Raw genomic sequence first — 576,716 nt, forward strand, 5'->3', positions numbered from 1 at the left:
GTATTTCCCATTCAAGACACTATCATGACTTATTTGCATCTGACTACCTAGAACATTTAATCAAACTCCCACTAGTAGCTAAAGACAGAGAAAGAAACTCATGGCAAGCTTTAGTGGGGAAATGAAGTAGTTTTTAAAAAATCACTTATTTCCTGGCGAGTCAGGAAACTCAGCTTTACAGTCTCTGCAGCAAAACATGTAGACATACGTGACTGGAGAAGCCAGCTCTGCATTTCCTAAACCACACATTCAATTTAGATTTAATAAGACAGTAATTGCACATTAAGTACTCATTGATTACCTAAAATATATTTATTAAGAAATAACAGCTATGTAACACATCTCTGTTGGGTAGTCACATATCTATTACAAAGCTGTTAAACAGCAACAAATGTTTATCTAAAAAATTAGCACTCGGCTAACATAAAATACACATCCTGTTAAATCCAAGTGAAATACATGCTGAAGACAATTAAAGCTCCTGTCTTCTTGTCTCATTTTTTCTGAGCAATGTTGTTCTCCCTATGCCTGAAGACACAGCACCAAACCTTTGAATAATGATCTTTTTCTTGAAAAGATTCAAGAACTTTTCAAGAAGAAACCTCAAGCCTTCAAAAAAAATCCTTTTTAGAGCTTTATTTGCTTGTTGACAGCGCATCACCCTTCACAGCTCTGCTGCTCCTGACTCTGGGGCACACAGGAGGGCTCTTCCTGCCATACTCCATCCTTCAGTGCAGACAGGCTCCCAGGCAACTGGTTTCCACAAGCAGCAGAGCTGTGCTCCTCTTGCTGTTCTTGGGATTGCTTGATTCTATCATTTAACATAAGGATACTCTGAAACTCTAAGAAGGAGACAGCAAGTGGAAAAGTGGCTGTGAAGGTGATAGCAGCTGAGTTGAGGCTCTTAGAATGGTAACTTCAGGTGAAAAAAGAATTTGTGTATTACACCCTTATTTATGCATCAATAAGGAATGTACATGCCCCTGCTGAACAGGTAAACAACCATGAGATAAGCAGAAAAGGAGGTGACATTCAGTGAAGAAAATTGCAGTCCCTAGGGATAAGTTTTACAGAAATAAAAATAACACTCTGGACATATCTGGCCTAGATCAAAGACAATAGGCTTCTGACAAAGAGTTGGCAGGACTCTGGAAAAAGACGCCAAAAGGATGAGGCGGAAAAAATGGAGTGGATGTACCCTGGTGACAAGGTCTCTACACCAACAGGAAATACTCAACCAACGCACGTACAAAATGGAAACTTCACTCTGAACATTTTCTTTAAGTCCAGAGAATTGCTTTTTAGATACAAAAGAGCTACTGGAATTAAATGAGGTACATTCTGTTCAGTAGGCACTCCCTGGAATCACATCTGAAGCACCTATGTAGGGCAGCGTAATGAAACTTTATTTCTGCTGCTCACAATTCATCAATTTTCTGGGTAAGTCCAAAACTCCTACAGACTCACTGGCCTCCTGCTGCAGCAATTAATTCACTTTTCCTACTAAGCCATTAATTAATTTTAAAAAGCCCTTGTTGTTGAGCAATGCATATACATCATTAACATCAGAGAACTCTTTTATTGCATTATTGTTTATTAAAACACAAACTCAGAAAAAGGAAATTGGAAAGAGTGAAGGTTATAAAGCAAAAAACCAGATACGGGACTGGAACATAGGCATACTCAGTCATGGAAATTCTGTTTGAAGCTTCACTGTCTGTTTTATTATGGATTCCATAGGCAGCTTCTAATTTAGTGCAGCTGTTAACACTCCTGCTACATCAAAAATTCCCTCTGCTGAACTTTTGTAGAGGTTTTTGTGTTAGACAAGCACCAGTCCTTTCCAATTTCACAGTTTCCTAATTACGGTATTGCAGTTCTCATTTGTCCTGTAAATCTGATCAGATTTAAAAAAATAAAAAAAAAATAGTAATTTGCAACTGTAGGTAGTGCTGTTTTATTAGCTACTGCATTTACCCAGTGATACATAAAAGGTGTGCAATAGCTGCTCAGTAACCAGCTTGGCAAATTGTTTCTAGGTGTATTGCTTTGAAATGTGTATTATAGCACCTTCTGTGACAAACCATCATGTAAAAGCTTTGATCTTCAATTGCTATTCAATGCATGAATACTCCTTTCTTTTAACCACATACTTTAAGAAAATTAAGATAAACAAATACCTCAATTACCAACAAATGAATAGCAAAAACCTACAAGAGGGATCAACCCAGTAATTGAACATTTAAAGCTTTAAATAGCAAACTAACTCTACATGACTAATAAAAGGCTGCCATTGATAAAACATCTCTGATCAAGATAGATTCGGGGTTTATTTAAATGTTTACAACAGCCAACTTTCCTTCCAATAACATCCACAGAAGTATTCCACTTCTCTTTAACATAACAAGTTTATTGTAGACAACACAATTTATACCCTTTTCCAGTGGTCCAGGGCCCCTCTGAAGCATTTGTTCTGCAAAGTGACATATTGTGACAAACCCAATGATAATGGGGAAATGTGGGAAATCTGACAGAAATACTTGACTCCTCGTTTACACTAATGAGAAAAAAACAGTAAGAGAGACACCTATCAAAAAATTGCAGTAAGCAATTTATTTGGCTGAAACACAAGCAGTGCTTTTTCTCTCCCTGCTCCCCTTTCTCTTACTTTCCTTAGAGCAGGCTTTTCATTTTTTTCTTCATTTTGCTTTATATTGTCAACCAAGAACAGAGTTCCCGAGGAGACAAACAGGGGGTAAAGAAGACAAATCTGTCTCCTTTGTGTGTGAGCTGTAGGCCAGAGTTATCAACTCCTCTGCTATTCAAGACAGATTTGCATATCCAAGGCCACCCGAGGCAGAGAAGGCATTTGGAGTGTGATTTTTTTTTTTCTACAAGAACACATCAGGGAGCGAAGCAAAATAAGGAAACTCTGAAAAAGATCCAAGTAACTACCCAAAAAACACCCCTCCCCCCCAAAAAAAAAAACGCACAAAAGTTTGTGGTGGGGAAAAAGCTCGGATGCAATGATTTCTTTCTTGAAAGACACTTTATATATAATGTAATTTGCAAATATCCTTATTAATGAAACATCACGGACAGCAGCTTGGCACAAGAACTTCAGATTGGCGTTCATGCTGTTTCTGTCTGTATCTTAATACAACACGACTGCACACAGGAATCAAAAGGGTGATGGAGTAGCCAGCCCGCAAAACAGGGCAGGTTACTTTCCCAGCAGTCTTGAACCTTAACTACAGTTTGGTGATAGAAAAAAACAAAATTCCAAAGACACAGATATAAAGCAACTATGGTCGTTACACTATGCATCGACTCTACCTTAGTACACACTATCTGGAAATACCCAAGAAATGCCACTGGTAGGTGGTGAGATTCCAGTACACTCAACCCCTAATCACAATGCTTATCTTCCTATGGATATAATACTGGAATTAACGGATCACATAATGTCAACATAGTGATTACAGCTATTACTTTTAGAAATACTCTTAGAAGAACCACAATTAATAAAAACATATTTAAGTTAAAGTTAACCTTTTATTGAGAATATGTATGTGACATACGCAATGCTATGGAGACAGTGTATTCATTCAGTAGTTTTATTGACTAACAAGAATCATCAGCTAATTAGTTGCTTCCTGCCATATAACCCATTTTCACACACACACACTTGCTTTACTCTAATACACAGCTGCTTTGGGTCTTGATTTTGCCATACTTCCTCAAAAAAGCAATTTTTAATGCAAAAAGCTGTCACCTATAATGGCACAGGAGTATTATAGCAAATCAAGGTGCTATTAAACCTGAATAAAGATAGCAGAATTTCATTCTACAATACAGAGCCCAAAGACTGTAAGGTCCTGATCCACATCCATATTGAGTAGCTCTTAAAACATTTTCTTGACTTCAACAGAAGACAATATGTACCATAATTGATTATTGATCTAATTAATATCATCAACTACCATCTTAGCTAGACTTGAAACACTACTCAACTGCCCAAAGACTAACAAAAATCTCTCATAACATACCATAAGATGGCACACTACAAAACAGCACTTAGCAAAAAGTAATGCAAAGTCAAAATTTGTTTCAGCAACTAAAAATCAAAGTCCTGAGCCCAAAGCTTTTAATGAGTGATTGTTTGGTTTAAAAAGAATGGTTGTAGATGTAACCAATTTTCCTGAACATTTATCTATTACATCAGAAATTAAATATTTCATATAAACCATTAGTTCTGGTAGTACATTGTACATTAAAGAATCCATATTCCATATAATTGATTACTTTATTTATCCATATTTTTCAAAGAAAGTGGGAAATTTCAATTTGCTAAAGTAGAAGCTGAATTTAGTATCTTTACCTATGCCATTGATATTTCTCACGGATTTAGAAATCCAGCAGTTCAAGTGCAGGCTTCACGAGTGCTGACCACTTCCTGACATCTAAAACACGTATCCACTTGCACCACATTGGTGAGCACAGCTGCAAACACTGCTTGCACAATGAAACCACAGCCCTGGTCACCCTGGCAATGGCTTCCACCTGTGAGCTAAATGGTACTAGATAGGTACAAAATCAATTTCAAAAAACTGTTTCAAGTGAGTTGTTAATGCCTTTTGCCTGTAGCTACATCTGAAGGAGAACATTACACCTTCAAAACACAGCAAATTGGAAAAAACAGCTTCTAGATGCCCCATACACTTAGTTTCCTAATATAGACAAGGTCTTTAAGTATAAAGAGTGTGCTAACATCTAGACAATAAGAACATTTATGCTGTAGTTCTAGTCTTTTGGTTCAACCCAATGAGCCAGTGTGCCTTGATTTTTTTTTCACTTCTAAAGGGTAGGCAAGACATTTTCCTTGTGCTTTCTCTGTACACAATTATTTTTCAGACATAAGTAGACAGAAATAGAAATAACACAGAAAATCCAAAGCAATAATGCCCAGTTCCCTCCCACTTCAGGAACTATCTTCAATTAAAAAGTATCACACTAAACAGTCTCTGCAATTGATACACTAGATTTTACTTTATTATGTCACTTACCATACATTGCTATCTCGCTGCAAAATACTGACAGAATATGAGCTTTATTTTAGTATATAAACTTTGCACATAGGTGATGATGCCATTTTTCAGAGCTAGATTTTACCTTAACAATAACTAAATAAACAGATTATAACTAAAGGCCTCAGTAAAACTGCAGCAAATTTGGTTTAAATTATTCAATATGAAACCAGAGGTTACTGTGGTGAAAAACAGGTTCTGTCAAAGAACAAGGCATGCACTACAATTCAAAAGCTAGAACAGTAGAGTTACATGAGCCAATCCCCAAATCAGTTTGACTCAAAAACCAAACCAAAACATAAATAAATAAATAAAAAGACAGCAAAAACCAACCCCTCAAAATACATTTGTTTCTTTTTATCTGCATTTTGGATTTTAGGGTTTAGTAGAGTATTTGGCCACATTTCTCAAGTATTTCTCTACAATAGGAATTCTGGAGGAGTGTATTAAAAATAATACCCATATAAAACCAAACAAAACCCCTAAGAGCCTCTCAAAATCACTGATCCACACGGGACAGAAGTTGAAGAAAAGAAAGCAAGGCACTGCCTAATACTCACAAATCCATTGAAAAAAAGTCACAGGTATTCATGGCCTGGCACACAATTTCCACGCTTTCCTATATATGGAGGAATATTAGTACTCCCACAGATATTAATGTCAACATGAGAATTTTGCTGTGTGATAACTGGCTGGTAGCAAATAAAGCAGCAGAACTCTCTTCTCTGACCTTTCCATTGCCCATTGCCAAAAAGAGTTAAAGGCTGGCAGATGCAAGTGTGCAGGAATATGAGAAACCACGGCAGAATAGAATGGAAACTTCAACCAGCTCAAGCTTTTCTTCTCCTATTTATACAACCCACATTTCTTCTCATAATGGTATTTCTCATATGGTACATGAACTATCAATACAGTACTAAAATTAACCTGTTCTCTCTTAGAAGCTCCACAGAGTCAGTGTGTCTGAAGTGAGATTCCTCCCCAGGTGCGCAGCCAGGATTCCCCTCATCTATTTGCTGTCCTCAGGATGGCAGTTGCTAGAAGTGCAGTACATGGCCTGTAGCTTCTATAACTAGTTGGAGGGCAAGGCAGAAACTAAAACCTGACAAGGGCACTACTTTGCAATTCTACAATGCATTCAAGAGCAGCAAAACTAAAATTCACATAATTATCATAACTGTTTTTTCCATCTATGAAATGACTTCAAAGTGTCTTCTAAGTTATCTGGGAAAGGTCTGAGCTCTATTCTTACTGCATCCATTTCATAAATATTATGACTTCCTAGGTATTAAAAGACTCATTTTAAATAGCAGTGAAAAAGATTCATCAGTGAATCTTTGACAAGAATACTCAAGTCTCACATCAGGCTGTTCTGCAGGAAAAAGATAAGCAAAGAGCACATATACATGACACTTGCTCCACAAATATTTAGCATTTGTTTGGGATAAAGAATAGATCAGAATGCCAGATGGTAAAATTGTGCAAGTTTCACAAGCCATACCCTTGGAAGTACACTGTCACAAAACAGAAAATATTTATAGTCAAATTGGCTTAGTTGCAAGTAACCCAGTTATTGCTATAAATTAAAACAAACCAGAGTTTGTGGGTGTAATAATGAGATCTCACTGGTTTTGTTTTCATTTACTGTGGTTAAATTTCAGAGCAGTTGATTCGTAGCCCAGACCTTTATCAGTGACTGTTTGCTTTCCAGGAAATTTGAGCTGGAGAAGAAGCTGCAGAATGTAGGTCCTAGAAGACTGTGTATTTGCAGTGCCTGCATTGGTTTGCTACGGGTGTCACTATTGTGGCTTTTACACCCAGTCTTTCAAGGAAGGGAACAATTACATCACCCTTCTCAGACACAGGCAACCTGCAGTGATCAAGGTGGTGCAGTGGTTTAGCAGTCACAGGAAGCTATGCACAACAATCAGCTATAAAATTTAACTCTTATTTGAAAATACCTTGTTCAAGAATTGGTGAAGTGGCACTATTTTCACTTCTATGTCCTCCTTTGGTATATAAAAATGCAGGAACTTTATTACTGTTTAATACATTTTGAAAATATAATTAAAAGCATTATTTTTGAGCCAATGCAAATACATGGTCTCCCTGTTTATTCCCACTCGCAATATATTTTTACAAGCATTTACTCAACAGCAGTGGAATGTAGAATTGAGAGAGCTTGAGGAGAATTTGAAGATATTTGTTAAATCAAAGTCATTCAGTTGTAATGTCATTTCAAATATTCAAAGACAGTAACATAGCAGCAGAAAATTAACTTTTTTAAAATTCATGTCCTTCCTAAGCTCAAATGGATTAGCAGCAGATTTGAGGTAATTAATTATAATTACAAGTTTCCTAAGGAAACATGGCATAATAGACTCATTAACTGAAATGTTACATTTGTTCTGTGTTTGATTCTCAGATTATTTTAACACAGTGCAACATTTGTCAAAACTTTTTGGGCCAGACACCTTTACTTATGCTGAACATTTGCTCCCTTCATGAGTAGCCTCAACTGACTTCAAAGAAAACCTACATGGGCCCTTAATTAGATATTTTCAGCCTATGAAGGTAAATCTCCTTCCTTCTCAGACAAATTCTGTGGTCTCTATTGAACATGAGTCTGTGGGAGCTTTACTCTGCGAAGGCCCATTGAATCTGGCCTCACAGTTACTCCTGATAGTCTCTTCACTGCTGAACAAAGGAGACACCACCTAACCAAATACCTGACTAAAGAGCACACGCTATTTAAAAATGCACAGTTTTGAAGTAGTCTTAATAAAGGCCTCAATTACATTTTTAATTTTTCAACTATCTTCTGTTTTATGCTATTGCTAAGACAAGGAGTATTTTACTTCCTCATTTAATTATGGAGACATCATTAAACTCCTTATGCACCAAATATGCCGAGAACTCACTACAGTGCTGAATACACCTAATACATAGAGAACTCCACAGAGCTATTAATAACACTCCTCATACAAACCACAGCACTCACGGTCTAGACAATGCCAGGAACACGAAAGCTGTCTCTTGGTGCACGCAAAAGATCCCCACGTTGATACCTTTCCATCATTGCCCCCAGTTGAAAATCAGAGGAAACTGATGATGTACTTGTCAAAAGAAAGTAGCTGCAAAGATGAGGAACTGGATAATTAAAAAAGGAACGACTATTTATTTTATGGTCTTATGTGCACTCAGGAAGTTCTGATGCACAGAAGAGAAATGTAATAACTGCTCATTTTGTCTCTATGCTTTAAGAACCATGCCCAGTAAGATTACAGATAGGAGAGTCATAAGTCCAGCAGGGATTTCTACCAATTAAGCTTCTACACTCAGGGGGTGGGGGTAGAGGTGTTTTTTGAACCATGAGTTATTTTTGCACATATCATGGGCTGCAGTGCTTAGCCACAAAAGGGCTACATTAAGAGCAATTCTACAGGCTTTACTCAGAGCTACCACGCTTTCCTGAAAGTCCAGACCTCTAAGAAGATTTCAGTGGGAGAACTGAGAATGCTCAGTTCTATAATACTATCAAAAGGATGATAGGAGTGCTTTTACCTACCCAACCTTTACATTTTCACAATCAAGAAAAAAAGAAAAAAAAAATTACAAAGTTTAATTAACAACAGATATAGCTAGATGATGCCAGATTTTGTTCCACTGCATACTTACTATTTTCTCCTATATGCCACCTAGCATCCCAAGAAGTTACAACTTTTTTTTTTTTTTTTTTTTTTTAGATCAAAGGCACTTTATATCTGTTCTATATGCCAATAACTGTAGTATTTTGGGTACCTCTATCATACAGTTGCTTCAGGAAACATCAATTTGGGAAACAATGAAGTAAACTGATTTTGAGTCTGTATTTCACAGTACTATAAATACACCACTTCGTAGATTGACAATTCAAAGTCACACACATGCACACAAGATTCAAAAAAGGTAGTTTTCATTTGATAGTTCTACAAGTCCACTAGACCACACTGAAAGTATCAATTTATGTATCTGCAGACAGTATGATATAAATTATACAAGTATGGCATCCATCTTGAATATTCCAGCTCATCTTCAGAGGACTAGCATCATAAACCAATCCATGTATGACCTTACTTTTTTCCTCATACAGAGTGAAGACCTGCATTTGGCATAGCAACATTTTGGCTTGAGATCTAAGTATATTGTGAAGCTCAGATGCTTTAGCAAAAAGGCAAACTTCATGATAACACAAAAGCATGTGCTGACACAATTTTTTAGAATTTGGTGTTACAGGCAAGACTGACATACTATGTCAGCTTTTCAGCTTATCAAAATGGGAAAGACTAATGAAAGAAAATAGCAAAACTGCATGGCTGAAAAGCTACACAACATGAGAATATACTCACTTTTTTTTTTTTTTTTTAATCACAAAATTTCCATTTTTCACAAAAAAATTCTACTTTTATTTTACTGTTTTTTAACACTAACTGAAATCTTAAAAAGTAATTTAGTCTGTTGCTCAGCCTCAAAATAATTTTCTGGTAAAAATAACCAGGACCATTCATTTCCTATTTTCACATATTTCACCTAGGCTATCAAAAGGTAGGCACACCTCATTTTGCTTTCTTAAGGCCAGAAGGGGAACAAGCAAATCTGCTAGGATTCATGTTTGGCCTGCTGCCTGAAAAAAACAACCAACCAACCAGTTTCAGTCAGTCTCAGCACAGAGCTGTTTTACTAGGTTGATACATAAAACTAGGCTTTCCTCCAGTTAAACAACAATAATTTGTTTTAGTTTGATAGGTCCTTCTAAATAATGGTGTCATCAGTAAACATCTGGCTTCTTCCTAGCAGATTAGGCCTCCAATGAGGAAAGTGTGTTTATAATTCTAATTTGAAACACAGCACATTAATATGCTGATTCTCATAATGTTTGCCTTAACCTGTTTGGAGAAATTATGACTACAAATATCTTGTACACAACACCTCTACACTACCAGCTTGTACAAACAACACAAGAGCCGATGCAGTCTCATACAGATGATTAGAACCACTTCAGAGGCAATCATGATTAGCGCTTTGGCTTGAAGCCATATTTTACACATAAACAAAGCATCTGTTTCTGAGTTCCTGTCCCAAGCTAATAGACCCACCTCCTCTATTACTAATAAGCCCATTCAAGAGAGCCAGATGGCCCATCTGAAACAGCCCTGGCTTTTTCCTGAGCTAGGCAAACCAGAGCCATGGAACCAGAGTTGGCTACAAATCATATTTCCTTGGGCTCTAGGAGCCAGTAAAACAACACATAAACTGGCTCCACAAAAGAAGAATACAAATGCTGGTACCATCCATTATTTAGAATTGGTGTAAGGCCAACATCTGCCCCTCCAGATGATCCTTTCATGTAGGTACAATGAAGGAAGATGAAAAGTACAGTACACTTCTGCAGGAGTTGGTGCATTGCAATGCAGGCTGTCACCATTCCTTGCGGGATTTTTTTGCAGGCTTTGCAAATCCCTGCCTGCAGCCAAGCAGTATTGCTCAGCTGTCCTTGCTGTACCTTGTATGTACTTGACAATTGGGTGGTTTTACATATTTAATAAAAGTGTCATATTTAGTTAGTAGAACTGGGCTTTAAAAAGGATATTGTGCTCCTCAGCAGCACTTGGAAGTGCTGAAAGCCAAACATAGCAGCACTTGGCTGGTTCAGTTCTAAGATCTCTTTCCTTTCCTCTGACCCAAGTTCTCACTTAACCAGTTCAGTTTCTGAGAAGATTAGAGTCAAAATGCTTCACAAGCCAAAGAGTTAACGCTGCAGCAAACCCCACAATTGACCTGGTCCAGGAAGACTATTAGAAATATCTTCATACATTATTTAGAAGCAAACAGACAGGTGGCAGTTAGTGATGGGGAGAAATGGTCATTTGCCCCAGGAAACCACACATATAAAAAGAACTTATTTTCCCCCTTCCACTATGATGCATGGGATACACTATGCTGACGACTGAATTTCAGCAATGTATGTCTGCATGAACTATCAAAGACAATTCAGTACACTGGGAGCAAATGAAGAGCAACAGCAGGTCACATCACTCCTGCAGAAGTAAGGAAGTGTTCCCGAAATAAAGTCCTTTCAGAATAGCACGGCCACAGTGAGCGTGCTTCTTATGTGCTACTATCCCGAAGCTACAGACAAAAAATCCTTTACTTCTGTCTCATGGGGATAGCAGCAGATTTGCAAAGACATAAAACTCCCCAAACACAGCTATCTTCCCCCTACCTTGCCATCAGAGACAGAAAAACGAATCACTGTATGATGGGAAAAAACCCTCATGGAAATGTGCTGAAACAATCGAGGCTTGTCACTCTTCTTCATTAAAAGCAGGTTCCACTGTAGTTATTAAAGCTCTCCAGGATCTCGTGGGATAAAAGCCAGAATAGAATGTGTAATGCATTGTTCTTCATATGTTTTCCTCATACTGCCAGTTTTGTGAGCAATGCACACAGGGCATTCCCTGATTTTAAAGGAAAGCCCTGAAAAACAGTCACATTTCACAGCCCAGATCAAGTGTGATCCTGAATCTGTGTCACTGTCCGCACTAGTGGCTGAGATCTTAGTAAGAATTCTCTTTGGAGCATAAAGGATTTAGTGACAGGTGAATAACCAATATCTTCCTGCTACTGCAAGGATTTCAGCTGCTTTTCCTTAAAGGGATTATTTCAGTGCAGGTAAGCAGGAGTATAAGACTTGAATAAAAATTTCTTTCTGCATTCCTATAAATGTAAGAATGCACTACCATATACATATGGAAAGAATGACACACATGTTCTGGGCCTTCTCACTTAATTTCTTTTAATTGCACAACACTAGGCATTTTGTAGGGAGAAAACAGAGAAAGGGTTTTTTTTTGTTTTCCCACTAAGAGGTAGAAAGAATGGGCTAAGCAGAAAAAGGAAGAGGGGAGAAGTGATCAGAAGCAAATCTGAACCCCTTGTTTCAAGAGGAAAAGTAGTTCCGTGGTTCTTGCAAACTTCATATAATTAACAGAACCAAATGCATGGCACTGATACCAAGTACTGTCTACACTAAACACTGCTGAGACTGGCACTTTCTTGCAGGCTTTACAAAATTAAGTTATTTGGAATTAATATTTGGGATTAATTCTACCCTCTGAGAAAGCTGGTTTAATAGGACAATTGAGAATGAAGTCTTAATCCAACAAAAAGTCATGTGTCCTGAGCAGCCCCTTCTAAAGTACACTAATGGAATTACCAGAGTTTTTACAGTAATTTACAGGTGCATGCCTACCTTGGTCTGCTACTTATGAGGGAAAGAAAAAAAGCCCTCTGTCATTTTCATATAGCATATAGTATGAAATTCTCTGTACCTCTACTGGACAATTGAACTGTCACAAAGATGCTGTCATCACCTTCCTCGGCCACAGAACCCTGCTTTACTAAAGAGAATTCCCGCATGGTGCCACTCAGTCTTCACTTCCTGAAAGACTGATCACAAGATTTTATCAAGTTCATCACAGCATAGGGATTATCAATCTAAAGAAAAATTTCAATGTGTTGCCGTTTTTCAGAGAAGTCTTAAAATGCTATTTCCATTATCAAGCCATTTGAATAAGAGCACACTAGATATATTGTGAAACAGTGTGAAACATCACTCCTTTGACGCTGAAGAGTTGAGATCTCTTTGCTTAATACTCCCCAACCAATGTTAACGCACAATTTATTTAATGCCTAGTTTTTGTGTGCTGAATTAGCTCACAACACAGCTGAGTGTCCCTTGTGAGCAAGTGCTCCATTTGCACATGTCAAGCATCTTAGTCTATTTAGTCCTATCCCAACTGCTTAATGTCTGAAACACAAGCATCCACTACATTCTTCTTGATCTAAATAGCTAATTTAATACCCTTGGACAAAAGGGGCCTGGTGTTTTGGTAAGCTCCCATGGGCCTAACTATCACAAAGAAGGGATTGTTGAATACCCACATAGAAAAAAAGGAAGAGATTGGAGGCAGGCAGTCTGATCTTTATGACCTACTGATTATTGTATCAGTAAGTAGAAGCATAAATCTAGCTCCTGACCTAAAAAAATACTATTTTACTTCCCTTTACTCTATATTTTATCTTTTATAGCCAATAAAGCATTAAACATTACAAAAGGTTATGTTCTCACGAATATTTTCACTAAATGACAATAAATTCCAAGTTGAGCTAAGCAGAGGTTTCAGCAGCAGCCATCCTGACAGTTGTTTGACACTCTTCCTGCAATTCACTCTGAATACACTAGCGCCACTAATACCAAGAAAGCCCATCTGGAAAATCCAACACTGAATTTGAATCAGTCTAATGACCCTCTTAATGATTTAATGGCAAATCTATACACTAATACAAAGCTGAGCTCTTTTCCAATGATCTACTATAGTATTTTCTGTGGCAAGTAAAATTCATTTCCTCACCCTGGCTTTTTGAACATCCCCAAACACCAAAATCAGTTTCAGCCTTCCTAGCTGATCTCACTGAGCTCTAGATCAAGGCTCTAGAGTTGTCCTGGTTTTATTCCATGGTTAAATGGGGAAAATTAAAAGAATAGCAGGGAAAAAAAAAATAAGAGAGAGAGAGAGATGAAGTGACTTCAGAAGGATCAGAAGGGAGCAGACTAAATTTTTAAGCTGCTGCAAAGCTAAGTACTGCAGCTACCTGGACTACATGTGTACAAAAGACAGGTAGAGTGCAAAAAGGGTCCAAAAAACTACATGCATTTTTGTCCCATTGATTTGGGAGACTGGCAGAGCATCCAGTTGTTTGGAACTGGATACAGGAAAAAAAACAATCAGAACCACTGATCAGCAGACTCTCAAACCACTGAAGATACAACAAAGAACACTGGCAGGACAGACAGAACAGCTCTATCACAATACAAACTTTCCCCAAATGTCTCAGTCTAAAGGGTTCACGCAGCCACCAGCTGTTCTGTTTATTCCTCTATATTGAACTGGGCATTCTCATCTCAGATGCCCGGTCCCAAGTTTTCAGAGATTCACTACTGTCCTGGTGCAATCTAAGACCGAGACCTGCAGCTCAGAAAACTGCAAAAGTACTTGGCCACTGGGGAAAATAAGCTCAGATACACAGGCTACGAAAATTAGATCAAAGCTTCAGAATCCATTTCCCAGGCAGCATTTGAGCTGAAACACAATCATTAATGGTTATCAGTCCTGAAGAACTGAACTTGGTAACTAGAAGCATTATTGAAAACAGCTCGTCACCGGCTGTAGTAGGTTTGCTATATCAGGAATTACTTAATATTTTTTTTTTTTTTTTTTTAATTCAGAAAGAAGAAATAAATCTCCAATTTAAAAGGGAAACTGAGGCAGAGAAAAGCTAAATTACTTGGTTAATATCATATTAATACAATAGATGAAGAACAACAGGAGAACTGCAATCAGATGATTCTGTCCCACACAGTGTTTCTTATTTTTCTTCTATGAATGAGTCCAAACTGCTGCCAGGCTAATTAAAAAGAGAACTGAATACCTTAGTAAGACTATTTTAAACCATGCAGTCATGTCGACCCCGGGAAGATGCAGAAAATGTTAACTAGCATCTTGTTTGAGGGGAGAAGAGCACAACTATACTTATAAAACACATTACCTACTGTATTAATCCTGAATCAAGAGCATTTTCACAACCCAGTTCATGTCTGTTTATAATTGGTGATGACTGATATGATCCTTTCAATTACAATTTTTTCTGAAACAATGAGATTTTCTAGTGGCATGAGTACATGTGATGATGAAGACCAAGCTAAAAGACAAAGAAAATCTGGGATCAAGCAGCCAGGATGTCTGCAAGCCCAACATCCACCCAATTTAAGAGAAACTCTGAACAAGGTAAATGAGCACTATCCTGGCTGAAGGGCCTGCAACACTTCAAAACCTGGTAAATACCTGATATTAGGAGGCAGTCGTACAATCTGAGACTCAGACACTGACAGTTATATAGACACCTAATCCCCATTGCTAAAACTGACAGGTGTAGATCTTCAAAGACACTGGTGCTTAATACTCTACATTGAAAACTGAAGATACAGACCTGAATTTATAGATGGCTCAAAACTCAAGCCAAGCATTTCACGTACTTGGACAGCTCAGGCAGGCTCTTACAGCTTAACAGACACGTCACACCAAGGACCACAGTATTACTTGCCTATCTCATGGGTTGCATTTGATAAATTTAGACACAATATTCCCTTTTTTTCTTTCTAATATTTAATCAGAGTAAATCAATCTGTACATGTGAATTATCTGCTACATATCCAACTTCACATCCTTTTAAAATAAATTTCTTACACACAGAACCAAGAGGCATCTCTGCAGCTTATTCATCTAAAATCAAGGTGTTTTCTGAGCTATGACCCATGCTAATCCAAAATATATACAACACAAGTCATTAAAACAAAAAAGACAGAAAAGCAGATTGCAGCTTCTCTTCCTAGGTTCTGTGCTGCCGAGTCTGAGCTCTAGTCATGCACACTTGGTCAGTTTCTGAATATTTTGTTAGTTCATCAGTTACCTTACTGAATTTAATGATTTTGAGCCTTTTGGCTCCTACCTAGCTGCAATCACTTGTTTTAAAACACTGCATTAGCATCATCACCATCACCAATTACAGATACAGCAGCTTATTTCTGAAATAACTGCATTTCTTATTTCTCTCCACAATCCTGTCTTTTGCATATGGCAATAAATGGTGGAGGGAGGAAACAACTGAAAAAGTCAAATCCCACCCTACTAGTTTTTTGTTTTCTTCTACATGACACACACAAGCTAATACAGCTCACATCCAAGCAGGTTTTGTGCTGACAGGCCAACTCTGTTCTCTCAAAGTAAAACAAATTGGTCCAAGACAGAAGAGGGACAGAAAAAAGAGGAAAAATTTCCCACCTACCCAGTTCAAACATGTACCATGTGAGACCTGAATGTAATCAGAAAATAAAAAGCAGTTGCTTTAATAGTAATTATTAAAATCTTGAAATGTTGAGTGCATTTGCAATATACAAATTTGCAACAGACCAGGAAAAAATCCTCCTGTAATCCATCATTTGCAGTAATAGCACTGTGATGGAATCACAGCCCAGAACCACTATATAGCACAATCTGTTTTCTGCTTTCCTACCTACAGGGAAAAACCTTCTTACAATGAGGAAGAAAATTCAGAACTATGAGTTCACAGTCAAAACTAATACACACCTAAAGAGCTCCTAGCACAATTGTTTTTTAATGGGGGGGGGTCGAAATAGAAGTGGGAAAGAATTTAGATCCCCTGTTATGAATGTATTTATTGTAAAATGCCAACTGTTGCTTTAATGACGTATTTAGTACAATATTGTTCATGTCTGTAGTCAGTTAATTGCAGCACCATCTCAGAAACAAAATTTAATTTACTATATAATCATAGAAAGCCTACAAAGTAATACCTATTTAACAATTTTATTACAAAATATTTTAAATAATATTGTTCAAAAATATTTACCCATCTTTACTACTTCATAAATCTAAAATATTTTAAAAATATTTTTTGTTGCCTTTATTTTAAAATTAAATAGTGCTAAAGCAACTTTAAAACAAACCTTGCTCTTTAATGGAACATAATTTCAAAACATTTAATAAATTCCAGCATTTCATAAGATGAGCCTTTTGGATCAGATAATTCATCCTGATTTCTATACATAAGTGATAAAACAGATTTAATGAGTATTCTTTCAATAATAATAATAAAAGCAGATTTTCAGATAAGTTCTGCGTATGCTTAGAAATAGCCTCTGTAAGTCTTAAAGCTTGTTTTCACCTTACCACTAAACCATTGCCTGCAAGTAAGTGTGTACAAACCAGCCAGCCAAAGACACTCAGCAGAGAAAAGAATATTGGCCAAATTACTTATTAGTTATTCAATCAAGTATTCTTAAGCAATATACTCTGTTCCACAATTAACACACCTGCATATATTCCTTCCAATCACCCTTCTTCAATAGCAATGTATTTTTTTCTATTAAACAGGACTTTAAATAAGCCATATTAAAAAAGAAGTTCAATGAATATCTTAAGGCACTAAAAATGCGTAAGCTGAACATAAACAAAGTCACCTACCGTAACTATTAAAACTGTACTAAAATTTTAAAAACATTCCCTGTCGTGAACACATCAATCAGTGCAAAGCAAATGAACATTAATACACATTAATAAATGGAAATATCTCCTTTAAAAGAGGTACTTTAATGGCACATGTGTTTTATTAGTAGTAGTAAAGACAGTCAAAATGTAAAAAGTGTGCAATTGCTAGCAATTAAATTCTAAAGTGCTAACATGAATATAGCAAAAGATATGGTGGTGTATTTAATTTTCTACAGAGAAAATAAGAATGAGTACCTGTTTTAAATCAGGAAGCAGGAAATAATTTCAAGATCAAAACCACTTCCTGTTAAAGAAAGGAGAGAAAATTCCTTTACAGTTATTGTCATTATTAATTCACCCTATGAAAGGTTATTTATAGAAAACCTTTCGGTTTTGAAAATTCATAACATGATTAGAATATAAGAAATCATTTGGGTTGCCTATGCCTAAAAGAGAGCAATTATAAAATTTGGTTAAGTATTCCAGAGAACATAGCCAATTTCTAGATACAGAAAAAATACTGGAAGATGAAACCGAATTTTTGACATGAAAGCTTAGAGTCAGGGAATGTAAATGTTTGGAGACAGCAGAGTTCATAATATATAGGGAGGTATATTAGGATTTTTTGTTTTGTTTTGTCTTGACTGCAGGAATACTTGACGCTTTCTCTGAGCTCCCTCTTGTGAGCAGCTGCTGCCAGTGCACCAAAAGCATCCGCACCGGCAGGACTCCAATAACGGATGAGATGCCATTTCATATTAAGTTACTTGTTTCTTAAAGCATCATGCCCGAAGGACCTTGCAAATAGCAATGTTTGGTTCCAAAGATATTATCCATATACAGTTACCTGTATAGAAATAGAAAGACATCCCACCCTCACAAGTGTAAAATATCAAAGGAAAACTTTTTGTTGTTGCATGTGTTACTGGAATGGGAACTCCAAAGAGCAAACACAATGAGCTAAATCAAGATCTGACCCGAAAAAAACCTGAAACTGGACCTTCACGTGTTCTTGGGACAGCAAAGATCTGGAGAGGTGTGGGTTGTTTTTTTTTTTTTCAAAAGGTAAATAGATCTTAGAGTAACAGTCTAAATTACAGCATAAGCAACTGAAAGTTGTTGTTTTTTTTTTCTTTTTGCCATGTGTTCAATTTGGCAGGTGGGGAATTATTAGTAAAACATTGCAACAGTGCCAAGCACCATTCTTCAAGGTATTCCTGACTTCCAAAGTCCTGGAGACTTGATTTTTGCAATACATCTCCATCGACAGGGATCTAGCCCGCATATTAGTGAGCCTGCAACCAAATGACAGCAACACCAGAGCCTGCAGATTTGTTCCTATCTGGAACATCAGTAATACCAAAAAAAAAAAAAAAAAGAAAAAAGAAAAAAGAAAAAAAATCATCAACAATGCCAACAAACAACTTCAATTACACTCCAGAAAGCTTCTAGATGTCACAGGAGACTAATTTGCTTTCTAGTCTGCAGTCAGTGAAAATGGTCCTGGCCTTTGAAATCCTGCCGGTTTATTTAACATTGCCTCACTCCCAAAGAAAGACTGCCTGCAATTTCCAACAGCCTGCAGCAGCGAGGCAGAGCATGCTTGCCATCAAATTCTAGTTGTTCATTCCACTGACTGGAAAAATGCCTGCTATTTGATTTCTTTTATAGGGCCACATTTGAGCAAGCAAAGTTTATAGAGATGACTTACCTAATTAGATTCAAGGAGTGATCTGCTATCTCAGCAATGGTTTTTAAATGTACAAAACTAGATAGAGAGGCATTTTGTAAACAGGTGTGAATGACACTGCTCCATCAGGCATTAAATTGGAGCTGCTCCTGAAAGATGGTATCATTTGTGCCATTAAGTTACCAATATTTTATCAACTCCAGTCTTTTCACACCAAATACTACTTGTGCTGTACAGCCAGAGATATTTCAGCAAGATTTCTCACACTTTCAACAGCAGCATGAAGCAGGCTACTGTGTGCTTCTCACATCTTTTCTGAAAGGTTGATTTTAAGTCTCAAAATCTCTGAGGAGTCTATCAGCCTTTGAAACAGGGCTGCAAACCAGGTAATGCCTGAGGGAAAACAGCTGATACTTGCCTGCAGTTTTGTATTTCCAGAGGAAAAACAGCTGGGAGAGGAGGAAATTGTTTTCTAATTATTTAATATTTATCTTAGTTACACACAAGGCCTCTAAGCTAGGCAGGGAGTGGCTGCCCAGGCCGGGCCCTCACACCAAGGTGGCTGCTCCCCTCAGCCGCCATGTGAGGGACCAAATGCAGCGCAGCTCCAGAGAAAGCTTTGCTCTTTACACCTTTTTTTCCCCAACATTTGGATGTAGCTTTCTTATAGTAGTAGGAGGTAATGTTTCAGTAAGCCAATAAAAGTGCCTTTTAGCGAGTGAGCTGCCTTCACGGCGGCGAAAGGCTGCAATACCTGTCACCACACGAGGGAAACAGGAGCTCCGCGCGCGCCGCTCAGCCGCAGGTTGAAGGCGCGCGCCGCAACGCCCGTTAACGGCTGTTCGCTGCCCTGTGCGCGGTCCCAAGGCCCCTCAGCCAGACGCGAGCCCGCACCGGCCCCACGACGCGAGGTGGCGAGTGAAGGGGCGCGTTCCCGAGGGCAGCGCAGCCCAGCCGCGCCGCCCCGGGCCGCTCCCGGCAGGGGGCGGGAAACTCCCTCCTCACTGAACAACCGGCACCCACCTCGCGCGTCCCGCTCCTGCCGCCCGGTCTTTTAAAGGAAACACTTCTGCTGCTCACAGGCTGATTAAATGTTTAAGAGGGACTCATACCGTTAGCCCCTCACTCACGGGCAGAGAAAGGTGTGGCTCAGGTGCCAGCGTCACTTATTTGGGGGGAAAAGGAAACAAAATAATAAAGAGAAGGGCTTTGCTTCTGAGAAGTTCGATCATTAAATAGGGGAAGGGCTTCGAGGGACGCAAATAAGGTTTCAGCCACAAGTAGTAAATCCCGGGAGGAGAAAAACAATACAAAATAGACAGCGAAGCCTGAATACATATCAATTGTTGACAGAGTTTTCAAATTCTGAGAGAGACCCATCTTCTTAAAGTAAAACTTCTGTTTTATTTATGTTTTATTAGAAACATTGCACAGAGAGGCAGAGTCTTTCACAAGCACCTGTAACCCCGTTTTTATCCAGGGAGGGTTAGTTTCTCCGGCTATGCACTGTTAGGACATGGGCAGGGCCAAGCTCGGCACTCACTACTGCTGAGAGATGCACAGGCACCAGAAAGCGTTTTACATCACTGCTCCAGCAGATATAAGGCAACTCAAGGTTAGCTAGGCATGTCAATTTTTTCTAGGATTACAGTAAAATGAAGAGCAAAGAAGACATGTCTCTGGATTTGGGTTTCTTCCATCACAGTTTTCAGTCCTCTCCACCACACAGGTTCAGCAGCGCCCTCTGGTAATCCCCCTTTGTGTCTTGCTGTACAGCAAGGGAAGAAAAATACAAAATACATATGAGGAAACCGTCATAAAATATGAAAGTATATGCATTACATTCTAAACCTGTGGGACATAGTATGTTTTGCAGTTGAAGCCTTGTCAGCCTGGAGGAGACTGAGTTTTCCTTATGTGTGAACTGAAATTATTTATCATTCTTGCCATACAATTGCAAGGTCAAGAAGGGAGATAAATTTTGGTATAAAAAAGAGCAACACAAACTAAAGCTGAAGGACTCAACTCTGTTCCTTCTCACCAATCACTGCAAAAGTCATACATCAAGTTCATTATTTTGAAAATTTGTTTAAAATCTAAAATTGACACCTTCATAAAAAGATGTCGGCTTAAGATTTTGATGCAATTTCATCTACACAAAGAAGAAGGTATCATATGCTGTTGTGAGGGTGGGTAGAAGACTAAACAGATGCACAAGCTTTTTACCTATGTACCAAGTTAAATAAAACCTAGCACCTGTAGCCCAATCACAGAAACAGACAAAAATATCACTCTAGTTAAAAAGCCTGCTCCTTGGGCACTGAGATGAAAGGGAGCAGCAACTTAGATGCTCTGTTTTCGTTCAGCTATCACAGAGCAATTCTGGTTTTTCTTCTCTTTTGGTCTGAGGATAGGGTCAAGTGAACAGAATTTTCCTTCGTAATACATCAGCTGATTGCACAAAGCCTGCAAGTGGCTGCCAGGAGCTATACCAGCTGTAGACTGTAAAGTTAAAGGTGGGTTTTTCAATAGTTCATGGATAATTATTCTCACTGCAGCCTCTAAAACATCTCCCATGAAATCTAATGGTACGATTAATCCAATGAAGACTGCTGCAAAGGTCCACACAATTGATAAAAAAAAGAAACTTACCTGGATGAAATAATAGAGAGATTTTCCATATTTCCTCTTGAATTCACTCTTAATTTTCAGCATGTCAACCTCACAGCGGGAGACCATAATCCTGATCAGAACCTTGTCACGAGTTCCCTTGCCCTGCAATCAGATACACATTTATGACTGTAATAGCTCAAATGCAAAAGAGGCCACTGTACCCAATGGTAAGACAGCAATCTACAGGCAACTGATATGTAGCAATAAAAGCTACAATAAATGAAATCTTTTAACTAAGATTATTGTGATCCAGGAATTTGAGCACAGACACACCTTCCTCATCAGCAGTGTTTGACCAACTTCCAGTCACAAATCTAGCTACTTAAGACTGTAAGCAGCAGTTCTAGTTCACTAGGAGGTCTTCCTGGTGTTGCCAAATACCTGTCACTAGGCATTTATCTTCCATCCCTTTTCTTGATAATGTGTTTTGAGGCAAATTTTGTCTTATTTTGACACTTCAATAAAAAGCTTTTTCTGCTATCAAATATTTGTTACCTGCAAAATATACGTCTAACTTTTCTAATTATAATCAACTGATCTGATACAGATAATTATTATGAGGCCCTTCCCTGTATCTCCCTGTACAAGATGCATCTAAATAGATGGTCTAGGCTCCTAACCGTTAAAGAATAGTTTTGAACAATACTAAGTCATTATTAATTTATACGTGTGCCAGTCACACATCATACAAATAGAAGTGCCTAAGGAATCAAAATTTGATGAGATGATAACAAGAAAGAAATTAACAGAAAGAAAGAGCAGTTTTCTCTACCTTCATGGAATCGTACAGTCTGTCCGCAAAGTACAGCTGCTTGTTCTGAATGCACTGGACTGAAAAGAGGCATAAGAATAAATGAACATCCTGACCATACATGGAATAGCACAACACAGAATCTTGGAACCATTTGTAATGATATGATAAGTAGCCAAAATAAGGTTTTCTGCAAAAGTTTCTCCAAAAGGTCATATTTAGAAATTATTTTTACCTGAGTTGTTACTTAGAAATTGTTGGGCTAAGCTTGTAAATGAACCACAAACGCTTACAATCTGAGAAAGTGTTTCCCTCCATTGGTAGTGTCATTTCAGAACACTAGCGCTCTTCCACACACACATTTCATTTCTTCCACTCCTATAAGTAACCTCTTCTCTGAAAACAGTCATTGTATGCTAATTCATGAGAAGTCTCTCTCTCAAGGCTGAGCTCTGTTTATTCTCTATTTGCATTACAAAACTCTCAGTTCACCTGTAGTCTGAAATGGATTTTCCTCTTAAAGAATTTCTTGGTGACATTCTTGTCATCTTCATCTCATGCCACAGCACCCTCACACCCTGTCTCCCTGTTTCAGAGAATTCAATGCCAAATCAGGTCTCGTAGCCTCTAGTATCCTCCACTGCCCATCTTCTCTCACACACATACTGTTCTCTCTCCTGCCTATGTCTATATTGAACATATATTGTGTTCAGCTACAGTTCCAACCTCTTTGTTTGTTTGGGGAAACAAACATTACATTTCTGTATCAGACAAAAGTGGAATTAACAACAGATCACAAAAGGCAAGCGTTTTTATTTTCATCTGGAAGGCAAGGTTTATATTTTGCAGAGGGCAGAAATATGCTACTTTTCAATACTTGTAATATCCTAGAATACACTAGCAGATCAAATAGTGCCAGCACTTCCCGTTTCTTTCTTGTTCAGCAACACAGAGCAAGCCAGGCTCTATCCTTAACATGGTGCACTTCAAGAGCACTGAAAAGAACTCCTGAAGATACTCTTTAGGGTAACTCACCAAGATTAAGGAAGGCATTCTCCAAATCTCCCTTAACCTCCTTCTTGATGCTCTCCAACATATCATATGGGCTGTAGCTCTTGTACCTGTCAAACACTATCACAAGAAATAAAACAGGTGAAATCAAGCCAGACCAAGAACTGGTACAAAAAAAAAGAGAGCAATGCGGAGACATACAATTAAAAATTATCTGTCCAAGTTCTTCTGAGGATTTCATCTTAAGTACAGCCTAAGTTTGTTAGCTAACAGTAAAGTTCCCGTGCTATGGCCTTTTTGTTTTCTTTGAACATCTCTATTATCCGGCAAAATACCATCTTAATCCTGTATTTGTGGTTTTTTTAAACAACAGTGATTTAGGATCTGGAAAATCTTTGAATGGCGTTCCCACGTGTTTCTTACAGCAGTATCAGAGCTGCTTTTGAGATTCTTCACTGTCAGATTTAAACAGATGATACTCTAGGACAGAAGGAAAAGCTAAAGGATTTATCGAGGTCTCTTGCAGCCACATTTTCTAGATTTGTAACATTTTTGCTCTCACTGTATGTGACATAAAATTGAGCCTTTTTTCACCTGTGTAAAAAAGAGCTCTACACACCTTCAATCTGTGAGATTAACACATCCACAGAAATAACTATATTAAAAAAAAAAAATACCAGCTTGGACATGAATTAAGATTTAGGAGATCTCCTGTGTTTCATGAGTGCTTTTCACATTCATTTCAATCATATCTGGGACAAAACAGTTACCACTTTGGTATAATTTTCTCTTATAGGAAAAAATAAATCTATCTCTTGACTAGTACCTTTCTGCAGATGGGGGACACTCCTTTCAGTCATAATGCTGATCCATTTGGGGACATCAGTCCCCTTTCTCTTCACACCAGCATCATAGAGCTCCTGGGGTTAGAATGAAAAGCAAAATCATGAAAATCAGGAGTTACACAGGAAGCCATTGCAAATTGATACAATCTCCCTACAAGAAAATAAGAACTACTGGAACTGTGTCAGAGGGAGAAACACAAAAGGCCACATGGTTGGGCAGACCACCAAGGAGAAGATCTATGAATCTAATCTGAAGCTACTCATTACTTTGCATTTACCTCTATGTACATGTTTTACTCTATATTTAGCTCTGTTGCCTCAGCAGAACTGCTCTTGACAGCTACAGATGTAGTAAGACAGACACAGATGTAATAAACAAGCATTACCAGCCACTAAGTTCAATGATACGTCCCTCAGTCTTACACAATTACTTGGTTAAAACCAGTCTTCACAATGTACGTGTTTCCTTTTGTTAAAGGCTCTTTTTCTCAATATATCTAAGGGAAACACCAGAGAGCTTCTGTACAGGTACTAGTGGGTAAGTAGCCCATGAAAACTGATAGCTGAAAGTATCAAGATTGCGAGTGGCAGATACCTTAGTAGCATGCAAACGCTACTGTGCAAAACAATCTGAAATCTACACACCCACTTTCGCAAGTACTTCTCACTCACATGGCACTTGTACTTTCAATATCCCCAAAAGCTTGATCAACTTCAGACATTTAATGGCCATTACCAGCACTTACCCTGGCATCTTGGTCAATGAGCTCATAATCAATCACGGAGCTATCTTCACACCTTTTACCCTTCAAACAAGGATAGCAGTATTTAGAAGAGGTTTAACAGACAGTAAGCAGTTTGTTCTTCACATATTCTTTTCTCTTTGATTCGGAATTTTCTAAATAAGTAACAGTGTGCTCCATCTCCATTACGGAGCCGCTGCTGTGAATGCTGCATTGCTGTTGAAATACTCTGCCCTTCAACATTCAAAATTTTTTTTCCCCAAAAGACAGTGAAGATATAAGGAAATTTAAAAGTTAACAGAAAACCAATTGTTTTACTGGCAGCCATCAATCAGTTATCAAAGGGCAGGCACATTAGGAAAAGTGAAAAAAAATTAACAGACCTACCTTGGCCAGGGCAACCATTAGCTTGCGGAAGTCACCAGATGTGTCTGATATAATGTCCTTTTCCAGTTCTGTCTTGTACACTAGGAAACAAAATATTATTTTCAAGTAAGTGGTGTCCTACAAATACTCCTTTACAGGAAAAACTGCTGCTAATTACTGTGCTTTATGCACATATACTAACAGCTTCAATCTAAGTCACATGTGGAAGACAATGAAAACAAATGCATGCTTGCATACAACAGAAACTACATTCCTTCCAGCTAGTCATGAGAGCTGCCTTCCAACCAAAGTCTGCCATGGAAAGACAACAGGAAAGGCTAAGACTTTTAAAAGGAAGGGAATATTGTTTTAAGCTCTATATTCTGTTAGATCATTCTTAGCTATCAGTTAACGTTCACTTGTTTGATACACACAGCATTTAGGCTTTCTCCACTTGTGGATTTATGACTGGACAACTGCAATTACAAGTTTAATGCAAAAGACAAAAGCTGATATGATAAACCAAAGGAATGCTATGTGTGATTCTGTTCTGGTATCAAGACATTTTAATTGCTTTCCAAGTGGTCATACTCTATATTGCTACAAAATCACATTTTCTCTTCAACAGCAACCTAATATATAGCAGCAACATTCTCTTTGGTGATATACATATTATTTTTTCGATACCAGCCATTAAGACTACATTGGTGTTGCGTGTGATGTTTGACTTATCAAGCACCTTTGACAACTATTAAGCATCAGCATACAGCAATTTTCTACATTTCTGCCTGTTCATGGTGAAGCTCAACTCTGAAGCTCAGGGGAACACACAGGGACACAGCTGCACGCTGAATTGCAATAAACCCAAACAGAATGGCCAATATAAAAATATAAGGACTATTAAAGAAAAAGTAGGGTTTTTTTCAGAGTGGATTTTAGGTCACTCATACCTACTTGTAAACAAGTAAGAATTGCAGCTTCAACCAGATAACATACTTCAGAAAAACTGAAAACCAGAATATATGCTTTTATGAAGTTTCATTTCACATCTTTTCTGGCAGGTCCACCAAGTAAACTTACAAGCATCCTTCAGTAGATTTCAGATTCATCCTCTTATTACTTAAATGATCCTAGAATCCATAAATCTAACATAATTCTGTCACTATGCACTATGACTATTCTGTCACTAAGCTATCTCTGTAGCTTTAAAAAAGACCCTATTTAGACTCAACTTATATGAGTAGTATATGTTCTCCAGTTTATGTGTTACCAAACAACAAGATAAAACTATATAAACACACACAAATATCCAGGACACAAACGCAAAATAGTATCTTCTGTCCAACTGCCAGAGAATCAAGGCAAATGTTGTATAAGTGACCCTAATAATCAAACATGCGCTGAGGGGAACTTATCAATGTAACTTAGTGTAAAAACATACATTGAAACTTTCAAAGTAAACTTACTTTCCCTGTAGACTCTGTTAATTTCACTAAGCTCCTGATTTGTTCGCGAGCAAATGATTTCAATGAGCGTGTCTTCATCAGTTCCCAGACCCTGCAACACATGAATGATTCAGTGAGGTGCTAGAAATGAATAGGCATGCTTAAATGGTTTGAAGATATTGTACAGACATCTCTTTTCTCCCACTCTAACAGTTTCACAACCATTTAGGGGTACTTTTCGCTAACTGAGCCTGACAAACCCCAGATTGAAGGTTTTTAGTTGCCAAACACTACTCCAACAGCTTTGAGACCCTGTAGATATTATTTCTGGGCAATGTCCATTCGCTGTGAGTGTCTGTATCACTCAGTGGCCCCACCAGCATAACTGGATGAATTCAACTTATCGCGGTCCACGTGTGACTGTTTTCTGTCCATTGAGAGCACAGGAAGAAAACGTGACTCTTCACATGCAAACAGGCAGCAAATCAACTTGCCCTTCCCTGCTTTTCTTCCCCACCTCCCTCCATACAACTGCTCCACTATAAATGCAAACCCAAGGATGACACCAACATTAACATTGGCCTTGTCTCCAAGCCAGCAAAGATGTAAGCACGTTCTCAATTTCTGCCTAATAAACAGCCCCTCTTGAATTGTCCGTATTTCCCATGTACTTCACGATGCACAAATACAGATGAAACAATATTAGTTATATTAAGAAACAAAAATATACTTAGTATGATAAACTAAATATTCAGATTTTATATTTTTTGAACAAGCTGAATGAACTGTAAGGTCTCATATAATATTTCAAAGCCACTTTTGTGATAAAGGTCAATGAAGAACCAGTACTTTGAACTAAGCTGCATATTGAAGGGAAAAAAAAAAAAAGGACTAAACCCAAGTAATTTTATAAAATGGCTACAGTTAAGAAAATTAGGAAAGCTTTTGACAGAGTGGTTTTAATAGGTATCTGGAGCAGAAATGAAGGCAAAAAACTCCTAAGATTTTCTAAATATTTTAAAAAATTATTTTGTAAGAATGTGTACCAGAAAAATCATTACTTCCTCAGTGATAACTTTGCTATACCCAGCCTTGACTCTCATGTCATAGCATATTATGCTCTCTGTGTATCAAGTCAAACTTCAGCTCAGGCAAATTCAGAACATGAGACTAAGTGTCTGGGAGTTGGGAACAGCTGACCTCAGGAGAAAATGGAATATTTGACATTTGTGGTTACTATGAGGTAATGGCTTGGTCTTTGGACTGCAAATACAGCATAAATGCTACATAAGTATATGGTCATCCTCTATATAGTATATATTTAATATATACTATATAATATATACAACCTATCAGATGTGATATGTTATGCAAAAAACAAACCAAGCAAAAAACAAACAAAAAAAAAGAACCAAAACCAAACTAATCTGCTTCACAGTAAATTATGGCTAGCCTCTACTTAAAACCAGAAGAGGGCAGCATGTGATTAGTCAAAGAAGGAATTTGGCCCATAATTAAAGAGTTACCATCTCCGTACTGGGTTGGGTTTTTTGGGTTTAAGTTTTCTGTTTGGTTTTGTGCGGTTTTTTTTGTTCTTTGTTTGGTTTTTGTTTTGTTTTGGGTTTTTTTGGGGGTGTGTGCTGGTGGTTTTGTTTGTCTGTTTGTTTTTTAATTCCTTCTTTATAGTCTAGAGAAAGTAATTAATTGGGTTTTTTTTGTCTTGTTCTGAATTTCAGCTGCCATAGTTTCATATTTGCTTTTAATTTTATTTTTTTTTTTGTTAATAACCTGATCAAGAACATTCAGAACTTCAGTGATGATTACAAATACAAATTCCCAGACCCTAGTTTGCTTAGAAAGGGGAATGCACTGGCATGAGAACCTCTTAAAGTCTTGTTTCAGTGGCCTGTAGATATTTCTAAACTAGCAATCTATTCCATACTTGCCTGTGATTGTAGGGGACTAAAGACAGTGACTCACTGCTGTGCTGTTTCTCCAAAGACTGCTTTTGATGCCCCATGCTCAATCTCCTCGTGGTCCACACAGAGGCAGGTCTTTGAATGTTCTTTCAAGGTTAGTGATACAACCCAGTAATTGGAAACTACTGTTTAAGCCTATAAATGTTAGCAGAGGATTTAATGGCTCCAGCTTACAGCTGCTATCTTAACTTTTTTTGTACTATGGACCTGTATATTGTTTTTAAGAGCAATCAGCAAAGCAGCACCTGGCCAGAGCAGCCGCAGTTATTCCCGACCTGATAAAAATTATTTTTTTCCTTAAAGAGAGAATTGAATTAAGAATTTAAAATCACATGGTTCCAGAATTTTGTTCGTTTCAGATGCCTTACAGCTACATACTTAAACTGCACTACTAAAAAAAAAATAATAATCAGTGGAGACATTTGAAAACTGTGGCCTTGTATATGAAGTCCATACTCATTCTTGAGACAGTAACATCAGACTAACATAGTTAAACTTCAAACCTCATTTACCTTCATGGCAGCTTTCAATTCAGAGGCATCGTACTGTGCTGGTGTCTTCAGCAAGCCCAAGATCACTGCCTCCAAATGACCTGACAGGGCAGACTTGAGCGCTGCAGAAAGTTCCTGTAAAAAAGGAAGGATGATGGAAGAAAAAAATTAAAGCTCTCTTCTGATCTCCAGAGAATTCAGCCTGTAGTGCTTTAAGTCTTCAAGCCTGCAACAGTGTTTCTTACACAATTGACAAGGAAACAGAACATAAAGAGCTTTTCTTCTGTGAAAGACTAAGAAATTAGGGCAAAAGAATTTTTTCTCATCCTTTGAAAGCAAGAAGAAATTCACTGATGGCTGACAAAGTGCTGGGAAACATGGTGCAGACACATCTCAACAGCTCCGCTCTAGTCTTGAAGCACTGTCACTCTGTTGGAGCTAATAAGCACAGATGGATCTGAGTTTGACTCCCTGCGGTCAGTGCTTCTCCATCATACTCCCCCAGTTTTCCCAGGAGCACTATATTATTTGTCTTTTTTGTGTTACCCCAGCCCTTTACTAGCTGAGACATCGGAAAATTGACTGCACAGTTATTCCACTGTACGGGCCCAGTTTGCAAACATCCAGCTGAAAGAGAAAAAAATTATCCCTGAGCACAGAAAAATTATCCTTGTCTTCAAGGAAACGATCAGAAATGTGTAGCCAAAGTCTCCGTTGTCGTCAGGCAATGCTAGATAAAGAAACAGTCAGGTATGTTTACTTCACACAGTGCTGGCAAATCTGCAGCAAACAAACTGAGAATCATGTGCTCTTTTATGGGTTGCAGATGCCACTTGAATAATGCTAATATCAGCTTCATTGTAGTGTAGCTACAAAGCTGAAATCCCTGGGATTGAATCTGGCTTTCACACAGATCTATGTATTCCCTGAGCTGAAGTTATTAATAAATCTGTATCATTCAGAAAGGAATTGCTGCATTTCAGTTGCTGGTTTCTACAGTAACAGTTTGTGAGCTTGAGGGCCAGGGGAAACAGGGGTAGAAAAAGTGACTTCAGCAAAATTTCTGAGAAGTTTGCACCAGAGGGATAAAGACACAAGGCGCTCTGTTCGTTTCCAGAGCTGCTCATTTAATCCAGAGCACTAATATATGCTAAAAGAGTATGCCCTTATTGCATGGATTGACCAAGAGCAGGAGTGGGGGTTTGGGGCATCTAGCTGCCCTAATGTAAGAAACATTTTAGTACAATAACTCAATTTTGGATACAGTGTTCCACCATTTATTTTTGTGAAATCAGGTTCTTCAGACAGCAGCTGAAACAGCAAAGATACCATAATCTTTATAATAAGTTTTAGGACAATGTAATGAATTCCAATTAGTTGAGTGAAAATTTACCTACACGTTTTTTCATATCCCACTTCTCCTCTTGTCATTCACCTGTTTATTTCACTGAGGGGTTTCTACTCCAAATTTCCACTGTTACTACAGACTGTTTTTCTTTGACACTTGTTAAACTTGGTAAATTCAGTTTGCTCTTGCATCACAGCAAGGCAAAAAGGTGAGCAACATTTTCATTAATCAAGTTGCAGAATTTCTTGCCTGTGCATTTTTGTGCTCATGCAAAACATTTAAGTGACACATTTCACTACTAGGGTTCCACTGACAGGCACGATTGTCCCAGTGTCCCAGGGTGTGACTGGCAGGGTGCAGCCATGTGCACACACGCATGCGTCCAACCTGTGTGTGCTCCTGCCCGTGTCTGTATCAGCCATGCACAAAACCTGGTGAATTTCCAAAATTTAACTCTAGATTTACATTTGGTTTCAGATGAGCATTCTGGGCTGCTATTGGAGGATTACCATTTGGGTCTGGCCAACCTGAAAGAGATACAGGCATCATAATTCTAACTCTATGCAAGTTTCCCCTTTTTCGTGGGCATAAAATTCCAACTATGGTAAGTTTCGCAAAACCGCAAAAGTGAAGAGAACAGCTCTTGTGTTCTAGACAGCAAGACTCACTGCGCAGAATTTTGCCCACATTTTACAGATTTCTCTATGTCAATAGGTCAGTATCTAAGGTATTTCTGACAGGACAATATCTTATGATAGTTCAACCCATTATATCAACTTTGTTCAACATCTGTAGCGTCTGTAGGACAACTGAGTTCAGTCTTTTCTGATTTAACCTAGCGCCATGAACAGAACAGAATACTTTCCGTTTGCTGAGTTGCCTTAACAAATAAACAAACAATCCCCTAAAGCATTTCCCTTTCATCTTCTCCTTTAACTGAGCTATTTCAATGGCTTTTCACGACTATTTCACCAGGGAATCCTGTGGCTGGCTGACGTGGCACCCATTGTGATTTCTGGATGTGCTAGGAAACTAATGTCTCCAACAGATATCAGTCCCAGTTGTGCATATTCAACAAATTTGCAAGTCCCATCAGTCCTAAACTGTGACAGCATGGACAAAGTAGATACATCTTTAATTATAGTGAAAAGATAAACCAAGTAATACTTATCTCCAGTTTACACCCAGTTAACTGTGAAACATACAAGCCCTGAAAAATCTGTCCCCAATAGAAGTATTTAATACTTGGTATTTCTTCATATTTTGCTACCTTTTTGGTTCTCCTCTGATAGGCAAAGGCAATATCCTGCCTCTGTTCATTGCTGCGGTTTGTCAGGATGTTGATGATGGTGACCTCATCCACACCTACAAAGACATAAGACAAGGAGTTAAAGAAGTTTTCTTGTTACCGTCCTCTTTGTACTACTACATTCTCTGACACTCAAAACACAGCATAGGTGCTGTCTAGAGCAGAGCTCGATGGCATGGAAAGCCTCATGTGCCTTAGTTACAAGTTTTGGTTTGAAAACATGCTGACTGCACATTTCAGCCATAATCTACTCCTGCACATTTTAAGGTGTTCCCATTTTATAAAATTTTAATTCTCCCAGTCCAGAAATGGCCACACAGACAGACACACAGATGTTGGGCCTTTCAGCTGTTGCAGGGCCACAGCATAAGTGAGTGTCTGAAGCTTTTTAATACGTTATAAATTTAAACCATTCTTGGCATTCAAAAATGACAAATGACATTTTCAAGTTTAATCACAATTGGGATAGATTAGAAGCCCACAAACAACGGCATCTAAGTTTCTTATTAGCATGCTTTGTGGATGGAAATATGAAGTTAACTCATTGCTCTGGCATTTAACGGAAAATAAGTGCTTGTACTTCACACTTGGGAATCGTGCCGCATGGACAGGATGCTGACTCACATCTGCTGAGGTAGGGTGGAGCAGGAGAGCAGCTCCAACAGTTTGCTTTGCGGTTCACTAAAATCTCTGGAAGTTTTAGGGTAGAGAAACAAAAATTCATTTCCAACTTTTTTTCTTGCTGGGCACATCTTAATCAGTGCATTTGGATCAATGGGCAACTGAAAATTAAACACTGTGGCTCATGTATTTTTTTAAAGCAAGAAAATTCCTTGCAGACAAATGTATTTGATGAGGGGGAAGCAGATCTTAAAAAGCCCCTCTGATTAATAACAACTTTTCTTCTAAAGAAGGCAATCTGCTGCACTGGTAAGATTGCAGTGTTATAAGCTCAGTCAGAAAACAAAAAGATGAAATTAACATAACCAAATAATTAGTTGGAGTTTACAATTTTTTTTTGTTTAAAAGACACTGTACACAAATTTCCATGGCACAAAACAAAAGCACCAGCATTGTTCTGACCAAAGTGGATGAGATGGACAGCCACCTCACTTTCTAGGATGAGGTGCGAAGAGAGCTAACATACTTTCATTTTGCAAGGGCTGGCATACATCCTGCTCATTTACTAGAAGTTTGTTCTCTTACATTTCCTTTTCAAAGACAGCATGGGCAGAATACCAGAAGCTATGTCTGTCTGTTCTAATAGCACCTATGTACTACACAGCTCAAATTATTAGTGGAAGATGTACGAGATGAGCCCTTGTGAGGCCTCAGCACCACGGTGTCTCTGGTACCAACACAGTCCTAGGACTACTGGACGGAGCTCATGATCTGCAGTGTCTTATTTTCCTTGGATAAAACTATGATCCCACTGGAGTCAAAGGGAAAAAATAGATAAAATAAGACTATCATTTCAGCTCTGCTATTTTGCTTGGCAAGATTTCAAACCCAAACCACATTGCAATGAGATATTTCTTTACTGATACTATTAACATTCTGAATATGTGACTGATGCAGTTGGGTGGATTTCAGGCACTAACTTCCCCTAGAAGCAAGCCAGCAGATTTCCTCTAAACTTTTACTTCATAACATTAAAAACTCTGTTAAAAGGTATAGGTGTGCTGGATATACTATATAAACAGATAATTTAATCTTGCAGAAGATCTCTGTTATGATTTATACCTCACCACTGTTTTACCAATTTCTGGATATAATAAATCTATAAAGATGTATGTTCTAAGCACTTTCCTACAATAAAACTGTGTCTGAATTCTGCCAGTCATGGAATAAGAAAGTATACTATGAGACCTTAATGAAAGGTTGTGGTTTAGGTTGTAACCTAGTTTGACAATAAAATTATTTAACCAAGTATTTGAGACACACATAGTTACAATGCTGGGGAATAACACTTAAACAGAAAAGAGACACTTCAGCAGTCTTCTTTCCTACAAGGAATTAAAAGGAAACCTAACATACTCTGTCAGTACTCTTCTAGTCCATTAGTTTCTTCTATATAGGCTCACATACTTAAGCTAATCTATACACAGGGCACAATGAGGCATTATACAGAAATTAAACAGCCTTTTGTCCTAAACAGCAAAACCCCAACATTTACAAAGGACACGCTAAGGCACAAGATGAACTCACTACAGGAAAACTAAATAGCATAACAATTAATCTGGCATAGCAATGACATTTATTACAAAAAAAAACCCCTACAACAAGCCAGAACTGTAACAAGTTATTTGCATTACGCAAACTCTAGGTTTGCTAACTACAAACTGGTTTTATATCATCTAGTGCCATTTTTGCACATCTCCCTTTCTAGACTGTTGGATATATATACACATAAACCCCCTGCATTTCATTCAACTCCACTCCAAACCCAGCAAAGGACTGGGCAAGACATCTGTGCAGGATAGTTTTTGCAGATAAATCTAAGCCCCAATAAACACAAAGTATTTCTCACAGATCCCACAATAGATAATTAGATGGCTAACCTCTGAGGAATTAATTTGAAGAGTGTGAATGAATGTTGAAATAATTAGGTATTATATAGAGCAGAACAATCAGACATGCTACCCTTTATCTTTGCCCTAAAACAAATATACAGCTGTTGTTTAGCCAGTATATTAAGTTTCACCCATTTTACACATGCCCAATTCAGGAAGTCTGCATTACTGGGAAACAGGTGCATAATTAATTAGATGGTAACTTCAAAACTGGCCCTCCCTGACTGCAAATACTGTACTTGCATATTGTTTATATAAAAATGCAGAAGGCATACCTAAACGATTTTTCCCATAGATAAGACTCCACAGGATATAGTTTCCACAGTACAGCTATAAAGTATATGATTTAAAAGACTACTTTGATGATTGTGAAATCCTGACCCATTATAGCATATAAAGGCCTAGGTTCTCAAAACAAAGGAATGGATTTCACACACCAGGAGCCCTTATCCTATATAGAGTAAAGCCCCACAATGTTCAGTTCTTTTGCCTGTGGTTTTTTTTTTTGAAACTGACCACCTCAACCACAAAGAGTTTGCATATGTATTTATAACCTGCTACACGTCTCTCACTGTCTTAAAACATAAGTCATATTACTCTCTACAATTTCACATTGCTTATTTCTACCTTCCTCATAAAATGCAAACTAATTGCTAGAGAATTGGTGATACTTCCTAGGAAAAAGGTAGCCGCTGCGGGTAGGGACGATTTGCTCATTATGAGTGTTATATTTTTAGCTCAAAAAGCATGAAGATATTTCCAAGAAATATTTTAAAACATTCTCTTGCAGAAGAATTTCCCTGTGTAGCTGTTTACATCACTGTTTGTAGAAAACCAATTCTTGTCTGAGTAACTCAGAATTTTCACCTGGAAAAAACCCCACATACATTCTAGAGTCCACATTTTAGCAATTTTTCTGAATTAGCAGATGCAAATGTCTTGCAACCAACCAACCTGGAAGAAATGTCCTAACACTCTTGTTTTTTATTTTGCCCAGGAATAGTTCATTTGAGAGAGTCCTCATGGTAGAAGATTCAGTATTAGAACCATAAAGAGATTCTCCCCCTTAACACCTCCTTCCCAGAAGAGCTCCTGGATAACAAGCTAATAAGCAGAGATAAGCTCAATCCTCCAAACATGCAGGTCCATGAACAAGTTTCCCTATTATTTGTTCAGAGGGTTGGGAATCATCTCTCTAACCAAACGTCTCCACCTATCTTAAAACCAAACTCAAACTGCTTACCTTTGCTGGAAGAAAGTGAAAAAACTACATGAGCTTGACTTTCCTGACTGGAAAAGCTTTTGTACTGCCTAGGATATTGCAATTTCCTTTTGCGTTAATTAATAGCTTGAGTGTTAAAATGTGTAAATTTGTACCTATCCTGAAAGTCTGGCAGTATATTTGACATGTTTAGATTTGCCCTATAATCAGAGCCGTAAAAAATTACTAAGTCTAGACAAAACTCTACATACAGACAAAGCATCTGCCAAACATGATGATTTATTCCTCTCTTGCAAGAGGATTTTTTAAAATAAAAACAAATCATAAAACGATTCAAAATCTCAACAAGGGGTTTCTCCAGTGCTTGTAAGGGAGGGCAGTATTTTACATTTTATAGCAAGCCAAACATGTGCTTTGTTGGCACCGATAGAAAATTCATCATTTCTTTCTGATGAGAAACTGTTTGGCTTTTAAATTTCGCCCTCCCCTGACACGTAAGCAAAAGACTTGGCAGTTCAGCTACGCCCAGCAGTTGCTTCTCTGGCCCAGAGGAAGCCTGGCAAGCATGGCACCCCCGTTCTTTGCTACAGAGCGGGACAAGGACAGAGGATCACTGCCCTGGGACAACCAGCAAGCTATCACTCCAGCGCTGCAGTTCAGACTCCCCATACTGCTGATTGTTCCACTATATCCGGCTTTTCCACACAGCTGCATCTGTCCCCTGCTCCTCAGTGGAAGTGGTAAATCCTGGCACTGACAGAAGGGGATGGAAGCCTACCTGAGAGCCTCACTCAGAGGACTCGTACATTGCCCTGACTCCGAAATACTGCAACATTATTACAGAAACTATATTCTGTTGTTTCTAGGACCTTCTTGACCCCAAATTTTTCAAGTCATCCCTATACATTTGTCTGAAGAGCTGAAAAATAAATGTCCAATCCAAGAATCCAGTAGAAATCCATGATTCAGAGCTTCATCCCAAATCACTGCCATGGAAGCTGATGCTTCATTTGCAGTGGCAGAAAAGTAGTAGAATTTGAAGTACTGATGAGTCAAGAGAAAAAGAGAGGACATTTTCAGTGATAACCTCAACAACTCTTGGTTACAACTTCAAAAGCACATTCTAAAGCACGTATTTACAGAGTTCAAAACCTAACTTGGTGAGGTCTGAGAAATCTAACACCTCCTAAAACAGGAATCCTAGAGTAAGGCTATTTAAACACTGGTCTTGAGACACAGTTCCCTTTAAATTTTTTTCATGCCAGCATTCTATCTTGCAAGTAGAAGAAATAGCCACAGCTCATGTTCCTCACCTTTGGTCTTGATGGCTGTTTCCAGAGCTGCAGCATCCCGGTCGGCATCAAAATTTGAGTAGGCCTTAACTGTGGCATATGCACTTGGTGGGAGAGAATGCTAGAACAAAAAGAAGAGAAACAACCTCCAAGTTAAATCACGTAATCCTTTCCTTGCTGCAGTTAATAAAATACATGCCTCTTGGCTAGCTGGTATGTAGACAAATCTTCAAATATAACAACTGCCATCAGAGTATATGTGAAAATGGAATTCTGCCCACAGACTCTGTTCTCCCAATGTGTATTATCCAGAAATCCACTCACAGAAATGCTTTTTATAACAAAGAATATATACAGATAGGTATTATGTATTATTGCAACAAAAACCTAACATATTACAAGTTTATTCACTAAATGTCAGTTTTCTCCAATCTGGATTTTTCCAGCTAGATCTGAAGGAAATTACCTAAAGAAAGCTAATTCAGAATTACTCACAATCTCCTTCTGAAACTCTATGCCTGCAAATAGTTGGTTTCAGCAACATGAGGCTAACAAAAAAAAATGACATTTCAGATTACCTCTGCTAAGAGGACTTGCAGGTAAACTCACTTAATAAACAGTTGCAACATTTTGAAAGTTATCAGATTTTATCAGCTATTCATTATTGTCCTCTCCTGAGGATTATAGTTTAAAAAAAAAAGGTCAACAGAATAGAGATTCAACTCTTCTCGGCTGCTTCAGTGCTAGCTAACTTTTAGCTTATATGACCTCCCATGGGCAGGTTAAATTAAACCACCGATCTTCATACAAACAGCTGAGAAATATTTACAAATCCCACTCAGCTGAGTTCAATTTAAAGACCTAAAGCTCTGGCAGAAAGGTCCAGTGACTAACACCTGAAATTGCCATAGCTGTTTCCTAAGTGAATGAATGACTAAGCTTTCTCAGTAAAGATTCCCAGAAATGTTTGTTTCAGTCTCCTACTCCAACAGAGAACCATATTCATAAACAGGACTAAGGTATCTTAATATGCCTGGAGGATCTTGTTACATGCAAATTGTTAAAAGGAGGACAAATTGTAACTAAAAAATTCCAGTTTTTTTTATTGCATTTGACTGTCCTGTAGAGGTCACACTGTCCTGATCGGATTGCTCTGACAGCAACCACTGTGCCTTCTTGAGACAGTCTGTGTTATGCTGTGGAGACGGGAAGTCAAAAGAGCACCAATAAACCAAACCATTCTTTCTTTCGTCTCTTACCATCAGCTCCAATATAGCAAAGTGGCCCCAGTCTGGCCCACAGCCATACCACAAAACACAGCCTTTCCTGTTAGCAGATCAAATTGCTAACAGAAACAGTAAATGGAGATGTGCAATGCAGCCTCACAAAAATCTGTGTGCCTGAAAGATTCCTAAACCAAAGCTCATGAGTATACACAATCACATGGCACTTCTATCTAACTAACTAGCACTGCTGGATCATCTGAAGCAGGTCATCTGGTGAGCTCAGCAGAGGTGGTACCTCTCCTTCCATCCAGCTCTAAGTATTTTTTGAGTCATTCGGACACAGTATTTTAATGTAAGATTATCATACACTGAGAAGATACATAGCATATTTGCAATATGGGAGCTGTCTTTTCCTTTGTCCCTCCACCCAAAGCATGTAACACGTTGGACTCAGATCCCCTGACGCTGGTCAAAAGACCCAGGAAGTGCCATGAATGTATGAATACCCAGGAGAGACAGAAACCACCTGCTGGCTACTCTACCAGTAAACAGGCCATCTTCAAATTCAGCAGCTACAAAGATTATGCTTTACTCAGGTAAACTGTCCTGAGTACCTGAGCAGATTAGACACAGGTCCTCTCAGTGTGAATATTCTGCCTGTGAAAAGCAGCCATTTGAATCCCAGATTATATGGTCTCAAATTATTCTGGTACTCTACTGTACCACAGTACTGGTACTGTATGTTTTCAGACAAGAGAGTTTTTCCAACTGACTTTCCATTTGGTTCAATACAAAATTTTCCTGGATGTGGCCATAAAAGTTCAGTGTAAGTGCACAAGGAGCCTGGGCCAGATTAACACAGAGAAAGAGGTTTTTTCCTCCCCATACAGCTAGTGTGCTTCAGAGGTCCTCCAACAGTTTTACCTCTTCGAAGTCTGATTAATTCAATCCTATTGGGAAGAGCAGAACATGAGGGAGAAGCATATACCACTAACATGAAAGCTGAAAACATGAGGGAGAAGCATATACCACTAACATGAAAGCTGAAAAGGCTTAATTTCTTCTAAAAAAAACCCTGGATCCTTTCAAGATATCTACATCACAGTATTCCCTGTCCTCAAGAAAAATCATCACTCATGTTTGAAAACTGACTAACTTGAAATCATGCAGCAAGTAACCTATAAAGCCTTGACTAAAATACAGGCTTCCAATTCCCAGTGCAAAGATGGAGCACACGATGAAGCTTAACAGCAAGATCTTTGCCACAGAATCCTTCTATGCTCTCTCACGGATAGACGCAGAAACTGCAAGCATAGATTAACTTCAGCTCAACTCCCTCATTTTCCTAAAGGAAGGAGAAAACACTACCAGGCTGAAGCAAGCAGACCAGTTAACAAAGGCAGTTTCTTCGTCTTAAAACAAATCAACCACTATACCATTGATGCAGAACACACAAATTCCTTGTTGCATGGGACAGGACTTGGGTTCAGCTGGACGATTCTGTATGCTCAAGGTTAAAAACTCTTTTTTGAGAAGAATGGGTGTTGAAATACTGTGTTTAACATCAGTTAACTTGCTGAATCACTGCTTAGGGGAACTGAGCAAATCCTCTGTGCAAAATAGCTACTCAATTCTGGCTTCCAACTTAGGTTCAACAGAACAAACCAGCTGCCTGATATTTCTTGCACTCTATGGCAGGATTTCTGATGAAAACGCTGGCATGGAACAGTAGTCAAATTTGACTTTTGCTACTACTCAGAAACATCATGGAAGAAACATTTCTACCCTTGATTACAGATTGCTCAAATATTATTCCAAAAGTAATTCACTGTTGAAACAAACATGGCCAAGGAATCTGAAGAGCTGACTGCTTTTGCAGTACAAAACCAGCTTTGCTACTTACCTACAGTGCACTAGCTCGTTCTTTGCAACAGCTCTTTCGCAAACGTCATGTGGTACAATTTATTTTGCAACGAGTAACAAAAATAGGCAAAAAGTTTGCTTGTACGTAGCTCAGATCTAGGGTTATCGGCTATAAAATCTAAAAGTATAGCAAGTTTATAAGCAACATAATTAAATGATGCAAGGGCAGGATTCACTTCTTCTTCAGTGACAATCACCGAAGCATAAATTCATGGCATGATATCCTGATGGTACACTGCTAACCTTACCATCTAATGTTGCAACATAAGAAATCAAAAAAAGAGAGTGTGGCTCTCTGGTATTTCAATAAAACTATCAAGCAAGCTTTTCAAAATAGGAAATGAGAACATACATTTGAGAAAATAAGTTTTTTCAAGAGATGGTTTGGTTTTGGTTACAACCATTACAGAAATAAGATCCCCAAAAATTTAATTCCCATTAAGTAATGTTCTCCATTTTTAAATGATGATAAAGGAAACAAGCAAGCAAGAAACGAGGAAAACTCAGAAGGTATGAGCAAAAGCAAACGTATTTCCACCTTATCATCCTTAACTCACTTGTTCCTTTGGAAGAGGGACCACAGATGCAAAGTAGACATTCAGTCTGTCCTGTGACCTCTTTCATATGGCCCAGCACATAAATACTGCTCATGCTGCTGGCCAGTTAGAACTGTAATTAAATCTCGTCACCTCATACAATTGTCCTATGGTTTACAGCTGCTTTGTGACTGAAAATTGATCACTGCTGGCTATGCTAGTCATTGATATTAGTCAATGTAAGTGTAAGTAGAAGAGACGTATGAAATCTTGGAAACTGTACAGCTCAGTACAATTGTTAGTAGAGGGTCCTGTATAAGAAACAAGATGAGGCATTTAAGTAAAACAACCTTTTTCTGTTCAGATAATATTACTTACATCTCCTTCAAGGCTGAGTTTGCTTAAAATTTCATGGACAGTAGACATCTTGAAAGAATGCTGGAGAAAAAGGAAAAAAAAGAATAAATCAAGTAGACCTAAATATATCTACAATTATATCAGTGTGTTACATAGTCCTGAAACACCGCAACACTGAAAGTGACACAGTTCAGCGAATCTGCTAATTCAAAGCAAGAAACCAGATTTAAGAGTTTCCAAGCCATACCACCATCAATAATGCAATAGTAAGAGGCCTTCATTCTATTGTACAATAAAGATTTACCTTCACTCCTTTAAAAAAAAACATTTCTTCAGCATTTTAAATACTTAAACTTGAGAATTGGAGAATCTCTAACTCAGAAATAGAATCAACTAAGCCTACAACTCAGTACCAGGAAACTTTGCAGAAACTTTATAGCCTGATCCAACTCAAAGCCAAAAACCAACAAGTAGCAGCATGTAAACCAGATCCTCAGTTCCTCAAGTACTCATAGAATACATTGAAACTATTTATATTAATGCAGACATTTTATAAAATCTTAATGCTGTTCAATGTTTAATCTTGGACACAGGCCACAAATATCTCTAACATTTTATGGATTTGCAGTGGCTCCCCAGTAATAAGAATCAAAAGCCAAGCTACAAACACCGGTTAGGAACGTGATTGCCAGATACTAGGTAACAAGGACTCTCTTAAACTGATAGCTCCAAAAGTAAGAGACGTTGAGGCAGTATAATCAATATAATTCCTCCAGTGCCAGAACCTGCAATGATCTTGCTAACATATATAAAGAAAAACAGGGAAAACCCCAACTCTGAGATAGGTTATACACATTGTAGAAATGAACACTGCTGTGATATGCTTATGTTACAATACCCTGCCTTTTTTGAACTCTGGTTTCTGATCAGGGAAGTTGGACAGAGCTGTACTACACTGTTTTACTGGAAGGGTCTCCCAACTAAGGAGGAAATTTTTTCCAAAGGTCAGAGGCAATGTTTAAGAGGCTTGATGCATTGCCAAAACTCTGCTCTCAAATTCCTCTACTGCAATCACAGAATCACAGACATTGTCTCTCCCATTACCTTCTAGTCATCTAGGTTGACACCTGCAGTAAAACATTATTTTGCCTGCTGAAATTAGAGCTTGTTTCTCAGGAACTATACAATCAAGCCGCAGAGATAGCATTATCAAACAGGGAAAATGAAAGGTGGGAGAGAAAGGACAGCAGCACCTCAAGACCAGTGACATTCTGCTGATAACTGAGCCTGGAACCAAAACTGCACTGTTTTCAGCTTCAGTGGGTGCCACTCCCTTCAGTTCCACACTGTCACTGGTGTCCCCAGTCCAGCTCCTAGATACCGTGTTCTCTGAGTCAACTCCCAGCTATTGCGCAGCCAGTCCTGGGTATGTCCTTTCAACTGGTTTACAGATTTGTTTTTTATCCTCTATCAGTCATTTTTTGATGGTATTAGATTCTTCTCAGGAACACAGCACTGGCCACTCAGGCAAATTTCCCAAACTCCCCTCCACTCCACGATCAATGTGAAACCAAGAGCTCAGAGAATGAGCATGAACTTTGAAATAGTCTTAATAAGGAAGATCTGGTTAAAACTCTAGAACAAGTGTTTATTTTTTTGTTATAGATCCTGTAAACCTCCTGTACATCAAGAGCAGACAAACCTTACTTTTAGCAGATATAGCAAGTGTTATGAGAATAAAATTCAGAAATACCAATTACATGGCTTCTGTAGCATAACTGTTGTAATTGCACCTTTCCTCACTTAGAATACAGAAAGAAAACATATCTTCTGAAGCAACACAGCTACAAGTAAAGCAACTTTACTTCAAGGAAAAACTAAGATCTCAGGGCAGGAAAAACAAGACAGAGAATGAAAATCACAGTCATGCATCAACTCATTGGAGAATAAATTTTTCTTAGAGCAAAAAATCCAACCCAGTCCTTTAAAGACAGGCTGCAGAAGGTGTAATAAGCTGCTGCCTGCTCTTGGCACTATTAACCATGCTGGTTAGAAGGGGATGATATATTACTGAGTTATACAATTCTTGATGTTTACTCTTAATAAAACGAAGTGCCTAACAATGAAACCTTTGTACTCTGACATTATCACAACCAATACCAAAGATGAGCAACCAAAGTCCTTCAGTCTTGCTTGTCACAAAGAACTAAAAACACCAGTGAAAGCTGAAGTAAAGCAATTTAAGCATAGTCTTTCACAACACAATGACTGAACAGCTTTTTGCAGGGCTCTTGTTTCTAAATCAATTAAAAACCACATTGAATCAGACTTCTTGGAACAAAAAACTTGAACAGAGTCCAGGAACAGAACTAACCCTCACGTAGAGCTGAAACTGGGAGGTTCATATCATCAGCACACAAAAATGCTACAGCCAACTGGCAAAAGAACAGAAAATGGGAGCTTTTTGCACTTTGAGTCTTTACAGAGAAAAATCTTCAGTAAGAGAACAGTCACATCTCTTGTCACACCCTGCTTTGTAAGGCACACATATTTAAGAACAGACTCTCACTGTTCTCTGATGGACTTATTTTATCTGATGTAGTTTTGACAAGTTCTGGGCAGGTTTGAACAAGTAAGTAGAAAACACTTGCACTAACTTGTTCTTCCTTATACTGGAAAAGAATCAAAGTCTACCTTCCAGCTGTAAACTAATACTTCAATACCTTAAGGCAAGTTTCTACAACCAGTTTTGCTCCTAAATTCACATTACGCAATCCTGAATCATAATGTTATTCTACTAAAAGAGACAGCATTTGTTTTCACCTCAACCTCCACAGTAATCACTGCTTTGTAAATCTGTTATGACATTGGGCCTAGTCTACATCCAGCACCTTATCCCTTCTGGTGACAGAAGAGTGTGTGTTTAAAAGCAGCCCCGCACCTTGATTCCCATGGGCAGGTCACGTATATCACAGCAGTGATCCATGGGGAAAAAAAAAAAGTGTCAGGTATGCACAAACAACTACATTGCTCAATCCGCAGAGTGAGCATTTTAAGAAGCACTTGGCGATGGAGGAGATTGAGCAGAGGGTGTTCCCAGACATCTGAGCCAAAGAAACGGCATCCCTGGAATGAGAGAATGGAAACTTTCACTCGGAGCAGATTTGTGTCAAGTCTTCAAAAACTAGGGCAAGGCCTGGCAACAAAGAAGATGAGGGAGAGCAAGGAAGATCTGCAGTATCTGTAGTTAAGGAAATAAGGACTCAAAATCATTCATTTATATACAGTGCTAACGCAAGTACAAATGAGCCAGGCTCTATCTCCCCAAATCACCTGATAAGGTTTAGCAGATCACTTAAAACCACTAATTGGAGAAAAAAATAGCTTTCAAGAAAAGGATTTCAAAACCCATTTAAGCATGCTACCACAACCATTCTCTTCCACAGACACTGCGAATAACCCAGGAAATGTTCCGCTTCAGGAAAACACTATACACATATAAAATTAAGTACTTTTATTTCTTCAAATACAAGTTATTCTAACTTCTGAGGCTTTACATGATTTTTTTTTAACCAGTGCAAACCATTCCATGCATAAGCTAATAGAAACTATACCCACTAGGGCTGCTTATCACAAGTAGCTCCACCAACAGAAGGCACATGTAAGGATGGAACAACACAAGGGCACAAAGGTTCCAAAAGATTCTTTCACTCTTGATCTAGATGTCGATGTCTGCACATCTCTGTGCAGATACAGCATTTGAATATGAACATTGAAACAACTAACACTAAACAGAATTAAAGCTGTCTTGTATAAGAACACAACTCACTTATGCATGACTATCCTGAAGTCACTTCACTTTTCTTCCAGTAATAGTACACGGCAACATTCCTTTGCCCTACCTCCTCTCTACGGGAGGAGGAAGTGGTGTCCAAGCTGACTCACAACCCAAAAGGCAGCAGCAAAATCTCAGCAATTTTACTCATGGCGGGGGCAGGGGGGGAGAACCGTGCCCAAGCCTGGCTCTGCGAGCAGGGAACCGCACAGGTCTCCCTGGCACGCCACAAGCGAGAGCAAAGGCAAAGCTTGGGAAGCACTGGCTACCCGGAACTCTCCCTGTACAAAGGCTTCTTTTCTGCCCACGCCAGCGGCTGCATCTGCAGCAGCGGGGGCAGCCGCAGCCACACCCTGGTGGAGAAGGGAAGGGGCCGCCGACTGTGGCCGAGCCCGGCGCGGAGGCTCGGGCGGGCTCAGGGCTCTGCCGCGCCCGCAGCAGCTCCAGCCCCGCTGCAGCCGATCGAACACCGCCCACAACAGCCCCGAGGATGCCCAGCGGACACAGCCCATGTCTTTGCCAAGCTCTGGGCGAGGAAGTGAGTTTACAGAATCATCGTTAACCCAGCGGAACCTTTGCGTATCCTAACGAGGAGAAGAAAAGAGCATTTGGGCAAGTTTGATGAAGTTTGGGACCGGTTCCTCTTTTCCGAGCGCTGCCGCCCCACCCATCACCGGTCCGGGGCACACGAAGCTCTTCGTGGGCAGCCTCGCCCTCGGAGGCCGTTTCAACGCGAAGGCAAGCACAGAAAACTAACGGGCGGGTAATGTCGAAGAAAGCGGAGCAAAGCGCAGGAGGGCGCACCCAGCCACCGCCCCGCGACCGCGCAGCGCCCGCTCCGCTCGGGAAGCGGCTACCGCGGCACGAACCCCGCCTGCACCCCGACCCGGCCCCGCGGGGCTGCCACCTCCTCCCGCTCCGTGCCGCGCTAGCGGGACCGGGGCGCCCGACGAGGGCTCACCTGGCCGGGCGGGCAGGGCGGCTCTGGCGACGGCTCTGGCGGCGGCTGGGACCGGTGGCGGCCCGGGCGGGGTTTTGTAGGGCCGGACGGGCACTCCCCGCCCCGGCGCCCCCCCCCGGTCCCCGCGGCGCGGCGCTGACTCACCCGGCCGCACCCGCCGCAGGAAGGGGAGAGGGACGGGGTAGGCAAGGGTAGGGCAGGCGAGGCCTCTCCCTCTGCATCCGTATCCCGCAGTGCCCTGTCCCCGTCCGCTCCTGAGGCTGCGGAGAAAGGCGCCGGGAGCAGCGCCCTGAGGTGCAGGGGTCGGCACTCAGTCCTTGCCTCTCAGCCCCGCTCCCCAGGGAACGCCGCGGCAGCTGCGGGGTGGCTGCCCAACCTTCCCGGTGCGAGCAGAGCAGCCCCCGCGGCGCTGCCTGCTGACCCTCGGGGAAGGCGGCCCTCGTACCTATACCCGTGCCCTCTGTCCTGCGCTACCGGGGCAGTAGGTTGACATTGCAGCCTGCGCTTTGGGTTCCCCAAAGCAGCGCGGTTGGGACAGTGCTCGGGGCTCTGAGGCAGGGCACAGCAGCTCATTCCCAGGCAGATGGGACAATCCCCATGCCCTGCCAAGCTGGGCACTTGCTGCCACCGATTCAGAAGGGCACCATCCTGCTCCGGGATCAGACACGGCAAAGCGACTTCCCTCCAGCTTGCGGCTACAGCCAAGCCTGCCTCGCACCGACAATATTTCATAATCAGCGCTCAGAGTTCAGTGTGTAAATCCTGGAGTATCTCGGCTATAAGAAGTCCTAATGACGTCTCCCACAAGCAATAAGGGCTACCGCACCAAGGCATGAGCTCTGCTCTGAGGCTCACTGAATCATGCTCAGATAATCTGAACCACCACACCGCACCCAGAATGGGGAGGGGAAATTAAAACTTCTGCCAGTCTGACCAGTGAAAAATAAGTTATGGAAGCCCAGATGTTACACGGGTAACAAAAGTTAAGTAGTATTTGCAAAATAAGATGTTATGTTAGATCACTTTAGATTACTGTTTCACCGCAACAGCATGGCCAATTTTGTGGTGATCAACCTCAGATACTTCAGAGAAAAGCAAGCACTTCTCATTCCCAACACATGCAGTTATTACTTTAAGTGTGGTTTTATTAATCCCCTGCAGGCAAATACCTTTAGGCAGTTCTTCTTTCATGAGTACGTAGTTTTGATTCTGCAAAGAGATATTTGCCTCTGCTATATGGATTTTTTGTAGGCATCAACATAGACATCTTCTGGCAGACAGAGTATTAAAAAGTTTTAGGCTTGGCCAGGTGCATAAATGCAATGGTGGCAAAAGCAGGCAAGCACAAAAGAGACATAAGAACATGGGCTGAGATACAAAAGTAATTGCTGGGATGAAACAAGATCAAGATACAAAAAGAGAGAAATACTAAGAAATACCGCACTAGACTTCAAACATCCCATGGAGGCAACAGAGTGAACGGGTGAATTGGTCATTGCAGAAGGTGAAAATAATGTTAGTAGCCCTTTTCTGAATAAACAGAAGTGACATGAAGGGGACAACCATAGGAAAAGGCGTATTATGGCACAGCATTCTGTCAGAGAACATCATCAATGCCAGTATTGCACTAATTTGACAAGTTAGCTTTCTTTTTGGCAAGGCCACTAGGGTTATTTCTCTGTGTATTAATGAACCTGTCTTTAAAAATTAATTCCCGTGTATCTCACTTCCACCAGTGCCTGTCACTAACAGTTAAGCAGACAATTTCCCCCTGCTTTTCAGGTTTCTTAGGAAAAAAAAAGAGTGGCTACTTGGAAAGGTGATTCACAGATCAAAAATACTTAGTCCTAAATGTAACAGCCATTCTGTACTGCAGTATTCATTAGGGGCTTTAAACAGGAATAAGCAGCAGAGCAGAAGCCAGACAGCCAATCTGCCTACTAATGGATGCACACTCCCTCAGGGACAGTTTTTTTTTTACCTCCATCTCTTGTCAAACATTCTTAAAGCAAAAGCAGAAAAGCATAACCACAACACCCTCAGCTGAAAAATGCATATGTAATGTATTGCAAACATGCAACATATATGTTGCATTCTTGTATAAAATCTGCTGAGTCATATATTAATTAATTAACTCAGAGATGAACACATTCATTCACTTATCTGAAGGTATATTTACCTCTCAGTCCTCTACTGCAGCCTGTTCCAATGACATGGCTACTCCTGTTTCCTTAGAAAATAGTTCTCTTTTTAATAACTCAGTACTTCCTTAACTTTGAAGTAGCTCATATACCACCATTTATTTTGGTTAACTAGGTCTTCATATGAACAGTTTGCAATAGGTTTGACATCAAGTGAACTGTTATCACCACATTAACTGCAGCATAAGAAGATTTTCCAGCAATTCCAACAGCTTCAGAAAGGGAACAGAGATGTTGTCTCCAATATCCAACTTAATCAGTTATTCAATCTCAGAATCATAACTTCACCTCAGTTTAAAACAGACAGCAGTCTCTCTGAACTTACCCAAGCTTCAGGGACTGCTGAAGTGATTTCAAAAGAAAAAAGACTGACGGGAGAAAAAAAAAAAGAGCAACCATATTCAGAGTAAAGAAGATACAAACATTATATTCAAACATATTATGAATTCTCTCACTTGCTCTCCCCTTATGTAGGTCAACTGACATCAAAGGCACTTCTACCAGCTGGGGAATCTAAGTATTATGAACAGCAGAAACACATTAACACTTTTGGCAGAACAACCAACCATCCCCTAATACCAAGGCCTGGTGATCCTGCCCATGGAAATACAATATAGTCTGCACATCCTTAAGCAAAAACTCCACAAAACCAGTGAGCTGAAGAAGGCAGCAGTCAGACCGTGCAAATAGGAAAGACTTTTGCTATCTGCCAAACAGGGAAAGGAAACTGATTCAATAGGAGCACAACAGCCAAGTGCCTGCATCACTTTTTAAAATGAGACGTAAGCTTGGGTTATTTCTGAAGATCTACCAAAAGCTTGGAGGGTTTGTGCAGCACCTATCACAAGAGGTTCTGGTGTGCAAACACTGCTCCTGAGCACTACCTTAAAGTAACAACTGTCAGCTTTAGGCTGGATAAAGGGCTGGGACAAGGACTGCGCTTACCACAAGCTCAGTGCCTCTCTGCGCCTGCTTCACAGATGATATACTGGAACAAACATGCTGCAACTAGTCTGCAAGTAAGGCAGTTCCAAGAAAGGTTTTCAATTTGTTTTCACATTGCTTAGTCCCCACACCGCCTTAAAACATCTGCATAGAAGGCCTATTTCAAATAACCAGTAACTAGTTGAGCTGTGATTACCTGTTTGGGATCTCCAGCTTCCTACATGCTGACCACAGAAATCAAAGAGAGAGTATTTCTGGTGACTGGAGCTCCGCAAAGTCCTGTGGATGGAAAAACAAATATAATTGTGCTAACTACTCATTCTTCCCTTCTGACAGCCAATTGTGACTATGGTTCATCCTATTATCTACAGACATTCTGCAGATCTATTTATTCCACCCTCTCAATGACATTACCATTGCTAACTCTCCCATTATTTTGTTACTGCTTAATATTTTTTGATACTAATTTTATCTTCCTCTTCCCTCTAACTCAATATACCGTTGTCTTCCACCTCACTAACACTTTTGATTTTTCTTGTCATCTTCTTCTTATGTTATACTACTAGAGGCTTGATGTGCTTAACCTGAATATTCAATTAAGCTCCTCTCTGACCCAAACAATAACATTAGTGCATATGGGGTCACTCCAGCTCTCAACAGATTTTTATCTCACTTCTGTCTCTGATTGTTTGGGTCCTGCATCTACACATATCTTGCTCACACTCTTTCAGCATACTGTCTACAAAGAATCAAAGATGCATTAACACTGGAGTTATGAAGGCCACAATTCTGTCAATACGTGTTGCCTACTTATTTTCTTCAATACACAAGAAACAAACAAACAAAAAGAAGGGATCAGGAGAAAGGACTTTCTGGTTTAGGTGTGGCTGAGCCTCTATGCACAGTGCTGCTTTCCTGAATGTGTTATGTTGCAACAGGATGGTATAAATTCCATTCTGGTTAACAAATGGATCAGGCAGATCTCTGGGTGTTATTTTTGCACCTTGATTAATTAACTAATTTGGGAACTGCCATGATACAAATACACATAGATTAGTTATTAGCAATTACAGTAATCACAGGTTACAGAGAAAGTTAGATAAAACTTTAAAGTTATGCTAGTTGGGTTCCCAGGATAACAGCCTGATGAGTTATTATGTCTATGGCTATAGAAGAAAGGAGGAAGGACTCCTGAAAGCACAGCCAGACTGCACTAGGAAAACTTTAAACACTGAAAGCATTTAACTTTTTTCTTTTTTTTTTTTTTTTTTTTGGAGGCGTGGAAGTGCAATGTTCTTCATTAACATCCATAATGATTTATTTTAAATCTTACAGAACTGTAATTCCAATGTATGTTTTTGAAAAACAGATTGAATACCAGAATATCAATGCCATCTAACACAATACCAGAGAACCAGACATCTTGTTGGGTGCTCCAACTAACAACCTAAGCCCTTGGATCAATTCTATTCTGTGCAATCTCATTCCTACACCACATGCACATTCCTGCACAAACGTTATTCTCCACTCAGAATTTCATTTACTTGAAATAATCCCTTTTAAAGAGCTAGATTTATCTCTGGAATGATCATGTGTGTTAGCCAGATGTCTAATATTTCATTACATGTGTATTTAACAAATGAAGCATTATAATAGGTAAGGTAGCTGGCATTTGCTAGTTCAGTCTGGGTGCAGAGAGACAGTATGCTTACCAACAGGACATCCACGTTAGAAACTGGACACCTGGACTGTATGCCTGGCAGTGCTATGGTTTGCTGTGTGATCTTGGATTGTTGCCTTCTCACTGATCAGGTCTTATCTTTTGATTGTTAACTCTTCCAGCCAAAAACAAAGTATTGCATCTGCTAAGGAAAACACTAACCAATATAAATTACTTCATCAACACACAAGAATAAATTAGATTCATCATATTGTTTCCACTTTATCTCCATCTGTATAAAGCCTACATTACATGAAAGCTGATGTAGCGTTGTTTAAAGGACATATTTTAGCAATCACTAACTGACAATGACGTGACAGGAGTTATGTTCTACAGTTACTTCCCATGCAGAATCTTGAAGTGCTTTACACACCACACTAGAACCTGACAGCAAATACTTTTCACAGCTAGTAAAACATCTGCCCCTCTCTCCCACCAGTTAGCTGCATCTTGCATGTGATTTCCAAAAGTCGCCTCTTATGCCTTAATACTGTTTCATCACTGTATTTGTCTTCAGCTACTTCTCAACTCTATATTTGCAAATTAATTTGTCTGCTGTTCAGTATCCCTCCTCTGACACTTTGATGCATGTCTGACCATAGCCTTCATTTGAACTCTAGTTTCTCTTCAAAGATTTTTATCAACACCAGTGCAAATAACACCACTATGCTCATCCTTTTATCTCATAGCCTCAGTGGATACTTTCACTCTAAGCTTACGGGCACGAGGAGCTTGCCCTCCACAAAGAACCAGATGCTTGGGTGACGGGATCGGAATCAAGACAAGGGAGTAACAAAGCAAAATATTAGCAAAGATTGTAGTTGCAGGACTTGGTCAGAAAGAAACTCCTTTATCTATGCACAAATCTAATACTAAAGAAAGCTGTCTCAGGCCACACACACAGCTTAATTAAAGTCACTATCAATTGCCAAAACCTATAAAGTTTGAGTCACTGTGATGGAATCCCATTAAACTGGCTGTCCGAATCATCTATGCTCTGTCCAGATGCTCAGAACGAAGCAAGATCCTTTGTTCCTCTTATCTAGCTGACACAGGTAACAACATGGGCCAGCAACTTCAAAGGTGCTATAAGCTTATTTCCTTCATGACTCAGTCCAGGCTACGGCATCTTCTTTCCTTCTGTTTGGTATGCTAACTAGAGTAAGTCAAAGATATACAGATATATTCAAATGATACAGAGATTCAGTGAGAAATATGCATTATGAACAAATGGTAACCCAGCAATTCAGATACTTTTCTGTTCTCTAATACACATGTAACTCCTCTGGCATACATTCATCATAACTACTAACAGTGCCTCGAGTTCGGTTCAATTTCTGAACTAAAACATGAATCACTAGCATGCTGGTTTTCCAGTGTGCCTCAAAAAAGTAATCATCTAGTATATGACTAGGAGTGGTTGCCTAGATACATAAACAGAAATGAAACACATTTGCCAAATGCCTTGTACTGGTATTGGCAGCATGAATAAGCTCAGGCTCTTTACACTGAATGAAACAGAGGCAGGATATACAAACAGTCACTATGTGTGTCACTATGTTTCACTGAACTTCCTCAGTCCCTTGGGGACTTCCTGATGCCCCGCTTGATAGCCAGCTGCCGTTTTATGGCAAGATCATGCAATCTGAGATAAAACAAGGTCTGTAAAGCATAGTCAAGCATTAAAGAAGGTGACATTACTTTCTGTTCTCGGGTTATAATGAATACCTTCAAGCACAGTTTAATCTGCTTAGGGTTGGAGAGTTGCAGTTCCATCTGAAACTAGATATCATGCTGTCTTTGGTCCTATATATGCTAACAGGTTAAAAAGACACATCTCAAAACTACTGTGATGCATTCGGATTTCCCAGAAACATCAGCAAGATGCTGCTATCATAAACAGACTACCAGTATACATTACAGCATTAAGAGAGATTTTGAACCCATTTAGATGACACAGCACTTAAAACGATCACAGCTGTCAGCTCTACAATGACGTTGCCCAGACTGCCACCACACTGGAAAACACTGTAGGAAACGTTACCAGTGCACGTAGGATTCCCCTGACATCATCCAGAGCAGACCAGCAGAAATAATCACCACAGAGTTTGGTTTGTCTTGCCGAAGGGCAGAAACAGCTACAAAAGATGGAAGCTGCCAAACGTCCTCAGGGAATTTTTCCTAGGAATAGTGGTAAAAGGTTTCAAGCAAGAGCCAGTCTGTTCTGCTTCATTGTTTCCCATCATTATGTGCTTTTTCCACTTTAATGACTCAGAACACAAACAGTCCCATGGTTCAGATTAATCTCCCGGCCTCTGCCAGCGTATGGGGAGGCTGTCACACCTTAAATATGTCCCTAAGAATCCTGGGGAATAATTCTGCAAGTTTTGCAGAATCTAATAAAGCACCATCTAAACTTACTCTAAAAATCCTTAAACAACAGGTTTCTATGGCAAATCTGCAGGATGGTAACTGCATACTGAAAAAATATCTCCTTTTTGTTTAACAAACATCATGACACCTCTGAAATGGCCCATGAAAATGAAGTTAAAAATCACTTACAGATTAAAGTTCAGTGACAGGAATCCACATACTATTACACAGCTGGAACACAGCTGTAAAATTTCAATTAAAATCAATGATTCTGTGAAATAGCTGTGTAGGGGTTTTTTTGTGATGTTCTGTTTGTTTAAAAATACATCAACACTGTTTTAGTGCAAAATAACAAAAACCACAACATTTTAAGTAAGTTCTTACAAGATCTGAACTTCATTACCTAACTTGCTGGGGAACAAATAATGCCTTGCAACACAAAGGAATGTCACAAATTCTTGATTAAATATGACTGTCTACACTGCTGTCTTTTTTTGCCCTTTCAAGTAGCTTTAGACAAAATGTAAGGCAAAATAACTCGACTCCAAAAAAAAAGATGTTGATTGAGTGAAAGGGAATGGCTGTTACGAAGAGATTTGTTGCTGCCAGGCAGGCCAAGACTTGCTTTTCCAGGTCAGAAGCACACGTTTAAATTCTGAAACCTGAGATCTCTCCCTTTAACGAATCATAAAAACATATTAAAAGCCTTTTGTTTTCGCACAAAGGCTTACATATAATACTTAATGTTTTCATTAACGTTTGCATTCAAACAAGCCTTCAGTAAACATTTCTAGTTCAACTAGACAACTGTCCCTGCTGTGTCCTGTGTGCCTAGCAGCCAGTGCCCGCCCAGGGAACAGATCTTTAACCTTCTAAGGAGATTAAATGAATGGCTGTAGTGACAGCATGACTACAGGTAATTTTCAAAGAGGTCCTCAGCACTAAGCTTTATTTTCCTAATGGTACTGTCATCCAGAAAGCCATAATACAATAACAAGCAGCCATCTCAGTGTGTACAGAACATTTGAGTTCAAAACGGCAGAGGGAGTGGAAGCCTAGGCTGATCAACAAGAACAGACAGAGAGAGACAGACGGCTGTTGTCCTTCCGTGGACCAAGAGGCTGTACCAAACAAAGCCTTCAGGAGGGTTTTGCCAGTGCAGAACGCTAGAACCCAGAGTTTCTGCCACAGTCTGACATGCATATGCACACATAGAGTGGCATGAAACCACAGACATCTAAATCGGCATTTAAAAGCCAAAGAAATGTGTACAATATTTTACCTTCTGAGTTCGTCTGTTTGGGCTAGTAGAAAACCTATAAATGAAAGCTAACGCATTCTTTTGATAAATACGATATCATGTGAAATATCTTCCCTGGATAAGTCAGGAAACAAATTTATTTATTCATGTACCATGCACCTGCACACAGATTTACTGCTTGCTATGAAGGAAAAAAGCAGGCTTGTAGTGACAGGTCTATTGACCCACGTAGTTTCTTTTTCTCCAAAGATAATGGATAGTGTCAGTACAATATTGTCTCCAGGCTTCTTAACCTAAATGTGCTGCTTTTGGATTAAACAAGTCAGTCTAACCAATCCTGCTGTGCATTCTGCTTAGGTTACCCACCAAGAAGCCAACGAATTTCAACTGTTATGTGAATACCGCTTAATTTGGAAATGACAACAGATTTTTTTCCAAGTAGCACATGCAGCTATGCAGTAATTATGCCTCCTTTTCATTTTATTACTCTTGCTATTAACAAAGAATACCCAGAGAGCTGCATGTGACTACTGTGCTCCTCCTGTCAATCAAGGGAACAGAACCGCACAACTGCAGTACTGGATGCATTAACTACGTGGTTCTGAAATCAATGGGGTTTGACTGCTGAGGTAGCGTTTACCACGGCTACATGACCTGCTCAGCAGAAGGGATAAGAAGCAATGGGGTTCTGACAGCTACTTCCTTCCCTCTTTTTTAAGCTCAAATATAACCAGACTATTAAAATATTTGCTGAAGTGCTCTGTCTGCCAGGTAGTATAGCCCACAATAGACAGATCAATGAGTAACTTGTTTCAATTGCATTTTTATTGCATCCTTCCTGTTGGGTTTTTTTTTTTTTTTTTCCTTTTTATTGCTTGCGTAAAGATTTGGTAGGTGGAGCTTTTGAATGCAGTGAAACATCAATTGCAGCAGGCCTGGCACAGGATGGCACTCACACTGATCGCCGAACTATGGGATAAAGAAATCTTAAAGTCTGCATTATGGTAAGAGCCATGAACAGACCTGAAATATTTTCAAGCTTGCATCATTACTCCAAATCTGATTTCCAGTGACAAAATGAAGTTCTAAACAAAGCATCAATGAATAAAATGAGAATATTTTAAATGGTTTCTGAAAAATGCACTAGAAGCATTCATCTCAGAGATAATTTGGTTACACTGATTATTAACATGGATATTCACAAATTTATTTACAGAAAATCCGTATGTTCTTCTTTCTACACTAAGGAAGCCATCACCACTACCAGAAGGGAGAATTGACAGGAGAAGAGCCAGGGAATCTCAGTGAGACCAGCTATGCTGCATCATTCCTTTAAAACTATGGCATGAATGCACTACAGTAACGGCTGTGGTAGCAGTAAACCTTTGGAGAGGCAACATTAACAGCCACAGGCAAGACTTTGTTAGATGTGCTGGTTTGACTGAAAATGAGTTCATTTTCTTTCATGCAGTTAGAAACCTGTCTTTGTTGTAGCTAGCACGGTCATTACTTGGATTTAGTTTGAGAACAAGGAGACAAGACCCCAGGACAGAGTTGTCTGGGAGCCAAGGACGTTCTGAGCTCTGCCCACAGGTGTGAGTTGGGCAGCGAGGAGTCAAAGGTGCGGCAGCCCTTGACTGACATCCAGACTGATCAATAAGAATATTCCATGCCATTAGTGTCATGATTCATATTTAGGGAGAGTCAGGATCTTTGGGTTAGCTCTTTTTCAGAGCTGGGAGGAAGACCTGTTTGAGAGTTTCTTTAGTTTGGCCTTTTGCCATCCTGCTGTTTGCAGAGGCCTCTGGGCTATTTATTGAAATCTTTTAATCCCTAACAATAAAAAGAAAGACCAAGTTTCATCTGAAACACTTCATGCAAAACTACCATGATGTCTTGTGGAAGAATGAGGCTTTCATTGCTTTTTTAGTTTTTGCTCACTGGGAAGCATCCTACCCCACAGAAGAGATAAGTATGGATACTGAGGCATGCTCTGAAGTCTGCACAAGGGCTGATACTGTTTAATAATTATTACACTGAATTATTCTACTATATAGAAATTTGCAGTGTACTCTCACAGTTCCATAAGAACAACGACAAATTTCCCCTGCAAGGTATAGGATAATGGTGTCTCCTCAGTCTCACAGCTAGATGGGGACTGGCTTGCCTTCAAGACATAGCCGTAAGTAAGAGCAGCCTTGAGATTATCTACAGAAGATCCTCATAAGGCTCAGAATGGCTAGAATTAGCTTTTTGTCAATGACAGTCCTCCACCTACAAGCCAGATAGGGTGAAATTCAAATGCTCTGTGCTTAAACCGACTGTCACCTCACCATCAAAAATGTTTTCTGGCATTGAGAAGGAAATTTAAGATATATAATACAGCAATCTATCTTTGAAAACATTTTTTTAATGCAATAATTTTGGCATAGAATAATGGACTTGGAACTTGCTAACAAGATTTAAGAATCTTTGCAGAAAAATACAATTTAATAGCAACTGAAAAAAAAAAACCAAACATACTTTTAACACAGAGAAACATAACATCAAGCAATGATAGTGCTTCCTGGAAGGGCTGTGTCTGCACTTGTAAGAAAAGCTGCATTTTGTTAAAGAAAGCAGCAGCTTAGTTATGTAACTTCTCAGAGAAGCACCTGAGAAAGTTATACGTCCAGTCAGACTTAGACAGACTGAAAATGCTCCAATCCTTCTACTAGTAGAACTAAAAGCAGCTTTAATGGAGGTCAGCACTAACCAGGCTGAAATACCACATCTGGACTGATTTTTATATTCTTTTGGAGATAAGCTGCTATTTAAAATACAGGGCAAGCAAATCTGAGGTGAAAGAAGTACCTCTTCAAATGGTTCACTGGCTGCTACTGAACTTCACTGCATGGGGCCGGCCAGAGTCAGTACCTGTTGACAGCTCCCAGCTGCCAGCACAGGAATGGCTGCCTGGTGACCTGGTCCCAGTTCTCTGTGCTTCCAGCTGCCAGGCTACAGGAGAAGATAGAAAAACCACAGTAAATCTATTCCTAACATATTTTATATATATACAGTGCTTATTGTATTCCTAAAAGGTTTTGCAGTCGAACAGAGAAGATGAAGAGGTTTAGCCAGTCACATACAGGAATAAAAGCAGTTAGTAAGTGATTCATTAGTGCACAGTGCCAGTCAAGTCTGAAAATATTTATTACTGCAGAAATAAAGTTAGATTTCACAACCAATAACCCACGGCAATTATTCATGCTAATGTAAGGAACTGATGAAGTTCCATGGTTTTGCATGTATGCCAACCAATAATCTCAAATGCCAGGTAAGAATTCCCCCTCCAGTCCTCCGAAACTAATTCTAACTGCCTGAATGTGATACAAAGCTATCAATTTAATCTCTTAACACCAGTGAACGGAAACAGACTTAATATCAATGATCTTATACAGCATGGTTGCCCAGCGCAGGTATCACGCTGGATTACAAAGTTACTCATTAGGCAAAGTAACGAACTCACATTAGATTTTAGTCCATGACACTTCATAATCCTGCATTTTTATTCCACCAATCACAGCATGTTGAAAAGTAAAGCAATGTTTTCGGAAAGGGGGATATCCGTCTGCAAGATGATCAAGAGCATATTGTCTTAATGCTATATTATATTGTCTTAATGCCAGATTATATTGCTAAAAGGACAAGTTTTAGCCTGCATATAGTGTTAAGATGAGCACCTCTCTCCCCCCAGAATCTCACGGAGTAAGACCTTATCAGGATTGCAGACTACAAAGACAAATACATTAAGAATTTTACCCCTATTATTACTCCTGCTCAGACATTGGAAAAGGCTGTGATGTGAGCTAGAAGAAGGTAAAAATCATCAGTAGAAACAAACTACTGTTTACCTTTCATGTCCATGCAGATCTGAAGTGCATAAGACGCAAACCCAACCTATGTTTACATCCAGGTGCAATCCAAGTGATGTGGTTCTGTACCAATATTTCAAATCCCTCCTCTTGGGGAACATCTCCAAGATTCGTTTTCACACCCTCAGAGTCATGGAGAATCGCAATTTCCCATCTTCCATCAGAAAGCTTGTTGTGCTACAGCTTGTGTGTAAAAATTGCAGTTTGTGTATGAATTTTATGAATCTACATGCTGCATGGCCATGAGAAACAAACAGGCCACCGTTCTCTGTAGCATGCATTTTACAGAACTCATGACAGTCAAACACCACCACCAGCCTGCGACATGTGAACAAAACCAGAGTCTTTCAAACAACTAACTCATCTTAGAGCAAATGAACTTCAGTCCCATTTAATGCAAAAGAGATCAAATAAAACATAAGTTAATTAAAAAGCCATCTCGTGTTGTATATGAACTCCAGATTCCTCACCTATTCTAAACAGATAAGAAACCACAATGAGTATACTATCATTAGCAGTATACCAGCATAGTATAGTAGTATACTATTAAGAGAAAGACTTAGTATACTACTATAGAAAGAGAATTACTATTAAGAGAAAGTCTTTTAGGCATATAGTTATATGGGCAAATAGACCATGAACTTCTAACTGATAAGAAACTGCATTGGGGAACTAAATTCCACAGAAGTCTGGCAAAAGCTTTTATATATACAAACTGAAAACTGCTCTAAGCCCCCATATAAAGTTACTTATCTGGCAAAAATGACTCACAGCTAAAATATTCATATTATGAGAGGTCACTAAGTGCATTTAGGATCTCATATCAGGTCTACTTGCAGTTTGCAAACAGCTCTACCCCAGTTCAACTTGCCATTAACATATTAATGCAGATAAAAGTAGCAGTGGCCAAAAAAAGAATTAACTGAATAATACTTTAAATCTATCTAACAGTGGGGAAAAATATTCAGAAAACGCTTTATATTTCACAAAGAATATTTTTTAATAATCATTAATTGTTTAAGCCTGCTTTTAAATAAACCGTCTTCAGGATTGTGTAACATGTATACCCCAGTAAGCAATGTAAATACTTTATGTTTACTTTCATGACAATAAAATGTGTCATGTCAAGCCGTGGTGAGCAGAGGAATGCTTGATCAGATGTGTGTACTTGGCAACTTCCTTAGTCCAAATAAAAGACTCAGAAGAAAATTGTCATGGTGGTTGTTTTTTGTGTTAGCAGTTTAAGCGTACAAACAGCTCTCCAGAACATCATGCAAACAAAAATTGGTTCAGACATTTTGAAGCAGTTGTGTTCTCTAAAAGGCCAAAAAAGGAAAATAATTTATTTGACTTATTCTTGAAGCTTTCAAGAATTCATGAGCTCATCTAAAAACAATACTCTAAGCATAGGAAGATATAAGCACAAATCCAAAAAACACACAACAAAAGTAATGATGGAGAAGATAATTTTCAAGCTTCAATTTTGAGAATTGTTTCTGTTGAAATTCTATTTGATGAAATACTGAAAGTACGTACCACAGAACAGGTGTAATGCAGAGGAATCTTCCCACACAAGCAATCATGTTAGGTACAAACACATCAGAGAACACAATGCCTTTATATACTAACATTCAAAACAACTTTAATTTTTCCACACAACACATTCACTAGAAAACCGTATGTCACCACAGTGCTTGGCCTTTTCACAAACAGGAGGTATTCTCTTTTCCTACCTTCCCTCTGTCAGTTTAGCTCTACATTTCAAGCAAACTACTGATGTGCAGTGTAGTCCAGTTGGGTCTTTGGAACGATGACCAAGGTCTTGATCCCATCACGTGTTCCTCCAGGCTAACCTAAATACCTCAGGTAAGCACTACTGCATAACAATGTGAAATCTGAGATGAGATTTAGGCTGTAGCCGTTCACTAATACAATAAATAATTCCATAGTTATTTTTGAAGGCACATCAGAAATCTAACCATTTTCGGCAATTGTTTTGTGGAAACATAAAAATATCTATTTTATCTGTTAAGCCATAACTTGTAAGTTTCCTTGTGCAAATTTATGGTGCCTATTATTCAAATACGCACAGCTTTTGTTCCCCAAACCTCATTTCTTACAGCATCCTAAAATGTATTTTTCTAAGTAATTAAAAAACTGGTAGACACTGCATGTTAAAAGGATTAAGTAATTAAATCCAAGTTGCTCCCCTTATGCACAACACACAAAGTAAAATATAAGTTAAGAATATGTCAGAATAAAAAAAATTCTGTAAGAATTAAGCTGAAAAGTTATTTTTATTGCAGTTACATCGTATCAGATATTGCTGTCAACCACTGCTTCATTTTTCAAGCTGTAGTTTTGCTAAGAAAATCATGAGACCAACAGCAGATACTTTCGTCCCCTACCCTCGGCTGCAGTCACTTGCCTTTTCTTCCTCTGACTGAATCTGAGATTTTTCACATGCGAAGTGTCCACAGAGGTAAGAAACAATTAAAGGTTTATCGAATGCTTCAGCTGTGGAGCATTTCCCCTGCCAGCTTGTTCTGGCTCCTTTGAAGCTGCAATAAAGCCTCAGATTTTTTGTTTCATCTTGTCCTTCTCCAGGCCACACTTATCACAGCATGGTTCAGCTATTCCTACTTCGGTTGCATTTTGCTGTACTTCATTTTTCGCTTTTTGTTCATCATGCTTTGTTTGCAGTAATTCTTCTTCAGCTTCTTTGTAGCCACACCTTCATTTCTAACAGGCTTCGCCCGACTGCCTTTTGTTTCCATAGCTACTGGCTTTCCCTCACAGGGTGTGTCCCATTGCCCTTTCGCCCCAGTCATCTAGACACACATGGGGAGAGAGAGAGAAAAAAAAAAGAACTAGAATGTGAGTAATCTTAGGTCTGTACTAAGCACAGACACACACAGCTACCTTCAGGGAACTGCCTTTTACTTCTTGTCATTCCAACCAGACTCAGAGGCCACATCTGGACTGGGCAACAGGCACAGCTGGTCCTCCCATCACCAGTGGGGTCTGACCACTCCTGCCTCTGTCTCGCCCAGGGGCCTGGATTTCCTTCTGGCAGAACCCAAAGTGCAGGAGGGAATTAGGAAGAGATGAACAACTCCAGTTTGCCCTGATATGAAGTCACGGTGTGGCTAAAACATATAACTGGACCTAAAAAGCGTCCCACTGTGCACTAAGCTAGGCAGAGTTAGCATGTGGCCTTTACACAAATGAGTAAATCTATGCCGAAGAAAAATAACGCTTGAGAATTTGCTTACTTTTAAAGTCTTGTAGTAACTGTTCAAAACATTAGAACTGAAAGTGAAATCTTTGGGAAATTTCCAAGGCATAATATGCATTACTTATTCACCAGCACAAATTACAAAGATGATTAGATTATTTAAAAAATTTCCACAAGATTTCTGTAAAGATTTCTTTAGATGCAGACAATTTTTCTTCTCGAAAAGTTCTATTATGTTTTAAAAACAACAGCAACAAAACCAGATGCTAGTGACTTTTAGGCCATATAAATTTTTACTTATCCTAATGACATCTGAAAGGCAGATCATATTCAAATATCTAAACCATTTTTAGATTTAACTGCACTCTGAAGACATGCAGAATATATATGCCGTGTAAGGGTGTTAATTTTCAGTAGAAAAGAGTAAGCCATCCACACACAATTTTATGTTTGTCTGATACACAGAAATCGTGTTTTCTTAAATTAATGTACTCACATGCCTCTAGACAAAGTATATATGCATCTACACAAAACAACTGATTACTCTTATTTTAGAAACAGTATCACATACATATTGTTACAAACGTGTCACTGTATAGGGAAGAGCATACCAATAAGAATTTAAGTTTCTGTATGTCAGGGAAACCATGTGAATTACAACGGAAGTTTCCCCAAAGGTGAAGGAAGTCAGAGCAACAAGAAACAGGTGATCAATGGCATAGAGGGCCAAAAGGAAACCTTATTTATGCTGCAGAGAATCAGTGTTATCCTTACATGAGCTTCACTTCAAATTACAAACAACGAAGAACAAATCCAAGATGCTCCACCCTAGCCACTGAAATCAGGAATCAATATTAAGACAGGAAAGATTTCCAAGAGTGGCGTGAGGAGACTGAGGAAAGTACTTTAAAGAGTAACATCATTTGGTTTTCTGTTTCACCATACGATTATCCCACACCCAGTAATGTAAAAGCTCTGACAATTATTTTTTTTTATGTGTGGCTGATTTGCTTACAACCTTTCTTGTCTGCATCAAATTTCAGGTATCAAATATTACAGTCGAGTGTTCATTGCCAGTCTCACAGAGAAAGCATTAATCTGGATCCCTCTCCTCTACCTGGCTACTTATTTTCACTAAGCTGGTTAAAATTTAATACCTTACAGTTCAAGACATGTCAGTTTCTGCTAAAACAGCTCAACAAGGTTAAGACTTTGAGATCTGGGGGACAAATGAGAGGGACAAATGGAGATCAAGGTGGGATTGAAAGAAAAGGAAACCAGGATAGAAGGCCCTTCCTGAAATTGTTTGAAGAAAATTACATGAACAAAAAGCACCATCACAGAGGTAAAATTAGAAAATCCTTATAAATAGAAATATTGCATCTGTTTGAGCTGTACTGAAAGCCTATAAATTAAAAAGCTTTCAATTAAGACAAATGCTACATTCTTTTTGCTGTCCAGAAGTATTAGTAGCTCACATTAAAGATGTAAACCTTCATTTTGAAAAAATTTTGCCATCAAACAAGGGTGGGGAAGTGTATTTTGTTTAAAAAAAAAAAGCACTTAATGTATCCGAGAGAACTACAATAAGAGCTCAGTGGAATAGACCCTGACAGTAGAATTCACCTTACCTGATTTTACTTGTCTGTAGTTGTTGTAACCATCTTTACTCCTGTAGTTATCAGAGAGAAAAATGACAACTCTACAGCACAAGTTCTACAGTCTGCTTAAGAGGCCCATCCTGGTGAGGAGACGTATCTTACAAAATACTCCATTTCCCTCTGTTAACAGCACAAGGAGCTTAAACATTGTTTTTCTGTACTGTAATGTTTAAAGCTAGGAGAGATGAATCTTACCTGAAATATTTTTCAGGTAAAAGGCATTTCTGTTCTTGGTAGTGGATCTAGAACTCTAAAGGGTCTCTCTGACCCCCACAGATGACAGACTAGCTATATATCCAAGGGACTGAAATAGATTATTTCAAAACTGCTCATCTGCTTTTCCATCAAGCGTGATACTGACCTTCTGTTTCCACATGGCTTCCTTGGGTGCAGGTGGAAAGGTGCATGGAATTCTTCCAAGCCTCTTGTGATAAGGCAAGGGGACGCTGGGATCTAATGGCACCCAGGGGACTGAAAGAGTGGCAGGTATGGTAGGCAGATCACAGTGAGCTTTATGCAAGTTATAGGATGTTCTCGTCTTGCCAAGAGAACTCTTGTAGATTGCAACTGATGAATCTCCTGCAGCATGAGTCAATAAATAAGAGCCCTCCTGCAAGCTAAAAAGATAAAGTTCAAAATGAAAATTATTATTTAGATGGTTTTGTTGTGTTTCATTTGATCAGGTTAGCTACCAAGTTCCTTATGGAAAAGCAAAACATCTTTAGATATTTATTTATCAGTCCCTGTTTTGTAAATAGACTATGGACAAAAAAACCAAGAATTACACTATGTTGATAAATACATACTAATTCATGTGTTCATAATGCATTTATAATGTACTAATTTATCACTGATGTACAGACTGTCATAATGTTCAGCAAAACATTTAAGCATACACGGGAAACCATCCATATTTGGTAAATCGTAATTCTTTAACCAGTACTTTACAAAGCACAATGCACATACATGGACACAGACACACAGAATTCATGTGCTTTAAATCATGCAGCATTAAACCCGTTTCTGGGAAGATAAATGTCAACCAAGTGCTCATACCAAAAATCTTAGTCACAAATCACAGAAATTATCAAGTGCAGGAAAACTCTTCTGTAATTCGAATTAAGACGCTTCACACACAGTGCAAGAAATCTGCTTCACTAAAAAACTGAAAAACGCTTGCAGACTGAAAGCCTTGAAGTAGCTAAACAAATAAAGGAAGGCGCAAGAGAAAGGTTGCAATGTTGTACAGAGAGAGACATATGCTGCTGAAAGTCAAGCTAAGCAGAAGCGAACACAAACAGTATTTCTACAGATTAGGCAAAAAAAACCCTGACAAAAGCCAGAAGTTCAAATTTTAAATGTCAGCGTACATACATGATATTACAACCCACTCCCGTAAACTGTTTAATCATCTCAGAAGTGTCCAGTCTCCTCTCTTGAATAAGTGTTTCATAAAAATGAAGTTATTACGGTTTTGCATTACTTATACAAACTCTGTAATCCTCAGTGTTTTTTGCGGAGTACTGCATTATGCTATGCTATACCTAAAAGAATCTGTAAAATATTTCATGTAACCAAAGAAATAAAAATCAAAGAGTAGACAGAAATCCTATCGAAGAAATAAGATGACCTGGGTAATGTTGCAAATAAATACAATGAACAGGAATGGAGGACTTACTCAGACACTTTCTTCAAAATGTGATGAAGTATATTTAAAGAATTCGCAGGCCTGCAAAGAAAGAAAAAAAATTACAAAAATAGTAAATTGCAAGGCTTGTAAGGGGCTCAAATTCATCAGTAAAAAAACCCACCAAAAATACTTACTTAATCAATCCAAGTTTTTCTCTCAAAATTCCTGCAGTAATCTTTTCTACCATAATAAGCTTTGATGTAAAAGCATCAATACGTCCTGAAAAATATTATTTAAATTAATAAACTAAAAATAAAAGCATAAATGCAAAAGCATAATTTACAGACCTAATAGATTTCAAATGGAATAAAAAATTTTGCTCTTTTACAGCACAGAACAGTAAAAAGTATTTCTCAATGTTGCACAAGAATGGAAAGTAACTGTACAGCTCCACTCCTTATCAGCTTCTCCTCAAATCAGAAACTTCTCCATTTCTAAAGTAATCGACAGCATAGCTGAGGGAAAAAAAAAACCCTATGAACTACTCATACCTAATTTATATTATTGTATTTTACATTTGAGAAGTGACTGATTGAAAATATTTGACATTCAATAAGCTACCTATACAGTAAGTATTTATTTCCAACCCATTTTTCAAATCTTTATTTAAAGGCCAATATTATCCTAGTCAAGTGAAGGTAAAATAATGCAAATGCAAATAAATGAATAATGGTCAGGGTAAAATGTTCCCATTAATCAGCAAAGCTTATCGCAACTTTATTTACTGCTTTGATTGAGTACAAGTATCTTATTTGGGAAACATGTCACAGAGATTACTCCATTTGCAGATGCAGGATTTCCGATCTGAGTAGCAAGGGAACTTAAATCAACAACAAAGCCAGGTGCTCTACCAGCAAGAGGAGGACACCACTCCTAAGTCTGATGATAGTATCTCCGTTTTTGTGCAAACACACACTACCTTTTTTGAGATCATACAAAATAAAAAAAATTCAACTTAATATCACACCTTGCAATCTCTGCAGGAAACCATAGTTACACTTCTGTTTTCTTTCTCATCTCCTGAGCTGGCAGCACTGCTGACTCGCTGCGCTGAGCTACGAGATTCCTCCCTCAGCCACGCAGAGCAACACAACACTGAAGTACAGTGCTGGACAATTATGGAGCACAGATCAAAGTCCGAAGAACTTTCCATGCATACTTATTTGGCAAAACAAAAGATTGTTGAGACAGTCAACTAAGTTTTTTCAAGATCAAAGAGCTCCTTAGCAATTTAACACTGTGGTCTGCCACATGCTCGAAACTTCAATTTTAGAGGCTTCACTTAATATCTATACAGTCTCAGAACTGTCTGAACAAGAAGACAAGCTGTAGGTATCATGCTAGTATTGGTAAGACCACAGTTTTCAAACAGTTATTTCATATTTTCACACTAATACTGTGGAGTAAATTGTAAAAAAGCAGTAAGTCTATGGCTCTATTACAGCTGATTTAAATTTTTTTATTACAGGACATGATATTTCACTTAAAATCATTCAAATTTTAGCATGATCTGAGGAGCTGAGTTGGTGACATGCTGAAGATCCAATGCTGTATTTGTAGCAGATTTGGGTTTTTTTTAAATAGTGGTGGGAAGGGCACCTGCCCCACATGCTGGGAATACCAATTTACCGTGCAGGGCAGTGATGACCCACAGTAACCCTGTGCTTCCTTGGAGCATGCAAAAGGAGAACCCCTGTGGACCCCAGGCTTTGCTGCTGGAAGAAGCGCATGCAAGAGCTGACAAACAAACACCGCCAGAATAACCAGGGTTTCTCAATCTCAATGACTCTTTCTCCCAAGCACAAGAACAGAGCGTCAGCGCCGGGCCACTGAGGCTGGCCAGCCTGGGACTCCATGCCCATGTCACAGCCAGCGGGTATCTATGGAGGATCACCAGGGACACTCTGTATGGATGGGGATGGCTGGCGATGCCAGAACAACTCCTGCCACCAGCCACCTGCTTTCTCCTGTGCTCCTGTGAGCCTCTACAGAAGGGATGCTGGCTGGATGAGCTGTCTGCAAACTTCTGCACTCATGCTGTGATGTAACTGATAGGAGATTAGATAGACCTACATTCTTTCAGGTTTGTGTACTTCGTCAGCAGACTAGACTTCTCTCTACAGTTTCACTATTTCCTCCTGCTTCTTGTGACTCTGGACATGCTAATAAAAATGTTGACAAAGTTTCCTATGGGGGGTTAAATCTCAGTGCAATTCAGTATACTGTTGTGCTTGCTTAAAGAAGAAGAAAAAAAAAGCTAAAAATGCTTCAATACTGTATGTTAAGAAATTATTTGAAATGGAGAACTGTGTTCTTAACTATCTCTTTGTGAGGATTTTTTTAGAGCAGGGAAAACCCACAGCAAATATTGCTTTTAAAATTTAAAATTAGAATAATGATTTCTGTTAAACATGGAGAGCAGACAAAGAAAGCTGCAATCAGCAAAACTATCACCTCAGATATTATTCACATAAACCCTATAATTTTATGATAGGATGCAAAGTTTCTATGTAAAAATCAGGAAAGAGAGAACTCAGCATTCCTAAAATAGTATTCTGATGTGAGCCACCACGAGCAAAAGTGTAATTCAGTGCACAAGTGGAAAGGTTAAGCAACCACAGGCCACAACTGCTGCCATAACAACCATAAAAACAGATTTTTTTTCTACAATGGGAAAGCAAGGCAGTCCCCACTGTAGAACATCCCTTCACTGCACAAACAGGACTCTCCTCACTCTGTAGCAAGTGCCAAACATATTCTAAAATGCATTTTGACTAACAACTTTGCAGATTCTCTCTTTTAAGAACTTACTAATTACAATATAGTTGGTATCAGAGAGCTCTCTGTATACTAAAATGGCTGTTAAAATAATATGGCCACATTGTTTACATGCATTATTTTCATTTCTCTATAGAACATGTTTCCTAATAGCATAAACCTTCCTGATATTTCAAATGTTATTGTACAAACATGAATACAGCATTTTCTACAGGACACGTGTTAGTGAAACTTCCCTTATCCCTCTGTTAACATTTCCATGCTTTTGAGCCCTGCTTTATTGCACTGTATTTTCTGTGCTCCGAATTACAGCTGTCACCTCTTCTACGCAACATTTGTAGTTTCCTGCTTCATTCTCACTGCACATACGTTACTTTTCATTAAGCGATTCTATTACATTACTTCCTGTTTCCATCTGCTGCATGATACAGGACAAAGAGTATCAAAATCATCCCTTTGAGAGGGATGTTTCAAGTCATATCTCATATTAGGAAATTAAATTTCCTGAGTCAGTTAGATACAGACAATGGGCAACCTGGAAAATGTGTTTAAGTAAGATCATCCAGTATTTGGAATGCCTGCAGAACATCATAGCTATGAAAAGAAATTTTCAGTAAACTTATGTGGTGTATTTTTCTTCTTCCTATTAGGAATTTCATTTCTGCAAAGCCAGAAAATTGCCTTAAGTATGAGATACACGTACGTTGTTTTCAAAGCATGTAATTTCTCTTATTTCTGACCAACAGAACTCGCTTTGGCCCTATCTTTCTTGTTTTTCCTCATTCTCTTGTATCTTATCTGTCTACAAGTTATCAGTGCAAAAATATGAACATTATCGTTTCTTTTCAAATAAAAATACGTAACTTTTGACCCTTTCCCATACTGCATGCTCAAGGGCCAAGGAATCCGCATCCCCCGAGCCACATACTCAATCCTCTGTTCATCTTCTGTTTTTGTATATAACAACAAATGTATTTAAAATGATTGCACAAAATGGTAAGACATATTTATAGCTCACATTTGAACAAGAAATATTTTTACCACACCTGCAACAAAATAATTCCTGTTGTATGACACATTAAAAAAAGAAAGAAAACAACCCTCCCCTAAAAACCAAAGATACTTTAAGTCGTGAAAGTTACAAACTTCAGAGAAGTAAATTCATGCTTACTGATACATTTGTCTTTGAAAGGCAAACAAATGCAGCTCTTGAAAACAAAGATTACTAGATGCTATTCATCTAAAACCAAAGTTGAAATATCCTCATTCACCACCCAACAGAAATTTTAGACAAAACACTTAAGATAAAAGTGAAAACCAAGATTAGAAAGTTAAAATAAATAAGGACATATGGAATATACCTTTAATAAGCATTTTTGTCGTCTGTTATTCTATGAATATTCAGACACAGGTTTCTTGAGTAAAAATCAACACATGAACTCACCAATGTAAAATAAGCATTCAGAATGCAACATACTCTCCGTCCACAACTGACACACTTCACTTTCTGTAAGAGCTTCGGCACCATAATAGGCTTGGTATTCTAGTTTTGGCAACAGGAACATTGGAATAAGCTGTAAAAGTGAAGATACAAGAAAAATCAGCACTTGCTGTCAAAAAAAAAAAAACAACCCACAATTGATCTGCATTTTGTAGTTGATAATCACTGGACTTCCACTACAGCTGAAGCAAGAGATTTTGACTGATGGCTCACATTCTATAAAACCCACAGTACAAACTTTGGACTACAGAGACTCTATAGAGAGGAAGGTGAAATGCCGGCCAAAAAAAAAAAACAAACCACAAGCCTATGCAGGCTTTTACAATTAATAAAATTTCACTGATAACTATTTTTTCCATGGGACTAAATTAATTTGAAGTTCACACTTCTGTGCTCTACTGCCCTCTGCAGGAATTTAAGAAAAAAACCCACATATTTCTGATTTGGTTCTTTTCAGTGCAATCCTGCCATTTATTTCCCTTGGCAGAATCTCACTTGAAATCAGAACATAATGTTCAGACTCTCAGTTGAAATTAGAGCCTAACCTTTGCATGTTAACACTAACAGAGAAAATATGAGCTTCTTCTCACTGACAAACAACAGTCTAAATTTCAGCAGTTTATTGAAAAATAAACAACAGTGCTCTGTTTCCGATTAACAAACTAAGCAGCCATTCACAGGCATTTATAAGCAGTGGATGAATAGCAAAGACATGGTATTTCTTCAACATGAGATTCTGAGCATGGAATCTTAGCAAGTAATCAGAGTTACAAAGCTCTATTTCCATTTCAACAAAGCATAAACAACCCACAAAATACCTGCCTACTGTAACTCTGGTATTCTGGGGAGGGAGACACCAAACCAAATTTGTTGGATGATTCAGAGGACAAAAATTTGACAAATTAATAAATTACTGAGGATTCCAGAATAAGGTTTTCTTCTTCTGATGTTACAAGAAATATATGGATTACACTTGCATTTAAAGCATTTTTCCCTCAGGACAAACGATTTGCTAAGATGAACACCATTGCCTTTCAAGTAGAATGAATAGCATCTCTTTTTATCTTTAAATGTGTCCTCTGTTGTTCATTCTATCTCCTATTTCTCTGCCTAACTAGGCATAATAGCGAGGCTGAATTCTGCTTGAAAGTATTTATGATCATGAACATTCTCAAGGCCTTGGGCCAAAAAATCTAATTACTGCATTAACTTTTACGAACAGTTCAAACTGACATTAGTTTACATAATTACCCATGCATATTACTGTAACACAGTTGTAGTAAGAAATGCAGAATCACACTTGCTTATCTTATTTAATCAAGTAGGTTTAAAGAGATCACAAGTTATTCTTCCCTCTTTCCCTACAGCAAATATTTACTTAAAGAAGACACACACTGTAAAGTTACAATTAAATGTACTAATTGTCTGAGTGAAAACACAAATGCTATGGAAGACTGGGAATCCCAGAGATGCCAGTTGAGATTAACTGTTTAAAAAACAAAACAAAAAAAACTAATAGCAGAACCTGTACCTTTGGGGCTTTTTTCTTTTTATGGTATCGTGGCAATGACGTTACTTTTTGCACACTGCAACGCACAAGTAACAGCAGATCATTCAAACTGAATAGCTTATACACAAGGTTACCATCCTGAGGTGCTTTATACTGTGAAGGGTCTTCTTCAAGCATCTGAAGTTCATTTGGCAGCTTTGCTACAGAAAATGGATAAAACACAAAATGACAAGTTTGTATACTCTTTACCATGAAGCTAATTAACTTTTTTTCTCTTGCAGTAGATTTTTTTTTAATAGGATTTGTTTTGTTTCCTAAAATTTTGGGGCGAAAACCATCAAATAAGGCCGAAGAAGTCACTTACGTTTTACAAAAAAATTAAATTTTGAAAATATCCACTATAACTTTTAAAAAAGATATTCTAAAATATTCCCACATATTTTATCATAATCATTAGATACAAACAGAGCTATGAGACTCCACAAATGGTATTCAAAGGCTGGTATTTAAGCCACAGTCACTCAGTACAAAGGAGACAAAAATTTTATTTACAACGAATGCCTCCTGAGAACCGTCATCCACTCACCAGTCACTGAGATAAGTCATGCCTCAGGTTGGGTGGAAGCATAAGCCCCTGCTCCACACTGAGTTTGCTTCAACTTCAATACTAACATATTCAACAGAAACACCCACTAGATCTTCCAGCACGGTTTTGAGGTAGGTTAACAAACACCTCTGCATCCCTTACAGATATTTTAACAAAACATATAAAATAAACAAGAATAAACTCCAACTTGTTTAAGACTACTTATTGAAAATTTATCCCTTTCTGTTTTTTGTCCTGCAGATATGTGGAAATATTTGTCAAAACTACAAATGGGTATTGCAGTAGTGTTATGAATCAATACATTTAACATTAAATTTAGAGTACATGTGCATCTTTGAATAAATGTATACTATGAGATATTATCATCCAAGTGACCAGACATTTTCTGTTAGTAACTTAGTTCTGGCTTTCTACAAACCAAGACATTCATAGAGGTTTATCAGTTTGCGATAGAACTTTCAATTTGTAGAATTATGCTTTCTGTTCTTTCACAGTCACACTTCAGTATCTTAGCTATATTGGTTTTACTATCTCTATTTAAAAAAAGAAAAAGATTCTATTATCAAAGACCTGAATTCCATACTCCGGCTTTTTAAGAGAAGGGAAAATAGGAAGAATACCATGCTGCTCAACCCTTCAAACTGAGGGAGGAGACATGGTCTTTTAGGGACGAACAAAATTGAGTTAAATTGATAAAAAAGGTAGGCAGTGACAACAAAATTTCAACTAAAACAGAATTAGTTGTATTGTTAACTCTTTCCATTACAGATTTAGTAATTCATTCATATGTGATAAATGGCCAGCTAGTCATAAAATACCAGCAAAACATGTTTTCCCATCAAAAAGCATCAATTGGTTGGAATTAAGTATCTGAGGACAAGAGTATCTGTCCTGATGCAACCTGCTTGCTTCTGACTTCAGTTGTACATGACTCAGAAGCAACTCAGGCATGTGAGGAAAACCTCAACGTTTGTGGTCCCAAGGATCTTCAAGACTACTAGTTCTTGGCTGAGCTCTGGGTGTAGCAAAGCCTCAAATTCCAGCTAAATGCCTGAAAACTTGGAGAGGTGATTTGTAGAAAGTCCTCATTAATCTTCTGGAATAGATTGCTAGGAGCTAAGAAACAGCAACTGAACTAGGAATCTCAGGATGTACACACCCAAATTTCAAGTTTTCTTTCAAGTTTCAACTGCATAATTTGATTGCATTTTTCTTCTACAGAAAATGTAAAATAATTCCATTTTTGTTTGGCAATAAATTATTTTTGCAGATCAGATTACTCAAATAATTGAACTTCTGAGGTAAAGTAAGTCATTTCACTACCATATGATTTCTTCCCCTTGCTTAAAAACCTTGTATATAACAACTTTTCATTTCTCTAAAGTAAAATAATATTTCACATTCACCTCTGTGGACAAACAGCTCCCAAAATGCTCCCTTAGTGTGCAAGACAGCATTTGTCACACAGAGAAGACGTTGTTAAAAAAGAAAAAGTCACATCTCTAACTAAATGCAACAGAGGTACTATTAAGATGTTCTTCAGATGAAGGAGTTAAAATGTTTTTCTGTTATATTTTACCGAAATTAGGGAATTTTACTCCTTACACAATGAACACCGTTTACTCACTCTTTGGCACTCCCTGAAAAAGTGAAGTCCAGGTATTTCTAGACGAGCCGCTGGGATTTGAGGTGGGGGCTGGCACAGCTTCTGTGCTGGAGCTCACCAGTGGGTTTGGAGACTGAGGCACCTGGGCTGGCGCAGCATTAGAACTCTCACAGCCCACCACGGGCTGCTCATGAGCTTGGTGGGAAGGTGACTTGAGCAGTTCAGTTTGCATTTTCAAAATCTGTCCAACAGGATCCAGTTCCTTGGACAACTTTCTGGTAGGCTTTCTGGATGAATTTTTTCCCTGATCCATATCTGAGCAATCAGTCATGCCTGCTAATGGAATCTGCGTGGGGGAAGGTGATTTGGCAGCCTCTGCCAAGCTGTGAGAAGCAGTGTTTGGTATAGTTGTTTTACAACAATCAGTGTTTTTATGTTCTGTATCCATTATCAAATGCTCTTCATGTGCGGCACCACTGCATAAAGAAGTCTCATTTTTTTTCGCAGCATTAGTCTCCTTGTCACTAACAGCATTAGATAGAGTATTTAATTTCATTTCATTGTCTGATACTCTGGTCATGACATGCTGTGCTTTGTTCAGTCCTACCTCCTCAGAACTTAAATTTTCATGAGATGAATTTTCTTCAGGATTGAAGCATGGAATGCCATCTAATGATGGAAGCTGCATGCTGGCACATGTTGAAACTCCTTGCTCAGAAATGGTGTTTTTCTCTTCTTCACCTCCACTGTTCATGGTGGATGTGGTTTTTTTCTCTGTTTTTAGGCCATGTGATAAAACTTTAGCAGTGTTACTAACTGTAGGAAAAGTACTTTCTGTTTTACAAGTTCTTGAGAGCTTGACAGCTGCTCCAAAAGTTTCCAGTTCAGTAACATCACCATCAAAGTCCATCCCTGTGTCAGCTGGAATGGGAATCTTCCTGCACTCATAGGTATCAGAAGACATCTTAACACAGGGAGGAAAAAAAAACATAAAAAACAAAACAAAACACCACACAACAAAAAAACAAACCAAGAAATAGAATGTGTTAATCACAAATAAGACTCTGTCAAATTGAAATTATGAAAAGCATTCTACAGTTCATATTTTGACTGCTGGAAGAGGAGGTAGCAACTGAAAAAAAAAATTCCTGCGTTTAACATAGAATATCTTAAGTCCTAGAAGTTGAAAGGCCTTTTCAAGCAGAAATAAAGTTCATAAAACTTTTCCCACGTAAATAAACTGATCAAAATACATTTTAATGAAATAAACATTAAAGCTGAGATGCATTTAAAGGAACTTGACAGACATTTAAAAACATATGATCTGTAACTTGGTGGTAGAAAAACTACAGAAAACCTAAATTTTCCTTCATTATCACAGTACAAGTAACTTAGGAATTATAAACATAGGCTTTTGGTTTTGTTTGTTTTTAAGAAGAGGTGAAGCTACATACATCCCACTGAAGCAGATTGTCCTCAGCTGGTTTGTCCATTGATATGTCAGAAATAGAAACACAAGACATTTCAGTTGCTAGGAAGTCCACTGGAATTTCATGGAAGATTTGGTTCCTCTCTCTTACTGCCATTTCCTTTCTCAGCAGGGGTGAATCAACATAAACCACTTTTGCTGGTTTACTGCCTTTTCAAGAACAGAAAGAAATCGAGGACATATTAAAGAAAAAAAAGACTATTGGATAATTTAAATAATCTTTCAGCTTCTACTTGTGGTGAAATCCATTCTGCATTCCCACTAGAAGAAAATTCAAAACTACCTTCTCATTCATTAATGTCAGAAAATAAAAGTATGTCCAGATATAGTGTGAATTGCTGGGATCCTGCAGCAGTAATCCACACCACATTAACAGTCAATCATTTTAAAAGCAGTTCTAAACAGATAATTTGTAAGATAAGAATTTAGGATTTTGTCATCCCTTATACTGCATTATAGCACCAAATGCATTCTGCTGGGGTTTTTTTCTAAGCCTCATTCCCCAAAAGTGACGGCTACAGTTTATATTTTTTCTAATCAGTAACTATGTTTGGGCTCTGCTGCCCACCCCTTTGGTTTACACTTTAATACACACATGAATCATTCATAGATGTATCAAAAATAGCAGCAATACCCTACCCAATATTATATAGAAAGCAAAAGCACATGGTGAACATACTATCACTGTTCCTGGAAAAAAAAATACCTGTGGATTGGAAAAATCTCACGAGTGCAACAGCTGTATGTCCAAATTCCATGTTAACGGTGAAACCTCTAGAGGTTGTTACTATTCTCCGCAACGAGGTGGAATAAGGTGTAGAAAACTATGAAATGACGTTGCTATCAGCTTTTTTCCTTGAAAACAGAGGACAAGCTATAGCAATGGATTTTTTAAAGTTCATTTTTTTTCTGGTAACTTCAATTAAACTAAACCTTTTTCTTTACAACACAAAGGCCCCTGACTCCTTACCAGACGACAGCTGAAAACTATTAACTTCAGATTTTTGCCCTTCAAGATGTGTGAACTACAGTCAAATTTTATTACTTTGTTTGAATCCACAAACTAAAAACATGGAAGTACTTAAGAGAAGCTATTTTCTTACAGTTGCATTCTAGAGAGCTGCTGCTTTAGAAAAGGTAAAAATTTGAGCTTATAATTACTATTATGATTTTCATTAACCTTAGCTTCTTTCTTTTTTAATAAATCCAAAATTAAACTATTCTATTATTGTGCGAAGTAAACCAGACTACCTTCTGCCTTCCTGCAATTTGTTTTGCTATATTTTCTGATTTCCTGTTCTTCAGTCAGCTCAAAAAAAGATTATGAGAATATATAAAGGTCTTCATGGACAAAACCATAATTTTTGTAATGAAAACATACTATACCTGCAACAGGGATAATTTTAACACAAACTGGAATTTCCCATTGTTCCTTGTAGTTTAGTCCATGATTATTCAGCAAAGTAAATAAAGATCGACTACTTAAAACAACTTGAGGACAGTATTTCAAAGCAAGTTTTTCTGCATTTGAATCTGAACTAATATCCTAAAGAGAAAAAAATGGATTTTTTAAAGGTTTTTAGGAAAGACACAAATAAATTTAAATGTGTAAGAAAAACTTCAAACCCGAACAAACATGGATTAATCCCCCCCACAAAAGCCCATTGTGAGTATGCATTTCCATGAAGAGAAGAGACTTGGAATGCTCACAAGGTGGGAGGAGAACACTGAGGACCAAGATAACAGAAGCCAAGGAGCACTGAGGACCATGAGAGAGAAATCAGGAAAACCCAGCTATGTACTTTTTCCTGCAACCTGAGACATCATCAGAAATATTCCCTGTTTATAGCTATAACTTCTCTTGAGTTATGTATCTTTCTCCTGTGTCACCTCTGCTACTTTTTATGCAAAAGTGTCTACGCAATCACAGTGTCTCTGTTCAAAGTTGAGTTTTTGATACATGAACAATCTCCTTAAATTTGTAGATAACAAATTATCTTGAATAAACAGTCACCAAAAAAAAAAAAAAAAAAAAAGTTCTACAGCATGAAAAAGTCATTGATTTTCTTTGTGGAAGAAGACAAACAGAAACATCCAATATTTAATAACAAGGTAGAATGGACTTTATGCTGTTTAGCAAAAGAAATTCTCAGGGTAAGCTAACCTAATCGACTTTTCAGGTAACCAGACAGTCTAAAGTATTTATTCTTAGCCTCAGGACTTCTTTCTTAAATCAGAAGCCTTCACATCCACATGCATTCATAGCTACATATACGCACACACAGAGGCCAGCTTAGAAATTGCAAAGCAAAATTTAAGAGGAACATCACAGTAATAACCAATTCTATCTAGATTCCACAGACAGCGTGTTCCAATTCATGGATCTCTCTAATGTTTCACTGAGAGAGCAGAGAATGGCCCTTCCAGAGGCACTAGATTCATAACCCAACTTTTGACAAGGGAAATGTCATTGCTATAAATGAAATACTAAACAAAGAATGATCCAGTATATGCTCCTATGCTACAAGATGTGTAAGATTAGGAACAAAATAAAATTAAGATGCTGCCAAATAAAAAAGGCAAAACTGCTCTTCTCTACAAAACATGCTTTAAAAATGACAATAAAAAGGTTACTTACATCGTGCATAATGGAAGCCTTTTTTTCTGGAGTTATAATAGATGTAACAGCTTTATAATCTATGGGCAGTTGAACAGACATGGTAGGGAAATCTGTTTTACCATGTCTTGCTGTACCCTTGAAGATATCAAGCAGTATCAGAAAATAGCGTTAGCTGAAATCACGCGGACTCAACATTGCACTTCTTATAACGAAAGATACTAAGAAGTTATATATGCGCATTCTAAAGTTAGTGTTATATTAAAAATATACTCTGAATGTAATATTTTTATTGCAAAAATACAGTGAAGGGTGTTAATGGCCTTACAACCAAAATAATTTCATTAATGTTTTCATTAACAATTTTAATTATAATCCCTATTCCAAGCACTGACTATTACTTTCAAAAAAATCTGAACAATCCAGATGTAATTCCACTTATTTGAAAATACCACCAAAATAGTATGTATATGCAAGACATTACCATTACAAGAAGATTTTTTTCCAGCTTAAAGGTCAACTGTGTATGAAACTTTCCTCCCATGATACTCATGATCTCCTGGAGTGTGTAAAACTCAGGATACTTTTGCACATGTCCAATACAAGCACGTAATAATTCCTAGTATAAAAAGAAAATAATAGTTTATGCATTTTTATGTTTCATAAGATGTTCACTGAAAAACATTTTTTCTGCAATTGCAAGTTTCATTTGCATATACTTTCTGTAAAGAATACAGTTATATTTAGCAGATTAGCACTAACAGACTTGTGCAACTTTTCCAGTTAGAGATGCTATTTAAAAACTTAGAGATACCAGTACAACTCTATAATAATTAACTGGTATCAGAACTGGATGCTCTGCTCCAGTAATGTTTTTGTAAAATAATGTGGCACTTACTAGAAAAGACTGAATTTGTAACAAGACGAATATAAGTAGCCCATCTCAATTAAGGCAAGACATTACAAAGAAAAAAAGCAAGAGCAGGTCAACCCACTGATGGGAAAACTTAACAAACCTGTATTCTGGAAATCTTTTCCTGAAATGTGTTATTAAACCAAGAATGATATGTAAAGTCACATTCATTTTTGATTTTAGAATTAAAGTGGATATTTAACACAGCATGAACTTGCCGATGATTATGATTACAGCCTGAGTAGCCTCTGATTAAATTGACTTTTTAACATGCTACTGTAGTGGAAAGCTTAACATCCTGTCCCAAATTTAAAGATGTCATTTACTTAACTGGTGACTCAGTCTTTGTACAGTATTTAATTCAATTACCTCACTTATACTGTGTCTTATTGGCTACAATAAAATGTGGGCCAAGCCACACTGCACAGCATGTGGGACATGGCGACTTTTCACGTCTCATCCCACCCTGGAATCAGCAGAAGTTTGGGGAATATCAGTCCCCATGAGCAGTGCCAACATATCTTAATCACAAATCCAATATGATTATTTAAGCAGAGATTTTACACAGTATTGGTCATTACCTCAGTATAACGTTGAGCATGTTCAGAGATGGCATCATAATCCTGGGCACAGCTTTTTGCAGCATTTTGGGCAAATTTCATAAATTCTGCAACTTCATTGTCTACCACTTCTTTCATTTGCTGGGGAAAGGAAAAAAAAATATATATATAATCTTTTTTAAAGACAGAATGGAATCCTGTAGGCTAGGTATGTAACCATCCAAATTTCCAGACAGGTAGTACAGGTGATGGTATGAAGCAGGGCACAAGTTCCATGTGCTGCTCAATTTGACAAGTCTTTGCCTATGTTCAGAGTTTGATTTAAGTAAAAACAAAACAAAACAAATCTTTGCAAGGTCTTATTTCCTTAAAAAAAAAAAACAACAACCAAACCAAACCAAACAAACCACCACACCAACAAAACACCACCCCCCAACAAAGAGCAAGCATCTTTTGATCATACATTGTTGGTTTACAAAAATAAACGTTACAAGACATTGCTGGAGCAAATTTACATGACAGAGTGACAATGACATCTGAGCTCTGACTTCATAAGCAATTACATTTTAAGTAGTAACATTTACTGTTTACAGTGATTATATGATTCAGGATTCAACGAAAGTGAATTTAAAAACATTTTGATACGTTTTCCTCAACCCTTGGTAGCAAAAAATAAAGAAAGTATAACTCCTTCCATATGTGCACACTTACCAGATACATGCGTAATTCTCTCTCACTTACTGCATCAGCTTGACAATGGTTTACTTTTTTTGAGTACTTAGTAGTCAAATATAAGTACATTTTCTGCTCTTCTGCAGTCAAGCAAGAGGTAAATGGATAGGGGAGTCTAGGTTCTGGAAAATGATGATCGTCAGTTGTGTTTTTAACTTCCACCTCAACTGGATCTGCAGCCTGCATGCTACACGTCTGTCTGTTTCCTGAAGACTTTGCCAAAGTCTCAGTTTTTTTTTTTGCCTCTCTGAAAGAAAAGTAATAAATGAAAGAACTTACACTTTGCATATAAACATTAGTATTTGCCAGAATTAATAATGGCAGTCATGCAAGCCTAAACTTCAAATACAGCAAAATGTACTGTGAGATACTGTACTATTCCAATTCCTAGTCCATGTCATAGGAATGTTGTTATTGTGAAACTTCACCTGGACAATGAGACTAACCCGTAGTACCAACAACAGGTTTGCCACTGGTTTAAAGATGACAAAACAAACAAAGAAAAGTGTTGTTTTTGTTTAGTTTTTTTTTAAATAAAGTAGTGAATATATTAGATTACAGACTCGATGTTGAGGTGACAAGCTAAATATGAAAATCTGATTCTTTGTTCTGGAAACACCCATTATTAATGAAAAGATTAAGAGTCTCAATATTTTGTCATCCACTGATGGTTGTCATCCACTGATGGATGTTGTTCAGAAACATTTTGCAATGAGAAGGGTCTAACTTATGAGTCAAAGTTACGATAGTAAAGGAGAAAGACTAACCAAAAAACGCCCTTCCTTCACTGTAAATTATGTAAATGAAAACTACTTAATTGTAACAATAGAAATTCCAGATTTCAGTGAAGAAATTCCCAAAATCAGAGCACAGCACTTAAGAGTTTCTTTTTCTTCTCTAAAAAATGCCAAAAGAGCTGCCAAAAATTATCCTAGGCTAAGGCAAGGGGTGTAGCTACTCTAGCAACAAAGAAGAAGAAACATTATTTGGCTGGTTCTTAAAGCAACTCCAGTATACGAAGGCTATCTTAGCTGTGCTCTGTTTAAAATAGCTGTTCTAAGAGAGAAAATGTTTAAGGTTAACAAAATGAACATTAACTGCTGATCTTGGAAAAAGCATATTTTTAAGATACAATTTCAGCAGTAGAAAACATCTCAAGTGTTATTCAAACCCAGCAGTATCACGTCCACAGTTCTTAATAATACTTCACAGCTGTCTCTCTGAATATGAGAATGTGTCCATCCTTGTGGCACAAACTGGCAAATTTAATTAAGCTGCAGCAGCGACAAGATGCTGACTCAGATATGCCAATGTAGGAACATCAAGAAATTCTAGCAGCTTAAATTGGCTATATTCAGCACTGAATGAAATGGCAGCACATCAAGATCATTTCAGTATGCAGCGCTGTCACAGTCTTCATCAGAGTGCAAACCAAAATAATCTGACAGAGCTTTTCTGTCCATATTTACAGTATTATACTTTATTTGAGCTGACAGCTTAAATTTTTCCTCTTCATTTTATCAGCAACCTGCCTTCACAGCTTCTATGGTGAGAGAACATACACTTCAGTAAATATCTATCAGAAACCCCAATACAAAAATTGACAAATTTCCTCCAGCTTTTACTTTCACATTTGCCTCAACAGGTTTCATTTATCTTCCTCTTGACTATGGCCACACAACTCAGTCCCACCAATTTCTCAATTTTTCTCATTCCAAACTCTCTTCTGGCTATAAATCCACTCCTACCATACACAACTGAACACAATCCCACATCTACACTAGAAACCTTTTTTCTACGTCATCTAGAAGAATAATCCCACAGCAATATCCAGTGTAGCCAGTAGCAAGCTCTATGGGCTGTGCTCACTTCTGCCAGTTCAAGGAAAGCTGCTCCAACAGAGAAGAATCAGAAAAACATCTTGCTAAAGATGTGTGATATAGAGAGTCATGCGATGTAGACTGGTATTCCCCTCAAATACGTATTCTCACAGTGTCAGAATCTCCCTTTACAACAAATTATTTCTCCACATGATGAACTCCCCACTTAGAGCACAGGAGCTACCTTGGTCTCTCATGCACATTCTTTGTGATGTCAATGTTCATCCATCATGAGACACTTGTACCTCCCTATCAGCTTAACAACTTCATACAAAAAACAATAGCGTAAGTACAGTCCTCTAACTTCTGATATCCACCAGCACGAGCCATGCGTTCCAGTACACAAAGCAAATGTTGCTTCTATTTCCTCAACTTAAGAAAACAAAAAAGACATCAAAACCACACAACCAATACTACCTGTACCACCCATCTTCACATAATTTCACTTCCTATTCTTCAGCTAACACTCTATACGCTTTCTTCATTACTCAAGGAATTAATTGCAGTTCCACTGCACCTAAGACACAGATGGATCTCCATAAAGAGTGCTGGCTATTTTGAAAAGATACAAGTAAAACACATTTCAGTGTACACTAACATCAGCCATCTACAAAGTGAGAATACACAGTCAGCAAGACAATAATCTAAAAAAATCTGGTTCATGGGTTACAGGATCTTACTGTGGCCAGTTAAGAGTATGGGTCAAACTTAATCCCTCTTTGGTACATAAGAGAAACCAAAAAACAAGCACTACCCCCTAAAATAACACAAACCCCATCCCCAGACCCCCAAAACACCAGCCCACCCCCTCAAAAGACACGCAAGACCAGAGGTCCCAACCTAGACTCTTCCTGCCTTCTGAGGTTCCACAACAGGTAAAGCACAGACCAGCTACTGAACTGAGTCAGTAATAAATGCTTCCAGACCAGATAACATGCAGCTTTCCCCGAAACAGTAAGGGTATGGTGTCAGTAGCATGATGACAAACAGTAAAATATTATAAAATAACAGAATATACCTGTTTGATATATGCCATAGTTCAGAGATGCTTGGAGCCAATGAATATTTTTCATAGATTTCATGTGAGAAAAATACTTCACTGCCATTTTTTGGCAAAATATCCCTGATAATGAAAAAACAAAACAAAAAAAAAGAACATTGCAATACACAAAAAAAAATTAAAGGCCACATCTGCCCCTAACAAACAAAGAGAAGTATTACGTATTTAAAAACAAACAAAAAAAAGGCCATTTACACAGTGTTTCCACACTCCCTCTTCATGGAAAGTTGCATATATACTAATTCCCTACAGGCTTCCAATAGTAAAATAGATGTGTTCATTGCAGCCAAAAATAACAATTAATACAGGGTCTAAGTTTTAGATAGGGTGAGATAAATTCTGATGGAGTCACTTGCTTTCAGGTGCTTATTAACCAAAACCAAACATCGGGTTGAACTCACTGGAATCTTGAGGAAAAAACCTTAATCCTGTTCTTTTATTTTTCCTGAGATATTTTGTTTTCCACACAGATCTTATGTTGTAAACTGTCCTCTTAAAAAAAAAAAAAAAAGTATTTATTTAATATAGCCCTTACAGTGAACAGGATTTATACAATACCCGTTTTACCAAACTATTTTGAAAGGCATGAAGAAAGATTCATCTCTGTCTTCCTCACAAATAAACTAATTCAAAACCAACTCACCTCTCTAGGCTTAATAAGCCGAATTACTTCTCTGTAGGGCTTTTCGTATTCAAAACAAGAACAACATCACTGCCCCAAATCCATATCGTGGACGTGCGTTACTTAATTGTCCCTGATTTCTGAACACAAACACACCATCACTCACCCCTCCCTCCCCTGAGAGAACAACCAAAAATGGCGCCACCCCCTCACCCCCCCCTGCGGCGGGCGGGGCCGGCGGGAGCGGGAACCCGGGCCCGCCCCGCTCCCTCCGGGCGCATGCGGGCCGGGCAGCGCGGAGCGAGGGGGCATCTTCCCGCCCCCGCTCCTCAGGCGGGTCTCGCTGGGTGGGGGGCGCAGGGAAATGCGCTCACCAGCTCAGCAGCTGCTTTTCGGCCGCCATCTTGACGGGCTCCTCGGGGAAGCGGGTTTGCCGGCTCCTCGTCTCCCTGCGGCCTGAGCCTACCTCGCGGCGCTGGCCAATCAGCGTAGTAGAGCGTCGGGCACGCGGGGTCAGGTGTTCTGAGCCAGCCAATGGGAACGGGGGCTTGCGTCGCTGCTGGAGGGGCTGCGGCGGCCATCTTGTGGCAGCAGGCCGTGCTGCTCGCCGTGTGTTCGCCGCCGCCGAGGGCGGTGCTGCTGCCGGCCCGGCTCGGCCTGGCCCGCCTCGCCGGGGGATGGAACGTGCCCAAGGCCTCTCCGCACTGTGGGCTCCGCTCCGACCCTACGTTCTTCAGTAAGGTGTGGCCCTCACCATGTGTTGGGTGCCTCGAGTGGCAGTTTCTGGCCTGGGTGTGCAGAGGTGGCCGGGCCGGGCTCTGCCGTGTGGTTTGTCCCTGAGTGGGGTTGGGGCCATATGGGAGAGGGCTGAGGCGCCCTGCGGAGGTGCTGCATTTATCAGCTTCTCGGCTTGCAGTTTCCCTGGTTCACTTCCACACGTGTTAACATGTGGGCCGAGCCACAAACCCTTTTTCTGGTAATCATGGTGGTAAAACGTGAAATTCAGGTATTCTTGGTACCTGTAGGTCAAGGTGACGGAAACTGATTTGCTTGTGGTATTATAAGAAAACAGCCCCTTCACAGCTCTGAAGATGGAGAAACGAAGAGGGAAGTGTGGACTGTGGCATGAAACAAAAGCATTCATAGCACCTTGTCTGTGACTAAAACTGGGCACTGTGCACAAGTACATAAAAATACTGAGATGATTCAGAATTTTGGCCAAACCTACCAACAAAGGAGGGGGTCAGTTTTAAGGACATTGTTTGATTTTAATTCTGCCTTTTTTTAGTTGATTATCTCAGAGAAGTGGAAAGGTTTTTGTGTCCCTACTGGATCCATCCAGCGCCCAGTCCTGGACATAGCTTTGTAAGGAGTGATACTTTAAAACCCAGGTATGGTAACAGTTACCCAGCCAAATAAATTGAAGAATTATTTCAGATTGTGAATGCGGAAGGTTAAATCCTACTTCAGTTTGCACCTCTCTCAAACCTGCAGTGTCTTTTTTTTTTTTTTAATGGTGCTACTTCTTACATGTGATCCTTCTACTTTCATGACATAAATATGAATATCAGGAAACACTTTTCACGGTGAGGGTGACTGGCACAGGCTAGCTTCCCTCCTTGGAGATACTCAAAAGCCATGTGGACATGGCCCCAGGCAGCCAGCTCTTGGTGTCCTTGCTTGTGGCCTCTGGAGGTCCCTGCTGACCTCAGCCATTCTGTGAAGTAGTTTGGAGTCAAAAGTACCACCTCCTAACTTAAGAGTTCAGCTTTCCTTGTGGGTGGGCATGGGAGTCCTCTGTCTCTTGCTTCAGAAAAACACATGCATTTTATATTGAACATACATAATTGTTGCCTGACTTAGATCTTGGTGGTTAGATTGGGCAGGAATCCGGTCCTGAGGATGAGAAAATTGAATCTGGCTTTTCAGTGTCAAAGCCTGCTTTAGTCATGGAGCTGCTGTAGAACAAATGGCACTACTTGGTGCCACAGTTCTAAGAAAGTGATCACTTCCACTACTTTTTTGGTAGGCTTGATCTGTAGAAGAAGGCTGCTTCCAGAGATAGTGGAGATAGTGCTTCAAAGATAAATGCTAATACCTATTTCTGGATCAAAGTCAGGCATATAAATACTGAGCTGTTAAAGCTCTGTCAAGACTGAGGCATTTCTGGGTAGGTGCGGAAGTAGAATTTTACTGAAGTCTCAAGACTGTGTGTGCTACTGACATTCTGGTCCTCCCAAAGTTAGCACAGCAGAAGGGAGTTGCAACTTTGATTCCTAAATTTTATTAAAACCTCAGTTTTGATACCCAAGTCTTCATGTAGATATAGCCCAAAGCATTATTTCCAAAGTCACTGGGAAGGCCTTAATCCAGATTTCTTGTATCTTGCACTTCATACAGTGAACTGTGATTTCAAACAAGACACCTTCAAGAGGAGGGATGCTAGACTAACCCTTATTAATTCTGAGGAGGTTTAAAGCCCTTGTTGGCCAAAAGGGGAGCTTCAAATGTGCTCAGGAGTCTTGTTTCCTTGCTGCCAAACCTTACGTCATCTATGTGCTAAACAGTTCTGCTATATGTGCTTAGAAGCACAGCCTAATTTTGTAATGGTGCATTCTTTAAGAAGTAAACCACAATTCAGAAAAACAAATGATGCTACTGACAAAAAATTAAGACAGATTTTTCCATTAGAAGCTGAAGTTTTATTACAGGATAACAGTACATAAAGCACATCTAAAATCGATGTGTTCAATGCACTTAATAAAGGTAATGTAATATTAAAGGTACAGTTTCTAAGTACAATATAACAACATTCATATTAGAATGAAAATTGGAGTATTTAAAAGACAACATTAAATCTCTTATTTTTACAGTCATATTTACAAAATGAATCAAAATACTTTTTTTCGGGACTGAGTAAAATAACAAACTTGAATATAAGCAGGCTATTGTAAGAGTGAGTTGGAAAGGTTCATGAAAGTGAAAAGTGACTGGGTAAAGATCATTAGCAAAGGTTTAGTACAATACCACTTTAGTATTCCTCTTGATGGCTTACATTTTATTGTGGCTAGAAAAGGAATTTATACATACTGTACACATAACAGACAGCATATATTTACATGTACAGTATAATTGCATTTAAACTTGTGTGTATTTACAGAAATTTGAGCATATCACTCAACGAGGTTTTTGAAGTCAATGTGCTTAATCTTCAAACTGGTGTGTGTTTGTAATCAGCATTTATTCTGGTCTTGTTACATTGAACGTTTAGTAAACAGGGAGAATATATATTAACCAAATAGTTTTGCATAAAACGATCAAACTATTAAAATTAAAACAATAGGGAGAACGTGTTCCTAGCATGTGTAGGTTAGTACATACAAATTTAAGAGCGAGTCTTTTTCTGTTTCCAAGTATCAAAAGGTGACTGAAATCAAGAAGGGAAAACAAAATTGTCATGGCTTATATTTAAATAAGATTGTAGCTTCAAGAGGTTTTTATAATTGTCCTGATAGTGTCTGCAATTAAACATTCCACTTATGAAAATATACCCACGGTGCAGTAAAGTTTTTATTTATTTTTAGGACAACAGTATGTTTGCTGTTTAAAAAAAATTATTTATATATATATATTCCTTGGATTGAGGGTATAAAAGCAGTGCATGGAAGCCAAGAATCATGGCTTTAAAATTCACTACCTTCTATTATCAAAAAGTGCAGTAAACAGAAACATTGTATTTAATAAATTGCTCAAAAATCTTTGCTAAAGATCTTATAAATTCAGTAATATTACAGAAAAATTCTAATAAATATTTAAAAGGTTAATTACCTCCTTAGTTAGATATTTGATATCCATCAGTTTTTAAGAATTAACATGAAAACAAGATCTAGAATGAAAGGAATAGGGGACAGGAATACCTTTAAGGGTACATGACTACGTAAATTAAGGTATACATAAAAAATAAAAACAAAACCCCCAGACCTGACAAAACATTGCAAATTCCACTTCTTAATTAATTTTAGTTGCTAGTGACTGTCCTTGGATATGTATGCATGACTTAGAAAGCATGTCCAAGGACTGAATTTAGCCATCCATCTACCATGGAAGATTTGCAGAAAATTCCTATTTACAGTAACTGTAGTTAAGTATGTAGGCATGGCCTCGCAACAGCCACAGTTTGCGTGTGTACAGCTCCTATTGGAAGTGAAGAGGGAGGAAGGCACCCAGCAGAATAACATCGATAAACATCAGATGCAACAACAGGACAGAACTCTCCCAACAAGCCAAATAACCACCTCCCTTTCAGACAGACAGCATATCGTAATTACTTTATACTGGCAGATTAGATGTATCTTTCCTTTTTTATTACAATGCGGGCAGACTGTTTTAGTAACCAAAAGGATAACAAGCTGGACAGAATATTTTTTAATAACATTAAAAATTAATAACGTTAATAATGTAGAAAAAAATTCTACATTTGATATCAAGTATCTGTACCGGTGAAGTAATTTTCTCCCTATTAAATATACTATAGAATAATTTATATAATGACACTATGCATTTAAAGAGAAAACCATGTCCCAAATCTTGTACTCTGATACAGGTACTTGTTGGGCATATGTTGGTGTGTATATATATATATACACAAATATATATATATTTATATATAGTTATACTCAGTGAAATTAACAAGACCCAAAGGTGGTATTGTCTAGGAATAAAAGGAGTTTGTTTGCTTTTGTTCACAAAAGTAACTTATCTAGCACCACACATCAGAAAAACACAAAAATAGCACACTCTAGTTCTAAACAGCTATGTCTAAAATAGATTATATAGTAAAACAGATATTATACAGCATAATGTGGTATTTGATAAACAGATAAATATTTGCACTGTGTAGGCTGTTTATAGTATAACTTTATCTATACAGAATGAAAGCAAAAAGTTAACTGTATAGAGGTGAGCAGAACAACATTAAATATTATGACTCCAAAGCCGAGACAAAGTTAGAGTTGAAAGAATAGAGCAAGATAAAATGTTTACAGGCCATTACAAGTCCTTAAATTAGTAGTAAAATAAGGAATCAGTTGCTCAAGTTTAAGAAAGCAGTAAACAAGAGGTTGCATTTACATGCAGATGTCTAAAACTTGTATTTCTTTTAAATCTATGCACAAAAAGTCATTTGTTTTTATTGCTTGACATTCAGTTATGGCTAGAGTATTTTTAACCTTTTTTTTTGTACTTTGGAAACAAGAATATTGTTAAAGGTGCCATAAAAATGGACAACATTGAAAACAGTTTGCAAATAAACCACCTAACACTGCAGTTCTTTATACATTTTAAAAAGCCTTGTCTGGGGTTTGTCATATGTTAAATATATTTAATCTGGGAAAATACATTGTAGCTTGAAGCCTCCCATTGGCCCAAACATCCAATACAAAAACACATCTCCAGAAAAGGAGCAGGCAGACAATACAGTTACATAGAAAGAAGCAGCCAGTTAATGTCCTAACAGTTCAAATATTCACCACTGTTCTGTAACTTGTTTCTAAATCAATGTAGAAATGAGGAACATATTGGATTTAGAAAGGTGTACAGTACGTATGCCATTTTGTGAAATAAAATTCACTGTATTGCTTATGAATTCTCTGCATTAGATATAGATAGCATTACAGATTGCAAGTTCCTGTAAAGTTTGTGCATCTACATTTAAGACTTTGTGGGGTAATTTAGGGTAGTGTTTCTCAAACTGAAAGTCACAACTGTTTGAAAACTGCCGAAGTGTTTAGATTACTATCAAAACACTATGTCAGGCAAAGGTAGCTTGGTTCTAGGTGAAGTGTAGCAGCCAGGTTCTCCAGCGTGGAGCATGTCCTGCTGCCAGGATGCGGCTCAGCACCTGCAGCGCAGAGGAGCTGAAGGGCTGGCTTTTGCCTGCAGGCATTTGCAGCAGCCACTGTGTTACCAAGTACTACCTGCAGCTCAGTTCTTTAGTTTGGAAATGCTGCCAGTACGTGCAGCTGCTTCGCACTCCCTGCCCCAGAAAAAGTAAGTTCATTCTAACACAGAGTGCCCTATGAAGAAATACAGCCCAGTGGGATTGTGCTTTCAGAAAGCTTGAGAAACACTGACTTAAAGGAAAGCAAGTTTACAAAGGACATATGAACACTGAAAACATGCAGATGTTAACAAAAAGATGTGATGTCACACATCAAGTTGAACAACTTGATTGTGAAGTTCAGCTTGAAATAGTAATGAGATTGAGGGAAGACATACAAGTGAGTATTGTGGCAGAAGAGATGGACCTATGAGTGTTGATCTGAAGCCTTTATCACGTTTTGTTTTTTATTTGGATAGCCTACTTATTGCTATAAAGTTATTGCTATATTCTACCAATGATAAAGGCAAAAAAAAAACGCTAAACAGCAACTTAACATATGAAAAAGGTAGAATACAGCTTTTGATGTTAAAATTCTATTTAGTACCTGAAAAAAGTTCCAAAGTCTATATATTTTCCTAAATGTTATGTATTTTTCCCCTTAAGTCCAGTGACTTAGCATTATTTAGCGAGCTATTATCACAGTACAAGGATTAAAGCACATACTGCAATGATTTTTAAATAAATACTCATTTAAATTTTAAAACTTCTGCTGTTATATTTGGTATCCATATGCATTTGCCCTCATTTCTACCAGATGAGTTACTGCCAGGAATATTTAAGCATAAAGAAAATAGGCTAATATTCAAATATGTTCATGGATGAAACTTTTAAAGTAATAAATATTAGTACTCATAGTGAAAAAATAATTCTAATAGTCATATTTCTCCAGCTAAGGAAAATAAAGACATTTCTTCTGTGCAGTCTGAGTCAGCAAGCACAGGTAGAATTTCATATACTGAATACTCAAGGGAAAATTGCTTATTATATTTGGATATTGGATAATAAATGCTGTTTCTGACATACTAATAAGTTTATCTACATTGGGGAGCTTAGGAATCTGTAGAGAAAAAAAACATATGTATTGTTTGCATGCACAGCTTATACTGTGCAACGTGTTTTCTTCATTAAGTACAGACTGGGGAAGGTGTATGCCAATCCAAAAATAGATACTGTAATGTTTGGATCACCCCACTACTTCTTAGTTAAAACATCTTATAGTTTGTACATATTAACAGTATGTTTAATTAATAGGCAAGTATGTAAAGAATAGGTTCCATTGTGAATCAGCAATAGGAATTCTACTGAAAATGCCAGAACACAAACTGCTCAAGAGGTCATACTTGCAAAGCAGTTTTCTGCCTCAGAAGGCCCTTCCAAGCTAAATTTGACTGTCAGGTTGTAAAACTGTAAGAAAGGTTTCCCTGTTTATTAATCAACCTAAAGTAAGCGACTGGAAGCCATATACCCAGTGAAAAAACCCTCAATAACCTAAGGTGCTGGAGAACCGATGCTTTTTGCTAGAACACAGATGGAAAAATTCACTCTCTTCCAATCTTAACCAAAGTCCTGAAATCTTGCTCATTTTGTTTGTTGTTGCTTATCTGCTTTTCTACTTGCATTTTCAAAGGAATGTTAAGCCATAAGACAAGGCTAATTGAGACAGGCTTCCAGAATCCTACAGTTTGGCACTTGGAGACTTCCTAGACATTGTTGGGTTTTGTTGCCACTGTAATCACATGGAATTGCTGCATTTCATAGATATAAAAATGCCTCAGTGCTTCTCTCCAGTCAGGTGTTTTGCTTTACCATGAAGCATGTGCAGCAATAACAGACAACGTGTGAAGTGTTGTTCTTGTATTCCTGCAGATTTGTGTTCTTTTCTATGTGACTTCATTGCTGAAACCTAATCATTACCTTTTCATTCCTTCTGTACTATCATAAACTGTTTTGTTTTCTTTGACAATTATTTGAATACTGAAAACCCATTTTCTATTTCAAACTACTGAAATTCAGCTGGAAAAATAGTCCTATCATTACAAAAATGTCCAGAAGGTACTGAAATTAATTTCAGTCATTTATTTAATGGGTCAGCATTAATTTATTTTCTAAAATATCATTGCAAAACTTTTGCACTGTTTGGAGGACTTTGAAAAAAATAAAGACCAAAGAGCAGCTATACTGCAAAACTGAGTAAGAGAATGAGGCACACATAGAGCATTTAGTTAAAAAAAATATCCAGTTCTCTTGTGCCTGGGGGAGGGAAGGAAGGGAAGAAGTACTAGCATATTTTTTAAAAAGTAATTTGTTCCACCAGTAGTACTGGCCACCCTGTTGAAGAGTTTTAGAAGATCCCTGAGCATGTTAGTTTCTGACTCTTAACCCCAGCTCCAAACTGATAGGGCTTCTGTTGTTGATAACGAGATGGATTGTCATTCACAGTTAAGTCAATCATAAGGTGCTTATCTATTTACCCTTTTTTTCCACGAATCAGCACAAAGAACTGTCAGAAAATAACTTTTATTTTTCTCTTTTAAATAATAAAAGGGCACAAAATTTAAACAATCAATGTTTTGTGACAGTGGTTTAGGATTATTATCTGGCTGCCCCTCAACAACAGACAAGTGATTCAATCGACATTCCTTAGCAAAAGAAAAAAAAAAAAGAAAAAAAAGGCAAAAAAAAAAAAGGAGAAAAATCCTGTACAAATATGTATTTTTCCCTGAGGGATCAAGGTTACACCCGCAAGTGCTCTATGTACATATTGCACTGTAGAGGAATGAAGAACATGTGCAAAAAAAGCAACAATGATTGAAGCTTACTAATCAAACCTTTTAATCATGACTGCTACGTCATCTTGCATTTTGGAATGTCGGAACACAGCTATTCCTTTAATCTAAAATGTAAAAAACAAACAAAAAGACAGAAAAAGAAAAACACACCTCTACTATGGCACATTCAATGAAATAAAAAGTTTTCCAAAGACAAATAGACAAATTCCATCAAGAAAATAATACAAAGTTCGTTCATTTGTGGGTTTTTTTTGTTTTTTAGAAAAATTACATTACTTTCTTTCATTGTTTCACATTACAAAATTTTTTTTAATGTTTACACAAATCACATTTTATTGCAGGAATATTTCAAGTGCCATCAAACATTTATAGAAGGGTTAAAAAAATAGAAGTCTCTCTAAAGTGGTCCAGACAAGGCTTTGTATAGAATAAATCTTTTTCCACCTTCTATTTTTGACTTAAGTATTTAGAAGACATTTTCTTTATTCCATTGACACTTAACAGCCTAGAAGCAGCCACTCACACGTACCCACGCACATGTTCCTGTGCACACACAAATGTACTCTCTCACACACAGACACACACGTGCACATACACACACAGATATCTTTGTATCCATACTAAGATAGATAAGCCTTAATAAAGAACAACCAAACTTAAAAACAGCCTCCCTTTTCACCTAATCCCGTAGTTTTAAAAACATCAAACAATGCTGGAGATGCTGAATTATATTATGGTGGTTCAAATGACAATATAGTATTGTGTGTCTTTCTTAGAAAGCCATCATCTCTGTGGGTAGACATAACACCCAATGAAAATGTCTTTGCAGACTTTAAGGAGCAGATAATTCAAAACCAATATATTATTCCTTTATCTTCAGCTGTCCTCGTGTTTTTGTAATTTTCATAATCTGGGCAGATTATGAAAATACTTACATGAATATATTCATTGAGCCAAATCTGTTTTTTAACTGGATATTGGGTTGATATCTGACACTAGGCCATAGTCCCAAAGGTTCTGCAGAGTGCATTTCATCTGCTGTGTTGGGTTCTTACATGGCCAGCACTGTGACCAGCCACTCCACATTATTCTACGTCCCCTTTCAGTAACTCCTCCTTGACAACAGAAGTCTTATCAGTACGCCTGCCATGCTGTATCCCTTTTTTTCTCCCCTCTCTATGAAGAGCAAAACAACAATTGTACTCTAAGTGGCTGTTAACTGTGTTCAGGAGAGCAGAGTTACTTGGGGTACGTATACACAGCTTTATTTAACAAGGTGCCAGTACACAGGAGCTCCCACAGACAAAAATGACAGCACTTTGTGGCCTGGAAGATCACATCACAAGCTGTTCTCAGATGCAAAGGGCTTTCGGCTAAGACCCTATCTGGAACATTTTTATGGTTACATATTTTATTAGTAAATGCTCCAAAAATCTCTGTTGTCAATGGCTTATAGGTGTAAATATGCTGAACTAGATACCAAACAAAACCATTGGCACCTAGATGCCTGGCAAAATACTAATATTCATCAGGAAAAGGTAAGAAAAGGACCTGACTGAAAATTAATCCCCAAATAATTTTGCCTGGTAGTCTACTTATTGTCAGAAGTAGGAGTTGTATCTCACTCTCTAAGCAAGTAGAGGTCTTACTTCATTATTCATTAGTTGACACTGAAATTAAGTTTAGTTGATCTTTACAGCACTAGCACCTAAGGCTGGTCACATTCAGAAAACATTTGTTAGTTAAAAGGGTTGCTTTAAAAATAGGAACATACATTAGGATGAAAGTACCATATTGTGCCAGTTACTCCAATAAAGTAAACAATGATTGTAGGAAAGATGTTTCAGTGAGACTGAAAAGAGCATGTGCTGGGCTGTGAGCCGGCTCTTTGGGAGCAGGCAGGACGGAGCAGTACAAGGAGCGCTCTGGGGACGTTTTCCAAAAGCCCTCTCATGCCTCCCTCCTGTGCTCACGGAGGTGCAGTGTTCCCTTCCCACACTCTGGGGGCACACGGCTTTGAAGGGGGGAACACGTGATAATCCTCCCTCCCTCCTTTCAACCCACAGACATGAGCGATGGCTGCAAGCTCTCCGGTTGCGGTAGACTACAATTTTTAATAGGTGTCATAGCTAGATGTCTCAATTTGACCCCAAAGGAAACATGGTCAAATCGTAGTATGTCTGTTTTGCTTGTAATAACCCAGTGACTTAATTCTCCTTTCTAAAACAGCTGGGTTTCAGTGTACTTCTGTTACTATTCAACAACCGCAATACCTGTAAGAGGTTATTTATCCTTAGAAATTAAAGCAGTGGTGCATATTCTAGCTCATTCACTTTTCTTTTTTAACTTTCCTGGATTTTTCTGATGTACTTCATTAGAAACTTCGTTGTGTAGGCCTAAAAGGTATCCAGTTATAGATCCTCATCTCATCCAAACCAATTATGTACCCCTCGCTCAAACAGTCACAGTTTACTTTGTGATGTTGTTTATTGTGAATCTGCTTCCTTTGGAACTAGGTTTACTTGCCAAATTTGCTTAGAGACAGGATTCTTCCTAAAGGGAATCATCATTAATAATAATACAGACTGCAAGATTCGGCTTATTGGCTGGTTATGCAATACGGAAATCACAATTTCAGAATTACAGAATGCAGCTTTATGATATTAATAATTTTCAGGCATTAGACACAGTACAAAACAATGATTTTGAGCAACAGTGTGCTTTGACTTTGTTATTCTGTACTCATCTGATAAACCTTAAAGTGCATCTTTTTAAATAAGGAGAGCAGTGGATTTTTTTGTTCAGCTACCTGAAATTGAACTGCTGGATGCTGGAAGAACATGGGTGTCTCATCTCACTGAAGTCAGAGACTTCTAAGAGTACAAAGGTTGGAGTTTGAAGGCATTGTTTACGATATGGAGTACAAAAGTATGTAATATTATGTATAAAAATTACTTTTCCACATACATGTCATACACACATACTTTTACTGTAGATACAGACTTGAGTAAATACCTTCAAACCTGAATTTACAGTTGGCAGAAATACACTATATTTAATGGCCTGATTCTCAAGGATGCTGTGTTACTCATTTGTGAGTGATCCGTAATTACCTAGCTTAACACTTTGACCACGGAGCCTCAGCATCTTTGAAAATGAGGCTTCTGACTTGTGCACCTAAAGCTGAATTTAGGCATGTAATTTTAAACATCCAGGTTTGAAAGATTTGAAAACAAAAGTACCTTTGAAATTAACAGCTGAAAAGCTGTTTTTAATTTAGAAAATTTTCATTATTTTCAACTCTTCAGAAAAATCTGTGTAACCATTTCAGGATATGACCAGCCTCTCTTTAAAAGTAACATGGAAAACAGCAGCATAAATACCTCCCAATGTATCAGTACCTGCCAAACCTTTTTCAGTTAAACTTGAATTTCTGGTGCACATGCAACACAACAATGAACACGCTAGCATTTAATTTAAAGAAAAAGGTGCAAAATGAAAGTGCCTTATCAATTCAACAAGAAAAGCTATACCAGTAACTACATTTTATATTAATTAAAACAATATATAAACAATATCTCTTTTGCTATATATAGTCTTCATGCCCATTTACCCTGTAATATATTATAATGCTATTGTTGCTATTGCTATGGACCCTTTTCATGCCATTCTGTCTACTGGCAAACAGTGGTAGGTGAAAAAAATCGTCCTTCATGAAACAATGAGCAAGTTGTGCAAACTGATACCGAAATCTCTGCAATGCACACCAGTCGCTGATTACTAGGTGGACTCTCTGTTCTGATCAACAAATTGACTGTTCTGTCAAAAGTCTGGGCAGTGAACTACACGAGAAAACAACCTTCTGACATTAGTACCCTCAGTCTGTGTAAACAGAGGTCAGGGATTGAGAAGTTGAGACAGAAAAAGGGTCCATATTTGTAGGCATAATGGAAATCATATGCATGAGAAAAACAAGTTCAACTTTGTTTCATTGTTTCCCATCCTTCGCCTGACCCCGACCGCCAAGAGATGTGCAGTGTGTTGGCTCCCTAGGTCTGTGCAGGGCCATATAAAGTGTCTTGGTGTTCTTTCTTTTTTTTTTTTCCTTTTTTTTTTCCTAGTTTTTCTTTTCCTTTCTTTTGTCTTAATGTTTGTACTTCAGACATTCTAGAAGTGCTTAGGTGATACGTTTACCCATCAATTTGCATCGCTGGCTCAAATTCTGAAGTGAACAACTCCTTGTAAAGCGGAGGAAAATGAAGTCGTACAATGTCTGGATATATTGCTTTAAATGCCATAAGCTTTTCTGTATGTCGTCCACACAGTGCTCTTAAAGTAGACACTTTGCATATTAACTGTAAAAAAATGAGCAAAAGTCATACAATCACATATACAGAACCAGGCCTCCCAGTACTGCTCTTAGGATTAAAGCTCTCTCGCTTTGAGTTCACATCATTTACCTTAACAGTGACATTTCAGATGTGTAGTCACAGATGTTTGACATGTTAGATTAAAAAAAAGCCACTAAAGAGCTACCTAACTAATGGATTAATGGTATTTATGCAATATGCTTTTCTTTACGTTCCCAGGAAAATGTATCATTAGGTTTCCACACTTGCCTACCAAGCACTGGATTGATGGAGAAATAGTTCATGGTTGGCTCTTCATCCATGCATCCATTCTCTTGGAAGAAGGCAGTCCTGACTACTTCTAAATCCACTGTGACTATTATGGAGGGAACTGGCAATGCAATAGATTAGACTGTTTTAATTCATGCCAAATAAGGTAAAAAGGAACAGACCAGAAAAGTCTGTACTTCAAAAATACCAGTAGGATACTCCCTGAACTTGCAGAGTAATTTGTATCAAAGCACACGGAGGAAACTTGCTTCCAACAAAGGTATCCAGAGTATACTCTGGGAAAAAAAATTGTGTGAGCTGGGATTTGAAATGAGGACAATCTGTGAAGTCTGGCTGGACTATCCTGCTCCTATTGGAATTAATTCTGTGGTGTGAAACTAAGGATAAACTTCCCAGCTGTGTAGAGTTGTAAAAGGAAGTACATCTGTAGGAAGTGCTTATCCTTCCCCACTTTTTCAGATATTTTTTAACATCACACCACTTTTCCATTTTTTAAAAATTACATGAAGATACTTTAGATTAGCATAATAGTATTTAAGAACTCTTTTCTCTTCCCTAGGTGTGAATATTTGGAAGAACTACTGAAAAAAAGGCTGTGTGTGGAACTTCTCATGGAAGACTGAAAAAACAAGCTTATTTTGGGAATTGCATGTTATTACAACTTAATTGTCGTGCAGGCAGAGATTGCATGAGGATTATCGCATGCAGGTTGTAGAACTGAAATGGTATTTTGTGTGGCAGAAATGTAGTGTAGGAGAAATAGCATAAAAATCTTCATCACTTTTAATGAAGTTCAGCATTAAAGTACTTCTTTTCAGACTGTTATCAACCTCATGCCCTAGTGGTTCATCATCATTTCACCTCTTCTAGTTTTTAGTATAAACTTTCAGCTAATTTTGATCAAGGTGCTTGGAATTCTGGGTTTATAAATAACAAATTAACTGCGTAAAAGCTTTTACACCATAATTAGGAGAGCGTTCGTAAGAACGCTTACTTTCCCAATCATGTGACATAGCATGGTATGATTCTTACCTTTGTTAGAATTCCATCTTCTCGGTGGTTCTTCTGTAGGACGTGCTGAAGTGCTAGCTGGATCTTCTGTTGGAGTTTTTCAATTTTTACTTTCTCCTGAAGCCATGAGCGATCTAAATATAAATGGAGTCAAAACCTATAGTACCGCCCACATCAGTTACAGTGCACCAGGAAGTACTAAGTCTGTTACAGATTCATCTTTCTTGTTTGCAGCCTTCCTTCCTTATATACTTTCATATAGAAAAAGAGTTTCAAAATTAATAGGTTTTGGAGTATATTTATTATGTGCATTTAAAATTACTTTTATAAATCCCTTAATTAGAAGAATGCAGCATCTCTGAGTAAGATGTATTAATCATTTGCTGACAAGGTCTGTAAATGCATGGTATTTACAAAGTGAAGCTAGCAACCCTTTAGTTGGAAATGAATAGATCACATAATGAACAAGTAGTTGGAGTGGATCTTCTTGCTAAGATCTACAGTGACCTACAGAAAAATCAGAAGCAAATATTCAGCTTGGAAAAAAAAAATGCTCCTAAACTTCCTAGCAGAGAAGCATTAGCTGCTACATCCTCTTTGCGGCAGAGCTGTGGGATTCTGTGGCTTATATCCTAGGACACAGGGCTGCTATACTTCCAGTCTGGCAAACAGTGAGAATGTATTGACAGTATTCTCAGTAAACCCACTGCTGCTCACAGACTCATCCACCACCACTCAGTCCACTGCGCTGCAGTCTAAAAACAGAGTGTTTATTTCCTTGGGTGTTACGCCAGACACAGACTAACTTTCTGCACTGGTGTCTCGTTTCACCCAACCCAGTAAGCCTTCCCAGAACGTGGAGAACTCTGTGTATCTACTTGAGATTATTATTTTAGTCATGGGTAGGGCAGGCCCAGGCTGACTCCTGGGGTGACTTGAATGTCTGGCATCATACCCAGTTTCATGATGGAGACAGATAGCTAAGCTCCCTCAGTACCTTTGTACCACCTAACATGGCAACCCTGCTTCACAGAGCTGAGGGGACATGGGGAGCATTCTGTGATGCTCAGGAGAATACTGCTGCAGCTGCAAGCTCACATACACTGAAAACTGACTAGGTAAATTCAGTGGCTGTCACGCCTAGGTTGACCCAGTGGTCTCACTCATGCATTTAAGCTTTTGCAAAGAATGTGAGTCCCTCAATGAGGTGACAGTTTGGAAAACAAGGTCTTAGATTAGGATTTCCAACCTAAGATTATTTCTAAATTCATAGTTTTAATATACTTAACTAACATAAAAATTTTGGTCAAGAAGGAAACACTCACAAAGATGATGACATTTCACACTGTCTGGTAGTCTTAGCTTATTAAAACGACTTCAAAATAAAAATTACCTCTACCAAATAAACCTAGAGAAATCTTTTATCTCTTACCTGCTGACATTAAAACAAACGCAGAAAACAAAGCTATCTCATCTTCTGTCAGGTGCATAGAACATAAACTTTTTCCAAATTCAAACACAAAACTAATGAAGTCTTCACAACCTGCCAAAAAGAAGGTACAGTTTATGCCATATTGTCTAAAACTACTTCGGAGCTACAGAGTTGTTAATTTATTCTGATGAAGGTGAAAAATGGATGTAAAATACTTCATAGGTGAGTGGTACTGAAACCTCACTCATGCTTGAGCTTACTACCCACTCCCATGAGTCCCCGGCTCCCACACTCTGGCAGCCAGTATTCTGAATGTTTTGCTTGCTGCATTTTTCCACATTTGGTTCTTTTGTGATAAATATGGGTAAAACCCAAGCCATTGTCAATCTCCAAAATGGTTCAGTTTTGTTTCTGTTCTAAATGGAACCTTCTCATGTCACTGTGGACTGGAGGTTCAAAATGTATACTTGAAAAGTGCTGATTTTGAGACTGTTGAGCACACAGAAGGGGAAGGGGTGAGAGGCACACAAGGTACATGCAGGAGCAAAGGGAGAAGCCAAAGTCTGAAAGCTTTTCATGCAGAAAAGGAACTCTGTCTCCTTTAATCCGTTCCCTTGCTCACACAGGTGTAAGTCAGGTTACTGCTGCTGTTACACGTGCTGTTACGCAGTTTGCAAAAGCTGAGCCCTGCTTTGAAGAGAACTGCAACCTGATGGAGGAGGGCTGTGCTCTGCACATCTCAGCCCCAAACCTAGCCTAGGTTTCTAGATGTAGTTGGTGACAGATGAAAGTTACATTTCACTGGAACCCACATCTGCTACTCCATTCTCTGAATTGTTTGCACTCAGACCTTGTAACCTTGAGGTGCTTTAGAAAGGCAGAGAATACTTCAGTAATTGTTCAGCATTCTCCACTGCCATATTTTAACTGCCCTCCAAATGGCTTACATCCCAAATCTACACCCAGTGAAATAAATCCTTTTAAAATTAGCAAAAAAAAAAACAAACCACAGAAAAATACTCAAAATTATAAACGGTGGTTTAATAAAAAAAACCTGATTTACACCATTTTACCTGCAATATTACTAAACACTTTTAACATCTTGAAAGCAGTAACGTTAGCATATCCAAAGTTAGCTTAAAATCTGCTACCTTCTCCAACAGGATGTAGAAAATGTTACAGTAGATATGAAACCTGGGCTTCTGTTCTTAACAGGTGTGTTCAGACTGCTGTACCCTGATCTAAGTGTTGCATTTCAATACCAAGTCCTTTACTGCTGGAGTTACGCTGTTTTAACTCCTGAAATCAGCTTGGCGTCAAACAAAATTAGCATAACTGCATACAAAATCAGCAGTTGGAGCTCTTACTTGAATACTACAGCCTGAATTTTTCAAAGCAGCTGTCCCCTTGCTTTTCCACCTTATTATTTGTATTGTTTTTTCAAGATACAACACTTGACATTTCCTTACCTAAGGACTTGAAAACCTCTGGGCTAGCATACTTGCCATCAAAGTAGACTGTGTTGTTCTGGGAGTCAAAGGCACGGCACATTCTGATGAACACAACCTCTAAAGACCCTAAAACAGAAACAACGTATGTTTGACTATTTGAGACTTCAGTTGCAAAGAACAAGCGAGGACTTTTAAATTTCCTATGCTCTGCATTCAGCGTCAGTTGAATAGGAGAGTAGGTTTCTGTGGTGTAACAGAGCATAGTTTGATCTGCCAGTAGAATTAGAAGAATTCCCATAAACCCCTTTAGAAGTTTTTGCTAAAGCAACTTAGTTAATGCTAATAATCACTAGTAATTTTTTATTACAGTAATAAGTCAGAAGTCAAAGCAGCTCATTTAAATTTATGTTCACCAAGTTTTGACAACTTTGTCCAGTATTTGCAAACTGCATTACTTCTACAGCATCTTGCATAGAACAATCTGAATTTTTACCTGGAGATATGTTATTCACTATTAGAAAGCCAAAATAAAAAAAACGAACCCAACTTTTCCATTTTTACACACTCATTGCTCCCTGTGTTCATAATGAAGATTTCATATGTAGACTTGAAAGCTGGAGTAGCTTCTATCCAGAGTAACTAAGAAGTACTTCAGACAAGGACACAGACAATTTGTAAGGTTTTTCCCCCATATTATTTTAAATGATCATTGTACAAAATGAGTATTTATGTGTGCACAATCACTGCATAAAACCTTCCTTGGTTAAAACTAATAAAAGCCAACCTTAAAACTGATCCACATACCTGCTTTTAAAAGCACAATTTGATCGTTTTGACACAGTTCCATAAAGCCATCAATGCGTTTGGCAAATTCCACTACATACTGTATAGCTTCTGTTATTTTGACTGCACATAACTGCCACATTACCTCCCTTTGCTGTTTGAGAGAGAAGAAAAATTGAAAAATTACTCATCAAGGTTTGGAAAGGCCACATTCATTAAGTAAAACTGAGCTGAACTGAGCCAGCACTGCTGGCTACAGACCGCTCAGGAGGCAAGGGGAATGACCCTCACAGCCAACGCCTCCTGTGGGCAGGTGACAATGCAGACATGTACATGAGCCTTGTTCAGTGATGTCAGAAGACATCCAGGCTGCAATGCTTTTATTTCATAGGCTGAAAATGTCAAACTATAATGATTCCGGTGAATTGAGTGGGAATTTTATTCACTGCATCAAAAGAAAATGCCAGTTTACACTAGCAGTGCATAATCACATTTTTCCTGTCAGCTTCTGTATTCTGCACCGTGAATTGCCTGACGAGCTCATCTTCATAGGGACACACATAAAGATATACATATATGAAGATCATCTTGTTAACAACATAGAGAAGGCATGCAAGTAGTGATTTTTTCATATGTTAATAGTAATTCTGAATGAAATTACCTAATGAGTGGACAAAATTATATCCTTAAATATTTTTTGTGGAAATAAATACATTCAAAGAACAGTGTGCTTTGATAGTGCTTCCCAAGACCGCTTTCCAAAAGTAGCCATTTGGCAGCAGTTTGTGGATGGAAGGCAAATTGGATTAAATCTCCCAGTAGCCGCTGGCGTGGCGGCTGCACCGTCCTGCTGTTCTGGGGGAAATCTGACACCGAGGGGCAACTGCAGAGTGAATGGGGATTGCAACCTGCACTGAGGGCTGCCAGTCCCACCCTTCTGACAGCTCAACACAAAACACACCAGGTGAAATGACAAAACTTGGTGGCTTCAGCTTTTGCTGTTGTTGATCTGGGAGATTACAGATTAAGAAATGAATATAACATGCCATTTAGGCCTGAAAAAAGGTCTCTGGTTTCTTATCTTTGTTTATCAATCATAGACGTTGATTTTAGAATTACGCCTTTTCCGTACCTGTAAAAATCACAAACGCAAAGTATATCCTAACCATCTTGCTGCTTTTGATTCTAGTGTATTATTTTTTTGAAAACACACAAAAATATACATTCCTGACAGTAAACAGAAAGCAGTGAAACAGTGAATTTTGCAGTGTGTTATGGAAATACCATGCTTCAAAAAAGGCATGCCATAGTTTGGCGTGCTGTCGTACCTTGTTCTGATAGTTCTCAATTTCTTCCTGCAGAAAAGTCTGCCATGTTATCTGCTGTAGCTCCTCTCTCAAGTACTGGCAAGTTTCCATGTGTGACTTGGAAATATTCTGTGCAAGATGTTCTAAAAGGAAGATCAGAAAGTGACACATGTTAAAAATGCAAAGCTATGTATTCAGGTGTGAGAAAGCAAATGCATTCCAGTTGCAATGGGGAGAAGGGTGAGGAGAGGGTGAGCCGTTAGAAAAAATGCTCTAATTTCACTTGCTTCATGAAAATAAACACGTTTGATGCCAACAGACAGAGACAGAGCAGAAACCTGGTTGGGGCCGCCGCTGGGCCGGCTCCCGGGGCCGGGCGCACCCGCTAGAGGGCGCTGTGCGCACACACAGGCCCCGCCCTCCCGCAAGGCCGCGCTGAGCCCGGCCCAGCAGAGCCCGGCCCAGCAGAGCCCGGCTGCCCCGTCGTGAGAGGCCTGGGCGGACCGAAGGTCCTCCGTGAATACACGAGCTTGTGCTGGGGACAGGCGTCTTTCTCCCGCAGCAGCGGGTGCGAAAGCAAGCCTGCGAGATCAAAAAGGCAAATCTGGTGAAACCTGAGAGCGTTCAAACCACCACAAATTCAGTAGATGGCCTTGCTGCCTCTAGTAAGATAAAATCGGCTTTGCACCTGGGCTGAGAATTACACTATTAAGTAGATCTATAGAAAAAAATCCGAGTGAGCCCTCGAAGTGATGGAGCCCTCAAGGCAGGGCACAAGAAGCTCCAGGGGCACAGCCCTGCTGGATACAGGACACTATGGATCTGCCAGCCAGGCAGATCTTCAAAAGCTAAATTAATTTGCGTTTCATACAACAGAAGCTTTCTAATAAAGAAATACAGATCGTTACCACCTGTCCAGTGTTCTGTCAAGCAGCACACTATGACATGAGGCTGCCTATGAAGGAAAAGTTTCATTTCTCTTCTACTCTCATATAATTGAAAAAATGTTAGGAAAATACACCTATTAGAGAATCCAGATTAATATAACACACAAAAGACTCAAGGATTTTCTTCCTCAACTTTAGAGTAGTTGCTTAGTTAACTGCACAATTTAAAATTTCCATACAACATCCTGATTCCAAATAAACTGTTTTCTGCTGCTATACTTGGTTAAAAGACCCATAAGGCAGATTTGTATTGATTCATAGAATTCAATTCCATAAACCTTTAGGAACACCTTCAAAAGCGTAAATAGCATTTAGACATCTGAATTCTACTTCTACTTTGTCTTTTCTACCCTGGCTCTTCACAGACGTCTGTCCTCCTGTTTTAGCACGTGACACGCAGAGGCCGGGTGATTGTCACGCACAACTCTGCAGTTGGTGCTTTTGCAGGTTAGGCCACTGACAAGGAGGGCTTAAAATGAACAAGAATGGTGGTTATTAACAACATAGGGGTGTTGGCATTAGGGCTTCTGTTAAACTTTGTTTAATAACAACCAAACCCAACTCTTTACAAATTGAACTGCTGGACCAATCAGACTGATGAGTCATCATCCTTACTGCATTCATAGTTTGATGTTAAGATACTACCTGAGAAGTCTTCAACATACAGCTGAGGTAACATCAGCTGAGCAACCAGTAATGTAGAACATAAGGTAGTTTATAGTTTGGTTGTCGTCATAGCTTTCATATATTTCATATATATATATATATATTTTTTTTTTTACAAGCGTGTACTTAAAACATTTGCTCTCAGCAGCAGCAACTGACAGCATTATACCTGTGCCCTTGCAGGATTCAGAGGATGAAATATGACTGTGTTGTTCACAAACCTCGGCTTCTGTTCTGGACTGCATTTCAGCACACACCTAAATACTTTCATTGAAGAGCCACACCTTTCTAAATTGAAACCTTAGTCTGGAAGACATTCTTCAAACATTGTTTGGCAATGTCAGTGCTGGGCACTCAAATCACGCTCTGCAGGGTTTAAATGTGAGCACTCTGTAAATAAAGGTAGGCAACACTTATTTTAGGCCAGTGTTCCGAATTCAACACCTGGCCTAGGAAGGAAAAGTCCTGTCTTTTTTTCTATAGATTTAATATAGATCTTTTAATAGCTCCCATGAGAATATTAAAACCATTTGATGAGACAAAGCTGGTAACACAGCCTTTATCCTATTTTTTTCTTCTTATTTTTACTTATCTGTAACTGAAGTTATTTGAACTCAAGCCAGATGCAATATTCTGGCTGTCACAACAAACCATATTGCAGAGAACTGCATTCTGCAACATAAGTATGTTAAAAAGTGAGCCTCCTTGTCCCTTCATCTCTGCCAAATTTCTTAAAAGAAGCACCATATACTTGCCTCTAATTAAAAAAAAAAATAGCAAAAAGAGAACAAAAAAACTCTGAATACCTGTTTCTTCAAACTATATTTAGGTTTTTAGTAGTGGAGTAATTAACAACTGTGTTGCTTAAGCAAGCAAAATCACTGTTCTAAACGCCTGACTGCTTACAGAAGTAAGAGAATCTTAGAGCCACTTCTTTAATGTCCTGTTCCAGTTTGCTTGTAACCAGTTCATACAGCAGCACGCTCTAACTCGAGGCTCGGATGTTGACAAGACATGGTTGTAGAATTCAGCCTTAGTGTAATCATTCAGGGAAGAGTTTAAAGTAAAATGTGCTAATTGATGTGGTCATTATAAGGCTCTTAGGGAAATTATCAAAACTTGGTACATTTAGAGATTTTCTCAAGTATCTGGGGCCAGATTCTCTTCAGCCAGTGGCAAGAAGAACTGCCCTCGGATTAGATTGGCGCTTTGGTTTTCTATTTCCCAGGTACAGGTTAAGAGCAGAAGAAAATCAGCCTCATCACTTTTTGTTAGGAAAACAAAACAAAAAAAAGTATTACGGTAATAAGAAGGTAAAACGTTCACAAATAATCTGCAAATAAAGAAATCTCTGTCTGTTTGCTCAGTACTAAATATCAGCTTGTTAATCAGTATTGAGAGGGTTCTGCTACAAGGTCTGGACCCAAAGCCACACTACTAGAGCTGATCAACCACAGCTCCGGGGGTTTCTAGCCCAGTTCCGTGCGGTGCTCATCGCGTACCCAAGCAGGGCACTGTGTGCTGCACAGAACGCTCATACATGCTCCCAGCTGTGCTGAGGCCACATTCTGGCTGTCACCTGGCTAAACGTGTCACTGCAATCCAAAGGGTACTATTAAGACAATTACAACGAAGCTTTTCTCTCTCATTACCTAATTCTGCCATGGACACAGTTGGAGAGGTCTCCCCATTTGTAAAAGAACAATAAGGGAAGAAGCCCGATGCTGGTGTGTAGTCACATATTGGTTCTGGTTTGATTCCATTAATATCAAGACCCGACTGATCTGGAGAAGGCTGTATGTCTAAGTAGAAGCTGCTAACTGCAGAGTCTGCTTTGCTACCTTCAGGGGTATGCCCATCAATGTAATTACTGAGGTCATCGTGTAGCTCTGTTAACCCATTGGTGGTGATATTGTATGTTGGTGTTAGTGGTTCTGCCTCTCCTGGTTGCTGCTGATGATCTCGCTGCTGCTGCTGCATTCGATGTTTCTGCACCTCCGCATACAGGCTGTCCCGCTGCTTTTTTGACATTCGACCAAACTTTACAGCTGGAACACAGACACACAATATATTACATTTCTACAAATCCACTACTGCATTTTAATTGTCTTGAGTCTTGAAATATGACACAGTAGGAAACAGTAGAAAAGGCAAATGGGCAGGATGGGCAGGCCAAAAATCACTTCTGTCACTTACAGGTAACGTAGCTGCAGCTCTAAAAGGAGCATTTTAACATGCTACTTAAATGGACCATTAGAAATCACTGGTTTAGCTTAAATCATGAACTTTCCACTTCTATACCAAAAGCATTCTCTCTTGCATACCCACTGAAGTTGACAGATGCACCTCTTCAGTGTTCAAATCCTACCTAGGAAAGTAAAAGCTAAAACAAGACTACACTGGCCTGAGATGAAATGGTCAATTCCTACTGGCTGTATATTCGCTCATACTGCAGAGTGAACCTGGAGTTGGGTATAAACACGTGGGGTTATCTCCAAGAGTACCAAAAACAAGCTTTCTTGGCCAAAGCACATGGGAAGAACCACAGCACCAACTTTCCGTGCAGCTTACTGGGACAAGCAGAAATGTTTACCTGGTGAATTATTGTGCACAAGTGTGTGTATGTATTTCTCCAGGAAATTGTTACTACTTTGAGAAGTATTAATATTAAGCGTAAGCCTGAAGCAACTGCTTTGGCACATCCAGAGAATGCCTAAGAAACATGGTATGTGATTTCTGGGACCTGTATCAGCTGTAAAAGCCTCGTCATTTAGGAAGGTGAGTTCTGCGTTGTACTTTTCCACAGGGAAGCAGGAGGAGTATGATCAACTGTTTCAGGTTTTTGGTTTTAGGCCCAATAAAAAAAAAAATAAAGACAATGTAATTCAATAAGTAAATGGAATCTGAAAATGATTTCCTGAATGGGGCCTCACGTACAAAGAGTGATGCATATGTATTGGTAGAACACGTAGTGCTGCTGTCACTGTGGAAAAGACTGAGTCAGAGCTTCAAACTGGGAAGCGACGGCAGCTTCGTTACATCTGTGGGGGCCGTGGGCAAGTATCGGTTGCAGATCCAGTTCTGATTGAGTAACATCAACTTCCATTTTACAGAGGTGGGTTTTCGTCATTACGTGTAATTTTGAGCTTAATGCTAACAGCAGTGGAACACATTTTCTTCAGAATTCTATGAAAACAGCGCTGTGCTATTCTCTTTGAGTTTTTTCCATCATTCATTACATACACATTTAAACTTCTCTGTATATTGTGAAACAGGTCTGATCTGTACCAGTACGGCAATCGGGTTACCTGCAACTATCACATGTCACCTAAACTGGAATGAACACACAGAGAAAGTATAAACATTCAACTAAAACCTCCATCTTCAAGAAGTGACGGGAGGCAAAGCTCTTAACTGGGAACTATAATAGATGAGTAGGAAAGAAAATAAATCCAGGAGCTTCATACATGCCCTAATTTATATGTATTTATGTGAATATAAAGCAACATATAAAACCCACTCAATCTCAACTATGAGTCTGATGTATAATTAACTTTCAAATCTTACGCTGTTTTAGTTGAACACAGAGAATGCTAAAATCTGTTTTACTTTTTGCAATCAAGCGGTGCGTTAGCAGAGCTTACCATCTCGAGACATCCCCACAGCAAGGCATTTCTGTAATCGACAGTGTTGGCAGCGGTTTCGACTAGTTCGGTCAATCAAACAGTTCTTCTGACGAGGACAGGAGTATGTAGCATTGCTTTGCTGACTCCTCCTGAAAAAGCCCTGTAACACAATTGCAAAATACAACTCAAGAGGCTGGTAAAACAGTATCTAGTAGGAAATGGTTTGTAAAAAACACGTATGTGTTCAAAAATACAGAGCATGATGCTGGGCAGTTCCTTTTACAAAGAAAAAGTTTTTTAAATGTTTTCTTCATAATTGGTTTGATGCTGACAACCGACGTTTTGTTTAACTCGGTGCAGGATTTAGATTTTTAAGGAGGGGAAAGCTGAAACAGATTTTGGGTATTTTCTCTTTCCCGAGTCAACTGCAATGGGCAGACCCACTTCCAAAGCAAGCTGGCGCTGGAAGGTTCCGCAGTATTTCCCCCTCAGCTCTCTCCATCAGCGCTGCGTGTTATTCACCACCGCGTGCCTCTGGGCTTTGAAGTTAATTTCAGCTTTTTGCCACAGACAGTCCAAACATAAGCTGGTGCATGTGTAATACCGACTTCACAAGGATTCTGCAAAGATGTAGTCATTCTACACAGGCATCTGAGATCAGCAGGCACAGTGTTTTAGTTTTATGTTGCCACATAATGGATTAATTAACAGCACTGCAAAGAAAATACTTCATCAGAAAGGCTGGGCACCTTTTAATTAAAGCTGGACTTTTACCAATTTTTTTACTTATTGAAAGGCCAGATTGTGGAGTCCCTCGGCACACGCACACTCTGTCGGACACTTGGTGAAAAATAACAGGCAGGGTTTCTGCACGACAAGAGACTTCCCAGCAGAGTTGCTGCAGACAGAAAGTTGACAGAATGCTGAGGTAAAGCCTCCCGCTCCATGTTATAAGGAGGGCACCAGCCTTCGTCGATTATGTCGATTATTCTGTTAAATCTTTAGTAGGAAAACAACAGAGTATAAAGAAATGAGGAAACTGAAGATGCCTGTCTTTAACCCCATTTTCCTGTACACTGTTTCTCCCCCATTTATTCTGGTCTTTGCTACCATATGATTGAACTTTCAACTGTTTTAAAGTTTGTCAATAATGAGGTGATTGTCACTGAAAGTATTGCACACATTGAGCTGTGACTGAGTGCATTTCACCCTAAAGAGAACCTGAAATACCATGGACATTTCTACCATTCCAGCATCATGACTGATCCCTCTGGAGGAACCAGCTCCTAGGTGGACAGAGCTTCATTTCCAGTCCTGTTGGCTCCCTTTGTGCAGCCCCCCACTCCAGAGCAAGTACACGTAAAAGTGCTGTGCCATTCACTGGAAACACGGGATTAGACATCCACTGACCGGGACGTCCTGATAAAGGTTCCGCATCTCTGCATTATCAGTCCCGTAAAACGTCACTTCTCCAAACACTTCAGCAGTTGCACTGAATGACAAGCTCACACATAACTGTATGGAATTTACCGCCACCCAGATGCTGAAAGTCATTAATATGTAAAATGAACCTGGACCAATAACCTCAAAGATCTATACGTTTTCCTTTAGCTGGGACGTATACTGAGTCTGTATTGCCAGTTCGGCATATTTCTCTTTATTAAGAATATTCTTGTCAAGCTGAGGATTATTTTTAGCATTATAATGGAGAAAATACTGGGCTTTTTGCTTTTCCAGATCTTCCCTAGAGACACAGCTGCTCAGTACATTTTAGTGTACAATATATCAGCTAAGTTACAGCTTGAAGCTACATTTTCAATAGAGCACAACTGCCTGGAACTGCGGCCTTTAAAAGCACTTGCACTTTACAAATCAGAGATGTAGTGGAGTGCTTTTAATAACAAACCCTACAATGTTGTGTAGGCATGTTGAAAACATCAACAGTATCTAAACAAAAAACAAAACCAAACCTTGCTTCAAACTTCAGAAATTAATCTAAACTTGTTCAGAGCTCAGAAATACATAGATTTGGAAGTGAACTGACAACAAAGTTAAACTGAGGGGGTTTTATACTCTAAGTTCTCCTATATTGTCATCATTTATTTGTGAGTTTTCTAACCTTTTGGTGGTCCTTGGGCTCTCATATCAATATATGTGGGGAAGGCCCTATTACAGGAACCTTCTGTAAGTAAATATAGTATCTTCCTAGGTTGTTTTTTTCCCTCTTTTATTAGGAGAAGGACAGACGCTATATTCTGTTGTTCTATTTCCTTGCCTTTGCCAGAGGCACAGAGCTAGCTATAATTTTTCCCCCAGGAAGGAGGAGGTGGATGCGTACATGGTACACGCGTATACATTCAAGCATTATGCAAACCAGCCCAGGCCACATGCTCATAATTGCAGACATATTCCCAACCAGTATTTCACATTCAGACGATTGCGTAATGGGCCACAGACAGAGCGGATCCCTCTTGATCAAACACACAAACGAAACCACTCCTGCCCTAGAGCCTGTCACCGACGGCAGGGGCTGCGCCCAGGTGTCTGGCAGGAGCGCTCCCTGAGCTCTGCCTGCTCCTCCTGTCGCCATAAAGACCCGGCTGATGCTGATGAGGCATCACTGAGCTTTGCATGGCTCCCTTTTTCTGTAGACGTATTAACGTGGTGCCAGAAGGAGAGCAGAGCAGATTACAAGCCGTAGCTGCATCTCTGCATTTCAGACTCCTATTTATATACAACACAATATATGGGTTTTCATATGCTGCCAAGAAATCAAGGTTAGGAAAAAAGGGGCGCAAGAACTTTTCATCTGCAAGTCAGTTTGAATAACAACTTGTTAAAAAATAACTTTGAAATGTAAATAGCAGTTTTTAGCCAAATCTGTTGATAGTTTCAGTACCTTCATTGCTCGGTGGCTCGGTGTCCCCGAGCTTTGTGTCTAACTCGCCCCTCGGCAGGGAAAAGCCCGCTGTGCTGCCCCCGCGGCCCAGACAGCACCGCACAGGCTCCCCCGCCACCGCACAGCCCGAAATGCTGAGCTCATGTTTGGTCTTTTGACAAATTTCCATTTAATGAATTGATTCCTACAGTTCATTAACATACCCACTTCCACTTCTGTATACACATATGTCTTAATTAGCTGCTCATTGGCTGTTTAATTACAAGAAAACAGCTGACAGCTGCCTTGCTGCATCCTAATGGCAGACGGTTTGGAATGACTGTATGCAAGCCTGTGACAACAAAGGCTTATTCATAATCCCATGATTTATGGCTAATACTTAAAGACTTCCACGTATCATTACATTTTGCAATATTCTGAGCAATTAACAATTAGTTGGGGGGGGTGTCATTATTTTACTGTTTTCTAAAGCAAACTAACACAAATTTTCTTCAAAGAAACATCAGAAAAATACATTGTCACATGAAAGGTAAACACTCAGACTGGATTTTTAACTCTTTTATGACAATGAGCACATACTTTAGCTGTAGAAGGACGAGAGTGCTGCAATAATATTGCTTAATAAGCTTTGCTAATTAAGTATTTGATAACAAACTTATAGTGCCACTGAAAACAGAGAAAAACCATTCAGTTTTACACACATAATAAAGACCAGAGTGAGATTGTGTTTATCAGGTTATACAAGGCTCCTGAGTAGCCCTTTCTGTAACATGGCTTGTGTCCTTTACAACGTGTTTTGCTCAAAATTGGCAAAAATTAAAAAACCTTCAAATCATGAATTCAAGATAAAAGTCTGCAACACCAAACCGATACTCCACGTTCAATAGAGTAATGAAAAATTGGCTAGTAAAGAAAGTGAATGAATGAAACAAATGAACAAAAGGAACGTGAGGTGGGAAGTGACAATACAGCACAACTTGTTTTCTGAAGTAACAAACACGGACATTCCTTGCAGTTAAAATGAACAAGACCATCTTAGATCTTAAAAAGCACAAGAGACAGAAGCCAGTACCTGTAAACCTTTGAAAACATGAGAAATGCCCAGCAATGCCCTGCATGGATGGTTTTACGAGACCAACTGCATACAGTCAAGTAAGAGAGGGATCCCACTAATGCACGTGTGAGCCAGCTGGGCAGGAACTGACACTATTGAGAGCAAAAGCAAGTAACTGCCTCTACAAATTAAAATACATAGTTCATTAACAAAAACTTAATTTCAAAGTAAATACTTTGCTATGTCCTTTTTAAGCATTCAGGTCTTTTCTGACAACGCTGGGCTGAGTGAAGTTTCAGCTCTGAGAAAGGAACACGCACGTCTGCAAAGCAGCTCCTCTCTCAGCAAAGTCCCCAACGCAGAGCAAAGGCTGTTAACAGGTTCCTACAACAGCTGAAGAAGTATCCACACAGATACTTGTTTTTTCAGTAGTGCTACTACAATAGTAGTAGTAGTAGTTTCCTATCTTACACTGGACACTTAAGTTACATTTTATTTTTTAAAGGCAGATTCAAATGCAGCTAAATAGATTGATGGATTGGGAGTACTCAGTGTTGTTTGGGCAAAACACAGCCAGTGACTTCATAAAACCAGCCAGTAACATCATAGCAAGGTAGGAAATTAAAACCTCTCAAGAAACGCTAATTGGCTTAACTTCAAATTTTCAATTCTAGTTATGTGAAGTGCAACGTAACAACAAAAAACTGCCCAGAAAACTTTCAATTATGTGAAATGCAAAGGTCACAAACTTGTAGAAGAGCAACAGGACCAGCAAAAGTCAACTTGACAAGAGCTTGTCTGTGATTCCATACACGATGCAGATTAAGATTACAAAGTAGGTCTTTGCAACTAAAACTTCCCTTCAGGTTTTAAATAAAGTATATTTCCAGTGGTGGTTAGTATTGATACAGTAACATTTAAGTTAGCATTAGTATTAAGTAACACTGAAGTTCCCACTGGAGTGAAAAGCCCTAAGAGCCGAGAACACGCCACCTGGGCGCTGCGTGTGCTGCCTGCAGGCGGCTCCTGGCAGGCCTGGCTCAGCGGGCAGGCCTGGCTCAGCGGGCAGGCCTGGCTCAGCGGGCAGCCCCGCGCTCAGGCCCTGGTCCTGCCGTCTGCTGCACACAGACGGGTCTGCAGAACCCCACCGGCTTCTCTGGGACTGCCAGTGCAGGACAGCAGCCCAGGAATCGAAGCCCAGGACTGGGAACTAGCGCTTTGTAGCAAAGTACTTGTTACAAAAGAAAGTTCAGCATAAAATGAAGAGCAAGGTAAGCGTGCTCAAACCTGCAGAGATTGGAGCCACAGAAAAGCTGGGAAAAAAAACCCATAACAATACACACCTGGCTCATTTGGCAGCAGCCAAGCTATGCCAACTTTCTCACCAGCCAAAATAGTTCTGTTGGGTGAGACTTTGTTGACATTACTGGGGAAGAGCATAGCACAAACAAAATCCTTCTGCTCCAGCAGGACATTTTAAATGCTGTCTAGGCCATGATCATTTAAACTCTTGCTGTGACTTGTGCCCACTAGCACACCCCTATCTGACACTACCTGCAGGTCATCTGGGCTCTGGCATTCAGAGTTATTTCCCTCCTGAAGAGGAAATAATTTAGTTAACTAAGCTGATATATTCATTGGCTTTAAAATTCTGCCTGAAATTGTGTGGCTAGAAAACTTATATGCTGCTACTCCAAAAGAAGGAGAAAATGCCTAATTTCATTCATTAGGCCACTGTCTTACGCACACTCTGCTTTCAAGGTTCCAATGGGTTTCAGCGGCTCTGATGGGGGAATTCTCGACAGATAGGTCTGTCTCTTACCCACAGTGGTAAGAGCCTACGTACTAACTAACACGAGTGCGAGCGCGGTGCACTCTGCTGCTCCCTCCTGCACGCAGCTGTCCTGCTGGTTTGGTGGGGGCTTTTCTCAGGCAGGACTTAGGAGAAGGCAAAGCCAAAGACCTGCAGGAAGATGAAGCAGAAGATAATAGAGCTGGTGACTTTCCTTTCCTTTGGCAGCCTCTTCCTGTTCTGCAACAAGCCATGTTGACAAAGGCCTGTTTTCTGCACAGCCGTTAGCGTTATCCTAACCTCAGTCTGTTGACAAGGATGTTGGTCATGGATCTCGAGGCACACTCTGCTCAGGTATACTGGTTCCAGACCACTGAACGATTACAGGCCTTGAACTCTTTGGCAAGAGAGTCATAGAGCAGAATTCTTGCTGCAAATGCCTGCCACTTCACACAGCTCAAGTTTTATAAATGCTGCTCAACCACATAAAGCTGAAAAAAGCAACCACTTTATTATCAATGCATTTTGAGTGCATTTCTTGCCTTTTCTATAGCAACAGCACTTACAAATGGCAGAAGGTGCTGTCCCTCATAAACATTCTTAGATTTTTTTTTCACTTCTTTCTTACCAATAGTTCCATGAGACTGAGAGAATGTGTTAATGAAAACACAAAAATCTTCCTTGGAAAAACACAAAAGAAATCTCTATAATGCGAAAGCAAGAAAGTTACTTTTGGAAGATGTGTGGTAGTTTCAAACATGGCAGGAGAGCAGACTGAAAATTGTCATAAATTCTTCACGCCTGAAGTGTGGATTAATGGTGGGAAACCTGTCAGCAAGAGACTGCAACAGGCACCTACACGGAGACAACAAGAAGCCAGGGCACAGCTGAGCACACCGTGTCACCCCGAGCCAGCGCTCTAATTCTGCACTAGTGATAAAAGGGGCGATGAGCTTCACAGTGCCCTGGCCTAGTGTTAGCATTGTCTGATTTAATTCTTGGTTGTGAGAGACAACCTAAACAAAATATAAATGCTTCCAACGTAAGCCTTGTTCACTAGACTTACCGAAGGCACAAATCTAGGACAAAATCCAAAGCCTAAAGCTTACACAGCAACAGCTGGATAGCAAGGAACAGCCACTGCTGCAGGACGGCCCGAGTGTGCTGAACACCAGTGGCACGTGCTATTTGTGCAACATCATCTTCCACACCAAGCAGAACAGATTTGTAACTGTAGCAGATTACAAAAGAAAACTGAGAAGTTGGAGAGCTCTCAGGTATTTCGACACAGCTTCTTACCAGCGTACAAAGCCAAAATGGAGAGGAGAGTCAAGAAAGCCACAAACTCCCTCTCAGGTGAATACACAGAACAGATTCTTCGTATGTTACAAGCAGCTCATCTTTCTGTACCTCTTCTGCTCACGGACAGACAGAGCGCTGACAGCACACACCACACAACTGCAGCACTTTTGAAGTTTGTTCTGAAATCTAGGGACATGGGGCAGGGGGGTATGCGTGTGCGTGCGTGTCACAAAAATGCCCTATTTAAAACCCAAATAAAACCAGTACTTCAGAATCCCCATCTGATTTCATATTCTTTGAAATGGAAGCTACTGATCCAACTTTGGCACAACGCTTGCTCTTTAAAAAAGGAAGGAAAATAATCAAAAGCCTAAATGCTGTTTTAAGACTTAATATTTGAGAAGCTTACCTTGCAGCCTTCACATGTAATGACACCATAATGGATTCCTGATGATTTGTCTCCACAGATCTTGCATGGAATAATTTCAATTTGAGCTGCAACAGAAGCACGCAACCAGTTAATTACATTTTCTTTTAAACACCTTATAAAAGCATTCCCTGATCAGCATTTGTACAGTGAAAACTAATAACCTGCTAAACATTATACTGCATTAACTATTCATTGCTGAACTGCACGGGTCCCCTAGAGCTTTGGACTAAATTATGGCTGCTCGTTATATAATAGCTTTTGGGTTATTAAAATGGGTCATTTGAGAAGCTGTTTAAGAACCCACAAGAAGGCTAGAATCAGCATTTCAAAGCCAAAAAGAATAGGAGAGTTCACGTTTTGGCCAAAGAGCTAATACACCACCAGGAAGGTTTCTTCCAGTCTTATTCCTGTGAGGCCATAAAAGGTAATTTTCAAGTTTGCCCTGCCTGACAATGAGCGCAGCCCCTTTAGCAGAGCTGCCACCATCATGCCATCCAGTTCACACGACCGGCCCGTCCGAAGAGAAGTGACAAGGTAAACGGCTACTGCTTTTTACATGAGAAATCCAAAATTCACCTATCTGAATTGAAAGCGAATTATCAGTACATATTTGTGCATTAGCTACCACAGAACAAACAAAGGAGGAAAATATAGCAGCATTCCAGTCAACTTACAAAAAACAAAGGAGTCTGTGCAGCCTGGAAGATACGTGATATGAAAGCCCCAGTTTTTTAAATTGAATTTCATCCATACAAAACATACCTACTGAGTTCAGTTTAGTCTGTGACAAAACTCTCTGCATCTATCTCTAAAGCGCAGCACCTTCCCACCTGAATGCATGGATTTAGGAAGGGACTCCAGGATGCTCAGGAAAAGCTCTTTGCCTGCTTATGGAGTACATGGCTGCAGTCATTTTGCACAGGACCATGCTCGGGCAGTGCTCGACAGTACCAAAGACCAGCAGTCCAGATTTTACATACACTAGCATGTGCTCACACAAACACAGACTGTACACATTAGGTAGACAAACAAATAATCCCAAGAAAGCACTTTCTCTACCAGAATGGTGTTAGGATCAGACCACATCGCTTTTGCTGAACAGGCTTAGTCCAAACAGGAGCACAAACGCAACTCCTGCTGTGTCTAACTGTGATGTACTAACAAGCAGAAGCGCCCTTCATCTCCTGCGAGGAACCCAAATCCATTCACAAGATGCCCAGTTGATTCAGAGACCTTTTGTTTCATCCAGTTTAGGGCTATCCAGACTGTGACAACACAGAAAATCACATCTAATGCTGTCTTACAAAGCAGTAGCTTAACTTCAGCTATACGCTTAGCTTTATTTTCAAGAAGTCATGTCCACTCTTACAAACATTGCATTTTACATGACATTAAATCCCTAAGCAACTGCTTGTTTTTAAACGGGAATCATCCCCCAGTGCTACCGTGTGCTCCCTTTCACTGCAGCCTGACATCAGGGCTCAGGATCTGCCCAAAACTGCAGGGTAACTATAACAGAAACCAGAAGACTTCTAGCACAGCACTCATTGTGCTAAAATACTCCTTCAAAATGTTCTGCAGATGACATCAAACGCACGGACGGGAGCAGCTGAGTAGTACCCAGATAGTCCCCGTGTGCTCCCAGGAACCGGCAGCAGCCCCCGCGCTCTGCTGGGGAAAGCGGCTCCAGCAGCCGCGGGACCACGTCGCTGCTCCCGACAGCTCCGTGTCAGCAGCTTTCAAACTGTTTTCATACCTCAGGACACCACTTGCATTTGCTGCCATCATAAGGATCTTTGCATTCTTGACCTTTAATCCCCCACCTTCCCTGCAGCAACAAAACGATAGCCTGAAATTAAAAGATCTGTTTAGGACACTTAAGGAAGGAAAGACCTCTTCCCTGCCGTCCTCCAAAAACTGTTTTAATTTCACTTTGCTCTCAGCTAACACATTAAACACAACAGAGCGGGAAGTGAACTAATAAAGGGGAAAAATAAAGTGTATGCTGTTTTATTAATGTGTTACATTATTACTATTATGAACAAGCCTGGGAGCAGAGGGGTAGCATACCCCAATTGATACCAACAAATCGAACACCAGACTGAAATTCACAGAAACTCAAATAATGTGCAGTTCAAATTCAGTGAGCAATCTTGTGGGCAAATTCCAGAAGAGATCCATCACTTCCCAGGTGTCCCTTTTCAATGTACGATTATTTTTCTGCACTGCTACAGTGAATCAGCAGCCTTTTCCAGCTCCTTTGACAGGGTAGTGGCAAGGCTTAGCTCAACAGCTACATAGCAATGTATTTTTTACATTTCACTTTTATATACATAATTACTGCCTTATTTTGAATAGGTATGGTATAAATGGATCTTGTTTATCTACAATCTCCAGTACATTAGTTATATGACCCATGAAGCCTGTCAATGCAATCCCTATTTCTTAAGCAAAAGGAGATTTGGAGAGTTTCTGAAGGAATGTACTCTGCCTTCAAAGCCAAGGCCTACAGCTAGGTTACTAATAGTCTAAAAGGTGCCATAATTAGTCCCAAATGCATCTTCCAGAGTGCTTTCCTGTCAGAAGAGAATCTCCACAGACTCGCAGGCTCTAGCTGTGCCAGCATTTGCTGGCCACTGTGTGTATGAACAGTGGCACCAAATTGGGTATAATTTTAGAATTCCAGACATCCTCAAATTTCCCACATCTTCAAGGTACTTATTTCCAATTAAACATGCAGCATTTAAAGCCTCAACTTATCATTTCACTCTGAGATACAGGATAGTGGGATGAAGCTCAGAAACATAAATCGCTGGGGACTGCCACAACCAATTGTATTACAAATTAATGCACGGAAAGACATCAGATCAATTACTGCTGCACGTGGTTGCCTTTGCAAATCAACTCTCTGAAATGGAATCTCTGTCACAAGTTCATACACTTTCCACATAGCATGAAAGGCCCTAGATACTTTAAACTTACTAAATGCAAATTGTCTGTGCCAAGATTATGCTTTTTTCTTATAAGGGTGAAAATATTTTCCCCACTTTTGACTTTGACATGCAAATATGTACTTGCTAAAACCTTGTTCTTATGCAAACAAGGCAGGTGGGAAATACTTTTGCATGTCAAGAATATGTTCCAACTTGGTTTCTCACATTCACAGAGTTACTTTAAGCTTCCTACTGTGCTCACATTAATTGTACCTGTTCTGTGCTTACATATATTTATATCGTGTATTTTCCAAGTTATATAAAATACTCTAATTCATGCTTTAGAGTAGAATTAGCCTAAATTACAGTTTACAACTCTGTCTCCTGGGGTGGTGCTCAGGTTGATTCTGGTTCATGCATGAGCAAATTATGTCTTAAATATGAATTGCAGAAAAAAAAAAATAAACTCTTGTGGTTGCTTAGAAACCACTACAGATACCCAGGTGACAGATGTAGTTTGTACGCCCAGATTAAAGGCCTGAGAATCTTTCACGCCCTGAAATAACAGTGCTCCAGAATCCTCCCAAGGATGTCCTGTGCCCAAGGCAGCAATGAATAGTAATAGAAGCCCAGACAAACCCCTGAGAGCGACAAATGCAGGCTCAGACACAGGGACTCGCTGCAAGCACCAGACAAGCTGCTACAGAAATGGCTCCTGAGAGGCAGAGCTGACCATTAAGCTGGAAGTCCTAATCCTTACAGACTGGTGTCAAGCACAAGGCAAATTCATCTCCATAGGGAAGGGCATCTGACACCCACCAAGATCTCTCAGTATAGGTCACTATAACATGTAGCTATTCTTGTCACTGGAACGTCTGGTAATCTTCCTTCTGCTGTAACATTACACGATCTTCATTTTACAGCAGGAAAATTGAGTGCAGATTCTTTGATTTGCTCAAAATCAGGCAGAACAGGAACTTGAGCCCAAGTTTTGCACGGATAAAAAGCCTGTGTTTTTCCTCTGAACATTTCTTCTTCTTCCATCCCCCGTCTTCATTTGGCAATGGGCTGCAGCAGCTTTGGCGTGCTTACGTTACACGATTGCCTCTGCCTAATTCCTAGTGAACATGCCTACCAGATAACCAGAGAGAGCACCAAATGACATCTTTTGTTGGCATCTGGATCAGAAGAATCTGCCTTATACCCTCCTACCCTGGGACTTACTTCTTTCCCCAAATCTGGAACAGTTTCACTGGGCTCACCTGCCTCTTTCAAGCTCCCTCCTGCAACCAACCCCTCTAGACAGCCTCTCCCTCTTCATTAAATCTCACATCATGGAATGTTGCTTTACTCCTTGTCTGGTTTGAGCAGTAGAGGAGGAAAGAAATCTAATTCTGTATTTGTAAGGAAATGCTTTGTACCAGATCACCATAATCCTTAGTTTCTTCTTCCTTTCTAATTCCTTGGGTAGACTCCAATCAGGACAGGAGCCCGTAGAAGCAAGTAAAGCACAGGGCATCTTTCTCCTCACTTCTGCCACTTAAGTAGAAACACATTGACCCTCAAAACACAGTCCACCCCAAAGAAAACATTTTTCAAAAGAAAAAATTCTTTTCCAAAGACAGAAGTCTTTTTCCTCCCCATTAGTGCGTCTGAATAAAATGCTTGTTTCTAGTGAATTAATTGTCTCAGGGTAGAAAAAGGATTTTCCCATTCCTCCTCCTGTTTTCACACTGTTATTTTAAAATAGCACATCCACGCAGATCATGTTATTTTTTTCCAATTTGCAACAGGTATGAAATCTCAGACTTAGTATCCTGGGAAGGGCACTTCAATGGAAGCAAAACTTGGTCCCCATTCCCGCCTTTTAGATGAGATTCACCTAGCCGGCCTGAGCTACACTGAAAGCTGGGTAATTAGCTGAAGTTAATTGTCTGTAGAGTGATAAGGAAGCGAAGAAGGCAGAGGGAGAAAGTGAGAAGGAAAAAGGGAGAAGGGGCATGATTCACCTCATTTGAGACAGGCGAGACGAAGCCCTGAGTGGAGATGCCTCCTTCACTCACCAGAGAAAGAATTCAATGATACCTTAACTGCAACACTAACTTTTAAGAGGTCAAAGTCAGATGAATCCTACTGCCTCGTACTCTTTCTGAATTTAAAAATGAGCATCTTCTGGAAAGGAAAACCTGTGTAGGAAGTGCTCGCTTTCCCTCCTGTGGTATATAGGGGCCCAATCGCCTGTGTATGCTGGCAACCTTTGAGACAAAGAGCATTTCTATGGAGTTCTGATCACAGCTCCCAGCCTTCCGCTCTCAAAGTGGCAATATCGAGAAATTCCAGGTATACACACTCCATTTTTACTCAGTAAAGATGGGCTTAAGCTCACACTGGTTAGTCTGCCAGACCAGCCTCTATTTCATAAAACCTCTGTGGACACTGAGCATCCTCCTCTCACCCACTGGCTTTCTGGGAATACACCCTCCCCAAAATGCCAGCTGAAGGGAGGGTTCTCCTCAGGCTACGTGTGGGTAGGTACAGCAGCCAGGACTGCAGCTGGGGTCTCCTGGGTCTTGGGGTACTGCAATAAAGGCTTAAATTCCTTTCCCTGAATGTGGCTGGCCTGTCCTCACTTCACAGGGTATGTACAACCGTGTAGCTAATTCCAAAGAGTTTTGAAATAAATGTGATACATATACAAATTGGGCTAACCTGCTTCTAAAGGGATGCAGTTTGTGCCAGACATCGCTGCTTGTGCTGCTTGTAAGTATATTGATTAAATTAGGAGGCATACATATTCACTGACATACTCATACATATTCATTGACTCAAACAAGGGTACTGCATGTAATGTGGTATTTAAAGCAACATAATATCTGATCACAAACTGAATTAACAAGGAATGATTTTACTATATAATATTCTAATCTTCCTGCATTTTCAGCTTCATTACCTAAATAATTTGTTCTGTCATGTACCCTAAGCAATTTGAGCTGGCTGCAAATTACTTGCCTCCGAACACCTGCAGCTTACAAATGCTGCAATTCTACTAAACTGAAAGCCAGTGGCAGCACAGCTCTGCCCATTCCACTAATATACTACGTGAAGTGACCATCTGTCCACTCATACGTATTAAAAATACTTAAACCTTGTGTACTTCCAAAGATGACGGCTGGTTGGTAGGTGTCTAAGGCATTTTTAGAACACACAGTAAGTGTTTTGATCAAGAGCTGATGGAATGTACCTGCCCACTCCCTGTGTGAAAGGTTTGTTTATTCTGTAGTACATACAATCCCCACCACAGCAGCGTTCTGGCCACGAGCAGGCCCTCTGGACACTGCCGCGATATAGCCAGTAACAAGTAGCTCCCAAGAAGCACTGACAAAGCCTGGGATCCTAGAGGTTTCTCTCTCACAGTTGGATTTTCCAGGGTCCAGTAAGGCTGAAATGCCAATAGATGCCCTCCCTGCACATGGGACATTCCTCGCGTCTCCCTGTCCTTTACAGGTTCTCCTGTCTATGGCTGGGCTCCAGCGGTGCAGTGTCGCTCAGCAGAGTATTGCTTGGGTATCTTTCTGGGGATGTTTTTCAATTTTCAGGAAACGTGTAGGAACACATCTTCTGGACTATTGATGCTCTCAAGCTTGGCTGAAACGAGTTTGGAAACAAGGAGGATCAGGGTGATGGGCAAAACCGAGACAAACACAAACAACCTCTCCAAGCCTTGTTTCCTTAGGAAATCACACTAGCAATAAAAGAAAAGAAAATAAATACTGAGGTTATGCTGGTACAAATCCTTTGAAGTCTGTGGGTGTGATGGGTGGAGTAGAAATGAACATGGCCACCAAAGTATTAATTAAAAGTACAGTATGAGCAACACCTCGAACACACATGGCAGAAATGCTGCAATGCCAAGGCTGGATCTTTGGGCCTGAGCACAGCTGGATCCCCTTAGTAGGTCACTAAATACCATGCACCACTTCATAATGCTGAAAACATTCCGCTTCAAAGAGTATTAAAGGAGATGCATGATCAATAGTAGGGAATAACCTGAGAACTTTTGGGGCTTACAAGTCTGACTTTTAGGAATAAACCTAAATTCTTTCAACCTCTGTTACTGATTTGGACACGTCAAAGGGAACAGCACACTAAGAGCCCGTATTCTCTTGCCAGGATCACTGACATTTATGCTTGTCTTACCTTAAGCCAAGAAATTCTACTTACACAAATTTTAATTAAAAGAACTAAAGCTTTGCTATTACACGAAGCACTGGCTTCAATGAAGACACTTGAACACCTAATGAAAGAAGGCTGTATGGAAAATGCTTTGGATTCTCTAATAGGCAAAACCATTTCTGTGAAGTTGTGGTGAGGTCTCTGTATATTTTTGATGTTACATTCAAATAGAAAAACGCTGAAAAGCCTTAACAGACCATCACAATATTCTGAATTCCTATAAAGAAAAATTAAAACAAAAATAAATCCCCACATAAACACTCTAATTAAAACAAAAAGAAATGCCTACATAAACTATCTAGGAGTCCTGCAAGTGTTTAGGAGCTCAAATAAGCTAAAAAAAACAGACTTAGGGCTTTCAGAGGAACTCAGAGAGATGACGTTTGCTCCCTCTCAGTCATATGTGCAACACTAAGTGATCTTCATTTTCCTACTGTGTAACAGTCTTGCATCTCTCCACTGCCTTGGCTTTAGACATCCAAAAATAGGATTTTTGACCCAGCAATGCAACTTGGTATCTCAACATCTGTACCCCCAAGCAACTGAAGACAAGTTTTGCCTTGTAATTTTGAGGAAAAAGGACCAACAACGTAGTTTGCAGCTGAAAACTAAATGATGATTTGATTTCCCTTGTTGAAGGAATCACAGATAGAGACAACTCTAGCTTGGGACTCTGGTCACATTATGAAACCATACCACAGACCAAACGATAACGTCAAACCACTGAACTACAAGCCTAGGCCTAAAATAATCAAGACTGCCATATCCAGATGTGTTCAGTTGTCCAGGAGCACAGAAAAGCAGTTCTTTGAAGACTGGATCTTGTTACTTCCCAGGGCATACAACTAACATCTTCCCAGCTTGTGAAGTTTAGGAAATTGCGAAAGCTTCAGCTTTGTTACTGCTTTCATTAACTTACACACAAATAATGAAGATGGATGAAATACAGACCAAGAGATGTACACTGTAGCAAGATAGAGAATAATGATATTAACTCTTTTGAGGAGAAGAAAAAGCCAAGAAAAAGCACAGCACCAACTCTGGACACAAATTCCACCTTCCTCTAGCAGAGAAGATTCATTCACTAGACACAGCACACACGCACAGTGACAAGACACAGTAACCATATCAGTGGCAAAGAACAACAACAGGGAGAGAATGAAGGGAAAAGTGTTGCTGTGCAATGTCCTATGCATTTCAAAACCAAAGCAACTGAAGGCTAGTTTGATCATTTCAATATGGTCAGAAGAGACTTCAGATTTCATTAAATGCCAGTTTTGTTCCATAGTGTTTTGACTCCTCACTTTCTTTGGTGGTGGCTCAGGTGCTTATGAATAAACATTCAACCATTTCATTCCCCTCTTCTTCTCTGGCTGAAAATTAACAGTAGTTACACCAGTTATGCCAAACACGGTTTGGAGTATGATTAATTTGCAGACTAGACTAAACATAATTCTTATTAAACGAAGCAATTCAGAAAAACAGTTTTTCATAAGAAAACACACAGACACTGCAATCACGTGACTCTCTTTAACAAAATATAATACAGTGTTAATCGAAGTCCTGAACTGCACATCAAGAAATAGATACTAAAATCCTCATTCTAGCGCTGCTTTGCTGTGTGAATGGGATCCTAGTTGGTGTCTCGTTTTTTCTATCTACCTAATCCGGATAATCATTCTTTATCTCTACCTCTACCTACAGCTATCTTAGGTGACTGGTGCTTACTGCCAAAGCTTGGGCCTTGGTTTTATGACCCAAGAAACCAGTGAGCAGACCTGCGGACAAACAAATCTGCAGTGTTTTGCATTGCATAGATAAAAGTGGCCACAAAACTACACAATATTACTCCTAAGTTCTCTGAATTTTGTTATTTTCCATATTTAATTTTTTTTTTTTTTACAAAAAAAGCGTACAGGTTTAATGACACAGCTACACAACATTGCTCCTGACCAAATTACACAAAATACAAGTTTCAGAAGCAACAGAGGTGTGAGCTATTACCACAGTAACTGCCAGCACTGGTTTCTTCTACTCTGATTCACTACTGCACTTACTCAGAAAGCAGCCAGCTAAGGCTCATGTCAACCTATGCTGTGTGTTTCTGCAGGATTCAGGAGTTCACTTAGGTTTTGCCATCCCTAATTTCTTTCTACAGATAACCACTAATCCTTGAGCACTTGTGAAGAGGAACATCTGCAGCAGGGGCATAAGTACACAGTTCTACTACGATCCAATCTGTACCCTGCTGCTGTGCTGCTAGAATAAACCAATGCATATTGTGTGTCAAATAAAAAAAACACCCAGAAGTGAGCTGGTGGGCTAAGACACGCACACTCCGATGCAGGTAAAGTGCCCTTAGACACTCAATCACACTGAGGCTTCTTGTAGTCTTTGCAACTTATTTTTCTCTTAAATTGGGAAAAGGAAATCTACACTGATCTCTCCTTCCTAGTGTCTGTATGTTGGGTTTTCATTTTGCAGTATTAATGGAGAAGAAAACTGAAGTGAAATTCGCAGGAGAACATAAATCAGAGTAGATTTATTTGCTGGAGCTAGCTGGACAATACAAAATGCATTCTCTCCCCTCCCAGCGAAAAGAAACCTGTACTGAAAAGCTTAACTGTATTTGTACTTCTGTCCAATATCCCCATTCTCTGGAAGAAACTACCAAAGACTTGATTAATAATGTAGCATTTTGGAGTGAAAATCTAAATTACCTCTGACATTTGTTCCACAGATTAATGCAAGGTGTCCCCATTTTATATGAAATTTCCTACTCTAAAGTGTTGGACATGGCCTTCTAAAAACTGGAATTTGTTAATTCCAACTGGCCTCCCACCTTCTTTTCACTAATTAAATGTCCCGGCTTAAGGGAACATCTCAACATTTTTGTTTATTTGCTTGGAGTAGGAAAACAAATAAGAACTTACCAACCACTCATCAATTTTAAGCGCTACTTCAGCAAGCCAGCTAGAAGAATCACAGCACAATCACCTTTACTTGAATCATTTTTCATAGGTTGCATACAGTCTTAAATAATGAACACTGGGAAGGCAATCATTTTAGTCTCTCTTACAATGCATATAGCTACTTCATGCCGGATTATGAGAGTAATTTAGTTGCCAGCTAAATTACACCAGCGTTCCTTAAGGAAGGACCTTTTACTAGCTTTTACAACAGTGGTAAAAGGGTACTTAGTCTTAGCCTTCCTCTTACACAATATGAAACCTCAGTCATTCGATTTTGTTAACAATCTACATACATTTGCGTTACCTGTTTTCAAAATTACATCTCAGTTCAATGGTCTCATTAGGCTATCTACTAGCACAAATCAAATGACACCTACGGTTATGAGATTAAAAGAAAAAAAAGAAACACCACAACCCACACACAAAACTAGGAAAGCTAAGCACTTGCAACATAGCGTCAAAATTATTAGCAATTTCAACTAAATTCATTAACAAGGTGACAGGCTCCTGAATCGCTAAAGGGCCATTAGTTCGGTGAGACCGCAGCACCAGCCAACTGTGGAAAATGCTGCAATTTCACTCCCTCGACTCATATGCACACAGCTTTCAGATCAAGCACTGGTAATTCCTGTTACTACTGCTTCAAAAGTTGCCTGTGATTAGTCACCCATCACCACCACATGTCCTCTATCACAATGCACACACTTTCCTTTACACTTGCTATTTGGCCAAGTCAAGTTCCACTTTTTCAAGTTATGCAAAAGGAATATGGAACGAACACCAAAGAGCTAACAAAGCAGGGGGAACCCAGTAAGGGACGTGTCCCTTCAGACAAAGTATTTGTTGTGATTCAGCCTTGTCCTGCCATTTTGCCAGGATACACACATTTTATTAAGGGTTTGGCCTCTGCAGAAATTGCAGGATGTATCACTGTGTGTATTGAGAAATGAGAGTTTGCGCGATTAAGTCAAAGCCAGGCAAACCCAGCTGGTGCAGAAGCCACTTCCTTACCAGAGAGCTGCACCTTGACGAAAAACCACTCAAAACCTGAACTTATTTGTGCATTTCTAAGATACTTTCTTTTTATTTTGGCTGTACACAAATTTGATGTCATTAAGAAGGATTCCTTTGATGCTGTATGCCAAGTAGAATCATTAGCTTCTCACAGAGGTGCACTCTAAACGTCTACTTTAAATTTTCATTTTCAGAAGAGATGAACAATAACAAGCAAAAGCAACTTCAGAACTCTGAGCACTAAAAAGCCTTTCTGCTGCACTCGCTCACTCTTTTCGCTCCAACACCCTCTTTCTGGATTCACGTGGCAGCCAATTCTGAGCATTAATTCTGCAGCTCCTGCGATACCCAGCACTAGGAAGGAAGTCACAACCAGGTCCCCTCAGACCTCACCAAAGAGCTTCTTCTGAAGTCTGTATTCTGCATCTTTCCCACTGATGCTCCATCACTTTTTTGTGCAAGGATGCCACTGTTTCTAGTATAAATGTGTTGGTTTTGTCACAGCTCCTCTTCAGAGGTCATTAGAAGATCAATGAAACTGAGGGACACTCCAGAGGAAGCCGCATCCTCAGCCAGCGTAGCTTCAGCTACTCTCCTAGGTTTTGAAGGGGGGGGCACAAAACAGGTTAATTATATCTGTGTTTCCTCCATTTAAAAGAAAATGTCACCAAAGTCCAAAAACAATCAAAGATTTACAGCTGATACATGTTTCCTGACACATATTAAGACACTGGAAAGTACAGACATTATCAAGAGCTTATAGCCATTTTTGTGATACTGGGTACAATGCTGACCAAACAACCATGTTTTCCTCTGCAAGAGAGAGGCTTCTTTAGCACCTGCCCTACCTCAGACAGAGCAATATCAGTGTATATATGGGATCAAGAGAAAGGCTACATCACACAACAATTGCCTAGGAAACAGCTTAGACAGTGAAAAAATGATGCAGAGCATAATTTTGCTGTCACTCTTCTCTAACACCGGTACAACTTCTCCAAACACCTGATTATACTGCTTCAAGGAGGAGACCTACACACTCCCCACACATCAACCACTCGCTCAAGACAACCTGGAGAGGTTGCATGGACACTCGCCAGACCCTGCGATCACGAAGTCTATAGAAACAGGCACCTGCACACGCTCCACTAAGTGTGGCCATACATGTGTCGTGCTGATGACAATTTTCACCTACTCGCAGCTTTTGTACCAGTCTCCCATCACCTAGGATGGGCTTCACAAGGCATTTCTGTCATACTTCAAACTGACACCCTTCCCCTTCTCTCGACCATTGACTGCATCACTCCAGTTCCATGGTGGCAGCACATTTTTCTTTGAAATCCTCCCGATGTCTGTACAGACTACCCTCACTGTTCGAAAACCATCTTCATTTTGTGAAATAAAAAAATGTAATCACCCACAAAAATGCTTTAGAAAATTACAAGCTTGTGAAAACAAAAGGTCTAGCAAAGCTTTTTCTTTGCCACAATTAGATTAGGTGCTGCAACCTTCATTAAAGCCCTTTCTTTTGCCGACTCATTTCATAGCATTTAATTTCCTGCCTCTCAGTGATTAAGCCAACTGAAAGGTAGCAGATAAAGTAAGTCTGCTTGCTGTTTCAAACAGATATATTAACACTTTACACTTAAAAAGCTTTCAAAGTGTCTTCAGGCGCTGATTAACAAACATTGTACATAAAACCATGTCTGAGGTCAGACTGTGGCAGCAGATATGTGACTGAAACTTACTACAACAGCTTTATTGCAACGCTCTACGCACAGGATACCTCTGTTGCATACATTAAGGAAGCTTAAAGTTAAGCTTCACATATTTAAACACTAACAAAGTCTACTTAATGGCAGTCTTCAAAATGACAGCGGCCTCCTAATCTGCCGGAGATAAAGTGCCAAGATTAGTGATTACATAAGTGCATCGCAGAGCCCAGAAACAATAATCAGCTCTTCTGTTGTTATTTGTGTACAAAGGCTATTAGAGTCATCTGACATTCCAAAATCCAATTTAAAGTTGTTAAACCCCTTTCATGTACTTATTTGGAGTTCGAAAACCGAGAGGTTCAAAAAGGGAAAGGAAGGGTTTGATTTCCTTATTCTTTTCCTCTTATTGATTTTGCTCTAAGCCAAATCTCTCTTTAAGAAATGCAAAAAAAATTAAGCTTTTAAACAATGCCTGGAGTAACCAATATTGCTGTTGAAGGAATAATACCAATAAAACCCTAATATGCTTACATAGCAAATTTTAAAATAATGACCACAAGCAAACCAAGTAACTATTCTATGGGAAAAGACCTCAAGCAGCTGAGGATGTCACTGACATCAGCTGCTTGACTCTGACAATAGTGTGTGTCTTCAACAAATCTGCAGGGTAAGAAACCAAAGGTGCTCAGGCACCGAACACCCATCTTGGTCTAGTAACGGACTCAGCGAGAATTCCCTCTCTAGTTTCACACAGGCACAGTGGTGCTCGCAAGAAGCCAGGCTGCTCTTTGCAAAACAAGGCCAATGCCAGGTCTGACTGCAGCCTCTTTGTTTCTGACAGAAGACTGAAAAGCAAGTTCAGAAACCAAATGAACAAACAGGTCATCTCCTGGTTCCTATGTTGCTCCTTCGCCTCCACAGACGACACTGAGAATGGGACAGCAGAAAAGGTGTCTGTGTCCTTGTCCTCTCCACCTGACCGATGAGTTGTGTCTGCCCAGCGAACCACAGGGCGGGACAGCGTGGCCCTGGGAGCTCCGTCAGCAGCCGTGTGAGCAGTGGGCAGGCTGCATGTCGCGCCAGCCTCTCAGGGGAGCCCTCAATTACAATCCCATTTGTAGCACATATTGCTGCGGCCCTGAACGCTGAATTCCCCACTGGCTTCAAAACTCACAGAGAAGGCAGCTGTGCAGGCGCTGGCTCTCAGACAGGAGAGGTGTGCATGGCAGACAGACCTGCGGACCAAGGGCTGCAACTTGATCTTGCGGGTGATGAGCTGGGCCTTGCACTGAAACGGCAGCTACAGCACCCACTGCCCTTCTGGGGAAAGGACGATCCAGGGAGACCACAGGCCCCACTGCCATAGCTCGGTGGTGACGTTCTCTCCTTGTATCATGAGAGGGCAAGGTGCCAGCTGTGATTCAAGCTAATGAAGGTAATTGCAAGAATGTGTAAAGGAATGGCAAGATGCTGACCATCACAACTGAGCTTGTGTAGCGGCAAATCCAAGGCAGGCTTTCTCCCTCTCCATTGTGAAATTCATAGTAAACCAGCCCACTTCTTGTACAGCAGAACAAAACCATTACGGACAACATACAGAAGTTTTTCCTTTATGGCTGTGAAGTGATTTCCCAGTGTTCCCTAAGGTAAAATCAATTAAGCGATAACTGCATCTGTGCAGAGAGTATTCAAAATGCTAATATCCCCACACTCAAGATAAGTCTTCAACTTTGCCTGCTTATTTATCTCCAGCTCTTAAAAATTATTGCCATGAATGCTCCAGTGCCTTCACCCATTATCTTTGCAATCCTGCTTCTTCCTAGCAGAAAGTACAAGGCCTACGAGCTGTACCGCTCTGACCACACCAGGGAGTAAACGATACAAGCAAGGAAGCATCAATTGCTCTACTGCTGTGTAGGTACTGGCATATTTCACTGCTCTCAAAGTTCATTCAGCTTTTCACCTAACCAACAGAGTTAAGAAAATGTGCTGCACCATCAGAGGCTCACATACTCTAGAAAAAACATCAATTCGCATCATGAATTATCTAACGAGATTTACCACTCAAGGAAAAGAAAAGCTATCATGTCTAGTGTTTTGCTGTTTGGCCATCAGACTTCAAAATCTTTGTGTTTGTTATCTTTGCAACAGAGACAACACAACGCTGGTCTCGGGCACCTGGCCCTCCGATGGCTTCCTTACCTCAACATGGGATGAATCATGTTATGGTCTCTGGCCACATATGTTCAATGTGTCCCCGTATTTTTAAGTGAAAAAACCCCTACATTGAAGATGAAAAACCCAGTACTGAAACCAAAGGAACCTGACTTACCATCATCTACTATATGAATGCCTTAACACTTTATTTACTTGCATTTATAAAAATCACAAAATTGCAAAATGGCCACCAAAAATCCCAAACAGAGAGTTCTGACATGTTTTTCAAACAAGTCTGCCAGTACCTATGCCCCGCAGAACCAGGCAGAATACACGCATTGGGTAGAATAAGAGTACAAACAGGAGATTACAGAATACAATGATCAAGTCAACTATTGCTAAATGCCCTCGACAGATTAAAAGGAAAAACCTGACTTACTTTACACGGTTAACACTAGGTTCTAAAGGCCACATCACCCAAAAAAGGTAGAAGCTGGCAAGTAGTGACTGTATTGGATTTTGTTTTCTCAAATAAAGGAAGCTTGATAAAAGTTAGAAGAAATTAATAGAAACAGCACCTGTATTACTGTGAACATTTTATCCAAAGACAATCCAAACCATTTAATGAGCTAAGCTTCATCACTTTGTCAGGACACAAAAACCACCTTGTAAGCAGAGCTGAACGAAGCCATACAACAGCTCACAGAGAACGATGAACATTTTCTCTCAACCCTTTCAGGACATCTTTACCCATCCTTCTTGCTGATGTTTCTTTCGATGCTTGTGTTCTGCATACATCAGAAAACACACAGTAATGAACAACCGGCAACTCCAAATTTGTACAGTTTTAACACTGTTCTATTTTAAAAGGCTCACACACAGTCAGTTACTATACTGTCCTTGATAAAGACCCAAAACATTTAATGAGAACTCCCCCATTCCTACTCTCAGAAGAATACTTGCAGCATAACTTTGATTATCCAAAGCTCCCAGGGGACAAATGGAAGCAGAGAGAAGTGGGGGAGCAGCCAGAGGTCTTCTGAGAATAATGGAAGTGAAAGGAGAGGAAACAAACTCCACAAAGAAGAACTGTTGGCTCAACTCAGCCCTAAAGTTTCCCTATTCCTGAATGGAGCATTCATTAAGTAAAATAAGCTTCTCTAAGCAAGCATTCCTAATGATTGTAAAAACCATTTGACGAAGTGAAGAATTATTGTTCGTTTTGGTACTTGACTCTCCAGAGAGAGAGATGACTGTTGTTTTTACTGTAGCAATTTATTAACCGATGGTACAGCTGTAACAACACTCCTGGTAGCGTCTCAATGGTTAACAAGCAGCCAGATTCTTTCCAAAGCTGCACTTCCCAAAGTATTCTTCAGAAAACATTGCTAGAAAAACTTCCACACTGAACAAAAAATACTAAAATATATTTCACAAGCCTTAACATGGGGACAGAACGTCCATGTGGAAGAAATCTCTTTGAGGGGTTGCAGGTGCTTTACACAGAAAGTACAAGTTTTTATTTATATTATTGCAGCACAAGTTAATGCCAATTAAGTAGGAGAGTCACTTTGGATTTAGCGCAGAACCTGGCCCAGGGCACTGGCACACAGAATAGAAATAAATACTAATCATGCTTGCTCACACTGAGAGGATTAGATAACTACAGACGTAGGAAATTAAAACCACAACAAGATGACCCCACGCTCATGATTTCCCTGTTGTGCCAGATCAGTCAATATGAATAATCGACAATGTAAATTGAAATCCTCAGATAAAAATAATGGTTTTACTGCTTTATTTCTCTTCACTTCCACATAAATTGAGCTGACTATCTCTGACAATGCCATGGTTTAATATTCTAAACACACTATCTCCTTTAACAATGCCTGGAATAGAAACAAGCTGCTGAGCCAGATCCTCAAGGGGTGAAAATCAACTTTGCTACACTGACTTCAATGGAAGCACATTGATCTCCACCAGCAAAAGCTTTGGGCCCTAGTGGGCAATTAGGTTTCTATTATATGCTAATTTAAATAATGTACCACAGAACATTCTCTGCACAATAAAGCAAGTCTACATTTTTCTGTGGAGAAGGACAAGCATTTGCTGTGGCATGACGAGAGTTATGGATTCTGGTTTCAAAGAGCAGGATGAAGTTTCGGTATAAACTACTCCTCATAATAACATTTTTAAACCTGCAATTACTCACGCTATACTACTTTAGGAAGCCTGTAATTATTTGGTAAGTTCTTACCGTCTAGTCTAGATCACAATGGCTAGCACTGCCTCCTTCAAAGGAACCAGTGACTATGTTGAAATCTGGTTTTTGTTACGCTCCTACGATACAAAGTGGTTGTGCTGTAATGTTCCGATCTATATTCAGTGGAGGAGGAAAACCAAACTGATTTATGTCCCAATCTTGAACCTTTGAGGAAGACCCAAACAAACAAACAAAAAACTCCAGAACATAACCATTCCACATGTTTCTTTTGAGGCTTCTGAGATGGCCGGGTTGGAACAGGGACTGTGGCTGCAGCTGGCACAGGCCAGGGCTGTTCCACAGCAGAAGTTGACGGTACTGAGACCATGTGCAACACATTTCACTCTCCAGCCAGAAGATGAAAAAGCAGAAAAGTGTTGGGAGAGGAAAAAGATCTTCAGGGGGTCAAAGGGCAGCTGAGGTGAAAGGATATCCCCGTGTAAAAAAAAAATGTTAACAGCAAAAAAAGGAATTTTGTACTCTTCTGCAGCAATTTCTTAAGTATGAGAACTCCTCCTTTCAGTCTCCTTTTAAATGTCATTGTGCCTCTTCCTCCTGCCTCAGTGATCAACAACCAAGTTTTTAGCATGCCAAGGTCCCTAAGTTTTCTGGATGGTTGATGCAGTCAGGATGAGGGCATCATTCACCCTCGGAGGTTCTCCTGCGCTGCAGAGTCCTTCAAGTGAAGCAGCAGGATTCAATACGTACTGTTTTGAATGCTGAAGGCACACCTCGGCACAGCAATTTGGCAGCTCTCCAAACACCACTTTTGAGAGAGGATGGGCAAAACAGAGGTTTCTCCCTATATAGCAGAAAGGTCCTGGAGATAATACTCCAACTAAAGACTAAAAAACACGCACACAACTCCAAATTTGTCTTGTTTTCTACAGAACCACTCAAGGCAGAAAGGCAAAGTACTGTGGGCTCACATAGGTCAATGTAGTGCCGGGTGAGATACAGCATTAAGTTGCAGCACATATTCTGTTTATAAACGTATTTATCCTGCTAACAGGGCTCTTCTCTGCTTGCATTTCTAACTCCTCACAAAGACTTTAATTTCAAACTGAAAAAGCTTATATAGAGTCAAGCTTTTTAAATTACAGCAGCCCCACAAGAAAAACTGGCCACACGGGGAAGGTATAAATGTCACCACAGTAAAAACTCATCCAAAGCTTCTCATGTGCTCCGGACTTCCCAGCTGCCCTGTCACCATGCTTTGGGTGGGCTCTATAGACACGGGGAAAATTCAAAGTATGAAATCTGCACTCAGAAGAAAGAAGAAACTAGAACTGATCTTGGTTAAGGTTTTGATTTGATTACATGCCCAACAGAGAAAAGAAGGTACAGAACTTGACTCCGCTGCCCCACAAGTATTTTAGGCAGCAGCAATCTCCAGTCACAGAGGGGAGCTGGTCTCCCTCCCTCTCCCCGCCTCCTCTGGTGCCCGTGCAGTGGCCCTGCGAGAGACAAACGAGGGAACGACTCAGGTTCAAACTGCTCTTTGCGGGATTAACTTAAACCTGAATCAGTTTCCTGCTTTAATTTGGCACGTGACGGCAGAGATGCTGCTTGTGTTTGCGCGAGGGAGGGGTGCGTTTGTTTGGCAATGTCCGCTTATGGGAGGTTAAAACACAGAACTGAACTGTTAGCCTGCTAAATCGGTACGAGGAGATCTGGGCTAGCAGGCAGAAGGGCAAGGAACACAGGGTTGGTTTTCCAAGAAACAGAATAGTCTATGAATAAGTCATTGGTTTCTATGTCCAGTGTGGCTATGAAACTTTAAGCAAGTCACTTATTTGATGTGTCAATTCCTCAGCTGTGAAATAAGGACAACACTTTCTTACATCACCGAAGTGTTGTAAGTTGAAAATTAATGACTGAGGTACTTGGACACTCTGGTGCCAAGGGCCAAGCTGGTGTGTAGCTACAAGAGCTGAGTGATTAGTGACAGGGAGGGGCTAAGGAATCAACGTATTATTTTTGGTAGACTATTTCCTTAGAGGATAAATAAGAGTAACTGCTACTTACTTGATTGCAAGGAATTGAAAGAGTTCTCTGTAGCTCCCTCATGGGTGGACACCTGAACAATTAAATAGCTATGACCTAATTTTAGTCAGAAACCTTATGTCACAAGGAGTTTACAGGGAGGTGTCTTCTCTATGTGCAAAAATAATTACACTGTGGAAGGGTAGTTGACCAATGTGTTAATTTAGGTCTACAATATTTAGGGATAGACTGTATCCATTCTCCTTCCTCATATTCCCAATTCCAAAATTTCTGAGCATAAGAAATACAACTGCATGATACAAAACATCATAGGATTAGGACTGAGAGAAATTCTGTAAACACACTGCTTCTAACATCAGCATGATGGGATCAGTTTAAGGAAAAGCTTAAAGAAACAGAAACATAAGGGTGGCAAGTAAACTTATGATCACCTTCTGTGTGATAGAAATGATGGAATATCACCCAGCAGGTTTTGTAGGATGCCCATACACACCAGTGATACTAGAAGGCATTTCTTTTTAAAATGCCATTATTATGCACACAGAGCCACCAAGTGATAGAAAACACACCCCAGTTCTGACACAAGTTGTTCCAAAAGGCTGTTCTTCCCACAGTTAAAACCTGCCCTTTCCTTCTAGTCTGAATTTTCCTGTGCAGGATTGCTACCATGGGATCAAGAAGATCTGACTTCAAGTCCCTGCGCTGTCACAAGGGTTGTGTGTGTGAGCCAGGGCAAGTGACGCACCTATCACCGAGTTACACATGCATCTAACTCTGTGAGAAGTGGGGCTACCATCGAAAACACCAGGAGTTCAATAATGTAACAGCTTCACAGAGCTAGGCACATGCCTTTCTGTAATACAGTTTATACCTGTAGAACATTAGGATTGGAGGCTTCCTATCTGTGAAGGTTCATTAAATGCCATAATGTGCTTGGATACTTAAAGCAGAATAGAAGCCATGTAAACACTTAAGCAGGTAAACAGTGTTCCAAGTCTTATTGAGCTTATTATATCCTTGCTAGATTAGAGAGCACATATTCAAAAAAACAAACACAAACATAAGGAAAATAAGAATACACCTAAGAAAGCTTTAAAGCTGAAATACCAGCCTCAGGATTTTAGCTCCTGCCTTATGATTTTGAGACAGTGGGCTGACCATTCTAAAAATCCCTGGGAAGGGATAACATTGGGATTGCCTTTCCTCGGTCCTCTGGGCCAGGGGATCAGCCCTAAATAATCATTATTATGAAGCTGTACCAGTGGGTTCAAAGAGAAAAACAATGTCAGTAGAAAGCAAAAATCCTGCGCTGTGTGGATTTGCACTGCAGACCACCAGAACACAAGGCAGGCTGAAATCTCTGCAGCCAGTCTGGCAGTTTGCAATTAAATTGCTAGGAATGCATGAGCATTATTGGCCTTCCAAAGCAGATCTTTCCAGTTTTATGGGCAGAGAGTTAAGCACCCTGTAAATTGTACCCAAGACTCAAGTGCTCAGCGTTGCATCTGCTTTTGTTCAACCTTTTATTTTCTGTAGTCTTGTGGTTAGGCAATGAAATGTGAATCTCTTAATTCCTGGCTATGACACAGGCTTCTTGTGTGGCCCAAGCCAAGTCTCTCAAGCTATACTTCAGTCCCCTACTTGTGAAACAGGTAAAACACATCCCTCAGTGATGTTTTATGTATAAATTAACTTGTGGAAGCTGTTTTTTCAAAGTATTCACTAATTAACATTATAGACAACCCTATAGATAAAGAGATTGTCAGAGGGCTCTGTCTGGCAGCCCTGGCCCAAGAAAAGAGCACATTCCGTAAGTGATGATACAATCTGCATACAATCCCAGAAAACCAAGTTTACTGAACTCACGAAGTTATTTTTGAAGAATGTGTACTTCTTGGTATTGTAAATATTTCATACGACGTAGCGCACCTCCTACATTTAGTTTTATTTGGAATGAAATGCCACCATCAGTTTTCAGCACAGTTGATATGTGTTATCTTGACAAAATTTCACTGGAGAAATTATGAAACATTTATTAAGTTTTGCACGAAGAGTTTCATGTTGGACACCCTGTTTGCAATTTGCTGGGGAATGTTCTACAGTTCTACAAAAGCCATGTTGATTATCATATATTTTCAGATGTAAGGTCAACAGGGTAGAAAACATTTTTCTCGTGTTTATACAGTGCCTAGTATCTGGCTTGACCTTAGGATGTGGAATAAAGTTCGCAAATAACCTCATCTTCTAGTTTTCATACACCATTACAATATCTAAGCACAAAACTCAAGTACAAAACAAATTAAATAAAACAGTTTTCATACTAGGGTGACCAGAAAGAGACTAGAAAGAGGACCAAACATTACTACTCCTTGTTCTGCCTACACTAACAAAACAAGCTAAAATGAGAAGAGACTAAATAATGCATCCTAGCTTTAAATTTTATTTTCTTTAAATAGTATAGGACACAACTTCTCAGATCTACAGTCTTCATATCACAGGATTTACTTAACCTAAAAGTATCAAACCTTTTCAGCTCACCTCATTTTCAAACACATATCAATTCAAATAATCAACACTGAAAGAGACAAACAAGATGAAGTTTTTACTAAGTCTGCACTTATGATTTTCAGGAGCCATTGAAAAGTGACTGTACAAGTAGGAGCTGAAATATGCTTCAAACAACAGCTGAACTTCTGTCATAAGGTACCACCTAGCCCACATAGCAAATATTTCTAGTCTTCTTTGAAACACAGTGGCTTACTTCATCCAGGAACCAAATATTAATTTCTGCCTTTGATTTTAAAACCATAATCCAGTACTGGAAAATGGATTTGTCACTGTCGCCGCACACCAGTGAGTTCACCTGCTTCATTTCCAATGTAACAACGCTACTGTCTCACTGTAAGGCAAATATCTGAGCAGTAAGAGCAGCCGATGACAATCCTCAAAACACAGGTAACGAACTATAATTTCTGAGTTTCTCAGTCAAAGCTTGGGTAAACTTGGTCTTTGTTTGTCTTGTGTTTGCTCACAGGTGATGTAATTAATCCATCAAAAGCTCTGTTGCAACATTAATGACATTCAAAATCAGCATGCACAATAATTGTCATTAAGTTTATTTAAAAAAATAAATCACCTATGATTTCATGACCAACTAATCAACACCATGACTTTTCTAAAACATATTTCAGCTCCACGTTGGGCAGCGTTACATAAGGGAGGAGGGCCTGGCTGCTCCTCATGCTGCCGCCCCAGAGCAGCCCCTGGAGCCCAGCCCGCTCCACACTCCTGCGCCTGCGGCTCAGGCCCATTGAGCGTAGTTTATCATCTTGACACAGAAAAGAACTTAAGCTATTCCAGAAGAAATAGAATCACTACAATACTGCAACTTGTAAGTATTTGGAATAATATTTTTTATGTCAGGGCAGGGAGAAGTGCTCCTTGCCATAAGAAGCTAGACATGCCACTGCTAAATTAGACTATCCATTTTTTGAATATATAGTATTAGGGCACTAAAGTAGAATTTTGCTAGTGATGGTGCAGGTCTGAAACCTCCCAGGAAGGCAACAATATGAACCTTCCAAACCATTCAGCTATTTTGCATTTGTCTCTGTGAGCTTAACAATGAGGAACGTTTTTGACCAATATACTTTTACACTGGAAGTGGAGGCAGCAGAAAAGATCCAAATGCCTACTCTAGGCAGAAAACAGAGTCATAATCCAGAATAACAAGGCAGACAGATCTCTTATGCGTGTGACTACTCAAGCGAGATTAATTTTCATCTTTGCCCTTAAAATTTAGAGAGCAGTTTAATGGAGCCTATGCAAATAAAGGATTACTAGCCCCTTATCTGATGTCAGCAATCCTCCAAAATTAGGTGTTACTCAGGAAGAGCAGTGGGAAGGCTTGCCACTCCTAGGTGGTACCCATCTTAAACATGTTCCCACGGTTTTTCACATTGCCAGAGAGGAACAATAAGCCAAGCAAGGCCAGTAGCATTTCTCTGAGAAAGCTGTGAAAAAGCAGCTGTGGCTCCTACCACCTGGAGCAGTGGGGAAAGGACCTCCCCGTCTCCCCAGCCTCCCCCATCACACAGCCCAGCCGTGGTGGCCCTGCCAGAGCGGGGCGACACGGGCTGGAAGGGGAAGGTTGGTGGCAGCGCTCCCAAAGAGGTAGGAACGATCAAGGAATAAGCGATGACTCACACTACATGATTTATTGCTGGGCACCGTTCCCAAATGTGTTAATAAAGTTGCAGCCAAACAAATACACATCCCTTAGGTCTTGTCTTTGTTCCAGCATGGCCAAGACAATCGAGTATTATTTTCAAGTAAAACAAGGGTGAGATTCTAGACAATATTCCTACCACAATTAATACTTATGCTTCACCATTCTACTTCACAGCATTGCCAACCCTCAGGTATTTAATGAAAAAAAAGTACAAACCAAGAAAGAAGCAAGTGTACATACGGACAGAGAAAGTCATAAGATTTTTAACAAATAAGGTTGAGCTGTTCTGCTTGGTTTTTAGTTTATCTTCGGTAATTTCATGTGTAAAAGACAGAAGTATTCCATAATCACCACATTCAACCGCAGCAAGATGCCAATACAAAACTCTGTGTCAGGTTGCAAATGGCTCCAAACTCTTGGAGGTCTTTGGGAAACTGAGAAATTGAGGGAAGGGGAGAGAGGCCAAAGAATTGCTTGAATTGAAACATTCACCTGATTAGCAGTGAAGCTCTGGGGAAGCAGTGATCAAACAGAAAAGCCTGTGAGAAGTTTCTGTAAGCAGCCAGCTCAGGTTTCACATACCAGCTAGTCACAAAGAAACAGATTTCCATATAGTGTGATCACTGTGCAAGCAGATGCTCCTTTTAGCTTTGATTAGCACCGAAAGAGAAGCTACAGTCACACTTTGACTTCTGATACAGCTTGGAATCATGAAAGACAAGATCGTTAAACAGGAACTGCCCGGTGGCGTCCACGTTTCCAGGGCGGCTGTGTGAGGGAGAGAAACAACAAAGCCGTCAGAAGGGCACAGAAGTACAAAGGAACGATGCAGTTGGCAGGATCCGCTTTCCCTGGTATTACCCACAGGTAGTTTCTGAATTGAAGCTAAAGATCCCCCCTGCTTCAGAAACTAGATAAGCCACGGAATCACAATGTATTTTCAAGCTATATCCATGAGTAAAAACACCAGGAATATTTTTAAATGATAGTTGAGAATCAGTTATATCCATCTGCTTCCAAAAGCCAGAGCCATGCAAAGGGACAGGGAAAGGCAGAAGATGGGAACACACTATAAAGTGCATAATTTTAAAAAGAAAGCATTTTTCCATATGAATTATGCTTCCGATGGACGAGTGGAAAACATGTGCTGTCATGAGTCAATAGTTTGTCAAGAAACTGCAATGAACTAACAAAGCTTAGAAATGTCTTCCAAGACTGTTCAAGACATTCACGATGGATCAATTTATTTAGTAGACTTTATCAGATGTAGGGATTTTATAGCCCACAAGCCACACATGGGAATTCCCCCACATCAATTTCCATTCACTCTTACAGGAAGAGTTAAGTAGCGAAGCACACCTTACTACACACAGTCCAGTTCATCCCTGCTTCTAGCACATGGACCTCTAAATTCATCGTCTCCTCGTCTCTCTCTCATTCTTCTTTAATTTATATCTTAGTGTATGTCTTATAATGTATATGATATTACTAGGGTAGTACATATATATAATTTATAAATAAATATACAGACATTGGGGTTATATGCTCAAATTTATCTATTTTTAAATGCTAGAGGCACACGATCAAAAAAGTTTGGAGACCACCGTTCTAAGCAACCTGATTTGCAAGAAATAATGTCTACTAGCTACCTGTGTTAACAAACACACCAGCACTAGGTTCTCCTCTTGAAGACAAAGTTGGCAGTTTTGAAAATGGCTGAAATAAAAGGACAGCCAGCTTGTTTACCACTAGCACTGTAGTAGACCTGAGGAACCACACTTTTGGTTACACAAACACACAAAAATAATATGCATAAATGCAGATAAAAAGATGGTCTCTGTTCCAAGGATCTTTAAGGAAAATACTAAATGGTATGTTCTTTTGTATTTTCCTTGCTTCCTGCTATTTAATTCCAAAACTTGTTGACCAGCTCAGTTCACTGTAATTCTGGTTTTGTACACCAGATATGTGATTTAGATGGTGACTCCTGTGTTTTTTAAAACAACTTAACAGTAATTCCATACAGGTTTCTTGCTTCATGCTAGTTCATTTTAATGAACTATGAGCAAGGCAGAGATTTCAGCTACACCTTCCCAAAATCTAGCCTGTGGCCGATTTGTTATGAATCATGCTGGTAACCAGAACAGTTTGTATATGTTTAGGGGGCTCATGATACAAAATTAAATGTTTTCCATACTGAAGCAGCTTGGCATGATAATTGCCCATCTCTCTCCTTCAGCATTGTGAATCTGAGAGCAGCAGCGTCCCTCCAAGTGGAACAAGCAGCAAGAACAAATGAAGTATCCGGAGGGTGCCCATGGGTGTCTGCCCGTGTCCCTGGCATGGGCTGCCAAAAGGTGGTAATAAAGTCAGAAATGTTTTAAGGGTGGGGATTGGGGAATATGGCTTTAGAGACCAGATGTGAATCTTGGTAGATGGGAAGACAATTAAAGCCCATCTGGAGAGATGGTTTCCTCCACTTGTCATGACCCTCTGGTGTGCTTGGAACTATTCCAGAAGGCTACTAAAGGAACAAAGATCTCTTGAAGAACTGAGCGTGCAGTGTTAGAAAGGTAAAGCACAGAGGCGTCCTAGAGGGCTCTGTCTTTCACTCTTTCATGATGATCTGAAACAGCTGGCTATAAAGGGCCTAAAACATATAGTTGTGTTGTTACCCCTCACGACACTGATAAAGAGATTAAATAAGGCACTGGCAGTTTGCTTTCAAAAGAGAGTGAAAGAAGAACACAAGAAAGTGAATTAGAGATGAAGACTGTTAACATGAAGGGGAAGAAATGAAAGCAATGAAATGAAAGAAATGAGAACCGAGACAGCAAAGGCAAGAGGACCAGGCAATTACACAGCACTTGAGTGAGACGACAGTTCTGCGTGCAGCCTGTGCGATCCCAGGGCAATGTGAATTCCAAGTGGGAAAATTCTTACATCAACCTAAATGGAACAGTCAAAATGGAAGGATAAAGATGGAAATGGCAGAAGTACGACACTCCAGTCTAAAAATACATACGCTACTTATTTCCCAGTCTGTCTTTGGGAAACTGCAATCAGCAATGCTCAGGTTTATTATGTTCTCTCTCTAACTCCTGAAAAGACAAAAAGGAGTCCTACCAATAAAGTGCAATGATTAGGCTCACAAAAATTGCATGAAAATCCACTGTGTTTTGGTTGCATCTAGATTTTAGTTTTGATGATCGGTTAGCAGTTTATCATAAGCTTCACACAATATATATATTATAGGAAGTCAAAGCTACAACATCTCTTTGTTACATTAAGTTGTTTGAATGTAGCAATTATTCATTTGAACATACATCTGAGGAAATTTACCTTGAAAATTTACCAATCTGACAATAGTTAATGGATTTACTATCAAAACCTCCATTTTTTCCCTGCACAAACTAGTAGGCTCACTGCATAGCCAGATCTTATTGCAAAGCCAAAGACTTTAACATGATAAATGCAAAAAGCATTAAGTGTATTAATGCCCGTTCAAAACGAATTGTCTTTGCAGTAGAGCAATGCATTATCCAGCTTCTGTTCACACTTCTTTGATTAAAAAAAAAAAACAAACCACTCACTCCTCATGGCTTAAGAGGCCCAAAAGCATTTTCACAAAACAATTCTGTTGTCACTTTTATATAGGGTTAGATGATGCCTTTCCCTCTCCTTTTCTCAATGAGCTAAATATAATTAATGACTTCAAAATGGAATTAGTTCAACAGCATTTGGCTGAAAGCATTTATTTATATGAATCCAGTTATAAATCATAACTCAAAGGCATATTGTAAAGAAATTTACTTCACTGAAAATTCAAATAGCAGCCTTTTATATAAAAGTGGTATTAAAGCTTAGACATTAATACAGTCAACATAAATTCCAATTTTAACAGGCTTGGATAAACATATAAATTTTGGCTTAGTGAGTCTGCTTCGGCTGTCAATATTCTGAAATAGATACAAGCTTTAACAAACCTTTAATTCAAAAGCCCATTATTGTACCAACTGAAATAGAAAGACTCAAGTATCAAAGAGGAGTTCTTCCCCACTTTCATGGTATTATTTCTGTAAGACACCAATTGATCTACAGCCCTTGAAAGAAAACAACTCTCTTCCCTCTCCTGGATAAAAGTAGTGCAGTTTTTTCATCCATCACAGTGTAACAGCATCAAAACACACCTTCCGCATCAACTTAGAACAAGGAAAAAAACCCCTGCAAACCACAAAGCCATTATATGACATGTCAATTTACTCTGACAGATTCACTACAGAAAAAAAAAAGTTTTCATTAAAAAAAAAAAACCTAAAGGAAGATTTGTTTATAGCACTCGGTAAGAAAGAAATGAGGAAAAGAAGTGAGAATTTATACAGATTTACCTATTGCTAATGTTATTTTGTGGTGCTTTTCAGATTCGTAAAGAAAACATGGGTAGCTTCCTGAATGCAGTAAGTGAAAGATGACCTTCATCTAAACACCAAAGTACAAAACCTCCTTCTCCCGGCAAAGCGAAGCAGAGCCCTGCGCTCAGCAGCGTGGGCAGGAGCTGCTGGGCTCCAGCAGCATCCATGGCAAGACGGTCCCCGAGCTGGGCCCTGCCTGGGAACATGGCAAAGGCTGCTCAGGAGCAGAGGTGGCCCCAGCTCCGGCAGCCAGCACACGGTTACTGCACATCTAACTTTTGACAGGTTTAAGCCCTTTACAAGCTTAATATCAGATCATTTGGAAAGGATATGAAAGACACAACTGTGACTGTCACAGGTTGTTGAGGAGTCTAAGGAGCACCTGGTGATCCACCCCATGCCCACCTCTTGGGGCTGGATTCCACCCCCCTCTGCTCCTCCTGCCCCAAAGCCTGCTCCTGGTGCTGCTGGGGGGGCAAGGTGAGGAGGTGAGGTTCAACCCCAGGCACAGCTGCCCAGAGCATCAGCCTGGATCCCCACCTTCTGCACTGGAGATGATTCTTCTCATCTAGGACTACTTATGCAATGTCCTGAGATGTAACAAATTGCCAGACTAACTGCTGGTTACTTAATAACTAATAACATTCACAGCATTTATCAGTGTCTGATAAATTGTGTAACCAAATTAATTTACCCTCTCTGACATTAAAACCAGTTATTGTTCATAAACAATGCCTTAAAATATTCAGGTGGGTTCTTTAATTCAACTGAACAATGTACTTGGAACTACTGTGATGGCAATAGCTGACAGATAAACAAACACATGCTTATTTTCATTCCTTCAGTGCTACAAGTATTTTCTCTTTAAGAATACCATCCTTTGGTTTCTTCTTGAGATCTGTTCCTATATGCGGTTTTCCCTGAAAAACACCACAGTATTTCCACTCAAGTTTTGTTGTTTTTTTTTTTTTTTTTCAGATGGGAATGGGTTCTATTCTTCTAGGCCATGCTAAATCCTCTTTGATTAGGTTGTTCAAATACCTGATCTCATCATGAAAATGATATCATTTGGAGTGGCAGTAACAAGCACAGCTTTGCTGAGAGACCCCATGGCTCGCAGGCCCCTGCTGAAGGAGGGCAGAGCTGCGCAGCCGTGCCCGAGGGGGCTGCACAGGAGCGCTCAGGGGACACGACCCACTCGCACCTTTGATGCAGCCAAGAGAGCCCCCTGAAGTGAAGAGAAATACAAACAGGAGCTGCTACACCAACCTTACGGGAACTTGCTATGAATCATGCTAAAGGACAATGTCTTCCTTCACATAGTCTTTGGGACAACAAGTTTTGAGAAGAAATGTAAAAGCCTAACAGAGAGTAAGTCTGGAATAATTTCTTCCATTCTACTAACGTGATTTATGAGCATTCAAACTGCTTGGGACATGACATTGTTTTCAAAAGGAAAAAATGAGTAGTTACTTAAAACTAAATGAATCTCAAGACTACTTTCTACTGACATTGTTTACAATGGCTTAATTATCTACGGGAAGAAACCATCCCATTGTACATCTGCCTGAATTTTTGAAAAACAAGTAAAGGGAATAAAAATTAAAATCTTGTTTGCAAAGCACCGGATTAGCAGCAAAAAACCTGGGGTCTCTCTCGTCGGATAAATCTCTTAGATAGCCGGATCAAAGTAGTCCTTTGTGAAAAAGACACTTCACTGGGACGTTTGGAGACTTGGAACATTTTCCAAAATGATAACAATTTTAGTATCCAGCTTAATACAACTTTGAAAGCATTTTCTGAAGACTGGAATTAATTACAATTAAATTTAATTTTTTCTCTCACATTATATTTGGTGATTAAATTTGAAGTCATGCTATGTAATTTCAATTATTAAGGTGCTTTTACACTAGAAGAAGATAAGAGTCCTCAAAAAACTGTAAAACTTCCACCAACGGAAATATGCTTGGCTAACAAAAACATACTCAAGTTTAGAAATAAGGCCTTAGCCAGTGCACAGCAGTGCTTCTCATGTGAGATCCACAGCTTTATGCCAGCTTTGGACATGCTCCTAGAACTTTAACTTCAGGCTCCAAGGAGACAACTTGGACATCTGTGCACATTGCCCATTCAGAAGATTCATTCACATGTAAAAAGATCCCACCCACTGCTAATAGAATATCTGAACTTAGCATAGTTACCAAATTGCTAACAATGCGGCAACAATCCAAGAAAAGAAGTTAAGCTACACAACAACACATTATTTCTTGCTGGCACCTCCCTAAGAAATTTTTCAATTCAGTTCCATGGGGGTGGGGAGATATATTAAAGCGTTTCATTTTGGGATTTTGATTTTACGAGTTGCTGGAAACTCTCCCTGTGTACACATGTGTACACACACTCTCTGAAATAACAAGCTATTAACTTGACAATTCAGGTATTTTAAAGGGGGAAAAAATTGACTCTAAAGAGTTAGTTGGCTGGTTTTGTTTTGTTTTCTTAAAGATTCAAAAGTAAACGCTTTCAAAAGTTTCTTCAATTTAGCATATAAATTGAACCCATTTGATTAGCCTTTCTAAAATGTAAAGCTTACATCTCTTCCAAACACACTCTGTGCCAGCCAGCAGGCCAGGACTTGACACGCTCAAGTGAGGAAACCTCCACCTTCTTCTACCAGCACAGTCCAAACACACTGCTGTTAACTTCTCATGGCAAGGCACGCACAGCCACCCCATTTGCTGGAGAACAATGGTCACTATTTACAATCAACCATTATAATTTCCAGAGCAAAGTTTTGATTTCAGCATGTTCAGCGCCCTCAGCTCTCCCCACCGCCCCTGTATCATGAGGACTCCAGCACATTGCAAGTTCCAGGGAAAGCCAAGGAGTCGATAAAGCTCTTCAAGCACAGCTCATTTCTCCCCATCAACAGGACGTGGCAATAGATATAGAAATAGGCCTCCAGTAAAGGATTTGATTCACGTTTTAAACATATTTCTGGAAGAATAATTCATTCACATATCACCACATCCACCCTGATCTCTATATACACAGGTACTGCATCTCTTCAGCAACGTTATAGAGGACCCTGACTTTTCCAAAGACACAGACTACTTGCTGACAATTATTTCTAGGCCTCAAAGCAAAGGAGACAAACAATGACACAAATCAGCGACCCAGTTCATATCTCAAACACCAACCTAATTATTAGAACTAATGTATCTAAAGAACCCTATTAACAAAAGGAATGTTTTAACAACAATTAACTGCTTTAAAAATATAAGAATGTAGTCTAGGGAACTATCAAAACATCAGGTTGAAGGTAGCAGAGAATATTGCGACCAGTAATATCAAAGGTGTTTACAGCTGTTGCATTGGCAAAGTGCTAAGCGCAAGCCTGAGCTTTCAGCTCTTCTGCCCTGGCCTACCGGAGAGCTCTATCCTTCCACCAAGTGCAAATACTGCTGTCTCCTGAGGTGCCCAAATTGTTTTCAAGCCTTGATGTCTTTACACAATTCCCAGCAGTACTTCTTAGCCTCTTACATTCTGACTTCTGTTTACTGATGCACTACTTCTCTAAGAGCAGTAGCACATCAATTAATTATACAGGAGTATGCCTAATCAGGTTTCCCTGGGGTTTTTAACAGAAACCTTTGTATTTCTTAATGATTCCATGAGACTGTAACTATTTTCAGTTCTGAAGTAAAAGAAATAAGAGTCTGCTTACAATACTAGCTCTATAAAAGGTGAAACTGGTATTAAAACCGTTGATCCAAGCACACTTGAACTTTGGAGAATGCAGATTTAGTCTGGATTTTGTGATTAACATTTTTATACACCACATAAGCAGTCAGCACTTCTAGACAAGAAATACAAATGAAGAAGAAAGACTGGAACTGAAGAACTGATGTGACCTACTTTACATTTTACTATTAAAACAGATACATCCAAATTAATTGCAAAGTCTCCACTGCCTTCAACACAACGCAATCCAGCAATTTTCTGTGATCAATTTCTCATGCCCTGTCTTGTTCTGAAAGATGACATGTGCTCTAGATACCCAGGATTACTTTTCTTTAGTTCTAAAGCACATCTACAAACTTTCTCATTAATTTAAGGGAGAATTCAGGATTTAAAAACAAAACAAACAAAAAAACCACCCACAAATCCAGAAACAAACAACAACCAAAAAATGCCCACCCACAAAAAACCTCTACACGAGCACAACACACATGTTCACAACAAACTACTAAAAGCCCAAATCTGCAAAAATACATCCAGCTTCCACACTACAAAAGCTCAAAAAGGACAAAAACCAGTTTGGTGGACTTGTGGTGTGCTGGAGCTGGTCACGGTTTTGGCCAAACTGTTTCTTGTATTGGGATGGGTCGTAACTAAAAACGTAAGTAGATAACTGCCATACTACAGAAGTGTTATTCTCATAGATCATGGAAGAGATGATGCCAGAAGGCACCTCTGGAGATTGCTTGGTGCAGCCCCTGCTCAAAGCAGGGTCAGCTGCCGCTCAGGGTTGTGTCCAGTCAAGGTTTGAATATCTCCAAGAATGGAGACTCCACAGGCTCTTCAGCAACATGATACAACATGTGAGCACAGGCAGAATAATATATTAAGAAAAAAAAAGAAATCCAAAAGTAGACACGTAGCTTTCATTTACACATTTTCCGTACCTTTTGCCCATCCTCTGGTACCCAGTGAAACGGCAGTGTTGCACGCACACTCCCCATCTGTCACCCGGGGTGACACACTAAAGCCACACTGCACACGAAACTGCACCGCTGACATCATGTAAGCTCAGACGCTCTGACCCAGTACATTGGCACGACTGGGTTCTGGGACACTGCTTTTAATTCTTCATCTTACCTATTCCCCAAATCAGAAATGAAGATGTGCCAGAGATAATTGCCACGTTATGAAAGCAGCTCTCTCTAGCATTCCACGGGGACCTCTCTGCAAGGCTGAACTGTATCTCTGTACAGTTCCTTTTGTCCTGTATTTGTTCTTTGATGTACAAATATGCCACAGACTAAGCGGTGATCTCTTTGATGTTGAACTTTTATACTTTATTGCAACTAGCATGCTTACAAGAGGAGCTGACAGTCATTTTCCCTTCTAAACATTCAAATTTCATGAGGCACTTGCTTTATGAGTCAGATTTCTTAGTAACTTGTTTTCAGAATTTCCACAAGAATTGTGCTACTCTTCTGGAATGATAACTTGATTGAAAACCAAGATGTGATCAGGTTTTTCAAGTATTACAAATTAATACAAGCATTAGCTAATATATCTGAATGGATTTAACACAAAGTATAATTACCTAGTCAAGTGTGCATTTCCTCAGTGTCTTTACGATAATTTGGGCCAGTGCCTGGAGTCCAGCAGTGGCCAGGAGCAGTTGCACTGGCAATAGTGTAAAGCCAGGGCAAGCATGTACTGCTGCCTCCCCAGCTCCTCTGCCGGGCTCCAGCAGCTTACACTCCAGGGACTGCCAGAGCCGGCCTCTGCACCACAGTTTTTCATAATGCAGGGTGTATACATAAAATTTTAGATTGACAGTACCAAGGCAAATTAAATTACAAAGGTAGATTCTTATGTGACAAAACACTAATCAACGTTGGCAGGAAAAGCATGTCACAAAGTGCAAATTTACCACCAGGACGTGCTAGAGCTGCCACTGTGAGACATATAAAAGAGTTTCCATTCTGCAGCACTTTCGCACTGGTTCTTAAATCAATGGTAAGCATAGAAATCCTTTGGATATTTTGCCATTCAGAAGGTCTGCGCTTTAGAGTGACCTTTGTGTTTGGCTATTTTTTCCCTTCCGTAAGTATAAACAGTGTGGTTGAGAGGGAAAACATCAGAAGAAAACTAGAATATTTTGGAACAGCGACAGACAGGAGGGAATGCTTCCCACACTGAGCTCTAGGTTTCCAAAACACAACCAGTAATGCTACTGATGCCCCTTCTCCAAGCCAGCTAGTTTAAAGATACACCGTCTGTTTTACATAGAGATTCCATCTAAGCATCCTGTGCAGGATGCAGGAAGGAGAATTTGATCCTCCTTGAAGAGAACGACAGGAAAATCCTCTCCCTTCCTGAGCTCCCTGCCCTGGCCCAGCACCAGCCCAGCGCCCTGCCCCGCCGCCGCAGGTGCTGCCAGCCGCTGCTGCTGGCGCTGCTATCGCTGGGGAGCATCTGAGGAGGGAGGAACGCTCTCAGCCTGTCTTCCTCAGCCGTTTAGAAGGCGCCTATGTATATGAGGTTTCTCAAATGAAACATCTCTGGCTCTTTAATTAACCTGTCTGGTTTTTTTATTATCTGTTGATACAAGAATCTATCCAGCAGTTATAAACATCTTTATGTACTCAGATTTTAAGCAAATACTTCTTTTAATCCAATAACACACCCACAGTACAAGAAAAACTCTACCCAAAGCTTTAAACAATACACCTCTGTCAATCTAACAATCGCAAGGAGTGCCACTTTGAAGGAAAACAACACTGCGCATAAGTTCAGCTACTCCAGACCACCACTAACAATCTGCCCCTCTCTGCGTGGCAGAGGTGACGCTGCAGCGACAGTTAAAAAGCCACCACCAAAACCCTGGAGTGCTCCAGTCTGATGTACGAGAGTGAACAGTAGTTTCACTTACTTTTCTATTCTCCAAAATTGGTTAGTGATATAACACCCAGCATGCAAACATTTCTATAGTAAACTAGAAGGAGCTAGTCCAAGGAGGAGAAAAAACAGTGGCAATCCACAAGCAGTCTTCTGCAGTACAGGAGATGGGTTTATTAATTCCCAAACTGAGCTCCAAGTAATCACTATAAATTTACTAGAAAATGAGTGTTTTCTCACAAGAACTACTCTACCAAACCAAATACAAAGATGAGCTAATTAATTCAGCTGAATGGAAAAAACGCACCCATTATGACTAACATTACAGTTGATACTGGAGACAGCAGCTACTGCTGCTCCTGTCAACTAGTAGAGCAATTTATACCATTCAAATGTAAGTCAGAATTACAGCATGCAAATACCTGTGTACAGAAAGGAAACTCCAGATATTCTGATTACCAGGGATCACTTTCCACCAGCTTTCTACACTTTACCTAGACTAAGGGCTGCAGGCAATGAGCACCAGAGGCTTAGAGAGATTTTATCCTCCTTTTGGGGTGAGAAGGTAAATGACACTTCCAGTCATGTCCCACCAGGCACAGGGCCCAGCAGAGGAGGCTGGACAAGAGAACGCTTCTCTCCTCAGAATTAAGTCAGCTCATCATAAGCTCATATAAGTTTTAGGTACACTTAACCCATGGCACAGCACCAACTCCTAAGACCCCTGGCAAATAGAACAGTCGGCATTCACAAGAGGTGTGAATTAAGTGGCATACACAATAAGAACTTGATTTCTGATTGGATTGTGTAAATTGTACTAGTGTAAATTGTCTCTTGAAGGAAGAGAGAAAACTGCTGAGCCAATTGTGACTTTCCTGGTGTTTTGGATAAAGTGGTGGAAATGAAGTACCACAAACACACGTCTGAGCAGAGCCCTATCCCCTTTCAAACTGCAGGGGAGACTGAAAACCTGAGGCCCTACATACAATCCTGTTCCTACTGTTACGATTCATCCATTCTGAAATTACTATTTTAAACTAAGACAATTCTGTCCAAAATAAAAGTCAGCTGAAACAAACATGGCTTTCAACCACATTTCACATGTATGCCACCCAGTCTTTTAAGATTATTTAACTAAAGCAGTTCAAAACCCCACTCCGCCTCACTTGTGTAATTTGGTATATAGAAAACCTCAATACCTCAGATGCCTCCCCCTTTGCCTCTGGGGTAGAGAGGTCAAGGCACCAGCAGAACCAAATATATCAGTTCTTAGTATCTGCGAAAGCTGGGAGCGGAAGCCATGGCCACACTGCATCCCTCCCCAAGTTTCTCTTTCATGCAGTTTACAAAATAAGAGCAAGAACAAAAAAGTCTTTAGGACTTCAGAAATACTAAAGGAACAGCACATTGCATAAGTCTGTGTGTGCAAATGGTGAGAGGACCTTCTCCTTATTTTGACAGTGCAGAAAGCATTCTCAACATACCAGGTGTGAGCAGAGGTGGCAGGAGGCCCAAGCGCACCCAAGCACCTCTGATGAGCACCACCAACAGCCAGTGTAAGGCAATCCTGGCACACAGGAATGTGCCCCACTGTACTCTGTCAACGAGACAAAACTCCAGTTTGTGGTCACCTCAGTGTGAAGGAACACTCTGACCAACCCTCTGTCACAGTGCATGTGTCTATGTAAAGATTTAATGTCACTTTTCTACCCCCTCTACCTTTCAGAATGATCAACTTCTTCTAAAGTGCATAAATAAAAGAGTCATGCAGTTGGTTTTATGAAGCGCCCTGTCCTAGGATTCCATGACAATAAATAGTACCATATTTCAAAGAACACAAACATTACACAATAATTACATGGCTGATACCCTATAAGTATGCTGATTTTTCTATTTGCATTATTCAGAAGTGAAGAGGTTAGACTTATTTACATCCAAGTAGCTTTAATTAAGCTTTAAGATAAATGCTCTTAAAATGAAAACTAGGATGATTATACTTCTCCCGACATTGATTTTAGCCTAGATGGCTACACATGTCGCATGACAAAAGGCCCACAGGCTGGAATCACACAAACAGAGGAGCCACAGGCTCTGGGTCCTGCATCACTCTCCACCACATAGGAAACAAAACAAAACATACCCTGACATCGTGACCTTACTGAAGTCAACTGCTTAAGCATGGTGGAGCCAGGCTGTATGGGAAGGGTGGCAGCAGTGAGCGCTGCTGAGCTGTGCAAGTTCACACTAAGATGAACTGCACGCAGCTGCATGCAGGAACAGCAGCAAATAAACAGGCATGGTTTGATGGTGGTAGGATGCAAGAGATGCCCTACCGTTCACAACACTGGACTCTGATCTTCCTGGATACCTGTTTGCTCCAGTCAGCATGAAGGCTTCACCTTCCTCGACATCAAGAAGAAAAAAAGTTGCCCAGTGCTTGCCCAAGTGTGTCAGCGAGCTCCCCCCTGCCATGAACCCCTCTCTGGAGAGGGGAACAGCGACAGCCCGTGAGTCACCGCTGCCCCGAGTTACTCCCTGGCGTGCTCAACACAAGCTACAGGCAACTGGGAAGCAGCCTGAAACTGCAGCAAGCTTGCCAACCTGTTTTTGCAGAACGTCTTAGACTAAATGCCTCTAGCAAGAAAAGTGGAAAAAACTAGGCAAACTGAAGGCTTTGTTAACCACAGGCAAAGCTCCCTTTAAAACAGTTTGAAGCATAAGAAAGTTCATCAGACCCCCTAACAAGGCGTTCTGCTTCAACTTTTTGGTTTGTGGGTTGTTTTTTTTTTCGTCCAAGAAACAGAAAGGTCTGTACTGTATAGAGACACCTTTTTATCATAACATAGCTATTCTTGAAGGACAAAATCTTCTCCTCCCCTGTTAATGTTTGTTGCCAAAAAAACCCAAATCAAACAAAAAAACTTCAAAAGGGAACAAGAGGCTTAGGAGACTCTTTCTGGACCGTTAGTTATGTGCACATCCCTTGGATATCAGTCCTCAAGGAAAAGACAAATCACAAAAGGAGAGAACTACTATTTGCTTGATCTCAGGATTTATCAGCTGTAAGTACAGCTCACAGATAAATATAAGGAAGCTGGACATTTAATTTTTTCTCTCATTGCAAATAAAAAGCCCCGTAACATTCTGAAATGTATCAAGTGTGGCTGTAATAACTAACTCTTGTCGTACACAGTTATTTTGCATACTACTAAAACTTATCTCATGGGAATGCAAAGGAAAAAAGTCATGAACACACTGCATGTCAATTTCCACTAACACTAGATAGAGAATTGCAAAGTCAGACAAAGCATCTACTCAGGAAAGACACAAAGATTTGACAGTTTTGATTTAGTACCTATAGTCAGTAAACAAATACAGCAGATTAAAAATCTGCTGTGTAGTGAAGATGAAATACTAACAACCCTGCCAGTAATTAGTACATGATAGCGATCATTTCTATATTGCGTTGTAGGCAAGAGAAGCAAGAAAGATTTAAAACCGCTTAAGGTTAAAATTGAGCGCTACATCATCCTAAAAATAACCCCAAACATGCAAGGCCCTCTGTAATACTAAATGAGTAAAAAAATCAGATTTTTTCATACATCTTGGGGAAGCACTCGATAAAAAGAGAACTCAGTTCTCGACCAAGGTCTCCAGACACTACTCCCTGAACTAATAAATGCCAGTGCAAACACTCAGCTCCCCATGCCGAGCTCAGACCAGCACCCTGCATCACACATGCTGAACCAGCTGCCACCTCCCCCCCACCACTCACATCAGCTCACTAGATAGAACATGGTATTTCGTATTTGTGCAGAGCCCACACCCCAAACAGCAGCGATGCCTGACCACCCACCTCCACAGCCTCAGCCCCTCGGGGATTTTTTATTTTGTTTAAGGATACGGAAGTCCTTGTGTGGTATCCAAACACCACTTCAGTTTTGCCCCAATTATACAGAATCATCCTAGAAGAAATATTTTTAAGATTGTATTGCCAGCCAGTTGGAACAGGGTCATCATTTTAGCTAGCAAAAAGCTGTACGAAAGTTTAAAGAGTTTGATCTAGTGAGATGTTCAGCACCCACAGTTTTCGCTGACTTAAACAGGACGTACAGATTCTCCACACTTGAAAGGAGCGTCCCCAAGTGAGACTTGTACAGAGCGTGCAACCGCCTTTGATTACCACAGAGTGAGACATAAAGACAGATTTCCTCTTCTTCTACTTACAAATCTTGAGAGTCTTTCAAAGGCCTTGAAAAGCACATTTCAGCAATAAACCTCAAACCAATCTTATCCTGTGAACGTCTTAGGTACAAGTAAGTCATTCAGATCAGTCCTATGAAATTAAAGCAGCAAGAAAACAGCCTCTCAGCTAGCAATTCCAAAGGCCAGATTCTGTTAATATTTAGTCAACAGAATTCTGTACCAAGGCATTTGCTAAATTAGATTTAACTTTCAATAGTGCCACAGTAAAGGCAAATTTAAACATACTTCAGTTTATGAAGTAACTTTTTTCAAAACCTATGACAAGATATTTTTCCATAGGCAATTGTTTACTGGTGAAAAACACAGTAATTACCAACGCGCTGGTAGGTTGGTGCCAAGATACATGACAAAAAACCACGTCAGAAGGTCAGGCTTGACGGACTCAGAAAAGCTCACTCACAGTAAGCAGTACTGCATAAATCCCCGGACAGACGGCCGGACAGTCAGCCTCAGAGCCACCCAGCTCTGCCGAGCCCGGAGCCTGCAGGTGGCTGCAAGCAGAGCGTGCTCCCGCCGGGCACAAGGGAAATCCTGCTGAGCTGCTCAGCTGCACGTTGGGTGGTCAGAAAAATACAGTGAGATCCAAAAACCACATGCACTGATAAGGAAGCCAACATAACCTATTTCCTTAAATAGGTACTTCTAAATGATTGAGTTTTCATTCGGAGACAATGTCAGTCCAAAGACTAATCAGACTTCCAACTATTCAAGCACAGATCCCCAAAGTGAAACAAGTTTCCTTCCAACCAAGTAACTATTGATTCTACTCATGTGGTCTAACCCGCACAAATGCAACTTTGGTGATGTCTGCACAACAAAAGTCAGGATTAGTGGTTCAAATCCTACCTTGACAGTAAATACAGCCAGTAGAAAGAGCTCAGAAAACAGACATTTACTTGCCCATGAATCTCTGTTTACAAATGTCCACGTGAAGGACAGTAAAACCATTGCCAGGTTCACTTTCACGCTGAATAAACTCATCAGTAAACTGAACCCTTCCGTCCAGGCCTGATCATGATACAAGACAAGTACTTCAGCTCTTACCAACACCAGGCCTGATTCACCCCTGTCTCTCTACAAAGTAGGTACCAAAACCCAGTAAAATACCACACTTTTGAATCTAGCTCCCTCTGTCTCACCTCCAGTTACGTACCGGCGTAACAACTGAACCCACGTTTCTATTCGAGCGCAGAGTATTTGCTCATCAATTCATGGCCCTTAGTCCTGTTCTCCTTGAAGTCAACCTTGAAACTTCTGCCAGTGAAGACTCTTGCAGAAATAGCATCTCCACCAATTAAGACACTGGCAAAATTATTTGATTTCTTTGCAAACTTTTACTGGTAAGTACATAAAGTTGCACACTGCCTTAAAGCTATCAGCCAGTGAACTGACCTGCATATATTATAAACTAAAAACACAAGGCTTCCTGAAGCCTCTACAAAGACTTGCAACAGCTGATAAATATTTTTTAAAAGGCCATCAATCTACAAAACACTTAGTCATTATGAACTTCGACGTTTCACCACTCTGTATTTTCTCAGAAATAGGAAAAACCCCTCTTTCCTCTCTGCTTGAAATCCGAAAGTTACATTTCTTATCGTGCAGCCTGTTTTAAGGACAAGTCCAGCCACTTCACTGGACAAGTCTATTTCCAGCTATGGATGTGCAGCCAGCCGGGCAAAATCCTTACTCATTCAAACCTGCATACACTCTGAAAGTCCAAGCATTTTTCAAAAGTAAAGCAAGCATGTTTTCAAGAACATTATGTTGCATGAAAAATACAACTTACAATTTAATTTCACGTGATATCAATGTGGGGCACCTAAACATCAATAGGAAAGGAATTTATACTCTTCTTTTTCATTAAAAAAAAAAAAAAAAAAGGAAATCTGTATAATCCCATATTCTCCTGATCAGAAGCCCCAAAATATACCACTACAGCACCAAGAATCAATAAAACATTCAGTTCACCTACACATTTTACATTTTTCCCTTGTGTCTTTGATGTTATATAAAATTGCATTCCCTGTGCTACTGGTCCACTTCTCTCAAATCACAATATTGGATTGTGGATCTACTATTTCATAGCAATCAGAGGTCACATTAAGGCAAACAACACCACGTTTCCTCCAGCTGAACCCTGTCCAGCAAAACAGAAAAAGGATAAGAAAACAAGGAAGTTTTCTAATGCACTAGATAATTAAGTACTGCAAAACAGGAATGAAAGGTACCACAGAAGTAGTCTGTAAAAAGTACAAAGACCTAAGTATTTGTGTAATACAACCACTAGGAATTAGACTTTAAAACCCAAAACCTGGGCTCCAAGATTTTACATCAGTGTGGAAATTGGTTTAAATGAAACTTCCAAGAGAGTGAAAAACGTATTTCAAAGTTGTGTTGGTGCAAATCATCTGCCTACTCTTTCACAACGCAACTGAAGTCTCTCTCCAGAAGAATACAAAGCAATTATACCTTCCAATTTGTTAAAATTTTGTACTTTAAAAAAAATATTTATTTAATCTCATGGTTCTATCAGGCTAAGGGATACACTGAAAAACTGTCTCATCACAATACATGGAATTTTAAGGGACTGCTAAAGCATCCATATAGTTCACACTTTAAAAAATGCATTTCCTTTTGTTACAGATGCAAACATTTGAACCAACCTAATTACATTTTCTTGCCAAATACATTCAGCATGGCTAATCATTAATGAATATAGTGCTTTTCTTTTTATTCACATAAGCTTCTCTCCAAGAAGGAAAGGAAGCCTAGTAATTGAAAATTACCGAGCCTCAAACACGATGGTGTTACTGATGCATATTACCTACTGCTCTTGCGAAGTGGGGAAAAAAAACACCAAATAGTTTCTGGCTGTAGAAGGATTAATTCTTCTTTTTCAAGTTTTTCTCTTTTTTTAAGGAAAAATTAACTACAAAATTCACTCAAATACTTTAAATGGTACAGATTGAGTATTTTTGTGGGGGCATTAAATTCAAGTATCAGCAGTAGCATTCTTTAGATTACTATTAAAGAATATCCTGTTTAAATAAAACAGTGTGTTTAGAGGTTTTTTTTAAACTACTATGACTTTAAAAATGCTGCAATGCAAAGTTCTGCTGTTGACCTTATTTTATTAAGAAACATGGCATACTGAAGACATATCTCTGAAGTTTTGATTTCTCATCAAAAACTTCATTTGACTTTCCTCACTCGGACATCGCTCCTCATTAAGGACTTGGATAAGCAAGTAGAAAAAACTTTAGATTAAAAAAAAAGATATATCTCTAAGTAGCTCTAGTTTTTCCCCTTGTTTCAAAGCCTTTTAAAAGCGAGCAGCTACCTCTGAGGATGGCATTGAGCCCCATCGGCTACCTACAGGATGCTGCACGTTCTTTTCCCCTTTGCTAAAGACAGATTTTACAGTACGTCTTTTCTGCAAGGGTGTGCAGAGACCTGACAGCTCGGCTGCGCTTTATGCAACTCCAACCACGTCTAATCATAACCTTTTCCTTCGAAAAGCCGCTCTGGCAGATAAGCTATCTCTCCCCTCTAACTTGTAAGCGGCCGTGTAAAGTGCAGCGGGGTTACGGCTCCGCGGGGCTTCCGCGGCCGACTGCACCGCAATACGGCGGCAGCGCCGGGCAGGACCGAGCCGCTCCGTCCCTCCGAGAGCTCCTCAAAACCTGCCCCTGCTCCAGAGGCCGCCAGCCGGGTCCCCGCATCGGCAGCGCCGCTCCCCGGCCCAGGCTCCCGCAGGCCGCCCCGCACCGGCGGGACGCGGAGCGGCGGCACCGGCGCTCGCAGGAGAGAGGCCACGGAGCACCGTAACTCCAGCCGGCCCGATCGCTCCCGGGCCGGCCTCCCCGCTTCTCCGCGGCGCGGCACGGCGCGGCGCGGCACGGCACGGCGGCTCCCGCGGGCTGCGCCTACCTTTCATCGCGGCGAGCACAAAACACATCATTTGTCAGGGGCGAAGCGGCGGGGAGCGGAGCGCGGCGGGCAAGGAGGCGGGCAGGGGAGGCGGGCCGGGCCCTCGGCGTGAACCACCACCACCACCGCCGCCGCCGCTGCCTCAGCAGCAGCAGCCGCCGCCGCCTGCCAGCGGAGAGCCGCGCGGCCCCGCCATCCCCCGGCCCATATGAGGCTCCATGTGACCCGCTGACATCAGGCCAGCCCCGGCCCCCCTTGTTTACACCGCTCGCTCCCTCCCCGCCCCTGCCGAGCCGATGGGCGGCCGGTCACGGGGCGAGCCCGGCCCGGCAGCACCGCCCCCGCCGCCGCCCCGCGGCGTCTCTCCGCCGCAGCGCCCGTGAGCGGGTCCGGCCCCGGGGAGGCGGCAGGTGCCGGGCAGCCCCGGCCCGCGGGGGAGCGGCCCCGCAACTCGCCCTGGGCCAGCTAGCGCGGGCCGCTCGGGCAACCGAGCGCGGAGGAACCGGGTTTGGCTGAGTGGAGACGCACGGAACAGCGGGGCTGGGGGGCCGGGGCCGTCCCGGCAGCCACATGCGTAACGGGGCGGGCGGTAGCGACCATCGCCTCTGAAAGGCCCGCTGCCGGCAGCAGCAGCGTGTGGCCCCGTTCGTCCCGCTCCTCTCTTGAAATTCATCTTTTTTTTTTTTCTTTCCTCTGAAGGATTTATAAGTGTTGCTTTAAGTAAAATAATAACCTTATTGAAGATACATCTTGCCATGACTATACACTTCATCGTCATTCACTTGATAAAGCAGGACAGCATTTACATTTTAAATCTGTCTGGTGATGGGTTCATAGTCTCTTAGGATTTACTTGGAATGTATAAAGCATTATACCATTGCTAAACTTATTTTCATATACTCTCCAGCATCAGCTATCACTGTATTGTCAGTTTGTGAGATGAAGTTTTGCATCACTAATACATACACAACCATGCTACAAGAGGAATAGTAAAAGACTGAACCTGGAAAAAATCCAACCTATAAAAAAAACCCCAAATATCACTTCGGTGAAAATTACGTTACCAAAATCAATATTTTTTCAAATTCCTGTCTTAGCCACTGGAAGGGAGTGTCACAAAATATAAAACTGCAGAAAAGCATTGGTGCATTACAAGTTGTTTGATAGGGGCAGAATACAAAAATTCATAATAATTTAATCAGAACTATAAGCACTTAATGAAAATAAGAGAAGGGAAAATAGATAAACAGAAGCCAGAGGAAGCATCTTAATATTAGAAACAAAGCCGTATATGTAAAAAGAGCCCTTATGAGATGAGGACACTGAAACCATCTCTCATTAAATCGCCCCTAATAGCTAATTCTTACCTATTTCTTTAATGAGTTCTTAATACAGCATATTATTTAAACGTAATTAGAAGCTATCCAGGTGTACTTATCAATTATCAGCCTAGTCATTCAAGTTCCATTAATGCAAAATACTGTTTTAAATCTTGCATATTTAAAAATATTCCAAGAGCTAATCTGGTACAGTATTGTAAATTTAGCAGATACCTTTGGCATAAAGTTTTTGATCTGGGTTTGTCATCCTTCTTTATACTAAGCCATTCCTACCAGTAGCACTACATGGGTTTGCGTTCACGGAGGTTAATCTGCAGCACATGTTTTAAAGTTGCAATGTACTGAACAGAAGCCTTACGGGACACCCAGGACTGAACCAAATACCACTTAGAGCAGTATTGGCCATGGTACAAAAGGAGCTGGGGACACTTCATCTCAAAAAAACCCACTCCGGTTTCTAATTCCATGAATTAAAAATAATCAATTCTGCTTGCTCAGGAGCACAGAGCTCTTTGGAATCCGGAAAATGCTGCTTTTACACGTGGGCCAGCTGCTGCTGTGGAATTTAGATGCAGTCAGAAAAACTGCAGCACATGCAAGACAAAAGAATTATGTCTTAATATACTGTAATGTGGAGTTAGATCATTGTAAACGTTTCGCTCTGACACAGCAAATAATGTCAGACCTATGGCTTGAAAAATGTCACAGTCCATTAGTGCTAGTTGTCTTGTCAGACATTTAACCTTAAGGTACACAGCATTACATTATTACTGATCTGTATTTGTTTCCAGTTCAACTGAAATGCAACTAGTAATCTGGAATGACATCTAATGTGCTAAACGGCTTCAATAATAAGCAGGCGACACAGATTTTTGCATTCTTACAAATGCCTTACAACAGTTGCTTCATAAAATTGTAGATTTTTCATTAGACATTTTAAGTGAAAGCATACTTAAAATAGCCTATTATCAGTTATTGATATCCCATCTACAACACATCCATTTGCACTTCAGTTTTCTGTCTTGGTTTGACCTCATTATGAAAATTAAATTAAATATCCATTTCCTCCCAATTTACCAAACTATCACAGTACTGAAAGTCTCACTCGCCTTCAGACATCAAATAAATTACAACACAAAGACAATGTACCAGTCAAATAATACTTAGCTCAGTATTACAGTTTACTTGATACTCGGTTGCTCTCACTGGTTTATACAGCAGGGTTTCATCTGACTTATATGGACGCCTCCTATTTTCCAGAAGCTTCTACTCTATTGTGCTTGTTACTTAAGCATTTAATAAATACCTGTAAAACACCGCAAGACTGCATAGTCTTCATAAGAGTGAGGAACTACACCTCAGGTTACACGCAATTCTTTCCTCAATTTCTGCATGCAAAGACCTCTTGCAGGTGTCAAATCTATGTAACTAATGGTTCGGATGATGCGAGATGCGCTCCTGCCCTTTCACTACAGATGAGAGTCAAGGCAGTTGCGCTCCCGCCTGCCTTTGATGTCCCAGTCTCAAGGCCTGTGACAACTGGGGGAAGCACAAAGGGTCTGCTACAGCACAAACTTAAATTCTAACCACTTGCAAATATCCAGGAACTATAAACGTTAGATCACTAGTTTAAAGACGTTAACACATTGTGTAACCTTATCAGGTATTGTCCTGTGTTGTGCTGATATAGATGATGTTGATTTGTTAGCCTAACCACAAGCCTCCACAACAATTGGAGAGAAACAACTGTTTCTAACAACCTTTTCACCTCTGCTAGGCAAAAGAAAAAAAAAGTGATAAATTGCTAACAAAGAAAGGGAAAGTGCCTACGATGGATATTAGCATTAGTAACTGGGAAACCAGTATTTAACTGTGTATTCTAAGCAGAGGACAGAAAATATTGAAAAGCTCTCCTCCATAAAGCTACTGAGCAAAGTAACAAACTCAGCTTCCAAGATGAACCAATAACTACCTACTCTGAACTACTTGTTCAAAGACATCCCCAAACAGAAACAGTTTAAATGCAACTAATTAAAGAATGTTTATGTTGTGCTAACCTGGAACATGAGTGGAGAGCATTTCTGCAGACTGTTGTGTCATGTTTTGCATTCTTGCCTAAGTGAAGCTGCATGGTTAGGCCTTAATTCAGGAAAAATTTTGAGACCTCCTTATCACTAAAATGTAACATTTGACAAATAAATATAGGGTATAACCACCACCTTCCTTCCCGATATAGCACAGCGAAAAAAATGCTCTTAAAAGAAGAAAATGTGTCATGTAATAACCCCCTGCCTGAAGGAGGTATAACCACACAGGGTTGTTGTGAAGCTGAAGTTGTCAAACCACTAGGAGGTATAGCATTTACCCACTGCTCTGCCACTGTCACACACACAACTGCATGCAGATCCCCTTGCACAGAAATGACTGCATGCTGCATTCACCTGTGGAGATGAAAACTTAGTGGAAAAGAAATGCAATATAAACACATTTCAGTAAGGAGTCCAGAGCCTCCATATTTTCAGTTTTAGCAGAGACAGCTTCTTCACTTCATAAAACGACCTAGAGCTAAGTTTTCCACATATGTTTTTGCTTTAAGAAAAAGGGCTTAGACTGTCAGTATAAATTTACATAACCATGCGTATTTTTAATTGTTTTTCTGAAGTTTTCATATGCTTTTAATGAAAGAAGTTCTCTAAAACGTTTAGGAAATCTGGTATTGATTCAAACAGACAGCAGTAACATTTAGAAACGTTCAAGTATTTTTCAGTACTTCCAACACCTACAGAAAAATTCACTTCTTATCAACATTTAAATAGCTGCTCTGAGGAGTTAAACCCTGCCCAGAGAAGGTGACAGCACCTACCTGTTAAATAGGAAAAAGCAGGTGGCACTGAAGGCAAAGCCTTTCTCCAATTGCAACCCAAACATGTCATAACATCAGGTGAAGCATTCAGCTCCAAGCTCATATTAGGGATGCAGCTCCAGATGCAACAAGAGTTTAAAACACCAAACCAAGTCCCAAGCATTGGAAAGGTGCGCTGTTGCCTTTTTGGCTTCTTACACAGCAATAATCATATGTGAAACCACGCAGGTGCAGCCATCACAGCTGCCTCGTTTACCAAATACATCCAAAACAAAGCGTAGGAAAACTGCAGCTCTACATCATTTTAAAAACACAAATCACAATTCTGTCTGCCCTTATTGACAATCACTTTTTTCTAAAGGGGTTTCTAAATGGTATATGCAACACCCACAAGAAGAAAATTGTTCCTTAACACATTTCCAGATTCTCCAGATTTAATAGTATTTTAATCTTCATTTCTTTCTAGCCCTCCAAGTAGTACATTGTCGAAGATGAATCTGAGGTTGTCCTCATTAAGTTGCCTCTTTTTATCTATTTAAAACTGCTACTATGCTGACCCTGCAATCATACCATTTTGCTTCAGACAAACTGCCTTCCTAAATTCTTGCTGAGGAGGTGTGCTTTTGTGCAGTATGGGCCTGCAGCTATACATCTTAATCAAGCCATTTTATAAACTACCCCACAACTTCCAATTAAGTGCATTGCTATCCACAACTGTTGAACCAGTTGCTGTGCTTTGCCAAACAGCTGCTACAGTTCTGCACCTGGTAAACAGAAGTACGAGTGGGTTCTGGAGGAAAAGTAAATCTAAAGTCATTATTATCAGCTAGGTATGCTGTTAGCAGTAAAAGATTTTAAAGATCTGTTTTACTGGATTGTCACCCTGTTTCCTCTAACCTTGAAATTCCTTGAAAGGATATCATATTTGTTTCTTTTCAAAACATAACAGCAGCCATGTTTTGGAATTAAAGTTATTAGAAAGATGAGATTATGGCAAATTAATCATCTGCCACCAACTGCAAGATTACAAGGTTATCAAGAGATAGATCAAACTGGACTTAGCAGCATCCCTCTTTTCTGCACACCTAAAATGGGGTTATGGAGTGACTGGTATTAGATTACTGATCACGCTGCAACTGCTGAGTCCGTGTTTGTTCTTGGAGAAATTATTGTCTATGTAGCTTAGAAGTTGTCTGAAGTCACATGACCAAATCTTTCTACAGTGTCCTAACATTAATGCTGCCAAAAAGCAGGAATTGTTTGAAAGCTGTTAGAGGTCTTTCTCATGCTCAAGCTACTTTTGACCCGTGTTGCTTGCCAAAAACTGCAGCTGTGTATTGCTCAGTGTATCCCTTTTGGTGTGGAAAAGTCAATGGATGGTGTAAAACCTCTGTTGAGATGATTGTCAGTAGCACAAAGAACAGCAAGATACTGGTTGTCCTCAAAGAAGCAATTGTTAGATCCTTGTTTAAGGATCATCATCACATAATCACTCTTGGGCATAAACACGTGCTCCAAAGAACCACCCTTCCCTGTAAACCTACTCAAAGAGAATGGTGGTGTTTGTAGTGAAACTTCTTCAACATATTTTGGAATCTTCAAAAGTCCATTTGCTCCTTCTTATCAGCTTGATGTCTGGGGTTCAGTAATGCAGAAGTAGCCCTTGTGAAGTTGCTCCATTAACACTGAGCATCCTGCTGGTGACAAACGAAAACAGACGCCTGGATGCAGAGATACTGGCTGTCAACTGTGCTGGTGCCTTTTGGAGGGCTGCTGAGAGGGGACAGAATTGTCTAAGTGCTCTGGTCTCTTTCTGAAAAACACCTTAGCAGTCTTGGAAAAGTTCTTACTTGTCTAAAAAGCCTTTGGCCTGTAGCCCTTTTAATCAGTTTTATGGGCAACAACTGAGTTTCACAAAGCATTAGGTCCAGTTCCCAAAATGTAGTGCCTACAATCATATGCAGAAGACTTGCAATGCTCACAGGAACGCCCTGTTCACATGCATTCCCACAGGAAAGGAAAATGAGAACTAAAAAGAATTCTGCAAGTCTTCTTGCGTCCTCCAGCAAATTTATGACTAGCCTGGCCATTGGCTTCAGGCCTACAGCCAGTTACATACCAGGGATAAGTAACAGGTTATTTTCCTGAAGCATATTGATCAAATGGTGGTGTTCTGTTTCTTTAATCCTTGACTTTCTCTTTCTGCCCTCTTCTGAATCATCAGGGATGGCCAAGGCAGGAGAAAGGGTAGCAGCGAGCAGTGCGCGAGATGAAGTGAGAAAGACTCGGAATCTTCCTCACAGATGTGTCTGGCCAGATGAGGTGTCAGGAAGGAACCTAGTGGTTTTCTGGCCTTTTCCTGAGGAATGGTTCAACAGTCAAGATGATATGGGCACATCCTAGTGGATCCTGTGCCCTCCATGTGCCTGGGGCATTAATAGCCCTTTGGCCTCTCTTATTTCCTCTCTTCTTGTGGGACACGCTCTAATCTGCTGACAAACAGAATGCTTCAACTGTGCTTAAGAATAATCAGAGAAATGTAATAAGCTGCAGTCTGCAGACAGCCAAACAATATTGTCCCTTCTGCCTGTAAACTCCTGAACCCATGTCCAAGGCACAGCTGCCAGAGAACAATGGAAGCAGACTCACATATGGAACTACGGGTAAGGAGGAGGGTGTTTCGGGTGTTGAATTTGCCCTGTACCCACTTCCAGATTAAACAAAATTAACCTGAGGGAAACTCATGCCAGCATTTACATTATTTCAGGTCATACCCAGTGTCAAAACTCCCTCTTGTGCTATGGGAGATGAGCAAGAAATGTTCCCTGTTTTCAAGAATGTGATTAAGAATGTGAGCTTTAGTGGGACAAACAAGCTGTGCTGGGCATTCAGAGAACTAATAGGGAAATTATTTTTCTTTCATGGAAAATAGAAGCACCTGTCCAGTCAAGCAAACCAAGTGATGATTCTGCGTTATGAAATACTGTTTTTATAACTATTGACATTTCAGTCAGTAGTGCCACATGTCAATAGTGGTTTTACTGCTCACATTTAAAGCACAGCTTTCAGGACGAGATTCATCTAAGTTGACATTGTCTGATCAGCAACATATTTCCTGCTCCCGTGAACATATACATTATTTATACAGCTTTGCACTGGAAAGTATTTGTGCTATTATGAGAAAAATGTTAAGATCTGGCATGCTTTCTATGTTGCAATGCAAAATAGAAGCTTAGAACCACACATGCTTTCTAAGACAATTAAAGCTCCATGTGAGGCCTCTCTCCAGAATTAGTCTTCAAGACACAGCTTACATGGGTGTCTGAGCCTGCGCGCCTCCTCTTTTCCAGCACAGTATTTAACAGAGAGGTCCGAAATACTGCACATATCGCATTTTCTCCAGTTCCTGCTCTGATTAATACTGAGTTCCAGAACAGAAACATTGGCAAGTCTAACATACCCTCTGATGATGTACTAGTAGATCGCTGTTAATTTCTGCCATTTTTCACTTCTTGGTAGTCTGACGGTAGCCAACAAACTGGTTTTTTTTGCAGATCAAATGCTATTTTTCTAATGAAACTTCAGAGCCACTCCAGCAGCTTCACTCCAGATGTCCTCCCCCACGGCACCATTACATTCTTACAATTATCAAAGAAAAGTCATTACTTCTGATGCTGTTAGTGAAAAATAAATGGCAGTGATTATGGCATTTAAGCCTTCAGCTTTAAGGATAACACAAACCCTAATGATCCATTTTCAAAAGTCAATACAGCCTCAACTATTGTACTTGAAACAAAACACTGCATACCTACTTAGAGTGATAAATAAACAATGATACTGTTGTTTCTCAGCATGAAATCCATACAGATAATTCTTTTGCATAATTCTGATTATCAGACACGATAAAGTGACACTTTTGAAGGACATCAGACTTTAGTAGAAGAAGAAGATGATTCACTCACAATGATAATTATTTGAGAGCATTGTTTTACTGATAATCACCAATTTCAGTGGAGAACACCTGCACAGTACCATCTTTTTACTTTAAAAGGAGGAGAGCAGTATTCTAAGCTGATTAATTTGATTACAAAGCAGAGCATATAGGGCAGACCACCTATAGGAAATGATCTATTGCTTCATATAAAACCTGGTTTTATAACCTGTATTTGTATTAATTTAGCTTGAGATAGCATTTTTTTATCCTATTTAGATATCAAAACAGGTAAAGGATTTATAAACCTTCTCATTTTCTTAGTAATTTAATCTGAGCTACTACCACTTACTTGATAAGAATAACTTGAAACGCATAATTTAAAAGTCATTAGCATACACCCATCTTACAGAAAAGAAACCACCAAGCATTTTTCACTTAGGCACATCATTTCTGATTATTTCAATTCAATTTTAAAGGATCTTTGACAGGGCTACTGAAAGGCTTGTCAAAGAACAGGGAAACATTATGACATCCTTTCCCCACATTCCTTTCCAGAGCATGAAATATGAGGGACATTTCTAATAGAATCAAGCCTAATTTAAGGCTCCGTTAATCTTTACTTTAAGGTTGCTATAGCTGGGGAGGTTACCTCTAGCACATGACAGCTGTTCTTCAGCGCACATCTGCAGTCAGGTTCTAACACATACCCCTCCCCCCCATTATTAAAATACAAATTTCTTGACTCCAAAGCAAATATATTGCAAGCATGTACTTTACAAGCTGCAATGAGCAGAGATACTTGAATTTCAATATAGATTGTTGGGGGTATTTTTAAGCGTCCAATAATTTAAAAAAAGGTATCTGCTGCTTTTAATCATTCTATTCATTTTCAGCTGAAGGACAAAGAGCAGTTTCTTTTACTTACATTTTGGGAAACTGAGATGTGTTAAATTTCTCTATGTCATCACCAGAATTACAGCAGCACGAACCTCTACAATTCAGTGATGTAAGACAGAGTGACAGACTGTCCACTGCTGAGGTACAGCCAGATGAGGGATGGAAACAAGCGCTTGTGCAGATGGCTAAATGGCTGCAACATGCTGAATGAACAGATGACACTATTTTTTAACAAATCTGAGAGGGATGGAAGCTGGTTCACTTCTAATAGAAGAACTGAAGAACACTTCAACAGGAGGTGAAGAAGTATTGAAGTTCAGAGATATTGCTGAGTTCCACACCAAAATGCTGAGGGAAGAAGTTTCTGAAGCACGGCTAAAGATAGTTAAGACAATACAAAATGGACAGAAAATGCTATCAAATAAATGGAAGGAGAACTACCCATGTGAAACTGCTAAAGTAAGGTAACCTACCTCAATGTGAAAAATAGAGAGAACACACACTATTTTACCTAGAAAATCATCATCATTTTTTCTTTACAAGCTTCTGGTTAATAATTTTGAAAAATCATACAGAAGAGATGTATGGTAAAAATCCAAGGGTATTCTGACAGAAGAAATTACTTAAAGATTGTATTTTCCTGTAGCAAGTTTCTGAACAATATAGAACACTACACAACTCTTTCTGAGCCTCAGTTTTGAGAGAATAAGAAAAACACAGCATTTTTTGTGACAGCTTCTTGACTCTCCTCAGTAACTGATACATCTGCTGTATTTCCATCCAGTATTGAAGTGAAAAGGAGACAAGCAGCAAATGGGAGCTGGTGCTAACAGAACCTTGAAAGCTCTGTTCTCAAAATCAAGTGTACTAGAGGAGAACTCTCCAATGCACAGGATAGAAGAGACATTTCCAAAAATGGGCCAGTATACGCAGTCACCCCCAAAATTAGGAATGTGTCAGTGCTCATGGTAAAGCCAGCCTGCTAACACTACAGTATGCTACAGATGCGATAACAAGGGTCCCTAGAGCCTGCTGTTAGGGCCAACATATTAAGTGATGGTAACTGTATTATGCTTATAAAGTCAGGGTCTTGAAGTCCTCTGGGAAAGTGAGACAAAATACACACATGACTGACTTCTAGAGACTCCTAAAGATCTCTGAGGAGAATGGTTTAGAGAAGGGAGGAGTAGCCGCTCCTGGGGTTTGAGTGCCTTGTGTTCCTCAGGCCTGCAAGCCACTTCATTCAGAAGGCATCATCTCCTCAAAAGAGCCTCCAAAGGGAGCCCCATGGACCCTCCCAACTCACCTCAAGCTTTCAGATGTGCACTGATCTCTTACAGGAAAGATGCACCATTCCAAAGCCCTATATGTTTTGTTTCTTTCTACTTAATCTTGCCTCTCTTTTGTTTCTAGGTAGATGTTAGTCTTGCCATACAGCATTCAAAGCCACACAAAAACATATATATTCTGTGTTAGACTTTTTCATCTAAGGCCAGTAACTCTGCAAAGAGCACTATGCATAGTTTCATAGGGAAATGAATGCATTATTTTTGCCTTCACAAACTCTAGCCCTTCCTCTTTAGTTGTCTAGTGATCCCAAACTGAAAACATGCCAAAGCATTGCAATATACATGCTTCATTTGTTTTGTCAACCAAATAAGAAAACAAATGTTTTCAAGCAATTATTACATTTAAATTAAGCTTGTAAAACATTTAACAGTACTAAGACGGAAGAAATACACTGAAACTGTAAGACAGAAGAAATACACTGGCGTTCCAGCCGTCACAGTAAGTAGGGCTGCCATTTCCCTAAGTGAAAAAGAGGCTATCTCCGTCAAGAGAAAATCAGAATATGTTTTGCACTGCTATACCAAATCCTCAGGTCTAATACAACTTTAGAGGTATATCACAAATACTTTGTGAACATTGATGATCATACAGCAAAGGCAAAAATCACTATGTTTGTAGGCATCTTATGTCAGGTGAAAACTTTCAGGCGGTCAATTACGGATAGTTCTTCTTGAAAGGCTCAAATACTTTTTTTCACTACTTGCAGTGCTGATTCAAGTTATTTCATACCCAGCCATCTAACTCCTTTTTGCTTTCATTCTCTTGTAAAAATCAGGAAGCATGAGCTTCGCTTTAGTTGCTTCCACCAATACCACAATAATGTCTCAAGTTTGTAATTATTTCATATACCATGATACTGAGTAGGATAAAATAATCCAAAATTATGAGATAATGTTCTGCCACATTTCAGGTGCTTGTTGCTGGAGATGTGACAGATTACTGATGTGATCCAAAGGCCTGCAAAGACATAAAAACAAACTTAAAAGACACTCATAACATGAGCAGCCAAATGCCTGTATGCTTCTCACTCTGCTTAGTAAAGGGAAAAATCTCACTAGAGATAGGCCCAGTTGTTTTCCAAACTGATGAAAATTAAGAAATAAATAGGGAAGGACTGGCAAAGGCAACACGATACTACCAGTGGGGTACAGAGTGTTTAAGCAGAGTTAGGATTAGGGATATAGCAATACTGCAGTATCTTGGTGTTCACACTGCTATTATAAAAAAATCAAGCCAAACACAACTAGGACACATTAGAAAGCATGATCTTGCCTCTTCAAAGAATATTATTAGTTTACTTCCAGGTTGTTATTTTTTCCCTTGTCACTAGCACCAATCAATATTAGGATAGATATTGTTATTCCTTTGTGGCAATTGTGAGTTTTGCTGAAGGGGACGGGCAGGAGCGGTGTGTTGTGGTTCCTCCCGTTAGCGGGACACCGGGCTGGGCACACGCGCCGCAGGATCAGGTGGCCCTGCCTGCACAGCACGTGCACCTGAGCCACGCTCCCCACGGCGCTGCGTTTGTGGCCGTGGGGCTTGCAGGGAAGTGATGGTCAAGGTGACTTCTCAAAAGGCACAGGCACAAATGAGAGACAGGACTGTCACTGCCAATGCCTTATTTCTTCAGGTCTCCCACTAACTGAGTTAGCATTTCTGAACTGGGATTACTAAATTAGGGGAATTTTCCTCCATATTGGTGAAACCAATTCCTTGCTGTCTGTCTAATGGTTCACGTTTAGGTGATACAGACAGGAACGAAGGCCTCCATTCTCTAAGTCTGATAGCAAATGTGTCTTGACAGAATGGGATGCTTTTCAAAATGAGAAGGGAGAAAACAAAAGTTTCAAATCACATTATTCCAGAAGGTTTGAAAAACACTAGTTTTTTGAACAGTAAATATTTCCTGATCATTTCTCCTGATTTCCAGACTGCATGGCTAAATATGGGCCCTCATTTGCTGTCTCAGTGAGCATATTTTGTTCAAACACAAGTATGATAAAATCATTTGAGGACTAAGACTTGAGATCAAAAACTCAGCAATGGGGCTTATAATGTGTTTCATAAGGTGTCAGATGGCCTGTGATGGAACATTTGGAGTAGAATTCAAATAGACCCGAGGTTGTAAGAGTTACTCAACAGCGAGTTAATGAGAGTACTCCTTTATAAAATGAAGGAATACAGAGCGCTTTTATTAAACCATAGCTTTTTTGAAAAGCTTTTACTATGGAAACCAACTTCTGTAAGAAGATCCAGAATAGAAGGGAAACCACAGGTATGGTGTCTGAACCAGCCTTGTGACCAGGGAAACAAGAATTTTAAAGCCTGGTGGTAGGGGGTGATTGGATAGGAAGATAAAAATCCTTATTCAACAAAAGCAATGTCTGGTATCCTATCTTGAAGACTGCAGTTTTTAATGATAAAGAGCAAGCTGTCACACTCCTCCTCTATATGCACTTCCCTGGCTTGAGAATATTTCATTAAAGAGGATTTTTAAAAAGACTTAGCCATTTAGAGTGGCTCTACTGATCATTTGCCGAGGTGATCTCCCTACAGAGAAGTGCTGAAAACAACGTTACAGAGACTAAAAGGTCCACCTAGGGATGTCTGGATCAGCCATTGGACCTGGAAAGTAGAAACTCTGCTGTGAAATGGCACAGACATGGTGCAAGCTCAGGAAATGGTCACAAGGCAAGAAGCCTTTCACCTCTGAGAAACCAAAACTTAGGGATTTAACTCCCATGTTCTATCCAATCTTTCAAATCCTGCTGTGTCAGTGTGTGGATACATGAGCTGTCACTGAGCACTCTGCTCCTCAGCTAACAACACTCTGGAAATATTTGAAATGTGTTTCCATGTGCACAACTGGAAGGTGTTCATCTCCTGTACTCTCTGTATCTGCAAAACCAGCTTCATGCAAAGGGTTCAATAGTTGCAAGGTTACAAAGGTGCACTACCCATAAGCGTAGTGTTAAAATAAGCCTTTTATGAAGAAGGAAAAAACAAAACAAAACCCAAAACAAACCCCATTTAAGAAAAACAATTTCTTGGGCTTGTTCACCAGAACTAAACAGAAAGCAAAAGAAAAATCTATGCTGCTTTGCAACTTCTTGTCAACCAGGTGATCTGAAAATACGCTGAGCTCCACAATTCAGTATTATGTGCCCACACCCAAAGGATGCACAGGGAGTGGAGATGAACAGAACTGCATGTTCCATCTTCAAATTGCACCTATTATCTAATATACCAGTAAAAACATTTCCCACAATAATAATACACATACGCCTCAAAAGCTGTTTATTTGGCAACCTTGATGTATACTTCATTAAAGCATTAATTGGCATATCACCCTACTAGCTTGTTGCAATGATTTATAGACCAAAAAAAAAGAAAAAAGAAAAAAACCTGAGCCATCTTTTGTCCACGTTGTTAGCATAGCAAAAAAGAAGCATGGACGGGCATCTTCTGGATGCATTTACACAGCTTAAAACCACAGACTGTTTACGTGGGTGACACGGACTGAAGTGTCTGCCCTGCGTTATTATACTGTTAAGTGAAGACAGCTGGATTCTATTCTACCAAGAACATGAATCAATAAAGCTGCCAACTAAATTCAAATGAAGAAAACAGTTACCATTAAAACCAGCAAAAGTCAAAGGAAAGGCGGAACTGGATGTAACTAGATCACAGATTGTGCTTAAAAATATAAAAGAATCAGAATGACTTTTAAATGGAATCAATTAAATGTGGAAATTAGGAAAACAAAATTGTTGCACTTAAGAGTTGTAAAAAGACAATAATGGCTCCTTCAATAATATTAGTTACTCTTTGCCACCTTCACCAGGCCAGAATAAAGAAAATGGTACCTTTTGGATGGCCATTTTGTAGCCAGTATGACTGCAAACCAAGCCTGCAAGCTGCCCATGAAGTTCAGAAACTGCTTCCTCTTGCATGTGATTTGCAGGAGACTTCATTGTGTGCTCAGAAGCGGCTATTGCTGGTTCCATCTAAAAAAAACTGCACCACAGGCCTAAAAGTTTGGGTGCTCAGTTCTTCACCTGGATATTCTAGAGGAGGGCTCTCAAATGCATTTGGCAAGCACTACGGATAATTACGTGCTAGTTTTGCTACCCTAAGGAAGAACTGCCCCGAACACTTAGAGGCAAACTGTTTTGAAAAGAGCCATGCTGTGGGAGCATGTAAAGGATTGTTAAAAATACTTCATTTAGGTTGCAGCTTAAGCAGGGAGTGAACCAAAACATAACATATTTCTGCACAGAAAAACCTAGTAAGTACCTTCACATATTTATCTTTTGTGGCTTCTCTTTGGGTCAGGAATGACGACAGTGCCAAAAGCGTAGCACATCAATGATTACCCAGTCCTGTTTGTAATTCCCATATGCCAAACAACTGTGACAGAATGTTTACCATAAATGCGATCATTTTCCATTTATAAATAATACACAGTTTGGTCAAATAATTCCACATACAGTAGTACTGCACATCTGCAATAACGTAGGAAAATAGGTAAATCTGCCTTATTGGCAGGTTTTAAAAATACCTGTAGGCAAGTTTGTAGCTTGTCTGTGGCTACATTTTGTGCAGCTGGCATAATCCAATCTGTGCATATTTGCTGGCTATAAAGTTGCTATATTTACATTACTAGTGTATCCAAATATATTTTTGGGAGGGTAAAAAACTGAGGGAGTGGTGACTGAGTCAGGATCCCACATATTAGATTTCCATTTGGAACAGGTTTCCCAAGGTATCTAATTTCACTTGCAGCACTGTATGTCTGGGATTTCTCAATGTCTAATTGATGGAAAATATTATGTCTGTGTTTTAATCCAATTCCTAAAAGGCATTCCCTTTATATGGTTATAAGTACTTTAGCTGAGTATGCCAGCAGATGTTTTGGTATTGCCATACCAAAGAAATCATGCGAGATTTTCCATAATGGGCATAAATTCCTTTGGCTGCTGGGTCTTGGCTTTTTTAACTATCAACAATATGTCCGACAATATACTCTTAGTCACAAAATATTTGGAATATCCAATATTTGAAAATAATTTCCTAACGGTCTATATGGATCAAAATAAATCCTTGACCTATGACTGAGTGTTGTGGAATGAGCAAAACCAAAAACAAAGCAACAGGAAATCTATTGCTAACTTTGACATGATAAGGCGGCACATGAAATACCTAAAGAGAAGCCTCATTTTTTAACGCTGAGTCCACGTGTTGGGTAGATACATCAGGAAGAAGCATTTTGCTAGGAGAAGAAATAGCACCAAGTATTTTTACTTTATGTTTATGAGGATCACATTTACTCCTGATTTCTCTCCATTGTAATTACACTTTACACAACACAGTAGGAGTTACTTTGCCTCTGAACCATGAGATCAGAATCTGATTCTGCAGGTGTATGATTAAGAGCCCAGGGATGGGCACTTGCTTTGTTATCATCTGCTTTCTGACTAAGACCAGCAGAATGGACAGAAGGGAGATCAATCACTATGCAGAACTAGAATACAGCTCTCATTCCTCTGCTCTACAAGATGGATCATTTTGTCTGGATCTGGATCACAAAGAGGATCACTGAGAAAAATTGTTGATGAATTTAAAGAAAGCGGCAAACCAAGAACCAATAAAAGATGCAGCCAGAAAAAGAAACTGATAGATGGATGTCACCAGTTTTGTTGGCAATTACAAAACCATCTCTTTGAGGTGGATGTGGCTCCAGCCTATCAGCAGTGCCAGTGTACAGTTCAGAAAGAGCTGTGAAGTTTAGATCCACAGCAGCCTATTCAGCAGCTCAGCAATCCATCCCGTGCTGCTGTTCTCGTCAAGGTCCATCCACGCTCAAACAGATGAAAGAACATTTCAGCACACTGTTCCAACTGCTGTTCAATTCCCAACAAACAGCTTACCTAAAAATTACAGGTCCAAAACCCAACAAACTTACTGCAGAAGTGGAAAAAAAAATTACATAGATGATTTCTGAAAACAAAGTTACCAATTCTGGTTTTATATACACGTTGCTCCAGGAAAGTATTATTTCAAAGCTGAGACTGTTAGAAGCTTTGCCTTATATTAAAATAAAAATGGATTATATCCATTGTTTGTAAGCCAGCAATTCAGATATGCTTATTTGTAAGCTAAGTATAGTACTAATCAGATGGAGGCAAGGGTATAAGATCCTACCATCACTATGAATGTTAACTGTGTGCATAATGGCAGAACAGATTCTCCCTGTTTTCAGTACTTACCACACCAAAAACTCTGCAGAATTACTGCTCAGGGAAATTCAGGATTCATTAACCAACAGAGAGTCCAAAAATCTGCACTCCAGAAAGGAAAAACTGTGCAAAACTGCAGTCTCCCACTTAGAATACGGTACAGACAAAATTCAATTAAGCCCATGTAAACAAAGTTGCAGACACAAGAAAAAAACCACTGATGCTTTGCCACAGAAAGAATAGCTCATTTGGGAAAAGAGTAGATCAATATACTTAACCTCTACATTCCAGAGGGCTTCCAAATCACCTCACTTTGGCAAGGACAGTTGTGTAAACAATCAGCAATTAAATTAAAAATCTGGGAGAGAAAGCTAGTTGAATTCCTTCTGGGAATAGCTCTTTCAGTTATAAATCAAACACCAATGGAGGGGAAAAACATAATAATTCCTATAAATCCAAGATTTGTAATTCTTCAAACACCTCCAAACCAATTAAGTCCATGCAGACCTTAAAAGTCAGCATCATGTATGAATATTCAGGCAAGTTCTAACCATTCTTATACGCACAATCCAAATCACCCATCTAGCCCACTTATCAGCAAGGTTTCAGCTGGAACACCAAGAAAACAGTCAAAGATGCTGTGACTGTGGCACACAGCGGTTGAGAAGCCTGCAGTTGCAACACCGGGAAGGTGACTTGTCCATTTCAGTGACAGACAGAAGTGGTCAGGTACATCCAGGCACATTTGCACGCCAGCTAAGGGGCAGCAAACGATAAGTGAGAATAACAGCTTTTGAAACCCTTTGCTCCAAAGGATGTGCAAATACATCAGAACACAGCTATACTTGTCTCACTACCCAAAACTAGCCACATAGCTATTCTGACATAGCACTGAATGGTGGCATTTGGATATACCAGTAGTTTTAAATCAAAAAGCAGATAATTGAAATGTGCTTAGTAGTTTCAGCTGACCAGGAGACTGGCACATCAGAAGAGACCATTTTGCTCTGGTTCATCTACAGTTTCACATTCTGCTCATCAAAACTTTACTTAGTCTTATAGCAGTGGATAGAAGTCTTTCCAGAGATTTAAGTATGCTGTAAATGAAAAATATCTGCGACCTGAAGAGCTTTCCCTTTAAGCTGTTAATGACTCCGTCATTCACAAAGAAAAGTAACAAGCAATATGGTAGGGAGAATAAGAGGATGACAAGGTTGCTTTCTGCATGAAGTTGGGTAGTTCCACATTTTAATCTTTCCAATCTTTACATGTATATCTTTCTAAATGTAATTTTTCTAAAGAACTGGTCATTATGATCTGAAGGTTTTATGAAAAGGTCTCCTTTCTTATCTCTCCTGTCAGCCATAGGAATGGCAGTAAAGCTGGCAGAAAGCATCCTTTGGGCATCCTGTGTCAAGATGAAAGCAAACCCTTCCAGCGGCTACAGTACTGTTATAATCAGCATGATGGACATCATTATTTTAGGCTATCTGCCAGCTTTCTGGAAACATTGGCCTTGTGAGAGTGCATCACCAAAAGTTCTGCTTTGCCCCTTGTGCAGCTGTTCAGCTGCAGGAGATAATGGCTTCTTCACAGCAGAAGGACAATAGCCATTCTCCTCCGTACTCCAGCAGCAGCCTCGGGAGCGCACCCAGGCAACATGGAGAAGCCCTGGCAATTTAGCAGATCTGCATTTCACCTGGGAAAGAACTCCAGGCATCCAGTAATTTCTAAGTGCCTCTTGTCTCCCGGGCAGCATGGGCCTGGATAACACACTCCACAGAAGACCAGGCAAGCTGAAGGAGACCTTTAATAGCTGATCATGACTGCATACTGCATTTTGATTTTTACAGAGCAGATATGTGTCCTGCAACAGTGAATCTGGCAATGCTGACTCCTGGTGGAGATTTGCCAGAGTTGAAACATGGGTTCCTCTTAAAGTTCATCAGCTGAGGGCCTGGGAAGTAAGGGGGTTAGGGCTCAAAAGCAGGAGAGCAAATTTTCCCATTCAGGGCGTTCTTGAACAACACCTCTCATTTTGGCTATCTTCATGGGTCAAGGCCCAATAGATCACAAGTCAGGAGAGCATCAGGAAAGGTGCATGCTTTTCCACAGTCCTTAGTGGGGTAATATTAAATCCCATTCTAAGTCCATCGCTTGATAAGGCAAAAGGATGCTATGCAAGAAAAAATGCTTCTAGTTGTGGATGAACAAGGCCCACAAGCACCGTGGAGGTGCACCCTCTGACAGGTCACTGACAGTTCACTGTGTTTCGAGAGTTTGGGTGTGACAGCATTGCTCCACGTTTCCCTGCACTGTTAGAGAAAAGACAGCATTTTGCGTTGTTTTCCCCTCCAAACAGTCTCTGAATGGAATGCACAGAGCTGTGTTTCCTCATGGGCCTATCACACACACAGTGAGCTCTTGGCACACACAGCCAGCCCATTTCCTCAAGAAAAATATACGCCCGCCTATGCAAATACAGCCCATGGCAAGTTTCTTCAATTATCATGTCCCAGTCTCCCACTGCAAACCCTTAAGAAATCTCATTTTATTCTGGCACTGTTGCCTTTATACCTCCATTTTACAGCTAGTGGACATGAGACAATTGGGATTTAGATATGCCCTTGCCCAAGTCAGAGGAAAATTTATGGCCAAATATGTTCTCATTAGCTTTCTGGCAGAGATACTGGAACTACTGCTGGCCTGTACGTGCCTGTATAAGCAAATGGTGTGCATAATGTTCCTACCACATCTCTAGCTGGAAGCTTTTCTGGCTATGACTTCTGCCATTTTGAGTATTAAATATGCCTTTGAAAGATTAAGGTGGAAATTTTTAAAAGAGTTTAAGGAAGACAGGTGCTCAGATCATAATGGAAGTCAGTGCTGTTTAGCTTCTGAAATACTACCTTAATTAATATTGGTTCCAGTTCAAACAGGACGTTATAAAAAGTCATGTTCAGAATATCAGAAACCACATTACCAACTTAAATTTTGCAATTGCTAAGTGATTAATACTTTGATTAATAAGCCAGAAACCTTCAGACCCCATTTCCTTTCTGTGTGTCAGCCAAGTTAACAAACACGTAATAGAAAGAATGCATTGCCTGCCTCTCCGTTCATCATCCATAGTTCCTGACACTGAGTCATGTGCCTTTATGACTTTACACAACACCAATCCCATAATGACCTAGCGCTGGCTTAAAAAATACAGATGGACCATGACTCTGAAACTGCAGTTATGGTGAGGCTGTCAAGCAAAGGAAATACTTATTTTTATTATACATTGATTTTCTTCAGTTGGATAGCAGCGTTACTTACCTTTCGCTGTGTGTGTACTGGCCATTAAACTTCATTGTGACAGATTCGCATTACTGAGGTACACAGTAAAACTTGGCTAGAAAATGCAGCTGTTCAATACAGGTGGAAAGAACAGCAGTGGCAAGGCTAGGACAGGTGTTTTCTCTCCTAGCACTAACATCATATAAACTGATATATGAAGAATCAATCCTGTCTTCACCTCCAAAGGTTAGATTTGGTACAGGTCTGTTAAGGAAGGAAGGGATAGATCTTGCGGAGGGAGAATAAAACCAGGTGCAGCAAAGCAGTCATTACTCTGGCTGCTGAATGAGCCTCCTCTGGGAAGATGCACAATAGCACATGAGAAAGTAAATATGTTTAGGATGGGTCAGGTCTGCTTGAATCTCTCCATTGAGGAAACCTCTCTTCCCTTTGCAACCATCTTCCTCTTGCCACTTAACAAGTAGAAAAACTGATTGAGGAAGAACAGCAACAATGCAAGAGCTGTCTGAAGAGGAGGCGAGGGTGGTATTTAAACAAACCACAAGTTTTCATGCTCATTATTTCGTCACCAAATGAAGTCGTCTTACCCACCTGTGCATTGTTCTCATCCAGCTGCCCTACTTCTGTTTATTATGTAGCATTCATTAACTGGTTCTAGGGATAGCAATTGAGAATGAGTAATTATCTCCCTAGCAGAAAGAATAAGGGTCAGATTCTTAAAGGTGACTGCTGAAAGTTTAAAAAAAAAAAAAAAAAAAAAGGAGAGAGATACAGAAATGGAAAACCAACCAGGCCTATTTTTCCACTTGGTGCTACATAAAATTTATAGTTATAGAAAGAGATATATTTTATTTATACTTGAAAAATTTTGCATCGCCAAAGTAGATTTTGATGGGACACTCATAGATTTCTGAGGTTCTATACTGTCAGCTCTCCCTTCTGGATGGATAAAAACAGTATGGCCACTCTGCATGTTCTTTATTCAGAAGGTCAATCCAGTTCTCAATGGTAAATCACAGTCTTCAGATCTCTTTCACTAAAACTTCAGGGCATGTTATCATGCATCCAGGTAACATGACTTAAAATAGCAGTAAAGACACGGTAGCACAGTATTTACAAGTGATGGAAGTGCATAGGTATGGCCACTGGAGGCTTATTCATCTGGTTGCTGGAACGTACTAAGCTTGTGCTGTTGTGAGGTTGCTGCTCCTGTTCCTCATGCTAGTTGTTTTTATTTTAATAACAACTTTCCAAGCCCATGCTACAATCTTGGCTGAGAATACTGTAATTGTTATACTTTGAGTATTCCTTGAGTAGTTTCCTCATTAGTAACTACAGAATGCCACTAGTTGCAGGGGTGCATGGTAAAGGCCCAGCATAGCCTGCCGCTAAGGAAAGCGGTGGGACAAGGGGAAGCAAAGGTGGAGCGGTCTAAGAAAAAGGACACACATCACCACTATACAACAGTTGAATCTTTTATGAAGTGATAAGCAATCCCAATTCAGAAAGTCTCCAACAACTTGACAGAGGTTTCCTTTGCAGCAGTGAATGTTTCAGACACTTGATTTTTTTCTTCATTACAAAGCATGGTTCTACTTTCCCCCAAGACTCCTTCTTAAATACCAGAGTGCTGCTTTTGGCACCAGCAGGCCTTGGCCTTCTGCATGGAAAATATTTTTCTTAATAATAAATATAAATACTGCTATGTTCTTCTATATAAAGAACAATGTAAAAGGCTTTCAAATGAGGAAGAAAGGGAAGGGAGGCTTTCCAAACTAATTTTTGTGTCTCATGAAGCAGCTCTTACTAAAAATAGGCCTGGATTTCATAAAAGGAGGATGCACAGAGTGGAAGGGATCACTTTTAATAAATATCTGATTAAGTTCTATAAGCAAGGGACAGAAAAATGAACTTGCAAAGTATGAGCAATACAGTAGAAAAATATTTTCTGTTTGAAATTATTAGTATTAGTATTATTAGTATACAAAAAAATGTTAAGCAGTAGCATCAATCAACATTACTCATTCCCACTTAAAGCAGTCTGAATGAAAGCTCTATCTCAAAGCAGTGCATTTGTTAGAGCCTGGATATCTAGACAACAAAAAATTGCTAATGGAAAGCAAAGCAGTTACATTGAAGTGTCAGCAGGGGCTACTTTGTCCCACAGAAATTTCAATTAGCTGACAGTGCCAAAAGTTTCCCTATTTACAGATGTTGCCAGGAGCACCAATGAAAGGAAGTATAGTCAGAAAACAAGTAGCACCCGGTTGATGTATGTAACTGGAAAGTCATCTCAGAGGAGGGACACACAGCACAGAGAACTTCCACACAACCAGGAGACGGGGGAAGTTCTGCTCTGAATGCACGGTGCTGGCTGCAGCTGGGCTATTAGTTGGGCCACTAAACAGCAGAAGATGAGTAGTTTCAAGAAAGAGGAAAACTACTTCAATGGCAGCTGACAGAGTTCACTAGGCCTTGTCAGTGTAACTGTGTAGGAGGAGCAGCTCATAGGGCACTCGGACTGTGGGACAGCGAGTGCTTGCGCAGGAGCTGGAGATCAGCTCAGGGGCTGTGGATCCATGTGAACCCCCCGAGCAGCAGCACACAGCAGTGACACAGCCCTTGTTTGCAGAACAGCTTCTGAGCCCCTTTAAGTAACCACTCCTTAATCTACAATGGAAAAAAAATTAAGCAGTCAGAATTGCTGACCACGGCTAATGGGGCTGATTTTGCGACAAGGGGACTAGGACACATTCACACAATACCACAGACAGGAGCTGGAACAGGATTTGTATCACTTTAGTTCCTGTACATCTCAGTTCTCCTTCTACAGATGAGAATGTTTCTCTGCCTTGTTCAGATTTTTAGACACTAAAACTGTGAAGTACTTGGCTCTGAACTGGTAATGAGGCCAACCCTGGATGTGATCACACAGAGGGACAGATTCTGTTCAAAATTTGGCATTTGTTACTTTTCAGGTGAACTTATGCAAGCAACACACTCCCAAAACACAGACTGATCCTTACTGGCAGGTATGTCTCCTGTGCAACACTACAACTATGGACTCGTTTTCCTGTGGTGGTTTTTTTGGTATGTGTGTGTGTGTGATGTTTGGAAAACCCCATCATCAGTTACCCTCACTGTAGATATAGATAACAACAGTTAAGCTGATGCCAAGACTGATCAAGTTACTACAAAATATCTTTTCATTTATACTTCATTTGACTATTTTTTTTTTCTGTTTTCCTCTTGATGGTCAAGTATTGAGTCCTTTAAATTAATCCTTTCAATCGTTAATGTAAAGCATGAGTTGGAAAGTCAATTTAAACACAAAGTGGGGACTACACGAACCTCCTTGCAACAAGTACTCACCTAAGCTATGGCTCTTGTATTGAAAGTCCACCAAATCAGTCTTGAAATGGGCTAAACATCATGTGCTGATCAGGAATTAAATAAAATGTTAATGAACATTTCAGAACACTGTGAAAAGTCTTGGCAACAACTTTAATTATTAGTACCCCAGAGATTTGGTGGATGTCTTGATTATTTTTCCATTTGCCATTTGGCAATTTTGGTTTCATTTTTTTAAGATTTAATTTGAAAATTACAATATTGGAATCAGCACTCATCCAGTAAAGAGGTGAAAGCACACAAGTCAGACCCAGACTCTTACCCCCGTGTAATGACTCCACTTTTTCACCCCTGTACGGGGGCTAGAGCATTTGTCGAGCAATCCTTTCACTGACGGATGAAAAACAATTGCATATGTGTGCCAGTACAGCTGAGTAATTATTAGAAGCAGACACGGTAATGTTCGTACTCAGAGCAAACCCAGGTTTTGTGCAGCATGGCTTTCATTACAGTGTTTTTTGGGGAAAAAAAAATTCTGTCTAGGCTCATCATGGAAGTGATGTTTGCTTCCAGCTGGCAGAACTACACGTTTGCATTGTCATTCAGAAAGACTTTTAGAGATCTGAGCTGGCAGATCCAAGTTCAGAGTAGTGGTTTACAAAATTTATTAGTAAGCAAACCAGACTGTGTTTAGTAAGCAAAGCCAGGATTCTTTCGCCCAGAAATAAACACATTTGAAGCAGGTAATTGTTAATGTCATTCAGCTTCTTTTGGAATCACTAATATTCTATAACCAAAAAATCCTCATTGGCCAAGTGTTACTCAGCCTGCTGGCTGGGGACCATGGTAAGGGACAGGACAGTGACCTATGAAAACATTACAAAAAAGAGTACTAATAGTAAAAGTAACGAATATACACTTCACAGAAACTTGGGTATGTGTCGATACCAACGTGCAGTTGGGAACTGATTCACAATCACCGGCAGTGGCCTACAGTGAACTTTTTGTGGCTGGCATTTTTAATTAAAATCTTTGTAATTATAACAGTAAGATTTTGCAATGCAGCTGTTTACCCGAATGCTTTAAACTTTATTTACCATCTCCCCCTTCAACTACCAGATTTTCCTGAAATACAAAGCAATTCTGGATATTTTTTTTTCCCCAGAAGGTTAGATGGCAGCTGGCTAAAAGAGATTCAGAAACACTGCGCTAACGAGTGAAAAACCCCAATAACATAATGCTTAAAACTCTATGAGATGAAAAGATCTTACTATTTCTGGTGCACTTGAGTCAAGGAAGGATGGGCTGTCTGTGCAGGGGACAATAGGAGTATTCCCTGGGTTACAGCCAGCTCATAATTCACAGAGCAGTGTTATCAGCCAAAGTTAATTTTTTTCTTTTTTTGATTAATCATCTGCCAGAGCTTGAGAGTTTGTGGCTAATTGTTCCATTCTTGTCTGCAGAATGAATTAGAGAACAATGTGCAGTCTAAGCCAGGGAGGAAAAACATAAAGCAAACCCATGAGCACATAATGAATAGCTCAGGTTTGTTAGATACTTTGCTCTTCTGTGTTCATAAAGATGTGGTGAAAATCCACTGCTCCAAGGAACAGCAGGCACAGGCGACAGATGTTAAAATCCTACACCCTGTGCTCACAGGTGACTGGACTCACGTTGGACAGCTTGGTTTATGGAATAATAGGTTTAAGCAAGGAAGAAAGGAGAGCAGGATCACATCAGAAGGTTAACTCAGATTTAAGAAGTAACTGACAGAGGCAGCAGGTGTCGGAGGAATGATGAACGGGGAGCAATGTAAAGCAGACACCTTTCATTACAGGTGGACAAAAAATACTGTTTGAAAGGATATTACAGAGCAGTTCTTGTGGCTGGATCTCTATGTTAGCAATGTAAATTAAATGTCTGTCTGCAGTGGTTGGTGTAAATGAAGGACTGGAAAACAAAATTCTTGGTTGGCCCAACCATCGTTGTTAGTGCCTTCCCAGAAAAAAAACATTTCCAGTGTGAGGGGTTTTTTAAATGTTTAAATGCTTTAAAATAGATTTTAAAAAAAAGAAATACATAATTAAAATGCAAATATAAAGAAACAAAACCACAAACTACCACATTTACAGATGAGCCACAATAGGGTCACTGTCCATGACTCCCTCTCATTCACATTAATAACAACACATCTGCAAAAGAGCATGGAAAAACAAGATGAAAGCTAGATAAATATAACACACCGAAACTCTGAGAAAAAAAATGAAGCATCCTCTGTTTGGGCTTCCCCTTTCCACTGAGGAGACTTGGAGGAAAAGGAAACACCAGTGCCAACAAACAGAACTATTAAAGTAATGACAGAAAAGGACAGCAATGTTTAGATTAAACCTTCAAAAGAATGCCAAAGTTATGATGACCTAAACATAAATAACCAATGCCTACTACTATTAGATATTTTTTGGGTGAAGAAATGAAGTTGACAGGCTGCAGAAAATGAACTGGCACTCACACAGAACAGTGACTCAGAGGAAAACGTGTTCTCCTAGAATCTGAGGAGGTTCTGGAGCCCTATTTCTGTGTAACACTAAAAAAGACAGGTAAAAACATGCTTTTTTAGCTCACCATGAACATGCAAATGGATGAAGGCCCTAGAGATTGCTGAGCTGTTCAAAGTACCAAAGAGACACCTGTGAGGAACTACTGATACACTTATGCAGAGCCTTGCAGCAAATGACAATCCATATATTCAAATATGAAAGAAAATGTCACATTGTAGGAGCTAATTATCACAGTCTTTGTACAAGCTACTCAGCCAAGCAACACAATGTCAGCACTGTAACAATTCACACCCAGTCAGTATTTACCAGGGCTAATTTTGAGTAAGTGAAGGCAGTGAAAGCTTTACTGCAGTCCATTAAACTGCCCAAAAAAGTTCTGAATCAGAGACTGTAAGTGCATAGAAAGTGACAAGAAAAAGGTTGCACCTGTACAGCTGCAAAAGAATTGGGTTCTGCGTGGAAAATTTTCTTCACAGAACATCTCCTTGTTTTCTTCTTCTCTCTACAGATCTCAACTGCTATAAGCAATAGAAGCAACATACGCCATAATGGGCAATGTAGCTTTTGAGCCTGCAATCCATCCAAAAGTAGTAGAGAAAAGCATTAAAAGCTGCATTTCAGTCATCTTTTTTGTGATGTAGAGGGGACCCAACATCCTCTCAAATCTCTACCCCAATGTGTTTATTTGGTTGGCGTTTTGTTTTTTTGTTTGTTTTTTCCCCCTTCTGTATATGGTAATATTACCAATATTGAATTCCAGCACTTCCATGCATACTGGAGTAAACTCCACTTTCCTGTACTGGCTATGCTATACAATAGATATAGAAAGGAAAAACAAAAGATCAGTCTGACTTGCCTTTACAAAATGAAGAGCATTTTGTAAAGATTTTACAAAGAGCATTTTCCAGCCATCAGTTAAATCTGAGCAGAGGCAATGCTGCAAGATTCATACAATTAACCTTCAGCAGTTATTATACAGTGTAATGAAGGAACATTTCGTATTTATAGAAAACCATGTCCTTTTACGAACCTATTCTCTTTCCAATGCCTCTGCGCATACAAGTGGCTTCTGGAGAAGCAGAGGAGTCAGCTGTCCCCATGATGGGACTGAAACGGGCAGCAGGAGACCACTTCAGAGAATAGAAAGGCTACAGGAAAGCAAGGAGACTTGCCACAGACAGCTCAGGGTTGGTACTGTTTTGCTAGGAAATTTCTAGTGGCACTCAGAAACTGCGCACACAGCTGTTTAGTGCGTCTCCAACGGCGTTCTGGTTCAGCGCAGGAGTGTGTGTTTGAAGCAGCTCTCCCCAGCGCTTCACTGTGTTTTGGTTTGCATCATAGAGCGGCAGCAGAGCACGTGAACAGGATTCCTTTCTGATGAAAATGAACTGAAAGAGGCACTCCCAGACAATATGTAATTCACTCCAGCTGCAAGAGGCTTCATGAGACCAGACAAGACCTACTCTAAAGTCAACAAACAGACCAACCCTGAAACAGGTTTAGTGGGGATGCCAGATCCCCTGTGCCAAGTGCTCTGCTGTACAGATCTGCTCCTTTCATCCCACAGTTGGTACAGCAAACACGCCTCTAGTGTTCCAGACTGGAGTCCGTACGCTTGGTCTGTCCCCAGTTCAGCTATGAAAAAATTATAAACATGTACTGAGAAGTTTGCACAGAGTGTAGCAACATTAATAAAAGCAGATAGTGATCTCCACTAAATCTTCCTCCAGCTTGTCAGTAAGGCTAAGAATTTATAATTTCCTTCTGTTACACTGTTAATATAAGGGACAACACAGAGAGAAAACTATTCGGAGAAGAGTCAGAAAATTATTCTGCTAGTATGTGGCAAAAAATCACAATAGAGATACAGAGTATAGGCAGTACGAAGTTTATGATATCATGGCTCAGCACCACTTACATAGTTTTCATCTTTCCTTTGAAATTAAATGACAGCTTCATACCAACACACCTATATTCTAATATGTGGTACAATATCTGTGACAGTTACACACATAGGTCAACACACAAAGAAAATATTGGCAATTACAGCAGAATTACAGCCAGTCTCACATATCCACTGTCTAGCAGTAAGAGGACATGAAAAATGGTTGTTATGCAAATGTCTATAAACATCCACTACCTCTTCCAAATAATCAAACACCCATTTCAGTCACCTAAATCTGAAAGTGATAAATTTCCTGTCTGCTTTGTGTTTGTGTGTAACAATAAATAACCAGCATGTGCCCCAAGGGCTGAGATTTCACGAATCATTAAACTTGTCACCAGGTGGATGTCTGTCATTAACTGTAGTTTGAGCTGCTGGGAGATACGTGTAAGGCAGAATTGAGAAAGTTACATCTAAGTGATGCTCGTGAAAGAATCAAGTTCTGCAGTTTGATCTGTGAAGGGAAGAATCACGGTCTCACATAGATATCCCAGTAGCCACAGTGGGTTGACTGGGACACTGGGTTTTCTCAGAGCTCCCTGTGAGCCTCCACACAGGCACAAAGACAATAACCCTCAGAAAGAGCTGGAAAGATGAGCAGGTGCTACACAAACCCTGTGTAAGGGACTTGGAGCATCTGTACTATTTGAGTCAAGTGCTACAACTTTTTCCAACGAAGAAAAATTGTCTTCAGTTTTGCTGCACAGAAGAGACAACCATAGAACAGAGTAGAAAAGATACTGAAAGACATCCCTGTGTGATCTGAAAACTGGATTTCAGTTGCATCCATTAGGGTTCAAACCAAACCAAAACATTCAGTTAATTCCACTGTGAAACTTAAAATTTATAGTAGAGAAGTTTATTAAAGGCTTTGCTATAATAACAAGAAGAGGAAATATAGTTGAAATATGCATGTAAAATATGTGTACATTTCGCCTATAGAGATAATAAACTAAATAGCTATTTTTCATGTTGATTTGCATAATGTGATAAATATATGCAACTGCACTCATATCTGCAAATTACTCCTGAAAATTTTTGCATGTGAAGAACGAGTCATTTCTAAGTAGAGTCATGTTCAATTAAACCATATGGTCAACATCAGTTTATACTATAAAATGCAGCACAGCTTGGTAGAAGCAAAATTTATTTTCCTGCCTTTGAACCCATATATACTGAAAATGTTGACATCAGTGGGGCAATAGTGTTGCGTTTCTTTTAAAGTGTAAGAATGACAGAGGTGGGAGGGCTAAAAGGGCTTTTCCTGTATAACTGTTTCCTACCTTAGTCCATAAATATAAGGTTCTCTTTACTATGACCTTTGCACTGTCTTCATTCCATAGGCATCACGTACTTTCTTAAACAGCCTGATGCCCACCTTACCTGTCGGCAGAGCAATGACAGACTCTGATATTACTCTAATTGCCATACAAGAAGGATTGTTTACTGATAAACTACAACTCATTCACCATGCCCTGCCTTACTGACACTGGACTCTTTTGCTATAAGCTTGCTCAGTAGGCTTCACTCTCCTTTCCAGAAATCTGCCTGCTTGGAATGTCATTTGTCAGCCTGTTACAATGGGACCCATGAACCTGCCGTCACTATCCCAAGTGTTAGGCAACGCTGAACCCCTTGCTATAGTCCTTAAGATCCATCAGCTCCAGTAGTACAGGGTATGTACAGTCATGTGGAACCATTTCTCCAAGCTTCCTTGCTTTTTAAAGCAATTTCTGCAATGCATGAGCTGAGTGATGAAGTTAAATGTGCAAAGACACTTCCAGCTCCACCAGCAAGCCTGATATTTATAGTCAGCCCTTAGTAAGCACAAATGACTCTGACTTTGACACTGGTGCCACTTCTTTATCAGCTTAAATATTTGAGGGTACTCAGACTAAGGAGTTCCTATTATTTAATACAAGGCTCAGACAAACATGCCTAAATTACCACCACCTGCTAATTGACAAGAGTCTAATTTCTTCTCCTCCATGTGCGAAACTTCAGACCTTTTCATGTCTCAACACTGACAATCTGGCAGTTTCAAGCTTACATCATAAAACACTGACACAGCCAATGTGCCAATTTCAAGATGACTGCCACAAAAACATAAACTGTTTGACATTTAATAAGCTTCTGTTTTCATAGAAATACAATGTGTTATAGATGGTTTGTTTCAATGAAAACACATGGTTTGAAATGAAATAGCAATACTTTTCTCAACACTAAGCACAAAAAAAATAATCTGCAAAACAAACTAGAAATCAAGACATCTAGGATTCACATTTATATGAAATAACCTAATAAGGGGTCAAATGCAACAACTAATAGAATTATTTCCATTTAAAATTTGGAATAAAGACTGTTTTGGAAATTAATTTAAAAGCACCAAAGGACATGAGTGCTGCAATTGATAATGCAAAGTAGAGAGAGCTGACACCCATGGACAGGGTTGTTTGGGGGAACAGTATTGCCCTATTGGCACATAGTCTGATAAGATCCTAGTTTATTTCCTTACTGAAGTTAATACCTGTATAATAGAGAAAAACCCAACTAAACACAGTATATGTTGTACCACTGTGGGCATAAAGGAGAAGCCACACCACTTGGCAGTGAACAGGATCTTCTGGCTCTAAAAGCAAGGGCAGTTTTCCTGCTGATTGCAGAAGGTACACAACTTGCCTTCATGTCACTGCTCCTGTCTCTGGTGGGAAAAGTCTCATGAGGAAAGTCAAGAGTGCAACAATTAAAGAAGTGAAGGCTTCAAGTAGAAAGTGAAGCCTTTAAAGAATCATAGGATGTTTTTACAAATACGATCAGAGTATGGACAACATCAGATTTAAATCAGTAGTTGCTGTTCCTACAGGAAGCATCCTAGAAGTGCTTTTTTGCAAGAGGCTAAACACTTTTGCTCTAATCTTGTAGTGTGGGCATGCTTAGCTTGATGCATGCAGGTAGTGGTGAGATGAGTTAAGATCTCAATAGAAGGAAACAGAAGAGTTCTAATGGATCAAATACAAAATTTGGTATAACTTAGTTCCTGTTATCATTCCTTTGTGCAGAACTTGACCACCAACTTCAGCTGAAGCTTGTGTTTATCTTCTTACCTAGTAAGTGCAAATATCTCAAACCAGCACAAAACTGCTATATAAATAGTAACTATAACCTTTCCTCTTTCTTTTTGCTTCTGCTTTCCTTTTCCTTCTATGTCTCTAAAGCTCTGAGAATAACAGCAATCACAACAGAAATACAACCTCAAAACTATTTGGAAGCAAATGTGTAGCAAGTACATAAAATGCATCAAAGCGGCTGTCCATTTAACTGTTCAGTGATCAGAAACCAGAAAACAATAGAAGTTACAGCAGAAAATACTAACTTGAGCTAAAACTAAACAGTCAATTAAAAACTTCTTCTGGATTTATTATCCAGCAATGAACTACCCTAATAAAGGGACTGGTTATTTTTGGGTATGTCACTCAGAACTAGCTTACTGATTTTTTTTTTCTTTTCTGCTTTAGGCAAATTATATTTGCACTTTGGTAATTTATCTATTTAGAAATAGAGCCATTTTTTAATGACAAGTGCCTAGGAGAAAGATTTTGCATGGGGATTAGCAAAGGGACAGGAAAGAGGAGAGGGAGGATAGAATAATACAGGTACTACAAACTTTTGTAGTAGATATTAAAGCCTCTCAATAATCATCCACATCCCACCAGCGGGAGGGGTTCATGTCAAATTAACATTCATTCAATTTATAAATGCTGAATAAAAAAAAGAGCACTTTCAAGTCTGATAGAGGGAAGCATCATGGAGGGCTTACTATGGCAGTGCCATTAAGTCATTTTGTATATGCAAGTCAAATCTGACACAACAGAACACATGAGATTTACTGGACAGCCTATACACTCCCACAATACATTAGAAATAGATACATAGGTAAGTCTGTTGTTGCTTATCCAGAACATACAGTAAAATGTCCATCTCATTCACCTGCTCTGCTTTGTGATTTCAAGACCAGGAACTCAATACCTTGAGTCAAGAAAATCAGTAACTACACAGAAGCTTTCTCAGTGTTGCACTTGGCAGAATCCAACACCACTCACTAGGCTGGGCCTGCAGCCTAACTGCAGATTTAACCCCAGAGAGGAGAAATAAGGCTGTTTGCAAAACAAGTGATAGGTTCCTACCTGGAGTGACTATCATACAACCTTCCACCCCATGCCAGTGTAAAGCAGCAAATTAACATAAGGGGAATTCTCTTGGCAAACTGGGATTGCGAGGTATTAGTTTCACAAAGAATATTAACAAGTTTGCAAACTACTTGTTCCCAAGTCAAGGTTCTCTGTGTCTCTTTTCTAAGGCTCCCCATTAGAAACAGCTGGGGATTTTTTGGTGACAGTATTGTTAAAGATGAAATATTCCAGAGGAATATAAACCACTGCTTCATCAAGGACAGGATTTCATGCTAAAATCTACTCTCAGAACAGCTGAGAGTGTAGTGATGAAGTCATGTTAGCAGGATGTGGGAATTTAAGTTTGAAGTACCTGAACTGCCCTGTTTCTAGGCCAGCTCTTCAAGTCACGTCACCACTGGCCCATGTGAAGGGCTACTCACCCTGTTCTGAGTTAACAAGGTGTTTTCTTACCTTCCTCCTGAAAACTGCAGGAAACACCTGAGACCATTTCAGTGATTTTTTTTTTTTTTTTTTTTTTTTTTTTAATATCAAAAACTCTGTTTAACAGGAAAATTGTTTTCAACCAGCCTTTAGTACTTTCATGTCCTCAAACAGCATGTAAAAGCATCTTTTTGGATGACCCCTTTGCTTCCACTTTTAAGTCAAGGACCATAACTCTGGAATAAGCCAGCAATATAGAGAGGGAAGAGGAAAAAGGGGTCAGAGTGAAAGAGATGGTGAGTTTAAACAGGAAATTTGCCTTATCAGTAGAAGCTGTCTTTGCAGCCAGCTAGTATCACACCTACATATCAGTTAGGTAACAGTAACAAAGATAAGGAAACAGTTTCTTCAGACAAACATTGGTGAGAAGGATGGTTATCAACTGATGACTCTATCTAAAAGGAAATCACTAAATGACTTTGGTCATATACTGGCTTTCTCAAACCAGAGGTTTCCCTACCCTTGCTGCACAGAGATTAAATAAAGCCTAATTCGAATTTCCAGCAAACTGCAAGAACACCACCACATTGTGAAGTGGCTTTTGAAGTTGGTGATAAACACCTCAAAAAAAAAAAAAAAGTAAAAAAGGAAATAGCTTCTTTGAGGGTGTGTCTGGTCTGTTGTTCAGCAAGTCACACTGCTGCCTCACAACAGATAGTTTATGTGTTTATGTTAAACAAAAACCTACCATACACGTGGGGAAGCTAAGCCAGATAGCAAAATGGTATCACAACAGTCGTAGTTTTTTGCAACGAAGTCATCATCCCCTTGGTCAAGGCTTCCTGTTTAACCTATTGTTCATATTTCTCACAAAAACTCATTGAAGGTTCAGTTTATTTCCAGTCAAGTCAAGGATTTCACCATCAATGGCAGCTGGGTTAGGACAGGAAGTTTCCTGAAGTCCCAGTTGCAACCCCTTAAAATCATAACTTCTGTTTAGGTGAGATCTAGTCCTTTGATAAAGTGAAGCACGAATCCAAAACCAGCCAATACAGTAATTTAAGGCAAGGTGACTGCACTGAGGTTAAAGACCAAATCTATGTTCTACAGCTATAGCATCTTACAACAGCAAGATAAAAAGTAGCAAAGGATATTCATGCTGGAATTCAAAGGTTTTCAGACTGGAGGATGTCATTTTGGTCCTTGCTAATACTGACTCTCTCCTTCCCTCTCTGTCTCTCTGTGTATTTTTAAAAAGTTGTTCCAATATTGCAATGCTTGTTTAACAGGTGCTAATAAGCACATCTGTATATGCCAAATCATACATATTTTAACTATGTTTTTATAGTGCACATACAGTTCAAAGGAAATAATTATGGCATTACAGAAAAATGATGTTGTTTTGTTGTATCATGAAAGTGCTATATTTCTTCTCCTGTTTTAAACTGAAACACTACTATCAAAATACAACAGGAAATTCAACTACTGCCCCTATAGTAAAATAGCACCAGGCACCATGTTTTCTGAGTCTTTCAGTTTACTGAAGAATTGAGCATACTTCAGATAAGCAGATGGCCATCTTTCCATCCCTCATGAAAACTACAAACACAAATGCAGATGGCATTTATGTACTCAGAAACTCTAATCCAAGTATCACTCACTACCCTTTAATCCATATAAAACCCAAGAATTGCCTGTACTCCTACTTAACTACAACTCACATCCTGCAAGATTTCTGCAAAGCTGGCTGCACTGTTCTCCTTGCCTGCTCTCCCCACCCCCATTAACAAACATACACAAAGACAGAGCATTTTATCAGTATACCTAAAAGCTATTCGACTGTTACAACGAAAGAAAATTCAAAATTCCATTGGGATTCTATTTAATTTTGGGCTAATCTCTTTCTGTTCTTACTTTTTGACCCCCAATTTAGTCCTTCAAACAGAACCACACTGCCCTTTGAAGCTTTTTGTCCATTTTAGGTAAGCATTAATTACTTTAATGCATTAGGAGATTTAGAGGGAGAAAAACTCTGACCAGCAAAACTGTTTTTAAAATAAGAGCTTTACAAATACAATCATCATTTGGTCATAACGTTTAGAACAAGCTATTCACTGTGAGTTGGAGTGACGACCTGATCTGCCATAAGGAGCTGCCTTATATGTTCTCTGCATGAAACTGTGTTCCCGGCTAGGGCAAATATTTAAATATTCCAAGTTGGTGTTCTTGGAGAAAGGCTGCAAAAACTTCCAATATTTTTACAGTCCTAATAAGGTTACCCATCAACATACATTAAAAAGCCCTTTTCAGGTTCAGTAGTTGTTTCAGAATGGCGACTGCACAAGTCTAGCAATGCACTGTCAAATAAATGAGTCGATTAGGAATGATGGAATCAGTCCCTGGTTTCAAAATTCAGATAATAAATTGTGCTTTTTTTGGTTCAGATGCCAACTTTGGAAAAATCCATAAGACTGAGCTTGCTTTAGAATCATTAGCATTCAGCCTTACTACAACAAAAATGCAATATTGTGCTATAAGAAACAATGTCACGAAGTGAAATGAATGTGAGCAGAAAGCTCTAAGAACAGATTCTTCTCAATGTGTGAAAAAAGGCAGCAGTGATATGTCCATGGGAATAAATCATCTAACTCTGGGAAAACACTTTGACTTTTGATCTTTGACCGCACCTAAAGATCATGTTTTAATTCTAACTTTAGCCCTAATTTAATCCCAATGCCTTGCTGTATTTGGTAGCAATCCATTCACAGACACCTTTTTATAAAGACTGAGGTGACTTTAAGGACCATTCATATCAAAATGGCACAGTCCTGCATAAATCCTGTTTAGTAAGTACAATTATATAATACCTTAGGAAACTATTGCAAGGCATGTAGTCAAAAGACTTCCAGTATGTTGGTATTTCCCTGTATGTATAGTTAGAGCTGCCTAGACTCAGACTATTCACACCCAAAATATGTGACCCACATGTTAGAGAAAAAGCCATAAACAGTAACACTTCCTATTTGTTTTCACATTGTTTGCATTGAAAAGTACTCAGAATGTAAAAGCAGATTTGGTGAAGCATCATCTGTCAGTTTTCTGGTACACAAGTCACTCAAAAACTGCAAAAGAGAAAATTAACTTCCTGACTTTGCCAAGAGTAACTTCTACTGTTCTCAGGGTTGGATTAAAGTCTTAGAGTGTGGAGAGTATCACATATTCTGAGGCTCACAGTGAGCCCAGAACACAGCTCTCTTCTCTAACCAGTGACCACACCAAAACTGCGGATGGCTGTTGTTATTGAGCCTGGAAACATTAACTTCATATAACAGCTGTGAGAGTTCTAAAGACAGGAGACTTTAAAAACAACAACAAGAGACAATCTGTTTCAAGAGCTGATCAAAGCATGTTTCAGCCAGGCGGAATCCTTAAAGCAGCTGCAATAGGACCAGGACCAATCCTGTGCCTTCTCCATTACAGTGCTTTGCACGAGGAGTGTTCATGACTCAGTTCAGTGTTTCTAATGTAAGATAGAAAAGAGAAGGCTAACAAAAGGTGTACAAACAACTTTATAGGGAGCTATAAGGCAAGACTTGGGTATAAAGGAACGCTGCAAATGTTCCAAATAGATCTACTGCCTACATCCACAAACAGTTTAAATTTATTTTTGAGTCACAACTACAATCTCTTGATATCCACCAACCACACTGACAGAATTTAGGTGTCTAACATCAAAAACCTAATGATCTCCCAACACTTCATCATTCCTTCAAACATGGGCCTCCAAATCACTTTTTAAACATGAAAGAGGATGTTTCTGCCCATCTTGTACACTTTCACAGGACAGATCAGAAAAAGAAATTAAGTGTGAGCAGAACTGGAATTTACTGATTTGTAACCTTTATTAATATGTAGAAGCAAAGAAAGTGTCAGGACTTAGCCCAGATAAAGACCTGCAAAATTTTAAACAGCTTCTTTTCCTCTCTTCTCCCTTGTCTATTTGAGTTTGCCAGGTAACAGTAACTTAGAAATATCTGAACTATAATCCAACATACACACACATATATACATTTTAATAGTGAACGATTAACATTTTGCAAATGCCTACCAGCCTCATTAGCCAAAATACATTTTCGTCTCTTGGCAGTTTTTTATCTTGCTGTAGTTTGCCTGCTGCTTTGCTTTAAAGGCACAGAAACCGATTTTAAGGTATTTACCAGAAAACTCACAGTAAATTGAATCCGTTATTAATGGTTACAGAAAAAAAATCCCTTATAGAAGTTGCTCCATATACTCAGAACAGATTCAGAGAAGAGACCTGACATTAGCTTAAAGTGCAGCTAATAGATGGAGTTCCCCGTGGGACTTCCAGGGCACTGCATTTAATTGCCTGTTCCATCGGCCTCAGAGAAAACGAAATGTTCCTTCCAACTGTGCCAAAGGGTTGACGCCCAGGCAGAAGCCAAGCTTTTGGGTAGCTCACAGAAGATCAGAGCCACCAGATTTGTCTCACCTTTGACCAGTTATTCTGCAAGGGCATAAAGCATGCATTAATAAAAAGTTCTCCAGATGCTTTACCCACAGATGCTTCCATATGGGTAAAGAGCCTATCTCTCTCACAACTATCAAAACTTACACAGGGAAAATGTTCCACTGCTGTAAACCTACCATGAAGAACCACAGCATCCACAGAATGCCACCTGCATCCATGTCATGAAAGCCACACATTCACATGCAGCATTGTCACTCTGTGTACTTTCTCCCAAGCCAGCCAGAAATATTTTCTGATTTAAAAAATACTCCCTCCTCCCCTCATTTTTTGGCAATGCCCTTGTCTTTGCCCCTGTACTCAATAACTTGGCCACAACGAGAAGGCAACATTTGTTCTCAGGCAACAAACAGGTCACTGACAGCATGTTTTGCGTGGCAGAGAATAAAACTGATTCATTAATGATGCTAGCACCCAAACCAAACTTTTTATAGGGATGGTTTCAAAGTGGAATTAAAGATACAACATTTAGCTGCTGCTGAAATGGTTTTATTTGACTCACAGGAAAAGAGAAAAAAAAAAATAAAAGAAATCAAGTGTAGCAGTAGTTAAGTAAAAGTTTTGAAGAAAAGCCCTAGATAGTTGTCTTCAGATTCTTCACCAGGACAAACAGTGCTTCAAGGACAAGTAGGAAAGTAGCTGCTATTTGAGGCAACTTCATTATAAAATCATTTTTAATAAGCAATCTGAACAAAGAGAGGGAGTGCTCTTGCAGAGAAGCCCCCAAGGGATCTTAAGGCTGCCCAGTAAAGTTATTAGGAGGTTACACACAGGGGACCAAACAGCTATTTTATTGGCCTCAGGGGACAGGGTTCAGTTTTCACCTGTTCTCTTTAGGCCTTGGTGCTAACAGCAGATCCTGTTAACCATCAGTTTTCTGCAGGCTCCTGTTTTGTGAGTGAAAAGCATCGTTTACTTTAGGCAGTATGCAAAACACATGAGGTGGTGTAGACAGTACAATGCACAGTAGATGTCTTAAGTAATTCTAAATCAGATGAGAAAAAATAATAACCACACACCAACAAAAAAAACCCACCACAGTTATTTTCCCTTTAATGCAATTAAGCAAAATAATGAACAAACTTGGAGGAATCTTTAGCAGCGGCTATAAATATAATGTGGAAAGTCAAATTAGAGAAAAAAGAGAAATCCAGGCCTTGGGTTCAATTAAGCTGCAAACTTTAATATGCTTGTACAACTTTGGTGAAGAACAATTCTAGGGTATCTGGACATCTGAGGAGCTGAAGAGCTGTCTCCTGCCCCAGATCAGCCTCTTACTTTCTAACATGTGATGTCCTTTTCTTATGAATGGAACTGCTTAGAGTCAGAGATAGGAAGGACATGATTTAGGAACGGATCTCTGCTCAGGACAGTATTAAGAGCGTGCCTCTGCCTAAAGAACAAGACAGTCCCTGTGTGGGTGGTCATACTGCAGCAGCGATGCAGATATAGCACTCCAAGCTCCAGCCAAAGGCTTAGGGGCTTGTCAGGATCGCGGGTATCTATTGAGACACCTGAACTTTGTCACTCCAACTTGAGAGGTCTTCCTACATATAGGAGGCAGTATACAGTCAAGTTAATCTCCCTAGGGTATAATCAAACCTTGCAACTGCAGTGTAAACTCAAAACATGAATTGACCACCTAGCCTGAAGGTGAGTCTCACTGAGGTACAGAGTCAATACGGATACTTCTCTAGACCAACACCCACTGCAAGATAAGTGTAGGAACAGTCCCAGAGCTTGCTGTGGAAGTGAAGGAAGGGGTTGGGACAGGTGCTTGTTGTGGGATCTCAGAAGAAGGGACGGGCTTACTTCCACCCTTTGCCAACAAGCTGCCAGCTCTTCATGCAAATGCTTTCATTTAGTGGTAAAAATTAAAAGCACACAGTCTCCACTTCATTTTCCAGCAGGGGCTCATGTCATTAAAATCAGAACATAGTTTTGGAAAAATTTCTTATCTGCCAGAAATTAACTGAAAGTATCATTTCAGTGTAAGTAAGGAATATTTAATCCCAAATTAAGGAATTCATGCGGTGATGCCTACTGACATAACTGTTAACAAAAAATTACTCTAGAATAACTATTTCAGTAAATCACAAAGAGCAGAAACGACGCAAGTCTGAAATAAAGGGCAAATATTTTAGAGTTACAAACTAGTCTTAATCTAGAGAGTATAAGTATTTTCTGTTAAACCTGGATATATCTTCACTTCTGAAAATATAAAATATACGGTGCTGAGTGTAATACCCAAGTATCACCTATTGGCATCACATGCAAGCACAGACGATAAAAGATTAACAAATTTAGCCCATGGATCACTAACAGTGGCCTCTCACCGTTGTACCTACCATGATACAATCTACAAAGCACAATTGCCAGACAACATTTCTGCCAGCATCACACATTGCAGGGCAATGACACAGAATAAAGAAGCAAGTGTCAAAACCTGTGGTAGTTCAGGGAGCACGTAACAAGTGGTAACATGCCCAACTGTGATAACCCACACCAGACCTGTCCAGATACTGAGAAGCCATTGCTGCCCTGGCCTAATTCTATCTCAGGAAGCAACACGAAGTATTCTATATATGCACGTTTGAGATGAAGCTGAACTTCCCAACAGCTTAATTCGCAAAGGAGCACAACTGAAAAGTTGCATTACCAATACAGGAAATCCTTATCATAAGGGCATGAGAGAACAGACTGGCCTGGTAAGACTTAATCTTAAATTGCTCTAAAAAGTGAGCTGGTCCAGGTATAGGAACTGAAGTACTTGGCTATCCATCACTGGGACTGCCCAAAAACCCCACGCTCTTTCTGTCCAAATGGTGATAATTTAGTCTGAGTACATGAAGTAGGCAGTTGTCAAACAGTGCTGGTCTCAGCTCACAAAGAGCCAACACTGTATGTTGACAGTGACCTGTAGGAGCACCACCACTGTGGAGGTAAAGCCAGTGAGCAGCCCCTGGCTGGCAGTGGCCGCAGGGTCCGGGTGAGAGCACCCACAGGTCCCTGCTCTGCACTCACACAGCTGTGGCACTGGGACCCAGGGCTCCTCATCCTTTTCTGCTGCAGAACAAGGCACCAATGGATGGTAGGAGCTCGTGCATGGCTTTCTAGAGACATGGACAGAAAATTGTGTAAAAGTACGGCTTGCAAAATCTGTTTCTTTTTTTTTTCTATCTTAAAAACATCAGGTAAGCAAATAACTGAATGTACCTGGACCTCTATGCAGATATGAACTGCAGCTACGCAATCAAACTTCTTTGAAGCTTCTGACTGTGGCTCATTGCAATTGAAATAGCAGGAGAAAGAAGGTTCCATTACCTCACAGACTGATTACAATATTAGCCTTCCGGGTGCATCCACAGAAAACCACCCCTTAGTTTGATAGGCAGTCAAGTCAAATTCATTTAAGAAAGTCAGTGCCCAGGATATAAAAATGATCTATATAAAAATAACGTGATTTATTTGTGTGGCAGTTGTGAGTCACAAGTGGTCTGGTAGAGGACATCAAACTTACTGCATAAAGTATGGCAAGATTTAGATTTAAGACGACAGAAATGAAACATTACACACTTCAGAACTGAGCATAAACCCAAGTAAGTCCCACTTTGTATGGAATATGAGATGGTCTCTACCATCTGACTTTGCTAGACTAAAGTTTATATAAGGCGATGGTTAACCTAACAAGTCGCAGTGTAAGCCCAACAGAGATTAGTTCTCCAGAGAGGCAGAAGGCACGATTTTTTACTTCAGAAGCCTGTTTAATCTACTGAGGGGAAAAAACATATTTTGGGGTGGATAAAATTTATCCCCTTAGAGCTGCTTGGAAGAATATTACACTCCTTGGTTTAAAATAGCAGGTTTTGTAATGCTCAAACTCTGATAAACAGAGGATGTGGAGAAGCAGCTAATGAAACAGAATACTTGGATAAAATCGGTTGTATCAAGAAGAGTGGAAATCTCTCAGGTTTTATGTAGCTAGTTACACGTTGAAACACCTGTATTTCTTCAGCACTATATTCCATGTGTATGAATACCGAACTACCACTGAATTCAGAAATGACCTAAGCACCTGTCATCAGCACAGGAGTTTTTAATTCCAAAATTCCAGCTGACAGAACACTTCTGTCACATACTAGTGCCAAGAAGGGGGCAAAATACACCCAAAATCTTAAACAATAAAAGCAGGGAGAACTACGTAGTGGAGACAGAACATCATCAACTTCAAAACCCGCACAATTAAAATGGCTATTAGGATGAAGTCTGAAAAGGATTACTTGGTTGTTTCAAATGCATGATGTGTCAAACTTTCTGGCATTATACTCCACTAAGTCAAAAGGTCATTAGAAATAAGTGCAAGTTTACAGTCAGTCAACACCCTCATTGTCAATACCCATACATCGTAATCTTGAAATAAAACTTCATCCATATTTCTGAACAGTAGTGCAGACAATGTATATACACCTCACAAAATGTTTCTGAGAATGTTTTTTGAAATTTCTTTGCAGAAATCCTACTCTATGTAACTTACTTTGGATAGGTTACATATACTGATACAGAGTGATAGGCAACCTCTACATTGACTTGACACACAAAACCCCTTGTCATTTATAGTTGTTAACAACTCAGATTTTAGTTGTATTTTTTGCATTTAGGTGTTTATATAACATTTTTTTCCAAATTATTAAAAAACTGAATTTTGATGTCTGCTGCTTCTCTTCGGCAATAAGCAATTTCTAGGCAACAAGGGAAAAAAATGCTTATTGTGCATGATGCTAAAATGCCCAACATGCACAATTTACATTAATTCCTGCTCTATGAGAATTTGTCATAAGAGGAATGAATTCTAAAATAACATCAACCAAAACTGAATGAAACCTCATATATATATTTGCTAGTAAATGTAGCCCACGTTATCATCATGCCAATTACACCATATTGCTCCTTCTATTTTAATCCTTTCTTAATGGGCAAGCTTATCAGCCCATTATTCAGGGAACTTTCTTGTTCACGCTTCAGCAATTGCGTGACAACTGATTAACAAATCGGGGAACTACTCTTTGACTGTTCTCTTAGAACAGCACAGAGTTCTCAACACAGAAGAGGCTGGGACCCTAATTTCTGTCTTAACTAGATTATGGGCCATATATGGTGAACATGAACTAATCATCTAATGCAGTTGATGAATACACCTTTTTTTTTATCATAGGCTTCAAACATAGCATCCACTGAGATATACATGACAACACTTTATCAATCTGCCTTGGCTTAAGAGCCTATTACCTATGCTCTTTAGGTCTGTGGTTACTATTTAATCTTCCCTACAAAAAGTATCGAATACTGGAACTGGAGATGTGACTCTTCTAGCAGGTCAGTACATGGCACTGCTGTATGTGAAATATAGAGGGCGATTTCAGCTGATTTCCAGGTGGAGCATTACAAACCCCCACATAGAGTCATTAGTCTCTGAACGAGAGAGGCCCAAGACCGAGCTGGCACAAATACCAAATCACCACCTCTGGAGGTGGTCACTCCAGGCCAGGGTTGGGCTCATGGGCAAGAATGAAATTAATGTAAGACACTTTAGGACACCACTCAAAGCCTAGAAGCTGCAGTGAACATACTTTGAATGCATAACCCTGTTAAAATGCATATCTCTGTAAATTTTGTGCAGCCTACCACCCATTTGGTCAGAAGCCTTTCATAAGGCTAACAGGCTCAGCTTTAGCCTACTCCTGTTTCCAATCCAGGGTAGGTACAACTCCTGCACTACCAGATTTCCAAACCTCCACATTATGTGAAGAATCTCAACATATCTCCTTTAGCTACAATCATAACATTTTATTGGAATTTTGCTTTTAACTCAGTGCAGAATAGATGAGAATTGATCCTCAATAATTATGTCTCTACGGAAGATTCGGAACAAATGTATACATAAGTAAATGCACGCATCCACATCCCTTTCCAAGGTTGCCACTTATGAGGACTGTTTATATGGTTGAGAACAAAACAATAACCTCCTTATTTTCATCAAGAGCTCCTTAAGCACAAGCACAGAATTATTTACCTTACAGATTAATGCATAGGAAGGGACAGAAGACTTCCAATTAAATAATGCAATGTTACTTATAACGGACACATAAAAATAACCAATCTCCTCACCTGTATTTTCTGGATATGTTATTTATCAGCTAGCTGTAAGGTATAGGTACTAGAATAAGGAATTCTGCCTTTCTTCACAACTTTTCTGCCCTCTGACGTAACACATATGCAAATACACACACAACATAGACATGCACCATATATTCATTTCAATGATGTTTCAGGCAAGGATTACAACCACTCTAAAGCAGAAAACCTACCAGAATTTTTAAAATGGAGCCTTCCCAGATCAGATCAACTCCTAATAGTCTGAGTGCCACAACACAGCCTCACAAGAATTCTATTTGTAAGAGAATACCAAATCGAAAGATGTTACTTACATGTGTGAGTCTTCTTTGTTACAGAAATACCTGTAGAGAAGAAATGATACCAATATTAGTAAAGCAACCACTGAGTAAATTCTTTTGACATGTATTTCATCACTAAACTATTTTATTTCAGACATACAGCATCCACTGCAAAAGAGGAATGAAAATGGTAATGATTTCTATGTTAGAGATGGGAGGATCTCCGTGAAGACTTTAATGGTATATTCTCTCCTTAGACCTAATCAATAAATGTTTCAACATGCATTGCTTAAATTTTGTTGTTTGGAATGCATATCTACGTGCTGCTATTTTAAAACTGAAGCTGATGTAAACAGAAGATACCAACACCACTATAGAAGCCCCCTCTTATTTTCCATAGTTAAAATTTTTCCCACACTCATATTAACCAGTGCACATCAAACTTCCCAGACAGAACACATTTGAGCAGTACAACAATTCATTTGCTATGTTATTAAGTTCAAGTAGTTCCTTGACTGCAAGCTGCAGCTTATGCTCATTAAAACCAAATGAACAGCTCTCTCAATACAAGTATTACTTGCCATAATTCCAAGCCAGATGCAAATATCTCCAAGCTGTTAAATACATACTTTCTGAAGTAATAAAGACGTTTTTATGCTAGACAGGCATGTGGCAGCAATTACCAACGATGGTCCAGTGCCAGTGAAATTTGAGAGGCATTTTAAAGAAAGTAACAGCGTGAACAAAACGAGGCAAAATTCATAATACCAACTAAAGATAAAATTAACTCTGTTAAATGTCATCGGAATTCATGCTTGAATACAAACAATATTGTCTCCACTTTAGTAGATAACTGGTGCTATACTCAGACCCCTCAGTATTTAAGCTTCTCTCTCCTTGGGGGGAATTTTATGTGAAGAGAAAGAGGTTACTGGAAGCAGTACAAGTATTTGAAACATTTCATTTGTGATTAAGGCCTGTAATGAAATTTTGGAATTGGAATTGTTTGGCTTGCTATTCATGAAAGACAGACAGACTTGAATCTCCTTAGCTACCCTCCTATTCCTTTAACGACCTCTTCCAAAAACAAATTACTGTGGAAAAAACAGGCTTTTATTTCAGGCTGCTTTGTTGTGGAACATCTTTGGGATGCAGTTAAGTTGTAATAATTCAGAAAAAACAGATATCTTATTTGCAAATTCAGAGCTAACTTCCAAAGCCAACAGTTTTCAAAGTATTCATGTTTTGGTAGATACATAAATCCACAATGCCAACCTCAAATATGCAGCTATCAAGTTTGATATAAATGTTATGAGGGTTTTTTTATTAAGCGCCCTTTTGTCACTATTGACCTTTTGGTTTTGAACCACTGAGCTCTGCAAGTGTGAGCGCTGGAACCTTTCTTTAGGTTGAAAAGCTGAGAGGCTCCACACTTTGGGAGGAGTAGTTCTGAGCACTCCATTGAGTAATTTTGTAAATGTAAGACACTGGGAAGCAATTTACAAAAACCAGAACACTAGAAGCTGATTATGTACGTGCACTGACTTCAATTGAAAGGTCCTGGCCCAATCTGCACTTTCCTCATGCTAGGAGTTAGGATTGGAGACGCAAAGTGTAGAGCCACCAAAAGCAGTAAGAACAAAAGGAAAACAAGCATAATGAAATTAAAACCTTTTTCTTACATAAGTAGCTACTACAGGGGGTAAATTGCTCCTTCAAATTTCTATTTTGAAAGAGCCAGCTTTCTCAGATTTTCATTCCAGTGCCATCACTACTGGCTGGCTCAGAGCAGGTGGACAGGACAGGACAGGACAGACGTGGGTGTCAAGGAGAGGTGTGTTCCCACAGCAGCGATAGCTTCGGGCAAGAAGAGGGGTAGAGTGAGAAGAAGCAGAGAGATCTGAAGGATCAACCTGAAAATGCATGAAAATGATCTCATGCACTCTTTGGTACAAGTGCAAAAACACCTCTCTCTAGGTTTTTCTAAAGGTCTGCCTTACTCTTTGAATTTGAAAGTACAGCTGTCATTAGAACATTTGTTCTTCCACCAAGGAAGAGCATTTTTGCTGCTGTTTGACTTCTTGAGTAACCACTGAACAGCATGTACCGCTCCTGACAGTCTTCACCATCATGAACTGTCCTAATGTTCCCTTGGCAGAAGTACTGGCCCTGCCCTTGCCTATCTGGCCAGCTCCTGCAATTTTAAGAATGTTTTATGCAATAGAAAATGCAGAGAAAAAGGTCTTAAATCTGTACACCATTTGCAAAACTACCTCTCCCAACACTAGTGCTAATAAATGGATACATCAGTGTTCTTTCAGCATTATGGGAGCCATATGTGTACTCCTCTCTGAAAATAATGCTTCCTGTAAAATCACTTTGAACAGAAAGTGCTTATGCTGTCACTTCTGATTACTCACAGCCTCTTCACAATGGGATTTGCCACAGCACAAAACAGACTTAGCTGCATTCGCTGACTGAAGGCCTGCTTTCCCCTGATACTTGGAACAGTGATGGAAATATTAGTGCTTTTTTTTTGGTTGGTTTTTTTTAATATGTGAGATGAGTGGTGGGTTTTTCCAATCAGATGTTTCAAAAATAATTACTGATTACCATCTGGTAAGGCCTTTAAGCTGTTTTATGCAGATATTTTTAGATAACCTTTAAAAACAGCAGCTTGGAGGTAGGCTTTTTTTTGCATCTTTTTCATAATTTACACCAGTAGTTGCAGTGAAAACAGCATATTTTACTTTGAACTGTGGTTTTACAGTGACTAACTGCAATCTGGTGGAACAAGGATAAATGTTGCAAGTTCAACAGGATTAGATTTAAATTAATCAGGAATCTTATATTCCATTGAGTTGTGAATTTTTAAGTAGCCTTCCCTTTCACAGTGAATGCAACTAGAAAAAGTGAGCAAAAATGTACCAACATATCCAAACAGTTACTTAGGTTAGATACATTATAACTAGTGCTTTAAAAATAAATATTAAGTATGCAACACACTGCTACATCACTGCGGTCAGTTTTAGTTTTAATGCAGGAAGCCAATGACTGGGCTATTCAGAACATTCAAGAAGTATAATAATCTCCTAGAAATGAGTTTATTATGAACAACAAAAAATATCAGTCTGAAAACTACTTAATGTGAAAAAAGGGGAGTTACAAGATCTTTGGCTTTCTTTGGGCCAGTGCTAACTCCCACACGCATGTAAGTTTGAATGACTTTCCTATGAGCCACATCCTAGACATCTTACGCAGGCAACTTATCAGCGCTTTTGAAATCAACAGGATATCTTGAGAAACTAATTCTGCAAGTCCAACATACATCAGTGATTTTCTTCACAAGATTAGGCACGATTAACTGGGATTGCTCTCATTTGTAAGTATTTCTGCAACTAGACGACCGGTTTAGGTAGATTTGAATAGACACTATATAATAAAACCCAAACCTAATACACCACTGAAAGACAAAGATCTATTTATTTTTAATAAGTGGAGCACAAAGAACCTACTGATTCCTTTCAAAGTGTTACTTAATGTAAAATCCCATTTTAATGGGCTTCATTTCAAGATGTGATAGACTGGAGTAATATGGGACCGCTTGCCGTTATTAGCACTATCCTCAACAGCCAGCTTTCCACTCTTTTTTAACAAATAAAAAAACTAAATAAAGAGAGGAAGAAACAACCCTAACTTTAGTGTTGCTAATACAGAAAGACTTCCTGACTTAACCAACTAGACTTCAAAGTGAAGCAAAGGAAATGTCATGAAAATACCACAATATATCACTGCCATGGTTATCAGTGAGTGAAAGTTTCAGTGTTATGGTTATCACAGAATTTATCACTTCAGCCATGCGATTTGACATTCCTGATCAACAACAAATCTTCAACAAATTAACTTCTTAGACTTTTCATTGTTGCTATGAGATGCTCTTTGCAACAACAATTGATTTTTAAAAATGAAAATAATTCATATGCAATTCCCTTTCCCCCTCCCACTAACAATATGTAATTTGCCATGATGGGTGGTATTTACAAAAATAGCTTTCTGGACGCAATGAACTTTGAAAGGAGTGTCTATCAACAGAGACAGGATATTCTTTTGCAAGCGGTTAGCCTGCCTGACCTTCACTAGCCAACTTCAAATAGAGATAACAATGTCTTCAAGTACAAAAAGAGACTCAGATATTTTATACATCATAAGCTATTTCTCACAGTTGCCCATCCAAATAAAGCAGCATAATGAAACACTGCTTACTGTGTGAACCCAGATCCCTGCTGCTGTCATACAGTTGTCAACTTCCCATATTTCAAGGGGAAAACATACTTTGATGTACAGAAAGATAAGTAAAACGTCCCCTGTCTGGCAGCATACATTACTCTGCAAAATATCAAAGGAGGATCTTCTTGAGTGGAGGAAAACTCTTCTTCAAGACTTAGTACAGGTAAACATATGCACTGCTGCCAAAGCTTGGAACCAGTCTCCAGGACTGTGGTTAAGCACCACTTGCTTTGCTTTGCTTTTTGTGCTAATATCAGGTGGTTAACATTGCTCTGATGACAGTATATCTATGGAGATGGTATACACATATAATGCTTTGCTGATGTGGGTGCGTGTATTTATATCTATACATACACACATACATATATGTATATATACACACATGTATATATAATCTTTCTTCTACCCTTCCTTCAAGCAAGCATTATGGCTCTAGTATGTTTTGGAACGTAATCATTTTATCATGGACTGGAAATCTTGGGCAAAAAGTTAAAATTTTAAAACCTAAGCCTCCTGCCTGATGTATTGTGTAAAATCAGAAAGAAAATGTATTACAAGCTTGGATCCCACTGTGTTTCATCCTGTCACTCCACTTCCTTTTTACTCTGTCACCACACAAAGACAGAAATTAAGGGGGAAGATTACATGCAACACTCAGGCACTTGCAGAGAACCTAACAAAGCAGAATAATGGATTTCAGCGTATTCAGAAAGGAGCTCATTCTTCTAGAAACTTTAATAATGGTTTATATTAAAGTCTATGAGGATCTCCAGCTTGAAAGAATTCTGTGCTCTTTGTAGGCCATTGTTTATGGTGATCAAGGTAAAAATAACATACATGCAAGTACTGTAAATACAACTTAAGTGAATTTAACCAAACAAAATGATGCTGCAAAACAGTGTCCTTGTCTAGAACAGAAGGGCTGCTAATGATGAGCAGCACTGAAAGGGCTCCAAGTAATTTTAGCATCTTGTTTCAAAAATTGTTAATGGACATTAGAGCTTATAGTTCATTCAAAAGACAAATTATGTGCTAAGGTAGCAAGGATCAAGGCCAACATCCACTGGGCATGGAAGAATAAGGACATTTTCCACAATTATGAAAAAAAAAAAAAAACTTTTTGAAAAACAAAACCAAAAAACTCCCCAAAAATGTCAGACCCAAAACTGATTTCAAATCTCCAACGCCAAAACTGCTCCAAAAGAAACAAGAATTTCAAAAACAAATTCAAGATCCGAGCATCCATGTTTAGGGCTGAGATAACAATACTGTTGTTATTATAGATGCACTTACTGTTAGCCCAAAATTAAAATACTAACTTCTCATTTGTGATTACCATTGAACAAACCATTTCCCCCTAATTAGTTACTGGGTGCTGGCATCATTTGTGACTGCTGGCACACAGTGTTGACTTTTTTTTTTTTTTCTTCCTCTGATGCGAGATTAAATATTGAAGAAGTCTGGGAAAATGACAAACAGAACCCTTAATTGTAAAGATGATCATCTTTAACCACTTCTTCCATCTGGTACAACCTTGCTGAAGGTCCCTCTGAACTTTTATGTTTCTTATGTCCTCACAAATAAGCAGTGTCTTTGATTAGCGGAGGAATCTTCACTAAATAGACCTTACATTCTTACATGACAAATATCTCCAGAGAAAAAACAGCCAGAGAGCAGGCTAAATATCTGTCCCACATTTATACTGTATTTCTCATATCAAAAGTCAAAGATAGTTCAGAACTGTATGTAAGAGTGTATTTCCAGCAGTGGTCTTTATAGGAAAACCACAAATTAGCTTTGTTTTAATGACTACCAGTTACACAACAAATCACAAAGGATTTCAAAATAGCCTTGTAGAGCAACAGTTACATTATCAGAATCCAGCTAAATGCACAGAGTTGTATAAAGCCAAACAAGCTCCTCCAGTTCTTGAAATAGACCACAAAGTGTAAAGAAACCCAACATTTCATAACTGTCACAGACTTTCTTAGCATTGTATATTTACTTCAACTGTGAGCCTTACTGCAACCCACCATTTTACATGGCTTTAACAGCGACAGGAGAACATTGCCACGAGTACGGCAGACACCACCACCGTACGCATTACACATTTCCCCTGTGACATTCAAAGAACAGAGTGTCCTTCAGCAGAAGGCCCTGTCCTGTCAGTTTGCTAACGGGAACGGTTCCTTTCCCCAGCACCAGATTTGCGGGCAGGCAGCCCTGTAAGGTGTGCAGTTTCCTGAGGGGAATCGCCCTCCCAGCTGCCGCCCCCCCACCAGGTGATTCACTTACTACAGTTCTACCTTCTTTCTGCCTAGTATGATCTTGGACAAAGAATTTATCCCAGCAGATGTGAACCATTAAACGAGTGGCACCATATTTGCAAACTCCCTGCTTGTTGCCATTAGGAAGAGTTAAACAGCACTATTTGTAAAAGCAGCAAGTTTGACGGGTTCATATGCCCACCTGTGTGTGCTGGACACCCCACAGCCCACCCCATTGCACAGGCTCTCATCCTCTGCTTGGAAGCATGAAGTTACATTTTACTTGGCTCCTCTCCCAGAACTACCATATCAGGCACTTCATCCCAAGAACACCTTTGAAGTAATTTCAAAGTAACATTTTACTTCAACATTGCACTCTCCATTCTCATACAAGGCTTTCAGAATGCCTTGTTCAAGACTCCTGGCAACTTAACATTTAAAAGCATGAGCTGGGCCTCAAAGACTTCGTCGTATTTTCATAAAATCCAGAAAACTATCGAATTACAAATAAAATTGGAGGGTGGGAGCTATCTTCCTGTACATTAACTCAGCCGTTTTCAGCCATTTCTCCAGGTACACGGAAATCTAACTGTCCATAGAGTAAAACTGAAATTCTCAGAGAGCGGCCCAGGTGCTGAGATATTGGCTGAGCCAGCAACCACAAGGCCGCTGTGGTCCTGGTGACACCCATTCTCACCCTCACTCTGAGCCAGTCCGGCAAGATGGGAGATAAGAGAAGCCTCAATGCCCCAGTTCTGTGCCTTCAGGTAACTAGAACTACCATGGGAACGTTTTCACACAGGTGGCCAAACCTCTTCCATATATGTAAATCAAAACAAAATGAAACAAAATGGAACAGCTAGCAAACACGTAGCTGTCATCCTTGATACTTACATTTCATGCATTATTTAAGAATATTGCAAAGTTAAATACGCTGGATTATGATTTAAAATCATCTGATGGATACTCTAATGTTAGGGAAAATAATGGGTTCCTATTTAGGACATATATTAAGATGTAATTTTAATTCCTTTTTCTTCTTATTCTACCCTATAATATCTTTCAATAAAATCTGTTGCATTTAAGAATATAACCATTTATATTCTATTCTCTATGTTCATGAGATGTCCATAAATAGAACGTGAACATAAAACCCTGGAAGCTGTAAACATTCATAAAATACAACACAACCAAAAAGATAAATACATTTCCTTAATTCATGAGTTACCAATCCATTCAGTTTTCTGAAATGACATACAGTGAATGTTGGTGCTGCAGTGGGATATCCCCTTTTACATACAGTGTTCGCATCTACAAAATTAATCACTTAAGATTTAGGCCTCCAACAATCAGTAATACAAGTAACAAAGATTTACCAGTCACAGTACCCAGTCTTGTTGAGCATTAAGCCTTTCATAGGATATTGTACCATACACTGTTTGATATGAAAGAATCTATTTCAAATAGCATTAATATGCCACACAAGCTACTCTAAATTTTACAGAATGGGAGTACATTATGGAAAACAGTGTCCTGCACCAGCTACACACTTCTCACCCAGCCACCCTTTCTGTAGCTTACATTCTAATCCAATTACACCTTTCTGTGAGAAGTTGAATTTCCACACTCATCAGTAAAAGACAGAATCACTTCCAAGTATTCACGTATTGAAAATGAAGTAATTCTTTTGTATGGCCAAATAAAAATGCTACTTGTTTTTGCCCCTTGAAGCCAGTAGCAACTGTATATGGCTGCCAATTTCTTGCAAATGGAAATCCTCACAGAAACTCAGTATTAGAGCATCAAGTACGCTCTTAATGCATGTCAAAACAAAATTTCAGCTTCATGGAGTTTCATCTGCTGGATAAAATGAGGGCAATGGATAAAGATTATTATTAGTATTGCAAAGATGTCAATGCGAAAAGCAACTTGCTACTGTATTTTGCCTGTATCACATTCCAACGCCTTCAAGAGGTTTCTACTGCCCTGCTACAAATACTGCTTGGTCAACTCTGTGATGATGGTCAGTTCTATTAAAGAACAGATGCCTCCATGGGTGATGCAAATGTACAAGTCTGATGACAGTGGAAAGGAGCTGGCCAGGTTGTAAAACTGGGATGAAAAAGGATATAGGAAAGTTACAAAGTAATTGGAACTTGCTATATATTTTACCTGAAAGCTGGCATTTTGATTAGCACAATCCCCCCTGATACAACACAGATAAGGTTTCTCTGCTGAGCTGGAGGAAATGGCGCACGGGAAGGACACTATCAAGTGATTTATCAACCCCATTTGCTCTGACATACAAGTCGCTCTGGGAGATCTCTGATCCAAATATAGACACAATAAAGACCAGAGTAACTTTTGGGAACAAGCAGGAATATCACACAAGGTGATATGCTTGCGAGCTACAAGCACTTTTTTTTTGGTCAATTCCTTTTCAAGCTTAGAATCAACCTGTATGATTGCACTTCACTGAGTAACTTCTGTGACTGGCTATAGGTAAAGCTGTAATGTTTGCGAAGATGTGAGAAATTTAGTCAAAACAATGTGACAATTACACTAAGATCCATCCCTCACCAAAAAGCAGGTGACCCTACCATAGGTACTTTTTGTATTTTCCTTGGTGTTACTGGGTTGGTTTTTTGACAGTGCTTCATATCGTGAAGCTAGTGCTGATACATCCTCAACACCCAAACACTATTTGCAGTTTACAGACGAAGAAACAGAAACTAAGCAGTTAGGTTACTGGAAGTCGCATATTTATGAACTGGGTTGCCAGGCTCATAGCAGCGATCTTAATTCACAAGCTCGCCAAGCAAGGCTTTTCTCACTGCGTCTTTCACAATCAGTTCATGACTTCATCAAGACGACTGAGATATTACAAGATAAGCAGTACAGTGTGTCCGAGGACCAGAATTTTAATGTTGCATCTCATACTGTAACCCACATACATTTTAGAAATGAAATTTGGGCCTCCATCCTAAAGTAGTTCACATAATAATGTGCTAAGGTCATATTATAATATGTAAATATCTTAAGATCTTATCATGAATATACAAAAACCCAAACATTTCCTAAGGGTTTTTCAAATCATCCTATAGTATTGAACAGATAATTCCACACAAACTACAGAGAATTCGGTGTTGTTTTGTAGATTCTACAGGATCTCAAATGTCAGCTGTCACATAAGGTATTATTTCTCTGCCATGCAAGCCCTTTCAATATAATGAAGGAAGCCTATTAGGCTGAATTCCTTGTTTTGCCTCAATGACTTCCATCTACTTAACACCTTGAATGAGTTTGGTCTTCTGTGCATCAAATGAAGCAAATGAAGTTCTTACTATAACTGAAGGATTATTTTAAGTTTAATTAAAAGGTCATCAATATTTTTAATAGAGAGTGTATTTTCTTTCCTCAGTTGTTCTGTGAGGTATTTATAAGGCACTGTTTTTGATCCAGAAAAATTGATTCCTTACACATCATCTATCCCAACTGAACACTTTAGCTGCAATGTGCTTGTACATTTGCCTTTCAGTACTCTTTTGAGATTGACTGTTGCAAAAATCACATTTTTTCAAGCAGTCTCCCATCATGGTAACTTTTTCCTTTTTTATTTCAAAATATACTGAGGTTGAATCTCAACTTTTCATTGCTTTGCTCTCCTGAGGAAAAGAAATAAGATTCTATTATGTCGTCTTCATCAGCTTGGATGAATAAGGGGAAAATAGAGAGAGGGAAGGATTTGTGCTAGAAGTTAATGCAAAATTTGAGACTTGAATATAGCACAGGTAGCACTTCAACACTTCAGACTCCTTCAGTGCTGAGACCCCTGGAGAGTTGATTTTAAATCACTAAACTTATTTCAGGAAAGGGGAGAACACTCTGGAGAAAAGTCTGTCGACTCCAGCAAAATTAATAAACTGGCTGCTCCTGATGTGAACTACATTTCTTGACAGGAGTTTGACAAATTTCTAATTCCTTCTTAGCCTGCTTGTGAATACTGCACTTGTTGCTCTCTTTTAACAGTTATTTAATACTACAGCACAATAGAAGTGATAAAAATTGCCAAGTTTCATTCACCTTGCACTTGCAGTGGCAGTTACAACTGACAAAGGAAAACTATGACCTTCCTCACCATCTGTCAAGAAGGACAGCCTACTCTTTCCTCATTTACAATATTTATCTACAGAAAAAAAAAAGTTTAATCCCCACTAGATAATATTTGTTTAAAAAAATCTGAATTAATAAATTCAAACAAATCGCAAATAAAGAATCCACAGCATTACGCATTTTGTACTAAAGACGGGGGCTGGTGTGTTGTCTCATATATGCTACATATCTAAAATAACTAATGAAATTTATTTTTCATCTAACTGCATTTATCTAGCACAATACACCCCAAATTTGGTTGGGCACTCGCTTCCCAGAGTTTTTCTTTTCTCCTTCTCTTTAAAGACCATTGCTGGTTCCGCTCCTGTGTGTTGGGGATGCCAGCTGTTTTGCAGTGCTCCCTGCAGTGCTGTGATGGTTGGTGATGCACAGTACAGGCGAAATATTAGCAGATTCCTGTACTTAGGGACTAATGGAGAAGCTTAATTCCTTTACAGAGATAACTACGTTCCAGAATTCAAATGCAGCTCATGCTATATTTATGTTTTAAGAAATAGAATAAGGTTATTAACATCCCCTTGATCTAAAGTATATTTTAGAATTTCTATAAGAAAAATGCTTATGAGATATATGAACTACAATAAACACAGCCATTAAAAAAAAATCAGAAAGGAGTCCATTTGCTTTTTCTAACATATACTTAAAAGTGGCATTTACCGTCTCAGGAAGACACGTCAAAAAGGACATACTGAATCAATGCCCCAAAAGTGACAGTTACTTTGCACCACAAAGGCTTGGTTTTGCTACTGCAAGATAAGGCTTTGTTTGCTTTATCTATTCAATTACAGAGCACAGATACCATCCCAATGTATTTTTCACTTACATTAGAACTCTGGTATGCCTGTAGTTGTGTGGGAAAATTAATATGCTCTGCATGATCCTAGACCTAGGAGCACCCTTCTTAATGGTAGGAAAGATCTTCCATTAGGAGATCAACGGTTTCCCTTAAAAGCCCTACTCAAAAGTAGGGAAATACTTGCTGTGGATAAAGAAGGGAAGGAAAAAGCGTGTTACATTTAGAAGTGTGTAAGTCCCAAGCAAAAATCCTGCTTCCAACATGTGTTTCAGACTGACTTTTAGCCTTTTCTTACCCCCCTCTGTGCACTGAACTCATGGAAGCTATCAGTGTCATGTATCTCTCGACTTATGTTTAAGTCTGTGGGAAGAGACTCATTTCTACAACTTTAGTGAACTGATATGATTGACACAGCATGGTTGAACCTGCCAGGCTGAAGCAATGTAGTTAAGATTTCAGCTTTATGCTCTAGGAGTTGAGGGACCTGTACTCACATTCTGGTTTTGCTATCAATTCCTCCAATGACTGTGCAAAATCCATGTAATTTCTATGTATTTTGATCTCCTACCAAAAAAAGAGTTAAATTCAGCCTGTTTCTTCCTCTCTTTGCCTTGTCAGCTTGTATGCTAATCTTTTTTAGGATGGGTCCTGATTCTTAAGTTTGAATGAACTGTATCCAGTGGTTGAAAAATTCTCCAGAGGCCAAAATAACTGAAGACCATAAAGAAAATATTTTATTTTTGGAAAACAGAGAAATTTCTGTACTTTATATCACCATCGACAGCAGCTACCAGAAACTGTTACTATCTCTAACCACATTTAGGCAGCAAAATGCTTTCCTTAAACTTTCTGCTCCCTGAAGACAATGGTTCCCTCAGGAATATAGCAAGAGCTTTTCTGAATGCTTGGATGCAATATGAAACTGTGAAGCAGTGAAGAAAAAATAAAAAGGCATGAAAATATCCAAATAATCCCACATTAGTTATTCTCAGGGCTCCAGGGAAATTAAACAAGGGTGGGAAAAAGGCATAACCTGACTCTTTTACATAAACAGCTCAAATTTACAGCATTAGCAATTGAAGCTCAAGACAAGAAAATTGAGCACTGGTCTGTAAATTCATTTTAATGACATCACTGCCAGGATTATCCTTTTGGAGATGGCTTGTGTAGGGGGTTGGGAGGAGAAGGCAAGGGATTGAGGAAGGGAGATTTGATTATGTTTGAGCTATTTCAATTTGAGGATGCTCTTAACTGACAAAATAGAAAGCATCTTATCTGAGAAGGATTTTGCTCAGCTGCTTTAAAAATCCTCCACACATACAGAAAGTCAGCACATTCCCTGCAGGATCAATTGGCTTGACAAACTCTAGACATCCTCTACACCATCTTAAATATATATATCTATATATATTTCCATATAAAAACTTTCTCCAGGCTAAAGCATGACATGCAAGGGTTTGTCCTGGGGCAATTAAAAAAGAACTTTTTCTAAGTAAATTTCGTGCTTGCAAAAGTTGCTGCATTGACAACACTTGATACCAAAGGGTTCTCTTTAATCCAACAAGCTGCAGCCAGGCAAATGCTCTCTTGCCAGTGCGCTGTACCTCGCAGCAGGGTGAACTACATCTGAACGAGGGGGGAGAGGGAGCTCTGCTCTTCAGGCTCCTTCATCGAGAAAACTTACTTTTAACTCATGAGCTCTCTCACTAACTTAAAGAAAATTCTCATCCAAATATCTGAAGAGCCTGAATGACCTCCTGCATTTTAAGCAGTGAAGTATCAGCCTCTGTTGAAAGGGCCAAGACAACTGCCAGCCATAGTCAACAAAAGCTCTGAATGGAGCTATTTGGTACATAGGTGAAGAGGCGGTAAGGAAATGATATCTGTGTCAGAAGACTTCTCGGAGTCCCTGCACTAAACCACCCAACTTATCTAAGATACTGCCTAACAGTAGACAATTTCAACACAGCTATTCCTCTTGAAAGTGACACAGAAAAATATTTTTAAATTTTTTGTATAAGACTATACTTTTTGCATTGAATTTATTACTGTATTAGCACAACACACATCTATACAATTATCCCTAGACAGCAGTGATATCCACAGAATTATTCCTAAAAATGCAAACTATAGAAAGAATATCATTTTAGAAAAGCTTGCAGTTTTAAAAATCTGAAATTACAGATGTTCAACCTTACAGGCAGGTTTACAATCCTTTGCAGAATACAGAAAATGTAGCAACTAAAAGAAAGATGAGAGGCTGGCTGAAATGTGACCCTTAGCTGGAGCTCAGGGGCAGGACTGCCAGCCCACAGCAGATCCTGGCAACAGGAGGATCCCCTGGCAACAGGAGGATCCCCTGGCAACAGGAGGATCCCCTGGCAGCTCTTGGCTGGGTCACCAGCTGGGGCAGCTCAGCACCACCGCTTCCCAGGCTGATCAGATCTCCGCAGCATGGAAATCAGCCATGCTCACCCGCATCACCTACCCCAGAGCTGCTACAGCACCGCCTTGGCACATAGGAATTGCAACGTGCCTTAACTTCAGGCATCTAATTAAGGTGCCTAGAGTTCCTATCATCTTCACATAGGCAATACAGATCTACACAGGTTGAAAATGAGAATGCTCCCTCTGTACATCAACTAATTGAGATAAAAGTTGAAGGTTCACTTCCCACTCTCTATTTGTTTCTGAGAAAATTTAAGTTGCTGCTACTGTGCGTACTTACTACAACCAATCTAGCATTCTCTCTTACACTTGTCTGCTATCACATTTGGAACTAACTCATGAAACAGGTAGAGGGTTGGTTTTTCTTAAACTGCTTTCAAAGAGGACTTCACAGTTGAGGCATTCCAAGGTTCTGTGGGGCCACCACACACTTCACATGCAAACAAAGCTCCCATTAACTTCAACATGACCAGCATGGGATGGAACACTGTACCTTGAGCTGCTGGGCAAGAATTATGGAGCTTAGCATGTGCCTTAAGCAAGACAGCATGGTTTATCATGCTCATTTTTGAGATAATACAGCCTGGCTGTAACAAACACTTCTAGGTTAAGTGTCTCTACTAGTTAATACATGTAATAAACTGAACTAAAAACTGTAGGATGAGCTCTGCTAAAAAGAAATTTGTTACTCATATTCTTTAGTCTATCATATGCATTAAAAAATGATGGAATGTCTCCAAGTGGCTCTTGCATTCTGCAGTCTTAACCATGAGAGCTGGTTTCCTTAGGAATGACTTTTTAAGAGATATTACTATGGCTCTGTCTCACCACAATGCAGAAAACTGGACAGACTTAGTTCAATATTCTTTTGAGATCCAAATATTTATCCTAACCCAAGTATCCCCAGGAAGATGTGCACCCAGTGTTAAGGAATGAGAAATCTAGGAAAACTACTGCCTAAGATATTTTATGTAAAAAATAACACGTTGCTTTGTAACATCAGTAGCACTGCATAAATGCAACCAAGAGCAGAACTGGAATCAAAAGATAAGGACACAGGAGAGACAACTGAAGGAAGAAAAAAGTAATTTGTGCAAATTTTGAAAGTAAGACTCCACTAACAAATAGCTAAAAACACTGGAGAAATTCTCCAAGCACTTTCTGTGATGATTCCATAAAGGAATTCAGTGCTTCCGTGCCCACTTTTGTTTGTGCACACAGAGAACAGGTAGTTGCATATGCAGCTAAATGTCTACATACGAATAGCTGGCTATGCATCTTCCCACAAAGATGGGCAATATTGTCAACACATCTAAGGCAAGGATTTTGAAAGTGTCCTTGAGCCAGGTATTCAATCTCTGTTCCCCATCTGCGTTACAGGGATAATATTGCCTCACAGGGATTCTATGGGTAAGGATAAATAGGATTAAGTTTGAAAGGTGCTAATACATCCCAGCAAGCTCATATAAATATATCCTGGTAGTTTGCTGACTAATATTATCACAGGACAAGATTCAGTTATCTGACACATACTCAATGATAGTATTGGCTATGCACAGTTTGTTGTTGGTTTTGTTGTTGTTGGTTTTGTGTGTGTGCTTTTTGTTTGTTTGCTGTTTTTTTTGTTATGTTTTTGTTACTTTGTTTTTCATTTTCCAGTCAAACTCCTGACAAATATGATGAAAAATGTTGATATGGCGAAGTGGAGTTCAGAAAAAAACTCCTTCAAAATCCTACAAGATTTACCTACAAAATTTACCTTTTTCTAACCTGAACTGCCATGCTCAGCAGGGGTCAGACAAGGAATTTGTTAATATGCGGAAAGAGTCTCTTTTGGACATGCTGAAAATGAGCAGTATTCATTACTAAAAATCATACAAAGTTGTATAAATATTTACTGAACTGAAAGAACATGTTGGCCAATGTTTTCCACAGATCAGTGGAAGGGAGTCTCTAATTAACAAAACCAAAGCTGTAGGGTTTTACTAGGCACTTAAGACCAGTTTTAGAAGCTCAACGCAAATGCCATAAGTTCAGACATTAGGGTCTATTAAGTCCTAGCGCACTTCTGCTCTCGGCTGACTGCTTGCAAACTGTGAAGAGGATTAAGGTGGATGGGATCACTGCCAACTTGAAGCTGTTAAATGACTGCATTACAAAAAAAGAAGCTCCATAACTCACTGCTGTTGAATATTTTTCCTACAAAATTCTCAGCCACTGGAAAGACAAATAGGGAGGAGGAAAGGTTACTTTTTTCTTTTTAAATTAAAGTGCATTTACTGCACTGACAACAGCAGGATCATAACCACCTGACCCACCGGATACAAATAATAACTGGAAAAAACATCCCAATAATTAATGACCAAGTCTATGTGCATTCCATTAAGTACAAACAGCTGTCATAAACATCTTAATTTAAAGAGCCGCTGGATAGGGAATTATAACACTGTAAAAAGCTGCTTCTTTCTGCTGCTCCACAGAACTGGAACATATCAAGGCTTTAAATTTTTAAACATGGCTTTCATGTTCTTTGGTGCACAAAAAAAATATCTCTGAAAAATCAGCTTGCTAAAAGATTCATCTAGCAGCCTCCTACCTTTCTTTCTCTCTGGAATGCTTCCATACACCAGAGGGTCATTCTGTTTATTAAGGTTTTTAATAATTTTTAAAAATTGTTTAAACAGTACAGTAACTTAACCTTATGCAGGAGGATACTCTTCCTCATTACATCCAGAATATAAGCAAATCATCTTGCTAAAGTATCACATCTTCTGTTAAATTGGACAAACCTCAAGGTCTGCCCAACTTTTTCTTACTCATACCATTGTTATTGTAATTAAGATGTGCAATATTTGAAAGGCAGAAACACTGCCCACTTCTCATACCTGGGGTGCAGCCAGAGCAAATTTAGAGCAGGAGAGCAACTCTACAGGTACAATACAAGTTGTTACCAAAGGAACAAAAGAATTTTGTGCATGCCCAAACCTTCTCAAAATGGCAGCACACTGCTGTCTGCTCATACTACACAGCATTTTTGAGATGAACAGATCCTGGCACAACTGCCTCCTCTATTCAGAAAAGTCACTTTATTTGACACACCATATTTGAACATGTGGGGTTTTTTATTGCCTCCTCTTGCCAGTAAAGAATGACTAATAACTGTAATTTGTAATTTCCCAGCTTTTGTGGTTTCTGTTTTAAGCAGCGTTCCTTATCTTTTGTGAGTTTCAATTTGGGGAAAATTGTCTTTTATACTTCTTTTTTTTTCCCCATTTCATGTCAAGTTAACAACTTCTGGGTCCTAACTATAGTGTAGGTGACAAGTACACCGCCAAACACAGCAATATAGACTTTGGTTTGTTTTGATAAGGCTGCAAACAGCCCAGGTATCAGAAACATTATCTGCTTGTGTTGGTCAAGCAAAGCGTGCTAGAATTGAACTGTTTCTCAAATTCTGAGGCTGAGCCCTGAAGATAGGTACCAACAACAGGAAGCACCACTTCCCCCCGAGAAAGGCTTTTCTTTTCAAAAGCACACACTCTGCAGTGTCCTGCCAAAAGGAACACTTGGTATTCGCTTTCAGTCCTGGCATACATTAAACCCTTCCTTTTAGATGCACAACAAGCAGCTGACTTAAGCCTTTGAAGGCCTTGATCCCTATCTCCCTTCCAAGCTGTAACTTGGCTCCTGTGCTGCACAACCCCTGGAGAACAGGCAGGGACAGACCAGGTCACAGGGAGAGTGTGGGTCCAGCCTGCCCTGCCCTCAGCCCCTCTGCACAGGTTACTGAAGACAAGACACAGAGAAGAACCTATTTTCCCGTGAAATGCTGATCTTTTTTTGAACTATGTCTTAGAAGACAAATGACTATGGATGTGCTCCCTTCCAATACTCCTCAAGCCTCATAAAGCTCAACTACACATCATTTATTAAACAATAAACTAGAAAGCATGAAAAACACTTGAGTTACACCAGCATATTAGGAAATAAATCAAAAGTACAGATTTTAAGGAATACAGGCCAATTGCCATCACATTTTCACAACTCTTTCAAGTCCAGAATGTGAGAGTTTAAATGTTTCAATTGAAAAAAAACCAAAACAACACAACACACAAAGTAACACAGAAAACACCCTAAACCAAGCCTCCAGATTTTACAAAATGGTTTAATTAATTTTCTTCACGAGCATCTTCTCAAAGAGCAGCAAAAGGCCAGCTTCTTACTGAACCAGAGGCTGGCAAAACATGAGCTGCCACACAAGCCATTGGGCCTTAGAACACAGTGCAGAAAGGCAAGAGCAGCTTGTGGAACCACCTCGGCACACAGCTCCGGAGGGTATCTACACCTGGGTGTTCAAAAGCTGGCTCCTCGACCACCCACACCACCAAACACTCCTGTGCAAATGTTGATTCAGTTACCTCACTCGCCCAACTCAGAAATTCAGCCACAGAAGAACACTCTTTCCCACCCTTCCTCAGGCATCGCTGATGAGATTTGCATGGTAAACTTAAACCCATGATCAGGCCTGGCTACCAAAGACAGTGTATGCATAGTCTAAATGTAACCTTTAATTCTCTCAGATTTGCATGAAAAAATGTAGCTGTTTTTGAGACCAAGAGAACCTCTATCTGTTCACAGTCTTGTGAGAAAATAAAACCTAGGGTTCTGGTTAACAGAAAATAAAAGAAGAAAGTCTTAAAATGATGGGACTATCTACTGTTTCCCTATGTGTGCTAATAAAAACGCAGAATTTAAGTAGTGCTTTTGTTTCCATGTCCTTTTTCTTGCTCTTTTGCTGTGGCTGGTTTTTGTAAGTAGAAAAAATGGAAATGGCAATAGCTTATTTGGGAATCCAGGAGAGAATCCATGAAAGCAAGGCAAGGGCATCCTAGTCCCAAGAAATACAAGCTGTGAGCTCTGAACACACAGCTGTTTCATCTCGAAAGCAAGTTGCCCATGTATTCCAGGAACAATACGCAATTTGTTCCTTTTCCTACTTTCAGTTTCAAAAACATAATGCAAACCGACCAAACGTACTATGTCATTCTGAGACAGAACCAAGGAGAGGATAGGATGAGCGAAGGAACTAAACTTAGACTGCAGGTAAAGAGCAATCCAGGACTTCAGAGTTCAACTGCCTCTAACTGTGACACGCCAATAGAGAGGTTTTTATAGCCTACCAGTGCCATTGCCAAGCTACTGATTTTCAGCACTCCCCAGATCTCTGCTGAGATGCAGCACTGGGAAACTTCCCAGCAGTCTTTCTACCTAGGCTTCCAGGTTTGACAGCCTGAAAAACTGGTCTTTCTGTTCTAAAACACTTCAAAATGACTGCAGACACCCAGGAATGTTTTAAGTCAGGCATTCAACGACTTATACCAAATATGTGTTGTCATTCTGAGAGCAATAAGACACAAAAATTCTATTGGCATGGAAGTGCTAGGCTAAAAGGAAAAAAAAAAAAGCAAAAGCAATTTCTTTCTCCAAAAAATGTATCAGATATTAAAAGACACAGTAACATACACCTTCTCTCATTCAAAAAAATTATTAGTCTTAACTTCTAACACTTTTTCTAAAATATCATCAGTATCGTTTTCCAAGCAGAAAAGTGACTCTGTGTTGCTGCTTCTATCTTTGGCTAGGATTGGTTTCTTCAGAACCATTCAACACCAACATCTAACGTAATACTACTTTGTACAGAAATTAAGAGCTGTTTGTTTCTGGCTTATCTTCTTCAGATGAACTTATATGAACTCCTTCACACTGGGATAAAATATGGAGTGATGAAGTATTCTTGCATCCAGCTCTCGCAACACAAAAATAGGTGCTTTTTAATTGGACTTTAATTTCTCCTCTCCTAGCCCCACCCTGTATGTCTAACAACATGTGGCTTTACTCATATATGCTCGATATTCTTCTCTGCCAAAAATGAAAAGCATATAGACCTCAGCACCCCTGAAAAACATAGAACAAAACAATATCCCTACTTCAGAAAACAAAGACTCATTCCCCCCTTTCATCATATAGCTCAGCTCCAGCTATCTATGATGTACTGCACACTCAATCCCATGCTAACGTTCATACTTTAGCTAAAGCAAGCACTGCAGAAGATGATAAAGCAAACACAATTTATTTACTGCTACTTAACTGTGTTTTCACATCTAATTTCTTTTGAGCCTCATTTTTAAAAATGACAATGGATAAAGAAATTTTTGACCAGTATTTGACACAAGTTAACACAGAGTAGAAAACTCTCTCTTAAAAGTTCTACCTGGTTCACTATATTCTCTACCAATGCTAATGAGTCTATTTTAATGCCACCATAGTAGCACCACTGTGCTCAAATGCCACCTGTGTGACCACTTAAATGATTCAGTTTGGCAAAATACCTGCATAGAAACACATCAGAAACTGCCTTTGTACAAAGGCTACACCAACTGTTTCAGTGAAAGTCTTACAACAGTCTTTGTTATGGAGTCTAAATATTTCATCTGTTTACAAATCTCCCATCAGCTGTAGCAGCCCATTTGGGATGCATTGACAACTAGAGTAATGCAGTTCACTTGCATTCCTGGCAGAGTGGAAAACAATGACCTTTCCATTAAGTATCAAAATGCTAATCATCCTAAAGAGAAAACTGACCATATTAAAACTTAACATAAACAGAAAGATCTGCACATGATACTTTTGTTCCACAGGTATCAAGGAAGGGATACTGTCTGAGAAGACAGGAACCCTGACTTGCTCAATGCAACAGGTCTCAAGCAAACCCCAAGTGCAGACAAGAAATTATCGATACTGAAGCCTATTGGTTACAAACAGGGTAATTTTAAACAGACCACATCACGCTTCCCTTATTTATGCATTCATGTTTGCACAGAAAAGTTATAACCAGTTATTGGCCAAGTAAAAACAAGACCTCACTCTTCTTGCATGACTGAAATGTAACGTGAGTTTATTTAAGGCTTGGAAAAATAGATAACAGGTAGCGTCTTATGCAGTGTCTCAAACTACCACAGATCCAGCCTAAACCTCATGCCTGAAATGGCCATGAATGCATAAAACAGGGACGGATGTCTCTTTGCTAGACTTTAGTAAAGGACATTAAAGAAAACAAGCAAGATGTACTTAGTTTAATTAGCAGTCTGCACTCTGTATTTTGAGGTACCCTCACACATTGGTTTTATACTGAACCCTGCATATTATTAACTGGAAGGCTGAGCTCAGGAAGTTAACAGTATCTGATTGCCCAGGTAGCAGATATGTGCTTTCCCAGAGTGAAGTTACAAAAAAATTGTAGCCCTAAGAAAAACATACACAATAGGTATGCTTGTTGAGCAACAAAATCCAATTTATTAGTCCATTTTAAATAAAAATAAAAAAGGAAACAATCCTTGCTTCTCATGGGAACCAAACCAGACTGAAGTGTTAGATCCTGCTGTCCTCTTAGGGATTCCAAAGAAGAAAGTAATTGAATCCCATATACTCTCTGGAAAAAAATCTCAGCCTATGGCTCTTTAAGGTAATAAAAGTTTAAAAAAGAATATTCTAAAAATTGTATTAAAGGGTAATCGATGATACCCTAATTCTCACAGTTAAAACATTGAAGCAGCCTTGGAAATATTAAAGACCCACTAGATCTTATCTTGCCAAACTGTATAATACATTCCAAGGAAGTTCTTTTTTCTCCCTCTGCTCATTCTCATGCAGATGGGCTCCTGACAGACCCTTCAAGGCTGCTTCGGGACAGGCAAAAACCTGCACTACACACAACTCCAGGGATGCTGGAGAGTCCCTCTGTGCTTACTGCAGCTCTCACAGAAAACAATTTCTCAGCACTTGGTGAGTAAGAGGTTAATAGCCTATATAAAAAACCACCTCTAACAAAAATGTTATTTCAATTGTATTACATTTAGGAGCCCTGAGGGTCATGGGGTAGATAATCAAAAAGGACAAGGAGGAAATTAAAAAAGGGAAGAAGGCAATCAAAAAGGGCATTTAGAAGGACCCATAATCCTCCATAGGAAGAATACTAATTATACTACTGCATCATCTTATAATTAACCCTGATCTAAATTTTTTTTTTTTTTTTTTTTTAGCTGTAATAACTTTCACATGTACAATGATTTGATTGCTAATTCTTGCCAGTCTTTCTTGAACAGTTATTTTAGTTTTGGTAGCTACTTTTACATAGCACTTTAACTCCCATTTATAAAGAAATCAGACAAAATATTTAGATATTTGAATTATTGTGTCACAGTCATTCTGATTACCCCATCGGTTTCCTTTTATTCTGACAGTGCTGGGTGGTACACTCTTCTTCTTTCCACAAAAGTCTCTAATATTTAGGAGAGACATTAATCTCCAATATGAATCAGTGTGTTGCACTCCAGCAGTCAAACTTGGCCATGTGCCTTTGAGATGACTTCCATCTGTATTTCATATTTCATTTAATAAATGTTGGATATTATTGCAGCCAGCAAACTAAATTCTCAACATACCTTCATTCCATAGCAGACCCCTGCTCAGGCTCACCTACATTCTTGGGTAACTGGGCACACATTGCTATATTTCTAATGACTTACAAATGAGTCTGGGTTTTTGCCAAGCTGCAGAAAATAAGCAAGTCCCAAAAGAAGGTGCTCTCCCTTGGATGAAGACTAGTCATTTATGTACGAAGTCAAAATTCTTTCACAAACTAACCTGAGATGTTGGCACATACAATGATTTCACAAGAAAATCTTGCACTGAGACTGTCTAAAAGTGGACTCTACAATCAATCTGGAAGAATTAAAAAGATACAGAAATAAGCCTATGTGAAGTCTGCCCTCAAAAGAAGGCATCTACAGATGTCACTTATTCTTTGCCCTAGTCTTTTGGATTCATTCTAGCCATACATACTTTCTGTAGATACAGGAGCGGACATGCTCCCGTCTTATATTCAGATATATGAATAAGCACACATAACAGAAATTACTTTTAAACAAATCTTTGTGGTGTGATATGAAGCTATCCTCTTCCTTTCTATACATCCTTCAGGTATCTATAATGCACCCTGAATTAGTTCTTAATGGCCACTAGATTCACAGATAATTAACATTGTGAGGGCATTATTCCCAAGTCAGGGCCAAACTATGGATGGTAGTTTCTAAGGCTTCCTCCATATCAGGTGTTGTGGGAAGAAGCAGCATGTTTTTTAATATTTTAACAACCACCTTACTTCAAAAAGATAGGTCCTGGGGGTTTTGGCTTACACCATATGGGAAACATCACCTTCACAGAAGTCTGGAGACTACACTACGTGGTCAGCAGCATGTTCTCTCTGGACAAATGCATTACTCCTCTGGAGAAAACAGAAGAACAGAAAACCAAACCAACCAACCCTCACAAAACCAAAAAACAAAAGGCATTTTCTGTGATTAATACTAATTTCCTTCTCATTAGCCAAAGAAAGTATTACTTCCACAGGAAGAATTTAACCCTGATTAAAAGGCAAACCCTAAACCTTACTTGTTAAATAACAGACTTTAGTCCTGCATCGAGAAATATTGTCTAGGTATGGTAACAGTTTGCAGAGAGCAAATAATGTCAAGATTTCTTCCTGTATCAGTTAAGACACCTGCATAAGAACTTGGGAAAGAGGAATGCTACCCTCCCTGCAAAATGAATGACAAGATCCTAAAATGTCAGTAGACCTGTCTGAAAATCTCAATGCTTTTTATGTTCCTTTTGAAACCCTATCTTAAGCTAACTGCACATTCTCAATCAATATTTAATAATACAAAACCCACATCACCCTGAAGTATTCAATATTCTTCTGTTCCTATTATTTTCAATGTGATAATATTCATTAATAATATAGCCACCAAATCATTTGAATTGATGGTTGCACTTCTCAGATAATACTAAGAAGAAACTTGATGCCAGTTTAAGCTTCTATTGCAGCCTGCATCAGCAGGCAGCTGAAATTGGAGCTATGAAATTAGAGAGTAATTATTGTTAAAACTATCACCTCCTCTTACTCAGAAACACTGACTGCAGCTGTAGTATTTTGTCATAGGCAATTTTCACAATTGTCAGTGTTTTTTCTTTTTGCTGCTTTATCTCACAAGGTAGTAACGCAGACAGGAGTGAAGTGAAGCACAGAATCATCTCATTAATGACCTGTCATTCCTAATGCTTTCCTCTTTTCATGACAGAACAAATAATTAGGAGCAAACATAGTAAACAACTAACACTTCGAAACATCAGAAAATGGCAAAAATTGCCATCTTGTAAATGCATTTTAGGTCAGCTTGAACGTTGCGCAAGTACACCCTGTTATGCTCATCCAAGCTGTGCACCCACAGCATGCAATTAGTGATGCTGAAAGTTTTCCTTATTAAAAGTTGAGCAGTTCCATTACCACTTTGCAGTACACTTCTGCCCTGGATAACTCAAGGTGGTGCCTGCTTAAGCAGCTGCGTTCTCTGCAGTCAAAGCATCCAGGAATTTTCTGCCTCTATGGCTAAACAGAGCCCTCTCATATTGCCAGCAGCGTGACACTGAAATATTTTGCTGTGACTGACAGAACCAAATAAAAAGTATTTCATCTGCTTTCAGTTATTGCTTTTATAATGTAACAAGAATACCTGGAAAGCAACCAACAGACACTAACCTGCTGATTTTCTTTCTCTTTATTATTTTTTTAATCACAGCTGCCCAAAAAATTACCTCCATCAAAATTAACAGGTATCAATTCCAATTAGAGAATTTGAAAAATATAAATATATTTGGTAATAACTAGGAAATAACAATGTTAGAACAATTTGAATAGGAGAAAAATATATGAAAGGAGTTACCAGGTAATTTTTGTGTATATTTATAAATAATCGCTTGCTCAATTAAATGGCTACCCTTTAAAAATATAATCATGCTGACTCCACCGTACAAGTAAGTTCAACCATAAAGAGATGAGCCGGCTGATGTGAAAACAAGTGCTCCTTTTTGGAGATGTTCTTAAATGCTTTAAAGCTAGACAGGATAGAAAAAAACCATCATGCACATAGGGCCCTGAGCGCCAGCTCCGGCTTCTTGAGGCTCCAGTTGCTGAGCTGCCCTGCAATGCTGTGGGAACCCAACAGGAGGGTTCTTGTAGGATGATGTTATCTCCTGCCCAGGGACCATTTGTTTACCAAATCTTGTCCTTCCTCAGCTTCCAAAGGTGAGGTTCACAGCAAAAGAATATTCTACTATACGGCTCATGGAGTCAGGAACTGCCAGAGAAATATGCCTGAAGTACTAGTCAGCTAAATATAGGCTAAATTTATGCTAAGGGTATGAAGGACCCTCAAGAATGTTAGCCTAGAAATCAGAGGTGGGAGATTTAAGATTTTAACTTTGTTTTCCTCTTCCTCTTTCAGAGAATATATGGAACCCCTTTTCTGTTATTTCCCCAAGAACCACGTATGGCAGGAGCTCCTGAGATGGCACACTGATCTTTCCAGACAGGATGGCAGCTCCCTGGTAGTTCTTCTGCAACCTTCAGCATGTACTGAATGCTGATGGTAGCTAGAACCTGCTTCTTTCTTTCTTAAATAAGCAGGCTCCTAACCCCTTCTTGCACAGCACAAAATGGAAAGAGGAGGCAATTATTTTAACACTTCAACTCAAATAAATCTGAACAGGATCCAGATGAAACATTTATTTACATGAGTTATCTCCCTGTTGAATTCCAAATGTACTCTGCAAACGATGGAAGTGTTATTCTAAGGGGGAAAAAAAAAAAGAAGCCTGCAAAAATCTAATTTTAAATGTTAGACAATGCAAGCACAGGCCCAGCTCAGCTCCCTTTGCTTTGTTGTTGGCTATCCAAAGCTGAGCAAGCCTATTACCTGGATTATGATACATTGATAACAGAATTAGCCTGGTATAAAGCTGCTTTGCAGTCAAATTTAACTTTTAAAGTTCGAGGGCTGAGCTACAGTTTATCTACTTTTTGCCCAGCAAACAAATCAACTTTTCTCAGAGCTTCAGGTTACTAAATTTGCCCTGAAGTTCTTCAAGGGGCAAAAAAACCCCAAAGAAACCACCTGAGATACTCATTCCAGCTCAGTGCAAGACTACCAAAGCTCACAGAATTTATGTTTTCTTGAGACCGTTCTGCTCCTCTTTTCCCCAAGCACATTTCTGCTCTCACACCAACACCGACAAGAGCCCATACAGAAGACTCTTCTTTCCTTCAAAGACCCCCATCCCTACGTATGAACTTGTAAATGCTACCTTGGGTAGTGCGTGCTCAAAATGTAGACCTGTGAAAATGCCGGCTTTGTTACTATAGCTGAAACATTTTTCCCTGTTTAGAAAAAGTTCTGAACTCACATAAATGACACTGCAAGGCAGAGTAGGCTACACAGATTTACATTTCATTGGCAGTCCTCTGACATAACTGCTCAAAAATTGGCTAGGGAGAAAGACAGGCAGGAATACAGAATGATACTAATTGGTGAATATTCCAAAGAAAGTTAAATGAGATTAGCAATAAGTAATTGACACCGTGCTTTCTAACTAGGTTTCTCTGTCTAAAAGAAACCAAGGCAGATAAGGACAGTGCGACAACTAATATTATAAAAGTACTCACACACGCTGTATCTCCATGGGCCAGAAACAAGCAAGCAACAGGCAGCCCAAGCCTATGATGCAGTTGCCTTGAGAGCAACTGACCACCCATAAACTCATTTTTTCCCCAGCATGCTACCTGCAGATGACTAAAATGTTTTCGTGCATTTCCAATTTCAGTCGATTTTCTTCTGATCTTGCGGTAATTGTCTCATTTGCTTATGGAGATGCTTTCAGACCTCACTTCAGCTTCAGTGACTTCTAAGTAGCATTGCTACATTGGAAGAGTTATTTAATGTCATCCAATGTGTTCTTCAGCCACTCTGTTTACAGAGGCAAACCAGTCCAAGCTATAAACATCTGAGACTCACTGAAACCTCTGGATATGAGAAAAAGAATTTTAGCCACAGACTCTGTAATATGCAGAGTAGATCTGAATGAACTATTTATAGAGAATAATCTTTGTGCAAATTCTCCCTATTTCCTAGTTATGAATATGCTTCGACATGCATGAATTCACTTGTGATTTTTTTTAGAAGAGTCTGACCTTTTCAGAATTAGGAAACCATTGCCACTACACAGTCAGAATCCAGCCTCACAGATCACAGCCACGTACTTGGTTATTTAATCATGAGGGACCAGACCTGCTCCCTGACTGGTTACAAGTATGTTAGTAATTAAGAAGGAACACTGAAGGATAGAGCTGATGGCTGAGGAGCCTCAGTTCTTTTAGAAATGAATATAGTTTGAGCTAACAATGATATTCACCAGCTAGATTAGAGAGTTTTACAAAATGACTGAAATGTAACCACTGGAAAAAACTGAGTCCATTTTAATACATAGTAGAGCCAGTTTTAAAGTCAATGTAGAGGGTACATGATTTCCTATATTCAGGGGACAGTCGGCCTCCTCAAGGGTAACCATTTACCTAGCCAAATTCTGGCTATGAGTGGTGTGCTCCTTGACTCACCTGGAGATTATTTAACAATTTGGGAGTGAGGTTCAGTCCTGCTTAGGCTGCTTATAAAACACACTCCATATCCTCTTGTCCTTACTGTTCATAGCAAACACGAAACCCACTACAGCCAAGCCTGGGACCAAGGTTTGGTGGTTGTGCCTTGTAACTTCCCCTTCACCAGCTTCTCAATCACTTATTTAATACAGATGAGAATATAAAAAAGTAAAAGCATTTCAGCTATATGTTGGAAAAAGAAATTCCCCCCCAAAATTAAATTTTCTGGCCAAAATAATTTTAAAAGCCTCATGCTTTTCAAAATATTACAAGTAATTTCATTTGAATAGTTTATTTCACTGTTCTTCTCTTGCACTACCTAATGGTCTCAAGGCAAGCCCAGCTATTCCTCATCTCTGAAAGCTTTTACAATGAGTGAAAGATGAACACAAGGTACCAGGAACACAGACCCCCCAAGAGGCAGGATGACAGAGCAAGTTAAATATCTCTGCCCCTTGGGCTTCAACACCAACATGGGAAGTCAAAGCTTGGCCCATTTCTCCCACTCAGGCTTCAGCTGACAGACCAAACCACCCTGCAGGACTTGGACTGCCCTACCACACATGTGCCTAGAGATTTCAGAGAAATCCCACTGTGATGTAATTCTTCACTTGCATACTCTGTGCTGTCTCTTTGGTGCTTAATTTCCAGGCATCCTCTGCTCATCATCTAGTTTGTTACAAGTTAGCCACAAGACCCTATCTGCAACGACTGTTATCTGCAAGAGTATCTCCCAAGCCCTTTGGTTGCTTTAAAGCACTTGTCACAAATGGGTATACATACTTTGTAGCATGTTCTGTTGATCGGTTTATGAGATTTTCACATATCTGAGTAAAGACAAAGCAGTTGTCTTAGTTTCAAGCCAATGATCTCCACGCTACTGCCTTCTTTCAGTGTTTTTGCCTTCAGTCACACTGCACTGGCATTAAGGATGTTTTTCTGCAGGTAGGTGTAATTAATTCTCAAGTATTCACTGATCATCCAGTCAAAACACAGACCTGAAAGTGAAACTCTGTTGAGAAGAGAGAAAGAAAATAACCAACTGCTGTTCCCACAGGCTTTTTTGGGTAGTGGAACATTTGAGAAAGTATAAGTTGGGGTGTCAAACTCATTTTCACCAGGGGCCACATCAGCCTCATGGTTGCATTCAGAAGGCCAAATGTAATTTTAGGCCTGTATAAATGTAACTACTCCTACATAAATATACATTTATGGCAGATGTGGCCCCCAGTGAAAATGAGTTTGACATCCCTGGTATAAGTACTCCATTCTGTAGGGTCTATTTTGTAAACTACCATCAGGCTTTCAAATAAGGGTCACCAAATGCTCTCAACAATGCTAAACGCTTAACTTCCCAGTGAAGGTAGAAACCACAACACATAAACTACAAATTCAAAAGCGAAGTAATCGTACACAATGAGTAGGCTAATACAATAAAATAGCTTCAGGGGCATGAAGAGTAAAAACTGATCTTGTGCATGAACTTTGACTGTCCGTTTAAAATGTAAAACTCTCACACTGTCAAGGCTTACAGTTTTGTCTGAAAAAGCCATTCATATTCCTTGATGTGAACCAGAGCCTGAGAAACCATTAAAGGCAGCAGTAACAATACTGTTAGGCTTTGTCAAATGCAGCACAGCCTCTGTGAAATGGTTCTCTGTGAGTGAACAGAGGTAAATAACAGTAATTGCTTTGTTAGACTGCACGCCAGAAATAAAGCCTTTTATACTTATGCAGAATAAAAGTCAAAACCATGGCAGGAAGACTCAATTTCAGCAGACTGTAATGAAATAATGCTGGTGGTTCTGCTAGCCAGAAGCTTACTTGGGCCTTTGAAATGGTAATGTCCTTCACTGTGTAGCGGAAACCAAGTAAATGAAGAATCTTGTTGCACATAAATTGATATTCTTTGAACAGATGCATCTATTTTCCCTAACAGCTCTATTTTCAAGTTAGCTCCACTACATCACTTCAGCCTCCCCTGCTCCTACCCACAAGGCAGGCAATGTTTACTAATCCTATTTGGACTTGACAAGATACTAATTCACAAGGAAGCTTTTCCTTTGTCCATCAAGCACACCTCTTTCCAACATCTGACTCAAATGTCACGTTCTTGGACACGCAAAGAAAGTCTGCATCATCTGTGCACCTATGGCAAAAAGGTCCTCTCATCTTCTCCCTGCCATGCTCTGCCTTTTCCAGGAAACTCTTCTCTTTCAGATTTAATAGCAGGTTTTTGCAAGGCCAGTTTATTGTCAAATCTTCTAAAAGATACCAGTTTTCCATCAAAAATTCATTTCTAAAAGAAACTAGGCCACCATTAGGCAGTAACAATTCTTTAGGCATGCAGTTGGGCAGCGTCCTAGACAATTACATTTCTAACTTTTTACCTATGCACTCCATAACACATTACACTGCTTAATGCAATAGACAATCTTTCTATCCTAATACACAGCTTGACTCTTAAAAATAACAATAAAATCTGATGGAACCCTATGCACCTGTGCTTTCTTTTTCCAGTCCACTGCCATACTCCCAATCTTAATTAAAAAAAAAAAAAAAAAAAAAAAAAAGAGATAAAAGAGATAAATAAAAACAAACAAAACAAAAATACCCCAAACGAAAACAAATACATGAAGCAAAAACTGGAATACGAGGTCAAGTGGCTCTAAAATGATGTTTAGACTCTGCCACAATAACTTGGCAAGGTAAATGGTGTTCAGTCAGCGCTAACAAAGAGGTAAGAAGTAGAAAGGTTGGGAATCTGCTCTTAAACATCTGAGAAACTCCGTGGCGTTTAAGGTGCTTCATTTTCAACGGGCTGGGAGTGATAGGGCTGGTTGCATATGAGGATCAAAAAACCAAAGAAGTCAGTGGGGTAGTTTATGTGATGCTACAGCAGTAACAAATATCAGAAATCAAAGCAAAGACCTCACAGCTCAGACAAGGTTCCACCAGGCCTTCAAATGTATTGTTGCATTTTGTAATCTCCCTCTTCTGCTTAGCTTTCCAGTAGAAATTATGCTAAGGAGGTCAAAGCACGCTGCAGAGAACATCTGTGTTCATTCATTTTGAGGCCAAGCTGGAATGCAGATTGCATTGTATTTAGAAAACATGAACTTTTGTTACATCTAAACCAAAAGAGACAACAACCAAATTGAGGTTCCAAGTCTGCACATTTTGTACACACAAAGCTCCCTGTGAAAGTTCCCCAAACACTGCCTGAGCCTTTCATACTGGATGGTTCTTCTGCAGGCTGCAAAAGGGAAACATGATACACAGCTGAGCGTCTTTGGCAGAAGAAAAACCTAGAAATGTCACACTCAACTGCAAAGAAAAATGCTATCTTTTTTCTGATCTTTACTTGAATGAAAGTTATGGCAGTTACATTTTTGATGAAGGAGCTAACCAACTACCACTAGAAAATGCAGCACTTTGCAGCTTTCTGCCCCAAACAGAAGTGTGAACCTCAATAGTTTTAATAGGCTGTAGAAAGGAAAAGGTTCCAACTCTTATTACAGCTACAATATCTTCAACAGTGTGAGAAGAGACAACTGGCACAAGTGAATACTTGTAACACTGAATCTCAGCAGTGTTCCAGCTCAGGTCCTGACCAACAGACTATTCTACTGACTCCCTTTCACTATCCAGAACATTCCCTTCTGTTATTTCTGTCTGTTCCCAATCTTGTGATGTGATTAGAGTAGATGATTACGCTTACATAATAGTATCAAATTAATTTGCAGCAGAGCACAACAGAAGAGGAAATTGTTTCGAGTTCTGAAATCTCCCCCTCCCCAGTTTATTTCAGTGACATCAAGGGATTAAAGCAAAATGGGTCAGTAGAACACTGCTGGGAAAACAACCAAAACATCAGTCCTGACCTTGTAAACGAGAGTGAGAGAGACTGCAAACAAAGCAAGCCCTTTATAGCATGTTCTGTAAAAAGAGCCATCAAGGTGAATCAGCTTTCTAAACACCTATCGCCACCTGAAAGCTGACAGAGAACGGCAGGGAAAACCACACTGCACGCAGTCTTTCAGCAGAAACAGGCATTTTGGGAATACTTGTCCAAAAACATAAAGCACAGACTTATTTGGAATGTTACTTTCTGTTAGTGGTTGACTTAATGCCAACAGTAATAAAAGTAGTGATCTCCTACTATTTTAAACCAAGGGGCATCGAATAAACCCACCTGTGGGAGGTCCAAGAGGCTTGACATTACACATTTCAGTTCTCTGGCACTCAGGAACTCTGTTGTTCCTCTCGCTTTCTGTACCATTTCCTGCTGCTGGGATGCTGAGATGGGGATCACGTTACAGGATTACATCCACATCATTTTTTAGCATTAAAGACAGTCTTCTGATAGGTGTACAAAGACTGTGTCTGTAACTAGCAGATTTATATTGATAGCTGGCTTGGTGCAGGAAAGCAACCATCAACCAGGTTTACCACACCACACGGCAGGCACAGCGGCTTTGTGATTGCTGCTAACTCTTCAGGTACAAGGCCCCCACAAAATATTTACCTTTTCTTTGGAAAAACAGATGCTTCTTCAACAGCTATTCCTTAAAATGGACTGAATAAACAAAATTTGCGCCTGGGTCCAACTTCTCAGAAATATCTAAATGACTCCTTTTGCTATCTGTTTGTCTTTTCATTCTCATAATGAAGACACCTACTTTCCATCGCAAATGTTTTAATGGAGGTAAATTAACACAACAGCTTCTGGTTTAACAACAGCTTCAGTTTTACACCTTGACATGCCACAGCAGCATCATTTGTGCTTTGCCAGCCCCATAAGCTGAGGCACGCACAATAACTAGGAGTGGTGTGCATTTGCATGCCACTGGTGCAGGCTGGACCGAGACAACACCACTTTCTGCACTTGGAAAAAGGTGGTATTTTAAAGAGGTATCTAAACTCTCAAATGTTCCGATTTTATCATGACAAGTAAGTCTAGACATAGCACCATTAGTTATTTAATTTTGTCCCTGTGTTCTATTAAAAACTCCATTGTATATTTATGCTTTATATTAGATTTACCGTGTTACACATGTAGATTTCCAAAGTCACTAAATTCAGCCTCCTACAATATGGGTACAGTCACTTATATATTCAGCTCTCAAAATAATTCTACACAGCTGGAAGCTGTCTGGTAGGGCACCTACTTACTATATTTGATCAAGTGTCACAATATGTTGATGCATTTACTCTCTTTCTTCACCAAGGTAAAAAGACAGGCTGCTTCTTGTTTCTAGAGCATATGAAGTGACAGCAACTCTTCATATAAAATTTTTATCAGTGATCATGGTGAAAAATGATGAAGATCACACAAAGGCAAGTACTACACAATTCTTTCATGAAGTGCTGTAAACACAATATAATGTAGTCATGCTGGAAGTATAATCTAAACCTACTTTTCCTGCTCCTTCCTGTTTGTTTTTCTTCTCTATCAACATTATAATGCTTTGATGAAATGCAGGTATGAATACACAGACATACTGTAATTTGTTGTGCTTTTCCTTTCCCCATGTCTGTAATTTATGCATAACTAAGACAACGTGTTAGTATTAATCTGATTTACACATAACAAGAAACATTACTTTGCTCCTTTAATCATATAGTCATGAAACTTGCCCATCATGTTACTAGATTACAGAAGTCTAACGTGTGGTCACCTTTATTAGATGTTTAGTCTACTCACAGATATTTATATTGCATACATTAAGGAGAAAACATTAAACATCAGAAACTTTGGATATTCTAGTGCTGACTACCTCAACACTGCACATATTATTCTACACTGCTCTCTACATGCAAGATGCCTGAAAAAAAAATGATGACAGCACAAAGCATAACGTGGGGGGAGAAAAAATAGAAGGAAAAAAAGCCATACCTTAGGTTTCCTCCGTTTCAACTGCTGGTATATTCGTATCTTTACCACTGCCCTAAAGACACTCTCTTATATAATTTCTCCATATAAAATCATATGGAGTTTTTTTGGGGGAGAGTGCAGGAGAGATTGTAATATTCATAAACTAAGTCAACAAAACCTTCAGTATTTTCACTGAAGTATTCACATCTGAAACATAGACAAGATGCTACCTAGCCTGTTCTGTCACTAAGGTTTTCTTAACAGAACATGTTATTTTTTCATGCCTGTACTGCTGGATATCTAACCAGTGTCAAATGATTAATAATTCAGAAAGACAAATACTTAAAAGTCTATCAATTTACTCTCTGCCCCTGCTTGCGCACCTTATAACCGAAGTACTAAAAACTACTAGTCAAGCTGAAGAATCCTCTACACAGTTATTAAGTTCCTTGATAGAGAAAATTTTGTCTGCAGAACTTATGAATTCCTCCAGCTTCAACAGTGTACCAGATTCCTCCCATCTGTTGATGAAACACTTGTACTTTATCAACAACAAGACAACATTACACTGCAGTATTTGATCCTCACTTGACTACCACCAATGATACTAACACAGGCCCTTGCCCCAAGTCTGCTCTAATGTCAAGCCTGATGCTGCCTCTAGTAATGAACACAATATTACAAAAGGAAACACCCCTTCCCCTCCAAAACTGGAACAGTTGCTACTCTTATGGATATGTCATGAACACTTTTAGTAGCATTAAATATAATTTCAGTTCACAGACTGAACTTAATTATTGCCTTGAAACCCTAACTCAAACCCTGTTTTTTTTTTTCAGGGCTCTGACAGACTCGGGTAGATTCAAACAGGATATCTATATCTGCATGTTAGTGTCCCATTGCTCCTGTAAAGATCATGGAAATTAAGGCAGGGATGCCTAATCTACTCATAAACCAGTTCCCAAACTGCCATGCTGCTCAGGTTAGGACAGTACTGTAAACTGAAAGGAAGGCCGGGCTGAAAAAGAGCAGTGGTGGATCAGACAACACCAACTCTGCTTGTGACTCTTGTTTGGAGAGTGGATAGCAGGCTGTGGTAATACCTTGGATGATTCTCGTTGAACTGCTGCAGTTAAAAAAAACTTCCCTGGGCCAAATATTCGTAATTTTTAAACTTCAGGCTCCTGTATTGGCTATGGCTGGCTGATACTGAGGTGACCAAGTTGTAAGAAGCTTTCATAAATCATTTCTTTGTATGTAAAAGTCAGAATCTACAGTCTAATCTATGACAATAGCCATAAAATCTCAGACAAACAGCTGCTAAAGATAAAAAGCATGAAATCGAGCAGCAAGGCCATTTTTGGATGGCTATATGTATATATTGCTTTATCATGGACTGAAGAGTTAATTCTAGTAGCTGTGAAGAAAACGTTTAAAATGACAAAGACCTACCAATCCAGAGCACTGCCACCTCTGCCACAAACTTCAAAGCTTCCTATTGTTTCACACCACAAAGGAAACAGAGATTATGCCTCCATCTTTTATCTTTTTTTTTTTTTTTTGGGGGGGGGGGTGGCAGGGGGAAATGGGGTGGTGAAGGAAGAGCTGTGGGGAAGGGGAAGATGGGGGAAGAATAGATTCTTTTGCAGAAAAGTCTGTAGGGTCATATGGATGGCTGAGCTTCACTAAAATGCCAGAGATTACAAGGTACTTTGAGCAATATTTTCATTAGGCTTGCTTTCAAGACTTTAACTCTTTATAGACACTCTAGCCTGCATTTAGTGTTCAACTCCTCAGTAGTAACCACTGCAACATTGTATATTTACTCTTTCTGATTTATAAACAGAAGACAATGCTGAGTTCTGGCTTTATTCATTTTGAATTTCTGCATAGGAGAAACTCCAGCCTCAGATTCCTGTCTAAGACAGATGATAGTACTTTAAGGTGACAGCTGAGGGCACTGTGCTGTAATATGCAATTGATGTCTCTAATGTGTTCTTAAGTCATGAGAAGCTAATGCAGAAATCATAAAATATATCCCAGTACTTCCACCATTTGAAAGCATTTTATCAATTATTGCAGACAGCACCGAAAGTAACATGAGATTGGCATAATTTGGACACCTGGCTGAAAGAGGCAGATCTTATATAAATCAACTATTTACATACCTGAATCTTCATACTACTCAACCTTCTTTTGACTAAGGATCATGCACAATAACAAAAATCCCCCAAGAGGGTATTATTTTATTAGACTTCTGATTTTAGGAATATTTTTAATATAAATAAAGCAGAATTATGTTATGAACTAGCTGCTCAGCAGCTTGCCCATTCATTGGCTTTGCTGCCATATACTGATGACACCCAAGACAAATCCCCATTGACTCATACCAGGATTTGCCTGAGCAGAAGGGCAACGTGGATCGTTTAACGTGTACATGTACTTGCCAGCGCATGGAACCATGTATTTATTTCCTCAGACAGCAGTAGCCAAATGAGTCTAATGAACGTCATTTTATCCGATGCTTCTGCTGTTTATAATAATAAACCTGTTTCATTCTTTAGTCTCTGCAACTTCTGTAGAAGCTGACCCAAGATTATGTCTCTAAATAAGAAAACATTAGTGTTATAAACCATGGCTATCTCTTCTCTCTCTGCTAGACATGGTCTATTGAGTTCAGAAAATTACATTCAAGATGCTGTTTTGCCAATTAGAATTGTCACTACCTGATTCTTGATGGACACAGCCATGCCTAACTGTATGTGCAGGCTTCTTATTAAGTTGTGGTCTCGGCTTCTTGTGTTCGTGTTTTAAGTATTTAAAACTTCAGAGAGTAACTGTTTAGAAAAATGCACCCTTTAACAAATAATCCACAGAGGCAATAGCAGCAATTTTGATGCATCTGATTTTAAGAAAAAAACGTATTATCCAAGTTTCTGGACCACAGAACCTAAACAACAGTCACCTTCTGAATTTCTCTGATTTTTTCAGCCTATGTTTGTAACACTGGACAACTAACCTAGATATCAAAAAATTTTAGGAGCAATCACAGAGTTTAAAGATTGATGACACAGATCCAGAAATATCTGTGAAGGCGGGAGAAACAAAAGTGAAAGGTAATCTTCTGTGCCACAGTCCGCATCTCTAACCTTATCCAGCTTACTCTTTCCCTCAAAGATCTATCACATTCATTTTTCTATGGAAACAGAAATCCAGAAACTAGAAAAAGCAGACTGAAAACTGGAGCTAGCTTCCTATGCAAAGGAATGAGACCTTTGGTCAAGTAGCCATGAGACTTCCTGCCAGATGATGCCAGCAGATGTTTCAGGAGGACCCACAGAATATGAAGTCTATTCCTGCTCCTGTACCTGAAGGAACGCTTGGTCTCCCTCTGCTTTTCACTGTAGTTCAGCTCCTGGGAGTTTAACATACATGGCTAAATATTAACATTACAGTTGTGGTGATAAAATTTTCACTCTGCTGCTTGTCTGGTATGGAGAGAGGAAAAGAGGAAAGTGCAAGAACAAACTATCTGTGCCCTTACCTGGCTGCTATGCAAAACTTAACTCTTAAGAGTTCAGTGTAAGAATGAATTCAGGATAGTAAGGAAGCAGAAATACTACAGGAACCTCTTAAACACAGAGATCATGTTCAGGTTCTTCCAGCACCTTGTGTTTGATGCACTAGTATCACCCATAAACCTCTCGAACTGGGCTGTAGAACTCAGAACCATCCCAGTTTTGGTAAGGAAACAGAACCCCTAATAAACTGTGAACAAGTAATAAACAGGCATTTAGAAAAAATTACTGCGTCTAAACTGTTGCCAATTTTTCTGAAGCAGCAGCAGTACTATTGTAATGTTAGGGCAGTGGCGATTTCTAAGTCAGCACTGACTTCACCCTTCCAGCCAGGCTGAGTCACTCCTGTTCATCAGACAGAAATGACTTTACACCCTGTAACATTAGAGCCCTGATCTCCACCCGTGTTTCTTTTCTCTTAAACTTATTTTTTTTTTGCTTCATACCTGCTTGTGATGGCAGCCTTGCTCTCCCAGCAGGCTTTGTACGCTGCTCCCAGTGTGACTGGCATGTTATTAATGAAGAGGTGGCTGATGTCTCTCATTACGCTTCCACTGAGTGAAAGCACCTCAGAACTAATTTAGCTTTCACTCGCAGGGGAAGACACAGTACTCCACCAAGAAGTTCGCTATTTTTCTGCCTTTAGCAATAAAATCTCCTTTTTTTTTTTTTTTTTTTTGTTTTAACATTAATAAGGTGAGAGAATAGAGTATTTCCAAAAGAAATTAAGAAATGCAGAAGACAGATGCATGTGCAGAGTCTCTCTGTGAGTAACAACCAGGCCCAATTTGAAGAGGTAACACGCACACTGAAACAGATGTATGGGGTGGAGAACAACTCCACAGGCAAACAAGCAGTAATAAAGCCAGCGCTCAGTGTACAGATTTAAGCAGGTCTCTCAACCATTTAAACTTTCTTCCCGGTTTGTGAGAGTTCTCTGTGGCAAAAAATGCAAAAGTCCTGTGAAATTAAGGAGTATGGAAATAATTTTGTTCCCCAGGCTGAGAAGGTCAAATAGATTTGGAAAGTACTTCATATCCATCACTGTAAGAATAGAAACCTAATTAGAGAACAGACTTCACTGGCTAAAAGAGATCAAGCTCACTTAAAGCTATAATCTGAAACATATTTTTAAAAGTCTTTCCCTTGATTATTAATTCATTTACTTATCCAGCATACAGGAAGGCATTCACTCAACACAGCTCTGCAGTCACTCGTCCTCTGAAATGAACCACGTCTGGACTTCCAGTCTCACTGTATTTGCAGCATCACTGTTTGTTACACTTTCTTCTTTTCCTATTTCTATTGGATGGTCTTTAAACCAGGATATCTTGCATTTTATATTCCTATACTTCATTTTAACAACTTACATTTTATGCTTGATTTTATATTTTACTAATCGAACAGTGGTAATACAGTAAATATCAGAACCACAAGATGACAGATTATATTGTACTCGTGATATCAGTAGGTTACGTGCCAAGGTACCAACAGGGTCTCCTCTACCAGAGGATAAAAGCCATGCAGAAAGGGGATCAAGAAAGATTTCTCTCGCCGCATGCATCTAAAGATTTTACAGCTATATGCCAATTAAACAATGCAGTGGAACTGTCAGTTAATCACTACATAGATGGATTTGGATCAATGTCAAACCTCATTTAGGAACAATATATGTTTGCTTTACTGATTTTAGCAGGTATTTTCTTATTCCTTCATATTTGTATAAATGTAATGCTCACGAAGAAGACCAAAAGAATAATAACTTAATTTGGGAAAGGATGCTTTAAACTTTCTGTGCCACTGCTGCAGCAAAAGGGGTGAGTGTTTCTTAATAGGCAAGAATTGAATGAGGATGAAATTGAATATACTTTACATTTCACTTTACCCATTGTTTGAACAACTGCAAGACTAAGTTTATAAGCCCAAATATTTCGCAAAGATTCTTTGGTTAGTGTTTACTTCAGGCTCATGCATTCTCTATTTCTCACTCTGTACTAAACACTAAAGATAAGAACAACACAGAATCAGATCACTATTCCTCACACTAGTGATAGATGCTCGGTAGGCATTCCAAGTTTAAATCGTTTTCTATCCTAAAATTATCTGCATCCATATAACTAATTAAACTTCCCCAGAAAGGGAAGAAAAAAAGAAAAAAGGCAGCTGGAGAGCAGTTACACAATCAGTGTTTTTATGCAGTCTAAAAGCATTGTTGTAGCTCTGGTTTTATTACTACCTATGAATGTATCAATTCCTCTTTCTATTATGCAGTTATTTCTAGAGGGTGTTACTGTTATATAAACTATTACAGAGATTTTGGCCACGTTATTTACTTGTGACATAAAAGTTCAAAATTTGATCCTAAATTGGCTAGCTTTGGCTTGATCAGCTCAGCATCTGTAGAAGCATGTGCATATATATATATATATATGCCCACATAAACAAACCCCAAACCATAGATATTAGAACCTTGGATGCAAGCTACACTGAGATGTCTCACTATCATTTCAAAGGGCTTCCTACTGTCATACTGAAATGCCCAGATAGGTAGACTGCTGTGAAATATGTAGGCGATGCCTGTTGACTGGTTTTCAGATGATGAGGAGCATTTGAAAGCATCAAAGTTCCCCGTGTGGATGTGTGTATATTAATCCCTCCCTTTGTGATGTCTAGACCTGACTATTGTAACATGTTGCTTAATAGATTGCAAGACTCTGTGCTCCTCACAGACTGAACCCTATTCAGCAATGTCAGGGCTCTCACCAGGCTTTTAAATGGTTTTAGGTATTCTAAACTTAACATGATGGTTGCTGAGAGATTGCATTGTTTGAAGGCTGAGTTTATCTCTCTCTCTTTGTTGTCTTCTCTGCTTCCTTATTGGCAGGACTAGAACCAAGTGCTAAACCTGTTATGAAGAAAGCACAGGGCTTTGGAGACAGTGCCTCATCTTTAAAGCTTCTTGGAAATGTAGTCCAACTTACGCTTGCTTCAATAAGAGGTGATATTCAGTTGTTAAAAATTCGCATCCCCACACTGCTGTAAACAGAGTAAAGGTGTTTTGACAGTTGTTTTGGCCATGGTGAAATACAGTAAAAAGGCTCAGATGTGATGATGAAGAAAGACATTAAGCACACAAGCTCCCAGTAACAGTTTTTCAAAGCAGCAGTTAGAGTTGTCATTGTTCTGTTTCACTGCATGTTTTCAGCTTCGTTCTTCATTATGGCATTTCAACAAGTGGCATAAAGTCAAATATGTGCTTAACTACCTCACTGAGCTTGCTGCTTTCAGTTCACAAGAGAAGACAGTTGTATACTGAACAGAGGAGTGCAGCGAGAATAGCCACAGAAAAGCTAAATTGTGGATGATGAGTAATTCCCAGTTCCCATGCTGTGGTGCTTACTTTTACAGCACCTTTCTGAAACAGAAGGTTGTCTGAAACAATGGGTTCAAATCTCACCTAATCTGTAGAAATGAGGTCTGTGACAGCTGGGAAGCCAGCACGTCTGCAGTATATCCAGTGCTGCGCTAGGTCACCATACAGTCCCACAGTCCTGAGGGTCACATTGAAGAAAGTTTCTCTAATATATCAAATAAACTAAAAAACCAAGCACAATTTTATTTGAAAGTTATTTTTTTTTAGCATTACTAAGAATCATTATGGGCAAGGATAACTCAAGACTGACAACAGACCTTTGATGAGAAGGAATACATGATTTCCTGAGGGACTGCAGGTCTCTTTTCTCTCAAAGCACCGACAAAAAGGAGGGGCAGCTCGTAAATAGTTTGTAGCGTGCACTTGCATTGCGTTGTTCTGGACTCATTTGTAAGTTGCTAACAAATATACTCAGATTTTGTGTATACTTTCATATCTTCTTGAGGACTTTCAGTGCAGCTCTCACGAAGATCAGTCACTGTCCTCTTTATGTGAGAATGACTTCTAGCTCTTCTTTAAATCCCTTCTGGTCCTTCCATACAGTCAGCATAATAATTTACCACTGACAGGGCTTGCCAAACTTCCCTTACATCTATTTCCATTTCCCTTCATTTTTCTTGCTCCTTTCATTTTTTTTCCTGTGTCTGCTGACTCCCTAGTTCCTCTTCTACTAAATTATGCTCTATTATTTCCACAGCCTGAAGAACTCACAGCTGAAGCATTATTTCTAACCTTATTTTGTATTCCTAGCATGTCCTATAATCTGTTTTGAGTGTTATTTGCAGCCAAGATGCTGACACAGCACCAATTTTGTTTTCATAGTTTGACTGGGTAGAAGTGTGCCTTACTATAGGCACTGGGATAAAAACTGTGAGCTATCTAAAACCAACACAAACACGTTTAGAATAAACCTTATTTTTTCCAGGTTGCCTGTTATTGTTTTTAAGGGGTAACTGCAAAGCCTGAGCCCATCTTGCAAAGAAAGGGAAAGAAATGATAAACTGAACCGATGTTTTTGTTGCGTATTCTCCTTCCTCCTTTCCTCATTTTAGTGTATCAGTTCTTTACAAGAGAATAAACATTCACACCTGACCCACATCAAAAACTACTGTAAGGCACCAGGTTGAGAGGGTCCCCAAAAGCTTTTTTGACCCAAAGAAAAAAAAACCAAAACACAACTGCTTTTCCCAGAGATTACTAATTCCTAAACTGATTCACTTATACCAGAGTTCCTTCTTGTGTGTCCTTAAATAGCCAAGGTATCCACACTTCTGTCTTTAACCCACATAGTTCTTCTCTTTCCATGTGCAACTATGCCCTATGAATACACTTAAATCTAAACTCCCATACTCAAACCTTTCTGAAGCTCTAGGAGGTCTGCAATATGAACCACAATTCCATTTTATAAAACACTTTGAAGAAAGCCAATAAGGACAGTGAAATATTAACTTCCTTAGCTCTGGTAGCCTAAACTCCCCATTTATTATGAACGTCTAAGGAAGTTATTAAGAAACCATAATTTTTATACTTTACTTTGGACACTGCTTTGTGAGTTAGTAATAAAAATGACTGCAAAATCATCATGGTTATTTTATGTGATGTATATATTGCAAAAATAAAGTCATTGCCAATCATTCAAATTCAATGCATTAGAAAAACAACCATGAAGAAAGGTATTCTTACTATAGCTTGTCAATAAGCATCGTGTAAACTAGCATTAACATTTATAATTAAGAAAAAAGAAACACAATTACAGAGGAGTCAAAAAACCTGTATAACTATAGGGTTTAACAGACAGCAATATAGCCTGAGTCTAAAGATGTATCACTTTCGAAAGAATTAACTAATAATGATACTGCAAAGCCAAGCTTCCCTCAGAAGAATAAAACAATCATGGGATGTACATCATCACCACCTCAAAGGAAAAGCTTTTTTCTTTCTCCTTTTTTTTTTTTTCCCCCCTCTTTTCTCCTCCCCTCTTTTTAAATCAGAGAGGAAGTTACATGAATATTAGAGAATAATAAAATTAGGATTTCTAGCTCCCTGACTTTTCAGCCTAGCAACATGAAACCTAAATCACTAAACACCAAAGTGCTACTGGTCTCCTTAGAGTAATTCAACTCTTCTATACCTAATGCAAATATGTTAAAAAAACTCAGGACCAGTAACTCAGCAAGGCTGGCTGGGAAAAAGGCTGACAGTAGACAACTGAAGTTGAGGGCCTTAAAATTACAAATCTGAGACCAGTCACTTGTAATTGCCATTAGCTTCCTGTTTTGGGCACAGCTTTTGCACATGGAAAGCTCTCCCTTTTATTAACTCCCCAAATTTCTTAATAATGTATGTTATGTAATTTTCTTAAGAGGCAAAAAGGCAAGCTTCACTATCAGCTCATCATCAGGAGCCACATGCAAGGCTTTTGCTACCTTTTTCATTTAGGCTGAAAAACCTGCTACTAATAACTTCCTCACCTGGAAATTCCCAGGTCTCAGCATATGAACTTCCATCTCAATCAACAGCTTGCAGATCTCAGGATGGACTCTGTGCTGTCCTCTTGCTCACTGCAGAACCTGCTGACCTAACTGAGCTTTAGCCCTATAGTCAATAGCAAAAAAGGTTCAACAACAAAGTCTTGCCAGAATACATTGGCTGTCGTTCACACAATAGAAGCGATGTGACCCAGATTTAGACGGGCAGTCTCCCCCAAACACCAGGCAACCAAACGCAGCTGCCTCTACAACCAATGAAGAGATACAGGGACCTCCAGAGCGATTCAGAACTTGTATACATCTGAGGCTGAGTCCTGGCACATAGTGAGCACCGATTGTGACTCATCCTTACATAACAAGGGGGGAAAAATATCCAGAAAACTTGAGAAAAATAATATGAAAGACAGTCTTACAAAACTAAAGCCGATACAGATTTTAGGCTCCCAACTTCACATTTGGGAGTGGCTATATTTGAGCAGCATAAACAGTAGTTATAACTAAGAGGCATCTTGGATCAATACCATTTTCTGTGTTTATTTTCATTTTTATCATAGCAGAGTGATGTCTTTAATGCCAAATCCAAGAAAGGATGGGTAGGCATAATCTGACAAACCCTATTGTACTTCAAACCCTTCTTCTCCAGCACACATCTTAGTTCAACCTGAGCTTTAACTAGAAGGTACAAAAATTCAGATTTGAAATGGAAACATACTCTTACCTGTAGTCATGAAAAGAGAAGCCAGAAAAAGACAAGTTAATACTCCATTTGGGAGTATTCAGTTCAGTTCACCCAGACTGAATTCTCAATGTTACACCTAATTACCTTGGTCTTTAATATTTTTTTTATGACCCATTTTAGATACTCTAGTTTCAGTGCTAACAGAAATGTTTACTGATGTTGACAGGCTTCTGGTGTTTTTTTCAATTTACATTAAACTACCCAGGAGGTCCTCTAATACTAAACACAGCCAGGAAGCCCCATTAACTTGACCAACCTATGCTTTCTATAGCTTGACGCACCCTCCTTTTCATGTGGCTTTTGTTTTCTGTTGGCTCTGCCTTCTCCTCTGACTCATTGCTGGCTATACTGTCATATAATTCCACACACTCATTCTCTGCAGTTTCAACCTCAATAATCAGCCAATTACCATGTTGTATCTGTGTTGTATCCATTCTTTAGCTTAAGAAAATACTGATTTCTATCTGACCCTCCCATGCAGAATACCACACCCGCTCTTCAGCATGAGCCAGTGACATTTCCAAAGCCCTAAAAAACCCCCCTTGTGCACAATTGCTCTGTCACTTCATTCCTCTCTCTTATTTGGATTCATTGTTTTATTCTCACTACAAAATTTGTATTCCAAAACCAATCTTTACTCTCTCTCCTACCTTTGCTACCCTCAAGCATCTTTGCACCCTGAAGAACTAGAGCAATCGTTTCTGTATCCCTCAAATTATACTCTCGTTTTTCACCTATATTGTATTCTCTGCTGAACTACAGTATCCAGTCTTTGGGGCCCTTATACCTGTCATTCTGTTCTGCAGAACTGTAACTTCTTACAGAAACATCTGAATGCTTTCTCCTTTCTACCCTTTCTCAGGAACTTCATCAACTGCTCCGACAGACTGTAACCCTTTTCCTGTAATCCTCTGCCCTTCTGTACACAGACAGATAATGACTTGATAACACAGGTATTTCCCAATTAGTTGAAATACGCATTACTGGTAGAAGAGGGAGAAAGGAACTGAGAAGTTTTTGAAAAACTGCAACTTAGATTTACTCTCTCCCTTTGTCTGACACTCATAGCACACCCTTTGAGGTACAAGCTGTTATTTTCATGTCTCTGTTCTGGGTGCTGCACAATAAAGACATTGCTTTTGCCTGGGAATCTCTGGGTGCTATTGAAACACATGTTAAACAACACATGACATAACACTGCCTTGTTAGCGTTTACTACTTTCTCCCTTCCCCCCAACAACCTGTATATCAAGCAAACTACTGCACAATTCTAGTGGAGTTTTCTGAGGGAAAAAAAAGAAAAAAAAAAAATCAGGATTCTTTTTCCCTCAGGTTAAGTATTGTGTGCTATTTATTTTATTATACTTTGTAACTAATTTTGCTACTTGTGCTATAGGGTAGGTATGAATATGACCAGCACAAAATCATTTTCTGGTTTTTATCATCTCACCTTTCACAGGAAGAAAACAAAACAAAGACAACAAAACCCTAATATTTATGTCAATGCAAGAATAGATCAATGGATGAAGGCCAAACCAGTCCCAAGAGGAAAGCAACAGTCCCTTTTCCTGTTAATGAACAGTCTGTTGTTGCAAATTCACATAGGCTTTAATTTAATAAACACAAATGGATGAATGTGCTTACGGGATGTCATCCCCTTCAGGCTTGAAATCAGCGACATGGAAGAATTGTCACACTTCAGTGAATTGAGCGCTACTTCCTACCCTTTCAAACCTTATTCACTGTGGCAACACAGACATGAAAAATGACATTTATTATAATAATTCTATAACGTATTCTTGTGCCTTTGCTGAGTTTGATTCTTTTGCACTGGAATGTGGATTCTTAAAATTATGTCATGTTTTCCCTCAATTAAAGATAAGTTGGCTCAGTTTGACTGAAAAAAAAAGCTTAGCTTGAACAGAGTTTTAATTTTTTTTTTTTTTTAAGAGCACAATAAATTACATTTGGAGCTCATTTGACCTCATGCAGGTGGACTCCTCATCTGAGCCCTCTAATGTCAATAAGCTTCAGCCTCCCCATAAAGCCTGTTGCAAGTTCTGACATTTATTTAATAGATGCTCTTAGTTTCAGCTAGAGGCTAAAACTTGCAATATATGATGAGCACAATACAGAGCAGTGTTTTTAATCCACTTCAGAAAACAAGTGGTGATCACCAAAATACAAACCCTCTCTGCAATAAAAACTGTATAAAACAAACTCAACAACTGTCCATTGCTACTCAAGCTGGCAAGGGTTAACAATCCTTTTGCAAATACTACTCTCCTTTGCTGAACAGACAGATGCTTCCCTAGAAATAAAGGGGAAACAAGCAGCTCGCAAATTCTGGAGTCTCATCTCTCTGTGTATGCTTTAAAATAGTTTGGAGGAGCAGGACTGAAACTGCAATTGCATATGCACAGAAGGTACAAATATATCACAAATCTGTATCTGGCAATGCTTACAATCTATTAAAATGGTTTTTAAAGTATTAAAACAGGAACAGTTTAACACAATCTAACAAAAGCACACCTGGAGTGTCACATCACTCTTACACATTCTTGAATTTGAACTCAGGAATAGAAAGTGCTTAAATTTAATCCAAGAGTCAATAGGAGCTTCTGTTGTGGAGAGTCTATTGACACAGAGTTCAAACACAGCCCCTGGCAAGGGGTGCCCAACACCACCCGCACACTGCACCGCAGAGTGGGATTGATGCACGTCACAGGAGTTTGTTCCTGCAGTATGAAACAATTACCGGGGAGTGCATTTTGTGGGAACAACTGTAATCCAGAGATCAATTCAGATTTCTCAAGGATTTTTTTTTTTTTTTTTTTTTTACAGCTTGACTAATAGCAGCTTGTTAACTTATGCATGTCTCAAAGTCTCTAACAGACAGGATTACGCTCCATGAGTGCTTTTGGTTTGGGGAAGATTGGTTTGTTTTTCTTCCAGGAAAGTCTTCAACATGCAACCGAAAAAGTTACACTTCCCCAAATAGAAAAAGTTGTTCCATCTTTGTCCTTTATTAGTTACAAAGGATATAACTGGATATAATGAACTTCATTCAAACAATGCTTTTTTTAATCTGCATTGACTAATTTGTCCAAGTACTAATTCAAAACCAGATCTGTGACTTAACAAAATTGGGTCTATCTTAGCAAGGATGGTAGTATACAGCTATTCAGCTGCAGACAGGCATTTATGCATTTGCCTCTTGCTGTTTTCTAGACCCGATATCAGAATTAGCTGGCAGAGGTGGAAATAAAAAAAAAAGGCACTACAACCTTCATAACATGTCAGCTTCATTAATTTAAAAACCATCTTCAACATTTCAATTGAATCATTACCTGTCATGCCAACCACAGTACTCATGTCTTCCAGTAGCAAAGTACATTTTAGCTTAATTCACTATAGATGTCTTGCTTCAAAGTGAGAATAGCTCACCTGATGGGGTATATAAACATCAAAAATATCAAGGCCCATTTCTTATCTGTAAAACAGTCCATGAGCCACAGCTTCACACTTGTCTTTAGCCCTTGTGAGAAACAAATGGTAAATGTTGCTTTTTACCACAAATGGTGGCAATAAAAAGGACCACAGAATGGAATTATAAGAAATAAACAAAAAACAGGCTGGCAAATTACGAGACTTATTGGTCAATAGTTAATCCATAGGGTGTTCAGAAGACTGAAGTGGGCAATTCATGTGTGGGAAATAAACATTTTCTTCCAAAATGGACAAAACAGAACCTCAGCTACCTTTGAAATAATGGCACACATTTCCTAAAGAAGGTGGAGCCACTCAACTTGTTAACAAGCTTTTTCTACCTATTAAACTCATTAAATCCTCAATACCATCTGAGATCAGTCTGTCTGTTGCCTTGGTAAGACATATAAGAATGGACCCAACTGGAGTGTGGTGCAGAAAAAACCTTCACAGCAGCCCCTTGCCTGAACATTTTGATAGCCCAGAAACCTGCAGAATTACTAGCTTGGTCACAAAACAAATAGTTGCACCCAGCCCAATAATCTGAGGTCATCCAATTAGCTGTTTTGTAGGGTCATGCTGATAGAAATACATAGCTTCTGGTTCTAGAGTTAGGTCAGTCACAGCTAGTTGATGGACCTGTGCGCCAAATTCTTCTGCACAGTTTAAATGTGCCAAACCTCAGATAAACCCTCTACTTCACTTAAGCAAACCAAGCACGGGGTGTTCTTCCTGTTTGTTGTCATCTTCAAAGAAATCTCCTCATTCCTAAATTAGCATTACAGAATATCACAGTTTTGTGACATACCCAGGCCCAGTACAGTTACAGACACAGGCATCATCGTTTTGGGACTCTTAAAAGTGATATGTTCTCACAGGTGGCAATTGTCTGAAAAATACAGAAATTACTATAAATTTGCATGAACGAGAAATAGGCTGGATCGTTTCCATATAAACTCTAAGCTTCAGCTGAGGGTGACAACTAATAAAAAAAACCCCACAGCCATATTACTGAAACCAGAACCCTCATGCTGCCTGTCTTCGTGTTTCTGGAATTAGACTAGGCTTCAAGCTGGAGAACAAAAGGCGGCCATACTAAAACTCGTTTACAGCATTTTTGTGTGAATCAAAGCAGGTAGTACTGGAAATCTGAAGATAAAGTTCGTGCTTTTAAGTTTTACAAGTTTCAGCTTGCAGATCCAATCTCAGATCACCATTCAAACACTTGGGTTTATCCTAACTGAACCTGTATTTTCAGAATCTGTATCTTATCCTGCAACTTCTGGTGCCTCCTTGGTGTTCTAAGACGACTTATCACCGGGTAAAATTAAAAAGACAAAAGGATACTCTGCAGCTTGTAACATTAGGGCCCCATCAGACCACTCACTGCTTGTTAGAGTAGAATTGGAGCATGTGTTTCCCAGACACCAGGACACACCCAGCCCACATCTATGAAAGACTCAGGTCCTAGCTCTGGTCTGAATCTTGCTTAGTAGCAGCAGCTGGCAAGTCGGAGGTCTGGCTGCAAAGTCTTGACTGGCGATTGCATCTCTGCACAAAGTGGTATGTCTGATTACACAAAACAAAATGGCTTTAGCAAATTGGGATCTCCTCAGAGGAAATAATTTTGTGGGAAGACTTGATAAGTGGCTCAGGTTAGAACTCTCAAACAAAGCCATCTCACTACAAAACTGATCTGATCTGGTCTGATTTTGCACTATTCTATATCTAGCACAATAACAACTATTAAAAAGTGGTAGGTGGTGAATGTGTAAGGAATATTTGTGATGGACAGATGTCAGTAACAATTTTTCTAGATTTCACTTCGTATATTTTTACAGAAAACAGTAAAACTACACAAAAAGAACACTAATCTGGTACCAGAATTTTCACATGCAATTGTTAGGTACACAAATGATTACTCACACTAATACTGAGATGTAAACTCACATACCTATTTGGTTTGCACTCCTGACAACTGCTGTCTCTTACCTTATCTCTAATTTCAATGAATATATGACAGAGGGGAAGGGGAGCTGCATTACAACGAGCCAAGCTTTTATTTGTGCTCTCCCCACTTACTGTATTTAGTACTGTATGACTTCTGGAGATATTTAAACCCATGCAATATGCAGGAGTGCCCTCTCCACAGCAACATGTTGGAGAACTTTCAGACGCAGACTTGCATGGTTCTTTGAGTTTTTTGTAAACGTGGCCCTTTTTGGGCCCACTGGTCTGTGCACACCTGAATGGACCTGCTGTGAGCATTTCCATGTGGGCCACAGAGCAACTTTTGGCTGCTCACGGTGACAGGCGCTTTCTGCGTGAGCAAGGAGTGAGAGCAAGCTCTGCAGGCTGTGGTTATCGGGAACCTGTGTGAGCAGTGCAGGAGCTGAGCCACTACTGGAAACGAAATGCAGTTAGCTGAACCTCACTAGTATAAACTGCATGGGTTCTTCTGAACTTCCTGTGACCCTCAGGGCCACGGCTGACAGTTAGAGGAACACTGAAACACAGACCTACTTACCTTTCCCATATCTGCTGATTTTTTCTTTTAAGCTGTTTTTCCTGTAAACTGAAGTGTTTTCTATTTAGACTAACTTACAAAAGTTGATGAGGCCAAATATTTATATTTAGGTTAACTATATTTCTAAAAATGCAGTTTTCACATACAGACTTTACTATAAATATTGTACAGAAAAATAAGTTGGAATGTTCTAGATAGACAAAACATGGTATAGTGAAATTAAGGGTCTTTCCAAGGGATACCTATGAAGACTGGCATAATCCTTTCTAATACCAGGCACAAGCCTTATTTTCAAAACAAGCTTTTCAAATATTGGCAAATACTAACTACTGACAAAATACCTATGAAAATATACCATTATTAACCTTTACTTCTGATTTTTTATCCACACACATACGTGTGTGCCACAATCCTGCCTGTACAAATCAGTTCCATTTAGAGCCATTCAGCTGAATGAGGTTGGACAAAACAACTTGGGAGTTTAAGGTTTAATGTTTTGGAAGAACAAGCAAAACAAAACACAAACCGAATCTGCAATCCAATCACTGCGTGGCCACATGCTGCTGACTATTTCATTGTTGGAAGAGACTGCTGCTTCCATGAGGTGAATACTGAGTACAATAACTCCAAGTTAATGTGGCAAGGCCTAAAAGCAGTTTGGCAAAACAGAGCTATTAATTTTACTGATCAGGTTCTGTACTCTGCTCAGCACGTTTACCGATACTCAAACAGCAAGAAGTCAGTAACCGACAGCTTAGTGCATTAAATACAGCTGCTCTGTAACACTAAGTCATCCATTTACCCTCTAAGCGTGCTTCTTCATGCAGTCAGTACCGCTGCCAAGTGCGCTAAGGAGAATTCACACTTTGCTACAGTTCAGTAAGCTGAACTCCAGAGCTTCTGGTAACTTGGCTGCCGTGGCAAGTCACAGTTACACAACCAGCCGAGCCCAACGCCTCCCCGGAGCTGGGGGGCCAGCACACAAAGGCAAAAAGCAGCAAGAACCCGCATTTCAAAGGTGTCGTGGTTTTGAACATTACAAAAACAGACTTTCTAATCTTCTAATGGACTGTAGACTTTGTGGAAGTTTGTTTCTTTTTTCCTCAGGGTAGAACATTGCATAGTTTGAATCTCCGCAATTAGAGAAAGCAGTGAAGTGAATTAATCTCAGCCACTTGCATACACACTTTAGGCTGCAGTCTAAAGACAAATGATACTGAGCACTGTTCCGTGCATTCCTCAACTAAACCTAATGAGTAGGGGTGTACAAATTAAGGGACTGTTGCAAGATCAAGTCACTGACATCTGTATCACTGATTGAAGCCTTGAATGATAAAAAGGAAAAGTCTTTCGCATAGAGTCTCTAACATAATACAAATAAATAATTAATTGATAGTTTTATTTCTATCATGTGTTGTTTTTTTGCTACAGTACACCAATCACTTCAGAATCACCAAAATATTTTTCTGGAGAAAGGAGCTTTATAAATAGCTTTGCAAAACACTGACAACAGCTTGATCCACTATATTAATTTCCATTGTATTGGAACCTATAAAAATAAATGCAATTTCATATCAGGGCAAAATATTCCACCTATTTAATTCCAAAAAGGTACAGATATTGTTATTTGACTAAAGGAAAAAAAACCACAGCAACTAATTTAACTAGAGGAGATTTTTTTTGAATCACTACAAAAGTTATCTTAATGAGTAAAAGAACCTGAAATTTTAACCTCAGTCCCTCATTAAATTTGACCTGTAAAGCTGAAGTAGAAGAGGTAACTTATTTTACTTTGCATCTCTTTTGACCAAAACCAGAAGCAGGTCTTGTGTAGACCATGGGAAGTTACCTTCTCTTGGAGGGGCAGAGGGTGGTGGGTTTTTTGGTCAGTTGGTTGTTTTTTTGGCCTTTTTTTTGGTCTTTGTCTTTGGTTTTGTTTTGTTTAATTCTAGATAAAGAGAAGTCTCAAAAAAACTCTAAGAAATGCTTCTCAGTAGGTAATTCCAGTCCAAAACCAATGAGCTTCTATATTTTGGACATGTTTTCAAAATTCCAAACTAACTGAGGCCGTAGTAACTCATAAACTGTGCCAGTTAAAAGTCTGGACAGCTATATGAAAAGGAATAAATATGCAAGAACTAGTATACCTGAAAATTTGGCCTGGGACATTACAGTATTAAAATGCAGCAAATACACATTACTGTAGAGAAAGAGGGCCAATTTTCATCTCCCAGTAAGGTAGCATTGAAAACAAAAGAAGTCGCACAATAGCTTTAAGGATATATGTTTGATGTCCTAGGTGAGATGACAAAAACAGTTCTGAACAATTGGATGTCTTCTTAGAGGCTCTGAAGGGCCTGTACGGGACAGAGTGAATCATAAAGAAAACAGTACTAATTAAAATGCAGCTTCACAAAGAACTGAATATCTCTCGATACGGTGAAAAATAGAATGGAGGATCCAGCATATAGATCAGTCCAGATTAGCCTGCAGAGGTTGCTAATTCCGCAAATAACTTAATTCATGGTTAATTAATACTATTCTTGTCATATCTCTGTGTAACTGAGAGCATGGAGGAATTTTAGAGAGCATACCTGAAATTCTGAACCAGTAGTAAACTATTTGTCTTCAGCTGCATGTACTTAAGAAGCTAACATCAATGTGCATCTCTCTAAAGGCTCTCAGAGATGTGCAACACTAAATTATGACATTTGAAGTACAGAGGACAATGGCATGGCTTTTGAAACCAATATAATACTCAGCTTCCTGAGTATTTCAACTCTCGAAAATAGGAAGTGAATTTAGTGTTCCTTTCAAGTGGTAAAGACTTTAAATAAATAAGTAAATGGAGTCGAGATTGGGATTTTATCTGAAAATCACTAAGGTATAAAGAAGCCAAAGCAGTGCACGCAATTACTGAGACAGCCTTCTATCATCCTCTCTCTCACAAACACGCCTAGATGTAACACACATGTATAGTAACAGCAACATCCTCAGTCCTTTCATTGGGAGGTTTCTGTAGTAACATTCAGAGGATTCTCTAGTCACCTTCACAAATCCTCCGAGATTGAGACGAAAAGTCTAAATTCTTCAATACTGCCTCAAGTTCCAGTTAGTGTCAAGCCAATTATGCTGTTAACAGTGCATATCAATTTGTGCATCCACGTAAGTACTGACCACCCTCTGCTCCTTTTTAATAGTTTTGTGAACAGCCACTGAGGTCCTGCTGTGTGCTCCTAGTATTTTGTCTCTCTTGCCTGCGCTGTTCAGAAATACTCAGCAGCAGCTGAGTAAGACTCTCAATGGCCAGTATCATGTAATGCCCAAGCACAAGGGGCTCTCCTTCAAAGCACTCACAAGCAGAGTTCACCCAGCTTCCCTGCTGCAGACGACTATGCTGTAACGTGTTGCAATTCCCAGGAAAGCGATTTGCAAGATGACAGGGCTGAGAGGTAAACAGTACCAGTAACTTGGAGGAATGTTTGGACATCTGAGCAGAACAAGACAAACTAAATAATTAAAAAAAGGCCTGTTGTTTTAATGCTGAGTACTGGAGCATAAATCTACATAGTAATGTCAAAAGCAAAGTATTAATAAAATACAGTAAAAGATAAACAGATAAAGTGCTCAAAATGGATCACCTGGATTACAGATAAACATCAGATTTATCAAAATACTATTTACCAGAGTAGTGCTAGGACAAAGTCCTAAGTAAAAATAAGTTCAACTCCTAGGTTTACCAAGAGAGGTTATATAAGAGGAAGGAAGGTTGCTAGGAAGTCAACCTGAGATTGATCAGCAGTATTCTAGGGCTCCTGGGATATAAGGAGGCAGAAAAGTGCTCTGAGCTCTCACTGCCCAGCAATGTGCTCTGCATTTCTCAGCCCACAATGCCTGCTGACCCTTTTCAAATACTTTTCAATGTAAATTTCTCTCAGGTGACCTTCTGTTCTGCCTCTACAGAGTCCTTGAAACTTGATTGCCTAAGCAGCCACAGAGACATCTGAAATGCTGGGTGTTGGCTTGTATGTTTAGACATGAATTACGGATTCCCATCTCTGAACATGAACGCCACATCCTGAAGTCTTCAATTAGAAGTTAACTAACATTGTGCTCCAAAAATCAGAAATCAGCATGGGCTTCACTGGCTAAAAACATCAGACTAATTGCGTCTTGCCTAGGCAGTGATACTGGGGAAGTTAGATACTAGTCTCTCCAACTCACCTATCCATATCATGCCAATATTCAACTGTATCTGATAATTTTCATAAATTTATCCAGCTGCATAAACAGAACAGGAAATATGAAAATAGGGTCTGTATTCAGACAATAGAAGAAGTGAGCCAATATTTATGGAATCTATTTAGCTTATAGAACAAAATATATCATTACGAGTGTTTTTTTCACTTTAATTACAGAAAATAGCAATGTACTACAACCAGTGCTGCAAGGCAATCTGTCAAGAGAACTAACTAAATGTATGGAAATAATTTTACCAAAATAACTTATGCTGAATTAAACGTTTTGCTGCTTTATTTGATTTGACTTACTGATCATTTAACTGTCACCAAATTCTGAACTTAGGAAGTGGCAATATTTAATGACAATAAGATACTGTAGATCATGTGTTAATGCTGATTAATGCACTTCCCAAGCGTGCTGGAAGCACTTGGCTTGCCTTGTACCTTACCCTGTGCACCCAAGGCATGCATTCATCAGCACTCCTGCTCAGTCTGTCATGTCCTATTGCTGAAGTAGCGCACCATTCTCAGTGTTTGCTTTGAGCCTGCCTCAGTCAATTTACATTACACTGCCCACCCAAACCCACATTTCTGAGATTCACCAAGCTCTTTATGATCAGGAGCCTGTGTGTTTAATAACATTTTGCTCTGCCAGTCTAATTAACTCCGGCACTGTATCTGCAGTCAGATAAAATGCTCATTTCACACCACATTAATTTTTATCAGCTGAACATTAAGCAACACAAAGCTATCTATGCTTGGTTTAATTTACATACTGACAGAGCTACAAAGCATTACTGCACTGACTGCAAAGCAAATAAGTAGAACTGGCATCAAACATGGCTCCTTCAAAATGAAATATTGATTTGCAAGACTGGCATCCCAAAGTGAAAAATAAGAAAAGAAAAAGAGAATGAGAAATTACTTTCCCCGACAGCACTAGAAAAAATAGGCATTTTGTAACAAGCATTTTCTTAAATGTTATAGCTTGAAAGGTGTATTAAAAGTAAAACTTACTCTTTGGCCAAGAAAAGTTAGAGGTGATGGTAACATTTCTCGTGACTTAGAAAGAAAAGGAAAAAGGGGACGAGGGGGAGGGAGATGACAACTGTGTTGGAGAAGACATCTTAAAAGACTTTCCTGCTCTCTTCACTGGACTAAATTTAGCTGAGCAGTCCTTGTTTTGTGGACTAGGGCCATAAGTCGAATTTGAAGTAGGATGTATGAAAGACCCTGGAATTCTACTATATGAATAAAAATATAGAAGAAAAATTCTGGGAGCCTGGGATTTTATTCAGAGTGTAGCAGTGACCCTTCAGTGCTACTTAAAAGCATCTGTGACCCTACAGTACCCAGAATAATAAGCGTTCATCTGAGTTAATCTGAACACATAAAAGCTAGCCCTGTAGATCAATCATTCCCAGCTTTTCTGGAATGTTGCACCACAGTAGTCAGGTGAATACCTTGGTTTCAAAAATAAAAATATCCTGCCATCCACTCAACTGGCCAAAGTTAAATCTTCGCTAAAGCTAATGATGAATTACACTCCATTTAAGTGCTAGAGTATACATCCTCCTTTGGGCTTTATCTAGTCTTTGGTTTGGAGTTAAAACAAAAAAGTAGGCAGGTTCAACTGGGCTGCATGGCAAAAAATCTCACAGAGGCTTAGCAAATGCGCAAAATTAATAAACCAGTGCTTTTTCACTTCTGCCTGTAGGTTCACATAATCTTTTAAACCTTGGAGCAAGTGCCATTGAGCGTATGAATGATCTAATGATTTTTTCGCAGGTCCTCAGCCATTCTATACATTAGCAATGACTCTACTAAGAAGGTTTCTGCTCACCAAAGTGCATTAGGTCATGAGAACAAGCACCTGTCACGTAAGCAGGCAAGAAGAAAACTCATAGGTCCTAGAGGAGACTGAATAGATAAAGTTCAGTGTTCCTTTCCTGAAGGAAACATCCTGAAAAAGATTTTGTAAAATTTCAGGAGCTTTCTTGAGTGATTTGCTGAAGAGCTCGGATCTAGACCCTGTTCAGCTGCATGGCCTTCTGGCTGCTCTGTCCTGAAGAACTGCGATTGGCATTGGTACAGTTAAAAGTCTATGACATATGAAATTTTCCCTGTTTCTGTCTCAATGGCCTCCTGTGCTTCCCTGCCCCTATCTCCAAGTGGGCAGAAGAGTAAATCTGCACTGGACTGGGCAATCATGGAATTGTTCCCTGAGGAAATTGGCTACTGCTGTGAAATCTTTCTTTGCTGTTGAAGTCGCCTTTATGAGAAGCTCTTTTCTCTTCAAAGAGTGATATAGTTAATAACCTCCTACCTTGAAGCACTAACATTCAGCTTGACTGGTAAGTGAAAAATCATTTCAAAACAGGACATGGTATTATAGCTATTTCTTTTGACTGCAATGCAGTTTATTATTGTATTCCAGCTATTTTGGGAAACAAGTCGACTTAAAATGTCATATTAATTATTTACAAAATACTGACATTCATGAAATGAAGATTTGACTGAAATAACAGTTCAGTGCCTAGCTCTGCCTTCTTAATGAACATAACAGGGAACTGCTGAATAATTTTCTGCTTACTCTACCACAATCTTTCCTTCTTGTCCTTTCCCTACAAAATAGATCGTCAAAAAAACCTCAGGCTCAGACATCTGAGTCTTGGATGGGTCAAAAATCATAATCAAGTCTAGATTCTATCTTCAGATAATGCTGGGGAACTGTTTCATTTATCTTTATAGAACATTCCTTCAACATATGTTACAGTTAGTGTCTCAGGGCACACTCACTTTATTTTCAGCTGTGCTTTGAAATATGAGAAGCAAAATAGCCCCAGAATACCATCCTAACTAAAATCAGTCACTGTTTCGGAGTAACTACAATACAAAGATTAGTGACCCTTTCTGACTTCCTTGCAGATTAGTAGCAGGCAGTTTTTTAAAACATTAAGTCAGTCGGAACCCAAAGGATAACATGACTTCTAATTCAAGGTAACTGGAAAGAAGAAAAGTGAAGAGAGGCTGATTAATTAGATCTGTACAGTGAACTAATTTGCATCCCTATTCTCACTGGTTTTCTAAAAAGAGAATCAACGTATGTTTGTGCCTCACATCTTCTGGTTCTTTCTCACATTAAAAAAGACAGATTTTGCAGGTGAAAAAAAAAATCCTATAAAAAGGTACTATTTCCTGTTGGGACACACATGATTTTTACTGAAATAAAATTTCCTTCTTCACCAGTGCGTGTGGGATAAGCAGCATCAAAATTTGTTCTTGGAATTCTTCCAAGAACTTGCAAGACTTCCAATACTGCCACTACAGAAAATTCAAATGGTTAAATCTAAATTATTTCATGCATCCATGTCTTCTGTCATGTCACCTTTTGTACCCAGAAAACAGAACTTGCAGCTCAAGCCTCACCTTGTGGTTAAGCTGGGGACCTGGCAGCACAAAAACAATGCATTTGTGCACTGTCCCACTAACCCCTCTTCTCTTTTCAAGAGAACAGCAGGGCAATTAAGGAGATAAAATACTAACCCCTCTTCTCTTTACCAAGAGAACAGCAGGGTAATTAAGGAGATAAAATACAGGAATCTTTTCCTTGTTTCTGTCCTTCTAGCACAGGAAGATGCAGAAAACCAAGTCATCACACCAAATCTTCCATTTGAGGCTGCTGACTGAAACAATAGGTTTTGCAGCTGCAGAGTAACACCACATACTATCTTGGAAGAGATTCCTCTCAATCCATTCACATTTCTGTTGTAAATCACATTTTTACAGCAGTGAAATTTTACTAGGAATCCCAGCTGCTCTACTGAAGTATTTTGGAGGTCCAAAGTTCCTCATATATTTCTCTTAGCATCTAAGGCTGCACTAACTCATTTGCACTGAAGTGGCTGATACTTTGAAATAAATCTCACTTTATGGCTTGGAAAGATCTGGGCAAATATTAGCCAGTTAATTCCCCTTAGACTTCCTGCCTCAAAAAGTGATATGAGGCCTTGCCAGGGCTATCAAACTAAACTTTAACTCTGCTTCAAATGAGCCTTTAATGCAGAGTTGCAAAGAGTTGTGTTATGGTCCATATTGAACTGTCTCTGCAACAGCAAACTAATGAAACCTCTCTTCACGTGTTGTTTCAGCTTCAATAGACAAAAATCTGCTTTTTCAAACTAAGACTAGATGTGCCATGAGCTGTTGGCTTGCACCCTAGGCATATTTTCAAAAGCATTCCCCCATTTCATATAACACTTTTGTACAGCATTATTTTCTGCCTTTCCTAGAACGGGGGAACCTAACTTACCTATCTGTAAATATTTCACCTTAACATGAACAGATTCCCTTTCAAGACGCCATTCCATCCAACTTCCTTTCCGCGGACTCTGCTTTTGCCAGCATTTTCCATATACTACGTATTTTGATAACTCAAATAAGTAGTTTATTGCTATGCAGGCTTCAGGAGTGAAACGTCACTGGCTGAGAGGGAGCAAGTATTGGTCTTGACAGCCTGGATGCTGCTTCCTTTTCTCAGAGATGACTTTTTTGACAGCACCAGAAAGCTTTGTCTGTTTTCAAACTCTAAGATATGACAGGGACTCAGAATGCAGGATAAGACAGACCACGGCAGGTCAGTGTTTTTGTCTACACAAGCTTACGGTCTCTTTGAATTTATAAACTAGCAGAGGAAAAGATGCTGAGGAGAAGGAGGGGGAAGAGTATCTCCAATTCTTGCAATAGGTACGCTTTCTGCAGCCAAACCTTGATGTATTCAAGAAGAACCACATGGCCTTTGTTAAGCTATACATTCCATCCTTAATTGAGAAATGATTCTTAATAAGTCCTGGAGAGCTACAGGTCTCTCTATCTCTCAAATGGGAAACAATCATATCTCACGGCAACTCATTACGTATTCTTTTTGTACCACGAGCTGTTTTAAAACCGTGAAATTAGTTCTGGCAGAGTGTACAGAGAAACACCCATGAGATGAGACTGAACAAGTTATGTAAGGTTTCCACACATTCCTCACAAATGTTAACTCTTCATGGCTAGAAGTCAGACTTTTATATGAAGCATTTATGTAGTACATAAAGGAAACGTGGCCTTTTTCTTCTCCCTCTGACATTCTGTGTATACAACATCTCTGTAATTTATGTTTGGCAAAGAAACCTCCTTTCTCCATTGTTTCTTTTGATGCTTAGATTATTATCATAAAATATGACTGTTATCAAGCAAAGAAGTTACAGTGTCTATAAATTAGTTGAGCTAGAGCTGCCTGTGCTGACAAGTAAATTTACCTTCTGTGTGGTATACTGAAAGCTTTTTGAAATGTACTAGGATCCATTAATATTTGTGATGTCATATGAGAACACAACTGACAGAAAACAAGATCAATGCGTTGGTCAGCTTGATGGGTTGGACTCTCTAGCTTGGATACCTTCGACTCTCCAGCAAGCATCAGAAGGCTTTCCAAAGACTGTAGCTGCTGTCACTATCAGTGAGCTTTAATCTCTCTACAAAGAATATGAGCACACACACTTTGCAGACACTAGGGTTAGTAAACTGAAGGCCTTGAAAGCTGGATTTCTTCTGTTGTCCCGCTCAGCCTAGAGAGGTACGACAACAACTGGGGTCAGGTAAATGGTATGGCTCAACAAATGCTCATTTGGAGCTACGAAGAGATTCCTTATGCTCTCCTGCAAGTAGGATAGAGGGTTGGGAAACTAAGCTAAAACTTTAGTTCAGCTTTGAGAGCTACTAATGGGATCAGGACAGACCTGCAGCTTGAGGTACATCTAAGATAGGACCTTTTGTCTTTCTCCTTTTATATTGAGGCTCCAGCCCATTGCTGACTAAACCAACAAGCCTGACTGTGATACACAGAGTGTTCAAAGAGAAACAGGTAAGAATTCACAAGACTGAGTGTCAGGACACAGTAGCATCTGCATAAAAGCACATATTGCAAACTCAACCTCCTTGAATTGGAGTTACACTCATAATATGAAACTTTTTGTAAAAGCTTTAATAAAATTCATGTTGGGAAGATTGTGTGTGAAAACCTCACTGCTTGCTAGACTTTTAGGAGTGCAATCTAATGAACAAACTGCCTTCATCAAGTTGCTGAAAAACAGGCTAGTTCTTTAGAAATGGCGTTCCTTTTACTTTTTATACTTTAACAAGAAATTCAACTTCTTTGACATGGTGGAATAAATGACGTAAAACCCCCCAACAGAACAGAAGCAATATATTAGCTAGATTCAGTAGCTTAGAAAAATAGAAGGAAGACATTTTCATTACATAGCAGAAGGTGACCACCACCTTTTGAAAAAACCTTCCACATGTTACATGTATCTAAAATTCTGAAATTTCTTGAGTTCTGAGGATCGCAATGGTCTCATTTAAGGCCATGCAAAGTTAATGAAAGAAAAAACAGACGATTTGCTTTTTAATTTCTTACATTCTTCTGTTAACATACTCTGCTAAATCCATAATGAACGACAGAAGTCAGAGGCTTGCTGTTAACCAACGGGTGTTGAAGTTCTGAATGTTATACAAATCGGGAGAAGAAAAAAGTCTTATTGGCTTGTTCTAAAACTGAATTTGGCCATTAAAAGAGGAAACAATTTTAGCTGCTTAGATATTTCTCAAAGCAAATGGGACCCTGGAGTTGAGCAAAACTGCAGTACTGTTTCCAAATGTCTTCTTTCCCCCTCTTTAAATATTCTGGGAAATTGCTCTGAATATGATGCCAAAACGTAAAACTGAAAAACAGAAAGGATATTAGGACTGTCTGAATTACAGATGTTTCTAAAGACTAGTGGCAAAAAGATTAGAAACAGACTGACCTTAAATGTCCTTATTCTCAACCTGTTTAAAGGTCTTGGGTTTGTTTCTTATAGTTTACTTTTATATTGGGGCTGACTTGAAATGTTAACCATTCACATCTTATAAAAAGAATCTAAAAATTCTCCTTCATGCAGCTGAACCCACAGTATGTGTTACAAATAGGTAAGACTTCTAAAATCCTTGACAACTTTTCTCTACACGGTACAGCATCCGAGAGGAACAGGTGACCAACAGGCACATACAAGTCAATATCCCCAGTGGGATACCCAAGCTTGTGCAACATGTCAGCCTCTTCCCCTGGCCATTAACATTTAAAGCACCATTCACTAGCAGTTGATAAAAAAGGGAACCAAAAAACCCTAATACAACAAACACTTCTGTTGATAAAAAAAAAGACAGACAGAAAATCTTTCAGGATGTCCTTCCTTGTTTATCACTGCAGACACTTGCTGTATGAGAGGGCATAAGGAGTGAAGACATACAAAGGCTTCCAGTGGGGTAATTCAGCTTTAAAGTTACAAAAGAATAGAAGAGCCTATAGCTCTTGGATCTATTGCGTGTTACCTTTATAAAATTCCTTGCATTTCATTGCCTGTAGCCCTGAACAATGCTGGTTTTCTTTTGTTAAATGGAAGGTTCATCACTGAGGTTAGTAGAAAGCCAATGCAATTGGTTTTCATTGTTTCAATAGCGAAGTAAAAAAATTGTCTTTACAATTACATCATTTAATCATTCTCTCTTTCTTTGTTCATTCCAGGGGAAATGAATACAATTTACTTCTGAATGCAGTGATGTGCACTGCTGGAAATTTATCATTTTCTTGCTTCAACCGATACTTAGTGCTCTCAAGGTATCCCTGACTTGATGCTTCAAAATACCTTTCTGCATACCAACAAAACTACGCAAGGACAGAAATTCAAGCTCTTCTGCCTGAACCTCTGAGAGTGAAGAAGATGCTACATACCACTTTAGCCTGACTCACTTCCGGAAGGTTTTGTGTGTGTGATCTGATCCTTCTTTCCAACTGACAGTGAACTGAGACTTCAGCTCTGAATATATAGTATGCATGACTGAATGCATGGCACAGACAGTTCTATCTCAAACTGAAAAAGCATAACCGACGATACAACCCTCTTAAAAGCTGGTCTAAGTCACTAGGAATGTGTTCCGCAGCTCTGGAACACCCCCAGCTCCATTTGTAACGAGCAGCCACAGGATGCTGTGCACTTTCCTCACTGCTGCTTTCAACTTGGTAAAACTGAGACGAGAATGAAGAGGTCAATCTTCCAACACTTTAGTTTAAACCTCATGGTTTCCTGATCTCTAATTGCAAAAAGTAGTAAAACTAACCAGCAATTTCCCTCTCTCTCCACCATTTGAGATTCTGTGTGAGCTTTTGTCTGTGTATGTGTTTTAGGGACAGGCAGGAGCAGAAGGAGACTACTTGCAGTCAAGGAAATGGTTTTGGCAGAAAATACTTTTTGCCTGGCTGTGAAAACAAAGATGTGGCTCGAATTGTGATTTCATTCAGATTACAATTACTTCAACATTATCTACAGCCAAACATCCAAGTAAGGCTGTCCAGCTCACGAGACTCAGACCTACTGATTTATCCTAATATAATTAAACTCTCCAGTAGCCAAGGAAACACCCACCACCTCATGAATTACTTCATTGCTATGCTGAAAACAATTCAAAGACAGCTCGCTCCCAAAGTAAGTGAGGGCATCTTAAAACGTAAATGACTAGCTATTTGTTAGCCCAATCCAACATCCAGTATTTCAGCTTGAAGCAAACACAGACCCTCCCCCATTAAAAACAAACACCACCACAAAGACAGAAGAACATCACCACAAAATAAAACCCTGTGTAATACTAAAGTCAAAAAATAAGTGACTTAGGAAGTAGAAGACAAAATAATTCTATATTCCATATGATTTCCACCTTTTAATGGTAAAATTCCAAAATAAACCATAGTGCCTTCCAATACTGAGAATGCAAAGCAGCATAATTCATTTAGCTTCACTTGCACAAGTATTTCAACTATGAGCTTTATGATTCGTCCCTAAAGAGCCTGCGGTACAGCCAATGCACTTTGGTTGCTGAAATACTGCTTGGAATAGTTCCCTTTTTCTTGGAAAAGTCAAAGCTGTCAGAAGGCTAAATTTTCTGCTCTCTTTCTCCATTTTAACATCACTCAAGAAAAGGAAACATCCATCATCAAGTTGAAAAATATTGCCTAACTCATACGTTTTTATAACTTCATCTTCCCTAACAAAAATAATGCAAGTCACCAGATGCAAACACACAAGACTTTCCGTGTTAACAGGTTATTTTCAAGTGGCAATTTTGAGTCATGAAAAATTAAGAAATGTGAAAAATAAATTGTCTAAACCCCATCCAGTTTTACAAACAATTTAGTTACATTTTTACAGTGATGGCAAAAGGTCAATCACTGTATCAATTTTGTAGACCTTGGTACTAGGAGTTTCCAAAGAAATTACTACTACAGTTGCTGAATAGGGAAAAATCATTCTTCTATGCTTAGCTCTGAAGTGAACATCTTCATGAGATTCAAAGTTTTGACTGAAATTAAAAAAATTAAAGCAACCAAAAAAAGTGGAAAAACCCCTTCCTGTATGTACTGATTTTAGTGAAGTCAGAAGTAACCAAGATCACTGCTTGTCTGATGGAAAATACCAACTGACTAATTAGTGATGAAGTTTTATCTGCAACACATCAACCTGAGCTACAAACCAACCAACGCTCTTACTGCACAGTAGCTCCAAAAGACCAATACTGCCATGGCAAGTGACAATATTAGAACTTCACTATTTCTTGACAAACCAAACAATTCCTAAAGTTTCAAGTTTTAGAGAAATGTGTAACTAAAATTTAGTAAAATTGATGTCTTCTGTATTTCTATATAAAAAACCTCAACATACTAACCCTAGTGACCAAAAATTTTGGTTATTTTTCAATATAAAGCAGAAAGCATTAATTCAGCTAATTTTAGTTCTCATGTTTAATATTCCCTTTGCTGTTATTGCATTTAACTAACACTACAAGAGCTGTCTTGTATTTATAAAAGTGTCACAATACTGCATTTTAGAAAATGCAAATGTATGAAATAAAAACCAATAAAGAAAAACAATGCACCTAAGTCAATATCGACTAAACCTAGCTTGCTAATACAAAAAAGTGCACGTTTCAATATCATTTTTGAAAGCAGATATAGTATTTAAATGAAAAATTTTGTTAATATGCACATTTTTATAGCTCTGTGAAGCATTAACTGGAATTACTTCAGCAATATGTAATAACTACAATACCAGCTGCACACCTGTGTTAAACCCAATATGCACTCAGTCTGAAAGTAAGAAAATTGATTAGATATTAGAGTTACATGATAGTTATACAGTCTTCCCCCTCTTTACATCCATTCCTCCCACATTCTACCTGTGGTCCCATCGTTTAACCTGAAGAGCTGTTGTCTGTGACATATTTCTAGACAGCATGCAGAAATACAAACAGAAATACAAGAGCTGGTCATGTTCCCATTTCCTCCTGGATGCCGCATTTTGGTTAGAGCACTGGTCCGACTTCCATTGCTACCATCACAAGTCTCTTAAGATTATTACTTATTGTCATTGCTGTGATGAAGACCCTAACACTACGAATAAAAGTACCCAGAAGAAAGGCTGCAGTTGAGACAGTATAGTTTTGAGTACAGTCTGTTCTTTTTCTCTTTGGCTTGTATATGTTTTAAATATTTCCATGCACACACACTCCTAATCCTTATTAAAGACACTCATGACATCTATTAAAGGCAGTGAACACTGCAGTCTTCACAATGGCTAAATTCTGTCGTGTAGATAGATCACTATCTTGTACCTAAATATATTAGTGGTTTCACACTTCATTTTTCTGCCTCTACAATTTCCCCTCGCTTGGGGGCATAAGATGATTTCTTTATTTCTTTTCCTCCACTTTTTAAAGATTCTCCTGCATATAGTTGTATGTTGTATATTTTATAGTTGCATAGCTTTCACACAGTTTTGTATCTCTATGAAACCTGCCCCTAAGTTACGCTTTCACTTATGGTCCTTTAAAGAAGTAGTTCCCCAGCTGTGACAGTATCACAGGGTTAGTTAACTACTAAATACTTCAGGAATTTACTTTGTGTATCTGTGATCCTTTCATTAAACTGGAATACAGAATATAGATGGAGAGCATTCCTCCTTATAACAAAACATAATCTGGACCTGTCTCCCCTAGAGTCTCAGACACAGTACACAAAACTCTTGCTCTTCAGTTACCAAGTTATTTGTAAGGAACCTGAGACTTGTTTGCAAAACTACTTTTCTCTTCTTTATAGGAAGTCAGAAGAAGCCTGACAGCAATCTAATCAAAACATGCAAGTGAGGTCAACTTTCTTGAAGGGTTACAGAATGTCCTGGCACAGAGGTATTTTCTTGAGTCACCAACTTTGTCTCCTGTGGTTCTGCACCATTCTATAAGTCTTCCTTGTTAGTTTGTACTCTCTGCTGGGTACAGATGCCCCAGCTGGGGAGATGCTTCATTTTTAATTTAATTCTGAACACCTCAAAGGATGGTGAAGCTTCAGGAAGTAACGGAATTACAGAATTTTCCATTTAATCTTCCAAAGTAATAATAATCTGATAAATAATAATTACATAATAATTTATTCAACACTCAAGCTTAGGTGACTTTATTTAACATCAAATTTAAAGCTACAGTCAAAGCAACTGTTTTCTTCCACTACTGATTACACTCTTTGCTGCAGTTCACATAGAAACAGACTTCACATGCAGACTGAGATAAGAATAAATTCTCTCTATTTTCTTGACTCTATTCCTTCCCTTAGCTGTCTGTACCACCCCCTTCCAAGGCATCTGGTGAGAGACCGAGGAGCTGAAGAAGCAGTTAAGATCCAAGTGTGTGCAATGAACATTAAGCCATTTTTACAGAAGCCAGATGAACTTGGCTGAGACTTAGAAGGAGCATTCAGGAAACCCCACCTAACAACCAAAAGAGGGGGTTCTGTTAATACAAGCAAACACCACCAGCACCCTGCCTTTGCAATAGTTTATATCAGTGATATGTTAATGTGGAAGATGAAAAATATATCAGTTTCTCATCAGCACTGTAAAAACACACACTTCCATGGATTATACAGAAAAGCTTGCATATAATATTAAATCACCTTATTTTGGTTTCCCACAGTTTGACAAAACGCATTAACATATTACAGTCTTCCTGCAGCATGCATTTATGGTAAAATATCTGATGAACTTCTCATTTTCTCATATTATATACAGCTTCCTGCTTATCACGTCTCCACTGAAATTGCCATGATGAACTCTGGCACCCAGCAATTTGTACAAAACCACACATAAGCATCTCTCTACAAACAGACCATATTGCACTTAACAGTATGACAGAGCTTGGTCTCTCTGATTAGTAAAAGCACTAATGGGACTTCAGCATAAGCAGAACAACAATACTATTCCAGTCTAATAATGTACAGGGGACAAAATTTTCAGAAAGGCATAGAAGACAAGAACTACGTTTTCTATGAAACGGTGACTGATTAAACACACAAACTGAAACACGCCCATTTAGAAAACAGACTGAGCGTTCAAGGCACAGGATTCAAGACTGTCATATAAAAGGCCCTAGTCCAAATTAATTATTTACACACAGTGGAAGAGCTGCAACGAGGCAGCCTGAGAGGGCTCTAACACACAACAGCCAGTTGCCTGTTGGTCCAGGGTTCCCGACTGTGAAACACACAGTTCTGACCCTGATCTCACTGCAATGGGGCTGGGCCTGCAACCTGAATGGCTCTGGCAACCAGGTAATGAACTCTCAAAAAGAAATGCATTCTGCAGCCAGATGAAGCGCAGAATTTTGTACATTACTTGCAGATTAATGGGTCAGAACTACCTATTTGCACTAAGAGCTAGAGAGCTTCAGAGAGGGACAAACCTATTCCTTTTCTGTATTTCAAGACATGACAGTCAGATGCCAAGACACCGTCCAAATCTTGTGTAATGTCTAGAAAGAGAAGGCTCTTCCTGCAAACTCTGGTGTGTGTTTCCTCACACATACCTTTGTATGCAACACTAGTACACCAAAAAGTAAGTAGCCTATGTCTCCCACATACAACAAAGCAAGGTCAAAGCTAAGCTCATCTAACTGTACATGCTAAAAAAGTTACTGGTTACTCTGCTCCCATATTAACACACACAAACCTTTAAACTTGAAACTTACACGTATCACTACAATTTAAAAACAAACAAACAAACAACAACCACCAATCCAAACTTTAAATCATATCTGTAACAAAATATACTGTAGTAAATGTGATCTATTAAAGGCATTACTACAATTATTTTTATTATATCAGATAGTATCATAGGTGGATTATTGTGATACAAATAATCAGTGAGGAAATGTAATGACATAAATCTCATTTGAGCATTTCATAGAAAAATACCAAATAGTGATGATTTTGATGCATTTTTAAGACTTCTGTTCCCTAAATATAACTTAGCAAATGAGAAGTTGGGGGGGGAGGGAGGGGGGTGTTTTGTTTTATGTTTGTTTCCTGGAATTGCCTCAATACTATATTAATCCCTTTATTTTCTTATAATTTTGTATTGTTTATTTGCTGTTGAAAGTGTTCCTCTAATTCTTACAGAAAACATAAACTCCTGTCTGCCCCTCAATTCACATGCCAATCTGAAGAGGCAGAATTTCTATCCATAAACAAATCTGTGATGGTCCCAACGTCTAAAGACTTACGAAGCAGATGCTTAACATTCAAAATTGTGCAACACAAATAGTGCCTGACAAGTAGAAATAACAGTGGAATACTGATCCATCAGGAATACTAATACATAAGGATTATCTGGGGATTTGTTTAATTTCTCGCACCCACAACAGCCCCCTCTCCCCCCAGCCTCTCAAGACAAAACTCAGGAAAGGAATTTCTCTAGACTTGTATCGCGAGGCTCCCAGCTACAAGTGCAAGCTCCAGTGCAAGCTCCCAGCTACAGTGCTGCAAATTACAACCCAGAGTAGTGGGGGCTCTGGTTAGTTAAGTCCAACAATTCTGACCAGTACATGATCAGCATGTAGGTTTTCTACACCCTGAACCAGCTACATGTTCCAAAACAGGGGGTTTTGTTGCATTATACTGAAAGGAAACAAATGACTTCTATTTGTAACAACTCTTGATACTACACCTCATTTGACATAAATGCCAAAGAGAGAGTTACACAGAGTAAAATTTTTCTCTTTACCTTACTGCTGCTCCCCAGAATAGTGTAATTTTGAAAACTGGCTGATACTTATTTTTCTTCCCATTATATTGCAAGCACAGGCATTACTCTTCACTTGAACGTAAGTCATTTAACCCTTACAATGCTTTTGATCCAAAGCAGCATTTTGATCAAACAGCATTCATTACAATGTGCTATTCTCTCAGGTTCTACTACATCATCATCCTTGCTTTATAATGGAAGTGTGATTGACTCCCCAGTAACAGACAATATGTTAGTGGCTTAGCAAGGAGCAGCATTCAAGAACCTGAAAGTACAGGTGCTCTCTATAACCATCATTCCACTCTCTCAAACAATGTGGCACAGTCTCTGGCCTCATGAAACTGGAACAAGTTAACGCATCTCCGTGGAGTCAGATTCACTTAATGTAAGTACATCAGAATCAGACACAAAATACTGAAGTAAATTTTGGATGTGGCTTTTTTAGCCCACAGTGATTGAGTACAACTGAGTCATTCATCCATTATAAAAAGAATAATACTTCTTATTAATGGTACAGATTAGAGGTAGTTGAGATAAATGTGGGGGGGTGGGGAGGTTTGTTCCATTCCTATACAATTCAGCTTTTTTCACTGGGGCTATGCCAATGTGAATGCAAACAGAACCGAGAACAGGCTAGAAAACCCAAAGCCTAGGGACTGCGGTTCATTACTACAAGATCTGGGTTACCTGGCCTCAACTACTAAAGCATTTATGCAAAACAATTCTAAACAGCTGCACTGAATTAAAAAAACTAGCCATGCACTCAGTTTTAAGACTTGAAGATGGAATGGCACTGACTGCTTAATTGAACTTAAAAGCCATCTGACAATCCTCAATTTATAATATCAAAACACAAATGAGCTAAAACAGCAACAACAAAGCTGTGTGGAGGCTACAACTGCAATGGTCTTTCTGCATCTCCAGATGCCAGCTAATAAGTCTCAGCAAGCTAAAGTAAACAGCTACAAAAACAAAGCACATTTGATCCTGAATATATTGGATTGGGAATTTCAATTGCAATTAACAAATAAATTGAACAATTATCACACTAGAAGAATAACTTTTCTAGGTGTCAAACTGCATTAAAATTACAGAACATTTCTAAGAAACCTAGTTAAAGACAATTATTAAAAAAACCCACCCACATAGGTCAAATTCAGGAATCTTTCATAGTCTGAGACGTTTGGAATGTACCTTTGAGTTTATGGAAGAGTTTTCAATTTCTATTAATACCTTGAGAATGAAGCCCAGGCTTTCAAACACACAGAGCTGAATCCTGCAGTTACTATTTAACTAAGAAGTCACTAAGTAGATTCGGAGCCCAAATGTTTAGGAACAAGTGGGATGGAAAGAAAATGCAAGTACCTGCCCTCATTCTCAGTATGTGCTAAATAGTATATGGAAATAGTGTGGCTGGAAGCCTGTTGCCTAGGGTGGGATCTCATGGTTGATATGACACTAGATTGCTTTAGAATTTGAGACTTCTTGAGAGCTTAAAGAACACACAGGTCAAGAAACCCTTGTTTGCTTTCAGAACCTACTTACCCCAGCAGAACTAGTAATGAATTTTCATCAGAAATTCTGAGTAAGCAACAAGACATCTCTGCAAATTTAGGAAAGCACTCCAAGACATCGGCATAAAGCCAATGATGAGGACAGAAAGTGAGCATATTTTATTCTTGCTACATGGCAGAGTTGCCTCTGCAACATGTTCTCCTTGTCAGCAGCCCACAGTTCTGGCAGGGTTAACCATGACAGACTCCCTCGTCAGAGAGAACTACTGTAAAGCATCAAGACAGACATTTTAGAAGGCATTTTAGTGTACTGAATTAAAAGCAGGTTGTCTTTCCTTCTTTATAGACACTTTCTTAAATGTGTGATGTCCTATTTTTAAATTGTTTTCAACTGATTAGTGTTTATATCTGTAGTGCCAAGCAGTGAACAAACAAAAGAAAACATGCAATCCATCATCTAAGAAGAAACTGCAGAATGCAAGATTGTCTGCTTCAGAAGGTTATCCAATCGCTGTAGTAAGTAGAATTAAAAACAATTCTTAAAAGGGGGAGGGAAAAGTGTTTGGTTTAAGTTTACATTTATGTTGCTACATTTTCTAAGTGCGAAGAGAAATGACTTTATGGTATGATTCAATTCAAAGTTCTCTCCCCCCCAAAAAAAACCCTCCCAAAACAACCTGAACCCACCCAACCAGAACTTGCAACAGTCCCAAAAAAAACCCAACAAACCATCAACCCTCATCTCAAAGAAAACCAAAGAAGGATTAATACCCAAAAATAATAGGGCAGGAAAGAAACTTACCTAATGGTAAGTGATTCATTACTGGTCTTAGTCTTTGCAGATAGTGAAGGAAAAAAGTGCTAATTTGTGCATCTCTAAGGCACTGCAAAGCCCATTTCAAGCTTTGACAGAGTTGCCTCATTTCTCCACCCCACACAGGTACTTGAGTTTGCTTCCTAGTGCTGTAGTATAGTACTAAAAGAAACCTAACAACCTACTGTTGGTGTTTCTGTGTTTGAAAAGCAGTCTGGGATCACAAGCCAAAACTATTAAGAGGAATAAAGAGACAAAGAAACAAAACTTACCCACTCACATATACATGATACGAAAAATAGCCAGCAGCTTTTATGGCTTTGCCTCAGCCTTAAATGAAGAAGAGACCTTGAGAACTGCTGGCAGGTTAAAGAACAGCAGAACACAGGTGAAAAGCACCCATGTTTCCTCTCTGCCAGGAAAACACAGAGGAAAAAAAATCATGCATTCCCATACTACCTCTAGATATTTGCTGCCAAAACATGAGAAAGAACATTGGTGGTGCTAGTTTCAGTTGTGAAAAAAAGATACGGCTAATGACATTTTAATGCTATCTAAGCATATAGTAAGTTTCATGTTCTTCCCTTGTAATATAAAATTATCTGAAAATGTAAATCTAAAGCTTCAAAACCCCAAACACACTAGAAATCCTGATTTTTTTAAATACATGGCTGTTTAAGTCTTAGTCTTTTCTGTTGCCAAAACAAAACAAGCCCCACCAAACCAAAATCCAAAAACCAAGCCCAAACCAAGAAGATTGTTTTTCCCCATATGTGCATAAATCAGTTGTCATTCAATGAACATTTTATCAAGTTCAAAACAGGCTACAATTTAGGGAGTACAGGATAGTTATTTTTCATGTATGACTCAACAGATAAAATATATGAAAATTAATACAATCATCAGAGAGGTATCAGCATCCAGTCAGCACATGAATAAAAAGGCTTTTTCCTGCCACTTCCCTTCCCTCAGGTTGGGAAAAAGTTACTGTCTTTTCCAAGCTGCCCAGCATATTTAATAGTGATTTCTGTAAAAGAGGAGCTCCTCTTTTTTTTGTACATCTGAAGCGCTTACCACATTACAATCTTGGTCTTGATATAATGAAAGCAGACTACATTAGAAGGAAACAAAATTTCAACTCAGAAGCGAACTCCTTCTGGGAAGCAGTATGTTTGGCGGAAATTTTTACAGCACAGTAAACAATCCAACTACTTGTGTTATTGCTCGAGGAAGATAGCAGGTGAATTTCTTCCTGTAAGACTGAATGGTAGGCACAGAAATAAAAGCGAAGGTGGAATGTGTTTGGAAACCTGAAAGGCTTAAATCTTGCTTTTCTACTGACTTTGTGTGTGGGAGGAGGCAAATTGCTGGTTTGTTTTCTTCAAACATTAAATCATTACCTCACAAAACCTCCTGATGGTATTGTAAGGATTAACACCAGACCTAAGAGTATTCTGAAAATGAACAAACCGATTCTGTGCTTACATTCAGTAACTCAGCTTAAACGTATTTTATGCAGGGCTAGTCTGGGGGGAATACCAGAATGCTGCTTCAGACTATCAGAGTAACAGCTACACCTAACTGTGAGGATTATTTGGATCCTGGATGAAACAGCAGCGTTTCCCATTTCTACACAAATCTTCTGAATTTTCTGAACTTTTCTATGTTGTCACCATTTAATCGCTACTATATCCTAAGCAAGGTGTGATTAGAGTATCAGCATCACCAGTGGTATGTAAACTGCACTAAAGACCAAGTGGGAGGTTTAGGTTTACAGTTTTCTGCACTTCCACTGAAATGCCACGAGCTAAAATACACACAAACGGACACAAGCAGAAGGTATTTCCAACTCTAGCTAGTCAGATTACTAAACCAAAGGAGAAGCAATCTTTTGATAAAGCAAAAGGAATATTTAAAACTGAGTTTAAAATGTTTATTCTGTAGTTTAACTGCAAGGTGGGGTTTTTTTTTTTTTGAGAAACATCTTTGTGAAAGCCTGTTTCTACCACATTTCTAGCACAGTAATATTGGCATCAGATAGCTGACAAGTACTGAAGAAAAAAGAAGGGTTTGTTGCCCTGCACCCCAAGAGCGTCTTCCAACACAAATAAAACAGGGCTAAATGCTGTTCTGCAGGACTGTACAACTGATTGCAGGACTCTGCAACACTGATAAGTTCAATGAGCTGCATCTCCGTCATGTCATAATGTGGTAAAAGGAAGCACCCTGAAAAACTCAAACTTAGCCACACTTACATTCTATTCATTTGACATGTTAAAATAAGATTTTTAAAACCTTTTTTCTGCTGCAGTTGATATACAGCTTTTAGAGAAAGCACGATTGTCTCTCATGAAGTACGTATTACTATACTGTACACACCATAAATTTAATAGTTTATTAAACTGTTTGCGGCTGAAGAGCTGACTAGATAGCATTTAAACGCAATTACGGGAACCAGGCAGGCTCAGAAAACAGCAGAACACCATCTTCACTATAGTCATGGATAGGCAGTGAGAACCCAGCTAAAGCAAACCAGCAGAAGTTCTTGGTTAAATAGTTAAGTAACATCTTGGCAATATAAGAAGTATCATTTTAAATAAGTATTTGCTTTCAGACCAAAATGGCTTTAAATGTCATAATTCTCAGCTTCAAATAAAAAGCCAAATTTTTAGAAACAAGGAGTTCAATGTGATCTCTTCATGTATTGTTGAAAATATTACTAAGATGTTGTCTGTGTCACCTCCTGGCTGCCAAGCACTTCAGAAAATATAGATGGGGTCTTGTCTTTGCCAAGATCTCTGAGTTATGCTCTTGCAAAAAATAACAAAAGAGATAAAGGGGGAAAACCATATTAACCAATTATGACAGTTTTGAAGCATCGATCCCTTCTCTTCTCTTCTCACAATCACAAAACAAAACTCTCATAGTTAAAATTGTCACAGAGCCCTATTATGAAAACTGCTACCCACAACTAACCTGAACTGTGTGGTATCAAAGCAATATTGGAAGGGTCATAAGCGCTCCGTGGAGAGCAGGTACAGTACAAGCAAATGCTCAGGGGTTATACAGTTCATATGCAACCCACTGATTTCCTTTTAAGGATACCAGGAGAAGACACATATTTAAACTGAAAAAGACTTGCAAGAGGGTTGAAGAAATCATGGCTAGACGTGGTGTAGATTAGTCTGGAAATAAGGAAAAGTATTTATGTTTTGATTTGACCAAAGCTCTCTGTCTGTGTGATGTAAAATTATCATAAGCTGTTCCGGGCAGATTTACACTATGAGTAGTGGAAATACATTTAGTTTCTTTCACATTATTCAATTTAAATTGAAAGAGCTGAAGAATGACTAAGAGCATGAGATTTCTATTACATCTGTTCCTGAATGAGTCCAGACCTACTTCAGAAACTTTTGCCCATACAGCACTGCTGGTTGGAGGTTTGATTTCTTCCTTTTCATTTTGCAACAGTACTACACCAGCAAAACCTGTAGCACAGAGGCAGTTATACCACCATGTTTTCACTTCTGTGGTTTACTGTAGTCAGAGAACTGACGGAAACTGCACCTTCAAAAGCACGTCTTTGTTGTATAAGTGGGGTTTATCCCAGATGGGTTTGGAGGCAAGGCTATGCCAGGAAACAATCTGTAACACAGATCAGTAATGTCTCTTTGCCATATGCGTTTATAGTGCCTGTACCAAAACCCTAAGGGAGCTTCCAGTTTTGCTACAGAATGGAGTTCTAGCATTTTGCAAAACTATTTTGCAGAAATAAATACAGATTAACTAAGGTTTGACATTTGAAATGCTTTCATTTAACAGTCTTCAAGGCTTAATCTGATCTAACTCCAGAAACATGGGGGCTTCTAGAACATGATATACTGAATTATTTGAAATGCCTACCAGTGGAAGAAACGAATTATTGTCTAGAAGCATCTACTTATTTCTGCTGACTACACAAAAAAGCTAATTAAGTAGTATAAATGTAAACGTTTTCAATGCTGGCATCTAAAGATCCATGAGGTGAATCCCCCCTACTGCCTGCTCTATACTTTTACATATGTCACATCGGTCTCATTTCTGTCACGATGGAGATTTGGTTACAATATAGATGCATTATTAGAGGTATTTCTTTCTCTTACTCTTTCTCAATCATCACAAGCCTTCAAAACGCTAGTTGCAGATTGACAGTCTGTCACATGAGCACTAAAATCAGCCACACAGATCATCCTGCCATTTGGCTGAAGCAATTGATAGACTGGATAAAAGACCGAACTCTATGAAAAAAATGAAGTAGCATTAGTCAGTGTTTGCCAGAATTTCAAAAGTTCTCAATTTTATGAAAGTTTTCAGATTCTCTTGTGATCACATCTCACAGAGCTTTGCATCAAATGCCTCAGAGGAAAATGAACTCTCTTCTTCCAGCCATACTACACATGGCCAGATTTGCAATCCTATGTCATATCAGCTCTGACTTTCTTACATATGGTCATTATTTATTCCATAAAGCATGAAAGCATTTTTAAAAATCAGTGACCTCCTATTAATTGTTTTTCATACTACATATATTTATCTAAAAGCCTGAAACTAATTGCCAGGACAAAAATGGTCTAGATTTTTTTTCTTTCCCTTGGCCAGGGCAGAAGAGTGGAGCAGAGAGTAGTGGCAAAGTATCAGGGGTTGATAAGTACTGGATAATCTGTGGGTTTAAAAATTCAAAGTACAACAAAATCCAGAAAATAATAGAGAAGGCTAAAACCTCAAAAAGGCAAAACCAAATTATAATCTGAATAGACAACATATCTGATAATAAAATCAATCTGCCCTTCATTTGAGCTTACATCTGAGAAAAAGTGTAAGAGTCACACAACAACTGGAGCTCATTTGTTACAGCAACCGCTGATGATTAAGCCAAGTGTTTATTCCCACATATCTGCAACAAGAGCAGATAAAAAGGTCTGCAACCATCTTGGCAGATCATTTATAACATCAGCACTTTCAGACATTTTCACTTATAGTAATTGAAGTTGGGAGCAAAAGTGATTCCCAAGGTATATTCTTGTCATTAAAAACAAACAAACAAACAAAAGAAAATAAACCTAAAACAAAGAAAAACAAAAAAAAAGAAACGCAACCAAATAAAAAACCAGCGACAAAATCAACCAAAACAACAAACATGGCAAAGAACAAAAAGCCCAAATCATCTCATCCAGGAAGAACTGTGACCCACTTTAGACCAAAAGGTCACTATAGCACAACCTGGGCCATGAGCTTCTGCTTTAAAGGTCAGGAGCATTCAGCCACGTTCAGAATTTACTGCAGCTCTGACACCTAAAGTAGTCTAGGGACTTTCAATGTAACGTCAATAATCTCAAGTCATAGCATGATTCCAACCTTTTCACTTAGGTTTCTTTGGTTTCCATAAATCACAGTCACACAATATATATATAAAATGAGACATTTCTACACTCTACGAAATAAACTACAAGTCTAATTAGATGACTTACAACCAGCTACAACAATTTCCCTGTAAAATTTACACCAAGTGCTCAATAATAATGAATAAAAACAGAACTGTAATCACATAGAAAGTAACTAGCAAAAGAAAAGAGAATCTGGTAAGACATTTAAGGCCAGTAACCATTCATTTCCTTGACTGTTACTGTTGAGCTGGCACCTTGACACCTTGATGGCAGCGTGCTATGATCTGCAGTTGCCTCTGAAGTATTTCAGTTTCAGGAGTTGCTTTCAATGTGAATCAATCTGCTGGACTCTGGTTCTTTATCTATGGTAAGCTTCAAAGTTCCCCCTTCTATAAAGCCCTAATGAGAATCAAACACACTATGTACAGGAAAAAGAATAGCAGTTAATTTAAATGAACTCAAAAAAGGAATTTGGTGATGTTCTATGGCATCTGTAACTATACTACTTTTCTTGCTTGCATACATCATCATAAAGCTGAAGTCAGATATTCACAAACCTGGATGAACTAGCTTTCAATGACTTTGATCTAATTTACAGAAACACCGCAAGCTTTCGGTATTGCATGAACAGAACTATGTCTGTGTTTAGGTACATTAGACTAAACCCATGGAAAACTAAGCTCAGATGCAATTTCCATACTTCCCAGAGAAGCAGAAACCAGTGTTTTTCTCTGAGTGCAGCTATCAGCCTCCGAAAGCAGACAGATTTTTAACTGTCACACACCCCCACATTTCAGCTTTGCATGCACAACTTCCATATGCAATAGATATAAGTAATCTCAGTAGCACCCCTGACCTCACACATGGAAGCACCCACATACTTCTCACACCCACAAATAATTTCTCTCAAAAGTAATTCATGGAATATAAAACAATATTATTAAATAAGTGTCTAATCATTAAATGCACAACCCAAAATTAGTGATGTGGGGAGCAGTAACTTTTGAAGTGAAACATCAGACTAACCAGAAATGCAGTTCAATAAAGACTTTTGACTAAAGAAATTTAAAACATACTACATTTTGACAAAGATAGACAAAATCAAATATTGAAGATAGATATACAAGATTCTGACAGCACTGACTGTTTGTTTTTCTCCATTGCAAGTGGCAGCATGTTATTCAACAGCATGTTGCTGGACACTGTTGTTTTACATAGTAATTGGACCTGGTGGCATTTTTGATAAGTGCAGCAGTTCCTTCCAGCTTTTAAGTGTGTGTTTATACCCCCTTCAGTAAAGGGTATGTATGAGGAAATGGGGAACAACTATTGCAGCAGGTCTGACTGGAAATGCAAACCAGGTCCCTCCTCAGCAGCACGCTGACAATAAGCAGCTTACCGTGCTGCAAACTGCAGCCCTCAAGGGACCACGCTATTTTATTGGAAGAGAACTGCTCGAATTAGTCTCCATGCTCTGTAACTTACCACATCCACAGGGGTTGTGTACATGATTCTGGCCATGACTGGTTGGCCAAGGTAACAGTTGTACCTGTGCCGAAACAACATTCTTGTGAGATACATATGTATTCCATACTTGTAGTAAAAACACAATAAACTCAAGAACAATTGTACTATATATTACTCAGCTTGGTCTGGAGATAGAAATTTCGGTCTCATATCCAAGGAATAAAACAGGTTTTTTCAACCCAAACCAGACTCAAAATACCCATTTTACTGATGGGCTGGCAAGGAACTGATACTTCTGCTACTGACAGGTTTCCAGTCGCCTCTTTCTCCCTGTGGTGTATGCGAATTGTATGCTTCATATAGATTCAGTTTCCTCTATGGTATAATAAAAAGACTGAAGGAAACCTCTTTAAGGGTTTAAGGAATTCCAAGGTCCATACAGAAAGCAATTCCTAGAGAATCACAGAATGTTAGGGATTAGAAGGGACTTTGAAAGATCATCTAGTCCAATCCCCCTGCCGGAGCAGGAACACCTCTGTTTCTTTTTGAAGGAGCCCATCTTCCTCCACTACTCCTGTTTTCTTTTATGTCATGCATGAAAAACCAACACAAGACTTTACTTCTCCAAAGTACAGCTTAAATAATCAAACTACTATCACAATAGTTTCCTCAGTAGATTACAGTTATTTTTCTTCCCTCATCACGAGTAAGTTGCACATATTATAAACTATTGCATAAAAAGCTACTCAGGACTGAAATATTCAACCCTTCCAATGCAAGAAGCAAACCAGTACTTCTAAACATCCTCTCGTACTATTACATTCAGACTTATCCTGCATAGAATATTGTCTTATTCAGTGCAATGGTCTTTCTGAGCTAGATCACAGCTAAACAGAGTTCAGCTTTATGGATAACTGGAACTCATCTGTTGAGCCAAAAGAATATGATGAGAATGTCTAGTGAAATCTGTGAGACACCTGTTTTTCACATTCCTCTCTGCTCCCTGGAGCAAGTTGTATCAAAGGAAAACATCAATGCTTTATGAACTCCTCTTTCTCCTTTCATGTCGTCTAGGGAGATAAAGAGCAGCTCCTCAAAGCCAACTGTTATTGCACAAGCACAGTAACTGTATTTAACACATGTGTTTATATTTGTACCACAAAATGGCTGCAAATGAAAATTGAGAAAGTTTACCTTACATGCAGATTATTAACAGATAATTCCACAACATCATAGGAAGATAAACCCAAATGGCTTATTTTAATTTTTCACCTTTTTTTCCCCAATAAAAAATATGAAACTAAAACCTAAGCTTTTACAGGTTTTTTTTCAGCTATTCAACTCCAACAATCTATGCACTAAAGTATATGCATAGCTATACATTTTAGATAAACCTGTGTCATATATGAACATCTTACCAAGATAAACATGTGAGGTAGAATAAGTAAATTCTCAAAGGTCACTCAGCATTATTTTAATGAGTCTTTCAATGACTTTCCATTAAGTTACTGTATCAGGAAACAATAACAGGTTACCAAACACACTACCTGCACAGGCAGTATGCTCTTCTGTTTTTCCAAGTTGATACATGATAGAGTGGTTGGGGAAAACATCAACTATCAAGCTCAAAGCATTTTCATACTCAATGTGACTATCGATCTACTTCAATAGAGAAATTTACTATTATGTCTATGATTTAATAAAGAGATAAGTGTTTGTCTTCATTACCTAATTACATAACGATTTGGTTTAATTTTGTAAACAATCAAAGGCAGGGATAAAATAAAATAAAAAGATCAGTCACTGTGGTTCCTCCCATATCTATAGTGCCTGAACTATGCGCCAGCTCGCCACAGCAGCCCACTTGAACTAACAGACTAAGTTGGATTGTCTTGTTTCTCAGCTTGCAGAAATTGATAGCGGTTCTTGTGAGAGTTTAATGATTTGTACACAGGGTACAGGTACAAGGACAGTCAACAGTCCCTGGTGGTATTTCTTTTGCTTCTCTCACTGCGTGTTTCCAATAGAGTAACAAGCAAACCCATTATTGAGAAGGTCCTTTGTTAAACCAGCATCTAGTTTCTTCATGGCAAAAAAGGTTCTACAACTGAAATCAAATATTGCAGTCCTGTTGGCATGCTCTTCTCTTCTGAAGACTAGCTGCAGCACAACTTGAAGCCATTTCAAAGTGCCTTCAACCACATGTCCCAACACAATTGCATTATCACTCAACAGAAAGAATTTCCATGAAAGAATTTCCAAAGCTTGTAAGCAATTTATTCTATTCAACAATAACCTGGGTTCCCTCACAGTTTATCCACTTAGCATGCTTGCCTTGTAAACTCAACATGCTTCTTATTCCTTAATGAGAGTCCTCCAGAATATTTTCATCACACACAAAATAACGCTGCCTGAAACAAGTGGTGATAACATTATGTTCAGATTGTTTATAGCATTACAAGAAATGCACAGCATGATTTGGCTTTCATCCAGATGCATTCAACTGCAGAATCCTCAACTAGCTTTCATTTCTGTCCTTTCATCCATCGAGGGGAATGGATGAAGATCTCTACACCGTTAAACTTACTAATGGTATTTAATTAGTTTGCACTTTGACTGGGAACTGAGGGTTCTGGAACACAAACACACGCTTGTATATCTATAAACCATTTGCTGAAGGCCACATAACTTCTGATCAGTTTATGTCTGTAGCTGGTTTCTCCACTAAAAATGCTGAGAGGATACTTGGCCCATCCTGCAGCCTAAATCCACCACAGGTGTGAACAAAAGACTAGCATTCCTTTTAAATCCTGCACACACAGTAACTTAACATTAAAGTGAAATCATGTCTATACAGCAAAACGGGTGCCAGGGTAAAACCTTGGACCTTTACTAGAATTGTGTTCCTGTGTCAGCTTGCATCTGTATCACATGTTGGTCAACATTCTGCCACATTTTCCAAGACAAGGAAATAAGCATGATTTTCAATTCCAGCAAGCAATTTACTAGGTCTAGGTATTGACACATAGTATTGTATTTGCTTTGTATTATTGCTATTTATTTCTAATAGAAACAGTGGCATCATTTCAGCGTGAAAATATACAGTTCAGCCAATTTGAAAACAGACATGGCCCTCTGAATACAGCTTGGGAGACAGAAAGCAAGTAACCCAGTCCAACTAACAGTTTTGTGCAGTACTATATGCTGAAATGAGATGACATTTACAGCAAAACTTACTTGCACTTAAAAGCAAAACTAGGGTGGATAGCACTTATAAATAACTTGGTGATAACACAATCCAGAAGGAATCATTCTCATGCATATGAGGGCAGGTTTGAAACAATATACTGTAACATATAACAAGGTCCTGGCAATCACTAACCATTGGGACATTTTTTTCACTTCTTTCTACCAACAGAAACAAACAAAATTTGATTTTGTTTTTTATGCTTCTTATAGCTCTTTATGTCGCCAATAGTTTGCCTTCAAAATTCTTCAAGATCTGTTAAAATGTGAACTCCTGTGTCTGCCTAAGTTACATTGTGTGAAGAAATGACACTCCACACAAGCAAGAGAAAAATTCAAAGGACATCAACATAAGGGTCCTGAAAAGAGTTATGACCTTTTGCAACAATTCGCTTTTAGCGCAGTTCTTTGTAGCCATTTACAAAGAACTAAGTAAAACCTGTACTAAATAAACACCTGGCTCTAGCAACACTGGTGGCACAAATTCTTGAACAGCCCTTAATCCAAAGATGTTGTACATTGTGTATTTCCCAGCCCCGTCTGGCAGCCTCCCAGGTGTGCATGCATGTTGTTATCTCTTCCCAGCATTGAGTTGGACTCCCAAGAAACAGAACACAAGAGTCCTGAATGGCTTAAAGCACATCCTGTCTCAGAGCTCCAAACTCAGTTGAACTTTGGATTAATGGCTCAGTTTTTCAGGAACAAGAGATGACTGAAGCGAACACAGACACTGTCAGGGTCCTACAAAACCAGTTTCTACCTTCAACCACAATACAAGTCCATTATCCTAAGACGCCTTATATTATCCATCTTTACAAATGGGTGAATATTTTGCAATACCATATAAGAAAAAACTCCACATTGTTGTTTAGTGACATGTCACATTTCCTTAAAAACATCAGTACAACTAGTTGATATGGCTAAAATAATAAAAACACCTATAAAAATAAAAAACCCCAATCATTTTACTCTCTGTTCTGAGTAGAAAAATCTCAGAAAAAAAAAAAACCAAACCCTACAGATGAAAGATGGGAGCAGCAAAGAGAGACAGAAAACATCTCTAGATCTTAAAACAACTGAAAATACTTTTATGCTTCTAAAATGCTGTAAATGCTTTTTTCTATACAGGATCTCAAACTGCTTATTTTGCAGACATTAACCATTTCCAGGTATGTTTCCATTTTGCTGAACACTGCAGTGTGTTCTAGTGCTCAGCTCAATGTCACATCTCATTCTTTCAGGCTTTGCTCTCCTACCACATGTGTTGGTTGCTATTGCCTCTCACAATTGAAGGAGAGATTAGCTGCAAAGTGTTACCACCAGGACATATTTTGTATTAACAGCTATAATTGCCATACCTGAAGTACAGCAGTTTACTTATGAACTTCATAGCACACCAGTGGCACCAATGTGTTTCCTCTTAACTCAGACATATTATACTGGATATAGTGCTACTCCGTTACACAAAGACCTTAAGCTGCACAGTAAGAAATCAAAATTTTCTTCTCTGTGCCAATCTCTATATATTTCTGCTGTCAATGCATTCATACAGTAGAACCTCACAGAACAGTCTTTTCACCTCTCTGTGTGGGAATACAAAACCCTTTAATGTTAATGATGCTCTTGGTTCGCATTGTCAGGGGATACACATGCATAAATAGTGTATAAGAACAGTCAGTTCAAATTCTAGGAATTGCAAATACACACTTTTCTCGCATTTGTTTTCAACCAGTTTTAAGCAAAACCACAGAAAACTCATACTAAATCTACATTAACATCATTCCGAAGGCCTAGGAAATTGACACAAAGATGAATTTACCACTTAATCATTAGGTTGGAACTCACAATCACAGTAAGTTTTTTAAGTGCTGTGGTCTTCTCAAAGGAACATCCAGACAATAGGAGATTTGCATCCACTGACCATTCACTAATGCCTAAGAGGTTGAATTAAGATTTCCATTTCTGTTTTAACATCAGAGTCCTGGCTTTAGACAGCCTAACTCAATCCTGAACCTTTTTTTTTTACTATTTTTTTTTCCATTATGAGAAATATCTTTAAGATGATAACAAAGCAGAGAAAATTACTGTCTGAGCTCCTGAAAGTGACTGTTGAAGCAAAACATTTACTCTATTATAAATTAATAATACAATTCATCTATAATCTATTATTGAGCACTTGAAGAATAGTTTGTACTCAAGTGGACAGAAATTCTCTCTAGAATCCATTTATTGCAGAAGATAAATTTAAGAGCAGTGTCACATTTTGAAAAATGTTATTTTATTGGTTGTAATTTTTCATGTTACCTGTGGGGACTGGATGACAGCTCAACACTGCAATTGTCCTTCATGTTGATATCCTTTTTTTAGTTGAGACTGTCCTGGGAATATACTAGAAGTGATTTATTTGTCCCTGGACCTGTAAAAGGTTTCAGGCAGGTGGAAATGGATGTACAGCTAGTTGAGGAGAAATAAGAAACAAGCCCAGCATACTTATTTAGCCAGGAGACTAACAACCAGCAGGGAATATTTAATCACTTCACATTACAACTAAGACTTCTGATGGTTCATCTCCTTACTGCTTGCAGTGAAAAAGCCAGCCAGCCCAGAATCTGCAGCCCACTGTTTCACAATAATGAGATGTCCTTTGGCATACAGTTTACATTGGCATCCTCAGGAGCCAAACCATCTAACAGTTTGCTGCATGTGCTGCTGTGGCTAAGGAAATAACCCTCCTGAGTTAAATTCTACTTAATGAGCACTATTCAATGTTTTCTATATCAACAGCCTATAAAGTTCCTGTTTTAACAAAGTCAGCAAATATTTTGATACTTGTACTTGTTACCAAGCATGTGACAACTTTAAATTCTGTAACCGTATTAAACCTGCTGACTAGTGGGTCAACCAGTACAACATCCTGTATTTCCCTCAGCCACAACAGGTACAATGACAACAATAAAGGCTAAAGTCACTTTTGTGCTTTGTAACAATATTATACTCATCATACATCTCCCTGAAAGCAGGTGTTTGCTTGAAGAAAATAGGAGATATGCCTTTAATTTAAGTAGGCCAAGTTTTATTACTATTTAATGAAATTCAGCCTTTTGGAATAGCACATTTTAAAAGCACCCAGACTGCACACTGCAGTTTATCTCAGGCAGAAGACTGAAGGATTCAGAGGGCTTGCAGCAGTCCGTCTGTGCAACCAAACCCAGGATGAGGACTTTGCTCTACCAATGACAATACTAGTAAGCTCTGTTTTGATTTCTCAGCAGGCAACTGACCTACAACAGTAATTATAACCGTTACCAAAGCACAAAAAAATAGACCAACTTTCCACAGAATTTCCTTGCTTTTGGACTGTTCATTCTAACACACTGTATGTACATGCAGAAATTATCTACCATACAAGCCTCACATGCAATCTTTCTTCCTCTCAAGCCCAGTTATTACTACCTAGATTATTCAAGCAAAGCATCCCCAATGGCATTGCTGCTATTTAGTTATTCTGCAGATGAGTTATGCAGACCTAGTCTAGAAACACACAGGTTTGGAAAGAATGCATTCAGATCAGCAGTGCTCATAGCATCATTTACACTGAAACAAAAAATATTAAAACAGTAATAGTCTTTGTCTGAAAAGTCCAAATGCATACATGCAAATTTCCGCTACCAGGCTCCACCTCATAGTGCTGCACCACATAGCATTTCTCTAATACACACAAATGAACAAGCCAGAAAACATTCCACCTGGAACATCATCCAGCATCAGGCTCACTACAGACCATGAAGCCCCTCCCCGTCACAGCATATATGTCCCTTTCATGAACAGATAGTTAGCACGTTTATACCATGCCAAGTGTGGTACCCACCACAACACAATTTGCAGAAAAAGTACAACAGAATTTATTCATGCTGTAAATTACATTCTTGTGCAACACTAATAAAGTTATACCCCATTTGCAATAGGTTGTCACTTGTTTGTCCAAACTTGCTACTTCAGGCTAATTACTTGAGAACACTTTCCAGGCTTATTTCAGAGGTATGTTTCAAACGCACAGCAACCATCTATTTATTCCTTGGTACAGTTCATAACTTTTTCAAGTAACTGAATTATTTTTATCCTTTAGAAACTTGTTCTTTATTTATATGGGAAGAAACACATTTTTATTCTAAGATAGCATGAAATTACCTTTTATTATAAAACCTACTCAGATGCAGCCTTTAGCCCTCAGAAATGATGAAGTATACTAAAATAGTAAGATGGAGAACATCAAATTAATTATCAAAGGTAATGTATTTGTTGTTAATATTTAAAGTACATAAATTATATGATACTGACAAAGCAAGCTTGAACATTTTTACGTTTTGAGATTTCTTGGGTTTTTTTCCTTATTTTCAGGGCTACCACCACAAAAAGACAGGCACAGCTGTGTGAACAGGACATTGAATGGGAACACAACATTCCTATTAACTTCTCTTTTAATTTAGTATCTTCACTAACCAAACTTTATTGCTGCCAGATAATTTTACATTATAAAAACTAAGTGCAGTCATACAGATCTGTGAATGAATTCTATGTTATTTTCGTCTTTTAAAACCAAAAGAGTAGCACTGTCCCCAGAACTAACAGTACGCACTCCTTTTTTTCCCCACTACACCTGGCCATCTTCAAGATTAGACCAAAGTTACTACATTATTAGAGAAGGCAAACAATAAGCAGGTAGACACTAATTTCAATCTTGAAACTGTAATAAAAAAATACAAGATTAGACATTTCCTATTGAATTAACTCTGTCGAAGTAGATATTTCCTGCAATTCCAGTTATTAATATATCAACCAAAGCAAAGCTAGAATGACTGGGACACTGCCATAAACTGATACTTCAAAACCAAACCAAATAGATAAAGAACTATGAGGCAGTGCCAGAGCTCTAATGTTCCATGGGTAAAATTTATAATTCACCTATAGAAGTAACTACTGCTGTGTACTTGTATGTTTTGAATGACTTTTCCTGAAAACACCATGTACAACACCTTAGCTGTTGGAATACTGACTATTCTCCTAATGATGTTCCCAGGAGCAGTAACTTGTAGGGATAGAATAGTTTGGGATGTCTACCAATTGAACAAGAGTCTTGATGATTTTGGCTCTATTCTATTTTCAGAGGCATAGAGCTCTTGTAGAGTAAAAACGTTTTTTGAAACTAAGAGTTCTGAGTTCTGTTTGATATTGTTCAAGGCCACTCGAGCAGATTTCACAAAGTCTGCTGCTGAAGCTTTTGAGTTCAGCTCTCAAGCGCAATGTGCTCTAAATACATGACCTGCATTGAACTGCTGCCCTAGCAGGCTGTAGCTATTATTCACTTCACAATACAAAGTCCATAGTGCTTGAAGGTTGGATCTACGTGATACATTGAATGCTTTATGAATGCTACTTTCTTTAAGAAAGCACAGCCACCTAAACTATGCTCAATAACATTTATCAACAACATCTCACAAAGACGTTTTTCATGTTCTCCACCTCTTTCCACCTAAACATGATTCTTAAACAGAACAAGGTAAAAAAACCAAACCAAACCAGTGTTTTGTGAGATACAAACCTACAGTGTGTTCTGTCGTTGAAGACTTCCCCCTTAAATCTCATTACTTCCCTGATAGGGCCCAATTACCACCTCTGTCCAATGTTATCAGCCTCTCTATGTCCTGTGTAATTAATAGTTTATGGACTGACTCAATGAACTGGAAAGTAATTGCTCGTAAAGTGAGAAATGATCTCTAAACAAATGTAACATAACAGCTTGTCTCCAGTGCTTTTGTCTTGATCCCATGTAACCTTACATCTGCAATATGAACTAATTGTCAGTTCCATTAGAGATTAGGGACAGGTTTTGTTGTTTCCAATAGAACCTATGAAAGGCACAGAACAACTAGCTAAACAATATTTCTCCTTTTATTCTTTTAGTTCACAAGACATTAACACTTACTTATTTTACATCTGATGAATGGATATTTGAGACCCTCTCAAAACATAAAGACAATCAAATATTTATTCTTAAACAGAAAAAAAGATGCTTTCTCACCACACTGGTATCCTACAGTGGTTCTGTCCAAAGAATAAACTCCTGAGCCTCTAACAGTGAGTTTACAGAAGCATAAAGAAGCACATAGAAGGGAATATTATAGAAAAGCAAACATTTTAAAAATTCATCATTATGACTTGACTAACATTCTGTGATTATTATTCATCTGTCCTGTCTCACTAGGAAATACTTTACTATCAAGCACTAAGAAGAACACAAATCTTCCCCTCGTTACAATGAGTTTTTAAGACTCTAAGGAAAAAAGAAGCTTTGTACATAGAAGTAAAACTAACACTGGTAAAGTCCAAAAAACAACAGATCGAAAGTTCTTTTTTACATCCAGTTCAGGATCAAACATCTGACCATCAGCAGGCACTAAAGAAGCCCAGTGCTGGGAGGGGAAGGAGGGAGCAGTGCTCATGATCATCAATTACAGCTGCACTTAGAATATTGCCTGTTAGTCCATCTTTACCACACATGGAACTGATATATTCCAGCTCTGATGCTGCAAACATCTTCTTTACATAGGTCTGTTTGCAGAGGTCGTAACACATGCCAGACATTTTTTCATCATATATTTCCACAATTTTTCCCTTATTGAAAAATATAATTCTACCTTTTACCAAAATAACTAGTCAAAGGTAAGCTTGTGACAAAGGTAAGTATGTGACTTTCGGGTAAAATTAAAACAAATGGGTCAAGATTAACTAGTATCACTGAAAGTTAGCATGGCTAAGTTGGAGTCTACTACATTATTCACACCACAGCTTATTTTACATAAAGAGCTGGTAACACATCTGCAGCTCTTCTTACATTTCATCCTAAGTCCTGTTGAGTGGAGCTAAGAGACAGTATAGTCCATACCTTGTGGAACTGGGGCCCTGCTTTATTCCTAAAATGACAGATTTCATCCGGTAGTTTCAGGCTACGTATTTCTTCTCATCTTCTCCATTCAGCAGTAGCTTTTTAAAAATGGTAGATAAAGCACAGCTAACAGAGCAAGCTCTTAACACCTGTCTCTGTATGAAGTCAGTGTGCAGTATGCACATACAATGTTCTAGCTCTTTTCCAGTAAAACCACTCATGGATGGCTTAATAGGCCTTTATGCGAGGGTAGGTTTCTTCATTTTAAAAGCAAGTATGCTTGGAAAGAAAAACAGAGGCTACTTCCCCCCCCCCACCTCCCTCGGTTGTTATCAACCTCCTCATAAGAATTAGAGAATTCTTCCTGAAAAATCTAAAATGCCAGTTTTTCTGCACAGTTACATTTTACTCAAAAGTAGGTATGTGCAGATCTGTGTTTCAGCTCCACCACAGTCATTTCCCATACAAGTTTGGGAACAGCTTTTTTCAGAACATTTCCAGAACTGTCAGAAGTGCGAAATACCTAGTATTTTAGTAGAAGCTCATTTCCTCAAGAGAGTTCTAGACAATTTTATCAGAATGAGCTCAGCAAGCTGTTTCTTGTAAGCTTTGTTACTCTAAGTAACAGACACTACTATTTCTCCAAAAGCAGAAAGCCAAGGCAGATTAAAAATAATGGTAACCTTTACTGGTTCTTTGGCTTTAGATTGCTGTGTCAGGAAATCTTTATCACTGCAATTGTCCTGTGTTGTAAGTAATTTGCCATACTTTGTTTCAAATTTAATCTACTTTCTTTGCCAAAAAAAATCCCAGAACTATTTGCTCTCCAGACCCAAAATTCAAACAGGATGTTACTTATTACAGTGATCACCTGTTAGGTCACTGACAAATCCAGGTTGTAAGGGAGATTTGGGCTATTAGATGGTAGAGACTCTGAATTGCCCCCAAACTATGTATTTTTTTTAAATGGTAAAGAAACTTAACCAGAGAGAGGTATGAACTTGTCAGCATTTCTCTTACTGTTACGGCAAAAATTACACTATGCTCCAGGATACAAACGTTACATTATTGTGTTGGATTGAAGGTAGCGTGATTTGCAACAGAAATGGTGTGGATAATCTGTGCCACAAGCACTAACTGTGTTGATTTAGACTAGGTACATTCATTAGAATTAAGCAAAATATTTGAAAGCAATAGTTGGAACTAATGAAAGGGGTTTAGAAGCCAGGCTTGCCTTTGAAACCGTTTACATATCACTCCAGTATGCTCTATAATTTTTGTTTTTATTCAGATTAGAAGATATAAATACTGGTTAATAGTCATGCTTGTTTTCTGAAGCAAAGTCAATAGACAACCACAATATCAACTACATAGACAGTTCCTCTATACCAAGGACAAGACGGTTTGGCAGGAGAATGATGGGAAATCATGTGTATGTGACCTTATTCTGTAAGATGATCACAAGTACACAACCAACGAGCTTGTGAGATAAGAACGGGGAAAACTGACAGGGCTAAGCTGTCCTCTGTGGATCCTCAGCACTATCTTTGATTTTGTAAAGGGACATACAGTTGGATATTGGAGTTCTTCATAAAAAAGGAACAAGCAACAAAAAGGTGTTTCAAGAAAGCTGGTTTATCCCCCTTAACTAGCATGAACCAAGACTTTCTGGTTAGCTGTGCAAATTCCTAGAAAATTGACTACTCTGAACATAGGGAAATGTCCTCATCTTAAGAAAGGGCAATAAAAAATACACAGTCCACTGTAAAGAGAAAGCAGAATTTGCTTCCACAAACTGTTGAGCAGGCTACATAACACACTAAACGAAAGCCAGACTCTAATTACCCTGTGGGCTAGAAAGATAACTGGATATCCAGGAAAATCCAAATCTTCCTGCTTTTTCACAGTAAATAATTCTGATTGGCTTTTCTTCCACATTCCTGTATGTACATGAGCTTCATTAACAAACATGCATCAAAAAGGTGCTTGAGGACAAAGCTGTAATTGCTCTCTTATAACAAATCAGAAGTTACTGAGAAAATCATCCATAAAGACTCTGTCAAAACAAGTCCCTTAAGGATTAGCAGAAGCTAAATCCTCTGTCAGAGAGATTTTTCTCAATAGCAGTAAAAGGGTTTTAGTATCAGAAGATCTTAGAAAATACACTTTCCTCCCTCTCAGAAGGGTTATCTGAATACCGCTGCCTTCTTCAGAAGAACAGATTCTATTTCTTGCCTTTTGTGTTCACACAAGCTCTACTTTTCACAGCATATACAGCATTTAGCAACTTTTAAAGCAACAACATTGATTCCTTTCTCATTTTAGTGGTATTATTATTGGCTATGACAGTACCTTTAGGAACATTTGCCTAGTGTGAATGAAAGGCAATTAAGAATCTTTGAGCTAGCTATATGTTTTCAAATAATATCCCACATTATGTCTGGGGAATACACAGAGTTAAGAAAGAGATTTTTGTGGAAGATCGGTTTTAAATAGTTGGAATCTTGACACGTGTCAAGGCCTTTCAAACTCACAGTTTGAGAAATTAATATTTAACATCCTGGCAATGAGAAGTCATCATGTTTATTGTCTTAAAGTAATTTGGACAAGTCCTTTATTTTTGACTTGTCACTTGAGCTTACATCACTAACTGAATGCAGCATCTATCCCACTTTGAGCTACTGTGAAGTAAATAATCACAATCAATAAGCATTAGAAACAATACAGGATTTTTTTCCATATACAAAGAATGGACCAGCGGTATGTGCCAGCATGATGCCATTCACATTCACCTCCTGGACTGGAACAATAAACATGCTTTTCCCAAACACTTTTCTGATTGAAATTTAAAAAGCTGCTCTGGATTGTATGCCCTTAGCACTAATCAATAGCAAGACAGAAAATCACTTACCTGTTTAGTTTATGAATGGACCTCCTTATTTGCCAATGTTTATATGTTTTTCAAATACTGTTCAAACAGTTTCCAGCACTCAATTTTCTATTAAATCACAGCAATTCGTTTCCAGAACTAAATAGATAAAAGCTTCAGGTTGGCAAATTATGTACCACCATCACAACTATCAATGAACAGTTGGTGTAACCTAAATGGAAACAAAGTTGTTGGTTTTTTTTTTTTTTCTATGTTACAAGTGGGCCATTATGAAAAAAATAGAGTGGCTGTTATATGAATTGGAGCTTTTTTTCCTTTATCACAGAATTGGCAGTATTTCCTGCCTGGAAAAGGAAATCTCATCTCGCCCTGGTGTAAGCCAAGCTATTGTATGTGGCAAGTCTCCATCTGCTGCAGGCTACCAGCCGACCAGTGCGTCGTTGTACTGCATCACTTACCTGTAAAGCAGTGTATCATGTACCGTAGCCATACAACTACCTGCATTGTCCATTTGGTTTTGCACCAATCTTCAGCTACTCATTCGTATAAACCATAAACTTACAGATACTATCATACCCTGATCCAGCAACTCAAGCAAACGTATGAGTCTAATAGTTTTAGCTGACTGAATTCATGACCTGAATGTTAAGTTCATGCTGGTTTTTTGCCCTTAATGCCTCATGCAATCTCCTATCATTAACATCTCAGAATACTCCAAAGAGTCAAAACTCAATGCAGAACCTTCCAAATGTAGAGCTCAAAACAGAAATAATATGAACTTATAACATCTTTAACAAAAGTAACCTCTTGCTATTTCTTTTTGTTATTAAAAAGAAAACCTATGAGCTTGTCATGAACAGGTTGTCAAGTTCAGCACTGGTGATTAGTTGGCTCACTTAGCAATTCTGGAACAGATGAAGCATATAAAAGATGTTCTTGAATCATATACGAATACTTCTGGTGCAAATAGTGATGCATACAATTCCAAATTCTGGGTAACAGGAACAACCAAATTCAAGACTTTAGACCTTGTGGCTTCTGTTTTTTAACAGCTTATACAAAAACAAACCACACATGCTCTCCCTTGAAAACAACTTGCTTCTGAAGGTCTTTGGAAGACAAGTTCAACTGGTTACTGACTGACAAGAGAGTCTGTCAGCAGAACAAGAGTCTCCCAATGGTCGGTGTCACTATTACATAGGTATGACAGACTCAGAAACACGTTGTACCACATAAACCTGTTCCTCCTGTCTGTCAGACTATACATACAAAAATCTACATATAGCCTAATGCAGCTACCAAAAGCACTGGCATTGGCAATATTTTTATAAAACCTCTAAACTGCTAACAGACATTTCTTCAAGATCTTGGCTGCTCCACCGACCCATACGCTTGAACTGGAAAAAAAAATAATCAGAAATCGGAAGAATTTGCACAAGTTACTGCCTTAATCTGTATATTTTAAAGTACTCTTTGTACTACTGCCTAAGCACTTATTCCAATATAAATTTTAAGGATTTTGCATGAGCTGCTCAATTTATATATAATCTTTTATAAAATGTTTTATTCATTGGTAAAGCAACTGAACTCTTGAAAAAAATTATAATCAATATATACTGTTACAGGCTGATTCTTTTTGCAGCCTAAACTATAAAGCTATAATCCTTAAACTTCCTGACAATTTTCCAATAGATGTAACACAATAAACTAGTAAATTCTAAGCTGATGAATTATAATTCATCTAGAGCATCCTCCTCTATTCAAGAGTAATCAACAGGAAAGCAAAACTGTCAAATACAATACTATAGTTTTGTTCTAATTCTAAAGCTGAATGCCAAGCCTCAAAGGGACCCCACTAGAAGCAACATATATTCCCGAGACACTTCCATTTATATTGTACATTTGAAGTGTTATATGCTACTCTGTACTAAGATGTGTTTTTCTCCAGGCATCCCTAAGGGGAATCAACTTAAAATGCTTACATTACTGGTTAAAGATGTTGACAATATACATTTTAGCCAGTTAGAAATTCCAAGTTCTAACTGTTCAGACATTTTCTCATTAAAATCCATGCTAATAAAATACTTCATTGAGAAACCATATCAGTTTGCTAAGTTTAGATTCAGTGGTCAGAGTTCTTCCGAAGCACATGATTCCTTGAGGTGATACTTCAGAATACCGTATACTTAAAAACCTCATCTTGCACACTTGCCAAGACAACATACAGCCCTAAAGGCAACCAGTTGATTGACTTACCTGAACTGTAAGAGACTCATTAGCACTCCTTGAAACAGTGACAATGCTTTGGTTATTCTAAAACTACCTTAAAAACATGAAACCAACAGGCAGTTCTCCTTCATGTAAGGCCATAAGCTGATGTTAAGTCTGCAAAATAAACCATGAACTTAAGATTTTCTTTGATTCATGGCTAAGTTAACATACATTTCAGAACATTTGAGAAATAATTTTCTGGAGCATTAATAGTTATGTCTTCCCTAACACAGACTTTAAAGAGAAAAAAGCCTGCTGTCCCAGTTTTTAAGTGAAATTTCTTGTGATACATGAAATGAGTTAGTGAAGCACAGTCACACTTTAAATGTGTACAATCCTGTTTTCATCAGTAGGCAGCTATTGAGTTTCCAGCCTCTCTAAAGTATACTTTCATTATAAACGTAGCTTAGATGATTAGCATTTTCCGCTAAGAACAGAGCTACCTTGGGTTAGATACAGCAATCACCTCAGAAAACTCCCTCAGGTTCCTGCATCTCTCTTTTTACAGAAGCTGCCAACCTTTTGTCATGCTATGACTTCCAGGAGTACATGTCCCAGCGTTACAGAAAGCTTAGGCAATGTGCTTGCACGATGTAGGCTGCACGCTCTTTGAAAAGTGGTCTAGTTCGCTGTGAGAATAAAAGTGGCATATCTTCTCTAACTCAACCAGCAGACAAGCTCAGAGTACTGGCAGCTGTAGCTAGATCTGCTTGCATGCAGCGATCAGCAGAGAGAATCCTGGCCATGGAAAGAACAGGGATTAGAAAAGAATCCAAATAAAATGCAGGTGAATTCAAAGTGAAGCCATCTCATAAGAAACTAAGAATTTCAAATAATTTCAAGAAACTCAACAGATGAGCCTCATATGAACCCTCATCTCTTTTATTGAAAGGAATCTAAATAAAATCCTTGAATATATCCAAATCATTTGTGAGTTCTGAAACAACAAGGTTACATTATACTGAGCAATAACTCCTCAATGCACTGATAAAGCTGCTCAGCTGGGAAAAGCATTACTTCTTATCTGTTGAGACTATGAACCCAGTCATGCCAGCCTTCACCCTATGGATATACTATGCTCAAGTAATAGCAGATAATTGTTATTATTAGACAATTCTTAACTCTTTCACCTGCTTTTGCAAAAATGGTGGAATATCAAAATGATACAGTCACAGAGACAACTAGAAAATTTTAACAATTAGAAGAATCCAGAGTATCATTGTAATGTAAGTATTGCCAGATACTGGTTACTATTTCTGTAACAGTTACACGTATTTTGCTATTTTTTTAAAGCTGTTTAGGAGAGCTCTGTCAGACAGTAACCTTCAGACTCTTTACCAATTTGCAAAGTGAATAAAGAATGCCAGGTACTTGCTGTTTATAGTTATCTCATCCAGCATGAAAATAAGCGAGTGACTCATGGTGTTGGCACAATGCAAAATTGTCAAGGAATATAAATGCTTCTATCAGATAAGCCATTCAATTCCACGTGAGCCTGGACAGAATCAGCCCTCTGATACACACCAAGTGGAAGTGTCCTGAAGTATCATTGTCTCCACATCTGCTCACATTTACTAGGGTCTCTGTTCATATTTAATCTATGGTTTTATTACCTCAGTTTACTGTATTTCAGATGGACCAGGTAACTATCTAGCTTTAGTGATATTTAGGCTCAAAATAGGAAGAAACTAAGTTAATTGAAAAAAAAAAAAAAAAAAAAAAAATTGTGTTAATGGGATTGCTGATGCACTAAAGTTATGGAGAGAACTACTAGACCACAGTGAATACATGCTGGAACAGGAAAACGCTGCATTAGTGAGAAATACGTTTTATGCCCTTGGCTTACTTTGAGATTATCAAACTACGGGTGGTTTGTACAGTTATTTACGCAATCCCATGATATAAGAAGCTTGCTATTAAATTTGTATATGTAAAGCTTTAGGATAGCAAGCAAATGTAGCACACTCTCAAAATACTAACTTTGTGGAGGAGAAACTCCATGCCATCAGTTTGAAAGAGGAACGAAGACTGAACCAGAGAGTTCAAAAACCTTCTTCAGATGATGATCACACAAAGTCTTGTCGTCTGAAACAAGTAAATTGGCACTCACAGAAGGACTCTTCTTGTTTTCAGGAGCACTAACAGCAAAGACTGAGTTTGAGCAAATGTAACTAGGGGCACATGTCCTAAAAAATATTTTCAGTGAACAAAGACCTATTTGCACAGAAATCTTCCACTGGTGGTGTAGAAGAAAGCTTCTTGTACTTTTTAGGTAAATCTGTCACATCAGCAGATACCTGAATTAACAGTTATTTTTGTACAAAAAATTCAAACTAACAAGTGATGAAAAAATCCCACCCTTTTCCAGATTAAACACCCATTAAGAAATGACATTTTTACCACATCTCTTAACAGCTTTGAGTATAGCTCAGGTAATCAAACAAGTTCTCTGCACCAAAACTGTCTAAAAACATTTCTGATAGCTTAAATAAATCAAATAACTATGCATTTTTTAAAAAGTTTAAACTAACTACATTCAATCCTTGACTTTACTGAGAGTTTAAGCATTTAGCCAGCTAAAACAACTGGCTCTGTTGAATTATCTTCATTCACTGCAACCAAAATTACCACAACTCTCACAGAAGCTGAGATGTTCCAATTACCAAACAACAGTCATGAGAAACTGCTCTGCTAATAAGTTTCCAGTCAGCACCTTCTTTAGAGATGACACAAGAGAAAAAGGAGAATTTGAGAATAGAAAATTTTTCATTATTATTATTCATGTTCATAAACACTGCCTGCCAGCCAGACTCCCTATGCAATTTGGAATATACCTGATCATCATGTTTACTCATACCTTAAAGAATATTTAAAACATATTCCCAGCATGAATCACTGAACACTTTCTACTGGCTTGCACAGTATTTAATTGAATGATGGAAAAAAAAAGACATGGTGGACCTAGCTATGGAGAAAAGCAGAAGGCAGACAAGAAAGAAAAAAAGAAAACAAAAAAACCCAAACAAACCAAAACCAAACAAACCTGAATAATTTCCACATTAACAATTTCTGTGTTATTTTTTTTTTTGTTTTGTTTTTTTAACACAGATATATGTTTGCATATAGCACAATTCACACCTGCTTGAAACAAAAGGAACAGTGCATAAGTAACTGAAACGTCAACTCAAGGGAATGTCTATCAAACTCTGATTTGCACAAAGACGACCATTTCCAAAGATCAGTCTAGCGCCCACTACTAAACTGTTGGGACACTGGTTAACCTATTACTACTAGTTTTCATCTGTCATTGCTACTGATTAAAAAATGAGGCTAACCTATTACTACTAGTTTTCATCTGTCATTGCTACTGATTAAAAAATGAGGCTAACCTATTACTACTAGTTTTCATCTGTCATTGCTACTGATTAAAAAATGAGGCTGTCAGAAATAAATTACTATGAAATGAACCCATATATTTGGAGTTGCAATTGCAAGTAAAAAAGGCAAACTTTAGCTGGAACTACTTGCTTCAGTAAACACATATTCCTCAGAAGAGAGGATGCTAGATAAGGAAAAGAGTTTGCAAGAAACATAGTAGAAGAAGTCAGATAAGAACAAAGAGCTGTGGTTGTAAACCTCATTGAGAATTTTCCCTCTCATGTAAGTGGATAAATAAATATTTAGGAGTAAACCAAATAAATCACAAATCAAGGCATGAAAATTGAAGTCCACTTTTGCAAGTAGTATGCCTTAGGGTGAAAAGCAACAAACATTTTATTCTCAATTACACATTTCTCTGTGGTAACTCTTGCAGATGAACAGAACACTTGCCAGAAACTTTGCATGAAGATTTGATTACCACTGGAAAAGGAAAAAGTCCTAAACTTCAATAAAAGACCTTTAGGTCCTAAGTGACAGTCTTTTTTATGGTCAGATTACTATATCCTCTGAGATTAAAAACAACTAAATGAAACAAGAGTATTAGAAAGATTAAGTCTTCTCACATGCTAGTTTCAAAAACAGGTCCTATCCAGCAATAAAATTCACATTTAACATGTTCTGATTGCAGGAAATAGTTTTTTGTTTTTTTCCATCGCAAATAGCTTGCCAAATGCAGCAAAAGGCCTGGAGCGCGTAAGGACAACTTCCTCCCGCTGCCACCTGGTGGCCTTCACTGCCAACACCACCCGCGTAGAGCAAACGCACACACCCACGATCGGGATTCCCATCGCATTTCCCCCACTGAAGAGTTCCCACTAACCTGCAGGCTCTGTTCTCCCACTTCCCTCCTCCACAGCTCCATGTCTACTGAGATGCAGAAGCCATTCGCATTAGTATATTTGTTTCTGTACAACTACAAGTACACCGCCATTGCTGAACTAGAACACCACTTGTCATCAGCTCTGTGTTTCTCACACCGCTGCTCTCATAATAAAGCAAGAGCATTAGCAACACCAGCCTTACCCACACACGAAGCATGAGGCCACTTTCACAGTTAGGTTGTCTTTTGAAATGCTGCAGTTCTAGACTAGGTAGGTTTTCAAAATAACCCAGTATTACCATTTCTGGTTTCTAGGTGTGCATTTCTTCTCCATCGTGTCATATCAGAGATTAAGTGCAAGTGGGAACAATATTATTTCTATTTTGTCTGTAAGAAAGAATTACAGTGCAGATATTTTGAAAGGGGATTTTGCCACAGCAAATGGCCTGTTTTGTGATGTATATGACGTTCAGATGCGATTTTTCTCTTCCTCAGATAAAAACTAATAAAAGGAAAAGGTTGTACCTTTTCTCCATCAACTCTTTTTTTTTTTTTTTTTTCTGCAAATGGACAAAATGCTCTTTGATAAAAAAAAAAAAAAAAAGGCAAAGCAATCTTTTTCCAACACATACAGTTTAAATCCACTAAATAAAAAACTGAACAGGCAATGTCCTACAAGCAGTAGCAGGCACTCAGGTGAACAGACGCAGCAGTTGGCAGTGACCAAGCAAATGATTCAATACAATATAAATGTCCATTAAAAACATACCCCAAGCCAGAATATTTTTTCCTATAAGGATCAAGAAAGAAATCATCTATTATTTGAAAATCTAAACCAAGCATCAGTAACCCCACGATTTCTCCCCACATAACCAGCGAGCTTGGTTGGCCACTTCAAAAATCTCATATTACTGCTAGTTAACCAACCATGTAATTCTAATTTGTTATCACAGAGCAGGTACTGTACACGCCTATTTAGGCCATCCACATGACAGGGTAATTTGTAGTTATATAATTTCATGGTAATTATAGTTGGAATTACTATGTATAAACGGGGCATTTCCAATGTAATTACCAAAAACTAGAGACTCAGTATGGACATGATTAATAGAACCCTTGCAAAACAAAGTATTATGTAAGACTGACTTGGAGGTTGTTTTCCCCTCCTCTTTTAGCTTTGTGAGCAAAGGACAAAAGTGCAGAAAGCTGAAGACTGATGCCAACATTTTTCAGTGTGGGTGGCACTTACCTCCCATGAGCTGATTACAGTTGTGGATTCTGCCCTCTCTTACTTGTTATCAAGGATGACACAATTTTTTTGAATATTACCCTGCCACTGAAGAATTTCAGTGAATAAATATATTTTTATTTTAATTTTAAACCTTAATTGCTCAATTTGAAGTCAGACATCAGTGCTACTACCCTTTTTTTCTAGTGTATTCATTACTACACAATATGTGGCTTTTACTTATGTCACAGACACAAGAACACAGCCGTAGCTGCCTAAGCCTGTGGAAAAAAGCAGCTTCAATATTTGAGATCATGAACATGTCACTTGCTCTGTCTGCCTCATTTATTTATAAGTCATCCAGGAATTAGAGGCCTGTTAAGCTACATAAATTCTGTAAACTGTTTTTCCTGAGTTATCTTGAGTTCACAGTTCATGGTCTCATTTGAGAGAATTAATTCAGGGAAGCCTACTCACATGGTTACAGTATTTGAAGCCCAAGAGATGGTGCTGTCTTCGCATGCTCTGATGGTTAAGCCTTTGTATCAACATCTGGAAATGAAGCAATGGGCACAGGCAAATATGCAGAGTATCAATTCAAATGTCTTAATAATATGACCAATCAAAATAAAAATGGGAAACTTTATCACTATCTCAAGGCAGTGAAAGACTGAGCAAGAAAATTCATGACAAACAACAAGAAAGTATTTTCACATTACGCCTTTTAGGGACAGACACAAGATACCATGTGTGAACTCACAGTGCCATCAACAACAAAGAAAAAAAGTTGGCATGAGTGAACTTGAACGCAGTATTAAACTAGAATTATTTAACTACAGCTCCACATCATGCACAGCTTTCTACCATACTCACCATGACATGCTGCAAATGTATACCAATGGCTGCAGCCAGCAAGCCAAATTTTTTTAAGTGTATTAGTCAAAATCTTGAAAACCTGACAGCCAGGGAAGACTGAAGGAGTGATGAGGAAGCAGCAGCTCCTTAAGGATATTTCAGTCAAAGCATCTCATCCATGGGTCTGTTTCTAGTGCTAATAATGTGGCCCATGTTATTACAAACAGTTTTAATCAAGAAGTATAAAGCGGGAAAGATTATCAGTGCATACTTGGAAAAATATTGTAATGCTCAATTTGTTTGGTACTAATAAAAACAAAATAAATCACATGCCCTTGGAACAGAAAAAGAAATCCAGCTGGCTGGGAAGAAAATGCTACAGGAAGGACACAGTTACAAAATGACAAGACAAAAGCAATCTTGCCAAGTACCAAGCTCCACCAACGGATAGAGACGAGGGAGCGTGATGCCGTGCTGGAAGGTGGTTCTACCCTAGTTCAGTAGAACTGGGTGTTAGCCCCAGCTGGTTTAAAAGCTGAAAGTTGAAAGTCAACTGCAGATAACTGTTTTCCCTACTTGCTTTATTTCTCTCAGACTTCTCCTACCCATGTGGCTCCCATCTCCTTGCTCACACTTGACCTGCAAGGGTCGATGTCCTGGCTCCAGAAGTAACCGCTAATATTCTGGCAATACAGCTTAGGAGCGAAGGACAGAAAAAGGCCCATAGGCAATGCTCACATTTAAATTACTGCATAAACAAAGAAGAGGAAGGGTGAGCAAGGAGGTGGCAAGATACTTTCTAGCACTAGACAGATCCTTGAGCAACCAGTTCACCAGCCCTCCAGATTACATTTCAGCTCAGAACATGATGTAAAAACATTCTTTGATATTTAAACATTAAACCTACCAAGTGTGCAACTACTGCTCTGAAAGGTGGCAAAGCCCAGCAAACCGGTGCGTGCAGGTTTCCCCCAAGTGTGTTTGGGGAGTGGGGTGGGAAGCACCTGGCAACTGATCAACTGATGAACTGAAACCTCTGGGTCCAGGTCCCACCCTGGCTGCTACATCCGCATGGGCAGCACTAAGTTTCCTAACTGAGAAATTAAGCACAGGAAAGCAACCTTGAAATGCATCTTTGTTATGATCACAGCCCTAATTGTATTGTTTTTACATAAACATGAATAACAAATAATTAAAAACCTACAGGGAAATGAAACAGCAGCGTCTGTCACCGGGCAGGCCTGTCGATGGGAATTCACCACTCGGAACAGTTGCACCGCTGGCACCACCGTGTCCCCGCAGCGCCGCTGCCGGCCGGGGGAAGCCGAAGCAGCTCCACGGCGCCGTGAGGCAGCGCAGCCAAGACCCGAACCCCGGGTCACAGGAGCGGCCCCAGGAGGGGCAGGAGGGGCAGGCCGGGACCCGCAGCACCGCCGTCCCGCCGCCCCGCTCCGGCCTCGCCTCAGCGCCCCACGCGGGCAGGGCGCCGCCGCTGATTGGCTGGCCGCTGCCTTCGGCGGGAAGGACAGCTCACGCGCCGGCTGGCCGCGGCGCGAGCAGCCCCACGCGGCAGGGCGGCCCGGGCGCGCGCCCCGCGCAGCGGTCGGTCTCGGGGCACGCAGAGCAGCACGGCAGAGCCGCTGCCTCCCGCTCGCCGCGCATTATACCTGCTGCTAACGACAGCGCCAACAGGACAGAGGAAAACAAAGCTGACAGGTTCAGAGCTGATGCACGGGGAATGGTGCAGCCTTGGAGGGAAGAGCAGGCTCCACGGAGAGCAGAACGGCCACCGGGGAGTAGGACACTGGGGCTGCACCTCTACAGGCTGCATCTCCACAAGCTGCCCTCATGTTTCCATACTTGCTCCGAAGTCACAGCATCCTTCTAAAAGTCACCACTCAGCTCGGGTGCAGGTACAGCACCCAGATGTTACAGTAAAGCTGCAGTTGCAAAACACTCACCCTTGGGTGAACAGCACGGCTTACAGGCTGCACACCAAGTACGTTGGTTAAGAAATGATGGAGACTGCTATCACAGATCCAGTCACAAAAGCTGCTTTTCAATGCAGGGACATGACCGGTCTCCCAGCAAGCAGCAGCGGGGAGCTGCACACTGAGGAACTGTGCGTGAGCTACCAAGAGTTCGGCAAAATACGGCATGTTCCCCGCTGACAGAAGGACACACAGGAGAGGTCATGCCTACATCCAGGAAATCCTTAATGGGCAATACAAAGGAACTGCACCTGTATTTCACTTGGGAGGCTGGAAAGCTGTCAGAAGAGGAATTCATTTCCATGGTCAGTGTTACCTGATTAAATGCTGTTTGTGTACAACCACTTGCTCAATCTCTACCTAAGGGAAAAGTAAAGCTTTATTTCACACCTGAAAAAAGAGACATACCGAAGCCATAAAGTTCAAGTAGTTTGATTGTGCCTACAAAGCTGATTAAGCAGCCATGTCAGAGCAAAACTCAGATGTCTTGGCACCCAACCCGACTACTTCCTCCTCTAGACCGCACTACCAAGGGATCTGTCATTCACCAATTTAAGAAACACCCAGGCTTGTCACTAGAGGAAGGTTGGGCTCCTTTGGAAGACAGGAACCCACACAGCAAGTGCGTGAGTAATGCTGCACATATTGCTGAGGAGATGTGAGAACTTTGGAAGGTATTCTCCAGCAAAGAGCTGAATGGTTATCTCTGAATCCGTTAATAGGAAAACATGCTCCTTTCTTGGCCAGGCTCTGCAGGTATCCCTGTCTCAAAATACTCATGCATAATACTCTCAGGAGTCAGTTTATTTCCTTTTAAGACATAGCTTGTTAGGACAATTTCAGATTTTAAACAGCTCAACATCAAGTCTACAGTTCTTCACAGAAGCGAGTTCATCTGCCTCAGTATTTATCTGCTGAAGAAGGTTTTGTTCTTTCCTTTATCATCCCCCACAATGACTTTCAGCTACGTTTCCTGCGGACACCTCTTGCATAACAAGTGTAGACAGCCACCCGCTCAGATCCTGTACCTCTCCCTTTCCTGTTTACACTGCTGCTTCTCAAAGAAAATGCCTGCCTATGCTGCCGCAGTCAGATGTTTGGTCAAAAGACCAAGCCTTGAGCAGGGGCAGATCCACAAAGGTTCCCCAAATGAGTGCATCTCTGAATTAGGCATATATTGCCCAAAAAGAACAGCATTTTGAGTTGGTACGGAAATGTTATACTTCTTCAGTGTCATATCAGCATCCTTCCTTTTCACCCACTAGCGTGTCAGAATCTCACCCTGGGCAACAGGGTACCAGGACAGAGCAGAGAAGGCGGCTGAAGGGAAGCGAGAGATGGTCAAGTCCTGAAAGACAGGCTAGACACTTGTCTTCATATGGGATTCATAATCCCATTCTTCAGCAATGCACAGAGCAGCACAGATAAGAATTGAACATGAAAGCACAGGGCAACTACTGGGACATCCAGGAGGACCAAATTGGATGCTTCTGAGAGGACTAAGAGCACGTGCTACAGTTCCGGACTAGTATCTCACCCCAGCTAGTTCTTTCCAGTATACACACGCATATATTACTTTACCTTTTTCTGCCCCTTTTTTCTTCTTTGGTTTGAGTTCCAGCCTACTGGAAAAGCATTGTACAATACCCCTGCTGTGATACAAGTCTCCTTTTTGGTTCAATTAATGAGCCATAAATAACACGATGAAGGTGTCAACAAAGAGTGTAATTTATCATAACTTGTCAGAGGGGCAATTCTTAGGAGGAGAACGCTCATTCGCAGCCTGGTATAACACACAAAGATTTATTCCTCGCCTAGTACCTCCCTCTACTCCCTCAGCCTGCCAAAATTTATCTTGTGCTGGAACCCTCACAGGTGCACCACTTTGACAAATATGCTGTGAAGTCTGGTATTCATCACAGGCAAGTCTTTGTTGGGAAGGAGGCAGCAAGAAATAAATTTGTTTTAGAAAGAAGGTACTTGTGATTCAGTGTGCTCAGGGGTACAGGGAGAGGCAGACAGGCTCATTATTTTTAACCTCCCTGTGTCTGCAGGAGAAGAAAATGAGGTAATGTAGTTGATGTGACACTACAGTCCCTGACTTCATTACTTGCTGCATGGTTAGACAAGCACCTAGGTAATTACTACTCCAGCTGTCTTTCCAAGCTTCTCGTTCTCCTCACACTTGCCTCCAATAGGTAGGGCAATTGATGGCTGCTAGTACATTTTATGGAGGTGTCCAAGTCCTTTACATAAATTAAGATTCACCAGCTCAAAGACTCTTCTTACAAAGCCCAACTGGATATGAAGCTACTAAACCCACTTTTGGAATCCTGAGGCAGCACCATAAGGCAATACACCTTAGTCTCTAAAACACTAAGATTCAGAAAGCAGATAGAGGCTATGCCAGCGTAAAAAGCTAAAACAATTACACTGCTCCAGATTTACACCACTACGGCATTACACATCAAAGCATAACTGTAGATCGGTGTTTGCCTTGACAAACACAACCTGCAGCATTTACAGGCCTGAAACAGAGACTCACAGATCCAAACCAGAAATTTTCAGTATGCAAAAATGAGAAAAAATTCAGCCTGCACCCAAAGTCGATGTCTGCAAGAGGGCATGGCATGCTGCCTGCAACTGGCTGAACCAGGCGTGACCACTTATCATTGCTGACAACTGTGGTTGACATTCTGAATGCCAACTGGCCCAATTCTACCAACGCTGGGACTGAGGGCAGTTGGAAAGTAATTCCATTTTGGAATACCAATACAAAAAACCTCTGAACTGTCATACAGGAGTGATAACATGCCTGCCAGTTTTTTAAAGTGTGCTACAGAAGAAGCAGCAGAAAGCTCATCAGCAGAATATTAAACAAGAACAAACCAGTAATACTGCGCCCCGTGCCCCGCTCCCCCCCCCCCCCCCCAAAACCAAACAAACCCAAAGAGAAACCACAATACATTAAAAATACCCCTGATAGAAAAGAATTACTTGCTGAAAGGAAATAAGACCAAAGCATTTTACTCCTTGGTCTTTGGACTGACCAAATAGCATTTTGCCAAGGAGAGAGAAGCTATTTAAGACAAGCTTAAAAGTCATTATAATTCTTGAGATTATTTCTGAGCACAGAGCTAATTATTTGGTCTCTGGAAACTAAACTACTGATGGATCACACAGATTTCAGCAATTTCTCCAAGTAATTTATACTTCCTTACCTGTTAAAACTGAAAAGTGAGTTAAAAAAATACAGTTTTTATGTTCACAGAATGCTGACTATTCATAACTAGTAAACAAGTCTGTTGTACACATACACAAGTATCATCCTGCTCTTTGAATAGAGAGACTTTTGCTTTTATGGCAAACCACAACTGGTATCTCCTCCAATCCTGAAAGCCACGCTATCACCAGGAATCAGTTTAGGACTTAATAAGCCTATTATCCTCCAGGTTTGAAAAATCTGTGGGCTCGACCACTTGCCCCATTCCCCCACCTCTCTGAAGGGTCCCTCGAGAGCACACGGCTTGTGAGAGAGGCCCCTCCTCCTCAAAACTCTCACTTTCTTTTAAGCATTGAAAACCTTATTATTTAACACAGTTCTGTTAATTTTGTGCTTTTGAGGTTGACCTAGTGCTACCACAGTGTTTTTCATAAAAAAGAAAATGAGCTTTGTAGTGGTTGTAAAAGGCGAGCACAGAGAACGACACAGGCAGCCCACAATTGGACGCTTTCAAGAAACTTTCATCTGCCTCTTTTTTTTTTGTTTAAGAAAAAGAAGTTTTCAAACTTGGAACTGACAGTCTCTTGGTTCAAGAAATACCTAATTAGCATAACAGCAGCAACATGCTAAATAAATTAACTGCTGTAGGGTCACAGTGGCCTCCCACTGACACAGATCCAGGCAAGCATTTATTTTGTTTCGCTTTGTTCTAAAGGTTGCCCTGATCTGTTCAAGTCTCCACTCCCTCACATCATTTACTACCAGTTTCTACAAGACAGACACTGCAGGAATTGTTCCACATCAGAAATACTTTTTAAAACAGTTAAATTTAAGATGTCTGGATGTAGCTCGTGGTTCTTACCTAACACAATTTAAAAATCACTTGGCAGACAGCTTCTGGGGAAAACAAATAGTTTCCCGTGACATAAGAAGGGCATCAGATGCTTATACGCTCCTGATAATTCAGTGCTAGGCTGTTTTCTCCTTATTCCAAGCAATACTTGCACATGGCAAATACACTCCACGTTAGCATACGAGGGCATGATGCAGGATCCTGAGCAAGGAGTTTTAGAGAGAAAAAAAAATCCCTAATTGCTAACAGCTCAGACTCAATCTCTGCAAATACATCTGGATTTGCAGGATATGTATTAAGTATACGTATATGCGCATAAGAAACACATGAAGGATACATATGAATGTTTTTAACTGGAAAAAAAAAAAAATTCAGTGTTCTAAGAAAATCTTTTCCATCAAAACACAGTATCTCTCAGCCCCCTGTCAAACATAATTAAGGGGAGCACGATCACAAGACACACAGGGCTTAGCTCTCAGCGTGCTTGACACAGCTCTGGAGGTGGGTGGCAGAACCAGCTCCAGGCCACTTCTCTGTTTTCCCTCATCGTGGTGCTGACTGGAGTCCAAAGCAACTCTTGCCAGGAGTTACAGTTGTGGCTGGCACGAAAGCAAGAACTGTATTTCATGAAGAGTTGGAAAATACTTTCCATTCTGTACTGGAAGCAAGATGAAAGCCTCGAGAATTTTTCAAAGCTGCTATCATAGAACAGTTAACAGCAGTAGCTTAAGCAGTTACTGGAGACAAGGCTGCCAAATCAAGCAGGACTAGGACTTGAATTTTACCAGCCTGCAACCTAAATGCAGTTCTCTAACGGCTAAAAACTAGAGTGTTAAGCACCACATATATTTTTGGCCCAATGAACAATTAATCATCATTTCAAATGAGATATCCCCAAAATGAGACTGAGACATACCAGAACTTGTGCAGATTTAAGCACACCTGTCTCTCCCACAGCCCAGAAATCTCGCTGGCCACCCTTCTCAGGCAACAGGATCCTTCCTTCCTTCCTATCTGGTTGCACAGCAGTGAAAATTCCTTGTGGAAACAGTCAAATTCCCATCATAGGCAAAGGATGGGGCATTTTAGTTAAGCCAAGATCTGCATGTCAGGCTCTAAACTGAAAAACTTTTAAAATGGGCTTCTCTGCATCTGTTATTTTCTCAAGTATACTAAAAAAGCTAAAATGTATTAAGAATATATTAAGAAAGCTAAATGGTATTTACCAACAGACACCTCTTCATCAGACCACAGGTTATGATGTGAGGTCAGTGCCTGGCAATCGAATACCATCTCTTATCTTAGAACGACATTCTATGTACATTGACCTGTGAAAAATAAAATTACATTTGCAAGAAAAAAAAAAACACGTACATTTGTACATGGTCATTTATTTATATATATGCACAGGACAGGTAATTTTGTAAAAGCTGAAACTAGCTCTTGTACACATCACTATTGTCTTTGCTTAGAGCTCTGTGTATCTGAACTCATCTCCTGACTTCAACACAGCAGGGGCAAATACATTTACTTGTAAAACAAAGCCAGACCTGTTTGGAGGTGGGCACGATAATCAATCCACTCGCCACAGGGACAGTAAGTGTTCATTTACCATTATATGACCTGTAGCAGTACATATTATGTCTTTTGCCAGCAGGAGCCTTACTGGCTGCAGTACAGCACAACTCTGTCAGCAATCAGTCACAGACATCCTTTGCAACCTTTTGGTTGCTGTTCGTTAAGGTGAGTTTATAACAGCGGGATGGAAAATTTCCTGGAGACCATCCTTCAATTCTAAGGGATAATGTTGATGCTGCTTCAAGTCAGCACTTACCATTAAATTGCCCTATAGATTTTCTCTCTTGCATTTCCACCCCCAGCGCAGTTTTGTGCAGTCTGAGGAAGGAAACCCTCTCTGTCTTTAGAGCCTGCATTTCGTATAGCAGTCATATCCAAAAAGGCCTCAAGAGAACGCTAAACTGGTTTGTAGTCCTGTAAGGGAACTTACTAAATTAAGTAAGGCACGTTACTAAATCTAGACTGAGATGATATATATGCAGGAGATCACAAATTATTCCTTACAGTACTGGAGGCCTGATTTCCCATACATGATGCTAGCAGAGATGGCAGATATTTCTACAAATTTTTAATAACTGTTGAACAAGTTAATTCCCATCTAATTACTAATAGAATTACTCCATTAGAACATGTAAGTTTTTTTCTTTGTAATACTATTACCCCATCCACAGTTTGATGACAGACAGGATCCATTAATCATGCCACCAATATCCAAACATCTGTGGCCTGTAACCTACATACAGCTGTGGGAAAACTCATCAGCTGCTTTGCTGATTACTTCTTGAATGCAAGAACTGTCAGCTGCAAGTTTCAAATACATCTTTCTTTCAAACGTATCATCCACCTTCAAAAAAAGATGGATGTATGTTTCTGTACAATTATAAGCTGCCAGTAATGAAGCAACACGCCCTGTGCCCCACCATCCATGTCTATCTGAAAGGGACAGAAAGGCCAGGGAGTAGGACTTGATGCTCAGTTTGGTTCTGTAGCAATCTGGACATGTGCTGTGCACTGTGTATACAGAGTACACTGTATGCCCTACCGTGCTTTACCTGGGCCTCTTTCAAGCACCAGGAAGACAAAAAGAGAAAGCTAATTGAGCAAAAAGCACTGATTTGGGCTCTGCTGCATCACAATGTTAGCTTCTGGACACTAATCACAATAACACAGTTGAGACTGTGTCTATTCCCGTATCCACTAGCCTCATCTATAAATTACATTTTCTGTAGAAAACTGTGCCATAATTCCAACAACCCACTTCCTAATTATAACTGCTCATTTACTATAATTTTGAGGAAAAACAAAACAACAAAAAACCAGCACACACATAAAAAGGTCTGGAATCTACAGAGTTTTGCTAAAACTGAAGTGCTCAGGCAAATGAGTAGTACTCTAAAGGCTCTAAAAATAATAAATATTGCAAAACCATTCCATCTTAAACCACAGATAAAAGTTTGGCATTATTACTGTCTTGTTTGTATTTACATCTTTAATTATGTGAAGATTTCAATAGATATTTATACTTTTTATATAATCAACTTTTATTATTATTTTAAATTCAGAAATTAAATTTATGAGGAGTGTTTTCAATTCTTTTATTGCCTCATTTGGCATCTATTAAACCTGCATTTCACTGATGACATTGTCTAGCCTCACAATCAGGTCATGAAGTGATTTTAATTTGGTTTTGCTTTTAAGAGTGTCTAAATGAATACTGTAGGTCAAGGTTTGGGGGTTTTTTGATTGGTTGATTTGGGTGTTTGGTGTTCAGTTTTGTGTTTTGTTTTGTTTTTTTCCTCTCTTGCAGCTGATGATAGTCAAAGACCAAGCTCAGGTACTTTGCTAACACATCAGTCTCCTTCATGAGACACAGAACCAGGTCATAGTCACTTTCTTCTAGCCACCTTATCAGTGCAGTGTTTACTGAAGACACCTAAATCTTCTCCTTTCCTACTCTCAGTGGTGCCACGTAGCGCTGGGTGAGCAGCAGGCCCCCTGCCCTCCTTGGTTGCCTGAGCTCACTGCAATCTGGCCGAGGAAGAACTCTGTGCTGGCAGGGAACAAGGCTTGTGGTGAGAAAGGGGCTCTCCCTAGATTTTACCCCTGCCATTATCAAGCAAAAACAATTGCTTAGAAATTGAAAGTAAGGAGACTCATTCTTTTAGTAATGTGGCATTTACAAGTGTGAATGTTACACAATAAAAGGGTACAAGCGACATACAAACACACAATAAAAGTGTGGTATTAAAGCCCATTTGATTTTTCTCACCTTTTTGTATTACAGTTAAGGAGCCCATCTCAGTTCTCATTGAGGTCAAGAACCAAATTCCCCCAAAGGAGTGCTTCAAGCTAACACACATGTGTTTTTCAGTTCTAATTTATGGATGATGATGCCAACATTAAGACTAAATGCTAAATTCTTTTAATGAGTAATCATCTGTGAAAGATTTCTCTGCTCAAACAATGTATTGAAAGTGATTTCCTACAGATACTGATTTCCCTAGACCAGGAATGTCAAACTCATTCTCGACGGGGGTCACATCAGCCTCACGGTTGCCTTCAAAGGGCCGAATGTGATTTTAGGACTGTATAAATGTAGGAGTAGTTACACAGTTTTGTTACCCTAAGGACTATTTGCAATATGAAGAGTGCAGTGATAGATGGGACATGGGTCAGGGCTCCCAGAATTGAAGACTGAAAAGTCCCTTGAAGAGAATGGGCAAAAATGGGCTGACAAGACTTACTTTATTTTGAGGGGACACTCTGAGGTCAAGTGTTTTAACCTAGCTTAGCCCTGAACAGATTGATACAACTGAGCAACCCTAACATGAGTAGCAGAAAAAATTGATATACCAAAACCAGACATACACTCCCCAGCACATGAATTATGTGCCAGTCCTATAGTAGCTTACAGGCCTATTGAAGCAAAGAAGAGACTTCACCAGCTCCAGTGAGACCACTAACAAACATATACAGCTAAACCTGTGGAAGGGTTGGAAGGATCAGATTCCAACTATCTAAATGTGAACATATTAGGAAGATGACAATTCTCAGGGGCAGAAGGAAATGCTGGCACACTAGAAGGCTGTGTTTTTGCCAGCTGGACCAAATCTTCTGTTGGTATTGTTTCAGGAAACAGCCACTCACTAGCAGTATTTAATAGCAGTGTTTCATAATAAGGAAAATACTTTGCAAACAGTCTAAAGGTGGGAGGGGTCACAAGCAGCGTGAATGAAGATGAGAATTCAAGGGATCTCAAACTGGAGAATGATATGAAAGGGTAATTCATCAAGGGCAGTTTTGGGGAGGATCTGATGCTTCTAAGTGCCTGAAAGAAAGATGCTGCTTGGATGGAAAGGGCTTGAAGAAGAGAAATGAGTAATATGGACATAAGGAAATGGACATTAGGAAAACACTATTTGATTTATGGTCTGGATACCAGAAGACTAAACAGATATTACAGGTGTCTCCAAATAACTGAAGCTAGCTGTAGAGGGAAGTCATCACATTTTTCTCCCTGGCTTCTGAGAACAGCACTGAAAGTGCTGAGCTTAAACTGCAACAAAGGAAATTTAAATCAGATATCACAAATACCTGACATGGATTACCTGAGCAATTACAGAATGTCCATCTTTGGAGTTAAGGTGGACACACACCTGTCAGTCAGGAATGCTTTCCAGATGAAAATCATACCTTCGGGCACAGGGATGGTTAAGATGACCTCTCAAGCTGCCTCCCAGGCCAATTCATTATTATCCTTTTTGTTTGCCACAGAAAACAATACTAGAAAGAATAATAACCTACAAATAATCCTCAAGTCACTGCATCCAGATACATAGTTTATTAGAACAGAAATTACTTTGATAAGTATCTCAGGTATCAAAACAAACAACCCAGAAGCTGTTCTGTCAACCACTGACTATTTAAGCTAAAGAAAGAAAGCAGATGTGCTGTATCTTGGAAAGAAATTAATTAACAGCACGGCCTTCCAGCCACGTGCAGGACCAATTATTCAGTCATCCATAGCCAACTGTTAGCTAACTGTGTTTCCTGTCTTATTACAAACAGTACCACAAACTTAATTTGCTTTAATGCTTACTAATGCATTGTTTCCTCCTTACTCTATCATACAGCAGTTGTAGCTCTATAAATTTCTACTCCAGTACAATCCACCACAAAGACTGTTATAAACACTAAAATAATTGCTAACAGTAACATGACAGTGAAAAAAGTTTCCATAGACCTAAACACCATTCAAATATAAAGCAGACAAGACATCTGTGTAGTAGATTTGTAATTCTTCGGATGAGAGGTATCTCCGTCTGTGGTGTAAATAAACAAACCAGAACCCAGCTAAATTTTACAAGCACAAGGAATTAAAATGTTGTGCTAATGCCTTCCTACACTCTTTCTTCCAGCGATTTCATTATGTTATGCACATGAGGATAACTCCCTTTGATATGCGGGGGCTCCAGCTTTTGGAGCCGAATTCCAAGCCGGTGGCATCATCAGCTTCTGAGTGACCATGACACGTCCCGTAATGATGAGAAAGAAAATCTTAAAATACAAGTGGATATGTTAAATTCTGCTTAACTGTCAAAGGTGCTATTAAAGTTAGATACGATATTTTTAAAACACTTCTTAAGCCAAGGACAAGAGTAGTCAACATTGTCAAATGCACCCTTATCATTTTTGCAAGTAGTTTTTTTAAGAGATCAAGTTCTACAGAAAATCAGTAGGACTCGGTGCTTGTCTGTGCAGACTCAAGTTAAATCAAATTAACTAAAGTGAAAATGACTATGTAAAAAAGATGATTAAAATCTTTGAAAGACTCCTCATTCAGAAGCAAAGTGGCTTTCGTTAGTTCTCATTTTAATTTGTTTTGGAAGTGAGCTAGTATTCATTTTGGCAAAACATCAACCTTCAGACTATTTGTCCCAAGAGCACAAAGATCCAGATTATAACCAAAAGAAATCAGAATAGAGGTTCACAAAGCTTTTAGAAAGAGCCAACAAATATTGAAATCAGTGATTTAATCAAAGGCAACATGGCAATAACTAGCAAGATCATTTTCCCTGGCTGATATTACACATCCCCCCCAAGTAATTATTTCACCTGCTGTAGGTTTAGCATGAAAGAAAAAACAACAACAAAACCCAAACACATTTCACAGATTCCCCCCTCTATTTGTGCCCCGAATATAGATTCTGCCAAATGCAATTACACTTCTTATTGTAGAGCTGTATCTTGAAGTCCTGAGTGTATGACAATATTTTTACTCTGAGAACTTTGACTGGCAACCAAAGGACTGCAGGCAATGACAGTAGGCTGAGGTGATGGCTGAAGTAACAGTAAAATATAGCTTCTAACTGACCAAATCAACTTCCACTGTAGGTATTTGCATTGCAGGGGTGTCTTAGTCTTGTCAGGATGACACCCCCACTTCACTGAGCAACAAAAACAAACAGAAAAATCAACATCCCTGTCCCACAAAGCCAACAACCGCATGGAGGGGGAAGAACAAAAAAGGCCAAAGCCTTTACTTGCTGGTGTAGAATTGGACAAATAGAACTGGAAAGTATCTCAGGAGGTCATGTAATCTGCATCCAGCCCCAAGCTGGGATCCACAATACCTGCATCCTTCAGAGAAATGCCCAACTGCCCTGCCTTTATTGGCTTCAACAGCAAGAATTCCAGAGCCTCTGCACACAATCTGTTCTTACGCTATTTAGAAGTACAGGAATCAGAATGATAGATAGATAGATACCGAATGTCTTGTTCAATACTCCCTTGCCGCACTTCAGTGAAGTGCGGGATCGACATCTTAGCGGTGGACTACAGGAACTCACAACTGGATTTCAAAACATTTTTTATTGCCTTCCTTTTCAGAGACAAACAGCAACAAATACAAATTTACGATTTCAAACGCTCAAAGTAAAACATTCTAACTTTCGTGGAAACCAGTAGTCAGGACTGGTTGATTGACCAAACAGGGAGTTGAAGGGAAACACCAGGTAATTCTATACCCTACTTAGATTTTATTTTTTTACTGTCCCAAACAAGATGGAAATACACAGCAGGAATATGTGGCCCACCAACTGTGGGTCACAATGCTAACCAACACTTTAAATATTGACACTTTAAAAGCCAAGGTAAATTAAACTGCAGGTGTTCTTGCATGGAAGCAAGAAGAAAAATGTTTCCTTCTATATCTGCAGTCGCACAGAAAGAAGCAGGAAATAGCTTTCCTTTGTGCCCTGCAACTGTGTATCTTAGTAGCGGCACAATGCAGATTCTCAAACCAGTAGCCAGTATAATAAAACCCACAGGTCCCAGGGCTCTGTTTTGCCAACAGGCACCACAGCGTGGAAGTTTCCTTTCCTAATGGGGTTGTCATCACACAGCCAAGTCTCACACTCCTGGGAATTCTGAAAGAGCCAAGATCAGCCCACTTTACTAGTACATAAACTGGTTTAAATTTTAAATTATTTTGCCTTGTACTAAAGCCTTCTGAGTTAACACACATTGTATTAATGATGTTGACAAAAATAATGATCTTATTTTACTTAAATATTTTAACTAAACTGAATAACATGAAATAACAGATTTTTCAAATGTGACCTCTCAGTGTACACGGACAATCTGCAGAGGCTTTAAATGCCAAAATCAGTATCAGTACTAATTCCACATTCAGATAATTCAAGTTTTGAATCTATCTAAAGCATGGCTAGCTGTTAGTCTGCCTTGCTACTTTATTATCTCTGTCTAAAGGTGTCACACTGATGTATCTATTGTGCTATTTTGTTCCATTAAACCTGAGCCGTTATTTCACATCTTAGCAAGTGGGGATGAAGAAAACTCTACTCACTATTCAAACAAAAAACCCCCCGGAGCCTCAAAGCTGAATTTCAAGGTAAGGTTTTTTGTGTTCCTACCTAGAACGAAACAGGAGGCAGAAATAGCCAGTGGAATACATGCGACAGAGAACGGAATGCAGAAAAATCTTCCACAGCTAACATTAATAAAGGAGCAGAGATATCGAAAGAGGAAAAAATCCAATCTAAAACAACATTTAAAATATGTTATTTCAAATATATTATATGGAGCGGTGGCTTGCTTTGCCAAAGATTAATTCCAAAGGATGTTTTTGTTCCTGTTGTCCTACCTCTGGTTCTTTGCCTGGGCCTTCCTTTAAGTAGAAAAACATGGCAATATTTTTAGCTGACCCACCCTGAGGGAGAAGAGAGACTGACTTCTGCAAATACTCTTCGCTTTCCTATTTGAAAAAGTCCTTGAAAATGAGATGCCTAACAAGGTAAAAGCAAAGAGAGGAAGTCACAACATTTAAATCCTTTTGTTATCTGGTCCACAGGGCTCCGAAAGCAAAGATCTGTGCAGTTCAGAATAAAATGGATGATCACACATGTGGTAGCATAAGAAGACCTAAATAATGCAGCCACAGAAATAACCAGGATACTCTTACAGTTTTTCAACAGCAAGTTACTAATTTATGCTTTTTCCAGTTGTACACTGTGTATTCCAGTTTGGTTTTAAAAAAGAATCAGTTCTGTTCAGCTATGACTTTTTCCTTCCTCTAGTTATTATATTTGGAGGCCATTAGTTATTTATTTTTGGTAATAAAGTCTGCAGGCATCACTGTTCAAATTAATAAAATCCTGATATCCCGACCACAAATGCAGAAGTCTGGCACTTTATTGACTAAGGGAATGAGCTGGCAAAGCTAAAAGCTTAAGCCAAGCTTTTAAGATTTTTCTGATTCCTCTCTCTCATTCCCTGCCCCCCCGCTAAATCTTGGAGTAAAAGAAGATTAGTGCAGATGGATGAAAATATTTTTTCCACTTCAGCATTTGCTGTCACTATTCAGTGCTAAGCGGGTTCTCGTATGGAGTCACTGGAAAGATGGAAATTCCTATACTTCTCTTAAATATAATCACCTTGCCACAAAGAAGGAAAAAAAAAAAACAACAAACTTGGCTGTTTATTTTGCCTGGGTTTCCTGTCATTTATCTGTCAGGAAAACCCATAAACAGAGTTAACGTCTCAAATTGATGCTTTGCCTTTTCTGAAAGTCCAGCTGGCTGCCTCTGCACCACACTGCACCGATCTGCTGCTGGCTCACTGTGCCCAGCCAGCAAATTGACCTGGACCCAGGGAAGATGAAAATATGCAGACTTAAAGTAATCCCCCTTGCTGAGCACACGGGCACACGGCTGGATTAACCGCGGAGGGGAGCGCGGGGGGGCCGCTGTAGCAATGGGGTGGCCTTTGGGAGCTGGTGGCCACCTCTCCTGCTGCAGCTGCAGGTTGTCTGTCCAGCTGTCCAGCTGTCCATCTGCTGGGACTTGCACCCATGCAGCTGGGGCAGGGGCAGGTGGGGAGCCAGGCCCTGTAGCTCCCGCCACTCTGAGCTACGCACTCATTTACACCTTCCCTAAGCAAGTGCATACGGTCCAATACACAGTCATAGGAGTCCAAGCCCTGTATTTCCATAGTCAAACTGGCCATTTACCATGAGTAACCAAAAGGGGGAAAACGGAAAAAATCAGCTTGATACTTTCACACATTACAAATGTCGTGACATCTAATAAATATAAACCAAGTAGTAAACAAGCACTTCTACCCCTGAGTGCTAACTTAGAAAAGAATCAGCTTTCTAATGACTTCATACTCCTAATAAATATTCAGATTACAACTGGATTTAGTCACAAGTGATCACCCATGCTTTCATAAATAGGAGAAGTGGTCACACTACAGATTTCAATGTAACAGCATTAAAAGTCTTCAAGTCATCATCTCCAACAGGCAAAATACAAGTAGTTGCTTCGGCAGTCACATGAGGGTAAATTACTACCATCATAAATAGCCAGTGTTAAGCTGTACGTTGGTTATTTAATGCTATTTGAAAATAATATTGTACGTAATAAATACCATGTAATTATTAAGTCTGATCAGTAACCATATTTCACTTCAGTTGGAAAATAAACATTTTAATTACCAACAATTCTGCATAAAGAGAGAGAAATCTACTCCACAAGTCTCTGCATCTGATTTAAACTAACTTTGTCACTCATAGAGCATATTTTCAGTTCCAAATCCAATGGATTACCTAGGGGAAAAAAAAAATAAATAAAAAAAGCAAGAGCCCAGGCTATTCAGCATCTCTGTCAACCACCAGCACACACGGATGCTATGGTGTTCTGTATCTTCCTTTCCATTGCTTATCTTGTCTTGCAATGCCGATCCCCTGCTTCCTCACAGACCATCCCTTCTAGCTCTGTAGCCCCTCAGTTTGGGCTGAGAATCATGAGGTTATTTTTTTTTTCATCTATAAAAATCTGTGCAGCCTGTATTCTTTTTATACTATAGAAACTTCATGGGGATCCCCCCCACCAGTGTCAGCTATCAACATAAATCAGGCTTGGATTTTCTAAAACGTTCTGACTGTTAGAAACAGAGTAAGAGATTCTTCCCATTTCCTTCACCCTTTCTTATTAAGGCCAAAGCTGATTTTTAAAGGCATCCTGAACAATCATCTAAATCAAGGTTCAATTCAAACACATTTTGAAGCACTCTGTTCAGCAGGTGCCTCAGAAAAATCAATCTTGAACTGCAGAGAAGGTCAGAAGACTCAGCTGTTCCTCCACAACAGCACCTGCCACGGTAGATCAGGGTTGAAGTGCACAATTGCTCCAAACTACAGGCGAGATCTGTCTTTTGCTTGGAATGACATCACAAAAGACATGTGAAAACTGCGTGAGAAGTGTGTGTAAAGGCATCATTAAGAGACCATTGACACAAAATTCTTTGGAAATAGAGGGATCCCTTGGCCCTCAGCCCCAAGGAACAGGCTCTCCTTGTCCCCATCTCTTATCTACTAAAAACACTGACATCAAAACTAACTTAAGAAACAAACAAACAAAGGTCATAAACTGGCAGGTGTATTCGCCTTCGCAACACAGCCCGAGACCAGAAGTTGGGCCTACAATACCTTGATGCCAGCGTAGGAACAACTGTGTATTTACACAGCACTGCATCCTGGAGTTGAACAAGCTAAAGGTCTTTTAATAACAGCCCAGCTGGCTATAAGCAGCCAAATATTTTGCGATTGACTGAAATTCAGTGTTTTTCATATAGAATTATTCTGTGATCCTGGCAATCAGAAATCAAGTATGGTAAACTAGTTACCTCACCAGTTGAACACACAAAGAAGCTCAGAGATAATAACTCATAACGTAGGAAGTATCTGGAGTAAATTTTACAAGCACTTGGCTGCATGTTCCCCTCAAAGCAGCTTTCTCATACTTACAAATCACAAAACATAATAAAAAAATCTAAATTGTAATTGGAGATCCAGAAAAATATTAGTATGTACTTTGCTTGCTTACTATATTTAATGTATCAAGTCATAAACTACCAATTAGATTAAAGTCATACAGAATTCAAGAGTTAGTTTGTTTATATGATTGTGAGACTACTGTATTGTTTATGCATTTTAAAGGAAAAGTCGGTTACAGTTGGTATGTTTAAAAAATGAAGACTGAAAAGGTGTAGGGAAGAATATTCAGGTTTCAGGAGATAGTATACATCATACTGATCCAAATATGCAATAGACTTTTAAGAGTGTTCACAAAACTGATGTACTTTTTAAAGATATGAGTTTCAGCAAACAACACGTTCAAACTAATTAGTTACAACTGAACGTCTGCAGTGACAACTTTTCTGTGATGTCTTATACTTCTATTTCTATTCTATTTCTATAAATCTGCTTTATTCCTTACACTGCAAAATAGTCTTTATTTCCATGGTCAGAGACAAACCAAACCCACACCACCTGTAGAACTGAAAGGCCAATTACATATCTGAACGCTTTTGAAATTCACATTTTGTGAGTTGCTAAATAAAACTTGACTGCTTAGTTTGGCTAAAATCAATACACAAAACAATTCATAAATCAGCCACAGAACTACTTCTGAAGGGTGAGCAAATAACACCTAAATAATCTTCCAAAATTACTTTCCAGCAAATGCCATCAAGAATTCAAAATTCCCCTTATGCCTCTGTTCCTGCTGACATCCTGACAACAGAACAGTGGCATTATCTGACACTTTGTCCTGTAAATGTTGATTTCCTGTGTATTTGATGCAAGCGCATGCTTGAACAATCCACGCACTGGAAAGCTGACATGAACTATTCCACAGCATAGCTCCACTACACAAATTATTCTTAATACCAGAAGAAAAAGGTTTTCCTAGAGAATGCTACATTCTCAAAGGCAGTTCAAGGCCACTTTCCTTACATTATTTTGAATGTCACATAGTTTCATGTTATTTAATGTAACAATTCAGTACCTATCCTCAAAGGCTCTGAAGAGAACTCTATCCTCCAAGGTAGGAAAGGGTAACTAATCCTACTTACAGCCAGACTTCCTAAGGTCCTCAGCCTATTCCTGTGTCAGATGACTAGACCACAGTCCTCCAAGTTTTTCCTCCAGATTTTACATATTTAAGAAAACAGAAAATGCTGTTCCATCAAGCACACTCTTTCAGCCTGTAATCAAATAACCTTGTTACTTCCAGGAGAACTTAAGTAACCCTATAAATAAAAGCAGATTTTATGCTGTCTTTGTGTATAAAACACTGCAGGTGCTACTAAAAGCAGATACATTAGAAAGAATTCTTTTCATCTGATAGCTCATAGTTTGCTCAAGAACTAATTTTTAAAGTTCTTTGCAGTATAACTGGTGTTATTCTATTGTAAGTTTCACTATAACCATTTCCTACCAAATAAAGTTATTTCTCATAATTATGAGAACCTTGTACATCCCAACACAGAAGACAAAAGATGAAGAAAGTGGACTCCAGCATTCAAGCAAAAGGTGCCTCAATTTCAGGGACCTTTCTATGCTGCTGAGTATCACAGCAAGCCCTGCTGGCACTACTGCAGCTTCTGCGCTCTCATCCACCTGGACCTGGTCAGTGCAGACACCCCACAAAAAGGTTTGAAGAGATAAGATCAATTCTAAGATGCTATCTGCTGCCAGCACTCCTGAAGTGGTCAAAATAATATGACCAAAATGAATTTTATTTGCTCCCTTACAGTCACAGGTTTCCCAGCGAGCAGCAGCTTGGGCTGACGAAGCTCTGCAGCCAGCACGCAGCCTCCTCATCGCGAGCCCTGGGTTTGCTCCTCTTCTGTAACCAGTCAGTTGACCCGATCTGTTGCAGGCTCCACATACACAACTAGAACGACATTGGAGAAAGGTGCCGTGTCCTAGTGAACAGCAGTTCACACACGGGTCATGCTTCTGGCATCCCGATTCGGAGGCCTACACTATGCAGAATCATTACAGATTTGTGTTAATTACATTTTCCTCTGCCAATCCCTCATAAGGTCAGCTTGAACACAGCTACTATAACATTATTAAGACCTTAGAAAAGCGTCACTTGGTAAGGAGTTCCCAAAGTTCTGTTTCCACAGAGTTTTGCTCCTTACCACGTGCATATGTAGCTCACACAGAGTATTCCCCTGCACTGCTAGATGCACAGACTTGTTGCACATTTCCACATCACTAAAGTTTTACAGCTTTTTAATCTGTCACTCCTTTGTACTGAATTTTAAAATCACACAGATTTTCTTCACCAGAAATCACAACAGGAATGCCAACAACAAAATCAGACTTTACTCTGAATTGATTTAAATAGAGTTTTTTTAAAGGGATTTAGACAACTAATTCTCCTGGCACCTATTACAAATCATTGCCAATAATTAGGGCTGTAATAAGAAGAGGGTATTCTCTTCAAGGTGCTATCGAAAAGAGCAAAACACCTTTGGGAGGCCTGATCCAAACCTGGCTGTGCGTGTCCCTTCACCAGAACCTGCCAGAAGCAGTTTTTGCTGCCTGGTCCCTGTGCCAGGCCCAGCAGACAGCGAGGAGCAGTGCCACCAGATCCCACCACAGTCACTGCAGCTCTGCAAATGCAACACCTTCCTTTACACATAACGTGTTCTCCCACATACGTTCCAAAGTTCTGCTCATTTACATTTTAAGTCAATTTTCATTTACTTAAGTGATATAACAGGTTTCTTTATTACCTCGGTATTACATTATAGAACAGCTTCGGTTGGAAGGGACCTTAAAGATCAACTAGCTCCAACCTCCATGCCATGGGCTGGGCAAGGGGAACCTGTCCCTGGGTGGGCTTCAGCCTTTCAGTTAACAGCCAATGTGTTTCACCATTTCTGCTAACAATTGCTTTCAAACTGTATATATTCATTGTGTGTTCTGGCTGGCTACTAATTTAATAAATAACAGCCAGTGAATGAGTGATTTTCCACCAGTGCAATGTTCTAGCAACAAGTTATAAAAATAGCAAAGTATCTGAAACACAAGTTAGACTGCCAAGCTCATACTTAGGAGTGGGAATAACTCCAGAATGAGAGTCTTACTGACGAATACATGCTCATTCAGAAAATTAACAGCTTTCAAGATCACATTAATTAGATGTTGTTTGAAATACAATCTCTTAAAGTAGAGTTTCATTTTACTAAAGAAATCCAAACATTTTTTCCTCTTTAAATGTAAGTATTCATTACTAATTTTGTGTAGAATAGTTCAATTTTTTGCTGTAAATAAGAAAATCCTAGAAGGATCTTCTCATTAACTACTTAACCACACAAAACCAAAATAATAAAAAATACCATTACTTAACAGAGATCTTTGCTAGAGAACTGTTGGCTATTGAGTGCATCCAATAACACTGAGCTATATTTCACAACTCATAAGTTGTTTGGTTTGAAACATTAGGGCGTTAAGATTTTTGTTACTAAAACCACACCTGAGATCCATCCCTATACATACCTGCTGCTGAGTTAGAACACTTGTAACAAAAAAATGCAATTGCTTATTACCTAACAGAAACAGTGAGTGCGTGTACATCTTGAAGTTACCTAATTTTTGTTTTTTAACAAGGGCATATTTCATTTGTGCTTGGTCTGTGTTTATCTGTATGAAGTATAAAAGGGTTTACTTACAAGAATTCAAAACTCAGAAACTGAAATAGCCACTAGGAACTGCAAAATAGAAGTGTTAGGTACATTCAAGAGCAGGAGTGGTATTCGAAGCACATCAATGCTGCTGAGGCACAACTGCAATGGAAACTATCTGAGAAGAAACAATATAATCTCTTAGTACTGTTCCTCTATAGCTAGATTCACTTTATCAAAAAATCTCAAACTCTGGGTACATTTGCAGTGCTTTCCACACGGAGGAACTTCTGATATTGACTGCCATTACAACACAGCTTTCTGAAGACCACTCAATGTGATGTCAAAACTGGGGCTTGACTGTACGACTGGGTGACCTTTGAGCTGCAGCACCTGTAACTAAGTGCTACGTGCACCGTAAATCTTCCACAACAAACGCTCCTAAGGACGCAAAAGGACTTGCTTCTACAAATTATTTTGTTTAGTTGTTTCATTCTAGCAACTGTTCCAGCTGTACAGCTGCTGTCTCTAAACACAGCCAGTGGGATCATTCTGTCGGTTCTGCAGCTCTCTCACTCACCAGCGATCGCACAGAGGAAATGTTACAGCTTTAAAGCAGGATAACACTTCTTTCCAAAAGATCTGTTCAAAATTTCTGACTGCAGCCACTGAGGCAAGTAGGAAAATTCTCTTTTACCATCAAACCCCAAGTAGTTAGTTCCCCATTTCGGAGCAATTGACACAAACTGGCGGGTGAGGAAATTTTTTTCTTGTGTATGTTTTTCATCTGACTTTTCCCCTGAGAAGGGTTTCTGCAGCAATACAGTGCCTCTCATCTCATCGCTGGGTCATGTGTGCACACATTTATTGGAGAACGTAAAAGGAAAAAGCACAATCTGGAAAATATCTTAATTCAAGCAGCAACTCAGACGACCCTACTTATTTTGGAGCTGCAACTATAACCAGCGCACAAGGTAATACAAATTTTGCATTTAAAATGCCTCCTTGAGAAATTATCATTGATACTACAAATATGAACATGTTCTATTATTTGCTCCACAATGATCTTATGGACAACCAACTCGGTTAGTTTTCCCATGCTCAAAACAAGCCAAATAGCAGGGAGTAGTTACATTTATACAGTCCTAAAATTACATTCAGCCCTTTGAAGGCAACCATGAGGCTGATGTGGCCCCTGGTAAAAATGACTTTGCCAAATAGCATCAATAAAAATATTTGAGACATCAATGAACATTCCAGGCATCTGAGTATTCACAGGTAAAAATACTCAGCAATGCAAGTAGAGATAAGCTAAATCCTAACAAACTACTATGGAGATTAAAAACCCATGCACTCTTAGCTGTAGCACAACTAGAAGAATTACACCTCCTAAATGCCATCTAGTATCACATAATTATTGTTTCTGATAACTGCTAGATCTTGTCACTGCTACTTGGTGATCCCTGGAAAATGAGCTAAAAAGGAGACTTGGTATATACTAATCTTTAGATAATGTCCAGGAGCATTAGGTCTGGGGCACAGGATGGTTTCTACAGTATTTCCAGCTTTGTCACTAACCTGCTGGGTGAACTGGGACAAGTCACCTAACTTGAAGATGTCTTTGAGAACACCTGTACCTCACATGAAGTGATGTGTTAACACCCACAAATGTCCCAATGGGTAGTATCATGTGCTGGATACACAGCCTTTAAGTGACAAAAGCACTCCTCTGGTGCAAACCAGTTGACATACCAGTCCCAGACCTAGGAGACAGCACAGCACGTGGCAGGGGAAAGTGTCAGATCACAACATCAGTGTTGGTCCTCATTGATATTATTCCCAAATGGCTCAAACATGGGTTCATTGACATTCCTGGTAGAAATTTTCCTTGTGGAGGACATGACAGAAATCCCTTTGTGGGAAGATGATGTCTAGGAACTCACGTGTCTTAAAACTCAAATATCACACCCCAATAGGGAGTGATTCAGCTGTCATTTTACCTCATTCCCCCTCCGACTCCAGCAGGGAACTCTCTTTGGTGCCATAAGGGTACTAGACTTTACAAAGGCAGATAGTCCAGTAGGATTTAGAGTACGGAAGAGTTCGGTAATTTCAGCTTTTTATCAGTGGATATAACAACAAGATACTGTCAGGTCAGAACATCTACCTGCAGGAGAACAGATGGGAAAAATCCCAAGATTTCAAGGTAACAAAGGAAAGGAGGATTATACACACAGCTGAAAAAATAAGGAGGAATTAAAAAAAAGGCACAAGATGACGGGTGAAGAAACGTATAAGAATAATGACTCCAAAACTTTTTCCGGGCCTGTACTTCCCTGTTCAGAGAGGCACAGCTGAGACAATGTGGCTGGCTCTGTGACAAATGTGAAAAAATAAGCCAATTTGAGCTGGTTGTTAGCAGTCGGAGCACAGCATCTCAGATAAATGAGTGTCTGCCTCAGGTATGGCAGCAGATCTTCCTGAACCATTCCTGAGAGACCTGCAGGATTGCAGCAGCCCTTAGCCATCAAAAGCAGCGAGTTCTCTTCTATGTCCCACGCCTGTACTAAAAGGTGACCTTGGAGCAGGATTTTCTTCTTCGTGCCCTCTGCTCCTCATATCAACTCCATCCTTCCTCCTGTCCTAGTGCTAGACATGTTGTCTCATTGAACAGTACATCAACTGAACACCTTCCCCAGCACAGTTGCTCAAACTGGTCTGTGTGGGTTGTCACACCTCCAACTGTATCACTGTCTCTAACTCAAAGTGGTATTTTCAGCCTGATCTGATGTTTGTCAGGAGTCCCAGTTTGGCTCGGAAGCTCTTGTCTGTCTATCCTCATTTCAGCTAATGGCCTCTTACCGTGGAACAGCGTGCAAAGAAGAGTCTGTGCAGTACCCTGTGCCTGCTTCCCTTTCCAGTCATCACATTTACTGATGCTGTTTTCTCCCTCAGGTGAATATTTTGCCTGCTGATGCTGCTCCACTTACTTTTTTTTTTTTTTTTTTTTCCCCTAAACAGGAAGAAAAACAAACACACAAAACCCAAGATGAAAAACAAAACAAGACAGCCATAGTAGTGCTGTTCACCCAGCCTTGCCTTCAAAGCCTTACAAGCCAAGAACACCATCTTCGGCTCCTTCCCTAATTCCACGGTAAAAGGAGCCACATCAGGCAATCCTTGTCAAGGGCTGAGGGAAGAGGCTTAAAGAGAAAAGAAAAATATAGATGGAATAAGGACCAAGAGAAAAAAAAAAAGGAGGGGCAATAAAAAAAGCAAGCATTAAACTCCTTAAATCCTGAGAGAAAGGAAAGAACCTGACATTTCTGCTTAATGAGGAAACAGCTATGGACCTGTTGAGCATTTCGGACAAACCACAGGGGGCCAAGGAAGTTTCTTCCAAGGGCCGAAACCTCACCAAGAGATGGAAGTAGCTGCCTGTACGGAACTACAGACTTCAGAGCAGGTCAGTGGGCAGGTGTCCATGCTCCGACATCTCTTATGGAACATTCCCTATTCAAAACTTCCTTCTGTTCTGAGACCGATCTGTGATTTCCTATGGAAATGCTCATATCATCACATCGTGCATAATGGAGTATGCTATTTTCAAGCAACAAAACAGTATGATTTCCATGGCAATAGCAAGGAATTTGGCAAGGCTGTTTGATAGACTTGGTCTGCCGAGAAAGTTCTTGAGAAAAATAAAAAACAACTGAATTTCTCAGCACTAAGTGTAAAATTCTCCATACTACCTGTCCTGTTTACCAGCAGATCTGGCAATCTGCACCAGAAAAACTTACTTATTACTCATAACACGCTGAGGCTGTCCTTGCACTAGTCATTGTATTAGTGTAAGGTGAATGAATACCTGCCTCGAAGAATTTACAATACTTCTTTACAAACAAAGCACTAAGTACTTCAAATAAGAGTCCAAGGTTCCTTGAGGATATCACATAACACATTTCCATGGGTCACTGTTATTTATCATGTACTTGTGATTTTAACCTTACATTCCAAATCAACATAACGCAAGCCAGCTTGTAGCTACTTCTCCCAACAAGCCATATTCACATCATCAGATTACAAAATATTACCCCAATTACATATGGGGACTGAGATAAATGGAGGTAAGATGATTCACCCACAGCCACCCAGCAGATCAGTGACCAGGTCAGCGACAGAAGCGAGCCCTGGTGTCCTGACTCTGCATGTTGTTCTCTCAGCAGCACCAAACCTGGGTCAAGAGGAGAAGAGAACCTTACAAGAGGATTTGCATCACCTGAATATAACCTGCAGATAATCCATGCTTAAACAAAAATCATTCTTGCAGAGATCCGCTTTTATAAACATATAGGCTTGTTCTATTTTCTTGCAGCTTCTGAGAAGACTACAGCAATCTCAGCCTTATGGGACATGGGTTGGCTTTTGGCCACAGGCTTCACAGTTGGTTTCAAGAGCAAAGTCTAAACAGGCCTCAACTGCAAGGACTGTTGTGAGCAGCTGAGCTGCAGATGGATTTCTGGGGAGGCCAAGAGAGGTAAGACCAAAAAAACCCAAAACACAACAAAAAACCCCACACATAACAAACAAAAAACCAATCAAACAAAAAACATCAAACAAACAAACACAACAACAACAAAAAACACACCAAAAAACCCCACACTGCCACAACAAAAGCACATACCAAAAAATCCACCAATGACAAAATAAACCCCACAACTATCAAACATTTAGAAACACTTAAGAGAGTGGAAAAGCAACTTCTTCTATCACATTTAATGTTTCAAACGGTTTAGCAGCTGGAATAGCAACCTTCTAGTATTAACATTTAACAGTTTGTGCCACTCAGCTGATGGAAAATTGTAAAATGTATTTAACTTGTAGAAGTCTTTTAGAGGAAAGAAAAATAACTTTCCAGAAGCAGTGTTTTGGTGTGGCAGAATTTTTTTAAATTTTATAAAAATAAAGCTTGAAAGAATGGTAATAACATTAGCTACACATTCATTTCCAAACGTTAAATAAACTCTCACCTAAGAGCAAGCATCAGAAGTAACTCAGCAGTTTCCTTTCATAAGGACTTATGCAATCTTCTCAGGTCTTGATCCACACAAGCGCATGCCTTGTGAGCATTTATTGAAGTGTCAAAGCCCCATGTCTCAGTGTTAAGTTACCAAGCAAACAACAGTTAAAATTCATCAAAAGCAGGCATCATGTTTAATGGGATTTCAATTAGTGATGGACCAAAATCCAAACCCTACCATCCTCTCAGAACGTAAACAAGCCTATAAACCCACAAGTGGGCCCGTCTCATTTTGAAATCAGAACCAAGTAAAACAAACAGCAAAATTAAATATCGCTTTTTTCCAGGTCTGGACAGGCCTCAAGGCTAAAAATCTTTGCAGCTCCTACAGGCACATCACCAAAAACAGCAGAAAAAAAAAACAAAAGTATGTAAAATTAAATTAAGAAACAACGAAGTATAATGGTCTGTAGTGACTGCAGTCACTGATGGATATCATCCTATGACCTCAGGGCTCCAGTACTTGAATTAACATGAGAAAATGCAAACACTTTGTAGCTAGCTTATGTGTTTGTCTACAAAAGGAGATACGCACACACAAAATAAAAATCTTGAGAGGTTATGGATAATAATCATTATGGGCAGAGAAGTAACGCATGGTGGATAAAAATCCAATTAAAAAAGTAAGACAAAAGCTCCTTATGATATGATGAGCTGCAGTGGTGTAGAAGAGAACACAAAAATATAGCTGGCGAACAGGCAGGGATGGCGGCAGTCGGTGCTGCCTGAAAGTACAGCCCAACCCCTTCCCAGAACCCCTTATCAGGAATATCGGGGTGAGCCTCTTCCCTGGGCCAGCAGCCTGAGCCAGAACTCCGCACAGGAATTTGGCTTTAGCAACAGGTAAGACAATATGCGTGATCCACGTCATGGAAACACCTTGAGAATTTTAAAGTGCACACAGTTAAAGTAAGAAAGCCACATCAAAATTAAATTAATTTACTGTACTGGCGATAAAATTATTGGCTTCCATGTCACAGGCACGTTGCTTTTATGTCTGATTATGTCTCCAAACAAAGTTTTTATGGAAAGTATTTAACATGTCTGACAGACATACACTCTCCACCATTGAAGTTATAACCCCATAGTACAGACACTAGTTATTAAGTGGAAATTACAGGATCTCAGTGGTATTTCTGCCACATGGTAGGCTTACTTTGTATAATTTAACAATAAACTCATTATATTAACTGAATTCAACAGAAACAGCAGGGGGAATCCTGTTAATTTAATCTTGAACATCAGAGAGTCTCTGAATGTGCTAAAAGAATAAAACCACAAAGAATTAGAGGAATGGTTTCATAAAGAGGAAGGAAGTCTCCATTTCCTCAGAATGCTCGTACTGAATTTCAAATGACTACGCCTGATTTGATATTAAAAGGTTTAGACATATGGTTACTGTTTGAGACAGGATACTGGGCTTGACTTGACCTAGTATAGCCCTTGTTACATTTTTTATATGGAGAAATCCTATATAGCAGTTACCATAAGACATCACTTCTACTCCTGTTAGCACCACCACTTCTACCCTCTGTTAGCACAGGGGTAATACCAGCAATGCCAGTCTTCCTCCTCCTTTAAATGTGAAAAACAAGAGCAGTCTCATACACATCACAGCTCAGACAGGAGCTGTTAGACACCATCAGCACGCTGGTCTCCTCAGGTGGCAAACCTTTGTTACCAGTGACAAAGTCTTTGTGCTGAAACTCGAGGTCTGTTCTTAAATAACTTCAGAAGGATTACAGCAAGCTCCACGGGTTTCTCCACTTTATTAATTTGTGTCTTTCTTGACTCCAGTATTGGAAGAGCACCCTGGAACATCTGACAAACCCTCCTCTTTTATTCATCTATTCAAGAAACCTGCCACTCCCTGAAAGTAGCTATAGCAGCAAGAGAAACAGACATACCGCAATGCATTCCAATGCCTTCTATAAGCAGCGCCAAGAAGAGACACTTGGAAACAGACAGTTAGTAAACATCCATATTAATTACTTACATGGGTACTTCCCTTGTTTCATACAGGTGGTAACTGCTGATCCCTGAATACCTGTGGGGATCAAAAGACTTGGACTTGCCCTCCCAAATCAGAAACAGAAAGTGGTGTGAAAAGTGGAGTGTGCCAAGGTGAAGAGCCGATGGGATTATGCTTTGGGATGAAAAGCAACATTCAACAACAGCGAAGGGAAGGGTTAGAAAATAAACACATTTCTTCCTGTACATATGTTTGCCCTGATGCAGGAGAAATCAATGCCATTCACCCTGCTATTCTCCAACAGTGTCCACCTGCCTGCTGTACTACTGTCAATACAGAAACTAGATACCCACAGCCAAAACCTCCAGAGGTGATGTAGACAACCCAAAGGCACATTTATAGATCGATAAGGATTACAAGCTCTGGGACATTTCGGACAATCAACAGATCTGCCCAAAACTACATTCTCAAAATGGAAATTTAATGAACAAAGCTGCTAACTGCATACAAAATTGCAGTTATCTTACCTGCAAACACACACCTGCAACAAACTAACAATAGTACAAGGGGTTCCATGTAAACTGGTGATTTGGTCAGTTGTCCTTCCGGAAGGAAATTCAAGTTAACCTTGATAATAGAGATTACCAGACAGAAGGAAAGAAACCACCTCTGCTAGATCCTGGATTAACCATTAATCTGCTGAGATATACAGGCATCATAAGATAAGCACTTCGTTTAAATCTTTCACAATATTCAACATAAGAAATTTAGCTGTGAGTTTTCATAAATTTGCAAGCTGAAGAAAACACTTGGCAGCAGCCAATCCAGACCATTCTCAGAGGACGAGCTTACAGGCTCCTACGTGCTAAGCACATCACTGCAATTAACTCTGAAAAACACCACAATTTTTTCTTCCATGCTTTGTGGGCATCTACTAATTAAGCCTCAACAAAGCCACGGTGAGAAAAGTATTATTTACACATTTTCCATGAGCAGAAAGGGAGACAGAGACAGGTTATAAGCCTTTTACAATGTCACATAACAATCTGGTCACAGAGCTATTAACAGATTCCTGGATTTCCGAGTCCTTCATCCCCTGCTCCCTTGGCATATAACACCACTCTTCTGTGCTTCTGATTTGGTGTGGAAGACATTTTGGAGAAAATACTGTCAAGTACAAAAAGCCCAGACACTGTTAAGCAGGATTTTTCTCTGAACTAAAGAGACAGGCCTCACCTACTCTGGCCTCCAGGTACAGCCAGCCTTGCTCTTTAAGCGCAGACACACAGCGGTGCTGACCAGAACGAAAGGACTCTGGCACTGTGCACAGTGTGGTTTGGGGAGGGCAGGGAGAGCAAGGCAGGAGGAGGAGAGGAGCGAAGAACAACACTGACACTGGGAGAGATGTGAAACCAGAGGCAAAACCCAGTCACTAGTGGAGCAAGTTTTGTACTTAGTGTGCTCTTTTTGCATGTTACCTATAAAAACCCCAAAGTATCATGATCCCAATTTTAAGGTACATATGCCCTCATTCTGAGGTTTGTTACTCAGGGAAAAAGTTTACAAAGGGTTGTTTCTGTTTGCAGCAGGAATGAAATCCAAAATTCACAATGATTCACTACAAAATGGTAGGAAACTTGATGTATGCTTAAGAAATCTGGACACCTTAATTCTGCAGAGAAATTATCACACAGGACAGAAATATGTACGAAACACTAGCAGGTTATGAAAGGTACAGAATATATACCTGCTTATCCTTTCACATGAGGAAAAACATGAGGAGATCCAGCTGAATGTACATAAAAGCTGGGAGAACTCATTGGCACGGGTTATCACAGAGGCCAAGAGATCAGGTAGGAGAAACTCTTGGACTTCATATAGACAATTGGTTCACTCCCTCTCAGCATGTCAACATGAACTGGTTTGCTATGTAGGGTGTTTGTATCTTTTTCTGAAATGGTGCTATCAAACAGATGGGCCAGTGAGCTGATCTTCATAACCCCACAGTAACTCAACAGAGGGAACAGCAGAAGATGAGTTAGGGAAGTAAGACAAGGGTATTTTCCTCATTTAGACCAGAGTTTCCATTCCCTATTTTGCCTACCGCACAAAGTTTACTTGCTCACAATGTTCTATCCTGCTCTGTCTTTGGGCAGTTGGTGAGGTGTTCCCTCTCTGCTGGCAGCAAAGTCTGTGTGCTGCCTTTGGAAACAACGCGGATCACAGGATCCTTTGTGCGTGGCACTGTCCCACGGCTCTGTACGACCCCTGACCTGCAGGATCCTGCTTCAGAGATACCACAGGACAAACATGGAAATTTTTCAACCCTTCTGAATGTCTCACAGACACCCACTTTACAACACACAAGAAAACAACCTTTTTTTCTTCTGTATTTTTAAGATTTTCTTCCACTATGCAAATTATCTATTATAATCACACTTGTATTGACAGTGTTTCTTGACAGATTAATTCGCTGTTAAACACGGAAGATATAACATCCACTAACAAAGAAAATATGAAGGCAAAAAAGAAATTACACTATTTTAACAAGCAAAAATTTTGTTTTGTAGAGTACACTTGTGACCTTTTCTCCTCCTCAAGGCTACGTATGCTCCTGCGTAATCCTGGATACCTGCAAATACCTCAACAGGCAGCAGTCAGGACATCAGTTTGGAAAAGGCCCTAGGGCCAATGCAAGGATCAAGCAGAGTGCTTTCAACCCAGCTCCAAAGCAATCTTGATAAAACTGACACATAAATCAACCACATGGGCAAAAAGCACAAGTAAATCAGCTGCGGTGCTAAAAGCCTTGCACTGTTGAATTCCAAACACCATAGGCAGTTGGTAGAGCTTCTTAACCCATTGCTTCCCCATGAGCTGTGTAAAAGTACAACCTTACTATCAGTCTGTTACTAAAGTAAATGTACTTGAACACGACTGTAGCACAATAAATTAATTCATGAATAAGCCCATGCCCTTGGCCACAGTTTCTCTATCTTTTTAGATAACAGGATAAAATGATGTTAAATAATTACAAGGTGTTTTTCAAAGGTCCAAGCCTATATAAGAACCATAAGACTAAATACAGAATACCAAGACATGATGAACAGAAGTAGATTTAAAAGATCCAATGTGTCTATCCCCATCTTGATTCTACTGTGTTGTTCTAGGCCAGAATCTGGTCACAAGTCCTCTTCATTGAACATAAGAAACGGAACAGTAGAAATGCGTTTTGTGCTGGTAAGGCGGGTAATTGATAATAAAAAACAAAGTTCCTCCAAAGTCAGAGGAAGGGAACACAAACCTTTCCTGTGTGTACAGTCGAACTCTTGGAAGCCAGCCCACCAACACCCTTTGCCAGAGTGACTCTGCATGTTTACTGATATACTTAAAAAATACAGCTCTACCTGCCCAGACCATGATGAAGAGTTCATGAGTTTATTAATTTGCACATTCAAAAGGGAAAAAAAAGCAGGCAGATTAATCAACACATGAACTTTAAACACTGCTATCTCATCTCCCTTGGACACTTTACTAAGAACATCTCTGTATGCATCTGTCGTGTGCCACAAAACAAAGAAGTGTTCTGAGGCTTTACCTGAGTGACCAACAGATGCAATAAACTGACAGCACTCCCATTTCCTGAGCACAATTTCATAAGTCATTTCCTTTCGATGTTAAAATTTAGAGCCATTTGGTTTTGAACCCATATCTACATAACTAACCTCGGAGTAATTTTGAGCATTAAACAGCTAAAAGCAGAAAACAGCTACGTAAAACCTTCCTGTTCCAATTGAATTCTAAAATACTGCCTGACTTACAGCAGGCAGGCCAGCAAGTATTTTCCAAGTTCCCAGCTTAGTCGGCATTTCAGAGCATAAATTGAAGAGCAAAGCATTGTAGAGATTTCTCTAAGCTTTCCTTACAGCCGTACTACACTCACAGTCTTGCAGCCCCCTCCACAGACACGTTTCTCAGCAGCGCTCGGGGATCTGCATGCTGGATAGGCTGACTGAATACACTTCAAATTAACATTTTCACTGAGTATTAAGTGAACATCAGACTGCATTAGAGACAGCATGCTAAAGGTTTCTGAACACCTATTTGACAAGCCATATGTTAATTGCCCAAAGGTCAGAGTAACTATTTTAGAAAAAGACACTTCTCTGTTTAAATAAGTAACAGCCAAGCAATACAATTACAAAATAATGACATTTCCAGATGATCTGTATATTCTGCGTGAAACGAACACAAAAGTTTGATGAGATTTTGTGCATAATTTCTCGCAATTCCAAAATACTGCCTTTTAAAAGTTAATAGTAATTCTTAAAATAGGCACTGAAAGAACATATGCCACCATATTTCCAACATTTGGGAGCGCATGTGCTACAACAACAACATTCCTTTGCTCTTAACTGCCAAAGGCTGTTTAGTGATAAATGCAAATAAACACCACTAATAAGCAGACTGCAGTAGGAAGAGTAAGAAAAAAACCCCTTTGAAATATCTTAATTTTGTCCCATATACAATAGTGAAAATGTTGAAGTCTTGAGGCAGCTTCTAGGAATCACCCCATCCTCTCTTCTGGGGGATTCACTACTAGTTCTTAAATCGTACACTGAAGCCTGAGGTTTATACTTCCAATCTTCCCAGTCACGCTGCAGCACTACAAACATGGAGAGAAAAATGCAAAGGAAATATAGACTCACACATGCCACCTGCCTGAGTCTGCTCACAGTCTAGAACAATATTTGCACACCAGTGAAGGGTCTAATTGATTTCAGGAGCTTGCTAAAATTGATCTTTAAGGATGACAATTTAAACGCCAGTGTAACTACTGACAGCTGGTATCAGAGCTAAACTAACTAACTAAACTAACACACTAACAGTCCAAAAAAATTCTAGGTGACAAAACTCACAACAGTTTTATATTTATATGGAAAAAGCAAAACAAAGCCACTCATTTTCTTCCTGAGAGCTGTTACAGCACAGTTAAGCTGTGGTAGTACAAAGAAAAGAACGCAGCACAATCAAAAGAAATTCTAATAATCAATTATACATGTAGCATTCTGAGCTGGATTCAAATCTCTCACTTGTTTCAGTACCACTTGTTTACTGAGGGAGTTTCTTTTCCTCTTCCCTCTCCTTTTTTGCTTAATGGGGAAAATTTTCATTAGTAAAACATTATTTTTTATGCTCTATTTTCTGCATTCTTCTCTTATGTTTTAGTTTCTCATAATTTAAGACAAGAGCAGGATCTACAATCACCCTCCAGGTTTTTTGACCCTCATATAATAGGTTGCAAGCAACACATTCATTATCATCATCCAGATAATTAGAATGTCTGTCTGTAAATATAAAAGCAGAAATGTTACTCAGAAGAGCACTCTCCAAGGAGGGGACACTTCAGAGTTCATGGGTTTTGAAACTAAGCTCATCTTTTACTAAACAGATAGGAAAATAATTTTCAGAACTTATTTTCACAGAATGCACATGGTGTAGAATGAACTCTCAGAAAAGCTGCTCTGAAAGCCTTTTGTCTGAGAAAGGCCTCCATGGAAAATGCTCTTTGATTGTCTTGGATGAGACAAAATTATTAAAAAAAAATGTGAATGTTATGAAGCACAAAGTTAATATAGAATGAAATTACTTAAACATGATGCTTTTTTTTTTCCCAGAAGCAAAGCCAGCTCTATTTCAGGCAAGTCTTCCCACAGCCACAAAAGAAGAACAGAGATGCAGGAGCTGAGTCAAGACTCACACCTACGTGCTTTCCTTGACTTGTAAAGGCAAAGCAGGTACCACAGACCTCATGCAAGTGCTAGAGCATCTTCAGAGGCACCAAAGTGCAGTGCAGGGAAGGAAGCAGGAAGGAATCAAAGTTCTAAACAAGCCAAAATCCTTACTTCAGTGTTTCTGAAGAATTTATGTCACCGCTAATCTTTACTCACACATGCTTGTCGAGATGTAAACATTTACATCACTGACAATCCAAAGTACTTTTGTCTACATCGTTGTGATTATTAACATGAAATGTATTTGATTTTATAATGCATTTTTATACACAGAATTGTCATTGATTCAGCTACCTGAGAAACGTGGCAATCCTTGGCCCCTGTTAGCTACACCAGGTACCAGAGTGGTTATCACAGTGCCAGCAACACCAGGTGATGAAGCCGCATCCTCTGGCGGACACAGTGCTGATTTCACACCGCCACACAAACCATCTGTAGCGTCTCTCATCAGTTCATTTGTGCTCAATTTGTAGAGGAAGCAGAATAAAGAAACTAGATGGAAAAAGTTTAAGAGGTTGCATGATTTAGAACCCCTCTCCATTTATCTGGGAATACTGCAAAAGGGAGGATTCATTCAATTTCTGACCTGACAACCACATGTTTCTAAAGCATCTGACCAAGAGAATGAAAAAACTCCAGTTACCTTCAATATTGCAAAATCAAATCCTTCATCAGCTTGCCAACTTGCCAAACATCAGCTGCCTGTGATGTCTACACAGATGAAAGCAGCCAGATAAGTACATGCAAAGGAGTAAAAACTATTTGCCTGCAGATGAGAGATTGCAGATTATTTTACTCATCCTTCTTGATTTTTCCTATTACTTACCTGCCGAGACATAAATTAACATTTGACTCTGTTGGTTTGTGCAACTCATCCGTATCACAAAAGTTAAACTCCTAGTTTGCTCCTCAGAGAATCAGATCTGAAGTCTGTCTAACAAGAATATGCCTCCATCTGATCTTTCCTAGCCTAAGCACCAGCGGACTCCAAGCTCTTTTCAAGCTTTCTTAAGGAAGTCTGAAAAGGTTTTGACATCGTCATAGGCACAAAATGAGAAATGTAAATCTCTCCGTCAAAACCAAACCAAAACAAACCCCACACAACCAACCACCAAAAACCAAACTGAGTTTTGTTCAGTAAAACATATACACTTTTGCTGGCATGTTCTTTAAACTGACTATCAGAGATGCAGGTCTGCATCTCTTGGGCTGACTGCTTGGCCTAAGTCTCAACACTCAGTGGTTCTTTGCTCTGCAAAGTAACTCACTTGCTTTCTTTTGCTGACTTTGTACCATATGTGGATTCCTTTTTGGATTTGAGATCAATTAAAAACTGAACAACCAAGTATGCTTCCACAGGAAAAAAACAACAGGGCCTCAGGATTTTCTACCATTGACCACCACCAGTACTTCTGAAAACTCATTAGTAAACCAATTATCTTTTACATGCCAGAACTAAAATCCAATAATGTCAGACCTTCCCAGAGATCTGGTTTTCAGCCACCATTTAAATTCAGAGTGGGACAAAGCTGAAATTCCAGAACTGACTGCCATATCTGACCATTGTGACTGACAACGGCACTTGTAGCAGACGGCATGTGCTCAAACTGCAGAGACAGCTTTGGTGAGTATTGGCACAGTTTGACACAGTCTTGCACAGGCTGGTTCCAGTTAAAGCAGGAGCTTTAATCTTTAAGCTCCTCTTGCTCACCTGTGTGTGGGAAATATCCCAAACTTATGTTAAAAAAGAAATCCAGATTTCTCAAGACTGCTTGAGAAAGGAGACTGTATGCACCCATACTTTTGTGTGCTTTTTCCCACAAACCCCAGGTATTCTGTATGCTTATTCAGAATATTGACTGGCAATGGTACTTGGTTAAAATGATTATTGCACACAGCATGGCTAACTTTCAAATGTAAATCGTATGCAAATATATGCAATGCCATCTTTAATGCAGATGCAGCAAAAAGTATTAAGATGTGTAGGGCCTAATTAGGTTCTACATCAAAAACTATATATAAAAACTTGACTCCAAAGCCTCAGCAAAATAAATTTGAGCTAGAAATCCCAGTGTACACACTCCTAGGGAAGCAGGGGGAGTAGATCCCTGCAACTTCTGAAAGCTGAAGAATGCAATGAATTCCAATGAATGTTTTGTCCGTTCTTTCTTCAGACAAAGTACTATCCTTTTATGCAAGATGCAAATACAATGGCATGGTTGTTTCACTCTCTTCTACCTCTTAGTATTTAAAATGGTGAAAGGAAGCCTTCACTTGTAATCTGGATTGTTTATGGAAGTCAGGAGTAGGAACACAAAAATTCCTGGGCAATGTAAGGCTCAGCCTAAATAAAGAAAAACAAACAAACAAACAAACAAAAGCATGGCTTATCTTTTCTAAGCCAGGGGCTGCTCGGCACTGGCCCTGACAGTGGGACTTTGCTTACTGAATTCATTGGAATAGAAAAGCACTTGCACATAGCAGACTCCAGAGACAATAATCAGCCTTAGGGACTTGCATTATTAATATACTGAAATAAATGAGGCAGTTGACAGCCCACAGTTGCTGATCAGGTATATAGCACTGAATGGGATTTCCCCCGCATACACACACTTATTGCCTTTTAAATACTTCTGCTTCTAAAAAGAGAAGCTACATTTTGGGGTGCAACTGGCGAATTCCAGGAAGGGCAAAGACTGCACAGAGCCTGTATGTGTAGGTTTCAAATAGAAGGTAAATCCATTTTACACCAGGTCAAAATGAAAGCCAAGGCAGACAGACTTATTCCAAGCAAGGTACCAGTCTGAGTGCTGACGTGCACTGAAGACAGGTCTAGCATCAGAGAAATCAGAAACATCTGACCACATACCCTTCCTGGAAAGGAAGCAAGGTTCAACTCTAGTTACTCAGCAGCAGCTATGGAAAAGTAATAAGAGCCACTCCATCCTCCAGAGACACACGGAGAAAAGGACACACGACTCGCCAGTAAATGCATATCCCCCTTTCAAGGAAGGAGCTAATTCCTTCCCTTCCTGCCTCACTGGGTACAAGCCTAGAGATGTTCCTTGGCCAACCACAAGCCAAGGAGTTTTCTCATTCCTCTTCTCCACCCTACTGTCTCCTCTTGTCTAGCAGACACCTGGAATTCTCCTTTAGCTAGGCTGCTTGGAGGCGTCTCCCAACCCCACCCCACAGCTGCCCACACCCGTGCCTTGCCACAAGTCACGGAATGAGGCTGCAATAATTTGGATATTCAAGTGGACTATAAATCTGCATTAAATTTGATGCTGTTTGCTTCCTATCTCTAGTGGCAGCCCAGCTTCCTTGAGGAAAGATGTTGCAAATTTGCAAATTCTTCACTGTGAAATATAAAGATGTTTTTTCACTTCGATTTTGTTCTCTCTCTTATTTCCCTTATATCTATTTTTCCAGCATTAAAAGAAAAAAAGCTGAGGCACCACGTCAGCCCAGCCCAAGCCAGACATAACATCCTGCATATGCTGCCCAGGGTATTAGAAAAAATGCCTTTCATTTCTCTCCCCCAGCCCTCGTCGCAGGGCCTGTTCCCCTCGGCTGCCCGTGAGCCAGCAGCGCTTTCCAGCAGGCTGCACACTGGAATGCCTCGGCTCTCGCATTCCTGCAGACGCAAACATAGTTTGCTGCTCTCAGAGCAGGACAGACTCAGCAAGTGTATTCTTGCCATCTTCCAAAAAAATAGGGTGGGGGTTAAGGCTGGCCACAGTTCCTTTTTTTTTTTGGTTTTTTTCATGTTTAAAAGACACCGAGAAACCCTATTTGAATCCTATCTAGGCACTGCATCACCAACAATGCAGTCAAACAGCTCACTGCTATGCACTGTGCCACCGGATAAAAGAGTATCTGGGAAGGCTGCAATTATGAGATCCCTAGAGACAATACTAAGGATATAAAGGACAGCAAAGCTGGCCAAACGTTCCCTTGATGAGTGCACAGGACTGAGAGAGGAAAGAAGAGAGCAGAGTAGGTTCAGAGAGGAGATCTTGAGGATATTGGTGCCTCTCGGCGCAGGCATCGCAGTCGCACAGGCTCTCTGCTGCCTTTGTGCTGCCCATTTGCCATTCCCGCATTCTTGCCGGCGCTGCAGCACTGTTCTGAGCCTCCTATTTGAATTAACCAGGCCCAGAGGATAAAACTTTCAAATTAAACACATTCCTACAGGATTTCAGGCTCATTGTGTATGCACCAAGGAAACATAACATCCTAAAAATAATACGAATACAGAAAGAAAGCACATTTTGCAGGCATATTAAAGTGGAATATGAATTATAAGCAAGCTCATGGGAGAAGACATCAGATCCTATGCAAAAAGCAGCTTTTGTAAATAACATCACTCTTTGTAAGCTATCACAATTATCAGCCATTTAATTTTGCTCACCAACGCCTCTATCATTGCTGAAATTGTCCCCTTTTTTCCCCTACGGAATTGTAAAGTCCCAGATTTTACAGAGTCCAAGCTATCAGCTGTATAGATTACTAATCAAGAGCTAGGACTCAATTTATATTCATTTCAGTAGATGCTGCTTCATGTTTGCTGTTTAGATACATGTCTCACAAAGTTGCCATCATTAGAGTACAATATTCAGAAAACGTTAAAGCTTTTGGTAAGATTTAATCAGGGTCAATGCTCCAAGTTCACATGCACTGAATTACATTGAGATCCTAACATCGAAGAAGTCGTCACACTAAAAATATTCAAATATTATACTATTGCTCAGTAGTGATTCAGAAAACTTCAGAAAGGCAACATCTGTTTAGTTTAGAATACTAAAGCAAAAACTTTGGCATTATTTTTGTGGGTTTAGCCTTTTAGACACAGATGCACAGGGCCCCAATATTTCAGATTACTAAATATGACAGAATATTTAAGGGCTTTGCACATTAAGCCCAATGAAAAATTCAAAATCCTTCACTGGAATTAGTAATTTAGCCCCAAGCTAATCAAAGATGTTATTCCAGTAGAACCAAAGTCTTCCAGTTGGCCCTCAGCTTAATTTCACTGATTAAAAAAAATTAATACAAGTCAGTTTGCTTTGCCACAGTCCCTTTACAAGATAGCTGACATTGGCACAGAGAAACTGCAATCTGAAAAAAAAATTTGAGCATCTGAGAAGCACTTATTTCTCTTATGTTAACTGGCTTTAAACTCGAGGCTGAAATTAATCAGACGGTGAATGGGAGGCTCTCAGTGGTTGGAACCCTCATTAGGCGAGATAAGGCTTTTACACCCGGCTCCATCAAGATGAACTTTCTCTTACAAGTTACCCCTCTGGGAAGAGCACGTCAGGAGTTCCAGCTTAGGCACTTACACCACTGGTCTAATTTTCAAAAGCATCAGACTACTCAGGGTAGTCAAATCCTTAAAAGCTGAGAAGGAAATTCAGATCACTTTTCATGCTTCAGTCATTTCTCCCTACATTTTAAATCTATTAAAAATGCATCACTCTGTGGACAAAAAGTATTCATATACTAAAACAAATGACAGTCATTTAGTAAAATAAATGTAACATTATAACGTCAATAGGTGAAAAACAGCATAATTACATTCTCATCAAGTGCAGCCAACCCTTTCCAAAGGTCATTGCTTTATCCAATCTGAGTTTAAAGGGCTTTCTGAGGAGTGCCCTGCCACAGCTCCTCCAGCACAGACCCAGTGTCCCTCAAGACTCAGAGCCGCCTGTGTCAGTGGCTTCAGGGGTGCTGCCTAAAATAAATCCAAGTTACATATTTCAGGCAGCAGAGGAAGAGACACATTAAATCACATTAAACCACATTGCGGGGGGTCCCTATGACAGAGATCCTTGAAGGAAAAAAAAAAAAAAAAAGAAAAAAAGAAAAAAGGTAGAGTGGGGTGACTTGCAGGCAGAACTTTGTTTCTGAACATATTGTACTTCCAGCCCCAGCCAGTCAGTGGGAACGGGCCCAGAGAGAAAGACGTTGCAAACCCATAACAGAGCTCCAACATTTACACGGGGCTGTACAGAGTGAAGTATCATCTATTCGAACTGGAGCTGTACATGTGTGAATAAAGTCTCACTAACCACAGTTAATGATCAACATTTTTGTATTCCTCACAAGAATTAAAAATATTTTTTCCAGATGTTTAAATATGGGTATATGGTTGATTCGACTGCTTTTAAGCTTTGGCCAGAAGAACCACTTCTCCATTGACACAGAGCTACAGGAAGGGAATTATTATCTGACCAGCTGTTTCCAAATTTTTCTCTTTACCTTACACAGTGTTATTTTTCTTTTTTTTTTTCTCCCCAGAGAAATATATAAAGCAGACCACTTCAGCATCACACAGGCTCTCAGACTCCAAGTAACTCATAACCAAGAAAAATCATTAATTAAAGAAGTAATTAGAGAAATGTATATCTCTAACTGTAGAATCCAGACAACTTTAGAATGCTTCATATCTTTCCAATTGTGCATAATGCTTTATAAAATAGTAAAAATTAGGACTGAAAACAATCTAAAAGAAACACTATTGCAACATCCAAGAGTCAAATACAACAGCAGGCGCTTTTAGCTATTCTGTGTCTAGAGTTTGGCAATACTGAATCTGTGAATAGGCAACAGAAACATTCAATATGTTCTGCATTTCCAGCCTTGGACCAACAACATTGCATTCTCTCAAAGAACCCAATGCCCTTGGAAATCAAGGCAGGCGCTTTTAGCTATTCTGTATCTAGAGCTTGGCAAAACTGAATCTGTGAATAGGCAACAGAAACATTCAATATCCTCTGCATTTCCAGCCTTGGACCAACAATATTGCATTCTCTCAAAGAACCCAATGCCCTTGGAAATCAAGGCAAAACACCATTTAGTAAATCACTACCTATTATTGCACTGCCTGCAATGAGAACACCGCAATGCAATGCCTCCCCCATTCTCCTCCCTGCTGTCCTCCTTCTCCCCACCTTGAAGTCTGAGGACACAAAATTCAAGCAGTGGTTCTGCCTCACCTGATACCTTCCTACGAGCAGCTGTACTTGACTGCCAGACCAGAGATACAGTATAATACACAAGACAAATGAAAGGACATTTCCAGAGCCTTACAAGTGAGTTCTAGTGGCAACCCATCGTACACAAACTCGAGGCACAGTCAGTGGGATGTAAGCCCCAAACGACTTGCCATTAGTCCATTTAGATAGAAGTTCTAAGCACACTCAGTATACAGTTAAACAAACAAACCAACCCACAAACAAAAACAACATCAAGAAACAAACAAAAACTGTAAAACCTTCACTCAAGAGGTGCTCGGTCTTTGCAAACAGACCTTCTAGGTGTCTGGTCTGAGTTCTGCACACTGGTGGACTGGTGTGGAACTGCAACACATCTGACCCAGAACTGTTTTTTGCAAACCAAGTCAACCTGGGCTGATTCGCAGGCATCATGCCACAGCACCTTTCCTTGAGAAACGAGGGACTTCTGTAACCCAATATATTGCACTGCTATTCTATCTTTGGCTCAGAGGCAGCCTATCACATCTATTTGTCTAAGCAATGCATCGTTCTCATGTTGATATCCCTTTCCGTATTGTGCACTTTCCCATGTATGCCAAACTCAGCACTTTCTTTATGTTCTTGCTGAGAAGGATTTGTGCATGCATACATGTGTGTGTGCACACATTATGCACAGTCCTAGAGCAGATGCTGGGATTTGAAGGGTTGGGCAGCAGGGAGACAGAATTTGAATTGCAAAGTGTCACACAACCATATTGCCAATGGTTGGGTTTACTTTTTAACTCAAGGATTAGGAATTGCCACACACCAGCTGATACCTATAATTTATTAATAACTTAAGGACACATAAGAAAACACAAACACTAACAGCAATCACAGACAAGCTTGAAGGTACACAGATCACTGACAGAAGATCGTAAATAAGAATCCAGTTCTTTCTTAAAGATAGATCTTTAATGCTTATGGTTTGAGTAAATAAGTGGAGCAATAGTAAAGCTAGAAAGCTCTAATTCTATCCATAATTTAAGGCAGATCATGGACCAATCCTGATGAGTCCACATAGCAGTCCTGCAACCACAAATCAGGCTTTCACTAGCTACCTGCTCAATAAATGTACTCCACATCTTGATATAAAATTTAACATTTCCCAAAGTCAGACACAGGGGGGGTTTGTTTGATTGTTTTGGTTTGTGTTGAGCAGTTTCTGTCTTCCCAGTCACCCAAAACTCTGAAGGTAATTTAGCATAACCAGATTCTTCCTTAAGCCTTAAAATAACAGCGCTGCAGCTAGTAGAACCAGAAAAGAAAAAAGCAAACAAACAAACCCCACCAAAAATCAAAACAAACAATCCAATCACACAGGGAAAAAAGAAGCTAAAGCCTTTCTTTGGCATTTTCCTTTCCTGGCAAGAAAGGAATTCAAGGAAGCCAAAAGGAGCATCCAGACTTGACGTCAATGTTGCACCAGAACATACGAAAACACCAATGCAGAAAAGTGCAATGCCTAGATTACTAAAGGAAAATTATTATTTGTAAGGTACAGTAGCAAGAAAATATTGTTTTTTCTTTATTCTCCAGTGCTTAGTGAGTACTGCTGGCAGCTTCCCTCCTCGGCCCCCTCAGTCTATCATAGTAAGCTTGCTTGCATATTTATTGCATCTGCTTCTCATTTAATGACCATTGTTTTGGTCTGTCAGAAGAACTACAACAAGTATCCAAATCTGCAAGATTAGGCAAATATTTTGACAATGCTGTGTCGCTCATTTTCTTGGAGAGAAAGAATAAAGAGGATTTTCACTTTTCACATAACTTCACTAGAGCTCTTAATCAAAATGCTGCAGAGAATCAAATAGCAGATTGAACATACTTCTAGTGACAAAATACAGCATGCCATTTTGTTTCCAAGCGTTTGCCAATTCTCTGCACACTGGTATCACAAGAACTCCAACACAGGACTTCAAAATATCATTCACATCACATAGCAGCTGTTTCTAAGCTGAGAAACCAACAGAACCAGGGAGCAGCAAATGACAACTAAGGCTCATGGGGAGAATTAATAAATAAATAACTAAAGGATGATCCCAAGCCTAGTGTTTTAATGTGAAAGAGCTGGTTGTCCTCTCCATTGAGGCTTCTGTTTGACTCACTGAAAGTGTTCACAAAATGTAAATTCATACTCAGGTGCTAACCCTCAAGTCTCACACTGAATTTAAGATTCAAACAAGGCCTCAGCAAACATCTTAAAGGTAAGTACAACCAGCTCCAACTCAAATCATTATGGGCTGCAAATCAGTGCTGCAATCAAATAGAGCTACACTAATTTCTATACTACTGAAGGATCTAGAATCTAGAAAACGTATCAAGCAGTCAACAGTACTGGCCATTTGGCACTGAAGGAGAGCTCACTTAACATACTGACTTGTAAGGATGGAAGTGATGAAAACCAGGGCTACAAGTTTTACGAGGACTTGGTGTCTCACAAATCTTACATTCTTTCAGCTTTTTGAGAGGTTCTTTACTCATGTGTCACTCCAAGGCCTACTTCTTTTGTAGTTCTGAGTTTAGGCCAGCTGCAGCGCACTCAATGAGTTAAACATCCACGAAGGCAAATAAAGTTTAATTCCTCTGTGGTGCTGCCTGTGATGGGCTACTTGCTATGCTGTCAGGGAAAAGAAACCACTTAGGGAAGGTAACTCTGTGGCCTCTGTAAGAAACATCCCATTAAGGAGCCAAACACAAGAGCAGATTTGTTAAGCTGTGAGTTTGCTCCTACTTACTGTCCAGAGAGCTCACCTGGGGAATTAAAAGACAAGTTGAAGAGGACTTTGCACGTGGAATTTCAAAACAACCTCTGTTCAGCTTCAACCACAGAGATCTTCCTCCCAGTTTAAATACCAGTATGAACTGGGAGAGGGAATGGAAAGAGGAAGGACCGTGTGTCAGATTGCTTTTAACCAAACTGACTTCAACGCTGGGACATTCCCTGCTTTTCCTCACTTAATTGTTACTTTATATTTTCCCCTTATATCTTTAAAATTCACCACCTTGAACACTCGCCATTCCCCTCTCTGGGATTTATCTCATAAATTTCACCTTCAGTTTCCTCATTTCACATACACTCAGGATTTGTGTTTACTAGATTTTTCTCTAAACATAATATATTTATGAATGCACATTTTCAGAGCATGTTTTCAAACACATTATAGCGATGGGCAAACATGATTATCCTCCTGCTACAGGCAATATAACTGCAACACAGAGAATTAAAACCACCACCACAAGATTGAGCAAAAGTATCAATGGACTAACAAAGCTGTCCCTGAATTCTCTGGTTTTTAAGTGATTAACCACTTAAATGCAGAAATCCCTAATGGCTTACTGTGCACAAGTAAATTAGTGATTTTTCATGTGGACTACAGAAAACACAGGTTATAAAACTGTGATCCAACTTTTCCACTGTAACACTGCCGTCAGAAAGAGCACTCCTGCCATTTTGAACTAGTTTCATAGTGTGAAAACAACCTACAGGATAACAAAAACTTCCTAAAATGTTTCTGATCATTCCTTCATTTTTAGGCTTCTGGGTAGAATTGGCGATTTTCAGATTGTTTCTGACAAAAAAAATAAAGCATGTTGTGGACAACAGAAGCTTCAAAGCTTTGCTATAGTTTGTAAAAGAGGAAAAAAAGTTGTTGACAACAGTCTCAAAACATCTATTTCCCAGAACCTGATTCTGACAAAAGAATGTGTGGGCTTGGTCAGCCACAGGATATTAATTTGTGTCTCTCAAGGGCTGGGAAAGCATAATGGTAGCTCCATAATTGGTGCTAGAAACACATAATACAGCTCTTGCTGCAGCTTTTCTTCCCATGCCTGTCCTGCTGTATGTTATTCTTCTATGGCCAACTTAGAGAATTTCTCCTGGAAGAGCTGCTCTTCTCAGTGCCCTAAGGTCTTGTTTCCTATTAAAGAGTTTTTTGCCTGGATAGTCTTAAAGATACCCTACAGAAGGGCTTCACTTTGAAAAGACCACCTAGATGCACCCATCTTGTGCAGTTTTGGAAGCACCAGCATGAAGGAAGTCTGTCTGCATGTTGAGATTTCCACCATCAGTATTGATCAGCTTTGATATCTAGGACATCATGTGTCCACTGATGTTCCTCCATTGTTAGGCCATTTTATTTTGTTTGGGTTTCAGCAGATTCTCTCTTAACATTGTGTGATCTAATCTCACATTTTTCTCAAAAGATGGAATAGGAAGTAACTAACTAACAAAATCCCAGCAAAAGCAACATTTAGTAACACCTAAGACCTTTTAGAATTTACACATACAATTACCAGCTGAAGTTTGTAAAGTGCAAGCTAGAACAGCTTTTCTGGAGTCAGCAATCATATACTGACCTTTTGCATCAACCTCTATCTTAATTTCAACATGAATGTAATTTGCACATATTGAAAAGGGCCGACCGCAGGCAAGGGGTTTCCCACTAAACCACTGGCAGAGGAGCTTGGCTGCTGTGAACATCCCCGGTTATCTGGCTGACACCGCACAGGTCCTGCACATGGCGTGAGTGGCCCAGCGTCGTGGTTGATGAACAAAATGAAAATGGCAGCACTTGCAAAGCAAAAAGAGTCTGTCAAAGCACGATGTTTTCTCCTTGTCCTTCTCATCTGCCCAGCAGGACAAAACTGATGTCAGCACAGATAAGTCAGTTTTCCAGAACAAGCTTCCAGTTACACGTCCACAATACTCCACACAAACACATGGTACTTTTCAGCTCGGAAAACTACATGAAGCCATATTTGAAAAATCAGAATTCCAAGTTGTCCTGCAGGCCCAGAAGCGGAAAGGACTTGTCAGAGTACCTGGGAACACACATAGCACACTGGGGAACGTTTGACGTACTTTCTTTAAATCAAAGAGGCAACGTGTACAAAGTTTACCTCACATTTGCTTTCTCAAGGAGAGTTTAGAATAGTTTAGCTTCAGATTCTATTTGTCATATGCTACGATGTTAACCTGTACTATCACCCAATCAAATTGCAACCAGTTCAAGTTCTGGTTTTTTGTTTGTTTTTTTGCTTTTTGTTTTTTTTCTTCCCCAAAGCTGCTACTTTTACAGGGACTGCACAACACCATCAAGAGAATTGATTCTAGCAGGCTAAGGTATGGCAGTGATACCCACACAACCGAAAAAAATAAAGGTAAGATCTACAGCTCTGAGCTATAGGACTTAAGTCCTTGCACACTCAGCTGTAGAAAACTTTTTGCAGAAGTAGGATCTGGAAGGATACATAGAGAGGTGATTGCTCTGACAGTTAGTTGGGGTCCTTCCCATCTGAATCAGACTTAGCTGAACTTAAACATCAAGGAACTTGGGGAACTCAAAGCAAGAAGAACCAAATTCAGCACAGGTATCAACACTGAATTTATGAAGTTGGTTGTGTGAACAATTCTGCATCCGAAGTGAGAACAATTCCTGGCACCACCCATGCAAATTTTTCACTCCAAGAACTCCTCATAGCTGGGTTTCGCTGTGTGCTATACAGAATTTTCTAATGCAAAAAGCAGGAGCAGATGGTGTACCTAAACCTGACCTTCTCCACTGCAAGAAGGAAGAGAAGAAAGCTTGACCTCAGTGTTGTCCTCACCTCCTCCATGCTGCACCAATGAAAAAGAAGATGTCTGGCTGGGCTTGGTGTTGTCTGTCTTCTTCACATCACATTCACTGTCAAGATGAAACCAGCATTTCTAAAGCAAATGCTTCTTTCCAGCAGGATTAATGCTAAAAGGGTTTAACTTTAGGCTGTCTAGTAAGATCCAGAAAATATATTCTCCTCAATCTGTTTCATAACTTCTCATTTCAAGAACACTTTCAGACCAAGAGTATCAGGAACTGTAACTCTTTATATTTTTTAATGAGCACAGAAGGAAAAAAAATAAATCATGAGACTATTTCATCTACATTTTCCCACTGACCTGTGACACGCTTTTAGCCAAGCTGCTTTCTGTATCTAATCAAAAGGGGAAACAAAGCAAAGAAATAAGGCACATCAACAAAGAGGATTGGTACAGTTCAACACAGCACCCACCAGCACACCCAGAAGTGAGCTCAGGCCAGGAGTGATAAGGAAGAGGGGAAATAGATCACAGAGAAAAAAACCATCTCTTTCAAGATATGTCAAAAATCAAACACACACAGACACAGAAAATAAAACAAAACAAACAAACGAAAACTAAACCAAACCAAAAAAACGAAACACAAGATAGAGAAGGGCCATGCACAGGGAAAAGCTATGGTATCCGCTAAGAATGCTTTTGTTTTCACATAGTGACTTTAGAAAAGCTCCTTTCCTGCCTGCAAAAACCTCCAGTGCATCACAGCCATGTAGGCAAACCTGCTTGTGATTATTCTGCCCCAGGAAGGAACTGCTTGTCTGCACGGCTTCAGAATTTCTCCCATCATGGGCTGTGGGCGAGCCTGACGTCAGTCCCAGTGTGAGCCATCAAAATCCCCTTCAACAACCATCTCTCTCCTGTGTGGGAAGCCTACAGCATTATTTTAAGCAAGGACCCAAGATTATCCTGGTGCTTTCTTGCAATATTTATCATAGAGCCAGGGATGGGACTGAATCCACAGCACATGCAAATGTGCAAGTATCATAAATACTTCCACATGATCTCCACATGACAAACAGTACATTCTAACCATTAGGCTCCCTAAATCTATTCTAGCACCACCACCGTTGTCCATTGTCTCAGCGTAAATGTTCCTGTTACAATAAATATTTTTTTCACAGTAGAGATAAATCTGATATTTATACAATATTCTGACAACGGAGGGCCCCTAGAAATAAAACCATGCTTTATTTTCAAGCAGCAGCAATATTCTAAGTAACTGTCACTGTACTTGAAAATACTCAATAGCAGCAGCTAAGTATGAATACAACGCATACACAACATACTTAACCAGGTAACAGTTGTTGTTTTAAATCATAACCCCTTACTGTAAACTCAAACTCACATTCTGTTCTTAGACATATCCCTACCACTCCAATTAAAACCACCACTGACAAATCAGTGTGCCTGAAAACTCACATTGTTTTGGAGAAGCGAATCAACACATCACAGTTCAGTGAGTTTACTTTAAAATTAGACACTCACCAATTGCTGAGAATTTTTTGAGTCATCAGGACTAAAGACATTGTAATATAAAAAACTTAACGTAAACTTGACATAGATCCATCTACCTCTCTCACACACACCCATCCTACACTTTGATTTCTACCAAATGAGAAATGAACACAGAAACTGGTATATACCTTTTAAATGGAGTTCCCCCCAACTAGTTTCACAAATACTGAGAGAAGTCCCAGCTCAACACTACACTTAAATGATACTCAACTTTGAGCACAAGCTTTATATTACTATCCTTCATTTCTCTAGTGAAAACACTTAAGCAGGTGCTTAAGCTATAAGCACCTGCTTAAGTTATAAGCACCTACTATAAAGTGCTTTATTTAAACTTGGGATTATATATTGGATTTCCCGGAATAAATTTAAAAAGGCTAAAACAGACTTTCACAGGAACTCAGTAACTCAAGAGGAAGATGAAGGTATGTGTTGGGTAAAACAACATTTCAAGAAACATTGGAAATGTCCTTTCAATCATTTTTTTCCCCAAGTAAGCAAAACCTCCAGGCTTTTGCCTGTGCAGGCTTAGCAGCAGCAGGGCAGGTTTCTGAGGACAGCTCTAACCTGCACGAGCCTGAGCACACGCCTGTCCGTGTTCCGCCTTCTGCCCGAGCCCAGTGACCAACTGCAAAGAGTGGGCTATAAAAGATCAGGATGTTGTGTCTTTTAGACAGGAATTATTTCAAATTATAATCAAAGTGTCAGCTGCTACGAATGCGGTTTAACCTGGGTAGTACACCAGGGTGGCTGTGCCACCTAGTGATACTTGTAATGTACTGTTCGCAGCCCAGAGCAGGAGGAAGGGAAAGGAGGGAAAGCCTGAATAGGTGGACCTCAACAACGTCGATGCTCAAAAGCATTCATTGACTTGTTATGCAGCTGTGTATATAATTCACTAAACAGCAAGCAGCAAAAGGTAAAGAGTAGGTGTCAGCCCTTCTCCTCCAGCCTCTGCAGCCACAGAAATAACCTTTGAGCTTCACAGAAATCAGAGGGAGATATAAAGACACATACATAAGGCAAATAGCAACCAGACAAACAAGAACAAGGCAGGATCATGCTAACATCACCAAGATAGTGTCCACAGCTACTTCAGAAGGTGGATATTCTCCCATCAACTATTTATGACTTGGTTTATTCTCCTTACATGCTGCAGAGTTTCTGACTTTTAGACAAGATGTAGCTACTTTGTGTGAGTAAAAAATATTCTCTGAGTTAGTGCCCACCAAAAGCAGCAGGTTTTTTTAAGAAAATATCAGTGTATTCAGTAGTTTCCTTTGTCCAAAATGATCCTACATGAACATAAAAAAAACGTAGAGCAATAACCCGATTAGGAATGTACGTGAAAAAATTAGCACACAAAATCTGTAACCACACCTCTAAATTAAAAACCACTCTGGCAGTGGTAGGAACACAGTAGTTCTTCAATGCAGGACACACTACAACATGGTAATAGAAGCCAAAGTACTGGCCAAATAACTTTTCCATAGCTGAAGAAAGAGGTGGAATTTTCTAGGGAAGGAGACCAAGGTCACAGAAGTCTGAACAAACCAAGCTTGCAAAAAATCTACTTAACTGAAAGGAAAGTATTGCAGTGATGTTGTACCTGCTAGCTAGGCCACCCTTTGCACAGGCTGCCCACCTGTCCCAAATAGCAATTTTAATTCATTAGTTCCCAGCTTCTCCCAGCAGCATGAGAGTTCCCTATGCAAACACCAACATAGCACCTTAATAAGCAAATGCCTGGCAAAATGACAAGATAGAGTGACATCTGACATGAAAAGAATGGGGGAAGAACGATGAACAAACCAAGAACAAAATCTCTTCCTGGCTACTACACATCAGGCACTTCTTGCTTTCTAGTTACTCAGCATTACTCCTAGTTTTCCCCTCGGTATGTTCTGAAAACCCCCCACAGATCCCAGCAGCACAGGGCCGACAGGACTGCATCTTCTCCCTGCGGGCGGCACATCGCTCCTTCTCGGGTACCGGCTTTACGGAGCAACCCCCAAGTTCTTCTAAGACAGAGGCTCATCGCACACACTGCCTTTCTGTTTGCACAGCTATGGCCTCAGCTTATATTGGTACAACTAGTGTTAAAACACTGATAAAAATCATGTATTACCATATGTGCCACAATGAAAGTGACACATTGGACCGTGACTTTTAAGGTTTAGAACTTGCCAGAGTTTACTACCTTTCAGCCGAACAGTAAAACATCAATGAACTTCTATCAAACACATTTGAATATTTTCTTACAAAACCTACATGCAATTACTAGAAGTGGGAAGGAAAGGATTTTTAAATGGCCTCATTACCAGTGTACACAGCAACTGTTACAGTTTGAACAGCCAAATGAACTCTTTCGTTGAATTACCTCAAACTCTTGACTAGGTGGATTTAAAATGGCACTCAAGAGTATGCCTAGTACCTCTGCTTCTCTATTCGCTGGTATGTGGAGACAAAACCAGGCAGCTGAATAGAGCAGTTAGGCTTTATTCCAGTGCTACCAGTAGACTGTAATTGATTAAGAGGAGGATGACCCAAATCAGAGACATACTGTAACACACTGAATTTAGCCACAGTAACCTAGAGACATTTCTTTAAAATGCCAAGTGGCTTGGGAAGTTAAGCTTCATGTCAGATATGCCTGAGACACTTGGGCCTCTCCTACAGCCCCACTCTTCCAATAGACTCAGACACTCTGAAGTCACTGCAGAAAGTGGAACTTGGAAGCCCAAGGTTTTCTGCTGTTTACATCTGTCTTCTATACCTCCTTTTCACTTCAGCTCAGGAGCAAGCCAATTTTTAATTTCAGTTCTGCCTCATTTACAGTCCATCTTGAAGTTGACCATGACTTCCTAATTGTTTTTTCTGCCCTCAGCTTTCACACACCAATTAGATATGAAGTGCTCTCCAGCTGCACCTTCAGTTCACACACAATTAGGGGATACAGAAAAGCAGGGCTGCCTGGTGACAGAGACATTTCCTGTGTTAAAACAGTAGGAAATGTGGCACATCCTTAAGAACACAGCTTGACAAAGTGTGTAATCCCAGCCTCCGCTACACCGCAAACACGAGGACGCTAGAGTGAGTTACCGAATTCTCACTGCTCACTTGGAAACACGATAGGGGGAGATGGAGGACGTCAAGCTCAGGAACCAGCTAAATGACACTGAGTTCTGCTAGGAGGAAGAGGGGAAGGGTCACCTTCTTTTCTAAGTGCCCTCACTGAGTCTGAAGATTTCATTGTACTAAGAGAAAACAGAAAATATAATTACTTACTCTGCAATTAAATATATATATATAAAATCTGCATCTCCTATTTCTCATCACTTGTCCATTTAGAAATCTTTCGAATGCACTATTTGTGGTATGACTGATAAACAATTATTTTTCCCCAATTTGAAGAATCTCTTAGAAAAACCTATACATTTCTCAAAATAATGTTTGGAATCTGGTACATTTACCCTTACCCAGAGAAATCTGTTGCATCCACAAAGAAATTAAAGCCCTTGCTTACTGCAAACATCCAGCATTTCTTCACAAAACACAATTTTGAAGGGGAGGGGAAAATCACAGCCAGAAAAAACAATGTTTCAAAAATATTTTACCTAGGTTTTGTGATCACTCTAGAAATCATTTCAGAAAGGAAACTTAAAACCCAGAAACCGGAATAGATATTCACAATTACCCTTACAAAATCTCCCCAACACAAAAGACTTGTATAGAAGTGTTTCTCTCCCTTTAGATTTTTCTTTGACAAGACTGAACACAGACCAAGTTAGGGCCTCATGCACAGATGGGTAAAGGCATTGTTGGTAGACATAGCACTATTTAAAGTATCTATGGCGATTCCTGATCTTTTTCTATAAGGAGCAGCAGGTGAAACATTCCCGTACAGAGGGGTTATCCATCCCCAAGCACCATATGTGCACGGTTATCGGGCACTTGTGTAGCTGCGGCAGAAACTTAGAACCAGCCCCTTCTCTCATCCTTCTGAAACCATTCTAGGTGCATCCTTGAAAAGGCACTGGCTTTAATGCTATGAAATTCAACAAGACTTGAAATTAACCTTTTAGTGAATCTTTCACATTCAATGTGAAATAACAGAGCAGGTTGTGATGTGACATTTTTGTAGGTGCAAACATCAAAGGCAGCCCTGCCGCAGACTGATCTACCTTTGAACACCCAAGGGTATCTGAGACTGCCAAGTCTCTGTAGACTAGACAGAGAGAAAGAAAAAAGGAAGAAAAAGAGATCTAAGATATTCCACTATTTAAGGTGAAGTCATTCTAACTAGGATTTAATTCAATCTTTTACACTTTGTTACTGCTGGTGGTTTTTTAATACACAGTCAAAAGAGAAAATCAGGATAAAAGGAAAAGGATATTATTTCTGACTGTCAGGCCATAATAAGGCACAAATACATGAAAATTTAACTGGCACCACTTATTCTTTCCTTCCTCTTTAGCATTCATGCCTTAGGATTTCCTTTCTATTGGAGTTATGCAATAAACAAACCAAAAAAGAAAAAAAAAAAAAAAAGCACTACCAGCCTTTGAAAAGGCTGCACAAAAAGGTAAGTACCTGCCTAACAACTCAAACGTCTGAATTCATGGACCCTGAGTAGTCCTGCCCTTATTCCCAAGCACACAGACTGAATGGTCTCCTGGTGTTCTGGTTGGGGTCCCACTGGAACTGTTTGGTCTCTCTTGAAAACACTCTTCATAACATCTGCTCCTGACACTCGCTCGGGACGTAACAAGAAACACCAGCCCGGTTCTTTATTTGGAGGGACCTCCTTCCTGCTGAGTTCATTTAATAACTCATTTTTACTCAAACTCCAGCAAGGTCACCACTTTACATAACAAACATAAGAAAACACGCTTTCTCTTCTCAGGGCGAGTGCTGCTAAAGGTTTTGCTTTATCCCCTTCTCAAGTGCTTCCATATCATCTTCAAAAAGTGTCAGTGAATCTCAGAGTGAGGATACAAATGCTCAGTGTGATGGAACAGTGTTACTGAAGCAAACCATGCAACCCGGTCTGTCTGTACCAGCTGCTGAGTTTCGGGTGCTAGAGCTGGTGTTTGGCCCTTTTATTAGAGCAAGGCTTTTCTGTCACAACCTCATCAGAGACCAGGGCAGCTGAGAGGGACTCCAAGCTGGAACTCCTGGCTCTGCTTCACAGCTACAGCAGAGGGATCTAGGGCCATCTGCAGCATCTTTCAGCTACAAGCAATGAAGAAAATCCTACTTAAAGACAGAAAGAGGTTGAATTTGCCAGGTACGGCACCTGTCTGGGAAGTTAGCACCTTTTTCTGCTAACAACTTGGGTGCTTTATTTAAGGAAATGGGCTATGGCGAAAGGCTAGACTAGGCCAAGGAGAGAAACAAAGAAAACCAAAATCACAGCCAGAACAGGTTCAAGAGAAGCTCAGAATATCCAAAGCAGATTGCACAGGCAAGTGGGAGAGCAGACCTGACACCCTACTTCTAAAGTTGAAATGGCCATATCAAGTTTTCAATATAAAAGCCTATGCTCTAACAAGGAGCACACTCCCAAAGGAATGACTCAAATGCCAACGCTCAACAAACAACAGGGAGGAGCCTCAAATTTTGTTCTAGGGTTCGGGTCCCAGAACAGCAGAGGTCTGCATGTGGGCACTGAGGAAACACCAGTCCACATTTATCACACTTGACCCAGAAATAAATAGGATCCAGAAGGCAGATCCACTGACAGTGGAGAGATCTTGAATCAGAGGGGTACAAGATCAGGTTTTAACAGACCAATTTCTTACGTGCCAATACACAAACCCAGCCTCCCAGAGACGAAGTTGTATCTTACAAATAGGGATAGCATTTTTTATGGCTTTCTAAAGATGTGAAAGAACATGCCAGAAAGTAGAGGCGGGAGGGAAGAGAAAAGAAGGTAAGAGTGAACATGCTGCTGCCTTCAAGTTACTCACAACCTCTTCACACAGAATCATCCCAGCTCGACCACCCCTGAACATCCTTCGTGAAACAGTCTTACACAGCCTGCCACCAGCCACCTCTCACCGCCTTACAGAGCATGCAAAATAAGGTGAACCACTTGAAAAAGTAAAGAATTCTGAAATGGCCTCTTTTTTTGAATCAGTTTATGTATAATCGAACTTATCCTCAAAAAGATCCTGAGATCACCCATAATAGGGAAAATAATACATATGATACAATTTCTCATGGCTCTTTCACAGTCACTTGGAGACAGGGGAAGACAGACAACTTGGAAGCAAGCTGAGATACAAAGCCTTAGATGAAGTTGCTAATTCTCACACAGCTTCCTCCCACACATCATGGTATCTTGACCTTGATTTCATCTATCAATAATAACGTCAGTGCAGAATTTTTTTTCTGATGATCCTTTTTCTCAGAGTTTCTGGTGCCATGGTAGGTGTGGGGTATGGTTTCACGCATTAAAAATCAGAACTGTTAAGTTTAAGACCAAAATTGTCTCTCTTTATTCTACTTCAATACAGAATTCAGATATTTCTGAAAAAGTCTTAATTCAAAATTTTCACTGATCCACCTGTGAAACTATCAAAATCAACTTTTTTAATAGCATGAGCTAGGCATTGGCTAGGTGGGTTAAAGCTATATCACCAAACTCCCAGCAGAGGAGCACAGTCTCCTGTTTCCACCATACCTCCTAGATCACACACTGAAATGCCAGCCAAGGTTCCCACCTTCTACACCAGTTCCTCTTTTTATTACAAAATAACCAGAATTGCAACTTATTCCATCTGCTCCTCACAAACTCCTTTTCAGCATTCCTCTTTGCAGGAAGAACTACTACAAAAAAACCTCACCCCAAAACAAAGCAAGCAACAGAATATAGGAGTTTATGATACAAGCTATATTTCTGATGAATCAAAAAATTTATCAGTGTAGCACAATGCAACATGAACAACTTACCAGTGCAGGATGATATGATTGAAGAAGGAAATTTTCTTTATGTTGTGTTATCTCTTCTTACCTCTCTTTGAGGAAACGCTGTTAAGTTGTTATATCTGTATTGTTAAATTCTAAGAGAAAGAGAAACATGAGGCTTGTTGATGTGGCCCAGAGATGAGCTTAAAGGGAGTCCCAGGGCCTTGGGCAGGGGTGCCAGTAGAGACCCCAGGTGAGGCTGGTCAGGACAATTAAGGTCTATTAGTGCACTCAGGGCTCTAACAGGGTCTAATCAGCACTGATTGACATCAAAATGCTTGAGGAGAAAAAGCAGAAATCTGCTCCTAAAGACAGAGTAATGCTTAAGCAGAAACTTCTACAAGGTGACAGTGAACATATCCAAGTTGCTATCATACCTTTTCCAGAAAGCAGAAACAAAGACCGGAATAAGGCTTGTGAAAGCATAAAACAGCTTCTTTAATATATATAAGGTCCCTTTCTAACTTATTTTGAAAGAGTAACATTGCACACATATCAAAAATAACTAAGATGTGGGGATTATATTAGTGTGTTGTGCCCCACAGCCTCTGCTGTGGGAAAGAAGAAGAAGAAATAGAAACAAGGGTATCAGGATTGTGAACATGTGATTAGACAGTGCTGCACCGTCACACATCACTACTGGATTCTGAGAGCCTGGTGTCTGAAGACACACATGAGTGCACGGTAGCACCACACGTTACTGGTGCCTTGTACCCAGTTACTTCTGTGACAGTCCCCAGGGCCCCTGCTCACAACCAGACTGACACCATATAGAGACACACAGCAAAACACAGGCCCATCAGAAACATTTTGCAGGCTAGGCCCAGATCCTAAGGGTACAAACTGTGGGCAGGTGTCGATGGTGCTGCTGCTCCTCAGAACTGTGACTCTGACCACAATAACCGGAGAGATATGCAGGGAGGGAAATGACTCCCCTGCCTATAGAGTAAAAATCCACCCCTAGTACTTTGGGATGTCATGGTTCTACACAAATTTCTGAAGTTACTGCTGATTTAGGATTGCCAAAGACTAGCTTGGAAATGGGCTGATTATTAGAATTTTTTTCAAAATTCTTCCCCAATTCCTGAAAATCATATTATTGGAGGAGCTTCTTGATGACATCCAGGTTTTGATGACCAAATAAGTTAGTGGGAAGAAACAAAGCAATGAACAAGGACAATACAGGGATGCACTGCCGCAGAAAGAGGAGAGGTGCTTTTTCACATGCTCATAGCAGGTACACTCAGAGAAGGTTCTACTGAAAAACCTGTTTCTTCTATTGCAGACCAGAGACTGCAACACAAAACACTCAAATAGTTAATTCAGCTTTTTTTTGTTGTTACAGCTACTGACACTAACCTAACAAAGCACAACACTTGGCAACATACTGTAGCCTAAAGTACATTTCTCTTTGCAGGTGTGTTTGAAGCTACAACAAAATTATTAACAGGAGTTACAGAATTAAGGAAAACAGCAAATGGTTTCAATTCCAGTATGCTGACAATAAGCATTTCAAAAAAGGGGAAGTTACCCAGTGCCTAAATTTGTGAGTTCTGTTCTTCCTTGTCCAAGCACGGGTCTGAACACACCGCAGTTGTGCAGGAGATGCGGGGGTACGAGCAGCAGACCTGAGCACAGACAGCAGCAGCCAGCCCGGCTGCAGCCCCTGCTGCTCCAACAGCGCAGGCAGGTCTGCAAACCCGGCCAGCAGACACTTTGCTGCTTTTCTACTCACGCAAAATTTCCAGCAGGAGACAAAAGACATACTGGGAAAATCTGGACTTAGAGCAGCTATAAGATTGTATGAACTCAAGCACATAATAGCACAGACAGGCTTCCACACCATACTGGTTGTGTACGTTCCCTCTTTCTTTCCAAGAACCTAGTCCCTTTGGTGGTCCAGTAAAACAAAAGAGAACTAGGGATACAAAGAAAGAATTTGTCAAAGATTGTACAACAGAAAACCTCTACAGGTTGTTTGAAGAATGATGAAAAGAACATTAGAGTGAATAGCATACGTGTCCTTGATGCGTTTAATGCCTGCTCAGTTTAAAGGAACATTGTAATTTCATTTCTGAACTAATACAAGCATAAGCCTTAGCTTTTCTCTCCTCAGCTCTCTGTAGACATTGTTTAACTAAGAACTAGTTACAGGATGGTACAGCGGAGAAAGCCAAGATCCCAAGTTCCCTGAAATATCATTTGGATTAAATGCAAGATCCGATTTACCACTGGAATATACTTCAAGTTACACACACAAGCAGTAAGGGCATTTAAATGTTTGCTTAAGGACCAACAGCTGTCTACCTTAAGCTTTGGAAAAAAAACAAATGGCCTTTGGTAAGAAAACAGGAAAAGAAAGCCACAGTCCTTCGGTACAGTCCAGGGTTTCTCACAGTTTCTAAAAATTATGGAATGAAGAACCCTGACAGTTAGTTCTCTGTCAATGAAACTATTTTACTATTGGTTTAAACTGCTAGCCAGAATCCAAAATCTCCAAGGCATGAAGAAAAGATGGAAAAAGCTAGAAAAATGTCAAAACTTTTATCCTGCTATATAAATGGAGCCTCTGAGGCAAGAAGCAAAGTGGTTTGTTGTTAGTCATATAAGAGACCTGCGTAGATCTAGGTACTGAATTCATACTTTCCAAGTATCCCTCATCCCAAATAATCCCCAAAACCTCCTAGTGCCCAATACCAGCATAAAGTCTGTGGGATGAGCTATTCTTATTGAAAACTCTGGTAAATAAAAAACCAAGCAGGAATGAATGACATCAAGGCTGTCTCTGAAAACCACACTGCACAAATTTGCAATTTTCTCAGTCAGCAAACTTGTAAGACAGATACTCAGAGGCATGCCATTTTCCTACTACATTTTCAATATCTATTTTTCCTTTTCTAAATAGGCCATAAGTAGTAGTCAAAGAAACTCACTTGTAGGTAAAGCCTGATCAACAGTATGTGGAAAGTACATCAGTCATTCCATTACATACTACTGTAGTACAGTAGGTATGACTTACAACAGCTCAACACACATGAGTGCTTCCTGCTGTTTCAAAAAGTTAGCAGAGCCAACTGCTGTCCAAAACCAGCAGATTTTGGAATTTTTACATGTCAGTTTTAAATTAGAATGGTCTGTCATCAGAGGAGTCACATAAACAAGAGGGAGCATAGCCTGGAAAAGAGAAGCAGAGAAGGGATCGCGTCAATGTTTATAAATATCTCCAGGGTGGGTGTCAAGAGAACGGACCAGACTCCTTTCAGTGGTGCCCAACAACAGGATGAGGAACAGCAGGCACAGACTGAAACACAGGAGGTTCCATCTGAATATGAGGAGAAACTTCTTTACTTTGAGGGTGCCAGAGCCCTGGAACAGGCTGCCCAGTGAGGCTGTGGAGTCTCCTCCTCTGGAGACATTCAAAACCTGCTCGGACACATTCCTGTGTGATCTGCTCTGGTGAACCTGCTTTAGCAGGCGGGTTTAACTAGATGATCTCCAGATGTCCCTTCAACCTCAACCATTCTGCAATTCGGTGATACGTCCCTTAAGATTTGACTCAGTTCATAACGGGAAACTAATACTAAAACCAGAAAATCACCACTGTTGTAATTACTACTAAAAAACTAGCCACAAGCCTATTACAAGAGGTATAGTGACCAATGGTTCTCAATAACATGGCCAGATCATCTTGTCCAGGTTTTGGCCTGCTCACTAAAACGCCACAGATGTGAACTGTATTGCAGATGTTTTTGCACACAGGTCATATGAAAGTATTTCCAAGCTTCTCAGGGTATCTGTAAACTGCACTTTCAAACAACATGTAAACATTCTTCAAAAGAGTTAATGTCTGTAAACCAAGTTAGGCCCAAAGTGATAAAAATAGGCATCAAAAAATCATATCAAAAAATAATGCATTTTGAAAGCATGCTGGGAAGAAGCAAAACCAAAGCAGAGACAAACGACAGAAACTGAGATCACAAATTTGTTTTACAAAGTTGCAATAGGAAAAGGAGACAAGAGAGAGGGGAAAGGCTGGTGCATCCAGGGAGGGAAGAAGGGGTGAGTGGAAACAGCTGGAATTGTTCAGCTGTGTCAACATTCGGCTGTTTCACAGATTGACTAGCAAAGTGTCATCTGAAACCAATTACATTCCCAAAACCCCATGGACCCAGTTCATAACATTGATTAATCCACATTGTGAAAACGTCCCCAAGCAAAACTAGAACAGCTGTCAGCCCTTGGAGCTCAGAAATAGCATTTGACTTAAAAAAAAAAAAAAAAAAAAGCCATGCACACTCTTTACTACCATCTTTGTAATTTACAGATTATCACATACCTGCTTCTACTGATTAAGAGCAAAAAAGATCTGCACTTCGTCCTTCCCACATTGTTTCTCCTGCATCGCCCTGGCTGGTGATGTAAAAGGTTGTCAACATTAGACACAGGCCAGTACTAATCCCCACTGACAGAGCACCTGCCAGAGGACTAACACACTCCTGAAGATGCCTTTTCCTCTCCTTTGCAGAGCCTGGGGGATTACAACTGATTTTCTAAGGGATGGAAACTCCCTGTCCCCACTCCAAGTACCCTGAAATCATTATCTTCAGGCCAACTAGTTAAGCAGAAATCATCAGCTGCACTTGCGAGACTCTGACACCACCTGACAATGAATCAACTGCTCTGGCCAAGCACCACAGCTCTCCTGCTCCTTCAGATGCTGACCAAGCACCTGCCATAGCAAAATCTTGTATTTGACCAGACACTTCAGCGCTGCCACCTCTGTGGCCCCAAGAACCTCGCTTGCTCCAAGGTGCTTCACGGTGCAACCACGTCCCAGGCAAATCCCTGCTCTGTCCCTCTGCGCAGCACCAACCTGAACCAGTGTCCCCCCGTTCTGAGCTCCTTATTGGTCATGAAGACATAATTTATCTGTCACATTTCCCAAGAGGGCATCAGACAGATGTATTCTGACAGGCTATAAAATATTTCTGCGCTAACCAAAATCACTGCAAGAATATCATAGCAAATAGGAATGGAAATGTGCCCAAACGAAATCAAAAGAAATAAAAGACGGTATAGGAAGATTTTCAGTTTTCACAACTGCCAGTTAGAGGCTGCAGGAAAAAGAAGCTTTTTTTGCTTGCACAATAATCAAATCACTCTAGTGAAGGTATTTTTTATGTGGACCTCAATGTATTTTTTTTTTCAGATGTATATATTTATTTTATCTGCTATTCTAAAATAAGGTTTAGAGGTGCAGGAAGGCTCCACCAGTTACTGTCAAAGATCAAGAGACCTTGCATTTCAACCTACAATATTCTTCTTGCAATTCTATCAGCAAAAATTGCTGTCACTGTGTAACATCAAGAGAAAGTCTGTGCTGCATTTATATTTTTATTTCCTACCTTCACAGAGCAAGGAATTGTCAGACTGACAAGGTAAGTACCAGAGCATAAGTCCACAGAAACAAAAGCATCTAAAACTGCTGTTGTATGATTCCAAGACATTGGTGAAGTGACAATTCCTTCTCCAATGAATACTTGGTATATGTAACTCAGGCATCTTTTGAAAGAGCTCATGGATTCAAATACAGATACACAAGAAAACTTTAGTATTACTGCACAGCCTATACCAGAACTTAAATGAATAAAGTCAACATCACTGGGCTTAGCACACTCCTTATTGTGTACCATATGGAAATTCTTCCTGGCTTTAGAGAAGCTGTTTGGGAAGACAAAGTATAACTTTATTCGAATTTGAATATCTTTCAGGTTATCACTTCCTTCACTCAGTCTTCTTACTATTTATTTCTAAAGACTTGCAACAAATCCAAAAAACACATTGTTTAAACTCCAGGATTTCATTTCATTTGCACAATCAAATATACAAGACATAAACCAAGATGCAGCACACACAGTTCAACTACGTTGATTCATTACTCAGAAAATAAGTAAGTGGTTATTTATTTGGGGACAATGGTATACTGTCAAAAGAATTTATATTCAGAAAGGTAGATACATTTCAAGGGAGGGAATTTCCTTTGACTCTTTACAAAATACTCCAGCAGTATTAGTCATTTCCCACCACTGGATACAAAAGCACCATTTGGTAGGTGGTTCCCAAGCCCCAACCAGGATCAGCCTCCCATATCACAGGTGATGTATAAACAGAGTTACATCTAATCATTAGGCGCCCTATTTTGCGGGGTCCCAGTATGTATCACTTAATGGAGCATTAACCAAGTCTATAAAATAGTGTAGAGTCTACATGTGTGCTTAGTGCTAAGTATATGCCAGTAATAAGCTACACTGCATTAAAAAACCACAAAAGAAAAATACTACTTCACACATATGGAATTCTCTGAAAACGTTCTCAAGCTGTTCTTGTTTCCCACAAATGTTAGAAATAAAAAGAGTCACTGGATCTCATATTTCATGTTCTGCAACAGAACAGAAACAGACAGTGGCATTAAATACAAACCAGAAAACTGTGAGACCACAGCAAACCCATGTTCAGATGGATGGTCCACATGCAGTAGTCAAGCTTTGAAGATGAGATATTGGCCACTCTTAAAAGAAGAGAAGAATTCAAGAGCTACGAGGTACTGGATTCTGACCATGCAAGTAGCAAGTTCTATTTTCCAGCCACCAAGATTATTATTTTCTTATGAAAAATGTGAATGACTCCTAACATTTGTCTTCAAGAGCATAGAGTTAAAAGTCAAAATTACTTCCACCATATCAAAATACAGCATGAGGAAGTTAAATTATTTCCCAAGTAATTCTTAAAACACCAATGGCTGGATTCACATGGGTTGCTAATAGTAGCTAACAGACTGAAAGAATAATATGTAAGGTATTCTTAAGATTATAATGAGAAAAATTCGTACAAAGACTTGTAGAATTAGGGCAAAGTATAAAGACTTATTCAAGCTGTATCACTAGCAGACATCCATCAATTCATAGAATTTGAAGTCAAAAAGATGAGTGGGATGATCTATTCTTGCATATCCTAAGATGTGTGTATCATAGGTCACTGCATTTCACATCATTAACCGCTGCACTGAGCCCCATAAATAGTGTTTAATTAAAACTTTTCCTACAGAAAAGCATCCAAGCTGAATTTGAAGACTTCGGGAAATGGTGCAGCAGCTGTTCCTCCTGTAATCCATTCCCATCTTTAACCACATTCAGTGTTGAGTATTTTTACCTCCGATTTGAATTCATCTGCTTCAGTGTTCCAGCCACTGCTGTCCATTTTCCTTCTGCCCATTAGATTAGAGAGTCCTTTAGTACCCAATCTTTTCATTCTCAGAAGACTCTTAAACACTGTTATCCTACACACACCCAGTTTTCTCATTGACTAGTTTAAGAGATAATGCTCCAAGTGGCTGAAGACCAAACATTTTCTCCCACTCCAAACATTTTGTGGTGACTTTCTGAACCTCAGCCAATACTTCTGTGTCCCTGCTAAACATGGATCTTGCAACGACAGGAATTATTCTAATGTTGTCTTGCCAACACACACAGGCAGAACCTCTCTCCCATCTCACATTCCCGTTTACACAAACAGGTATTGCATCACAGTTTTCTTCCCCGAGAAGCCTGTTACCCGAGAGGACCATCTCTGCTTTGCATGACAGCCTTCTCCACTCAAATATTTATTTTTCTTAGGTGAGTTGATTCACACAGGCTCTCTGCTTAAACAGGCAAAATGATTTGGAGATTCCTGTGTAAAATGTCTACTATTTTTTTATCTCATTCTGCCACGTTTTGTGCTACCTGGAAGGAAAACATCAGGGATTCACATAGATTCTAATTGACAGAAATATTGAATAGGGGTAAAACTAGTCCTGATCCTTGTCGAATGCCCGTACCAGCAAGCATCAATTCTCCACAAATGTCTGTCCAATGTAAGGCAGTTAACCAGAGCTGCACTTACTGCTCAGACTGCTGCAACTAAAGCAGAACTCACAGGAAGATACAAGAAGGAACTTCAGATTAAAATTGGGTGAACCCCGCTCTGTGACTGTATGAAGAACTCCATCATAAACAGGAGCTGAAAACATGCTGAAGTTCAGAAGTTCTCAAACTCAGGAATCACATCCATAACGTTAAGATGAAGATGTGCTGAGGGAAAGGAGTAATTCAGACCATCAGGAATTCCTAGCACTCTCACTAAGAGTCTTTTTTGTTCCAAGTTTTCTGAAGAAAATATGGATTATCACCACAGATTGGTTATTTTGAAGGGTCAAGTGTTGAAGAGGAGGTACGAAACGGGTGACTAAAATAAACTAAGGAGAACAACAGAAGGAATGTCTTCCTAAAGAGAGTAATGACCATATATAGCATGCCTTTTTTATATATAGTTGATATGCTTGATGTCTGAGGACCTTTCATCGACTCTGTCATCAAGTGGTATTTCCCAAATGGGGGACTGGTGTTCCGCAAGTTACTTATTTGAGATTTTGAAAGAAAGCATGACTGCTCTGTTTAGCCTTACAGGGACCATTATACCAAAGGGCATTTTGCACAATTTGTTACTATCAGGCCGGTACCATGGACACTCACATGACTATCCTGGTACCTCTCTGTAGGTGCTTAGAACAGCAAAAGCGTCTTGTGCAGATCACCTGTCCAGAGCTGGGGAACTTGTGACAACTCCCTGAGCCAAGATATCCTGTAAAGTTTCCCCAGGCACAGTCACTGAGCTGAGTTACTGTGTTTGAACATCTTTGTAAAAATTGATACAGATTAATACCTGCATGTTCACAATACATACCTTTAAAAATGTGCCTGCAAGCTCGATCTTTAGTATCTTTCAGGATAGTACCCAGAAAGACCTGCAGCAGTAACTGTGTAACCACCGACAACATAATATAGAAATAATAATACTGAAAAACAAAACTATTGGATGACATGACAGTTCTTCAGATGGTCAAATCAACAAGCAAGCCTTGGACACAAATACAGCAGACGTTATAATACCTAGATATAAAGATAAATTATTTTTGATGCAGTGAAAGTATGAGACACAATGAAAGAATCTGAATAAAGGTCCTTCCTTTCTCATTCTAGAAAACCATCTTCTGCTTCCTTTTATTATGTGCCGAGGGAAAAATAAGCACAAAGAGGCATACTGTATAAGATGTTAGGGAATATAGCTTTTTCTTCTTAATCATCCCCTAAGAAGGAAAATAGGGAGATGCAGATAATTACCATCATGAAGGCTTACTCCAGGAAACTTACCAAAATAACATGACACAGTTGTCAGCAGCCCGTGGGCATCTGTCTGCTTCTTCCACACCTCAGCCACTGGATTTGCTGAGCCCCAGGGCTTCTCGGAAGGGACGGCAAAGGAACAGCTCTCTAAAGCTCAACTCCCACGGTGGTTAAACTGATCGGATTTTATGCCTCCTCAGCCTCTGCAGTGGGACACAGCGGACTGGATCAGAGTAAAAGCAACTCATGTCAAGAAAGCTTCCCTCTCTCCAAATTCATGCTTAGTCACTGCTAAACTGGGCACTGAAATCACCTAAGAAACAAAATGGTGTGCAAACAGCAATTTTATTTTTTTTTTTAACGCTCTACAAAAGGGTCTAGAGACTAGCTATTTGCTAACAGAGGAAATTGCCAAGAAAAAGTCATCAACACCTCTAATTGCCTGTTGTTTGTTGTTTTTTTTTCCCCTCTCAATGTTTAGGAACAAGTATGTAGTAATTTAATACAAGATACAGATGCAGAAGCTATCTAGGATTTAATTTAATCAATTTGGATTCAACACTCCAAGAGCTCTATTTTCTTTCCTCTGCACAAAGCTATGACTGCACTGTCTACACCTCATCCTGCCCGTAAAAGCATCCACAAATATGCTGATACAAACGTGGCTACAGTGACAGTAGAGAGCAAATGTGCCCTCAGTTCAATGACCCACCACACACACCGCTCAGACTTGATGCTAGAGGGAGACTATTGTTCCTTCAGCTTCTGCTGTGTAAATAGGGGGTTAAAGTCTTGAAGGAAGGACCATTGGATTCAAGGTTCCTCCCTTCCCAAGCCTTCTTCCAGCCCTGGCCCTGCCAGCTCATTTTTTAGTGACCTATTGCCACTGCTCTCTAGGTGCCTTTACTGCTATGTCTCTTTCATCTTTTTCAAGTCACTAATTTTATGACCGCTCAACCAACCCTAAAGTGCTAAATATCAAATCGGCTATTTGAGTGGAGCAGGAACTGCTGGTTTGTTGAGCTTTCCCACCAGGTCAGATTCCCAGGTTACATTTCGGTATGAACAAGCCTTAGTACATAAATGGGTTTTCCAGTGTATGTGCTAATAAAGTGACAGAAAACCAGAATCCACTTGAGGACTCGCTCCAAATTACACAATGAGTAGAGAAATACCGATCATCTGACCTTACTTGTTAACCGTACCAGAAAACAACCATGCCATTGATTTATCTGTTTTTTCCCCAGATATCATTTTACAGGCTGCCCTTGTTTATCAATACTTTCATACCAAGACTTTTAATTTCCCTAGACTCAAAAAGGCATTTCAAGATACACTTCGACAAAAAAAAGCCGATGTGAAGGAGTTTGCATTTGTATATTGCTGAAATGCATCATCATACACACCAGAGACTTCGACAACAGAAGCCTCTGCAAGAGGGAAACATTTTCTGGAAATCGGTAACGTTATCCTGAAGGTTTCTAGAAGCTACTGAAGTTATCTAGATAAAATAAAAATCCAACTGTAGTGCTTAATCCTAGAAACGACGAAAGGAAAATTTTATTTAAAAGAAAATACTTTGGTGACAGCATGATCTGAAAGTCCAGCATTGAACTCAAATTATCGTGTGGTCTTTTACAGAAAATTATACTGTGCTCCTAGCGTTGTAAAAAGGGTACTTTCCACAGAACTTGTACGTTTGATTTTAAATCCTTGAAGCCTGTTAGTAAGTTCCTGAAGACATGATTGTCTTGTTATTGTCAACATGCCCACCCACCCAATCAACTTCCAAAACATGAAAATTCACTTTACTCCCACTATACCCTTGATGTAAATTATTCTCCTATTAATAATTCTCTTTTGTTACAACCATCCGTTCCTATCTCGCATGAGCTGCTCTCATCCTAATATGACCGAGTTTGATCTTACTTCTTGAAAAAAACAAAATAAAAAGCAAAACCAGAAGAAAAACAAAACAAACAAACAAAAATCAGGGGGAAAAAACAAACCAAACCAAACCAAACAACACACACCACAGCAACCCAAAACTCATTGGAAAAAATAGAAACGTTTGGGGTAAAATCCTTGTCCCCCTCCAATCACTGGAAAAGCTCTCAGTGCTTGTGGTCAATGTCATACTTTCACCTGCACAATTCAGAAGCATCCCTCTAACACAACTGGGTATACGAGGTTGGAGAAATGGCTCTTGCTAACAGGCATACACCAACTCACTTGAGACTTGTGCATTCTATCTGGAAATAAAGACTCGCTTTGCTCCAGAACACGTCTCCCCCTCCAGATCACAGCAATTCCGAGCATTCCCAAGGGTGCCATCCCTCAGAATGGCCTGAGGAGTCACATTACAAAAAAAGTAAATATACACTGTAGACCTTCCTGGTGAATGGGACTGAGACAGCCACCAATACCTGTTCACTAATCCCACATCATGTCACCAAGGCAAAGCAAACATGTTCTGTCTCTGAATTATTCTTTTTATCCTCTTCAAATGTACAGCTTTATGTCGTTAAGGTGCTATGCCACTAAAAGAACAGTAAAGCTATCGAAGAGTTAGCCTGTGTACATTACCTGCTGCAAACATTACATTCAACACATGAATAATGGACTTGGTGGCAGAAAAATCGAGGACACTTCCAAAGCCAGATCCCTATAGCAGAAGGCATGAATTCTGCAGTAGGGTACAGGCTTCCCAGTTTTGCAGTAGATTTCCTTGATTATACTCTATCCTTTCAACAGTTTTGCAGTTTCATGGAAATATTTCTAAAGCAAATCATCTTTCTAAAACTTACACTATCTGTTCTGCTTCTGATACTATGGTGGCCAGAGGTATTGCTTACAGCAATCATTTCAAGTCTGTCAAATCCCATAGAAGCCCTAAAGGTGGAGAGAAAGATCTATGGGCTTGACACAGCACAAAAGTTTCTGGCTGGTGTTAAAACCGAAGTCAGAGGAGACAATTACAAAGGTCCCTTCCAGTCCCTTCTGAAATCTAATAGAGAAGCAAGTAGTGCAAAGTATAGCCTTTCATGTTTGCGCTATGTGTTTTCTGCCATTAGTTTGAAAAAAAATCTGTTTATGAGGCTGTGTTTTGTTTCATTCTTCTTCCTGGCCAGCTGAATTCTGCCCAAGTGTCTCTGAATTTACAGCAGCAATTCTCAAAGATTGGCCTGACATGATAATCATGGTGGGACTGCAGCTCCCCAGCTACAAAATCCAGCCAGTGATTCTCTGGGGGTCCTGTGGAATCTGGGGTATTCGAGTTCGCTTTTTCCTTATTCTTTTCTTTTTATTATTAAAGGTTTCTTTTAAAAAATTTCCTCTTATTATTGTTGAAGACACTTTGTTACCCAGGGAGTTCATTCAAATTGTCAGGTAGAAAATGATTCTAAAAGGCAGAGGTAGCAAATGAATCGCCTCTTTCCGGCTTCTCTGTCTTCCTACATGCTTTTAGCAGAGATTTTTTTTATCAAACATACATACTGATGTATAATAGGTGCCAGAATCAAATCTCCCTTGTGTCTGACAGGCACTGGATTATAGGAAGTGCCCCTGTAGGTGTTGGTGAGTTGGGCAAAGCGGTTTTTCATATCATCTCTACAATATACTGTGCTGACTTTCCTAATAACAACAGGAATTTTCCATTTTAGTCTATGATTGGATTTCAGCTCTCTGCTGCATCAGATTTCTATGGCTAACAGTAACAGCTAACAAACACACTTGCAAACTGGCATTGTATGTGAAAATCCAAAAGACACAGGCAAATTAATGAGCACTGGCTGGCAGATACGTTACTGCCTTTTGGGAATGAACACAGAGATATGAATTATTTTAGCTTAGTTTTGAAAAGCAGCATGGGTCAAACAATAGAATCAGGTGACAGAGAACTGCAAAGACATACAATAGCAAGGAGTCACTCATAGCTGAAACTGAAAAATGTTTCCTACAAATTCTGTCCAGCATGGCAGAAAAATGATTTTTTTGTTGTTGTCTAGGGGGTGCTGGTAGTGCAATTTATATGTTGTCCAGCAGCCTTTTTGTATTATACAGTTGAAGCTTCTAAGATATGGTATTTTCCTCCTCCACACCAAAGACTTCAGTTTATAAACCATGACTAAGTGTGTAAGTATTCCCATAATGCTTCTACAATGTACAGCGATAATGTCAAAAGATGCAGTAGCATTGCACTTGAGACAGCCCTTCACACCCGAAGCCGCTCCTTGCTGTTGTAAGCATACACATACACATCAAGAAACCCACTAAATGTACATTTCCTTATCCTTGTATTGAGGAATATTAGCAAGGTTTTGATCCACATGCTTACAACGGGGTTCTGTGTTGTTCATGAATGCTTTTACATCTAGTATTTTATTACTTTTATAATATGTTTAAAGACAAAGTCAGCAAAATATCCCTGCTGTAGAATTGTACAGGGTACGTTATTCAGGAGAAAAATAAAAGGTAGGAAGCTCTCCCAGAGAAGGGCTGTGTGCCTCGCCCCCATAAAACAAGTCTAAATCATTTGAAAGCAGTTACAGAAAGGACCCACACAGGTATGTATTCTCTTACAGGTGCAGTTACCTTAGGAGTACATTAGTTGAAGAACAAAGCTATGCATTAGCTATTTATATGCTCATGTAATCAATACTGAAATAAACACAGGTATAATTACGTAATTATCACATGAGGAAGTCCATAATGAATGGTTTAATCAAGTAAAAAAAAGAATATCATAAATATGGCCAAACGATAATGAAACTGCACAACATTAATAAATCTTACTGAGAAAAGGCAAGTAACCAGCCCAAACTGGTACGGGACAACTAGTTTACACATCAAGATATATCACCACTATATTATTTAAGAATTCTGAGGACGTTCCTGTGCTTCATGGAATGAAAACAAATAAAATCCAAACCCCTTGAGACCAAAACTGGAAATAAGTAATGTTTATGTGCAGATTGATGCTGTTAAAGATTACAGTCGTGACGATCACATTCTACTCATAAAGACAGATGCATGGAAGACAGATGCCAGACTTTTGAGAGAGATCTTTTCTGCGCTGAGGATTCATTTCACGATTCTATATTCAGTAACTGTTACATTCATTTTGTTTGCTTGGGCCTGGTTACCATCATCTTCAAGATTTTCAAACTGTGTCTATGCAGCTCAAAAATGAATAATTTATTAAGTCCCCTGTATTTGCATCTGGAGACATTACTTAGGGCTATATCTAGCTGGCATTCCAAAGGCAGAACAAAGCAGGCTTGCCTGTGATGTGAGGCATCACATGAACAGTGGCAATATGCTAGGGCACAAACATACACTGGCAGCAGACATCACTGTCCGTGTTCCAAAACAGTTGTACAAAAGGGCTGGAAAATGCCACTACAACCACAGAAGCCACTGGGGCCCTGGCTCTCCAAATATACCATGACTACAAAATGGTATAGGTATAGACAAGCTGAGTTCCACCAACCTACACCAGAAGAGTGGCTGTGGACTCCAAAGGGGGACTGCAACTTGGAAAAACTCCGGCACTGTTGTAGTAATAACTGCACAGAATCAGCAGCGCGGGGTAACTATGGAAACAACCATTGCAGGGGCAAGAGCACGGAGAGACAGTCACAGAGTAATGAAAGCAAGAGAGAGAGTTTAAGATCAATAAAAAGACGGAGCCTAGCCGGGCCAAAAGGCCTCCCGCTCTCCTCCTGCAGCACCTCGTGCTCTATTAGCACTGGTGACACTCTCTCCCCAGTGCTGTCTTTGCTCCTAATTGCTGTGCCAGCCATCGGAATTGTGTCCCAGTCCAAAGTGGTAACGAGCAGTAGTGTACTTATTCATAAAGCAAGAACTGTACCAAGCCTTCTTTGCCCAACATAAAGGTTGCTACAAACATTTCCATTATTCTGCAGTTTCAGCAAAGAGAAGGAAAGAATTGGATGGGAAAAAAAGACATGCTAGGGAGTGGCAAGAAACAGCCTCTGGAGAGCTCAGACCAACAAAAATGCATAGTCTTGAATGTGGAAAAAATATGGCTTAATAAATCATCATCTGAAGTTGCCATGGTAATAGTAAATGTCTAGTTCCCTATACTGTTTAACTCCATACATCCACTCCTGCAGGAGAGGAATAACAGCGATTTTTCCACTGGACCAAACGACATTGGAGATTCTTATTTAAAGACGAGGACAGAGTGTACAGCTCGGCGTAGTCAGACTCACGACCTGCAGGGTACTTGAGGTGAAGGAACAGTTTCTTTATGCAAGTCAGCTCCACGCCGCACACTCGCTGTACTTTTTGCAGAACTCGCTTCCTGGTGCAGTCGCCACTGAAATGCAGTTTGCCAGATAACCAGCAAAGCAGCATTTGCTTTCTAAAACTAGAAAACGCTTTGCAATTGACTGAAGATTGCCATCCCACATGGAATACTGTATAATAAATTATCATAGCTGTAGGTAAATATAGATACATAGCTTGAATCTGAAAGATCTTTTTATGTACCAACGACGTCTTGGAAGGAGGGGCTTGAGTAAGGGAAAAGAAAGAAAGAATCTGACAAGAATAAGGATGGTGCGTGGGTCTCTCACAGAATAAGGTCAGCTCCCACAGACTTCCTCAAGCAAGTTTCTTAATGTTCCCGTATCCCCGTTCCCCCATCTGTACAACAATGTTAACATGTACTCTGCTTATCTAAGCTTATTAGCATGTAGAAAGTAACTTGTAATCTGAAAGTTCAGAGCCTATGAAAATAAGAAAACTTTTGTTTCAACACTTCACTGCTTCCAAGAGTCTGAAAAAATATCCTGGTGGGCAACCCCTGTGCTAAAAAGCACTGTCAGTGTTTATAAAGCAAAGATAAAACATTTTCACATCATGTAAAGCAGCAAATTGTCTACTCATACTCAAAGCGCTATAATAAGATAGATGAGTAAAAAGACAGTCAAAAAATAAACTGAAGCGACAGCAGCACTAGGAGCAATTACTTCTTGGAGAAGTGCAGCTCAAAGGCAAGAGAAAGCCAGATTTGGCTTCCCTGCAAAAGAGCAAGCCAAGGAGATCTTGGTATCCTGAAAACCAGTCAGGTTTTTCCAACTGTCCTTTTAAAGTGCTTACTGTACCATCCCAGAATATAACCATGCCTATGGTACGTGATCCTGGTTTACTTAAGGTCAGGTTAAATATCTTTCCTGGTTTCTCAAAAGTGAGGTCCCTTGGACCACATACAGGCCATGAAATCTCATCGCCAAAAACCAAGCCACAGTCTATGAAACCTAATCTGGGAAGAATACTTATTTTTATTAGAACAAGCCTTGGAATGCAGTGCAGAGCACTAATCGTATGTGCATGCAATTCAACTACACTTTCCTTGCTGTAGTCTCTTAAGCCTTTATTACCGTGATTTCACATTAAATAAGACATGACATTAACCTAGACCACAGCCCTCGTAAAGTCAGGATTTTTCAGGAAGTGCTACCAGGTTTCTTCCTATTGACCATTCCAGGACAGTGTCAACCACCTGTATTTTTCTCCCATTCTTTAAAGAAAGCTCTTCATTGGGCTACATGTATATGATGTATATTAAAGCTCAGTTCCTGGCCTAGAGCAATTTCTCACAACTCTATGTTCACTTCTTTAAAGAAATATACTATCTAAAAAAAGGGATAGGATTTTTAACAGAAGTAAAACTTCATGTAAGTCTGCATACTTTCTAAAATGAACTCTTTTCCTTTCCTAACCTGAACTGAAGTTACAAACAGACAAAATAATCCATTAATCACAGACTACATCTCATATGTAGATAAACACATATGCATCTGTTTTAAAGAACTGCAGCAGCTGAACAATTTCAGAGCATTTTATACATTTGACTTTCCCAATACATTTCAAACACCCATTTCCTCATCTTTCTGCATGTAATTCTTAATTCCTGAGATACAGAAATAATTTCAAAACCCAAAAGAACAGAGAAATCCACAGCTGTGAAAGGCTCCTTGGTATCAACAGATATACATCACATACCAAGAGCTAAGACTACATGGTTTCCTGGCGCCTCCACTTATTTGACTGTGTACCTGGAGAACTCCTGCTTGATTGAACTGCTGCCTAGAGCCTTCACAGTCTTGCATCACAAATCCAAGCTCCAGATGGAAATATAAATTCATAATAGGTTCAGGGCAAATATCCAACATACCAAGGTTACATCACAGTGGATGTAATTTGCAACTTCAATGGAAAGACAGTGAAAGGAATCAAAGTGATCCTTCGAGGAAAGTGCGATTTACTAGCTAATGCAAGACCAGTATTTTGTGTCATCTGCACAGAGACATCCATAGCTTGACATTAAATATATGTAAGATTTGAGCTAGGGCAGTTTCCTTGGAAGCTAGCAGTACTAACTTCCTGCAATCCCTCTGCTTTCTCTCTACAAGAGGCCAACATGCCAAAATACTGCCAAACTGCGGAAAACACAACTCAAATGGTACCTCACTAAATCAAAAAAGAAAAAGAGCACACCCTTCCTTACCTGAGGAAACATTATGCCAATAATGAACATAAAACATGGCTTCTAACGATGTAATGGAAGAAGCAAAAGATAGTGCAGAGCCATAATGAATGAGTTAGAATCCAAGAAAAATTTGACCCCTAAAGTACTCTCTTTTTCCCCCTTCCAAGGTACACAGGACTCTCTTGAGGTCTGCTATACACTGTCCGCATCATGTCAAACAAGGCAGACAGTATTAGAAGACTTGGCTGCTAAATAAGCTTGGAGAAAAACGTACTGAAAATTATTTTGTCTCTTCTGAATAGAGACTCTGTCAGTGTCCTCAAGCTCACAAGATTATTATTATGTAGTCATATTTACCTTAAATTGAAGAAATATCTAAGACATATGTTATTTTTAAGATGATAAACATTAATTAATACATTAATAATCTGGCTGCTCTGCAGCTAACTTAGTCTCTCTGCAGCTGATGATTAAAGTAGGCACCACAGCAGAAAGCAGCTATAATACCATGTTCTCTTTCTTTTAGACATTCTGTGGATCGAGGCGGGGAGAGAAGAGCAGGAAAAAAAAAAAACAACAAAACCAACCAAATAAACAAAAGTACAAACATTCTAGTTACTGCAGGGTAATACTACAACAGCAGCCATTGTGCACACTATATGGCACAGAGGGGGACCTCCTGAGAAGGGGCAGCACTTGCACAGCTGCACCAGCCTCCAACTCCCTGAGCTGCCACTCACCCATTTCCACCTCTCGCATCACAACTTAGACGTACCCTGATGTACACACATGGCTCCTGTCCACTGTGCACTACAGCTAGTACATACTAGGGCTGCCTATAGATCAGGGGTGGCCTTCCAAAGGACAAGACGTCACAACGGGATTCTAGACAGAAAGCACAGAAGAGGTTAATGAAGAAAAAAAATCATATTAATAAAACATGAAGTTATTGAAAATAGTTCAAGTATAGCAGAACTCACTTTCAGTTACGCCAGACTGGATGATGAAGTTTGTGTGATTAATTCCATTCTCTTCCTTTTCATCTCAGAAAACTGTCAGCTCTGTTGTACCAACAACATACTGTTACAGTGGCATCGTGAATAGCTCTTGGATAGCAAACAAAAAATATTAAGTGAGCTTTGCCAATTACCTAACCACACGTTTTACTCACAAGCTGCCTTATTCCCTTAAAATTCTATTGTTGGAATATCTAACCTTTTAAAAATAATAGATACCACTTAAAAACAATTGTTATTTTAATTGCGAATTGGGATCATAAATCCATTCTTTAAGAAGCAATTGTATGTTCAGCTGAATTCTTTTGAACATGCCTGCTTTAATTCCCTTGCAGGTAACTTCTGCCATAATGAAATTTTTCATTTGCAAATTAGATTTGCTTGTAGCTAGAAACAAAAAGCCATCATCAGAGACCCAGTAAAAGCGATGCGGTTGTAAAAGCTCCCTCTTTTCTTCTTTCTTCTCCAGCTGTATGATCTGAAGCAGGACTCAGAAAAATGAGCACAACAGAAAATTGTGTGTGTTTATACACAGTAAAATAAAATCTGCAGAGCTGCACCTTTTTAGAGTGTCTTAAAAGCTGGACTATAGTATGCAGAACCCATTTGGTAGATGCCATTTCTACATGAGTATATATACTCTGTATGCATATTCATGTGACAATGGAGAAACGCAAATTATTAATGTAGAACTACCACTCAGGAAGACACTTAAGCAATATGTTCACATAATAAATAATCTATTTAAAAGCAACAGTAATGAGCTTGATGAACATCAGAAACTCTGATCTACTCAACTTTTTTCTGTCTTATTGACACAGACAACTCAAAATAACACAGCAATCAACCCACCTATAACCCATTCCTCAAGCAGAAAAGCGTGGTTATTTCCATTTCACTTTCCAAGACCCTGCCGACAGAAACCAGGCATGAAATGATTAAGCAACTAATGCAAAGCTATTCAAGAAGGCTGTTGAAGAGTTAAGTACTGAAAAGGCATCTTGCAAGTCCCAGTCTCCCACCTTCACGCACATAAACCCCATCTCACCCCAGAACACAGGGTACAGTTTAGACTTGAAACCATGCTTTCCCTGATATGCATTTTGTTTTAACTTGCAAGACTTCATACTTTCTTGAGACCGAAATAATCCTGGTACTGTACGATCCAGTTGTTATTTCAATAACTATATGTGAGAGAACCAAGTATTATATTTTTAGGTTCCCTGCAAGAAGCATTGTTCATTTTTATCCTTTCAGTGGGTGATCTTTATCTCTGGCCAGCCTTTGGGATATTTTTTTACTGTTCAAACACCAAGGACATTCTTATCAATGCTTCACTCTAATGAATCCTGTAGTCTACAGAGGGGGCCACAACTCGTTTGGAGAAATTAGTGAAAGGGAATAACCACCAGATGACAATGAGGAGACCTGAGAATGATCCCATTTTCAGGCATGAAAAGGAAGAAGCTGGAAACATACCCGCCATTAGGCGCAGCGGGAGCAGGAACCTTTGAAACTAACACCGCATAAAGAGAAAGTTCTGCTTTTGGACAAGTAGAAGATTTTATCCGGATACGTAAATCTGTCAATCGCCACATGCCTTATTTCTCTTTGCAGCAGAGAGGTTTGCAAGGCCTTGCTCTTTTTTTTTTTTTCCCCTTTTTTTCCTGTCCTCCATTTCAAATACAAAACTCTGTTCCCTGTCTCCAGTCAACCCTGCACATCAAGCTCGGGAACACTTGCTGAAAAAGTTCTTCCGGCCTTTTATCCCAAGCTCTTTAGAAACCAGTTTGAAAGCTGTAAACCAGGTTATGTGCAAAATGTTGATGAAACCATCACTCATGGCTTTGCATTGCAATGTTTTGCAAAAACTGAAGACTTGGAACTCCCTCCTCGCTTATCTGAAAGGAGGTATTCTATAGGTTAGGGTTTGCAAATGCTCACAGGCCACAGGCACAGGGAGGTCAACAGGAACAGAAAGTACAACCAGAATTTGCCAGACTGTATCAAGGCCCTGCCCCACAGCCTGTGAAATGCCTTAAGCCGTATGCACACTTGATGAGTGAGAGAAACACCGCCCATGCTCTGAGGCACCGTGTCAGGCGTGCCATGCTTTGTCCCACAGCAACAGGGAAACCAGGCCAAGAGCCTCTGAACTTCCATCTTGCTCCACCATTTGGTGACGACTTTAAACCTCTGAGCCGTATCACGCTCCCTCACCTGCAGTACCTTTCAGCTTCTGATGCTCTTGAACTGCACTTGCTTACGATACTTCTGCTTTTGAGCATCATCGCAAACCGGTATTTCCTGAGGATTACTCAAGACAACACACTGGATCTAGTTAAAAGACACAGGCAGAGATAGCGGTCCAAACCTGGAATAAAGGAAGGACATGCTGACAGCCAGGAATTTGCAAATAAATGCTGCTCCTTAGCAAATGCACTGACCAAGCTGACTGATACACTCCAGACAGTTGATAAGCAGGAATTGGAAATGTTTTTAGTAAAGTTGTCCAAATATTGCACTTCTGCTTTTTCTGGTACCTCATAGATTATATTTCAAGAAAAATAGATTGTCTTAGTCAACTCGGAGGATGAGATAGGAACATAAAGACAAGTGCAGAAGTACACAGTCAAGCTTTCTTGCTAAATAAAAACATTTTATTACTACATCAGCATGAAATCTGGCACAACAAAAAAACCCGAGTCTGTAAAATCCAAAAATTCTCAACTCCTCACAACCTATTTTTGGTGAAGCCCACTGTCACCACAAAGCTCCTGGGAAGACAAGAACATGAGTCTCAGACTGAACCACCTGTCCATTAACAGCTTACAGACACTGAAAAAAGTCTCAGTGTCAGTTCCTGTAACAACTTGGCAAGGTATTCAGAGCTCTTCCCAGCCTTCCATCCAGATGGAACACACTCCCAGCCCCTGGCCAACCATGAGACTGAAGGAAGCCACGTCAACCCCTTGTAAATGGCACACAAGCAGAGATCTGCCCTTCTGGTCTGCCCTTCTCACAGTCCTCCCCTAAAAGAAAGAAACTAAGTCCTGCCTCAGGCTGTGGACTGCGTGTTCTGCTCTTCTGTAACACCAAGGCCATTACACAGCCCTGGCCCCCCAGACCTTTTCTGCTGTTTTCCTCAATGTCATTTACTCTTTATCTTCACAACCATCAGTCCCATGTGAGAAAGACTAAAATGTCCCATATCAGTACTACTGTTTTCTATTTCTTTCTGCCTTGCCATACACTTACACTTCCTTTCATGTGGTGATAACACATATAGATGCAGTTTTTGTGGAAACTTGTTCGCATTAAAAGGAGAAAGGGGAAAAAATTAAGAACAAGAAACAAGTGTAGGCAGAGAAAAGTGCCTGACAATACAAGCAGTGAGAACAGAAGATGGCCTGATGTGCTGCCAAAGGTAACAGGGATGGAATAATCAGACAAAGCAGGCAGCTACATTTATAGCTCAAACTGCATCTGCGATCCCACGATCCCATTTCAGGAGCTCAGATCTCTGCTGCTGAGAAAAAAAAAAAAAAGAAAGGTGGACTAAGGTTGACCTTGAGCTAAGGGGTACAGATAACCCTCTATCACAGTGCAATGAAGTTCACGCAGATTGACCACAATTTTAAGTACCTCAACACCAGAAAAGAAGCTAACACTTCATGTGTCTTTAGAGTTCTAGCATCACCCTAGCACTGAATAGGTCCAGTCTCCAGAACTTGATGTAGCACCATCCTAAAACTATCGCAAACCTCCTCCCCTCTACCCTCAAAAGTACCACACTACACTGACACAGCAGATGTGAGAAGAAGGAGGTGACACTCCTTGCCCTTTCACAGCACATACCCTTGTACCCTGGAGGAGCACAAGGAAGCCCCAGAGTTATTTTGAGTGTAGAGGGTAAAGAAGAAAGGTTCTAGAAACAGGCCAAGCCTGGAGGTGTGTCCTGACTGCAGAAATGGTCCAAGGTAGAAGCAGGCGGCCTGGAAAGAAGATTTCTTCTCTTGCATTTAACAAGATAACAACTCCAGATTTTCTGAAAACCTGGTAAGTCAACGCTTCTGTCACCAGAAGGTAACTTGCTGTGATTCCTCCTTCTGCTGTTGTTGGTCCCCAGGCAGCAAATGCCTGTGAGGTTCCTTCACAATCCAGGCAGCAGTGGCTGCACCACAGAGCTGAGCCCTGCCAGTGGCCCCAGCCAGCACACATCTGTAAAAACTCTTCTGTCTTGTGCTTCTACATTCTTGAAAATGGTAAGTCCACGATTTTTCTGGATTTTAAAGGAACAGAACAACAGACACAGTATTTTAAAATAATTACGATCATGTAAGTAAGAAACAGTACCTTAATGGGAAGGCAAAGGACAGAGGTGCACCTATTCTAACATTTCTAACTTCAACATGTAGCATTTTGCAAAATTTAACTTATATTTCTATCAGAATGTGTCTCAGAGACTCTAGCTTCCACGGCAATGGTACCTCACCATGGTTTGACAGTTGTTTTATATTCCATGGCCCTCAAAACCTGTGATACCTGAAACCGTAAAGGCCAGTTGGGCTATTCAGGCTGGACAGCACAAAAACACAGAGGGCATACAAAATGTAATGCAGCCCTGCTCTTAGTTTCAGATCACACACCGGCAACATGGTACTCCTATGTTATAGGGGGCAAAAAGCCCCACCCCCCCAAAAAAAAAAAAAATCACAAGAAAAAAAAGTAAGAAATCATCACTCTGGCACACAGTATGATAAAGAAATTTATGACATTTGATAGCACAAAGAAGATTTATATCTAAATAAATGACAAAGGACACCTCCTGTTTTGTTTGAAGCGTGCTGGCAGTGTGAGCGCGGAAGGGCTGCGTCTGTAGGCAGCAAGGCTCTGAAGCAGTTCCAGAGCCAACTCCAAAGGAACACTGATAAGAATCGTTGAAACTGGCCATCCGTTTCAGACACAAACAGACTAAGCCCTCTCTATTTTTCCACTTATTCTTTAAATAGCATTCAAATCACCTTCTCATTTTCCCTCCTTACTTCAAGCTGATGGCTTTTCTATATTTTATTTTACTTATTTTCTAAAAACCTTTCACAGCAATTAGTTTCCTTAACAATTTCTTATTGCTGGCATGAAACTTCTTTAGATATCTCCCTGGAGGGCCATCCCTCCTGCCTCCGTAACCAATTTCTTGAAATCTGGGGGTTCCATAATTAATCTGAGAGATACTTTCTGTAAGGGATGTATGACATTTAGAGTTACAGTAACACTGCCTTTGGTTATTTTTTGGCTTTGTTTTAATCTTTAATACTGAACTTTACTTCAATCTAAGAGGAAATATGTGAAGTGACTGTTAAATGTCCTTTGTTTTCCTCTGTCTTGAAGAGATTTGTTGAAACTCTAAAGAACCTGCACACTTCCTAAAAATTATTATACCTTGGCTGATTCTGCAACAAGTACAAACTAATAGGTACAGGATATTAAACAGTACATTCCAATTCCCATCACACTCATTGACTCTTGGGTCCAGACACATGGGAAACCTGTGTCCCAGAAAGCTGGGATACAAACAAAGGGATCTGTGAACAGTGCAACTCCAGATCACTTTCATGTGGGAAGGGATGAAAACCTTCTCCCTTAGACATGCTGAATTTGCCTTGCAGCCACCCCGAAGTGCCACTTTGCAAATGCAGTGTATTTCATTAATCTAGAAAACAAGCAACACCAAACTCCCTTAGACCACAACAAGTTTGATGGAAAGGGTTATTTTTCCTGGGTTCCCCATCCCCCATTAAACAATACACTGATCCTTACCCTTTTTATTAACTCAACAATCAACCCATTTCCTGCTATATTTTGAAACATGGGCAAGAGACTCCAACACGAAGGTGCAAGAAAACTGAATGGCTTGGAGCTCTGACAGCGGCTGCCCTGGCTGTGTTCCCAATGACAATAAAAGTTTATTCTGCTCCCATGGGCCAATGTCTGCAGAACCCAAGGAAAAACGGCACGGCTACTCCAAGTGTAAGCTACATCATGGCTTTCCCTCCACTAAATTTAACTGGATTTCATTTCAATTCATTAACGCAAAATATTTTGCCTAATAAAAACATGACCAATGCTCACAATTATCACTATCTGTATGCTGATGTTTGCTCTCAGAGATCTTCACCTGAAAACTAAATACAGTGAAAGAAGTGCCCAAATTCAGAAAGCTTTACACCATAGACAGATGCTGAATCATTTCTCTATAAGGAAACAGATTTTTAATAAAATCCATTGCACAAGTAAGGACTTGCCCAATTTAAGAAAAACGAATGTCCTTTATATGACACACACAAATGTCCTGACACTGCAAAGTATGTCCCGGGCATTTGCTGTATTTAGTGGGCTGTAGGTGCATGATACGCTGGAGGATTCTACCTAATCCATTACCAATGAAGGCTGTATAAAGGATCCGATTTCAACTCATTTCAACTCAATATGCCTTCAATATTTCACCATTATAAGCAACAAAAACAGACAGACATCAACATGGTTTTCAGAACACACCTGCTCTAAACCAGCAAAGAAATAGATGGTCTGGTGATCACCCTCACTTGCCTTAGTAGGCTAATATGGTATTGTGATGAAATTATTAACAAAGGAAAATAGACATGTCCAAAATGCACTGCTGATATTATTATTTTTTTATTCTTCTTCGTATTTCCTCTCCAAACTTAAACTTTGGATATTTGACAAAAGAGATCATGAAAATTCTTTCCCTAAGTTATGATTTGTAATTTATGCCGACTATCATAATGTGAATAATGATATGATGCTTTGCATAGTTTTATTCCTATGGGTTATAAAAGGAAGAGCATTGGCACTGTCCTGTCATTGCAAACGGTCCTGGATTTCTGACGTCTCACTTCAATTGATGTTAATGAGAAAAAGTATACTCAGGCAAAATCTGCTGTTGGCACAGCATACAAGGAAAAAGCCTCAGAGAATCCCAAAAGGGGGAGGATGGAAGGAGGCAAATCTCTAATGCGTAAAGTACGAGCTTCAAAATATCTTTAACAAGCTGTTAAGTAGCAGTTGGTGAAGAGAAAAACTAAAAAGATATTACCTAAATGGCCTCACAAGATTTGGGCAAGACCCAGACCTTAATTCAGATCCTCCCCTCCTGCCATTTGTGTGTGCCTGTATTATATATTGCAGATGAAACCATTTTTAAAAGAAAAAAATAGTTCTTACTCCACCTGAAACCATTAGAGAGATCTGACAGTTTCTTTGCGTAATCAAAGGTAAGATATTAATTTCAACAATTTTGGCTTAGAATACAGTGAACTTTACCCAAAGAAAATGGCAAACCTTCTGAGGCTCAGCCATGATGGCTTGTAAGTACTGCAATGAATCAAATTGATTAACTGGATTCCCTATAGACTTCCAAAACATTTCCTTGTACTTCACAGGCAAATATACATATGTGCCATGGGCTTGTTAGATAGATGATAAATGAAGAGAAAAGCCTCAGTGTACATACAGCTGTTCCAAGTTGGAAATCCCCAATTCAGAATTCCAAGTCTTGGGAACTCCTCTGGCATCATGTCCTCTCTTGAAGACTGTGGAGAAAATGCTGAATTTCTAGATGAATACTGCTCATCTGTAAGCAGTTTCCCTTCATCCTGCTGGCCTCAACACATCAAACATATTAAGGATCAAAAAATTGCATCCAAAATTACAGGCAGCTTTTTTTTGAAAAGTCCAATGTTGCCAGTTAGACTGAAAAAAAAAAAAAAAAAGGAGGTGCAAGAGAAAGGATCAAGACCCCCTCCCCCAAAAAACTGAGTAATACAAGGAAGACAAGAGGACCGAGGAACCCCTCACTGTTTCTGCGAACCCACCAAGTCCTAATAACCTCTCAGCTCCTACAAAAGCACCTGATATGCAGAAGAATCCCCGGCCCAGGGCTGACAGGTTACCTGACTGGAACCCACTTCTGAAGCTTGTAAAGGACTTAATGAGTACTTGTATTGTTGTATCTGGGGGGAAAGAGAAACATCTGTGTGATATAGGGAGAAATGAAGCACAGCTCTAAACATTAGCAGTTATTCTAAACCATCCTTGGCAACACTGAGGAAGGAATAGAAATATCAGAGGACAATATAACAGAGTCAATCATGATAACTGTACTCGTTTTACCAGAAATAACTTGTCTGTAGAGGGTTTGTTCATTACAAGTCAATAAGGAACTCATTAAGACTTAAGAAAATCTTCCTTTCTTTCTGAGACACATTTCAATATCCACAGTGAACCTACTATATATTTTCTAGAAATATATGCATTAAATATAACTCGGAGGAATTCATATTTCTACAATGCATTAAGAAATAATGTATTGTTTCAAACATCCAGTGGTTATCTATTTCTCACTTGCAGGCTAAAAGACCCAAGGGAAAACTGATTAGGGCTCTATTTTTAGTTAGAGATGCTTAAATGATAAGTAAAGCAAAGTGGCTAATATACCTTTTTTTGGTCCTTAAAAATTATTTTATATTCTAAAAACGTCCTGCCATACTTTCTTTGAAGAAGCAGCAATATCAGCACACACATATACTTTAAGGTTGTTATCAGCACCTGATAAAAACATGCCATTTTTTGCAGGTTGAAATTTTTTTCAAGTAGTTTAGCAAGTGGCTTGCAGGAAGAGTCTATTCATCATCAAAATAAGAAACCTCTCCCTTCCACTCCCATTTCTGCCTGCCTTACAAATTACCCCTGCGTACTCAGCATGGACTAGGCACAAGCTTTCTGTCTTTCCACCAAAGTCCTAAAAACTGCCGCATACACAAAGTTCTACTCATATCGAATGAAATGGCTATTAACTGTTAGGAATCCAGTTGTACACCTTCCTTCAAATTCTCCGTATGCCCTGTGATGAAGCCACTGATGTGGAAAGCTGCTTCCTAAGTTCTGGTCATGAAATATATAGGAGCCCAGGACCGCACATGTGCACGTTTCAAGGATGCGCTCCTTTTCTAGCGCTAACACTGCCTGTGAAACCATAGCAACTCATCACCCAGAGTGATGTCAAAGTATTTCAGCGTCAAACACTAATGCATTCCTTAGGACACCATTAAAGATAAAAAAAAAAGAAGTTTGTTGAAGGACTACGTAAACCTGCTTCTTATAATAAAACATTGGGAAAATACCAGTTCTTAAAGGCCTTGTAATTTATTAAAACAAAAACCATCCCCCAAAACCTTAATGGGAAGATGACAAATCAAGGGAAAATCCCCCACAAAAGTTCCTGCTGAAATTAAGATAATATACCAATAAACTCCTTAACTATGCCATAAATTGCATAAGTTGAGGAGTTTTCTCATAAAAACTGCAGATCGGGTAAACAGCATTTTACCCTGCAGAGTGTTCGGATGACATTGTATCAACTAAGCTCAGAAAGGCCTTAGAAAAGAAACCTCTCTGAAGGTACCTAAGTAAATCGGCAGTAGCTGGGCAGGTTTCAGACAGAGTGAATGAAGGGGTTAGAAGGAAGCACAGATTTCCTTTCCCTCAGCTATCCCTGGCTGTCTCTCCCACCCAGCTGTCAAGCACTTTGCAAGGAAAAGAAACAAGAAAAATGGATCATTTTGTGCCTAGGCTCTGCTTACCTCAGAGATTCCAGATCACAGTAACCATTGACTTAGCCTTAATTTACCTAGGGAAATCCCTTACCTTATTGATGAGCCCATAAAACCAGTCTCTAGCTGGTGATAACTCTGAACAGCCTCCTCTCAGGCCTTCTTGCCTTGCAGAAACTGTTCTCATTCAATTATTTGCTGCAGCTGGAGACTCTCCCTTCTCCAAATTTCATATTTCTGGCAGTGCACATGTTAGATAATATTGCCAATATATCTCCATCTGTAGGACAATTAAGTGCTTCTGATTTTAGACCCCTGAGAGAGCTGGTGTGCTTCACCACAACCCTTCCTCCACATCCCTCAACTTGTACGTCTTTCTATTCTGAAATCCATGAAAACAGTTCTGTTCAACTCTTTGGCCGGGTACAAGTGCAGATCCACCCCTGTGTTCCCTCTCTTGCATGCTCCTTTGCATAAAATTAGTTGGGGCTTTTCTGAAGTCAGGGACAGGAAAAGTGATAAACATCACTTCATGAAATAGATTATGCAACAAGAAATGTGTTTCTTCTAATAATGGTTGATTAGAAGACAAGAAGGTACTAAAGCAGTTGGCAGTTAACTGGATGCAACGTCATAAAAGACAGTACTATTAATACGTTACAAGAGATGGTGTTCTTGTCCAGCTCCAAGGTGTGGGTACCTACTGTCCTTCTCTCAGCACTTTCATTCCACTCAGGGCTTGGCAGCACAGGCAGAGCCCCAAACCTGTGTTCAATTACCTGTGCCCAGAGCTGACTCAAGACACAGAGTAGACAGCTGCCAACAACTGCTGCCAGCAACTACTCCTGCTGCAACAGCTTCTCTCCTGCTTGTAGATCAGTGAATAGCTTGGAGTTTGGACAGCAGGAAGTCCTAACCTACATGCTCCCTGAAAAGCACAAAAGAAGGCCTTCACTGTGGAGCCGCCTTCTCGCTTCCCAGGCTCCATTGAGTGTTTCCCCGATCCAAGGAGGTGCCGTTCTCTCCCATCCTGCACCTGCCCAACAGACAGAGCAGTGACACGCGGGGCTGGGAGGAGGCTGCTGCTCATGGGGTGGGGGATCCGGGTTCAGGACAGGAGCAGGGAAGGAGGAAAGTGTGCCAGGAAAGAAAGAGAAGAGATGAAAGGTTGACTGCCACCCACTTCAACACCCTCTGGAAATATTTTGCATCCCCTAAGCTCCTCCCAGCACAACCCCAGACTCTGTTTTCTTCCCCTTTTCTGTCACACACCTCACTCCCATTTCAAAATGTGATTTTGCCTGAATGACTCGGTCTCAGGCTGCGCCTCTCGCAGCTGAACTTCCTCACCTGAACACACACCTTCCATCTAGCAACAATATTCCTCCCACTCGAGACTACAGAGCAAAGGCAGCACAACGTGGGCACCTGTTTGTCACATCTCCTGGATCTGTTGTCTCCAACTGCAGTTAAATGTTTCTAAAGCTCAGCAGAAAATATTTCAATATATTTACAGCATTCCACACAATGAAGGAGCTCTAATGTTTATTTTTCCCTCATTAAAGACAACCGCTTTGTCACAAACCAGTCAGAGCATGACCAGATTGTGTCTGTGCTGAAGATGAACTGAAAAATCCATGTTATTCTTTCTCTAATGGCATGCTCCTCTGCTTCTGTACAGACCGAGATGGAAATGATTCCTGAATAACTTCTGCATGTGGGAAAATCTCTTTCCTTTTTTCTTCCCTAACAAAACATTCTTCTTAAAAAAGACATTCTTCCTACTCAAAACAAGATGGGCTATAAAAGTACAGAATAAGCCTTATTCCCGGTGGGTGTGAAAAGATGTCTTTTATTAGGATACACATCATCACTCATATACAAAACAATTTTCCCCTGTTGGCGACAGGGCTCTTTGCTCAATTTCCATTAATGATTTTCACCAAGGTTTTAACCTCTTTTTACTAGACTACTGATCTTCTGAGGAACGCTGAAGGTTTCCTATATTTGGAGAACATTTCTGTACTTGACCATTGCCATTTTATTTAGTAAGCCAGGCAACTGGAAACCTAGATGAAAGCTCAGCTGATTAGTTTCTACTCTTAAGTATTTCAAAGAAAATCCCTCTACCATTTGTAAATCAGAGGAAGTCAATGATTTGCCTCACTATCATTTCTCCTGCTTTGCTTTTGAACTCCCACTCCACAGAGAAGAGCTGTATGCTCCTCCCCTAATGTTAATAATTGGGCAAATGTTTGAGGTACAGCTGAACTTCAGTTTCACATCAGTGCAACAGAGAAAACAAGTGTACCTAAAATACTGCTAAGAAAAATAAAAAACCACACCAAAACTTTTCTCAACACAAAAATGTGACATCCTATATCTGTTATTGAACTTCAGGCAGTTATCAGACAAATTGCAGCAGCTTCTGGGGGCTAAGGTACAGATATATCATCTATTTGGACATTATAAGGAACAATTGGAGAAAACCACACAAAAAAATTCCGACTAGTATGGAATATCATCATTAAGTAGGGAGATATCCTCTGGCATCAGAAGGTTTAGAGTTAATTTCCTTGGAATATATCAACTGGAAATATTGAAATGATATTGCAGGAATAATATTTTTAATGCTTAAAGTCAACAACAAAAAATATTGAGATTTTCCAATAAACCGAAGCACCCTGTAAATACTCATGTGACTCAGCAATTGCATCCAAGAGCCAGGACTTCATTTGGCTCGTGCACAGAGAACAGTCTCTGCACAGGTGTGTGCACAGACATGGGCTCTGTCTGCCTCAGCTCATCCCTCTGGTTTCTGATAGCCAAATGGAAAGATTTCCACTTGTAAACCCACAGCTTCCCAGCAGAGTTGGAAACTGCCACGTATTGTGTGTTTATGTACGTTTGAAAGACAGCAGAGCCTATGAGGACTGTAATATATTTGGGAAATGAGAATTCCATTTGCCCATGATGTTACAAAAGCACCTGACCTAAAATCAGATCCTTGAATGAAGGGTTGGTGGGTTTTTCTCTCTGAACTGAGAATGCTGGAATTAGCAGAATTGTGATATTATGACAGGAACAAACTATCATTATTTAGCCTAGTCTTCAAGATAGTCTACATTAAAGTGTTTGTATATTAATAAAAGTCCTTTGCTTTTTTTCGTAATCTTACCTTTATCTCTCACACTAATATTTTTATCACCACATGAATGAATATCAGAATACAGCTAAAGAATGTAGATCCAGATACACGAGATAATAGATGCTGCAGCTTTTAAAAACATTTTGAGATTCACATGGCTAACAAGAATATCCTGTACTATATTGCACAGAAATCAGTAAATGCAGAAGGGACAGAAAACCAAATGCTTCACGGCAAAAGCTAGTCTTCAGCTGAGATGGAAAAAACATCACATACAGCCACACAACTCCCTAATGGGGCATTGTAAGTTTCCTTACACTTTCCATCAGAGCAGCCAACACAGGGCATTGTCAGATAAAAGAGACGCTAAATAGGGCAGAGATCTGATTCAATTACATAATTTTTATCTGGATGGAGACAGTTTAAATTTTGGGAATATCCACCTTTAATGCAGCAACTGTTTTAAACACAGAAGCAAAACAAATCCATTTCAAAGCAGTATGCATTACTGCCTGTATTTCATGTGAATCATCGTAATGTCTTTCTAAAAAGGAGTATTTTTTGTTCCAAAGTCCTTTCAGTTCATCTCGTTCCCTTTTCAAGCCCCTGTATTGCAGTAGGAGCACAGAACGATGAAGTCACACTGCTGACCTGCCCTTTAACAGGACCTTAATTTTCACACTCCTCTGCATTCAGCCAAGCTGTACAGATTAATAGCTACTGTAATTTCTGTCATCTTTAACTTTGAAAGCGAGAGTTTATCTTGGTTCCACTTCCTATTTTTCCTCACCTTCCCTTGTTCTCTATTCCCTATTGTTCACCTCCTCTCCGTTTCTATTTTCACCAATCACTTTTCTTTACATTACTTACACTTCTGTAAAGTCATCTCCTGCACACACACTAATTTGCATCTTACTTACAATCCCTCCTTTTATATAGTCAAGTGTTTGTTTTTTTATTTAACTAGTATCTTAATAGTCCTTTTTCCAGCTTGTTTATGCAAAAGGACATTCTAAAAATGACTCTTCCTGCACTGCTATCCACAATCTGCACCAGACGGCAGCGTTAAACATAGCTGTTGCTAGGACAGTTTCAGCACGAGCTATTTAGTCAACAACTGTTGTCTTGTTAGGTGCGAAAGGTGGCTGGGAGGCTGGCTGCTTTCTCTCTTTCTGCCTCTGTCCCTCAACACACCAGCAGCTCTCTTCCACTTACTGCAATCAATCCCTCTGCCCTATAGATGTGCAGGTGATATTTACCCTCTGCTTAATTGTTTCCATTTATTTTCCACGTTCTTGGAGGAGTTATGTAGCAAGAAAGATATTTGTGTACGGCACTGTGGTGTTGACACCATCCACCAATATAAATGAGAAATCAGGTCACTGTTAAGATTCAGTAAACATACAAATAAAGCACCCATTTGGGGAGGGGGAGATAGTCTTTCAACAGCAAAATATTTTAATCTACAGGCTAGTTTCACAGTTACTGTGATGCTCCAGTCTCAAATCTGTGTTCAGCAATGCCTGCAATATAGCTCTGTGCAGGAAGAATCAGGTCTAAAACTCATGACTGAGTAGATTTAGTATCACCATTATCTGACAATTTATTTCAGAATACAACAAAGAAAGATTATTAAACCTTCATCACTCAAATTATCAAACAAGTGAAACTGAGTACACACCACTGACAGACAGAGAAATACTAAGGATTACAAGGGATGGGATTTATCTAATGTGAAGAAAAAGGATGTAAATAAAGACACTCCACATTATGCATTACAGTACCACATAATAACAAAGAATGCTAGCAGTGGTATGTTCAAGATTCAAAAAATATAGTAACACAAAAATGCTTGCAGCTGAGTTAAGGCAAAACACTTTAATTATATCTAAAAAAACCCTCTAAAATATAATTAATCTCATACAGTTATCTTTATTACCCTTTAGTATTGAGCTTAATAATGTGAAGAAGCAATATTCTTAAACATTGCATTTCATGTATTAGAATAATAATCCTGACAAACTTGCCATTATTGCAGTAAGCTCACAGTGTCAGTCACACCTCAACCACCTGTCCGCATTTCTGCAGTGCTGTCAAGGGACCTCCAGGAACTGAATGACACCAACAGCCGAGGCCCTGAGACACCAAGAGACCCGGGCATCACTGCATCAGAAGGCTGCGACAGAGCTGGGAATGGCATCCAACAGCTTCAACATTCATGCCATAACCACAGAGCAATAATCTCCATGCATCAGTAGAACTCCACGAAGCTTACAGAAGTGCCTCTGTGCCCCAACAGTTCACTTCCCCTCCTCGTCTTGGAGAAGACGAGAAAATCTCCAGAGACGTGGTCACCAAACCTTAGGACAGGGTTGAGCATGTGCACATCTATGCACCCATTTGCAAACAACCTGGCACAATACAGCTTTCCATACTCTATCAAACAAGCCTTTTCTATTCAAATAGGACATTGCATATGAACAACTGGACAAGCACAATGCAGAAGAGTTATTAAAAAAACAAAGCAAAACAAACAAAAAAAAGCCACAACCAAAACCTTACACAACAGGTAATTTTAAACAAGGTTTCATTTATTAATACACATGAAAATGTGTCCACACATCAACAACAACAAGAACAAAATAGACTGGGTACATGGGTGGGTGTTATACAAAATGTCATAACTTGATCCCACAAGTACACAACCTGTGTGTACCACAGAGCATGATAATACATAATAGTGGTTTCATACAGATTGTCACCCTTCCTAGAGTGTGGTGGTTTGTTTTGTCTTGTTTTTTGTTTGTTTGTTGTGGTTTTTTTGTTTTGGTTTTTTGGGTTTTGTTGTTTTTTTGTTTTTTTTTTTTAAATCACCAAGCTTAATAAACTAAAATTAATTAAAATTACAAAAATGAATAATAGGAAAATTCAGGTTTTTAAAACAAAACAACTTTTCAGCTGGGCAGAAAATCAAAATGTACATTTGGCATTTTCATAAGCCATCAAGGAAATAACATGGGTCTATTCTTCATTTTGTCTCCTGCTCCAGAGCTATTTCTCTTACTGCAAAGAAGTTCCTTCAGAAAAATGCAGTAAAACAATCACTTACCTCTTTACCTTTATCTGCAGAGCTGCAGATAAAGTCACAACTTGGAAGAAACAAAAGCTAATTCAGTTCGGTTACAGTGACTGAAATTTATGTGTCATGGAGTACCAAATGTGAATATAGTAAGAAGAAGGACCTCCACAGTAGCTAATGACTACTAAGTAACATCGATAAAGCTTCTAACACATGCTATGTATTTGAACAGATGATAGATGTGTAAGCATCTTCAATAACACTGTCCTCTGTGGGACTATCATGCCAATTTTCTTCTGTACCAACCACAGTTTTCACTCTAAAAATCCTACAGTCTGTGATGGATTCCAGCCACAGTATCTTTCACATTCCAGTTAAATACTCCCAAGGATAAAATTCACCTCAACACAGAAGGGCTCTGAAACCCCAATTAAAAATATCCCTACCTCAAAGCAGGCTGAAAGAGTCTGAAGAGTCTTGCAAAACTGCTTTGCACTTCAGGGGCAGGAATAAATTTCACCCCCCAAAATACACTGATACATTAAGTTTCCATGAAAAAAGCACAAGGGCTTTGTGTTGATGCTTCGTGTTAATAGATCTCTCTGATGCTAAAATGGAGACTCTTGCATACAAATGAGTAAGCTATACAGTATTTCCTCATCTTACTAATCATTCTCATTTTACATTTTCTCATTTTTACAGCTGAAAGTTGAGTATAATGATGTTTTTCACTGAAAAGGCAAGAAGTTCATCTACTATAATGATATTTTTAAGAAGATATAAGCATTATTTCAGAAAATTTTGCTTTATCATTCCTGCTGGTGTGCAGGAAGGTATTTGGTCAGTGAAACATCATGAAAAGCATCATGTTCACGAAAACGTTGTATAACTTTGTAGTGAAAGAGTCTATGCTATTGGTGAAAAGAAATATAAAGGGGGAATGTTCATATGCACAATTACAATGGCTCAAGAAGTAGGGGCTCATTTGAGAAGCATCTCAAGAGACCAATGGGGAAAAAAAAAAAAAAAGTTGTTTTTAACTAAATTTCAGAACATCAAAGTAAAAAATTACTGCTTTTATTATCCTTCCCACAACTCCAGCCGAAATTCAGCTAGAAATGCAAGAAGTATCTTGGCTACTTCCAAACCAGAACTGGAAACCAGGCCATTTCTGCTTTTGTGCGTTTGCTGTTTCACACTGTGAATCAGATCCATAAACACAGTGGCAGGGCAGGACGCAGTAGCTCAGAGCTCTCATTATTATGGGGCAAAAGACTTCATCTGAGCCTGATTAACAGCCACAGCTAATTTCTAATGACAACACTGACATAAAAGGAAGAGATATCATAAGGGAGAAAAAAACATGACACACTTAAAGAGAACAGAAACTTAGGCCATTGCTACAGCACCTGAAAAAACTGAAGCACTGAAAGTCTACCAGCCTGATCAGTATTTCCTCAGACTCGCGCAGTTTCTTTCGACAGTGTTTGTCACAACAGTTCACACCACTTATTTGTCAAACCCAGTTTCCCAGCAGAGGGCAAAATGCTACTTCTGTAGCTGCTGTTTAAGCTGCTTTTTAAGGGACACCAAAGAGAGGATGGAGAGCGGCTGGTCCTGAAAGGAACAGCTCCAGAGAGAGGAGGGACCGGCCGGGGACGGGGCAGGAGGACAAGGCAGGGGCAGCACAACAGCCCAGCTGTCCCTGCGCACCGTGCGGCAGCCGCTCCCTGCACGGCCATGGGTGGCCGACCTCGCCTTGGCAAGATAAATACTGCATCTCTGTGCTTCTCCATCACCTACACAGTATCGACAGCTTCCCCTAAGATCATATTCTGTAGTAAATTAGTTAGTGATTTTACTTTGCAGAAGGAAAAAAAAATAATCTTTACAGCTCTAGAGAGTAAACAGCATCAGTAATTAAATTATACCGCAAAAAGGAAATCCAAAAGAAAAAGAGAGAAAAATATTTGTATATAACAAACAACACATTCAATATTAACAATTCTAAAATAGATGAGCACATGGAATACACTGTAAATAATTTAGGAACCAGTGCCCTCATTAACGATTTGATACTGTCAGAATGTTGCTTATTCCATTTTTTCCCCCTCTTCCACTCCCTAAAGTGGTTTTATATTTATATAAGGCAAAATACGTATTTTGTACTTGCCTTACGATAAAACATTGCCTGAAGGGCTTAAATGCTACAGTGAAAATAGCCCTTACAATCCCTGGATTTGTTAATTTCAGGACAACAAGATACATTTACAACACCTTATCACAGATGCAATCCACTAGACAACATGAATAGAGATCGCTATATCCAATTAGAGAGTTTCAAAGATAATAGAGTTTGATTTGCAGAAAATTTTCAAAGATGTCATATCTTTGAACAAAACTTATTAGGGGTCCATCAGCCGTTTGAACAGTTTTAATGAAGTTGAAGCTCAGCTAAATATGAAGTTATTTTACTCCATGATTAACTTTGAAGAATTTTATTTTTGAAGCCTTAACATCCTGTAATTAAAAAGAATCCTTAACACATCGCAGTAATTCAGTATTCAGTAATTTATGTTACAAGTTTTACTTCCAGAAATGGTCTTGATATATAGCCAAACGCTGTTAACCAATGGGTGCACTTTCGTTTATTGCTACCGGCATCTTCAATATTTTAAATCTCTCAAACAAACCATATTCTCAGCTTCTCATTCAACACCACAGCCATACATTTGAAGAACGTCCTTCTTTTGGCAGCCAGCTCATCTGCCCGCAGTGTTTGCTGCATCTTCACCTTTACCTACAGCAGCACAAGTCAATCCAAACACAAGGGGCAGGCCCTGTCCAACCAAGACATTTCCATGAAAAGATGTAGCATCTGCAATTATTGATCCTTACAGCTGATGCTACTTTTCAACAGCATCTTCATTCCACACTCTTGCTCATTTAATTTGGGTCTCTAAAAGTACTCAAAAGGCATACTAAAGCTGGCAGCTAGCAACCTACTGCTACTTAACTAGAAAGTTTTTTTAAGCCTCCAGAACACTAAAAATATATATATTTTTATATATATATATATATATATTTACTCCAGTGCTACTTTACTAACAGTCTCCAAGAACAAAACTAAAACAATCTAACAGATCACACAGATGTACAATACAAAATAACGGATTTCAAATAAAGAGCACAACAAATAGTTTGGCTACATTTCACAAACCTTGTTTAAAATCGCAGCATTTGGAAGGATTTAGTAGCTCAGGACTGAAATGACCTCTTAACACCGCATGCTGCTAGCACACAACCTTTCATCATAGCATGAAAAGACTTAATACTACAAAGCATATGGTATTTTAAAACCAGAATATCTTGCGTCCCACTTCTAAGTCAGCCCTCTTGCCTTCCTGGTTTTCTTCAGCTTCAGTACTAAACATTATATTAAAAAGAACAAGGAATGGAAAGATCACCTATAATATCAGAGATAACAAGCACTACGTATGTCGTTACCTACAAGCAAGTAAGAATTCTCATCCACAGCGTCACATACTATTTGCAATATGTGTTTTTGAAGGTTATACAGGCATCATACATGGTCCTCTCAAGATTATTCCTTTTAGGGCAAAACTTAAGCATTTCCATTGGGATGAGGATATATTGTATTCAGATCATAAACATATAAGCAAAGGAAGCAGAGTCACTTCTCAAACCTGGTAAGAGAAAGTAAGGTCTTCTCACTGAAAGCAGCACCAACTCAAGATTTTGAGATGTCCCAGTGGCAACATGTGCAAAGATGCCCAGTGGCCTGGAACAGGTCTTGATAAAAATGGTTGCTTTCCTATTTTTGGAATGGGAGTAATGCACATAGCCACTGCTATCGACTGAAGAGTTAATTTTGAAAAACATTCGTATTCTCTTTTGCTCTACAAAAAGCTTCCTTTCGGTAACATTCCTTGGCTTTAATCCATACTCAAAAGTCACTTAGCCTACTCTTATAATATCACAGTAGCAGCTTAAGGAAAGACTAGCAGACCCTTTTTGTGACCCTGGAACATCCAAATGCCTTTTCTTTCCCAAAGGGAAGCAACAAACAAAGCAAAAGCTCTGTGTCAGGCTTGGGCTAGTTTTGTGGTGGCAGCCAGGCTGGGAGCCAAGAGGCACGCACCCATCGCAGACCTCCCATCACCCTGACTTAGCATCACATCCCAGAGCTGGGGGGTCCGGCACATGGAAGCTGTCCTGCCTCCCTCGCCTCCTCGCAGGGCTCTGGCTGAAGGGAAACAACATAGCTCTGGCTGCCTGGCAGCTCGGTGACCAAACAGGAAATAAAGAAAGAGGAAAAAGCTATTGGAAAGAAACAAGCCCTAAGTAAGGAGGAACAAACATTTCAGGGATGTTTGTTATTTCCCCTCTCCTTCTGTCTCTCACACACACACACACTCCCTCCCCCCCTCTACATTCCCCATTATTATTATTATTATTGTTTTCAGCTCTTCTAACCTATGGGGAAGTATTTTGGGTAAAATGAGACAAGTCTACATGAAATGCAAGCTTCTGATGTAGACAAGAAATCTTCTTTTTTTCCCCCCAGAATATTTGGCTTGACACTTCAAAGGCTTATTTCTCACATTCACAGTGATTCTTCTATAAATATATCCATCTATATGCACATAGCGACTGCAACAAATCCACGGTCACATAGGACTTCACAGTCATTACATGCACACCAAGCTGCAGCCCTATAGACCTCACAATAAACCATGGGGAAGAAACTGTAGACCTTCCACAAACACCCCCAGTTTGTGTTAATGGGCTAGATAAAAACATTAGATGCAGTCTTCCTAAGTACTGCTCCATGTTCCAATCCTTATCAAACAATGGGAACACATCTACTCCTTTCACTAGAGGACAGGGGTCTTGGTTCACATCATACATTACATGGGCATCAGGTAACAAACACCCTTTTGTCTGCTCAATCAGGCATTTGAACAGGAGGCTACAGGAGAGAGTTTGCAGCATCAAACATGGTGGCTCTTTTTTTGGATGGGTGAATTATTTTTAAAAAGCAAAGATGCATTTGTACTGTTCTCTACTCTATCCCTGCTAGCTCTGTGGATCTCTTATTTTTGCAGGGGTTCTACTCTGCCGGTGTCTGGTACCAGCCCACGCCCAAACCATACTATTAAGTCTTCCAAAATGAATAATAGATGAAAGGAGGTGCTGCTGAAAACAGTGACAAGCAACTCATCAAGAAAAGCTGTTTTACCACAGCAAGAAACCTCCTGCTCAGAAACACTAAGCCATACCTACCATCATACAGAGCATATTCTATTTACAGTACACCTATCTGATTTTAATCACATCAGAGGAGTGTAAATTCTAGGAGTGAACCCTTTTATCTTTAAAGCCAAGAGATGTAGAAAAAGTTAAAAACACAATATCAAATATTTTCATCACATTTTGAGCTTCATCACAAAGATGTATTTATAGCATCAACGAGGGGGTATTGTGCAGACTTTCTGAACCAACTTTTATAGAAGTGCCATACCTATGCAGTATTATTTGTATGAAGTACATTCTTCAGTATTTGAAAAAGCTCTGTGACCTCTCCTTTTAAAAAAGGCACCACTCAGGAATTTAGCTCTCATTCTAGGTTTTGAAAAACAAGTATTTGTAAAAGGATGGGATACTTCACTAAATGCAGCATGAAGTGTTCCCATTATTCTTTTTATTATAGCCCAATGAGCTTTTAAGACACTGGAAATAAAAAGGATATTGTGCAATGTCCACTTAAAAATCTCAGTACAACAGTTACCTGCACATTCTAGACAAATGTGTCCCTTAAGTAAGGGCATGTATTTAAGAAGAAATACAGTTCATATTTGAACATATTAAAAAAGTCATATTTCTTACATTGATGTTGTTTTCTTATTAATATATACTTTAACGATATAGGTTCCATTCTGTACCTACCAGCTCCCTGGTCATATTATCAGAGCCACTTGAGTACTCTGCAAAACCCCAATGTGCTCCTTCTTACATTACTGTAGAGTGCTCTTCCTGCTTCAGAGAGAAGAACTAGAACAACCACACAGATCACACCTATGTATCTGCTTTCCCAAAGTCTCTGGAAAATCAGAGAGCTGAACTTGGATCACCCACCTTTCAACCTTGAGTTTATTCCTACTCTCTGCCCAGGTACAAGAACCTGTTCCCAAGTGATTCCTTGCAGGATAAAGGTCTTGAACAGTGCAGGCTAAAGATTCTCAAGTCTCTGCAAGTGCTGAAGTGTGGACACTGCTAAGGTCAGAAAGAATCAGCACAAGCACAGTCATATTTTACAGTTTACTTTTTAACCTAAACATAAATAAAATTCCAAATCCCAGCCATCACAGCATTCATTCCCTATGGTTATGTCTCTAAGAGGAAGAGGCAGACACTGCAACTGAGAGTCAGAGACAACGGCACAAAACAAACCTCTCTATTCCTGCTCACTTGAGGCATTTTTTCAACCTCTACAAGGTTTACTATTTCTTCCCTGAGGCAATGACTGGGACTGCATTTTTCCAGTCCCCCTTTAGCTCATCCACTCACATTTGTCATCTCTCCTGGCATCCCTTAGATACTTGGTGATATCTACTACCTCTTCCATCTTCATCTTTCAGCTCAACCAGACATATCTGTTAGCTCTGTTATGATTGATCTAATTTAGATGACTAATAAACATGACACACTTAATGTCCTTTTACTTTAACACTGAGAATTGCTGGAAAGGTACTATCTTCAAACAAGGTTTTCACTAATTACAATTTTTAAGCCAATCCTGCTGTCAGGTACAATAGTACAATTTACTGTCTCCAGCTAAATCAGCACATCTCCACATTTCTAAAATCACAGCAATATGCACTCCAGAAAGTCTTCAAATGGCAGCACATAGGAAATTGAGACATACGGGACTGCAGTGGTGAACTGAATTGCATTCTGATGGCTGTCTCCCACTGACACGGTCAGAGTACAGGAAAACAGAGTGCATTCTATGTATTAAGGTCTGCAGCATAGTTGCTGATTTTATGACAAGTTAACTCCTGCACTAGATTGTGTAATGACTCTGTCATTGTAGTGCATGGTCTGTCAAAAGAGAGGTAAGGCTGCAAAGCCTTTCTTCATCATCTGCCAGGACTGGGGGACAAGAGCAAGTACCAGAGGAGAGAGGGAGTAAAAGAAAACTTCCTTGCATCCATTCCTTGGAGACAGCCTTGGGTTCTGGTAATAGGACATGATCCATCAAGCCAACAGAAGTTAGTCACTTCAACAAACCAAACTCAAGCCTGGATAAGAAATAATGGAAATAAAGAGCTGAATTATGTGTGCCAGCATTCCAGTAGGGATGAAGCTACAGAGCATCCTCAGGACAATTGTGCTGTAGACAGTTTGAGCATTTACAATCATCTGCAAAATCATCATTACAGGGAAATTCTGCATCCCCTGTGCTGGGCATTTGGAAGTGGTCCAACCTCTGCACCCCTCTGTGGAAGATACACATAAGCAGACATAGCAGCAAAATAATAGCGTGGCAAAAAACCAGCATGATAGATGTTCTCCTCCTCTGCTGCACAGTGACAACCTCCGGGAAAGCCACAGCTCCTACTAGAAGCCTGAGGCCACACATGTAACTAATACAGAAGAATGATAATGCTTCCATGAGTTTCACTTTTAAAATGTATCCATAAACTTTTTTCTGACTCTTACAAACATACCCACCCTTTACATAAGAGGCAAGTCTGTCTGTCTGTGTAACATGCTTCAGAGCAGTGGATAAGTCACAGTTGTTTGAATCACAGCGGAGTATTCTCTTTCCAGTTCAGCACAACTGAAAATGCAGTGGGTGAAAATGGAGCACTGTAGTTTGTCCCCACCCACCCCCCCTTTACACAGCTGTAATTGAAAGGGGTGAATTTTCCACAAGCACAGCGAGTGATGAGCTCTATTCCCCTCTCGAGGCTGAGGACTGGTAAAATTGTAGAGGCAGAATTTCATTTGATCTTAAGTCACAAGAAAACATACTGCTAAAAATGCTAGAGATTAACAGATTTTCCTGGTGATTTTTTTCCCAGCGTCTAGATGAGAGAATAAATTGCTAAGGCTTCGCTGTCAGTTTATCTTGTCATTCAGACCCTCCAATTGAGATTACTTCTGTTCTTCACTACAGACTATCTGTTTCCCTGTATAGAAAGGACGTATGTACACTGGCGTTCATTAGTGTACATCAGGAATGCCCTCTTCTTGCACAATAGCACCAATTAATTGCTGTTCCTTTAAGCTCCGAGAGAGTGAAGTGGAGCCTAACACCACACATACACAGAGTGACAAAAAAAACCAACCCACTTTCATCTATAATTTAGGAAAGTGGTTGCAGTTCAGCAACAGTTAAAGACTAATCTCTCATGCTTTTTGTGCATTTACATAATTGATTTGCTAGATAATGCACTCTGCTTCCTTATTTAATAAACATGTTAATGATTTCAGACAATTACTCAAAACTGCCTACAAGTGTCTGCCTAAGAAACACCAAAAAAATTAAAATGAAAATACACACCAAAAGGCACATCCTTCATATCACATTACACAAGATATTAAGTCAATATGTCACCCTGTCAACAGTCACTTGCTACCTGCTGTTATACATTTATTTAAAGTCTTGTGTATTAGCCAGGGCTAAGGCACTGACTAGACACCCATGTGGGCTAAAAAGAGAGCTCAAGAACAAAACTGGTGTGCTGTCAAAAGTCTGCGTGTGTGCGTGTGGGGAGGGGAGCTGAGAGACACAGGGAAAGGAAGAGGGAGAGAAAATAATGCAGGGTACGAAGAGGAGATTAGAGAAGACATCTCTGCCATGTAGTCTCCTTTGGGCTACAGGGGGGAAATTATGGAAAAACTAAGCTTGCTCTATTTTTCCCTCCACAGCTTGAAGAAGGCCCAGCAGACAAACGTATCACTTTGAATCTTGTAAGTCAGCACACATTTCAGCCGCTCTTTTGTTCAGTTTCAAGGCATCAGAGAAGCTCCTGATTGCAGGGCTGGGCTTGGGGCCCATGTCCCACCTGCCCCTGCTATTCCAGGCTGCAGCAAAGCAGAGTTGCCACTAAAAGATTCAGCTCTGGCTGAACTGAAAAAGCAGGAGGGGGAATGGAAGAAGCACCAACTAGTATAATAGCTGGTATCACCATTACAACAGAAAATCTAATACTGCACTTAGAGGAAATTCCAGCACAAGCGGCTGCAGGTCTGATCATCTACTTGACATAAAACCTTATATAGCAAAGGTCAGTTTGCTTTTGGAAAACTGGCTAATGCGAGGCACTGCGCAAAGCCATCCACAAAGCTGTTTCCATGGCCCGCACCGCAAAGAGATCCAAGAGAGTGCTACTTGTCCACCCTCCCAGCTGGAGGTTAAATCGCTCCAATAACAGCTGACAACCAAGAGAGCAGAATAAGAGAAAAATTGTCCATGTCTTCTATCTACAGTTTTTAATCATAGCAGGTATTTTAAAAATAGCTATTCACTCCTCTGTGTTGGTTTAGCAATTCAGGGAGGGCATGGATGGAATCAATAAAAAAATATTACGCTACACCACTGTTATCTTCATCCAAGCAAGGTTAATGGAAAAGTATCAGCAAAATGTTGCACTAACTTCAAGTTAAAAAACAAGGATGTAGGTATGACTGTGCAATAAAATAAAACCAGCACATTATGAAGGGAAAATGAGAATTGGAATAGGTTTATTATGGCACAGTCAAGAACTTGACCACTGTATAGTGGCAATAACAATACTTCATATTTCAGAATTCACTCATTTTCAGTAACATACCATATTTTACCTGTGTGTACCATATCCACAGCCTGGACACCATACTGATCTTATAGAACTGTCTGCTTATAAAATGGGAATTAAAACCATCTTACTCATCTTTCCTAGTAACAAGCAGGTGCAGCATAAAGCATTTTGATCATCACTTCTAGATTGAAATTCCTTGCACTGAAGAAAATGGACACAGATACTTATTAAACTTCAGATCACTGCATACAAACCCCACATTTCCACAAGATACATTTTTAAGCTACGAGTTCAGCACAGATTTTAAGGAAAACCACTCACTGGCTATATTTAAGTTTCTATTGATTTGACATATCTTAGGAGTCGTACTGAGATGCTGTATTGACATACAATAACTTCTCTTGGACCAGCAAACTTTTCCATGCACTGGAAATACTTTACAACCATCACTGATGGCATACAGACTGAAAGGCAAAGTTTTCCGTAACTCCAGTGCCTGCAAAGTTTCCATAACCAGACCGTAGTTTGTTAACAAATTCTGACCATTTTATGAGACCAGCTGAATGGCAATGACATTACTGCTCTAAAAATAACTGCCACAAACTAAAAACTCCAGTTCTCTATCCCTGGATTTCCATTTGGTTTCTATTTCCAATGAATATGGAATGAGTCAGCACCACCAAACTTACAGACCCTAAACTCACATCCACACTCAGCAGGAACAGCTGGTCTCATCATCCTCCACAGGTGACCATCTGAAAAGTAACAGATTTCCCAATTTCCATCATCCCTCTGCTACCAATGCTCCAGTTGCTTGCTAAGATTTCAGTTCACAACAACACTGCTCTCATTCTCCCCAACTTAGAGATACACGCAGTAAGCAGCAGAGATACAAATGAGATGTTTTAAACAGGTTGTAAGCACCTTGCTTACTAGAGACCTAGGAAACAAATGCAGTAGGGTGGGAGAAAGAAAAACCAAACCTCTTAACTGAGCATGACCAATTTATTCAGAACAGAAGTGTACTAAAAATAAGTACTGCTACAAGCCCTTCATATTTTTACTCCTGAAGTTAACTAATGTAAAATCATATTGTGTTTGTTTACCTAAGGTGGGCATGTAAACTGGACAGAAGTATCACTTGGAATACTCTGCACAGCCAGTTACTTTCTAACCTGCAGATTTATTCACATATAAGGGCCGAATATCTATGTAAATGACGAATTTAAAAAAGAAATCACACTCCAGTTTGCCACAATGCACCAGAAATTGGGTTACTCTACTTCTTCCATAGCTATCATACCATATCCAGAGCCACAGCAGCATGTCCTAGAGCACACTGTGGACAGGATGTTAAACACAACAGGTAAAATCATGATAAAAAAATAAATCATCTACATCTTCTGTGAAGTTGTTTTCCACTTTCTCTGTCATATCCTGATTCAAGATTTACAGATGATATCTAATTTGGGAGAGAATAGTAAATTCAAACCTGAAATTAACTCTCCATGTTTGTGTGTGTACATCTACACCACAGCACACACCGTCAAATCTAACAAGTTTTAATTTACCCGTTCCTCCCAGTAATGTTAACTGCTTAAACTCAATACAAGACAGTGGCTAAGACTACAAAACCAGAAATGTAGGTATAATTGAACATGCCAGGCCTGGCCCTGTACAACTCTGCTTTTAAAAATAAAATTCTAAGTTACAACTTTTGCAGGTACTTTGTCATATATGAGAAATACATATAATTTACATATATGGAAGAAATGCTCTTCCTCATAGATACATAAGGAAGATTGAAAACCAAAACATTTTTAATTTTTGCAATGAGAATGGTGAGCCATGGGGACAGGTTGCCCAGAGCAGCTGTGATGCCCCCTCGGTGGAAGTGTTCAGGGCCAGGCTAAAGGGGGCTGCGAGCAACCTGATCTTTGAATGTCCCTTTCAACCCAAACTATTCTATGATTCTATAATGGCTTCTAAGTCTTACCTCATTTTGTTACATATGTATATACGTATATTTCCTTCCACACACATTAACAGGAGGAAGAGGAAAGTCAAAATTACAAACTGAAACATAACTGCTGTATTCAGCTCTATACAACATCACTCCTTTATTGCTTCTCCATTAAGTCTAGTCAGAAATTGAATGAGAACAGGGACATCAGGGCTTGCCCTATCCAAACCTATTATATTTGTTAGTATTTGGTCACCTAAACCCCTTCTACAGAGCCATCAGTTCCGCTCACCTTTCAATTTCTAAATGTTTTTTTTTTTCCTCAAGGTACCATATTCATTTCCCTGTACCACTGCTGGTATTTCACCAAAAGCAGATTCAGGATGATGATAAGTACAAATGGTATCAGTTCTATAAGTGAAACACCAAAGCCAAGACTGCCTTGTAGTCAAAATAAAAGACAGTAAGTCAATGCTTGCAGATTATGGCTAATAAATATCACAGCAAGTCAGATTAACGCCTAGTGACTCTCAGACTCACTTTTTTTTTTATTTCAAAGACTCAGATGAGCAAACAACATAAAACCCAAACTTTCCACAGACTGAAAAGAAAAAAAAAGCCAAACACAAAAAGCACAGCATGTCTGCTTAATTGTAAGTGCACCAAGCTAAATCAATTTTCTTGTTTTGGGCTATTTTTTCCCCTCTATGATAAAAACTTTAAACGTAGCATCCCATTTTCACAGTCCCTGTCAAACACCTACATGTCAGAAGGCAGAGAGAAGGCAATGTGAATAACTCCTATTCTGTTTCTTGAAGAGGGCCAGCACAGTAAGTTGCTTCTGTTGTGCATGATATGCCAGAGCACTCGCTTAGGAGCAAAGGTGCGATTCAGATTGCAAGGCAAAAGGCTTAACATAGGTGAAAAAAAGACCCTCTAGGTCTATAACTTTCTCCTAACTGCTCCCACTGGGTTATATCCTCAGCTGGAATGAATTAAGAAAAAGAAAAAAAAAAAAAAAAAAAAAAATCAATGAAGCAAAGCCTATTGACACTAGTAAGTTCACCTCTTGTAAAATGCCCTTGCAAGCAGCATATTCATACTACTCCCAGTGTCTAACACAGCCTTTCTTCTCCTCTCTTTCTCCGTGAAACCCATCAAGACCAGTGAGTCTGTTCAGTGAGCTTTGCTCCAAAACATTATCAGTGAACAATATTCTTTCTAAAAATAAGAAGCCAATACAAGAATTTAAGAACAGGACCTGCTCTCCTGAGATTTATGCCCACCTCCCTTCCCCCCTGCCCACTGCTTCTCCTCTCTTCTTTGAGCCTTTCTTCCTGGTTACCTGATAATTCAGACTATAAGCTCTTCAAGGCAAGAGCCAGTATTCTCAGGGGTTTGAAAAGCATCATTGCCAACTTAGGGCATTTTATTCAAGGGCTATTTATAAATAAGGCTCTATTGCAGCATGAAAGTGATTTATCAGTCATGACACTGGCATCAATTCAACATATACCTTGTACGATGGTTCAGCTCACTGTCCTAGGAAGGATGCAAGGTGTCATGCAACCTCTAATCTTAGGATTCAATGTCTCTAAGTCATGATACATGTTCATTTCATTTAAGGGATGAATTTTTAAATTAAGAACAGATGGAAAAAAATCCACTTCTGTAAGTAGAAGAGTTCCAGTTGTGAAATTCAAATGTTATGTTTATTTCACGTGTTAAATTATATATAAGGTGCCATGTTAAATTATACATACAGGAAGAGCTCATATAAGTGAGGTAAAGGTCTCTCCAGATCTCTCCTCTTAAAAAAAACCAAACCCACACAAAAAACCAAACACAAAAGCCACCAACACCCTACCACTTCCTTCTCCTTTTTGTTTTGTCAGCAAAAGGCGAGAACCGTGTTAAATTCTGATCACAGGCACATGCCACAAGCCTTTAAGAGACATTTAGCTTCATTGTGCCCATCTGAACCTACAGCATTTTCTGGCATTCAAAACACCGTAGCGGTGTCTACATTTCCAAGACAGCATCAGTTTTCTCTCATATATAAAAGTACCCTTTCACAGGCTACAATATCCTTTCATTCTTGCAATCTATATGCTGGGTTTTCCAGGCAGTACCCTCTGAAATGGCACACCTATCAGTAATATAGCAGAATCCCGAAAAGGTGGCCTTACAGGAAAACACCACCACCACCACAACAAAACACCAACCACCACAACAACAAACAAAACAACCAACCAACAAACACCCAAAATCGCAGTCAGTTGCAGGGTTATTTCAATCTCATCATCACTACTGTTTCTAATATTGGACACATATATTCAATTCAGATAACAACATCCACACCTTGATGAGAACACACAAAATTGGAAGTCAAGTACAGTAACAAGCACAACATGGGGACACCACTCAAAAATTCATTACCAGGTCTACTGAAAGCCAGAACTGTGGCAATTACAAGGCTTGGCAGCAATTTATTTAGGGTACATAAAGAACTTCTTTCAGCTGCTCATTATTGCAGGATATACCCAGAAGAGTCATTAACAAGCACCACAGCGATGAACACTTTCAGTGCTCACTTGGTTTCCTGTCCTGTTGCTGGGCCACTCATCCTTCAGAATCTGAGCACCTGCACAGGTGACCTGAGGTCCTATTCCCAAAGAAACCAGGTCTAAGACATAAAACTGTGCATGGAGTTTAGCAAATTTTCATTGTATGTTGGAGGGAGACATTTTTTATCTTTTTCTGAAACGTTTCCCCTTCTCTTGTACTTCCAAAAAAGCTCATCTGCTATTCAGTTACAAGTGCTAAGAACTCTCACCATTCTATTGTCTTAGCATATGCAACTTTACAGCTCAGTCTCCAATGCTCCTCCTTTGTCCACCCAAGTTTTGTCTTGAAGGTGCCAGCAACTAGATGCATCATAGCTCTGTTATACAAAAATAACTACTAAGACAAACAAGACTACTGGTGTCTTATCAAGATGACGAGGCACCATCATGTGAACACCAGAGCCATGGATCTTTGTTCCTGTACACAGCAGAGCTCCAGCAATCCAGCTGGAAAGTTTACCCATTCCTTCCTTCTCCTCCTAAGTGTAGTTACTATTGGTAGACACGGGAGTCTTTGAGAACAAAGGTATATTCAAAGAGAAAGAGCTATCATCTGATATGTATGGTATGACACCTGGGCCCAGATAGGTACTCAAAATGCAGGCAGTCCTAACAAGGTTCAGGTTAGTTACCAGCAGCGTGACAGAGAAAGACTTGCAAAGGAGTAAGAAATATTCAGACTTTTTGAAGTGCACCCTTCCCACCACATCCTCTCACTCTGTCTTAAAATTTACCTAACAGAGTTTTGCCTTGTTGAGGTACCAGGGGAGGAGATGGGAAGATGATAGCATCTGCATTGTTCACTACAAGGGTCTGGAAATGTCTTTCAGCTGGAAAAAAAAACCAAAATTCACCACCTTTTCTTCTGTACCAGAAATTATCGTATAAGAATAAACATGTTGTGCATAATGGGGATATATTTTGAGATTAGCTATGAGCTGATCAATCTGGGACACCAAACAAACCAGCACAAAGAAACAGCATGCAAGGTAACAGCCACCATCCAGATGGCAGAAAACAGACGAACACCATGAATGTTTCCTCTCTGTCCTCTTGGGCTCTCAACTACATGACTTAAGTCATCTGAAGAACAGAGTCATAAGTCTTGCCAGATGCAAAACCCTTTTATTCCTCTTCTTTTTCCAGCCAGTGCTAATTTCTATCTCCTCGCACCACCCCGATCTTCCCGCTTCCACCAAATGGAGAGATGTAATTTGTTGTTTCCCTTTCTCAGTCTTTAGAAGGTGAGACCTTCCATATAACTTTGAGGCCACAACTTCAGGCCACCTCTAAGCATATGACTTCCACTTTATCTAATTTTTTTTTAATTATTATTATTGTTCACCCTTTTCCCATACAGTAACCAAGTCCACAAGTCCAAGTCCACTTAAACTTTTCTAAATGTTACTCTAACTTCTGTCTCTTTTTTCCTAGCACAAAACATCTTCAGAAATGCTCCTATCACATGCTAATTTCACTGCAAATATCTGTTCTGAATTCAGAGTAATTAGCAAATGAGATGACCTGTGACAGAAGCTGGTTTGCCTTCGTATACAAATCAGAGAGGGTTAATTCAGATCAAGAACCTCTACTGCCTGAAAAGCCTATAGGATGTTCAGAAATACTGGAGAACATTATTTATTGAGATTAACAAAACATAACTTCAGTACCAACTGAGAAACAGCAAGAGAGTATGTAACGTACGTGGTTCTGCGTACAACAGCTCACCTCCTGCCTACATGGCGCACACTAATTTGCCTTGCCACTTCAAAAAAAAATTCTCTCAGACCAGAATTCCATTTTCTTACACTAAGATACAACAGATAAAGTTACTTCCTATTCGAGGTCCTTAATGCTCCTAATTATGTTATAAGCATTGAAAAGGAACGTCTGTAGTATAGGAGAAAATTACCATTTATTGGAGAAATACATGTTTCATCTAATGACTAATTCTCCTTCAGAAAAATAAATTGCCAGTTTAAATTTTTGACTGCATTTTTTTTTGCCACAAACCAACACATACAAAATATTTAAATTTGGAAGCATTAAATAAGAAATCCCAGCATAGTAACTGAGCAGTCTGTTCACTTTTGTCCCATAATCCATTTTGAAGGCAAAAAACATGTGCCAGGGTATATTTATATAGGCATATACGTTCTCACACTGCAGGAAAAGACAAATGTGTTCTTAGATGTTATATAAAGTTTAGAGTTCATGGGGATTGTTTTTAATTTAAAAAACAAATCATCATCTCCACAGAGGGAAAGCTAACATGTAGAAGCCTGTGTTGAAAACTTCCCCCAAAACTCTGAAATATCACGTTTCAACATTCATAGTCATATATTAAATATGAAAAATTTAAAAGCCAATGTTTAAAGCTGCTGAATATGTGACAGACTCACTCTGTATGCTCAGAAAGTGTCTTCTAGAAAAGCCATATGATCTCCTTCAATGAAGAGAGATGTTAAGATACTAAAGTAAAGAACTCAGGACAAAAAAAACGGTCACAGGAGTATCTTTTAAGTTGAGAATTAACTTGCTTCATAGTGAAATAACCCCCATCTATCTTAATTTACACCAATTTGAAATGTTCGTCCTGTTGTCTTCAGGGAAAGGCAGGAACTGTTTCTAAAGGGACAGAGCACGAAGTCTCAGTACATCAAAATAAGCTGTTCAGCAAAAGCTGAACTCACCACCATGCAAGAGACTGTGCCTGCTATCATCATCTCCCCAGCACAGCGGCACGGGAGAGCGCTGCCTCGTACCGCTGCTCCTGGGGGAGGAGAAACAGCGTAGCTCCAGCCAGGCTCTAACACACTGCTGCTTCAGAGTCCCTCCGGCTGGTTAAAGTCTCAAATTCAATTCCCTATACTGGGCAATTAAGAAATTGCAGCACCCACAGTGCATACACAGGTGTTACCCTCAAAATGCTGAGCAACTGGGGTCAAATGACAGAACCTCCTCCCATTTGCTTGTTACTTTAAGAAGAGATTCCACTATTAAGCCAAGAATACAATAATGCAGCATCATCTTCCCACTGCATTCTTTTACATACATACCTATGTTTACTGCAGAAGATTTCCAAGATGATACTTGAAAAGATCAGCTATCTTTTGAGCTTAGGCTGGCCTAGTTGAAGAGGCAGTATACACTGTAAAACATGCACCCTAGCAGACAGACAGGTTTGGAAGGACTGATAAGAGGTAAAACAATACTAGAGACACCGAGTAGGCAGGTAGGGAAGGCGGATGAAAGCTCTGCTCCAGTATACTTGTATCACTCGCATAAACACTGCAAAACTGGTTCTAGGATCATTCTCAAAGAGCCTCTATCTGAAGTAGAAAAATATTATTGCCAAGCTAAACACAGACACACACACGCTGCTGTTACTGTGCAGCCCACAGCATTTGTTAGCAACAGCCCCAACACAGATCTTTTCTCATTCTTTACCTCATGCAAAACTCCAAATATCCCCCAAACCACTGCCTCAGTGCTATGGCACATTGCATTCAGTTGTATTCTCTTCTCAGTATCTCTATTGTTATAGAATGTTTGGGCAGGAAGGAATCACAGAAAAACAGTGAACTTTTAAATATTTTTTCCACTGGAAGCAGAGCTTGAATGGCCAGTGAGGAACCTTCCTCTCCTTCCCCAGTCTCTATTTCCCCTCACACTTCACCTGTGCCTCCTTCCTTTTCCTTTTCTGTTATATAAGCCTGCAAAACACTGTGTTTTCAGCAAATGGTGGAAATATCTTTTACCCCATTTATAAGCTGTTCCTTCAGTCATCACCTCCACACCATGGGAAACTGTCAAGTTGAAAAGAAGTCATCACAGTTGTATTCCATGAAGACTTTGCATCTTCATGGTGTGATGCCCAAATGTCTCTATCAGACAGGAGAAGCATCCACTAACAGCAGGGTAGGTTATTTTGATGCAATTCTATATTGAAGAATGGCCAGGATTCCAGCGACCAGTAACTTACGTCCTGATGGCAGACACAAGAGCTTAAGTACATTATTTAACCCTTTAACATAATAGATAATAGTCATAGAATGGACTCCAGTCTTACCCTATGTGTCTCTGCCTAGATAGATAGCTTCACGGGAATAAGATGGACTTACATGATGTTTTCACTACAAAATATTTATAAAAAGCTAGATAACAAATCAGCAAAAGGCTTCAAAATGTGCAAAAGCATTTTAAGAACTTGCCCACAGAATGGAAAACAAAACAGTCTTTCGAGTACTAAATGCCAGATGCTTAAAAAAATTAAGCATAAAGGTATCATTGCAAAGTAATTGCAGATTCAAACTGAAAAAAGAGCCCTACACAAGGTAATAAAGTCTACACAAAGCTGAACATTACTCCGTACTGATTAAATAGCTATGAAACGTCTTTTTTGTTAATATAAATCCTCATTCTTCAACTGCATGTGTCAGAATTTGAGTCTGCTGAATAAATTCCACTTCTACTTTAAATTATTGCACAAAAGGGAAGTAAAAAAAACACAGATCAGCCACTGACATAATACAGTCCCTGGCCAAAACCACTTTTGGGTATGTGGCATTTTTAAAGACACCACTGTTTTCCTACAACTTTTCTAGTGTCATAGATTTCTACTTGGAACTGCATAAAGTATCTTAAATATATATAAATGTACAGCCTTTCAGAGATGAATGAAGTGGCTGTGTCCAAGGTCCTCTGACACGTACCTTTTGCAGTCATGCGTGGTACCCTACAACCAATTTCTCTAACACGTTCTGGATCTCATCAATACAATTACAGCACTGCTGTGAGTTATTTCGATATAAACTTCCCTGGAAGAAGCATCAACACACTAGCATATAGTGGCAAACTGCAAATAAGGATTTTAAGCTTTACACAAGAGACCATTTAGCCCCTCTAAGTTCTTATAAGAACAATACATACTGCAGACATTTGAATATTTTTTACCAGAAAGAAAAAAAAAAAAAAAAAAAGATAGGAGAAAAAAACCTATAAAAAGTAGCACAGTAAGTTACTCCAAATTTCTGACAGTGAAACTGAGTATCGAGCATATGGATCTTCAGACAGACATCCTTTCCCTGGGCATTTGCATGTTCTAAACAATAGGCGGATCACAGAATTGTAAAAACTATAGCAACCAATATACCAGGAAGGTATTTTTGGTTACTCCCTAAGCTGCAGCAGCAGATTCTTTTGCTCTTTCATAAACAAAACCAGAGCATTTAAGGTGAGAGGATTTTTGAAAACAATTCCACGTAAGAGAATGTTAAGAAGCCATTTGCAAGATTTTCAGTGACAAATACATATACTGTATAAGGCAGGGGCCATAAACATAGTTATCCTTTGCCCAGAATCTGGTCACCAGTGGGTGTGGGATTTCCTCAGCCAGGCAATACACCTGGACCACCAGTTTTCAGTCAAGGAAGTAACTTGAGATCTGCCACTAGTTTTAGATTCTATTTCTATCCATTATTAGGAGATTTATTATGAACACTTGAAAATTAGTTTAAAATAAAAATCACTATGCTGGTTTTATATGCAGGCTTTATGTTGTTCATACATTACCCTGTATCTTTTTGTCTTTTTCTAAGTGTTGCAAGAACTAATGTACACACAAAAAATTCTGTACGTCTGTTGCCATTAATGATAACCTGATAGATATCCCACTGAAGTACCTGTAATTCAATCTGTGTTTTCCGTAACTACCACAGTTTTGCTTTTGCATAGCTTATCTTCTGAAATTCCTCTGTTTTCAGATTGAGCTGTGTGCCTGCCAGCCTGAGCCATGTCTTGCTCATCATAAAGATGAACATGCTGGAACTTGTTTTGTTTGCAGATATACATTACATAAAACCTTCGTCACCACCAAGAGAGGTTATCAACACATTAATCCCCTACTACATTTATATGAAGCACCACTTCTGGGAATAAATCAGAAGTCATAAATCCTTATTTAATTAACTCGTGTAAGAAAACATGAGGCCAAGATCATACTAGCGCTTACACACCAAGGCTGTGACAAACCCAATGGCAGATCAATGCTGCAACTACTGAGCCCCATCAGGTAAATTACACCTTCTGTGCCTGTATAATCACGTAGAACTCACAGAGAGACTGAAAGATTTGTCCAGATTACAAAATACAGGGGGAATTTCTGGTGCTAATAGCTGCCAATGTAAAACTCAAAGGAAGTGCAGGAACTTTTTAGCAAGTACAAAAATCCCACAACTTTCAAGTCATCTTCTCCATTTCTGTCTTATCACAAGCATAACACATAATAGCCTCCAACTTCAAATAAACTAGTTATATCAAACATACAGTTATCAATAAATGATGTACTTTTTTCTATGAACTGTATAGCACAAATCCAATGCAGGAGGGATGATCCCCAAGAAAAAGACTTTGTATAAAACCTCCCATCTTGATTTATAAATCTCTTATTTTTCTTCACGCACAACTTGTTTAGATGATCCAGATAAGTCCATATACTCATCATCAAAAGTAACAGACCCAAGAATTCTTCTCTTTTATGATGAATGAATCCTACAACGAAGCAAAAGCTGAGAGGGATTCTTATAGATAACAGATGCACAGGAATTTAAGTCTGCACTGCTATCCCATTAGAGTGAACAGTCAAAAATATGAGTTAGATGCAAAATGGTACTCGCCCTCCAAACACTGTAATTCAACTTAAGTTCAAATGGCAAATAACTCAGCATTGACCAATGCTCTAAAGACACCTGAACCCAGTCAAATCAATCATCTCTCTGAACAAGTAAGCTATTAAACAGGTATACTTGGAGAAGGCCAGACTCTAAACAATTAATTTTTCTAACTTCTGAAATAAAGCTACAGCAATAACAAAACCAACAAGATATTCTAGAATATATATTGTACACCAAATTGGAGCACTAAGTTGTATTTCAATTTTCTTTTCCATTTCATCTTCCAGCTCATTGAAACATGCTCCTCAATTTTTACATTCCTTTTCAACAACTCTACGTAAAAAAGGATTCGCTGAGCTGCTACAGACAATCCAGTTCTCTTTTCCCTATTCCCCTGAGCACATTTACTAGCACAGGGGCTTGAACCTGTGGAAGGCATCACTCCTCAAAGCACGCTGACTGAGCAGCCCACATTGCCCCCTGTGTACGAAGGATGCGAGGAGCTGCTGTTGCCCATAGCAGAAGGGAAGAGTAAACTGTGAGGATCTGTGTACCGCAGTGCAGGAATCAGGGCTTGATCCTGCATTGTGATTTGACGTACACCCCTTGTTTTTGTGCAGAGTGCTACATTTCTAGAGAACCTTCCAAAGACTGTACTACCAAGTCCTGCCGTCTCAGCCTATTAACCACAAACAAGCGTTGCATTATCATCTCCACAGTCCTATTTAAGAATTCAGCTGTAGAAATACTTCAAGGCTTCTGACTGCCTTGTATCAGACTCCAACATTTAAAGCAACACATAGCATTGTGTTACCTGTGTACCCAGGAATTTCACTATGATGTGAAACCTGGACTTTTTTTTGAGTAAATCAAGGCATTCTGAAGCTGCACCCATGTCATACTTTCCTGACAAAGAACCTGCACAAATATTGGGAAAGAAACAAAAAGCCCCAAGCAAACAGCCATCTAAATCCTTGATTCCAACTGAAAGCACCATTTCTAAATAAAAATATTTGGATCAAAAAGTGGTTGTAAGTAGGAATAACTTCGGAATGAAACATCTCAACAGCAGTAGAAAAGACACAATCGTTCAACACCCTGAAACAAAACGCTCATTACAAGAAAAAAACATCCGCAAAATTCAAATCCAACAATAGCTTTGTTTTCAGCAGTACCTGTGCCTTACTAAAGTCTGACTTGCATTCCTGTCATCTATGTAACCAAGCTTCCTTCGGTGCTGCTTAAATACCCAGCTCATTTTGTCACCCATGCTTCCTTTGATGCTCTCTCCCATCCTCAAGCACAACCACTACAAGACAGCTCCCCTACACTGCCCAGCACTGGCAGCATCCTCCTGCCTTCCTCTGCTACCTGGGGATTTGTAGAGTAGTGGTAATTTAATAACCCAGCATCTGCTTTCCTCCAACAGCACACTATTGTGGATTACACCTAAAAACCAAACCAACAAAACCCCAAATAAAAACAAACAAACTCACACAAAACAAAATCCTAGCAACCTTAAAACTACTTTTAACTAAGAAACAATCTTTCTAAAATTTTTTTTTTTCTAGAAAACATGGATTTGATTAAAGAATCACTGGTGGTGAAGACAGCCCCGGCTTAACTATTTCTGTGAAAGCAGCTCTTGTTCAAGAGAAAAAAATGCAGTGCTTTTGTTACCAAAAAATCATCCACAAATGGAGACACAAAGGGGAAGGTGGGCAGGAGGGCAGCAGATACAGCAGATACAGAGGGAACAGCAAATCCCAGGAATAATACAGAGTCAGGTGTCACATATCCTACACTCGTGCATCACCTCTGACTTCAGAAATAAGTAACTGAAAACAAATCAGTGCAACAGAGCTGGAGAGAAACACACTTCTGCTCAGCTGTGTTCTTATTCTTGACATCCAGACAAAAATTGAAGGAGATGGCAGTAGTTGAAAGCTTTTGCAGTAATGAGGGAACTGAAGTTACCAGTTATAATTCTGGCCAATCTTCCCCCTTTTTGATGCTTGAGGGGGAAGAGACAACTACTATATTTTCTGAGACCATGAGGCTGCCAACTGGCTGTTCTGCTGGAGAGGATTAAACTGTAACATCAAGGAGAACTGTTGGAAGAATGGGACTAGGAAAAGCATAAAGCTGGGAGTTAGGGACTCTTCCTTTCGTCTGACAGTATAACATGGATTGTAATACTTCTCCAGGACCTGCGGAGCAGTGGGCTGCTCTTCAGTAATTTAATACTGACACTTTTAAGTTTACTTGGCAACAAGATCAGGAGGCAAATTCTTCTCTATAGTTTCACTGGTGTGATTCCCAAGCAGTGACAGTAGAGTCAATGGCAGTACAGATTTACATCATCATAAAAGAGCTGGACTGGCTTCACATCTTTTACTATCTCCACAAATGAATAGGAGAGGGAACTTGAAAAAGCAACAGCTCCATATATATTTGACAGTATATTCCTCCTGGTAACAGAGACATTAGTACAGTTAAACAGAAGCAACTCCCTTTTCTAGCACCTGATGCATATTAATTGCTGCAGCTCCATCACCATGACTGCCAAGGCTCTGTGAGCACTGAGAGGCACCGGGAACTCAGAGAAAACATCTGTCAAGAGTGTTCTTAAGTATTGGCCCACCACGCATGCACACAAAGTTACGAAAGCCTTAATCTTGTAAGACACCTAGGCTTGTGAGTACTCTCACCACTGCCATCCTTCGCCACCTCCAGTCCAGCGTTTGCCACCCCCTCCAGCATGATTTAACTTGCATAACAAGTTCTGCCAGAGAATCCACCTTTGTCAGTAAAGCAACATCCACAGCCATAACAAATTACTAGTAATAAATGAGTAGTGTCTTATATTGACAGTAAACTGGTGGGTGTGATGAAGAAAAGATGCTCGTTTGCCTGATACATTATGGGATATTAAAATCAATGCTTGATATTTGCAGCTATGAATCTACTCACTTGTTTTAATAAAGCTTGAAGCCTCTCCTTTCCTATAGCACTGAAAAATAACTTAGCCTAAAAAGTAATCACCAATTACATGGAGGCACATTCTGAAAGTCAGGGAAAATGGTGGTAAGGGGTGAGATTCTTTTTCGCCAGGTCAGAAAATCCAAAAGGGCTTGCTGTTTGCAATTACTTTTCTTTACATACATTCACATTATTTTTCATTAAATTTTCTTTGATGGAAATTCTCTGGCTAGCTTCACATTCAACCATATTCCTTGTTGTACTGACCTTTCCTAATGAAGTGAGTACGAGGTGGTGTCAAGAAAGAACCGCAGCTGCCTGCGCAGAAACTAACGCACATAGAGAGCGCTGCACGGGTGTCAGACACAGTTTCCTTGTTTATCATGATCTGCCCATGAATAAACACATACACCATGACATCTCAGATCACTAGGGCCACCCAGGCCCACTTCCTTGACTTGAACAAAAATATATCAGCAGAAAGGGTCTCGAAGCTGGAGTGTCCACGCAAATAGTATTTCTGAACGGAAAAAAGAGGGATGAGAGTAGAAAGCAGAACGATGTTTTTATGTAACACAGCCCAGCTTATACTACAAAATTTTGCTGGCACAGTTATGTCAGTAGCAAGAAGAAAACACCCAAAATACACCCACAAGTGGCATCACAATGCCAACAAAGCCTCCCATAGAGATGAAACTTCTCAGCAAGATTGTCATTTGGTCAGTACAGTTTCCACCATTTAATCAGATGATTTTAGAACAGCCAAAGGCATCCCTTGACAGTATTTCATTGTCCTCTCGAGCAAGGAACTATGCTACCTACACATCCTGCTTTTTGCAGGTGTTACGTGCACCTTTTCTAAGGGCCCCCCCTGTACAGGGCAAAGTCTCGCAGCACAGGCTGCCTCGTCCTGCTCCTGCCACAGCACCCAAACAAGACACGCTACGGTCCCTCCCAGCTCACTGTCACAGAGACTACAGAAAAGAGATCCTACCTAGAGCATCTACAGCCTGCTAATCTGCTGCCTTTGAAATGCTGAGGCACTTTGTCCAATTAGAACTGTGGAGAAATATTCATCCTGTCCCTGACTAAGATGAAGCACTTCTTTCAAAAGCTATGGTGGCACAGTGCCAGCACAAGGGAGTCCAAGTGTTCTGTGTGGAGCCAAGAGTTATTAATTAGTTTTATTAGTGGCAGGTCCTTAATGTGAAGTGACAGCAAAAGAGAGAATATCCCATCACTACTGAAATATAAATTGTCCAGATTTCAGTTTTGTTGTTCCACAACACATACAGGCGACCAGCCAGGGAAGAGTGAGGAAGAGCGAACACAGCCAAATAAATGCCTGTATTCAGTGTTCCTGTATATTAATGGCGTACTGAAAAGACTGTTACCTCAGGTGGCTCTCCGGGGAACTGCTCATGAATTTTAATTATGAGGGAGGGAGCATTTTGAAAAATAATGCCGCCTGCATGTTAGCATGAAGCATGGCCTAAGATACAGCAGTCACTTCCTATGAAAACAAAACAGGCAAGATGAGGAGGACAAAGCCTACTCACTTTTGCTTCAGTAGGACTGCTAGTCTGAGGAGAGGGGGATTTGGCCTCAAGGATGGATTCAACATTCAGAAATCGGCCTAAAAAATGGCAGGAGCACAAGCAATATTAATTCTTGTACAGACCAATATAGCCATGTAGGTAAACAGGTCACATACTTCAGAAGACAGATGTTTGGAAACAACAGTCCCATCTCAAACACGTCAAATAAAAGATCATTACTGAACAAGCCAGTCTCAAGCACAGTTGTGTCTAGCGGTGCCTTCAGTCCTGCAGCTGGTTCCCAGCGCCCACTGCGTTAGCTTAGACCGTGAAGTGCCCAGCCATACACTGCAATAGCACTCTGTAGCCAATCACCAATTTGCTTCTACAGGCTGATGCATTAAAGTAAGTCTATCTGGTCTGTATCAGGGTTTTAAAAGTATTTAGCTAAAAACAACAACTTGAACTCTAGATTAGATGTATTGACAGAGACCAAAAAGAAAAACATGTCTGTGCTGAATTAAGTATATTGAGTAAACACATAATGCAAGTTTCACTGCAACCTATCAGTTGCACCAGAGTCATACTGAGGCCTGAAGAGCTCTTGAGGATCACACTAGGCTGGACAGACACACATGTGAATGTCAGGTACAGGATGGAAAGTGCAATACAAGAATGACGGTGAAGTCACCTATGTGAGATCACACCACAACTTGTTTTAGAGCACAGAATTTACACACTGCTCTACTCCTTCATCCTATACCTGTAGATTATACATGATACTAAGGATGCTCCAGCATCCACTACAGCATAGTTCCTCTGCAATACAAGGAACAGGAGGTATAAATAAAAGCCTGCAGATGAGACCTCCAGCTAAACAAGCTGGCAATGTTAGCACTTCAAACTGCTAGCGAGAAGTAGAGAAGAGTCACATTTCTCTAGCAGTCCCTCCCCCTTCCATCATCAAGCAAAGCCAAAAAAAATCTTTGGAGCAAGAAAATAAAGACTTCCGAGAGTCCACACACCAAAAGGTGACTTTTTCACTTGGAAGGAAAAAGGGGAGGGCAAGGAAGATACAAAAAGAAAAGAGAAAAGGGGTAAATAACCAACCATCCAAACCAAATCATTGTGTCTGTTTTGCCATAAACCCCTCCAATTAGAGCACTGCTCTGCAGTGAATGCTGCAGAGCTGAGCAATCACAGTTATCTCTGAATAACAGTGTACCTGCAAGAAAAGACCTGGAAAAACATTAATCTGATGGAAAGCTTTAGAGCAGCTGCATTAAACAAAGCCAGTCAAGGCTACTCTCGCAAGTTCTGAAGTAAATAATTTCCCAGTGGAAAAGGAGCCCCATGGACTAAGCTAATAAAGAGAACTGTATGATCTAATGGTAATATTTTTAATTAAGTTAGTTTTATCAGATTGGCAGGAATGAAGCGATACCCTAAAGAAAACTAACCTTCAAACAGGAGGAGAAAAAAATGGGGGGAGAATACATTTGCATTCAGACACCCATGAAATTCCAGGAAAATTTCAGAACACTAGTGACAGAGCTGCTTGTATTGAAATCTCTTATTAATGTTGTTGCAGCTGAAAGACAAGCAGATTCATGTTGTGTCTTTTCATAAGGAGGAGGTGAAAGCAGTTGCCTTGTTTAAAGAAAAAAAAGTCACCAGTAGCACACACACACAAAAAGAAGCCCATCACAAACACCAAACCCAACCGAAAAACCCACCATACCCAACAAACCCCTTTCATTGCTTTGCTCATCCAGGCCATCAGGAAAAGCAAGAAACCTCACACAAAACAACAACGAAAAAGCCAAAACAAACACCACCAACTAAACCCACAACAGCTTCATGACACTACTTCCAAACCAGAGCTTCTGGCACATAGAACATTATTCCTTTTGACAAATAAAAAGTTCTAAGGGGAAGAAAAAGGTTTCAAAAAGCCAAAGATGAGCTAGCTATCAAAGGCAGTAACCATTTCAACTTTGCAGATCTCCATAAAGTACTTAAACTACACGGCAGTGCTGCTTCAGAGACTAAGTCAGAGATTGGAGCTGTGGGTGTATAAAGATAGACATAAAATGTGTCTGAAAACACTGCTGTCTCTATGAAGAGAACAGTTTCATTTCAAGCCCAAAACCACCAAGACCAGGCCCTTTCCCCTGCTCTCCCCAGCCCCCTACCCCTCTTTTTTTTTTTTTTTAAATCAAAAGCATATAATTCATCAACTCTACAGTTATTAACGGTTTAAAAACTCAAGTTAGGACTCCAAAGCCATGACTGTACTATCTCTGATTTAATTTTTAAAATGAAGTTACTCACATTAGCACATCCATTTCTGCTTTTTAAGAACTTGGAATTAACTATACAGAGATGAAGCTAGGAAACACAGTTATTTACCATAAAGAGATTTTTCTAGTATGTTCAAAAGTGACAGAAATCATGCTTTTTACTTGTCATTATTTTTCATTGTCACACTCTCGAGTCTTCTCATTCTGAAGGTAGTAACCAAAATGGCTCTTCATACAACAGTGTCTAAGAACTGGAACACAAATTATGAAACACAGGAGAGCTGAACAGGAAGAAAAAAAAACCAAATCAAGTGTTTTATATCTCCTCGTTCTAAACGGGATGAAAAACACGTGTTCATTGAAAAAAGAAAATAAGCCCATTAACTCTCAAGTAAAAGACAAATATCAGGGAACACTCAAAAATGGAGCTTTCTCTGTTCAAAATGAAAAATGCAGAAATTTTAATCCATTATGTCGGGGTTTTCAGATTATCCTGTAGCAAAAGAGTGAGCCTCATCTCTGAACGCGCAAATATCATTTAACTATGGCTCCTTATTATCTCCTGTACACTTTGCTTGAGGCAGATTCAAACAAACCAGTTTGGCCTTGGACACCTATTCAAGCACTGATTTCTTATGCTGCAGACTGCAGCACTGATTTGGCTCAAGAAAATTGTTTTTATATTTTTCTGAATTCTTGACCAATTAGTAAAAGCTCTAAATTTGAAAACAGATGTGTGAGAGATCCAAGATAATGTATCCATGCAAATAATTCCAGTGTACTCTTTCCAAGGCCAGAGTATAGCTATTTAACTAATCTTCGCAGCTCCGTGCATAAAAGCTTTTAGGAAGACTACAGTTAGGAAAACCCAAATAAATTACATCGCTAAGAATAACCTACATGAATTGTATTTGCCTACAGTGAGATACTGTTCTGAACATGCATTTGATCCCTGTGTTTAATTGGTATCGCTGACTATTGATGTCATTCAACAATGTTTCTGAATGCAGCACAAATGAGTTTCAAGAGCCAGAACACTAATGTGTCAACTTCCTCCATGGGCAACACCCTGAAAGGTTTATGGTAATCTCTGTTCTTTCTTCGTTTTACACTCTTCCTTTTAGACTCCCAGGGCTTCTGCTCAACACGCAGAACCCATCCCTTAACGATGTCAGCGTCATTCCGTGACAGTTATCCCCGCTGGGACTGTTGCTGCAGTTCTGCCCTGGGCCGCTCCCAGCGCTGTGCCCAGCTCTGCTCTGCTCTCTGCAGCTCCCAGACCCAGGCAGCCCTACAGGGCGCTGCACAAGGGAGCACGGCACATTTTAATGGCTCTTTGCCAGGCTCCACTGCAGACCACAGGCATTTTGCCAGCAGAAAAGATAGGACCCCCTCCAGGGATCATCCAAGGTACAAACACTCAACCTTCAGGCTCTTCACATGGCATGGAGGGTCTCCCTTTTTATTTGCCGAGTGGCAAATGTAATTCTAGCATAGAATGCACAAAAACCATTTACTGCTTCTGAGGTCTCTGAAATAAGACAAGGATGAGAGAGAAGCACAGGGGTTCAGCAGTGATGTAGAGAAAGTTTGAAGGAAATATACAGCCTGCGATAAGCTCTCTCCAAATTCTTGCAAGAATCCAAGTCCTGTACATCCTCTGCCTTCCTCACCTCCTGGGAGAGTTCCTATTTTGATTAAACACATGAGAAGTTGGAGAAATGTCTTTATTATTTAACAAAGCTCTGCAAGCACCCCCATGGGGGACTGAATGCCTACAGTCAGAAAGGGAGCTCAACAGTGCATTTGGGCATGCTCTCAGCAGGGCTCAGGAGCTGAGCCAGAACATTAATGATAGGATACGTGATAGATGATCTGACCACTGTGGACTTGGGAGCATGCAGAGGTAATTGCTTTACACTAGCACAAGGATTCTCCTCAGAGTACTGCTGGAAAGAGCTGCTGGGGAACTGGGGTAAGAGCAGTTTCAGAGCAGTACATGAAAGCTGAGCAGTGTTTAATCACCGTAGTCCTTTACAGCACGCCAGCCTTAGTACTATTACCTAAATGCATACGGCAGCATATGTATGTTACCTACAAACACAACCATCTTCTCGCCCATCTTCATAACTCAAAGTTGTGCAACAAACGACATTATCTGCCAACACATCTGTTAAAGCACTAAATGAGCCAGCGGATGGCCAAACACCCAAGTCAGAGAACAGTTTCAGCAACGTAGAAAAGGAAATTCAAAAGCTCTTTATCCTTCTGCCTATACAACATACCAAAACGAGCAGCTTTTTCATGGCCTGCTTTATCACTGTGTTTGGATTAGTGCAATGTGAAACGCAGCAACTGCTGTTATGTAACTAAACCCTGAGTATACAGTTGTCATTCTGGGTAAATTTAACTCTGCAGGTTTAGGACAGAGGTCTATCGCCAGGCAGACCATGTGAAATAATAGAAATTTAAAGACACAGTGCCCTTTTTCATTTCCTTCGTGCACAGAGGTAACAAGATGGGTCACTCCCGCACCCAGGCCCCAGTCTGCCTGTTACAGAAACCTGGTGGCAGCAGTCACTGAACCAGCGAGCTCCAGAACAACAAATCCCGCGGAAAGCACGGCTGCTCGCTGCCGAAGCTGGCTCTCTTCTCCTCCGCACACATTCAGACAGCAGGCACTGGCAATACAGACAGTTCCAGGGCTCAATGCAGCGAGGAGCCAAAGTGCACGTGCTTGTATCGTGATGAAATCATAACAGGGAACCTTATAATGAGAATAGAGTGTATTATTAGCACTGTTATGAAACTGGTTTAGCACTTCCCTATGATTATCAGTTAACATTAATCTGCAAATCTGTTTTCTTCTTTTATCCTTTATCAACAAGCAAGTCACCAAGTTACCTTTAGCTGAAACTGGCAACTAAGCACTGACACCAGGACAGTGGCAGGTAACTATAACACAGCTCAAACAAGGAGCACTGAAAATAAACATGAAAAAGAGTAGCAATCAACAAACAAATAGCCCAGAACTGAACTATTTCTAGAAAAACCTCCTTGAGCCTGATTGTAGTCCCATTTCAGGGCCTTTACATACACCAGTCTAATAAATCTGAAGTACCACAAAGTTGCCCCCCTATTTTTTTTATTTTTGCATTTCGCCCAGCTCAAGAGCTTTGTTCAAGCAAAGAGATGCTTCTACCACCACAGATTCCTCCCCTGTTCTACGGCCATAGCTCTGCCACCTCCTGACCAGGCCAGAGCCCAGAGGTCACTCTGACTTCTGTCAAGGAAATAGTCTCAGGCTCTGCTCAGAAACATTTGCACTTACTTGAGGATAAAAACCGACTTCTGTCATTCTAGAGCAGTTTTCACTTTTCTAAACAGAAACTAGTTTTCAAACTTAAATGAAGTAGGACATTGCAGAGGGAAAGAAGATCATATACATTGACTTCCACTGGAATACATCCTGATGACAATTTATCCTCCAGTTCATAGGTTAGGGATAGAATGTGTCAAAGCTTTGTGTAGATTATTCTGTTGCAAGGCAAATGCATTTAAAGCAAATGTTGAAACCCTGCAAGCTAAAAAATCTGACTGTGACATGACAAAAGTGTGTACTGAAGCGATATCCACAGATGTTTTAATACATTTAAAAGACAAGCACATTAGAACATCTCTTTAAACTCATAGAAATAATTCTGTTCATAAGTACAGTACAACAGACTGTAATAGGATGAGAACTCAAAAAAATGGGAGGAATGGTGAACAAAATAAACCATAGTTTTATAAAACTAAACCAGAAAAGCATATGCCATCTGATACATTTATAAACAGGCCTGTACTGTTTGGGTTATGAAAATGATGTGTTCATTTTCTTCCAACTGCAAATCTTGTTGGGGTTGAAAAGCAGGATTTACAAAACTTACAAGGGACTTCTAGACATTCTGCAAGCCAGCAAGAAAGCCGCTCTGACTGCACCGCTGGACAGCCCAGCACCCAGAGGGATCCAGCTGAGCATGCCCACACCTCCTAGACAGTGCCTGGCTGGCCAAGTCCAAGCCCTTCCACACCAGCAGATTCATTGCTTATGCATTGCACAACAAATGTAATTTTCTTCTTATTTTTAAGGAAACTCCAGAAAGCAATTTCAGAGCCCCATCAATTGCCCAAAGGCATAACTTTTATAAATAAAACATCATAAACTTGCATAATAATCAGACGGATGAGTGGCTAAAGATCTAGGCCTGTAAGATCTCTTCCCTGGAGATAAAAGCCGCTGGCCCAAGTGCTCCTCTGAGGTCAGTGCATGGCACAGCTTTGGCCAAACCAATCCTACAGATTCGAAACTTGTCTGACACAGACTCAGCTATACAGCACTGCAGAGTACTACAAAAATTCAAAGGTTAAGACTATGAATGGCATCATGCTTTATTTTCACTTTCACTGTTTTCCCCCTTCAAAAACATCTATCTGCAAAGAGAAAAAAGATTCTTCAGTGATAACAATAGAGGAAAAGGCTTAGAATTAGGTTAGACCAAATACTCTTCAATTTCTTCAACCCTTAAGTTATGTTCACATGAAGATACAAGTGAATCTGTTCCGCCAACATCCGCTAAAAGAATTATATACTTTTATTATTACAATTATTCCTTTGCAGTAATACTTGAAAGTAGCTGTGCCAGATAAATGCATTGGCTTTACATACTTATCCCCCAGCTGTACTATTAATCAACAATTCCCATTAACAGGTGAACTAAAAAAGGATCTTTCAACCAGAAAAAAAAAATAAATAAAGAATGTCAGTAGGTAGCTGTCGGCCTTTGTGCACAAGCTTGGCATGAGAAGCCCTGCCCACCTGCAAGATCCGCTCAAGCCAGACACTCCTCCCACATGCAGAGCCCCCAGGTTCCAGCCTCCAAGCACATCCCACTGCCCAGTCGCTCCGGCTTCAGCGCTCCCTCTCCCCCTGGGCTGGTAGACAGTTCTGTAGCTTGTTCCCTAATAGACATAACAAGGCCTTTGATGTTCTCATCACTTCTCTTTAACTTCCATTGTAGTCAGCATTTTCATTGAGACTGAAATTAGAGCTTAATGCTCTGAGTTTAAAAAGACTTTCAAGTAAGTTCATGAAAATGTATCAAGTGACATGCAGGGTTTTTTTAATGCAAAAACCCTACACAACTTGTTGGACTGGGCTTTTTTTACTTGAGACCACAATGTTCCTTTCACAGTCAAGCTGAAATGCCAAGCAAATAACAGAAGTCCTGAAAATGCCCATTCTAATCAAGGAGGAAGGAATTTTAAATATATGCCTCCTTAGTGTTACATTTATTTTATGTGAGCTTGGTATTGTACACTCCTCCATGACTTACACTCTGATGACAGCAGGAGAAACAGGGTAATACATAATTATAGGAGGGACGATTGGAAACACTTGCTCAGGAAGCTGGCAATGAAGCTGGCAAGGAGGATGTGGCCAAAGTAGAACGTCGACTTTCTGATTCCCAGATTCACACCTAAGTAATAACATAGAAGTTCCATAGGTAGAACTTGAAAACTTCATTTCCAATATATTTCAAAGCACACCAATAGGTATCCACATATCACAGCCTTCTCCACAGGCACCCCACATTTTGGCTTTTTTTCCTTCAGTGTCTGCTGTTCTTATTCCACAGTTATAGCCAGGTTTTTAAGATGCCTGCAACTCATTTTCAGGCTAGCAGCACAAAAGTGACTTCTGCTTCATTCATGAGAACAATTTGTCTACTTGCACCAATTTCAATTCTAATTTACCTTGGATGAAGCCTGGTGCAGAGCAGACATCACCCAAACAGCAGTGTACCATCAGCGGGACCTCCGCATTACCCCAAAGTTCCTGAAGTCTAGTAAGTCATGAGGAAACCAAGGCTGCAGGGATGGAGAGAGAACAGAAAGGCAAGGTCTTGCCTGCTCAGTGAGATCAGTGCCAGAAAGAGCTGCTTGGGTTGTTCTTGGGGGCAAGAGAGGGTGAAGAGCACACAACAGATTTTAGCTATAAACACCACAGACAGATTTCTAAATTGCCAGGAAAAAAAAAACATATTAATTTATTTGCAAACAGCTGAAATCTCAGAGCAAAGGACAGTTAGTTTGGGGACTGCCTGACAGCTCCATCATACTAGCTCATTATTTTCATGCTTTCATAGCCTAAGGACTTCAGGCACATTAACAACAAATAAACTTCTGAGGATAATTAAAACATAATGAGAATTCCTTACTTGAATACAAGAGTGAAAGCAAAGAACAGTTCCCAACATGCCATATTGGTATGTGACAAAAAGTAAAATCAATGAAGAAAGATAACAAAAACCCAAGAGTTGTTTTATTTTTAGGCACCTCCCAACCTTTTCTTCTACTTGCCAGTGTGCCTTTCTGGCTGGCTGAACTAGTTACTCAAAGCACCTGACAGTTTCAGCTGACTCAAGGAACACATTTAAGCTTTATCTGTGCCGCAGAGTTATTTGCATCAACTCAGAGTCTGTTCTTTTGACAGTTGTCTCATTTAATTGAGTAAAAAAAGCTGTCAGTCTAAAGAAACTGAGCCCAAGGTAAACTCACTTTGAACTAACCATCTGCCAGAGCATCTCTCAGGACAGCCAATACTTAAGGATATGTTGAATCCAGTTCTCTGGATCCCTAATTAGATCATTCCTGAATTAAACTGTCAATGGCCCTAAAAACTCAATGTGCACCTTGCAACTACAGAGACAAATCTCTTTTCCCTAAAGATAGGCATGAGGGAAAGCCCACAAAATATCTTTGATAACAATGCAGTAGAACAAAAACATTTTCATGACATATTAAATCCACACAGCAAGCCCACAAAATATCAGTTTCTATGGATATGCTCATCCAAATGCAGGTTTCCATGTTATATCACAGCATAAAAATAAAAAAGCAGGAATATCCCAGAAGAGGAGAAAGAATTGCCCTAGGGAAGATTGACTTTCAGTTCTCAACAGCACCATGGGTCAGGCCTGCTCGGGTAATTGACTAATTGGAGTGCATACACAGAACTTGTGGTGGTTGCAGGTCCATAGCCTTTCTAGCTGGAGGAGTAAAAGAATTAAATGCACTTGACATTACTAAACCAGTGGATGAAGAACAGGATTTACCACTAACGTTACTGAGCCTCCATCACACATACAGCCTGATGCATACAGAGCAAGGAGCCTGGCACTATTAAAATAAGATTTCACAGAAGTCTGATGCTCATTATCAATTACAAACTCCACTGGCATTTTCTGCAGAGGAATAATTTTTAAATTCACTCCTCAGTATGGATTCTCTAGTGTCTAATAATAAGTATTTTTCTTAAATTGCACGCAATTAAGCCTCTTCTGTATGCCTGTTCTCACCAAACTTGCCGTTATGTCATTAACTTTGAAGCACCTGTCCTTCTGCCAAACATGACCAAAACTGATGGATTAAAAAATAGTGGCAGGAGGGTAAACTTATCTGAAACTGAAATCCCCAGGAAAGAATGAGAATGGAAGGGAATATGAAGATGGCAACCTTGAGGCTGAGAGAGTGCGAAAGGAAAAGGAATTAGAACATCCTATGATTACCTTACTGACAAAAACCAAACACTTTCCTCTCTGTGTTCGTACTGTTAACTAATCTGCCACTTCAAATCTTCCACTCTATTTAAACTTCACCATTTTTATGTTCAAGCGGGTGAAACAACATAGCACTGGAATACAATTATTAGAGACCTTCAAAAGCTACTTGGATCTAGTTAAGTTTCTCTAAAAAAAATCTCAACAGACCATTTCAGGGGCTGTAGCTGAGTGCTGGAGAGTTAAAGATTAATTTAGCACTCTTAGCAGACACAAATTAGCCCTATTTATCTTCATTTGAGGTTAGAGCTGTTAGTGTCCGGTCTTGCACAGAAAACAGAGTCCTGAAATCAGGAAAATGTGACTGAAAAGCCAAAGGAATAAGGCAGCTGTTTCTGTTCAACTCCATCTACAACACAAGGTAGGAAGGCAGGAAAAACAAAAATTTAACTCAATGTCCAACACTCTTCTTCAGGCTTTTTCACTGTCTTACTTTCATCCTCAGCATTCTGGCTTATCTAAGAAAACTATTTGTCAGCTAGCTGAATTCTCAAGTCACTGAAAATTAATTCCACATTTGTAGCTTCTTCGGTATATTCTCAATCCTTTGAAATACACAAGGAATTAATCCATTCAAAGAGGTCTGTTGTTCAAAGACTCTCCTTCTCACATTTTTTGAGGAAGGATTCAAGCAAATATAAGAGCCTGGGTTTTACAACACGCAGTTTGTACCTGGGCATGACCTGCTAATCTTCAAAGTCTATTGATCCATGAATGTTTCTGGAATAAAATCATTAATTCTTTGGAGAGTCAGAAGTAGCTAAAATGAATGTGTCTGGGGAGCTCCAGCCAAATAAAAAGTTAAATTTCAAATTACTGTACTTAAAGATTTTCAGCTATTAAAATGGAGTATGTATTGGGACAATTTCATGAGGATTCCTGGTTCTGCGTTTGGGGCTTGTTTGTTTGTTGGTGTTTTGTTTTAACACAACATAGTGGTAAAAAGGGCCAAATTCTACCCTCAGTTATTCACTGAGCACATCCTGAAAGCAGCTTCGTAAGTTCAGATGAAAGCATATTTAGGCCCTAGAGTTAGCCATAAAAATTTAAATGATATTGCATATATATATATAAAAGCTGGAAGTTTCTTTCCACTTAATTCAACCTGAAGTATTTCCCAAATGGTGGCAGACGTAAATTTCTTGAAGATGAAGAATATTATATAGTGCTTGAATAAAAGGAATTTGAAAAGGTCTCAGTTTATAACAACAATTGCACTAGATCTGAAACAGACTAACTGCAGCAGGCCACCTATTCTCATAACACTATATTTGACTATTTTTTTTGCTCATAATGAATTATGAATATGACTTTTCCAATAGCTGCATTAAGCCTGTAAAGAATGCAACAGTCGTAAGAAGGGAGGGACTTTTCCTGCATTAACGAGTACACAGGGCTGCATCTCTCTCAGTAAAATCATGTTCAGCTTCGCTGGGTTGACAGCCATGCTCAGCAATTTGAAAATTATGCCATTTAAATACACCGAGATCCAATACTCAGTGTCCCAGCAATTAATATTTCAAAGCTTGGCTAGAAGGAAGAACTAGGGAGAGATTATTTGGTGTCAATTTATCTTTGCTTTAAAAGTTGCAAGTGGGGGAAGTACACCCTAAATAAACTTAACCACCTCTAATTCTTAGCCATAAACCACAATGGCAAGACTGATTCCTTCCCCATTCCTAGCTTTAAGCACCCATGGTGTTAACATACAGATTTGCTGTACTCTGACACACTGAGCTTTCTGCACAGAGATTTTTCTGGTTTAAAGAAGAGAAACAGGTACGCTCGTGGTGATTTTCTGACTCAGTTTGGACATGAATCCTCAGAAGAGTCACTCTCCTATATTATCCCGTCAAAATGTCCACTCCTTTATGTTAGATAATAACAAGCATTTTGAAGAACTTAGATATACATATCTATGTAGTGTTAGAGGAGTCCTACATGAGATGCCACTCCACATTCTGTAACTTGGATGAGTAAGAGGTATCAATATTGCATACCTGAAGACAAGCAGTATTAGAACACTATGGTAGCTATCACTGTGGAAAGTGAAACACAATAACACTTCTTATCAGCCTTGGAGACCTGCCCCTTCCCTTCTAATGCTTTTCAGACAGCTAAGAAAGGGAAACCAGATGAAAACAGATAATGCAGACCTTGCTCGCCTGTTTGCGAGGAAAACGGCTGGAGCTTCACAGCCTCTACAGAATAACCGAGGATTAGAACAGCTGGAAAGTCAGAGCTTGTGAACAAACCAGGTTAGCATCTTCTGCCACAGTGCTTAATGTTGTTGGACATAAAATAACACGTGCATATTATTCCACCATAGCTTAAAGTAACACTTACCAACGTTAAACACTTGAAGCAGCCTCAAGACCTGTGGAGTGCACTACTCACCCATCTGCTTGCCAGGCATTAGAAGCCCCTCAGAACAGGTTTCTCCCACCTTCGGGTCTTTCCCAGTCTATATGATGCATTTTCTTTATTTGTCCATCAATCAACTATCACACAAACAATATTTTCATACTCCTTTCCTCAGCCCAGAGAGAAACTTCCATTTGCTCTTCAGGATGTATGCTTTCCAAGACAACTTCTACTCAGGATACCACTAGGATTTTTCCTAACTCTTCAGCGTGTCAGCTCTGAAGACAGAACTCTCCAGCGTCATTGGCACACACATAACCTCCACATAAGGATCAAGGGGAAATCTGATACAGGCATCAGAATATACCCTCTCTTACTTGTCAAATCTAAATTAAAGAGCACTAATCACTTTTGGAGTAACTCTTTATTCCTTAGTTTAGAAATGAGCTGCCTTATCTGCCATAGAATGCACAAGCTCCTCAGGATTCTGTAACATTAGCCTGTCTGGGAAGAAACAGAGCCTACATTCAATTTTTTTTTTCTTAAGTTATAGCTATTACTGTATCATCTAAAGCAAGTGAATAAATAATGGTTAAAACAGTTCCCCTCCAAAAACTCCTTTCATGTACATCACAACGCCACAGTTCTGATTGTGTAGTATAGCAATGACATTAGCACCAATGTTGTTCTTTGAGCAACTGATTTTAGGAATATTTTGTTCTTTTTGCCTTTAGGGGCCCACAAATTCGATTTTGATTGTTTGACAAGACTGTTATTTGCATTGCATGACTATATAATGACACAATACTGATAACATATCCAGCATCACGGACTCGAACACAATCAAAAAATCTGGCAGTACTTTTACTTTTTTACAAACACTAAATAAATTGATTTAGAAGTGAACTGTTATGTAGGAAACATTCCAAGAGCCATTTAAACCTCTGCATATGTTTATTGCCGCTTCCAGTGAGCCCAGGGTGTACGTGTAGACTACACCTGCAGGGCTGCGTGGCCTGCACTCAGCTAACCTAAGCAATTAAGTTTCAGAGTATTTCATGAAAAACATTCCTTTCCCTCAGGCTGAGCCTTACAAAGAGAAGAAAAAACAAAAGCATTAGTAATCAGCCTCATGGCAAAAAAAATGAACTTTGGTCATGGTACCTCTTAGAGCAGGGCTGGGCTGGCAGCTCCGTTTAGTGAAGTACTAGTTGTAACAGGGGCTCTTTTCCCAGCAAATTCTAGATACTGCCTCTTGAATATTCAGAACTGGTAGTGACTGCTGCCAGCCCATAATCTTAGCTTGTTTTCAGCAGTCGGCTAAAGTTGCTTGTCAAATCTCTATGCAAAAATGTCTTCAAAGAGACTGGAGCTTAATTTTGTCTAGCCAGAAGGAAGGTTGTTAGGACAGCAATGAGCAAGGCTAAATTTCATTAAGCTATGACAAAGTTTACTCACCCTGAAAACCACTTGGCTATAAATGAGGAATAAGATATATAAGGAATAAATAAGTGAGAAACACCTACAGGCACAGGACTGAGAGGGCTGGAGAACAAGCAGCACAGAGGAGAAAAAGCAAAATAGTAAAACAAAGTTACTCCAACAGAAGACAGAAATGAAACACAGCTTATTAATTCTGAGGGGAGGGCGACCTCAATTCCATTACACTTGCAACATGCAAAGCATAAAGCCAGTAAAATAATAATCTACTGGAACATTATTTTTATGAGTATGATTGTCAGTACTTATTTTACTAAGACAAAAATCAACTCTGCTGCAAACTCTTTCCCAGCTGTTTATCTTTCAGAAGCAGTACTTCAGTGCATCAATTTAACAATTTATGAGCATACCTGCATCTGCTCTGGTTGTTCCCCACATCAATCTTCTGAAACAAAATCATCTCCTTGTTTCCATTAATTGGTCATTACAACATGTTGATCCCAGCAGTCTGTCATTTGTTATAATTTTGTCAATTAAAAAAAACAGCCTGGGAGATAATCTCTGCTAATGGGACACCACATCCCCTGCATTTGCTGCTATCTAAAACCTTCCTTTGCTATTGCAGAATTGCTTGATAAAGCTTCTTGTAAAAAACACTTTGAATGAAACCTTCATATTCAGGATATTTTACTGGCTGGTTAATTACACCATAATTCTAGCTCGGCACCTCCATCTTCCTAACTGCCACTCAGTCACAAATTTAAAACATCTTACTGATCCCATTTATTTAAAAAAGAATCTTATACTAAAAGGGAACTGAGTTTCAAAAACCACACAGACCCATAAGCAGAGATGAATTTTCACAAGTGTTCACTCAAATTAAATACAACAGATGTGCCACTATCATTTAAGCAGATGTTCACTTTTTTTCTGAAGAGGCACCTTTCCTCTAGGAATAGAAATATTTCACTTAAATATTAATATCCAGCAGCTCCCACTGTCTCCATGTTAGAAAGAGAGCTCTTTAGGAACCTGCTTAGCTCAGAAATGAAAGCTTAAACAAGCTACTAGCTTGAATAAGAGTATTTTTAGAAAGAATTCTTGTGTTAGAAAAGTGACTCAAATGCCCATTTGGGTGTGACAAACACTGAGAGCAAAACCTCTTCTGCTTCCTTCCACCATACAGAGAAGAAAGAAATCAGTTTTCTTTCTCTGCAGATTTAACACATACTATCTTGGTAACACTTGCATTAGGAAGATTCAAACAGAAAGAGCAGAATCTTCCCTCGTCTCTTGTGAAGCAGTACTATCTACTTGAAAAGGACAACACGCGTATATTGAGGAAGTAAGGAAATACCATTTCTAGAGATATTTCTACTCCTAAAACATGATTTTTCATTCAGGACATTAGTGATCTCAGGAAAGATGCAAAAATTAGAGAGTCAACAGAAATCTAAACCAGGTAGCTGCAAATCAATTGACATAACAGTGATGAAAATTAACAGAGAGTCACTGCATTAACAACAGGATTTGCGTGACACCTCAGTGCGAGGTCTTCATACCAAGATGAATTTTTTTTGTTGCTATTTGGGCTGGCTTATGGACGAAAAGCTCTAATTCAAACCTACAGCTTAATTGGACCTGTGTTTGAAATATGTGGTGCACCATTCACAGTGCAACATTCAGTTCTGTTAATTGCTGCTTTGGGTTTTGATACCAGAAAAGTCCGTGGACTATTGACGGTCGGGATTCCATCTCTTCTGCAGCCTCTGAAGGGTACACAAACCTCCTGTCCTCTCAAAGCAGACAGCTGGCATTATCGCTATTCTGAACCTGTTTCTCTAAGCTAAGTTCAGAACCAGGAAGGAGGCAGCAAAAACCTGTATGGTTTTGTTCTGGTTTAATATTTTTCCAGTTCTCTTAGGCTCTGAGGGAAGAATTCTAGCTTGGTTCTCCCAGAAGAAACTCAGCATCAAGTCCCTGACTGAGAATCCATCTGCATCAATTGCTGTGAGGAAAGCTGTGCCTCTTTTGTTAGAGAATGCTTTCTCCCTTCTCACCAAACATGTACAGATGTTGTCACATGCAGAATGCACCGTTCCAAATGTACTGATAACAAGATATTTGCCAGATTTCCCAATACAGGAGAAGATCCGTAAGGGGGTAATCATTTCTTCTTTGGTTGCCTCTTTCCTGTGCTAGCATGTTTCTCAATTTTACTAGTTACTTGATTGTCAGAATACTTAAACTAGTGATACTCAAACTTCTTTTACCCTGAAGTCTGTCCGACACAGGTTTCTCCAGCACCCCCTAAACATATGAAACAAAAAAGAAGGTATCAGGCTTGTCTCTCTGGCTAAAAGCAATGGCAGTGACCCCTCTCCCCTTTGCTGGAAAGTTCACTTTAATACAACTTTGGACTTGAACCACCAACTGGCCTTCCTTATCAGTTTCAACAGTTATCCGCCTCAGCAAGATACTGGTAATAAAAAGCTGAAAGGATGACTAACAATATTTTGGATATCTCCAGTTTCTTAAAGTGCCCTTAATCCTTCTCTGTAATACAATCACATATTAGCAACCTGAAGCTACATGACATATAGTATTTCAATTCTTTTCACATCTTCCCATAGAAAGGAAATGCCTAAGAAATCAAACCTTGAAGTACCTCGTATGGCACTTCAACAGCCCTCTGCTGCCAGCTGACTCCACAGAGAGGTAGAGAATGGGTCAGCTCTCCTGCATCTCCTTCCTTTTTCTGTCCTCATGATTTGAAACTCAATGCATCTCAGCCTAAACCTCCATACACTGCAGTACATAAGCATTTCATGACTTCTGAGCCCTCATCATGACCTAAAGAGGCCCCAAAGGGCAACATCACTGATGTAGCAATACACTATCTTGTTCCTTATTTCCACATAGGGAAATAAGAAAAGCTAATGAGAAAGCTACAGAAATAGGAACCAAGTCCAGAAAAAGTACACTGTTCACTCTGACATCACACCATTGCTCTGCCCCCTCCAAATATTACAATAACACGTGATGTCTTCATTAAGCTATTGCTCACAGTAATATATTCTTCATCTTAAGCACGTGTCACATCTGCAGTAATTTCATTATAGCTTCAGACTTTTAATGTGACAAATACCACACAGGTAGAAGAGTAGTTATCATATAATGTGTCTTGGAACATTATGACAATAAGATTAGAGTAAGTCGGTAGAAATAAAATACTGTTGTAACTAAAATATATTCTACCCATAAGGGAGGAGGGATTGATACACAAGGCAGGAATTCAAGAGACAGAGTAACATGGATCCAGAATTTCACACACACCTCTGCAAAGCCATCACTTCACTTGTCTGCTTTTTAAAGCAATTTCTCTTTCAAAACAAAACAAAAAAGGCAGCAAGTTGGTAGTAGCCTCTAATATGATGATGTTTAGTGCTTTTCAGAATAGCCCAAAATTTGTCCCAAGATTGTCTACTAGAAACTAAATGTAGCCCTTTACTCACTGATCAGTTTTTGGAGAAGGAACTGCACAGCTGCCTAGGAAATTAATTTCAAAGGACAAAAACAACAGGTATCTTTGTATAAACTAACAATCCCAAGCTCTTCCCCTTCAGTTAAGGTACCAGGGAAAATAATATAAACCATTTTAAGAGAAGCTTGGAACTTATCTCACCATTTAGGTTTCAAAATGCACCTGCATCATAAAGACTCCTCACATCACCCCCTGCTAGATCACAACCTTTTTAATTTTTTTTTTTAATTTTTTTTTTTTTTTTTCACTGTTCCTGGACCATAAAAACAGGCTTTCATTTTAATCTGCATAACACACTGTGGGAAAGGGCTTCTAATTTCACAGCACTGAGATAAGACAAATAATTCATATAACACATTAGCGCAACATCTATGGCAAAAACATTTAGTCAGAGCTCATTGGAAACAATAGGGTTCTGAAGCAAATCTGTGAGAAGCAACTGCTTGAGATCCCTCCGTGCACTAAAATACATTTTATTACATTCCATAGTAAAAACAAGATCACAGAATATAAATACATGAATTGTCCAGAGGCAATAAGGCAGTAAATCCCCCTCCCCTCAACAGACATCGTAGCTTCCCCCACTACTCCAGTCCTTTTCTAAACGTGCTGTTCGTTTGGGGTTTTGTTTGGTTTGGTTTGCATTTTGTTTGTTTGTTGTTTGTTTTGGTTTGTGGTTTTTGTTTTGGTTTAGTTTTTTTCTTCACACTGTTCTGTGAATCAGTCATCTTTCCTCTGTGCCCTTTCATTACACTTCTTCCTTAAGTGCCACGTCTTTCTTTTACCGTTCATTATCCAAAACTACCCTGCTCCCCCTCTGGCTTCATTTACTTCCTTTCTGGGTTTGTTTTTACATTTTCTATTGCTGCCTTTCCAAAGCTGAGTTTGCTTCCAGTGTGTGTTCTGCTGTGTGAAGAGAAAAGCAATGCAACTAAATATTTTCAGTATCTTGGCACAAGTCCCCACCTCGTCACTTGTGATCATTTGCTCTCAAATCCCTAAAGACATTCTGCTTTGAATCTCTGTTGTGGAAAAGAAAAGAAAGGATACACGGAAGAAATTCAGAGGAGACTTGCCAATTGCAGAGATTTGTGGCAAGCTACTTCTTCAGTCTCTAAACTGTGCTGAAAACAACAGGACGGTGAACTTGGGAATGCCCGTCAGCCATCTCAGCACACGGCTGGAGCAGAGAAGCCCAACACTGGGACCAAGCACAGGCTGCTACATGGAAGCTCGTGGCTCTCCACAAACCCAGCTGCTCTGCTGAGCCTGGCTTCGTCCAGAATCTTTTGTCATCATCCCCTACAAGGTGAATGCTGTATGGGGGAGTGTTCTTTGGCAAACTGAAACCAAAGGATTTCAGTGACAGAACTCCTTGAGCCTGTTTCTGAGAGATACAAACGCTGCTGTGGAAAGTTGATGACTAGCTAGAGTTTTGGAAGAATTTTGCTTCCCTTCAAAAAACAAACAAACAAATATATATATATGTGTGTGTGGGTATATATATATAAATATATATGTATATATATCTTCCCTCATTCTTTTGCATAGCCTTGGATATCACACTATTAGTCACACTAGAGCATCTCTGGGACATTGTTCACCTGGCCTGGTAATCTCAGTGAGGTACTATGGGCAAAAAAAATTAACAACTGCAACTTCTCACAAACTAAAGCCAGGAATTTCTCAAAAAAGGTGAAGGGATATAGTGTAGTTTACTGAAGAAAAAAAAAAAACACAACCAAAAAAAGGAAGAGAATGCAGTTATGGTCAAACCCTGTTAGCAGCAGTCAAGACAGCATGAACAGATTTTGACAACTAGCCAAAATCTAGAGAGATAAATACCAATAAGCCAGGCTACCTCAAAAGTCAGCTTGCTAGATTTTGTTCAAAAGTCCCTACTGTTTGTTCCCCTTTCCCTCCCTTAGGATTTCAGCAATTGCAAAACAAAACTTTGAGGTTATTTTAGCAAACACATTCTATATACGGTGACATATAACCACAACTCAGGTCCCATACATGAGGAAATTCTTGCTTATGTCTTAACAGCTGTTCTTCAGTAAGGATATAAATCCTTCTCCAGCAACAGAGCCACAGGATGATCCTACAAACAAAATTATAGCAGGGTAACAACATATATGCCAAATAATTACAACTACTCACCCAGGCCTACCTATTCTGAAAACAGTTAATTCATCTTATCTCCCAAGTCATTTTCATTGGTGTTAGAATTTTGTATTTTTCTTAAACAATCTCACAGTGCAGTTCAATCACTGGCAGTCCTCCCTTCATCTTTACTACACATACACCCCTAGCTCTGTACAGTGAAGTAGCGTCACTGATATCAACAGAATCATTCACAACGCTTAGTATTAAACACACATACAAACTGTCACAGGATTAAGTCTTCTGCCAAGAGAGCAGAACTCCAGCACAGCCAAGGGTGGCTTCCGTGCTGCTAACGTATGACTGACCTTGGTCTGACCTCTTGCAGGTTCATGTTCATGAAAATCAAACTACTTCAGATTTTAAAAATACATCTGATGTTGGCAGAAAATAATATACCATTACAAACATTAAGAGTTGAATGGTAACGAACTCTGTAGAAATGACTTACCCACTTTTTTTTTTTTTAAAGACTCTGAGTATAAAATCTGGCTGGACATGACAGATGGGCAAAAATGCTTAGAAACTGGAAGTACAACATCACTACTTGTTTCTTCCTCCGTTATTCTTCCAAGCAGCAACCCCAGAAGGAGCTGCTTTTGCTAACAGACTTACTTTTACGTGTATTATCTCAGGAACACTATGACTCAACGTCAGATATTAATACTTCAGAGTGTATTTCATTAGAATTTTTAAAAAGCCTCTCTGTAACAACCCAGGCAGTAAAGAACCCTTCCTAACTTCTATAATGACAACACAAACGACTAACAAAACTTCTCTTGAAGATTATACAAATGAAGTATGATGCAGAGAGAGGAGTGTTTGATATGCCCTAGTTTCCTTTGAGAATGGTTTCATTTTATTTTATTTTTTAATATACACAGGATTTAGAAGATGCTTTATGCTGACAGTTTTTGACTTCAAGTAAAGTATTAACAAAAGCTGTATTTTAGCCTGTCTTATCAAATTTCAAGACTTCTTTCAAAAGAATAGTTTAAACCTTACCTTTCTGCCCTTAGTTAACAGATGCAATATAGCACAGCCCTCTAACTGATTTACATTTGGTACAGACTTCAGCTAAGTCATCTATCAGTTCATAAAGAGGCATTTTCTTCCCACCTCTACTTTTGCAGGGAAACTATGAGGGGAAATCCTACTTTAAAGTATTCTCACACTACCACAACAGGAAAAAAATGAAACCCATCATCTGTATTTCACAAGCCTTGGCCTCGGTTTTATCCTTGACTGTATCTAACAGACCTCGCTTCAGTGCCAAAACAGTCAAGCTCTACTAATACATAATTTAAGTCTTCCCCATGGTGTCTACAGTTTTGCATATATATATATATATATTTCAGAAGTGTATGGCATGCGCTTCTACTTAACTATGGAAAGAAAATTCCTCTCTCATATGTGAGGAGTTGGCAACACTACTGGATGCATACTTGACAGCACTTCAGCCAAATGGTCTACCTCTGGTTTGATTTCTTTCAACTATATTTGAAAAGCCGGCTGCAGCTTTCTTGGCCATATAGTCCCCACTCCCCACACAAACTGCCTCTTTGGAGGATCATGCCCTTTTTAAGGATTTTTATGCAAGTAATTAAAAAAAGAAAAAAAAAAAAAGGTGTGTGGGGCTCTCTGTTCAAATCCCTTCTAGGAATTCAGGAGTTTTAATTTTCATCACTGCTGTATATTAAACACATTCAATCCATTTGAACGGTTGCAGAACTAAAGCATACAGACATATTGTCAATTAATGCAGTAAACATCCCACAGTCTGTACAAAATGAAACCTTTAAAAAGAACAGCAGCACCACAGTTTTTCAGTCCGTGATCACTACACCTGCCTCATTAATCTCATGTACCCGTGTGAGGTAAATACATAGTACAACTACAAACTAAAAATCAATAAAACCTTTAAAAAGGTTTAATTTGATTCTACAAGGGAGGTTATCATAATCCAACTCTGCTTTCTCACATTCTGCTAGCAATTTCTCTCAGCTCAGTTTCAACCGCTAACTTTGTTCTCCATCTCGCTATCTATCATGCTGTTATAATGCCAGCTCAAATGCTGTTTGTAACAGCACAGCCATTTCTCAGAAGTTGCCAGCTTCATAGTGTGTTCCTTTAGAAGTGCATGGAAATTATTAGATTAAATTACAAATGAAAGACTCTGCAGTTGGTCGTGATTACTAGAACATTTATGTGTATTCGGTTCATCATGAATTTTAACTTTTAATCCTTTACAGATCTTATATTTACATTCCAGTTTGCGAGATTATAAGGAAAGTGAAATTGAAGACAACTGAAAAAAGCTGTATATTTTCCCCATACACCCCAATATCCTCAAAAGAACAGACTGCAACACCCACCTCCCCCATCCCCTACTGGCTTAATGCCCACAGGTGCCTTACAAGCATTTTGAGAACCTCTGCTGATAAGAGCACGTTTCACATACAGGAATGCAACTCGCTACTTAGAGAACACAGCTGTATAGGAACTTGCTTTACAAAGCAAGACCTGCAACATCACACTTGTCCCCCCTGGTTTGTAAGATTTCACATACCAGCATGGGACCAAACAATTAATACATCTGGAAATACCTGAAGAAAACATTGATCATACCATAACTGGTGATCACAATAGGGTAAGCAGCAGGATCTTCGATTATCTCACTGCTGGGGGTATCATTTTCAGGAAGATATTTCAAACCAATTTCTTGACCATACACCGCCACTGAAAATATCTAGTAATTTTCTACTGAAATAGAGCTGTTTGACCCAATTCCAATGCAGATAATTATATTATCTGTACCTAAAATCCCTCTGAGTGTTTCAATCAGGTATGGTATTCTTCACTTTCTGTTCTGATCTGCTTAGCATGGCTGAGCACCATTAAACAGCTGTCAGATTGCACACAAGAAGTGTCTGGATTTCAGTAATAAACACTATCGGGAATCATTTTGCTTAAAACACCTGGGGATCCCTCCAAATGAACAGTGCAATGAGGCTAAACTATAAGATTAAACTGCTGTAAAATAAGCCCCACAATTTCTTCATAAAAGTACACACCCTCATACATTCAGTCTCTGAAGAGCTCAGTTGTTGCCGAGAATAAAACATACCTAGATGAGACTTCAGATAAAAGTATGAAGAATAATTCAAGCCTTTACATTCAAGAAATTAGACAATTAACTCATGACATACAGCACAAGCTATTCTCCTGTTTCTATCAGCACAGACCATCTACAACAGATATGCTGAAGTGCTAAACAAACCATGAGTCAGAGAACAGAGCTCAGTATTTAGTTTAGCTACCACAAAATGCAATACCGGCCTCTTCTTCACTTTCAGCCCAAGATTTTTAATAACCAACATTTCAAGAAGTAAGCAAACAAACATCACAAATGAAGTTAGAAGTGAGAAGATGCTTTCTAATCATCAGAACACTGGGGCCAAAAAAGCTAGCAACCCTTAAAATGAAGTTTGACCTGTTTATTACATGAATTGTGTAACATGGATCCAGTGATAGCAGAGGATTTAGACTCTGCTCTGCAGGGTCCTCCTCTCCATAACTATACAAATCTGTGCAGGTAAGGTGGCATGGACTGTCTACCAGCCATCGGTATATAGCATATTAAAACAAATGGCTCTGTAAAATACATTTCCAGAATTGTTTATCAGGGTTGCAAAGACCGCCTCAGCAATAGGTGAAACACAAGATACTTGAAAACAGAATGAGAGGGAGAGAAAACAAGACAGCAGAAATCCACATATAAAGTGTGGAAGCTTCCACGCATCCAAAAGTTTCTCCAACACCTTACCTGTAGGAACCTCTCCTTCCACCAAAGCCACAGAAATTGAGAAAACTAAAGAATCTCCCCGGCAAGCTCAGGTCTGAGTGTAAGTGTATTGTGACAGAGAAAAAACAATCAGCTCCACTTGAGAGGCAGCCACTGCTTTCCCCCCACAAAACCCTGCCCCAAAGAACTGAGATGACAGGAAGGCTTTGATGGTACAAGGCACCTACAGCTAAAAGGCCCAGGATGGACAGTCAGCTGAGGATGTGACAATTGCCTCAAAGTACAGAAACTGAAGGCCTTAAGTCACATATATTGTTCTTTTTTGACAGCTCCCTGTAAAGCCTGTGGGCCCAGCATTCCCCTTGCCCTGTCATACGCAACCACGCGACCGTGGCTGCTGCTGCCCCCACCACAGCCCCTTGGCTTCGTGTTCAGAAGCAAAGGAGCACAGAGTCTGCAAACAGCCCTTCAGCTACACAGCATGCAGAGTTGCCAGTGCATTTACATATACCTCCATTTGTTACTTATTTATTTACACCTCAACCCACAACTGTGTGTCACCAAAAACACGTTCTTAAAAATATTTCAGCGGAGAATGGATCACCTGTTCATGAATTAATGTCAAGAGTGATGCAGAGATAATTTAAAACTAGGTTGGGTTTTTCCTGTCCCCACTCTCTTCTTCGCTGCAATAGCTCTCGGGTTAAATCCACTGAGATCAATTGAGTCATTCCAGAAGTTTCCCAGCACACATTTTTATAGCTCAGAAAACAAAAAACAAACAAACACACACAAGACTACGAAAAAAGACCACCTCACAAAGCTGAAATTGCCCTTTCCATTCAAACATAGTACTATACCACAAACTGAAATTGTCAGAAAGCCCATTAATCTCAATTACAAAACATGTTCTTTATTTCTTAGAATTACAGCATTTAGTTCAACGATAACAGTATTTACATACTGGTTTATGAGCTCCTGTGATGTTTCTAAAGCAAATAAAATAAGAGAATAGGTTACAGTTTATTGAAATAAGAGAAGTGTATTGTTCCTAAGAGAACAACATACCGCTGCTGTTATTGCTCCTATGCTAAAAACATTTAAAATAATGTTGTCCTTTAAAGGATTCAGAGCACATATCATTTACCAAAACAGGACTAAAGCAGTGGTGCATGCAGAATAGCCCTCGATGACGAGAAAGGCAACCCAAAGAGCCTACAGAAAACATTCAAGTTTATGAAATTCAAAGAGTCCTCCTGAAAACAATTAATGAAGTTTTGTACCACAACTATGCTCCATGAAATAGTCTAAATTGAGAAATGGAGAAAATCTAGCAAGGAAGGATTTTCTTCAATAAAAGAAGACCACAGACCTACTGATTTCATTATTAACAATGTAACATCTCTACTTGTGGACCATCATCCAAGTTAAAACAAAACACAAAAAGCAAGCCTTCCCCAATCTATCAGTAGAGACAGCTCAGGCTTAATAGATTATAATCAATTCCAAAGGCTTCTGGAAAATACCAAATACTCACAGTACCTCAACAGAAAATAAACAAGTACCTACATACTTGCAGGTTTCCATTATTATTATAGGAAGCATAATAAAAATATTTACACATAGCATCTTCCAATTATGTAAAAGCTCCTTTAATTTTTTTTTTTTTTTTTTTTTTGGCAAGACTTTCTCTCTATTGACTTATCACTGAGACCAAGAGCTCAGTTAAAAAAAAAAAAATCATTTTTTATCAGATTAAAAGCTTTTTATATACTTTTCATTTTTAATGAGACAATAGTTGCCTATAAAATACAGCTTATTCAATTTTGACTATTTCTAAGGGGACGAGTAGAACATTACACTGCAGCATGGAGAGAACTCCACGGATATCAAAGCCCTCGAAGCGAAATGAACAGCACTTAACAGTCTCAGTGCAGGGCCAGAGCTGGGGAGTGAAGCATTCCTTTCACTAACCATGGCCAACCACAAACCCTTGCTGCACAACGCACACAGACTGAAATTCAACCTGCTGGACACCGACTGCTCTTAGGAAAATTTTAATTAGCGTCAACAGTAAAAATATCCTTTTTGGGGAAAACCAGGTTTTTTTATCCATTTCCTGCTTTTTCCATGTGTGGTGTCAACTTTCTAATGATCAGTTTTGATATCAGACTGCAGGTAATTTTCTGAAACATGTAGGTGTGCATGCATTCTCATGTGTGCTAAATAAATCAGGTAACAATTCTCCATTTGAAAGTTGCATTTGATAACTCCTAAATTGATGTTTTCAGTTTAGCATTCTACACAGCAACACAAAAAGTATAGCCTTCACAAAATAAAAATCAAGTTACATAAGGATCTGGCACTCCAAACATGTATGTATATCAAGGAACAGGGTATTATCAAATGCTAGTATTATAATAGCTAAAGCTTCACTTGAGAATTTACTCCCCACTTCTTCATCAACAGCCTTTTCTACTATGTTGTTTTCTTCATTCCCTACGTAAACTGGTTATTATAAACTGTGAAGTATCAAAGCAGCTTTGCAGCAGGTACAGCTATGAAAATAAAGATATGAAACAAATATTTCTAGTGTTTTAAAAAGTTAAGTCAAACAATAAGGATTTTTACACTTAGGAGAGGCATGTGCATATGTATGTGTATTTAAGTATTTATGTATCACTCCTCTGTACAGATTACACCAGAGTCCAGACCTGCCAGTTTACAACACATTGCAGAATCACAACCCAAACAGGCAATTCTTGAACTCAATACACAGCCGAACATATGAGCTTATGTAGCTGTTCTAAAAATAATTTCACCTATACTGGTCACACATTAAGGTCACACTGATGACATAAAAAAGGACCATATAAAAAAAAAAAAAAAAAAAAGTAAGAAATAAAATTCTACTTTAATAGCCTTTCAAAAAAAGATAGAGGTCTATAGGGACACCTAACACCTAATCCATCAAGCCCTGATTTCAAGGAGACCAAAATGTTAATATTGTTATGTTTTCCTGCACGGTTCTGTATTTTCAGGTTTTAACTATGAGAAAGGCATAATCAGCTGATGTGTAGTGTGTAGGTCAATTTATTTCCAATACGCTAATTTATGCAACATTAGCACAGAATGCCAGCTCCAATTCTCTTACTGTTTGCACTCTAGGAGTAGACTTGTATTTTCTGCCAACTCCATTACATCATCCGAAAAACCCAAACATTTTTTTTTTTCCAAATCCCTGCCACTCTTCCTTCTCCTCTCTTCCTTCCCAAGCCCTTCAAAACCACACGCCAGTTTCTGCCGTAAGCTTTATTTCACTTTAAAGACTGCACAGCCCCAGCACCCAGGAGCTCTCGCTATTGTGCTGCACACGGATGCCTCCATCACTGACCTTCGTTTCTTCATTCAGGCTGTTACATAACGCGCTGCCTGCTTGCGTGCGGCGAGTGTGAGCCTGTGCGAGTGCCAGCGTGTGCCGGACCCCCCCTTCCCTATTTAATCCCGGGGGAGGAGGGACATATGGGTCAGCAGGTTAGCAGTACCAAAGCCTAAACAATTCGGGACCGCGAAGAAAACACCCTCACAGCCAGAGCCGCCTGCTCTTCCCAAGCACTCCCGCGCCCCCCCCCCCTTCCTTTTCGCATCCATACAGAAACGACAACCGAGCGTTACATAATTAATGGGATCCCAAAGTCACCCCCTTCCCAAGCCCGCCGGAGCCCGCTGCCGGCTCCTGCCGCCGGCCCCGCTCCCCGGCAGCACCATCTGCCCGCGCCGCCGGAGCCCTCGGCCGGGAGAGCCGGAGCGGCGGCGCGGGGGGGCCGTTGTGTAACACCCGCGAACTACAGCCGCTCCGCAAACATCCAGAAAACTCCCCGACAAATTAAGGAAATTTTCTCCAGTGTTTCTGATTAACCTCGTTACATAAGGCGCTTGCATTCCAAATCCACTCTCGCAAGCTCTAAATATACCCCGCGCAGCCAAAAGCTCCCTGTACACACGCCCGCGGCCACCCGGCCTCCTCCGGCCAAGCCCGCTCCTCCTCGCCTCGGCATCCGCCTAACTGCGCGCTCCCCGCTCGCAAATCGCCTCTAATTAAATGTTGCAGCGTGTGTCATCTCGATGGCTTTTACTGTACGCGGCTTCCCTGAGTGGGAAGCTGCCTGGGAAGGGGGGGTGTGGCCAAAAGGGGAAAAATACTGTAAAACACAAGCCAACACATGATCAGCCATATTCCAACCTACAACCAAAAATCCCTCCGTCCGAGGAGAGCCGCTCTCCCCACGGCCGGCGGTGGCCGGGCATCGCTGCCCCAGCCCCTGCGGCGGTCGCCGAGGGGGCTGCCGCTCCCGCCGGGCACGCACTTTTTCTCCGCCCGTCATTTCTTTCAACGGCCGCGTGTATTATTACATAGCGTCGTTTAATTCATTTTTACCCATCACCGAGTGATTTTACCGAGCGGAGCCTCTCTAGCGCGCTCCCCCTCTTGCAGGAGCAACGCTTCATAAATTATTTACAAGTAATTAAAGCGGCAGCCTCCTCCCTCTCGCACGTCTCAGCAAACTCCGGCGGTGTTTGAAGCCGGCGCCCCTCACCAGCCCCGCTGCGCCCGGCTCCGCGCAGCCCTCTCGCCGCCGGGGCTCCATTCCCGCCGGGGCGGCGCGGGCACTGCCGAGCAGACGCCAAACTTCAACCGCCCTGAGCATCAGTGCTGACCCGCGCGATTAAAAGCCGCAATCTGAGGCAGCAGAGGGCTTGGCAGCGACAGAGAAGGGGGGCTCGTTTGTTTGTTAGCAGCGCGTTATTCGGGGGCCGAGGGAGAGTGAAAGAGAATCCAGGGGACCCTCTGCAAAGTTGTGCACCTTCAAGAAACAACAGCAGCTGCAAGATCATCCGCTCCGCGAGGAAATAATTTTTAGGACGCACTTAAATGAATTAAGGGAGAAGAGCACACAAGAGAGTGAACAAGTCACCCGCAAACCGCAAATCTCCTGTTTAATCACAGATCCTCCATTCACAACCAGCCACAGCACACCAGTTGAGAAACTGTCAAAAGGAGACAGACGAGGGGGAGAAAAAAAGGGAGGGAGGAAGGACACTGCAGCTTTAAAAGTTTGTTCCCTTGAATCCCAATACTCCTGCTGTTGCTTTATATATTTATAAAATTATGTAATTTCAGGGGCACAGTACCCATCCGGATACCACAGGCAATAAAGGAGAGAGATAGGAAAGGACCAAACACCGCTCAATATTTTCATTGCATTTGTCCCTCCTCCTGCAGCAATTAAAAGAAGCTATAAAAGTTTGCAAGGTTTTGCAGGGGGTAGAAGCGTGGCTTGTTTGCGTGCGCGACTTCAACAAGCACGAGAAATAAACCAGGGGATCAAATTGCTGCATTTCCCCCTTCTCTCTTACCCCCCTCTTCCTATTCCCACCCACCCCCCGATCCCACTCCCCCGGCCCCCTCCCCCTTCCCCAAGTCTCCCTACCTCTGCTGCTGCTGCTGGAGTAGCTCTGTCTGCGGACGGGAGCCGGCGCATCGCTTTTCCGGGTAGGCTCCAGGTTCACCGGGGTGTCCCTGGCACCGGCGGCCGCCTCAGAGACGCTGCTGCCCGGCTCACTGGCTGCTGGATCGGGGGCTGCCGGAGCGGACTCCATGTTTTTCCCAATGTAGATCGCTTGGAGATGGCGAGCTCCTACACTCCCTCTATCTTCTGTTTCCAGCGCAACTCTATGGTAGGAAAGCAGAAGGGAGAGAGCGAGCGTGATCCAGATGGGATGTGAGCTTGCCTGGCTGTGACCACAAGCAGCGCTAGCGAGAGCTGCACACCCCCCCGCCCCCGCACCCCCCGCGCTCCGCCGCCAGCAGCGCGCCCCGCGCCCGCACCGCCGCCCTCCGGAGCGGCCCCAGGCGCGGGCCCCGACCGGCCGCGCTGCGGCTGCGGGACAACCGGGCGGGCGCCTGCGGGGCGGCCGCGGAGCCCCTGCAGCCCCCGAGAGGGGCCGGGGGAAGAGAAGGTGCTGCCGTTGCCCAGGGCGGGCGAGAAGGCAGCCCGACATCCCCTGGGCTGGGGTCCGCGGCTCGACGCCTTTGTGGGACCCGCCCAACAAGGCCACTGGGCCCACGCGGAGTTCCCATCTCCAGCCCCTGTACTGGTGGGAAGAGCTTCTGACCAGGGCTGTCTTTTCACCCATGACAGCTGAAGCTGCATCAGAAGATGCCAGTATCTTGAGACCCCCACATATAGCAGCTGAGGAAGGCTACACCTCAGACAATACCTGTCTTTCAATGAAGTACGCTTTGACATAGGACAAAAAGCGACAAACAAAGTGCCAGAAAACCTCCAGATCCGGCCTGGCTTCTGCGAGCACTCCTGTTCAGCTCACAGTCTCAGTAACCGACAACTCCTTGTCCATTACCCAATTTTAAAATAAAGTAACAGCTGCCATGAACAGTGTGCTGAAGAACACATCCCTCTTGTGTAACAGAGGCCATGTCACATGCAGCCCTACTGCCTCCTGCACAGAGGTGCTGAAGCTGTCTGCTCTGTTCTGACCGGAAGCATGGCCTGAGTAGACCATGATATTTGTACTGATAGAAGTACAAGCTTTTTCCAAATGGTACTGGGTCATGTGCAGGCAGCTGATATGCCACCTTACGCTGACCAGGATGGCTGCTATGGTTTTCGATGCTGCTGGTGCTTGTACCTGATGAAACTCATCAGTAAAACCCTGGACAAATCCACATTCTATAGTCTAATCACAAATGGTGGCTGCTCACAAACAGTTGTGAAACGTACCATGAGTCCTATTTGCCTCAGGAGCTTGTCCACAAATCAGATTACATCTTGTACTGCTGATATTTCATTCAGTGGAAGAACAGAGCTTTGGGTCAGTTTATCTGGAGGTCCTGGAGTTCCAGTTACCTGTGTCTAGAGAAAAACAAAAACACACAATAATTCTGATTATCTGTTGGCTGCCTACATCTGAGTGGGACAGACAGATATTGCAGAAGATAGAGTAGCATTAAGAATTATTCTGCATTTATTTTCAGAGTGTGAATAAATCTGAGGTCAAAGCTGGACTTAGAGACCTTGCCCATGGAGCAAGGCAGTGCTTGTTCTTAAGGATGAAGCAGTCAGTTACAGCAGGCCTGTAAGCCTTGGGGTACCAATACAAAAGGCTGCAATGTTTTCCACCAGTGACAAGTGAGACCATCTGAAGCCTGACAGAAGCTGTTCCTAGACAGCAGATTTGGAGGGGGAGCAAATGAAAATGGAAGTGGGGGTGAGGGGCAGGAGTACAATTTCCCAGTGCCTTATCTTGAGGCTGTGGCGAGTGACCCATTGTTCCACTGTAACACACGCTGGCACAGACCGGTTCACAGTCTTTCAGCATGGTCTCACCACAATCTGCAGAGGGCAGCAAGGTGGTCCTTCTCTGATGCAAGTTTGGTGGATTAGAGCTGCAGCTTCCTGCAAACTGTCTCCCTTTACTTTTCACTAATTGGCAGCCTCCAAATAGAGGCAAGAATTATGTGAGCTGTGGAAACTGAACTGCCTGTTATCCTAAGAGAAAGCTTATCCCTCCCCTCTTCAGATCAGGGTTTAAGCAGGCTGACCAGGCAATTTGTGTTGGGAAACTTGCCCGGCTAATAAAAAAAGGACTTCATTCCTCAAAGCTGCCAGACCACTGCCTTTCACCAGCACTGGGAACAACTGTAGTACTTGCCACAGTAAGGATTATTCACGTGAGTGTTTTGCAGGACTGTTTTTAGCACTGCAGATATTTCTAATTATTAGAGAATATGGGGTCATTTTTTCTCTTCAGCTTTTATCTGTACTACACCTACCACAGCTATACAGTTGTCATTTACCATATCTTTCCCACCATTTTATCTAACTACACAATTTTTCAATTTATTTTCTTAGAAGAGAAAAAACAAGAGAGGAACACTGAAGGTTGCAATAGGACAAAATAAAATAGAGTTCTGGTTTTCAAAATAAACTGTGGGGGAGAAGGGTGGAAATCACAGCGGAACAAACCAACCCAAGAGCCAAGAATATCCAAATCAATGGAGAAGAAAAAATAATTTTAACAACATCTCCCTCCTAAGTTACTAGCAATAAGAACCAGCTAAAGCAAGAGACTTGTAGCACGGTTGTAGAGGCAACAATCTAAGAGTTTTTGCAGCACCTACAAAGCAAAGAGACAAAGCAGCTCTGCTCTTTGCAAAAAGAGAGGGTGCCCAAAAAACTTAAAGCACTATGAGAAAGAGAGGAGGGTGACAGTTCCCTTAAGTTGTATGTAGTGAAGTAAAACCATCATGAGTTTTGTCAAGCTCCCTCTCTACGAAGCTGCTCTGCTGAGACATTTCCTGGGCACAGAAAAGGTCTTCCTTGTTCTTTGGTCCTTTATTTCTAACTTCCAACCCATACCAAAATGGTTCATTAACTCTGATCACTAAGCTTGTTTGAACAAGTGAGATGGCATTAGCAAAGACAAGTATGCTGAGAAAGTTGAGGATAAATGTTTTGTTAGATTAAAGGGGCTTTCAAAATCGCTACAAATGTTACCTGCAACAGAACCTACCAGAAGTAACAGTAACAGAACAAAAAGGGACAAGTATTACCAAACATTTCCTGTTGATTTTGTCGATTTCATGTAGATACAAAGATTAATAACTATCAAAACTTTAATTAAAAAAAAAAAAAACACACTAATCTTGTGTGATTCTTGTAGACAAGATACTACGATCATGGAGACTTGTTTTTCAGATCACTGACACAGTGACAGAGTAAGTGGCAGCAAAGCTATAATGCACACAACTGTCAGACACCACAGAAAGCAGGTTCTCCTGTGGGATGGGCAGAAGGTGCACAGAGCACACAAGAAAAAAAAATCAGAGTTCACAACAGAATAGTACAACACCATTTTGCTTTAGTGTTCATGGTCCATTAACACACAAGCGTATTTTGAATTTGGGATAGTCAATAATGGTCTTCTCTATACACAACTCATACAGCTTATGAAATATGCCACTTTAAAAAGACTGCCAAAGTACATTCCTGACCCAAGACGTATATAATAGCCCACATTCCCTTCTGGGGATCTGGGCTACAGCGACCTCTGGCCACACCATGCACATGTCAAAGGGGACTGTCACACCTTCCTAGGAAGCTTCATTAGCTCCAATCTAGCACTTATAGAGAGCTTGTTGCTGCAGAGCTGAATAACTGTGAAGGCAAAATTTGGATAATATCACACAAAAAGAACCAGCAAGATATTTTGTTGCTGGTGGCATTTCCTGTCTTGGGTGTCCCTTTGTGACATGCCCCCAAATTCTTCCAGCTACAGCTCCTCCTCCCTGTACAACAAGTTGCCAGGGCTAAGGTACATTTGCCTCCATTGGACACATTCTCCTGCCTGTGTTTTCAATGTCTTTGCAGGAAAACAGAAAACAAAAGGTCATAGGTTATGGACATTCAAAAGAGCAAATTTTAGAGTAATGCAAGTAGTAGGACATCCACTAGGTCTTCAGTGGAGTCAGCTAGAATGATTCTGATGCATTCATGCTTATAGACAAGTCTTGAAAGAAGCACTAAAATCATATGCATCTATTCTTTCTAACCGTATTCTGTGGCATATCTTTTAATTATTTATAAAACTTCAGCTAATTAAATTTTACAGTAGGACAAGAAACAGCTTCCACTTGAGACATACAGCCTATAATACCTGAAAGCACCCTTCTCAAATTTATGCACCCCATTAAGCTTCAGCAAAAATAGGCAGACTAGTAAACTACATGTATAGAACCTGAGCTAATTACTGAGGGTGAATATTTGGCAGTAATTAAATTAAATACTACTTTAACAGTGTTCTGTCTTATTCTAGATGAAAACAAAATAAGAAGTAATAGGAGAGCAATAAGACAGCTGTGCTGGAGGCACTGTGACTGGATGCAGTTTCAGTGGATCCTTTCCCACAGCCTTTATCTCTAAGCAAAGTGGAAAGCTCATCAAACAGTTCATCTGGAAGTTACACTCACAGATATAATTTTGTTTGTTTTAAAGACTGAGGAGCATTCGTTAACTAGCTAGCACAGCACAGATTCAGTGGAATCTCCTTCTTCCTGCTGCAAACTCTCAGTGTAAACTATGAGCTGCTTTTCATTGTTTGTTAAGCCTCCTTTCCTACTTCCTCTCCTGCCATTTGGATTCATTCCTCACTGGATTTTTTATTTCTGAAAGAAAGTGGAGAAGCATACAACCTATGAAGCAGTGAATCCTCTGTGCTTACCTATACAGCACTACGTCTGCAATCAGCATCTCCTGATATAGAGAATAAGGAGCAATAGCACAGTCCAGTTCTTAAGAAGTCAATACTTTTTGCAAATGAATTAAGGCAAAAGGCCCAGAGATATCTACCTTTCTCAGCATGCTGTCTTTGCTGCTGTTTACTTGTAGAGGGTTAAAAAGAAAAATTACTGAATACTTTCTTTTTGCAAGATGAACACCTTTCTCACATTCCATACACTTGCAGACAACCCCTTCCTCTCACAAAAACAAGCTAATTGCATCAGAGGAGCAATTTAGCCTGCCCATATTCTCTGGAGAGTTGAAGGGAAACAGGGAAGAGAAAAATCTGATCCAAAGATACATTTTTCATCTCAAGCAAATGGAAGCTCCTTTAGTAAAGACTGGCAAATGAGACACCATTTCTGAAATCTTGGATCACGACCTATCCAAAGTAGTGGTGGTTGTTTAATTAATTCTTCCTTCCATACCTTCTTAACTGTGTCTTTACTCAATAACTGTTCCTTCAAACACCACATTTATTATCTAACTCATCCTTTATATCAGACTGATAACTCATACTTCCTGTGCAAAAAATGTTTCTCTAGAAGCAGAAGTAGGCTAAAAGCAGGTTAAAGCAAGGAGGAAAAATAGCTTGTCCTTAAGAAAAAAAAGGTTACTATTGTCTACACAATCATTGTGAATATGCCTTCATATATCTCTGTCATTCTCCTGGTGGATTCCATCAGTAACCTCTTTCAAAATACCTTACCTGAAAGAACCATTCTAAGTTATTTGGCTCACTGGCAAGATCCTAGATTATTAGGGAGTTCAAATGCATTTGGAAAGCTAATTTTCACTAAAAATCATTAAGGAAGTTTACGCTAGCCAAACAAAAGCGTACTGGGTTAGGAGTTTGTAGTTCAAATCATCCTGAATAAGAAAGCTACAAGTTACCATGTATTATTGTGCATTAACATGAAATTAATAAGATACTTTCCAAAAACTATATAAAGCATGTACAGGAGGGTACAGTTAAGTGAAACAGTAATTTGTATATTTGCGGGAATCTAAAAGATGGCCAAGTAATATTCTTTTGTGATTAACTTTTCCTAAGTATCTTGTAAAAAAAGATGACAAAAAAATACCTGCATACCCAAGGCCTGTGAACAGCATATCCACCATGACACTTCACCACAGTGAAGCACTCACACAAACCTATTCTACTGATGCTATGCTTGACTTTCAGCACTCACGATGCTCAATAGTTGTGCTCTTCACCTCAGCATCACCTCACCACAGTCAGAAAAGTGGGGAAGTTATGCTAGAAACCATCTGCCTTTCCCCACTCCATCACACTCCGTCATCTAAAAAACATTCTCAACAGGCAGTGGAAAGTTTTCTCAGGTACCCCACTGCAGCAGCAAGGAGCCTGTGCACCAAGGGATTTACCTCCTTTTTGTCCGAGTCACAGAACCTGATCTTCTGGCTACCTTAGAAATAAAAAATTGCCTGTCTTGAACACGGACCAAAAAAGGGACGGTTTATTCAAGCAGCCCAAATACACAGCAGACACATAACAGCCCAGATGAACATTAAAACTGAATTATGGCAGAAAAGCAGAAGTCAAAGTTGCTATTTAATTTAAATTAGTCAGGTTTTACATAATTTGAAGCCTCATTTGATTTAAACACTGCATCTAGTAAAATACTTTGATTTCAAGGAAAAATATAGAGCAAACTACTGCATGCAAAGGTCAACCAGAATGCCCAACATTACAGAAGATGTATATTCTCCTGCCTATTTTAACTCTTTCAGAACTTAACATTCCACAATAGGACACAGTAGCCTCTGTCTTTTATAATTTTAAGTCCAAAATTCTGCATATTTTATACAGACTACAGGGATAAATATGAAGCTTCAAGTACTACACTGAAAAAAAGAATCCTTGGAAAAATAATTAAATCATTAATGTATTCCAACATGTTAATGGAACAAATGTATAATAAGAAGGAAAAAAAAAAATCCATTTTTCCTTGTGTTTGGAGATAGAAAGAGGACAAAACTATTGAACTTTCACAACTGACAGTTCTAATAGTGTGGAAAAAAAAGTTTGGTGGTTGTTAGATCTGTCTTCATGGTCTATAAAGCACTCAAATCCAAACTAAGCAATTGTTCTCAGCTTCTTTTCCTGTGATGAAAAAGATGGGGAAAGTACCTTTTCATCAAAATATTTTATTAGACTCCCAGTATGTCTTAAACTGGGAGACTCAACTGTCCTCAAAGCCATTTACAGATCAACATGAAAAAGTCAGATCTTGCTGTAACATTCAAATCGGCTTTTATTGGCAGCAGGTTTGTGACTCCAGCACAAGTGTTGTGAGGCCTGTGGCTGTGTTGGGCCAGAAGACAACCAACAGCTGCTCAGAGCAACACCCACGTTACCAAAGACAACTTCTGTCTCTCAGACCACCCAGATGACCTTATCAAACTACAAAAAAACAAACTAAAATGAAGAGCCCATTATGGAATAATTTTCAAAACTTCTGACAATTAAAAATCAAACATAAAGCTGGAGGCAAGAAACACACATTGACATGCTCAGTCCCTCTCTGCAGAGTCATGGGAGAAAATACAAAATAGGTATCGAGCCTACAAAAAATTATTTCAGTGGTGGGTTTTTGATATTTGCAACCATCTTTAATTAAAATAAAATTGGACAGGGTTGTTCACCAAATAGCTACCACCTTCAACTGTTTTGCCAATATTTTTTATTTAGATCCTGCATAATGCAAATTATATACCAAAAGAGCAGATTTTTTTCCCTTCTCATTCAAACACAGAATAATACCAAATTTCAGCTTAAATAAGCCTGGAAATGCAAGATCCTAGCCTCCTATTCCTGAATCCTTCCAAGCCTATGAATGCAGCATCAACTGAGACATGCAAGGCATTTCTCCTCTTTTTCTTTTTGAAAGATTCTTCACTTACCTTTAAAAGAAAGCTATTATTTCAAAGCAAAAACCAGCTATGTAAAATATCCTCCCAAATGTATTTAGACACCCTGCATTCTCTCATTTAGAAAAATAATTGCCTTACAGGTTTCACAGTCAAAATAGGAAGCTCTTTGCTGCACAAAGTTAGCGTTAGTTGAGGTTTGAAACTTGTGACTGGGAGACTTCACAATAACCCACACAGTTATTTTCAAGTTTAAAGCAAAAATAAAACCTGCCATATCACACAGATTCTTAGAGTACTGTTCCATTTGAGCTTGTCACTTATAGCAAATTTTATGTTGTGTTTCTTCCTATATTTACTATCTTCCATAATGCATGGGATTCTTTCATAAAACACCTCTGTGAGCCCTGTTGCTGTTGTAGAAATTTAACTGCCTTTTGCAAGTAATAAAGCAGACAAAACTACTAGAGATTAAAAAAAAAAAAAAAACCAAAAAAACAAACAAAAAAAACCCCCCACCTACCTACAGAGGTAAAATCCTAGGCAGTGAAAAACTAACATGAAAATCAATTTAGTTACATAAAACAATCTATTTTTGCCCCATCCCTCATGAATGTCACCCTATGGACACGTTAATGAAGCATCCACACATCTTTTCCCAGTTCCTTTTTGCAGCTTCCACCACATTCATGTCAGCAGGCCTGCCACCAGTCACTCAAAGCCATCAGCACAAATTCGCACTGGCAACAGTATGCTTTTTCTCACCTTAGCATGATGGCAATAATTTGCCTCCAATTTCAATAGATTAAGCAAATAATATTTACAGCACTAGCTTTACGCTAATACAATTCTACTCTTCTTCAAATTATCTATAATCTTTATAATACACTGATATTCTCCTGGTGCATATGACAAGCAAAATGACTGCTGTGCCTCCCCTCTGCTGAGACTTACAGCTTTCTGAGGCCTTTATGGTGATGATAAATTACCATAAGGAGCAGCAGTATCACTGAACAATTTTCCAAGGAACAAAAAGTGGTTCACTTTAAAGTTCCTTACTAATGTTTGTAGCTTTTAATAAATCAATACAAACATGCAAAAACAAGGTAGCAGCTCTACTTAAGAATTTTTGATTGCCTGAACACAAAACTGAACTCATACCAAATTTTAGCTTTAATTCTCCTATCTTTTTTCCCTAGCATTACAATATTTATCTGACAGAAAAACATTTGAAATTAAGGAGTTTAGATTTTTGAGAGCCAAAAGATTTATATTTCTCACATTAAAAAGTCTTAGATGTTTTAGATCTAATATTCACCTTTCCTTCTCAGTGTGAAATTTTAAGTCTTCCCCTCTAAGTCCGCACCTCGAAAAAAATGCGAAATCTAACAACACTAGGGGAAAGAGGTTTAAAGAATAACACACACTATGGTTATTATCACAAGTGCTTCACGCCCCTCTGCTTCAAGTAGACAGGAGGGAAGAAGCAACATACAATGATCTTCCAAAATGGATGGTATTATTACAGACACTCTGTCATTTCAGGTTCACAAACAAATCCAGGGGAGCAATTTCTTACTCAGGATTAAAAATTCCTTAATACTTTTCCACCTCAGAATCTTCCAGTTACGTTCAGGGATCTTGGGTTCTTTCATTTGGCATTCTGGGCCCCTGTCTGGTCAGCTGTGAGCTTATGTTCCAACACCAAAAACCAGATAAAAATGTCAGACATGCTCTTTGTATTTGTGCTCATAGTACAAGCTTCATGCAATATGAAGTTTGTGTTCCTTCTAATCTGATCTCGTAACTCTATTCCACGGGGACATCTTTATCAAGGAATAGATTCTTGGCCTAGGATGCTGGAATTAAAAATTCCTTACTAATTAATTTTTAGCTAGCACAAATCACAGTCTTTTTAAATTCAGTAGGAACTGTAAGTCTATTCTCCTTGTTTAACCAGTTATAATTAAAGATAAATAAATAGCTCAGCTCTATTTTTTCCCCAGATGAATGTACTGATTACCACAGTAGTTTTTTCCCCAGAACTTTGGTTTGTGGATGAGAGATTTATTTTTTTTTATAAGAGTCCAACTCTCCAAATGTTTTCCCCCCAAGAGAAAAGGGATTGTGGGGGAGGGGGATAGTTCTAAAATAGATCATAAAAAGTTTCTAGAAATATTTTTAAAAGCCCATAATTAATACTCAAAGATCAAATATTTGTTTAAATAACCACGCTTTCATATGCTTCTGCAACCTTTTTATAAGCAAAATGGTGTACCCTCTGGACTCCATACACAGGCATAGCACAACCACACATTTGCTCAGTATTTTCCAAAATAGGTAATGACATCTGTGTGCCTCTTTTGGGTATGCACAATTAATACAAGGTATATCTCAGACCTTATCAGCAAGCAAAACATGGAAAACAAAAAATTCCACGTCAATTGACTTATACATATTTATACTACTGAAAGACCAAGTTTTTTGAGAAAGCATACAGGTAACAGAGTGAAACTCACCACGTGCTTGAAACAATACACACAAATGCTTTGCTGAACTAGGACCTCATAAACTTCAGGAATATGGTTCTGAATGTTCTGGATTTGAAAGTGGACTATAAAACCACAATACTTACTACTTACAAATTATTGAAGCTTCTGGCTAAGAAGAACAAGAGCCTAAATTGAAATATTTTAAAAGTTTTGATTAAAACTCAGCATTACCAAGATTGTCAGACATTTGCACTTTATTTTGCCTTGCTCCTTTTTCTCCATTAAAAAAAAAAATATTTTGCAAAAGAACTAAATTCACTGTTTGAAAACTGAGCTGCCTTTTTTGATAGGTCTCATGATACTGCTGTTGTTCCCTGGACAGCACCTATGGAACAACCAAGAGGAGAGTCAGAAGAAGCCATAACAAAAACAATTCTCTGTATGATCTTTATGTTCATCCTGGAATATGCTGTATGTTCATATAAATATGTATTTATACAGTGCATAATCAGTTTGCTCACTGTCTGTAGTTGGTGGCTTAGTTTCTGGACCATCAGGAACACAGAAGAAACAGCACAGTGGTTCAAAACAAGCCTCTTGCTGGAAATGTGGGGAATCATATAATGCTTTCAGTATTGGCTGTGAAGCTTAAGCCAGGTCACAGTACTTGTTTTGCCAGTACAGGGAAGCAAGAGATCAAAAGGACCACAAATAGTTAAATAATATCCTTCTTTTGTTGTCAGGCAGACTGACAGAGATCCAGCAACCTGCTTGAGCTTCTGAGGATGCTAGAGCAGGGAAGCAGCAAGGTACAGGGAAGACAGACGTGTTCCACACAGCCCCTTTGCTCCACTGACAGTCTTGTCTCCCTTTCCTCTTTCGCTTTGCTCCATTTCTGCTGTTAAAAAACAACATTCCACTTTAAGAGCTGCCTGGTCACCTGAGCTACAAACTCGCAGTGGGAACAGCTCCAGCTATTCAAATCCCCATGCTCAGGGTTTCAAAAAGTAGGACTTGACCTACAGCTGGGAGAATTTAGGGAAGCACCTCAGAACCATCAGAACTCAGCAGTTGTAGCTGTGTATTGAGAGAAGCCAGTTGTATCCAGAGCCATTTAACCATGGCACCAGTCAGCTTTTTCAGAATCCTGATTCTTCCCCAGATGTGTCAATGAGATGTGAGACACTACAAGTACATTAAAGCTTTTATCCAGATGGTCCTCCATTTATGACTATCTTGAATTCACACTGTGCCCACCTTCCAAAGTGCTTAAGTGGTGGCAGAAAGCCATTAAAGGCAAACAAAAATGAATGAGGGCATGCATGGTTGAAGTAAATTTATTTTTATGTTTAAGTGAATATACACAGAAACTTGTCTGTGGTATTCAGTGATCTGCACTTTCTGAAGCACTGTTCTCCACAAAAAGAGAAATTCAGTAATTAGTTTTCAAGCTATTCATTAAATTTCTGGGGTAGATAAATAATGAGTAAGAGCTAGCTATTCATTAGTATGCAATACCTGAAAACTATCTGTTATCCCTTTTGATGAATCTGACCCAAGGTTTCCCTGCTATTGGAGAGAACCAAAATGGTAGGTGACAGAATAGCATGCTTTAGCTATGAGAAAGCAGAAAGAACAAAGTGAGTTAGTTACTCAAATAATCAAGAGGCTTATCCCAAATCTGTAAAAACTATGGAAAAAAGAAATACTTTAAGGAAAACTATTTCAAGCATGTTACTGTTGGTCTAACACATCCAAACAGCATGCAAGCCTTCCAAGATACAGAAATCAGCTGTTTATGACTTAGCAATAAGTTATCTGCCTAACGCAGAAGTCTGAACCCTCCCTGGTGGCAGGGAAAGGGAGAGAGGCTCCTACACAAAACCATCTCCCTCATTTCAAGACTTCAGTCTCAGCTCTTCAATGCCATAGACTTGCTCTTGGTTACAGAGAAATTGTTTTGTTTGATTTTAATTTCATTCCAAATGGGAACAGCATCATTATTCTTCCCAGGAAGTAGAATGGGTTAGTGCACAGCTACTTTATATTTAAGCAAGATTGTGCTTAACGCTTTCCATTTTAGTGCCATTGTCTCCAGAGAATCTGTGATATTTCAGTGGTTGGTCACTTCTGCTTCCTTTACCCCAGCAGGTTCCCAGTGCAAGCCATTCACACACTGCTACGCCAGATCAGCCAAGCAAGACCAAGAGTTGTTTGTACAGCCTGTGTCTAACTAGAGTAGCATCTATTGATGGACATTCTGAAAAACAAAATCTAAAAACACTGAAGAAAACATTTGAAGCAATTTGGTCTCTAAAAAGATGATCAGATCGCAGTGTAGTTCAGAATGTGCTATGAAACCCACTGATACCAATATGTTCTCCACACACTGAAAAGATGAAAGTAACTGCTAAATTTCCACAGTTCCCCCAAGAAGCCTTGTAGATTACCAAAGGGGTCCCACAATACTACTGGTGTCATTCAAAGATGTGCATTTACATTTGATCATTCTTCTAATTACAGACTGAGAGCCACACTTCTAGACTCCTAGAAAAAAGATAAAAAGGAAAATCTGCAAACTCTGCATTATCTCCCTTCTTGTTTTAACTGCAGAAAGAGCAATTTTTGGATGGACTAACTTGTGCACACCTCTATACCTTCATTAGGAAAAAAACAACCACCGCTCCCCTATTACCCTCAGGTTTGCTCATCAGAGCAATTCCATGGTCTTGTGCTGCAAGCAAGACTTGCCCACTTTCTACGTAATCAGCAGCAATCTAGGAACCACACTGCTACAAAAACCCATAGAGAATTCTGTTTTCATTTCCTACACCCTCAGAAACAGATACTGCATTTCTAGCGTCAGCATACCTTTGGAACAGATTTTTCCCTATCTTCTTCCTGCCTTGCAGATTAGTGTGATATGGGGGATTCTTCTGGAACCATGAAACCTGCAGGCTCTGAGCTACTGGCCACTGCAGTCCCTAGGTAGCTGGGAGAGACTTTCTATCCACTACAGCTTTGGTGATAAGGTAGTGTATTGACCACAGCCAAAATTAATTTGGCCACTGAAATTTATTTGGCAAAATTAATTGCAAGCCACTTGCTTCTGAGAGAGGCAATTCCAAAGTATGTCATTCCATGACCATACTTTGCAAATTCCTGCTGTAGACAGTGTTCTACTGGTCTGTCAAAATCCTCAGAGGCATCCATGGAATAGGAAGGATCTCAATACTCATTAATAAATGGCAAAATGTTGAGAGCTAGAGGCTGTGAATTGCAGCTTACGCAGCTGAAGTTTCACTGGGGACTCATACTGAGAGGCTGGGTTGAGTCCCAGTTGATATTTGACAAGTTTTCTGCTTCTGAAGTGCTCAGAATGACAAAACAAAACTGCTGAGCTGGGATACTACCCCACTGGTGTGCTACAACCACCTCCTACATTTTGGAAGCACCTCTTACACACATTAATATAAGGATGCTCCAGCTGCAGACTTTCAAGGGCAATTTTGAATCACACTTGGACTTTAAGAGGTTCTAACAAAGTATAGGGCTGTAGGCATATAGACTGATGGATGCTTCAATACTGAGTATAAAGCCTTCTATATTATTTATTTACGCTTTAACTCATTAGTGGGTTTAATTATGCTGCACCAGCAAAAAATGCAGCTTTCAGAAGCTATTTATCCGTACAAGGAATTCAGATGTTTTTCCTCTTCACTGGTGGGGGTCTTTTATATGATGTGATAAAATAAATACAAGCTAGAGTAACAGTCATATATTAAATGTGTTGAGCATTCCCAGAAAGCAAAAATCATCTCCTGTTTAAAGTTTCTATGCACCATTAAAGAAGCCAGAAGAGGCAGATGGAACAGCATTCTGTACTGGAATCTGAGGAAGATCTCCAGGGGGAAAAATAGCTGGGTTTAGTCTTCATGAAAGGAGAAAGGAATTTACTGAAAAACAGATAAATAAAAAACTAAATGCCACTTTCTGGATTCTGGTAATCACACTAAACCATTCATTTTGCTACTTTTTTCAGGTTTTACTTCTATCACTGTTCATAGATAAAGTACCTGTAAACGTCTCGTTTGCATCCATCTCAGCTATACTAGGATGACTTAGGAAAATATACTCTAGTCAATGACCATATATGAACTTAATGTTGGCTTTGTCATGCATCTAGAAAGTCATACCTTAATAGTAGTATGGTGAAGTTTGAATAAGATACAAATGAGGTTTGATATTCTCAGTCAGGTTTTCAATCAAGGAGAGCTACACATCTTCATAAATATCACCAGGGTTTAAGCAATTCTAGCAAAAAAGTGATGGATGTCTTGAAACTCATTTCTTATGTTAATGTTCTGAGCATTTAGTTTTCTGACAAATCTCAATTATGTCTCATTTCTACTGGCTTATCTGGATTTTCCTCAAAGACATTAGTACAATGTATCAAATAGAAAGATGAGAATAAAGACTACTTGCAGAGGTCATATCAAGATAGAGTATCACATAATACTGAGAATGGTTACATTGGAGCAAAATCTGAGAATTATTTTTGGATAGTGCTGATTGTCTGTAGATCATGAAGTTCAAGTCCCTTCACAGTAGAGGCTCCTGTATCACCTTTGAAAAATCAGGCTTAGAGAAAAAATACATATTTTCAAAGGCACTCATGAGACAGAACAGAATTCACAAAAAAGCTTCTGTACAGTGGCACTGAGCTTCACAGTGTATTTCACAGTCAAAATTAGGCTTAAAACAATCCCCAGCACCCAGAGAGGCGCCCAAGGTTTCTCTGCAATGTAGAAGAAGGGTTAGACAGAGACGAGGTTCACACAGAGAGCAACAGAGTAAGGCTGCTCCCCACTGCAGGGAGATAGCTGCCCCCACTCTCTGAACTTCCCATGCTGAGGCTTTTTCTATCCTAAACCAGAGGGTACACCTGTTTCTTATAAACAGCTGTAGAAGGAACTCTTTCTTCATTTAATAGCTCAGCAGTCAGAGCTCTCACAAAAGTTTTGGGACATCTCTAATTCCTCCTGCACCTGAGGTCCATATCTTTTACACAGGGGAGCATAAAGGTACAACAGAAGTTGAAAGGGTATGAAGTTCCTTCCACTGTCCGGAGTGAAAGAGCATGGTGCAAGTCTACAACCTAGCAGTTACATACTGCTCCATAAGATACATACCTACAGACTGTTTCCCATTATCAGAGCAGGGAACAACAGACTTGATTTAGGTGGTGAACTTGCTTCAAGTGGCATAAGCTAAGCTACAAACACCACTGTCGCCAATCCCTGTCCTAGGAGAAGGCATCCAGAGCATGCACAGGAAGCTGCAGGAACCATTTGCAGTTTGGCTTGATTGTCACAGTTTAGCTTTCCCTTCCCAGCCTCCCAACACGAAAAGGTCCATCCCGTAGCAGCCTACAGCTGAGGTTCCCATGCCCACAATGGCTCAGGAGAAGGCACAGCTTCCACAGAGGCAGGTTTGCTGATTGGCAGCATCGCACCTTTAAATGCCAAGTGCTCCCAGCTCTTGCTGAACTCTTAAGTAGAAACTGTGAGTAGGAAGCCCATGCCTTTTCAGAAGCAATTTAACAACTTGCTTCCCTGTTATGGACAACAGCTTCCACATCCTTCTGCATTCCCAGCTTCCGCTGAAGTTAAAATTTACTGGGAGCTGGGAGCCAGGAGATACTGTTTCTCACAGCATTTCACAAAAACAGCTGCAAGTACCCCCAGGGGAAGCAGAGGTGCTGAGAGGAACAGGATGATAGCCCCCTGTGCACCAACCCCAGCTAGCAACCTTCAGAGGCAAGCACTGCAGAGCAGAGGAACTTCCCAGGTTTACCTGCAAATTGTCCTCCCAGCATTACCCACCTAACCAGTGTTGATTTGGATATACTTCAGTCCATCTCAAGAGGCCCGCGGAGGACATTTTGCTCAAATCTAATGGATGTGGCCTTGAGTTGGTTTAATTGCTCAGCTCTACAGGGTGTTTCAAAAAGATGAACGCAATTTGAAATCACTATGTCTGTGCAACCATGAACCACCCATGAATGAAACTCTTGAAAGGGCAGGGCATGAAGTTTCAAATAATTACTGCTAGATGCCTCTTTAAACCATAAGTACATTTCTGTCTAATTTTAACATATTGTCATCATGAAATATACTGCTTTGAAATTGCATCCATGTGTCTGAAACACCCTGTACTTTTAAATTAGATGGACCAGCTTCAACACATGATTGCCCTTTTTGAGACAACTGTCATGAGGCTCCTAAAAATGCTCAGAGTTTCTAGTCTGCTTCCTCATAAGATATATACAGTCTGAAAGCCTGGACCGCTTAGAAGCATCCTGCAACTTCTCAGCAGTCATGGCTACAAAGACAGTGTACCTCCAACTCACAGAGGAATTACACACACAGCAGGATCTCAGGAAGTTGTTTTGTTGGGGTTTTTTTTTGGTTGGTTGATATTTTCTATTTCTTTTTCTCTTCCTCGTTTGTATCTTAGTCTTACACTGCTGCTTGGGAAAACACTCCCTTTAATAATTCTTTCGAGAATGCACAAAACCTGATATATGATTCATTAAAAAAAAAAAAAAAAATCTAAATATTTACCATTGATAATGAAAACCCATTGAGCTGAAAACTATGTTATTAAACATTTTTATCTGACTCAAAATATGTGTGAATGCTACTTTTTCACATACAAAAGAGGTTTTTAAAAGGTACATTTGGGAGAACCTTCACACCTCAAAGTTTATAGTATAGACACAAGATATAATTTATGCTCTGCGGCTTTAAACCTTTTTCAGTTGAGGAAATTACAATGAGAAAACTATTTGAAATGTCAGACAAAGAATATTAATATCGCAGGCACTCCAAAAAAAGTCAAATAGCCTTTTAATTAAAACTTGTTTTAAGTTTCTTGTCAAAATAAGAAGGTAGGTTGCGTCATAGCTGTATTTAGGTAGATGTAAGCAGAGTTCTCAGGCCTGGAGGAAAATAAGTTTAATAAGAGTTTGGTGCATGTGGCCTGGCCATTCATGTTTCTCATGTGACTGTGTTCTGGCCCCAACAAATGCCTGATGAGAAAAGCTCAGCTGCTACATCTTTTTACAACTACTGGAAGTCTTGGAAAAAACCTAAAATCAAATGTGGGGAAGGTACAAAAGAAAGAGTGTGAGACAGAGAGACTACATATATTTTTCCTTTCTCTGAACTAATGCAAAATTGAAAGGCTTAACTTCTTAGAAACTGGGTGTATTGATATAACTGAAAATCATGCACAGAAGTGCAGTTTACCGTGTCTATAGAGACAGCTACCAAGGCAAAGCCAAAGATCTGGGAGGAGCCACTAACATGGGAGTATTTCTCCTAGGGCAGAGAGGCAACTCATTCTTTTCACCTAGATTCATACCAAATACATGAGCCTTGGCAAGGTTTCAAAATCGTTTCAACCTAAAGCTTTGGGTGGAAAAACCAAGAAATACAAAGGCCTTGCCCCAGCTCCCATCTCACTAAACTAGAACTTCCTCTGACTTTGGAACTGTGGAAAAGGTTGGTCTGTTTCTGAGAGCCAGGTAACTCAACTTGGCTCCTCTTCACATACAGCCAGATGAATTACAAAGCTGTCAGTCATGACACATGGTTGCAACATATTATTTTGCTGCACACACTCCCCTGACAGTTCTCACTCCCCCTGCCCCTTCACCCATATTCCTCAGGGTTTTTTTGTTTATTCCATAATGAAGTTGTTCTGCTTCTTAAATAGATGTTTTCACCAAGAACTCACTTTTATTAAACTTTAAACCTTCCCTGAGACTTTTACCTTTTCATTATGGCCTTCTTTGCATTTTTGTGCAATGCTATTCCAGGAATAGTTGTGTTACCAGCCTACAAATTAACACCACCAGATGGTAAAAAGATGTCTGACTGATTAATCCAAAAACATGAAATGTGACTTTGTTCATTAAGATTTGTAAAGGCTTGTTTATCTCAAGATCACTATCATCTAGTCAGTGGTTAAATAACATTATAAAGCCCTTACCAGCAAGTTGCAGTCTCTAGAAAATATTAATTCAACCAGACATTACAAGAAAAATCTAATTTCCAAAGATGTCACTTCTTTTCAACCAGTATGCCATAAAGCTTATTTCTCACCCCTCCCCTTGTTTTTGTTTCTGGAAATTCTACATGAAAACTATCACTATGGGAAGCCATTTGCATTAAAGAGTTGGTCATTTTACATGCATTACTTTTAGTTTTTATAAGAGAGGATATTGGCATCTTCTCATCTGAGCTTGCGTTCCACAACTGGGTTTAGCAGATTGACTGGAATGAATCTGTGTCTTGCCAAACAACTTGCAGGACATACTGAATACATGAGTCTAAAGACACTTGATTTTCACAGCTATGTACAGCAATATTTAAACTGAGAATTCATGATTTGTCTTCAAGTTATTCACAAGAAGATTCCCATTCCTTTATATATTCTACTTAAAAAAGCATTTGCTGGACATCTATAGCAGGTAATTCTTAAGCCAAGTATTATGGGTATGAGCCTATTACCTCTCCAAAGCTTGCTAGCTGGTTCAATGCATTTTTATATGGAAAAATCTGTTTAGATTTGTAGTTTGACTTAAGCATTTTTTTCCAACATTCACTCAGAGCATGTTCTGTCCAGGGCAGATACAATTACCCAGGCCCAACTTCATGTTTCGTATTTGTTTCTTTTTTTTTTTTTCGATACTGACTGAATGCAGAAGAAATACTTCCCAGACCTGCTATGTTCACACACAATTCTCTTAAAACAATTACAAGTGTAAGAAAAGCAGAAATTGTATAGGTGTTATCCTCAACTGTGAAGACACTGGAAGCAAGCCTTCAAAGGAAGGAAGCCCTCTCAGCATTATTTAATTCATGGACACAAAGGTACTATGTGCTTACACAACTGAACAATTCTTTCAAGGCAAAAAAGGCACTTTTCTCCAGCAGACCCAAATTTCAGGAGTGTTTGAAGGAAACTAATGCAATATACAGTATCAGAGGTCATGACAGCTCTCCTCTAATGTATCCTTAACTGCAAGCTAATTTCTCTTTTTTTTTCTTTCAAAAACCAGAGATAACTAAGCCAAATATATAAACTTCTACACATAGTGTAATTTGGGCATCCTGTCCTTCAGCAAGAAAACTTGGATGCAAATGTTTCTGACTCGAAAAAGAGGTAAAACTGTGATTCCAAGCTGAAGTATTTGAGTGCACCTAGTTAAGATACCTTACAAGAATGAAGGTTTTCCATAGTTTTCCAAAACTCAGGTACAGACATCACAACACCCTGTCCAAGACATTATTCAAAGACCTTTACTAAGAGACAAAAATTCTTATGTTCTCACCCCAAGGCATTGATGTTCCTTTTTCCTTGTGCAAAAAGATTTCCAAATAATTAATTTTACAGACAGTAAAACTTATCAGACTCTTTGCATAAGAGCTGGCTTTAGATCAAGCCCTGATATACTCAGTTCTGGTTTTTAAGGAGCACCCATAGCAAGAATTTTATTTGTCCTACCCCACATGTTATCACAGTCTCATCTTCTATTCCCTGTTGCAAAATTAAATTCCATGTGATTTTCATAAAATATAGACAAGAAAATCCCTAAAGGAATTGTTTGACTGATTAGACTTCTAAGAAATTACTCTCAGTCATTATACTGATGAATAAAGACTTCCAAATTCAGCTCTACAGAAAGCAAGCCCAGAAAATCTTGAACTATAGGAATATTTTCATTACTACTTTTCATCAACTTTTTGTTTTAAAACTCTCTTCAGATTTTCCTAAGCAAACTTCTTAAATGTATCTTCAATATTTACAGGTGATCTTGACACAGATTTTTATATCAATAGACTTAGACAAGGGTGTTGGACTTCTTTAGATTTACCTGCTTAGTACACCATAATGACATGACTGTACATGTACCTACATAATTGAAATGATGCTGCTTGGTGTTATTTAACTTACTCTGAGCAATTTGAGGCAGACAAACAGGTTTTCAGAAAAATAAAAAATTTCAGTGACAAGTTCTAGTCAGTGTTCTCTTCAGAGTTGTTAGTGGTTCAGTATTTGGTTTGCTAATGCTACAAAAACACTTATTTATAGCAGCTCTTCCAGTATGAATTTTAAAAGGAGTCTCCAAATTTCATATTATCTAATGCAGTTTTAGTAAATGCTTACCTTGAAGTCAAAAGATGAATGTTAAATTGTGCTGAAATGCCACATCAGATTTTCATAAAAATGGGGCCGTAACACCAGAAATCCTACACCGAGTGAAAAAAACCCCAAGCAAACCAAACTATAAGAATATCAGTTTGCAAAAAATCAAAGAAACAGAATAAAAAGCCATCAGTTTACTTTTACTCATAAGAAAATATTGTAGCCTTTGACTATACGACACACTATTTTTTCAATGAGAATACTACCTCATACCAAAAAACAAAAAAAAGTATTTTTGATGCAATGACTGTAACTCCTGCCTTAAATGACATGTCTTCAAACTCTACAGAAAAATTTTGTTTGGTTGGTTTTGGTTTGGTTCTTTTACCCAGTTGTCTCTACAACGTTACCAGTGCTCTTTTTCAGTGTCTGCTTCAATTAAGATGATAGTTTTATAAATACATTCCTATAAATGCATACAACTATATCAGCAAACAGGCAGAAGAGTGCAGTAAGAACAAGTGCCAGAATTACACTAAATTTGTGTATTTTAAAGTTATTTTCTAGATAATCGTTATACTTAAGAACCTTGTTTCTTCCATATTTCAATGCAGTTTCATTACTTCAGTTATTTTCAAGAAAATAAACTTCACCTTATATATGTTTTCTTCCTTTTTGGTCTCTGGTTTAGTCTTTATTTCTTATAATTTCTTTTGTCACTCTCCATTTCTCACTGGTCCTCTTCCTTCTGCAGTGATCTTTAATGCATTTCATTCTTCTGAAATATTTTCCGTCTCAGCTTTATTCCCTATCTCCTATTTCTGGTTCAACCTTGAAGTTTCACCAATTGTCTTATTTTCACGACAGAGTTTGTGTCACAGATGTAGCATGATCTCAGCTGCACCCTTTTGATCCCTGCACCCTTCCTTGTTTCTCTAAGCAGAAGGCTTTGAAAAGGAGCACTGTATTCTGATTAATAAGTCAGAGATGCTGCTCTCCTCTTGCTTCTCAAAAAAGTCAACAAGGAAGATATAAGAAGGTTGGTTTGTTTTTTTTTCCCTGATTCATCAAAACTTACAGAGCACTAATCAAAAACTAGGAAGTTTAACTTGAAAGAGTATCTTCGTACCACTACTTCAAATTTTTAGGATACAGGCCAAAGTTGAGGAAAAAGCAGACCCCAAGAATTCATACATCTTACATAAAATACAACGCTTAAAATGACACCTATATAGCTGAACTTCTAACATCTACTGCTTCTATTCCAGGACGGCCATAGCTGCCTTATGCCCTGTGAAGCAGGCCCATCCTTGCCTCTGCAAGATCTCACCACAATTCATTTGGATACTTGAATTTGTTGGTAGTGGAAACAACACTTGAAGGAGCTGATATGAAATTCAAAGATGTATGCATAGCTGCATTTTAATTGGCTTTCTGATATCTGTAGAAACATGCAAGCAGTTCAACATGCTCATAGACTCCAACTTCTCCCTTGCAAGGCTCCATTTGTGTCCAGGTAGGAAGCACTGGATGTACATAAAGCAACACAGGAGGATCTAGCTTAAGAATAAGATTCTTTTGCCCGTGTTTGGCAATGGGAAAGGTAACCACCTTCTGACAGGCTCTGATGCAAGGCTTACTTTCTAGACACATGGTTATTCCATGAAAAATGCAAGCTCTTTGTAGAGAAAAGCAAAACACATTCTCCCGCTTGTTACTTGAAAGACTCCTCATAAGGGACAGTGTCCACCTTAAGCTTATTGCTTCCATTTCAGTCCATTCACTCCACACTCCTCCTCCTGTGCATGTGCTTGGCCAGAGTTCCAGCACTCCTGCTCCTGTTATCAGAGTCCCTCTGAAAAGCACAGAGAACAGCATGGAGCCTCCAAAAACAGGCATGAGAATAATAACTGCCAAACCAGGGAAACCTACTACGCAAAGGGAGATCTCAGCTGCACAAGCCAATGAGCTGAACAAGGCAAAGGTTTAACACACATTTTTTATTTTCTAATGTTGAATTCAAGGCTGCTACAGAACAGTTGTAGCAGAAATGCTATTTACAGGTTTACAAGTATTACCTGTTTTAAGAATGAAAGATTCTACAAATAAGAGCTCTTTCTAATTACAAAATGGAGTGAAGCAGTTGCTTGATTTAGGGCTAGCCTTCAGAAAACTCGGGATGTTAATTACTGCAGTGAATACCCTAATTGGAGTTACAAGAGAATCAGTCTTGGTTTTTTTTAGTCAATATGCATTTCCAGATTGACTTGTTGTACAGTTTCAAGAGCTACCTCAAATTTTTATTAATAGTAATAGATTAGAGGTTAACTCATCTTCAGTAAGGATTGTCTTTTGTAATTTGTCTTTTCCTTTTATCATTAATTTAAAAGGTGTGGCTTCCCTCTTCCAGATGACTACAAATGTCAAATTCTTACTGTGGTTGCAAGAGACATTATTCTTTTATCAGGTAGCATTAAACACCTAAAAATCTCTGAGCATGAAACGGAAAAGGTCTTTTCAAAGAAAATTTGAAGAGAAACTCAAGCTTTTTTTAAAAAAAAACCCAAAAAACAAAAAACAAATCAATGATGAGTTTAAGTTGTGCAAAAAATTCTGCTGAAAGCCCTGTATGGAGCAAAGGCCACAACCTAATCTTGCTCAATGTAAAAGATTGAGTCCCTTTGGCACCCTAAAGAAGCTAAATATGTTCCAATTTAGGGACAAGGTATATATGACACACCATGGCCCAAAGAGGGATGACCATCTGAGCAGGCAGTATGGAAGCTTGTCCATCTCCAGAATTCACATAATTCCTACAGGGACAGGCCAAGTAACATCAGTGATAGCATTTTTGGTGGCTGCTCAGTCTGCTGTGGCAAACTTCCCTTGGACATGGCAGTCATGCTGCCTCCTGCCCGTGAAGCTCAAAGGAGGTTATTCCTCCACCACATATTTTTGTGGTTTGTAATCAAGTGCTTCCTTGGGAGATGGAAACATTTGAGAATCTTGTTAGACCACAGAGAAGTATTTCATCTCCACTACATCATAATCCCTGGACCATTTGAAAAGGGCTATTGCCAAGTAGTTGTCATTTCCATCTCAGGAAGCCTTTGAAAAGGCTATTTACACTTTTGTCTTTCTTCAGGATTAGATTACTGTAATTCTTTATTGACTGGCTTGCACAACACGGCTCTGCACAGTCTCCAGCAGGCACAGCCTGCTGCTCTGTTTTTTGTGAGAAAGGGATGATTTGAACATATTGTGCTGATTGTAAAGCCTTTCCATCAGTTGCAACAAAGTCAATGAATTGATTATAAAATTGTTCTGTTTACTTATGGCACAAATCATGGTCACTGTGATTTAGCTGCCTTGTTTAATCAGAATTAACTAGTTGAATCCTTACAGAATTTCTGTGCTATATAGTATAAATCATATCTATTGTTCTCCCAGCATTGCATGAAAACTGCGTGAAGCAAAAGATGGCAGCTAAAAGCTCCTAAGACCTACCGCTCTACACCTCCCAGGATGAATGGGGTTTATCTTTTTAAAATTGAAGCTGAAAAAAGACCCCACTTACTGGCAGCTCATGGTGTTAAAATTGATTTTATGGTGGGCTATTTCACTTGAAGTACCTATTTCTGTGTTTTATTAGCCATGTTTTTGATCGCTTGCTATATTCACTTGAGACTGCAGGATTTTTATTATTTTCTAGCCCCTCTATTGTTTACCAAGATAAATACTCAATAGCACTTAATATAACAGGAGGCTCATTGCAACCCTTACAGAGATAAAATATAATTCACATTTACGCTGATAATCCAGCTAATGCTTCATTTACTGCTATACACTAAGTATTGGTCAACTCAAGCTCGAGTGATTTCCATCTAAGGAATCTAGAGCTAATATTTATTGTCCTAGACAGGTTTTTAGCATCTTCTGGCTATCAAATTGGTTGGCATTATTATTTATTCTGTTAAACACAACAAAGCAGTGTTTCTCCAGAACTGTAAGGCTAACTAAGAAAAGCATATATTAGACCCATATTAGATGTATTCAGAATATTCATCTAAACAAATGAGGTACAGACTTGTGTTGGATTAGCAGAGCAGAAGTGGGCCTTACCTTCAGTGGACCTGAACCTTGATGAGTAGTTAGCCTTTCCAAGTTCAACACAGGTTTCTTCCAGCACTAATCCCTACTTGCAGCTTCTTGCCCCCAGAATGCCAGGCCACTTTCCCACAAGGTGCTCCAAGACTTGTGTCTTTTGAGTCTAGTTCTTTGTTTTATGAACAGAGCTCTCCTGCCTGCATGTCTTTAAATAATCATAATATATTCTCAATGTTTCTCAGTATTTGATAAAGTAACAAACAGATGATTCCAGCAAGACATCTACCTCAAAATGTGTTTTCTTCATCCTTAACCTCTATTTCATTTATTTCAGATCTTCAGTCACGTGTGACAAGGTCCTTTTTGGAAAGTATAGCATAATAGGTTATGTAGCAAGGGAGACTCATCAAGCCAGGAGGACTCAAAGGGCCTCAACACATTTACAGTGAAAATTTCCTGCAGCATAATAGGCTTGGTGCCCACTGACACCCACTAGAAAGTTGACTAGTGACAATTTGTTTTTCTAGTCAGACTTGTTCCCAGCCACTGCTGACATTCAGAATTGTAGTAAGAAAGTATATTTTTATTATACTGAAAATAGTCTTTGAAACAGATTCAGAATTGCAGGAGATATATTGATGTAATTCATCTCAGCCAAAACTAAAGAGCAGTTTGAAGCTTTTTCTTCCTTTCTGTGTTTGCATACTTGACAGTAGCTGTTTCTGTATGCTTGGAAAAAATAAAGTGATGTCTGTCAGTTATTATGTGATTCTCCTCTTAATCACACCAGGCTGAATAAAGCCAGGTCAATCACATACTCTTTTTTAAAACATGTTTTCTTTAAAATAATGTTGGATCAAGAATCAACATTTTTGAAATATTTTCTCCTGTTATTCTTAAGGCAAGCAGAGATTTGTTCTGAAGTTTCTTAACCAGAAGCGGTGGAGAGATTCCCTTAATCTTTCTCTGAAGAGGAAGACACGGATTGCTTTTACCACCATAGTGTAAATACCTAATGCAAAACTTTGTTAAAAACTATATTTTTTTTTGGTAGAAAGGTACTAGCTACATTTTGATCACATTGGATATATACAAAATAACAGAAAACTATCACAACATTCAAAATACTCATAGGAAGATTGGCCCACTTCTGAGCCAAAACAAATTTCTTGTAGAATTTAATCTTTCTGAATGAAAATGGTTTTACCAAAGCTTGTGTAATATTAAAAATCTTTAAACATTTGTTACATGAAAATGGCTTCCTAGAAGCTGAAAATAGTGAAAAATATTATGATCTGAAAGAATTTCTTGCAAAGAAGGAATACCTATTTAATAAAGAATCCAACCATCCAACCAAATTCAGTTATCGCTAGTCTAATATATATGCTTGCTCTAAGAGTAAACCTCCAGACAGAAACCATGCTGTGAGCAGACCTGTGAGATTTCTGGATCCAGCGAAACAGACAGGATGACAGAACATCTAGTCCCTTTCATTTAGCTGGCAGTTCATGACCAGACTGCATTACCTTCTACTTAGCTACTTTTAGTAAGGATACCAGAATACATTTTCTATAAGCCTAATTTATGTTTTCAGTCCGCTCTCATGCATTTTGGAGAAGTTTTAAAAGACAGAAGATCAGTGGAGGAGTTAAAACAGAAGATCACCTCCTCTGAAGGTGAAGCAGAAACTGGGACAGTTTCCAAATGTTTAACACAATCATCTAATACTACTGGCAGCTCCAGAGATCATTACAGTCTTAAATGAGAAAGTAAATCAGGGAAACATACCCAGGACATTTGATAAAAAGACTAGACATTTAGGAAATTAAATACAAAAAGTGTATCAAAAGAATATTAAGTGCTGTAGAAATAATTATGCTGTTGTATCTCTGGCATCTAAAATTATTTGAATAAAATAAAAGAACAGGGGAGACCCTCCCCCATGCCAGAGCTCCACTCAGCATGTAAATGGAAAAAGGGAGTTGGTGTCACATACCTGGTTACAGCTCCTTACTTGTGAGACAGGTTGCCCTAATTTATTCTGGCTCCTTTAGTTTGCTCTAATTTATGCCATCTGTGAATGACAAAGAATCACAGGCCAGAAGAGGATCAGCAAGTGGAAATTGATTTCTGTCCACTCACAATTCTTTCTTCCTTTCTCTCAGCCAATTGCAGATGAAAATCTCTTCATCGGTGCAACCTCACTGGCTCAGAAAGTATGATAATGTGGTACCTAATCCAGCATTCCATCTAGAAGTCTTAGTTCTTTAACATAAGGGAGATTTTCTATTTTAAGTTGAACACTTGAAGAGGTTTACATTTACAAATGTTTCAGTGTAACATGTTCCTTGCTCTGTAGGCTGTCAGAGCAATTTAAGATATTAGTGTAGGTGATGCTTGGAAACACAAAAAAGGTACCTTGCAGAAGGTCAAAGAAAGATATTGCCTGAAGATTCACACATTAGCGAGTTTCACAGAGCATAATAAAAAACATATAGAGTATGGACTGCAGGTACAGTAGATACAAAGGAAAAAAATTAAGTAGCGGAGGGGAAACAAGAACAGAAATCTAGCTGAAAATACATAAAAATCAAGATTATAGTACCAATGAACTACTGCTCTCAAAGAGAAACAGGTTAGATCATGGTATATTCTCTTTTCTTTCCAACTTCCTCCAAGCTTATATAGATTTTCAGAATTAGGCACTCAAGATGACCCACTGTAGGTCAGGGCCACACAGATGCTAAATCTTCTGAAAATCCCACCAAAAACATGCTAAATGTTGTCAACATACATTCTTGATGCATTCCACAATAGGTCCAGCACAGAAAACTACATTTTCTGCAGAAGTATATGATTTGTCTAGGTTTTCTTCATAAATATTTAGATTAACAAATATTTAGATTCTTACAAGCAGAAAATATTGTGTTTGACCTCTGTCTCAGAACACTTTGGAGCACAAAATCTCATCTCATGAATGGCAAATGGCCACTTCTCATATACATAAAAGATGTTCCTAACCTGTCCTCATATGTATCCACAAATGAAAATTAACATAGGCAGAGATTACAGCAATTTAAAATACAGATACCTGTGAATACTAACAGTACAGTAATAAGAAGCTTAAGGGTTTCAAAAACAATGTATTTGCATAGTGGCTCTTCTTATTTTACCATGCCTAGCAGTAAACAAAGCAACCTCCATTAATGGATACATCATAGCTATTTGTAGTACAAAGTCCACAGGACTCCTATCAATCACTTGCAGTATAGAAACATTCATAGTCTAATCATGGCTAAGCTAATTTTGGCTCTTTCAGAGCCAAATTATGGTGTTTTGTGCCAAACCTTATTATAAATTATTTGCAGTCCTAGTGCATATTCAGGAATTGGAAAAGCAATACAGAAAGGTGTTGCTGCACCTGGACACCATTCAGAGTTACACTATCCAGGTTTTCACCTTAAATACAGAAAACAAAACACATCAGGCATAATGTCATTAAAATTGATATCAAAGCCATCCAAGAGATTATTGCAGAATGTTTTGATGAATTAAGCATTAAAAGTGTCCTTTTGCAACTCAGTTGCTTTAGAAGTAAAGACCGAAGGACAATTTGTGGTTCAATTCCTGACTGGCCTCTCAAGACCAAAAAGCAGATTGGCATTGCTATGTATCTTTAAGCTATGTAACTCTACCTCTGTATTCTGTATGTGAAAACAGTGATGGCAGTCCTAGTTAGACATATGTTTATTGGAGGCTGCTAACATGCAAAGCTAGCTTGTGTCTTCGGCAAATTTGTTTTTAATCCTTTCACCTGCTCCTCCATATGCATGTGTAGCTTTACCTTAGCAAACCTCACAGCCACCTTCTGCAATTATGTTCTCCATGTAAAAGCCATGAAGCAAACATGGTTAAGACTTTTTGATGAGTCTCTGTGGATCTACTAGCCCTTTGTGTAGGAGAGATATCCAGTGTTCCCTTGGAAAAGCATGTATCATGAGCCTAGATTATTTTTTTTCATTGTTTAGTATTCTGTTACCTGTCCAGTAGAAGCTCAAGTAAGTCCCAGTCCATAGCCAGCTAGGTATCTATTGATTCATCATCACTTCAACAGCATAGGAATGTACTCAATTGCTCGAAACACTGAACGCAACCGACAGATCTACTTACTGCCAACAACCAATATGGAACTGGTCAAATTCATGGAAAAGGAGAAAGTAATCTGCTACCAGATCTTCACTAGAAGATATTCAGAATTAAGGTCACAAAAGCAAACATAAAAGCTTGCTTCTGTTATAGTATACAGACCTAAAAGTGTTATGCACGCAGCCTTTTCAAAGTTACCCTCCATTCTGATCTGTTTCTTAACAGCATAATAAAGCAGCCATTAACCACACAGATATTTCAGTCTCAAAAAAAAAAAAAAAAGCTGAAAAAAAATTAAGTGAGGCAAACTTGCTAAAATTCCAGCAATTTGTCAACTGTTTTTCACCCCAAACTGTATACCCACCTCCCCAAATAAGGAAAAAATGATATTGAATGCAAGCCCTCAACCTCAGAGCAATACATTGAGCCTATTCTGGATGCAGTATGCATCTCCCTACCGCAAAATGTGGCTCACACATCAGTCTTCTATAGCTGCTTGGTGCTTCTTTTGACAGAAAGAAGCAAAGCTGACCTATTTTTGACAATTTTTAATGAAATGAGGCTCAAAAAGTTAAGAGGAAGTCTTGCTGAAAAGGCTTCCTCTAAGTAGACATAAAGGTTCTAGTAATTGTTCCTCCAAGTAGCCAAGGGTTTTGACCACTGCAGGTTAAAACATCTTTAAAAGATCAAGGAAAAGAGTAGATGTCAAATTCATCTGAATTTAAATTCTTCGCTCAGACTTACATTTCTTATTATTGCTATAAATGGGAAGAGTGAGCAAATCAAAATTGTCCCCAGAATATAAAAAGTCCAGAGAAGGACTCAAACTAGGTAGAATATAGTGTTCTGGTAACAGCACAAGATTTTCTTTCTAGTTGATTTTGGACCCATTGGAGACTCACTCTTACCAGTTATCTGAACAGAGCAACTAGCCAGTCTATCCTAAAAATCTTAACCCTAATCTGTCAAAAAGGCCATGTAGAAAAAAAAGCAGATTCTGAGAAAACAGTAAAAATGAAACCCAAAACATACAGTATGAAACCTCCCATGTATCCTGTAATTGATCCAATATATTGAAAGAGAAATCTGGTAGCTGGTCTTTCTACTGTGCACCCTGGTAAATGACACTATTTGTTAGCAGAATCCATACTGCTTCATGCACTGCTGTCATTCTCAATGACGTAGTTTCACACTAACTCCTATAACTATCTGTTAAATTAACAGAAAGCCTTTTACTTTACAAAAGGTTTTGGCCACTTGGTCTAAAAGCAACTCTGATCTAAATACTCCTTACATGTTTAGGTCTGAATCAAATACTTGTAAGTTTGTGTTAACAATATCTAAACAAGAATCTAAGCAAACACTTAAGCATGCAGATTCTTCTACAGAAACATTCTTCTGCTCCTTAAACTTAATGACTAACTCTGTCACTAACTCGACAGCTTAAGAAATGTATTATTAGCCTCCTGAAATGTCAAACTTCTTATTAAAGCTAAAATTGAGGTCAGCTGGTTTTGGGCTGCCTGATTTTGACAAACTGATCCCAATAATTTTCTTGACTTCACTGGAATAAGTTCCATAACACAACAAAAATAGCATTTATTTTTAAGTTTTACCACAAATACATTAACCTCCAGACCAACTCTTCTGATAGAAACACCATTGCAAGAGCCATAAAAAAAATAGCCAAAAAGTAAAGTTTAAGGATGTTAATGGTGAATTAAAATAAAACAGAAGATAACTTCCTCACTGCCTCCAAGGTACCATTGGCTTTCTGTGACTTAAAGGAAGAGAAATCAGGAACAACCAGGACCAAAATGAGGCAGTTCTGGCAGTTTTATTTAGGAAGAGAGACTACTAAGCCACTTAAAGGTTAACTGATATGCATGAGTTATCATATACTCCTTGTCTTCAAGGTTATAGACTGTTTAGCAGAATTCTGCCAAACGCCAGTTATCTGAAGGGAGCTAGAAATCATCTCTGTTGATGACAGACCTCTGAGCAGATGGTAAGTAAATCAAGGTCCTGATGTGAAATGTTAAAGCTTTTATGCTGGAAGACACTGTTAAAGCATTATCCAGGTTAAATCAGATTCTGTAAAACACCAGTTTACTAGTAGGCAGGCGTGAAGTCTTCCACTGAGGAATCTACAAGTTCGGTGCCTTTTTTTTTTTTCCTAAGATGCCCTAACAGATTATTTAGAATTTGGTTGTTGGTGGTACAGTTTTTGTTTGTGTGGGGTTTTCTCTTTGTTTGTTTTATTTTTATTTTGAGCAGTCATTGAAGCAGTTCTATCAAAAGAGCAGGGTGAGCAGAGAAAGCAAGGACCATTTGTTTATTTGTCAATAAAATGATTTCTGATCTTGTTTAACTAGACCAATAGCACAGCAGCATGTAAGAAAGGCACCTTCCATAAAAGTCACTGAATATAATTGGGCAACATAATAGATTTTTGTCTAGAATTTTGATCCAGATATACCCAGGCAAATCTGGGAGTCTTAAAACCTTTCCAAACAATATTCAGTGCCTAAGCATTTGCAAAGGATCTAGTACATAAGACACAAACTAAACACCTACTTTTGTTTTAAAGACTATGGTTACGAAACAGCATCTACTACACCTGCATGGTGAACCAATTTCCTTGAAACAGAGGAAGGAATAACGCTCTTCTAACTTGTAGTGCTTCAAATCAGATCAACTACCAAAGTAAAAGCCCCAAAATCTGGTGTCTTCACAGGAAGGAACAATATTTGTTGGTTTGATAACCTGGACTGCTAAAATCCATGAACGGTTAACCTACATCAAATACAGATTATGAGTTGGATGATTTTATTGATTGGTCTATCACGTTCCATGCCTTGAAAACCATGCTGAATGCCCAATTCAAGTTTATGGAGCTATGCACCCAGCTAAATTCAACAAAACCCCATTTAATAGCAGTCATGACATTCTGTTTCTCCAAACCCTAAAGTTCCCATAGAACCTATCAGAGGACTTTGATTTAATCTATTACAGGAAGTCACGAGCTACTGGAAGACAACTCTTCCACTGGAAAAAGCACAAATACATGTTATTTTTCTTAAAAAAATTCTTTAGACCCTTACACTAAACTTGCAACCCAAATTCATTTGCCAGCTATAGAAATAGCCCTTGTATACTCTTTTCAGTGGACTGAAAAGCTTGAAGTGAATGGAGATTGCACTACTGCTTCTTTCTTATGCAGTGGTAAGCACTGGTCTAGTCACATATTTTAAACTTTAACCCTGCCAATAGCAAGCCTCTACCTTCTTCCCCCAGCCTCCATCTTGCACATGAAGATCCATTATCCCTGTGCTAATGCTTCCATTGTCCTTTAACTTCTGGAGTCATTTCCAGCTTATGCTTGAAGGAATGGGGGGAGGGAGAAAGAAAAGTACATTTTTGACAAAGACCCTAAGTGATGAATACAGCTACAGGGGGGAGAGATTTTTTTTTTCCCCCTAAACCTTTAGTCTTTTCATTCACTTTCGAAATGCATTGAGATTAATAATGCCTCTGGGCCACTGTATGCAAACCTCCACTGTGCACGCAGAGAAAAGATTATAATTGAATACCCTATTATGATGGGCAAGGAAAAAGAAAAGCAGACAGACAGATAGGGCTCAAAGGCTGAATTGGCCTGGTTTGGCTTTCAGCCCACAGCATCTACAATTATCTCGCAATGATTTTTATTTATCTATTTAGTGTTCCCACTAGGCAGAGAGAGAATCCAGTATTAATTTAGTGCTCATGGTTAGACAGAGAGCTTTAAATTGAAAAAAGTTATTCAAATGGATAATGAAATGTGGCTGGAGCCCTAATGTCCTGCTTTGAGTGAAAATAGTACAAACCATAGCCCTCTGCAAATGTTTTACAGTCTGATAGTTTATGCAAGATTTCTGCTAAATTACATTTTTACAGAACAGCCTTACCAACGTAGCAGTACTAGACCTTTACACAGATAAGCAGCTAGCTGTTGTTGCCAAGCATCCCCACAGCAAAACAAGAAGTGAAGGACAGCAACAGAAGAGAAAAAGCACTTCTGACTGAAGAACTTGCCTAAGATATATGAAGGAAAAGGATGAAACCCACAAACCATGATGGCACCTCCCATAGCTGTTTGTTTATGGCATCTAAATGAAGTAATCTAGTTTGCTCCTAAGCATCTCATCTACAGCAAAACACCCTCTTCCAAATCAGTACACAGTATCGCTAGCAGGTACTTAGATGAAGATTTTGCCAGTGCCAGCACCTAACTAATGACCCTAAGCAGCACAGGTAGCAGAAGAACATGAAAAACCAACCCAAATTCTCACCTTTAGACTGTTGTGAATTCAGGTGAGATTCATCAAAGTGCCTGCTACAATTTTAAGCTGGTGCTCTCTTCAAATGTTTGTAGCATAATAAAAACACATTTGCTGTCTCAGCTGCAAGTTATTTCATAAAAGATTTTCAGAAAATATTAATATAAGACTCCACATTGAGAAAGTACATGAACAAATTCAAAGAAGTAACAGAATCCCAGGTGTACAATCAAGAGTGTGCAAGTGTTGATCAGGACAATTCAGAACTGTTACTCTAACAAACACAGAGACATTTCTCAACTCATTTATAATTTGAAGTTGCAAGTATATTCCATAAATCTAAGGATCAAAGTTAACTTCCATGGAACATCAATGCTGCATTCCAGAAAACAATCTAAATTGATTATCTTAACTGTATTGTCACTGCTTTTTTGAAAAGACACTAACCGCCACAATTGCTCCATTGCTTGGCTACAGTGCATAAAATCTCTAAGGCTTTGGAAAGCAAATAACAGAAAAATATGGATTAAACTGATAAAAATGATAATTCCAGACATGATTAGATTCACTGTGTTGTGTAGCCTGCACAGCAGGTGGGGGATCCTTCAGAAGAATTAGGGAAAGGTTTAGGGAAAGCAGATTAATGGGCAAAAGATTAAATGTGCTCTAAAAGCAGGACAAAACATATTTTTAAAATGACAATTCTAACAGCAGTGTTTAGGGATGCTCTGGAATGCAGAGTACATATACTCCATTTAAATACCAGATGCACAAATGTCTTCTACTTACAATTATGTAGTACATTGTATGACTTTAAATCATAAGCTGAATAAGCATTTAACATTAAGTGGTGCTAGTGACAAATATTAATCAAAATACAGCCAATAGTTTCCAGCACACAGTAGTCAAGCTCTATTTTCCCCTCCTCTGCATACAACTTTTTACAAAGCTGATCCTATGGATGAAGACCTACCAATCTGTTTATTTTTATATCCAGAAATACATTACAGTCAAAAATGAAACATCGTGATAGCAATTTCTAGAGTCCTGAATAACACACATTGATGCCACTGCCCTCTCTCAAGTGTTTCAGGCTTTCTGTCTTCTAAGAGAAGATAATGTGCATTTCACTTGGTATGAACTAAAATTACAGTGGAAAGGGCCCACTTCTCCTGCAAGAAGAGATGCTGTTTAGCTGCTGAATATGCGTTGCAGTTGTATCTGCTGGCACCAAAACAAGAGACAGCTGCTAAAGCAAGACCCAGTGTATCTTAGAAAAGCATTAGCAGCAGAAGAGCAACTATTTTAGATTGTTATCATCCAAAATTTCACACTCCTTTATGTAACAAAAGGTAGCAGCAGTACACTTTTACATCCAAAAAGCTTGGGTTACACTTCCTCCAGTGTTCATGGCAATTTTAATCGTTACCTCCTTGCTTTTTAAAATTTAAGGGTTTTTTGTAACTCTTCAGAACCTCCTTGGTAACCTTTCCCAGCTTTGCAGCCACCATGACTATGTTTACAGACTACTCACAAATATAGTAGGAGGCTCACAACAAAAATCAAATTGAGTTTGCCACAATAGGAAATAAATTTGGATTTCCCAAGTTATTGCAGAAACACCACAGATCTTTCTAACATTATCTCACAGAAAGAGCATTCCCTTTTCCTCAACATCATCCAGTAACTATCACCCAAGGCTGATTACTCAGAAAATGCGCAAAGGCAGCTTGAAGTAAAGGTATTGTACCTGGCTGAACTGTTGGCATGAGCTGTCAGGGCAGGCCCACTGGGCTGGCCTGAGCAAAGCGGCTAGTGCTGTTCAGGCAGAAGGCAGAGACTTCTGGCTTTTCCCACACTTAAACCCAAGCACTGCTTGAGTCAGCCAAGTCTCACTCAAGTCTCAGGATGCCAGCCACTCTATTTTGTTGTCTGTAGTAGATAAACCACTTTTAATCTTTCTTCCTACGAATTTCAACTATATGCTGCTTAGCATCATTTTACCTGTGTCCATGATGCTCAAACCCTGTCCCTGGCTTTCAGTTCCACAAATGTGACATCACCAAGTGATCTGGAGTCTTACAAAATAAAATCCACAGCCATAGCACTAAGATTTGCATATCACTCCCAAAGTGACTACACAGTCCTGCAGCCTTTCTCCTCTTTTCATTCGCCCCCATCTCCTTTGTTCTCTTGTATCCATTTGTTATGTTATGTCTGTCTTTATGCTGTAGTCTCCTCCAGGCAAACATGTCTTCTGTATGTTCTGCAAAGTGCTTTTTCAGGCAATAAAGCAGAAATTGTGTCTCAGCTTCTCCATTCGTAGAAGCGGCATATGAACACAGTACCCACCTACCTCACAAGACAGCTGGCAAGTTAAATTTGTTACTGATTGTAAGGCATGTGGAGATCCTCTTATGGAAAGCTCCATAGAAATGTGAAGCATTGTCATAAGCCAAAAGCAAGGCTTACAGCCTGAGCTAGTTCCCCATTCTGAGGACAGACTACTGTCTTCACGTAATTAAAAAGGGGTTTAACCGCTGAGTAAAAGCATTGTTTGTATAGGTTGGAAGTATGCAAGAGGAGTACTTACTGAGTACCCTGGGATCAATGGAGAGAAATGAAAACAAAACGTTTCTTCTTTTCCTTCATTTAACATTAGGGCATGGGGAAAAGTGCTTTATAGGATGACATTAAACTCAAACCAGGTATTTTAGCTGACATAAAAAAAAAAAAATCTAGAATTTTCTAGCTTCTGTGTAAAATAAAACCCATCTAACTGCATTCTATATTAAACATGCAAAAAGGAATGTTATTGTTACAGTTCAAGATATTTGAGCCAGGCACTCTGATTTTACATTTTGTTTTTTTATAATTAAATTTGAAAGTGCTCAACATGCTATTTCCTTAAATTTTTCATAAGGGTGTAAAAAGTGTTTGGAACAGATCCAGCCTCACTCTAAGCTCCTTATATTGAGCCCTCCCTTATGGTGACTGTTGTATGACCAAACCTCAATTTAGAGGGGTTGTCCCCCTCAATTTGTTGTTTTTTTATTTTATGACTGGTGAATATTCTGAAATTCTAAATAAGACATTACTTCAGTCTTAGATATGGGACATTCACTACACTCACAATAGCAAAGGACATCAGAATCAGCAGCACTGCCAGAACACTTATTAAATTGTGCTACTCGAGACTCTGCTAATCCCACAAAGCTGTAGGAAGCTCTAAACTATGATCCATCCCCCAAAAACTAAAGCATATCTAACAAGTACTCTCCACTGCTACAGTGAGGTACAGGAAGAGGAATACAACTTTCTCCTTCCCTTCACTCCCCCATTCAAGTAGGTAGCCAAGCAAAGATTTGTACAAGGCACTACAGCATGACACACACATTAAACAAGTCAGGGTAACTCCAGGGCAGAAGGAATGAGGAGAAAAGGTGAATTTGCTAGGCTGTGTACGTATGTAACTACAGTATAAAGATGTTCCCTTGTCATTCTCCCTCACCCAGTGGGTGATGGAATGATTTTTAACATTTTCAATAACTTGGAATTACACACTGCTGTAAAGCAAAACCAGAAAGCATATACTATATAACACAATATTTATAAAAAGTATTTACATCTCCCTCACTCCAGTCTGCAGCTTTATTTCCATACTCTGCTGTTTTATATCTTGTTTATAACAACTGTACTCACCATACACAAGTCATCAGCAATCTAGGAGAAATCCACTGACAGAAGTGGCATGCGTTGGTCCACTGTGAGAATATCCATCTTTTACAGGACTCTTCCCACAAAGAAAAATGCCTCTTGCGCTTGCACAGTTGACTTCAGGTAGGTTTTACTCTGCAGCAAGTTAAAAAAGACCAGTGTTTTTACTGCAAAATAAAGTCTATAGGAAAGCAAGTACCTTAAGAGAGGTGTACGGAAGACAACTCATTTGAAACCTGTCCCTGATGTTCACAGTTGGTGTCACCACCACATGTGCATACATCTCTCTTTTCATGGTGGCATTTTCTTGGGACAACTGCCATATTGGCACAAGATTGTAAAACGTGACCTTACTGAAACCACAGAAGAGCCGCAATCAGATAGGAAAAGCCATGTATTTCTAAGCAGGCTAGGTGAAGAAGCCACTCGACCTCTGCACTTACATAGATTAAAACAAAAAAAAATAAACAAACACAGAAGAGCAGAAGTACTTTGCAAGGTGATGATGGACACCGACATCATGGAAACAGTCAAACTGCGACTGAAGAGTCAGAACGCCAGCAAAGAAGCTTCTTGAGCGGAGGAAGTCACAGACCAGCCCTGTCAGGGACCTGAGGGCTCAGCTACAGCCGGGGCTCGAGCTGCTGGCTCAGGGCTCAGGCCCCACAGCAGCCGGGACAGACGCGGTACCTCCTCACAGGGGAGACCCGCCCGGGGCGCCTTGTAGTAGTTCGCGCTTGACCCTGGCGGCCCCCAGCGCGGGTCAGTGACTGAGCCGGTACCGGCAGAGCAGCCGAGCCGAGGGGCCGGGCGGGCCGGGCCCAGGGGCCGCGCTGCCCGAGCGGCCGCCGCTCTCCCGGGCGGGCGGGAAGCGCGCGGGAGCTGCGGAGCCCGGGGGCCGCCCCGCCCGCCTCGCGCAGCGCCGGGGCTCCCGCCGCGAACGAAAAGGCGAAAACCCAGCGGTTTATTCCCCTTAATTCACCGTTAGAGCGTTTAACAAGCACTCGGTTTAGCTGGCACGTCATTTTCGCATTAGGTTTGCGAAGTGCTTGGTAATTGATTACAAATTACTTGGGAAAATAAGTCGAATTCGGCGCTTTGCAGATGTCCACATGAACGGGCTGCGTGCAGGTCCGGGTCTGGTCGGCTGCAGCACGGCTTGCCTTTGCTCACCACAACAGGCATATTGGTCTGCCAGGCCCAGCTCTTCTGCAGCCTCAGCAGAGGGTCTGCATAAACGCCTCTAAAGTACATGGAGGGAATAGACACGGCTTTCACCACAGCTTGATAAAAGGCATCGGAATGAGTCTGAAAAGTATTTCCTGCATGTTCTGGAGAGAGGGTAAGGCTCTCTTCACACAGCTTTAGATTAATAAAACCTACACACCTCAGTTTCTAACAAACAAAGCAACAGCAAAGAATCACCTTGAACAGTAATGGGCGCTTCTCATGTGGTTCAATTTCTGGCACTGAAACACAGGTCAATAAAAACAAATAATTATTACTTTAAAATAAAATGTTTCTCTACATGAAGGTTCCTCACAGTTTCTAAACAAAGAGGAATGGATAATACCCATTCCTCTCAGTAATACATCAGCACCTTCCCAAGCCCTTCTGTACATTTTGTTCAGCACCCAGTGATTTCCATTAAGACTCAGTTTTCAGAGTAAAAGAATATAACAGCATTTGACCTTGCTGACAAAACAGGTATATAACTAAGTGTAGTAAGATTATTTTTCACTTTTCTTCCTTTGAGAACGATACAGAAGCCTGAATGCTCAAGAAACTGTCTGAATGCTCAGGCTTCTCCACATTAGCTGCAGTGCCAAGTGAGTTGCCAGCAGCCAGCCTGAGAACACAGCCATGCGCTGGGTCATGGCACCCACACGGGAGCTACGGGAGACTCCTCCTCCCTTCTACACTTTTAAGAGTTTTCTTTCACTCTGTCCTCTAATTGACATACTTTAAAACTTGGAGAAGAGACTGTTCCCCACCGTATTTCCCCAGAAGACAGTGCAATCTTAAGAGTTCAGACATGGTTCTTTGCTTCATTGTATAACTGAGTTGCTTCATATTCCAAGAAGCTTTTGTGCTATTTTAGAGCTGTCTTGAAGAAGACCATGCAACTAGTCTCAACTGCAATAGTATGAAACATCTGGGAGCAGGATTATTTCTGTCATGTGCTGCCAAAATAATATTTTGCTTATGGAATTAAAATTTTAGGGATTTTCCCAAATCCACATAATGTTCTTGAGTACTTAAATTTGCATTAGGACATTTACATTAGCATATCCACGTGTAAAAGACCATCTTGCCAGCCAACTCCTATTGGTTATTCAAAAGCTTAACTCCACCTGAAGCTAGGATTAACATGTGCTCTGAAACAGACTTCAGTTACGGTAACAGATTTTCTTCAGCTAAGTGCCTTTTCCCATCTGCTTTTACAATCACATCTGCAATAAGTGTCTTCAGTGATCACCTTGCCATAATTATGGATGCCTTCCCAACTCCTTAGACAGGGACTAATTCCCTGTTTTCTAGATGTGCTATTTCCATATACCTTGATATTTCAGCTCCTTAATAGAAATTCCACAGCAAAATGCTGAATATGATGCAGTAAAGGAATCTACTTGTCCAAACTCTTTTCATATACAAATGCTTGCTGAAAAAGCAAGCCAGCTTCTAAACGCTTTGCCGGTATACCCAAGCTGGGTAAAGTAACTCCATGGTATTAACTGCAATGCTTATTTTAACTTTTTCAGCAAAAATAAACTCTCCTGCTAACAGAAACATTTCCCTGTATTGTTTCTAGGTGTTATATTAGGCAGATCAACAGGCCAGTGCTCTGACTTAGCTACAACCCCAGTTAAGAGAACTGAAAAATTATCCTTAATTCTTATAGAGATAATCAAGAAAATATTAATTGTATGAGAACCCATGCAATACAGCGTTCTTAGATTTGTTGACAGTCAAAACAATAGGAATATCATATGAACTATCCGTGCAATTTGGTTGAATTGCAAGTTGAAACTATGTTGTTTGTTCCTTCAGTGTTGAAGGCAGAAACAACATGCTCATAGCCAGCTTCCAAAGAATTTCCCACACATCTCCCAACACTGATAGTTCCCAAATGCCCTTGACTCAGCTGCCAGAACTTCTCACTTCCCTGTGACAACCTCCACTGTGCAACTATACACATTAACACAAATCTGTCACCTCAGAAATGAGAAAGGGAGGCCAGTGTAAAATAAACTCAGTTTACTATTCAAATATCTGACAGAAGACACATCATACCCACATCAGTAAATTTCAGTCTTCATGAAAACTCTCGCTGATGATACTAGGAAAAGCTGCAGCAGAATATCAAGTCAGTACCAAAGAAATCCAGCCTAGTTGTTCAACAAAACCTCACTCACCAAGCCTGAGCTGCACAAATCTGCACAGACCGCATGAGCTTACCATTTCCTAGAAGAGGTTCATAAGCTTTTGGCTTTTGTCACTGATGCAGTCACTCTTGAATAATGGCTTTGGAAAGCAATTGTCCTGCAATGGTCTCAAATAAATGAGGCTTCTGTTCACACCACCAGAGACACATGCTCTTCAGCCCAGAGCTCACTTTCTTAACCTTTCTCACTTTTAACCTAAGATTTTTCTTACTTTCAACCTTCTTGGTAACAATAAAATCAACAGCTTCACTGCTCAGAAGAAAATGGGCAAACTGATAACTACATTGATTAAAAAAAAAACTAACCAAAACCTCTCTCATTTCCCATTTATGTATTGCAGTAATTATTTGCTCTGTTTGAGCAAACTACAGAGACTGTCCAGAAACATCCATCAGACCCTTGTAAATGTCAGTTATGTCTCTTCCCAACCCCAGAAGGGAGCATGGGCCTGGCTGATCACTGACAAGGCTTAAAAAAGTTAATTGACTTGCAGGAAGACAGCAGAATTCAAGGTTCAGTATTAAATCCTGTTGGAAAGCCTTAAAACTCAAACATATTTTCCTTTCAAGTCAAATGATCTCTCTACAGAAATATGTTTTTCCCAAAAACATAGAATCCTCATTCAGCACAAGACATCCCTTCTAGTCAATTCCCCCATAGCCTTACTTCCTTCTTCTAAGATCTGTTTAAAGATGACCACAATTTCCCAAAGCAACATTAAAAGAGATCCTACCATCCACACAACAAGTACAGTTTTCTCACATTCACTATAATAACCCAAACTATGTAACACATTATATATTACCCACTGCTCCCACATTATTTATGCCTCATGCTTGGTTTTAATACCCTAGACACATATAGTGCACAAAATGGAGTAGTTTATTTTTTTAAATGCCAAAAACAGGCAGCTAACAAGCCTTTAAATTATCAAAGCTGTTACAAAGGTCGTATTCGCTTTTGTATCCTTAAGTTACATGCTACATATATCTTTTAGCATTTTTTTTCCCTGATCATTCACATGTGACATGGGAAGTATATGACCTTTTAACTCTTACTAATAGTTTATGAAACATCACATGTACATTCTCCATCCTCCTCCTCCTCTCTTTCTTACCTGCATTGAGTGAACTTTGTCATCTATTCATAGGCCTTTAAAAGGCTCCAGACCTCACATGCAACATACTGTGTTCTTTCATGAATTATTCAGTGCCAGTGTTCTTCCATCATCCATCTCTGGCTGGCTCTATTTCTCACGTTCTATTGAGGTCTTGACTTATGAGCAGAATCTCCTGTTATTCTTTCTTGATTGTCACACTTTATTACAATTAATATTAATTATGTGGATTCTTGTCCAATATGTAGATTTCTGCACATAAAAGACTGTCATGTTGTAACATTCAGGTTTTTTCTCTGCAAACTTCTATGTAATAAACCATCCTCCTGTCAAGAGCTGTCAGCACCACATATATCTACTTGATAATAACTGTACAGTAATAGAGTTAGCTAAAGAAGTTGTGTGCAAGCCGACATGAATTCCCATAGAGAAGCCAATCTTGCAGCTTATCCATGATTTCCTGTAGCTGACATGCAGTTAAAACACAAAGTGTTGCAAACAGCCTGCTCGATGAAATGAATAACCTGTTACAGCCTTGAAAGAAATCCTGGCCTAGGATGTTAAACTTCTATTGGAGGCTTAGGTATAGTAAGTAGATTCTGACAAATACTGTTCGCACAAATGTTTGCAGAATGAGAGTGTTCCATGAATATTAATGGAAACACATTCTCATGAGCATTCTCAATCCACACAGTAAGCGTAGGAGTCTTTGACCCTTCAAGTGCCTTGTCCATGTTAGAGGGGCAAACCTGGTGTGATTTTAAGCTAAGAGACTTTATGCCATGGCTGAAAAAGCTGAAACACCATATTAGCTGTACAGATCAAAACCTGCTACAGACCTAGCAATAGTTATAGGAAGAAGTGGAGGGAAAAAAAACTACAGCTGTTAAGAGACAAGCAACAATTAGATATTCTGCATGTTCTCATGTATTGTCATTGACTTCAAAGGTAGCCATCAGTTATGGATTACAAGCAGATTAACAATAAAACACTGCACTATCTATTAAGTCTGACTGAAGGTTCACACTTGGGCTGAAAAAAAAAAAAAAAAGAGAAAAACCAGTCTAGAATCAGTCAGTCAATGTGCGGTAATGGCAGATACAAAAACCCACTACACACTGTACTGCAAGGAGAAGGCTGCCAGGACAGGAAGATAATACAGAATGAGGCAGTGTGGTGATATGAAATGGAAAGGATTAAAACTCAAAAATGCATCATGTTGCATGGGAGGCATTAGAGACCAGAAGATGAAGATTCAACTTGGCATGTAGATGTGAATTAGAAACAAAGTATGATTAAAATAATTCAAGCTAGACACATGGTGAATACAACTAGGGAACAATAAGCACTGCTGCCCTGCCTGGTAGGTAGAGAGCAATCCTCTCCCCTCAGGTACAACCGAAAATTAAATATGAGAGACCAAAGAGCATCACAGCCCTATTATGTCCATTGGCATAGTACTGACAAGCAGCCAAGAAAAAATGTGTTCTTCCAAAGTATTTCTTACTCCTAGAATGAAGCGTTCATTCCTTGCTGCAGCAGTATTTGCAGCACAAGCAGTAATACAGCTAGAGAGCACTAGTCCAAAAATCATACTGCTGAGCACATGTAGTTATCAGGACAAATGGAGATCAAGTATAGATGTGCTGGGTTTTACCAGCTGAGCTAAACATGCAATACCCTACGGGGAAAAAGTAAAGCCGAGCACATAATGTTGACAGTCTGTTGCAGTTGTCATCCTGCCAGCCAAAGCAGCCACCGGATGCAGAGCAACGGTTCCACTTTCCAACATAACTAACGTGGAAGGCCACAGAATATCAGCGGTCTGCGTCAAATGCTCAGTTATCCCATCAGGACATCATATCAACAGCACATTCTCTGCTCGAAGGTCAGCACATGTTGGTTTTGGTGCTTTGGGATTATCACATTTCTTATCTTTTTCCTCTTGCTCATAATACCTTTACACAGTGTTTGTTTGTGTTTAAATTGTGTTTTATTTGTGTTTGTGTTGTTTATGTCACTTGCTTACTTCAAAGGCAGAAATGTTTTGAGATTTGGGTGGGTGGGGTGGGAAAGATATCTAATACAGAAAGGAAAGTATTAGAGCGTACAGAAAAAACAACTCAAGTCTTGGACCATAATGCTAGTTACAACTTGACTGCCAATGGCTACATTGTAAGATCAGCCAAGACCAGCATTTTTCCCTAGTGGCATTGGAAAAATACCGGTTTAGTGTCTGAATGTGCTGTGCATGAAGTCCCATTTGGGTAATAGAACGGTTAATGTTTGTTAGATCTATCCTTCACATTAAAACTGCTCAAAGAAAAAATTTCATCCAGAATGGCTGGCAATTTCCTCTACTGAGATAAATTTTTGTTCGTATCATGTGTTTGAAACAGATCACCAGTAATAAAGAGAAAGCATAAACAAAATCATTAATGGGTTTTTCTACATTAAATAACCCTTTTCTAGACATGATACATGCCCTAGCAGCCCTGCAGGTTCTAATGTGCTTCATGATAGTAAAGAGCAAAGGGAATTATGTTCCTTTAAACTTGTGTTGACTACACATCTTATTTCCATCACAAAACTAAAATAGCAGATTGGTCTTGGAATAAGCTTAAAAGCAAATTGTTAATATGTAAAAATGTTGACTAATTTTGGCATATAATTGCACCTGAACCTTGATGATATATTGCCTCCATAGTCAGGCTTCTCAGCTGAAGTCAGTGAGCATAACCCTGAGTTGGAAAGCTTGCTCTCTGCTGGAGACATCGCACTTCCAGTACCCTCCGAGTAATCTCTCAGGGTACAGGCAGAAAGGTCAGCACAAAAAGAGATTATCCTTCACAAGAGGAAAATGTTTTCCTCTCTCCAAGAATGAGTTTTATTGTTCACAGTCACACCAAAGCTCCTGTCCATGGGGAAGGGAGGAAAGGGTCTAACAGCAGCAAGAAAAGTGACAATAGCTTAAAAGTAAAGACATGAAAATATATTAGCATGCCTATCCCATAACATTATGGAGAATTTTCAGCAAAGTTATATAGTACCCAATTGTTTTGAAATAATTTTTTAAGCATTGTCCTAGTGTAACTGGGTATCTTCAAAATTTATTTCCTCTGAAATTCTGTTACAAACAGGAGGAGTCAGGACACAGTACGCAAATGAACTATTACAAAGTCAACTGGGATTTGAACTTCCAGTACATGGGCTCCTCCAGTGTAACTGGAGCAGGTGACTTATGCGGGCTGTCACCAGCAGGAAATCTGTCACTTGAGGGCTGCTGCAGCATCAGCCCACGCTGGGGCTGGCGCTGCAGAGCAGCTGCTGTGCTGTAACACACCTCCTGCTGCTCAGTGATTCATGTGCCCATGCCCACTACAGCACCCTGGCGCCTGGTGCAGGGAGGTGCCCCAACAACCAGCCTGAGCTTCCCTTTCCAGGTAAAAATTCATCACCAAAACCGCATGCCTCACAACAGCTTACAGAGAAACACACACAGCTTTTGACATTTCTGGGCTTTTGATCAGTCAAAGCAGTTATCTGCTTTAAATTAATTTTCAGTACTTACATGAATTTTCCAGGTAAGAGACATTATGCAAATTTTTAATGTTATTTAGTCACACCTCAAAAATAATATTGTTAAGCAAACTTGAACACAGATGTGGACTGTATCCTGATCCAGACCTCCTTGAATGCACTTAAAACTGTTTTCCATGGGCACTGGATGGATACTGTGATTATGTTGATATCAGCACAGTAATTGAATCCTGCATATCTTTGAAACCCAGCCTGCAGTATCTCGTCTCTTGAGTCACTTGTGACACTCCTCTTTCCCACTGTACTGTTTAAAAGTTTCCTACAAACATGTTAACTTATCCATTAAAGGATAAGTTACCTTATCCTACCTATTTGTAGATGCAGAAGACTACTCACATGAAGTGTTTCCAAAATGCTCTTCTCTCCCTCCTGAATTGAGCTACACCAAACAAAGTTTATATTTCCCTCAACTACATTCTCAACAGCTGCTAGGAAAAGTATTATTTTCCACCTCACCAAAAATCTGGCTGTACCAGTCAGATTGTTCCCTTCGGTGCTGCCTTTGGCCTCCTCAGGTCAAGCAACAAGACTGCAGTCCAGCAGCAAACCACCACAGATTTACACTGGCAAGTGGACATTGTGGTTATCTCCAGAGCACCAGGTACATGGCACAGGGACTGCGTTAGGAACGTGATGGGGCTGGGGATACATCTGTGCTAATTAACCCCAGTGTTGGCACGGCATCCGCCAGGCAGCCTGACACCAGCGACAGAGCAAGTGCCCAGCAGCAGCTCAAGGTGGCTCAGGGGGCTGAAGCCCGAGGTCTGGGCCCAAACTCCCAATGCCTACAGCAGTGCCCCAGAGCAGGGGTACACCTGCCTCAAGCTGCATTTCTCCAAACCAAGACATGGCCACTTTGAAAGTCCCCCAGTCCTCTTAAGAACACAGTTTTTCCTTTAAGTTAATGCAACAGGGCACAGCTACACCTTCAGAGCCTGCCAAAACTGCTCTAAATACCAGCAGGACAATGTTCCCCTCTGCATGCTGACACACTTCAGGTTGTGCATCCATACAGACATCGCATCGCGAAATTCTACACATTTATTCCTCAAGACCCACAGAAAGCAGCTGAGGGAGAGGAATTGTGTGTTTCGGTGCATCTAATTTAAAAACAAACATACATCCATCAACAGAAAGTGTTTACAAGGGAAACGTACATAAAACATGATCTGACACATTTATCACCTTCTATTGATGGGTGGGCATCTACTGACCTTCCCTTGACAGCATCTGCCAGGCAATAAAGAATGAAGCAAATGGCAGGTTTGTTTTTGTAATCACTTTTCCCCAAACTGTTACGATAGTGAAAGTGATCGTGTCTGTTCCCAGCTAATACATCTTACGCAGAACTTAAGAACTACGCTGATACATAGTCTGTCACCCTGTAGTGGTTGCAGCCTGGCTTGAAACAACGAGCTCTCAGGGAATGTAGCTACCAACACATAGCAAGTATTGAGAGAATGGGACTGACCTCATTTACCATCCACGCAAGTCCCACCTGCTGAACAAGAGTTGCCTCTCCTTGTACTAGAATCTGAGAATGCAAGGCATTTAAAGCAAGGACCCTTATTACACATTTATTCAAGTAGTTTTACATGCACCTAAGCAGTATAATGCATAACAGATATATTTTAATCAGATCCAAGTGTGATATTTTTTCAGTTCACATTCTAAATTTAGCACAACTTGCTACTTTATGTCAATAAAATACATAATCTTTTTTGTATTGATGTCTGCCTAATTTGCAAATTCAGTAGATACACATGACAGTGTAATGAATCATGCATTTTTATAATGAACCCAATGGTGACTGTAAAAATCACTCTTTGATCTTTCTTCTAACAGCCCAGTTATTCCTGGATTTATACATAATAAGTGTTTATGGATTACTTTCAATTAAGCAACCTGTTTTACTTTCTATTCTGTTATGAAAGTAAAGCCTTTTTAGACTACAATGAAATAACACATGGCTCAGTTCTCCCACTTGAGTAGGTGGAACTTTAAGCTCCTGATCCTTGGTTTGCATTTCTGTTGCCGAAGGACTGCCCCAAACCCAGCAAACTGTCCTCATTAGGACTGGACAAAGAGGATCAGGGCATGAAAGCTAAAACAAGCACAAAACTACAAGCATTCTGCCCCACTACCAGTGTCAGTACAAAATGCAACTTGCTAACTTGCACTATTGCACACATTTCAGCACTAAAAGAATTTCTTCCATGCTGCTGTTACTGATCATAGACCTCAGATGAGATGTTACAGGGGTACGCACAAATGTGGACAGCGAGGAAGAGGATAAGCTACTGCAATGGTTTACGGCGGCTTACACCTTTAACCTACTCCAGTGGCTCACTTGTTTCCTTATTATTGTAGCAGCGCCCTTTCCATCCTGCTCTGCAGGCCAGGAGAGCTTTGCAGTTCCCTAGCAGGTCTCTCGCACCCCTATCTATGGCCGAAAGCCTCACTACCAAACTTTTCTAGTCCCTCTGGTGGTTTAGTCTTCTCTGTTGTGTCACCTCTTACTCAGTCACCTACACTGCTGCTGTTTCTCTGCAAGTTGCGGTAGTGAGGGAAGGAGAGATAAAAGCTGGAAGGAGCTGGGATGATGAATCGAAGCAGCATTGCTCCAACTACTCCATAATGTTATGGGGCAGGTTCTTTTGAAGCAGTTCTCCTCCTTTCTTCAAAAATGTGCTGTTGTACCCATCTTCTGCAGCAGTTTTCTCAGAAATTTCACACGAGCCATGCTGGAGAGGGCAATTTATATTTGCAAGTATAGATGAAAGATATTACTGAATTTCAAATGAGGATTGCAAATTTATGTTCTGATGAACTGTAAGTGCCATTTTTTCCACAAATAAACACCCACTGATTGCAGAAAGCAATGGGGCTCTTTCATACCTGGTATTATGTGGCTACAATCGCTTGCACAGGGATGCAAACACAAATAGCATTTCTCTGAAGTTATTTAATTAAGAAATAATGCATCCTCTAAATCTTACCATGGAATTAATTCAACAGACTATTTACTAGCAAATAATATTGGACACCATATTGTTACCTGTGCAACACCCACACTGTGAGTTCTACTTTGTTCTGGACACTCAGAAGAAAGGACAAGATGCCTAGGCTGTGATTTGATTAAGTTTCCATTTTATTAACTCACTACATCTGGGAATTGTCAGCAATAGCTTGCATGATGCTGACCCAAGATCTCACCAGCTGTGGACAACTGCTGTTTCTCACCCACATTCACTACAGTGTGTTTCCTCCATATTACTTGGACCCAGGCAGAGTCATGTGCTGTGAGCTGGTTGAGCAGAGAGACAAGGCTGCTCTCTCCAGATGAGAGTTTTTACAGCATGTCTCACCCTGAAACAGCCTTGCGTTACCTATTCGTAAGCAAGAGATCACACATGAACAACGTGCCCCCACTTTCAACCTAGCTGTACTCCTGACTGCTATTAATACAACAGGCAAAATACTCCACTATTAATTGAGAGGCCAGAAGGCAAAATGTCCTTGCAGTGCCAAAGTTGGAAACACCTTATTGAAGAGCTGACAGAAAGCCAGCCCAGTGGGATTCATCTTCCCTGGCACACGTCACATACCAACATGCAGGCTGCTCCACACACCCTACAGCAGCAAGCCATACAGCAAAGAGGAAGATCTGAACAGGATATTCCTTTCCACATGTTCAAGCATGGTCCTCTGCACAAGCACTGCAGAAGTCACACTGAAAATGAACTCTCAAGTCCTCATCCCAAAGAAGTTACAATTGCTTTAGATGGACTTACTGCCCAGTAACTGCCCAATCTAACTCTAAGATCATATAGAAGCTAAGATACAAAACACATATATATGTGCATATACATAAATCACATAGCTTAAGCTATGTCTGAAATCAATAGAGTTAAATAACGCACGTAGGTGTTTAAAATAAGCAACTTCAGTTCCAGGTATCAAAAGCAGTGACTTTATACTGCAGTCTACTGTAATGAAATTTATATTAAAAAAATAAAGCTCAGGAGTAATTGGAGTAATGACAATAAATGATTGCAAAAATTCTGCGTAACTGCTAAAGGTAAGGCATGCAGCAAATCTCCACTCCAAATGGCATCTTGTTATGTGGAACTTCAAATCAAGTGGAACAAACAACGGTTAGAGGCATGTTATGTTCCACATAATGCTCTTTTGTATCTATTGTTTAGCTTATACACAGATCCATCTTGAATCTAGTTAACTAGTAATTAAAGCTCTGCAAAATTCAGTTTTGTTTGAGATACTGCTGCAATACACAGCAATTCATTGCACATGCTTTTGCAGTGGTCCTATTTTGCTTATTTACCATTACCTGAACATAAACATCTTGTAATTTGAATTTACAAAATACATTACTTCTTGTGGCTGCTATGAGACTTGCACTTGAAAAATAGAATCATTTTGATACCTGAGACTGGCCATTTCACAAAGTGTTAATCACATTCTTTTCCTAGAAAATTCATGTACCAGCACTGCTGCAAAAGGGTCCAGTAACATAGGTCTAGTTGTGCATTAATTTGAAAAGCTTTTTGAATTCTGCATAGAATTTTGTTATGAATACTTCACACAGCATGCACTAATTGTGCAATTAGGAATAGATATTTCTGTTTAACTATTTTCAAGAACACTAAATATCCACTGAAACAGTATATTGTTTTTCCTAAGAGTCACCTCATTAACATCCTAGTTTATGACACTACTCTTGTTCCAAATACTTGAATTGCATTTTGATGTTAACAAACTTAAATCTTTTAATTAAAGTAAACTCTATTGAAAAAAAAGTTCAGTGTAAAAAGTATTTGCAATACCAACAGCCCAACAAGCTCAAATTCAGACTGACATTTTTCTCTCTTGTAAGAGCTGAGTAAAGAAAGCAACTTACAAAATATTCTTCACTGGTGGTCTTTGCTGTTCAAGTAGCCAAAGTGAAAATAAGAAGTTCTGGAAAATACCTTTCTCACTCTAGTCTAGAAAATTAACTATGCAATGAAACCTGAAAGTCTTGCAGTTTTGCCTAAGATCCTAGCTTTTGAAAGTATCTCACTTTTTAAACTCACTTCAGTGTGCCAGGTTATGCCAATGTAATCAAGAACGTACAACCAGCACAAGAAGCTTCTGTTTCCTAGTCTGACTAGAGGACTGATACAGTAGAAGCATCTCCCAGTCTTCCCACTGTGAACACCAATAAGACATCAAATCAACACCAAAAGTAGATCTTCTGATCAAGCTTTGTTTACAAAATAAAAGCATTTGATGCATCCTATACAATCCCATTATTTTCCAATACAGTGGCTTGTATAACTAATTAAATAATCATTCAGCTTTTCAGCACACTGATTTTGAATCCCTCCACACTCACCCATTTATTGCAGCATCTCCCCAAAACTTTAATCATTGAATACTTAACATCATTCACAATCATATTTTCAGCCACTACATTTGCACATTCAAGTGCAACAACAAACCAGAAGCATGGAATTCTGAAACCAGCATCTCTTCCTGAGCCTTCAGACCAGCCTGGGATGGAGGAGGCAGAGAGGAAGCACACTAGAAGCTCTCATTACCACCACCAGTCTCCTCCTTTCCTCTTCTTTCCAGATGTTCTCTATGTCTGGCTGCCACACTGAGAACATACCACACCATTTGAGATAAGAGACAAGATTGGCCAAGCCCTGCAGGCTTGGACAAGGTGTTAGGCGAGTGTTTTGACAGCCTCCTCATCCTGTGTGCCCAGGCGCGCTGAGCCCCGCCTGCCGGGGGCAGGTGCTGTGCCAGCCCCATGCACAGGCTGCGCCTCCTCCAGCTGCACAGACAACTGCCCGGACAGGCTGCCGCCCGCAGAACGGTATGTGCGTGCCCGGGGGAGCTGACTCACTCCCAGCTTTCTGGGCAGGTTGAATAAAGGGGTGGAAGACCAGAGGAGAACCTCAGCTGCACTGACTGGGCTTTGCGGGAGAAGTGTGGGGTGTGATGCGAGGTCTGGAGGAGGCATTAAGCTGGATAATCTGTTGACAGCCCTTCCAGGGGCCCCATGGGAGTTCCAGTAGGAATGATTTTCCTCAGGCTGCAACTACCTGAAGAAAAACATTTGAAGACAGAGTTGGTCTATTTGAGTCATGCTAGGTTCTATAGGAAAAGCTAATTCTATCCATGATTTTTTTGGTTTAGCCTAGTTTGAAATACTGAAGCTATAGCTATCTCCTAACAGGCCATGAGATGGCCCCTGAACTCCTAAAGTAGGGCTGAAAAGACTATCAACCTGTAAGCTCATGTCAAACCTGCCTTTGGAATCAAAGTCCGAAGTAACAAAACAAAATGATGTTAACATTGGAAAATAAAAGGTCACATGCCTCCAGCCAAGCTTTGCAAGACTTGCCTTGTTGACTAACAGCTGGCCTGTCATTGTCCTACAGCCAGCGGGGCTTAAAGACAATCACAGGACTAAACTTCAGGAAATCATCTCCCTGGAGCAGATCAATATTGGCAACACACAACTACTATGGCAAATATTGTCTTCCATTTTCCTCTATTTTACTGCACTTTACAGGCTTCAGCAGAGAGTTGAGCACATCCAGTCTAGTTTTCAAATGACATGTTTTTGTTTATGGCTGAATATCAGCCATCAGTAGCACAGAAACTCAAAGCAACTTCAAATATTTTCAGGGATGTGCTCCATAGGAATAAAGGTAAAAAGATCCCTGCCATACTGAACCTAACAGTGTAAGAATGTTCACCCAAAACTGCTATTTCCACTAGCCACCCCAAGTTCCATGCTTGATAGAAATAAGGACAGCTGACAGATCTAATTAAGTCATCATGGGCATCTTATCTTCATCTTCTACTAGGTCAAAGGAAACTACCACTTAGTTTGTATTACGGTAGTATAGACAGAATATAATACAAACTCAGTAAACACATTAGTCCCTGCATTGAGAAACAGTCCCTCCCTACCAAGGAACTAATTGTCTAATTAGAAGATCTTGCTCTTTTTACTGTTCCTTAATCAGTGCAAGAAATAAGGGTATTTGAACTTGAATATAAGCTGTGTGTGTTTATGTATGGCTATGCAGGTTAGTTATACATTATGCAGCTCAAAATTAAGCCACGGTTATTTAAGCTCATGCTCCTTTGAGGTTAGCTGTAAAGGAATTGAACTTGTTTGGTAATTTAAATTCCTCTCTGAAATAACTATTCTATATGCTCCTGTCCCTCATGAAAGGAAGCATAGTCCAGCCAGGACAGTGACATGTGGCCTCCTACCTCTGGTGCAAGCAAAGGACCTTGTGCCACCAAGGGAAGCCGGACTGGCTGGGGAAGAGGAAGGCTGCAAAATGCTGCTGAGGAGTGACAGTGAACAGAGAGAGAGGGGCAGAAAGGCTCACATGACAATTCTAGAGGGAGAATGATGAAAGACGAACAAGCTGTGAGGCATTTGAGAACAAAAAGTAGCTGAGACACAGGACTTTCCTCCTCATCTCTTTTAAAAGCACCAAAGGTCATAAGGAGGTGAAGAAACAAAGTACCTATGTATTAATACTCAAGCAAAATGAAACCATGCAATGCAGACACTGGTACCTTACATGGCATCAAAGTCTGCTCATAGTTTAATTGAAAATAAATATTGCCTAATGAATACGAGATCAAATGTGACCTGAGGCTGGTTGTCAGGCATTCTGGTATGCAGATAAAACAGTGCAGGGTTGTGCTTGACCAGAAAGGAGCAACAAGAGCAAGTCTGGCAGCATTTTAGCCTACCTTAAAGTTGTAAGCCATCCTGCACAAATATTATGTCTTTCTATTTTACCAGATGGCTGCTATGATAAAAGGAGTCTTTGGTCCCTGTCACAACTTTTCATCACTGTGTACAAAATACAGCAAATATTTGCATCTTTTAGCATCACTTACAGAGAATTTGCCATCATCTCTGGTGTGTACAGTAACATTATACGATAACATTATTGGACTGATGAATATTACTTTATGTCTGAGAAGATCTACTGATAATTTTTCTATATAATTTCCCATTCACATTACAAGGTTAGCTCTTGCACTTGGATAGCATCTGGTCCTCCCCCTTGTGTCATTCTGAAAGACATTCTGAAAGACACACGTATTTTATTTGGTTCATCCTTCTTGTCTTGAACAAGAAGAGAAGATTCATTAGTATCACAGCAGTTAAGCTGCCTGTGACACAAAGATGTCCACAGAGCAGCCACCACCTTCTACATTACCTTGCCCAGGTGAAGAGGTTTTGGTGCCCTGTGAACACTTATCTGCTGCCCAAACCCTCCCACTTTGCTGCAACCACATGTCCCATGGGAAGAATGGGTTCCCCTTCTCCACGGGAAACTAGTTTCCCATTGCAAAAAAAGTCATTCCTGAGTTCATGATATGGACAGAAATCCTAAAACTAAATTAAAATGTATATCCACCTTATTGCAAGTCTGAAGTTTGTTTTCTTCCTGTGTACCGAACTGTAGGCCAACAATGTGAACCAGATAGCATCACGCCCACTGCTACAGCTCTGCAAAAGTAGGTGGTGTTGGTGATAATGGATGGCAGAATCACACTCAACATTGTAATCATGCTCCCAGAATTGCAGTACCTGAGAAGTGCAGTTAACACCAAGAGTATCTTGTCAAGAAGATGCCAGCAAATTTAACAAGTATGGAACTTCAAAACTTTACTTTTTCAAAAGCAGAGTACTGAATCACCACAGAACCACTGGCAGGACACATTTTATAACTGCCAGAATGTTTTGTTACACAGCTAAAAATTAAAATGTAGAACTAACAGCTGCTATAACACTGTTATGCCAAACATGAGTCTAGTTTCTAGCATTAAGAATACACCACTCATCTCATACAGTACAACTAGTAAGCACTGACTGAAATTCACCTGTTTATGCAGACTACTACTACATAAGAGTCAATCATCATCTTGCATTTAAATAATTAAAAGCTTGTGTTTATACTTTCTAGTAGCCAGCATTAACAGAAACCTTAAGCAGCCTCCACTAAGATAAAATTGAAACAATCTACAGTACTCAACAGAAGCCCTCCAAGTGTTCCTTGGGACTCTGATTTCTACATCTTACACTTGCTGCTTATATCAAAAAGAATAGAGAGCACCACATTTAGAATTAAAGACGTAAAAGTAATTCACTCTGTATCATTTACTTTTTTCCCAGGAGGAAGCCCAGGGAACTGGGAAGCTCCTTGGCTTGCTGCAGGTCTACATTGGCTGACAAACACCCTCACTTATTCATGGGCCTGCAGATTCACGTATCTGCATACATCAAATTCTGAAAAAGATTCTTACAGGATTGTTCATCCATCCTAAATATCACCTGTCACCACAAACAAACATACAGTGCTTTTTACTGTTACTGACAGGCAAGGTTACACACAAGCATAATTTGAGTCACTCCTCATTTAAACTTGTTGCACTGGAATACAGAACCAAACACCGCTGCACCGCTGGCAGACCAAAGACAATTACAAACACCACATACTCACAGCATATGCTAATGCAGCACATGGCCAGGTTTTCCTGAAGACACAGTTTCACAGGACTTAGGGATATTCGACAATACAGTCCTGCCACAATAGCTCAGCAGCACTGGATGTGCTATCAGGCGCTACTCTAAGAAGTCCAGATTAGACTGTTGCTGCCCACTGAGCGTTAGTATTGTTTCTTGAGGAAAATAGTTAAAAGTCTGCTTCTAGTCCTCCAGTAAAGCAAGGTCCTTATCTATCAAGAAAGGAAACAAAACCCTTCTGTGACTAATTAACAACCCTTACACCTGTTCTCAGTTCTGCACACAGAAAAAGAGTCATTCAGGCAAGTCTGAGACATGCAAATATGCTCCATGTTTGTCACCTCCCTCCTTCACTCTTTAGTGCTCAAGCTTGGAAAGATTGCTCCATGTTCCCTTCCAAATCTTTATGGATTATGCAATTCAGCATTGAAAACAAGTTTAAGGCCTAAGCAAAGAACCCCAACGTTTCCTGTAGTGCTCATTGAGTTCTTTAAAAGCTATTCTGTAATTCTGTCTCATATCTACTATCATTCCTACCTGGGCCCTCCTAGTGGGAGCATATCATGCTTTTTTCCTGAAGTTAAATGCTTAACACATATCTTGTTGGACTGCTTTTTAATTTATTTTTTTTTCTGAAAATCAGTAGAAAAAGATATTATAACAACAAAGGAAAATGTTTGAAGGAAGGAAATAAACTACAAGAAATTCAATGTACGTGTTCACCTTACAACTCAGAGACCTAAACAGGCAACTGTGTATCATCTGAAACTACACAGGGAAAAGCTGTTTTACGGTCAAGTATTTAAGTACACAAACATTATTCTTGATCTAGCATATTTAACGCAGAAAACTGAAAGACACCAGTTGCACCCAGAGGTAGCATAGTGATCTTTCATACTGGATGTGGTACCCAGACTCTTGGTTGTGCTGTGCAGCCCTTAGGCAGGTGAACCGCAGATGCCCTGGGCAGCTACAGAAGGTCATTCCCACCACCATCCCCCAGAGATGCACAAATATTTCCTGCCCAGAACTGACAGCCCTTTGTTAGCACACACCTCTGCTTTGGAATTTCTATATTAGATTGTAACACTCCATTATACTATAGGAGAAGTAGAAGATTCTAAGTATGCAATGTGGCCTAAATCCCATGAAACAGTAATGCTGATATTTTATCACCTGTAAAGTAGTACATAATAGCTACAGTAATGCCTCTTTCAGGAGAAGAGAGCAGAAATTATTCCTGGGCAGTAGGTGAAGCTTTCTGACAACTGACTTACCCATTAGTGCATCACCAGGAGAAACAGGTTCACTAGGTGGTGGGTGAGCCTCAAAAAGGGGTGCAGCTCTGGCCCTGTGCTGATGGTGTGAGCTCCTGGCATTGATGAAGCAAAGGCTGGATCCAGCCATTTGAAATCAGAGCTATTTTCATACCATCACTCTTAGAAACTCAACTAAGCTCTGTAGAAGTTGACACCAGATACCAACTTTAGGTTTTAAGCCGCATTCATGCACAAGCAACAGTGTGATGAGGACCAGTTGCTCTTCAAGAGGTCCAGACCCATAGAGCCCATGACTGGGCACAGATAGAGCTGTGGCTGAGCCAGAAAGAGGAACACCTCTAACAGAGCTCAAACCAGGAAGAAAGAATCCGGCCTGAACATAAATAGCCCCTAGGCCACGGGTGGGATGTGGGGAGGCCCCAGGTGAGGCTCATCAGGGCAATTAAGGGCTGGTAGGTGCCTGACAGAGAGCTACCTCCCATCAGCTGTTATGGCACCCTCCCACACTCAGGCGGAAGGCATGTGGTGTTTCTAAAATCCCTAGTTTTAATTTCTGCCAAACCAGTTCAGAGTTTCATTGTTGACAAACATTTCCATAGCAGACCACGCACTTCCCTACAGTATTTTCAGCTTGCTTAAGGGTTTACTGACCTTCATATTTTGGCATCCTAAAGTGAACAAACACCAAAGTGAGTAGTAATTGCATAGCGGGACTCAGTTTTTTTGTGTTTGTCTATAAATGACTTTTAAAGCCAGTTCTTACTTTGTTTGAAGTGATTCCCTCTTCTCCAAGTCTCTTTGGGAGTGACAAGCCTTTGAGCCACCTGAACTCATGGGTACACACCTAGTTTTGTACACGGCCTGTCACCGTTACTCGCTCCACTAGGGCACACAGAGTCACAGGTGCACAGGCAGCCGTTTTAGGCACTTGCTTGGCTCAGCCTGAGCACCCACTAATTGCATAAGAAGAAAGTAGGTTGCGAATGAAAGCGTGACAGGCACTGTCACACAGGATGATGAGAAGGAACTGTGGCAGTAGAGAAAGCACAAGGAAATAAATGCGGATAATTGGAATGATTTAATTTGCTAATGTTGCATAAGAGGCGTAATTAGTTCAGTAACAGTGAGAGAAGCAGAGGAATCAGACTAGTAATCACAAATAATTACGTGCCAATTACACATACTAAGGGGTTTTTGTTGTTATTGAATGGTCAGAATTTGGGAGCTAGACCAAATAACAGACCTCACATTCTCTGTTTCAGTCACTTTTTCTTTCCTACTGCAGCAAAGCATCTCTACCTTTTCTGTGGTATTAAAAAAAAAAAAAAGCCAAAAAAAAAAAACAAGAAAGAACAAGATGTGATGTGCATCCAAATTGGACAGTGTTCTTATCAGGAAAGATAGACTTCTAGTGTCTTTCCAAAGCTCCCTTTCTGTAGCCAAAATCTTTGTCTTGTCCACACTGTCAATACCATCTGCCAGCAGCCTCCTCAGCTCATAAGCCATCTGCCAGGCACTGACCTAGAGCTTTGCCTGCTCTCGCTGCCGTGCTTGCCCAAGCTGCCGCATTTCCAGATCTCTCACTATCCTCCTACCCCGCTCTCACACATCCTCCCAAGAAGAACTGATCCAGACAAATATTACCAAGCCAACAAGAATGGGAGGAGTTGAATACTGATTGTCTCTCCTGTGTAAAAACCCCTTGTTTTATTTTTTACTAGTTATTTCCTTACAACACTGAATTGAAACAGAAAGTCCATTGGCCCGTTCAGCTGGTTTGTGTGCTCTTTCAGCCGCTGGGAAGTGTACGAATGAATCGTGACACTGAGTTCAACAGATTTGTATCCCCTACCTCTCCCCTTTGTCCTGTGGCAAGTCACAAGCATCTCCTCGTTTTACAGAGAAACTTGTGATCCTTCAGCAGCGAGTATGTTGCTTTTATTTCCCTAAGGATCACAACTGTGGCCTTTGTGTTGCTTTCGGGTGCATGAAATGCTTCAGGCATTCCACCCCAAGTCAGCTCAGATAATGGAACTCAGATATTGAAAAGAAATGAAAACCCCAAATTATGCAAATCCACCACACTGAGCAACTCACAATTCCCCTTCCCGTAGCCTCACTGGCGGTTGCAGTTTTCCTGTGTGTAGGGGAGGAGGGACAGATTTGATTACAGGAGGTTTCCATTCTAAAAGTACCTATGTTTCTAGAAGGCAAGCAGCGCATTCTAATGCATAAGGAACTGCAGGGGGACCTGGGAGATCTTAAGTACCTCAGTTTCCCATCAGTAAAATAATGATTACGTTTTACTTAAGAAGTCAATGTCGACTCGATTAATCTGCTGCTAAGGGAGTTATTTAACAACTAGATACTTACATATTTGATTGTTCCATAGATGGGACCAAAACGAGTGACATTTCATACTGTTTAATAACTGGGTTTGGGTGCCCCAGAAATTTGTTTTCATCTTGAAAACTACTTGAAAGGCTCTTCTCCTTCTGTCATAAAATAATAGCACATCCAAGTTTTCTCCATACCTTGATTTAATATTGACAATTTCTTTACTACTTCATTGTAAAGATTAAGGGAAATAACCTAGAAAGCACGTCAGAGCCTTTTCTTCTATCTGCTCACCAGAGATGCCTGTTTCACCTCGATGTCCCACTGCTTGTCTGCACATAGTTCCCCAGTGGGAACTATTCCTTTCCTGGACAAACGTGAAGAGCGAATCTATAGCACATCACTGTGCTGAAGGCCACAGTGGAGGGATTTGCCTGAGCACTTTCCTTTGCCCACCGTAACTTTCTGTGTATCATTCAACGTACTGTTCAAGATTCTGTGTACAGATAAAGAAGAGAAGCTCTGCCTTATGAATTAAGGAGTTTTAGGGCTTTTTAATAGGCTATTAAAGCTTGCAGTTTGAGACATGAAAGCCTACAGGTTATTAAACTCTACATTAGTTTTGCAAACTGCACTACTCACGCAGGCAAAAGATTTTTCAAAGTATATTACAACAGCCATTTCTATGCACCATCATCTGCGGGGCAACATATTAGCTCTTGACTCATATACATTCCAAAATTGCTTTGGAAGCCTTTACTTCCATCCTGGTTTCACTGGCTGTTTGAACATGTAAAAATACAGTGCCTTCGTGCCAAACTCCCCACAATTTCCCAAAAGCTCCAAAATTCTCCTCAAAATACTTCAGAGTACAGGGATAACTAAAACAAGATACAGACCTGGTGTAATCTGAAGTGCTGCCCATCAGTTGTGGGGAAATCATCTTAGTTTACAAAGTTTCCCCTGCTCAGTGAGAGATTTTGCTTTTCCAGTAAGGACTGCAAAGCCCACTGAAGCCAGGCTCAGTGCTGGCCCTGGCGTGGCCATGTATGGGGCACACGCACTGAATTTCAGCAGAAACCTTTAGCTCCACTGTCAGTGTTTCTGCGTTAAGAAGCAGAAGCAGTCTCCTGCCAGCATTCACTTAGCTCACATCTACCTGATGCTTTGCAAGAAAAAGACAGATAGATCAGGCTTTAGAGTGACATATGCCACATATTTCTCTCACATGCGACAAGGGAAGTATTTATAGAGCACTTGAGCTCTGAGAAGAAAGTTGCAATCAGAACATCTAGTGTTAAATCCTGGAGTTAAGCAAATAGCTCTCCAAGAAATTTGATGCGAGCCATGTGATACAGAAGTGCGAGTAAGTGGAAGGGATATCTTTCTTTTTGCCAAAATGCCATCAAAATTCTAAAAACAAGAAATGGTAAATCCACTTGTGATTCTGCCTGCCAAGGCCAAGGAGCAGCAGGAAGCTCGGTGGCGCCTGCGGACTGCAGCTCGGTGACACAGCCACCACGGGCACGGCCCTGCGCCCACAGCACCCAGGGACAGACACAGCCCCGAGCCAGATGTGGCACAGGCAGGCTGGGTTCATCAAGCACACAGAGGCTTGCAGAGGAAAAGCACTGAGGGGAGATAATCCTAACTTCTTAAGGCCAAATTTGAAGATTTAAGTGAGAATAGATTTCCCTCTTCAGAAAAGAAGAGACAAAATAAATGCTCTTCTGTAATTTTACTCTTTTTGCTTGATAAATCTCTATTTTTTTTTTCTTTTCTGATCTACATAGTAGCTGTCTAAACAAAGAAGCTGCACCTAAGAAAATAATGTGATGAAACTGGCCCCTTGTGGCAAAATAACCACAAGCCACTGGCTATTTCTATTGGTTTCTTCATTCTTAAAATTATTGTTTTAAGGCATAAAAAGTTAGGATATGAATTATGAAGCATTAATAACAGAAATTCCTTGCTCAATATATTTAACTTGATTTCCAGCTCTCAGGTAAATCACAGGTTCTGGTCTCGTGACACAATAGCTGGTTAGTGCTTTTGGTGCAGCTCTTCACAGAAATTCAAGAGTTGCTTCCTACATGTCCTTATAAGTGAATCTAAAATTGTCTTTTTGCAAATATTCTTCCTAGTAAAACTTGCTCACCAGCATGCTTGCACAGAGATCATATGAGCTGTGGGAGTATTGTGATAAATTAATTTCAATATCAGAATCAGGATCTAAAGTAGATAAAAAGGGCAAATCAGATTTATTATTACATCCACTGTGAACAAAGTCATTTGAGGGAAAAACAGCTTTATGTTTATTCAAACATAACTGAGCCCGATAATATTCAAATGTCAACAAAATCTTAAGAACAGTTCAGTGCTCCATGGGATACCATGCACAGAGTCTTCATTTTTACTCCAGCTAGAAGCAAGAGTGGCACCCAATAGAAACCACCTGGTAGGGCCACAGTTACCATAAGGAAGTTGAACTGGGCACAGAGATTTTATCATTTAACAAATATTCTGTCAAGACCTCTACAGGCCCAAAACTGACCTGTTAAAACAAGATGTTAAGAGATATAATTTCTGGTATCTTTTTTACCTTCCTCCACTTTTTGTCCAGCTGTTTCACGCAAGCTCCTGTGATCCTTGTCTTCTACCCAAAGCCAGATCCTACCCTTGCAAGGTTAAACTGAAAAAGCATGGTAAACAGAACACACTTCCAGCTTGTTCCCTTCCACCTTCCTGCTAAGGCCTCACTTTTAGTATGTGAACAGTATCCTCTTCTCCAGGCCTCAAACTGGGAGTCTTTCCTGGGCCTTAGAACACCTACTTTTCTGTTTTACTCCTTCCCTGGCACTTTCTTTAGATGGCTTCCATATAGATGTAACTTTTCCCTGGAAAGTAATATGGAGCAATTCCCACCATGATCCTTCCTTTTCATCCTTCTCCTTTAGCCATATTATGACCTTTTGTCCTACAACTCCCACCCATTTCCAGCATCTAACTTTGATTCCTTCCCAGTCACCAGGGCCACCTTAAAAATATCCACTGTTTAAACTGTTTTACTCTGAAGGCAGGTCAACGCTAATAAAACTAACTGTACTTTCAAGTGTCTAAAATCTTGATGCATTCAGCATGGTGAGAGTAATTCAAGTCTTTACCTTTAAAGCAATATTATTTCTCAAAAGATAGGAACTGTAAAATGTATGTCTACAAGGCCAAAAGAAGTAGTAGGAATGATCAAGGTGTTAACCTGCATCCAGCTAAATACTTCTCTAACTTCTCTCCAAAGAAGTGATGTGCAAAAGAGACAAAGCAGCACCTTGAACAGCTTTCAAGCTTGCCTGAGGAGGCAAAGGAGGAAGCTTCTGGAAGTCAGTCTGTCCACAAAGGGTAATAAGGGAAGAAGGTTTTACAAGATCAAAAAAGAGCTAAAAATCTCAGAGCATTTGAAAAGAAAAGACTTTCGATATGTTTGCTGCCCATGTCTCCACCCATCGCATAATCTCTAATCATTAATATAATAAATCTCTGCTGTTTCAAGAAGCTGACTACTCAAGTTGGCCAAAAGGGAGAAGTTGATATGAGCAGATGGTAAAAACTGTAGGTGCCCTAGGAAAGACAGATTACCAAGAATTTGAGATACGGTAATTCTATTTCTTTGAGTCACAGCAATGAATCCACATTTTTAGATTGAGTACTCATTGTATGTCTTATGCTCAAAATACGTCAGGTTGGAACACTCAAAATATATAAATTAAAAGCCATAAAGTGACATCGCTGATTTAAGAACCTGAGGGCCAAAACTGTGCTGTCATAAAAAAAACCCACCACTACTTACTATTTTCAACTGTGAAATTGAGATAGAGACTCGCCGTCCCTGGAGGTTTTTAAACTGAGATTGGACATGGCACTTAGTGCCATGATCTAGTAACCGGACTAGAGTTGGACCAAGGGTTGGACTCGATGATCTCTGAGGTCTTTTCCAACCCAGTTGATTCTGTGATTCTGTGATATATATATTGCCATTTAGTGTAAACTTTCCTTAAATCAGCTGTAATAAACAACTGGAGTAATATACAAATGAATTTTATAATGTGCATGAAACAAGTCTGCAGGAAATAAAAAGAGAACATCATAAATGTCAAATAAAAGAAAACTTCTAAAAAAGATGACTATGGTCGGTGGGTCTAAATAGCACAGGGCATCAATAGTCTGATGGGGAGAGCACAAGAATGAGGCTCAGGAGGTGGGGGGTGTATTTTGTGCTTTGTTTCCTCAACTTCAGTGACATCGTGCCATATCTCAGTGCCTCAGAGCATGCAGGGACTTGTAGGGGATTGTTGTTCCTATGTATCAGTGGCTGAAGTCCAAACAACTTCAACAGGAGGATTTGTCTCTTGGCAGTAGAACTTTCATTTCTCCCATTAGCCTGCTAGTGAAAAAAGACCCCAATCAAAAGTGAATATACAGACACATCCAAACAAAGTGCTTTCAAGGCTCTATGTTCATCAAAGAATTCACTGCTACTTTAAAAAAAAATCATCGTTTTCAGAGCTGAACAAAGAGTTCATGAGTAATTTATTCACTAAATTCAGCCTGCTTTGGTTCAAAGATTATCAATGTGAAGATCACAATTTCCTCAAATGTATTCATCTTCGAATGAGATGAGTATGTTAGTGCATACTTTGCTCTGTGGATCCCAACAATCCAACTGGAAACTGGATTCTTTGCTGCGATTTGTCAAAGTAATCCGGTGGCACTTAGTGTTTGATCAGTGAGTCTGAGGTTACTGCCAAACAACCAAGATTGTTTCCATATTTGTGTCCATAATATTGTAACAGTCAAGCTGATAACTCAGAAGCTGGCTCATGAAAAGTAAAAATGGCATCAAAATGGAAAACAAATTTATTTTAAAACTGATACACTTTCTGGAGATGCAAAGCGTATGGCTCAGAAGGAAAAGTTACTTGCAAATTTCAGACACCTTTTCTGCTGTCCAGATTAAGTCTGACTAAGTATTGAGGACAGTATGTTTGGTTTTTTTTCTGTCTCCACTACAAATGTCACACTACTTTCCTCTAATCTAGAAAGATCGGAGGGGCATTAGGGGACTCCAGTTGTATCTGTGGCTATGCAAATCTTCAGCTTAATTACACTGTATTTCTACAACAAACTTTAATACCTTTTCAAGATCTAGTCTTTTATTAGTATCATCAAACATGTTTTAATTTAGGTATTACAGCTCCTATGAAGAAGCTATGATCCAGATACCGAACAGTACAGAACTATTTTTATACGTCTTAAAGAAAGGCTATAGTAATATCAGTGTAAAATCCCTAACAAAAACTATAGCCATAGAACTACCCCTTTTTTTATGCACTTCTAGTCTTTAAATAGAAAAAAGGAACAGATGCCAAAGCAGAGCCATATGTTTTAATTGTAGCTGTATATAAGCATGATTTTATTTTTTCTGACAGAAAATCTATAACTTGAGTGGGAAGTTACTGAGTGGAATCCTCAATGCCATATTTCTGGCTAAAGAAATAAACTCCCTATAGAACATGTCAAAGTCTGAGCTGAGAGATTGAGACATTTTGATAGCAATTCAATACGTGTCTCAAAACATCCAATTGCTTTGAAGTAATAGGTAGGAGGAGACAAGCTATTAATATTGGATGTATTTGTCGGAGTCTGTGTCTTATACTAAAAACAACCACTAGCTCCCCACTAAATTGCTGGCAGGTAGCATGCATCTAAATCAAGGGTTGGAATCCAAACTAACCTACTAATGCAACAGCCCAATATGCCTCACGCTTATTATTATTAAAAAAAAAAATAGTCTTCTGAATACACATGATGGAAAAGAAAATGGCTAATCAGACCTCAAATATCCAGGCAAGTTTCAGTCTGTAAACTCTAATTTGTAAGAATTGCATTTACTTTCAGCTTCACTAGGTCAACTTCAAAGGTATTGTAATCAACACACTCATGCCTACAGTGAACAAATGTCACTCTGGTGCAAATGGTTGCAACAACCTCCCTGCTGCATTCTACATCTCTAAACTTAAATTCTGTATCTTTAAATTTGAGCACTCCACGTGCAATTTATCCAGCCCAGTCCAGAGTTTGTTTTCTGGGAATACAAGAAACCCACAATTAGCCAAAGGAAAAGGTCTAATGCAGGTTGATGGGTGAAAAGGTTGTGTGTGTGTGCAGGGAGGAGTAAGGCAATCTTATATTGAACTTAATTTACATATCCCAAACCAAAAGGCTTAATTTAAAACTGAAGAGGGTGGAGAACTTCCTGAGTATCTGCCTGGAAATATTACCCAAATGCAGCCTTCTGCGTTCAGGTGTCTAGTTCAAATTCAGGTCACATCACAAAGAAAGAAGACTGCTTTCCATGTGAGAACTATTCAGCAACTTTGGAGTCACATGGATCAATCCAGTTTTGGGCAGATATCAAGAATGAAAAAAAGCCACTGAAAGCACTCACGCTCCAGACTGGCAGCCCCACCAGAGATGCCACCAGCTGAATGGAGAGGAAGCATTAACTGTTTGTGCTTTTGCTAAGGTCTTCTTCAGGACAGGCTGTGGGTTTGTGCTACAGTTATGACGCTCCACTTTCTTCTGGGCACAGCCAGCAGGACTGATTTGCTTCTGCTCTTTCAGCTGCAAAACTGGACAGAGTTCCTCTGCTCTCAGCTCTGTGTATGTGTTGCCAGGCTGGTGGATGTTTGGAGGGAGAAAGAAGTGGCTGGGTTTGGTATCACTTTCTGTTTCTTTTGACTTGATCCTGTGCTCATCTCACCCCTGGGTTTTGTAGTCTCTCCTAGCCATGGGTCCCTGATTTAGAGACAGGAGTCTTCTACAAGCTGGAGCATTGCAGGAAAACACCGGTTGCATGTGACAAATAGCCACAAATCAAACACAGGAAGGTTATCTAAAAAATATTTTCAGAAGATTAAGGGTATGGATGCACAAAAGAAAAGGTAAAGCTTGATGCATAAACCAGGAGCAAATACCATTGCACCAGCTGTCTGTATTTGAAACTGTCAGAAATGAGCAGGCTGTACGGAAAAGTCCATCTGACGGATTAACAATTTCAGCATAGATTGGTCCAGAATTAAATCTGTCACTGGTACAATGGTACTTGCCCTGGTTTTGGCTTACTGTCCTGATTTTGGTTGGGATAGAGTTAGTTTTCTTCTTAGTAGCTGGTATAGCACTGTGGTTCTGGTTTACTATGAGAATAATGTTGATAACATACTGATGGTTTGGGTTGTACCTAAGTAGTGCTTATCCTAAGTCAAGGACTTTTCAGCTTCCCATGCTCTGTAGTGAGCAGGGGCACAAAAAGCTGGGCGGACACACAGCCAGGACATCTGGCCCATGCTGGCCAAAGGGATATTCCATGCCATAACATGTCATGCTTAGTACATAAACTGGGGGGAGGTGGCCAGGGGGCTGCGATCACTGCTCAGTGACAGGCTGGGCATCGATCAGAGGGCAGTGAGCAACTATACTGTGCACCATTTGCTTTGTATATTCTATTATTACTATCATCATTATTATTATTAATATTATTCTCTGTTCCTTTGCTGTCTTTATCTCAACCCACAAGGGTTTTTTTTAATTTTCATTCTCTTCCCCATCCCACCGAGGCAGGCGAGGTTGAGCGAGCACCTGTGTCATGCTTAGTTGCCAACTGGGGTTAAACCACAACAGTACTAAACTGCTTTCAGGGGTTCATGGCTTTTTGAAACTGGGACAGTTTGACATGGAAAATTGACAACCTGTGATAACCTGAAGCAAGGGTTTAGACCAAATTGTACTTGTGAAGTGTCATTTATACAAAGATCCAATTAAAACAAACAAACAAAAAACAAACAAAAAAACCCAAACCAAACAAAACAACCCAAAAAACAAAACAAAAAAAACAACACAGAACAGAAGAAAACAACCCATACGATTCAGTAACACTTCTGATATAATGCTGTGTTAAAAACAACCCACATACATCAGGACCTTGCTAAAACCTATCAACATCCATATTATTGAAGATTACGAGAATAATCCATTTGAAAAAAAGCAGAGCTTTTCCCACTGATTTATCAAAAGGCATCTACCCTAGTAGTGCTGTTAGAACCGTGTTAGCTTCAGCAGCTTCTCAACACAGTGCATTTAATCTCAGATACTTGGGTGACATAACTAACGACAGGCTGCAAGTCAGAATGGTTGCCCAAGGATGTGATCCAAAGAATTATGAAATGTCCAGGAGGTTAGAGCTCAAACACAGCATAAATTTATGGTATAATATGTGAGAGAGATAAGCAGAGGGTTTTGCAGTTGTAGGAAGATGAGCTGTTTATTTAAACAACGCAAATGGTGCTTTCTGCTTTTGCTGTTTATCATTCTTAAACTGTTCAAATTAATGTAATGACTAGAGGGTTTCTGACCTGGAAGAACAAGGGAAATTCTCTGTCAACATGAGTGATTACCTAAGCATACAGACAATAACAAGAGAATGCACACGCAGTTGAAGCTAGAAATCAGGGTTTATAGGCCTTGTACAACTGACAGCAACAATCTAAGGTTACTAAACAGGGGAACACAGTATCAAGGAAGCGTACAGCAGCTGCTACCTGCTATTATGCAGTGCTCGGCAGGACACCTTGTCTTCAGGTGATTTCAAAACACTGCTGGTAATTCCTCCTGGGCTGCTAGACTTTAGCAGCAAAATTTGGAACGGACAGGTACAGACATGGCACTGGGCATAGTAGCCTCAGTGTTTCATGTTATGGGCCAGAAATAAATCTGTGAAATTAAGTAGTTCAGATTTGAGACTTGTACTAATACGGCTGGAGGAACAAGACTCTCCTCCCCAGCCAGGGCAATCCTGTCTGAGGTCACTGTAACGTGCCAGCTCCCTGGAATGAGTACCTGGGATCTTTCCACCAGAACAAGAAGTGCATTTCAGAACAGGAAATACTGAAATTGCTGCTTATTCAGATCCAGAACACAGGTAAAATCAAGCAGATATCCAGCAGGCTACTGCACATTACTGAGATTCTATTTAAACTTTTGTGCTTTCTCTGCTTCATCACAGGTTTTAAGGGTTAGTGACAAATGTACAATATCCATGGCAGGGTGCCCTTTTCTTTAAAGTGCACGTTGCCTACAAAGATGAAAGTCACCCAGACCTTGACATGCTCTAAATCTGCAGTATCAGAGCAGCCCATTTCACCGTGCTATCAGGCTGTGCCCTCTCTTATACGGAATGTGATAAGGAGCGCTTTAGGAAACAAAAGTTAGAGGAAGAGAGTGAATCAACCATTTGTTTCACTGTTTTGTCCCTCTTACAAGCCCAGAGCTGAGGACTGTGGGTGGTAGGAGGAGGTGCAGGGTCCCGTTGCACACCAGAGGCTGTCTGCAGTGGCCTCTCGCTCAGCAGACGACAAGGTTGGGCCACGGTCAGCCCTGCTCTTCCTCCCCTGCTGCGGCACAGCGGCCAGCACAGGTCCGTGTCCTCAGGGGGGTTTGCTCTGGAACACAGCGGCACTGGAGCATGGCAACTGTGACCCCATCGCCTCTTACACGGCGATAGTGCTGCCGCTCTGCCCTGTGATAGCGCTGGCTAGACCAAAAACACAAAATGAGGAAACTGTTGCCACCTGGGCTGAGTTGCAAGAGCGCTTTGGGAATGCAGAGTTCTCACTGTGCTGCTGTAGCACCTAGCTCAGCAGGAGAGAGAACAGCGCGTGGCGACAGACAAACAGCAAAGGACAGTGTTCACCAGACCAGAGTCCTGCACTGTTTGTTGCTGCTTCCTCTGCTGTGGAGCCCTCCAGCCACAGCTGGGCCACAGCTGGGCCACAGCCTTCCCCTCCAACAGCTGGAGGTGCTGCAGCAACTGAGCAAGCAGTACGTCAGCAAAGCTTCACTATTATGTTCTCTCCACGAAAGACATCTGCTGCAATTCCTTTGTCATAGTGTGACTGTGATGTGAAAAGGAAATTGGGCTTTATTAAAAAATTGAACTTTATGAAAACACCCCTACCCCCTGCTATCAAATGCATTTCTACAAACAGAAAATCTAGCCCTGCAGTAGGGTTTTTTTTTTCCATTTCTGGATCTCAATAGTACAGAGGAGACTGTGATATAAATGGAAACATAACAATCATATAACAGACAAAGCAGTGTTAGGCTGTATCGCTAGATCACTATGGTCTCCTTCATGAAAAGGAAAAGACTGGTTGACTATAAAAGAAAATATTAAATAGCTGTAGTTTACCTATAAAGCCTTTCAAGCACAGATGGCCATTATCTAGGAGATATTGATGCGGAGAGATAACATGGATTATGCATTATTAAAAAAGAACAATAAGACAAGGACCACATTTGACACTGTTGAGCAAGAAATACTTGCTCTTTCAGGGGGCAACTGGACCAAGACTCTAGTTCTGTTCTCAGAGCTAATATTATAAAAAGCATTGTACCTTCAGCATAATGTACCTTTGCTGCTTTATTCTAGACAAAGTAGCTGGGCATTCTTCTTTTCATCTTAAGAGATGGTCTTTAACTTTTGTTCAGAAATTGGTTTTAAGTAGCTTTAGGAATCTGCTTGTTATGCCTCTGTAAAGATATCTGCAAAGACATGAAAGCGGGGCCGACAGGTGCAGTGACGCATCTTTCCTCCCTGACACACAGAGCCCAGTGTGATTAGGCTGAGGTTACATGAGCATCCAAGAGAGCAGATGCTTATTGTAACTATACAATTTGAAATTAAAAGACTGAGCTGTAAAGCTCACAAGAGTAGATTTTTAAAAACAAAGATAACATTTTCCCCTTTCCTTTCCTTCCCTTTTCCTTTCTCTTTCTTTCTTTTTAACAACTTTGCCACTAGTTTGGTTTCAGAAAGAGGTTCCAAGCCAGACCAGTGCCAAGGAGGAAGCGAGCTGGTGAAAGCAGAGTACATGGCAGGCAATGCTACTTTGTCTGAACTCAACTTTGAGATATTTTTTCATAAGTCTGTTGAACCAGCCTTTAGAAACCAATTTCATTTTCATCAGACGTATCGTCTCTCTTTGCCAAAACATGTTGCTTTAAAGCAGGACCAGCTTGAATTGTACAGTTTTCAGTATTCAAATGAATCACACAGAAAAACACATTACTTGAAACATTTCATAGAAGCTTTATGTGAAAACAAATCAATTTTTCTTTTTCACCTACACTTTCAGGAAGTGATAAACCTGATGTGCTAATGACCTATCCTACAAAAATAATTTGCCAATATTTGTGAGAGGGTTAAATCCTGTGCCCCCTCCCCTTTTCACCAATCTCTGTCTTAAAGGGAGTGAAGAGTTGGTAATGCAGCGCCTTCCCCATGTCAGCATAAAATTCTCATGAGTACTCTAAATGCGAAAGCACGCTATTTCAGTCAAACACTAAAGTGTCTATCCAGTCCTCCTGATCTTATCATAAGGTGTACAACATTTGAAATCCTTCATTCATACGAATCTCAGTTTTCTTTCCTGTGTGAATTCCAGTCATTCTGCCCACAGAGAAAAGAACAGAAGCACAATCCCAGGACACCCTCTGGATACAAAAAACAGAAAGCAAATCAAAATAATCTGCAACATATACAAATTATGATGTTTCAAATAATAACAACTTTGTTAATACTGCTCTAGAAAAAGCAATTTCGTAATTCCATGTTCTACCCCAGGAATGCCCAGCTAGGACTTTAACACCTGTGTTAGTTCCAACAAGCATTTTAGAAAAAGCAGTTTCATCCCTATGCCACATAATCATCCATAATGCTCCAATCAATATGTTTTCCATGGTGTAATGTCTATTAAGTGCATCCCTTGGTGACAGAACCACATATGATATGGATACGACAGTAAAAAAAAAAAATCCAGAGTATTTAGACAGCATCTGTGCAGCATTCAAACTTGTCTCTGTCTGCAACTACAACAGAAGTGATTTTTGCGTGGGAGTGTCCGCTAAGGGGTCTGGTGCAGGAAAATGTCACCATGCGTGTTTATGGTGAAGCTATGACAGCCAGGCCATGGGCCATTCAGAACACCAACCAAAACAGCTGGTTTCTGCTCCTTACAAGCACCATTTGCATAGTAAAGACCCTATATTAATCACAAACAATATAGCCACATAACTCAAATTAACCCTAAAAATAACTTCCAATACAGAGCTGTGAAATACTTAGTTCATGCGTGTTTTCATTTCACAAGAGCCTTGTTACACCAATTACTCTTTGCTGGTTTGGCAAAAGTGAGATTTGCTGAGTGCCAAATTCTGCACACAGATGTATATGCCTGGCTACTGCTGAAATAAAAATCAGAGGCTTTGACTTCCACTTTTCTTCTTATTCCTCTGGTCTGGAAGACAGTCCATCAATCATAGACAAATTGAATATGATGCACACCCACATGCACGCCCAAAAGGCTTTATGTACACAAAAGAAAACCAGGCTATTTGCATTTAGAAGTGCTTGTATGAGGTATGCATTTAGTAACTATGTTTACAGCTGGGATCTAGGAGATGATTTCAGGAATTGCATCCAGAGAACTGAATGCAGCACTGGCAGCTGAATAAACGCTTGCAGCAGCCTGATCCTTCTCCTGAAAATGGGTGGTATCCCTTTTTTTTGGCAAGGGTAACACATCACAGGGACTGGAGGGTGCTATTGCCTTTTCTGCCCCTTCTCCACGCTCTTTTCCCTCTTCCCATTCGGCCTCCTTGGACACATTCAAGGCTGTGGGCAGAATGGCACAGGAAAGGACTATGGGAGAAGCAGGCACCCACACAAGTGAGCGTTCCTTTCATGGGCTTTTGCCATGGTGGAACTGGCTGAAGAGAGAAACTGTTCAGCATTCAGCTGTGGGCTTTATACAAACCTCCACTCTTGAGTGTATTCTCAACATTGTTTTCTCCCCTGATGCCCAGAGTTGGGCCAGTATGAATGTAATTTACAGTCAGGAGATCTTCTGTGAATCAGGCACCTCTTTGAGGATCAGAGATAAGCACCAGTGCTAGCCTAGGAGCCTGCATGTTCATCTTACCGAGGGAACTATTGCCCCTAAAACCAGCAAAGGCCTTACGGTTGTTCTCAGCTCCCACACAGACGTGGTGAGTACCTATGGCACAAGCACCTGGCTAAAGCAGAGTGGTTAAAATGACAGGTCATCAGGCTTGGCACGGCAACAACAGAGGAACCCCCTCAAAGCAGCTGCTGCTGGATAAACTTTTAAAAATTTAACCTGTAACCAAAAAAACCCACAGTCCCTCTGTATTTTGGCGGCTGAAGAGATTTGCATTAGGTACCAGCTTGGAGTCTGATCCCGCAGTTCAGGTTCCATGTGCAGCCCCTATTAACTCTACCCGGGTTCTGGGAAGCAGGGCCAGCACAAGGCGGCACACGCAGTAATGAGCTTCTGCTTGAAAATACGGCTCCTTCTTCAGAAAGATGAGCCTATAATTCTGTCTGTAATAGTCTGTGTGGCTGAGGGGGAACATGCTTTGTAGGCTCAGTTATCAGGTTAAGTACAAATTTGAGAGAGAGTCTGAGGCACGTAACAATATGAAATTCTGCTCAGAACTGTAAGTGGAATGCTCCCAGTCTGCCTTTTTCCCATCATTATTAGGCAGTAAGGGGGAAAGTAGGAGACACAGAAAATAGGTGTGCTGCTCACCTTGTTTAATTTTACCATCTTACATGAATAAAAAAAAAGATGAATATTTTATAACCTTCGCTTTCATCATAAATAATTTTGTGACAGTTCAGCATTCCTGTAGATTATTTACAGCTTTTTGGTTTATGTGTGCTCCAAAAACATAAAAAAATAATAATGGGTTTTTGGATATCGCCACAGTAGCATGAGCACAACTTTCAGATTCCCTATATTCGTTTCAAGGACACTCCAGGCTGAGGATCCACAAACTCTCCCTTTTCACAGAACTGTTCTTTAACAAAGCACCAACACTCTTGCTCCAAAAATGCCAAATATAGTTGAGAGAACTCCTTGATAACATGTTTTTGCTAAAAACTATTTATATTCACAGATTCCTGACAGTTTGCTTCATTTTGACACAGTCTCTCTGCATTTAGCCTTCCCATTCTAATTTTTTTAAACCTCGTTTTTGGTTTAAGGTTCGGAAAACCAACAACAGCTCTAACCAGGGAAAAAGATAGATAAGTACGTAAACGACTTATTCTACACGCACAATTACATGCAAATAGCCATGAATCTTTTTTAAAAGCAAGACAAAACATAAAATAGACTGCTTAGCTAGAAATTTAAACCTATTTCCCTTTCAAGCTTCGCTGCTTTCAGTGCGAATCAGCCTATTATCTTTAAGTATGAAATTAGAAAAAAAGATTTGCTGTTTGTGTACACCCGAAGATTAACATTTCCCTGAGATTAACAGTGGGTTTCTTGAAGATGGAAAGCATGTAACACCAAGAAGCATATTTTAATACTGCTTCTCAAGAGCATTTTTGTTTTTATAGCAAATACAGCTTGAGATTAAGAACATGCTTGAAAACCAGCTACTGAAGAAGTGATATAAACCAAACCAATGAAGCTTTGTGGTAAGAGCAAAACAAATTACTACACTGTCCAAAACTTAAAGACATAAAATCTGCAGTTTACAGTACATTTGCTTGCATCTTCTTGTGTTATGCAAAATAATGCATAAAAATTCAGGATTAAGCATATTTAAATGTCACTTGAATCAGAATGAGAATAATTGTTAGAATGTTATAATAAGGCATCTGTCTGGAGCAGTATCTGCTCTACAGTTGCCTGGTCAATATTTATAGGTTTGCTGAGGAATATCTAGAATACGTCATTGTTCCTCTCGCCCCATTGCCTGAGCCTTCAGTCTTTCCAGGAAGAGTAAATATGAAAATACTAACAATATGTGATTTCTCTGCTAAGTTTGCTTTGGGCTAATTCTCATCATTGGAAGACACAAGGATGGAGTAAGCTACAGCAAATCAGAGATTTACATAGAAGACAAAAGTAAAATACACTCTGTACTTATTTCTCCCAACCTGCCCTATTTTTCTGTCTTACTGAGCTCTCCCCTTTCTTTGTAACCCCCAACAGGCCCTGCACTAACACTGGCAAAAATACCATCTCAAATATATTACTGTGCGTAACAACATGGGCTGCTGAATTGAGGCAGCTTTGGCTAAAAGCTAGAAAGTTTCCTCATGCATTGGCAGTGCAAGTGCCCTGGGCCTTGGTGCTTGTACCCTCGGCTTCCTCTCCTGAAAAAGTCTGGAAAGGCTTCTCGCACAGTGCTTGGCACTCTTCATCTCAAACCTTTGAATGACAGCAAGGCTGGAAAGATACCATGTGAAGCCACCATCGTTTCTTGTTTCCGCTGACCTCCCTGAATCTCACACACTTCTTGTCAGAGCAAAGATATGCTGGCAATATAAAGACTTAACTCACTGTGCTAGGCTGCAATACTGTCCACTAAATTCTGAACAAATTCTGGTACTGCTGCCTGCATATGTTGTCGTATCAGGACCAAGCAAAGCTGGGCAGGAAGTCAGGCTAGGACGGAAGGGCCAAGTGCCATTATAGGTGCCTCAAGATCATTCTGAGGACACCTCAAACTGGCCAGGCACTGGACAAATCACAACAGTGAAGTGATGGCAAAGACACTGTGGGAAAGCGGAGAGTGTCCGCGGAAGCCAGGTTGGGCTGCAGCCTCCTGCACCGTTCATCACATGCTGGAGGAGAGGCTGAGATGCAAAGAGATGGGGGAGTGAACAGGTTTGGAAGTTTCAGGGACGCATTCCCTGAAATTTGTGTAGTCAAGTCCTCTACTTAGAGAGACCTAAATCTTGATAGAGGGCTCTTCAGACTGGGAGGTAAAATTGGAAAACAGAGGAAACACAGGTTGTTTGCAGTTCCTAAGACTGGCACAATTCAATAAGTGTCTGCAGCGCTGGATAAAGCCCTAGTTCTTACTTAACATGTAGAATCCGAAGTCTATGTGTAGCTTTTGCATATCAAGCAGCCCGTGGTGCTTGAAGTTGCATATATGTACAGCAAGCATATTGGCTATCTGCCAAAGATTTTCTAAACTGACTGAACAGGCTCACACAGAAAACATCAACCTGCCTGACACCATACAGAAAACCCCAGGAATGGGATTTGTATAATAGCTCCAGACTCTATCTGTCTTGCCACAAACATCCACCTCATGTTTCTATGTTCTTTCTCTCTTTCTCTGTGCTATTAAAATTGCAAAACAGACTTACGCCCACTCCAGACAGTGGAACTCTGCCTGGAGATTTTTAGCAAGGTGTCTGGCAAAGGTGTACAAGTAAAACAGGATGCGTTATACTCAGATTGAAATTCTAAGAAAGTTGTTCTTAGAAAGATACAACTTTGTAATACTTCAGAGTAAATTTTCTCAGATACCACAGGCATAGCCACCTGTAGATACCTCACTGAAAATCAAATCCTAAGCCTGCAGCCACAATTCCACCTTCCAGTCTAACTGAACAATTAACTCCTTTACTTGTGTCACTTAGTGGCAAAAGGTTGAACACCAATCGCAGCAAAGAATGGGAGAAAAGCTCTTTGACCTTTAACATCAATTAACTTGGAAGTCATGAGAAGGAGTAAACAAGGAGTTCTGTGAGGTTTTATTTAATGTTTTCCAGAAGATAACTGTATTTTGACTTATTTTCTAGGTTTTGTAGTATCCTTTTCCTTGGCAGATTACTCAGCTTAATATGTAGAGAATCAGTTGGCACAAAAAAAAACCCCTTAACCTCATAGTTGGACAGGATGAAAGGTGAGCAACAGGTGATGCAGTAGTTCACTGGGAGCCATTCCACAAACTGCCACTACAACTAAATGTGCCATGGGGGAAACAACAGCCTCTCAGAAAACAGAGTCAATACAGCAAGAAGAAGATGTGAAAGCAAGAGAGTTATCTATCCAAGAGTGTTCAATCGGTGGAAAGAATGACTAGAGAATGAGAAAACAAGAGGCAGATAAGAGAACATTAAAGACATGCATCACATGGGTTTTAACTCCACTGGAGCAGACTACTTGTACCCCAGTGTTCTAGGCAAATAACCCCTTCATTTTTTCATTGCCTACCAGTCATACAGAGCAGCTGGAGTTTATGTGCCTGAGCCGTACTTGTTATGGGCAACCACTGCAAAGCAGTTTATACATACACACTCCTCCAGATACAGAAAACAGATCCAAGAAATACACACTCCTCCACATACAGAAAGACAACAAATACACACGTCACTTCTCAGAGATGGAGCACCTCAAAGCAGCACTACAAACTCAGCACTCCGGAAGATGAACGTTAGGCTTTCAGAATGCATTATGGTTAACTAGGGAGTGAATAGGACAGAGAAACACTAGCAAAGAGCTGCTGTATACATCTTTTCAACATGTAGTGATGTTCTAAGAAAAATGCATTAAAACTCAATTATTACTTAATATACTGGTATGTTCCATCTATTAGCTACCAAGCCAAATGGTACGTGAAGGAATTAAAATGGACAGTCCCACAGTAAGACTGCACACTGAAAACAAGGCAGGCTTTGGACTTAGGCTTCATCAGCACAGACTCGTGTGACACTAAATCCGTCACAGCCTCCAGCACTGCACCCCCTTCCAAAGCATCATCATGTAAACACAGAGCAGGCTGATCGCTTCACGGAGGATGTAACACCCTCTCCATCAAAGAGCTTTGCAAGAGAGTTTGGACGACTTCTTCCTACACCCTGGAGCTGAACTTGCTCAGAATAGGTCAATGTTTAGATTCCAGAGCGCTGGTCTTTTTAAGTGAGACTTCAGAGGTCAATGGATGTGGTGTAGCAAAGGAGCATGAGCGAAGAGGACAACTACAAGTGCTAACAGATGCACAGACTATCTCTGTGTTGGCCATGTAAGCAAATGACCGCTGCAATAAGTCTTCACCCAGATTGCAAATTAAGGGAGCCTTTGCTTTGCTATGAGGCAGCCAACTTTTAAGGAGAAAATTAACCTCTGTGTACTATAGTCAATATGTAAAGACTGCTTGGTTAAATAAGAATATTGCAGATCAGCATGACAGAGAGAAATGTACATCCAAATACAAGGAAGGCCATGCTTATTTCTGGATAAGGAAGTATTGCTAAATACTGTCATGACAAAAACCTGAAGAGAACCTTGAAAAATGCAATTTGTGTCAACAGTTCTCCAGATGCCAACTTTTTTTTTAGCAACACAATATTATTGCTAGAACGACAACTTTCTGCTTCCTCGAAGAAAGCAGGATTTGGGTATCTTACAACTCAGAAGTTAGTTAGGATTTATATTTGGAATTAAATGCTGGACTAAATAAACCAGTTTCCTGCCTTGACTACAGAGGGCAGGGCCTAGTGGCAGCCACGTTCCTTATATATAGGTAACATGGGTAATATATTTCACTGACCCTCTGTGAAACTATCCCACTTCCTGTGTAATTCTCCAGCGGAAAAGAGGCCCAAAGATGAAAAGAATACAATCCTCCCAGGGCAGAGAACCGATCCATCTCTAAATGAGAGATATATTACAAATAGATCGAGAAAGCTCCCCTACAGAACTGGAGGCTGAAAATAACTCATTGGAAATAGTGCAGTCCTCACCAACAGCACTTTTTCTGGCAATTTCTGGAATTCATTTGGAAATTGAATTTCAAGCCGAACCACAAGTAGACTTGGCGAGTCACCGTGAGACTCACTGATACTGTCACACACTGTTTTTACAGGGTTATTCCTCAGAAAAGCTGAAACCTTGAGAACTCTGTTGATATTTGTTCTGTCATTTCAGACGAGTCTTTTTTTAACTGAAATTTGTCTTACCCTTTACTTCCCCTAATCCTGACAAACAGTGGTTTCATTTGCAGTAATACCCGCATTCATGGGGAGTGACACTCTTCCTAACGCAGATCATTTAAAACAGCAGAAGGCCTTATTTATAGATGCAACATATATGTGTGAGATGGATGGGACCTCTATGCAATAAGCAAATGAGTGTCAAAACCAGACATGTCACTAGCCAGTTACTATGACTTGTAAGATAAAAATAAATGTTTAAAGAGATAAAATGTCAAAAAGAGAGGCAGAATGAATGTCCTAAAATGGAGGGGTCCTTTAAGCAATCCAGTTACAGCAAGTTCCATCATGCTGTCCTAACAACAAAAAAATCCCTGCAAGTTTCTCCTATTGATCATATGCTTTTTGTACTTGCCAACAGAAATGTATATTTAGTAACTCCCTGAAAGATTTACGTCTATTACATTGACACAGAATACAAATGAGGCATTTTAAGTGGCATTTTATGGTTATGTTGTAAAACAAATTGCCACATCTGTTTGACTTCCTGTTTTACCATATCCATCCTTCAATATTCTTCAACCTGCCTTTGCTCTGAGACCTTTCTCTGCCACAAGCCTCTGTTTTGTACCATCCAGAAGCTTATGTCTTTATTTTTCAACTTTATTCTGTGGAATATAGCCACAGTAGCTTTTCAACTTGCCATAAATGCCATTAAGTTGAGATATTGTTCCTGTAACATAACAGAGGAACAGTGCAGTTGCAGTTTTCTCGGATAATGTCAGATTAATCAATCATTTTTAAATACCAATAGGCACAGAGTAGAAAAGTACTCAAAATCCAGTGTATATAAAGTGCTTTCTTATGAGGTGTAATTAATCACACATGTTTGCCATGGTATCAGTAATACTAATTTTGCCCTCGCACTTCAAACAGCAGATCACTTTGCACGCAATTGTCTATGCACATTGGTGAGGCATGCAGGCTGCTGGAATTCCTCATCCTTCCACATTTGAAAAAGACAGAAAGGAGCCCAGTGAGGAGCTGTAAAAGCATATGCCCATATTTCTTCAGTGTTAAACACCAGAAATCAAGAGGTTTGCATTGCTCATTTAATACTTTCCATGCAAACATAATGGAAAGTAATTTAACTGTGCATGGTATAGTAGGCAGTTATTCAAATGCGTGGTATCAGGTGCTCCCAGTCCTGTTCCTTCAGTGCTGAATGCAGCTTTTCCCCAGACAGCTCGTGATCTCCCAGCTTGCTGCAGGATGTAGATGTGCTATGTGCAAGTTAACATTCATATTGTCAATATTGATCATAAAAGAACATTCTGCTTTTGAAAGTTGTGCTTATTGATACCATCTTGTAACATAACACACTGCACAGGAACATGTGAGTTGTCCAGTACACCAATAATGCTGCTAAGATCACACAGTAGTTGGAAATGGCACAGCATCACCAAAAGACCTGGAAAACCTTTTGAAACTAAACCTGTGACAGAACTAACAGCCCACTGAGCAGGCACTGCCCGAGAATCAATTCCTCAGCAACTTCCACTTTCTCTTCTCTTTCTTCTCTTTCCCTCCCATCCCTGCTCTTCTCTTTCCAAGCTAAAGTATAAACTAAAGCATGTAAAATACCCCAGCAGCCATCTAAAACATACCAACAAGATAATACATAACCAGCCCCTCAAAGGTGTTAGTTTTTGCTTTCAGCAATCTAAAGAGAAGTTTTAACCAAGAAAAACACTTGTCCAGGGACACAGGGCACATTTCTGAGCAAGCCGCTCACTGCTGTGCATGAATTCATACAGAAAGGGAGTCCTGTGGTGGTCATTGATCCAGGCATCCGTGCATCTTCCCTCCGGTCCTGCAGACACCTTTCAGCTCTTTCAGTGAAATCTGACAGTGTCATTTGTGTGGACATGAAGGACACCTAGTGGAGTCTTGCTTGTTCCCAGCACCGTTTTAGCCTCTGATCCCCAATTTCTTCTCCCTGTTCCTGAAAACCAGCATATGCTTCTGTTCTCTGTGGACAGGCAGACAAGTCCGAAGCGGTACAGATTTCCCTTTTCCTGCTGTCAGGATGGATGTGCAGCTCCTCTCTGGCATTCTGCACTTCCTCGGTAGACCATGCTGTCTTTTGGTCTTTTTTGCAGCCTCCTGTACCTCTATTACCCTTCCTCTCCAGTCTCCCAGCACTTCACCAAAAAGTCTGGAATAGTTAATATCACAACCTGCTGGCTTCCTAAACTGCACAGGGTAATTGGTGAGAATATTGTGCATTTAACCTCTTCTGATCCACCAGGGATTACAGCCATGTAGACTTTCACTCTCTGGACTCATCTATGCTGCAACATTTGATAAGTGTAATTCATGAGCAAAACCCTCTTAATTATATCCTAGCTCAACACCTTAGCACTGAGATTACAGAGGGCCTGAACTTTCCACAAAAAAAACAACAGAAGGCTTTTGCAGCCAGGGAATCAGAGTCTCATATATGGCTAAGCACAATTAAGTCTGCTGTGGAAAAAAACCCAAAAAGCTTATTCAGATTGCCTTGTAAAAGCTTAAACATAAATATTTAATTCAGAATATTTTCTAAATTCACTTTCAAAAACCATCATTCACAGCATTTCAAAGCCTGAAGCACAGAGGTGTTTTATCTCTAGCAGAACAAGTAAACAAAGGCAAGTTTGCCCCTGTTCATTTAGCTGAATGTGTCAAAGCAAGAAGTTGCTAAAACATTAGGAAAGATGTAAATAACAGCCATTCCAATACATGGGTATTTCTCATGGTAAAGATACAGCCTGAAAAGGAGGAAGGAAATTCTTTTAAATGAGGTGTTTCTATTGGAGTAAAAGCAAATTGCTGTGTTTTGTGTCACAGAATTGCTGGAGTTACCAACCCCTTCTCACAGGGTGTCCCTCTGGTTTTCTGAGGGTTACAGTGGGTGCCCCTCAGGGACTGGTAGGACACACTTGTCCCACGGGACCTGTGTTTTCCAGAAGCTGCCTCAGCTCCATCTTTCCCAGCCCCAAGTTAACAGTCAGACGGACACAGGAGAAGCACATTGGCAATGCAAGCACAGTCAAATTGTGAGTGCTCTCCCTCTCTGCTGTCTGAACCAACAGCAATCCTACAGCGAGCCAAAACAGCTGAGCCTAGTAAAACGATTCACAAAACCATTAAGGAATTCCTTGTCTCAGATTGCAATAAGGGCTTGAGTGCAATGGGCATTGAGATATTTTTTTCCTCAGCCTGATCCTAATCCCTCTGTACCTCCATAGAACTCGGCTTCAGACAGCCAAGCTCTGCCTGTCCTTCCCTGGCAGCAGCGAACCTGCCCCAGCCCCAGCGACCCCTGGGGTGAGCCCGGGCTTTCTGCTGCACCTCGCGGGCTCCTGTCCGGCTCCTCACCCAGCACCACCACCATGTCCCCAGGCAGCACATGCAGAACGCCACGCGGGCAGTTTGTGAGTCAGCTCTTCTGCTGTTTGCAGCACCCTGAGAGCAGAATGAAGGGGTTGAAGCTTATTTTAAAATAATATTCAAGTAGATCTCCACCACCAAACACCAGAGGTGCCGCGGCTGCCATCTGAGTATATGAATTCAGGCATAAAACGCTCCTGTGAATTTGCACCACAGCATCTAAATTTTCAGGGCAAGCAGCAAAGTCTGAGTTTTGTTTTCTCATTGTTCACGTGGGGCAAACAGAGAAGCTGGAGTGAGGGGTTTGAGTGGCTCCACATTGCTGAATGCTGAACATGTGTCAACCTCAGAACTGAGAACACCAGGGGCACTGGTCATTTTGGGAATGCATACCCTGAAGCTGCAGTAGGTACACCAATGCGGTGAATTATGCCTTCAATGAGCAAATGCTCTTGTATATAAGAACACTGATTCAGAGCAACAATTCAAAACCTACAGGAGCAAAGGGAGTAAAAATACATCACCACCATGAAGCACTGCTGTACCCACACCTGCAGGAACTCCTTTTGCTTGCTAAAGATGCTGCAATTCCTCTAGACTATACAGTTTTGCTACTCTCAGCTAGAGAAGTCACTAACAACAATAAGAAAAGTCACAAAGAATACATTTAACAGCGAGGTACCACATCCTGTGGAAATTATTACTTTGTATAAATATTTATTGTTTACCAACGGTATAATAGAAAGACTAAATGGTCTACTTGAATCACTTTGTGAGGATGAATTTATACTTAAAATGTTTAATAAAACATTTGCCAATAGTTATCTGAAGAATATATACATATTTTTAAATTAGTCTGTCAGCCAGTCTATAGAGGAAAGTACTCTAAGTTATGCTGGTGTGCTTCAGCCACTTCTGTCACATTGTTACCTTTCACATAGGCACCCTCACGTCAGCTTATCTAAGGTAGAACTTGGTGGTCAGAATGCTCCATGGGAGGAGTGACACTAGAAAAATGAGTGGTTTAAAATTCACACCTAGTCATGCGTTAGCCTAGCTCTCCCAGGGCCCAGATTTGTAATTCTACTTCATAGAAATTTTATAGACATGCATGTACGTGCACACACACATACATTGCTTTTAAATCATATAGAACAACCTGCATTATTGTCACAGAGCAGCTACACTCAGGCCAGGAAAATTTAGGTTACTACATACAAAAAAGAGCCCTAGTGTTTATCCAAAACCAAGGATCACATCTGTGCCGACTGGCAGTTAGGCACAGCCATCTGTCATTTTGGGGTATCCTAATGGGATTTGGCATCAGAAGATGAGGTTCTGTAACCAGGTAAAGATCAAGGGACAAGAATGCCTTGAGGCTTCAATTACCCACAACTTCACATTGTGCTGCCGTCAGAAATCTGTTCTGGAAACCATATTAAATGCAATTCATTGATGTTTATGGTTCGCATTTGCTGTTCCTGGAAGCAGAATAGCTTGTAAAATTAGCAGCTGTAGCTCTATAGCTGGGAAAAGGGCAAAAAAGTAGAAAGAGTAGAATTTTGATTTTATTTTTGGATGCTTATGACTGGCATAAATCCAGCTCAACAACTCCACCTTCAAAATGCCCTTTATTGCCGGGCGACCATTCTGTATTTACATCCTGTATAGAGTTTATTTTATTGTCTGTGTACAGCTCGTACCCAGATCTTCAGAGATCCCTGTCTCTGAAGCCTTTTTATCTTTTAAACACTGAGTGCCCTCTATTATCAATTATTTTGGTAGTCATTTTATGAGCTTGGAATTAGATGTATTGTGAAATGAAACAAACAAACAAATCACCACAGAGAATGTACAGTTGAGTTGAAAAAGGGGGATAATTCCCAACCCATTATTCAACAATAATCCCAAATGGATTATTCTGATTAGAGATGTAGGGTTTTTTGTGGCCTGCAATGAGACAGGTAGCTCTTTGTACAAATTAGAGCTAAAAATTATCTTCCCTGCCCAGACAAAAGCAGAAAAGTTCTCAGTAATATTACCACTGCACAATATGATTTGGAGACAGGACAGCTTATATGAACTTGTCTAGGTGTTACGGGAAAAGCTCTTTTATGAAAGAATCTGCGGTTTTGAGTCTACAGAAACACAGACTCTATTAAAGCCAACAAAGTTTAAAAAAAAAAACAACACCAAAATCCCCACAAAGAGATGCCAAACCAAATATTGTTACTGACAAAAGATATCAATACAACTATATTATATATATGTGATATATATTTCTAATATCTTCCATTTTAGAATAGCCTGATAATCTGTTTCAACATAACTTTGCAACTGCCAGTATAATGAAGACAATGCTAGTAACGATACCTTGAATTTTTTATTTGAGAGCTTTTGAATTTGCCAGCAGATGTAAACCCACTGCTCCGCATGACTGCCACGTGCTCTGAGCACAGACTACTTAGGCCTAATTCTCACCTGAGAAGCAAAGTCAAAGCACTTGGTTACACACTTCATTTCCTCTGAGACACATCTGGAACAGCTGCAGTATGGATAAATGGGGATTTACGCCGTTCTCCACTCAGACCTTTGGCTAAGTGCAGCTTTAAGAGGACAAAGCTCTCGATTCCTGGCCTTCCCTTCTGCCAAGGGGTCACTTCGAACCTCCTGCTTGCAACACCAGCTCCCAAAGCTGATTCCTTCTGATCCTGGATAGCTCAACTGGCTATTGAATAGCTCTTTAGATAACTGGTCAACCATTTCCTTTGCAGAATGGTATTCCCTGATAAAATGGCTGGAAAGTAATTGTGTATGTGAAACGAGGTGGGCTGGGATCTTCTGAGGCACCCATGTTAGAAATTTAATGTCAACAGAGCCTCCTTGGTGCTTGTGATCACACTTCTCCTAAGCCAAGCATCACAGGGCACAAAGCTTGCCTGGAAAATGGACCAAACACCAGGATGCTCACGAGTACTTTTACTATCACAAGAAGGATTTAACTTCCATGTTACTTTAAAAGAGTTCAGCTTTTGGGGTATTCCACTGGAACTTTCTGTGCATGTTTTTACTAAGAAATAATTACAAAAAGGTATTCTCTTTCCAAGCTTTCAAGTAGCCAGTGATCACAAGCTGGGGGGATGGAAATTAAAAAAAGTAATAAATTGGAAAAAGTCCAGGCTGTAAACAATCAGAGAGCCTTTGCTTTTTAATCCCCACTGTCAACTCCATACAGCTTTGTTCAAAAAGACAGAAAAAGAAGTACAAGTGAGTGTTCTTTAACACAGAACACTGTGCCAAATGCACATCAACACACCCAAGATAAATTCTTATATATTGCCACCTGAAAACCAGATCCTGCCAGCAGAAACGAGGGCATTACCTCGTGCTACACTGTCAGAGAGGTGCTGTGCGCGGGAGCGCTCCTGCCCTCTCAGCCTCCTCTGCAGAGCCAGGCCCCGCAGAGGCGCCCAGCCCAGCCAGAAGCAAGGAAAAGGATGTTTAGAAGGGGATGCCGTGAGTCCCTTGAGCTTATCTGCAGGGTCCAAGCAGCCTGCAGCTGCTACCAAAGAGAAATGTAGGTTGTCAGCAAATACTATTTTCTGCCTTTGAACCTGGAAGAGAATGTGACGGACTCACGAATGTTGCGAAGAAAGAGGAGCATACATGTCCAGGGAAGCTTTTCTTCAGGATTTAAATATCCCTTTTTCCAAACTTAAGAAAGCTGCATTGTTCACGAAATTTAATGCTCTAGCTTGGTCCATTTTCAGAAGGTAAATCCTAAAAAGCTCAGTGTGGCATTTTTAAACAACTGCCACCACAAATCTCCAGAATTTTGTGTTTCTAACCTTGCTTTTAAGTGCTTGCATGACTAATAAAGTGTGACATTGCTGAGATTTGCTAGCATTCTTTTCTGTAACATAAGTTCTAGCTGACAAAAATATGGCTAAATTTAGATACCTGCAGCAAACAAGAACCTTCGAAACAAAGGCAGGCTTAAGGATTAAAATTGGCTATGACATGTTTGTGCTCCAACATATGCAAGTTCACATAACCTCTTGTCTGCTGCCCCATTTGCAGCGTCACAGGCTGGCTATGAAAAGTAGTTTGCTGAATGCTAGCTGTAAAAGCTTTACTTTGTTGATATGCTGCTGCTCCAGTGGCTTGTGCCAATATGGCAGGTAGAGCCTGCTGGGTCTTTCAACTGCTTCTTTTTTTTTTTTAATAAGCCATTAATGAGGGAAAACAGACAGAAAAATACCTCCTCTGTAGATAATAAACTGGTGTTAAGAAACATTGCTTAAACTGCACAAAAGTCTCACAGCAGGATCTCAAAACTCCAAGCACGTTCAGATACTATATTGCATTTTCCCAATTTTCTGCTATCTATGTGCTCTTCAAATGGGGTAAATCCAGCCAAATCTTTGCTTGTTTCTCCTTACACATTTCCTCACATATCCCTGAAAAAGATGATCCTCAATTCAGTATTAGTTCAATAACAGTCAAACTGCAGTCACTTGATGGTTTATCAGACACAGATATAGAAGATCTCCAGTGAAAGTCACACTTAGTAAAAGAGAAATAAGAAAGAGTCTATTAAAGTCCCGTAGCTGAATCTCAAGTGTTCAATTCTCTCCTTCTTTCTTCTGTTTTCCTTTTTGCATTGTACCAGACAGCTCCCCTAGAAGCCACATGAGGATAATATACAAACACCACTGCTTTCTACTGCTTCTGCTGGTAGAATTAGATATGTTATTTAAATGTCAATTTACTGCAAAGAGAAATTATTTTTAAAAAAGAAAAATCAAAGTACCATTCAAAGCTGAATTTTCAAGCCATTAACTTTTCTAGGCTCGTCCTGCTGGCATATTGAATGTTTGCTAGGTATTCTCATAACAAGGTCACTTTTTATAGTTCAAACTTTGCATTAAAGCACCCTAAGAAAAACAGTCAGCTCATGAAACAGCAGAAACTAAAATAAGAAGCCCAAATGATACAGCTGCCATGGAAGAGACAACCTTTCCCTCGCAGTAAAATTCAACTTTTCTTTTCTGGAAAAACGTCACCCAAAAGATGTCAGGACCTCTGTATAGTAACAAAAATCTACAATCTGAGTGAAAGCTTACATATGATTCCTATTTATTTACTTTGCAACTGTGTACTTAGTCCTGGAGAGAACACTTCCTGCTTTAAGTACATATTTTGAATTCACTGTCGGATTTAAAAACAAACAAATGAAATAGTCAAACATAGTAGTGCATCCAGAAGCATCTGTAGCCTGTTGTCCTGGAAAAAGCCAGAGCTGCAGCTCTGTGGGAAATTCCTGGCAGGTCTCACAGCTTTGTGTGCCCCATAAACTGTTCTGATCATGGCAGAAATTAGAACGAGTTGTTATCTCTAAAATTTGCAGGAAAATCCCAGGAACACCCAGGATTACTGACAGACCAGTTCTCTTGAGCCAGATACCAAAGGTTCAAACTGCTGAGGCCATCCATCTACATTGTATCACACCAAGCACCTCTTAGTTGCCTGTGTCTCACAATCTTATGCAATTTTGTTGATCTTTAAGATCTTTAAATCAATCAAAGCCTAATCTAAATATCAGGATCAAACCCACAGGTTTAAATATCCTCTGTCAGATTTCACTTTGTCTCTGATATTCCTTTTACCAGGAATGATGTCTGCCATATGCACCGAAGCCAGTTCCTCCACCCTGTCACGGGAGGAGTGACCCAGAGAGCTGATGAAGCCACTAAGCAGCTTCCCTTTCAAAACATTTTTCACTTGACAAATCATAAGCAAAACCCCCAGCTACTTCACTTCTACTGTCATCAGATCAGGACAAAGCAAAAAAATCTCAACATCCAAAAGACCCCAGTATTCTAAATCTATGCCCTCTCTGAGTACCTAAATAACTACCAAAAAATCATCACTTTGGGGAAGTATCCTACTAGTGAAAACTGTGAGCTTCCTTATAGTCAGTATCCTGTTCTCATTTTCCTTCTGACAGCGGTAGGACTGTGAAACTATTTCTATATTTAATCAAGACATCTCTGGAAGTTTCAGAAATCAGCAATACTTTAAGAGAGAAAAAAAAAAAAAAAGAAAAGAATTTGGTGAGTTCTGGTTGCCCCCTGGCTCCATTGTCTCTCTCCTCCATGGAAGGAGAATGAGGAGTTGGGTGGATCCTGCCAGTCATGGTCCCTATGGAAGGAGCCAGAACACAAGTCCTTGCTGCTGGTTTTTGTCTCTCACCCACCGCTGAGTTCCCCAGGACTCAGGTGACCTCTCAGGCAGTTTTTCCATATCAGGATAACTACAACACGAATGCTGCTGTCGCATCAGCTTCCATTAGCAAAAAGCTCCTAACAGCAAAGGCAGACAAAAGCAGATGATGCCTCTTTTCCTTTATATTGGGGCAATATGCACTCAACCCAAAAGGGATTAGCAAAGGCCACATCAGGCTGGAGATGCCAAGTGGGAGGATGGCCCAAGGCAATACATGCTGCTATCCAGGCTCTGGCTGTTCTAATGGCCCAAGAGCTGAGATTAACTCCTCTCCAGCTCAGCTCCCCTTAGTAACACAGCACACAGACATGAAGCAAGACACCTACTGCATAACCGAGCCTCTCAAAAGCACGAGCAGAGCTCTCAGCCATTCCTGTGATAGCCAATGCCATCAGAGACCTCTGGCAGTGTGGTGCCTGGAGCTTGAATACCAGTAAAATTCATCCTTCTGCCTCTAGGAAAAAATGCCAGGGGTCAGGAAAGGGCAGCAAAAACAGGGGAACTACACAGGAAGGTGCGTTGTACTCTAATGCAGAGGAAGAGCGGAGATATACCAAAGAAAAGCAGGGCTAAAAATATCAAGAAGAGGGCAGAGGTGCTCACACAGTGCAGGCAACTGGAGCCACAGAAACGCATTTGCAGCTACTTCTAACCCACACTGACTGAAAGACAGCTGCTTGTGTGGGGACAGTCAAAAATGGTTTATTTCCCACATCTCCTTACCTTCATCTCCACGCCCCGCCCCCCCCCATTTTGTCCCTAGGAAAACAAAATGAAAACAGCAAAAAGAAAAAACAAACAAACAAAACCACAACAAAAAACCCCAACAAACCACACACCACCAAATAAACACACTGCACCTTGAAACAAGAACAGCAACAGACAGAGAAAAGGGAAAGCGAACAAAAGCGTGCGGGGAGAGGTCTTAGAAACCTCCCAGTTTTTCAGTGAGATTTTTAAAGTTTTGGGACATAGATCTGAAAATAGAATATTGGGCTTGCCTTGGTTTTTAGTGAAAAAACCTCAGCCAGGCCTACTCTTAATTATCTTGCAGATAAAGAGATGGTTAAACTACTGACATGCATAAGGTAGAATAACATAGTGTTATCAAAATGAGAACAAAAACACAACTGGAGAGAATTAACTGGACAGCTCCATCCTCCATGGCACTTCAGAGCAGAAACACCCAAACCATCCCCTTGATAAGTGACAAGATCTGCAAAGCTGCAGCCTCCCCTTGCAGGGACTGGGAACAAAGTGCAAAGCTGCAGCCTCACAGTCCGAGGCTCCAGCCACCCACACTAATATCAGCTTTGGAGTGACCAGGAGTGAAACACAGACAAGTCAACTCACAAATGAATGAAAACAACAACAACAAAAGGTATTTATTCAAAAAACCTCAACCAATCCAACCCTTTTGGGACCATTAAACTCAAGCAGTTTAGAGTATGCACCTCAACAATATGGAAAGCAGCTAACTGAATCCAGCTCTCAGACACTGGGCTCTATTTAAGAATAGAGTAATCTATGATTTATTTAAATTGATCTGAGTTCAGATTACCTCTGAAAGAGGTGGATCTGTTCTTCTTCCGCTCACCTGTATTTTTGCGTTTGTTGCCTTGAAAAGGCTGCCCAGTAGTGTGACTCAGGTCCTGAACTGGTTGAAATCTTTTTTCTTTATGGATTAAATTTCACTCAGATCACCTCTCATGAATATTAGGATAAGGAAGGGAGGTGAAAGAGGAAGACAGGAGGGTTGAACTCTTTGTTTTAGTGGCAAAAGAAATGTAGAGAGCCATAAAAATATATTTAAAGGGCACCCCACTTTGGATAAGTGTTTATGATAGGAAATACTACATGTGTTGCAAATATCAGCCATATCCACAGCAATGGTGAAAAGCATCCCTTAGATGTTATTCTGGATCGTTACTCACTTGTTAAAGTATATTTAAAAGAACTTATTTCCTTATTGGTACATGTTACTAGGTCCTTTACACACCCCCTTTTTTGGTTTGATTTTGTTTATAGAGACAAGGCCTTCCCAGATGAACCCAGGCATGCCTGACATTGGGGTGTTCCCTCTGTTCATCTTGAGAAGCATCAGTGACTTGAGTACCTTCCTGTGAGAGCTGGTTTCAGGGAGCTGGTATTTCCTTGACTGGTTGTCCCTAGAAGTGAGGAAGGGTTACAAACTTGTCTCTGTGAAATCTGAAAATACTAGCAAAATGCTCATTCTAACTGGAAAAGACAATGCTTTTCATCTTTTATCTTTTGTTTTCACTGATGACATTCATGCCATAGTTCAGAAGACCACCCTTCAGCTTGTTCTCGGCTGAGACATAGTGCTTTTAATTTATAAATTATGTCTTCTTAGAAAAAGGAAAAAAAACCACTCCGTTCTGCCAGTCACATTGTCCCTGTTTTTTAATTACCACCACCAAAGAGAAAAGGCTTTAATGCCTAGAAGAACTGTGCACATGTTTTCTACTACAAAGAAATTCATCAATGTTTAGCACAATGGCATGCAATTAATAGTTGTACTTTAAAATTCAAGCTAGGCTCATTGTAGTTGTTTGCCAAGAGATAGTGACTAGCACTGCAACACAGAATGCATTTTTCCTATTGTTTCTGTTTTGCAGTAGGTAGCACAACTGTGAATACAAACCAACGTGGCAGCAGCACAACATTACCAGAGCTTATATCAGAACATAAGGACGCTTTACAATGGCACTGAACAACCCCTTTCTCAGGTGCTGCTCCCAGCTCTGACCCTTTGTTTTCAAACAGCTGACCATTTTCCCGATAAAATGCTGTGGGACAGAGTTTTCCAGCTAAGTGCCTAGTGTATGCTGGCAGAGAAACGAGGCTGGTTAACTGCAAGGTGCTGCGCATTCACAGCTCGCATGAAGGGCTCCAGGACACTAGGCATGGTGGTTTTAGCTGACACCGGTGTCCCCTGCTGTGTCACTCTCCCCTTTCCCCACCCTAGAACACTGTCCTATTGCAAGGGCAGCCAAAGGCCCACAAGCTTACTCTGGTCAGTCTAAATCTTCCAGCTACAGAAACCTTTCCTTTAACAGCAAAGATGGGTGCCAAAATTCACCTCGGCCTTGTCTCCCCCTCACTTCTGCCTGCCTGCTTCTTTCCACCCCAGTGCTACAGATGTCTGCTCTCTTATTTTTGTTAGCACAGCTGTGTGGGGAAACTGAATATCTGAAACTATCTGGGTTAAGGGCAGAGAAGCTTTCAATTTTCTTTTAAGCTCAAGGGTGGAATCTTGCTAGGAAGTCAGGTGTGAGCAGGGACGGCTGGGGCAGAGGCAAACGTTGCACTGTCCCACCTGGCACAACAGGATCCCCTTTGAGCAGGGGCAGCAGCCATGGTTTGGCAGTGACAGCCTCGACTGCTGCCGCCACATCTGCCGCTACACTGATGCCCAAGCAAACGGCACAGGTAAGGTCTGCTGGAAATCAGGCCTCTTATTTACAATCTAGTTTGCTGGCCTTAATCATGCACAGACAAAAGCTCTCAAGTGAGTTTCGTTGGCATCAGCTGGCAGAGATACTTTCCCCAAGCTGGGCTTGTTTCTTCCTCCTTCCGACACCACCGTGATGGCAAGCTGACTCATTGTCTGCAAGCGACAGACATGGAGGAGAAAACAGCTGACTAAACATGATACCGTATCTGAGGAGTTCAGGTGCAGCAAGTTCATTTTTCATGCTGTCTCATTCACAAAACCCTATCCCTGTGTTTATGCCACAGATTTACCTGTGCCTCCTTGTGCCCATTCACTCATCCAATTGTGCTTTGGAGATGGAGGTCTGAGTCAGGAGCTCCCTAAAGCCTCTGACGTGACAAACCCCGGACATCGTATATGACAAGATTTTTTGGTATCGCTGCTTGCATGAGCTACTTTAGACCTGTATAACTTGTAACAGACTAATGGCATGTGCCTGAAATACCCTCTGCCAGCAACTGCTGTTGGTCCTGCAGGCCAAGTGTGCAGTAGGTCTTGCTGACCCATTGGCAGAGCTGACTTGTATCCCATACGGATACAAGTGAGGTTGGAGAAGCCTTCAAGCAACAAACCCCGAACCTAGGTTTAAGGACAGGTGAGGGCAGGGAATGGCACAAATCCTTGGTGTAGCTAAGCCTAAAAACAAAGCTTATTGCTATTTTGAGAATATTGTTAATTCATAAATCAAACTTCAGAAATATGGCTTTGATCTTTACATGTTTGCGGCTCAGAATCAAATCAGGATCTCCAGCTGTTTACAAATCTGCTAGTTCAGGAAGCAGAAAAAAATGGAATCAATTATTTGTTACCCTGTCTGCTCTCACCTCTTGAGTTTTGCCTTATATTTGCTTTCAACTTCAGCAGAGCAGGGGCATTATTTTCCTCCTTGCAGCTCTATAGCACCAAAGAACCCCAGTTGCACACTGGAACCCAGGCGCAGTTGCCATACAAATAAGAAAGTCACGTGTCCCAATGTACTGGCCAGCATAAACATAGCCCTCAAAAACTTCTGTTGACCTCTGACACTTAAAGATCCTGGCTGCCCACAGAAAACAGGTTCCCACTCTGGCTGAAGAGAGATTGCTCCTGTTCTCCAGAGCAGCCAGCCCTTGGCCACCAGCTTTCTTCAGAAATACGACCCGTCTGTCAGCCTGCATCTCTGTTTGCAGTCAGGTGAAAAACTGAGCATTCCCCAAAGAGGTGCAGAGCACAGGATGTAGAAGAGGAGACAGAGAAAGTATTTTCAACCTACCCAGCAATTTCCACAGCAATACCAATATGACCAGGCAGAGAAAAATGACACTAAGCCCAACTTTCCTTCAGGACCATTCCCCTCCTCCCTGCAACAGCACCCTCCCACGCGATATGCACAGAAAGGACCACTAGGTGCATTTTTTTCTTTGTAAATCCCCAAACCAAGTTAGGCAGTAAACTACTAAAAACAACTAGTGCTTCAAATCATATTTCAGTCTTTCACTCAGTGATGATTGCTTGCTTTTTGTATTCAGATCCCATTAGTTTTTAAAATAGTTAAGGCACATTCCAAGCTATGGCATTTACAATCCAGAGTTTATTAGTCTGGAGAAGTAAGTTTAAAGTAAACCAGTATTCATTTTCTTTTTTTTTTTCTTGTAAATTACTTACGCCCTGATTATTTGGTATTTTCATCTATGTAAAGAAGTGGAGAATCTGGCTGTTAGTCTTAAATATTGGGAAATCTATCCAAAGGTACTTTGTCAAGCTGGTCAGAGCTGTCAGCTGTCAGTCTTGCTCAGGGAGAATTCAGAGGTTCTGTAGAGATGAACATGCTGTATGCATATCTATAAATAATAACTTCTATTTTGTTTGTGGTGAGCTAGAATTGGATATGCACCTACATACAACCAAGGCTATAAATAAAATTCAGTATGTTGTTCATGGAGTTGAGCTGGTCTCAGATATGCTGTCACTGTTTATACAAATACATCTATATCGTTAGTATATACATAGCTATATCTAGGACACCAAGTTTATAAGAAGATACCCAATGCTATGGTCGTCAGAGCTCTAGTTAGCATTGTCTGCAAGGAATTTCCCTACAGCCCATTTCTAAGGGAAAATAAGAAAGGAAGGAGGCAGCACACAAGAGCAGAGAAGTTTCTCACGAAACCCAGATATGAAAGACACAATTCTCCTCAAAACATTTGCCAAGACAGAATTCTGCCTTGAAAGAGAAGAAGGAATAACTGTGACCTGTCCTGATGGATAAGCCATTGCTACAGCACAAGGTTCTGCTGAGCAGTGAATGAACCAATTCAAGAAATAACACGAGGCCAGACTGTGCAGGCAGGTAAGCGCAGGAGGACATGCGGATGGCGGCCTGCGAAAGGAGGCTGCAGGAATCCTCCAGCACACGGCTGACAGCACAGATGCCACTTCAGGAGGTGGTCAAAAGGCAGAGGGAAGGTGTAACACAATTCTTAGCTATGCTCCCTAGTTAATCTCCAGCAGGTAACATACATCCCTCTACCGTTACATATACTCGATGAATAGCACTCACTCAGACTGTGTATACTATTCCCAGTTGCTTGATCAATGCAGCTCCAGTTCCCACTGTAGTCCCCAAAGAGGCAAAAATCTGACACACAGGCCTTCAGCCATGAGTCAATCTCAGCTACAAGAGAGATGTGAGCCACCGTTCTGGAACAGAGATTACCACACACTAATGTGCACCTAGGCATACCATGTGCATATCTGCATAATAGATACTGATAGATAATAGATAAATCAGATAATAGACAGGCATAACAGCTCAGATAGACAATAGATAAGAGTAATTAGATAGTAAGTACTAATAGATAATAGTTTCCACGGGAGAGAAAGTAAGGGAAGATCAAGCATCTCTTTTCTCTGAGCTGAACCTCTACTATCACCTTCATTTCTTCACATAAGTCTTCAACCATAAAAGCAAAATTTAAGTCTTCCAGTTACATTAATATACACTGCTCCTGGGAGACAAAAGTTTGCTTTGGTGCTGGTTATTTTCTGTCTACCTCTAATGCCAAGAGGACAGAGTAGAGCCTGCTCTCAAACATCAAGATTACAGAATTTCAGAAGGGGTTTTATGTAACTTTTGTTTTAAGCACTTTTCATTTATTCCTGCAACATGCCTCTTGTTCTGACCAGGACTGAATGATGCTTAGGTTTACCTTTAATGTCTCTGGTTTATTTCACAGGAGATTAAATAAATGCTATGGCAGATGTTGGCATGTGGAAGCTGCAGGATCTCAACATCTGTAGAAATTCAACCCCTAGATTTTAATGCATTGTTTTGTACAATTTTAGGTAGTCTTGAAAACGTTTCTCATGAGATTGGTCAGAGCTAGTGTGGCCTTCCAAGTTCATTCACTCCATCTTATAACTATTTCCAAATAAATATATTCATTCGGTTGGAATTATGTATTCATTCAGCTGTCTTTTGCGTACTAATAAACATGCAGTATTGGGATTTTCACCAGCTCACGATCTGCAATTAAGTATCTAAAGTATTCACCTCAAATCTAGTGAAAACTGATAGCTTTGGCTCTGTTTATTCAGGACGCTGCTTTTAGAAAAGTCCTTAAGGAAATCCGTCTTGTACATACAGCACCATGAAAGAGCAACACATTACCACAATCTGAACTATTGCTCATGCAGTGTGCATTCTGGAACACAGTGCAGCCAAGCCAGAATCACAGATGGTGTTTTACATGACAGCAGTTGTGACTATTGGCCCTCGAGACATTTGGAAAAAAAAAATTAAAAAACCCCCAACCAAACCCTCAACAGCTACCAGGATCGGGTCACAATGGAGGAGATGAGAGATAAAAAACAGCATCACTGGTTTAAAAACATCAGATTTACACCCTAATAGGTAATTATGCCACAGCTGGTAGGGAAAATGTCAGACAAGCAATTAAAGTAAATTAAATATCAAAATAAAGAATGAACTTCAACCAACCAACATGGCCTTCTCAGTGTACTGCATCATGCCATTTTGATATGAGAAGGTCCAGAGCAAACAAATTATTTTGGCAACTTTTAGGTCCAGAGTCAGTCCTACAACTCTTTATTTGAACATTTGCAGCTACAGAGACTACGGTAGCTTTCAAGTGGGTTGTTGTGCCGTGTGTTTGTCCAAACAGGCCTTTTATGTGATAAAGGCAAGCCAGAACCAAATTTAGTGTGACTCTCTGACATCAAAACTAGGTCTTGAGCAAAATTTATAGACTGGGTAAAGAACACCTCCTTAATGAAACAGGCATCTTCACAGAATTACTCAAGTTTGAGCTCCTGGCTCAATAGAGTGGCCACAGGACATTCTGCTTTTGACTTGCTAAATAGCTCAGGTTTGGAAATAACATCAAGCTCAAATTAATAATTAATTTGGGGAAGCATTAGATTTCAGGCCACCAAATCCTCTGTGCTGCTCTCAAACCATTTGTAGTAAATATATCCAGAGTGTCAGGCATTCTGCTGCACCCAAACGTACAATGAGGTCCCTGCAAGGACACCCTGGATGTGCCCTTGCTTTCAGAGGTGAGGCAAAAATCCCGTACCCATGTCAAAAAGCCCAAAATAAGTACCTTTTCATCTACTTGGCGGAGATTTGCCTGATTTGTCTAAAGTAGCTGCTTAGAAAAAAGGACTCCATATGCTTGTTTAACAGACATAGCACAGCAGCCAGGTCTGTATCCATCCTTGGCTCTGCCTGTGAGAGTCCCCGGAAGAAATTCCCCAGGTTAAACTTCACAGAATGCAAATGAGAAAGAATGCTGTTTCTAAGCAGTCCTTATGCCTGAGACTTTGGAAGAATATCTACAATGCAAAGCATGTCACACTGCTAGTGGGAATTGCAGGAGGAGAGGGAACATTTTCTAAGACATCTGCAGGGAATATTTTACAAATTGAAGTGTGTTTTCTCTTAGGGGACTGTTTCATCGCTTCACTTGATTATCTGTGAGGTTTTAATGATCACATTTTAAAAGTTTTTTCATAAGAATGAAATTTTGAATCAGGAGGCTATGAAATCCCAAAGGAGAAGAGTGTTTTACTTAGGTAGCCAACCATGACATTGGGGGATTTCAAACGGAAGTGATGGAAAAAAATAAAGGAGTCCATGCAAAAATTAGATTGAAAAAATAAAATTAAAAAAAAAAAAGTCAATATAAACCTGTCATTTCTTGAATTGCAAAGTGTTCTGTGTAATTAATCTAAGTAAAATAAAAAAGCAGAAAAGGGTATTAAAATACATCCTGTAATGCTCCCATTCAGATCACATTGTCTATCGCTGCAGTGCCAGCCAGTGTAACTGGACTCAACTCAGCAGAAGCAGCTCTGTTTCTCTGCAGATACAACTCTCAAGTCAATAGTTAAGCATAAACTGAAGACCTGAAACCACTCACTTCCTCATCAGGCTTTAAAATCTGTCCTTGCCACACTAGCACTGGCTCTCTAAAATCTATTGATTTTGTCACGCTTGCTTGCAAACGTGCAAGACTGGGATAATGCCAAGTAAACAGAAGTATAGTAGTTCAAAAGAGAGAGGTTGCCAATCATTTAAAATTTCCTTTCATCTCTCCAGCTTTTCACCACAGCTGCTGAAAGCAGCTCTAACACAGACAGAGAGGTCCAGGTGTTTCAGTCACTGTGCTCTGGAGGTGTCCATGAGGCTCAGAGAGGCACAACCAAACCCATGTTAACAGCCTCACCCCTAACACTTACAACACGAGTAGGAAGGAAAGCTGCATGGTCTGGATGTATTAGCAGAAATACAGCAGCTGGAAACATGGTCCAAAAAAAAGTGTATCTTGGGTGGATTATTCCTCACATTGCTTCGAAGTGTCTTCCAATAACAACTCAAGAGAAAACACCAAAGAACCACAGTCTGACACAATTTCTTGATGTATGTTGTGGAATTAAGAGAGAATGTTCAGGTCCCCTCATGAGATGGGTGGGAACCTGTCCAAACCAGCAAAGCTGCAGGGCAGGATGGTTCCAGCCTGTTCATCACCTGCACAACACAGTCATGCAGCTACTGGCCAAAGGCACCGGCCCCTTCTCCCTGGACCAGCAGCCTCCATTCCCTCAATGCCCTGCCTGCCTCCCACTCCCACTGCTATGTCCTTACTCATCACATCTGTTTAGCTTTGCAGGAGAGAAACAACCTAAACCCAAGCGGTTCCTAACGTTAATCCAGCTTTCCCAGCTTACTGCAAACCCCGCTGTGCCCCAGGGGAAGGCTGGAAAGGCCGGCTGCTCCGCTGCGTCTGCTGCCATCCTCGGCTGGAACGAAAATCAAACTGTTTCTGCTGACTCCCACTCCCAGCCATTTGTAGCACACAGAATGGCAGCGAAAAAGGGATTCCACTGAGCAAAGAAACCAGGAGGGGACAGGCATGGGAGAAGCAGCCGAGGAACAGAAGGCAGCATTTGTTTTGACTGATGCAATCTGACAAAAGCCAAATAACGTGTCCATTTGCACAGCTGCATATTGCTATAGATGTGGCATGGCCCACACAAATGACATTTAATGTAACAAATTGGTAATACATAGAGGCAGGTTTTTCCCACTTCCACACATAATAATTTAATGTGTTTCTATTTCAAAGAGATTCACGCTATCCTTTTTAGGCAAACTTTTTTTTTTTTTTTTTAGAATTAAACGTACGATGGGTTTTATTGTGCAAAGTAGCAGAGGTTCGTGTGAGACCAAGCTGCAGTGACATCATCAATTGTTCTATTTCAGAAAGTCTAGTTGCTTGAAATCCATGTTAGAAAACCACAAAAGTTAAAACTAGACCTGTCTGCAGCTGGTTTAGGTTCCCAGCAATGTGCACTGCATGGTCAGAGGAAGGATGCTCAGGGAGAACTAAGCAGCTCCACTGTTTGTCTTCACTGCTTCTGTTCCCCTGGGAAATGCAAATCACCATCTGGTTACTTTTTTGAGGAAGCAAGGGTTAAAAACCAGGTGTAACTGGAAAGAAGATTTCAGCTTCACTGAAGAGACACAGCAAAAAACTCAAATAAATGCATAAACCTAGTTGCACGAAGCCACCTGGGAACCTCGTTACATATGGGCCTGAATTTGAATTGCACCTAAGTAAACAGTGCTGGGGCAGCTGCTCGCTGGGGCACGGGAACCGGGCTGCCTGGGCAAGAAGTACCAAGCACAGCCAGGACTGGGTTCTGATCTAAGTCTTGTCACAAGGATTCACATTCATTGGTTATCAAAGCCAAAGAATGCTAGAATCTCTCAAATAGGCAGTGGCATTCTCCTCCCCCTTACCAAGGACTATCAGATCTTACCTTCCTGCTTAACAGAAGTGGATAATTACTTTTCAAATTTATAGCAAGGTGTTGATTGAAAATATAGGATTTTGAAATTTATTATATGACAAACTTACATTATGATATTACATGACTCAATATGCCATTATTTTTCAACAGAAAAATCTTTTGATTGAGCAAATCCATTTCCTTAAACTTCAAAACAGGACAGTTGAAAATGCAATTTCCAAAGAACAGCAGAGGCATAAAATATCCTCTGGCAGCTTATCTGTAGGACGGCTAGAACGCTACCAGGGTGGGCTGTTTTCTATGCACAGTGTGCCTTATTGTAACACCAACAAAATGAGTGCTGCTGGTCCCAATTGCTTTAGGATCTGACTGCAGTAACCCAAGGTGAAAGTGTTTTGTTGTGTTTTGTTGGTGTGGTTTTGGTTTTTTGTTTTGGTTTGGTTTGTTTGTTGCTGGTTTTGTGCATTTTTAAATAAAAATTTTAAAAGATAATTTAGAAAAATCCCCACACTCTAACACTGCTTCGAAGCAACCCTTCTACCAAGGCTGTACTATGCTAATCCACCATCAAAACTGTGGAAAACAGAGACAACTAACTTTTCAATCACCTTAAGCACTGGTCTTCCCCCCCAGAGATGGCAGAGCACACTGTGGCATTTTTCAGTTATTTCTCTATAAGAAGAGGCACAAGATTTGCATCCTATACAAATTGGAAGTGGAGGATTCCCAGCTCTTGCCTACCCATTCCTGCTGTTTCTTCCCATTCACATCATGTTGCCAGAGCACGATTACAATCTCCAAGTCCTGTAAAATCCTAAGAACAAATGTAGGCTGATTTGCTAGGTGACATTAGTCTTTGGCCTAAGACTATAAAGGAGGCAGTCCTGAAAAAGGCACATCAGGGTGTGAGCAGCCACCAGGTCAGGTTTGTACAGGAGGATCACCCAGCAGTGCCGATCTCCACAACACCACCAGAGTTTCGTTTGCATTAAAGCAAACGTATTCTTTCAAATCATTCTTTACAAGCACTGTGTCCCATAACCTCCCAATGAATCCATTCTGCCGCTGAAATGTTCATTTCTAACATACACGGGATGTTTTCTAATATAATTTTCCTTTTCTTTGTTTAAACTGAAAATGCAAAGAGCTCTAACTGCAAGAGCACAACATTAAGTGCTTTCAGGTTAAAAAATCACTATATTCTACATTCCTCTCACATGAGGAGGTCAGCATGAATGACTTGTGCAATGTGCAAAAACATACAAGAAGACTGTATTCTCCAGGGCTGATGCTTGTTTTGAGATGCCTGCCTCAAAACGTATTCCAGCTGACTTCCAGTTCCTCTCCTACAGTGACATTTTCCTGTGGCAGGTTTTTTTTTGCACCGCGCAGTTAGCTTTGCTTGGAAAAATTAAATTATTAGCTTGTGTACAACTTGCTTAGATTAGATGATATCCATCCTGTCAAAAACATATCCTTATTAGTCAAGACAATAGGCATTTTCCAGAATTGGCCTGTCAGATAACATATCCTAGCATAAGAGAATCGTAAGGGTGATTTCACTTACAGAGTTTTAGTAAGACTATCTTTCTTTTCCTTCTACATGCAAGTCTTTACCTTCTTGAGGGCTGATACAGCTTATCTTCAGGTCACTGAATATCATGAGACATCATTCTTAGAGCTTTAGTAATTTTTATTGTTTAAATATTTAAACAACAAAACCTCCGGGGATGTGGAATTGCAGTAGAATATCTACTAGAAATTTAAGGTGGAATACAAGACAGAGATGCTTTAATTGTTGATCTTTGGTGTTTCCTGTTCCTTGCCTTCCCAGGAAAGCATTATTTACTGAGATCATCAGATTCAAGTTAAATGTAAATGTACTATTATTATAAAATAGAGGGATCACAGTTAGTACAAAAGTTTATGCTTTCTAGCACCACAACAGAGAAAAAATAATTGAGCCTACCTTACAAGACTAACCATCAAAAGCTGTTCAAATTGATCAGGGACTAAAACCCTGCACTACCTTCATTGTGCCAATATGGCCCTCGGTACAGGTCACAGAGAGGAGGGTAACATCCCCTCTTGCTTCAGTTTCTTTCTCTGAAATTAACCTCAATGCCAGGTTTATTGGTTTTGCTGCAGTTGCTTTAGAGACAATCAGAAATTATTAATGTAATGTTCACTGTATTATATTTATTTAGTAATGAGGGACATATTTCATTCTGGTTTAAGGTAGCGAGCCACATATGCACGCAGCTGAACTCCTGAGCTGCTATACACACCCAGACCTGGTACCCACTTACACAAATACGCAATAAAGAAATGTAATCCTCCGAAATCCAAAATGCTATAATTTGGAGGTTGGGGTGGGTGAGGGGGTGTTGCTGCTAACTAGGGGAAAGGAACCACACAAGTTGGACAGTAGGCACTCCATTAACAGCATTTCCTGGGACTAAATTAACCCAAACTCCAAATTAACATGCTTTAATATCCAGCACTTCTCATGTGTAGGCTTACTGCACATTTTTTGTCCACTCAACTCACACAAGCCGCAGGTGTTCTAGTGCTAATAACCCATTTACTGCTCCTATTCTCTATGTGAAGTAAATTGCTGACCATTACTCATTCTGTAGGTCTTTTAAAAGCAGAAGACACAACATAAATGTGAAATGTTTGAAAACAACACAAATAAGAATTCAACTGTTGTGAAAATCTGCTACTTGTAAACGCTTTCCCAGGCTGACTGACCTGGTCTCGGGTTCTAGATGTGCGTGACACAGTCCTGTTCACAAGCAGCGCCAAGGAGATATGACCAGCAGTAGCTATCTGAGTATTTGACTTGTACCACGAATGAAGCATTACACATGAATGAATGTGTCCTTCCCATTCAGGACACTAATCTTAACTTTTTACCTTCACACAGCGTGACACTCAGGGCCAGTGCCCTGACTTTGAATGCTGCCTGAATGTCCTCCAAAGGCATCTGGAAAGCACTGGCCTAAAGCTTGAGAGAGGGCAGAGAGATGATTTTCAAAGACATGGTACAAAACACTTTATAGAGCTTGAGAGGCAACTTTTGCCTGAAAACAGCCATTTTGGGTAAGAACTGTGTTTTGGAGAGGAGTTGTGCAGAGCTGAGCTGTACCTGGGGAATCTCACCCTCCCCATGGGACAGGCAGGCAGAGGAGACGGTTCTGAGGGGACAGTAATGCTGCTGCTTGGTCACTCAAGGCTAGAAGTGAATGTGCTTGTGTTTGACAAATAGGAAAAACATTGTTAAGATGAAAACTTGGGAGGTGAAGGTGAATACAAAGAAAGGAGAAGCAAAGAATTGCAGGGTAATCACAGTAATGGACATGAGGAATTATTTGCACCCAGACTGCAAAACCTGGGAGAACGTTTAATGCTAGTTAGAGCTGACTACATGGGCTCGTTAGCCTCCACAAAGCTCATAGCCAAGAAAAGAAATATTTCAGGATTTTAGGTGTCACAGATTTGATTCTGATATTCAGAAGTGCCCAGCCAAACCTGCCCCTCTCCTACATGCACACACACACACACATGCACACACACAGAGGCAACTTCAAGCTGTACCATGTTTGAGGGGAATCAGCTTGGTCTGTTACTGTCAGAACAGGGACTACACAGATGAGAGCTAAAATCAACACTCTTAAAAACAACAGAGCACCCACAGAATCTCTGAAACCCTCCATAGCCTATGGATGAGCCTGCCTTACCGTGAGGGTAGGGAAAGCCTGTTTCTCTTGTTTCTCCTACCTCCTTCCCTTTTGCTCCGTGAAGGACTGAAGATTTGATCGTTACTAAGTATAGAATAAGTATTCTCCATAACCTCTCCCGCTACTGTCTGCGTTTTATTTTGCCAATCTTGTTTGGCAGTAAATCTAGAAGTCTGAGGGATTTATTCTCCACAGATTTCTAGTGTTGTCCTCCAGCCCCCTTCCATCACTGACTGACAGGTCCTTCCAAGTGTCTCTGTATTGCTGTGGGGCACACCACGGAGATAGCACTAAGTATAATAATACATCTGGATGGGTAATGATACAACTGTTGCTATCTACTGTTGCAGTAATTTTTCTTTTCTTTGAGCTGTTATTTTTTATTCTCTTTCCCTGGGAAACAGAGAGGTTGTTCACAATTCTTGAGCACAGTCATGCAGTAAACTGTAATGATAACAGACCACAAAATTCAAGCATTCACATCAGAAAATACCACAGTATACTCTGGAGGGGGAAACTGTATATTTTTTCCTTAAGAAAATATTTTCTATAATAAATATATCTGGACAGTTTACAAAGTCCTCAGAGGCTAACCAGTTAGCTGTAACAAGTTCTATACCTGACACATTTTTCTTCAGGGTAACTTGCTTCATTCAGAGTTCTAATGTTTAAATAAACTGCTGCCCAAATCAATAATCTATGAAATCATTCACTCTGAGAAAGTCCTTCAATCCTTCCCTCCTGTTTTAAGTCAATTTATATGCTATGCTACATCTACCTCCGGCTGCATTTCATTACCTTCCCACTCCATCTTCTAACAGCCACTCTGCAGTTTTGGCTACTATTTTCTCAGTGAGCAGGTCCACAATATTCTATTTTGTGCCAACTTGTCTCAGACAGTTGAGAAGCCCTTCTGTCTTGTCTCAGGGTTTTAGATCACTGCTGTATTCCAGCAGAGATGGTGAAAGCTGAGGCCAAACAGCTGGAACAGATCTGCTAGTCTTTGCCTAGTGACAGTAACTGAATAGGTATTATTACTCTTGGCTTTGATAATCTTAGATAAAGCAGGTGCGGGAGGAAACAAACCTAGGCTGTATTGATTCAATCCTATCTTATTTCCTTCCCAGCACCAAGTTTGTAGATAGCTGTTCTCCTACTCTGACGTTTTCTAAAGACACTTAAAGTGTCTGTTAACAAAACAGTTTCACAACGACTTCACAGAACAGTGTTAGTGTCTTCAAAACCCTTCTGATTTCAATGATGTATAATTCTAGCCCAGCAAAGCATCTATGCAAATGCTTTGAGTTAGTGGATATTACTGTGCTAACAGGGATGGGACGACTCGTGCTTTAATCCTCTCCAGGAAATGCAAAGGCTCATTCTGTGTTCAAGGGGCTCACCTGAGCAGCAGCACATCCAGTTTCCAGTATCCTTCTGATTCCTTTCCCAGGTATCCACCACCTCAACATCCAGAGCTCTGGCCAGATGCCTGGCCTCTGGACACAAGGACACAGGGCTTACAGAACGTGCTTCATCTCAAACCACACAAGATAGGCAATGGCTGTCCAGATGGACAGCCTCAATGAGAAGGATTCCAAGCCTTACGCCTCCTCACATCAAGGCTGAGCTTGTTTTCCACATGTCTGGAAACAGGATGGAGTTTGCAAAGGGAGTGGCAGTAGACAGAAGTGCCTGCCCTTAATGCTATATGCAGCCTCAAGCTCCCATTTTTTTATCTGAGAATCTAAATCGGTCGATATGAATATTTCCGAGGTAAGTAACAGAAATTTTGCCCCTGTATACTCTGAAGGCCCTTCACTCTACAGCAGAGGTTTTGGGTGGAACCTACAGGAAGAAAAAGCCCTTGCCACAAAACAGAGGTGGTGCAGGAGATGAAGGGAAAAGATTCAGCTATTTTAATGTACTGCTGATCAGTGAATAATTAAAGACACGCTGTTCTCCATCTTTGTCAGATACAGAAAGACCTTAGTGATTTCTTTTAAAGACTTCATCGAAAAAGTAGGAAAAAGTACAATTTCTTCGGGAAAATTTTTCCACTTACACCTCCCCTTCTCTTTAGATTTGGGATTGCACTGCTCTGTACATAAACAGGGATCATTAAAAGGAAGGGAAACAGATTTCCCTCAGGCTCCTTCCTAAATATGCTTCTAGCCTACCTTAAGTAATGGCTCTCATTTACTAAACTGCTGAGGGCCTAGCTGTTCTCCCTCACTTCAGCTGACTCTCCATGTGAACTGCTGAATGCACTGAAAGGCCCTTACTCATCACTTAGAAGTTTGAGGTTACTGCTTCTGAAAAAACACAAAAAAACCCTGAAAATTCAACATACTAGAAAGCTTGTGTAGTCAGTGAGCAATACCTTACATTAACTTTTCTCATCTCTCTAGAAACGGAGCAACAGTGGAAATGCTCAGAGCCACAGCATCAAACATGCGAAGGTAAAGCACTGATTAGTGGTGGATGGCCATCCCTCCTGCTTCTGCTGCCTCAAGCAGCTGCTCAAGAGCACAGCTGAGCCTTGGACCTGGGACAAGACAAAGCAGCAACCGCACAGAGCTGCTGCTTCATCTCTGAGGAAAGACAAGCAGGTCTGGGGCTCCTCTCTCTCTTTTTTACAGTAAAACAAGATGGAAAACAGTATGTTTCCATTTACAGAAAATCGTTGTAGTTCACTACATAAACTCAAGAGACAAGTGCTTGGAAAAAGAGCAAATTTTGTGAAAAATAAAGTGAACATTAAAAGAAGAACTTCACAGACAAGGGATATATCCAGAAAATACTACTTTGTTGCTGCTCACTGTTCTGAGACTATGAACAAGGAGAGATGAAAAAGAAGAAGAGATAGGGGCAGAAAGAGAAATCTCTAGGACAGAACATTTTTTTTCCCAAGATACCCTTCAAGCTTTTTTATTTTATTTCTGCTTTGGGAGAATGAAATATCCAGACATGATTCTACCTGTCAATCACTGTCAATAGCAGCCTTGCCTGGCTGCCTAGTCATTAGGACTAGCTAATACATTCCCTCTGCCATCTTACACCAGAAAAGCTACCAGCTAATGAGATCCACACCAGGGTATGATGGGGCCATCTTCAAGCAACATACTAGAGAAGAGAACTGACCAGATATTTGAGAAATTTTTGCATTGCCCATGGCTGTAAAAATGTATTTTTACAAAATACAAAATGCAAAAGAATAAAATTTAAAACATCTTTAAAGGCAAACTGAAAAATACTAGAGCTTTTTGCATTTGGGAGTAAAAAATCCAATACAACCAAACAAGGACCTTCTTACAGATTTGCCTAGATTACCAGGAAAGCCATGGGAGAATGCTAAAAGAAAACAGCACGGAGACAGACTGGAAAGGATTCTGTATCCATAATGCTGTCATCCCAGAATAAACCTGTCAGTTTGTTTGATATCCAGGTGTTGTTTTCCTGTAGCTTTTGAGATATTTAATATGCAGTTCTACTCTCGAGATGCGACACTGTGAAGATGGCACCTTCTTACTCAACAGATCATCTCTGCATGGATTTTCAGTCTCATCTCTGCTTACGTTAGGATTTCAGCTGCCTTTCATCATTACAGTGCTGCAGATCCAAGATGAGTCTGAGGAGTTATCTGCATCCTTGGGTTCACATGTCACTGTAGCACAATCCTGTACTAGAGCATCTCAGGAGCTGAGCAGGGACCTCAATCCCTGTTGGGTCAGGGGCTCGCATTTGCTACGCAGCACAACAGAGCAAAACCGCACTGCCAGCACTGCTCAGCTCAGACTCCCGGACCAGCTGTACAGCCACATGGGCTTCAAATTCTGACACCACTTACACCTGCACAACCTCTGGGGAAGACATAGGGTGGCACAAGTAGAAATGAGGGCAGCATGTGCACTGCAAGAACATTTCATGCATGAACCAAAAAATCCCTCATTTTAGAAGGTCAATTCTTCTGCAAAGCCCGGGCTCTTACAGAAGGCTTTTTAAACCCAAGCTTAAGGAACACACTGGCAAACAAAATGCATGCAAACCATTACACAGGGAAGAACATAGGCCTCACTGATGTTTCATCTGCAAAGCCACTTTGCAGTGGAACTGTTCATAGCAACTCAGCATCACCACAGTGTGTATTTTCAGAGAGAAAGGAAAAAACAAATGCATCTAACATTTTTGTATGGAGATACAAGGTTTGCTATACTGGAGCAGACAAATAGTCTAGTTTCATTCCCAGTTCCTGAAAGCAGCTTGCACGGTGTGATTTGAACAGAGGCAGAAAACAAAGCACTCACTCCTGTGACGCATGCAGCCATTGCGCCAGACCATATCATGGGAGAAGACCTTCTCGCAGACCCCTTCAGGTTATCTGACAAAACCACACAGCCTCTTATTTTGCAGCCCAACTTACCATAAGTTGATCTGAAGCTCAGCTCAGCAAATAAACCCAGGAAAGTGACTCTGGAACTATGTGATGTATTTGTTGAAGAAGCTAATACATTTTTAGCCAAACAGATATTTGCATTTTTTTTCTTTAAAAAGATAGCATAAACTAAGGAGATCAAAACATCATTAGAGCCAAATGTTCTGCTTTGAGTCTTCCTGCTCAGCATACTTTGTAATAGCACTTCCACTTGAATTTAGAGATTCTGCTCACATATTCTAACACTCACTGAGAAGGGGAGGAAGGCAGAGAGACAAGGACAGAGTGTGAAAGCCCATTTTAAAGCAGAGCAGCATAAGCACATACACACATCCAGTCTACATTTTCTAGCATACTGCCTACTGAGCTTAACTAATCACCTCAGTGTACAGCTAATAAGAAAATTTTCTTTGCATTTCCTATAGAATAGAGGGATGGTAAAAATTATTTTTGTGGCCATATAGAGCTTCAGAGGAAGATAGGATATGAAAAAAAAAAGAAGGAACATAAAAATAAACTATACTGTGCATTTGTTTGACATGTTATGTGCCACCTTACATCGTTTTTTACATCATTTTATTAGTATGGTAGTTTTGAGCTTAAAGTAGAGTATTTCAGGACCTGGATTTCAAAAGCTACCAAGTTTCCATATAGTGCTGGACAGGACTTTGGAAGTGAATGCAATATAAAAAGAACATGGGATTGAGAATCGATCAAGCAAAATCTCAGGGTTTCCTCTGTGTTGCCATTTACTGAGAAGTGTGCAGAGAGTAGATGGTATCCTTTTAAATAATTTGCAAGCCCTTTACATTTCAACTTTTAGAAGCCACCAGAGACCAGATAAGCATCAGTGTACATGCAGCTAGAGCAAGCACATCTGTACAGAAAGAGCAATGGTTTCAGGTTCAGCAGTTTTTGAAGATGAGGCTCCCTTAAAATGCTTCAAATGCAAGACACGAGTCAGTACCAAAGCTACAAACTCCTACCATTATTTGTTTCTTCATTAATTCAGGAGATTATTCATGTGCTTTTTTACTAATATGGTTTCCAGGATCAGTGATCAGAATCTGTGGTTTATCTATGTGTGAGATTGTCAATCTATACAAAATGCAAGAATTGACAAATAAATTGATACAGGCCCCTGTTAAAGAAAACTACTGAAGAAGACAAAAGAACTCTGAAAAAGCTTACACACCTGAGTTCATTTTTCATAATACGGTGACCACACTATTCCAGCAGATGGCAAAGGAACAAATGAATATTCACAGCTGCAGAATATCTGGGTGGAAACAAAGCTTCTTCATATGGAAAAGTAATTTTGCACGAGCACTTATGATTTTTCCAGTATAACATACAAACAACATGGTGTTTTTTGACGGGGCACTACCCAGACAGAATGAGAGGACAAACAAAGACCCAAAGAGCTCAAATGTCTCTGAGGTCTGGATTTTGACATATTAGGTCATTGCTGTAACAATGAAATGGGACTGAGATCCTTGGGAATCTTCTACGAGGCCTGTTCTGCCTTATGTCAGACAAGCAATCAAAATCAAGTAGCAATGGGAAAAGCCCAACCCTCCCACTAGATTACTCAGGCATTTAGGGCATTTCCCTAGCACCCCAGCATTCTGGGTGCTGCCAAAGGGAAAACCATGAGCCATCAGCCACTATAGCTGAGGAAAGAAATATTTTTTAACAGGCATAACATTGGGATTCCAAGAAAATTTCATGGCTGGAAACCACTTCACATCAGTGTTTCAGTTTCATATTTTAATATGTCATCTGCTGAGAACAAAGAGAACCATGATGATATGAATGCAATTTCTCTTTGACCCATAGTGATCTCTAATTCACTGGACTCTGTAATTTGCTTTGTATTGGAGTTCAAGTATAGCTGCTCTGGCTGAGAACTGAAGGATGACATTATATATCTCTGCAATATGTTTCTCTCTTTGCAATGCATATATCTCATTTCTTACTAAGACATACACAGAAAGGAAGTTCAAAATGTATATTCATACCAGGATGTGCTCACGCTCTGGAGATGACTTTAATACAAAGCCAAAAAGTATTAGCTTTGCCACACACTTCATTCATAAGGAACACCACTTTCGTTTGAACAGGATCATTCTGCTAGCCAAAGATTTTTTTTTACTCCTGTTGAAACCATGTTTTGTATTGTGAACAAACAAATTGAATAGCATAAAATCTTTTTATATCACCCAAATCTTATTCAAAACATACAGTAGGGGCCCAATCTCTGCTCTCTGACACTGTACTAACGCAGCAGATTTAATGGGAAATGTGTATATAAACATATAACTACGTCACAAATGTACTCAATGTAATTCCAAAACTAATTGGTTTGTCATCTAATTGCCCTTTATGAAGTAGAGCTGTCAGGACAAACAGTGGCCTCATCCTTTCATTCGCTTTTGAAAAACATGAGGAACTCAGGTCTGGGTGTATCGACACAGACACTGCAGACTGATGAAGCAGAAAAGCCTGTGAAGACAGCCTTCTTTCCCAAGATGTGACATGACAGACTTCTGTGTCGGATGTCTTCCATGGTAAAAGGCTTTCTCTGAGAACGCAAAGCCCCTTGCTGCCCCACAGGAAGAGCTCTGGAGCCTTCCAACAAAAGTATCTTCAATTCAAGTGATGTGATAGCAGTTTCTAACTGAAGGTGCAATCTCCAAAACTGCAGGATAGAATCATAGAATGGTTTGGGTTGGAAGGGACCTTAAAGATCACCTAGTTCCAACCTCCCCGCCATGGGCTGGGACACCTTCCACTAGACCAGGTTGCTCAATAGAGTAATAAGTAAGACTAGACCTGCTGCTCCACAATATTTTGGCTCTAGCTTCAGGACAACACTTCCAAAAGTACTCATTGCAGCAATCAACCAGAGACACAGATGTTAATAACTAATAACATACCACATTTTCCTGCTTTGTTGAATATTCCAGATTGTCTTGCAGAAAAGCAGCATGTGCCAAGGAACATCACTCTTTTATGTAGAGAAATTTAGATACAGTCATGGAATTAATGGAAAATCTGAGGATTTAGCAGCCCACATGTTGCAGTAGTCCTTCTCTCTCTTCCTGAATGAGCTAATTAAGTGAGCAATGAGTTACAGATCAATTATTATGCAATTTCTCGGAACAACTTTTTAGAAGATCTGAAGGCAGCTCAGCATCAGCCTCATAAGCAAAAATCCAACAGCCAGGGGTGCCAGAGTGTGCTGAACAGAGGCATTTTGAGCCTTAGTTTTGAAAAACAGGTGAACTGAAGCACATCTGTAGCTCTTAGGTATGTGCATATGCAGCAAATCCACACTTAAAGATGTCAAGCTTGTCTGCCATTATTACAACTAAAGGACAATTGCCTACAAAGCTTTTGCAAAGGATTTAAATTATTTGTAATGGCCTTTCTGCTTGCTTGTCAGACATCTTTATTATTTGAGCTAAATGTCATTAACAACTCCTTTGTTTATCACTAGATTGAAAACAGAGTGTAACCAAATTAAGTTTAGGTTTGACTTGCATCCTTTTCCAGTTTGATTCACAGAAACTAAGCCTAGAAAATATCTCGCAGATCTGTTGTATCCCCTCAGGCGATTTGTTTCTCTTACTACATGCCTTCTAGAACATCTCTGGTTTTGGGAGGCAGAAGTCAGCTCAGACCATCTGAACACCACACTGCTCTGGTTAGATTTCCAATTACTTAACAGTTACATCCCCTGTATCTCAATATTCATTTATATTTTGAGCAATTAATAGGAGACATCCCTATTGATAGGAAGTTTAGCAATGCTTGACAGAGCTCCTTTAACATCAGGTTTCACCTGCAGATAAACATTTTCCTATATAAAAATGGCTGCCTTGTATAAGCTTTTAAGGCCTGGTTATAAAACTGAGAAAAATGGCTTTAAAATAAAAACGCTGATGCAACATTAACTACAGCAGGCATCTCTAGAATAACAACTTTTGATAACATCTAAAATGACTGGGTATTAAGGTGTTGTTATAATGAGAAAAGAGGGTGTTTAGAGCTGCAGGTGGCACTGTTTCCAATCTAAGAACACAACTGGGTGCAGAAAATGATGTGTCTCTTGCTTACAAATAATAAATAAGAGTATGATATATATTTCTCTGAAAGGTTATAGACAGAGGAGTAGGTGGAAAGCAGAGGCCAGTGTTGCTGACAAGGATACAGTGGCAAACAACTGACTTTCTAAAACAAGATCTAAGTTCTGTACCGCAACGTTCAAAGGCACATTAGCATCAGATCCACCTTGGGACTTGGCTAAATATTGGAAAATGCCGTCAGCCAAATGTTTGGTTCTTAGAGCAGACTGCTTCCACAGCCACCCACAGTCTGCAGCCCCTGCCACCAGCGAAGAGAAAAGAAGGTGATGGTCTCTATATCCCCATCAACATTTCTCTGTGGAAATGGGCACCGAAAGTACAATGGGATCGGGGATACCAAGCTAGGAAAAGGGACATATAAACTTTCTTTTTTTTTTTTTTTTCCTCATACTGACATATGAAGCGTTAAATCCTTGAAAAGACCAACTTAACGCAAAAAAAAGGGCATAAGTTATTTATACCTACAGCTATTTCCTTGTTTGAAGGAGGATCCCAATAGGGCCCCTCTGTAAGAAGAGCGAGAGATCCCAGAAGCAGGAGGGGAGTGGGAAAGGGTCTCAGCACATGGGCCAGATACTCAACAGGGACAGCAGCACTGGGTCACACTCTAGAGCAGGAGACAAGAATGACAACAGCTGAGACGCCCAGCTGGAAAACTACCATCTGGTTAAACCTAAGATGAATTTGTTTTCTAGCAAACCCCTTATTTCCTGAAAAAACTCATTCCCATACTTTATATCCTTGTGTCTCATCCGCATACCACAATCCTACAGTGCCAGGTTAGTGGTGTTGCTTTGTGGCTTTTTCAAGCATATAATTTATCAGCGTTGCCTTTCAAATAAATCAATCTGGCTAAACCCAAACATAAAACAAACCCCACCACGTGTTTTCCATGAAGTTTTTGAAGCAATCACCACTGTGGCAATGATTTCTGCCGCTTCTCTTCTGCAGAGCTGAAAGCCGGGAGCTGCGCAGAGCTTGGGCTGCAGTTAGACATGGCCTAACTGGTGAGAACTCAGCTAGAGCAATCACTCAAACACAACAGTGTCCGCTCAAGCGCAGTTTAACAAACCATCATATCAGTTCTAAATTTTAAACAATATTGAATTGTAAAAAAAAGTGCTATAATCTGAAATCACCATTTTTATAATAACTTTTGTTCTACAAGTTGCTTGCAAATAGCTGTTTGCCAATATTGGCAATTTAAATCCATACTGCATTTCTAAATATACTTGCATAAATCATCCAAAGCAAATGACAGAAACAATATGCTGCATCTCATCTTGCAAACAGGAATATGATCTATTTAATCCAATTTCAAACTAAAGTTTAGCTGTCAATGCAAAAAAAAAAGTAAAAATATCCACACAGAAAAGGATTTAGAAAGACAAGAACTGCCTTTTTTTCTTTCCCTTAGAAACAAATTACCTAAGTAAGAGGTGAGATTACAGAAATGTTGTGAAAAGAGCTGGCAATGTAATCTAGTTGCCCCTATAAGTCTACCACCCAAACTAATATTTTCTTTGTTTTGTATGTTCCTTGTGTCGAATTTCTGGGGAAAGTTGCAATAAAAACATACCAGTTTCATTGATCTGTAGGTTATAACATTTCTGTTTGTCTTCTGCTGAAAGTCAGTAGCTTTAGGTTTTGGGGTTTGTTTGCTTATTTCCACCCCGCCCCCTCCTTTTTTTTTTAGCTTGCATCAAATACATGTAATTAACAAAGAAGAGAAATCAAGTAAAACACTGCATAATAAGCACACATGAGTCAAAGAGCAAGCACGCAGGCATCTCTAACTCTAGTATTCACTAATATCTGAATGAATAAATGGTTAATATTATTTTATCACTGTTTTCTGCATGTGGCAAAGTGCAAAATGTTACCAGGCATTTCTAATCTATCCACTTGTGTAGCAGAAGAAACGGGCAGTGAACAAGCAAAACTGAAAATTATTTTTAAAATAATATCCCCCAATGCCACACATGCCCAGCTGACACAGCTGTATCAGATCCCAAAGGGTATTACTGATGCAGAGTTTAGCAGGATTTAGATAAACGCCTTCTCCTTCTAACACAGCTGTAATCATTAACCACCGCACTAGGATTCCAACTTGTTGCTTCATCTCAGAAGCTGAAGTTTGTAGGGTTTTGGGTGGTGGTGGCTTTTGTTTGTTTGTCTTGTCTCCTGGCTTTGCTTTTAGCATTTGGGAATTTAAGAAGGTGGCTTGCACTGCTATTCCTTGAGAGGGCAAGAGTGATGTATCCGTAACAGGGATTCTTCTCCTACCTCTATCAAAGGCAGAGAATGACAACAAGTATTATAAGTAGTTTGTACAACCTTCAGTTTTGGGCCAGTTAGTCTCTAGCCTCTTCTTTTCTACATTGCTCCTCAGTAGCAGAAAAATATTGACACCAAATTTTGCAGTGTAAATCCACACTGCAAATCCTACAGAAAGAACCAAGCATGCTCTGGAAACTCAGCCCATGGGGTGAGGTGTAGCCACCCATTACATGTGCTACTGCATCAGAGAGGATACTTCTAATTCAGGTTTTAAGAGGTGAGCTCTGGAAGGTCCTTGGGATCACTGACTGCCTGTTGGGCAGCAGAAATGGAACCCCGAACTGTATGAGAGCCTGCAGTGCTGGTATTTGCAACATGAGAGGGACCTCCATGTCACTAACTGCGGTTTTTTATTTGGGTGCTACATACTTCAAGCAAGAAAGATGTGTTTTGGTTAAGACGTGTTTGTAAATGTGGTGCTGTGTGTTGGAATTGCAGGTACAATATATGGACACATAAATCTTACTCAGTAAGAAAACATTTGTATGGAATACTCGGCTATAAGCTTTAAATACTCCAGCACTTTAAGAAAAATCTATATTTTATGGATTGAAATATGCATAAGTTTAAATTTATCTGCACATTTCTTCTTTGGAAACTGTTCCTTGAGAATAACATTAATATTTATTATATTTTCCATGTCTGAGCAATTATATGCCCATAAATTCTTCAAGAGCTGATCCTGCAGGACCTGAGTGGTTACACAGTCTCCTGTTTATGTCACTGGGATCTCAGGTAGGGACCTGTGCAAAATCTGTGCTTGGCCTTTAAGATGTCCTTCGTTACATCAGCATTAGCATCCCCTTTTACACATATGGGAGGTGAGGTTACAGGACCTTACACAAAAACAGACAAAGAGCATTGAATCATCAGATCAGCTGGCATGCTTAATTTCTTCATGGTGGGTCCAAGAAAGGAAGCTTTCTATCACGAGCACACTGCCAGTTCTTAAATGCTTGCCTTTTTTCCTGAACTACTATTAAAATTTCTACATGCAGCAAATCTAAACGCAAAAGACATTGCAATGCAGTTAGAAATAAGATACAGGCCAAAAAATCACGGATCCGTGTTGTCTGCGTCCTTAAAAGAAATGGCAAAACAAATTACACTAAATGGAAAAGTAAATGATGGATCTACCAAATGACAATGATTCTATACAAGATGAAGAAATTAACCTCACAGTATCATTTCTATATGTACTCGCTACACAACCGAAAACCCCACTCTTTTTCTAGTTTCAGGAGAGCATACCTTCAGCTGGCAAAGACAGAATGCTAGCCGCTCTAAAAGGTGACTTTTTTTGGACAAATGAGGAAACTTAATGAATTCCCCACTCCACAGACGGCTGTAGTATATGTTGGAGCACCTGCTGCAACTCACTTCATATCACATTGCAGTTATGAAAAATAGTTTGCTATTTTGGAACCCCCTGGCAGCCAGAGTGAATCACTGAGGGCCCAAAGCTCATTTATCTTTTGTCAGAACTGAAGCCAAATGAACGCCATCTTGCCCGGCAGCTGAAGAAGGGGAGAAAAAACACTCCGCAAGTAAAAATAACCAGAGGAGCATGCAAGAGTTGCAAAGACAAGTGACTTTTGGCAGGTAATAAAAAGCTTTTCAGAACTCACTCAAGCTTTTTAGACCACAGTATTTCCCTGCAAGGTCCTGAGAAAAGCAACTGAGAGGAAGGGAAGTGGGAAGGAAGGGAGGAGGGCATGGGGAGATTATCAGGTAGGAGGAGGAGAGGGAGCAGAGGAAGAGGGAAGGACAGTCTGAGCCACAGTCACACACACACTGGTATGGCCTGACATGAGCTAGGTGATCCATGGGTACATACCGAGACGCAAGTTGAGGATTTTAGCTCCAGGTCTCATGTGACCAATGTAAGGAATAACTACTCTGACAGATGCTCTATAGCTCCAAAGCAGGAAAGGCAAAGGCAAACCTGAACACTTGCTTACCTGAACACTTACGGCTATGTGTAGTAAACACCTACAACAACGTCACCCATATTGGCCTGTCTCTTATCCATAAGCTCCTGACCAGTTCTTCATTCCTCCCTAGGTAGAGCTTGATACATTCCAGTTGTTCTCTCACATAAAGAACAGCTCCAGCATCTCACCTTGCTGGTCTGCCTTTCCTAACAAGTACATAGCTTTCCATGACAACATTCCGGTCACACGGGCTGTCCCACCATGTCCCAGTAACTGCAATGAGACCATGGCCTGTGACCACACACAGATCTGTAATTCTTCCTGTTTTTCCCCATGCTGCAAGGTGCACAGGCACTTTGGAGAGTTAACGGTGCATCAGGTTGCCCAGGAGGGTACAAGAGGACCCACCAGAGTCATCCACACCCTGGAAGTGGTGGGCCTTCTGGTTCCCATCTTGGGAGGCAGCTAAGGAACATGTGTCACTGCTCCGGTTGGCCTGGTTTATTCCACATTTCAGATCCCAACTCTTCAGTAAATTCTCCTGGTTACAGTCTGTTCTTCAACACTTTACATTATGCACCAACAGAAGGAAAATAAAGATCACTAAGTACAGGTCTGTGTAACTTGCACACCATTTCGATAGCAAGACTGAATCCCTGCTTACAGACATTACTCACTATTAAGACAACGCAAATGATCTGTCATACACAGAAAGTAATTTGGCTCTTCATGTTGTAGAGGTGGCTGTATTTAGAGACAGACTTTGAAATTCAGCTCTGGGGACTGCACTGGAGTTTTGACAGGGTATTTAGAGAAGAGTATGGGTCAGTACACTAGAGAAATAAGAATCAGAGAGCAAGACAGATCACTTTCTAGTTAGGTGGTGAACAGCAACACTGCAGATAAAACTAGCAGAATGTAGCTAATCCTCACACGCAGGAGCAGTGCTGTTACACTTGCTCAGTCAGCCATTCCAAGGTGAATCTGGATTATTTGGGTTTTAAGACTGTTATGATGGTTTTACATTTCACTGAGCAGACCACTCCACATTTAATTTGAAAAGACAGTGAATTCTTAAAAGTGGATTCCAAGTTCACCGTGTAGAAGAAAACAGTGGGCAGTTCAAACCATGGTGGAAATCATTGCTCACCAGGACAAAAGTCAGTTTTTCTAGTAACAGGTATACAGAATACAGCATTTCCTCACACTTTGGGAGGAGCTGTACAGCACACTTCTGGCAAGAAGAGTCTCTATGCCACTTGTGTTCTGCCCTTCAACTCCCCTTTCCTACCCTAGATAAATAAAACTAAAAATTCACTGACCTCTTATATATCTGACTTCTGTATCTTACCCTGATATACTAATTGTTTTTTTCACAACTTACATATACCTTTAAATTGCACCTCCATATCTTTATTATTTTCTAATTAGTGGATTACTGCATTTTGTAGTTCACTGCATTTTCAGTTAGCTTTCACGGTTAGAACTCAACATCAGAAAAGCTCTTATAAAGGAACTATGCAAAAGGCAAATTACTGAAAAGAAAACTTCTTAAGATCCACCTGTACTTCAGAGCTTTCAAACACAATTTTGCAATTCTTATCAATGTAATCAGGATTCAAGTGAAAATAACGCAGTATATTTTTATAAGAATAAGGCACACAGTAGCAAGAATAGCCTTAAATTTATTTTGATTAATAGCACAGCTTCTTGCCATCATTGCAAAAATGTATCTGTCCAACTTGTAAGTTATTTTTACAATTAGACACCTACATTTGTGTCTTCCTGACAATTCACTTTTGAATAGTTGCTTTGCCTTCCTCATGTTTTGCCTTGAAATTGACTTGAATGTGATGGGAGGACACAAGAGGAATTCTTGCAGCAGAGATGACTGATCATAAGGCAACTGCACCTAGTCCAGAGACTCGTGTTGCACAGCATCCTGCTTTTAACAGGGACCAAGAGCAAGTCCCAAGGGAGAGGATAAATGCAGAACAGGCACATATGATGCTTCTTTCAAGCACTCTTGCTGCAACTGAGTCCCCAGTTATTTGCAGCTCAGGGATTTCCTGAGCTAGAGCAGTTTCTGTGTTTAACATCTTTCCACGGATTTCTCTTCCACAAACTTGTACAACAGCTCGGCTGGACTTATGGATAAGAGTTACATAAATGAATACAAAGCAATTTTCAAGACAAATCTATGGAAAGAGGGAAGGCATGGCTGTAAGAGTAAACGGGAAAGCTATGGCCTCAACAAGGAACCTGAAGGGAAAAAGGTGCTTGTCCTGCTGAACATCTGCGTGATCACCACTGACTCTTGAGCAGCTAAGCTGTGTGAGGGCTCACCACTAGCACCTTGATCTGCTATGGAAGATGTACCAGGAAAGACAGAGTTGAAGCTGCCAGGGAGAACAGCCTCACAAATCCAAACAAGTCTCAGATTTTCAGACCCAAACAAGGATCCTGACGCACAAAGTCACACCCTGGCAGAGGTTCACCTGGGAGGAAGGACATTCGAACGAAAATGGACACACCAGCAAGTGACCCTGCAGCTTCCCCAGCTGTGCCATTTTGAATGTCTGCAAAACATCCGTGCTCAAACCTTTAACAAACAAGCTTTTTGAATGTGTCCTGGACTATTTCACTAACCTGCACATGCCCAGATCATGAGCAGACCAGAAATTCCCTGTTCAGACCATGTTCTCAGCCTGCTGAGCTCCACCAGTGACAGCATGCTTGCACCCATGGAAAGGGAAACAGCTTGAAACTCCAGTAAGACAAAGGGGTTTTAGCAGCCCACGTACAGAATGGCAATTCTCCCTGTTCACATTCAAATGTCCAAAGCGTTAGTCATGATTTTTTGCCTTTCTGAGACACAGTTGGAGTTTAGCTGATATAATTCAGAGGGTTTGGTTTTTAAATCTTTCTGTGAAGTGAGATCTCTTTTAATGATTTTCAGTAATATTACTTCATTTCATATATGTTAACACCTTGTTGTTTCAAAATTGACACATACTTTTAAGTTACTTCTCAAAAGATTAATCATTACTGGTAGCAAATTCCAGGGCATTTTCTTCAGTCTTTTTGTTCTGTTGGCCATAAAAAAATCAGTAAATTATAAAGATGTGTGCAGGGATCACCCTTGGCTATATAGGTTCTCACATGAGATCACAAAGAGTGTAGTATCTTACAGTAACAGCACCAAGGGGCCCCACACTGTTCTAGAAGACATGTATCGATGTGATGTCTAAGTTAATCTGCCCTTCATGCCAAACTCCTACTGACATTGAAGAGTTCTGCATATACAGAAAGAGTAGAGAGAATATAATACAAAAATAAAGTGGCAGCATCAACTGGAGTTCCTTGTTCTCTTGAGTTTGTCAAGGCTTTGTTACTTGGCAGCTTTTCATACAATATTTATTATGGCTGCAATTTTTTCCCATTAACATGTTTTAATCTGGGAAAAAATGTCACATTTTTCTATTTTAAATACACAAAGTCTGACATTTTTTTTGAGCTCATCTTTAGTAGATCGCTTTTTGTTCTAACCTTGGACAAGTGGGGAAAAAATGTTTCTCCTATCTTACTTCTTTTTCTTTTGAAGTCTATATATTCCCTGTATTTGGGGTTTATGTGGTATACGGATTCTCACAATAGAGTGGAAGTCATAGGTGGTGTTCAGACCTTAAGCTATTATTGCTCAAACTACAAATGGATAGAAAACTTCTTTGCTAATATCAAAGTGAGAACAAGCCATATATCAGAGAAATGGGTCAGAGCTGACTCCTTGGGCAGCCTAGATTCTCCCTGGTGCATCAGCATTTCAAATTAGCAGGTGCACATGTGCAGTGTATACAACAAACTGGATAATCTACTGCTTGATATCTCGAAAACATTAGCATTCAGTCAGATGGTGCTTTATCACTTACTCCACTATAGATGATGTATGTTGCAAGCAGCATGGGAAAAAAATCTAGACATGTCATAAGAATTCTTTTAGAATTCACCAAAAGGCAGCTTCTCCAAGCTAGTGTTTCTTTTTTTCTTTTATTATTATTAGTTGACTCATACAAACTGAAATTTGTATCTGCTCATCTAGAGTTCATGCCATGCATCAGAAATGAAAGCATAATTTCCATCGTTCTACAAGAACTGAATTGTTGTTTTTATCCAGTTTTCCAGATGCGAAAATCTGTCATCTCTGTCAATGTCTGTGTACCCAAATTTGTATTTCAGCAGTCTGGCTTACAGGTTGGAAACCATGCTGTGCGTCTAAAAAGAAAAGGTAATTTATTTCCCTCCTACGAGGAATGTCGCATTGTTATGATCCAGCTTTCCTTTCAGAATTTCCCACTATTATTTTTTAATTACACACATAATGTATTCAACATCCTTCATAGCCTTGAATTCCTTATTTAATCTGTATTCTTAATGTTCAGAAACACCAGTTACCCATTTAAATAGCTGGGGAGACCATTCATGAGATAAATTGCTCTCTATGTAGACAGGATAGCTTCCCAAATCATGAAGTGTCTTTTAAAGGTAACATTCACAATCACAAACATTCCATGTGAGAATCTTATGAATAAACAGATAACATTGATAATAAATAGGGCAAGATCTGATTTCAGTGTCTTTAGAGTGAAAGACTTTTTCACCTACATTTAATGTTTCAATGAATCTATAACACAGTCTTATACCATTAGTAGATCAGGTTCAACAGTACATATGCTGTTTTCAGCATCTTTTCACCTCCAAACACTGTCTAATCACAGTGAAAACTCATTCACTGACCTGCTTATACATGGTACTTAGAAAGCAAATTCAACTCAATATGCATTTTTGAAGCTATATAACTATGTCAATGGCTTACCTAGACATCTGAACAAAAGTGATGCTTTTCCTGTCTTATGGAAAGCGGAAGATATACCTGACAGAGTACGAAGTGCCTCACAGGAGAACACCTGAGTACTTCAAACCACGTGTCCATAATCTAGACCTTGATTCTGTTACAACAAGCCTTCCTCCTTCCCTTGTGCCAGCACAGCACTCAGCCTCCTGAGCCAAGGAACTGATCTGGCTTAAATAAAAATAAAATCTGGTCAAAAGAAAAGTGGAACCACTGAGAAGGCAATATAGAAAGAGCAGGAGGAGGAACACTGTCAACTAGTTTTGTGAACAAAGATACACTCTCCTTGAGACAGCAGCCTTTGTGAATCAGAGCAGAATTTGGGACAATTCTTTTTCTATCTGTGTAACATTTGGACATGAAAGTAGAGCTTGATGTAACAGAGCACCAGCAATGGAACAGACGTGGTATCTGAAGGCAAAGCAAGAGGGAAAAAAACCCCACAACAATAAACACACAACAGAAAACAACCAACAACCCACAATAAAACTTGCCAAGACTGCCAGGAAGCAATGGAAGCTTCAGGAATTTGATAAAGGGGTACCTTCTGTACAAAGTGGCTCTTTCTCCTTATGTAAGATCTAGACCACTCTTAGGGTGGCTGGAGAAGCTACTATCACATACGGCCAAATCAGGTTGTAAATCCAGGGATACTGTGCTTGCAGGTTATCTCTGGGATCATGATCCAGTTATGGGCCACCTATACCAAAAGCAGAACAGGCTACAAGTTAATTACCAAGCAGATAGCTTATGGGGAAAAGGGAGTGAGGATATCACACTGGAGGAAAAAGTCCACAAACCAGATGGAGCATACAACACCAGAAAGCCAAAATGAAGTGACAAGCTAGGCTTCTCACCCCCAACCACCTACCACAGCATTTCTTCCTTGAATAAATTCAGTTAACCAGGCCAAGCAAAGTGACTCACAACAAGGCTGTCATCTTGCACTGCCCAAGACCAGCACTGACCTGTGCAGTATATACATAGACTCAAATACAATTCAAACAGCATAACATGTTAAGAAGCGCCCAAAAAAAGAATTGGAATTATTGAAACAGGAAACCCAATGCATCACCATGACCGTCTCAATACATAAAACCAAGAAACTCCTACTTAGTGTCCAGTATTGCTTTCTGTCTCTGCCTTATACCATCCATAGAAAGAAAGGGGGGCAGAATGCTACAGTTTCCGAATACGGACAGTTCACAACTGCAGATGTTCTGGCATTTCATTACCTTTGTGAGGGATGCTAGTATCAAATTTCTTTCCTATCAGCCACATAGCCGCATAGCTAACTAGGTAGTATTTGTAGAACCAACTATATTCAGTCAAGTCCAGAGTTTAAAAAAAATGTTCTAGTCCTTTATGGCAGTCATTTATCTCTATTATCTGTTTATTAAGGCATTACGTAAAAACATCTGAAAGTTACAGGACCAGCTAATGACACTAAACAGGAGTCCTATTGCATTTGTCTTGCACAGGACTTAGCAGTTCAATAACCCCAGTAATATACTGTGCATGTGAGCAGCACGTGGAGAGCAGAGAGGGTTGTACATGGAGCTGTGGGGAGGGAAGCAGGGGGTCCACAACGGTCATGACACAGGGAAAAACAATCACAGGGAAAGAGCCTTACTGCTCTGCAAATGTCCAATCATCTTCATTTGTACAGACTTGCACAGTGTCAGTCATTTATCGAGTTCCTCTCTGGAAGGAGAGGAGGCAGAAGACAAGGAGTCACTTTAGACATGAGCTCACTTTATACCTCACTAAGTCCATCACATGGCTGGAAACTAGAGAATATCGCATTATCTTGAGACTGAATGTAGGCTGTGGATTTGAACAGCACAAAAATAAGGACTCATGATATCACAGCTCAAAGATGACACATCACATACCACTAGGATGGCCTCTGCATCTCTTCAGCATCCAGATTATCAGATCATCTCAGCCCTGTTCCAGTGCACTCTTAGAGCAGATAGAATCACACCATCTGATGCGCCACACATACGTTTTTAAGTAAATGAACAAACAGATGAAATCTGACTGTAACAAGCTACATGTATTCAGATATCACATAAATATCAGCTGTTATTTTCTTATAAATGCAATTGCCAACATGTAATAAATAAAAGAACAAACCAACACTCTAGCCTGCCAGGCAAGAAACAGCCAAGACAAGAACTCGTCACTATGGTTTTATCCTGCTGCCACTGATGAGCTTCACTCAAAATTTTCCAGGCATAAGCTTCAGGTTTAAAATAACAGTGACTGCAAACTAGAATTTAGCGCAAAGCCAAGAGCTTTTCATTCCTGCAAACTAACTGCATCAAGTTTAAAGTACTCACATAAGGCATAGTTTGGGGGTTCTTTTAAGGAGATTTTCAATTTTCAGTCTAGAAATAAAAGGGGAAGGATTAGGCGAGGGGGTTGTTGTTGTTTGAGGTGTTGTTTTATTTTTAATTTCTACTACAATCTCTTTTTCAGTTTTTCCGCTCTTCTTAGATATATGTACACAACAAAAAATTATCATTCCTTATAGGCATGTATCTAGTTGAAAACCCAGATCCATTCTCCAAAAGGAAGCTGCAAATAGGAGCACAATCCCTAGAAAGAAGCTCGAGCTGTCAAGTTAACTTGGCTGCTAGTTGGAGAATTATTAGAAAACAGAGCTATCCTGAGATTCTCCTTTCTGCAAAGCAGAAACAAGAGCTGTGTCGGGGGAAGTCTATGAAAACCAGTTGTTTGGTGGTTGTTGTTTTTCAAAAGAAAATCAGAGTTCTTAAGCTATTAGTGGCTGATCACTTGAAGGAAGTATGCAGCTGTTTTGATTAATGATTGAATTTTAAATATTTATGATGGATGAAGTTTGTATCTGGAAATGATTTGGGGTACTGCTGTTTGTCATATGCTTCTCACCAGGGCTCTACTGAAAATGAGATAATATCACAACAGGTTTTAATTCCAGGATAACATATTGTAAGGAATTGTAGAGACAGAAAGCCTGGGTGGGAAAAACAAACAAACAAAAAAACCCAAAAAACCCAGATCTACGTAGTTAAACACTGATTCAAGACTATTTTCAGAATATTTTGAAATTAGTTTGTTGTGGATTTTTTTCTTTTTTTTCCTTAAAAACAGTTTTCTGATGACTTGGTATTTCAAGTACTCTTGAATCACAACTTTGCAAATGCATTTTAGCATTCAGTAGGAATTTACATCACCTGTGTTCCACCTGAAGTGTTTCAGGGAAGGGTAAACAAAACCTGGGTGATGTTAATAACTGCTACAGTATCTGCAAAGAAATTGGGGCCAGATTTCCTCTGATTAAGTTGTTAAAGCTGGTCATTGCCTATCCAGACTGACACCATAGCTGTGGACCTTGCTAGAGGGCAGGGCTTGGGCATCTGGGATGTTAGGTCTTCCTTCCTGAGCAAGGAAGACAAGGGAGGGGAAGATCCCAAGCAGACCAGCTCCACCTTCTTCCTTTCCATTGCCTTTTCCCCAAGGGAGGAAAGGAGCAAAGGTAAAAATTGTCTCCTTCTTTTCTTTTGAGCTGCCGTAATGAAAACATGCACTGAAATCCTCTAAACTTCCATGCCGTATTTTGGATAATTTTATACTGCCACAACATTTTTTAGGACAATTGATTGTTTAAAGATCTCCTGAGAAGATCCTGTCACCTGGTAGAGAGAGGTCCCAGCTTCCCTGGGGACGGCACCGCACAGCGACACAGGCCCGCGTGGTCAGTGCAGCTCCGAGCTCAGCTTGTGCCTCCTGCCCGCAGAAAGGCGCACGGGGAGGGTCTGCTGCTCAACCGCAACACCAGGCTGAGAACATTCTAACAAACAAACAAACCCACTAGAACAAAACAACACCCCATACAAACACACGATCCTTTGTGTTTTATTAAATAGTTGTGAAGTAACCTACAGAAAACTAGGCTGCAGCTTTCTGCAGCAATATTTTCACCTAAAATGAGCACATTTTGATTCAGTCTCTAAAGACACACTTCTAGCTGTATTGGTGTGCAAGTATATTGCAGGTTATAGCAACATACATTATTGATCCATAGCAAAAACTTTGTGAGTGGAATTTAAATTCCAATATTGTCTGACCATATATTTTTTTTATTTTGGACACCTTCACAAGGGCTGAAATTGTTTATCGTAAAATTCAGCCTAAAGCAAATTTTAGACCTGAGCTAGGATCCATTAAAACACACATTTGTAAGGCAGGTCTGGACACAACAAGGAACAATATGGCACCATGGCCAGAGGATTTCTCTACTCACATTGATGACTGCTAAAATCCTTCAGATACTCATCAGCTCCTGATGCTTACTTTTTGAAAACTCTTGATAATTACTTACTGTACTTGGCAATATTCAGAAATTATTTTCTGCTGCCACAAGAAATACTTAGGATGAAAATATTGTCCCATTGGTGCCTTTCTGTGTGGTATTAAGACTGGGAATGTATTTATATTTAGGTTTCACCCAAGAGAAAAATATTCTTGTATAATTCAGTACTACACTTAGAGAGGAAAAAACCTCTAGGCCACAATATGTAGTTAATATTCAGAATTAAGTCAGTTTATTATGCATCAACTGGTAGGTCAAACTCAGCTTTGTGTGCTGTAATTTATAATACAGCTTTACGCCCAAAGCAATATGGAAGCCCTGAAGCAACACTGTGAATTATTGCAACTGAATCTGAACACTATCTACCAAAATGTATATGGTTTCTTATATTTCTATTGCATGCAGGCTATAAATACGATGTCAGATAGCTCTATGCTGCGAAGACATCTAAATAAAATATCAGTTTCATGACCAGCATCAGCACTTGGCAGTCTGCTCCCTACAGCCCTACTAAGTGGTAGTCCAGCTGCTTCAGCTGATTTAACTGAGTCAGTAAAAGTAATATAAGGAGCTATATAACTTTCTAAGAATTAACAGATTTTTCACCCATAATGGCATAGTAAATAAAACTGTCCAGTAATTTGATAACATTACAATTTCGCCCAGGCTCTGACTTCATATTTCCATTCATATTTAGTGATCTACATGGGCAAGACATGAAGCAATATCGTCCTGGAAATGCTGAGGAGCTAAAGCTCAACTGCCCTCCACCCCTTCTGCTTCCACACTTGGGCTCCTTCCTGCTCCCAAGGCAGCCACCACTCCATTGCCCCAGGGAGCTGCTTCCCTTACATTTCACCAGGCAGCAGCCTAGAGACAGCACAACTGTGTAAAACATACAGCGCCTTTGCCGCCCCTGAAAAACAACTCATGTTTTTATCTCAAGCCTTTTAAAATACAAGTAAGCTTAAGATCTGGGATCATGAGGCCAAAACATGTCAGAAGGATCATTCTAAAGGGCATTTTCAGACACAATGAGTGGCATGAATGGAGACTGAAGAGAGCTTTCATCGTAAAAACACTAAGTTTTGCTCTTCCTCGCTCCCCTTCCATCACTCTGAGAGCTCTGCCCACAACAAATGCATCAGGAGGGAGTTTGCCAGCTCAGGCTTGGTAGCCACTTTTGTACACTCCTGCTAACACACTTCAAGCAATATGTCACCCTGCAAAGAAATAAATTTTAAAAATAACAAAACTCTATAATAAAACCCCATCGACACTGGCTAATTAATTCCAAGTATTTTGATGTTGCTTCTCACCATAGCACAGCACATCTCTCTGAACTCACCAAGAGCCCTATAGACACATTCCTCAGGGCTGATTTTCACTGGTGTATCCCTGTGACCACATTATAATGGATTTGTACATCCTCCTGACCTACACCTCTTTGAGAGAGCAGAGCTGGTCCCAAGAGGTTTAAGCCTCACCTAAATTAGTTCTCAATGTGAAAGAATCTACAAATAAACTAATTAGAGATTAATTGGCTAATACATATAGATAAGTTAATTAGGGATTAATTAGTGTTTATATAGTCTGCTCCTTAGAAGATTTAAATTGCTTTTAAAGTACTCAGTATTATATGTCAATGTCTATGGCAGTTTGGCAGTTCTTAGTTGCTGTATATATAACTGTACTTGCTGTTGTATGTACCAGCTTATACATCTCCACACAATTCCTTCTGTATAGTTTGTCATTACGAATTTCACCTTCTCATCTTGCAAAAGAATTAACCGGAAAAAGACAACAACAAAAAAATGAAATTGGGGTGCACTATTGAAATGCACACACCCCCAGAGAGGAAAAGGAAATGTTCTGCTGTGCAGAAAGGGTGATGTACACCTGGGAAGTCACGCTGAGCTCTATGTTGGGTGGTTTCACAAACTCCCATGTGACCTTGGAGCAAACAAGGTGTCTCCAGAATTTGGATCCAAATGTTTCTTCATAAGCTCTTCTCCTTTAAGCCATTTACATTCCTGAGACATCGGCAGGATCCACAGGAGCACACATCAGCAGGAGTGTGCCAGTACAACCCAGTAACACAGGCAGTTCAGAACTTCCCACCTGCTTTCAGCTGATAAAAATTTTATCTTCCTGGATCAAACTAACCCCATCCAAGAGCTGCTGTAATTCCTCAAAGACTGTATTCCATGGGCTACGGACAATTTCTTATGTTGTTAATATACTTCTGTAATATTTATGAAGTGTATTGTGAACTTTCTTTTATCAAAATTTTCAGTCCCAAGCACTTATATTCCTACATATTTTCCCCAGTTCTGAACTGGTTACTAATTCTAAGGTGTTCATCAATGAATGGGGGGCTATAACTGAGTCTTGAGGCAGCTCTAGAGAGAAGTGAATTTGAAATTCCATGGTGAAGTTTTCAGAAGTCCTGTATGCTAATTTGTACCCTAAACCTGACACCGGTTTTATATACATCTATATAAAATACAGGCTGAGCACTACACTAGTGAAAATTAACCAAAACTTATAACACAATTGACATTTAGGATAACGGTTCAATTTGACAAGTTACTCTGCTGATGTGCACACAGGTAGAGCCCAGTGACAGCAAAGCCATTAAGTTACAGGTCAGTAAAACTGAGCAGACTCCAGACACACAAACCCTATAGAGACATTCATCAAAGCTTATACTTGAAGACCACAGAGGACAGAATTAGGACTAGTCTGCTGAGAAAAAGTAAAAACCTTGTGGTAGGTGTGGGGGTGGCAGGTGTGCAAGGTGGGGCGGGGTGTGTGGAACAGAAGGTCAGAGCTCACCAGTGCGGGCAGATACCACTGGGGTTTTCCATTGCTGCTTCTGCTTGAGCACCATCAGAGCCAGTCTAACTTCAGGGAAAAGGTGAGAGGCTCTCAGAAACACAGCAAAATCCTCACTAACTGGACACCATTTTGCAAAGGGCAGCAATAAGTAAAAGGCAGGAGCTGAGTACAAAGTTTTCAGAGTACATGCTTTAAAGATACTGATTTCCTCCTAGCCTGCCTTTCTACCCTTCCCCCTTTCTCTTTCCACACAGAAAGCACTGTAGTCACATACAGAGTCTGCTATTCCTAGCAAAGGTCAGTAAAATCATTTTTGTATTTTTGTCTTTAAAGAAAAAAATTAAAGATCAGTATTACCCTAACTTGGATGGTCTTTTTCAACACAAAGCCATGACTGTGAATCACTTTCCTGTTCATAGGTGCAGTTCTGGCAGCTGAGACATAAAATCTTCCTTATGGAAGAATATGTTTCTCTGGCAAGGCTGTGGTTGGAGTCTGTGCATTACTGTTACCTTGGCACATGGGAAAATTATTCCTGGATCATCCTGATTTTTTTTTAATTTCATTTAGTTTTAAAATTCTTCAAATCATGTTCCCCATCTGGGCTCTTCCAGGCTTTCCCAGGACATTTGTAAATGTTTTCATTTCCCCTCAGTGAGTACAGCCATCTTTTCAAGTGTAGCCTTTTCCCTGGAAGCAGACACCACTTGCAGAGCTTTCATACCCAGAAAATGTAACATGCAGTAGAAAATGTGCAAAGCTAGTGCAGGATGAGTAAAAGCTCTTAAGTGTATGTTGCTCATTAATTAGTCAGAGTCTCCAGCTGCCTCTCTCATTCAAGGCTGTTTTCCTTTGCTTTTCTCTTTTCTCCTTCTCCCCCAGCTCCATACATGCAGCTTCCTTTAAAGTTATTTCTACTGTGTTTCTGATACTGCCTATATTAAGTACTCCATATAAAACTAGTGAGCACATTTTAGTAACATTATGCTGACTTCTTTTCCTTGGAATCCTAGCTCTCTCTCTATATATATATATTTACTGTTAAATTTACTGGTGTTGCACAGGGATGTACCTTAATATGGGCAAAACATTATAAATCCCCTAACAGCTGCCTGTGTAAGAAACAGTATGTTATGCACATGTGCGGAAAACAGAATCCGGGCTCTATATATAATAAAATCATGTTATCCAACTAGAAACACGGTGAATCAGTATTGTTAATTGTTTTACGAGAGAGTTCAATCAGTGCCAATGATCAGCTCCAGCAGATCCAAACACTGTGCAAAAAATATTAATAGCTTGTGACCCCCAAAACTCGTCATAGGTGCTAGTGTATAGAACACATGTATAAGTGCAGAAAGTGAGTTTTTCCAGAGTTAGGAAAATATCTGTGATGGAGCCCAGAAAAGGAACTTGTATCCCCAGGAATACAGTTTAGGGCTGTAACCTCAGTTTATCATCAATGATCTGTAACAATCGCTAACATCTCTCAAAAGCAAGCAAGATTTAAAATAATGCTATATCTCTGAGCATATAGGCTCATTTATTGGACATGCATGCATCTAGATGTATAAATATACATTGTGCAGTAAAAGTTTTTCTCCTTGTTTTAAATAAAAGCTGAAGTTAGTTTAATGACAGCTGAAGGTGGGCACCTATATGGATTATTCCTTTTACCTGGCTTCTCAGTTTAAACAACATATCGGATTAAAAATAATGCAGAAGTTCACGTAGAACATTTTGCTGGGATGTCAGACATTACAACGTGAGGGAAGTTGAATTGCTCTGCTTTTAAACCTAGCTCTGAAAAAGGCCTAGCCAGCCTGTAAGTGTCCCATTCAGAAATGCTTTTGGATTGTTTATGTCTTCTTTCACCAAATTTGTATGAAGGACAATCTTGAGCCATCTGGTGCCTATTTAATTTTTAACCACCTCTCACTTGGAATATTTCTTTCTTTATACTTATTTTGTCTTAACAAATTGGCCATAAGCTAAACTGCACCATCTGTGACTTCCAGTAAATACAACTGTTGCTAATGAAATTACCCAGCTTCATCATTTTGATTTAAATGCATTGCCTGCTTTTTCTATGACCTTTCATTGCTTGCCATCAAGTCACAGCTTTCACACATTTAGATACAGACTCATGTAGGTCAGGCTTCAGGAATAAATCTTCTCTGTGAATCTCAAGAAGCCTGGCCAAGCTTGCTCAGCAGGCTGGCATGAGCTCCCCAGCCAGGGCCGTGCTAAGAAATCATTATGGCATTTGTGACCATCCAGCTCAGGGGCTGAGCTCAGTGTGTTTCATGCTCCAGGGCTGATCCCCCGCCATGTGACCAATTGGTCACTGTTCCTTCTTCTCTTGCCTCCCATTTGTTTGACTGACTGAATTAATGATTCTGGATGTACTAGCCCAGTCTTTTGGCTACCCTGTCCCTTATTCAACCACGGGACAAATCTGACCGGATTGAACTGGAGGAAGAGATTGGGACCCTTACCTGACAGAAAAATAGCAGGAAACTAAAGGAGTCAATGGAAGATTAGCGGTAGAGGTGGGATGTATCATCACACCAGTTATTTGTATAGTATTTTATATACAAAAGTAACCTGGTGTGATTAATTTGCATTGAGAGGAATCCACTCCCTTGCCCTCACATTAAACTGGTAGGTGGCAGGCATTTAGTAGCATGCAAAAGAACAGCGCCTCAATTCACACTAGAAGGAAAAGATACAGATGAAATTTCTTCAGTCAGAATGTGATTTACTCAAGTAGGTATTCATCTAGTAGACACAGGTGATTTTAGCTGCCATTTACATGGCCCCTGCAATATTTTTTATTAGGAGCACAGTATGTCTGATAGCCACAAAACCTCAGTCTCTCAAGCAGAGAGATGTAGCCCTAGTGAGCTGGAACAATGAGAACCGTCTATTTCACAGGTACAAGCATCTATTTCAGAGGTCCCCTAGGTGCTCTGCTAAGGTTTTCTTTCAATACGGATTCCAAAGAACCACCCTAAAATTGCTGTCCTGGTGTGATATGGCTCAAGAGAGACTTTCCAGCCTCACATCCAGAGACACCAACAGTATTATAAAATCAATTTCTAAAAGCACCAGCAGGTCAAATGTAAGAACATGTCTGAGTATAGTACACACCTGCTGCACCCTTCCTAAATCTTTTCCTTCTAAAAACACTAACATGTATCATACAAACTATGTTCCATTATTTTATAGAGTGGCAAGACCAGGAAGAGGTAAAACACAAATGCTGGAAGGAGTAAGAGACGAGCAGGTAAGGTTCCTAGGTCACACAAACTGGCTTGCTCTCTACCCACATATTTGCACCAGTCTGTGATCCCTCTGTCACAGATGAGGAACTTGTACCCCAGGTGCATTCTTCATTCCAAAATGAACCCTTCTTTCCAGTTATCCAGAACTGTGGTAAAGAACAATGCAAATCAATTCAACATTTAAAATCAAAATTTGAAACCAAATAGCTCTAACTTCTTCTCAATAAGAAAGGGGAAAGGCAATAGAAACTTGCACAGCTCAAAACAGAGTTCATTTTTAATAGTTTCTCAGAAATCTTACTAGCCATCATTAGAAACATGATGTGATAAAGACATCAACCTCCTCCGGGTATTTATGTTCCCCATAGCAGATGCTAGTCAGAATTATCACAATGGGCCAAAGGCAGGCCCGGGACAGCTTTGGATATGCAAACCCCTTTCCCCACACCATTAATTGCCCCCTTTCTAAATGGACAAAGTTCTGTTTGACTCCCACTCGATGCCTACTCAGCGTGTCCTTCTGGCTGGAGTCATTAATTTAGCGAGGTCACAATCCACTCTCGATCAAGCTGGTGATGGGTTACATCATCAGGTAAGTGCTACAATTTATGAGGCAGGCTAGAGAACTGATGAGTTGGTAGGTGGGTTATGTTTATACAGAGATATGTTGGTATACAGATGGAAAAGGCAAGGAGAATAAGAGCAGATGGCAATTACACTGGTACTTTAGACACGATTTCAAAAGTTGACACATTTCTGTAAATATGTTTGATACTTTCTTTCTGTCAAGGAAGCGGAATCACCTTCACAAACAAGCTTAATAGTTTTAGTTAAACTTCTAAGAAGCCTGGCAGTGTCAGCCAGTCTTTGCTGCTCCTTTTTCCTACTATCAGCACAAAATACATTGTTCTATTGCTCCCAGAACTGCTGCCAGTGCAAACTATAGGTCAACACCCTGTTTATTTGCTTACTCCACTAGCTCATCAAATGTTAGCCTAATAATTCATTAACTAGAAATCACTTTCTGATGTAGATGCTATACAGTACATTAAGGAGACTAATGAAGAGAAGGAATTCATACTTTCAGAACTTGGGCCTTGGATGACTATCAGAAGCATTGGAAAGAAAGGGTAATTTTTAAGTATACTGTGAAGAAAACATATGTTCTGGATTAGGGATCTGGGCAGTGCAATAATCTTCATGATGTCTGGGAACACGGAAATTTCTGTAGTATCAAGCTGATTTGCAGAAACAGGACTCTAAAAGGAAGCAATATGAACAGCATTGTTCATCGGGGAAGACTTCCAGAAGCTGACAGGAACTTTACTGTACAGCCCACAGAAACAGTTAATATCTCCAAATTACAAGATGCTATATGGTTACCGGTAGATAAGATGACTTCCTATGTATTTAAAGCAAGTAAGAACTGAGATCAAAAAAGTATGTACAAACTCCAGCAAAAACACCATACAAATCAAATGTACTCCCTTTAATGAGATATTAAAAAACAAACAAACAAAAAAAGCCCACCAAAGACAAAAACAATCAACCTCTCCCCCATCAAAAAAAAAAAAACCCAAACCAAAAAACACCCACAAAACAAAGAAACAAAAAACCAGAGCACAATGCTTAGTGCAAACACAAAGAAAAATATTTCCTCAAGCTTCCTTCTGCGCCTCCCTTCTGCATACAGGTGCGGTATCCAAGAAAATCACAAGTCAAGCCAGGATTACAAACCAAGACTTTATAAAGGGAAACAGTAAGTTTCAGATGGGAAGAAATACAGTGAAAGAGAATGCACTGCCTGAACTGACTTGCTATGAACAGACACAAAGGAAACTTAATCCAAGGAAATGGTGGTTTCCCCCAACATCGGACACTTTTAAGATTCACCTGGACAGGGTGCTGGGCCACCTTGTCTAGACTGTGCTTTCATCAAAAAAGGCTGGACCAGATGTTCCTTGTGGTCCCTTCCAACCTGGTATTCTATGATTAAACCTTTAACAGTATGGGCTAAACATGTTCTAATCTCTATCGGCATGTCAACAATTGATAACAGAAAATCACAACGCAAGTTGGCATTTTTTGCTTGATGGGACTGGGCTTAATGTAAGAAAAAAGGTTCTGCAAAGCCTTCCCAGAGTCAAGGCGTAAGCGCAGCTAAACTTGCCCCATGCCAACTACCCTGCAGTCAGGAATGGCTCACAACATACTTCCGTTACATGGCCAGAACAGGATGACATTTAAACCCACATAGCTCATGGGTATTACAGCTACACTGATTTCTTCAGAGCTATATTTTTTTTTAATATAAAAATATTAAGCTTGTTCTTTAAGTTCTCAAGAGCTTCAAAGCTGTCTTGTCCTGCAGCCACAAGAGCGATATGCATCCAGCTGAACAACAACAATACTGTGTAACCAATTGTATTTTATCTGCATATTTGAGTATCAAACTGTTTATCATGCCCA

The 576,716-nt window shown here is 39.8% G+C and overlaps 2 protein-coding genes and 2 long non-coding RNA genes across 8 annotated transcripts; 1 reads left to right on the top strand and 3 right to left on the bottom strand.

Moving 5' to 3' along the window:
* Positions 1-20,410: 20,410 nt before the first annotated feature.
* On the bottom strand, positions 20,411-82,988 carry ANXA2 (annexin A2). Of its 3 annotated transcripts, XM_080350918.1 has the most exons (25): positions 82,045-82,988; positions 79,126-79,393; positions 78,436-78,555; positions 77,426-77,560; positions 76,963-77,079; positions 75,711-75,870; positions 74,290-74,474; positions 72,857-73,799; positions 70,644-70,822; positions 69,056-69,185; positions 64,968-65,052; positions 64,822-64,872; positions 63,505-63,760; positions 41,056-41,115; positions 37,014-37,113; positions 31,867-31,961; positions 29,270-29,383; positions 26,800-26,890; positions 25,355-25,434; positions 24,971-25,030; positions 24,206-24,299; positions 23,404-23,499; positions 22,390-22,448; positions 21,597-21,719; positions 20,411-20,712 (listed from the first exon to the last, which is right to left on the bottom strand). In XM_080350918.1, the coding sequence occupies exons 1-25, from the start codon at positions 82,215-82,217 to the stop codon at positions 20,653-20,655; spliced, it is 3,834 nt and encodes a 1,277-aa protein (XP_080207044.1). In that variant the 5' UTR covers positions 82,218-82,988; the 3' UTR covers positions 20,411-20,652. The 3 variants fall into 3 exon arrangements, with proteins under 3 accessions (XP_080207044.1, XP_080207043.1, XP_080207042.1); XM_080350917.1 differs by lacking the exons at positions 63,505-63,760; positions 64,822-64,872; positions 64,968-65,052; ... (8 more) ...; positions 79,126-79,393; positions 82,045-82,988 and adding an exon at positions 49,173-49,229; XM_080350916.1 differs by lacking the exons at positions 63,505-63,760; positions 64,822-64,872; positions 64,968-65,052; ... (8 more) ...; positions 79,126-79,393; positions 82,045-82,988 and adding an exon at positions 45,831-45,858.
* Positions 54,940-58,322, bottom strand: LOC308044514. The gene is made up of 4 exons (XR_013922619.1): positions 58,224-58,322; positions 57,839-57,940; positions 57,184-57,327; positions 54,940-55,299 (listed from the first exon to the last, which is right to left on the bottom strand). It is a non-coding gene; the product is annotated as an uncharacterized lncRNA (long non-coding RNA).
* Positions 82,989-83,265: 277 nt separating the features above from the next.
* Positions 83,266-98,798, top strand: LOC308044530. 2 transcript variants are annotated; one of them, XR_013922621.1, is made up of 4 exons: positions 83,266-83,449; positions 83,997-84,099; positions 96,028-96,223; positions 96,638-98,798. It is a non-coding gene; the product is annotated as an uncharacterized lncRNA (long non-coding RNA). The 2 variants fall into 2 exon arrangements; XR_013922622.1 differs by lacking the exon at positions 96,028-96,223.
* On the bottom strand, positions 95,294-444,856 carry RORA (RAR related orphan receptor A; the record flags this gene model as incomplete). Of its 2 annotated transcripts, XM_080351270.1 has the most annotated exons (11): positions 95,294-95,793; positions 97,111-97,223; positions 98,522-98,632; positions 99,991-100,098; positions 100,777-100,909; positions 102,084-102,205; positions 105,328-105,723; positions 107,320-107,461; positions 114,758-114,843; positions 200,975-201,004; positions 444,688-444,856. In XM_080351270.1, 11 exons carry the CDS (start codon positions 444,854-444,856, stop codon positions 95,629-95,631), a joined length of 1,575 nt encoding a protein of 524 aa, XP_080207396.1. In that variant the 3' UTR covers positions 95,294-95,628. The 2 variants fall into 2 exon arrangements, with proteins under 2 accessions (XP_080207396.1, XP_080207397.1); XM_080351271.1 differs by lacking the exons at positions 200,975-201,004; positions 444,688-444,856 and adding an exon at positions 157,548-157,578.
* Between the last annotated feature and the right edge of the window lie 131,860 nt (positions 444,857-576,716).

Source organism: Nesoenas mayeri, assembly GCF_963082525.1.
Source record: "Nesoenas mayeri genome assembly, chromosome: 11".
NCBI lineage: Eukaryota > Metazoa > Chordata > Aves > Columbiformes > Columbidae > Nesoenas > Nesoenas mayeri.

Excerpts from the sequence above, each read along its gene's own strand:
- ANXA2 (XM_080350918.1), bottom strand. The coding sequence starts at position 82,217 with ATGTGGCCTTTAATTTTTTTTTGTGTATTGCAATGTTCTTTTTTTTTG. Across the intron at positions 78,556-79,125 it reads GAGAATTACGCATGTATCTG|CAAATGAAAGAAGTGGTAGA; the intron begins GTAAGTGTGCAC and ends TCCTTTCCCCAG. Across the intron at positions 77,561-78,435 it reads ATGCTCAACGTTATACTGAG|GAATTATTACGTGCTTGTAT; the intron begins GTAATGACCAAT and ends TTTTTATACTAG.